General features: G+C 37.7%; 1 protein-coding gene and 1 non-coding gene across 2 annotated transcripts; both read left to right on the forward strand.

The window, feature by feature from the left end:
* The first annotated feature begins 80,282 nt into the window (after positions 1 to 80,282).
* On the forward strand, positions 80,283 to 427,415 carry KCTD8 (potassium channel tetramerization domain containing 8). The gene is made up of 2 exons (XM_049886311.1): positions 80,283 to 81,647; positions 426,774 to 427,415. Exons 1-2 carry the CDS (start codon positions 80,693 to 80,695, stop codon positions 427,232 to 427,234), a joined length of 1,416 nt encoding a protein of 471 aa, XP_049742268.1. The 5' UTR covers positions 80,283 to 80,692; the 3' UTR covers positions 427,235 to 427,415.
* On the forward strand, positions 88,600 to 88,706 carry LOC126077608 (U6 spliceosomal RNA). Its single transcript, XR_007517784.1, has one exon. It is a non-coding gene; the product is annotated as a U6 spliceosomal RNA (small nuclear RNA).
* Positions 427,416 to 576,716: the final 149,301 nt, after the last annotated feature.

Raw genomic sequence — 576,716 nt, forward strand, 5'->3', positions numbered from 1 at the left:
AATAAAATTCCAAAATAAGTATCTGACATAGAAATCAGATAATAAACTCAAATGCCTACTGGGGTCTGGAAAGAAACTTAAGTGAGTGAAAAGAACCAGGCAGAAGACAATGGGGGCAAGGCAAGATGGCTGTGGCAAAGTGGAGAGTCACTAATTTGTTTAATCTAGTTGATATCATGCAGGAATTCAAGGGTCTGTGTGCCCAAATCCTCCTATTACCTAACAGAAGACAGATAACCTTAAATTTCTGTGAAATTTGGACATGTTAAAACATTGTATTGGCTAAGCCAAACATATCAATTAGGCAGCTGGGTTAGGCCTAAGGGTCACCCGTTTGACACTTCTGATGGAGATACCTTTAACTGCCAATGGTGAGGCCAGCCACCCTATAAAAACCTCTCTTAAATGGCCGTTTTGAGGAGTATGATCTACTTGTTGAATTCAGAGTCCCTGGGTAGTGCAAATGGATGTTAACCAAAAGTCTGGAAATTCAAATTCACCCAGAGGTGACTTGCCTGATGATGTACTTATGAAAAGTCAACCACTGAAAACCCTGTGGAGCACAGGTCTACTCTGTAATACACAGGATCATCATGAATCAGAACTGAATTGAGGGCAACTGATTTTTTTTTTTTTTTTGGTGTATTTGTAGGTAATCATCTTTTAATTTAGACGAGTTGCCTTAGAGAAGAAAACTGATATAAAAGAAAATAAGAAAAATATGCTTTCCTTGTACAAGTCATTGCTGTCTCTTTAAAGGAGAAGGCACAGGCGAAAACACTTCTTTATGGAAGAAAGTAGAGAAATATTCAGCACTGGTTCTCATTTATGCATCAGAGTTCACAAACTTAATCAATTTATCATAATGAACTTCCCAGGGGTAGTCAACAAGAGCATTATAAGCACAGCAGGTAAGTTTTCCAACAGTAATGATATTATGCTTCTTTCTGCATGAAGAAGCATTTCAGCAGTTTTGTGTTTCAGTGTTAAGTGCATAAAAAAAAGTGCATAAATACACAAAAGTCACAGTGACAAAAATTACAGCCTATTAGCTAAGATTCACATGTGCTACTGTTTAATTTCATCTTAAGAGCAATGAAAATATGAATACAGTTCTAATCTGAGGGAATTCCTTGCCATTCCCTAAATATGCCTCAAACTTTTGGGACTCCATGTTTGATCTTAGATTTCTTCACCTTAACACAGTTGAGCACGTCTGACAAAATTTTATCTGCCTGCCAGGTCCAGATTCAAAACAGCTATCTCTACACCGAAACTAGTGAACGAATGACTACTACATGTGCATCTACTGCAAATTCTGGCACGCTAAGGTATGTTGGTGTAGGTAAGGAATGTGGATTATGGACACTCTTTTTTTGTAGAATGGAAGGAAACTCATGGTGAGAGAAATTGACCAATCCCATTGGATTTGGTGGCCAATCCACAGAGCTAAGATTTCCAAGCAATTTGGAACAGTGACAGTCCTTTAATATCTTATGTTGTGTCCCTGATGATGACAGAGCCACAAAAATAACCCCTAAAATAGCAAGTGGGATGAGAGGTGTCAGTAAGGAAGCGTATGCATTCCTGAGAGCATCAATCAGCTTCTTGAATATACCTACTTGGTAACTAATGCTGAATTTCTGAGAGCAGAGTTTAATGAACAAAAGAAGGAATCAAACAGAGGAGCTTTTGCTGCTCTGAAACTAGAGGTGCGTCAAGAAAGACAACGGGGCTCTGCAATAGACTGTTGACCTTATAATGGAATTATTCATGTTTTTTTATGGTATTTTTAATAGCTGCACCTCATTATTTACTCTTATTGGATGGGGCATTATATAACCTCTGCGGTAGGTTATATAATGCCCCCCCAAAATATATCCATATTTTAATCCCAGAACATAGAAATATGTTACCTTACATGGTAGAAGGAACTCTGCAGATATGATTAAATTAAGGATATTGAGATGGGGAGATTATCCTGGATTAAATAGATGGGTCCATTGTAATCACAAGGGTCGTCATCACAGGGAGACCGGGTGATCAGAGCCAGGGAGGAAATGGAAACAGACGTATGGATAATATAGAACCACAGACCAAGAAATGTTTAAGTCTCTAGATGCTGGGAAAAGCAAAGATAGAGATTCTACCATTGAATCTCCAGAAGAAATGCAGAGTTGCTGTTACAGTTTGGACCTCTGACTTCCAGGACTGTAAGAAATATATTTGTGTTGTTTTAAACTGCTAAGTTGGTAGTAATTTGTCATAGAAGGAACAGAAAGCTAATACAACCTCCAAGTTTTTGTGGCATGAACTGCTATTAAGATTTTCACTTCATTCTCCTGTATTTATAATTTTTGAACAAAGACACAGTATTTCACATTTACCCCATCCAAATTTCATTTTATTAATTCTGGCCTATGCACATGGGTTTGCTATGAATCTGAATTGATTCGATGGCACCCAACAATAACATACACATGATAACATACCTTGCTGTCTTTGTTTCGTTCCCCTAAGGGTAGAACTTAAAACAAGAATCCGAATGGAAACAGTTTATTTGGGGATAATTCAGGAGAACACAGGTAATAGAGTGAGGATGTGACACAGGAAAGGGAAGAAAGCTGATTAATCATAAAATTAGAACTGTGAGTCGTTAGAACTTCAACCTGCTGGGAAACCTTGGTAACCATGTAGAATACATGTGTCATAGGTTTCCTCCAAAAAGTGAGGGAGCAGGTGTATTTATCCATCAGCTCTCATCTGTCATTTGCTTGAGGACTGGGGGTGAGGTTGGGAAGAAGTGGTAATTTCCCAGAATTTAGGACCTGTTCCTAGGTAGAGCAACCTCCTGTGTTAGGAGAAAGCCCTTAGAAAGCCCTTCTACTGCTTGCAGTGGATGTTGGGTCATTGTGAGTGATACTGGTCAAGGAGACACGTGTGGGACGTTGTCAGACCTAATACATCTATCCATCCCACATTTTAAGACACAGCCTTTCAGTTACCTATATCTATCATCTGCTTTACTGCACCAAGATTTGGTGATGCTTCAAGCATCAAGTTTCCTTCTTTTTGTGTTAGTTATTTATTGTAAGACACTTCATTTTTTTTTTTTTTTAATGACTGTCTTAATTTACTAGAGCTGCTATAACAAAATGGGTGGTTTTTAATAACATAACTTTATATCACAGTTCTGAAGGCTGGAAGTCCAAATTCAGGGCATCGATAGGACCGTGCTCTCGCCGTTTGCTGTAGGGAAAGATCCATTCTTGTTTCTTTCAGCTCCTGATAGTCCTGGGAATTTCTAGAAGTCCAAATCAGAGTATTGGTTGATTCCTACTAAAGGCTTGAGAGAAGAATTGTTCCATGTCTCTCTCCTAGTTTCTGGTTGTTTCCTGCAAACCTTGTCCTTCCTTTGTTGCCTATGTTCATCTGTCTCCATTTTTACATGGCATCTGTCTTCCTCCTGTGTGTGGCCTTATGTCCATGCTTGTTCTCCCCTTTTATAAGACAACACTCCAAAGGGATTAGAATTAGGATCTACCCTACTCACATATGACTTAACATCTACAAAAAAAGGAGAAAAAAAAAAAAAAAACCTGTTTCCCCAAACAAGTTCACATTTATGGGTACAGGGGTTAAGTCTTCAACATATCTTTTTGAAGAGCAGTTCAATCCATACCAATGACATTTTCTAATCAGAGCTCAGAGATAGCCTTGTGTAGCCCTGTAGAAAAAAAACTCCTAATGAACTCTCTTTACTAAATAGGTTCATGAACATAGTTTCTGAATCCTATCTCCATTACTTTACCTTCCTATGGGGCACTTTTACTCTGTCCTGTAGGGTCACTATGAGTCGGAATTAACTCGACGGCAATGGGTTTGGGTTTTTTCTTTTTTTTTTTTAACTGCTAAGGTTTTGGGTAGTTTGTTATGCAGCAACCAATAGCTAATATACTAATAAAGCTTTTGATTGTACAAATTACCTTCAAAGGAGCCCTGGTGGCACAGTGGTTAAGTGCTCAATTGATAACTGAAAGACTGGTAGTTCAAAGTCACCAGCCACTCCATGGGAGAAAGATGTGGCATCCTGCTTCCACAAAGATTTACAGCCTTGGAAACCCTGTGGGGGAGTTCTGCTCTGTCATATAGGGCTGCTATGAGTTGGAATCAACTCAATGGCAATGGATTATTGCCTTTAACATTTTAGTTTTGCTCTGTCTAATACGACAGCTCTGATGATGCAACAGTTAAGCACAGGGCTGCTAAGTGGAAAGCTGGCAGACTTTCCGCAAGAGACAGACCTGGCAACTTATTTCCGTAAAGATTATAGCCTAGAAAATCCTATGGGGCAGTTATACTCTGCCTCATAGGCTTGCTATGGGTCAGAATTCAGTTGATGGCAACCAGCAACAATAGGATAGCCACTAGCCACATGTGGCTATTGAGCAATTAAAATATGGTGAGTATGACTAAGAAGCTGAATTTTTTATTTCAATTAATTTAAATTTAAATATCACATGTGATCAGCAACGACCACATTGCAGAGTGGTTAATTAGGTACTTTTACTTTCTTATGTTATTTATCATCTGTTTACCCCATTTAGGATATAGGATTCTTCAGTGCAGAGATTTGCCTATTTTGTTCACTAATATATCCTAAGTGCCTGGAACAGTGTCTGGCACATAGAAGGCATTCCATAAATATTTGAAGAGTGAATGAATAAAATAGGACCTGTATTCTATTTCCATGTCATGTATAATCGAGTAAATCATAACATTGCAACATTGAGTAAATCACAACTTCTAAAGGCCTTGGTTTTCTGAGTTTATATCTGAGGGGAAAGACTTGAACTTAACTCTCTTAAACCTCTTTTAACACATAAAACTATATAATTTTGTCTCCTCTGAAGTGATATTTTTAGCAATGATTTATCAGCTGTTTTGCCCTTAGCTGAATTAAACAGATGTCCAGATAATTGAAGTCCCCAACCACTAATAACACCTCCAGTTTTTCTGTCTATATTAGGCAAAAACCATCATACTCTGTCTATCTAGATAGTCCTTAGTGTGTTTCCATAATGATATCATGCCTCTTTCCTTTCACCCTCATCCACCTGCTCCCTATCTCACTTATACCCTCAGCTTCATGAATTTTTATATGTCTTTGGCACATAGTTCTAGATTCCACTTATGCTTCTTTTAAGTGAAGAATATCTTTCCGTTTCTGTAACCCAGTCGTGCATCTCCACTATCAGGATGTGTTATATTTGTGAGACCAGGCTTACCTCTTCCTGTTAAAATTCATTATACATAAAAGCATCTGAGATCCATTTAGTCCTCTTTCCTGTTTTTGCCTAAGGATTTTTGGTCACTACAATTATTCCTTTTTCCTATAATCACATCAGTTTTTCATTACAGATATTTAATTTCTTTGGCAGTTTCCCCCTTTTCTGCACTTTTTTGTAATCAACTTGACCAGATGAATAATCCAATCTTGTATTTGTCAAGATCCAGAAAATCAAATACTGTCCTTTGACATAATGTTCTTAGCTTTTTATTCACACCTTATGCCAAAACCTCTTCCAAACTTACAGCCTTCAATTGAAAAGAAGAGAAACAACAAACTTCTGTATTATTTTATTTCCTATCAAGGACTTTAACATCAAGAGGGATGCAGTTCATGTTTATTTTCCCTGAGTTAGAAGTTGTGACCATACAATCTTGCTTGTTGAAAGTGAAGAGGACTTGAAGCACTTAATGATGCAGATCTAAGACTACAGCCTTCAGTCTGGATTACAGCTCAACATAAAGAAAACAAAAATCCTCACAACTGGGCCAATTAGCAACATCATGATAAACGGAGAAAACATTGAAGTTGTCAAGGATTTTATTATACTTGGATCCATAATCTGTGCTCCTGGAAACAGCAGTCAAGAAATCAAATGATGTATTACATTGAACAAATTTGCTGCAAAAGACCTCTTTCAAGTGCTGAAAAGCAAACATGTCATTTTGAGGTCTAAGGTGGAGCCAGACCCAAGCCATGGTATTTTCAGTCTCCTCATATGCATGTGAAAGTTGGACAATGAATAAAGAAGACTGAAAATTGCTGCCTTTCATTTATGGTGTTGGCAAACAATATTGAATATACCATGGGCTGCCAGAAAAATGAGCAAATCTGTCTTGAAAGAAGTACACATAGAATGCTACTTAGAAGCAAGGATCATGAGACTTTGTCTCATGTATTTTGGACATGTTATCAGGAGAGACTAGTTCCTGAAGAAGGACATCATGCTTGGTAAAGTAGAGGTTAGGGAAACAGAGGAAGGCCGTCAATGAGATGGATTGATAGAGTGGCTACAACAATGGGCTAAAACATAGCAACGACTGTGAGGATAGCGCAGGATTGGGCAGTGTTTCATTCTGTTGTATATGGGGTTGCTATTAGTCATAACCAACTTGATTGTACTTAACAACAACATCTAATCCTTCATGAACTAAAAGTAATAGAAAGTGATCAGGAGACCAGTTTTGACAATCTCTCCACTGTATTTCTGGATATATTTAAGGACAGCATGTTAAACATTCAACCACATTCAGTTTCTATTCATAGTGACCCTACGCACAACAGAACGAAACACTGCCCAGTCCTGCACCATCCTTACAATCGTTGTTATGCTTGAGCTCATTATTGCAGCCACTGTGCCAATCCACCTCATTGAGGGTCTTCCTCTTTTCCACTGACCTTGTGCTTTGCCAAGCATGATGTACTTTTCCAGGAACTGATCCCTCTGTACCACATATCCAAAGAACATGAGACGCAGTCTCGCCATCCTTGTTTCTAAGGAGCATTCTGGTTCTAAGACAGATTTGTTCGTCCTTTGGCAGTCCATGGTGTATTCAATATTCTTCGCCAACACCACAATTTAAAGGCATCAGTTCTTCCTCGGTCTCCCTTATTCACTGCCCAGCTTTCACATGCATATGATGCAATTGAAAATACCATGGCTTGAGTCAGACGCACCTTAGTCTTCTAGGTGACATCGTTGCTTTTTGACACTTTAAAGAGGTCCTTTGCAGCAGATTTACCCAATGCAATGTGCCGTTTGATCTCTTGACTGCTGCTTCCATGGCTGTTGACTGTGGATCCAAGTCAAATGAAATCCTTGACAACTTCAACCTTTTCTCCATTTATCGTGATGTTGCTCATTGGTCCAGTTGTGAGGATTTTCGTCTTCTTTATGTTGAAGTGGAATCCATACTGAAGGCTATGGTCTTTAATCTTCATTAGTGAGTACTTCAAGTCTTTTTCACTTTCAGCAAGCAAGGTTGTGTCATCTGCATAATGCAGGTTGTTAATGAGTATTCCTCTAATCCTGATTCCCCATTCTTCTTCACATAATCCAGCTTCTTGTATTATTTGTTCAGCATACAGATTGAATAGGTATGGTGAAAGGATACAATCCTGACACATACCTTTCCTGACTTGAAACCAATCAGTACCTCCTTGTTCGGTCTGAACAAGTGCCTCTTGATCTAAATAAAGGTTCCTCATGAGCACAATTAAGTGTTCTGGAATTCCCATTCTTTGCAATGTTATCCATAATTTCTTATGATCCACACGGTCGAATGCCTTTGCATAGTCAATAAAACACAAGTAAACATCCTTCTGGTATTCTCTGCTTTCAGCCAGGATCCATCTGACACCAGCAATGGTATCCTTGGTTCCACATCCTCTTCTGAAACCGGCCTGAATTTCTGGCAGTTCCCTGTTTATACACTGCTGCAGCTGCTTTTGAATGATCTTCAGCAAAATTTTCTTGAGTATGATATTAATGACATTGTTCTATAATTTCTGCATTCTGTTGGATCATGTTTCTTGGGAATAGGCATAAATATGGATCTCTTCCAGTCAGTTGGCCAGGGAGCTGTCTTCCATATTTCTTGGCATAGACGAGTGAGCACTTCCAGCTCTGCATTCTTTTGTCGAAGCATCTCAACTGATATTCTGTCAATTCCTGGATCCTTGTTTTTCGCCAGTGCCTTCAGAGCAACTTGGACTTCTTCCTTCAGTACCATCGATTCCTGACCATATGGTACCTCTTGAAATGTCTGAACATCATCTAAATCTTTTTGGTATAATGACTCTGTGTATTCCTTTCCTCTTCTTTTAATCCCACGTCATTTAATATTTTCCCCATAGAATCCTTCACTATTGCAACTGGAGGCTTGAATTTTTCTTCAGTTCTTTCAGCTTGGGAAACACAGGGTATGTTCTTCCCTTTTGGTTTTCCATCTCCAGCTCTTTGCACATGTCATTATAATACTTTATTTTGTCTTCTTGAGCCAGTCTTTGAAATCTTCTGTTCAGTTGCTTCATCATTAGCTGCTTGACATTCATGAGCAAGTTTCAGAGTCTCCTCTGACATCCATCTTGGTCTTTGCTTTCTTTCCTGTCTTTTCACTGACCTCTTGCTTTCTTTATGTATGATGTCCTCGATGTCATTCCACAACTCGTCTGGTCTTCGGTTACTAGTGTACAATGCATCAAATCTATTCTTCAAATGGTCTCTAAATTCAGGTGGGATATACTCAAGGTCATATTTTGTCTCTCGTGGACTTGCTCTGGTTTTCTTCAGTTTCAACTTGAACTTGATAGGAGCAATTGATGGTCTGTTCCACAGTTGACCCCTGGCCTTGTTCTGACTAATGATGTTGAGCTTTTCCATCATCTCTTTCCACGGATGTAGTCACTTTGATTCCTGTATTCCTTCTGGCGAGGTCCATGTGTACCGTCGCTGTTTGTGTTGGTGAAAGACGGTATTTGCAATGACGAAGTCGTTGGTCTTGCAAAATTCTATCATTTGATCTCCAGCATTGTTTCTATCACCAAGGCCGTATTTTCCAACTACCGATCCTTCTTCTTTGTTTCCAGCTTTCACGTTCCACTCACCACTAATTATCCCTGCAGCTTGATTGCACGTTCCATCAATTTCAGACTGTAGCAGCTGATAAAAATCTTCAATTTTTTCATCTTTGGCCTTAGTGGTTGGTGTGTAAATTTGAATAATAGTCGTATTAACTGGTCTTCCTTGTAGGCATATGGATATTATCCTATCACTGACGGCGTTGTACTTCAGGATAGACCTTGAAATGTTCTTTTTGATGGTGAATGCAACACCATTCCTCTTCAAGTTTTTCATTCCCTGCATAGCAGACTATATGATTGTCCAGATTAAATGGCCAATACCAGTCCATTTCAGCTCACTAATGCCCAGGATGGAAACCCTAGTGGCATAGTGGTTAAGTGCTACGGCTGCTAACCAAGAGGTCAGCAGTTCAAATCCTCCAGGCACTCCTTGGAAACTCTATGGAGCAGTTCTACTCTGTCCTATAGGGTTGCTATGAGTCAGAATTGACTCAACAGCAATAGGGTTTTTTTGGTGAACACCTAGGATATCAATGTTTATGCATTCCATTTCATTTTTGATGATTTCCAGTCTTCCTAGATTCATACTTTGTACATTCCAGCTTCTGATCATTAATGGATGTTTTCAGCTGTTTCTTCTCATTTTGAGTCATGCCACATCAGCAAACGAAGGTCCCGAAAGCTTTACTCATCCAAGTCATTAAGGTCAACTCTATTTCGAGGAGGCAGCTCTTCCCCAGTCATCTTTTGAGAGCCTTCCAACCGGGGGGGCTCATCTTCCAGCACTATGTCTGTTACATATCTGTCAGTTTGTTGTACTGTGGGGGCTTGCATGTTGCTGGAAGCTATGCCACCAGTATTCAGACACGAGCAGGGCCACCCATGGAGGACAGGTTTCAGGTGAGCTTCCAGACTAAGACAGAGTAGGAAGAAGGACTCGGGCAGTCCACTTCTGAAAAGCATTAACCAGTGAAACCTTAGGAATAGCAACAGAACATTGTTGTTTATTATTATACGAGATGTATAATGCAGATACTTCAGAAGGCCTGGACTCATCGTATCTCGCAATAGGTCATAATTTCTATTTACGTAGAATGGCCCAAGGTTTACTTTCTTTTTTTTCTCTTTTTATGACATTGTTCAACCTCTTGACATTAGTTTTAATTCCTCTTCCTCATCTTTGAATTTCTGACATACTGGCTTTCTTCTCAGATTGTGTTTCTGTCTAGAATATGTCCTATTGTTTCCAGAAAGGCAAATCATAGGCAAAAATTCTCCCAGCATTTGTTTTCTCTGCTACAGACATTAACTTGAACCAATAACACACATAATCAGCGACTTATTCAAGCAAGAAGTCAAATATATTATTCTCAGAAAGATCACAGACCAGCTTCCAGGGTCTCAGTTGGAATCGTAGTTTTTTCTAACATTCCCATAAAATTCTACTGCAAATTCTGCCTCTCTGTCACATATTTTATGCTGCTGGGGTTCCTAGGAACTTGGCCTAGTGACCTTCCTGGTCATTCTTCACAATTCCTCTGCTCACGTTATTCTGTGCTATGTCAGAGATTTTCAAATCTGAGAGTGTGTCAGAATTACCCTAAGGTTTGTTAGAACAGTGTCTGATTCAGTAGGGGTGGTACGAGGCTTGAGAATTTGCATTTCTAATAAATTCCCAGCTGATACTTATGCTACTGATTAAGGACACAATTTTCCAGTCACTGGATTATGAAATCTAGAACTCTTTGGCATACGAGCAACTCAATAGCACTGGCTGAAATATGGAGTGTAGAAGAATCAGTGGAAGTTCTTAATGAGAAAATCTTGACTCTGGGTGAGTTGCTGCTCCTGGAGCCAGATTTCATTGGGCACTTTGAGATACGGCCTGTAAATATATCCTTAATCTTCCCAGAATTGCAGAATTTCAGTAATTATTTCCTTCCTTACCTCAGGTACTGATTCTTTAAGGGGGACAGAGGAGGCAGGAATCTCACTGAGGAACATTCTCATTCCCTCTCTAGCCCCTCCGTACATTTGGAAGCACTCCCATTGCCAGATGACTTTGTCTAGAACTAGGAGTCAAGCCTTGTTTCTTCCACCACATAAAATAGTGCACTGACAAACTGACCTCTTACTTTCTGCATTTAAAAATATCTCACTTTTTCTGCTTCCTTCCCATCACCTGTCTAATTAGCAAAAGGGCAACTGTGGTCTTTTCTGATATTTGATAATAGAAGTTATTAAAAACCCTTGAGCAATTATTAAGTACAGAACATTTGTCTTAAGCAATCTGTGTGCATTATCATATAAAAAAAAATATAACCCTTATAAAAATCCTATTAGGTAGGCCCTAGCCATGTTTTGAAGATGAGAATGTTGAGACTTGGATTAAATGACTTGCCCAAGGTCACAAACTACTAACTGCTAGCAAAATAGAGATTTGTACCAGGTCTGATTACCAGCTCCAGGTTTTAATCATTTTCTACAACATAACATCAGCATTCCAACCACTTAATCACTGTAGAAATTCCCTGGCTGTACGTCTGACTTCCCTAGGGTTTTTGTACAGCAAGAGCCAAAACATGGGGAACAGATTTGGACCTCCAAATAGGAAAAGCCATAGTAAAAGCCAGGCAATCAATAATACTGGCTGAATTATACCAAAAACAAACAAACCTGTTGCTGTAGGAAAATCAGCAGCATTCTTAATTAGAAAAGCCAGACACAGTATGCATTTTGCTCTCTTGGGAGCCTGTTTTTCAGATTTTTTGAGCGTGTTGAAGTAGACCCTATAAATACAGTCATGTACCACATAACGTCCTTTCATGCAATGTCCCACCCTATATGCATCCCTGATCCTGTGAGGTTATTATATAGCTCAGAAATCCCTATCAGAGGATGGGATGTAGGAGACATAACTAGTTGCAGCAAATGCAACAGTTTCCTCCACGCAACATGTATATCTTATGTTTCTTGTACATAAAGCAATTTTGCTGCCAGGCGTATTCTGGTACAGTACATGTATCACCTATAATACATATGTCTTGAAAGTCATAATAAACATCTATGATACTGGCTTATGTATGTGCTATACTATACTTTTTATTGTTATTTTAATGTGAACTTTCCCTACTTACAAATAAAAAGGTTACCATACAAAGTGTATGCTTTGAATCATAGGTAGCAGCATCCAATCTTGTGTATTGCATATCTCTTGACTGTTGTAGTGTTATCTCTCTGTTTAATTTTCTTTTGAAAATATTGCCATGAAATGCATCATGATTCCCAAACGCAGCAAAACCAGAGCTAATGAGAGCAGCAAGAGGTAAAGGGGAACTATCAATTTGGGAGTGAAACAAAGATTATTAAACAAGAAGGTTTTATGGCCTAAATTTTTTTCTTTATAAGAAATCAGCTGTTAATATTATTTAGGATGCATGTACATGAAGTGCTGCTCTCTCTTGTTTTCAAGATTCTCTCTTAGTCTTGTGAAAGTCTGATTATGATGTGTCCAGATGGGATCCCTGAGTTTATACTAGTTGGAATTTGTTGAGTTTTCTGGATATGTACATTAAGGATTTTTTAAAACAAAATTTAAGTGGTGTTTACCCATTTTTTTGTTCAAATATTGTTTCTGCTCCTTTCTCTCTTTTCTTTCCTTCTGGGACTCCCATTATGCATATGTTGGTTTTTATAACTACTGCTATCTCACAGGTTTCTGAAATTCCATTCATTTTTCTTCATTTTTTTTCTTTCTGTTCTGCAATCTGGATAATTTCAATTGACCTACCTTCAAGTTCACTGATTATTTTTCTGACTATTCAGTCCCCCCCTTGATACCCTACCATGAATTTTTCATTTTAGTTACTATGCTTTTCAACTCTGGGATTTCTAATTGTTTCCTTTTTATAGTTTTTATCTTTCTATTCCTTGCACAGCTATCAGTTTGTCCTACTGAGGTGGCTTGCATGTTGCTGTGAGGCTGTAAGCTATGCCACCAGTGTTCAAGTACTAGCAGGGTCATCCATGGTAGACAGATTTCAGCTGAGCTTCCAGACCAAGATAGACTAGGAAGAAGGACCTGGTGGTATATTTCTGAAAAAAAAAAAATGGCAGTGAGAACCTTACTAATAGTAGTGGAACATTGTCTGATATAGTACCGGAAGGTGAACCCCTCAGGGTGGAAGGCAGTCAACATACCACAGAGGAAAGCTGCCTCCTCAAAGTAGAGGCAACCTTAATGATGTGAATGGAGGCAAGCTTTCAGGTCCTTCACTTGCTGATGTGACATGACTTAAAATGGGAAGAAATAGCTGCAAAAATGTATTCATAATTTGAACATGAAATGCATAAAGTATGAATCTAGGAAAATTGGAAGTCATCAACAATGAAATAGAACACATAAACATTGATACTCTATGCATTAGTCAGCTGCAATGGACTGGTATTGGCCATTTTGAGTCAGAAAATCATATGGTCTACTACAAAGTGATGAGGAACAGTGTTGCATTCATCATCAAAAAGAACATTTCAAGATATATCCTGAAGTACAATGCTGTCAATGATAAGATAATATCCATATGTCTACAAGGAAGACCAATTAATATGACTATTATTCGAATTTACGCACCAACCATTAACTCCAGAGATGAAGAAATTAAAGATTTTTACCAATTTCTGCAGTCTGAAATTGATCAAACATGCAGTCAAGATGCACTGATACTTACTGGTGGTTGGAATGTGAAAACTGGGAACAAAGAAGAATTGGTAGTTGGAAAATATCTCCTTGGTGATAGAAACGACAGAGGAGATTGCATGATGGAATTTTGCAAGACTAAAAAAAAAAAAAAAAAACCCACTGCTGTTGAGTCGAAAAAAAAAAAAAAAAACCCACTGCTGTTGAGTCGATTCCGACTCATAGTGACCCTATAGGACAGAGTAGAACTGCCCAGTAGCGTTTCCAAGGAGTGCCTGGTGGATTTGAACTGCCAACCTTGTTCTCACTGAGATTCAGCTTTCTGTCATTTTCTGTTTACTTGCAAGACTTTGTTTAATATCTACAGTTCTTAAAAAGTTGGCTTTGATAATTTTTTTTTTTTAGTCACTTCATTGCTTTTATGGAGGGACAAACTTTCAAAGATACTTTCTCCATTTTTGCTGACATCATTCCTTAGAACATGGCTCGTAAGCTTTTTGGTGGTGGTGGTGGTGTTCTTATTAGAACACTTGTGGATCTCACAAAAGCTATGGGTGCAATTGCCAGAAAAGTCCATACTCACACTGTTTTGGGCACCATTCTATAAACACTTGAAGTTCTACCAAAGGCCCCTCACCAGATAGTTTTGAGGTTATCAATCACTGTTTTGGTGCCTTCTTTTCCTAAGCAGTCAGGAAACCCTCCTACAAAGAACCCAAGAACAAATATTTCCAGAAAGAGAACCTAATAGAAGTAATTGATTGCTCTATATGTAAATTCAGTTTTAGTGTCCAATAGTTTCCTTGTCTATAAAGTCATACATCATAGGAGTATTGTGAGGATTACATAGAAAAATGAATATAATATTGCTTAGAATAGTGCCAGACACGTAATAAAAAAAAAGCACTTCATAAATTCTAACCATTGACATTATTTCCTCCTTCTTCTCCCTCAGTTACTCCTTCATTGCTTCTCTGGGGAAATTTCTCTGAAGTGCACAAAGTTTGTTCACATTCTTTTAAGATCTTCTTGAAATATATATTTTACAGTAAACTAACTGTGCTTAATGGAAGGAAGTATTTTTTTTACACAAAAATCTTTTCTTCCATGGAGCCTCTGGTGGTTTTGAACCACTGACATTTTGTTTAGCAGGTGAATGCTTTAACCAAGCCTCCTTCACTATAAAGCAGGAAAGAATATTTAACCACAGGGTGTGGCCTCAACTGGAAAGATGCCAAGTGCAAATATAAATACTCAAAAGTGAAAAAGGGAAGAATCATGGATGCCATTGTGACAAAATGCTGTGTAACTGGAGGAAAATTTGCACGTCTGTTTTTTAATTTTATTTTAATTGACCCATTTTCTCATATATTTGTTTAATAAAACTCAGGCTAATTCTTATTAGGTTAAGTAAATTTTCATTAAAAAAAAATCTTGAGAGGGTTTAGTGATAATATGAAAGTTTTTGTTTTCCATTGCAGATAAGCAAAGAATTAAATAACCAAAAAAGAAGCAATATAATTTAAAAATTAAATGCCCCAATTCAATTTATGTTCTTGAAAATTATTGCTTTTGGGGGTCAGTCATCACAATTGCTGCCAGAGCTTAGTTAAAGAATAGATGAATCTTCTTGGATGACCCATTTTGAGATAAGTCATAATATGAGATGAGTCCAAAGCCAAATAAAAGTAGTTTCTATTAAGCATTATCTGTCTACTGTGATGTACTAGATACTACCAGAGACAAATACATGGAACTCTTTAGAATTTTCTCATTTATGAGATAGTAACTACTGGAAAAATGCTTTAATTATTTTATACATCTTTTATTAATACAGGACCCATTTCTGAATATTAATAAAACTATTAAAAGAAAACAATGGTAAGCAATGAAATACTAAGATATTCCTCCTCACTTAGGACTCCTCTGCTCCCTGTGGGGCCCAGTATTGGTATATTGAGAGGGTTTGATGAACAGTGAAGAAATACTGGGCAGCTAAGATGTTAGATCAAATCATGTAGATCAAGGATTACTTTATTTTCCAAGGTCAATTTATGAAAAAGACAACCAAGAGCAATATGCAAGACTGACAATGAAATTTTATGTCATAAAGTTACTGAAATAATAGAGAATGTCATTTTGTATGTAAATGTATTTATTTTCCTTGCCTATTAAGAAAATTCTTCTCCAATTAGAACTTTTGCTGGTATATTTACACTTTTAGATTTTTGTTTCCATTCGCTGTTGGCTGATCTTTTTTTTTCTTTAATGAAGGACACTGGATTAGAGGGGCAAATAATGCTCTAATTTATATATTTTTTTGTCTGGATTACTCTAAATTTTAGGCTTTAATTCTGTGTACAATGAAACCAAAAATTATCTTAATATAGATAAAATATAAATTCTTTTTATAGATTTTAGGACTTCATGAAATCCTCCTGATTGCTTCTATAATATGTGAATCAGATAATTTTACTTTTTTTTCCGCTTTAAGTTAAACTTACACTGACAGTGAGTTAATTCATTTATGAATTTTGAAAGCTCGTCTAGGTGGTTTTATAATTAGACCTTTCCAGGTAGCAGGAAAATTTGCTTCGTATTCCCATTTAACAGCTGTGTTCCCAGCTGGGTCTGTTTGTTATAGATGAAAACGGCTCTTTAAATTTACATTCTCTGCATGACCAAGCTTGGCATCAAATGCAGTTTCTGGGTGATGCCAAAGAGAAGCATCAAAGGATGTCAGATTGAAACTCTGGACCGTGGTGAGTTAGATGACATTATAGACCATAATTGTATATTTCTATTAAAACCAAGCAATGTGACCACTGAATCTTTGAAAAGCAAATCACTTTAGCCTTTGAATGCTTTTGTAATATGATTGAGATGAATCCCCATGATATATCACCAGAATATAATGAACTGTGAAATATGCAAGCATAGGTGTTAGGACAATGCAAGACACTTGTTGACCCAAATGATGATAGTATTTTGCTTTGGGACATAGGCTTATGGAAGAAGTGAATAATTTCTCCAAATTGTACTCATCAAGCATCATTTAATGGCTGATGTCTTCCTCTTGCTCTAAAAGTTGTTTTGCTTTGTGGTCTCTTTGCCTTCCTGTATTAAAGTCAATGGGATGTGCAGCCTTTCCACTGGAAAATCTCTTCAGTGTGTATACCGATTTACTGAAAATGCACACATATATCCTATAGTACAAGGACGTTAACAGAAGATAGAAGTTACTTTGTTTCCTCTAAGCAGCATTTTCAATTAATGTCTGTGAGAAATGTTTGGACAGTAAGGCTACAAAAAGCTGCAAAAATATCAGTATACACTTTCACATCCTTCAAAATGATTTAAATTATTATTTTCAAAAACTTCATCACTTGTGAAAAATCAGTTGTATATAATTTAAAAGTGATTTTTCTCTACCTCTTTGGAAAAGGGATTAGTTATCTGAGGTCCATGGACCTCCAGCTAGTCCTTAAACCCACTAAAGTAGAATGTGTGTATGAGTGTGCACGTGTGTTATATGTATACATTTTTCCAGGAAGAGACTTCTTTAGATATTTTATTTTCATTTTTATATAGATTTTCAAAGCAATCAAAAAATTGCTAAAAACTACAGCTATTGAGCGTGTTTTTTCTTAAACGAATTTTGGTAACATTTTTAATTGAATGAAGTATGTTCAACCTGAAATGTCTGTCATTTCACCTCTACCTGTCTATAGTCACAGTGTAAAAAAAAAAAGTGTAGCACAAGGAAAAAAGAAGCTCACTCAGTTGCTCTCTTCCTAGCTTCATCAATTTTCATCATGCATTGTTCCATTTTGCTTTATCTGGCAGAATTTTAAGTAATGAATATATGTAATTGTAATAAAATGAGGGAAAATTCAACTATCATCTCAATGAATTAAATGGGCACCTTTTCTGAGCAGGTATTCTTAGGTTAATAACTCATAATGTGACTTTTCCCGTTTTGCCTTTTGGTACCACAGACATTGTACACTTGGATGGTAAAGGCTGAAAATAATAAGAGTTTTAGTAAAATCTGGGGTTTGTTTAAAATAGAAACAATTTAAGGCATATCAAAAGGAGATCAAATTTTAGGTCATGTGACTGTTTCTCTGCATTTATCTTTCAGTATTGAGATCATATCCTTAGAGACATGAACTCATTTTTTCTGACTTAATCTAGGGAAATAAAATTAGTACTAATAGTTCAAGTTTCTATTTTACATGCATTAATTGAAATTCTAGTATGATGCTCCATTTAATACTTAACACCTGCATACTTTAGCTGTTGTTGGTGTACCACTCATAGCAACCCCATGAACGGCAGAATGAAACACGGCCCAGACTGGTGCCATCCTTACAATAGTTGCTATGTATGAGCTCGTTTTTGCAGCCACAGTGTCAATCCATCTCCTTGAGGGTCTTCCTCTTTGTCATTGGCCCTCTACTTTACCAAGCATGATGTCCTTCTTCAGGGACTGGTCCCTCCTGATAACTTGTCCAAAGTATGTGAGATGAAGTACTGTAATCCTCACTTCTAAGGAGCCTTCTGGCTGTACTTCTTCCAAGACAGATTTGTTCCTTCTTCTGGTAGTCCATGGTATATTTAATATTCTTTGCCAACACTGTAATTAAAAGTCATCAATTCTTCTTCGGTCTTCCTTTTTCATCGTCCTGCTTTCGCATGCATATAAAGCAATTGAAATTACCATGGCTTAGGTCAGGTGCACGTTAGTCCTCAAAGTAACATGTTTGCTTTTGAACACTTTACAGAGGTCTTTTGCAGCGGATTAGCCCAATGCAATAAATAAGTCGCTTGTTTTCTTGACTGCTGCTTCCACTGGTGTTGATTGTAGATTTAAGAAAAATGAAATCCTTGACAACTTCAGTATTTTCTCTGTTTATTAATATGTTGATTATTGGTCCAGTTGTGAGGATTTTTGTTTTCTTTATATATTGGGAGCCCTGGTGGTGCAGTGGTTAAGAACTGCAGCTGTTAACCAAAAGATAAGCAGTTCAAATTCACCAGCCACTCCTTGGAAATCTTATGGGGCAGTTCTACTCTATCCTATAGGGTCTCTGAGTCAGAATTGACTCGACAGCAATGGGCTTGGTTTGGTTTTGGGGTTATATACTTTATAGGGAAACCCAGGTGGCGTAGTGATTAAGAGCTACATCTGCTAACCAAAAGGTCAGCAGTTCAAATCCACCAGGCACTCCTTGGAAACTCTTTGGGGAAGTTCTACTCTGTCCTACAGGTTCTCTATGAGTCAGAATCAACTTGACTGCAATGGGTTTTTTGGTTTTATTCTCTATATACTTTAGTTCTTTATATACTTTAGTTAAGACCCTCAAATGACGTAATAGATTTATAATATTTTACCCAAATCACTTTTACATTAGAAACTAGCGCTATTTATATGTCACTAAAATTTTTTAGTTTTTTAAAATTGGTTACACCAATACATAATAAGAGAAACAGTGAATTTTTCAACCAAAGCTTTTTTTTCTCTAGCCTTTTGAGAGATGTGAGAAAGATGTTTGGAAAATTACACTTTCATTAGAGTTCATTCTTGTTGTTTTATTTGGCCTTCATTGCATTAATACTTGCTGATCATTTAACATATACCAGGAAAACACTTTACAAGCAGTATATCATTTAATTCTCATCACAAATCCAAGAAGTTAGAGCTATTACTATTTTTATTTCACAGGTGAGAAAACAGAGTGAGAGAGGACAAATCATTTGCCCAAGGCCACAGATTATGAGTGTGAAGCCAGTCTACCTAATGACAGAATATAAGCTGTTAACTATAAAATTATATTGCCCTCAATAATAATGCTGTGTTGTCATTAGCTACCTTCTAGTTGCACCAGACTCATGGTGAGCCCATGCACAATGGGATGGGACCATTGTGATCCATAGAGTTTTTATTGGCTGATTTTCAGAAGTAGCTTACCAGATCTTTCGTCCTAGTCTGTCTTAGGCTGGAAGCTCTGTTGAAACCTGCTGAGCATCATAAATAGCAACGTGCAAATCTCCACTGGCACGTGTGGTGGCTGCACTTGAGGCGCGTTGGCTGGGAATTGAATCCTAGTCTCCTGTATAGAAGGCAAAAATTCTACCACTGAATCACCACTTCATCTGTCCTCAATAGTAGAACCAAACCCACTGCCTCTGAATAAATTCCAAATTATAGTGACTGTATAGGACAGGGTAGAACTGCTGCACAGAGTTTCCAAAGCTGAAATCTTTATGGAAGTACACTAACACATCTTTCCCCTGAGAATAGCTGGTGGGTTCGAACCATCAGATCTTTTGGTTAGCAGCCTAATGCTTTAACCACTGCACCACCAGAGCTCCTTAACCTCAATTATAAAAAAAACCAAAAAACTTGTTGCTGTTTGAAAATTACACTTACTTACAGAGTAGAACTGCCTCATAGGGTTTCCAAGGAGCACCCAGTGGATTTGAACTGCTGACCTTTTGGTTAGCAGCCATAGCTCTTAACCACTCGGCCACCATGGTTTCTGCATTCAATTATAAAACCAAAAAACCAAACCCATTGCTGTCGAGTCAATTCTGACGCATAGCAACCCTATAGGACCCGGTAGTAATGCCCCATAGAGTTTCCAAGGAGCACCTGGTGGATTCAAACTGCCGACCTTTTGGTTAGCAGCCTTAGCATTTAGCCACTTCACTGCCAGGGTTTCCCCTCTCAATAATCCCCCCTGCCATCAAGTCGATTCCGACTCATAGTGGTGTAGTGGTTAAGTGCTACAGCTGCTAACCAAAGGGTTGGCAGTTCAAATCCGCCAGATGCTCCTTGGAAACTCTATGGGACAGTTCTACTCTGTCCTATAGGGTCGCTATGAGTCGGAATCGACTTGACGGCTCTCAATAATAGCCACCCTTTTTATTAAAGACTTAGTCATTTACAGCCATTATTTAGTTTCATTTTCCCTCAAATGAAACTATCTTCATTGTACAGCTGAAACTCTGTCTGAGGTGCTGATTAGTTGTCACTCAGCTATTGGTGGCTGTATGACATTTAAATGATGTTCTTAATTACTTTGGTATCTAGTGAATCAGTATCTCTTAATCAGATGCTGCTAACTACTATGGTGTATAGGCTGGACATTAGCCTCTTCTGTTAAAACTTCCAAATAAAAGCAATAATTTCTATAGCTTAAAGCATCATTGTTTACAAAAGTCCTGTACAACACACAATTATATATATAAAAAAAAATTCCAGCAGAAGAAAACAATAAGATTCTTACATAATAACCATTCACCAATGCTAGAGTGGGAAACCCTGGCGGTGTAGCGGCTAAGAGCTAAGGATGCTAACCAGAAAAAAAAAAAAAAAAAAAAGATCAGCAGTTGGAATCCACCAGATGCTCCTTGGAAACCCTATGGGGCAGTTCTACCCTGTCCTGTAAGGTCACTATGAGTTGGAATGCTAGAGTAGCCCTGTGAATTTTCAGAATGTGGCTACCTTTCTGGACTAATCTTAAAGGTGCCCCTTGTCCTCCAGGTTGTTTTCATTCCATGATCTTCTTTCATATTTCCAGATTCCAAAATAAGAAATTCATTGTATGGTGTAAAAACCATCCTACTTCTAATGCAAATCACCTGATTGATATAAGTGGTGTTCAGGTGGTAGCCTTCCTTCTAATCTGGGGAATTAAGAATCTAAGTTATGAAGGTAGCAAAGCCTCCACTCATCTACCAGTTTATCCTAAGATTTCAAGACCTAGCCTCAAATACAACACTGCAAATGATAATATCCACATGCCTGCAAGGAAAAGTTATTATGACTATCATTCAAATTTATGCACCAATCATGAAGGCCAAAGATGAAGAAATTGAAGATTTTTTTCCTCAATTTCTGCAGTCTGAAATTGATCAAACATGCAATCAAGATGCATTGATAATTACTGGTGATTGGAATACGAAAGCTGGAAATGAAAAAGAAGGATCAGTAGGTGGAAAATATGGACTTAGTGATAGAAATGATACTGAAGATCACATGAAAGAGTTTTGCAAGACCAACAGCCTATTCACTGGGAATACCTTTTTTAACAACATAAATGGTGACTATGGGATTGCTATGAGCTGAAATTGACTCGATGGCAATGGGGTTCGTTTTTTTGTTTGAATACACGTAGACCTCACCAGATAGAATACACAGGAATCAAATCGACTACATCTGTGGAAAGAGACAATGGAGCAGCTCCACATCATCAGTCAGAACAAGGCTGGGGTGGACTGTGAAACAGATCAATCGCTCGTATGAAAGTTAAAGTTGAAGCTGAGGAAAATTAGCATAAGTCTAAAAAAAAAAAAAATTTGCCAAAATATGACCTTGAGTATATCTCACCAGAACTTAGAGACCACTCCAAGAATAAATTCGATGCACTGAACACTAATGACTGAAAACCAGATGAGTTGTGGGATGACATCAAGGACATCATACATGAAGAAAGCAAAAGGTCATTAAAAAAACAGAAATGAAAGAAAAGACCAAAATAGAAGTTAGAAGATATTCTGAAACTTGCTCTTGAACATAGAGTAGCTAAAGCAAATGGAAGAAATAATGAAGTAAAACAGTTGAACAGAAGATTTCAAAGGGAGACTCGAGAAGACAAAGTAAAGTATCTCATGCTGAAAGAACTGAAGAAAAAACTCAAGCCTTGAGTTGTAATATGGGCAAAATATTAAATGACACAGGAAGCATCAAAAGAAGATAGATTACAGAATCACTGTAAGAAAAATAATTGGTGGACGTTCGCCCATTTCAGGAGGTAGCATATGATCAAGAACCAATGGTACTGAAGGAAGGTGTCCAAGCTGCGCTGAAGGCATTTGTGAAAATCAAGTTTCCAGGAATTGATGGAATACCATTTGAGAAATTTCAACAAACGAATGTAACGCTGGAAGCTCTCACTTGTCTATGCCAAGAAATTTGGAAGATAGCTACCTGGCCAGCCAACTGGAAGAGATCCATATTTGTGTGCATTCCAAACAAAGGTCATCCAAAAGAATGCAGACATTATTTAACAATATTATTTATGTCACACACAAATAAAATTTTGCTTAAAATAATTCAAAAATTTTTGTAGAAGTACATGAACAGGGAAATGTCAGAAATTCCAGCTTGATTCAGAAGAGGACATGAAATGAGGGATATCATTGCTGATGTCAAATGGATCATGGCTGAAAGCAGAGAATACCAGAAAGATATTTATCTGTGTTTTATTAACTATGCAAAGGCATTCAACTGTGTGGATCATAACAAATTCTGAATAACATTGTGAAGAATGGGGATTCCAGAACACTTAGTTGTGCTCATGAGTAACCAAGAGGCAGTCCTTCAAACAGAGCAAGGGGATACTGCATGGTTTAAAATCAGGAAAGGTGCATGTAGGGGTAGTATCTTTCACCATACTTGTTCAATCTGTATGCTGAGCAAATAACCTGTGAAGCTGGATTATATGGAGAAGAATGGGGCATCAGAATTGGGGGAAGACTCATTAACAACCTGCAATATGTAGATGACATAACCTTTCTTGCTGAAAGTGAAGACTTAAAGACCTAAGACTATAGCTTTTAGTACGGATTACACCTCATCATAAATACTGAATATTCCATAATGTGCCAGAAGTACCAAAAAATCTATCTTGGAAGAAGTACAGCCAGAATACTCCTTAGAGGTGAGGATGGCAAGACTTCGTCTCACATATTTTGGGCATATTATCAGGAGGGACCAGTCCCTCAAGAAGGACATAATACTTGGTAAGTAGAAGGTCAATGAAAGAGAGGAAGACTCTCACGGAGATGGAGTGACACTGTGGCTGTAACAGTGGGCTCAAACATGGCAACAATTGTGAGGATGACGCATGACTGGCAGTATTTTGTTCTGTTGTACATAGGTTCGCTATGAGTCAAAACTGCTGAAAAATTGGTCTAGACAATGGGTTGGAGAGGGATGCTAGTGAGGAGTGAGCTTCTTGGATCAGGTGGACATTTGAGACTATGTTGGCATCTCCTGCCTGGACGGGAGATGACAGGGTGGAGGGTGTTAGACGCTGGCGAAATGGACACGAAAAGAGAGAGTGGAGGGAGAGAGCGGGCTGTCTCATTAGGGGGAGCATAATTGGGAATGTGTAGCAAGGTGTATATGGGTTTTTGTGTGAGAGACTGACTTGATTTGTAAACTTGCACTTAAAGCACAATAAAAATTATTAAAAAAAAACAAAAAACTGCCAAACAACAACAGGTATCAAAGAACATTATATGTCCAGGCTGGGTTGGATGCTATAGATGACAGAAGTGGTTATTCCTGTGATGGCCCTGGGGTTGGAGTTTATTAAGCAGATGGGCTAGAGTTAGAAAACCTGGATTTAAACTGAGCTGACCGTAATTAACTGGAGAGCTAACCCCTTTGCCCTGCCGTGATCAATATGTTCATCCCAGATAGCTTCTAGAGCTGTGTCTCTCAATTTACAATGCTTGAAAAACCTGTACAGGGACTATATGAGATGCTTATAAAGAATACAGATTTGTGGGCCCAGACGTACTTAAGTACAGTCACTGAATACAACCAGCAATTTAGGAACAACACTTGTAAGAGACCAAGGGGCAGCGTAGTATAGTGGTAGTCGGGGGTCAGGGGGAGCCGTTGACTGAGAGATAGGATGCCTGAATTTAAGCCTAGGATCTTTTACTTACTAGCTGTATAATCTGGGGCAATCCACTTAATTCTTCACTTTATTGGGTTTGGGGTTTTTTTTTTAAGCCTCTGTTACTCCATCTCTAAAATGAGAATAATAGCGACTACAACTAATGCTAATCACTACATTAACTCTTCAATAAGAACCCACCCACTGCTGTTCAGCCAATTCAATTTCTGACTCATACCAACCCTGTAGGACAGAGTAGACTGCCCCATAGGGTTTCCAAGGCCGTAAATCTTTATGAAAGCAGACTGCCATGTCTTTCTCCCATGAAGTCGCTGGTGAGGTCAAACCACTGACCTTCAGGTTAGCAGCTGAGAGCTTGACCACTACACAACCAAGGCTACTTTCTATAAATGCTCTGTAAGAGTAAATTTCTCATTTAATATGAAACAATATTTTATTACTCTTTTTAAGATGGTAAAATAATATATTTAATAAATGAAAACTTTTATAAATTTGAGAAACTTTTTATTCAATGTTTGTATTACATAGGGAAGAAATACTTATCTATTCACAACACAGTGCAATATGGAATATGTTGAAGATTCACTCTCCCCTCAAATAGCTTTCTTTTCATCTGCTGCAGATGCTGAAATCATATCATTATAGAGAATTTTGATTCTCTTTTCCTTTAGAATGCAAATTCTACTTGGGAAGAGGAATGCTTTGAATATAAATTATTAATAGGATTTTATACCAGGGGAGGTCAGGGCTGAGAAAGCCTACTTTAGGAGGCAAAGTAGGCCTTCGAGGTGACATAAAAAAGACAAGTTTTGCTTACTTCAAACTTAGACTCTTTGTTAATTGAGTGATTTTCCAAACAACCAATACAAACACACACACACTTCACACACTCATACTTTGGTGGAAATTGAAAAGAGGTAATTAGTGTAGCATTAGAGAGAAAGGACAAATTGACTTTGTAATTAAGTTAAAGCAGTGGAGATAAAGGAAATATTACAATCAGTGCCAAGGTATGTCAAAAGTTCTTTGCATAACCTTGGGTGTCCGGTATAGGAAATGAGGGGGATAAAATTATACTGCACAGCAAATTTATTTTGTCCTTACACACATCTTTTCTTTTCAGCTGATAGCTAACTATGACTGAAAAAAAAAAATTGCCTTCAAGTTGATTCGATTTCGCCTCTTAGCGATCGTATAGGACAGAGTAGAACTGCCCCATAGAGTTTCCAAGGAGCGCCTGCTAGATTTGAAGTGCCAGCCTTTTTGGTTAGTAGCCGTAGCTCTTAACCGCTGTGCCACTGGGGTTTACTGTAAAACTTACGGTGCTGAGAAAATGGCTTTAAAATACTTGGTATTTGTTTCAGTTCTATTTTCTCCTTTGTTGACAATGTTCCTACCTACAACTATTCCCCTGTCTCTTATGACACACCAGTGCTTCCTAGACCTGGTCAATAGCTCTTCATCCTTACTGCCCTGATTGACTGTCACTTCTGAGTGAGGTTTCTGGCAACTCTTTCAGAGAGTATTGGCTGAAAGCAGAGAACACTAGAAGGATGTTTACCTGTGTTTTACTGACTATGCAAAGGCATTCAACTCTGTGGATCATAACAAATTATGGATAACACTGAGAAAAATGGTAATTCAAGAACACTTAATTGTGCTCATAAGGAACCTGTATATAGACCAGGAGGCAGTGGTTAGAACAGAACAAGGGAATATTGCTGGTTTAAAGTCAGGAAAGGCGTGTGTCAGGGTTGTATCCATTCACCATACTTACTCAATCTGTATGATGAGCAAATAATCCTAGAAGCGGGATTATATGAAGAACAACATGGCATCAGGACTGGAGGAAGACTCATTAACAACCTGCCGTATGCAGATAACATAACCTTGTTGCTGAAAGCAAAGAGGACTTGAAGCATATACTGATGAAGATCAAAGACTACAACCTTCGGTATGGATTATACCTCAACATAAAGAAAACAAAAATTCTCACAATTGGACCAATAAGGAACATCATGATAAACAGAGAAAATATTGAAGTTGTCAAGGATTTCATTTTACTTGGATCCGCAATCCCACGAAAGCAGCAGTCCAGAGATCAAACTACACATTGCATTGGGCAAATCTGCTGCAAAAGACCTCTTTAAAATGTTCAAAAACAATGATGTCACTCTGAGGAGTAAGGTACACCTGACCCAAGCCATGATATTTTCAGTCGCTGCATATGCATGTGGAAGACAGGACAATGAATAAAGAAGACCAAAGAAGAATTGATGCCTTTGAATTATGGTGTTGGGGAAGAATATTGAATATACCATGGATTGCCAGGAGAATGCACAACTCTGTCTTGGAAGAAGTACATCTGGAATGCTCCTTAAAAGCTAGGATGATGAGACTTTGTCTCATGTACTTTGGACATCTTGTCAGGAGGGACTAGTTCCAGGAGAAGGGTATCATGCTTGGTAAAATTAAAAAGAGGAAGACCCTCAAAGAGATGGATTGACACAGTGGCTGCAACAACGGACTCAAGCACAACAACAATTGTGAGGATGACGCAGTACCAGGCAGTGTTTCATTCTGTTGTACATAGGGTCACTATGAGTTGGAACCAACTCAATGGCACCTAACAACAACAACATCAGAGAGTATTAACAGTTCCCTCTTTAATGCTATGAAAAAACTTTACTGATACCTCTATAAAAGCTTTTATCACATTGTGTTTCATTATTTTTTCCTCATCCGTATCCTTCTCCATCTTTATAAACCTGAGGTCTGGAAAATCATCTCTTAGTTTTTGCATTCTCAGGACTTGGCAGACAGAACAGTACATGGTAAGTTTTCAAAAAATGATTCATGAGAAAATTAATATTAAAACTATTACAATTTTCAGTTTCTCATTTCTTTACAACTACTAAACTTTTTGTTTTTACAAGGCACCAGGCTCTTTCCCTTTCCAACTTATCAGTAATTTGTATATTTTATTACATATAAGTTGGTTATTCTACTTTGCATTATAGGATAAAGTTATGACTGCTGCATACTTCTTTGCTTCATATGAATAATCTAATTTTGGCTAGATTTTTTTTTCACATCGTTCTATTATTGAGATTACATTCCTTTATCTTAATGCCAATAGAATTCAATTTAATTTGTTTTATAGGAACGCTATTAAGAGATTTCCCTTTAGGTACTCTTTTTTATCACCTTTTTCTGAATCTTCAATCCTCTAATAAAAATTACTTTCTAGAATGCCGAATAAGCCTTCCTTCTCTCAAAAAATGTTAGTTGCCTTGTACCACTGAGTGTCATTTTGTCCTTATGTGCTATCTGGTGCATCATGACAGAACGATGTTCTCATACTTCTGATAAATGAATTTGTTTATAAGAGAGATTTTCCTCATGTTGTGAAGATTTAACAAATAAAGATGCATTACAGAATATTAGTAGTGAATTAATATTTTTCTCTTCTGAAGGATTTTTTTGATAAAATAAGGCATTTCTAACATTAGATCTTTAGTTAGGTCATTAAACATATATATTTTAGATACCCTGGGTTTATGTATGACACATACATTATGCACAGATTTCCCTTGAGTAGTTAGAAGACTTCTTTTTTTCAAAATTAGTATCCTTATTCAAGTGCATCCTTCTTAAAATACTGGAGATTTAAATATAATCCAGTTTAGCGATATTATTGATCTCTGTAGTAAGGCATCTATACCATATTAAACATTACCTTACATCAGAGAATTTTTCTGACCAAAAAAAAAAAAAAAGGTATCTAATTTCATTTCAAAATCAGCATATTTTGACCAGTTTGATTTCCCCATTTTATTTTTATAGAGCTTCTTCCATTTACCATATCTCTAGGTCAGGGATGGATTACCTGATAAGCAAGGCAGTCATGGGCTTACTTGTTCTTACTAATTTGTGGTACATAGTTTTACCCATTTTTCACCACACTGCAAAATACCTGGCTAACTGTGAGCCTGTGAGTACCTTGCTTACTGGTTAATACATCCCTGCTCTAGGTGAAACCTCATTTTCCTACTCCTATATAAAACCGTGAAAGTAATGTAACTCAAGATCCCAATGCAAAAATTAGTGGACCCTACAATCCTGTTTGTTGTTTGTTTTTTTGAAGGCACTATAACAGAGGGAAGTATCAACACAGCCTTGGCTCAGGGGAAATATTGATCATTTTATTCATGTGTGTACGCGTCATAGGGTTTCTTTAAACACCTCAACCTTTCTTTCCTTGTTGCTTATCAGTGTTTCCAGAGGTTACAAGGAGATCAGGGAAGTGGAAAAGTTCTCCATGGAGAACAATTTTGGAGCCAAATCGTGGGGTTCAATTGGGCATCATTCCTGCCAGTAGCCAATGGGCTGGACCCTGGTAACTTCTGAAGGTAAGTCCTCACAGTACTCCAACAGGACCGACGATTAAGCATTCCCAACATTCAGACATTTTAGAGTTCCAGGTCTGAGTCTTAGAAAAACAGTCTCCAATAATGGAGCCAGTAAACGTTAAAATAGGTATTTTACTAAAATCTGTCTGTAAAATTGTTCTTAAAAACATCAGCCATATTTATGTAGCAGAATTTAGCAATGATGGGCACAGACATCAGTGCTCTTGACATAAGGTTTTTATTAGCTCAAGTTATTTTTTGGAATGAGATAGAATATAAAATAATTAATTAAAAAAAAAAGTCAAAAAAGACAGACTCCGAACCTCTGTGTGGATATCGGGAACAGCAGCATTTGAATTAGCACCTTCAATTTGCATCTGTGAATGTTTGCCATCAGTTACTGTAGGGGACATCATCACAGTTAGCCAGTGCTGAAAGAGAAGAAAATGGTAGCTGTCGAGTCATTGTTACAGACAGAGAATTAATCCCTAGGGTTCATTAAAAACCTACCATTCTTCCTCATGCCCATCAGGGATGCTCAATAGCAATTTAGGAAGCACTGGATAAAGGGACAAAATTTCCTAAAGAGCAAGTGGGGCAGAGTCAGATAAACACATTTCTACATCTTGTCTTGAGAGTATATTTTCTCCCAAAGCTCACATGGCCTGAAATAGAGTCTACATGTTAAGGGTCATTTCAGGATGTAAAAAATGCAAGTTGGTACCTTAGAAAACTGATTTCACCTAAGAAAATTGTATCTCTATGAAAATATGGGGAGGAAAAGGAGGCTTGGTGATGCAGTGGATGAGCGCTCAGCTGCTAACCAAAAGGTCAATGGTTCGAACTCACCAGCAGTTCCTAGGGAGAAAGATGTGGCAGTCTGCTTCCCTAAAGATCACAGCCTTGGAAACCCTATGGGGCAATTCTATTCTGTCTTATAGGAATGTTATGATTCAGAATCAACACAATAACAATGGGTTTATGGTGAATAAGTCTTTCCTATAAGGTGGAAAAGAACTCCATGACAGTCATGGTTGAATTGTTCAGAAATTCTCACTCCATTTCAGGAACCTGGGCAGAATTACTGGTAATGGGTTATTGCTTTAGGTGAGGTAACTGGGAAGGCAGTAAAGTCTGGAATGGTACACTCCGTGTATTCTTTCCAACTTCTTTTGATGCTTCCTGCGTCATTCAACATTTTACCCATAGAATCCTTCAATATTACAACTTGAGGCTTGAATTTTTATTTCAGTTCTTTCAGCTTGAGAAATGCCAAGTGTGTTCTTTCTTTTTGATTTTGTAACTCCAGGTCCTAGTGCATGTCATTTAAATACTTAACTTCGTCTTCTTGAGCCACCTTTTGAAATCTTCCATTCGGCCTTTACTTCATCATCTCTTCTGTTCCCTTTAGCTACTCTACCTTCAAGAGCAAGTTCCAGAATCTCCTCTGACATCCATTTTAGTCTCTTCTTTCTTTCCCGTCTTTTTAATGACCTTTGGCTTTCTTCATGTATGATGTCCTAGATGTTACCCTGCAACTTGTCTGGTCTTTGGTCGTTATTGTCCAATACGTCAAATCTATTCTTAAGAAAAAAAATTTTTTTTTTGTCAAATCTATTCAAGTTGAAGCTAAAGAAAATTAAAGCAAGTCCATAAGAGCCAATGTATGACCTTGTGTATATACCACCTGCATTTAGAGATGATTGTCAAATCTATTCTTAAGATCATCTCTAAATGCAGGTGGTATATACACAAGGTCATACATTGGCTCTTGTGGACTTGCTTTAATTTTCTTTAGCTTCATCTTGAACTTGTGTATGAGCAAGTGATGGTCTGTTCCATAGTCAGCCCTTGCCCTTGCTCTGACTAATGATATTGAGCTTCTCCATCATCTCTTTCCAAAGATGTAGTATTTTTTTTTAATAACTTTTATTAAGCTTCAAGTGAACGTTTACAAATCCAATCAGTCTGTCACATATAAGTTTACATACATCTCACTCCCTGCTCCCACTTGCTCTCCCCCTCTTGAGTCAGCCCTTTCAGTCTCTCCTTTCTTGACAATTTTGCCGGCTTCCCTCTCTCTCTACCCTCCCATCGCCCCTCCAGACAAGAGTTGCCAACACAATCTCGAGTGTCCACCTGATATCATTAGCTCACTCTTCATCAGCGTCTCTCTCCCACCCGCTAACCAGTCCCTTTCATTTCTGATGAGTTGTCTTCGGGGATGGTTCCTGTCCTGTGTCAACTGAAGGTCTGGGGAGCATGGCCGTCGGGATTCCTCCAGTCTCAGTCAGACCATTAAATTTGGTCTTTTTATGAGAATTTGGGGTCTGCATCCCACTGATCTCCTGCTCCCTTAGGGGTCCTCTGCTGTGCTCCCTGTCAGGGCAGTCATCGATTGTGGCCAGGCACCAACTAGTTCTTCTGGTCTCAGGATGATGTAGGTCTCTGGTTCATGTGGCCCTTTCTGTCTCTTGGGCTCTTAGTTGTCGTGTGGCCTTGGTGTTCTTCATTTTCCTTTGCTCCAGGTTGGTTGAGACCAATTGATGCATCTTAGATGGCCGCTTGTTAGCATTTAAGACCCCAGACGCCACATTTCAAAGTGGGATGCAGAATGATTTCATAATAGAATTATTTTGCCAATTGACATAGAAGTCCCCGAAAACCATGTTCCCCAGACCCCCGCACTTGCTCCGCTGACCTTTGAAGCATTCATTTTATCCCGGAAACTTCTTTGCTTTTGGTCCAGTCCAGTTGAGCTGACCTTCCATGTATTGAGTGTTGTCTTTCCCTTCACCTAAAGCAGTTCTTATCTACTGATTAATCAATAAAAAACCCTCTCCCTCCCTCCCTCCCTCCCCCCCTCGTAACCACAAAAGTATGTGTTCTTCTCAGGTTTACTATTTCTCAAGATCTTATAATAGTGGTCTTATACAATATTTGTCCTTTTGCCTCTGACTAATTTCGCTCAGCATAATGCCTTCCAGATTCCTCCATGTTATGAAATGTTTCAGAGATTCGTCACTGTTCTTTATCGATGCGTAGTATTCCATTGTGTGAATATACCACAATTTATTTACCCATTCATCCGTAGATGGACACCTTGGTTGCTTCCAACTTTTTGCTATTGTAAACTGAGCTGCAATAAACATGGGTGTGCATATATCTGTTTGTATGAAGGCTCTTGTATCTCTAGGGTATATTCCGAGGAGTGGGATTTCTGGGTTGTATGGTAGTTCTATTTCTAACTGTTTAAGATAACGCCAGATGGATTTCCAAAGTGGTTGTACCATTTTACATTCCCACCAGCAGTGTAGGAGAGTTCCCATCTCTCCGCAGCCTCTCCAACATTTATTATTTTGTGTTTTTTGGATTAATGCCAGCCTTGCTGGTGTGAGATGGAATCTCATGGTAGTTTTAATTTGCATTTCTCTAATGGCTAATGATCGAGAGCATTTTCTCATGTATCTGTTGGCTGCCTGAATATCTTCTTTAGTGAAATGTGTGTTCATAACCTTTGCCCACTTCTTGATTGGGTTGTTTGTCTTTTTGTGGTTGAGTTTTGACAGAATCATGTAGATTTTAGAGATCAGGTGCTGGTCGGAGATGTCATAGCTGAAAATTCTTTCCCAGTCTGTAGGTGGTCTTTTTACTCTTTTGGAGAAGTCTTTAGATGAGCATAGGTGTTTGATTTTTAGGAGCTCCCAGTTATCGGGTTTCTCTTCATCATTTTTGGTAATGTTTTGTATTCTGTTTATACCTTGTATTAGGGCTCCTAGGGTTGTCCCATTTTTTTCTTCCATGATCTTTATCGTTTTAGTCTTTATGTTTAGGTCTTTGATCCACTTGGAGTTAGTTTTTGTGCATGGTGTGAGGTATGGGTCCTGTTTCATTTTTTTGCAAATGGATATCCAGTTATGCCAGCACCATTTGTTAAAAAGGCTATCTTTTCCCCAGTTAATTGACACTGGTCCTTTGTCAAATATCAGCTGCTCATACGTGGATGGATCTATGTCTGGGTTCTCAATTCTGTTCCATTGGTCTATGTGTCTGTTGTTGTACCAATACCAGGCTGTTTTGACTACTGTGGCTGTATAGTAGGTTCTGAAGTCAGGTAGGGTGAGGCCTCCCACTTTCTTCTTCTTTTTCAGTAGTGCTTTGCTTATCCGGGGCTTCTTTCCCTTCCATATGAAATTGGTGATTTGTTTCTCTATCCCCTTAAAATATGACATTGGAATTTGGATTGGAAGTGCGTTAAATGTATAGATGGCTTTTGGTAGAATAGACATTTTTACTATGTTAAGTCTTCCTATCCATGAGCAGGGTATGTTTTTCCACTTAAGTATGTCCTTTTGAATTTCTTGTAGTAGAGCTTTGTAGTTTTCTTTGTATAGGTCTTTTACATCCTTGGTAAGATTTATTCCTAAGTATCTTATCTTCTTGGGGGCTACTGTGAATGGTATTGATTTGGTTATTTCCTCTTCGGTGTTCTTTTTGTTGATGTAGAGGAATCCAAGTGATTTTTGTATGTTTATTTTATAACCTGAGACTCTGCCAAACTCTTCTATTAGTTTCAGTAGTTTTCTGGAGGATTTCTTAGGGTTTTCTGTGTATATAATCATGTCATCTGCAAATAGTGATAACTACTTCTTCCTTGCCAATTCGGATACCTTTTATTTCTTTGTCTAGCCTAATTGCCCTGGCTAGGACTTCAAGTACGATGTTGAATAAGAGCGGTGATAAAGGGCATCCTTGTCTGGTACCCGTTCTCAAGGGAAATGCTTTCAGGTTCTCTCCATTTAGAGTGATATTGGCTGTTGGCTTTGCATAGATGCCCTTTATTATGTTGAGGAATTTTCCTTCAATTCCTATTTTGGTAAGAGTTTTTATCATAAATGGGTGTTGGACTTTGTCAAATGCCTTTTCTGCATCTATTGATAAGATCATGTGGTTTTTGTCTTTTGTTTTATTTATGTGATGGATTACATTAATGGTTTTTCTGATATTAAACCAGCCTTGCATACCTGGTATAAATCCCACTTGATCAGGGTGAATTATTTTTTGATGTGTTGTTGGATTCTATTGGCTAAAATTTTGTTGAGGATTTTTGCATCAATGTTCATGAGGGATATAGGTCTATAATTTTCTTTTTTTGTAATGTCTTTACCTGGTTTTGGTATCAGGGAGATGGTGGCTTCATAGAATGAGTTGGGTAGTATTCCGTCTTTTTCTATGCTTTGGAATACCTTTAGTAGTAGTGGTGTTAACTCTTCTCTGAAAGTTTGGTAGAACTCTGCAGTGAAGCCATCCGGGCCAGGGCTTTTTTTGGTTGGGAGTTTTTTGATTACCGTTTCAATCTCTTTTTTTGTTATGGGTCTATTTATTTGTTCTACTTCTGAATGTGTTAGTTTAGGTAGGTAGTGTTTTTCCAGGAATTCATCTATTTCTTCTAGGTTTGCAAATTTGTTAGAGTACAATTTTTCATAATAATCTGAAATGATTCTTTTAATTTCATTTGGTTCTGTTGTGATGTGGTCCTTCTCATTTCTTATTTGGGTTATTTGTTTCCTTTCCTGTATTTCTTTAGTCAGTCTAGCCAATGGTTTATCAATTTTGTTAATTTTTTCAAAGAACCAGCTTTTGGCTTTGTTAATTCTTTCAATTGTTTTTCTGTTCTCTAATTCATTTAGTTCAGCTCTAATTTTTATTATTTGTTTTCTTTTGGTGCCTGATGGATTCTTTTGTTGCTCAGTTTCTATTTGTTCAAGTTGTCGGGACAGTTCTCTGATTTTGGCTCTTTCTTCTTTTTGTATGTGTGCATTTATTGATATAAATTGGCCTCTGAGCACTGCTTTTGCTGTGTCCCAGAGGTTTTGATAGGAAGTATTTTCATTCTCGTTGCTTTCTATGAATTTCCTTATTCCCTCCTTGATGTCTTCTATAACCCAGTCTTTTTTTAGGAGGGTATTGTTCATTTTCCAAGTATTTGATTTCTTTTCCCTCGTTTTTCTGTTATTGATCTCTAGTTTTATTGCCTTATGGTCTGAGAAGATGCTTTGTAATATTTCGATGTTTTGTACTCTGCAAAGGTTTGTTTTATGACCTAATATGTGGTCTATTCTAGAGAATGTTCCATGTGCGCTAGAAAAAAAAGTATATTTTGCAGCAGTTGGGTGGAGAGTTCTGTATAAGTCAATGAGGTCAAGTTTGTTGATTGCTGTAATTAGATCTTCCGTGTCTCTGTTGAGCTTCTTACTGGATGTCCTGTCCTTCTCCGAAAGTGGTGTGTTGAAGTCTCCTACTATAATTGTGGAGGTATCTATCTCGCTTTTCAATTCTGTTAAAATTTGATTTATGTATCTTGCAGCCCTGTCATTGGGTGCATAAATATTTAATATGGTTATGTCTTCCTGATCAATTGTCCCTTTTATCATTATATAGTGTCCTTCTTCATCCTTTGTGGTGGATTTAAGTCTAAAGTCTATTTTGTCAGAAATTAATATTGCTACTCCTCTTCTTTTTTCCTTATTGTTTGCTTGATATACTTTTTTCCATCCTTTGAGTTTTAGTTTGTTTGTGTCTCTAAGTCTAAGGTGTGTCTCTTGTAGGCAGCATATAGATGGATCGTGTTTCTTTATCCAGTCTGTGACTCTCTGTCTCTTTATTGGTGCATTTAGTCCATTTACATTCAGGGTAATTATAGATAAATAAGTTTTTAGTGCTGTCATTTTGATGTCTTTTTATGTGTGTTGTTGACAATTTCATTTTTCCACATACTTTTTTGTGCTGAGGCATTTTTCTTAGTAAATTGTGAGATCCTCATTTTCATAGTGCTTGACTTCATGTTAGTTGAGTTGTTACGTTTTTCTTGGTTTTTATCTTGAGTTGTAGAGTTGTTATACCTTTTTGTGGTTACCTTATTATTTACCCCTATTTTTCTAAGTAAAAACCTAACTTGTATTGTTCTATATCGCCTTGTATCACTCTCCATATGGCAGTTCAATGCCTCCTGTATTTAGTCCCTCTTTTTGATTATTGTGATCTTTTACCTATTGACTTCCATGATTCCCTGTTATGTGTATTTTTTTTTTAATTAATCTTAATTTGTTTGTTTTTGTGATTTCCCTATTTGAGTTGATATCAGGACGTTCTGTTTTGTGACCTTGTGTTGTGCTGATATCTGATATTATTGCTTCTCTGACCAAACAATATCCTTTAGTATTTCTTGTAGCTTTGGTTTGGTTTTTGCAAATTCTCTAAACTTGTGTTTGTCTGTAAATATCTTAATTTCTCCTTCATATTTCAGAGAGAGTTTTGCTGGATATATGATCCTTGGTTGGCAGTTTTTCTCCTTCAGTGTTCTGTATATGTCGTCCCATTCCCTTCTTGCCTGCATGGTTTCTGCTGAGTAGTCAGAACATATTCTTATTGATTCTCCCTTGAAGGAAACCTTTCTTTTCTCCCTGGCTGCTTTTAAAATTTTCTGTTTATCTTTGGTTTTGGTGAGTTTGATGATAATATGTCTTGGTGTTTTTCTTTTTGGATCAATCTTAAATGGGGTTCAATGAGCATCTTGGATAGATATCCTTTCGTCTTTCATGATGTCAGGGAAGTTTTCTGTCAGGAGTTCTTCAACTATTTTCTCTGTGTTTTCTGTCCCCCCTCCCTGTTCTGGGACTCCAATCACCCGCAGGTTATCCTTCTTGATAGAGTCCCACATGATTCTTAGGGTTTCTTCATTTTTTTTAATTCTTTTATCTGATTTTTTTTCAGCTATGTTGGAGTTGATTCCCTGGTCCTCCAGATGTCCCAGTCTGCATTCTAATTGCTCAAGTCTGCTCCTCTGACTTCCTAGTGCGTTGTCTAATTCTGTTATTTTATTGTTAATCTTTTGGATTTCTACATGTTGTCTCTCTATGGATTCTTGCAACTTATTAATTTTTCCAGTATGTTCTTGAATAATCTTTTTGAGTTCTTCAACAGTTTTATCAGTGTGTTCCTTGGCTTTTTCTGCAGTTATCCTAATTTCATTTGTGATATCATTAAGCATTCTGTAAAGTAGTTTTTTATATTCTGTATCTGATAATTCCAAGATTGTATCTTCATTTGGCAAAGATTTTGATTCTTTTGTTTGGGGGGTTGGAGAAGCTGTCATGGTCTGCTTCTTTAAGTGGTTTGATATGGATTGTTGTCTCCGAGCCATCACCGGGAAACTAGTTTTTCCAGAAAATCCACTAAAAAAAAAATGCAGTCAGATCCCTATCAGAGTTCTCCCTCTGGCTCAGGCTATTCAGATGTTAATGAAGCCGCCTGGGGAGGCTGCGTCCAGTCCAAATCCCTGCAGGACGGTTCCCCCGCTCGGACGTTGCTCTTTCTGCTCCAAGACCAGTCACTGCCTCCCGGGGACTTCTCCTACCGGCTGCGTCCCACGCTGCCCATGGAACCGGCTGGTCCCCCTCCCGGGGTTAGTTCAGGGGAGTGGAGCAGCTCTCTGTGCTTGTACCGTACCTGACTGGTACGCTGGGTCCAGGCTCTGGAAACAATCGCTGCTTCCCTGTATTAGTTCGTTCTCCATCTCTAAGTCTGTGTTTGTTGTTCAGGGTTCGTAGATTGTTATGTATGTGATCGATTCACTTGTTTTTCCGTGTCTTTGTTGTAAGAGGGATCCGAGGTAGCGTCTGCCTAGTCCGCCATCTTGGCTCCGCCCACGATGTAGTAGTTTTGATTCCTGTGTATACCATTTGGTGAGGTCCACGTATATAGTCACTGTTTATGTTGTTGCAAAAAACGTATTTGTGTTGAAGAAATCATTGGTCTTGCAAAATTCTATCATGGGATCTCGAACATCATTTCTATCACCAAGGCCATATTTTGCAACTACCAATACTTTTCTTTGTTTCCCACTTTTGCATTTCAATCACCAGTAATTTTTAATGCATCTTGATTGTATGTTTGATCAATTTCAGGCTGCAGAAGTTGGTGAAAACTTCAATTTCTGTTAATAGTCAACACAATTTAGAAGCAAATTAAAAAAAAAAAAAGACCCTTAATCAAAGAGCATTCATCTCGGAAATGTAAAGATAGTCAACATCAGAAAGTAATGCAGTAATGTAATTTATCATACTAATAGAATGTAGAAAAATCACATGATCATCTTAATATATACAGTAAGAGCTTTTGATAATATTCAATACCCAATGGGGTTTTTTTTTTTTTGAATAAAGTTCTTAAAATACTTGGACTAAGAAGCAACTTTCTTAGTCAGATGAGAGGTAGCTTCCTAACACCTATTCACACCATCTGAAACCACAATACAAAGCCAAACAAAAACAAGCACAAACCCATACCAAATATTATAGTTAATAAAGTAATTTTGGATGCTTCCTTTTAATATTAGGAATTAGGTAAAAATGATGATATGCTTCTGCTATTTAACATAGTACTTGAAGTTCTCTCCAATAAAATACAAAGGGCAATGCATGTATTTTAACCGAAAAGAAGAAAATAAAGGTTCAGTATTTTTTTTTTTTATTTGTAAGTAATTGATCATTTACAAAGAAAACCCCATTTAATCAGCAGATAAACTATGAGAACTATTAAGTCACTGCAGCAAGTTCAATATGTAAAAATCAATAGCATGTCTTTGTAACAGCAATAAACATTCAGAAATTAAACAGAAAATAAGATAGCATTTACAATCACAATAAAGACTATGAAGCTTCTAGAAATTAACCACCCAATTCCTGAAGTCAAATATTTAGAACACATTCTAATTACTTGTTTTCTTTTTTACCTAATTCACCATCTTCTAATGTATTTTCCAAATATGTCCTCTTTACTTCTACTACCAACCTTGTCAAAACCACAATCATGGCTAGATTTCTCTGCAATGTTGTCACCAGATACAAAATTAATAGACAGTTGAAGAGTGGGAGAAGATATTTGTGACGCTTTTAAAAATTAAACATTTTATTTTAAAATAATTATATATTTACCAAAAACACTGCAAAGATAACACAGAGACTTTCTGTATACCCTCCAACCAATTTCCTCTATTATTACCATCTCATATTAGTATAGTGCACTTGAAACAACTGATGAACTGATATTAACATACTAAATATGTTGAGGCTATTGTTAGGCCCCGTCTAGTTGATTCTGACTTCTAGTTACCCCATGAAATAGAGTAGAAAATGCCCCATTTGTGTTTCTTGGCTATAATCTTTACCAAAGCAGATCGCCAGGCCTTTCCCTGAGTCCCTGGGAGGGTTTGGACTGCCAGCTTTTTGGTTAGCAGCCAAGCACTTAGCTGAAATAAATACATTAATACAATATAAATAATATTTTGATACTATTAATTAAAGTCCTTAGTTTTTAGCTAATACCTTTTTAGTTCCAGGAACCTCTCCAGAAGTCCACATTACATTTAGTTATTATGTCTCCCCAGCCTCCTTCAGCCTGTGACAATTTCGCAGGCTAACCTTGTTCTGGAAGGCTTTAACAGTTTTGGCGAATACTGGTAAGTTATTTTGTAGACTGTCCCTCATATGGGTTTGACAGATATTTTTCCAATGATTAGATGGGAGTTGTGGGTATTGAAAAAGGAAGACCACAGAGATAAAATGCCATTCTCATCACAACCCTTTCATGTATACCAGTATGTATAACTACCACTCACATTTTCCTCCTCTGGGGTTTAAAGGTATGTTTTTGCAACATTTTTAACATGTGGAACTTGGGTAACTGCATAAACTGGAAGGAACTTCGTTGGCGCCATGTTGTTGTGCTGAAAGGTTCTTGCAGGACGTGCTGCAACTGAGAGGGGTGACTGTGAATGACTTTTGTCTCTTTTTCCCTCTGTTCAGTGAGATAAGACTTATATTTACTGTTTCCTCTGTGTTTTTCGAAGGGTGCAGTTTTTGGCATTAGGTAATATTCAATGCATAACTTATTTTCAGGGGAAATACACTGTAAACATGCATCCCCAATGTACTTCATGTGCACAGGTACAAATAAGTACCAATTAAATTTTTCTGGTCCATCTGGAATTCTGCATAGCAAGGTAAGCTTTGTAAGAATATTTACGGTTTTCTTTGTGTTATTGGGTAGGTGCAGTTTTTGAGATTAGGTAATATTCATATGAAAAACGTATTTTTCAGAGAAATACAGTGTAAGCACATGTTGCAGCATCCTTGATGTACAGTCTTTAAGGACCTGGCTCCTGGTTTCTAACCTGTAGGCACTTCTTTTGCAGTATCAGGTGATTTATAGCAGCGGTAGTGTTCTCCTGACAGCACTACCTTTTGGACTTTAGTTTTAGTTTTACAGGAGGCTGGAACTACACAATGTCTCTTCATGTGTATTCTCATATTGGTTTATATTGTGCTGTTGTGATGGTTCAAGTTGTGTGCCCACTTTGTTGGGTCATGAGTCACAATGGTTTGGCAGTTATATAATGAAGTAGTTTGACAGTTTTGCAATAATGTAATCATCTTCCAGAATGTGATCTGATGTGATAAGCCAATCAGTTGCAAGGGCAGTTAAGCAATTATGTGGTTTGGCATTTATGCAGTGATGTGTTGTTGTAGTTGTTAGGTGCCTTCGAGTCAGTTACGACTAATAAGGACCCTATATACCACTGAACAAAACACTGCCTAGTCCTGTGCCGTGCTCACAATCATTACTATCTCTCAGTCCATTGTAGCAACCACTGTGCTAATCCATCACATTGAGGGTCTTCCTCTTTTTTGCTGACATTCTACTTTACCTAGCATGATGTCCTTCTCCAGGGACTTGTCTCTCCTAATAACGTGTCCAAAATATGTGAGACAAAATTTTGCCATCCTTGCTTCTAAGGAGCATTCTGGCTGTACTTTTTCCAAGACAAATTTGTTCCTTCTTCTGGTATATTTAATATTCTTCCCTAACACCATAATTAAAAGACATCAATTCTTCTTCAGTCTTCCTTATTGATTGTGCAGCTTTTGTATGCATATGAGTTGATTGACAATACCATGGCTTGGGTCAGGTGCACCTTAGTCCTCAAAGTGACATCTTTGCTTTTTAACACTTTTGAGAGGTCTTTTGAAGGAGATTTGCCCAGTGCAATGTATTGATTGATTTCTTGACTGCTGCTTCCATGAGCATTGATTGTGAATCCAAGTAAAATGAAATCCTTGGCAACTTCAATCTTTTTTTCATTTATCATCATGTTCCTTCTTGGTTCAGTTGTGAGAATTTTTGTTTTCTTTATGTTGAGGTATAACCCATACTGAAGGCTGTAGTCTTTAATCTTCAGTAACTGCTTCAAGTCTTCTTCACTTTCAGCAAGCAAGGTTGTGTCATCTGCATATCTGCATATCCCTCGTTGTTAGTGAGCCTTTCTCCAATCCTGATGCCACCTTCTTCTTTAGGTAGTCCAGCTTCTTAGATTAGTTGCTCAGCATACAGATGGGGTAAGTATAGTAAAAGATACAACTCTGACACACATCTTTTGTGATTTTAAACTATACCGTATCCCCTAGTTCTGTTCTAATGGCTGCTTCTTTGTCTATATACAGGTTCCTCACAAGCACAATTAAGTGTTCTGGAATTCCTGTTCTTGGCAATGTTATCCAGAATTTGCTATGATCCAATCAAATGCCTTTGCATAGTCAATAAAACACAGGCAAACATCTTCCTAGTATTCTCTACTTTCAACCAAGATCCATCTCATATCAGCAATGATATCCCTCATTCCACATCCTCTTTCGAATCCAGCTAGAAGTTCTGGCAGTTTCCTGTTGGAGTACTGCTGCAACCACTTTTAAATTATGGTCACTAAAATTTCTGTTGCATGTGACATTAATGATATTATTTGTTAATTTCTACATTCTTTTGGGTCACCTTTCCTTGGAACGGGCACATACATGGATCTCTTCCAGTCAGTTGGCCAGGTAGCTGTCTTCCAAATTTCTTGGCATAGATGAGTGAGCACCTCGAGTGTGTATCCATTTGTTAAAACACTTCATTTGGTATTCCTTCAATTTCTGGAGCCTTGTTTTTTGCTAATGCCTTCAGTTCTTCATCATATATGCTACCTCCTGAAATGGTTGAATGTCAACCAGTTCTTGGTACAATGACTTTGTGTATTCTTTCCATCTTCTTTTGATGTTTCCTGTGTAATTCAATATTTTGCTAATAGAACCTTTCAGTATTGCAACTCAAAGTCTGAATTATTTATTCAGTTCTTTATCTTGAGAAGTGTCAAGTGTATTCTTCCCCTTTGGATTTCTAACTCCAGGTCTTTGCATAATTCATTATAATAATTTATTTTGCCTTCTTGAGCTGCTCTTTCAACTCTTCTATTCAACTCTTTTAATTCATTTCTTCCATTCACTTTATCTACACTAAGTTCAGGAGCAAGTTTAAGAGTCTCTTCTGACATCCATTTTGGTTCTTCTTTCTTTCCCGTCTTTTAACGACCGTTTGCTCTCTTCATGTATGATGTGCTCAGTGTCACTCCACAACTCATCTAGTCTTTGGTCATTTGTGTTCAATATTTCAAACCTAGACGGCACTGGGTTTTTTATTCTTGAGATGGTTGCTGAATTTAGGTGGAATGTACTCAAAGTCATACTTTGGCTCTTGTGGACTTGTTTTAATTTTATTCAGCTTCAGCTTGAACTTGCATATGAGCAGATGATTTTATGATTCATTTTGGCATTATTGTAATGATGTAGTTTGGCAGTGATGAAATGATGTAATTATCCTCCATCATGTGATCTGATGTGATCAGCCAATCATTTGTGATCTGAGTTTCCCCCAGGGGTGTGGCGTGTCTCTGATATATACATGGACATCTGGTAAAGCTCCCTTGCTCTGGATCCTGTGTTCAGCTTGTCATCATCTGAACACAGGTTCTTCAGACTTGAGCCAGTAACCTGTTGGCTGACCTGGTGACCTTGTGTTCATCAGCCCCTGAAACCGCGTGAGTCAGGAGAAGCCTCCAGCCTGACCCTGGAATTACTGTTTCCTGAAACATTCCTCTTTTTCAGAAACACCTAAATACATGCCTGAACAACTTCTAGAATATTTATTTTCTCTACTTAACAATGGGAGTAATTCTGGGGGGGAAGGACAGTCTGAGGAGGGGAGTGACAAAGATGCCTTAGAGGAGCTTTCCATTTCTGTGGAATCTGAAGCTAATTGTGCTGATAACAATGACAACAGAGACACTGTATCAGACAATGCTGAAGTGCTTGATGTTGCATAAGAAAGGTTCAACCAGATGATGATGGCCATGATGACAGCAAAGAAAACAAAGGCGAATGGTGCGAGGATATATCCTATTTTGAACAGATAATGTGCTTACTTCAGCAAGGTGCCAAAGTTTACCTGGACTTGACCCATGAAGATACCGAAGTAGGTTATTTTTTGTCCGTCTTTATAGAAGAGATATTGGAAATTATAAAGAACCAAGTGAATATGCATGTGACCTGGGAATACACAATCTGATACAGAGGGCAGAAGATTGGAATGCCATCTAGGAACTGGCAGCCTATAACTGTAAAGGAGATAAAGACATTCATTGCTGTACATATGCTGATGGGTATACATGTTATGCTGGAGATCAGACATTATTGGCCCAGTGACCCCCTCTTTGCTGTTACTGCCATGCCAGACCTTCTTACTATAACAAGATTCAAGAAACTGGATGAGAACATACACTGCAATGACAATTCAAAAGCCGTGGACGAAGGAGAATCTGGCTATGACCAGCTTCACAAATTGCACCCTATTATCAACAGTTGATGAAAATGTGGTGCCATTCAAGGGCTGTTCATCAGTGAAGCTGTACATGCCAATGAAATCCATAAAGCGCGGGTACAGATTTGGTGCTCGCCTAACTCATAAACTGGCTTTGTAAGTCATTTTGAAATCTCTTCTGTTGTGCTTGGACTACGTCATGCATCCAACCATTCTCGCAGGCAATTGACAATTTCTTTTTCTCCTATTGCCTGATGGAAATCATGAATGACAAGGGACGGTATGGAGTAGGCACAGCGTGTACCACTGCAAAGGGCCTACAGAAAATGATGAAGAGTAAGGATAAATTGCAACATGGAGAATCTGTTTCATACAAAGGGATATGTACTGGCAATCAAGTTGCAGAACGATAAACCTGTGACAGTTTTGTCAATGATCCATAATCCAAAGGATATGACTAGCGTCAGAAGAAAGAACAAAGACAGTAAATACTCAAGAACAGTTTAAAAATACAACACAATCCCGGGAGCAATGGACCGCCTTGACCAGAGGCACACATGCAAAATATACACAATCAGAAAGCATTGATTGCTGTATTCCATAATGGACCTTGGCACTGTAAACAACTTTACAATGTGGAACTGTAAACACTAGGGTAGATGTGGCCAACTGTCCTTCAGGCTTGCTGTCATTAGGCAGCTTTCTAAGGGCTGAGAAATCAAAAGAAGAGGAGGACCCTCCTTTCCTGACAGGAACAAACCAGGAGTGATGCAGAGAATGCAGCACTAAGAAGCAGGCTAGAACAAAAATTACCCGCAGCCAGTATAGGGTGCATTTATTTGTTACCCCATGTTTTCAAAAGTTCTACTCAAAAAAAAAAAAATTGATAAGAAAAATTTATTTTCCTGCCTCATTCAACCTATCATCTCTAGAGTTCACTGGTATACATATTTACCACAGAATATTAATAAAAAATTATTATATAACAAAAGATTTCCAACACGCAGTGATTCAGTATGCATTCTATTATTGAAAAACATTACATCACCAAAAAATTACAAACATAAGATAATTCATTCGTGAGAGGTTAAAGCTCTGTAAGTCATTTTAAAATCGGTCCTGTTGTGCTTGGAGTATGTCACCCATACAATTATTCTCATAGGCAATTGGCAAATTTTTCCTCCGATTGCTTGATGAAAATCATGAACAACAAGGGACTGTATGGTTGATGCTAAGGGTACATACTATCAGCATGACTCTCATTCTTGATCATATGACTGAGGTAGTATTTGTCAGGGTTCTCCACTCTAAAGTTACTACTCCATTCCCCATCCCCAAACACTCATTCCATACTGTCCTCTTAGGAAGGAAGTCACTATGCTCAGCCCACACTTCAGGGGCAGCTCTACTTCCTTGAGGGGGCAGTATCTACATAAATTATTTGGAATTTTTCTCCATGAAAGTTTTATCTATTCTTCATATTTATTTATTCAGTCATTTATTTACATCAGTATGCTCTCATGAATTTTTTTTTTTTTTATATTTTAGGATGTAATCTACTACTATGTCATTTATTTTGTTGCTCATTGTTCCAGCCTTGGCCACAGGAGATCTTTAAGTTGGCTCCTGTATCCTTTTGATATACCTTTGTTATTTTTTTAATTTTTTGAGACACCCTTACTTTGTGGCACTGTTTGCAACATGTTTAACTGACAAAAAATTAATAATTTAGAGTACAGAAGATCCCAGTATAAAATGGGCTAAGGTTATAAGTAGGCAATTATTTTTATTTTAGTATAGTTACTGTCTTAGAATGGGTTCTCTAAAGAAGTAAAATCAGCGAAGCATGATATATATATACATACACACACATACATATATCATATATGTATATATAGAGTGACAGAGAGAGATTTATATCAAGGAAATGGCTCAAGCAGTTGTAGAGGCTGAAAACTCTTAAGTCTGTGGGTCAAGCATCAGGCTAGAGGCTTCTTCTGACTCACATAGCTGCAGGGACTGACAAACCTAAGATCGGTAGGTCAGACAACAATCTGCTGGCTCAAGTCCCAAGAAACAAGAGGTCAGATGGTGATGAGCCGAATGTAGGATCCAGAGCAGAGCAAAAGCCAGTGAGCTTTGCCAGAAAGTTCATATATGTTAGATGCAAACTATATTCCCAAGGAAACACCTTTCCATTAACTGGCTGCTCACAGCAGATCTCTTCATGGAGGTGATTACATTATATCAGATCTCATCATGAAAGTGATTATATCATTACATAACTGCCAAACTACATGATAACTGCCAAATCACTGAGAATCACGGCCCAGCCAAGTCGATATACAACTGTAACCATCACAATCCTTTGGGGCAGTTTTACTCTGTCCTATAGGGCCACTATGACTTGGAATTGACTTGACAGCAATGGGTGTGGGTAATATGTATAGAGATAAATAAATGTACAGAAGAGTACCCAACACCATATACTACATACAAAATTTAGTGCTTAAGGGGTGCATTGGGCTGGGGTAGAGGAAAAAATGAGTAAATAATAGGGAAATTTAAGATATACAGAACATAATCTGTCAGTTATGCTATGAGTTGAGATCAGCTCAGTTCTTGAGAATCAAACAAACAAAAAAGCAAATACCTAAATAAAGCACACCAACCAAACAACTAATATAACCATTATCAACAAAATCATAAGGTATAAATGGAGCCATTTGTTATGTTGCTAGATATTAATACAGTAATATCTATGTTAATGATTATCATTATTCATTTAATCATTCTACAAATATTTTTTGAGCTTTGAAAGCATTGTGCTGGACCCTATTGAGAAATGTAAAAATGTGTTACCGAAGCCAAACTTGGGAGTTTTCTACTTTCATCACACCAGTATAAGAACATGATAAACCCAAAAAAATATGTAACACAAAATCTGAAACACACATTAACAGCAAATTATTTCCATGTTGTTCTTGTTGCTGGCTTTTACTTTTAAAGTTTACTTCTCATAGGCTAAAATAATCAATTTAAAATCCTTAGAGAAAGACCAATATTATATATTTCATTCCATTGCTAATACTTGATTACTTTTAAAATATAATTTGACATTATTTATAGTATCCTTGTCTGTGAAAGATGACTTTGGAAACAATTTTTGTGGATATTACTGAAATTTTAACTTATACTCCGCTTTTAAATCCCTATTCTGTGAAACTTGTCAGATTCAACATTATTCTTAGATTCAAAGCTATTATTAATTTATCATTACCATGAAGCTTCTTTTTCATATGCAAGAGATTACAATATGAAAGAGTTCTCCTTGAATGTTCTAGTTCTTGTTTTATTATTATAATAAGATAAAGTCATGAAACAAGCAAAAAATAAACCCCTCAGCACTGATTTTTTATTTATATCTTATATAACTTCCTTCTATTGCACCTTCTAAATTTTATTTAAATACAAAATATACTTCTTAATCTGGTTTATTGTTTCCTCAATAAACACTTTTACTTATTGGAAATCAAATTCTTCTTTACTACTAGAGTTAGAAAGTATGTATCATATATATTTTTTGGAAGTTCTTTTTAAGTTTTATTGACTATATGTTATGGAATAAGTAAGATTGAGTATGTATAAAATGAGCTTGCTATCTAATAAAGGTAGTGGGAAGTAGAGGATATTTTTAATAATTTGAGTAGCGATATTCTTATTTAGGAAAAAAAAAGCTGTATTTTGAGTTTATGCAAATCAAAAAGCAACAACAAATTCAGGTTACAGCCTTGTTCATTATTAATTATTTGACTTTGCATGTTTCTGACTCAATTTCATCACTTGAACATTAAAGAAGTTATTACAGGTGAGCTTAAAAGCAATGCATAGTGATTAAAATCTTCATGATTGTATTCTCATAAATCAAATTTATTTTTATATAAATTATACACCTACCGACGTGTGTGTATCATGTTCTTCCATTTCTAATATAAACTGTAGCATGCTGTGTGTGTGGTGAAGCGTGTTCCTTTATGCAGCTTTTTGCCTTCATTCTCTAGAAAAACAGCTTAAGAGGTTTTTCCTCTAATTCCTGAGAAGTTAATTTTGCCCTAGTTTTCTACCCTAGGTTGATTGACTTTTGTCTAGGTTGATTGACTTTTGTCTGGGTTGATTGACATTTCTTGTGCAAACTGTAAACAACTTGACTTTTTTCAGGCTCTGGGCTGTAGCCTGCTCTGTAATTGGTATACACCTTGCAGGGGTTGGTCAACATACTATACAAATAAAGTGACTAAAGACTATGCAAATGAAGTGTCTATACCCTACTTTTTGCAATGAAGAAGTCATTGGTCTTGCAAAATTCTATCATTCGATCTCTGACATTGTTTCTATGACCAAGGCCATATTTTCCAACTACTGATCCTTCTTCTTTGTTTCCAGCTTTTGCATTCCAATCGCCAGTAATTATCAACGCATTTTGATTGCATGTTCGATAAATTTCAGACTGCAGCAGCTGATAAAAATCTTCAATTTCTTCAACTTTAGCATTAACGGTTGATGCATAAATTTGAATAATAGTCATATTAACTAGTCTTCCTTGTAAGCATATGGATATTATCCTATCACTGACAGCATTGTGCTTTAGGATAGATCTTGAAACGTTCTTTTTGACGATGAATGCAACACCATTCCTCTTCGAGCTGTCATTCCCAGTGTAGTAGACTCTGTGATTGTCTGATTCAAAATGGCATATACCAGTCCATTTCAGCTCACTAATGCCTATGATATCAATGTTTATGCTTTCCATTTCATTTTTGATGATTTCCAATTTTCCTAGATTCATACTTTGTACATTCCAGGTTCTGATTATTAATGGATGTTTGCAGCTGTTTCTTCTCATTTTGAGTCACACCACATCAGGAAATGGAAGTCCCAAAGGCTTTACTCCATCCATGTCATTAAGGTCGACTCGAATTTGAGGACGCAACTCTTCCCCAGTCATCTTTTGAGTGCCTTCCAACCTGGGGGCTCATCTTCCAGCACTATATCAGTGTTCCACTGCTATTCATAGTGTTTTCACTGCCTAATGCTTTTCAGAAGTAGACTGCCGGGTCCTTCTTCCTAGTCTGTCTTAGTCTGGAGGCTCAGCTGAAACCTGTCCTCCATGGGTGACCCTGCTGGTATCAGAATACCAGTGGCATAGCTTCCAGCATCACAGCAACACACAAGCCCCCACAGTACGACAAAGTGATAGACACGTGGGGGTGACTATACACATGGACCTTGCCAGATGGAACACACAGAAATCAGGTTGACTACATCTGTGGAAAGAGACCATGGAAAAGCTCAAGATCGCCGACTGTGGAACAGACCATCAATTGCTCATATACAAGTTCAGGCTGAAACTGACAAAAATCAGAGCAAGTCCACGAGAACCAAAATATGACCTTGAGTATATCCCACCTGAATTTAGAGATCATCTCAGGAATAGATTTGACACATTGAACATTAGTGACCGAACACCAGACAAGTTGCGGAATGACTTCAAGGACATCACACATGAAGAAAGCAAGAGGTGATTGAAAAGACAGGAAAGAAAGAAAAGACCAGGATGGATACCAGAGGAGACTCTGAAACTTGCTCTTGAACGCTGAGCAGCAAAAGCAAAAGGAAGAATTGATGAAGTAAAAGAACTGAACAGAAGATTTCAAAGGGCCTCTAGAGAAGACAAAATAAAGTATTATAATGACATTGCAAAGAGCTGGAGATGGAAAAACAAAAGGGAAGAACACACTAGGCATTTCTCAAGCTGAAAGAACTGAATAAAAAATTCAACCCTCGAGTTGCAATAGTGAAGGATTCTATGGGGAAAGTATCAAACAACACATGAAGCATCAAAAGAAGATGAAAGGAATACACAGAGTTATTATACCAAAAATAATTAGTTGATGTTCAAACATTTCAAGAGGGACCATATGATCAGGAACCGATGGTACTGATGGAAGAAGTCCAAGCTGCTCTGAAGGCACTGGTGAAAAAGACAAGACTCCAGGAATTGTTGGAATATCAATTGAGATGTTTCAACAAACGGATGCAGCACTGGAGGTGCCCACTCATCTATGGCAAGAAATGTGGAAGGCAGCTTCCTGGCCAACTGACTGGAAGAGATCCATATTTATGCCTATTCCCAAGAAAGGTGATCCAACTGAATGTGGAAATTATAGAACACTATCATTAATATTACATGCAAGCAAAATGTTGCTGAAGATCATTCAAAAGCGGCTGCAGCAGTGTATCGACAGGGAACTGCCAGAAATTCAGGCTGGTTTCAGAAGAGGACATGGAACCAGGGATATCATTGCTGATGTTAGATGGATTCTGGTTGAAAGCAGAAAACACCAGAAGGATGTTTACCTGTGTTTTATTGACTATGTAAAGGCATTCGTCTGTGTGGATCATAACAAATTATGGGCAACATTGCGAAGAACGGGAATTCCAGAACACTTAATTGTGCTCATGAGGAACCTTTATATAGATCAAGAGGCAGTTGTTCAGACAGAACCAGGGGATACTGATTGCTTGAAAGTCAGGAAAGGTGCGTGTCAGGGTTGTATCCTCTCACCATACCTATTCAATCTGTATGCTGAGCAAATAACATGAGAAGCTGGACTATGTGAAGAAGAACGGGGCATCAGGATTGGAGGAAGACTCATTAACAACCTGCGTTATGCAGATGACACAAGCTTGCTTGCTGAAAGTGAAGAGGACTTGAAGCACTTACTAATGAAGATGAAAGACCACAGCCTTCAGTATGGATTGTACCTCAACATAAAGAAAACAAAAATCCTCATGACTGGACCAATGAGCAACATCATGATAAATGAAGAAAAGATTGAAGTTGTCAAGGATTTCATTTGACTTGAATCCACAGTCAACAGCCATGGAAGCAGCAGTCAAGAAATCAAAAGACCCATTGCATTGGGTAAATCTGCTGCAAAAGACCTCTTTAAAGCGTTGAAGGGCAAAGATGTCACCTTGAAGACTAAGGTGTGCCTGACCCAAGCCATGGTATTTTCAATTGCATCATATGCATGTGAAAGCTGGACAATGAATAAGGAAGACCAAAGAAGAATTGAGGTCTTTCAACTGTGGTGTTGGTAAAGAATATTGAATATACCATGGACTGCCAAAAGAACGAACAAATCTGTCTCGGAAGAAGTACAACCAGAATGCTTCTTAGAAGCAAGGATGGCGAGACTGCAGCTTACATACTTTGGATATTTTGTCAGGAAGGATCAGTCCCTGGAGAAGGACATCATGTTTGGCAGAGTACAGGGTCAGTGAAAAAGAGGAAGACCCTTAACGAGGTGGATTGACACAGTGGCTGCAACAATGAGCTCAAGCATAATGATTGTAAGGATGGATCGGGACCGGGCAATGTTTTGTTCTGTTGTGCATAGGGTTGCTATGAGTTGGAACTGACTCGACGGCACCTAAGAACAACAACAACATACCCTACTATACCAGAAAAGTGTCTACCTGTGTTTTATTTACTATGCAAAATCATTTGACTGCGTGGATCATAACAAATTATGGGTACCATTGCAAAGAATGGGAGTTCCAGAGCACTTAACTGTGCTCATGAGGAACCGGTATGTAGACCAAGAGGCAGTGGTTTGAACAGAACAAGGAGATGCTGCTTGGTTTCAAATCAGAAAGAGTGTGCATCAGGGTTGTATCCTATCACCATACTTACTCAATTGGTTCTCTGAGCAAATAATCCAAGAAGCTGGACTGTATGAAGAAGAACATGGCATCAGGATTGGAGAAAGACTATTTAATAATGTGCAATATGCAAGTGACACCACCTTACTTGCTGAAAGTGAAGAAGACTTTAAGTGCTTACACATGAAGATCAAAGAATACAGCCTTCAGTATGAATTATACCCCAACATTAAAAAAAAAAAAAAGCAAAATCCTCACATCCTGCCCAGTAAGCAACATCATGAGAAATGGAGAATATATTAAAGTTGTTAAGGATTTCATTTTGCTTGGATCTAAAATCAGTGCTCATGGAAACAGCAGTCAGGAAATCAAACGACATATTGCATTGGGCATATCTGCTGCAAACAACCTCTGTTAAATAACTAAGATGTCACTTTGAGGCCTAAGGTGTGCCTGACCCAAGCCAGGGTATTTTCATTCACTACATATGCATATGAAAGCTGGACAATGACTAAGGAAGAGGTAAGAAGAACTGATACATTTGAATTGTGGTGTTGGAAAAGACTGTTGAATATACTATAGGTTGCCGGGACAATGAACAAGCCTGTCTTGAAGAAGTACATCTAGAATGCTCCTTAGAAGCAAGTATGGTAGGACTTTGTCTCATGTACTTTGGACATGTTATCAGGAGGGACTAGTTCCTGGAGAAGGATATCATGCTTGGTAAAGTAGAGGGTCAGTGAAAAAGAAGAACACCCTCAACAAGATAGATTGACTCAGTGGTTGCAACAATAGGCTCAAACATAGCAACGATTGTGACGATGGTGCAGGACTGGGCAGTGTTTCATTCAGTTGTATGTTATAGGGTCACTATGAGTCAGAACTGACTCAATGGCACCTAACATCAACAACAAAAATAGCCTACTATGCAAATGCAGTGTGTGTGGTCTACCTAGAAGGGATAGGTCTGTTCACCGCCCTGGTGGGAGGGCCGTGCCTTGAACTTGAACAGGGGTTTGTTTCTATATGCAGCCAATCCCAGAGAGGGTGTCAAAAAAAAGAAGAAAAGAATCAAGCGCAGGCAATGAGAAAGAAAGAGAAGAAGCAGAGAGAGAGGAAGCAAGGAACCACCTTAAAGAGCTGATACACAGGTCAAGAGTTGTAACACTGAAGACAGCCAGAGGCCTGGAAGGGGCTCTGCAGCATATTTGATGGCAAAAACTCCCTGCTGGGAGTGCAGTTAAGAGAGATGAACAAAACTGCTACACTGGCTATGAGTTGGGTCAGTTAGCAATGGAGAGGCTGACAGAAGGAAGGCTGAGGCAGAGAAGCCTGTCCTAGGGAAGGCCAAGAGGTGGCCTGTTCAGAAGGGTCCAAAGGATGGCCTGTCCTGAGGGGGCTGTGAAGAATCTATCATGAGGGAGTTGAGAAAGTCCTCTCCCAAGGGTGCTGAGAGGAGGTGTGCAAGGTAAAGAGAAGGGCCTGATTGCTTGCAATATACAGAACAGCTGAGAAAGCTCTCCTGTACTGAAGAAGGGAGGGATGTGTTTTCCACTTCAGGGAGGCCTTCCAGACTTTGCCTACATGCTTCTTGATCCTGACTTTGAGTTATAGTGTGTTGAACCTGATCCCAAGTTGTACCCTGTTACTTCCTTAATAAACCACTTAACTGTAAGTATGGTGTATAAGTTCTGTGTGACCACTGCAGTGACTTATCGAACCCAGAAGAGAAGTAGAGACTGTCCTGGGGAGGATGGCTGGTGTCAGAATTGGTAAAAAGGTTGGAGAGTAGAGGTATGTCTGACCTCCACCTCATGGGAATCAGCTTTGGACTGGTCCTGATCATCATTCTCCCTGAAATTAGGTTCTGACACTAGTACTACTTGCATTTTACATTATAGATACTTTTTACATAATATATCCTGGAGCTTCTCCATAGTTCTGTATAGAGATATTCTTTATTTCTTTATATAACCTTATAGCAATCCATGTTCCACATTTGGTTTGATCAACTTTCTTGGGAATATGCATTAATGTGGATCTCCTCCAGTCGGTTGACCAGGTAACTGTCTTCCAAATTTCTTGGCATAGACAAGTAAGGACCTCCAGCATGGCATCCATTTGTTGAAACGTCTGAGTTGGTGTTTTGTCAATTCCGAAAGGCTTGTGGTTCACCAACGCCTTCAGTGCAGCTATGACCTCTTCCTTCAGTAAAATCAGTTCTTGATCATATGCTATTTCCTCAAAGGGTTGAGCATCAGCCAATGCCTTTTGGTATAATGACTGTATATTCCATCCATCTTTTTTTGATGCTTCCTATGTTGTTTATTCTTTTCCCTGTAGAACACTTCAATATTGTAACTGGTGGCTTGAATTTTTTCTTCAGTTCTTTAAGCTTGAGAAATGCCAAGCATGTTCTTCTGTTTTGGCTTTGTAACTTCAGATCTTTGCACATTTCATTAGGATATTTTACTTTTTCTTCTCAAGCCACCCTTTCACATCTTTTGTTCAGCTCGTTTACTTCATCATTTCTTCTATTTGCTTTAGTTATTTGACATTCAAGAGCAAGTTTCAGAGGCTCTTTTGACATCCATTTTGGTCTTTCTTTCTTGTCTTTTTAATGACCTCTTGCTTTCTTCACGTATGATGTCCTTGATGTCATTCCACAACTCATCTGGTCTTTGTCATTAGTGTTCAGTGCTTCAAATCTATTCTTGAGATGGTCCCTAAATTCAGGGAGATATACTCAAGGCCATGGTTTCGCTCTCGTAGACTAGTTCTAATTTTCTACAGCTTCAACTTGAACTTACATATGAGCAATTGATGGTCAGTTCCACAGTCAGCCCCTGGCCTTGTTCTGACTGATGATATTGAGGTTTATCATCATCTCTTTCCACAGATGTAGTTGATTTTATTCCCGTGTATTACACCCGGTAAGGTCCACATGTATAGTCACCGTTTATATTGTTGAAGAAAGGTATTTGCAATGAAGAAGTCGTTGGTTTTGCAAAAATCTATCATGCAATCTCTGGCATTGTTTCTGTCACCAAAGCCATATTTTCCAGCTACCAATCCTTCTTTTTTTTCCAGCTTTCCCATTCCAATCACCAGTAATTGTCAATGCATCTTGATTGCATATTAAATCAATTTCAGACTGCAGATCTTGCTAAAAATCTCCAATTTCTTTATCTTTGGCCTTAGTGGTCTATGTATAAATTTGAATTGTAGTTATATTAACTGGTCTTTCTTGTTGGTGAATGGATATTATCTTATCACTGACAGTGTTGTACTTCAGAATAGATCTTGAAATGTTCTTTTTGACAATGAATGCAATGTCATTCTTCAAGCTATCATTCCCAGCATAGTAGACTGTATGTTTATCTGATTCAAAATAGCCAATGCCAGTTCATTTCAGCTCACTAATGCCTAAGCTATTGATGTTTATGTGTTCCATTTCATTTTTGATGATTTCCAATTTTCCTAGATTCATACTTCATACATTCCACACTCCAATTATTAATGGATGTTTGCAGGTGTTTCTTCTCTTTTTGAATCATGCCGTATCTGCAGATGAAGGTCCCATAATCTTGACTCCATCCACGTCATTAAGGTCAACTCTTTTTCGAGAAAGCAGTTCTTTCCCAGTCATATTTTGAGTGCCTTCCACCTTGAGGAGCTCATCTTCTGACACAATATCTGCTGCTATTTATAAGGTTTTCACTGGCTAATTCTTTTCAGCAGTAGACTGCCAGGTCCTTCTTCCTAGTCTGTCTTAGTCTGGAAGCTCAGGTGGAATCTGTCTGCCATAGGTGATCCTGCTGGTATTTCAATACAGGTGGCATAGCTTCCAGCATCACAGCAAAACACAAGACCCTGCAGTATGATAAAATGACAGACAGAAATTCAAGCTGAATTCAGAAGAGGACTTGGAATGAGGGATATCATTGCTAATATCTGATGGATTCTGGCTGAAAGCAGAGATTACCAGAAAGATGTTTACCTGTGTTTTATTGACTATGCAAAGGCATTCAACTGTGTGGATCATAACAAATTATGAGTAACATTGCGAAGAATTGGAAGTCCAGAGCACTTAATTGTGCTCATGAGGAACCTGTACTTAGAGCAAGAGGCAGTTGCTTGAACAGAACAAGGGGATAATTGTGTGGTTTAAAGTCAGGATAGGTGTGTGCAATACTTACTCAATCTGTATGCTCAGCAGATAATCTGAGCAGCTGGACTATATGAAGAACAGAGCATCAGGATTGGAGGAGGACTCATTGACAGCCTTCTTTATACCTACGATGCAATTTCGCTTGCTGAAAACGAAGAGGACTTGAAACACTTGCTGGTGAAGATCAAAAATTCTCACAACTGGACCAAAAAGCAACATCATGATAAACAGAGAAAATATTGAAGTCATTAAGAATTTCATCTTACTTGGATCCACAGCATTCAAGAAATCAAAAGATGCATTGCATTGGGCAAATGTGCTGCAAAAGGCTTCTTTAAAGTGTGAAAAAGCAAAGATGTCACCTTGAAGACTAAGGTGTGCCTCACCCAACCCATGGTGTTTTTAATGGCCTCATATGCTTGCAAAACCTGGACAATGAGTAAGGGAGACAGAAGAAGAATTGACACCTTTGAATTATGGTTTTGGTGAAGAATATTGAATATACCATGAACTGCCGAAAGAATGAACAAATCTGTTTTGGAAAAAGCACAGCCAGAGTGTTCCTTAGAAGCAAGGATGTGAGACTACGTCTCACATACTTTGGACTTGTTATCAAGAGGTATCGGTCCCTGGAGAAGGACATCATGCTAAAGTAGAGGGTCCATGAAAAAGAGGAGGACTCTCAATGAGATGGATTGACACAGTGGCTTCAACAATGGGCTCAGGCATAACGAGGGTTGTGAGAATAGTGCAGGACAGGAGAGTGTTTTGTTCTATTGTACATAGGGTCCTTGTGAGATGGAATGGACTCAAAGGCACCTAACAACATACCAATCCACTGTGTGGATCTACTCTTTATTCAGTAAGTCCCTAATAATGGAAATTTAGAAGGAAGAGTTGAGTCAAGATACCTTTTCTAGCTTCTAGGCATTAGAGGTCCTTTTTATGTTGTTTTTGTGAACTGTTAAAAAACAAGGAGTAGCATTTTCTGTGGTAGTGTAGCTTGTAGCCTTTTCTAACTTACTGGACATGCCTTTTATTTTATCTCTTGTCTCTGTTCTGCTAATTTTGGATTCTATTCTAAGCAAGTTCTCCTTTCATCACACAAGGGAGATACAGTTGGTTAGTTTCCAGACTCCATAAGCCTAACTTAGTCCAGTTCCTCTAGGCCTCGCTGTGACTCTTTGCCTTCACCTGCAAACTGTGGAGCCCAGAAAACATGCAGTTTCAATTGTTCTCTCATGACTTATGCCCTTTTCTGTGAGCATCTGTAGGAATTAAGGTTTTTCCTGTTCTCAAATCTGATAGAATCCCCATTACTGTCCTCTGACACAAATGTTGAAATGTTACAATGTCTAAAGTGTAGTATTTGTCATCAGATTTGGCAAATAAACAATTGCCAGATTTAACAAATAAGAAATAAGTTGCCAGATGCAGCAAGTAAAAATACAGGACCCCCAATTAAATTTGAATTTTAGATAAACAGCAAATGATTTTTTAATGTATGTCCTGTGTAATTCTTGGGACATATTTATACTAAAGGGAACGTTGGTGGTTCATGGGTAGAATCCTAACCTTCCATGTGGAAAACCTGGGTTCAATTCTGACCAATGTACCTCAAGCACAGCTACCACCCACATGTCAGTGGAGGCTTGAGAGCTGCTATGATGCTGAACAGGTTTCAGCAGCATTTCCAGACTAAGACAGACTGGGAAGAAAGGCCTGGGGATCTACTTCCAAAATATCAGCCAATAAAAACCCCATGGATCACAATGGTCCAAGCCTGTTATATATGGGGCCCCATGAGTTAGGGGCCAACTCAAGGCACCTAACAACAAAAACACTTATACTAAAAAAAAAAAAATCAAGTTTAACTGAATGGTCTATGTTTATCTAACAATATAATTTAGTTTCTTTTTTTTTTTTTAATTGTGTTTTTGGGTGTTATCTTTTACTTTCTTAGTCCCTCCATCTGTTTTTAAGGAGATTCAAAAGCAGTGCCACTAATGTGATCATCAGCACATAATTTCTGTTTTTGGGTTTTAATTTTTTATTTTAATTTTTAATTTTTTAATTTATCTTTATAGACTTCTTATTTATTCACTTTCTATTTATTTGATTTTTGTAATACCTTTAGGTGATTGTTCTGGAAAGATACATCTTTCTAATTTTATCTTTCTATAAATATTTTTTTTCTTCATATATGTATGGTCAAGGTATTAATTTGGTTGGTAAGGGCTGTTGCTATATCAAGCAGCACTGATTATACATTCAGAAATGTTACGAGGGCAAGGGATCAAAGAAAGGAGGACACAAGATTTTCAGCTCATAAGAGAAGAAAGGGTTCAAGAGTCCTAACTAAAGGAACAATAGACGTGTCAACAGTTAAGAAAATGGAAAAGAGTTTTTAAAGGTCAAAATAAGTTCTTGGAATATTAGTTGACAAATACAAGGTCACGCATGCATGCACACACACACACAAGGGAATGCAGACCAAAAAAAAAATGCACAAATGAAAAGGGAAAAGGGACTAATTCCCAGACCCAACAAATGAACACACAGAAAAACAAAACAAAAACCCCAAAAGTAAAAATCACTCCATATATTTAGCTAGGAAGAGTTCTATCATTCCAGAATACATGTTTGCTCTGAATCAGACCTTTCTATCTCACAGATTGAGTCAATACAAACAAAAACCAAGATTATAGGCAAAGGTTTCAAAGCTATGATCAAAAAAAAAAAAATGATCAAAGCAAATGTAAAGAGACAGTTTCAGATGAAATGGTGTCTGTGATGGAGTGGTACCAGTTACACAGGTTAGCAGGTAGTATGTGTATCAGATCTTCGAAAGGAAAAAAGTAGGGAAAGATATGAGACTAATATTATAAAATTTTAATGAAGAGTAATGAATCTAAAATAACTGAGGGTACATCTTGACCAACCACCAGTCCACAATGGGCTCCTCTGCCATAGGAGGTCACATGACAGATGAAGAAAAGACGCTGAGAAGGAATCTTACAGCACTGGTGGGCAGGCTTTGACCTTTATGGTGTGGCATTTCAATAGCCACTGTTCAAGCTACTTTTTAAAGTGCTTTTTTAAATATGTTTATATACAGGGAAAATGAGTCATACTAAATAACACATATTCTGTAAAAATGTTTTTTTTCCTCTGGAGTTTAAATAGAAGTTTTGGAATGTTAGACTGGAAAAAGAATAAAGAATTCTGAAAAAAAAATTTAATAGTTAGTAGTCTTCTCAGTCAGTTTTGATGATATCTTAGTAGGCTCTGGGTATTTTGGAGATTTTTCACCCTTTCTGTCTGATATTTTCAGACTAAGATAATACTAAAACATGCCAAATATCCATTTAAGATAAGGAAGGTTTGCACATAGAAATAATATTTTAAAACTCTCTAAAGGCTTACCTTTATTGCATTGGATCTCCAAAACTGGTACAGGAAATGTATTGATTAAACGCTACACAAAAATCATGCACACAGAAGTAGATAAGTCAACTTATAAGTGACAAAAGGTAGATTTAACCATTAAGAGTGTCCCTGGAAGACATGTTGAAAACCAATTTGTATGTCATCAAAGTGTACCGGAAGAGTGAAGACTCTGCAGGCTACATAGATGAAGAATAGAACTTAGATTTGAAATAGCAAAGTAGGATGTAAGGAAGTTATTTGTTGATACTCTTTTTGGTTTTAAAAAATAGGATATATTTAAAGCATCATTTTAAATGTGATTAGGAAAGTTCTTTAATAATCAAGGATATATAATAAATAGAAAATATTATAAAACATTGATATTTTTGCCTGCAGAAAAAAATGATAAAACTTTGTTAGATTCAGCAAGGATAATAAAAGGGTAGAGTTGTATTACCCAGTATGCTACCCATGAGACATATGTAGCTACTGAGCACTTGAAATGTGTCTGGTCTGAACTGAGATGTTCTCTAAATGAAAAATACCCCCCAGGATTTCTTAGACTTAGTATGAAAAAAGTGAAATATCTCAGTGATATTCTATATTGATTATGTGTTGAAATTATCACATTTTGGATATATTGGGCTAAATAAAATATATTATTAAAATTAATTTTACCTGTATGTAGTAAACAATTTAACTTTGCTCAAAGAGACATCTTTGCCTTTGGCTCCTGGGAGGAACTCTCTAAGCCTTTGAAGTGACTTGTCTGACAAAAGTGTTCTAATTTACATGGGGGCCTTGGGTCACATGAGAGAGTGTAACAATGAGATTTATGGTAGAGGACTTGTATAATGTGGTATCAGCTTAACCTCTGGAGGGACTGCAGACTGAAGCCAGCCACATGGGTGGCCAACCATGTCTGCACCAGTGACTGAGCACCAATAAAAACTCTGAATTTTGGATCTTCCCTGTAAGCCTATTTTCACTCATTGCTTCCAGAAAAGTTAGTGCTGGCTATGATTTCACTGGGAGAGGATAACTGGAAGCTTCGTGAGTGGAACTTTGCTGGACTCTGCCTCATGCATCTCTTCCCTTTTATTGTAATAAACTGTAACTGTGAGTATAGCAGCTTTCAGTGAGCCCTGTGAGTCCTTTTAGGGAGTTATCAAAAATGAGTACAGTCTGTATGAAAATGGGCAAGCTGTTTAATTTTTCTGTGCTTCAGTTTAATTCCGAGTACACCTACTCCTCACTTATTGACAAAGTTAGTTTCCAAAGACTAGGTCATTATGCAAAAATCAGAGTTATGTAAAAATGGAGAGTTTTTTTTTTTTTTTCTGTTTTCAGGCCATTTATTTGCCCATTTTTTTTTTTTTAATTTAGAAAATAACAACAGCTAAGATTTACAGATGTGCTCATCACTGTGAGCAGTCCAGTTATGGATTATTACTCTTCAGAGAAGGATGTTTGGAGGAAACAAGGTTGGATAAAGCCGGACTGTGTGACTGGAGGGCTCATCTTAATCACTTCACCTTCCTCCTGTGCTGGGTCAGAGCTTCTCTTGCAGAACCAGCTTCAGGGCTCCACTCCCACCTCTGCGAGCCCTGTGTTCACCTTCCTACAGCCTGCCCTGCCTTCTGGGCCTGGCGAGTCACCAAGGCCCAGGGTTTCCCATGTGGGTGCTGGGAGCCTGGCCACACATCCAGCCCCTCCCAAGAGGAGGCTTCAGGACCAGCTTGTTTCACTTTGGGATGTCATTAGACTCGCAGACATTTCTTCCAAATACCCTGTCTGATGCCTCTTTCTTTCTTGCCTTGCCACGTATGATGGTTAAGATCGTGTGTCAATTTGGGTGGGCCATGATTCTGAGTGATTTGGCAGCCAAGTGACATTGTGGTCATTTCTCTGTTGAGATTTGATATGTGATCACGCCCTTGATGGGATCTGCTATGAGTAGCTAACTGGTTGAAGGGAAGTTTCCTTGGACGTGTGGCCTGCATTGAGTGTGGGCAGACATTCTGGTGGGGCTCGGAGGCTTTCGCTCATTTTGGATTCTGCAGCTGGCTTCTGTTCATCTGACCTCCAATTCTTGGGACTTGAGCTAACAGCTGACCTGCAGCCTTGCCTGCTGATCTTGGGATTCATCGATCTTCACAGCATGTGAGCAACAGCCCTGCTCTCTGACATGCTGATCTTGGGTTCACCAGCCCCTACAGCTATGTGGATCAGGAGAAGCCTCTATCCTGATCCTAGGACTTGGAACATTGCAGCCTCTACAACTTCGTGAGCCATTTCTTTGACACAAATCTCTCTTTAAATGTATTTATAGCCTTTACAGTTTTTGCTTCTCTAGAGAACCCAGCATAAGACACCACCACTTAGCAACTTTGAGCTACAGGGCCTCAGGCCACATAGGAACTGGAAACCCAAAACAGGCTTCTTCTGGCTCGGTGCTGTCTGTGCATCTGCTCAGAGGCCACGGCCATGAAGGAGGTCAGCCCCATATGGCAGCTGGATGTGGTGCCCTCACAGGCAGGAGGGAGGCACGGGGTGGCATGGCCCAGCTTCCCAGAGGCCACCTAGAGGTGCTCCTCGAGGGAGGGGACGCTCCATAGCCATTGCTGCCATGCTCATGGCCTCGTAAATGATCAAAATAGTCCTTTGTAGTTTTTTCACTTTTGTCGTATATGCGAAATGTCAGATAATGAGATAGTCAGTAGTAGAGATGAGTACAGATAATAAAATACCTTTCTCATAGGATTGCTGTGAAGATTAAGTGATTTAATAAAAACAAATTACAACAGTATGTGGCACACAGTATGCAAGCATAGGTGTTAAAATTATTGTTGTTAGGTATATGAAGATTTGTATAAATGTGTCATTATCCACCCAAATTGAAACCCACTGCTGTCGAGTTGATTCCACTCATAGTGCCCCCATAGGGTTTCCAAGGCTGTAAATCTCTACAGAAGCAGATTGTCACATCCTACTCCCGCAGAGCCGCTGATGGTTTCAGACTGCAAACCTTTTGGTTAGCAGTCGATCGCTTTAACCACTGCACCGCCAGGGCTCTTCATTACCCACCCAGTCATCTTTAATCATTTTCTTTAACTCAAACACCTATAACTAATGTATTGGGAAGGACTGTTGGTTGTTAACTTTATTGATAAAGATCTCTTGACTCTAACTCTATGTGGTGAAGTAAGTACTTTTATGTGGCCTTTTCCTGTTTTTTTTTTTTTTTTTAATAGTATTAAAAAGACAGAAAAGAAAGAAAAGACCAATATGGATGTCAGAACAGACTTTGAAACTTTCTTCTAAATGTAGAGCAGCTATAGTGAATGGAAGAAATGATGAAGTAAAAGAACTGAACAGAAGATTTCAAATGGTGGTTTAAAAGACAAAGTAAGGTATTATAAGACCTGGAGTTAGAAAACCAAAAGGTAAGAACGCACTCAGCATTTCTCACGCTGAAAGAACTGAAGAAGAAATTCAAGCCTCAAGTTGCAATATTGAAGGATTCTATGAGCGGCACAGTGGTTAAGAGCTATGGCTGCTAACCAAAAGGCCGGCAGTTCAAATCCACCAAGCACTCCTTGGAAACCCTATGGGGCAGTACTATCCTGTCCTATAGGGTTACTATGAGTCGGAATCAACTCGATGGCAATGGGTTTTTGGTTTATGGGCAAAATATTGAATAATGCAGGAAGCATTAAAAGAAAATGGAAGGAATACACAGAGTCACTGTAACAAAAAGAATTGGTCGACAATAAACCATTTCCAGAGGTAGCATATGATCAAGAACTGAATGTATTGAAGGAACAAGTCCAAGATGCACTAAAAGCATTGGCGAAAAACAAGGCTCCAGGGATTGATAGAGTACCAGTTGAGATGTTTCAACAAACGGATAGAGTGCTGGAGGTGCTTACTCCTCTATGCCAGTAAGATTGGAAGAGAGCTACTTGGCCAACCGACTGGAAGAAATCCATATTTGTGCCCATTCCAAAGAAAGGCAATCCAACAGAATGTGGAAATTATCAAACAATATCATTAATATCACACACAAGTAAAATTTTGCTGAAGTTCATTCAAAAGCGGTTGCAGCAGTGCATGGACAGAGTGCTGCCAGAAATTCAAGCCAGATTCAGAAGAGGGTGTGAAACAAGGGATATCATTGCTTCTGTCAGACAGATCTTGACTGAAAGCAGAGAATACCAGAAAGATGTTTGCCTGCATTTTATAGACTATGCAAAGGCATTCGACTGTGCGGATCATAACAAATTTTGGGTAACATTGTGAAGAATGGGAATTCCAGAAGACTTAATTGTGCTCATGCTGAACCTGTACATAGACCAAGAGGAAGTCATTCAAAGAGAACAAGGGGATATGACGTGGTTTAAAATCAGGAAAGGATTTCATCAAGGTTGTATCCTTTCACCCTACTTATTTAATCCGTATGCTGAGCAAATAATCTGAACTATGTGAAGGAACTGAACTATGTGAAGAACAGGGCTTCAGGATTGGAGGAAGACTCATTAACCACCTATGATATGCAGATGACACAACCTTGCTTTCTGAAAGTGAAAAAGACTGAAGCACTTACTGATGAATATCAAAGACGACAGCCTTCAGTATGGATTGCATACACCTCAACATAAAGAAAACAGAAATCGTAACTACTGGACCAACGAGCAACATCATGATAAACAGAGAAAAGATTAAAGTTGTCAAGCATTTTATTTTCCTTGGATCCACAATCAACCCCCATGGAAGGTGCAGTCAAGAATCAAACAACACATTGTATTGGGCAAACCTACTGCAAGAGACCTCTTTCGAGTGCTAAAAAGCAAAGATCACTGTGAGGACTAAGGTGCGCTTGACCCAAGCCATGGTATTTTCAGTCACTTCGTATGCATGCAAAACTGGGCAATGCATAAGGAAGACTGGAGAATTGATGCCTTTCAATTATGGTGTTGGAGAAGAATATTGAATATACCATGGACTGCCAGAAGAACAAAAAGTCTGTCTTGGAAGAAATATAGCCAGAATGCTCCTCAGAAGTGGGGAGGGAGAGACTTCATCTGGAGTATTTTGACATCTTTTCAGGAGGGGCCAGTCCTTGGAGAAGAACATCATGCTTGGTAAAGTAGAGGGTCATTGAAAGAGAGGAAGACCTTCAATGAGATGGATTGTCACAGTGCCTGCAAAAATGGGCTCAGTCATAGAAACAGTTGTGAGGATGGCTCAGGTCCAGGCAATGTTTCTTTCTTTTTTACATAGGGTCGCTATGAGTCAGAACTGCCTTGAGAGCACCTAACAAAAAAAGCAATGTGGCTTTTGCCTTGGATCTTTGAAAAATAGTTTGTCAGATTTTTCCCCTAAGCCCCCAGTAGTTAGTTACTTTTGTCTTATTTCTACCCCAGAGAGTTTGTTACTTTTTTTCACGCTGAACCTTTTCTGGGTAAGCTGTAAGCAACTTGTGGTTGGATATTTTTTTGTCTGGCCCTGGGTTGCAGCCTGCCCTGTGATTGGTATGCACCTTGCAGGGACTGATCAATAGACTATGTAAATGAAATGTCTATAGTAGCCTACTATGCAAAGTGTCCTTGGCCTACCAAGAGGGGACTGGTCAGTTTGTGACCCCTGCTGGAAAGAGCCATGCCTTGAAGCCAATCCCACAGAGGTTTTTCAGACAAAGAATCACGAAGAGAAACAGCAAGGAGCCTGCTCTGAGGGGGTTAAGAGGAGGCCTGCTTGGGTAAGAGTTGCTGAGAAAGCTACCCTGCACCGAAGAAGGGAGTCTTTGCCTTCAAGCTTCCTGATTCTCACCCTGATCCTGAGTTGTAGGCTGTGAGATCATGGCACTGAGTTGTGCCTGTTACTTCCTTAATAAGCCACTGAACTGAAAGTATGATCTATGAGTTCTGTGCGGCCATTGGAATGCATTACGGCACCCAAAAGTGAAGTAGAAAGTGCTATGGGAGGGGTGGCAGGTGTCAGAATTGGTAAAAAGTTTGGAAGTTTGCAGTATGCCTGAACTCCACCTCATAGGACCCAGCTTTGGGCTGATTCTAGTCATTATCCCTCCTGGAGTTAGACAGGTTCTGACGATACTGCTACTATTACCATTGTACACTCTTCTACTCGGATCTCTATGTTATAGGAGGAGTTTAGGTCTTTTCTCTTTTCTTGACTGGCTAATTCCAATGATCTCTTAAGTGGTTTTAAATTATCTTTTTTTTTTTTTAATAGCAATTTAAAGCCCCTAGTCCCGTAATCCCCTAATCTTTTCCTTTACTAGTAAGATGATAATAACATGCTTTTCCCTAAAATACTGTGATAAGCCCCCACTATTTACACAATAAGCAGAAAACCACTTAGTTTCCCATTCCATCCTTTCTTTGACCTCATTATTTTCATCTACTTACTCTATAATCCAATTCTATCACTTTACTCAAATTCTGCTTAAAACACTGAATATTTATTTTTTTACTAAACCTTCCATTTGAATGTTATTTCTTGCCTCAGACCCTCTACTTCTCTTCCATCATGGATTTCTCTGCCATCAAAATCTGGCCAGAGTTTTATTTCTTGGCTTGTTGTCCCCTTAGAATTTTGCTTACATTGCTAATATAGCACTTGTCACATTGGATTATTATTAGTCTTGTGGATACCTGCTCTGAATAGCTTTTATTTGTTCTTTCAGGTTCAGTCTTCACCCTTCTACAGTCCACTCTGTGCTTCAGAATACTGACTCATATGGACCTTCTTTACCCTCTGGCTTTTGGTTAGAGTTAACCAAGAGATGATCACTGGCAGAAACATAAAAAAAAGAGGAGGATATTAAACTAAGATAAGAAGTCAATACCTTAGTTTAGGGGAATTAAGTTCTATACTACGGTACAGTTGTTATTTCCATGGCTTCCTTCTTGCTAGATTTCTCTGGCTTGATATATATGTACCAAAGACTACAGCCTCAGTCAAACTACCCTCTTCATATAGCTCCACCATTGAGGTTGTATTGACTGTTCCCTCCCCTTGTCCTTCAGATGTAGGCATGGTAATGACTTTCATCTCTTACAAAAGTTCTTTCTTTGTTGCATTGCTTGCACTCTATGCCCACTTCTCTTGTCAGTTACCCAGCTTGAGTGTGTACCATAGTTGCCTGCCTGTGTCTTCCTTAATAAACTGATACAATATCTACAATGCTATTTGAAAAAGAAGGCTAAGTGAGGAATTCTAGGTTGGGAGGATAGAATGGGAAATAATTAATTTAGAGCATGTATTATAAATTTTACTATTTTCTGCCTTTATTGATAAAAGAAATAATTTACATTTTGTTCTTGCTCATATTCTTTTCTCTAAGGCACTTGAAGAACATTTGATATGCTTTCTCATTAATCCTGTCCAGGCTCTCTCAGGCATTGGAGAGATTAAATTATTAGCTAGAGACAGAACATGGAACCTAGAAAGCGTTGTGAGGCAGGAAACAGAAACCAGTATCTTAGTTAAAGGGATCAAGTTCCATACTATGATACAGGATTTTAAATACCAATACCAAAAAAAAACTGATAAACCATCCAAAAAATAGTTAGAATCAGGGGATGGACTCAAGGTTCAGATAAATAGAATAGCCTGGTGAACGCTGCTCAAACCTGGGGTTCAGAACTTTTTTTAAGGAGAGCTGGATGCATGTAGATAGAAGGCATTGCATAAATATTTATTGAAAGAATTAGAAATGAAATAATGAAGCAGTGGCAGAATGGAAGGCATTTACTGCTCTTCTATGAAGGATCCTTATCGAGCCGTCAAATCTTGATGTCTAGAATTTCAGTTCAGAAAGGAACAAACTCACATTTATTAATTGTTTAATATGTACTGGGTAAAATCCTAGGCATATTTAATCCTTAATAAAATCCAAGCATGTAAATATTAGAATTTCTTTTTTATATAGCGATGTTAAGACTTCAACAGAATAAGTAGTCCAAAATGAAAAATCCAGAAGCCAGACTGACTTTTCCAAACACCATGCGGAAAATTAGGTGGGTGACATGTCCATGGCTAAGAGGGAAATGTGGTTATTCTGATCTCCAGGCTAATTAATACACAATTTCCAGACATGGCTGATTTGTTATAGGCAGGAAAAGGAGTGAAATAAGAAAAATGACTACTTGGTCTTATCTTGTTCCTTCGCACTTAAATGCTGGTTGTTTAGGGGCCAAAACGTGCCATAAAACACTTCACTTGAGGTAGTCTAGTCTAGAAATCTAAATAAATCCTAGGTTCTTAGAATCCAAACCTTCCAGGAGGCTGATTGGATCATTTCTTGGGTTATGTAGGTGATGTTATTCCTTTTATTCATAATCTGTTCAAGGAAGACTAGCTCTTTCTCTCTGCCGGTTCCTCTCCTCATCTCTTCAATTCTCTTGAGTCTATCTTTCTTTAGACTTTATTCCATGAAACAGCCTCTCTTTAACACTCTTCCTTTCTCCTAAAGCTGCTTTCGTTCAAACTACAAGCATCCTTATTTGCCCTATCCATAGAAGTCTTTAACTCTGCTAGTAGTCCCTGGTCAAGAGCCAATCATTTGAACGGTACAAGTGGGTACTTCATGGCTTAAACCATATATTAACCCTCAGCGCACTTAGAGAGTATGTAATAGACATTCAGTTCATACTTGTTGAATTTTATTGAAATGAATTTGGTTTAAACTTAGATTCTAAAACTACCTCAAAATTTATTCAAACTATGCTTATGACCCACACATAAATATGGCCTTTCTTAGATATTTGGGCTGATGTAACTGATGGTTTCCTTTTACTTAAACAGTTTCCCCAAGATTGAGAAGAAAATTTCAAAAGTTTTGGTTTCATGGATGGCCATGTACCAAGCCATATTATATTTATTGCCTCTCCAATCATTAAATAAATAAGTCATATGGAGTAAATGAGACTAAAATGGGCAACAGTGAGAAAAATGACCGTAATGAATACAGCTAGACAACATGCCAGTACTACCGCTGCAAGAAGAGTGAATTTTGGAACACAGAGATGGAAATTTATACAGAGCAGCTACATCCATGATATAAAAATCAGAGTAGAGAGAGTTGTTGGAAAACTGAGTAACAAGTAAATTTTTAAGTGTTCACAGATGCGTTTGTGTTTACTAGGTCAGCATCTAAATGATGAAAAGAGATGATTCACTGAAGAACGAAGGCTTGCAGATGTTGTAAGGGATGTTAAAAGAATGAGGCAGAGGGGAGTTCTGGATTAACTAGAGCAAAGGCAAATTGCCTGAGGCATTTATTAGAGCAGAATAAATGGTCAAGATGAACAAAAATGGAGATTCTTATTAAAAATGAAGGAAACACCTGGTTGTCCTCTTGTGTCTTTAAAAACTGACTTAAGCTGTCAGACAGCCATACTATTGAGTTAACTGCTCGTGCCTGTGTGTGTGCCTCTGTGTCTGTATGTGTTCCCCATACTTCACAATTAGGTAGGCAAAACCTCTAAAATGTGTACCACAGCAAAATGCTATGACTCTATTTCCAGAGTCCCCTCTATATAAATATCATAAAGGGTGTAAATGATACTTGATTCTCACAGCATTTGTGGCAGATTGTACTTTCCAAATATGGCCACAACAACATTTTCAGTCCCACATGCTCTTCCAGAAAGTTTCCACTCTGTCTTAAAGCAGTGGAGTCTACATTCTTTCCCCCTGAAACTGAGAGGGCCTTTGTAGCTGCCTCAGCTAATAGGATATGATAGAAGTGACACTCTATGACTTCTGAAGGAAGGTTTTAAAACATAATTCAACTTCCTCTTGGCCCTCTCTTCTTGGCCATGCACCGTTGGAGCCCTGAACCATCATAATGGAAAGACCACATGCACAGACCATAAAGAGATTGAGAGAGAGCCCAAATAACCCCGCCGTTCCAGCCCCCAGTTGTTTGACTCTTCACACCCCAGGCACGAGATGATTTCAGCCCTAGCTGCTGCCCGATTGCAGTCATGCACGAGACCTTAAGGAGCAGGAATGACCAGCTGAACCCAGAACCCTGAAAGATAAAAATAAAGTTATTGTTATTGTTCAAGCCATTAAGTTACAGGGTTGCTTTTTTTTCGGGGGGGCAACAACAGATAGAAGAGTATTCCCAAAAGATATTAGGGTCTGATTAGGCAAGCTAGGGAACTGAACAGGAAAGTGCTCTGGGTTACCTAGTCAATCTGTATCATCGTCAGGGCTGTAATTAAAATTCAGAATTCATTCTGTCCACCTTAGTTATGATGGGAAAAGACACAACACATTGTAACATTCATTGGCAGGAAACTTGAGAACACACAGTTTATTTAAAAGCCGGATTTTTAAAATGCTGTTTACTTGACCTGAATAACAAAACAGTACGGTAATTGGTATTCATTTGCTAAATTTATTAGAATGCTTTTCCAGATTGAAACATTGCGCTATAATTGTATTTTTTTAAGTCTAGTTTGACTTTTTTAGTTTTTAAAATAGAACCCAGAGATATACAGATAGCAATATGTTTCTACGTAGCAGTACACAGAAAAATGAAACATTACCACTAACGCTTGAGAGTAGCCTCACAGATTATTAGTCACGTTTTAAAGAAACAATTTGCCCATCATCATTTTAGTACTTCCTGTATGCAGAGCACTGAGTTGGAAGTAAAATAACTGGAGAACAAGACCCTCTCTTCAAAGAGTTTGTTAACTAGATAGAGATAGAAAACGTACATATGAACAATAATTCAAAACAAATACAAGCCAAGTACCAACAAATTGTTCTTGGTACAAGCTGGGTTTAAGTACTGAGGGAACCGAGAGTAAAGAGTAAAGTAGAGGATAAGACTTTTTTGTTTTAGGAAAAATTATAAATATTTGGCACACTTACACATGCATGTTTAAAACTCAAGTTATGAATTGTACATTTATAAATATTTAAGCATTTAGTAATATGATACTGGATTTATTGACCTTATTATGGAAAACTATTACACTGAGCCATGTGAAATTTATCGATTTTTGAGTTTTTACAAAAGTGGTAATTTCATCAATTAGGTCAAGTTCTTAATAAACTGAAACTAGGCCCAGACAATTAACTCCCAGAGAAGACCTCAGTCATTTGACATATGTTCAGCCATCTTTTTAAAAAATCCTAATGACAAGAGAAGCTATTTGGCTTATAAATATGAATCATATTTAATTATATCACATTATCAACATTCCAGAAACCCTGGTGGCATAGTGGTTATGAGCTATGGCTCCTAACCAAAAGGTTGGCAGTTTGAATCCACCAGGCACTCCTTGGAAACCCTATGAGGCAGTTCAGCTCTGTTCTACAGGGTCCCTAAGAGTTGGAATTGACTTGATGGCATGGAATCAACATTCTTATCCACATTCTACATTTATAATTTTTAATAGTAGATTATCCGGGGACCTTTATTTTTTAAATTTAATTGCTTGTTTTTATTTATTTTTAAAATTTTCATTGTGCTTTAAGTGAAAGTTTACAAATCAAGTCAGTCTCTCACACAAAAACTAATATACACCTTGCCGCATACTCCCAATTGCTCTCCCCTGTCCATTTTGCCAGCTTCTAATCTCCCTCTACCTTCTCATCTCTCCTCCAAGCAGGATGTGCCAACATAGTCTCAAGTGTCCACCTGATCCAAGAAGCTCACTCCTCACCAGCATCCCTCTCCATCCCATTGTTCAGTCCAGTTACTGTCTGAAGAGTTGGCTTTGGGAATGGTTCCTGTCCTGGGGCAACAGAAGGTCTGGGGGCCATGACCACCGGGGTCCTTCCAGTCTCAGTCAGACCATTAAATCTGGCCTTTTTATGAGAATTTGGGGTCTGCATCCCACTGTTCTCCTGCTCCCTCAGGGGTTCTCTGTTGTGTTCCTTGTCAGGGGAGTCATCAATTGTAGCCGGGCACCATCTAGTTCTTCTCATCTCAGGCTGACGAAGTCTCTAGTTTATGTGGCTCTTTCTGTCTCTTGGGCTTGTAATTACCTTGTGTCCTTGGTATAACTGCTTCTTTTTAAATTTAAGATGTTTACTAAGTATCTGGAGTTCCTAGGTGGTACAAACAGTTAAGTGCTCAACTACTAGCCAGAAAGTTGGCAGTTTGAACACACCCAGAGGTGCCTTGGAAGATAGGCCTGGTGATCTGCTTCCAAAATGTCAGGGCCTATGGAGCAATTCTAACTCTGCACACATTAGGTCGCCATAAGCTGGAATCTACTCAACAGCAACTAACAACATCAATTATTTTATTAATTATAAGCCTGGGATTGAAGGGCTAATTTCATAAATCCTCACACCCTGTGCTCCCATTGGAGCTAATCATCATAGGGGACGAATAATATTTACACATTACAAAAAAAGTAACTTCCTCTGAGGAGCATCAAGTGTTTTACAGTTATTATCTAAATAATCCTCTTAACAAACTTAATAGGCAAAGGGCAAGGGGTTAAAAAGCATAGGCAATTATTAAATTCCTGCTATGGTTAGGGTTTTAAGGAGCGTCAGACACATCAGTTAATAGTCTCTGGCCAAAATACAGTGTGGGGATATTTCCTAGGGAAACTCTAACTGCTTAGCAGAAATTCACATTTTTACTCTGCCTTATATATATATTTTTTTATATTTTAGAGGAAGCCCTGGGGGCATCGTGGTTAAGTGCTACGGCTGCTAACCAAAGGGTTGGCAGTTCAAATCTGCCAGGTGCTCCTTGGAAACTCTACAGGGCAGTTCTACTCTGTCCTATAGGGTCGCTATGAGTTGGAATTGACTTGATGACGCTGGGTTTGGTTTTTGGTTTTATATTTTAGAATATTTTTCTGATCAGTGAATAATTAATTTCATTAATTGCAGCACAGAATTTATAAAATTTATATTACACTATAAAATCATCAGTTTTGGGCTCCCGGATTATATTCTTTGAAGGTGCTTAGAGGCCATCCAGGATCAGAATATTATTACTACTATTCAGCCTAACTGAAATTTTTTACCTAGAATGTACTAAGGATATAATAGTAAATTATGTTGCCCCATTCCCCAAGCTTTAGGGAGTTGAGCAGTGTTTCAGGAAGGTGAGATACTAGACCACTTATTGCTACCCAAACATGCACACACACACCCCAGACACACACATCAAAAACCAAAAACCAAACCTGTTGCCGTTGAGTCGATTCCGACTCATAGTGACCCTGTAGGACAGAGTAGAGCTGCCTCGTAGGGTTTCCAGGGAGCACCTGGTGGATTCAAACTGCCGACCTTTTGATTAGCAGCCATATCTCTTAACCGCTACACCACCGGTGTTTCCGACACACACACACACACAGATATATTAAATAGCCATTTCTGTAAACATTATCTGTACAGCATATAAGTCAATGTGAAAAATGGTTTATAAATGATTTTATTTCATAAACATCTGTTGATCACTTTCTATGTCCCAGGCATTATGTTAGGTGCTTAGATATATTGAATCACAATATATACAAACTTTCAGGAATTCTTTGGGTGTTTAATTTTATAAAATTTTCAGCCTCTTTGAGATGGATTAAATTGTGCCCCCCAAAATATATTTCAACTTGGCTAGGCCATGATTCCCAGTATTGAGTGATTGTTCACCATTTTGTCATCTGATGTGATTTTCCTACGTGTTTTAAATTCTACCTCTATGATGTTAATGAGTCAGAGTTAGACACAGTTATGTTAATGAGGCAGGACTCAATCTGCAAGATTAAATTGTTTCTTCTGTCAATCTCTTTTGAGATATAAAAGAGAAAAATGAGCAGAGAGATATGGGGACCTCCTACCATCAAGAAGGTGGTACTAGAAGAATAGCACATCCTTTAGACCTGGGGTCCCTGCACTTAGAATCTCCTTGACTGGGGAAGATTGATGACAAGGACCTTCTCCCAGAGTCCACAGAGAGAGAAAGACTTCCCCTGGAGCTAACAACCTGAATTCGGACTTCTAGCCTCCTAGATTGTGAAAGAATAAATTTCTGTCTGTTAATGGTATTTCTGTTATAGCAGCACTAGATAACTAAGATGCTCAAGTTGCAGTATTGAAGAATTCTACAGGGAAAATATTAAACAACAGAGGAAGCATCAACAGAAGGTAGAATAAATATACACAGTCATTGTACCAGTCATTTCAGGAGGTAGCATATGATCAAGAACCAATGGTACCGAAGGAAGAAGTCCAAGCTGCACTTGAAAGCATTAGCAAAAAACAAGGCTCCAGGAATCGACAGAATACCAGCCGAGATGTTTCAACAAACAGATGCAGTGCTGGAAGTGCTTACTTGTCTCTGCCAAGAAATTTGGAAGACAGCTACCTGGCTAATCGACTGGAAGAGATCCATATTTGTGCCCATTCCAAAGGTGATCCAACAGAATGTGGAAATTATCAAAAATATCATTCATATCACATACAAGTAAAATTTTGCTGAAGATCATTCAAAAGCAGTTGCAGCAGTATATCACCAGGGAACTGCCAGAAATTCAAGCAGGATTCAGAAGAGAACATGAAACCAGGGATATCATTGCTAATGTCAGATGGATCTTGGCTGAATGTAGAGAATACCAGAAAGACATTTACTTGTGTTTTTTTTTTATGGACTATGCAAAGGCGTTCAGTTGTGTGGACCATAACAAATTTTGTATAACATTAAGAACGGGAATTCTGGAACACTTAATTGTGCTCACAAGAAACCTGTACATGGACCAAAAGACAGTCATTTGAACAGAACAGGGGGACACTGCGTGGTTTAAAGTCAGAAAAGGTGTGCATCAGGGTCGTGTTCTCTCCTTGTACTTATTCAATCTGTATGCTAAGCAAACAATCAGAAAAGCTGGACTACATGAAAAAGAACCCAGCATCTGGATTAGAGGAAGACTCATTCACACCCTGCATTATGCAGATGATACAACCTTGCTTGCTGAAAGTGAAGAGGACTTGAAGCATTTACTGATGAAGATCAAAGACTACAGCCTTCAGTATGGATTATATACCTCAACATAAAGAAAACAAAAATCCTCACAACCGGACCAATATGCTAGGTCATGATAAGCAGGGAGAAAAGGTTGAAGTTGTTAAGGATTTCATTTTATTTGTATCCACAATCAACACCCATGGACGCAGCAGTCAAAAAATCAACTCATTGCATTGGGCAAATCTGCTGCAAAAGATTTGTGTTGAAAAGCAAAGATGTCACCTTAAGGACTATGGTGCACCTGACTGAAGTCACGGTGTTTTCGATCATTTCACATGTGTGTGAAAGCTGGACAATGAATAAGGAAGACCAAATGAGAATTGACGCATTTGAATTAATGTGTTGGAGAAGAATACTGAATATACCATGGACTGCCAGAAGAACAAACAAATCCGTCTTGGAGGAAGTACAGCCAGAATGCTCCTTAGAAGCAAGGATGGTGAGACTTCATCTCACGTATTTTGGACATGTTATCAGGAGGTATCATTCCCTGGAGAAGGACATTATGCTTGGTAAAGTAGAGGGTCAGCAAATAAGAGGAATACCCCCAACCAGATGGTTTGACACAGTGGTTCCAACAATGGGCTCAAGCATAAGAACGGCACAACCGGGCAGCGTTTCATTCTGTTGTACATGGGTTCACTGTGAGTCAGAACCCACTCAATGGCACCCAACAACAACACCTTAATATTTAATAGTGCTCTGTAAAATATGTGATATAGAACAAAAATGTGTATCACCTTACTTTGTTGTTGTTGTTAGTTGCCCTCCCTCGAGTCAGTTCCGATACGGATCACCAGGCCTGTCTTCAAAGACACTACTGGGTGGTTTTGAACTGACAAGCTTTCGGTTAGTAGCTGAGTGCTGAACCACTTGCACCACCCAGGAATCTTTCACATTATATTCTCTTAAATTACTGGAATATGATCTATAAAAGCTCATTTGCATGTGATTTTCATCTCATAGCATCATTGACATTCTCAAAACAGATATGAGAGATTTTGGGTAAACTAGTTTTTATGCTCTACTTTCCAAGTTTCACGTATTCTACTGGAACTGTTGAACTCATAGATGGTCCATCTCATCTTGTCTTCATTCTTTTGTTACCATGTTGATGTGGCTCTGTTTGCTCTGCAGCAAACCCTTTATTCTTGCTTTTCAGGAGGCCACAGGCCCACAAAATAACACCTGGCCTAGCCTGCTTTTCACAGGAATGATGTGGCTAGCAAAACCCTCTAAAATTTCACCGTTACAGGGAATGTGATAGATGGATGAGGGAAACTTAAATTATTGTGCGAATAGTGAATATATTATTTACCTTCTTTTTAGAGCTTTCCTTTTTTTGGCTAGAGAGATGCTTTATGATCCCATTCCATGTGTTAAATGACTCTCCTCAATCCGTCAATTCCAGCCCCTTCTCATCGCGTCCTGTTATAGAACCTTTTTAAAGACATGTTATCTTACCTAATCCTCAAAACAAGTAAGTGTCTTAGAGCTGCAGATGTTCTAGAATTGTGCTCTACAGTATGCTGGAGACTTGCAGTGGTTAAGAGCTATGGCAAGCTAAGGCTGCTAACCAAAAGGTCAGCAGTTCAAATCCACCAACTGCTGCTTGGAAACCTTATGGGGCAGTTCTACTCTGTCCTAGAGTGTCGCTATGAGTCAAAACATATTTGATGACAAAGGGTTAGTCACATGTGACTACTGAACACATGAAATATGCATATTCTGAATTGAGAAATGTTATAAAACAATTATATTTTTAAGACTTAGTAAGGTAAAAAATGTAAAACATATCATTAATAAAATTTTATATAGATTATGTTTTAAAATGTTTTGGGTATATTGGGCTAAATTACATATCCTGTTAAAATTAATTTTGCCTATTTACTTTTTTTTTTTTTTTTTTTTTACTGTGGCCTGCTAACCAAAAGGTTCGCAGTTCAAATGCATCAAGTGCTCCTTGGAAACCCTATGGGGCAGTCCTACTCTGTCCTATAATTTTGCTATGAGTCGGAATGGACTGGATGGTAGCAGGTTTTTTTTAACCAGTAAATTTAAAATTAGGTATGTGATTCACATTGTACTTTTTATTAGACAACATGACTCTAGAAAAAATCTCAGGCTTTTTGCTTAGAATTACATGAGATACGTGAGATTTTTTTGAGTAAAACTTTTAACTGTCTTGAACAAATAAACTGATACCAGAGAGGTTTCTGAAAATTAAAAGATCATTTGGCCTTGGCCACAAGCAGGCATAAAAAGAACTATTAAATAGAGCAAAGTTAAAAGAAAAAGGACAGGACCTAGGTAAGTTAAATCAATAAAATCATCTTAGTGTCTAAGATAGCAACATGCAACGAAAGGGACAATGACCTCTACAGATATAAAAGGACTTGTTGACATGCTGGGGTACTTTGGGGTTGTTGATGGTTGTTGTTGTGTGCCGGCAGTTGATTCTGGCTCAGAGGGACTCTATAGGACACAGCAGAGCAGAGCAGAGCAGAGCAGAGTTATTCTTGCCCTAGAGGTGGCACAATTGGAAAGAAGGTAGGTGGAGCTACTACAATCAGTTACTGACTTCTGGAACTTGAATCTTTCTAGTTAGGTTGCTGCTCTGCTCCTATTCCTCAGAACAATGGTGTGAAATACGCATAATACATTCAGTGAACTCCATAATACATTCAGTGAACTCCATGCAACAGATGACCTGTTACTGGAAACCTCCCTCCAGTTAAGAGTCTGTGGCCTTTATTATTTCCACTGTACTCATGAGGAAGCTGAAGTGGGTTCGGAAGGATTAAGAAATTTCCTTAAAAGACAAAGCTAGGGAGGGACAAAAATCAGATTTTAATCCAATTCTACCACTCTTAATCCCATTGTTACTTTCGTGTCCTTCCTCCTTGAAGTAACTATCGGCCTAGTGAAGATGTATTTATTATTTTTAGCTAAATAAGATTTATGTATTATATTCTGGACTTACTATATCATTTTTGGTTTCTTTGTTTGGTGTATACAGGTTTGATGATTTTAAAATGTGCCAATAATGTGAACTGATCCAGTGTAATTTCTAGTCAGAGAAGTTTGATGCCTGGGCTTTTGTGTTTGTGCAGCAACAGAAGATTCTTTAAGGACCCATCTTTGTGGCCAAATTGGTCTAAAGTCTAGGAAATATTAATACTGTCTGTGGCTTAGAGCAAGATGATTCTGATTACAGTATTTGGTGTCGATTGCTCAGTTCACCAAAATAATTGCTCCTATAGTGTCTGCGTCTTCCTTGCATACCCTTCTCCTTTTGATGGGATTCCGTTCTCACTTTTCATGATTTTAGTGTGAAGGGCTCACTCTTGTTCATCTCTGCAATCTCATTGCCTAGTCCAGTGTGTACCACACAGGTCGTGTTTTATCACCCATTCATGATAGGAACAAATTTCTGTGCAGTAAACAAGTAGAAATTGACTACCTCTTATGGGCGTGCTGGGGTTAGAACAGTGCAATTGATTCTATGCCATGCTTACATCTGGTGGAAGACAATGATATATCAGTGCGATAAACCCTGCCTCTGTATGAGCACAGGTTGCTGTGGGAGCATTCTAGGAGGGAAATTAACCTGCCTTGGTAAGTCAAGGAAAGATTTCCAGAGGAATTGGTATTTAAACTGACAACCTAGGGAAGAAGTAGCAGGGGGAAGAGGTTAGCAAGCTGGTAGAAAAAGTCATTCCTAGCAAAAAGTATAACAGCTAAAGACAGCCTGCATCTGTGATTTATTCCGTTTGGAATTTAGCTGGAAGGTAGAGTGGGTGGGGAACGTGTGTGAAAGTGAAAAGTGTGGCGAGGGAAGAGACTAAGGAGAAATGCTCAATGAATGCTGATTTTTTAAAAAAGCAATATATCACACACTGCAATTCATTAGGAATCTCTAAGAAAATTTATTCAGTCTAAATTTTAGATCATTTTCTTATAAGCATATTTTATGTTATTAAAAAAATTAAAATAGTTTTCAGCCTAATAATATTGGAGACTCATAGTCATATATACATATGCATATTTATTATGTATCCATTTCCTTACAATTCTATGGTCTGTACCATACTTATCACTAGGGACATTTACCTCATGATAAATGGCCTTCATTAGTAGTGCTTTGAGGCATTATTATTTATTCATCTATAAAGGTTATAAAGTTTCTATTAATTCACTTTTCCAGAACTATCATTTTAAATCTCAAATGTTTTTTCATTCTTCAAATGAAGTATAATATTACATAATTTTTTCTATTATTTTAGCTTTTAAATAAAGAAGGCTAAAATCAATTCTACTTCTTAATTTGATCAGTTAATATATAAATTCGGAGGGAAGCAATAGTGAGAGTATTGTATGAAGGTACATATTCCAAAACAGGTCTTAGGTCTTTGTCCTTTGGCAAATATATTCTGTGCTTTCACTGGTCCGCTAGGCTCTCTCTGCCTTGGGTAATCTAACTACAAAATTGGTATAACATTTTCTGTGAGTGTGGGTTATAAAGACCAATGAATTAAATAAGTTTTGTAATGCTCTAAAGAATAATGTATTAATCATTTATAAGAATTTGGGGCTTACATTTCTGTTATCTCAAATCCAGTACTTTTTTGTGGGTTTTAGGAGAAGGAAGACTAAATAGGCATTTAGGATTTTTTTCGTTTAAACATTGAAAGCTATGTATTAACTGTTAATAAAGTTCATTTATAATACAGTTTTGATAATTTTTTGGAAGCAAAAATATTTCATGCCATAAGGTACTTTTTCTCTTTTGTACTTTATACATCAGTGAGTCTTTATGTTTCCGAACAGAACACAAAAGGATGCCCCAAGGCAGATAGCATGTTAGATTCTACAGCTCAAGAGAGATTTCTATCTGCATTTCCATTCTCACTCCTCATCACAAATAATGCTGATCCTACAGATACTGCCTGTGTAACATGTACAAGTGGAAATCAAGGTGAGCTTAAATTCATTTGTGACTTGACTCTTAAGGGTTAGAAGACTAATAAAATATAAGCCAGTTCTCTTGCCCTACGGAGTTGAATGGGAAATGGAGAGATTAAAGAGAAAACGATCAGGGTTGGAAAGAAGGAACAAATGCAGCAAGCTTCCTTTCTCTTTCCATCAACATTTATGAAGCATAGACTATGAATCAAATATTGTAAGGATGAAAGAATCATCAAATTACATACCATTCTTTATTGGTTTTGCAAAAATCATATGATCTCACTTACATAAAATAACAAGAATAAGCAAATATGTAGACACCAAAGTTTATTAGTGGTTTCCAGGGGCAGGATGGAGGGGGAGAAGGCGAATCATTGTTTGGGAAGCAGTGAGTTTCTTTTATAGTGTGGGAAATTTGGCATAAATTAACAATGGTTGCACAACCCATTAATGTAATTGATATCACTGAGCTGTATATCTGAAAATTGTTGAATTGGCAAATGTTGTGTTATATATTTTTTTATCAAAAACAAACAAAACTACACCACCACCACCAACAAAACAAAGAGTAAAACAGCTGTTGAGGCTGCTTGTGCACAAACACCTCATGGGATTTGTTTCCCTGGTTTGGAGGTTTAGGGTCATGGTTTCCAGAGACGCTCCAATGAAGTAGCCTAATTTTGTCTCTCAGTACTTTTATCTCCTAGTTCGTTGAGTAATGACTGGGGTCTTAAGCGGTTGTCCAAGGTGTAACAATTGATTTCTATTCACCTAAGCAACAGAAGAGGAAGGAGAGTCTGGAATGGAGGAGAAAATCAAATGAGTGGACTGAAATCAGATTTCAGAGTTTTAAATATTCTTTAACTGTCTGTGGTGCACACAGTTAAATATGCAATAATGAATTTTGATTTTATTGAAGATACCGAGATTTCGCCTTCACTTCAAAAAGTTTCATAAGGTCACTACAAGCGATTCACCACCCCACGTAGCGCTTTTGCAATCTCTGCTCGCTTGCCAACATTTGTGGTGATTTCAGTTTAGTAGGCAGGCATCTGTTACAATCTAAACCTATCCTACACCCACCTCGCTCTCCCTCACTCCACCTTAACGCAAACATGCGAACCTAGTTTTAGTCCGGGGGTGGATTGTGAAGGAAGAAAGGGAAAGAGAGAGGCAGGGAACGGAGTGCGTGAGCAAGGTATGTCTCCCTTTTCTCCGTTGGGGTTTTAGATCCTGCCGGCTTTTCCGCGCTCGGTGCCGAGCGGCGTCCTCCTCCAGGCTCGGTTCTCGGCCCCGCCCCCTAGTGTCGGAGTTTGGCAACCAGCGGCAGGCGCCTATCTCTTTAAATGACAGCTGTGGCTCGGGTCCCAGTCCAGGGCTTGACGTCAGTGCAGCCTCCCCGGCTGCGAGGAGTAGTTAGCGCCGCCGTCCGCGCTCCGGGTTCGCCGCGCGCTCGCAAGCCGCTCGGGCGGGGAGTTTTCTTTGCTCCAACCCCTCCTCCCGCCCTCCCCGCGGAGAGCCGAACAACCTCCCTAGAACCTCTTGCAAGTCTCTCTCACACTACTCCGCTGTCGCCCCAAAGGAGCAGCCGCTTCTCCTCGCGCCTCCGCCGCAGCCGCCGCGCCCGCCGAGCTGCTCTTCCGCGCACCGCTCCCCCGATGGAGCCCGGGCGCCACCGACGCCGCCGTTGCCCCGAGCCCTGAGCGGAGCCGCTCCGGCCGGAGACAGGCGCTGCCCGGCACCGGGGCGCAGACGGAGGGCCGGAGGTCGAGAGGGGTGCAGGGCGCGGGCTCCGGGAATCAGAAAGTGCTGTTCTCCCGGGTCACTTGGCCGGCGGCGGAGGGGGGACGATGGCGCTGAAGGACACCGGTAGCGGCGGCAGTACCATACTGCCCATCAGCGAGATGGTCTCCTCGTCTAGCTCGCCCGGCGCGCCGGCAGCCGCAGCCCCGGGGCCCTGCGTGCCCTCGCCTTTCCCGGAGGTGGTGGAGCTGAACGTGGGCGGCCAGGTCTATGTGACCAAGCACTCGACACTGCTCAGCGTCCCGGACAGCACTCTGGCTAGCATGTTCTCACCCTCCAGTCCCCGGGGCGGCGCCCGGCGCCGGGGCGAGTTGCCCAGGGACAGCCGGGCGCGCTTCTTCATCGACCGGGACGGCTTCCTCTTCAGGTACGTGCTGGATTATCTGCGGGACAAGCAGCTCGCGCTCCCAGAGCACTTCCCCGAGAAGGAGCGGCTCCTGCGTGAGGCCGAGTACTTCCAGCTCACTGACCTGGTCAAGCTGCTGTCGCCCAAGGTCACCAAGCAGAACTCGCTCAACGACGAGGGCTGCCAGAGCGACCTGGAGGACAACGTCTCGCAGGGCAGTAGCGACGCGCTTTTGCAGCGCGGGGCAGCAGCCGCCGCGCCCTCGGGCCCCGGAGCGCACGGCGGCGGTGGTGGCGCGCCGGACAAGCGCTCGGGCTTCCTCACGCTGGGCTACCGCGGCTCCTATACCACGGTGCGCGACAACCAGGCGGACGCCAAGTTCCGGCGCGTGGCGCGCATCATGGTGTGCGGGCGCATAGCGCTGGCCAAGGAGGTCTTTGGGGACACGCTAAACGAGAGCCGCGACCCGGACCGGCCGCCGGAGAAGTACACGTCGCGCTTCTACCTCAAGTTCACCTACTTGGAGCAGGCGTTCGACCGCCTGTCCGAGGCCGGCTTCCACATGGTGGCGTGCAACTCCTCGGGCACTGCCGCCTTTGTCAACCAGTACCGCGACGACAAGATCTGGAGCAGCTACACCGAGTACATCTTCTTCCGTAAGTTTTCAGCCTCGGCACTTGCATGTGTCCCCAGTTCCACGGCTGTTTCGCTCTCCCTTTGGAGCCTGGGGTGTCTGGGGCCGGGAGCTGGCTAACTAATTAGGACCGGCGGCTCCCCCTGCACGTGGCGGCCGTGCAGTGAACACTACTCTTCCGCCCCTTCCGATCTCCCTCGCGACTTCCTCTTTTTCGAACTTCGGAACACTCAGTTCCCACGCAGCTCTCTTTCTTAACTTTTTGATGTAGCTCTCCCGGCCCATCTCTCTACTGGATGCTCTGGGCATCCCTCCAACTAGGACGGGGAGGACAGTAGGGCAGGGCTGGACGCACAGGTCCTCCTCCTCCGCTCAGCTTCGGTGGGTCTTGGGCACGAATTATCGCCGCGCACCGCCGGGACTACGGCCCCTTGGTGCCAGTCAGGTGCAGGAGCGTCGAGTTAAAGGTGGTGTCAGGAGAGGGCAACCGGAGAGGTGACAGCTGTGCCTCCTGAGACCTTCAGGTGGCCGGGGTGTGAGAGTGGCTGGTGGGAATGAGGTCTCTATTGAGTATAACAATGTGCGAAACACCAGTTTTCCCCCGCACCAGTTATATCCAGTACAACTACCGGTGTTTTGGAGAGCGGAGGATAGTAGGAACCGAGTTTGGATGTTTGAGTGTGCTGTGAAGTTTGGAGATAAGGGGAGTGATGTGTGTGAGTGTGTGTGTGTTTTCTTTCTGGACACCTCAACTGCGAAAGTGGGTGTTTGTTGACTCGACTTTTCCGGGGGGGGGGGCGGAAATGAATGCAGGGATTTGAAATGAAGGGAGAGGATTTGAGAAATCATCAGGCAAGATGCTTTTGAGTGTGCTTCCGGAAGTGGCTGTGCCGAGTTCTAGAAATTAAGCCTGGCACTGGGGCTAGCGGGGCCATGGGGGTGGGGAACTAGTGGTGTGTGCAATTCTCTGTAACGTGTATAAAGAGAAGAAGGCAAGGATGAAAGGGCGATTTGGGTTAATGAAAAGCCAGCTGGGATAGCAGTAGGGACATCATTTGGCAAACGTTTTTCCTTTGACAGATACAGGAAGCTTTAAAAGTTCCTTGTAGTGTTAGGGAGAGTAGAATTGAAAGCCTATGTCAGAAACAAGTCCGCTTTGTTGTATTCATTTATTTTGGTAATTAAGTCACTGAGATACTGGACAATTCCCTGCGCTTTGAGTGGAGAAGTGGAGGTACATCTCCTTGCACAGGTGCAAACTTGATTGGACAGTGGTTCCGTGTTTTTGTAATCAGGTCACCTTGGGCATAGGGTGACCAAACACAGCACACTGGGTCTTAGAGTGAGATTATTTTTGTAATGGTGCCAGATTTTAATAGAGAAACAAAGGAAGTGTCCACTGAAAAAATCTAATTGTCTTAATTATATTAAAGTGTTATTAGTTTCGTATTAAATTGGGGATCAGCAAAACCACCCAAAAGAAGGTAACATTTTATTGTTCATGAAAAATTGGGATCCTTTCAATATATTTTAAGTGATTAGCATATTTTTAGCATCATTCTTTGCATCTTGATCTTTATCATTGGGACCTTTGTCTTCCACTTTTTAGATTTTAAACATTAGTTTAAATATAGATCTATTTCCAGGCAAATCAAAAGATGAGGTGTAATTAGTTTTCCCCTTTTTATGGTTAGTAATTTTTGTTATGGAAGAGCGGAAGCTTGGATGTTCTCCAGTGTTAAGCCTCTCACATTTTGGAAGTGTGTCACTGTTTTGGTTCATTTGTTATTCCTTAGAAAGTTGTGGAGTTGAAAATGTTCATTTCTTTGATTATAAAGAGATACTACAGGTTGTCTCTAAATTAGGGACAAAATGCCCTTAAAATATACTGTAGTTGGAAAGTCAGCCAATTTAATTTGAGGTAGTAATTTGACAGATATTTGGAATTCAGGATGTTTCACTTCTGGAGCCAGAAGAATTGTTAAACAGAATAAAATATTCAAATGACGAATAACCTAGAGCTTCCAACAGCTTTGTTCAGGTTGGAACTCCTGCTGAGACTTTGCATTTCTAGTAAGTTGTACATAAGAATCACTTAGGATTTTGCTAAAATGTAGGTTCTGATTCAGTATATCTGGAATGGAAATGCAAATTCTCAGCAGGGAACTTGGTAGAAAGGTACATTCTCAGCAGGGGTTTGAGCCTGAAGGGTCCAGTTCAGAGTCCTGAAGTAACCACTATCAGGGTATTCTCCTGACTAATGAGCTCTGAGGACTCATTCATGAAAGTCCCAGAAACCTAAGGAAGCCATCCATATTCAAGCCTCCTTCATTGATTATCCTAACTTTGAGGGAACATATATGATTCCAGACTATTACTGTTTTGATGTGGTAATTTGGCCATTGACCAACCAAATGGAGTTGCCATTTTTCATCTGAGATGTAAAATTTATTTTGAATAGTAGAATACACATATTTATTTAATGCTTTGTGCAGCTTGCAGCATATCTTTTTCATAAGTAATTTTAAATGGAATTCATTTTAATATTTGATGAATGAAAATAAATAGTAATGTTTTTGTATTTCCAAAATCTGTTTGGTAATGGCATAATGATATTTAAAATGCAACCTTGTTTGCAAAGTCTCTGTTTTAAAAGTATATCAATGCTATTAATAAAAACAAAATTACTAGATGAACTCGTTTGTCCACTTATGCTTTGGATATAGAAGAGAAACTGAGTATCTCCTCTCCCCACCTTTTGCACTAAGTTCTTTGAACAAATATTTATTTAGTGTGTAACTTGTATCAGCTTTTAAAATTAAGGCTTGATATGAACATTGTAATTAGCAGCTGCTCTAAAAATGATAAAATTGTAGTTTATACAATTGAATATCAGTTTCAAGCCCACCCCCCTCAGAGTTTCAGCTATGCAGGGAAAGAGAGTGGCAGATGCTTCACTAATCCCAGGCAGTGCTATTTGCCAAATGTGTGGTATTGGTTAGATTATTTACTTGTTTTGTGCCTCATTTTCCTCACCTGTATAATAGAGATAATCATAGTACCAATCTTAAAGGGCTTGAGAATACATGCAAAGTCATTACAGCAGTGGCTGGTGTAATCAGAGCTTAACAAATGTTAGCTGCTAGTATTATAAACAGTAAACCACAGGCTTTTCTTTATTCTTGTCAACGTTCAATTTTAAATTTCATTTTATAATAAATATAGTTAATTTATTTAATGTAAAGTTAATTGGGAAATTATTTTGCAAATAAAGGATAGCATACTGAACTTTCAGCTGTTTCAACCAAACAAATAACCATCTTCTTTTCTGGAACTTGACTTTTTCATGCCAAGTTCAAGTCACTTAGTCTTGTCAGTCATACCCCAGTTGATTTTTCTGGATTGGCTCTAAACAGAATCCATTTTTGATTCCAGGCCAAGAAGCATTTTAGCTAGCACTCTACCTTAGGACTTGAAACTTTGGCAATGTTTTCTGACAAATATGAAGCTAGATTCATAAATCCTTAAGTGCTTATATCCAAGTCATTAAATTTTAATGCACAAGGTTATATGCAGTCTATTAAACATTTAATGTCAGCCTCATTTGGCTGCATGTACACTTTGCTATCTATTCTCAGTCTTACCCGTTATTTATCAAGTCTTTTTGGTACACTGCAACGTACACCCATACTATTATATTTTATATTACTTCCCTAATATTGAAGCTGGATTGCACTTTCTCGGGGAAAACAGAGTGATTTATTGCATGTTCTGTTTTCTGGGGATGTTTGGGAAGTGTAGTTGTGGCGATTTTTAGCAATATCTAGGAGGGGAAAGGCATTTATGTGTCAGCAGCGTATTGCATGGGCAATAGTTATATGCTTGAAATGTGACGTGGAGACAGCTCATAGTTGAAACTAGCATTATATAATCCCTTTATTTCTTATAATCAGTAAGTTTACAGAAAAGGTGGCACTGGTATGTCGTTCCTCTATTCTTATAGTACTTCAGGTTTTGAACTCCACTCATTTCTCTAGGTTGTTCTTGGTATTCTTTGATGTTTGGTACATTCCCTTTTTGTTGCTGTGATGATAAGAGGGCCACATCTAGGAATTAATGCTAATACTGAACTGGGCAGTGAAATCTAATTTGTCTTAATGGATTTTTATGTCCATTCTTTCACATTGATTTTGATTTATTTCACGGTGCTGAAGAAAGCTAGTTGAGTTGAAAACATTCAAACAGCTATTCAATCTTACATTAGCTTGTTGCATTAAGAGTTTTCTTTCTGAGACATCTTTGAAAAGTCATTCTATTTAGACATATACCTTTAAAAACATTTTTTTTGTCATTTTCTTGTCTAAAAATATCACCAAATAACATTTTATGAGAAACAGTTTTGTTAATCATATTCGTGTTTGGTTCTTTTCCTTCTGAATACCTATAGTTATATTTATAATGTGATAATTTCCTCTGCACTCACGTGGCTGAATGACTTGAATCAGTGGAGTAAGCAAAAAAGGGAGGTAACTTTTTAGAATGCCGAGATTCTGATTTCATGCAAGTAGTTCAAGAAATAAAGCAGACAGAAAATGACAAAAACCTTAGTTTGGTATTGGTATTGGCTGCTTTTTAAAGGCATTGAAATTGTATGCCTGGTATTACACTGTGTCTAAACTTGATCTTTTGTATAGTGCTATGGCTTTTTTTTTTTTTTTTTAATGGATTTAGCCTTCCTGCCACCCATTCTACAGCTTTGAATGAATCAATCTATGCAGATAATGAAGCTGACAGAATGGTGTTGCAAGCCACCTTTGGCAAAGTTCTTTCTCTCTTATAACTTAGGATGTTAGAACTCACAATTTGAATTTGTGTGTATATGTGTGGGTGTGTGCTAGTTGGAAAAACAAAAACAATAACAAACAAAAAACAACCTCTTTGGAAAAAAGAAATGAGACGTACAAAAATATTATCTATTGTCATAATTAATTGACTGGCATGAGTTAAAATGAGATGACTGGGCACTTGTCATTTAAAAGTAGCTCTTTAAATTTTTTTTTTTATTCTTTAGATGAAAGTTTACAGAACAAACTAGTTTCTCATTAAACAGTCAGTACATTTATTGTTATAAGACATTGGTTAACGACCCCGTAACATGTCAACACTCTCCCTTTTCAACCTTGGGTTCCCTATTACCAGCTTTCCTGTTACCTCCTGCCTCCTATTCCCTGCCCCTGGGCTGGTGCGCCCCTTTAGTCTCATTTTGTTTTATGGGCCTGTGCAGTCTTTGGCTGAAGAGTGAACCTCAGGAGTGACTTCATTACTGGTTGAGAGGGTGTCCAGGGGCCATACTCTCAGGGTTTCTCCAGTTTCTGTCAGGCCAGCAAGTCTGGTTTTTCTTTCTGAGTTAGAATTTTGTTCTACGTTTTTCTCCAGCTGTCTGGGACCCTCTCTTGTGATCCTTGTCAGAGTAGTCAGTGGTGGTAGCCTGGTACCATCTAGTTGTACTGGACTCAGTCTGCTGAAGGCCACGGTAGATGTGGTCCATTAGTCCTTTGGACTAATCTTTCCCCTGTATCCTTAGTCTTCCTCATTCTTCCTTGTTCCCAAAGGGGTGAGACCAGTGGAGTATATTAGATGGCTGCTCACAGGCTTTTAAGACCCCAGACGAAAAGTAGCACCATTTTAAATTATAAAAGTAATACATGCAGATTTAGGAATTTAAAAAAAGGTAAAAGAAAAAAAAGTTTTTATAAAAAGATTTTATAACTTTTAATAAAATCTTGAACATTTCCTTCTCATTTTTTTATGCACATGTAGATGAACAAACATTTCTAAAAAGATACGGTCATACTACACAGATAGTTGTATGCTGTCTTTTTTTGGTTTTACTTTGTTTTATGCATTTAATGACAGTTCTGATGTCATTACAATTTTTATTGACATTGTAGATTATAAAAATGCAATACATACCCTTTGCCACAGTGTTATAAATATTTCTGTTGACTGTTTTCCTAGTTAGCTTAGAAAAAATACATTTCCAAAATACAGAATATGTAATACAAATAGCTTTTACTATATACCATACCAAATATTTTCATAAGTGTTCTATATAAATTACTTTATTTCCCATAACATTTTTGTGAACTTCACATTAGTACCTTAATATTTCAGTGAGGAAATTACGATTTATATAGCTTAAATAACATCCCAGTTAGTCTGTGATTGTGCTGAAATTGGAATAGTTTCGTCTTACTCAAAAGCCCTTACTCCAAAATATTAAAAAATAATGTCCATTTCATGCAGTCGATTTGATATGTATATTTCAGTGTCTACTGTGTACTTTGAACTTAGATCTACAAACAGCGGAATGAACTGTATATAAGCAAACCTAGTATTTCTTAGTCCACATTAGAGTTCCACGTGAAAAGTGTGTGTGTGTGCATGCGTGCAAGTGTGCTTGTGTGTCTGTAATGTCATCACCTGCTGAAAGGGTTAATTTTTACTGATTAAAACTACCATATTCATGAATATTTTTAAATTAAGGAGAAAATTAACTTGATGTAGGCCTTTGCCTGGAAACTAGTAATACGTATGGGATGGAGCCCTGGTGGCACAAACGGTTAACTACTAACTACTAACCGAAAGGTTGATGATTCAAAATCACCCAACAGCTCCACGGGAGGAAGACTTGGTGATCTGCTTCCGTAAAGATTACAGCAAAGAAAGCGTTTTGGGATAGTTCTGCTCTGTTGCATGGGGTCTCTAGGAGTTAGAATTGACTCCATTGGTACCTAACAACAACAATATGCATGGAGTCCCTGAGTGGTTCAAACAGTTAAAGCACTGAACTGCTAAGTGAAAGGTTGGCAGTTCAAATCCACTCAGGGGTGCCTCAGGAGAAAGACCTAGCAATCTACTTCCAAAAAAAAAAAAAAAAAAAAATCAGCTATTAAAAACCTTATGGAGATGGAGTTCTCACTTCAGCAGCACACATACTAAAATTGGAACGGTACAGAGAAGATTAGCACGGCCCTTGCACAAGGGTGACATGCAAATTGGTGAAGGATTCCATATTTTTAAAAAGATAGAAGCAACCAAGGTGCCCATCGACGGATGGCTGGATAAATTATGGTGTATTCATACAATGGAATACTACACATCGATAAAGAACAATGATGTATCTGTGAAACATTTCATAACATGGAGGAATCTGGAAGGCGTTATGTTGAGTGAAATTAGTCAGTTGCGAAAGGACAAAAGGACAATTACAAATGACACCACTATTATAAGAACTTAAGAAATAGTTTAAACTCAGAAGAAAATATTCTTTGATGGTTACAAGGGTGGGGAGGGAAAGAGGGAAAGGAGTATTCACTAATTAGGTAGTAGACAAGAACTACTTTAGATGAAGGGAGCGACAACACACAATATAGGAGAAGTCAGCACAACTGGACTAAACCAAAAGCAAAGTAGTTTCCTGAGTAAACCGAGCTCTTCGAAAGCCAGGGTAGCAAGGGCAGGGACCTGGGGACCATGGTTTCAGGGGAAATCTAGGTCAATTGGCATAATAAAATCTATTAAAAAAGCATTCTGCATCCCACTTTGGTGAGTGGCATCTGGGGTCTTAAGTGCTAATAGGTGGTCATCTAAGTTGATCAGTTGGTCTCAACCCACCTAGAGCAAAGGAGAATGAGGAACACCAAAGATAGAAGGTAATTATGAGCCCAAGAGACAGAAAAGGATACATAAGTTGGAGACTACATCAGCCTGAGACCAGAAGAACTAGATGGTGCCCAGCTACAACCAATGGCTACCCTGAGAGGGAGCACAACAGAGAATCCATGATGGAGCAGGAGAGCAGTGGGATGCAGACCTCAAATTCTCGTAAAAAGACCAGACTTAATGGTCTGAATGAGACTAGAAGAACCCCAGGGTCATGGTCTCCAGACCTTCTCTTAGCACAAAACTGGTACCATTCTCAAAGCCTTCTCTTCAGACAGGGATTGAGCTGGACTGTAAGATAGAAAATGATACTGGTAAGGAGTGAGATTCTTGGCTCAAGTAGACACATGAGACTATGTGGGCATCTCCTGTCTGGAGGGGAGATGAGAAGGCAGAGGAGGACAGAAGCTGGCTGAATGGACGCAGGAAATACAGGTGGAGAGAATGAGTGTGCTGTTTCATTAGGAGGAGAGCAACTAAGAGCACGTAGCAAGGTATATATAAATTTTTGTATTAGAGACTGACTTGATTTGTAAACTTTCACTTAAGGCACACACACACACACAAAAAGAACAGCAAAAAAAAAAAAAAAAACAAAACTCCAAAAGAGCCCTATGGATCACAGTTTTGCCCTGACAAGCATGGGGTTGCCATGAGTCAGAATCTGCTCGATGGCAACTAACAACAGTACCAACATAGCTTTGATGCCTGTTGCTATCGAGTAGATTCTGACTCATGGCATTCCCAGGTGTTACAGAGTAGAACTGCTTCATAGGGTTTTATTGGCTGTAATCTTTTATGGAAGCAGTTCGCCAGGCCTTTCTTCTGTGGAGCTGCTGTGTGTACTTGAACTGCCAATGCAGTTTGCAGTCAGCTGCTAACCTAAAGATTGGAGGTTTAAACCTATGCTGTGGCATTGTGGAAGAAAGTTCTGGAGAACTGCTTCCGTAAAAGATTACAGCCAAGAAAACTGTATGGAGCAGTTCTACTCTGTAACACCTGGGGTTGCCATGAGTCAGGACTGAGTTGACAGCAACTAACAACACAAGTAGCCATACTTCTCTTCTGGAGCAATTGCTTTTTTACCTTTTATAAATTAAATATTTACTATGTTCTTTTCTTAGGAGGTGCCAAAATAAAGAGGGTACTTAAGTTGAAATCATTTTTGTTAATTATATGTAGTTATTTATTTATCCTAAAGTTTTGTTGTTGTTTTAGGTGCTATCGAGTCAATTTCAACTCATAGTGACCCCATGTGTTACGGAATAGAAACTGTCCCATAGGGTTTTTCTAGGTGGTAATCTTTATGGAAACACATTGCCAGTGGAGTGCTGGATGGGTTCGAACTGGCAACCTTTTGGTATCAGCTGAGTGGCTAACCATTGTACTACTGGGCTCCTTAAATGTTGGTTAATGCCATTAAGTATTATATTTGGTATAATGCAGTTCTAAAAGATATTGAATATCTGCTGAGTACTGGGATTGGCTTTCCGTATTTTTGAAGCCTTAAAGTATTGTGGAAGTCTATGTAAAAAATTAGAAAATACTTGGAAAGCAGAGTTTTAATCTTAAACTTATATATAATTGCTGATATGTTCTTTAAACCTTTTTTGAATTAACTTAAGAGCATTTGGTGAACTGTCAAAGGTAACAGCCACAGATTGGCCAGTATCCTTGTGATTTCTCTAACTGCGTAGAGGCTACGTGAGAGGTTATAACCCCAGAGGTTTTTACAAGGATTTACTTAAGGATTAGAATAAATTTATTCACAGGATTGCAAAATTACTCTAACAGGTAAGTATTAACTTCTTTATAAGATCTAAATGTAGTGGTGAACTTCCAGCTGCTGACTCGAATACGGGTGTCCTCTGCCTGTCAGCCACGTCCTTCTCTCGTTAGCTTCTGTCAGGAAACATTTCGTGAAACCTGATTACAAGTTTAGTTGCAGTTTCAAAAATAAAAAATATATGAATTATTCTATGTTAAGTTTGTAGTATTTGTAATTTTATTTCCTGACCCATTGGTTCCTCTGTGTACTCCCTGGTACTGTAGCCATTGTAATACGGAGTGAACCATTTATTGTAGAATCCTTCTCCATTTAGCCTCTGGACTCCTCTATCTCTTCATGGTAACACCAAGTTTAGTTTTCTCATTGCATGTCCCACAGTGTGTAATTATCTGCATGTCCGTATCCTGCACTGGAGTGAGAGTTGGCGCTGTCTCACTTTTGTGTTTTCAGTCCCCAGTGTGGTGGCGAGCACCACAACAAGCACTCAGTAAATGTTTGTTTTTTGAATTAAAGTGTGACTTAATGAATGAACCAGAGATGTTGGAAGTTCCATTAAGTTAGTTATTGAATTTAAGATTTAGTTTCATTTAAGTTTAAATTGCACTTACAGAGCAACTGCTGGGTTACAGCACAGTGCAGACCTATAAATATGGATATGACAGAGCCTTTGCATTTAAGTGGTCACAGTCAAATTTATGTCATTAAGAATTATGTTACTGAGCACCTCTTGAGTATTTAAAGAAGAGGTGGGAGTAATGACATAAGAAATTGTTACACAGAAACCTATAAAGAATGAAAAGAAGAGGTAAGATATTAGTTTAAAAAATGAGAGAGAGAGGCGGAGCCAAGATGGCGGACTAGGCAGACGCTACCTCGGATCCCTCTTACAACAAAGACACGGAAAAACAAGTGAATCGATCACATACATAACAATCTACGAACCCTGAACAACAAACACAGATTTAGAGACGGAGAACGAACTAATACGGGGAAGCAGCGATTGTTTCCAGAGCCTGGAGCCAGCATACCAGTCAGGTACGGCACAAGCACAGAGACCTGCTCCACCCCCCTGAACTAACCCCGGGAGGGGGACTAGCCGGTTCCACGGGCGGCGTGGGACGCAGCCGTTAGGAGAAGTCCCCGGGAGGCAGTGACTGATCTTGGAGCAGAAAGAGCAGCACCCGAGCCGGGGAACCGTCCCACAGGGATTTGGACTGCACGCAGGTACGCCATAAACACGGAGAGTTGCTCCACCACCTGAACTAACCCCGGGAAGGTGACCATCCGGGTCGCGCGGGCGGCGTGGGACGCAGCCGGTAGGAGAAGTCCCCGGGAGGCAGCGACTGGTATTGGAGCGGGGAGAACAGCGTTCCAGCCGGGACACTCGGTCGCGGCACAAGCACGGGGAGCTACTCCACCCATCTGAACTAACCCCGGGAGGGGGCCCACCTGGTTCACGGGGGCGGCACGGCCACGCGGCTGGAGGGACGAGAAGTCCCCGGGAGGCAGCGACTGATTTTGGAGTCGAGAGTGCACCGTCCCAGTAGGGGAGCCTTGACGCTGGGCGTGGGGCTGGAAGCGGAGGATCTGACCGTGACTCCAGCGGGCCAGACCCCCCGGGGGCAATCTCCACACAGACAGCACACATAGGCGACGCGCCCGCGGGAATCTCAGATATAATAGTCTTTCCAAGCAAGACAAGCAACTCTGGCTATATTCTGAGGTGCTACTCTCCTATCTCTCTGTTCCCTCCCCCACCCTCCCCAGGCGGCTTCATTAACATCTGAATAGCCTGAGCCAGAGGGAGAACTCTGATAGGGATCTGACTGCAGTTTTTTTTTTTAGCGGATTTTCTGGAAAAACTAGTTTCCCAGTGATGGCTCGGAGACAACAATCCATATCAAACCACTTAAAGAAGCAGACCGTGACAGCTTCTCCAACTCCCCAAACAAAAGAATCAAAATCTTTCCCAAATGAAGATACAATTTTGGAATTATCAGATACAGAATATAAAAAACTAATTTACAGAATGCTTAATGATATCACAAATGAAATTAGGATATCTGCAGAAAAAGCCAAGGAACACACTGATAAAACTGTTGAAGAACTCAAAAAGATTATTCAAGAACATACTGGAAAAATTAATAAGTTGCAAGAATCCATAGAGAGACAACATGTAGAAATCCAAAAGATTAACAATAAAATAACAGAATTAGACAACACACTAGGAAGTCAGAGGAGCAGACTCGAGCAATTAGAATGCAGACTGGGACATCTGGAGGACCAGGGAATCAACACCAACATAGCTGAAAAAAAATCAGATAAAAGAATTAAAAAAAATGAAGAAACCCTAAGAATTATGTGGGACTCTATCAAGAAGGATAACCTGCGGGTGATTGGAGTCCCAGAACAGGGAGGGGGGACAGAAAACACAGAGAAAATAGTTGAAGAACTTCTGACAGAAAACTTCCCTGACATCATGAAAAACGAAAGGATATCTATCCAAGATGCTCATCGAACCCCATTTAAGATTGATCCAAAAAGAAAAACACCAAGACATATTATCATCAAACTCACCAAAACCAAAGATAAACAGAAAATTTTAAAAGCAGCCAGGGAGAAAAGAAAGGTTTCCTTCAAGGGAGAATCAATAAGAATATGTTCTGACTACTCAGCAGAAACCATGCAGGCAAGAAGGGAATGGGACGACATATACAGAACACTGAAGGAGAAGAACTGCCAACCAAGGATCATATATCCAGCAAAACTCTCTCTGAAATATGAAGGCGAAATTAAGATATTTACAGACAAACACAAGTTTAGAGAATTTGCAAAAACCAAACCAAAGCTACAAGAAATACTAAAGGATATTGTTTGGTCAGAGAACCAATAATATCAGATATCAGCACAACACAAGGTCACAAAACAGAACGTCCTGATATCAACTCAAATAGGGAAATCACAAAAACAAACAAATTAAGATTAATTAAAAAAAAATACACATAACAGGGAATCATGGAAGTCAATAGGTAAAAGATCACAATAATCAAAAAGAGGGACTAAATACAGGAGGCATTGAACTGCCATATGGAGAGTGATACAAGGCGATATAGAACAATACAAGTTAGGTTTTTACTTAGAAAAATAGGGGTATATAATGAGGTAACCACAAAAAGGTATAACAACTCTATAACTCAAGACAAAAACCAAGAAAAACGTAACGACTCAACTAACATAAAGTCAAACACTATGAAAGTGAGGATCTCACAATTTACTAAGAAAAACGCCTCAGCACAAAAAAGTATGTGGAAAAATGAAATTGTCAACAACACACATAAAAAGGCATCAAAATGATAACACTAAACACTTATTTATCTATAATTACCCTGAATGTAAATGGACTAAATGCACCAATAAAGAGACAGAGAGTCACAGACTGGATAAAGAAACACGATCCATCTATATGCTGCCTACAAGAGACACACCTTAGACTTAGAGACACAAACAAACTAAAACTCAAAGGATGGAAAAAAGTATATCAAGCAAACAATAAGCAAAAAAGAAGAGGAGTAGCAATATTAATTTCTGACAAAATAGACTTTAGACTTAAATCCACCACAAAGGATAAAGAAGGACACTATATAATGATAAAAGGGACAATTGATCAGGAAGACATAACCATATTAAATATTTACGCACCCAGTGACAGGGCTGCAAGATATATAAATCAAATTTTAACAGAACTGAAAAGCGAGATAGATACCTCCACAATTATAGTAGGAGACTTCAACACACCCCTTTCGGAGAAGGACAGGACATCCAGTAAGAAGCTCAACAGAGACACGGAAGATCTAATTACAACAATCAACCAACTTGACCTCATTGACTTATACAGAACTCTCCACCCAACTGCTGCAAAATATACTTTTTTTTCTAGCGCACATGGAACATTCTCTAGAATAGACCACATATTAGGTCATAAAACAAACCTTTGCAGAGTCCAAAACATCGAAATATTACAAAGCATCTTCTCAGACCACAAGGCAATAAAACTAGAGATCAATAACAGAAGAACGAGGGAAAAGAAATCAAATACTTGGAAAATGAACAATACCCTCCTGAAAAAAGACTGGGTTATAGAAGACATCAAGGAGGGAATAAGGAAATTCATAGACAGCAACGAGAATGAAAATACTTCCTATCAAAACCTCTGGGACACAGCAAAAGCAGTGCTCAGAGGTCAATTTATATCAATAAATGCACACATACAAAAAGAAGAAAGAGCCAAAATCAGAGAACTGTCCCTACAACTTGAACAAATAGAAAGTGAGCAACAAAAGAATCCATCAGGCACCAGAAGAAAACAAATAATAAAAATTAGAGCTGAACTAAATGAATTAGAGAACAGAAAAACAATTGAAAGAATTAACAAAGCCAAAAGCTGGTTCTTTGAAAAAATTAACAAAATTGATAAACCATTGGCTAGACTGACTAAAGAAATACAGGAAAGGAAACAAATAACCCGAATAAGAAATGAGAAGGACCACATCACAACAGAACCAAATGAAATTAAAAGAATCATTTCAGATTATTATGAAAAATTGTACTCTAACAAATTTGAAAACCTAGAAGAAATGGATGAATTCCTTGAAAAACACTACCTACCTAAACTAACACATTCAGAAGCAGAACAACTAAATAGACCCATAACAAAAAAAGAGATTGAAACGGTAATCAAAAAACTCCCAACAAAAAAAAGTCCTGGCCCGGACGGCTTCACTGCAGAGTTCTACCAAATTTTCAGAGAAGAGTTAACACCACTACTACTAAAGGTATTCCAAAGCATAGAAAATGACGGAATACTACCCAACTCATTCTATGAAGCCACCATCTCCCTGATACCAAAACCAGGTAAAGACATTACAAAAAAAGAAAATTATAGACCTATATCCCTCATGAACATTGATGCAAAAATCCTCAACAAAATTCTAGCCAATAGAATCCAACAACACATCAAAAAAATAATTCACCCTGATCAAGTGGGATTTATACCAGGTATGCAAGGCTGGTTTAATATCAGAAAAACCATTAATGTAATCCATCACATAAATAAAACAAAAGACAAAAACCACATGATCTTATCAATTGATGCAGAAAAGGCATTTGACAAAGTCCAACACCCATTTATGATAAAAACTCTTACCAAAATAGGAATTGAAGGAAAATTCCTCAACATAATAAAGGGCATCTATGCAAAGCCAACAGCCAATATCACTCTAAATGGAGAGAACCTGAAAGCATTTCCCTTGAGAACGGGAACCAGACAAGGATGCCCTTTATCACCGCTCTTATTCAACATCGTGTTGGAAGTCTTAGCCAGGGCAATCAGGCTAGACAAAGAAATAAAAGGTATCCGGATTGGCAAGGAAGAAGTAAAGTTATCACTATTTGCAGATGACATGATTATATACACAGAAAACCCTAAGGAATCCTCCAGAAAACTACTGAAACTAATAGAAGAGTTTGGCAGAGTCTCAGGTTATAAAATAAACATACAAAAATCACTTGGATTCCTCTACATCAACAAAAAGAACACCGAAGAGGAAATAACCAAATCAATACCATTCACGGTAGCCCCCAAGAAGATAAGATACTTAGGAATAAATCTTACCAAGGATGTAAAAGACCTATACAAAGAAAACTACAAAGCTCTACTACAAGAAATTCAAAAGGACATACTTAAGTGGAAAAACATACCTTGCTCATGGATAGGAAGACTTAACATAGTAAAAATGTCTATTCTACCAAAAGCCATCTATACATTTAACGCACTTCCGATCCAAATTCCAATGTCATATTTTAAGGGGATAGAGAAACAAATCACCAATTTCATATGGAAGGGAAAAAAGCCCCGGATAAGCAAAGCACTACTGAAAAAGAAGAAGAAAGTGGGAGGCCTCACCTTACCTGATTTCAGAACCTATTATACAGCCACAGTAGTCAAAACAGCCTGGTATTGGTACAACAACAGACACATAGACCAATGGAACAGAATTGAGAACCCAGACATAGATCCATCCACGTATGAGCAGCTGATATTTGACAAAGGACCAGTGTCAATTAACTGGGGAAAAGACAGCCTTTTTAACAAATGGTGCTGGCATAACTGGATATCCATTTGCAAAAAAATGAAACAGGACCCATACCTCACACCATGCACAAAAACTAACTCCAAGTGGATCAAAGACCTAAACATAAAGACTAAAACGATAAAGATCATGGAAGAAAAAATTGGGACAACCCTAGGAGCCCTAATACAAGGTATAAACAGAATACAAAACATTACCAAAAATGATGAAGAGAAACCCGATAATTGGGAGCTCCTAAAAATCAAACACCTATGCTCATCTAAAGACTTCACCAAAAGAGTAAAAAGACCACCTACAGATTGGGAAAGAATTTTCAGCTATGACATCTCCGACCAGCGCCTGATCTCTAAAATCTACATGATTCTGTCAAAACTCAACCACAAAAAGACAAACAACCCAATCAAGAAGTGGGCAAAGGATATGAACACACATTTCTCTAAAGAAGATATTCAGGCAGCCAACAGATACATGAGAAAATGCTCTCGATCATTAGCCATTAGAGAAATGCAAATTAAAACTACGATGAGATTCCATCTCACACCAGCAAGGCTGGCATTAATCCAAAAAACACAAAATAATAAATGTTGGAGAGGCTGCGGAGAGATTGGAACTCTCATACACTGCTGGTGGGAATGTAAAATGGTACAACCACTTTGGAAATCTATCTGGCGTTATCTTAAACAGTTAGAAATAGAACTACCATACAACCCAGAAATCCCACTCCTCGGAATATACCCTAGAGATACAAGAGCCTTCATACAAACAGATATATGCACACCCATGTTTATTGCAGCTCTGTTTACAATAGCAAAAAGTTGGAAGCAACCAAGGTGTCCATCAACGGATGAATGGGTAAATAAATTGTGGTATATTCACACAATGGAATACTACGCATCGATAAAGAACAGTGACGAATCTCTGAAACATTTCATAACATGGAGGAACCTGGAAGGCATTATGCTGAGCGAAATGAGTCAGAGGCAAAAGGACAAATACTGTATAAGACCACTATTATAAGATCTTGAGAAATAGTAAACCTGAGAAGAACACATACTTTTGTGGTTACGAGGGGGGGAGGGAGGGAGGGTGGGAGAGGGTTTTTTTATTGATTAATCAGTAGATAAGAACTGCTTTAGGTGAAGGGAAAGACAACACTCAATACATGGAAGGTCAGCTCAATTGGACTGGACCAAAAGCAAAGAAGTTTCCGGGATAAAATGAATGCTTCAAAGGTCAGCGGAGCAAGCGCGGGGGTCTGGGGAACATGGTTTGCGGGGACTTCTAAGTCAATTGGCAAAATAATTCTATTATGAAATCATTCTGCATCCCACTTTGAAATGTGGCGTCTGGGGTCTTAAATGCTAACAAGCAGCCATCTAAGATGCAGCAATTGGTCTCAACCCACCTGGAGCAAAGGAAAATGAAGAACACCAAGCCCACATGACAACTAAGAGCCCAAGAGACAGAAAGGGCCACATGAACCAGAGACCTACATCATCCTGAGACCAGAAGAACTAGTTGGTGCCCGGCCACAATCGATGACTGCCCTGACAGGGAGCTCAGCAGAGGACCCCTGAGGGAGCAGGAGAGCAGTGGGATGCAGACCCCAAATTCTCATAAGAAGACCAAACTTAATGGTCTGACTGAGACTGGAGGAATCCCGGCGGTCATGCTCTCCAGACCTTCTGTTGACACAGGACAGGAACCATCCCTGAAGACAACTCATCAGACATGAAAGGGACTGGTCAGCGGGTGGGAGAGAGACGCTGATGAAGAGTGAGCTAATTATATCAGGTGTACACTTGAGATTGTGTTGGCAACTCTTGTCTGGAGGGGGGATGGGAGGATAGAGAGAGAGGGAAGCCGGCAAAATTGTCAAGAAAGGAGAGACTGAAAGGGCTGACTCAAGACGGGGAGAGTAAGTGGGAGTAGGGAGTGAGATGTATGTAAACTTACATGTGACAGACTGATTGGATTTGTAAACGTTCACTTGAAGCTTAATAAAAGTTATTATAAAAAAAAAAAAAAAAAAAAAAAGAAGCTCTGGGGCCTTGGGCAAGAGCCTCTGCTTCCTTGTTTATAGGATGGGACAGTGATAATAATTGGCAGAGGTGGCTGGAGGGTAAATGAGAGAGCACTTATCAAGTGTTTAGTGCAAACAGTGCCTGGCACATGGTAAACACATAGATACTGGCTATGATTATAACATTTGTTGTTACAGTCCTAGTCACATTATTATTTTCTTTCTACTTCACCTTCCAAAGGGAGCTAAGGAAATTTAAGTACTGTTACTATTCCAAAGCATAAACCCCCCAAAAAACCTATTGCCATCAAGTCGAATTCCAACTCACAGTGACGCTATAGGACAGAGTAGAACTGCCTCATAGGGTTTCCAAGGCTGAAAATCTTTATGGAAGCAGGCTGCCACATCTTTCTCCCGCGGAGCCACTGGGTGAGTTCAAACCACCGACCTTTCAGTTAACAGACAAGTATTTAACCACTGCACCACCATGGCTCCTTTCCAAAGTATAGTCACATTATAATAGTAGTTCATTATAAAAAAAAAAAAAAAAAAAAAAAAAAAAAAAAAAAAATGAGAGAGATTAAAATGACATAAATGCAGTTATTAGAATTGTGAACACATATACATTTAAATGATTGGAGGGATGGAAGGTGAAGAGATCAAAAATTAACTAGCTTGATCTTTTTGAGGCTTATGAAAGATGTTGGGAAAATGTTCCCTGTCCCTGTCTACCACAACCACAATGCTAAGTTGTTGTTGCTGGGTACTGTTGTGTGGATTCCAACTCATAGCAGCCTCTTGTGTTAGAGTGGAACTGCCCGCATAGGATTTTCTTGGCTGTAATGTTTATGGAAGAAGCCCTGCTTGCTCAACAGGTAAGCAATGGGCTGCTAACTGAAAGGCAGGCAGTTGGAACCCACCCGGCAGCTCCGTGGAAGAAAGACCTGGTGATCTGCTTCCGTAAAGATTACGCCTTAGAAAACCCTGTAGGGCAGTTCTGTTGTGTCACATGGGGTCACCATAGTTGGAATCAACTCTACAGCACTAAACAACAACAAATCTTTATGAAAGTGATCAGTACTTGCCTTTAAAAGCAAAGCAAAGCAAATCAAAACAAAACAAAACTTAGAATGTGGAGTGACTGCTGCCTCTGGACGTGATCAGGAAGAATCTGGCTATACAGGCAGGTACTTGAAAAAGTGAGAATCCAGCCAGCTTTAAATTGCAGTCCTACTGTTTCTTAGTTTTTAAAAACCTCCTGAAAATATGCTTAAGAGGTGTTACTGTTTAATGATCAATGCTACCATATCACTTTTATTTATATTCGTAAATCTTAGGTCAGATTAACAACAGTAAAAGTAAGACAGCTTTCCTGTCAATAACAGCACACATCTTCATGATAATAGGTTGATGGTTCAATGTTCATTCACCAGGTGAATTTAGAATGTTAGTCCATGATATTGAAACCATGCTAACTGTATTAAAGTTTAGCAATGCAGAGTAAAAAAAGTGAATTTAATACAACAAAAGAACATAATTAAAAATATATAGTGTTGTTTTCAGGTCACCAGAATAGTGAGTGCTTTAACTACTCAGTTTGTGTTATTTTCATTTCTTTCACCAGTCATATTAACAGAAAACTTGAGAGTAGATCAGATTCATAATATATTGCTCTTTTCCATCATTTTATATAAGAATAGAGGGAGCAATACGGTGTTTAGGGAGAGACAATGCCAAAATCTGTTGGCCCCCACTCCTAGAAGGCAAATCCTTGAATATTTTAAATGCTTTAATACTTTTTAGTTTCAGATTCCATGACATTTTCCAGCTCTAGCTTTGAGATCTGGGAAAAATAATTTAATTTCCATTGTGTAGGCAAAGCGAGGTTAACAACAGGACTATCTCACAGGCTTCTTGTGAGAATTAATTGTAGTAATCCATATAAAACACTTAGAAGAGTGTCAGGCACAAATAAATGCTCAGGTTTTTTTTTTTTTTTTTAAGTGTTAGCTATTGTCATTTATTAATTTAAGGTTCTCAAAAATACATAGTTAATCCCATTTCTGTACATTATTAATTCTCAGTACCAAATTTCTTCCCTTTTCTTTTGAGTAAATCAAAAGCAATACCTATTTCAAAACTGTTCTGAAAGAATCTTGTCACAATTAGTGAAATATTGTTTTTTCTTAATTATCAGAGCTACTGAGTTTAAAATCAATTGTGACATGTTATTAAAATAAGTTTATTCCAATTGGTTCTTCATTGCTTAGGAAAAAAAAGCACGCTTCTAGGTCTAGTGATGATTACTGGTTAAGTTTGACATAAAAAAAATTTATTTTTATTATTTTTTATTTTTTTATACTTAACAAGAAAACTGATATTCTACAGAAATTGCCCCAGAAATCATGGGGCTCATTTACACAAAGCACTTCTAATCAAACTTTATTTATATTTCTTATGATGGCTTTCAGCTTTGATTTTTAGCAGTTTTATGCAAGAGAACAAACTGTCACAGAGCCAGGTAGGCTCAAACATTGCTCAGAGTTTGGACATTTGGCCAAAAATTTGCAGGCTAGTTTTTGGATTCAAATACATATCTCTCTAATTTCAGGAAAACTGTGTTAGCTTTCAACTAAATCAGTTCCTATTGAAGCTAGTTGGACACATTTTGAATATAAGTTTTCTAGTTGCTAAAAAAAAAAAAAAAAAAAAAAGTCCAGGTATTTGAAGAAGGCAGTGAGATCAAATGCAGATGCTGGCCATCACTGAGAGGCAATTCTCCAATATTCTGACCTCTTGATGGAAGCTGCTTCTAGCCTATCCCTTTGCAGGTGGAGGGTAAGGATGAATCCCAAAGTGACATCTGCTTTTGATAAGGAATAGTTGCTACTATGGCAACTTTATAGTGAGTGTTGGCAGGGAGCAGGCATGGTGATCACGAATTGTTGGTGACTTTTGGAGATGAGTCCTTCTAATATTGACTTTGACTTAGAATTAAAAAAAGAAATGGATTTGACAAGAGAAGACCTTGGGTTATAATACTAACCTTCATCAGTATGTAGATTTATTTTGTGCTACTTCCCTTTTCTTAGGTCCCTAGGGGGTACAAACAGTTTGCTAACCTAAAGGTTGGTGGTTCAAATCTATCCAGTGGCACCAAGAAAGAAAAGGCCTGGTCATCTGCTTCCATTAAGATTGAATCCAAGAAAACCCTATGAAGTAGTTCTACTTTGTAACATATGGGAATCGACTTTATAGCAATTAACAACAATAATGGCAACAGTTTTTCTTTACTTCAGTTCTTCACATAGAAAATGGTAGAAATTTATCTTTTTTTTTTAATTCTAATTCCATGGAATACCATAAATAATGTGTGCCACATATTCTGTGCTGAATGAAAAATAGCATTTGTTCTTGTTTTAGTGTGTCAAATGGTCATTTCTTAAAAAAAGTGTTGCATTTGTTGCTATTAATAAAACATTTATTGATGTTGAAATCTTTTCATGGGCTATCTCATTTAATGATTTAAAAAAAAAAAATTACCAGTATAAAAACTACCAAAATGAGAGAACTCCAGCTTAGATTAATTTTTAAGCTACTAATTCCTTTTTTTTTTGTTTGTTTTTTATGCAGACTGTTCATATATATTTACCTGGTATGCAATCACATTACCAAAAAGCAGTTTGGACTTTTGATCCCGGTTCCTTTACCAGAATTGGCTGTGGAGCTCTCCCCAGAAATTGACCCTTACCCAGATTGTCTGGGCACCTCACCTGGTCTGGCTTTTACCTGGATTGGCTGAGGGGACTGCCTGGTGACTATTAAAAACCCTAGAACATGGAGGCTCAGATTGGGCCTTTTGATCGGGGCGAGCAAGGAGTGGAGAGATCCTTTAGACGTGGGGTCTTGCGCTGAGAACCTCCCAGACCAAATAAGCCTGCAATTGTGACAGAAACAGTGGCTGCAACAGTACCAGAAAAGGCAGAAACGACAAGGCGGCACAGTGTAAAGACAGAACCCAGCTGAGAGCTGTAATACTGTGGGCACAGGGGCTACCTGCAGAGTAGGGGGCTACCCGCAGAGCAGGGGCCATCCAAGAGCTAATTTGGAGCTGGCTAAGAGGATCCTTTTTTTAAGAGGATCCAGGAGCCAGCTGAAAGGAGAGGCCCATAGCTGAGCACTCCAAGTAATGCGATCAAGTTTCCTGTTTGAAAGTTTCCTGATGGGTGAGAATAAATATTGGTTTGGGGAAGGGTAAACAGGTTTTCTCTTTGAGACATAAGTGGGTCCCCTTATGAAAAGTTGAGGCCCTATAATGGGGCCCCTCCCATACCTTGCCCTGTGTATATGTTTTTGTCCTTCTCTTTTAGTTATTGCAGATATAGTGTTTCTGTATGTTCTCTGTGATTGTTGTAATGAATTATTGAACCTGATAGAGAAAGAGTGCTGTGTGGGGAAAGGCTGATGTCAGAAATGGTGGAGAAGTTGGAGAACAGGGGTATATTTGACCTCTATCTCATGAAACCCTGGTGGCATAGTGGTTAAGTGCTGTGGCTCCTAACCAAAGGGTCAGCAGTTCGAATCCACCAAGTGCTCCTTGGAAACTCTATGGGGCAATTCTACTCTGTCCTGTAGACTCGGAATCAACTCTGTGGCACTGGGTTTATTTTTATCTCATAAAAGCAAGCTTTGTGCTGATTCTTATCCTCAGGGTCATCTTTCCCTTGCAATATTCATGCATTCATTTAAATGATATTATATGTCTAGCAGCCTGTAAGGTGCTGAAAGTATAATAATAAACAGTGTTGGAGACATTTCCAGTGCTGTTTGACCAGGGTCATGACATACAGATGTGCAGGTTGTGCAGTGCTTGACTCCCGAGTATACATGTGACATGATTGGCACACCCTGTAGATGTATACAGCTTTCGAGATTCTGTGTGACTGCCTTGCTCATGGGCAAAGACTAACTATATCGCTTATCAACTTCTGACTGCAAGAGTTTAGACATAATTTATGTGTGTGTGTGTGTCTGAGAGAGAAAAAGAGAGCACACGAGAGTGAGTGCACAGGCATTTTGGGGGAGCATTAATTTGACTCCTTGACCGCATCAGGCAATTAAAATGTTTGCCGTATGAATTCTGGTTGAAAATGAGATGTCTTAATTGGCCTTGACCTTTTGCTAAACCTTGCCTCTTTAGAGATAAACAGCATTTTGGAAGTATTTTTCCTGTTCTCTCTATTACACATAACTCCATTTCTGAGGAATTTGACCACTTGTTGAAATGCAAAGGCCTACAAGAGTCCAGATTTTGCCATATTTCTTCTAGATGTTGCTTATTCCCCAGGAAAAAAATCATAAAGTCAAAATAAAATGAAGACGTCTCCTGGTTACCTTTGACAGGTATTCTCTAATTAAGATTAAATTTGCATATGAAATGGTTACAAGGTGTTCCTTTTCACTTTAGTCAGATCTGCAGTGGGTTGATTTAGCATGTGTGGTAGACAGTGGTTAAAAGACAATGCTTTGCAACAAGAAGATATGCATATGCAACTGGTTAACAATTGTTATTGTTGTAGGTAAGTGGAACTAAGAAGCCCAGCAGTGAAATTGCTGTAGCTTAGTATAACATTTCTTTTACTGGATTGTTGTGTTTCTAAAGCGTACCACAATCATTACAATATTTTTTCATTTTTCTGTGTTAGAATATTTGGATTGTAAAATCAGCTTAGTTATTTTTAGCTGTTTGTTTGATACTGCCACTATCAAGCCATATTTATCGTAATTATACTTTGGTACTTAGCCTTCATACTGTGAAGCTCAGTAATACTCAGTATTTGGTAAAATTAAAAAAAAAAGGGGAGATGACAAACTTACCTCATACAGTTTTGGCATAATTAACAGAATCTGGAGATGAATGGCTATAAGTTTTTTTTTTTTTTTTTTTAGCAAACTTGTATGCAGTAGTTTCAAACTCTTTATCTTGTAACCAGTGTGGGAAAAGTTTGGGAAGACAATATTTTTCAAACTCCTTGCATTTTTTTGATGTCTTACTTGCTGACAACAGATTCTATTTGAACTAATTGAAGCCAAAAGGATTTATTAAGTGTAATAGATAGCTCATAGAGTGTTTAGGAAAGTTGGACCTCCAGGAATGATTCACAACCACACTATGTAACAAGGCTGCCAAAGGAGGTGCTGTGGCACCACAATCTGAGAGATCAGAATCAGAAAATTGCAAAGTCTAGCCATGTTGCCTCTGTCATGATCCATATGGTCAGATAGATCATCAGGGCGCTGCCGGTTGCCTCGTGTGTGTCAGTTCACAAGAGCGTCTGGTTGTAGAACCTGAGTCGCATATGGAAACCTAACCATAAGAGAGTCTAGGAAATTTAGCTTTAAAATAAAACAACAACAACAATAAATACATCACCATCATTGTTCTGTGCAAGCCTATTTCTTAGTATTTTAAAAAAATTGTTTAAAAAATTTAAGCTGTTTAATCTCCATCATTTCATCCCCCGTAGACAACCATTCTAATGCATTTAATGTGTGGCATTTTGTTACCAGAATAAGGTTCTTGCCTCTCACTGGTCACGAATGAACAGGTAAGGCAGGCAGAATTTTCCCCAAGAGCAAAGCTTTATTGAAGAGGCTTGCAAGCGGAGACGAGGAGGGCCTAAAGCAACGCTTACCCCTGTCTCACAGAATAAAGGACGGGCCTGGGTTTTCAAAGGTTCTTGGGCTGGAAAAGATGATGTTTATTCACAGGCATTGGCGGGGATATGTTAACTGCAGTGCCCATGCAGCAGATTTCTAGGATGGCTCCTGTCCTGGACGCCTCTGGTATACATAAAAACAAAAACAAAAACAAAAACAAAAAATAGCAGGACTTATTATGGGGTTATTATGGGGTGTCATGCCTGCGCAGCCTCCCAGCTGCTTCTGCAGCCCCTTACTGCCTCTGGAGGAAGGTCACACAGCGGTCACAGGTGGATGTTCTGCGCATGTCCCTGGGTCTGGTTTTCTCCAGCTGCTTCCCAAAAAAACAACTTTAAAGAAGTTTGCAGGCTCTTTTTTTTTTTTTTATACTGATACCTTGACCCATTGCTCTGGGGGAATGGCTTTGTTTCTGCGCCCTGGCCCATTTCTTGTTATTTTGTTTGCAGATTTGGGGGACCCTCTGTTCCCTGTCTTACTTTTATTTATGTGTTTTCTTACAAAATGTGTATTATGTATTGTGTTGCTTGTATTTTAATTTATGCATTTTTTTTCTGTTCCCTGTCTTATTTATATGTTTTCTTACAAAATGTGTATTATGTATTGTGTTGCTTGTATTTTAATGTATTCATATCTATTTCTTGTCTTTCTCATTTAACACCTTATCTTTACAGTTCTTTATTGTCATGTGTCCATGTAAGATAATTGGTTGTATCTAACTGCTGTATATTGCTCTTCTTCGTGCAGTTTACTTAACAGCCTCTTCCCAACTGGTCTACATTCAGGTTGCCTCCAACCTGGTCATGGTCAAGTCCGCAATAGACATGCATGAGATTGCTTTGAAATATACACCTAGGAGGTGAATTGCTGGGTCATTGGTTATACACATACTTTATGTGTTTAAGGATTGTTAGATTGCTCTCTGAATGAGCACACAGTCTACACTCCTAATAGCTTTGCATGAAGATCTCATTAACTCCACTCCCCTGCCAACACTAGGCAAAATTTAGTTTCCTAATTTTTGCCAAAATAGATGAAACGTGATATTTCATTGTTGTTTTAAATTTCATTTCTCTGATTAGTAATGATGAAAAAGTTGTCTTTAACTCTCTAGTATCTGTAAATTAGAAGGGTATTGGAAAGATTTTGAGTGAATAGATTAAGAGACTATTATACAATCTATCTCTTTGACCACCTTCTTAACCCTATTAAAATTTCAACCACAGCAATACCATCATCAACACATGGTCCTGCATAACATGAACCTGTCCCTCGCGCAACTGAATATTTACTAACCTACTTCACAAAGAGGAGACTCAAGGTCTCATCATCCTTGCCATCATCTTTGGACAATGTATAATTGTGTGTTGTATTAGTCTGAATGTAATTCCTTCTGTATGGTCGCTTATGAATTAATATATTAGTACATAAGTTATTTCTCCCATTGCATTGGATAAACAATATCAAATAGGAACAATATGATTTCAGTGAAAGCTTTTGTTCTAAGAATGGAAGATTAGGAAGTACACTGCAGTCCAGATCTATAGCAACTCCTGCTGGGCAAAGGCTCCCTTTACTGAAAATAGAATTTGTTGTTGTTGTCAGTAGCCATTGAGTTGATTCCAACTCATAGCGACTCCATGCATGCGGAGTAGAACTTCTCCATAGGGTTTTATACATAGAATTTTTTTAAAAATTTGTTTTTTTGTTGAAAATATGCACAGCAGAACATACACCACTTCAACAAGTTTTTACATGTACAATCCAGTGCCGTTGATTTCATTCTTCAAGTTGTGCAACATTGTCACCCTTCTTTTCTGAATAGTTCCTCCCCCATTAACATAAACTCACTGCCTCCTAAGTTTCCTATCTTATCTTCCCATTTGCTGTTGTCAAGTTGATTCCATATAGATAGTTTTTAAAAGAGCACGGTGCTCAAGGCAGACATTCTTTACTAATTAAGCTAACTATTGTTTGGCTTAAAGAAGACTTCAGGGGATATTTTTGGTTTAAGGTTTAAAGATTAATTTAGGGCAGTAGTTTCCAGGCTTCATCCAGCCTCATTAGCTGGATGTCATGAAAATTTGAAATTATATACTGCATTCTCCCCCCGCCGCCCCCCGCTCATTAATCAGGATTCTTCTATAGAATTTTTCATAGAAAACATTCAGTGAAGGTAGCCAGACACCATCCAGTTCTGGTCTCATGGCAAAGGAGGCTGCTGTTCATGGAGGCAATTAGCCACATATTCCATTTCCTGCTCCTCTTTCTGACTCTCCTTCTTACTCTATTGCTCCAGGTAAATAGAGTCCAATTGTTGTACCTTGGATGGCCACTTGCAAGCTTTTAAGACCCCAGGCACTTCACGATGAACCAGCAGATAGAAAAGAAGCACTAAACTTGATATTAGGCAAATTAACTGGGGTGTCCCATGAAACCACGACCCTAAACCAAGATACCAAGAAACCAAATCCCATGAGGTATTTGGTTGTACATAAGCAGCTTCAGAAGCTGCTATTTTGGTTGTTGTTGTAAATATATCTAATACATGACGCTTGCCAATTGAACTTTTTACAGGTGTGCTATTTATTGACATCGGTTACATTAATCAGCTGTATAACCCTTACACTTAATCAATGCAATTTTTCTATCACCGTAAACTAGAAATCAGTGCTCCATAAGCAATAACCCCTTCCTTCCCATCCCAGATTACCACTGATAAACTTCAGCCTCTCTACGTTTGCCTGCTCTTGTTTTTATATAAGTGGGGTCATGCAATATTTGTCCTTTTGTGATTGACTTATTTCCCTCAGGATGTCTTTAAGCTCCATCCATGTTGTAGCATGTATCAAGACTTCATTTCTCTTTCTGCCTAAATAGTATTCCACTGTATGTCTGAACCACATTTTGTTTATTCGCTTGTCTCTTGATGGGCATTTAGGTTATTCTACCTTTTGGCTATTGTGAAAAATGCTGCAACGAATATTGGTGTATATGTTTATTCGTGTTGCAGCTTTCAAGTCTCTTTTGTATATTCCTAAGAGTCGCTGCTTTCAAGCCCCTTGGGTGTGTTCCTAGGAGCCCTGCAACGGTTAATATCTTGGCTGCTAAGCTAAAGATCAGCAGGTCGAACCTACCAGCTGCTCCATGTGATAAAGATGTGGCAGCCTGCTTCCGTAAAGATTTACAGCCTTGGAAGCCCCATGAAGCAGTTCTACCCTATTCTATAGGATTGTTATGAGTCAAAATTCAACTCAACAGCAGTGGGTTTGGTCTCTTTTTTGGTTTAGGTATATTCCTAGCAGTGGAATTGCGGGATCATATGGTAGTTCTACTTTTATATTTTTGAGGAACCACCGAACTGTTTTCCACAATGACTGTACCATTTTGCATTCCCACCAGCAATGGACAAGGGTTCCAATGTTTCCACATCCTTGCCAACATTAGTTACTTTCTGTCTTTTTTTTTTTTTGGTCTGAGCTGTCCTGGTGGAGATGAAATGGTGTCTCACCGTGGTTGTAATTTTTGTTTCTCTAACGGCTAGTAATGTTGAACATTTTTTCATGTGTTCAGTGGCTATTTGAATATCCTCTTTGGTGGAATGTCTATTCAAGTCCATTGCCCAGTTTTTGATTGGGTTGTCTTTTTGTTGTTAAAGTTATCAAAGTTTTATATATATTTTGAGTATTAGATTCTTACCAGATATGTGGTTTCTGAAGATACTCTCCCAATCAGTAGCTTGTCTTTTCACTTTTTCGGTAAAGTCTTTTGATGAACAAGAGTTTGTAATTTTTATGAGGTCTCATTTTTTATTTTGTCTTTTGCTGTTTGTGCTTTTGTTATTGTAGTAGATCATCCATTGTTAAAAGCTAGGCCTGTCAGTTGCCTGTGCATTTTCTTCTAATAATTATATGGTTTTAGTTTCACATTTAGGAGATTAATCTGTTTTGAATTTGTTTTTGTGTATTTTACGAGTTATGGGACTTGTTTCATTCTTCTGCATGTGGAAATTTAATTTGCCCAACACCTTTTACTGAAGAGACTCTTTACCCATTGAATGGATTTAGCATCCTTGTTAAAAATCAGTTGACCATATAGGTGTCGATTTACTTCTGGACTCTAAATTCTATTCCATTAGTCTGTGTGTCTATTATTATATCACTACCAGACTGTTTTGATTACTGTAGCTGTCTAATATGTTTTAAAATGAGGATGTGTGAGTCCTTCTACTTTGTTCTTTCAAAATTGCTTCAGCGCTTCAGGGCCTCTCGCCATTCCACGTAAAGTTGAAGATTGGTTTTTCCATTTCTATAAAGAAGCCTGCTGGAATTGCTTCATAAGGTTTTCAAGTGGTCCTTCATGGTTCCTTTAGTTACCGTCTGGGAGTCTTTCCTGGTAAATGTCCTCCGTGGCTACATCTGAGGTAGGCATTGGGCAGTACACACTCCCTGCAGCTGCACAGCTTTCTCTGTTTATTTCCTAACTTTGTGGGTTCAGAGACTTTGGGTTGCTTTATAGCTTAAATGTTGCTGTTAGTTGCCCTTGAGTTGGTTCGACTTTTAGCAATCCCATGTATAACAGAATGAAACATTGCTTGGTTCTGCATCATCTTCTTGATTGTTTGAGTCCATTGTTGCAGCCATCGTTTCAGTTTTTGAGGGTTTGCCTCACTTTTGCAGGCCCTCCACTTTACCAAATATGCTGTCTTTCTCCAGTGATTTGTCCCTCCTAAAGACACATCCAAAGTAAGTGAGTACATGTCTCAGACAATTTTGTGTGATTCATAGAGTTTTCATTGGCTAACTAAATATTAATTATTTATAATTAAGTAGTAATTAATGGGCTCACAGAGTATTAATGGCTAATTTTACGGTTTCTTTGGCAAAAGAAACTTCAAATGGTAGTGTACTTCTGGTCCGTTTCAAAAGTAAAGTAAGGGCAACCAAAATCTTCTATAATGTAGTTTTTAGACTTGAAAAATCTAATTTATGTCCTCTTTGAATCACTCTTTAGTCCCTTTCTTAAATTTATGACTTAGGAGGAAGGCTCCAGCTTTGTCAGCAGGGCAGCTGCCTTTGTGTGACAGATCACCAGTTGCACCTCCTGCTAAGGCTGCAATTTTGTAGACATTACTTAGACATTGTTGTTGCTATTTATTTTATTTTTTAGAGCAGTTTTAGGTTTACAGAAAAATTATGTAGAAAATACAGAGAGTTCCCCTCCCTCCCCCATGTACATTATTTCCTTTATTAACATCTTGCTTTCCTGTGGAAATATACCACAATTACAATTGATGGACCAATATTGGTCCCTATTTTGCATTAGGGTTCATTCTTTGAATTCTGGAGTCATACTGTTTTTGACAAATGTATAATGTTCTGTATCCACTATTACAGTATCATATAATATAGTTTCACTGCCTTAAAAAATGCCCTGTGCTCCACCTGTTCATTTATCCTTGCCTCCAACCCACTAGCAACCACTGATCTTTTCACTTTCTGTAGTTCTGCCTTTTCTAGAATGTCATGTAGTTGGAATCATACAGATTTTTCAGACTGGCTTCTTTCACTTAGGAGTATGAATAAGGTTCCTCCATTTCTCTTAATGGCTTGATAGCTTATTTCTATCAAGAATGATACTTCATTGTATGGATGTACCACCATTTAGTTTATCCATTCATCTATTGAAGGGTAACGTGGTTGCTTCCAAGCTTTGGCAACTAAAAATTAAACTGCATTCCTGGCAGGTTTTTGTGTGGACATATATTTTCATTTCATTTGAGTAAATACCTACGAGTACGATTGCTTGATCAAATGGTGAGCTTATGTTTGGCTTTGCAAGAAATTGCAGTGTCTTCCAAAGTGGCTGTGCCATTTTGTATTCTTACCAGCAATGAATGAGAGCTCCTGTTGCTCAACATCCTTGCCAGCATTCGGTGATTTCAGTGTTTCGTGTTTTAGCTATTCTAATAGATGTATAGGAGTATTTCATTGTTTCAACTTGTAATTCCTTAATGACATATGACGTTGATCACCTTTTTCATATGCTTATTTGCCATATGTATATCTTCTTTGGTGAAGTTTTTATTCAGATCTTTTTGCTTGTTTTATAATTGAGTTGTTCTTTTTCTAATTATTGGGCTTTTAGAGTTCTTGTATATCTTGGATACAAGTTATTTACTGGGTGTGTTTTGCAGATATTTTCTCCCAGCCTGTCACTTGTCTCTTCATTTGCTTAACAGTGTCTTTCTTTTCACAGAACACAAGTATTTACTTTTAATGAAGACCTGCATATCAGTTTTTCTCTTAGGGATCATGCTTTTGGTGTTGTGTATAAAGTCATCACCAAACCCAAGGCCATCTAGATTTTCTCCTATATAGTTTTGCATCTTACATTTAAGACTGTGATTCATTTTTAGTTAATTTATGTGAAAGATGTAACCTCTTTGTCTAGGTGCTTTTCTTTTTCCACGTGGATGTTTTAGTTTTACCAGCATCATTTGTTGAAAAGACTGTCTTTTCTCTATTGAATTGCCTTTCCTTTTTGTCAAAGATCAGTTGACCGTATTTGTGTGGGTCTATTTCTAAGCTGTATATTCTATTCCATTAATGTGTTTGTCTGTTCCTTCACTGATGCCACACTGACTTGATCACTCACTGTAGCTGTATAGGAAGTCTTCAGGTCAGGTAGTATCAGTCTTCTAGCTCTGTTCTTCTTTAGTATTGTGTTGGCTGTCTTTGTCTTTAACCATCCCATATAGACATTAGAATGAGTTTGTCGATTTCTGTGGAATAACTTGCTAGGCTTTTGATTGGGATTGCAATGAATCTATACATCAAGTTGGGAAGAATTGACATCTTAATAATATTCAATCTTCATATCCATGAGCGTAGAATATTTCTTAATTTATTTAGATTTTCCTTGATTTCTTTCATCAGAGTTTTGTAGTTTTTCTACATGTTGATCTTATATATATTTTGTTAGATTTGTACTTATTTATTCAGTTATTTGGTGCTAATGTAAATGATGTTATATTTTTAATTTCAAATTTCATGGTTCATTGCTGGGATATAGGAAATCAATTGAGTTTTGTATACTAACCATGTTTCCTTTTACCTTGCTATAATTCCTTGTTCGTTCCAGGAGTTTTTAGTCCATTCTTTGGGATTTTCTACATAGGCAGTCATATCATCTGGGAGCAAAGACAGTTTTATTTCTTTATTCCCAAACTGTATACCCTTTATTACTTTTTCTTGTCAAAATTCCATTAGCTAGGACTTGAAGTATGATACTGAATAGGAGTAGTGAGAGAGAATATCCTTGTCTTGTTCCTAATCTTAAGGGGAAAGTGCCTAGTTTCTCACCATTAAGTATGATGTTAGCTGCTGGCTTTTTGTAGATGTTCTGCATCAGTTGAGGAAGTCCCCCTCTATTCCTAGTTTGCTGGGAGTTTTTATCATGAATGGATATTGGATTTTGTCAAATGCTTTTGACATTATGGTATGATCATATGCTTTTTCTTTAACCTGCTTATATGAGGAATCGCATTAATTGTCTTATGAATGTTGAACCAGCCTTGCATAAAAAAAAAAAAATTTTTTTTTTTTGCATACCTAGGATAAATTCCAATTGGTTGTGGTGTATAATTCTTTTTATACATTGTTCTATTTGATTTGCTAATATTTTGTTGAGGATTTTTGCATCTGTGTTCATAAGAGATATTGGCCTGTAATTCCTTCTTACTAACGCCTTTGTTTGGTGTTGGTATTAAGGTCATGCTGACCTCTTAGGATAAATTGGAAAGTGTTCTACCCTCTCCTGTTTTTTTGGAAAGTTTGAGAAGGATTGGTATTAATTCTTCTTTAAATGTTTGGTAAACTTCCCAGTGAAACTATTTGGGCCTGGTTCTTTCTGTTTTGGAAAGTTATTGTTGATTCAATTTCTTTAATAGGTAAATGACAATTCAGTTTATCTATTTCTCCCTGTGTGAGTTTTGATAGATTGTGTCTTTTAAGGAACTGATTCATTTCATTTAAGTTATCAAATTTGTGAACATAAAGTTGTTCATAGTATTCCTTTAAAAAAATGTCCACGGGGTCAGTTGTGATGGTCCCAGCTTTATTTCCAGTATTGGTAATTTGTGTCTTCTCTCTTTTTTTCTTGGTTAGCCTGGCTAGAGGATTATCAATTTGATTTATACTTTCCAAGAGCAACTTTTGGTTTCATTGATTTTATCTATTAATTTTCTGATTTCTGCTCTAATCTTTATTATTTTTTCTTCTACTTACTTTGGAGTTAATTTGTTCTTTTTATTTATTTATTTTTAATTTCCTAAGGTGGAGGCTTAGATTATTGATTTTGAGGCTCTCTTCTTATATATGGATTCAATGCTTTACATTTTCTTCTAAGCACTATTTTAGCTGCATGCCACAAATTTTGATAAGTTTTTTTTCTTTTCATTTAGTTCAAAATAATTTTAAATTTCTTCTTTGACCCATGTGTTATTTAGAAGTGTGCTGTTTAATCTCTGCATAGTTTGAGATTTTTCAACTATATTTCTGTTCCTGATCTTTAGTTTAACTTCATTGTTTTATGAGAGCATACTTTCTATGATTTCTATCCTTTTACATTTCTTAAAGTGTGTTTTATGGCTCAGGATGTAGTCTATCTTGGTGAATATTCCATGTGAGTATGAGAAGATTGTGTATTCTACTGCTGGATGAAGCACCCTATAAATGTCAATTAGGTCCAGTTGACTCATAGTGCTGTTCAGTTCACCTATATCCTTACTGATTTTCTGTAATTTGAATCTGTCATTTACTGATAGAGGGCTGTTTAAGTCTCCGAGTATAATAGTGGACTTGTCTATTTCTCCTTTCAGTTCTGTCAATTTGAGTCTCACTATTTTTTATTTTGATGCTCCATTTCTAGGCACATACACATTAAGGATTGTTCTGTCTTCCTGGAGAATTGAGCCCTTTATCATTAATCTAATGCTCCTCTTTATTCCCAGTAAATTTTGAAATTGTGAAACCTCCATTGTTTGAAATTAATATAGCTATTCCAGCTTTCTTTTGATTAGTGTTAGTATAGTATAGATTTCTCCAGCCCTTAACTTTTAATCTATCTGTGTCTTCATGTAAGCAATATATAATTGCTCTTGTTTTTAATGTACTCTGGTAGTTCCTGTATTTTAATTAGTATATACAGACCCTTCACTTTTAAGGTGATTATTGATATTGTTGCAATGGGGCATATTTTTAATAGAGCCCTGGTGGCACAGTGATTAAGAGTTTGGCTGCTAACCAAAAAGTCAGCAGTTCAAATCCACCAGCCTCTCCTTGGAAGCCCTATGGTGCAGTTCTTCTCTGCCTTATAGGGTCGCTATGAGTCGGAATTGACTCGATGGCAGTGGGTTTGGTTTTTGGTTTGGTATATTTTAACGGAGCCCTAGTAGTACAGTGGTTAAAAGGTAGGCTGCTAACCAAAAAAAGTCTGCAGTTCAAGTTCACCGGCCACTCCTTGGAAACCCTATGGGGCAGTTCTACTCTGTCCTGTAATGCCACTATGAGTCTTAATCGACTCAAAGGCAATGGGTTTTGTTTTATTTTAACAGAAGCTCTGATGGCACAGTGGTTAAGTGCTCGACTGCTAACTGCAAGTTTGGTGATTTGAACCCACCAGCCGCTTTGCAGGAGAAGGATGTGGCTATCTGTTTCTGTAAAGATTACAGCCTTGGAAACCCTGTGGAGCAGTTCTACCCTGCCCTATAAAGTTGCTGTGAGTCAGAATAGACTCGATTGCAGTGGGCTGGGTTTTTATATTTTTAACTGTTTTCTATTTGTTTCTCTTGTACCCTTTGTTTCTTTTTTGTCTTCTTCTTTTTTTTTTTTTCTGGCCTAGTTTTAATTAGGCAATTTGTATGAATTCATTTACTGCCCTTCCTTAAAATAGCAGTTATACTTTTTAAAAAATCTTTGCGTTATAGTCATAGCTTAGTTGGCATATGACTTGTCTTCTAAGATACCCACCCACCCACTGCCGTTGAGTCGATTCCGACTTATAGTGACCCTACGGGTTAGAGTAGAACTGCCCCATTGAGTTTCCAAGGAGAGCCTGGTGGATTTGAACCGCCAACCTCTTGGTTAGCAGCCGTAGTACTTAACCACTACGCCACTGGGGTTTCCTTCTAAGGTACAGCATATCGCAATTTGACCAAATGTTCTCTATCACATAAAAGATGTTGCAAGTTTCCCAATCTGTAATATCTGTATCCTACAGTCCTAACACCTGAATTTCTCCTGTTACATTAAACCAGTACCAAATTTAAGCTCTTGTTATTGCAGCAAGGTACCATGTTCTCTAGTAGTCATGTTTTTTAGCTTCACACAAGTGAATCTATTCTAATGAGTTTGTCAGAAAGGGATTTATTAAGGTTATTCATATCTCATAGAATGAGGAAGGGCCAAATAAAAGAACTGCATCCTGAATTCCAAGCAAATTCTTCAAATGACACTGTATAACTGGCCACCAAAAAAGCTCCTGCCTTTGTCACAATTAGGAACCTCAAGCTTCCAGCACAGCTGCAGACCACTTCATCCACAACAATAACGTGGATACCCTGCACCTTGCCTTTCCTCAATTCTGAATTAGAGTCTGTGGGAGGACAACTGATTGTTGCAATGCAGGTTACATCCAGAAGCCCATTTCGAAGGAATCATCACGTTTGGTTTTCTGCTGTCTAGCCTCCACATTGCTAGTACTCAGCAGGCTCGTTGACTGTATCCTGTGCACCTCATTTGAATTTGGGAAGAACATCTGAAAGATATTTTTATTAAAACAGTATACATCTCCTTTCTTTGAAGACATCACTACATATGGCACTCGTTTACATACTAATATGTGTGTAGTAAAAATGAGACCGATAATAGTAATCTCATTATTTTCAGTGCTTTATATGAAAGTTATCGACGGGAAAAAAGCACATAGTAGGACCACTCAAAAACCAAACCCATTATCATTGAGTGAATTGCAACTCTTGCGACCCCATAGGGTTTTCAAGGCTGTAAATCTCTATGGGAGCAGATTGCCATATCTTTCTCCCATGAAGCTGATGGTGGTTTTGAACCACCAACCTTTCCACAGTGTGGATAATAAACAATTCTGTGAGACAACACACCAAATCTGTGTGGTACTCACAGGATATACTTGATTTCTAGATAGCCAAGAGGCCATTAGAAAAAATGGCACCAATAACTCATATTGATTGTTCCATTTTTATCACATCCTTTTGATCAGAGCCTGAACACGTGTAAGCACATGGAAACTGACTATTACAACAAAAAGTGGACAAAAGTTCCATAATGAGCAGTTTCTCTTGGCTCAGAAGCTGTCTGGGTGGGGATGACTGCTCTTCCACATATACCCCAATTTGTGTTGTGAGTTAGGGACTTAAGTGGGACAGGCATATGGCATGATGATCATCCCTGGATTCTGGAAACTGTCTTGGTGGATAAAGAACTCTTCCGCACGTGCCTTCCACCTGGCATCATGGATGATGGATACAATGGAGGCTTCCTACTGCTGGTTTCCCCTTGGCCAGGTAGCTGCACTTAGGTGGGCTGTGTGCTTAATGCTACGTGCACCTCACTAGCACTATAGCTGAGGAGACCATCAGGTTCCTTAGCCAGTTTTATACTCCAGAGCCCATGTGGCATGCTACATGGGCAAGCCTCAGGCCTCACCATCCCTATTCCCTTCCTGAGGCTTGTTGCCATTGTGATGAATTGAGTACTCCCGATTCATCACATATGTTTAAGTGTGGCTTGGCTATTTTAGAAAGACAAAAAGTACCTTAATTGCTGGACCTATTTTCAGAACCGGAGACAAAAGACCAAACTGGGTTCTTTTTCCCACAAGTACCATTAGGAATATTTATATTGTGGAAGTGTGTAGTTTCAAATAATACATTCTAGAATCTAGGGTAAGTGAATATCTGCTAAATTGCCAGCCAGTTATAGTTCCAGTTACACAAACGTGCATATGGGGTCTGGTAAGAATGATAAGAGAAAATCAGAGACTCTTGGCTTTACTTCCGCTTCTGTCTTTTTCCAGCTATTGATTTCATGCAAACCGTTTAAATACTTTGAGACCATTTCCCCATCTCCCATCTGATGAGTGATCTGAGCGTAAAGGAAATAGTACATGTCAGATATTTTGGCACCACAGTTGAATTGTAGCATGCCACAAAACATAAATTGCTTTCAGGTGAAATACCAAGAAGAAGGTCACTAAGGTGTTATCTCACCTTCTCCATAACAGGTAAAATGTAAGCTGAAGATTCTACCCCATTGGAGACAATGCACAGCTATTGCCTGGCACTGGAGTGTGACTTTAAGTCAGTATAGTGCAAGATACAGGGCAGATTTAGAAAAATTACTGACAACATCAGTGCCTATATGTTGTAATCAATAATCCTCACAAAAACCCGTGAACGACAGCAATTACTAGGTGACTGACTCCTCAGGGAAAATCACCATTCAACATGAAGGGGATGTTTTGGCCAATCAGGTTAAGGGAGTAATTTCTCATTAGATATGCTCTCCCTCCCCAGTGAGTGAAGTCTCACCCTGTATCTGGCTCTAAGTATTATTTCTTGATTGAAGTAGTGAGAGATGGGATGGATTAGGTAGGCTTTGTAAATGAAATTAGAACTGGTGATTTTCTTCAGTTAGGGAGCGTTTTGTTTTTATTAGATTTACTCTCCATCCTTCGCACAGTGAAACCTCACACTGTGTCTGGCACCAAATTGTCACTTAGCAAATGTTTATTCATTTAATTAGGGAAGCTGTATGATGTGTAAGTAGAAACGTTTTATGACAAAGTTAAGGAGAAGGACTTTGGAGTAAATAATTGCTGTGTTCACATCCTAATCCAGTTACTTAATAGCTGTGTATATTTGGGTAAGTCCTTTATTTTATCCAGACCTCAGTTTCCCCATTTGTAAAATTACCAGAATAATAGTACCTACTTCACAAGATTGCTCTGAGGATAAAATGATGCGATGCATATAAAGCATTTGGCATAGCACCTTATTAAAGTCAAGGCTAACTAAAGTTAACTATTTCACTTACTATTTTTAAAGACCAATGGTGATACAGAGTAGGTTGTGATTGCCTGAACTGGATGGAGCTTTCAGGGAAGGGTTGGAGAATAGGTGCCATGTGCAAATTATTGAAAAAACTGTGGGCATCCTGGTCAGTGAATAGGATAGGGGCTTTGCTAAGCATGGTATGTTCAGACAATTAATTTGATTTGGTTGGATATCAGGTGGAAACCCTGTTGGTGTAGTGGTTAAGAGCTGCAGCTGCTAACCAAAAAGTCAGCAGTTCGAATCCATCAGGCCCTCCTTGGGAAACGTGTGGGACAGTTCTACTCTGTTCTGTAGGGTCACTATCAGTTAGAACTGAATTCACAGCAGTGGGTTTTTTTTTTTTGGCTATCAGGTAATATGTTGGGGAAAAATCTGGAAGTATAGGCAGAGGAAAGATGATGAAAATCCAGGCAATGGATTTTAAACCAGAGATCAAATAGCACTTTTGTAAAATAACTGTAAAAGCAATGTGACACATGGAATTTGTGAAACCAGTTACTTGGCTAGCTGATGGCTGTTGGAAAGGCTTGGTATGAGCTAATGTGCTCATGTGAAGATGGGGAGTAAGTGGTGGTGTCTTAGTCATCTAGTGCTGCCATAACAGAAATACCACAAGTGGATGGCTTTAACAAGGAGAAATTTATTCTCTCACAGACTAGTAGGTTGTGAGTCCAAATTCAGGGCGTCAGCTCTGGGGGAAGGCTTTCTCTGTCTGTTGGCTCTGGAGAAAGGTCGTTGTCCTCAATCTTCCCCTGGTCGAGGAGCTTCTCAGGCTCAGGGACCCCGTGTCCAAAGGATGCGCTCTGCTCCTCGTGCTGCTTTGTTGGTGGCATGAGGTCCCCAACTCTCTGCCTGCTTCCCTTTCCTTTTATCTCTTGAGAGATAAAAGGTGGTGCAAGCCACAGCCCAGGGAAACTCCCTTTACCTTGGATCAGGGAGGTGACCTAAGTAAGGGTGATATTAGAATCCCACCCTAATCCTCTCAATGTAAAATTACAATCACAAATTGGAGGGCAACCACACCTGGCCTAATCATGTTGATACACACATTTTTGGGGGGACATAATTCAATCCATGACAGATGGATTTTAGTGCTATGTAGATGATTCAATCAATTGAACTTTAGGAGGAAAGAGTTAAATAATTTGGCAGCTGGCCTGTGATTCATTCATTCCCTTTACCGGGAAAATACCTTGGGAGACAGAAAAGAAGACAGGTGACCTGATTTAATCTCCTTGTCAACTGGCTTCCCAAGTAAATAAACTGATGGTATTTCTAGGAAGAAAAGACGTTATGTATTAAAGTCCTTTACCCCTGACTCTGACTGAAGGCTAACTTATAGTAAATAAGTACTGCACAGAATCTGTGAGGTGGCATGGCTTCCTGGAGGATATTGTATAACCTATTCATTATTTAAAAAAAAAAAAAAATATTTTTATTCATTTCTTTGGTGATGGCTCCCTGGAGAATATTGTATAAGCTATTAATTTCTTTGGTGATAAACAATGTAGAAATTTTATAACTTTTATGCTCCTATCTGTGTGAGGAGCCCCATAAAACCTTTCATGGAGACTATCTGTCATTCTGGGCCAGAGAGTGAATGTCCCATGTTGGACAGAAGGATCTGGGGAGCCATCTGGGATATCCTGGGTCTCTGTTTGCTTCATATATGCCTGTATTCTTAAAATTTTAAGTGAAACTTATAGTCTGATCTCTGACTCATGTGAGTTTGATTTTATAATCTATTTCTTAGCTCACACTTTGTGATCTGTTAGATGTAGAGAAGATGGAGAAAGAGATATAGAAAATGACTCCTGAGTGGTAATGGCCTTACCTGATATAGGATGTACTGAGTAATAAGGATCCACACCTTCATCTCTGTGGAGGAGAGAATAAGCTCAGATTTAGACCTGTTAAATCTGAGATATTTGTGTGACTTTCTCATGGAAATGTCCCATGTGAAGACTCCAGAGATTAGATGAATGATTACTGAGTTTGTAAAGGAAAAAAATTGTGCTGAGGCTGTTGAAGGAGTAGGTAGATAAAGAGGAGCTTGGAATTGAGAAAGGCCAGAAAGACATTGAAAGTATAAAAAGGAAGAAGTGTTTATGGAAGGTATGGGAAAAGCAGGTTTTAAGCAAAAGGAATTGACATTCAGTAGTGTATATGCTACAGGGAGTTGATCATACATTAAGACTGAAAAATATCAATTAGGTTTACCAATTAAGAGCTCATTATGGATCTTAGAGATTACTAAGGGAAATGATACATTTTGTAGCGGTAACAAATTACATAACTGGGAGATAGTCTCTGGCCTGAATGCAGAGGTAGAGAGAGTAGCTAATGGGATTGATCCATGCTTGTGGATTCTTAGTGTGTGTATTGAGAAGAAAAGAGCAGAAGCAGTTAAGGGTGCTGATAAAAAAGTGGTTAATGCAACCAGTTACTTTTCCCAGGCTGAGCAAAGAGATCAATAAATCTATGATGGCCTAAGGTACTTCTAGTAGGATCACATGAGATGTTGGCTCAAATTGAATATTTGTTACCCACCAAATCAGAATTTCTGGGGGATAGTGCTTGGGAATATCGTTATTTAAGAAGCTTTCCCAATTAATGTTTAAGAACTTGTCTAATTATAAACAAGAGGTTTCTGAAAAAAATTGTCTTGCTAAAATATTAAATGATAAAATAGGGCAGAGATCTGTATGCATAGAATGCTGTTAATTATGTTAAAAAAGAAACAAGTGAATGTTCATGCATTAAAGAGGCTGGAAGGAAATGCACTTACTCATTTGTCAGTAGGTATGTCCACTTTGTAGGGTACTGGAAAGTTAAATAACTTCTATTCTTGCAAATCTTTTAAATTTCCGCTTGTATTTCTACAGTGAGTCTAGGTTTGAACTTTTCCTCATCCACCCCATTGGTCACTTTATGAGCCCTTTCCACCTGAGGTCTCATTGCTTTTCTTTACTTTTCAGCAAATTTTGTCATAATTTCATCAATATTTCCCCCCTTACCTTCTGGGCAATGTGTATCCTTTACTTTGATTTTCCATATCCCTTAGATTTATTTATTTATTTTTAGTATTTTCTATATTTTTGTCTATTTCTGCTGGCTTCTGATAAAATGCCTCATTATGATCTCCTGACTCACAAATTCGATCTTCATCTTTATCCATACTACTTTTTATTCAAACTATTGTGTTCTTTTTGATTATATTTTTCATACTCAGCGTTTCTACTTGATTTGTCTGTTTATTAATTTTTAATCTATTTAATAAATTTTTTATCTGTTTAACCATATGTATACTGATCATTTGGTCTCTGTTTTCATAAACCTGCTTCATGTGTCATATATTGTTCATTTTGTTGTCTTTCGCAGCAGTCACACACTTCAGATGTGTAAGCGTTTTGACCTGAGAGCTCATATTTCCATGGGGCTATTATAGGATTGGAGCCCTGCTGGCAGAAGTGGTTAAGAGTTTGTGTGTTAACCAAAAGGTTGGCAGTTCAAATTCAGTAGCTGCTCCTTGGAAACCCTGTAGGGTTGTTCTATCCTGTCCCATATGGTTGCTATGAATCAGAATCGACTCAGTGGCAATGGTCTTTTTTTTTTTAAATCTTAGTATTGTGCATTAGGGAAGGCTTAGAGTGTGTATGTATCCTTTCTGTGACAAGAGAGGAGGGAAGGAGCCCTAGAGCAGAGAGTTTTATGGCTATAGAGCCACAGGAGAGCAACTATTTGCTGCCACCCCAACCAGGTGATGCCTCAGGTTAGATCTTCATCTTTAAATTCTTAGACAAAAGTAGCATTGGAAGATGACAAAGTCCTTAGATTGTAATATCCCAGCCCTGTGGACTTTAAGAGTGAATTACAGAAGAGTAAATGCATTTTTTTTTTAAAGCATATAAAGAAGGCTTTGAGGGTTTCTAAAAAAAAAAATTTTTTTTTATGTTTGTTCTTCAGATCTGTGGTTTCCCTTATCTTCTGTTTTCTGAGTGAACTATTGGGGAAGAAACAAATTTTGTGTTAACTTGCCATCTTTCCAGGAACTAGCAGAAGCTATTGGTATTTTCTATTCATTTATGATTTCAACATTCGGAAACTATTTTAAGCAATGACAATGCCCAGAATAGTTCTACATGCTGAGGATTCAGGTGAAAAAGATACACTAAACCCCTGCCTTCTGATATGTACACATATATTGGTGAACAAGTTTGGTTTCCAAGACAAAATTAAATATATAATTATCTTTGTTAAATACAAAATTAGAACTGATTTATTAGACTTAATTAAATATAGTTTTACTTAAGTGATACTCAGTTTTAAGAGAAGTGGAAAACTACTGACTGAAATATATTCTACATTGGCTTTGCCCTTTTCAGAAGCAGACAGACACAAATTAGTAAATCACATTTAATTATGGAAATAATGTATGATAAAGGGGAGATGTATTTTTCTTTTAATTGCCTAAATTAAAAATGTTTAGGCTATATGGGGATTGTGTAATGATGAAATGTTTATGGTTATCATTACAATAAATGTTATTGGTAAATATTCTGTATGATTTGATTTGTAGGACTATGTTATGTCCAAGTGTTAGGTTTGGAGGTTTTTTTCTTTGCGGGGGCAGGGGAGATGAAGGTATTTAAGACAGATGACACTACGTTTAGCATTTCTGGGCTAAACTCAGAAACAATTGCTAAACTTATTTTTGGTAGAAAAACCTGATCTATAAAAAAAAAAAATTTTTTTTTTCATCTATTGGGGGGAAAAAATACCTCACATTATTATACCAAAGAATATTGTCTTCTATTGAAATTTGTCAAGCTGCATTTTTCTTTAACATTTTAAACAATGTTTTAAAATGTTATTTATTTTTCTGTGTTAATTATCCTGTGTACCTGTGCAGGTTAAATTGATTAACAGGAAGAAAGAATGGCTATTTACATTGTATGCATATGTGTGTGTGTGGGGCGGGGGGTGGGGACGGGAAGGTCCATTTAACTATGTAGAAAAGCAGGTTATTGTAGCAGAAAGGGCCCTGGGCTGGGAATGAAGACATTTGGGTAAGACTCTAGGATCTACCACCACCTATAGAGATGAATATAGTTAAATGTTCAGGAGGTAGATGACCAGAGGAGGTGTAGAGGGAGATAGAAAGAGACCCTGGTGACTACATGTCTTTGAAAAAGATTGGCAACCCATATTGGTGAACAATGTCTCTCTGGTCCCAAAGAGTTGACATTCATTGTATAAAATCAAACTGGAACCCAAGGATTTTAAGACCAATAATGTGAGACAAATCCTATAGAAACTACCTACCAGTACTACTTTATTAGGTGTAATTCAACATGAAACTGTGCTATCATTTAAATATTGTTTTTATCATCAGCACCTGTAAATATGTAATCTCTCTCTGAATGAGCTATACTATCAGATCGAGCCACAAGGAAAATTCAGATGTCTCAGTAAGTACCTGGTGAAATACAACTTCTCTTCAGAATAAAACTTCAGAATGCATGAAAGATGTATGAATCTGCTGATTACAGCACTCTTCTTTTTATGTTTTAAACAGCACACCTTCTGTTCATAGCTCAGTGGGATTCAAAGAGCTTATATTTCTTCATCGCTATTGATTCAGGTAAACAAAAATCTCATGGCTCATTTATTACTTTTCCCTGCTAACTTTATATCCTCTGTTTGTCTTCAGAATTTTGTGTTTGCTTTTAGAGAAATGAATTCCATTGTCTCTTGTTGGCCATTGTCAAGAATTTCTTCCAGCTTAAATTAATAGAGCACACAGGTCATTTTTTTATTAAGCAGACAGACCTGTAGACACATCCTGTAATCTCAGTGATGTCAGTTAATAGACTTGCAGAGAACTTTTGTTTCACTGATGTCTTGACAATTCACAAAATAATTAGCAACATAGCTGATTTACTGACTGTTTTGTATTTAGAGTGTTGTTACTGCTTTCTTCAGAAATTGTCAGAGAGTGGAAGAACATGTAACCTGCTCTGTGTATGAGTATTGACTGAAGGTGTCAAATAAATGTGTCAACTTTATTAACTTAGGTCGGGGTTTCTCAACCTCACCCTATGGACAGTTTGGTTCCTTTTATTCTTTGTTGTGGTGCTGATCTTGTAGGATCTTTAGCAGCATCCCTGACCTCTACCATCTATCTAGATGGCAATAGTACATTCTCCCTGTGTACCGCCCCCACCCTCAGTTGTGGCAATCAGATATGTCTGCAGATGTTACCACAAATCCTCTGGGGGTCAAAATCATCCCTGTTGAAAACTACTGACTTAGATCAATATTCAAATTTACCCTCAAAACAGAAGCAGTGAAAATTATGGCTGGTCAGATAGAGTGATGCAAGGTTCAGTCTCTATCCTAGCCAACAACAATAACAACAGAAGCAGCAACAGCAACAACAGTGTCCTCTGCTGCAGCCCTAGTGCTGAGGAGATGGCAAAGAACATTGGCTGTATATCAGGAAGGTACTAGCCTAGGCCTTTTATCCGTGTTACTTTATTTATTCTCTTAATAGGCCTATGAAGAGAGGATTGCCATTGTCATTCTACTGTTGTGGGAAATGAGGCTCAGGGTGATTAACCTACCTACCAAGCCTGCCTGTTGCCGTCGAGTCGATTCCGACTCATAACGACCCTATAGGACAGAGTAGAACTGCCCCATAGAGTTTCCAAAGAGCACCTGGTGGATTTGAACTACCGACCTTTTGGTGAGCAGCCATAGCATGTAATCACTATGCCACCAGGGTTTCCCAACCTACCTACACAGAGTCAAAAATCTGATAGTGCGGTTGGGGTTAAACCAAGAGAGCCCTATTTCTAAGCCCCTAGTCATCACACTTTGTTCTACTCCAACATTAAACCACCTTCCTTTGAAAGTTACACCAGTTCTCTGTCAGTGATGACATGGTTCAAAGCATCTAGGGTTGTATTCTGTTTTACTTAAAAACTTTTTTCTGTGAATTTTATATATTAACAAAATTACTAGCCGTACTTTAAATGTGATGTGGTTTTAGTTTTCACGTAACCACAATAAAAATGTGCTCATAAAGCTTCTTTAACTGTATTGTTCCAAGGGTTTCTAGTATAGATTCCCTTCTTTGCTATGGAGGTTTTTTAATGTCTCTTCCCAGCCTCCCACATACCCACACTGAAAATCACACTAAAAAATGTGTGTCAAAGATACTCCAACAGTTGATAATGGAGAAAAATATTCTCATGTATGATAAAACACCTTTATGCCAAAATTAGATTGATTTAAATTTAGCACATTTTATTTTTCCCTTCCAGAGAGGGTCTGATCAGCAACCAAATGAGTAATTAGTAAATTGACAAAAAAGGTGGAACAAAATTATAAGCTTAAAAATATTAACATCAAGTTTGAGATTTATATTTCATTACTAAATAATTCGGTTTATTAAGTTATTGTTGTTAGGTGCTGTCCAGGAGGTTCTGACTCATAGTGACCTTATGTACAATAGAATGAAACACTGCCCGGTCCTGTGCCATCCTCACAATTTTTGTTATGCTTGAGCCCACTGTTGCAGCCACTGCATCAATCCATGCCATTAAGGATCTTCCTCTTTTTCTGTGACCCTCTGCTTTACCAAGTGTGATGTCCTTCTTCAGGGAATGATCCATTCTGATAACATGTCCAAAATAAGAAGTCTAGCTATCCTCACTTCAAAGGAGCATTCTGGTTGTACTTCTTCCAAGACAGATTTGTTCATTCTTCTGGCAGTCAATATTCTTCACCAATGCCCTAATTTGCATCAGTTCTTCGGTCTTCCTTATTCACTGTCCAGCTTTCACGTGCATATGAGGTAATTGCAAATACCATGGCTGGGGTCAGGTGCACTTCAGTCCTCTTTTTCTGTGACCCTCTGCTTTACCAAGTGTGATGTCCTTCTTCAGGGAATGATCCATTCTGATAACATGTCCAAAATAAGAAGTCTAGCTATCCTCACTTCAAAGGAGCATTCTGGTTGTACTTCTTCCAAGACAGATTTGTTCATTCTTCTGGCAGTCAATATTCTTCACCAATGCCCTAATTTGCATCAGTTCTTCGGTCTTCCTTATTCACTGTCCAGCTTTCACGTGCATATGAGGTAATTGCAAATACCATGGCTGGGGTCAGGTGCACTTCAGTCCTTACAGTGACAACTCTGGTTTTTAACACTTGAAAGAGGTCTTTTGCAGCAGATTTGCCCAATACAATAGTCGTTTGTTTTTGTGACTACTGCTCCTTCCACGGGCATCGATTGTGGATCCAAATAAACCGAAGTCCTTGACAACTTCAATATTTTCTCCGTTTATCATGATGTTGCTTATTGGTCCAGTTGTGAGGATTTTTGTTTTCTTTATGTTGAGGTGTAGTCCATACTGAAGGCCGTAGTCTTTGATCTTCATCATGAAGTTCTCCAAGTCCTCTTCGCTTTCAGTAAGCAAGGTTGTGTCATCTGCATAACACAATTTGTTTATGAGTCTTCCTTCAATCCTGATGCTGCCTTCTTCTTCATATAGTCCAGCTTCTTGGATTGTTAAAAGGATACAACCCTGACGTACACCTTTCCTAACTTTAAACCATGCAGTATCCTCCTGTTCTGTTTGAAGGACTGCCTCTTGGCGTATATACAGGTTTTAGCAATTAAGTGTCCTGGTATTCCCATTCTTCACAACGTTATCCATAATTTATCACGATCCACACAGTTGAATACCTTTGCATAGTCAATAAGACATAGGTAAATCTCTTTCTGGTGTTCTGTGCTTTCAGCCAATGATCCATCTGACATCACCAATGATATTCCTCCTTCCACTTCCTCTTCTAAATCTGGCTTGAATTTATGGTAGTTCCCTGTTGATTTACTGCTGCAACTGCTTTTGCATGATTTTCCGCATAATTTTACTTGTGTGTGATATAAATGATATTGTTCGATAATTTCCTCACTCTGTTGGATCATCTTTCTTTGGAATGGCCATAAATATGGGTCTCTTCCAGTCATTTGGCCAGGCAGGTGTCCTCCAAATTTCTTTGTATAGACAAGTGAGCACCTCCAGTGCTGCATCTGTTCATCAAAATATCTCAACTGGTATTCTGTCAATTCTTGGAGCCTTGTTTTTTGCCAATGCCTTCAGTGCAGCTTGGACTTCTTTCAGTACCATTGGTTCTTGATCATATGCTACTTCCTGAAATGGTTGATCATAGACCAATTCTTTTTTGGTGCAGTGACTCTTTGTATTCCTTCCATCTGCTTTTGGTGCTTCATGCATCATTTAATATTTTCCCCTTAGGATCCTTCAATATTGCAACTTGAGGCTTGAATTTTTTCTTCAGTGCATTCAGCTTGAGAAACGCCATGTGTGTTCTTGCCTTTTGTTTCAGGTCTTTGCACATGATTTCAGCATAATTTTACTTGTGTGTGATATTAATGATATTGTTCACTAAATCATATATTTGGTTGGATCATCTTTCTTTGGAATGGACACAAATATGGATATACTTTACTTTGTCTTCTTGAGCTGCCTTTTGAAATCTTCTGTTTGGTTCTTACTTCATCACTTCTTCCTTTCGCTTTAGCTACTCTACGTTCAAGAGCAAGTTCCAGAGTCCCATCTGACATCCATTTTGTTCTTTTCTTTCTTTCCTGTCTTTTTAATGACCTTTTCATTTCTTCACGTGTGATGTCCACAGTTCATCTGGTCTTCAGTCATTAGTATTCAGTGCATCAAGTCTGTTCCTGAAATGGTCTCTAAATTCAGGTAGGATATACTCAAGATAGTATCTTGGCTCCTGTGGACTTGCTATGATTTTTTTCAGCTTTATCTTGCGTTTGCATATAAGTAATTAATGGTCTCTTCCTCAGTCAGTCCTTGGCCTTGTTCTGACTGATGATTTTGAATTTCTACATTGTCCCTTTCCACTGATGTAGTGGATTTGATTCTTGTGTATTCCATCTGGCAAGGTCCACATATGTAGCTGCTGTTTATGTTGTTGAAAACGTATTTTGCAAAGAAGAAACTGTTGGTCTTACAAAATTCTGTCATGCAATTTCTGGCATCATTTCTATCATCAAGGCCACATTTTCCAACTACTGATCCTTCTTTGTTTCCAACTTTCACATTCCAATCACCAGTAATTATCAATGCATCCTGATTGCATGTTCGATCAATTTCAGACTGCAGAACTTGGTAAAAATCTTCAATTTCTTCATGTTTGGCTTTAGTGGTTGGTGTGTAAATCTGAATAATAGTCATATTAACTGGTCATCCTTGTAGGCATGTGGATATTATCCTATCACTGATAGTGTTGTACTTCAGAATAAATCTTGAATTGTACCTTTTGACAATGAACGCAATGTCATTCCTCTTCAATTTGACATTTCTGGCCTAGTAGACTGTATGATTGTCTAATTCAAAATGGTGATACCAGTCCATTTCAGATCACTAATGCCTAGGATATTGATGTTTCTGGTTCCATTTCATTTTTGATGGCTTCTAGTTTTCCTGGATTCATCCTTCGTACATTCCATGTTCCAATTGTTAATGGATGTTTGGAGCTGTTTCTTCTCATTTTGAGTCATGCCACATCAGCAAATGAAGGTCCTGAAAGCTTGACTCCATCTATGTCATTAAGATCAACTCTACTTTGAGGAGGCAGTTCTTCCCCAGATGTCTTTTGAGTGCCTACCAGCCTGAGGGTGTCATTCTCCAGCACTATATCAGACAATATTCATAAGGTTTTTACTAGCCAATTTTTGCAGAAGAATATTGTCAGATCCTTCTTCCAATCTGTCTAGAAGCTCCACTGAAACCTGTCCACCAAGGGTGACTCTCCTGATATTTGAAATACCAGTGGCAAAGCTTCCAGTATCACAGCAACATGTAAGCCACCACTGTAGGACAAACTGACAGACACAGGGTGGTTTATTACATTCAGCATGGACATTTAGAAAGATATTGCTAAGTAACAAAAATAATGATGGTATATATTTTAGGAACAGTTAATTAATGCTCATGCTCAGATTAAATGATTGCTGCTAAGCACAGAATTTTTAAAAAATAAAAACATCCATAGTTAAAATTGGAAACCATAAGCATTATTATGAGCAGAGCATTGTAACTTCCTTCTTCCTGGTATGAGAATTCTGGGCTTTCTCCCAACAGTAGCTATATTAAACATTGAAACATCAGAAATAGATGTTGTATTTTTTTTTTTAAATGATTTCGAAAGGTTTTATCTATTACAAAAGATAGGTAAGGAATGGATAGTGATACAATACCCCTATTACCTCCACTGTGATTGAACTTTTGTTAATCTATTCACATAGGTGCCCTCCAAAGCCTAATCTTCATTAATTTCTTCTGTCTCTTGGAAGAAATCACATATGATATACCGTACCCAGTACCTTTTATAAAATCAGAGAGTATAAGAAAACCCAGAAATATCATCTAGATATTGGTTTCTCAAAGTTGTGAACTCTGCAACCACCTGCATCTGTATCACCTGGGGATCTTGTTAAAAGTTGGAAATGCCTGGGCTTGAGCACAGATATACTGAATCAGAATCTCATATTTTACAGATGATCCATTTAAAGCTTGGGGCTCTGAGGTCACCAAAGTGAGGTGTACGTGTCTAAAGGAATGTACCAAACCACCCCATCTACTGAGGAGTAGAAATAAAAAGCTGAAATTTGTGTGTATTTATATTTTTCTCAACCTTTAAAACATTTTTGTATTTATCTATATTTTATCGTACCTAACACATAATGCAGTAGTATATGTACATAATTTATAAATTATTAAATATGCCTAGATTGAGGATGTGATCTTAAGAGTGTTTTTAAGATAGGGAGTCGGGATCCAAAAAAAAATTGGAGTCCACCCATACTCTTACTTTCAGGAAAAACCACTTATTTCATCTCAGTCACCTGCATTAAACCAGGCAAAATAAAATGACAAAAAGTAAGAAAGAAAACAACTTTAAAAAGACTTTCAGGAAGGAATTCCAAAAGCCCCTTGCCTTTCTGGTAGAAACTCACTGCCTATCTTTTTTGTTTGTTTGTTTTGTTTTCACCCTCTCCTTAAAAGGTTGTTGTATTTGTCTCTGGATGAGAGTCATTCTAGGGAATGAAGATCTCTCGCCCTACTCTATTTAAAATCTTTTAATTTTAGTTCTTCTAGAGGCTTTGTTTTCTGACTCTTTTAACTAGTGCCCTGACAGTCTTATAAACCTTCCCCACGTCTCTATACCCCTCTTTAGTAATTATTGCTCTATTAGGAATTATTTTATGTCACGAGGGAGAGTTTCTGAGAATTTTCCTGCTGGTTTCTCTTACCACCTGGCCGTGTTCTGGAGGAAAAGCCTGGAAGAGGATGTGGACTCCTCCTGTATTTGCAGCTCCCAGGGGCTCCTCCCTCTGTAACCAGGGCACACTCAGACTCTAGGAATCGTCCAAGCATGTAGCTCAAGGGTGGCAAACCATGGACTGCTGCCTGTTTTTGTAAATAAACTTTTATTGCACACATCCATGCCCATTCATTTAGTTATTGGCAATTTTCTGTTTTTGTCAGAATTGAGTAGTTGCAACTTTTTCCTGCAAAGCTGAAAATATTTATTCTTTGGTTCTATTAAAAAAAAAAAAATTGCCAACCCTTGATCTAGCTGAACTCTTCATACCAGTTGTCCACAGACATCTTGTCTAATTAAGTCACTGTTCACCTCTTGTCTCTTCTTCATGGCACCTGTCTTTCCTTAGATTTTGGGCCAGTTGCTTGCCGTATAACTTTAGCATTCCGGTAAGTTAAAGTAAAGCTGTGAACTTCTAGTCTGTCCTTCCTTTTTTTGTTTCAGGGTGGGAGGGAAGGTTTTTTTTTTTTTAACTCTACACCCCTCATGGATACCCAGAAGTCCCTATCTCCCCTCATTTTACTTGTCCCATTGATTTCCTCTGTTTATTTCCACAAAGTGATGATACCGGGCAGGTTTCATGGCTGCTAGTCCTCAAAATCTACACATTTTTACTTTGGGGTTTACAAGTACTTACCAGCTAATTTTGGTAAATGTCCATTGTCCATGGCTTTTTGGTTTTGCTACCTAGTTGCTCTGGATGTTTTTATTTGGAGATTTGGGAATATTCAAAATTATGTTTCTCCTGGTGCCACCATCTGCCAAAAATTCCTGATTCAGTTTTTTTTTTTTTTTAATTCAAGTGTATTATTGTTGTTAGTTGTCAAGTATGCTCCAACTTATGGTGACCTTATGTATAACAGAACTAAATATTGCCTGGTCCTATGCCATCTTCATGATCTTTGCTGTGTTTGAGTCACTGTTGTGTCTGTTGTACAGTGCATTCCAATCTAGGAGGCTCATCATCTAGCACTATATTTGATAATATCCTTTTGTGATCCGGAAGGTTTTACTTGGCTGATTTTTAGAAGTAGAACGCCAGACCTTTCTTCCTAGCCTGTCGTAGTCTGGAAACTGCAATGAAACCTGTTCACCATGGGTGACCCTACTGATGTTTAAAATACTTGTGGCATAGTTTCTAGGAACATAGCAACATGCAAAGCTACCACAGTACAACAAACTGAGATATAGGTGGTGGGTTAAGTGTATTAGAAAGTATTATATTAAAATGTTTTAGAATAATAAAAACAAAATTGAGTCCTCATTAACCACAGCCACATTTAGGTTATATGAAAGATGATTGTCATGTGAAGAAACAGGTAAATGAACACAGTTTTAAAATTATAGCAATCATAATTATAATCTCTTTTTCATCGTTTACTGTATGTCATGTGCTATGCTGAACATTTTGTATCTATTATCTTACTCAACCCTAGGAGACACATGCTATTTTTTTCACCCCCTTACAAATGATGAGACTGAGGCTTGAAGAGATTAAGTATGATTTTCTCAGGGCAGCCCAGTGAGTAATTGGAGAGGGAGAATTCTAACAAAGGTGTGTCTGTTTCCAAAGACCATGCCTTGACCGTGGTGATACACTTGTTCAGAAAGACCTATTTTTATTATTTCCTCCCTTCTCCATTTCCTCACCCACTGCCTTAATTCTCTCTAAGAAAAAGAGCCTCTAAAAATAACCTCCTGATAGTTTCCTAGCTTCCTGCATTCCTGCTGACATTGGTCTCATCCCTTGCATAAGCATAAGAAGAATGCAGAACAAAACAAAACAAAACAAGCAAAAAAAAAAAAAAAATATATATATATATATATATAAAATTTTGTGATAGGAAAGGTATTTCAATGGACAATATTACAGGTCACATTTTATTGCCTTATTTTAAATATCCACCACCAATTCTTATTTTTTGCCCCATTTCCAGTTATGCGCATTAGAAATCCTTTGACATAACCACACCAAACTATTCACTTTCTGTAGTGCTGTCATTTAATTTTACCCTTGTCTTTGCTTATGCGGCCACCTCTTCATGTAACATCACCTCTTTCCATCACCATCCATTAAAGATAAGTGCTTAGGTGGTCTGCTCTGTGTGAGCTTTCCTATTTGTCTCCAATGTAGAATTTATGGTTCCTTATTTGTACTCAGGAGCCCTGGTGACACAGTGGTTAAGAGCTCAACTGCTAACCAGAAGTTCAGCAGTTCTGATCCACCAGCTGCTCCTTGGAAACCCTATGGTCCACTCCTTGGAAACCCAGTTCCACTCTGTCCTGTAGGGTGGCTATGACTTGGAACCAACTCGACGGCAGAGGGTTCAGTTGTACTCATGGTTTCTTACTTATACCTATGATCTTTACCATAACACACATCAAAGTGTGTTCAGTTATTTGTGAATCTATGTCTAGATTCTGCAGTGCTAGACTCTTGAGTTTGCTGAGGGATGGGACAATATCTCGTTCACCTTTGTAACTCCAAAGCCTCCACAGTGACTGGCAGAATAGTAGGTACATCAGTCATTTTTGTTGAATGGACCCAATTCATATCAAAGTATATTGCTAGTGATAAGATCTGTTTTGGCTTCATGGGTAGGAAATAATCACATAACAATTGCATACTTACTTTGCCTGTATGTCATTATTTATTTAATAACATATATTCAGTACTATACGTGAATAAACGTGGCTAAACAGGAACACAGAATTTTGTTTACATATTTTTGCCATGAAACTAACCTTTTAGCTTGCCTGGAAGTTCTCTGAGAATTACCTGTGTGTGAATAATATTTCTTCATGTAGCTCATCTTGCTCAGTAAGATGAATTTTTTTTTTTAAATAATTTTTATCGTGCTTTAAGTGAAAGTTTACAAATCAAGTCAGTCTCTCACATATAAACTTATATACGCCTTACTACGTACTCCCACTTACTCTCCCCCTAATGAGTCAGCCCGCCCCCTCCTTCCAGTCTTTCCTTTTGTGACCATTTTGCCAGTTTCTAATCCCCTCTACCCTCCCATCTCCCTTCCAGACAGGAGATGCCAACATAGTCTCAAGTGTCCACCTGATGCAAGTAGCTCACTCCTCATCAGCATCTCTCTCCAACCCATTGTCCAGTCCAATCCATGTCTGATGAGCTGCTTCGGGAATGGTTCCTGTCCTGGGCCAACCGAAGTTTTGGGGACCATGACTGCTGGGATTCTTCTAGTCTTAGGCAGACCATTAAGTCTGGTCTTTTCATGAGAATTTGGGGTCTGCATCTCACTGATCTCCTGCTCCTTCAGGGGTTCTCTGTTGTGCTCCCTGTCAGGGCAGTCATCGGTTGTGGCTGGGTACCATCTAGTTCTTCTGGTCTCAGGATGATGTAGTCTTTGGTTCATGTAGCCCTTTCTGTCTCTTGGGCTCATAATTACCTTGTGACCTTGGTGTTCTAAAATGAAATATTTTTAATTAGCAGTTGTAATCAGCCTTTCCTATTCTTGGGTCTAATGGTTTATAGTCACTTAAGCAAATTGAATTTCAAGGAGAAATTAAACACTACAGTTATAAAGCCAAATTCAGATTGATTTTCTTCTCCTTTCTCCAGCCTCACATACTTCATCAATTGACAGCAACTTTTGTTTCCATCATTATTCATTCACTCATTTAATAAATCAAATATGTACTGAAAGCTAATGCCATACCTAGGTAGATCTAAATATTTGCCCAAATCAGTGGCTATGGACCTCTTTAACTAAGACTCTACTTTTTTTTTTTTTTTTTTAAATCACAGTGAGACTAATTTTCAAGACATCAGGAGAGATACACTAGATAAAATGGTTATACTATTCATTTCATTCCTGAGAAAATACAGTTCTAGACAATATTTTGAAGTTAATGATGCTACTTCTAGTGCTCTGTCTAGAGGTCAGATTATTCAGCTGCCCCAGGAGTCTGGATCCAGGTTAATATTACTCTCTTAATGACTGGGGTTGGCAAGCGAGGTTGTCTTAGTTTGCAGACTCATATTTGCAGGCCTGAGTGCTCCTGTTTAAAGGGGGAAGGCCTTTGGGCCTCTTCATCTCAGAGCAGAAGTTATGGGCCTTTAGATGACCAAAGCCCCCCAAAAAGTTGCTGTTGAGTTGATTCTGACTCATACTGACCCTAAAAGATAGAGCAGAGCTGCCCCACAGAGTCTCCAAGGAGCAGCTGGTGGGTTCAAACAACCAATCTTTTGGTTAGCAGCTGAGCTCTTAACCACTGCGCCACCAGGACTCCCTCTTTAGATGACGTCCAAACATAATTTTCTTACCTCACTTGAGGTACTGCAGCACAAATTATCCCTGTTTTTAAGTAGAAGTTTAGAAGCAAACAACCATAATTAAAAAAAAAAAAATAAAAAGATTTTTCAAGGACTCTGGAGGATATTCTGGGTTCTTCTTTAACCCAGTATGTAGTAACTAGTCTTGTAAAGGAGCCCTGGTGGCATAGTGTTTAAGAGCTATGGCTGCTAACCAAAAAATTGGCAGTTCAAGTCCACCAGCTGCTCCTTGGAAATCGTGTGGGGCAGTTCTACTCCATCCTATAGGGTCGTTATGAGTGAGAATTGATTCGATGACAACAGGTTTTTTTTTTTTCTTTTTTTTAGTGTTGGGAAAAGGTACATAGACTTTAGAGCAGCTTATTTACAGCAATAGATACAATAGATGCAGTCTACTAATGCCACCAAGTCCCCCTAAGAAAAGAGACTTGTTTCCAGGGGTCTCAGTGTGTTCTTCAGACCTCATGGAAGATATTTTTGTCTAGAGGTCTGACATAGACAGGGCCACAAACCCAAGTAATGCTTGGTTGCCTCCTTCAAGCAGTTTATAATTTAACCAGGAAAACATCTTGCCAATAATTATAAAAGCATGGCATGTTCTCCTGAGTCAGTAAGTTTCTAGAAGAGATGACATTATTATTTTCTTTTAAAATTATTTTAGAGGATGATGTTTTCACAAAACACAACTTGTGAAGTGCTCTCCTAGAGAGTAATAGTCTGTGAGCCATAATTTAGATGTACTTTTTAAAGTTTTGTTTTCTAATTTCTGTGGGAGACATAAATTAGGTTCTGATAATAAGATACGATAATACCATTCAAGAATTTCAAAAATTGAGGCCTCTGGGGCTATCTGGTGTAGGGGCAAAAAGCTGTAAGTACTTAGAACTAACTCTCCCTTAAGCCCCTCCCCGCTCCTCAGACACATTATCACTGTAGAACAGTGATCACAGCTCAGAGCTTAGGGCTTTGAAGTCAGATACACAGAGATTCAGATTCTGGTTCCTTATTAACCATGTGGCATTATACAAATTACTTAACTGCTCAAAGCATCATTTCCTCAACTGCAAAATAGGCTAGAAATCATTTTGAGGATTAAAGGAGATTATGATTGTAAAAGATCATAGTAGAGAACCTGGTATACAATAAGACCTCAGAATATATTTACTCTATGTTCCTGTAATGATGCCTCTGAATTAGGTTAAAATAATTCAAATAATGTACAGTATATTCCAAGTGACAAAACAAAAGAGAGTGAGATTCAGGTGTTAAAACGGGATCCTGGCAAGGTACCTGGACCTCACAAAGAATGGCCATTGACCATAAAGCAAGACTTAACAGACTCCAAAACTTTGAAATATTACAAAGCATCTTTTCTGACCATAAAGCCAAAAAAGTTGAAATCAGTAACAGAAAAAGCAAGGAAAAAAACTCAAATACATGAAACTGTACAACAGCTTGCTGAAAAACTACTGGGTTATAGAAGAAATTAAGAACAAAATAAAGAAATTTACAGAAGCAAATTAGAATGAAAACACATCCTACCAGAACTTTTGAGACACAGCAAAAGCAGTGCTCAGAGGTCAATTTATAGCAATAAATGCACACATCCAAAAAGAAAAACTGGCCAAAATCAAAACATTAGCCCTACAGCTTGAACAAATAGAGAGCAGCAAAAGAAGCCCACAGGAACCAGAAGAAAGGAAATAATAAAAATTAGAGCAGAATTAAATGCAATAGAGAATAGAAAAACAATTGAAAGAATTAACAAGACCAAAAGCTGGTTCTTTGAAAAGATCAACAAAAGTGATAAACCATTGGCCAAACTGACAAAAGAAAAACAGGAGAGGAAGCAAACAACCCAAATAAAAAATAAGATGGGTGATGTCACAACAGATCCAACTGAAATTAAAAGAATCATAACAGATTTGAAATTTGAAAACTACCAAATTTGAAAACCTAGAAAAAATGGACAAATTTCTAGAAACTCTCTACCTACCTAAACTAACAAAAACAGAGCCAGAACAACTAAATAAACCTGTAGCAAAAGAAGAGATTGAAGAGGTAATTAAAAAACTCCCAACAACAACAACAAAAAGCCCTGGCCCTGATGGCGTCACTGGAGAATTCTACCAATCTTCCAGAGAAGAGTTAACACCACTACTACTAAAGGTATTTCAGATCATATAAAAGGATGGAATACTCCTGAACTCATTTTTTGAAGCCAGCATAACCCTGATACCAAAACCATGTAAAAACACCACAAAAAAAGAAAATTAGAGACAGGTATCCCTCATGAATATAGATGCAAAAATCCTCAACCAAATTCTAGTTAATAGAATTCAACAACAAATCAAAAAATAATTCACCATGACCAAGTGGGATTCATACCAGGTATGCAGGAATGGTTCAACATTAGAAAAACAATCTATGTAATCCATCACATAAATTAAACAAAAGACAAGAACCACATGACCTTATCAATTGATGCAGGAAAGGCATTTGACAAAGTCCAACACCCACCCATTCATGATGAAAACTCTCAGCAAAATAGGAATAGAAGGGAAATTCCTCAACACAGTAAAGGGAATTTATACAAATCCAACATCATCCTAAATGGAGAGATCCTGAAAGCATTCCCGTTGAGAAGGGAACCAGACAAGGACACCCTTTATCACCACTCTTATTCAACATTGTGCTGGAGGTCCTAGCCAGAGCAGTTAGGCTAGAAAAAGAAATAAAGGGCGTCCAAATTGGCAAGGAAGAAGTAAAAGTGTCTCTATCTGCAGATGATATGATCTTACACACAGAAAACCCTAAGGAATCTACAAGAAAACTACTGGAGCTAATAGAAGAGTTTGACAAAGTATCAGGATACAAGACGAGCATGTAAAAATCAGTTGGATTCCTCTACACTGACAAAGCGAACTTTGGAGAGGAAATCACCAAAATCAATACTATTTGCAATACCCCCAGGAAGATAAAATACATAGGAATAAATGTAATCAGAGACATAAAAGACCTATACAAAGAAAATAAGACTCTACAGCCAGAATCCAAAAGAGGCCTACATAAATGTAGAAAGATACCTTGCTCACGGATGAGAAGACTTAACATGTGAAAATGTCAATTCTACAATGCAATCCCAATCCAAATTCCAATGGCTTTTTTTAACAAATGGAGAAACAAATCACCAACTTCATATAGAAAGAAAAGAGGCCTTGAATAAGTAAAGCATTAAGAAGAAGAACAAAGTGGGAGACATCACACTACCTGATTTTAGAACCTATTATACTGCCACGGTAGTCAAAACAGCCTGATACTAGTACACCAACAGATACATAGACCAATGGAACAGAATTGAGAATCCAGATGTAAATTCATCCACCTATGAGCAGCTGATACTTGACAAAGGCCCAAAGTCCATTAAATGGGGAAAAGACAGTCTGTTTTAACAAGTGGTGCTGGCATAACTGCATATCCACTTGGAAAAAAATGCAACAAGACCCATACCTCACATCATGCACGAAAACCGACTCAAAATAGATCAAAGACCTAAATACAAAATCTAAAACGATAAACATCATGGAAGTAAAAATAGGGACAACACTAGGAGCCCTAATACATGGCATAAACAGAATGCAAAACATGCCTAACAATGTACAAATAGAAGAGAAACTGGAGCTCCTAAAAATCAAACACTTAGTCTCATCAAAAGACTTTGCCAAAAGAGTAAAAAGAGAACCTACAGAGTGGATAAAAATTTGGGGCTACAACATATCTGTTCAGGGTCTCATCTCTAAAATCTAACGAATACTGGGAAACTTCAACCACAAAAAGACATATAACCCAATTAAAAAATGGGCAAAGGATATGAACAGACACTTCACCAAAGAAGACATTCAGGCAGCTAACAGATACATGAGGAAATGTTCACTATCATTAGCCATTGTTGTTGTTGTTGTTACGTGCCACTGAGTGGGTTCCTACTCATAGCAACCCTGTATACCAAAGAACAAAACAGTGCCAGGTCCTGCCCCATGCTCACAATTGTTGTTACATTTGAGCCTATTGTTGCAGCCACTGGGTCAATTCATCTCATTGAGAGTCTTCCTTTTTTCCGCTGACCCTGTACTCTGCTAAGCATAATGTCGTTCTCCGGGGACTGATCCCTCCTGACAACATGTGCAAAGTATGTAAGACACAGTCTCACTGTCGTTGCTTCCAAGGAGCATTCTGGTTGTACTTCTTCCAAGACAGATTTGTTTGTTCTTTTGGCAGTCCATGGTATATTAAATATTCTTCACCAACACCACAAATCAAAGGCGTCAATTCTTCTTCTGTCTTCCCTATTCATTATCTAGCTTTTGAATGCATATGATGCTGTTGAAATACCATGGCTTGGGTCAGTTGTACCCTATTCTTCAAGGTAGCATCTTTGCTTTCAACACTATAAAGAGGCCCTTTGCAGCAGATTTGCCCAATGCCATGTGTCTTTTGATTTCCTGACGGCTGCTCCCATGGGTGTTGATTGTGGATCTGAGTAAAATGAAATCCTTGACAGCTTCAGTCTTTTCTCTGTTTATCATGATGTTGCTTATTGGTTCACTTGTGATGGCTTTTGTTTTCTTTATGTTGAGGTGTAATGCATACTAAAGACTATGGTCTTTGATCTTCATCAGTAAGTGATTCAAGTCCTTTTTGCTTTCAGCAAGCAAGGTTGTGTCATCTGCATAACGCAGGTTTTTAATGAGTCTTCCTCCAATTCTGATGCCCCATTTTTCTTCATATAGTCCAGTTTCTTTGATTATTTGCTCAGCATACAGATTGAATAGGTTTGGTAAAAGGATACAACCCTGACACACACCTTTCCTGACTTTAAACTGCACGCATTGCCTTGTTCTGTTTGAACAGCTACATCTTGATCTATGTACAGGTTCCTCATGAGCACAATTAAGTGTTCTGGAATTCCTATTCTGTGCAATGTTATCCATAATTTATTATGATCCACACAGTCAAATGCCTTTACATAGGCGATAAAACACAGGTAAACATCCTTCTGGTATTCTCTGCTTTCAGCCAGGATCCACTTGACATTAGCAATGATAATCCTTGTTCTAGGTTCTCTTCTGAATGTGGCCTGAATTTCTGGGGCAGTTCCCTGTCAATATACTGCTGCAGCTGCTTTTGAATCATCTTCAGCAAAATTTTGTTTGCATATGATATTGATGATATTGTTTGATAATTTCTGCATTCAGCTGGATCACCGTTCTTTGGAATAGGCATAAATATGGATCTCTTCCAGTCTATAGGCCAGGTATCTGTCTTCCAAATACCTTGGCATAGACGATTGAGCACTTCCAGTGCTGCATCCGATTGTTGAAGCGTGTCAGTTGGTATTCCATCAATTCCTGGAGCCTTGTTTTTCACCAGTGACTTCAGTGCAGCTTGGACTTCTTCCTTCAGCACCATTGTTTCCTGATCATATGCCACCTCTTGAAATGGTTGAGCATTGACCAGTTGTTCTATTTGGTGTAATGACTCTGTATATTCTTTCCATCTTCTTTTGATGTTTCCTGCCTCGTTTAGTATTTTCTGCACAGACTTCTTCACTACTGCAACTCGAGGCCTGAATTTTTTCCTCAGTTCTTTCAGCTTGAGAAATACTGAGTGTGTTCTTCCCTTTTGGTTTTCTATTTCCAGCTCTTTGCACATCATTATAATACTTTAGTTTGTCTTCTTGAGCTGCCCTTTCATATCTTCTGTTCAGCTCTTTTACTTCACCATTTCTTCCTTTTGCTTTAGCTGCCTGATGTTCAAGAGCAAGTCTCTTCCTAACATCCATTTTCGTCTTCTCTTTCTTTCCTGTCTTTTTAATGACCTCTTACTTTCTTCATGTATAATATCCTTGATGTCATTCCACAACTCATCTGGTTTTTGGTCATTAGTGTTCAACGTGTCAAATCTCTTTTTGAGATGGTCTCTAAATTTAGGTGGAATATACTCAAGGTTGTACTTTGGCTCTTGTGGACTCGATCTAATTTTCTTCAGTTTCAGCTTGAACTTGAATATGAGCAATTGACGGTCTGGTCCATAGTTGGCCCCTGGCCTTGTTCTGACTGATGATGTTGAGCTTTTACATCATCTCTTTCCACAGACACAGTCGATTTGATTCCTATGTATTCCATCTGGCCAGGTCCATGTGTATAGTTGCCGTTTATGTTGGTGAAGAAGATATTTGCAATGAAGATGGCTTTGGTCTTGCAAAATTCTATAATGGGATCTCTGGCATCGTTTCTATCACCAAGGCCATATTTTCCAACTACTGATCCCTCCTTGTTTCCAACTTTCCAATTCCAATCTCCAGTATTAATGTATCCTGATTGCATGTTAGATCAATTTCAAGCTGCATTAGAGAATTAGAGAATCATTAGCCATTAGAGAAATGCAAATTAAAACTGTAATGAGATACCATCTCACCCCAACAAGACTACCATTAATCCAAAAAATACAAAATAATAAATGTTGGAAAGGTTTTAGTGAGACTGGAACACTTATACGCTGCTGGTGGGAATGTAAAATGGTACAACCACTTTGGAAATTGATTTGGCACTTTCTTAAAAAGCTAGAGATAGAAATACCATATAATCCAGGAATTCCATTCCTTGGAATATGTCCTAGAGAAATAAGAGCCGTCACATGAATAGATATATGCATACCCATGTTCATTGCAGCACTGTCCACAATAGCAAAAATATGGAAACAACCTAGGTGTCCATCAGTGGATGAATGGATAAACAAATTATGCTATATTCACACAATGGAATAATATGCAATGATAAACAATGATGGTGAATCTGTGAAACATCTCACGACATGGATGCATCTGGAAGGTTATGCTGAGTGAAATTAGTCAGTCTCAAAAGGACAAATATTTTATGAGACCTCTAGTATAAGAACTCAAAAAAAGGTTTAAACACAGAAGAAAACATTCTTTGATGGTTAGGAGTATGGGGAGGGAGGGAGAGGGAAATTCACTGACTAGATAGTTGAAAAGAATTAACTCAGGTCAAGGGAAGGACATCAGTCAATACAGGGGAAGTCAGCATGACTGGAGTAAACCAAAAGTTAAGAAGTTTCCTGAACACAACCAAACACTTCGGGGGATAAAGTAGCTGGGGCTGGGGTCTGGAGACCATGGTTTCAGGGGACATCTAGGTCAATTGGCATAACAAAGTTTATTAAGACAGTGTTCTGCATCCCACTTTGGTGACTGGCATCTGGGGTCTTAAAAGCTAGTGAGTGGCCATCTAAGATGAATCAATTGGTCCCAACCCACGAGGAGCAAAGGAGAATGAAAAGCACCAAAGACAAGGAAAATATTAGCCCAGAGCCTCTATCAGCCTCGGACCAGAACTAGATGGTTCTTGGCTATCACCAATGACTGCCCTGACAGGGAATACAACAGAGAATCCCTGACCGGGCAGAAGAAAAGTGGGGTGCAGAACTCAAATTCATGTGAAAACACTAGACTTACTGATCTGACTGAAACTGGAGGAACCTCAGAAGACATGGCCCCCTGGCTCTCTGTTAACTCAGCACTAAAACCATTCCCAAAGCCAAGACTTCAGATGAAGGTTAGACTGGCTATAAAATATAAAATAATACTTGTGAAGTCTGTGCTTCTTAGTTCAAGTAGGTACGTGAGAGAGACTAAATTGGCAGCTTTTGTCTGGAGGCAAGATGAGAATGCAGAGATAGGAGCTGGTTGAATGAACATGGGAAATGCGGGGTGGGAAGGGAGAGTGTGCTGTCACATTATAGGGATAGGAACTAGAGTCACATAACAATACGTGTATAAATTTTTGTATGAGAAACTAACTTGAGCTGTAAACTTTCACCTAAAGCAGGCCAGGTACTCAGTGCTGTCAGGGTGTATCTTTTTAGATGGGCTCAGGAGGACCAAGATAGTCTCTCTACTTTCACAGTAGACATATGTACAAACATACATACATATATACATACATGCTTGTTTTCATTTTAATTTTGGCTCATTTATAATGGAGACAGTGGCATTCTTATAATAACCATTAACTATGCAGAGCACTTTATATTTTAAAACCTGAAAACTGCTTTGGCCATCAGAAATTTGCATGGTAAGTACAGGATCAGATCAAAGGGAGTTGCATTATTTTGTGGAATTTTTTATCTAGACTGCGTATCAAACCAGTGAGGTTCCCTGACCAAGAAGAGTATAGCTTCTTATAATCAGAGTATCTCAAGGTCTCTTGCTCTTGGGCAGAGAATAAAATTTCCTCCCAACCTTTTGCTATTTTTTCTCGTCCTTTTTGAGTACTCTGTTAAGGCCACTCTGTTACTGTCCTCCTAGAAGCAAGGATAGTGAGACTTCCTCTCACATACTTCGGACATGTTATCAGGAGAGACCAGTCCCTGGAGAAGGACATCATGCTTGGTAGAGAGACAGTGAAAAAGAGGAAGCCCGGCAAGGACGCTTGTAATTACATTTGACCCACCAGATAATGCTGGATTATCTTGCATCTTAATATTCTTAACTCAAACACATCTGCGAAGTCCCTTTTGCCATGTAAGGTAATATACTTACAGGTTCTGGAGATTAGAATTTGGACATTTTGGGGGGCTATTATTCTGTCTACCACAGCCACCTAGGTAGGCCTTCTTCATATATGATACTACTGCTGATTACATAATGGCAGCTAGATGTCCAGACTTTTAGCACTGATTGGAGGAAATCTGATCCTTTAGACAGGTTTCTGACATAGCTCATATACTCCTGAATTCATAAATTTACTAGTTTTAGTGCTTAGAGGTTAACACTATATTGAAGTTCAAGTGCTTATCTTACCAACTATATAAAACACAAGGATGTAGGTAATAGGAATCGACTTGACAGCAACGAGTTTTTTTTTTTTGGTTCCATCTAGAAGGGTGGAAATTTTTTCCCCAAAGTTTTGGCTTTTATAGTTAAAAGTTTCTGTTACCTTGAAAATATACTTCTGTAGAGCAATGTATTTTCTAAGGATGCTAATTCAGCCAGATGTTGTTGTTGTTCATTGCCATTGAGTCGATTCCTACTCATTGTGGCCCCATGTATGCAGACTAGAACTGCTCTGCAGAATTTTCAAGGTTGTGACCTTTTGGAAACAGATCCCCAGGCCTGTCTTCCTAGTTACCTTTGGGTGGATTTGAATTGCCAACCTTTTGGCTAGTAGTCAAGCACTTTACCATTTGCACCACCCAGGAACTCCTAGTTAGTTATTACTAAAGCTTATATAGACGTTTCTTAAAAAATTTAATGTGTCCTCTTATTTGGATATACCCGTGTTTCTCTGGGTTGGTTTAGGTAAATTATACAGTGAATTTTCCTTTCAAGGGCCTTTCATACATTGAGGTAATTATGTGGGCACTGACTTGATGAGATATAATAGGTACTGTCATTATAGGATTTACTATATTAAACTGCAAAAGATAAGGACATAGTTAGCATCTTTTACCTGGGAGTGACCTTCAATTAGCGTTCGGACAATACTTTATTGCATTATATATTCATTTTATAGGACCTGAATTAATGAATAAATTGCAATGGTAGGGAAGCATGATCATGACTGAATGGGAATAAGTGGGAAAATGGGCTCAGAGAAATAGAAGTATATATTTTCTTTTGGGCTTCAGACCAGCCCTTTGAATAATGAAAACTTATCTACATAAAGTCCCAGACAGATAGGTCCAAATTTAACTAATTGACGATATGCCTAGAAAAATGGTAACATTAATTTTAAATTGTATTTTAAGTGTAATTATAGTAAACAGCTATTTTTTTCCACAGTCCATTGTTTTCTTGGAAGCTGTTTTTCCCAATTAAATACTCTTATGCCATGGTCTGCCTACCAAGTTTATCAAAAAAAAGCAAGATGTCTATGAATCCGTTTCATAGAAGGCTAATTTTCAGAGATGTGTAGCTCGATGCTCTCTTCTAGTAAACATATTGCTTTTAGAAGCTGTACTAACTCTTCCAAGCCATTAAGCTAATGCAGTGTGTCTTATGGATACAAACATTTTTGTCATGCTTCAGAAATGGTATTATAATTTGTAAAATTATGATTTGGGAAATTGCAGTAACCTATTCTTTCTTCACTGGAGTAATACTTTTGCAACTCCTTTGGAACTCTCTGAGGTGACTCAAAAGGTCAACAGAAAATTCGTGGGTGGAAAGACAGTGTCTGTGGAATAAAGCAGCTAATGCTGTACTATTTCTTGATTACTTCCTATATGCCATGTCTCTGAGTTAATTTATCATAATAATTTTGTAGGAGATGTTAGCTCTATTTCCCAGAAAAGGAAATTGAGTTTGGGTGAGATGTTACCTATTCTAAGTTACCACCCCTTGCCTTCCAGTCAGCTCTGACTCCTGACAGCCCCGTGTGCTCCACAGGGTTTTCAATGGCTGATTTTTTGGAAGAAGATCACCAGACCTTTCTTCCTAGGTGCTTTGAGTGGACTTGAACCACCAACCTTTCAGTTAGCAGCCAAGCACATTAACTGTTTGCATCACCCAGGGTAGACAAGTAGTTCTCTTCTCAATTGACCTTTAGCCTTTTACCTTTTTTGGGGGGTTATTCTAGATTTTATCTCTGGTTCAAGGTATCAAAGTTTTGCATTCTTGTAACATGTGTGGACCACATTTGGAAAACCATAGGGTCAGTTTTATAAATTATGTTTTGTAAATTGTGTTTTTTGGCATTATCTTCTTAGCTTTTTATTAAAGGGTGCCACAACTAACGATTGTATGAAAATAACTACTGTGTATGTTGTAAGTAGGCCATCTGTTGTGTTCCTATTATGACCCATAGGACAACTTTCTGTTAGACCTCAGTGGTAGGGAAAGCTTTACCAGAATATCTGGTATGCTTTTCTCTTATAAATAATATGAGCCATGTAACTGACTGTTTTCATGCATGTGTTGGCTGTAAATAACCTCACAGCTCAATATCATCCCATATTCTCTAATTGAAGATTTCATGGCATATAATTTTTTTTATCACTTCCTAATTTTTCCAGCTTCACCTTGCCATTTTGCTTTTGTTTCCCTTTTTGAAAAGACTTGATTAACCTTGTTTAAAATTTACTGTGTTGTATGTTTTTGTAAGTTCCCTTGAATCCTTTTAGGAATGAGGTAGGGTCTATATAAAAATATATCAAAAGTTAAAAAAAAAATGCAATGAACTTTAAAAGATCATACAACAAATCAGTTGAGGAACTTCTCCTAATAATACCAGATAATAACTTACTTATTTTGCCTTAAACGACTATTTTTTGAGATAATTACCAGTTGGACTAATTGAAGATTCACTGAGTTTACTCTGTTATAATTGAATATTATTTGAGCATGTCCAGTGAATTAGAACAGTGCTTCTCCACGTTTGTTCTAAGAAATGCCACTTTTGCAAGATGCTTAAAGAAATGCAGCGTGTCATCAAATAATTGGAACATACTGAGTTACTCTATATTTATGCACAATACTTGGAGAGCCCTAGGCCCCTTAGGATAGTAAAATCTTTAAGAAATCCTGTGTTTAACATCTATTCAACCTAACCCTATGTTCGCCCGACTTGTTTGATGTTAGAAACTGTTTTTCATGTAACACTTGCTTTTTGCAGAACAAGTTTTGGAAATACCAGATTCGGGAATCACAACATACATGCTATCGTCCCTTTTGATTACCAAACTTAACCATTAAGATTACGTAACCTTTGTGTGCTTCAGTTTTCTCAAATGTAAAATGAGGGTAATAATTTTAGTTATCTCATAAAAGTATTGAGACTTTGAGATGACACCTATAAAGAGCTTGATCTAGTGGTCACCCATAGAAAGGGCTCAATATATATTATTTTGATTAGTATCATACTCTCAGTCAATATTTGTCACTAGACATTAATCCAGAGTTACGCTGAGATCTGTCAAACAAGATGGCCCTACTTGTTAGCTTAAACACAATTTCTATATAGTTTACAGATTAAAGAGATTCAACGGATTATTCTCAAGTGTTCAATAAATTTACAGCAGTTTAACAGCAACATTTCAGAAAACATAAAGACAAGTGTTATGTTAGAATCAGTGTAATATGTATCATAATACAAGGAATTGTGCAATAGATTTTAGAAATTGTTTTGTGGAGAATGGTTAAACTTAAAAAGGTTCCACATTAAGAATATTAGTCATTTTATTGTGCTATTAATAAAGGGATGCCCCTGGGGCAATTGGAGCCCTGGTGTTGTAGTGATTAAGCGTTCAGCTGCTATCCAAAAAGCCGGCAGTTTGAATCCACCAGCTGCTCATTGGAAACCCCATGGGGGCAGTTCTGCTCTGTCCTCTAGGGTCACTATGAGCTGGAATCAGCTCGATGACAATGGGTTTTTTAGTTCTGGGGCAATTGAAATATATAGTGCTAAAGGAAATTCTGATAAAAGCCCTAGAATGATATGCTTTAATTTTGTGTTTTCCCTTATTCTTCATGACAGACATTTGGTTGACCATCCTCCCCCCCCGCCCCACCCCGTGCCCTGGTGCTTTATTTCATCACCTTTGTCAACATCTTGCTCTCTCTCCTTTTTCTTTTCTTTTATTATATTATAAACTGGAAACCTGATAATGAGACATATACAATTGTTTTTAAAAGAATACTTAAAGATGAGCTAATTTTTTTTTATTGTGGTTTTGCTTAAGGTTCTCGAGCATATTTTTCCACATGGTTAAAATTGGTAGCTCAGTGACCTTTGTTCAGTCGGTAAAATGTTACTGTATTATGTTTTATAAAATGATTATTTTGGGGTAAGCCAAAGATAGCTCCCAAACTACCACTTCAGAACTGTTTCTTAGTCTCTGAATGCCCTTATTTCCCCAACCAGTTCTTCATAATTTCTCCAAATGGTTACCAGCCAGGCCACCTCCATGCCTCTTACAGCTAATGGGTACCAGCCAGGCCACCTCCATGCCTGTTACAGCTAATGGGTACCAGCCAGGCCACCTCCATGCCTCTTACAGCTAAACTTGAGTCCGAAGCTTGGCCTCCTGCTTATTAAAATATACTAACTGCCCTCCTAGCACAACTTCATACAATGTGGCAGGCCTGGCTTCGAAGAGGTGTGGACTATGCTTTAGGTCTCCCTAGGGTATACAAAACATGTCATTTTATTCTTTGTGTATCATTTTACTTTGGAAAATGCTAAAAGAATCATTAGAAATTACCCATGGGTCCTTCAGAATTAATAACCTTCATACTCATTCCTCAACTGTTAAATATATTAAACCCTGTCTGGCTATTTGTGGTTATGTCATTTGAGGGGATTATTATTTTTTTATTGTTGCCGATAAAGCATTCTAGTTAAATGCATCATACACATTAAGTACTGATTATCAATTTTCAAAGAGCTTATATAAAATATATAGACAGCAATAAAAGTAGGCTACAGAGAATTCCTTTTCATCCAGTAAATATTGAGGGATCATTTAGTGAATCAAGGTCATGATTTTAACAACTACTTTATGATCATGTTTAGAAGCATGGGTTTAGTATTTAATAGACTGCCGAATAGCAGCCACTAGTCTATGCTAGTACTTTAAAAAATAAAGCATGCTAGTACTTTACATAAATGATTTCATTTAATCTTACATTGGCCATGTAAGTTAGAATTTATTATCTACTCCCCAGATTGCAGATAATACAGCCAAAGACCAAGGATTTAAATTAACTAGTCTTTCACAGCAGGTAAGTAATGGGGCTGGGGTTTGATCCAAAGTTTCCCAATTTCTCAGGTGTATGTTTCCTGGTACACTCTACTGATTCTGATGACCGGAAAAATAAAGAAAAATTTCAGAGAAGAAGTAAGACCAGGTTTGCACTTGGTCTAATTAGAATTCAATAGGCAGGAAGGAAGTGGTAGGGCATTCTTTGTACAGGATGTAGGGTATGGGATAGGAAATGAGCAAATAACGGATCTAGAGTGTTTGCAGGACTTGAGGAGACCATTCTGATTATAATGATAGGTTTTGATAAGAGAGTATTATTAGGAGCTGAATTGAAGTAGTCAGTACTACTCTTGATAGCAAAGTGGGATGCTAAAATGGTTTCAGTAGGTGATGAAGAATTATTGTAGGATTTAATTAAGGGCGATGGAATGTCATGGTGAAAGTTGTGAATCAGAAAAATTAATGTGATGACCATATCAGGTAAGTAGAAAGAGTTAGATTTTGAAAGACCAAAACAAATTAATAGGTTATTGTCGTAATTGATGAGGATGTTGAGCACCTAGATTAGGTTAATAAAATAGGGGAGTTTTCAAGTCGGCATCTTTAGGACTTGGGAATGAAAGAGGTGAGTGAGAGAATGATGATCCTCAAGTTTGTGTGTTAAATAATTAGAGGAATTGTGGTAATATTGATCGAGTAAGGACAATGAAAGACAGTAGTTATTTGAGAAGAAAAAGTAATACATTTAGAGACTTGCGAGGTGATGGTTAGGTAATAGAATGAATATGTCTAGTAGGCTATAAGACAGATGGAACCAAACTCAAGTGTTAGCTCAGGATTAGAAAGAAAAATTAGGTAGTCATTTATATGCATTTAACATCCAAGATTTGTATTCATATATTTATTTAGTTGTTATGCGTAATTCGAACATTTAAATACCCAACTTGGGCTCTTAAAATTAACCTGAGAACAGAAACATTTGTAAATACAATATGTAAATTTGAGGATAAAAATAATGTGACAAGAAGCACAGATGGGATCTTCTTCATTGGAATCATGAATACATTTTTTTTTCAAAAATTTTACTTCTTTTTTTTTTTTTTTTTAGTTGAGGCTGCCATTCCCATAGATGTTTATGTTCCTCAGTTCTTTACTTGGGCTTAACATTTTATAGATCATGTCTGCGCTAAGGAAAGGAAGAATACTGTCTTTCAATGAATACAATTATACTTTGAATTTGATGGTCTTAGTTGTATTTAACCTATGAAAAAATCCATTATATACTCTGGATGCTTTGCTGATGACTAAAGATTTGTCCCTCTTTCACCATAAGCTGAGATCTGATATTGACTGTATATTTACCTCCTTGTCCTGGGATACTGTCCAGTATGGGGAAGGGAAGAGAGTATCCAGAGGCAGTGTCAAGAAAGAAGTACTCTCAATCTAAAGGAAACATCCCAACTTTTTCTATTGGCTTTAACTTTATAAAACCAAAAAAAAAAAAACAAACCCAGTATTGTCGAGTTGATTCTGACTCATAGCGACCCTATAGGACAGAGTAGAACTGCCCCATAGAGTTTCCAAGGAGCGCCTGGCGGATTCAAACTGCAGACCCTTTGGTTAGCAGCTGTAGCACTTAACCACTACGCATAAAGCAATGCAAAATGTGCTAATTTCAGTGGATGAAGGACTGACAAAATATCACGTCAGTCTTCTAGCGTTACCGTTTATTTCTTCCACTCTTGCCCAGTTCCCTGACTCCAAAACTTTTTAGTAGAATGGCTCAGAGTATAAAGACAGACTTCAGGATAGGAAAAAAAAAAAAAAAATTTTTAACTCTTATTCTCTGGAGAAAACAGGACAAGCCCTTCAAAACACTTACAGCTTATCCACCAATCAAAATTTTACATTGACCACCATTGAGATGGTTTGTAGTTGTGATCTTAGATTAGGATAAAAATGGAGGAAAGATAAATGCATTTTCTTCATATGTGGGGCAGTTGGAAGAGAGTTCCAGAGAAGAAAACAGAAGAGAAGTATAAGATGAACACTAATACAATGATCATGCCTTGCTACACCCTTCTGTGATTCTAAAATCTTATTGCTCAAATCTTAGGCTCTTTATAAGAGTGAATTTTGTAAGTAATCTTTCCTACCTAAGATTGTGCAGGGGTATCTTAAATCCTTTTTCTGCTCTTGTTTTGGTTAGAACAAATATTTGAATGTTTGGTTACGCATATTGAATCACCAAAACTCCAAACCAAGCCTGTTGCTGTCAAGTTGATTCCAACTCATAGTCACCCTATAAAACCCATTGCTGTTGAGTTGATTCTGACTCCTAGCAACCCTATAGGACAGGGTAGAACTGCCCCGTAGGGTTTCCAAGGAGTGGCTGGTGGATTCGCACTGCTGACTTTTCACCTATAGGACTTTTCACCACTGTGAAGGCAGAAATTCAGATCTAAATTAAGAAGCCTCATGGATTCTAAATTTAGACATTATCTACAGTTACCTACTTTGAATTATAATTTCTTTTAAACTTCTCAAAGCAGTTTTACTTTAAAAAGCTGAAAATATTTTACTTCAAACTTTGTTGAGTGAAGGTGAACTGTGTTATGTGAAACAGGAGAGGAATTTAGCACGTAAAAGTCTGACCTAAATTCTTCTCTTTGTTTCAGGGAATGTTCAGAGTGTGATTGCTTGACAAACTTTATTACTTTTATGTGACTTCAAACATGAAATTAAATACAAAATGATAGAATTTTGAATGAGTGTGAATTAGGGGATTTCTTGAAATGCAAAACATTTTATAAATGAATTACTCAATTTCTCTCATCATTCCCCTGGGACCCTATCAAACAGGTCAGTTCTTCAGGTCATCCAGTTTATTCCCCTTTCTGGATTCTGTCTATTTAGCCCTGAGGCAAAACTTGGACCATACCCAAGGACATGCTGGTATTCCAAGAAAGCTTTATACAGGGTTCATAGAATTAGTATCTCATTAAAAAATGATGTATAGACTTTTATACAGAAGTATAAAATGTCATACTTAGTTGTCCTCTTGGTAAGGTCAGGCTCATATAGATGCTGTTGGTGTCACTAGGCAAAATTTTCCCCATTGACATTTTAAAAACTTCCTCCATATGACCTTTATATGTGTAGATAGAAACCAGACATAAAAAAGCACTGTAATAAGAATGCTGCAAGAAATTTAATGTCTGGAGTTTGAGGGCAGTCGAATATCAGAACTAAAAAGACCTACTATATTAATTTTTTTTCCCCTTTCTTTCTAGGAAACACAGTTTCAATGTTATTTAAGAAATGATTATTTCTCTTAAAAATGCAGGTATCTTGTGTTGAAATGCAGACTACACATCTTAGAGATAATTCATTTGAACCTTGACACTCCATAATGACATTGAATCTAAGAGATGGGTTTTGTAGGGACTGCAATAAAAAAAAAAATTTTTTTTTAGCAATAAGGGCAATATGGGGGCTGTCCTTAAAAAATAATACAAAATAAACCACAAATACAAAATTAGGTACAAAAGTGAGTATTATTTCTGAGAAAATAAATTGTAACAATTTACAAGTTTAAAAAGATGGCAAATGCCAGAAACACCACAAAATCTAGAAAAACAACAAACTTTCAAAAATATGTTAATTGCCTCCCATGTGTATACTACTTTTTTCACTGTATTTTGTGACTGAATACTCTTACTGCGTATACATTTTACAATGGTTTTGTAATATTGTTTATGGAAAATTAGAAATATAATTCAGCCTTCCTCCTAGTACTAGTGATTGAAATTTTTTTTTTTTATTATTATTGTGATACATAAAGCCTGATTTCACACAGAGGTGTGCTCACTTTTTGCAGTATTGCTCAAGATTTCTGACCAGCAAACAAACTAATTCTGGTAAATTGTATTTTACTCACTCCTACTCCTCAAAAATATGCAATTGTCATTGTATATCCTACATTATTGAGTATATTCTTGAAAAGAGTTATCTTCAGTTTTCACTAGGTATTGATGAATTCTTCATTTCAGTGTTACATGTCTGATAAATGAAAGAATTTTCCACAGACTAGCTTCTGGCTCCATCTGTTACCAACCTTGTTTCACCTTCACTGACCACGTGGCTTCCATGTGGCCAAAGGACACATTTATATCATGAAATAAGCTTTATCCCACACCTTTGTGTCACAAGGCCTGGCGATTTGGTCCTATAGGCAGTAGGGTTTGCCTTTGAAGCCATTTGTAAGCAGGGATGGCTAGTAGAATGGACGCTGCTTAAAATCATTTCAGTATATTCCACTAAATGTATTTGAGTTCAACGTGCCCTTAGCTGGATTCCCGCAATGCTGAGAAGCAGTCCAGTACCAGCTGACAGGAGGAGAGGTATGCCAGAAGAAGTCTAAGTGGAAGAAGGCAGCAGATATCACCAACTGCCGTTAAAACACCTTTTTCAAATTTTCTGAAAATGTAAATGTATACACACAATACAAGGGCCTAAGATCCCTAGGAAGGATCCTTGAAGCTTAAGCTTTATAAGCTTCAGGCTAAGTCAGCTTCTGAGATTTAAGAGTTTTGCCTAAATTCACATAGCAGGTTAATAGGGGCAGGAGCCTGGACCTCTTTTCTCTATGTAGTTTTCTTTCTTTCTTTTTTTTTAAAATATTGAATTTGTCCACTTTTATTCTTTCTAACATATTTAAATGTCATATGCTGGTTAGTTTCAATTAAATAGTAATTAAACATTTACATTCTGATAAAGACTCCAATGCCCAGAGGAAGAGAATTGGAACATTTACATTAACAGATTATTATTTACCTTACTCTGCTGTGCTAAGGCTGTGCTTAAAGGAGAAAATAAATATTTGAGGTTGAAAGGCTTAAATTCAGAGATACTAAAATGAATAATCAAATAGCAGCATGACTAAAAACTGAGAAGTGAAAATTGTAACTGCCTGAATTATCCTCTGCTCTTTTCCAGACCTCCAGTTATATCTTTTAGCTATACAATCACTCAAATGCCAGTTTTACTTTCCAAGTCTTTGTGAATTCAATTTTTGCTCCAGTGTGTGTATCTTCATTATAAAATATAGGGTATTGTTTTAAGTGAAGGAGTTTGAAATAACTAAGGAAATCATTATACTTCATCACATATTTCAGTTTTTGGAGCTTCATGGCTCTTTGTATAAAATTAATTTGAGAGAGCTATGTTTCCTCTTAGCAATGTAAAAAATACAGTTCAGTTATTCTCTAGCATAATAATGTTGCAGTTTCTGAATGGAACAGTGTATGCATTTTGAGACTTAGAAAATTACAGATTGGGAAGAAGAAAAGGAGATGCCTAGATAGAATAGCAGTTACTGTTACTTAAGATTTTCCATGTCCTTTTTCCTGAGTTAAGCACTCTACTTGTGTTATTAACTCATTTAATATTTAAAACAACTATAATCTAAGTAGAATTTTCATCTCCATTTTATAGATGAGGGGACTAAGGCTCAAAGAGGTAAAGTGACTTGTACAAAGGTGACTTAAACCAAGATCTTTATGACTTCAAAGTTCATGTGTTTCACTTTGGGTCTATACTGCCCTTTTTTTCTTAGACAGTGAGTCAGGGAAAGTTGTAAGAAGTTGCACAGCAGAGAAACACACTTAACACAAGCAATGATGGAAGCTCCAGTCATTCTGGAGCATTCTAAAAGGACTCATGGTTTCTGATGTGATAATCAGAGGAAAAGTATTGATAGGAGGAATTGTATAGTCTTGCTTGAAAGTACTCATCACCATAAACTTACAGAACTTATCATACCATGATAAAAAAAAAAAATTACAAGTTTTACCCACGGAGCTCACATAAAATAGTCATACCGTGAATTCCCATGAGGTTGATCGAGCTTGCGGAACTGGAGGTGCTAAAAGAGCTGCTTATGATGTCTGGGCAGGGCCAACCACATGCTAGAAGAGATGGAAACTAGGAGACAGGAATATCATGGTACTGACCCGCCATCACTACTGATTGAAGCACTGAGAAAGTGGATGAAATTTTGAACTTCAGAAGATTTTTAATGTCACGTCTGATTCCAACATTCTCTAGTTAATGTTGGGTAGGTAATACAGACCATTATTTTAGCATTTGAAGAAACTTTGCAGAAACTTATTGTCAGAAATTAACTATGACTGTTAGAAAATTTGAGCCCACTGTCTTCTAGTAATAAGATAATTCAGATTCATTTTATCAGAAAAAGGAGATTGAAATGCCAGCCACCCAATTTGAAAATGTTCCATGAATAATAAGGTTTGTAGATTATCTGGTTTCCACTTAGAGTTGAAGCCTCTTTTTATCCTGAAAAAATGCTGAATTAAAGAATGATAGCAGAAAATTCAAAGTTGTTTCAAAGGCCATCTGAAAATGTGATAAGAACTTAACTAGAAAACAGTTTATTTCTCTTTGATATCTTTTACAGTAGATGCTCAGTAAAAGGTTTGTCTACATTATCACTGAAGGGAGGTAAACATACTCCCACTTAAATGTGGGCTTTTTTCCTCTACTGTATGGTAATACCATCCAACCTGAGTTAGACCCTTACTGTGACTTGACAGTTCTTTTTTTTATCTGTTGAGGGATTTTGTGATACTTAATGTAGATTGTGTTCCTAACTTTACTTTCTCCTCAAGTCCCCAAGCCATGCACTGTTCTTTATTGTTGTAAGCAGCTGTTGAGTCAGCCCTTACTCATGGTGACCCCATGCACAATGGAACTAAACGCTGCCTAGTCCTGTGCCATCTCCATGATTAGACCATTGTGCTTCACAGGTTTTTATTACCTGATTTTTGAAAGTAGGTTGCCATGCCTTTCTCTCTTGTCTGTCTTAGTCTGGAAGCTCTGCTGAAACCTGTTCAACATCGTGGCAACAAGCAAGCCTCCACCGAGAAATGAGTGGCTGCCCATGACGTGCATTGGCTGAGAGTGTAACTGAGGTCTCCCGCATAGAAGGCGAGATTCTCATACTGAATCATCAGTGCCTCCATGTTACTTTATTAGATAACCTATATTCTGTTGGGGTCATGGATTATGAACGGTGCTCACTTTTTCTTCTCCTTTTCACAATAATCAATGGCCACTTATTCTCTTTTATCCTCAGAGAACTGGCCTTTGCCATGATAACTCTTCCACCTCTTATTTACACCCTATTCCCTTCTGCCTCCTTTGGGATTTTGTTACATCTTTAGTCTCTCCCTGTTCTACTTGCTCTTTCGCTTGTATCTGCAACCCTCTAAAATTTCCTTATCCCAACCATTTTTTTTTTCACTTCTTCCATCTGAGTGGCCTCCTCTTAGTGCTGTTTCTCTCATTCCCCTACTTTAAAATTCCAGTTGTTTGAATTCACTCACTAATCAATTATTTTTTGCTACTCTATAACCTGGCTTCTCCTTTTCACCTCTTTTGTGAAACGATTCTCATCTAATGGACAAATGGAATGACCTCCATGATGTGCCTGTGGTATTTGGCTGTACTGAGCACAGAGTTCCCTGCTCTCAGAAATTCTCTCCTCCCTTGACTTCTGTGACACATTTCCTTCTTGATTATATTTATACTGTCCAAACTTAGTTTGCTGGTTCCTTTTCCTTCTCCTGTTCACCGAATTTATGAAGGCATTTTTGAAGTTTTTATCATCAGATCTCTTCTGTCATTTGTTTACTGGTTTATAATGAAACCTGCCCTCCTTGCCATGGACTCTAGGAGTCTTCATGATTTGGTCAGGCCTACTGTCTGACCTCCACTCATGTATCTCTTCCTCAGTATCACTGTGCTTCGGGCACTATGGCCTTCCCTCGGTTCTAAGAACCGCATGTTCTCTTCCTTCCACGTGTGTTCTATAAATTCTGTTTCCTCCATATGGGATGCTCTGCACCCTGCCCTTCACATGCCTGACTCATTCTCATTCTGCAAGCATCCATTAAAATAGCCACCCTATATAGAGTAGGTCTGCTGTCTTGGTCTCCAAAGAAGCCAGCTCTAAAATGAGGTTGTACTAGATGAATTCTACAGTTTGCTTAGACCCGTGACTGTTTGATAGACCCAAATGACCTAAAATGATAGAGTTGAAAGGCTACTTCAACGAGCATCATGTGAGACACCTTCTAGTTTCTCCTTTGCCAACTGTATTTCCCCATCAGCTAGAACATACTTGATGCACAGAAGATGTTTATTAAATGAACCAGTTGTCACTGTGTGACTTAGGATAAGTCACTTCTCTTTGTACTTTGACATTTATGCTTTATTTTTGTTTCTTTTACATCTGGTTAGAGGTGACATAGAGAATCAAATTCTTTCAGGACCAGAGGTTGCAAGCATTAAAGAGGACACATTAACTCTTTCTGACAGGTAGGCATCTGATACTTGCATTTCTGATGATGCAGTGGACTGTAAGAATTGATTTTCTTAATTTACTCCTAAGGAATAACTCTGAGGCAATAAAGAAAAGAGAAAAAAGACTATGAATTCTGTAAAGGCATAGGGCTGTATAAATTCTAGTTATTTACCTTACATATATCATTTTAAATATTTTGTTGTGACTTCCTTAAAAAAGTAGAGTAGATTTCTGAGTTTCATTCTCTGAACCCAACAATAAATATTTCAGTTCTCTAATATGATTCTCCTACAGGAACATGACTGTAAAATGAGTCCTTTGTATTTAAAAAACACATCTAGCAAAAAAGAAATTGAATCTCTTCTTTTTAATGTATATTTAAGTGTAATTCATTATACTAGAACTGATATAGTCTCAAACAAATTAATTCTATTTGTTAGGTACCATAATTGCAATAAATTGTTCTTGAAAGAACAGCTCAAAATTCTTGTAATGTTTTCTCATATATTAAGAACATTTGGCAGGATATTTTAGTTTGGAGACATTAACCCAAAAACCCAGTGCCATTGAGTCGATTCCGACTCGAGTTGAAGACATTAGCAACGATAAATCCTAACTTCTTTTTTCTAAAGAATGATTTCATTGCATTTATAAGAAAATCATACAAGTTTACTGTTAAATAATTAACAAACAAAACAGAAAAGATTAAAGAATAAAAATAAAAAAGTTTTTAAAACTTAACTATGCAGAACTTTCTATTGCTAATATTATGCAGATGAAATTCTAGTTATATCTTTATATGAGATTTTATTCCTTAACTTAGTTTTGTGCCGTGAGCATAATCTTCTAATTACCAAAGTGATTGTCTTTTGTATCAGCATGTGTGTGTATGTGTATGTCTATGAGGTGGGGGTGGGTGGTTATGTATACAACACATACACACAATTTTATATCTACATCTATATGGGTGTTATGGATTGAACTGTGACCACCAAAAATATGTGTCAACTTGGCTAGTCCATGATTCCCAGTATTGTGCAATTGTCTACCATTTTGTCATCTGATGTGATTTGCCCATGTGTTGTAAATCCTACCTGTATGATGTTAATAAGGCAGAATTAGAGGCAGTTATGTTAATGAGGCAGGACTTAATCTACAAGATTAGGTTGTGTTTTAAGTCAATCTCTTGAGATATAAAAAAGAGAAGATAACCGAGAGACATGGGGATCTCATACCACCATGAAACAAGAGCCAGGAGAATAGCTCGTCCTTTGAACCCAGTGTCCCTGTGCTGAGAAGCTCCTCCACAGGGGAAGATTGATGAAAGAGAGAGAAAGCCTTCCCCTGGAGGTGGCACCCTGAATTTAGACTTCTAGCCTTCTAGACTGTGAGAGAATAGATTTCTTTTCATTAAAGCTATCCACTTGTGGTATTTTTATAGCCACCCAAAATTTAGAGCAGCACTAGTTAACTAAGACAGTGGTTGTGTCTGTAAATATGCAGGAGCTGAGTTGGCTCTTTTCTCGTATGTATATAAGTCTCTAGGTGTCACAAACTGTTAATGCACTCAGCTGCTAACCAAAAGGTTATGCCCAGAGGCACCTCAGAAGAAAGGCCTGGTGATCTACTTCCAAAAAAATCAGACACTGGCACACGTGGGGTTGCCATGAGTCAGAATTGACTCAATGTCAGCTGGTTTATAGATAAATACTAGAGATATAAGCTTAATCTCTGCTATTTATGGTCACAGCAATTATAGATCAATTAATTAAAAATGGTTTCACTAATTAGAATGTGATCTATAACAGAGGCTACTGATTCTTAATATTTTTATATAAACTGATTTATTTGATTTTGGCACAATATCTCTACATTATGCCAAATCAATAGCAATTAATAATCTAGCCAAAAGAACATGAAAAACTGTGGCTTAAACAAGTTATGAGGTTGTTTTTTGCTCACATGAAAGTGTTCAGAAAGAGCAGCCTCAGAATGGTATTGAAGCTGTACAGTGTTCCCAGAGGCCTGACTTCTGGCTTTCTCTGATATTCTTCTTAGCATATGATACTTCTCATGTTTGCAAATTGGCTACTGGAGTTCAGCTACCATGTTTTCTTTTCAAGATGTAAGTAAGAAGAAGACAAAGAGTAAAAGTGAGCACGCAAGTTGAGTTGGCTTCTTTCTTTTGAGGAGCTTTCTCAAAGCTGTTCCCAACAATTTTCATTTCTAGTGCATTGGCCTGAAATGTGTAACTAGACCATTTCTGGATGACAAGGAAGGTGGGTGGTTCTTTTTAGTAAAAAAGAAGGGGAGAAAAGATATTGAGTATGCAACCAGTGGACCCTGCAACAGATATTTCCCTAATGGTCTAGGGGAAGTAAGAATTGATAAGATTTTTTTCTTAGATGTGAACCCAATCAGTCTTTTATAGTTTCTCCAGAAGCTTCAGGTTATGAACAGAACCATGAAAAAGTTGATGAGGTTGTTTTACATTTTTCCCACCTTATTTTCAGGACAAACAAAATTGCCAGTTATGTTTTAACCTGACACATTATAAAACCTCCCTTGAATAGTTATTGAGGCAAACACTATAGTTGGATCTCCCAGCACCCCGTTACCTCTCCATTCTCTTTTTCCCATCTCTTCTGTAGAGGCTGGAAGTCTAAACGCTTCTTTCCCCACCGTTTTTGCTGCTAGGACTGGGGAGATAACACAGTTCTGATCATTAGACATAGGAGGACGTCTGCTAGGAATGTGCCCAGGAAATTTTTGCTTTCTCATTAAAAGGAGGAAATGACTGGGTGATGGCACCCTTTCTCCTTCTTCTTGCAGCAAACACAACTATGATGCCTGAAACTTGAGTGCCATCTTGAGAACATAAAGGACTAAGTATGAAGGAAAAGCCTAGATAGTCAACAGTTTTAAGCTCTAACATTGAGTCACTGCGCTATGGCCTGTATTAGAAGCTAGACATTAATTACTTCTAGGAAAACTCTTGCCCAATTGATGCAATATCTGTTTCTTCACTGAATCAAACTAAGCTTTTTTTTTTTTTTTTTGAGACAGACTGATTTAGAGTTGTAATCAAAAGTACCTAGAGGAAATGCTTCATCTGTCTTGTATCATGTATGCAATATTAGGAAGAAGGTTTGTGGATCAAGTTGTCTGAGCTCATAAGCTTTTGAATTCAGAGAGATTTGGATTTGAATTCAGAATCTAATCTTTAGGAATCATAAATAGAGATAATAATGACTACATCATGGGTTTTTGTGACATTAAATGAGGTATTATTGAAGATGTATTGCAAAAACATTGGTTTTCTCTTGGAGTACTTACTTACAAAGAGACCAAAGGATTGCTTTGTTCTTTTCTGATGTTAAATTTTCTTTGAGACATGTGTTAATGGTTTAATGTTGGGATATTGGAATTTGGAAACTCAAAGAAGACATGTATTCAAATCCAACTTCTGTGAATTGTGAATTTAGGCTACTTACTTAAAATCTTTGTGCACCTACGTTTCTTTCCCTTCATAAAAGAACATAGTAACTCCTATCGTGACCCAAATGAGATGGTGCCTGTGAAGATATCTAGTGTTTACCAGGTTACTGGGCAAGAGTAGATGAGCAGATGTTATTATTATTTATTTTTTCTGATTCATTTGAGTTTGCTATTCATAATTATGTTTCTAGGGAGAATATTTATACTTTGAAATAGACATTACTTTTGGTACTTCCTAAGAACCTAATGAGAAAGTGAACTAGCAATAGTAAACTAAATATATGAAACAGTTGGACAATATTATGTTTTCTGAACTCCATATTCTTCTTGTCAAAACTGTGCTACGTAATTATCAAATTTCGATTAATTATATAAGTACATCAAATCTTACATACTAAATACTATTTTTTTTACACTAATAACTCATATGATGCTTTAGTATTTTGATGATTATCACCAAGAAACCCCATTGTTAATGGACAGAAGTTAAAAAAAAATATTCATTTAAGATTTTTGGCTGGGTTTTAAAAAATTATTGTGGTTATTTATATATATATAATTTTCCATTTTATCTGTTTTGTAGTGTACAATTCAGTGACATTAATTATATTCACCATGTTGTATAACCATCACCACTATCTATTTCCACAATTTTTTATCACCCCAAACAGAAACTCTGTACCAATTAAGCAGTAACTCCCCACTCATGTGTCTCCCTTTCTGGCTGGATTTAAAAAAAATTGAGTTTAACGTGCACAGTGTTAGGTAGGGATTCCTCTTTTTTATCAATTTTTTCAGTATGAACTTTACATTGTACAGTAAATGTACAATTAACACATTTAGATATACAGTTACTGTACTTTATTATTATTATTTTTTTAGTAATACTGTGTTTTTGGTGAAAATTTACAAATCAAATTAGGTTCCCATTTGACAATTTCTACACAAATTGTTAGGTGACATTAGTTATATTTTCATATTGTGTCAGTGTTCTCTTTAATTTTGTTCTGGTTGTTCCATTTTAGTACCTGTTATCTTCTCATCTTTACTTTAGCATAATTGTTGACCTTTTGGTCTCATATAGATGTTTTTTTAATGGCACACCATACTCATGGGTAGTATCCTTTATTTTGTGTGCCAGTTTGTTATTTCATTGAAAGGTGACCTCAAGGAATAGCTTTGGTTCAAGGTTTGAAGAGTATCTCAGGGAGATAGTCTCAAGGAGTCCCCTAATCTCAACTGGTCCAGTAAGTCTGAACTTTTTAAGAATTTGAGTTTTGTTCCGTGTTTTTCTCTCCTTCTATCAGGGTCTGTGTATTGTGACTCTGATTAGAACAATTGGTAGTGGTAGCCAGGCACCATCTAGTTTTTCTGGCCTCAGGGTACATGAGGCTGTGGCCCACGCAGACTATTAGCCTAATAGACTAGTTTCTTCTCTGAGACTTCAGTTTTCTTCTTTCTCTTTTGCTCCTGACTAATAGAGATCAATAATTGCATCTTAGATGGTTACCTGCAAACTTTTTTTTTTTTTTGTTGTTGTTGTGGTTTAAGTGAAAGTTTACAAATCAAGTCAGTCTCTCATACAAAAACTTACACATACTTTGCTACGTAACTCTAGCTGTTCTCCCCCTAAAGTGACAGCACACTCCTCCTCTCCACCTGTATTTCCCGTGTCCATTCAAAAGTTAATGTATTTTAAATGTATAGTTGGTACATTTATCAACATTATTGATGTAGTTTTAATTTTCTGATGTTTTTGTTGCATTACCTAGTTTTAGTTCCAGTAGTATGTGAATAACTGTTAGGCAGTTTTAGATATTTCTTTTTGATGTCAGTTTTCTTAGGGATTTATTATTTTCTTGACCAAATCTGTATTATTCTTTTAACTCCCTTTATAACTTTAGGAAAATAGCACAATCTTTTTTTTTTTTTTTATAATTCTATCCCTGCAGAAACCTGATGTTACTTTCGAAGAGCCAGCCAGAACTATGCTTTTTCCATTATAATGCTGCTAAAAATATCACACTGACCTAAAAGTGCAGAACCGTGCTCACTACAATCAATGCTTAAATAAGGAAGGAGTACAACTCTGCTATTGTCATAGTATTACATCTTCCCCGCATTCTGTGGTATAACTATTTCCAGCAGCATTTGGGACACTTGGGTCAGCACTTTTCCTAACTAGACTTAGCTGTGATCAGTACTCTTGTATTGTAGGCTAGGGAGACAGTGTTTTTTCCTCCATTTTTGTTCTGACAATTTGATATATTTAGGTTTATCTCATGAAAATCATTTGGTGATATTTTTGGTAATTAGTAAAAATAAATGTTTTTCAGCTGTACAGAGCTCTAGTTTATATTTAACTTTATGTTGCAGAAATTATGATGAAGCTCGACTATTCTCTGCATGTAAACTGAATTCCACCATTTTTACACTTCCCCTTATTCAGTCTGATGGGAAGTTATACCTTCCATTTGATATCATCTCACCTGGCTATTCTTAGCTCCAGAAGTTTTTCATCATCAGCGTGATAAAAAAGCACTTATTAAGCATGTTTTTATGGTACTTTATGTGACTGAACCAGACTATTTAAGGTTTGACTCTGATGTTGTATATGATCTGATTCAGCAATAGTTCAAACTATGTAATGACTATAAAATTCCCAAATGACAAACTCAACTTGTGCTTTACTAGGATTCAAAAGATGTGGTCTACATAATATTTATATAATATCCTGTTTTGCCCAAGGCCGTGTGCATCACTGTAGGAGGCTGCTGTAATACTTCATAGACAGGAGAGGGTAACGTGATATGCTAGCTCAGAGGAACAAATATGTTCTCCTTCTATAATCCTTAGTGCCATTTCCCAGGCACCAACTTAAAATAAGGAAGACGCTTTTTAAAGACGGTGTTGTTGTTGCAGTTAGGTACCACTGAATAGATTTCAACTCATAGTGACTCCATGTGAAAGAGTAGAACTGCCCCACAGGGGTTCCTAGGCAGTAATCTTAATGATTCAAAAACCAAAAGGAAGACATTCTTGGCATTTCTAAAGCTGGAAGAACTGAAGAAAACATTCAACCCTTGAGTTGCAATATTAAAGGAGCCCTGGTGGTGCAGTGGTTAAAAGCTTGGCTGCTAAGCAAAAAGTTGGCGGTTTGAATAAACCAGCCACTTCGTGGAAACTCAACGGGGTAATTTTACTCTGTCCTATAGGGCCACATGAGTTGGAATCGACTCAGTGACAATGGATTTGATTTGGTGTATGGGCATGAGCAAAATATTGAACAAGGCAGGGAGCATCAAAAGAGAAAATGGAAGGAATACACAACCTCTGTACCAAAAAGAATTGGTTGACATTCAACCATTTCAGGAGGTAGCGTATGATCAAGAACCAACGGTGTTGAAGGAAGACATGCAGGCTGCACTGAAGACATTGATGAAAAACAAGGCTTCAGGAATTGATCGAATACCAATTGAGATGTTTCAACAAATGGATGCAGTGCTGGTTGCACTCGCTTGTCTATGCTAAGAAATTTGGATGATAGCTACCTGGCCAACTGACTGGAAGAGATCCATATTTGTTTCCATTTCAAAGAAAGGTGGCAAATGCAGAATTTATTGAACAATGTCATTAATATCACACACAAGTAAAATTTTGCTGAAGAAAATTCAAAAATGGTTGCAGCAGTACATCAACAAAGAAGTGCCAGAAATGCGAGCTGGATTCAGAAGAGGTAATGGAATGAGGGATATCACTGGATCTTGGATGAAAGCAGACAATACCAGAAAGAAGTTTACCTGTGTTTTATTTATATGCAAAAGCATTCAACAATGTGGATCATAACAAATTATGGATAACATTGTGAAGAATGGGAACTCCAGAAAACTTAATTGTGCTCATGGAGAACCTGTACATAGACCAAGAAGCAGTCCTTCAAACAGAACAAGGGGATACTGCTTAGTTTAAAATCAGGACAGGTATGTGTCGGAATTGTATCCTTTCACCATACTTATTCAGTCTGTATGCTGAGCAAATAATCTGAGAAACACAACTGTAAGAAGAAGAATGTGGTATCAGGATTGGAGGAAAACTTATTAACCTGTGATGTTCAAGTGATACAACCTTGCTTGTGGAAAGCAAAGAGGACTTGAAGCACTTACCGATGAAGATCAAAGATTACAACCTTCAGTATGAATTACACCTCTACATAAAGAAAACAGCAATCCTCCCAACTAGACCAATAAGTAACATCATGATAAACAGAGAAAATATTAAAGTTGTCAATGATTTCATTTTACTTTGATCTACAATCAACACCCATGGAAGCAGCAGTCAAGAAATCACAAGACGCATTGCACTGGGCAAATCTGCTGCAAGAGACATCTTTAAAGTGTTGAAAAGCAAAGATGTCACCTTGAAGACCAAGGTGTACCTAACCCAAACCATGGTGTTTTCAATCGCCTCATATGCATGTGAAAAGTGGACAATGAACCAGGAAGACCAAAAAATTGATACCTTTGTGCTATGGTGTTGGTGAAGAATATTAAATATACCATGAGATGCCAGAAGAATGAACAACTGTATCTTGAAAGAAGTATAGCCAGAATGCTCTTTAGAAACAAAGATGGTGAGACTTGTCTCATGTACTTTGGGCACGTTATCAGGAAGGACCATTCCCTGGAAAAGGACATCATGCTTGGTAAATTAGAGGGTCAGCAAAAAACAGTAAGACCCTCAATGAGATGGATTGACACAGTGGCAGCAACGGTGGTTTTAAGCATAGCAATGATTGTGAGAATGGTACAGGACCAGCAGCAGCATTTCGTTGTTGTTCATAGGGTTGCTATGAGTTGGAACCAGCTAAATGGCACCTAACAACAACTACAACAGCAGTCTTCCATGGGAACAGATCACCAGGTCTTTTGCCTGTGCTGCTGCTGGGTAGGCTTGAACGACCAACCTTTCAGTTAGCAACTTAAGTGTCGCACTACCAGGACTCCTTTTAAGATGCTAAAGAACCCATTGCTATTGAGTTGATTCTGACTCACAGCAATCCTATAGGACAGAATAGAGCTGCCCCATAGAGTTTCCAAGGAGCACCTGGTAGATTCGAACTGCCGACCTTTTGGTTAGCAGCCGTAGCACTTAACCACTATGCCACCAAGGTTTCATTTTAAGAAGCCAGGGACAGTAAATACCTATAGGTCTAGTTCTGTGAATTAAGGAAATGGGCAGTAGTCTCAATAATATGATCTGTGCAGGTTGAGGGAAGGCAAGAAGCGCCACTGACCAACAATTGTTCACTACTTGCTGGTCAGTTTGTAAAATTCTCACAATTGGCAATTACTCTTTAAGAGTCTTCTTTTAGATGTCTGCTGAAGTTTGGCATAGGCCGTAGAGTTTGGACCAAATTTGATGTTTGACTTTAACTTTAGGCTTGGGTTTTGGAAAATTAGTTTTGCCTAATGTTTATTTCTGTCAGTCCTTAATTTGTGTGAGATTATGTTGGTTAACGTCATATCTAATCAGTGAAACAGCAATACAAACAAATCATGCCATTGGGATTGGTTCTTAAAATCTGAACATTGAATTTAAATTTTTTTTTATTGTTGTAAAAATATAAAGAACACAGCATTCACCAATCAACATTTCATGTGTACAAGTCAGTAAAACTAATTACATCAATCATGTTATACAACTATCACCAACGTCCGCTGCCAAATTTTCCATTCCAGTAAACAAAAACTCAAGTCTACCTAAACAGTGATTTCCCCCTTTCTCTATGCCTCCTGGCCCTGGTAACTAGTATTAAACGCTAATGTCTATACCTTTGCCTATTCTAGGTATTTCATATTGGTGAAATAATACAATATATATCATTTTGTGACTGATTAATTTCACTCAGCATAATGTTTTCAAGGTTTATCCATGTAGTGGCATGTTTCAGGACTTCGTTTCTCTTTATGGCTGAGTAATGTTCCATTGTATGTATGCACCACATTTTGTTTATCCATTCATCTGATGGACTTTTGGGTAGTTTCCATCTTTTGGCTATTGTGAATAGTGCTGCAATGGTGTATATATGTACGTGTCTGTTTGCATCACTGCTTTCATGTCTTTTTGGTATATACCTAAGAGTGGAATGCTGGGTATATGATAGCTTTGTATTTAAATTTTTGACAAACTGCCATACAGTTTTCCAGTGTAGCTGTACAATTGTGCATTTCAACCACAATGAATGAGGGTTCCAGTTTCTCCACATCCTCACCAACAGTTGTTATTTTCCGTGTTTTTTAATCTTAGCCATCCTAATGAGAATGAAGTAGTATCTCACTGTGATTTTGATTTATGCTTCCCTAGTGGCCCTGGGGAAACCCTGGTGGTATAGTGGTTAAGGCTACGGCTGCTAACATAAAGTTTGGCAGTTCAAATCCTCCAGGTGATCCTTGGAAACTCCATGGGGCAGTTTTCTGTCGTATGGGGTTGCTATGAGTCGGAATCGACTCAACGGCAATGGGTTTGGTTTGGTGTTGGTTTAGCGGCCCCGGTGACACAGTTGGGTAAGTGGTTGGCTGCTAGCTGACAGATCAGCAGTTCGAACCCACCCGTGGGTCCACAGGGGATAGAGAACTGGTGATCTGCTTCTGTAATGATTATAGCCTGAGAAGCAGTTCTACTCTGTCCTTTAGTGTTGCTATGAGTTGGAATTGACTCAATGCAATGGGTTTTTTAGTGGCTAAGGAAGGAAACCTGGTGGTGCAGTGGTTAACCGCTTAGCTGCTAACCGAAATGTTAGTTGCTTGAATCCATCAGCAGCACCATGCTGAAAAAAGACTAGGCAGTCTGTTCCCACAAAGATTATAGCCTAGGAAATCCTAGGAGGCTGTTCTACTCTGTCATACAGGGTCGCTGTGAGTTGAAATTTACTAGATGGCACAAAACAACAACAGCAATAACAATGGCTAATGGTATTGAGCATCTTTTCATGTGCTAGTTAGCCATTTGTACATCTTCTGTGGTAAAATGTATATTTAGGTCCCTTGCCCATTTTTTGACTGGGTTGTTTATCCTTATTTTTTTAAGTTGTAGAAGTTTATATATTCTGAATATTAAATCCTTATCTGGTATATAGTTCTTCCAAATTTCTCCCATTCTGTTAGTGGTGTTTATTCTGTAGGCTGCCTCAAATAGTGCTGGGACAGCTGGATTTCCAACTGCAAAAGATTGAAGTTAGACCTATACCTTAAGCCATATACAAAAACTAACTCAAAAGGGATCAGTGATCTAAGTGTACAGCACACAGCCGTAAAACTCTTAGAAGGAAACATAGGGCTAATGCTTCAGAACCTAATGTTCAACAATAAATATGACACCAAAACCACAAGAAACAAACAAAAAAATAGATAGATCAGATTTCTTCAAAAACTTCTGTATAAAAAAAGACCTTATGAGCATTCATTTTAAAAAACAAGTATTTTAGACAGGACTTAGAATGAAAATCTCTTTTTTTTTTATATGTTGAGTGTAAGTGTATATTAGCCTAAGAGTAAAATGCTACTATAAAGAATGTTTGTGAGGCTCTTAATTTTATTACCAAAACAGTTAATATGAGTTTTTCAGCAGTTTAGTATAGAAATACATTGAAATCTAATAAAACTGTTAAGAGTGATTGATTTAGCTAGATAACCTAGGACACAAGTATATTGTTTTTAACCCATAAATGTTTATACAATTTTAATTGTAATAAAATGCAGAATAATAGAGGCTGCATGATTTCAAAATTCTAATATTTTAAAAATTAGAGGAAAGGTTTCATTTGGATGTCTTCATATCTTGTAAATAGGAATTACAAGGGAAATATTAGTTTTGTGCATCAAGATTTCACAAGTAGAACAAATTTCAAAATCATAAATAAGACCCATAATGAATCATCTTTAATTGAGACACGATAAGAAATTAAAAAAGGTATGAAGAAGAAAGTGGTGAGCAAATTGAGGTATGCCCTAAATACCTTGTTTATCCACTGCAAAAGCCAAACCCGTTGTAGTCACGTTGATCTTGACTCATTCCGCTGCAAAGTGAGCCTCTGTGTGTGATCACATACCTGAAATTTGGTGACCATGGAGCAACGTGGAAGCTCGCCGTGCATCCCTACACTTGAAATAATGATCGTAATTTTGAGTTTGCACCACCAGTTGACAGCAGTGGGTTTGGTGTTTGATTTTTGGTGGTGCAAATGGTTAAGAGCTCAGCTGCTAACCAAAAAATTGGTGGTGTGAACCTGCTCAGCTGCTCTTTGGAAAAAGACCTGGTGATCTGCTACTGCAAAGATAACAGCCAAGAAAACCCTGTGGGGCAGTTCTACTCTGTCACATGGATTTACTGTAAGTTGAAATCAACTTAATGGCACCTAACAACACTTAAAATGTCAAACCTTTAAAATTTGACCATAAACCTTTTTAATAATAAAATTCTAATAATTAAAATCACTTGATAAAATTTCACATTTATTCTTATATCTCATAGGTTCATTGTTTAATTAAAATTTTCACTTTGGCCTTCACCTTGGCTAAAATTAATTTTAACATACACTCATTCAGCATTTCATCAAAATGTGTATTTGATTTACTGCACCTTCTGAGGACAGATGTGTTTACCTGAGTTGTAGAATAAATTGGAAAGATTAAAACCCAGCACAGCTTAATGTGATGATGGTATTGGCAAACTTTAAAAGAATGGGATTGCTATTAGGAAGGTTGATGATGGTGCCTATGAAGTTTCCCTATGCCAGGAAAATAAAAGGGCAGAGATAAACTTTATTTACTCCATAGTTTGCTTAGGGCTCACACTAAGGACCAAGGAGTCCCAGTGGCACAGTGGTTAAGCACTGCGCTGCTAACCTGAAGTTTGGTGTTTGAACCCACCCAGTGGCTCTGTAGGAGAAAGACCTGGTGATCTGCTCCCATAAAGATTATAGCGAGACAACCCCATGGGGCAGTTACTCTGTCACACGGAGTATGAGTTGGAATCGACTCGATGGCACCCAGCGACAACAATAACAACCCTAAGGCTCATGCTTATTGATAAAATGTACGTTTAAGTATGACTTATTAGGAAACACAACGAACAGATTTTATATCTGTATCTATGTATGTGCTTAGGGAATCTGTGCCTTTATTAAAACCCAAACCCATTGCCATTCGATTTTGACTCATAGCAACCCTCTAGGACAGAGTAGAACTGCCCACCAGGGTTTCGAAGGCTGTAATCCTTACTGAAGCAGACAGACTGCCACATCTTTCTCCCATGAAGTGGCTGGTGTGTTTGAACTACTGACCTTTTGGTTAGCAGCTGAGCGCTTAACCACTGCACCACCAGGGCTCCTTGAAGTAAGACAAACCAGGCTTCAAATCTAAGCTCTGAAGTAGCTCTTTGATTTTGGAATATTGGTTAATCTAATCTTAAGTTTCCTCAGTATTGACATGGGTATAAAAATACGTAACTCATTGGCTTCTCGTAGAGAACAAAAGAAACGGCAAACGTCCAGAGCCTCTGTTATATAGAACCTGGCACATAGTCAGTGCTCAAAAATTAATTCTTTTCTTTTTAACTTTTTAAATTCATTTTTCACTTTCTCTGCAGTTTCTGGGTCTGCTAAAATATAGGTAAAATACTTCCACGTGCCAACCCACCTCTCCGGCTTTCTACTTTAGCACCACCTCTATATAATTTTTTTTGTGTATTTTTCTACACTTTAAATAAAATCTACCCATCAGTGTAGAGTGAAAACCTGTGCAATCATCTAGAAAATTCCAGGTAATCTAGACTACCAAATACTGACCCTTACCTACACGATAGATAGGTTTGGGGCTTGTCCAGATTCCACTGAGAAGGCTATAATCTTCCTGCACCATTTCTGTGTAGCTACCTATTTGGTGATATTTCTAAAGAAGAGTGTTTGGGAGAAGTAGACTCATATCTGTAATTAAATTTATTCTTTCAGTGCAACAAGTGAGGTGTGTATGAATGTGCGTGAGTGAAATTTCACAATGTCTAATCCAAGGTTTTTATGATAAATTGGAGAATTGACTGGACCTCTGAAATGAGAGGGAGAAAGGGAGAAAAAGAATGGGAAACAAGGAAAAAGGGGAGGGGCTGGGAAAGCAAGAGGAGGAGAAGCAGGGAAAAATGGAAAGAGATGTAAGAAAAAAATCTGCTAAATGATATTGTTTAGTTCATTTATTCAAGACATGTTTACTGAGTATTTTTTGAGTGAGAAGAATCATGCTATGCCTGGGCATATAACAGTGATTAAAATAATAATAAGAAATAGCTAAGCTTGTGTAGCACTTGGATTGTGTCAGGCTCCAGACTAAGTACTTTAAAAAATTAACGTATATTATCTTCATGGCAACCTTGTGAGGTAGGTACTGTTATGGCCCCAGTTTTACAAATGAGGAAACTGAAGGATAAACAGGTTAAGTAATACAGTTATGTACATATAGCTTCCAAATGGCAGAGCTGGGATTTGATCCTGTTCCTGCGGCCCTAACTCTTCACAACAGCACTGTATTGACCCCTCTTGAGGGTCTTAGAGTCCATGAGGTACTGTATGTGTAGTGGAGGTGGATAACTAAATCGACACTTGTTATGACGACGAGCACAGGTAGATAAGGGAGCAAACAGGAAAGACCCCTCTTTCAGCATCCCAGAGTTCCAAAGAAGGTGAGATCTATTAGCTGGAGGAAAAATGAGCTGCATTAAAAAAGGTAAAGATTTTGCAATTTCATTTTCTTGATGTAAGAGAAATGGTATTTGCACAGATGCATCATTCTATATTGTTGAATAAAAAATTGCCCCTTCATATTTTACTGAGCTGCTGAAACCTACCATATGGATTTCTAAGCCCATTGATACAGCTGGGATTTTAATTATAGTTGTGCTGCAATGAAAGATAATGTGGAGTTATTTCTTCGCACCATGCCTGCAACTTGTAATCGTGTCCCAGGTTTTGAAAAGAATTGAAGCAGTGTATGAAATATGGCCTGATTTGCAGAAGCATAAATTAAGACCCAAATCTATGCCTGGAAAGACATCTTATTATTGGCTTTAAGACCTTTACTTTCCAACATAGTGAAGGATGTTTATTAATCAGAAACTTGCTGGGTGTTGAAGTGGGTTTGTGAGTAAAACGAATGAAGGAAAAAAACGCCCCAGGCTTCTTTCCATAGAAATGAATAACCCTTTAAAAGATGTGCTCTTTTTATTCTTCTTGAATATTTTACCTCCTTCTCCTCCCCATCAAAGGCCAACTGTTTCTGCAATATGAATCTGCTAGGCATTGCCCCCTCCATACAGCTTCCTTGATCTCTCCTGCCCCTAGGCTGATCCTGTAACCTTCTTCCATACTTGCATTAATATCCTCAGTATACCCTTTGCACTGACGGTGCCTCTGCCTGATTTATCTATAATTTTCAGTACAGCTGCTTGTCTTTTTTTTGACACTGAGCCCCTTGGGAATAGGGACTGTGTTATACTCAGTCTAATAGAGCTCATGTTAAAAGTGCTTATTAAAAGACTGAATCACCTCATGCCATTAAAATGTTATCTAGTGGGAAATGATGTCAGCTATACAAAGCAAATGCATGGCTCCGCAGAAACATATAGATTTGTCTCCAATATTTCATTTTTTTCCTACTGCATTGTCAGGATTGGCCTCAAGTTAAGGATCAGTAGAGTGTAACTGTGAGCCCTGCATAAGCTCTCTGGAGCTTGAGAGAATCAGTCAGGCAAAGGAGACTGAATCACAAAGTTTTAAAATTGGCCAAATAATGAATCAAAAAGTAAGAGGGGGAAAAACAAAACAAATCAAAACAAACAGATTCTTTTGGATGCCTAACAAGTGCCACATAGTCTTTCATTTCATTGTCATAAAAACCTTGAGATGTAGACTGTGTTACCCCTTTTAGAATGTAGGTACTGCTGCTCAGCAGGGTCGTAACTCACGATAATATTAACTAGAGACAAGCACTCTTAACATCCTGGAGTTAATCTATTTTTAAACTTGTGTGTATGTGTGTGTTTCAGATTTGGGATCACAGAATATATAGGTTTGTAGTCTGCTTTCATTTACTATTTCATTGGGAGCGATCTCCAATTTTCTTACTATCCTTTGAAAATAGAATTTTAATCACTGCCTAATATTTCATTCATTTAATAAATCCATTTATTCTATGACCATGTATTAAACATCTACAATGTGCTAAGCAGTATAATATATGGTGGGGTACAAAAGTGGACAGTTAAAGTCACTACTCTCACGTAATTTATTTCAAAGATATAATTTATGTGGCAGATACTGTTGGTTGGCAAATTCAACATTCATTTCTACCTACTTTTGCTGCTGCCAAGAAATGAGACTGGAAAAGAAATACTAATTTTTCTCACTTCTCTCCAAGCTAGGACTGGTGATATAACCCAGTTATGGCCTGTGGGATTGTAAGTAGAAGCCTGGTGATGGATTTCTTGGAAGTTTTTGCTTTTTTTTTTTTGTAAAAGGGACAGATGCATTGAGATTCCAACCATGGCCACCTTCTTTCTTCTTTGAAAGAAGCTGTACCTGCCATCTTTCCACTACGAGAACATGAACAGATGATTAAAAGTCAACATTCTAAGGACATCAGAGCAGAGATATAGAAAAATCTTGGGCTCCTAGTGGCTTTATTGGGTACCTACAGCAGTGCCAGCCACAAGCGACTAGTAGACTTATTATGTGAGAAAAATTAACTCTTATTTGCTTAAATGTCCATTAGATTTTCTGTTCTTGCAGAATAAACACTTTCCTAATGATACAAATTATTAGCCATCCTATTATGTAGGAAAAAATAAAAAAATTATGTAGGTTCTTTATGTTTCTCTACATTTTTAAAAAATTACGCTATAGTGAATAACATCAAACCCAACATTCTGAATCCATTTCTAATTATTCCAATAAGATAAATTTCTAGACGTATAATTGCTGGAATTGCTGGATATCAGGGTATAAATTTGGATGCATTTTAGGAAAATTGCCAGCTTGAAAATTCAAGATTTTTTTTACACTCCCAAATATTTGAGAATAAAACCAAAAACCAAACCCAGTGCCGTCGAGTCAATTCCGACTCATAGCAACCCTATAGGACAGAGTAGAACTGCCCCATAGAGTTTCCAAAGAGTGGTTGGTGGATTGGAACTGCCAACCCTTTGGTTAGTAGCCATAGCACTTAACCACTATACCACCAGGGTTGCCATTTGAGAGTACCCATATCAAATGACTGGCCGTTCTTAACTGTAGATTTTCAATGCATTATATCTGTTTAATAATAGTAAAGGTAGATTTGCTCCATCTACTCTCTTTGTGCAAGCAGGTCTGAAAGAGAAGTAGTGGAACACCAATAGATGCCCAAAAGCGCTTTGTAAAAAAATGAATACTACCTTATGTGAACTCTGTAGGTGAAAAGAAAACCCAGCCTTGATATGAAAAAAACAGAAAGAAATACAGTATCATGAGAAATTATCCTCATCCAACTCATATTTTTCTCATATCATTCTGAAACATCTGGGTGGTAGTCAACCCAGCAATGTGTTGAGAATTTGTGGGAATTCCAGGAAAATTCCAGCTAATAGGTTTGATATTATTTATTTGAAAGGGGGGGGGAACTGCAAATACTCAAAAAAGAAATGCCAGTGAAAGCATTGTGCTCATCTAGTATTATAATTTCTTATTATCTTTTACGGGAAAAAAAAAATTCAGTGGTCATCAAGTAAGCTCAGCAAAACTCAAAAGACCTCATGTGTTTAACTGCTCTGCAATGTGCTAACTCTATACATAAAGTGTCTGTATCTCCACAGGTTGAAATCGTTTTTTTTTTTTTTGTCATACTCTGACCTGGTTTTGGACTCTGGAACATGTACTGTGAAACTAGTTATTATTCTCAGCCCTCCTATATAGAAGACAGAAAACGTTCCTTTGGGAATAGTTTTTTAGAACCCTAATTATTACCTAATTAGAAGTGCAGGTATAACCTTTAAGGAAGCTTAAATAATCTTGCTCCAGGCAAGCACAAAGATTACACTAAGGGAATTCTCCCCTGCTTTAACCCATTTCCAGTTCTGTGTAGAGTCCTTTTGTATTGAGGAAGCATTCTGACTTTTTCCTCTTAAACATAAAGCAATCTTTTCATTCTGTGTCTTGGTTATACTGGTGTGCATTCAGCTAATACTTGAACAGTGTCACTGGTGCAAAAAACTGGGATGACCAGCTCGAATGCAACTGCAAAAAAGGGCAGAAAGAGCTCGGCTTTGTCTACACTGATGACTCACAGAAGTCAAGCCAAGTGTAAAATCAAATTGGAAGCAGATCAGTCCAGTTACTGAAATGTGCCAGAAGGTACGGTTTCTGGAAAGTGTATTTTCTTAGTGAATATGAAAACTTTAATGCTTTGTCAAAATATCATCATTGCCCTTCATATTTAAATATATCTCTCAGTTAATGTGTCTCTGAGGTGAATGATTTTTAAAGTACTGAGACACAAAGATGAGTGTAACGAGGCTTACTATTTGTTGTTTCTGGGCTGACGTTTTTACCTTATAGTTTATATAACAGCTTTTCTCCTCAAAAAATCTGTTCTCACTCTGGGTGCCAAAATCCATATTTATCTTTCTGCTGCTGACTAACTCCAACACTCAGGGCATCTAAAGCGTAGCTTGTTCTATCTGTATTTATAGGGGTTCTTCACACACTCAGACATAGCCCTTCACTTAATCTCACCAAAAGGAAATTAGCTGATTGAGCATCCTGCTGTTAGTTTATTGTCACAGAGTTTCAGTGGTAATTGGCCGAATTCCAGAGGTTGGCTCATGCAGAATCTGATTTGCCTTTAAGAGAATATACTTTAGACACTGATGAAACTGTATGATGTCTGTGGAAATCCTGGCTTTTATCCTTAACCTCAGAGGCGGGGCATGATTTTTCATATAAGAGAGTTTCAGCTCAATGAGATCTTGATAAAGCACCCAAAAGATTTATGAAGAAAAAAATATTTTTCCTACTTTTTTAGTTCTCTCTCTCTTTTTATTACTATTGTATTTTAAGATAGCAACTTACAGTGGTAGCTTTAAAGACGATATCAAGTCATGAATATCTTTGAATGGATGGTGGATTCTGGTGGTGCCCTTTGCTATATTTCGTATACTAGATAGCTGGAAAAACATTTAAAAGATCATCTGCCTAGATCATCAAACTGATTGCCAGAAAAAAGAAACATAATTATAATTTTTCTGTAGCCATGTCAAAAGTTCTTAGTAATGACACATTTAGTTGGTTGAGTAAATGATGACATGAATTCTAATTTCAAATTTGCATGGGCAGCCAAAAAAAGTAGGTTACTATTGGGAGAAAATCCCTTTTATTCCCATTTTACTTGTATTTAGAAGTACTTTGTTATAACATTAGGTTCCCTTGGGGACACAAATGGTTACGCATTGGACTGCTGACCAAAAGGCTGGCAGATCAAACCCACCCAGAGATACCTTGGAAGAAAGGCCTGGTGATCTGCTTCTGAAAGGTCATGATTTTCAGCTAGGAAAATTCTGTGGCGCAGTTCTACTCTGAAACATATGGGCTCACCATGAATTGGAACTGACTCGAAGGCAACTGGTTTAGATTTTTTGGTATTATGATGTCAATGATAGCTTGTCCATACGTGAAAACTTGTTGTATACTTAATGTACAGTATAAACATCACAGCCTGATGTGCTTAGCTGGGTCCAATAATAGAGGATGAACTCTATCTCTAAAAACTCTGTTAGCTTTGGGATTGTTTGATTCATTTGATTATTCATTTATTCATTCAATAAGTGATTTACTGAATTTCTTCTGTGCATTAGGTAATGCAATAGTAATAAAAAATAGATATATTCCCTGCATTCTTGGAGCTTATTGTGAAGTAGGGAAGGCAGATGTTAATCAAATTTATCAAAAATTGCAACTGTAATAAAGGATACAAAAAGAAGTACATAATGCTATGTGATTGTATACATGGGGGTTTCACCTAGCCAGGGAAGTCAAGGAGGGCTTTTCTGAGGATTTGATGCTTGAACTGACCTGTGGAGGATACGATACATTGGAGTTAACTAAGGAAAGAGGAAGAAGGGGCAGTGTGTACAGAGGACCTGTGGCAGGAAAGGTTCGAGGGGATACATAATGGTTACCTATGCAGGGCCTTAAGGAATTTCATCTTTATCCCAAGAACAATAGGAACTCATGAAAGTTTTTCAGTAGGTGATGCAGGGAGCAGGGTGGAATGAACATGTGATAAAATTCCTATTCCAAAAAGTCACCTGGGGCTATGGGCGGGGGGGGAGAACTGGAGGGAGGCCAGTGTATACCAGCTGTCTGGTTTGGACTTTCTAGGACTTTACAAATGACAGAAGGTTAATAAAAGGCAGACACTGTTGCTTAACCAGCTTTTCATAAGTTGGTAATTGCTTGTCAATTCTAAATCTTGATACAGTTAACTATGGATACAATATTTATTATGATGATGATTACTATTTGGTGGCGTAGGCGGATCCATGTGATTAAGTCTCTGATGGGGTCTTCACAAGTAAACTCTTTGGTCTTATTTTTGTTTGTTTCCTTGGTTCTTTGTGTACTTGTGTGTTTTAATTATTTTTTTCTAGGCACACTTATTAAGAACAAAGATATAAATATAAAAACTAAGATTCCCTCCCAACTCTCTCTCTTTGCACATAAACACACTCAGAGAAGCACACATAAATATATATCTACAGGCAGCCTATGTATAATTTTATATATATCCCACTGTAAGTGTAATTTTGTAGCTTTCATTTTAAATTCAGTTTGTGATATTTCCTTATCAATGAGACATGTAGAAGCTCTACTTTTGATGATTGCCTAATAACCTATTTTAAGTATTGACCATAATTTATTTAACAATTTCCTTTTTGATGGACATGTGTGTTAATTTCAGTTTCCTCTATTAAACAAGATTACAGTGAATATGCTTGCACATAATTTTTTTGTCCTTGTCTGATTATTTCCTTAGGATAAATTTGTAAAAGTCAAATTACTGGAGCAGTTAGTGTACACATTTAAAATGTCAATATACTTTTAAATCCTCTGCCCTCCAGAAAGATTGAAACAATTTAATCTTTATCAGTTTTGAGATAATGCCCATTTTTTCCACACATTTGCAAAAGTTGGAGCTATTCCTTTTTAATAATATGATTTTTTTTTTTTGGCCTGTCTGATAGATTACAGAAGACACCTTTCTGCTATATTTATGTACGTTTATTTTATTGATGTCATCATTCAGAACAGCCGTATATCACATTTTGGTACCTTCATTTCATTGTTAGAAATTCATCTAAAATGGTTGAAGATTCTCAAAATAGTACAGTGAGGAATATAATATATTCTTTCTTTGTAGACTTCAAAGCCATCTTTTTTCATGTGTGTGTATTGCTCAGGAGCTCAATAAGAATTTTGATGGAAACATATAGGCTTCAACATTATAATGACACATTTGCTTTGATGCCTTTATGCAGAGCTCTATTTTTCTCAAGACTAAACAGTTCACATTTTTTTTAATCCATAGTTAGAGCCTTTAAACACATCTCTTATTGATACAAAGACATAAACGTGACTGTAAATTTAAATGTCGATATGAATGTGTTGCTACTTCTGATTAGTCTGCTCAAAGGCCATAAAAATAACTTCCGTTTGTTCAAAGAATCTTTCAATTTAGGAGAAATCACTGGCAGGACCGTTTCCACAATGCCTAATTTGAATAGAGCTGGTATGTTGTCTAGGAACACACAAAGGACTTTTCAGAAGTTGATGCAAAATTGCAAGTATTCCTAGAGGAAAATTTCTGGCTCCTAACATCTTCTCTCTCAGCCTTGGTCCTGGTTACAGTTTGATTTTACTCAAACCTGTGATCTTTGTCTTTGTTGGTTTGCAGTGAACCTCATTTACTGTGTGATGCTGGAGACAGATAGTTTTTAGTTAGATGCCCTAGCTCCTGAACTTTACCCTTAGAGACTGTCTAGTCCCAGTATTGCAACTTGCAGAAATATATCACAGATAACATTTTTTTAATGTCCTCCTTTTAACCTTGGAATAAATAACTTGGAAGTATTCTTTAGTTCCTAAGCTTTGATATGACTTACAATGGAATAAAGAGATAGAGGAGTTTCAGCTTCTTTTAACGGTTCTCTTCTAATAGTTCTGTGATTTGATACCATGGTGACACATATCAAGGAAATACTTAGAATTAATAATGCTTTCAGTTGTTTTGAGAAAGAAATGTATTTTTAATTCCTGCAGTTTCTTGGTTAAATTATCATCTTGCATACAAACGTCTTTCTGGCATAAATGAATTGAAAATGTCAATTTCAAGAATTATTTTTAATCCCTGCTTAAGACAGAATCCTTTCTTTGGCCTTACTTTACCGGGTTTTTTTTAACCCAAATTATAGAGATAAAAAATGCAAAGCAGATGGCTTAAATATTATAAGTATATCTTTATAATGCTTTTGGTATTTAGGGAATTATGTTTATAATTGCCGAGCTGTTTCTTAGTGCTTAAATATCTGCTATTTAAAAAAATTTTTTGATCTTAACTGGGTAAAAGTTTCAAAGAGTTTTTACCTTTTTTTTTTTTGTATGTTTTTAAGTTCATCTTTAACATGGAAGCAAAGAGTCACTTGAAGTTTTCCTGGCCTTTCCTTCATAATTCAGTAAACACACTGTGAAGACTCTTTGCCATAGTGTTTGGAACATTTCTTTTCCATTACTTTTGTACTGCAATTACCCCAGGTTTCCACTTCATCTCACCTGGACTATTATTATTGTTTGGTTTTAAACAATAAAAATTTACTATTTTCCACCTCTGTAGATCAGAAGTCTGGCACAAGTCTCATTGGGGTAAAATGCAGGGCTGTACTCCTTTCTGGATGCTCTGTTGTTGTTGTTGTGTGCCTTTGAGTTAATTCAGACTCGCAGCAACCCTATGTGACAAAGTAGAACTTCCCCACAGGGTTTCATAGGCTGTAATCTTTATAGGAGTAGATTGCCAGGTGATTTCTCCTGCAGAGTGTTTGGGGGATTTGAACCTCTGACCTTACGGTTAGCAGCCCAGTGCTGTTTCCTTGCATTTTCTAGTTCCCATAGACTTCCCACATTCCTTGCTTCATGGCATCTTTCCTCAATCTTCAAAGGCAGCAATAGCTGGCTTGTTAAGATTTCCCTCTTAAGTCACTTTGACCTCTGCTTCTCTTGTCCTATCTCCTTCTCTGACCCTGTCTCTCCCATCTTCATCTTTCACTTAAAGGATCCTTTAACCTGGACTGTTTTTATAATAACCTCATGATCTCCCTGACTGCAGTCTTCTTCTTCATCATTTTGCCCCACACTTTATACCACCATTTGTTGTTCTACAAACACCGCACTGTTCCTGTTATCGTAGTAACTCTTCTGCATTGCATTGCAGAAGGAGTATGGGTTTTGGAACAAATTCCACTTGTTATCTATGCAACTTTGGATACAGCCTTTAACTTCTCTAAGCCTTAGTGTTCTTAACTAGAAAATGGTAGTATTATTAGCAAATTAAAAAAAAAAGTTGAATTTATGATTAAATGAAAATAGTGCTTGTTCTCAATATTTCTCACCTGTCTAAAGAATAAGGCCAAAATTCTTAATTTTGCGTGTAAAATCAATCAAAGTTTGGGCTTAGAGAACCTCTTGACACTTACATTAATTCAATTATATGGGGCCAACATTTTAACCAAAGCTCGTTCAGTCCTCTTTTACCCTATCCTTGGCTTTTCCAATTCCGTACTTCCATTTCTATTTCTATTTCTGCTGCCTGAAGTCTCCTCTCGCTACCTTTGCTGTTCAGTGAAATGCTGCCAATCCACTGAAGCCATCTAACATGGCATCTCTTCCAAATTCCTGAACAAACGCAGCCAGCCTAAAGTGACCTTTGTTCTTTCTGAAATTTGTATGATTCTGAGCCTTTTTACTTTCTCAAGATACTTAATAGTTACTTAATACTTAATAGTTATTTAATAGCTACTGCTTTGAATAATAGTTACTTGTATAAAGGTCTTTTCTGGAGCTATAAGGTACTCAGAAGCAAGGCCAATGTTATACTGATGCGTGCTTATGGCACTAGAACCGTATAGGACACAAAGTAAGTTTTCAGTAACAATTTGTTGAATTAACATATCATTTAGCTCTTTAATATTCATAGTGATCTCTTTATCTCAGGATTATCTCACATAGAGATATATCTTTTCCCCAGTTTTAGATCCACTAAACCATTTGGCAAAATTTGGTATAATTAATTTTCATGTATTGGCTTGAGGGGACTTATGAAGCCATTTCAACAATGCAGGGTATGTATTATTCTGAGTTTTTTTTTTTTTTTTTTAATCTAGAGAGCTAGCTCAGATTGGTTAACAGCAGAAATGTCTATCAGAGTTTGACAATTCTACTCCCATTCAGGAAAGAGTCTAAATCATCGGTAGTTAATACTTCATATTTTTAAAAAATATCTAGTTAATTTCTGACCCCAATTCACCTGAATATACAAGGGAAAATTGTATTACTGAAGGAATGTCCTTTTGTTCAGGAGAGCATGTCAAGCAGTGCCCCAAATAATGCATATTATTTCAAAACATAAGACTAAAGAAGTTTTTTAACCTGTCTAGTATGTTTTCCCTATTTCCAAGCAAGTGTTACCTAAACTATTTCTGACAGGCAGAACAACCCTTCTGGTCTTCATTATCCCAAGGGAAGATGATTTCATAGCTTCCCTTATGAAATAAGGATTTTCACTAATGAACATGGTAAATGAACCCTACCGCTATCGTAGTGACAGATGATACATGTCAGCAAGAAACTTGAAACGAGCAGATCAAGGAAGAAAGATCTCACCTTTCTTGAGATTAGGTAAGCGTAATGCCTATATGAACTCTTTTAATGATGCCTCTCAGGAAAATGCTGCTTTGAGATAGAGAATGAAGAGATGATCATGAATTTTGATGGAAGGGGTTGGGGGGATAAAAAAAAAAAAAACCATTTGAGAAAATCGAAAAAGAAATATCAGGAATTGAGTGAAAAAAAAAAAAAAAGCAATGTGGAAGAAAACATACCTACAGATAAGTGAAATATGAAAAGCACAGAAGGGCTCCAAATAGGAGACTTTTCTAAATTGTATCTTCAATAGATGCTTAATCTGTCTGTCAACTGAAGTTCAAAAAATGGTTGGCTATAAATTTATATTGATTTATTAATCTAAAATATATTGAAACCCTCAAATACTAAGTTTTTATAAGGACTTCCTTCAGAGAAAAGCATTTCTTGGTTTTCACTTTAGTTAGTTTTTAAACAAATGAATTAAATGTAAGGATTGCATTTTCATTCTGTTCTCTTGATACTCCAGGCTGTTTGGAAAAGAGCACTCTATTCAGTTAATACAAAAAACCCTTGTTCCTTGGTCTACCTCCCCAGACCTCCAGGAGATGTAAGGAAATTAAAATCACTCATTAACACATTAGTTCTTACCTCTCTGGCAGCCCCAGTTTTATTTTCCTTTGACTGTATCTAAGTTTGCATTAGGAATTTTATGTAAATGCTCATGAAAAATAACTATCACCCTGGATGGCACTGACAGAAAACAAACTATAGTCAGTATGTAAAACACCACAGGCAGCAGGACTTCTAACAGTTTATTTTATCCTTTTTTTTGAGGCCACAAATACATAACCCCAAAACCAAACCCACTTCAGTCGAGTTGATTCCAACTCATAGTGACCCAACTCTCTACAGAAGCAGACCGCCACATCTTTCTCCATGATTGGTCGTTTCGAACTGCTGACGTTTCTGTTATCAGTTGATCGCTTTAACCACTATGCCGCCAGGGCTCACAAATACATAAAGCAAATAAAAAACTTTGTAGTTTCTTAGAAAATGTAGATAGTATATATAAAACAAGCTGGAGAATCTAGCTTTTCATTATGTTGTGTTTTGTAATTTGTATGTGACATATATTCCTTTTATAAATGTAAAGTTTCATTAAGAGAAATTAAAGAACTAAAAATTTAGAGGGTTTATCATATTCATGGGTTAGAAGGATCAAAATTATAAGATATTTTAGGGATTAAATAAAATGCAAATAAAAAGCAGTGTGTATGTGTGTAACTTGACAAGCTGATACTACAATGTATGTGCAAATGCAAAGTCAAGAATAACAAAAACACTACTAAGGAAAAACAAGGTGAGATATATGCTTTATGGCACATCAGAAGTAACTGTGTAATAATTTCAGTTAATTATGTAATAAATGCGGTTATTAAGAATATGTGGCACTGCCACAATGATTGACAGGTTAACCAATGGAGCAAAATGGAGGGTCCATTAACATACCCAAGCATATATGGACAATTGATATATAACAAAGTTAGTACTTTGTACAATGAAGGAAGGACTGTCTCCTTTGATGAATATTTCCAGGGCAATTTAATATCTGTATGGAATAAAATGAAACTTGACATCTATCTCACGCCATACACAAAAATCAATTCCAGGTAAATTGTAGAGCTAAAATATAAAAGACAAAACAAAGCTTCTAGAAGATAATATAGGAAAATATTTTTATGATAGGGGAGGGACGATTTATTAAAACGGACACAGTAAATACTGACACTGAAGAAAAAGATTGATAAATTAGGCTACATAAAAATTCAGAATTTATGTTCCCAACAGATGACATTAACAGGTAAAAAGGCAAGCCCGACACTGGTAGAAAGTATTTGCAACAAACATAAACAACATTAAACTTCTATATACCCAAGCCCTAGGTAGCATGAACTGAAGTTTGATAGCATGTGGCCTCTGTGACGACTTACTTCCACCTATTTTTGCTGCTCTTGCATCATTTCCTTAATTATAACATTCATGACAGAGAGCATTTAATTGGCCAGACTTACTTTCTGACCTTAGTAAAGATAAGAAAAGTGTCTTTGTTTGTTTGTTTTTTGAGCTTCTTTACTAGGAAAGAGACCCTGAGACTTATTTTTCCACCAAAGCTACATACAATGGGAAAGAGAAGAACACATAATTCCTCAATAGAAAATTGGGTCCTTTACAAGAATCTAATGTCCAGAATATATAAAGTACTCCTACAATTTCACAGGAAAAAAACAACCCCATAAAAAATGGGCCAGGGCCTGAGTAGACAGTTTAGCAAAGAGGATATTAAAATGGCCAACAGATACATGAAAAGTTGCACAGATTCTTAGCCATCAAACAGATGCAATTCAAAACCACAATGAGGTATCACTGCACTCCTGCTAGGATGGCTAAGACAAGCAAAACAAAACAAAAACAGAAAATAATAAATGCTGGCAAGGATGTGGGGAAATTGGAATCCTTATCCATTGCTTGTGGGAACAGAGAATAGTGCAGCCATTGTGGAAGACAACGTGGTGGTTCCTCAAAAAACTAAAAACGCAACTATCACGTGACTGAGAAATCCCACTCCTAAGTACATATTCAAGAAACTTGAGGGCAGCGACATGAACAGACGTAAATAGGCCAGTGCTCACTGCAGCACTATTCACAGTAGCCAAAAGATGGGAACAATCTAAATGTCCATCAACAGATAAATGGATAAGCAAAATGTGGTGCATACATACAATGGCATAGTACTCAGCCCTTAAAGAAAAATAAAGTCCTGATATGTGCTATAACATGGATGAGCCATGAAGACGTTTTGTTGAGTGAAATAAGTCAATCACAAAAGGACAAATATTGTATGATCTTACTTATGTAATTGACAATAGGCACATATATAGACACCAAAGTTTATTAATGGATGAACTTTTTTAGTTGATAAATGAGAGGGAGGGGAGGAGGAGGGAGGAGCCATTGTTTGTGAACAGTGAGTTTCTGTTACAGTGATGGGAAAAAGGGCATAGATTAAGGGTAATGGTTTCACAACCAATTAATGTAATTGCTATCGCTAAGCAGTATACCTGAAAAATGTTGAACTGGCAAGTATTACCAGAAAAAAAAAAAAAAAAAAGAGAGAGGGAGAGAGAAAGCAGCTGCTGCAGATACTGCAACCAAACACCTCTTGGGATTTGTTTTCTTGGTTTGGAGATTTAGAGTCAGGATATCATGGGACATCCCAGTCAATTGACCTAATATTGTTTTTTAGTACTTCTGCCCTGGTGGCACAGTAGCTCAGGCACTTCGCTGCTAATCAGAATTCGTTGGTTCAATCCACCAGCCACTCCAAGGGAAAAAGATGTGGCAGTCTGCTTCTGTAAAGATGACAGCCTTGGAGATCCTATGGGGCAGTTCTACTCTGTCCTGTAGGGTCAGTATAAGTCAGAATTGACTTGACGGCAACAGACTTGTTGTCATTGTTCCACCTCCTAGTTTGTTGTGCAGTACTTGGTGTCTAAAAAGCTTGCAAGTGGAATCCAAATTACTCTTGGTGTCTATTAACCGAGGGTAGTGAAGAAAGAAGGACAGCTAGGAACTGGAGGAGGAAATGGAATGTACACCTGGTTGCATCTGTGAATAACTGCCTACTGTATCATGAGACCAAAAGAACTGGGTGGTGCTCGGCCACAATTACTGAATGTTTTGATCGAAGATTCTATAGAAGACTTCTGATCAAAAGGGGGAAAATGTAGAACAGAATTTAAAATGCTTAATGGAATCCAGACTTTCTGGAGTCACTGAGGCTGGCTGAACCCTCAAAATTATTGCCCTGATCTTTAAACCTCAATCCAAAAGTATCCTTTGATACCTTCTCTAAACCAAATAATAGATTAATTAGTAAAGTATGTCTTCCTTGAACATTGAGCTCTTTTAAGGAATTATCTGTGTGGGATCAAATTGACAATGGCAACTTCAAAGGATAGATGAGATGCCGAGGGGTCAGTACTTTTGTGTTAATGGTGGTGGAATAATTTGGAAAAGGATAGTGAGAATAGTTGCACAACTTCAAGAATGTAATCAGTGTCACTGAATTTTACTTGTAGAAATTGTTGAAATGGTGTATCTTTTTCTGTGTATCTTTCACCAAAAAAAAGTAATAATATAATTTTAAAAATGTTAAAGAAAATTAGGTCCTTTAAAGAAGGGAGTTTGGATTTTGGAAAGTAAAGCCGACAAATAACCCATCCTCTTTAAAAAAAAAATTTTTTTTTTTTTTTTTTTAAAAAGAGGTGGATAATGGATGACAGCTCAATGTTCTTCAGGTAGTTCTCTCTAAGGCATAGAGTAAATGCTTCACTAAATATGAATAGGTGCTCTAATAGGATTTCTGAATCCATCCTATTCTTGTCTCAATAAACAGGAGAATATATAAATAAATGTATATGAACAATTATCATTTATTAATGTGAATCTGTCAAAACAAAAAGATTTAGTGAAGTAGAAGATTAGAAAATTATGAAGTCAAGTCTTTGTATAATTATTGTTTTTCTGCCATAAGAACCTGTTTTAAATGAATTAAGAGAAAGCTACCCTATATGTTAATTTTTTTAGGAGTTAAATTAGGTATATGACATTTGTTTCTTTGCACTTAAAATTAGGTATATGACATTTGTATGAAGTACAGTTAAGGTTGTTATTGAACTCTTTTCTCATTGCTAGGAACACCTTCCACTTCAACAGCACTACTCACAAAACAAGTAGCTTTCTGTGCATGTGTTTCCAGGCTTGTGGAGGTTTATTGCATTTACCTTAATGTGTATATATGTGCAGTACTAAATATTATAATGTCATGGTAGTCTTTTGTACTTCAAAGAGACTTCAGAAGTTTTTTAGTTCAATCCCTGCCTAACAAAGGAGCTTGGTCTATATATGTCTGGAATATAATTGCCTAGTATCTGTTTGAAAGCTTCCTGGAGTAAGGACCAGTATTCTTTGAGACGACCTTCTCCATTATTGGACAATACTAAAATCACTCTATATCAATTCTTATAGTCCTGTGATCCTATTTACTTTTTATCCTAAATGAGGTTTTTTTTTTTTTCATTCTAAGGGTAATACGTGTTTCTTTTAAAAACATTATGCAGGTAGTGCAGAGTTGTATGAAGTAAAAAATGCAAGTTGCCACTTCCGTGTATTTGTCTACATTCGGCCTTCTGGTGCAAGAGCAGATATGTCTGCTCTTTCTTCACATAATAACGCTGTGGAGTTTGAACACAGCTCACGGTCTGGTGATTATTTCTTTTGTTGTATTTTCAGATATTGAGATAAATGTTTCAGGTATGGACAAGACATCCTTAAACAGAAAATGGAATTGTTTAATATGTTTCTATAGTATAGCATTTGCACAATTTGATTTTATTACTGAAATTCAGAACGGTACAGAATAGATTGACTTGACTTTCTGAATTACGTTTCAGCTGTTACTGAATTTTTCACATGAAACTTCAAAATGAATGCCTGGCAGCGGAGTATATATACGTAAATGACATTTTTGTTTTGGACACTGATTCAATAGAAAGGGACATCATTTTGTCATTAAAACACTATGTGTGTATATTGTAAAAGGTCTCTAAATAATAGAACTGGTAATCACAAGTCTCCTTTTGATAAAATAGAAGTGAAATAAAGCACTACTTTAGTTTGCAACATAATCACTGAAATTTTTTAAAGGGCCCATGTCAGTACAAGTGGAGTAAACAGTGATCTTCAGACTGTCCAAAATAGTCTTAAATTTACAGAGAGTTGTACATTTTCTGTAAAATTTGAGGAATACTGATATAGTTGCCATCCTTGAAACGAAATAGGCACTTATTCATATGTCCTTAATTAAATGAATATAGATAGGATATGATAGTGGTCTTAAAATAAATTCAGCAGACATTACTTTTGTTTTATTAGTCTTTATTTCTGTAGGAAATAAATCTGTGGAGAAGTAATGTGTGGATTTTCACTAGACAAATATTTTGTGTTCTTTTATGTTCATGTATGGGAGGGGGGTCAGTAATTATATTTGTGCCTTGCTTGTTCCTTCTCGGATTTCCATATATAACTGTCCCATAGCCATCGTTTCCCCTTAGGATTCAGAGACTGGATTTGGTCATAGGGTACCCTAAAATCAGTGTGCCTTGTCCACAAGAGGCATCAGCTTTATCTCCACACTAGATGAGAAGACTGAAATAACTCAGGGTATGCATAATTCTCCAGCACTTAGTAGGGCACCAGCACACATGAGTGCTTATCTGTGACTGAATGGCCTGGAATGTCTACTCCCACTGGGGATCTGCTTCATCTCTTTTATTCTAAAGTCATCTCTGCCTATTCCTTCTCACTTACAGTCCTGCAACATTGATGGCCTGGGCCAGCGTGCTGTTCTAGAGCCTGTCTGCATCACAACTGCCAGAAGTGAATCTCTTTTTCATTTTAGTGCTATACCACTTCCCAGCCCCAATGCCCTTGGAAAAACCACCAAGCGTATGTACTTTCCCAAATAATCTGTCACTAGCTTATTTTCTGGACAGAAATGACTGACATAGCCTTACTTAGTTCAGCAAGTCTTCTAGCTTGTGCTCCAGAAAGATGTCATTTCAAGGTCACATGCATGTATTATAATTCCCATGCAGAGAATTATCAACAGATAGTATCCACTCTTCTAATAAAGGGATTCTCGCTAAGCAGCCTTAACACAGCAATAGAATGAAGAGCAAAATTGACTTAAATCCCATGATTGTATATTTTGGATATATTTTTTAATGTATAATTATATATCAAATATGTAATTATCAAATATATCATATGCATAGTTATTCAGTAATGTGGTTTTTTTTAAACAATTAGTAATACATGTTAGTGTCAGCTGATCTTTCCTTTAAAGAACCTTGGTGGTACAATGGTTAATCACTCGGTTGCTCACCTAAGGGTTGGTGGTTTGAACCCATCAGCCACTCCAAGGGAGGAAAGACCAGGTGAACTGCTCCAGTAAAGATTACAGCTTAGGAAAGCCCATGGGGAAGTTCTACTGTGTTACGTAGGGTCTCTATGAATCAGACTCAACTTGACATCATACAATGTTCTTTCCTTTAATGACTTAGTGTTATTCTATAACGTGGTTGTTCTAGGATTGATTTATTAATTTTCTTCTTAATAAGAATATAGCTTCTTTTCAATTATTTGTTATTACAAATAATGTTGCTGGGTTCTCTAGAGAAGCAGAACCAGTGAAGCATATATATATTTTTTTAATATGTATTATAGTTGTTGTTAGGTGCCATCGAGTCTGTTCTGACTCATAGCAACCCTGTGCACAACAGAACGAAACACTGTCCGGTCCTGAGCCATCCTTACAATTGTTGTTATGCTTGAGCTCATTGTTACAGCCACTGTGTCAGTCCACCTCGTTGAGGGTCTCCCTCTTTTCCGCTGACCCTGTACTTTGCCAAGCATGATGATGTCCTTCTCCAGGGACTGATCCCTCCTGACAACATGTCCAAAGTATGTAAGATGCAGTCTCTCCATCCTTGCTTCTAAGGAGCATTCTGGTTGTACTTCTTCTAAGACAGATTTGTTCGTTCTTCTGGCAGTTCATGGTATATTCAATATTCTTCGCCAACACCACAATTCAAAGGCGTCAGTTCTTCTTCAGTCTTCCTTATTCACTGTCCAGCTTTCACATGCATATGATGTGATTGAAAATACCATTGCTTGGGTCAGGTGCACCTTAGAATGAGAGAGAGAGGTATTTATATCAAGGAGATGGCTCACCTGGTTGTACAGTTTGGCAAGTCCCAAGTCTGTGGGTCAGACTGGAGGCTTCTCCTGACTTATGTAGCTGCAGGGGCTGGTGAACCCAAGATCGGCAAGGCAGACAATAGGCCTCTGGCTTACAGGCTGTGAAGGCTAGCAGGTCCGAAGATCAGCAGGTAAACTGCTAGCTTAAGTCCCAAGAACCAATGGTCAGATGCATAGGAGCCAGTTGCAGGATACAGAGCAAGCAAAAGCCCATGAGCTTTGTCAGAAAGTCCACCTGTATTGGATTCAGGCCACATATCCAAGGAAACTCTTTCAACTGATTGGTTACTCATAGCAGATCCCATCATGGAGGTGATCACATTATATCAAATCTCATCATGGAGGTGATTACATCATTATATGACTGCCAAACTACATCATAGCTGCCAAACCACTGAGAATCATGGCCCAGTCAAGTTGATACACAACATTAAGGATCACAGTTGCAAAGAATTTTTTGAAAATTTGTATTTCTAGAAAGATCCCTAGAACTGGAATTAGTGGGAACACATATGATTTATATTTTTGACATGCAATGCCAAATTGCTCTCCAAAGACATAGCGAAATTAGCACTCACACCAAGGATTTTGGAGTGGGAGTTTCCTTATGGTATCTCCAACACTGAGTATTATACTAATACTTTAATTTAGATGAGCTGATTATAAAAAAATGGCATCTCATTTGAATTTATTTTTGTTAGTAAAATTGAAGTTTTCTTATATATTTGAGACCATTTGAATATCATTTGATGATTTTGCATTGAGTTCTTTTTTTATTATCGATCGATTGGAGTCCTTTGTCATTTAGGGATATTACGCTCTGTCTATTATGTATGATGCAAACATCTTATTCCAATGTGGTATTTGTCCTTTAACTGTGTTTATGGAGCTTTTTTTTTTTTTTTTTAATAAAAGGTCTTTTTTTTTCTATTTTTAATCTGTTAACATTTGATTTTGTAGCTTCTGGTTTTCTGTCATTTTTAGAGCAATTTTTGCACTCCAAGGTATAAAATTATTATTTTATATTTTGCCTATTGATAATACTTTTTTAATTTGGTTTCAAAATAGAAAAAAATTGCAATATGATAATTTATTATGGAATGTTTACTCTTTGTCAGGCAATTTTCTAAGAGTTTTACAAGTACCAATCCATTTCCTTTTAAAAACTATCTGCTGAGGTAGATTATCTCCATTTTGTGGGTAAGAACACTGAAGCATGAACAAGTTAAGAAATTGCCAGAGGTCACTCAGCAAGTAGGTGGCAAGTCAGGAATCACATTCCTGCAGTCTGACTCTTAAACCTGTTTGGTAAACTATAATTCACTACTCACTAGTACTGATGGGATTTTTTAAGGAACTCTGTGGAATGATATTTCAATACCTCTTTGTTTGCAGTACTATATTTCACCCTGTGAGGGGTGTGGTAGAAAGTTAAATGCTTTTTCCTTTACGTGAAATGTAGAACTAAGCGTATTGTAACTTGAGAAAGTGAAGGAAAACAAATCAGGTGAGCAAGCAATCAGAAGCCATATTGTATGTTTGTGAAGTTAGAAGATCTTGGCGATAGTATTCACAGATTTTATAGCATTAAGGATTTGGTTATAGAAGTCCTCCACAGCTATCTCTGCAACATCAAAAAGTATGTTTAATAGAAGAGAAACTTTGGAGGAACAGAGATCACTGATTAGAAAAAATAATACTATTCTCAAGTAAGAAGAAAATGCAGTAGAACTTAACTCAATCTAATACATCAAAGCACCTTAGGGATGACCTGAAACAATCATTTTATTTTACCAAAGAAGAAAATGAGATTCAGAGAGGATACGTGGTGCAAATGTCACCTATTTAGTTGGTAGTGCACCTGGGCTTTGGAGCCCAGGTGGCATAGTGGTTAAGAGCTCTGCTGTTAACCAAAAGGTCTGCAGTTCAACTCTACCAGCCGCTTCTTGGAAACCCTGTGGCACAGTTTTACTCTGTCCTGTAGGGTTGATATACGGCCACTATGAGTCAAAATCGTCTTGACGGCAATAGGTAATCGGTACACCTGGGATTAGAAATCAGGTCACTAGCTCCTAGACCAGTAAACTTCCCACTACTGTATTCCTGCTGCATATCCTTGATATTGTAACAGCCTTGATTGAAATAATTTTTAAATTGCTAATTAAGCAGTGACCCTACCTTGAAATTTTAAGCAATGTGTTCATGCTTATATTAAATACTAAGAAGTACATAGCTTCAACTGAAGAAAAAAAAAAAAAAAAAACTGACCTTGTTAAGTCCTTCCTCTGTGGATTTGGAAGAAATTTCCAACTCAGTTTCATCTTCTATATTTAGATACTTTAACAGCTAATAGCATTCAAGGTTACTATAAGAAAATACTGCTGGAAGAAATTCTTCCCCCAACTTCTTTTTTTTTTTTTTTACTACACTGTGAAATACAGAAAGCAAGCAAACAGCAAAGATAAAATACAGAACTTCTAATTAAGTAATATTTATGTTTATGGAGGGGTTTAACTGTTATATCAGATGCATGCTTTCGCTTTCACATTTCACTTGATTCTGTGATATCAGAGGACTGCATTTATTTGAACAAACGGCACAATGTATGGAAAAAAAATCTGCTTAAAAGTATATAGCAGTTGATTATTATTTTTTTTTTCTCCTTAGATTACCAGAAATTTAAGCAAATTACAGAATGGTGACCATTATATATTGTGCTCCCACTCATATCCTCAGAAGCACATGCCCGATTTTGACGATTTTTTTTTTTTTGAGCAAAGTTCCTCATGGACTTTAACTTTATAGCCCTGGTTTCCTTTTGTCAGGGTTGACATTAGTAGGGGACTCCTCTGCTGTTTAACAATTTTGTTAACTGAACTCTAAGTACTCCTACTCAATGGATCTGTGGGAGAAAGACCTGGCAATCTGCTTCTGTAAAGAGTACAGCCAGAAAAACCCTATGGGAAAGTTCTACTTTGGGTTGCTGTGAGTTGAAAATGACTCCATGGCACCCAACAGCAATAACAACAAAGTACTCCCAAATATTCTTGTAACATACTTGAGCTAGGTCTTTTGTACTAGAGCCAGCATAGTTATTTTATGGAATAATATATTTTAGGACTAATTTTAAGAGAAGAAGAATGCTTCATTCCTTCACTTTTTCCCCCATTCGTTATTGATTTGTTTGTTTTTAATTGTAAAATTACAGATAACACAACATTTACCAATTCAGCATTTTTTCACATAGACTTCTCTCTCCTAGCTTGTTTGTTGTCAACAATCCTTGGCATTTTTTGGCTTGTACATGCATCACCACAATCTCTGCATCTGTCTTCACTTTTCCCTCTCCTCTGTGTGTCCTTGTGTCCTTCCTCTACTTATAAGGGCACCAGTCCCTGAATGTAGGGCTCATCCTAGGTCCAGGAATATTTAACTTTGATATCCTTAATTAATTACTTCTACAAAGACCCTATTTCCAATTAAGGTCAAATTTCGAGGTTTCAGTGGACATGAATTTTTTGGGGGGAGAAATTGTTAAACCATTGCCATTGTTAATATCCTTATCAGATGAGGCCTGAGACAGAAATGTAACTTGGATCACATAAGTTCTCGTACACTGTTCTTCCCATTTGAGACCACATTGCCTCAGAGCTGGACACATAGGAGTTGACTCTATGGCAATGGATTTGTTTTTTTGGTTTATACCTGTTATCATGGTGTCCGTTCTCCATCTTCTCTATCTCCTATCAGGTGTCCAGCTCCTAGGCAATGTGGTCCCAAATGGAAAGAACAGTGTATGAGAGTTTATGTGATCCAGATTTCAGTTCTGTTTCAGGCCTCATTGACAAGAATATTAACAACTATAGAAGTTTAACAGTCCCCCCCCCCAAAAAAAAATCCATGTCGACTGGAACCTTGAATAAAGATAGGAGCAATTACTCTTTTGTAATTGCTGATAATGCTTAGTCTTTCATTTCTCTCTTGATTTTGATATAAAAGAAGAAATGATGCCAAGAAACAGGGAGAGAGAGACTACATCAGAATTTCTTAACACCCACCAAGCTGTTTGGGAACTGTAAGATCTTACTAAATTTTAAGAAAAGTAGCTAAAATATCAAAGCTGGAGGAGAGAAGTGAAGAAAAAAAAAAAACAAAAAAAACTTTTGATGTAAAGTTTTACACTCTTAAACCATAGTCTAATTTTGGACATCATGAAAAATTGATAGACTGTTATGAGGATGTATAAAAAAAAAAAACAACAACAAAAAAAGAGGATGTATAGCACTCAATAAATAATCTAGGAAGCACCAAGATTGGAGGAAGACTAACAATATGTGATATGCAGATGACAAAACCTTGCTTGCCAAAAATCAAGACAACTTGAAGCACTTACTAATAAAGATCAAAGACTACAGCCTTCAGTGTGGATTATAAATGAATGTGAAGAAAATGAAAATCCTTATACCAGGACTGATAAACATCATCATGATAAATAGAGAAAAACTGAAGCTGTCAACGATTTCATTCTACTTGGATCAACAGTCAATGTCCATGGAAGTAGCAGCCAACAAATCTAATGATGTATTGCATTAAAAAAAAAAAAAATGTATTGTATTGGACACCTGAAAAAGACCTCTTTAAAGTTTTAAAAAGCAAAGATGTCATTGTGATGACTAAGGTATGCCTGACCCATGCCATATGCACTTCATATGCATATGAAAGCTAGACAGTGAAAGAGGAAGACAGAAGAAGAATTGATGTATTCAAATTGTGGTGTTGGTGAAGAATACTGAATATACCATGACTGCCAGATGAACCAACAAATCAGTCTTAGAAGGAATACAACCAGATTGTTCCTTAGAAGTGTGGATGGTGAGACATCATCTCACTTACTTTGGAGATGTCATCAGGAAAGATCAATCACTAGAAATGAACATGATGTTTGGTAAAGTAGAAGGTCAGCAAAAACAAGGGACCCTCAATGAGATGAACAGACTCAATAGCCGTAACAATGGACTCAACATACCAACAATAATGGAGATGGCACAAGACTGGGCAATTTTTGTTCTATTATACGTAAGGTCACCATGAGCTGGAGCAGATTTGACAACAACTAACAACAACATATTACTCAAGGATGATGGGCAAAGCCACTGTGGAAAGAAGTGATATATAGTGTGTGTGTGTATATATATGTGTGTGTGTGTGTGTAGGGTGGGGAGTGCTTGTGTGTGTTAATGTATGCTTATACTTTAAGTTTAGATAATGATCATTTTGCAAATGTTTATTGATAATGATGGTTGTACTTAGGTACTTGAATTTCTTTAAATTTTGCTACAAAGTGTGTTGACTATTTTCTATTGTGATTTTTTTCTTTAATGGTTATGCTTAAATATTTCCGTAGCTTTGTTCATTCGTTCACAATTTAAAGTAACTGCATTGCACCATATGTAATGCAAAGATGAATTTGTCATATTCTTCAACTGAGATTGACATTATCAAGTGGAGAAATGTGCTAATATGGATAGCTCCATTAATCATGCCCTTGAGAACTCTGAATAATCAGACCAAACAGTTTTCACAAGACATTGGATGGTAATTTGAGTTATGTAATTACTCCTTTTCTACAGAAGCCATACTCTGACAACCTTAGCTGTTTGAACACCAGAAAATAACTAAAATAATGAATGAATAATTTAAATTTAATTTATTTAATGGAAACAATATGGCAATATCTATATAGGGTTATAATAAGATTAGAAGCATATATAATGGCACAAATATTCTTTTAAATGTGTGTAATTATATGTTATTGCTGTTTGCTGTAGAGTCGATTCTGATTCATAGCGACCCTGTAGGACAGATTAGAGCTGCTCCATCAGGTTTCCTAGGTTATAATCTTTGTGCAGCAGATTGCCAAGAATTTTCTCCTGCAGAGTGGTTGGTGGATTTGAACTGTCAGCTTTTCAGTTAGTAGCTGGAAGCTTAACTGTTGCACCACCAGGCCTCCTAAAGTTATATAGGCTAACTCAGTAGTTGGGAGATCACAAAATATTGACAGCATGGATTAGAGTTACTAAAAGCTGAAACACTGCATCATGGCCCCTAACGCGGAAGAAGACATAAGAAACAATATGCTCAGCTGTAAAACAGAAGTCCTCATTGATTTCACTAACGCCTGAAGGCATGACCTTATCAGTAGTTTAGTAGTCAGGATTTTTAATGACTATATTTTCAAGAGAAAGGATAAATTTTGTTTTGGTACTCCCAACTCTGTTTTAAAAGACAGAGGAAAACATGTTTTAATACTTTTCTCCTTAATAATAATTAGTATTTTAAAAATGCATTGTTGAATAAAGAGATAAACTTTAATTATGCAGAAACTGAATGGATTGCAAAAACAAAGATAATAAGGCCTTTTTGTACCTACATGGAAATAAAACATTTTTATTGCCTTGCACATGCAAATCTTTGTTAAAGACAAACATGAATATAGGTACTCGTATTTCTATGCTGAGTGCCATGCATACTGATATTATCAACATTTTTCACTTTCTCATATTTGCTGATGATTATTTAGAGATTGCATAGCAACCAATGGCACTTATGATTTAGAAAGCTGGCCATGATTTCTCTTTTCCTCATCCCCTTTTCTTCCCCCCAAATTATGTTTATCATTATTTATAGGCATGATTTGTCATAGCTAGCTCAAAATATAAAAGAACCAGAAATATAAAAGATGTGAAATGATAATTCACTAAAGTGGATTAACAACAGTTTAGCAACTGCAGAAAAATTTCAGTGAAACTTGATGACATAGAAATAGTAACTGTCCAAACTGAAGTGTAAAGGTAAAAAAATATTAAAAATATGAAGAGAGCTTCACATATCTGTGAGACCTCTGGAATAATATTACATGGACTAAAAAGGAAGGGTGTCTGAAAAAAAATTTTTTAAATAATGTTCAATATTTCTCTAAATTTTATGAAAAATATAACCAACTGATCCAAAAAGTTCAGGTTCCAAAGTAGGATAAAAATAAATGAAGCCAAGTAAAAGTACATTATAAGCTAACTGAAAAAAAAAAAAAAAAAAGCAGATTTAAAGAGAAAATCACAAAAGGATTCAGAGAAAAAGGCATATCACATTTAGAGGGAAAATCAGAATTATCACAGAAATTTCATCAGCAAGAATTCAAGGTAAAGGACAGTGGAACATCTCAAATATGCTGAAGGAAGAAAACAAACAAACAGAAAGCAAACACTCATTCTAGAGTTCTACAGCCAAGCGAAAATTTCCTACAAATATAGTGAAGCAAATATTTTTTTCTGAGAAACAAACACTAAGAGAATTTATCACCAGCAAACATGTACTACCAAAATATTAGAGGAAAATCTTCAGGCTAAAGTAAAATGATACTGGATAGAAACGTGGATCTATCAGGGGATGAAGAGCACTGGCCGTGGGAAATATGTGAATATATGTGAATGGATTCTTTCCATTTTGTAATTTCTTTAAAAGATAATTGACTGTTTAAGCAAAAATAATAACAATGTATTGTGTGGTGCCTAACATGTAGAAAAAAAGATAAGTTAAAATGCAAACCACGATTTGGAAGAAAATATTTGCAAAACATATATCTGACAAGGAACTGTACCTGAAATATAAATAGATCTTATAACTGCATAGGAAGACAACCCAGTTGAATTGGGGGAAAAGATTTGTAAAATGCCATATATGTTAAGTCTCAACAGAATTAGTCATTGGGGAAAAGCAAACTAAAACTCTAATACTACTACACTATCTCTGGAATGCCTAAATTTATCCAGACTGACCATAAAATGTATTGGCAAGGGTAGGGTGCTAGTTGAACTCTTATATTCTGCTGTCAGTTATATAAAATTACAACACAATGTTTGTGGGAAACAGATAAGCTGGCCTTCAGAATTAGTTTTAAAAGTTTATGTTAGAAAAGGAGAAAGATCTAAGATCAATTAGCTAAGCTTCCATTTTGGATGCTAGAAAAATAAAAGCAAATTTAAACAAAGGTAAGAAGGAAATAATAAATGTCACAGCAGAAAGAAAAGAAATAGAATATCAAAAATAGAGAAAATTAATGGAACAAAAATAATTTCATAAAATCTTAACCCAATTTATAAAGCTCTGGCTGGACTAATACAAAATAATGAAAAGATTCTGAATTATCAGTATCAGAATTGAAAGAGTGACTTCACTACATATACTCCAGACATTCAAAGGAAAATAGGTAAATATAAGTAACTTGACATCAATATTTGACAACTTAGATGCCATAGATCGAGTCTTCGAAAGACACACATTACTAAACTTGACTCAAGAATAGAAAATCTGAATTGCTGTCCATATATTAATGTAAATGAGTATGTAATAAAAGCTTTCCTATGAAGTACTTTTCAGGCCCGGATTATTTTACTGGTTAATTCTATCAAACATTTAAACAATAAATAATAACAAATAAACTTCCAAAAAAGAAGACTTGCCCAAATCATTTTATGAGACCAGAATAACTGCCATCAAAATCAAAGATATTATAAGAAAAGAAAAATGTAAGAATTCATAGTTTGTGAGCATGAATAAAAAAAAAAAAACTCTTAAAAATAGTTAATAAAAAACTGCAACATATAAAAAAGATTAGTCGTCATGACCAAGTAGGGTTTATCACAGAAATAAAAGGTTGGTTTAACCTTAAAAAAATCCATCTATGTAATTCTTTGTATTAACTGAATAAAGAAGGAAAAAAAATGATGTTTTCAGTAGGGTCAGAAAGCACCAAATTCCAAAAAACTAGGAATAAACCAAAGCTAAACAAGTTGCTGTCAAGTCAGTTCTGACTCACGGCAACCACATGTGTGTCAGAGTAGAACTGTACTCCATACGGTTTTCAGTGGCTGAGGTTGTGGAATTAGATCACCAGGTCATTCTCCCAAAGGACCTCTGGGTAGACCTAGACCTCCAACCTTTCCGTTAGCAGCATCTGAATGTGTTAACTGCTTGCACCTCTTAGGGACTCCTAAACCAGGAATGTTGTTGTTGTTAGTTGCCTTTGTAATTGATTCCATCTCATGGGAACCCCACCTTATGGGGACCCCTTGTGTGCAGAGTAGAACTGTGCTCCATAAGGTCTTCAAAGCTGTGACTTTCCAGAAGCAGATCACCAGGCCTCTCTTCCAAGGCTCCTCTGGGTGGGTTCGAACTGCCAACATTTAGGTTAGTAGTTGAGCGTTTAGCCATTTGCACCATCCAGGGACTCCCAAACTAGGACTAAAAGGTTTCTATTCCTTCTCACTCTAAGGAGGACATCTACAAAATTTTTCCAACTAATGCCAGCTTGAATGCTTTCTCATTAATATGGAGCAAAAGTAAAGGATGTCTGCTTGAATCACTTCTAGTCAATATTTTACTGGTAGTCCTAGCTAGTGCAATAAGGCAAGAAAAAGTTATGAAACACATACAATTAGGAAAGAAAAAGAGTAAATGTGCCTTCATTTACCTGTATTAGAATATACCTAAAAATTAAAAGGAATTCACAAAAATAAAGCTTCTAAAAATAAAAAGTTAGTTTATCTAGGTTGAATGATTCAAAGGTAATACTAAGAAATCAATAATGTGAAAATGATATTAAATAAACAATACCATTTTCAATAACATCAATAATATGAAATATTTAGTGCTAAATTGAACATAATGTGAACAAGACCTTTAAACTGAAACTATAAAATACTGTTAAGGAAGATTAAAGAAAACCTAAATAAATTGACAGATGTGCCATGTTTGTGGATTGGAGACACACCTATTATTAAGATGGTCAATTTTTCCCAAATTGATTGATAGATTCAACTTAATCCCAAACAAATGCCCATCAAGTAGAATAAACTTTATAAGTTTATTCTAACATTTATATAGAAAATACAGCCAAACCAGTCCTGAAAAAGAAGAAAATTATTAGAGGGCATATTCTTCTTGATTTCAAAAGGTACTATAAAATTCCAGTAATAAAGACAGTGCAGTATTGGTGTAAAGTTAGACACATAGATTTATGTAATAAGATAGAGATTTCAGAAAAGGCTCATACAAACAGGAGTCTTGTTGTCAACAAAGTGATGAAGTAATTCTTTGGGGGATAGGCTTTTCTGCAAATGGGCTGCAAAAATTAGATATCCATATGGAAAAAAAACTTGACCCTTAACTCACTCCGTATATAAAAATTAAATTGAAATTGATCATAGACCTAAATGTACGAGTTGAAATTGTAAAGCTTCTAGAAGAAGAAACCAGGGGGGAAACACTTTATGATTTTGACTTACACCAGTATTTCTTAAATAGGTAACAAAAGCATGAATGATAAAATTAATATCTTGTGGTTTAAAAGACTGTTAAGAAAACAAAAGGCATGCCAAAGACTTCAAAATATTAATTGCACTATGCATGCCTGAGAATATAGCTGGCCTTCTTCTAGCTCAGTAATACGAAGACAAATGCTCAAATAAAAATATATATATTTATATATACCCATAGTTTGTTATGATCTACACAATCGAATGCCTTTGCATAGTCAATAAAACACAGGTAAACATCCTTCTGGTATTCTCTGCTTTCAGCCAGGATCCATCTGACATCAGCAATGATATCCCTGGTTCCACATTCTCTTCTGAAACCGGCCTGAATTTCTGGCAGTTCCCTGTTGACATACTGCTGCAGCCATTTTTGAATGATCTTCAGCAAAATTTTGCTTGCGGGTGATATTAATGATATTTTTCTATAATTTCCACATTCAGTTGGATCACCTTTCTTGGGGATAGGTGTAAATATGGATCTCTTCCAGTCAGTTGGCCAGGGAGCTGTCTTCCATATTTCTTGGCATAGACAAGTGAGCACCTCCAGTGATGCATCTGTTTGTTGAAATATCTCAATTGGTTTTGCATCAATTCCTGGAGCCTTGTTTTTCACCAATGCCTTCAGAGCAGCTTGGACTTCTTCCTTCAGTACCATTGGTTCCTGATCATATGCCACCTCTTGAAATGGTTGAACATCAACTAATTCTTTTTGGTATAATGACTCTGTGTATTGCTTCTATCTTCTTTTGATGCTTCCTGCATCGTTTAGTATTTTCCCCATGGAATCTTTCACTATTGCAACTCGAGGCTTGAATTTTTTCTTCAGCTCTTTCAGCTTGAGAAACGCCAAGCGTATTCTTCCCTTTTGGTTTTCCATTTCCAGCTCTTTGCACATGTCTTTATAATACTTTATTTTGTCTTTTCGAGAGGCCCTTTGAAATCTTCTGTTCAGTTCTTTTACTTCATCAATTGTTCCTTTTGCTTTAGCTGCGTGACGTTCGAGAGCAAGTTTCAGAGTCTCCTCTGACATCCATCTTGGTCTTTTCTTTCTTACAATGATTGTAAGGATGGCTCAGGACCCGGCAGTGTTTCGTTCTCTTGTGCATAGGGTTGCTATGAGTCGGAACTGACTCCATGGCACCTAACAACAACAACATATATATACTCACTGCCTTCAAGTTGATTCCAACTCATAGCGACCTGATAGGACAGAGTAAAACTGCCCCATATGGCTTCCAAGGAGCACCTGGTGGATTCAAACTTCCAACCTTTTGGTTAGCAGGCGTAGCTCTAAATCACTACGCCATTAGGATTTCCACATATATATGTATTTATGTGGCCAGACATTTGGAACAGATATTTATAAAATAATTTCCAACTATTTTTTCATGTTTGAGCATGGATTCTATGATTTTCAAAAAAATCTGAATCTTTTCCAGTCCTCTTTTTTAATGAATTTCCCATGCCTATTAATCATGGAGGAGCCCTGGTGGTGCAGTGGTTAAGTGCTCAGCTGCCAACCAAAAAGTTGGTAGTTAGAATCTACCAGCTGCTCCTTGGGAGAAAGATGTGGCAGTCTGCTTCTGTAAATATTTATAGCTTTGGAATCCCTAGGTAGTAGTTCTGTCCTGTCCTGTAGGGTCACTATGAGCTGGAATTGACCAAGCAGCAATGGGTTTGATTTTTTTGTTTATTAATCACGGGGGCTACGTCTTTTCCTTGAGAAACCTCAGCATATGTGCCATGTACTTAGCCACAAGTCAGCACTTAAATGCTTCAGAGACACTTCAGAGCTGAACCAGGTCATTGAGAAGTGTGAGTGATTTCAGTATAAGCTGACAAGTCTATTCAATATGGCTAACAAGGCCTTCACTTAGCTAAGCTTGCTTCATTTCAGTGAATCCTGGGCTTCATCCAGGGTGGTTATCTGAAGCAAGTGATCCAGAGCTTCTGGGTTCATGGGATAAGAAGAGTATGCCTGTGTCCGCAGTGGTAACCAGGCATAAATTTTTGCTATATCTTAAGGCTCATTTTCTTCTAGTTAGCTATTCATTACAAAAAATGAAATACATAAACACTTTTTCTTCTTTTTATATTGTGTCTTTATAGCCAGGGAGCCCTGGTGGTGCAGTGGTTAAGAGTTCGGATGCTAACCAAAAAGATTGGTGGTTCAAATTCACCAGCCACTCCTTGAAAACCCTATGGGGCAGTTCTACTCTGCCCTATAAGGTCACGCCTGCAACAGGTTATTTTTTCCTCCGGTTTATATAGGCAAAGTTGAAAGGAGATTTAATCGAGTTTCAACCTTGACTGAAAAATTGGAACTAAAATGTTTAATAAAGAAAAAGATTATCTTCAGCTCAATTGAGTAGCTGTGGTTGATGGGACCCCTCTGTACACAGAAGTGTGCTAGGCAGGAAAGTAATGTAAATTACTGAAAGGGCAGGGCCTTGATCTGAAAGAAAAGATATACTTTGACAAAATGAAAAAAAAAAAATATTTATTGTTTTGAAAAACATTTGATACCCACAAATCTATGAGCCCTGGTGGCATAGTGGTTTAGAGTTATAGCTACTAACCAAGAGGTCAATTCAAATCCACCGGGTGCTCCTCGAAAACCCTATGGGGCAGTTCTGCTCTGTCCTGTAGGGTTGCTATGAGAATCAACTCGACAGCAGTGGATAATGACATCATCTCTTTGTACTATTATAGCAAACTGATATCTTACATTAGTGATATTCCCTTCATTGGTAAGGTAATAGAAACTTATTTTCTATACCTTGCCCCCCTCCAAAGGAAATCTTATGTGAGACCAAAATATGTAAAAGTGGTGAAAAAGGCAGATGGAATAGGGATGTAGGCCTGAAGCCCTACCTACTCAGTGTTTTACTCATTTCAGAAATATCCCTGGATGTCTAGGGTTCCTGCTGAGGTCCGCAGACTTCCCTGAAACTTTTGGTCTATGAGGCCGCAGTTTGAAAGTTACTGTGATCAAGATAATTTTGCAGGAAACTATTTTTTTCTGAAGAAATATAGCCAAAAACAATATGGAAATCTATCTTGGTGTAGATACCAACTAAATGGGTTTGTTTGAGTGCTTTCAATGCCCTAAAATTTTTTTTTTTTTAATAAGTAAAAATTGAACTAATCCAAGCCCTATGGTGAAAATATCAGATCCTCTAACCCATAATTTTAGCCTGACACTTTATTTATTCATGCATTCTACAGTTATTTACTGACAGCCTGGAACTGTTCTAGGAGCTGAGGAAAAAACAGTAAGACAAAATCTACATCCTTATTAAACTTGTAATCAACTTGTAATTTAGTGAAGAAGAAGAAAAAAGACCAATTAAAAAAGTTGATACATCAATAATGTAAAGAAATTCTAGGTATGTGAGAATAAATGGGGGCAAATTCCATTTTAGATAGGGGATCAGAGAAACTGGGAGGCTGTATTTGGACAGAGCTCAGAATGCAAATGAGATATGCGGCATTTCAGAATTTACCTAATGGTGTTCCAGGCAGTCTGCGTGGAGCTCACTGATGAACAAACTAATGGTTTACTTCAAGTAATCGAACCAAAGCCTGACTGAACTGGATAAGAGGATAGGAGGAAAAATGATGAAGAGAATAAATATTGACAGCTTTTTCAGGGAGTTTGACTGAAATAGAACAGGAAATCAGTACCTCTTAAATGATGGAAAGTACAGTCTAGTTTTCCTGATTCATGACAATGTGATTTTACATTGATGGCATTTCATAGATTACCTGTTGCTTTCAAGTCGATCCCAACTCATAGCAACCCTATAGGACAGAGAAGAACTGCCTCGTAGGGTTTCCAAGGAGTGCCTGGTGGATTTGAACTGCTGACCTTTTGGTTAGCAGCCAAGCTCTTAACCATGGCACCACCAGGGCTCATAGATTAGTGGGTATCAAATGTTTTCCAAAACAAAAAGTACTTTTCTTTTTCATTTTGTCAAAGTATATCTTTTGTGGAACCATCACATATAAACCAAAAAAAAAAAAAAACTAAACTCGTTGCTGTCAAGTCGATTCCAACTCACAGCAACCCTATAGGACAGAGTAGAACTGCCCCACAGGGTTTCCAAGAAGCACCTGGTGGATTGGAACTGCCGACCTTTTGGTTAGCAGCCGTAGCTCTTAACCGCTACACCACCAGGGTTTCTGGTCACATATAAGCATATACAGATACTCTTAAAATATTACTACGTAACCTGATGAAGTTCTTACCTTTTGTATTGCCAGACAATGTTATATTGAAATCTTTATTGAGGGTCTAGTGTGTGCAGAGGAGCCTAGAGGCACAGCGGTTAAAGCACTTAGCTGTAACCAAAAGGTAGGGGGTTCGAACCCACGAGTCACTCCACAGGAGAAAGATGTGGCAGTCTCCTTCTCTAAAGATTTACAGCCTTGGAAGCCCTAGGGGGAAGTTCTACTCAGTCCTGTAAGATCACTGTGAGTCAGAATTGACTTGGTGGCAGGGGGTTTGTTTTTTTTTGTTTGTTTTGGTATGCAAACGCTATACAAGAAGCTCTAGTACTTATGTATGTATGTTTGTATGTAAATACATGCATACACGCTTTTCACATTTATTCTAGCAATAAATGAAAACAAAGAGTTCAGAAATAAAAGAAACACTGGCAATTTATGAATATTCCACATAAACTTTTTTGTTGTTGTTGTTTGTTTTTGTCTAAATGATGGAGCAGCTTCTGCCTGAGGGTGGTCAGGGGTTGGATTTTTTTAGACTTCAGAGGTGAAAGCAAAACCAAACCAGTTACACAGGATTTGATTTCAACTGATGGCATTGCAGAATAGAAGCGCTCCATAGAGTTTTCAATGGCAGAGATCTTTTGAAAGTAGATCACCAGACCTCTCTTCTGAGGTGCCTCTGGATAGATTCAAACTGCCAACCTTTTATGTAGTTACAGAATGTTTAATGAATGGGTAGAATTTTAACAGGGGAGAAGGCTCTGTGAAAATGATATGGTACAAAGAAATAATTTTAAAAATGGTCAGAGTTAAAGACAGGAAGATATGAGACATATTTGTTGTTGTTGTTAGGTCCTGTCAAGTCAGTTCTGACTCAGCAACCCTATGTACTACAGAATGAAACACTGCCTGGTCCTGCTCCATACTCATAATCATTGTTATGCATGAGCCCATTGTTGTAGCCACTATGTCAATCCATCTTGTTGAGGGTCTTCCTCTTTTCTGCTGACCCTGTACTTTACCAAGTGTGATGAACTGGGACTGATCCTTTCTGACAACATGTCCAAAGTATGTGCGACATAGTCTCACCATCGTTGCTGCTAAGGAGTATTCTGGTTGTACTTCTTCCAAGACAGATTTATTCCTTCTTTTTGCAGCCCATGGTATCTTCAATCAATATTTTTCGCCAACACCACAATTCAAAGGCGTCAATTCTTCTTCAGTCTTCCTTATTCATTGTTCGTCTTTCACATGCATATGATGAGATTGAAAATATCATGGCTTGGGTCAGGCACACCCTAGTCTTCAAGGTGACATCTTTGCTTTTCAACACTTTAAAGAGGTCTTTTGCAGCCGATTTGCCCAATATAATGCATCTTTTAATTTCTTGACTGCTGCTTCCATGGGTGTTGATTGTGGATCCAAGTAAAATGAAATCTTTGACAATTTAAATCTTTTCTCCATTTATCATGATGTTGCATATTGTTCCAGTTGTGAGGATTTTTGTTTTCTTTATGTTGAGGTGTAATCCATACTGAAGGCTGTGGTCTTTGATCTTCATCAGTAAGTGTTCCAGTCCTCTTCACTTTCAACGAGCAAGGTTGTGACACCTGCATAACGCAGGTTGTTAGTGAGCCTTCTTGATGCCCTGTTCTTCTTCATATAGTCCAGCTTCTTGGATTATTTGCTCAGCATACAGATTGAATAAAAAAAATAGGTATGGTGAAAAGATACGACCCTGATGCACACCTTTTCTGACTTTAAACCACTCAGTATCCCCTTGTTCTGTCCGAACAGCTGCCTCTTGGTCTGTGTACAGGTTCCTCATGAGCACAATTCGGTGTTCTGGAATTATTATTATTTGCAATGTTATTCATAATTTTTTATGCTTCACACAGATGTCTTTGCATAGTCAATAAAACACAGGTAAACATCCTTCTGGTATTCTCTGCTTTCAGCCAGGATCCATCTGACATCAGCAATGATATCCCTGGTTCCATGTCCTCTTCTGAAACCAGCCTGAATTTCTGGCAGTTCCCTGTCGGTATACTGCTGCAGCTGCTTTTGAATGATCTTCAACAAAATTTTGCTTTCATGTGATATTAGTGATATTGCTCGATAATTTCCACATTTGGTTGGGTTTCCTTTCTTGGGAATAGGCATAAATATGGATCTCTTCCAGTTGGTTGGCCAGATGTCTGTCTTCTAAATTCTTGGCATAGATGAGTGGGCACTTCCAGTGCTGCATCCGTGTGTTGAAACATCTCAATTGGTTTTCCATCAGTTCCTGGAGCCTTGTTTTTTGCCAATGCCTTCAGTGCAGCTTGGAGTTCTTCCTTCAGTACCATCAGTTCCTGATCATATCCTACCTCTTGAAATGGCTGAATGTCAACCAATTCTTTTTTGGTATAATGACTCTGTATATTCCTTCCATCTTGTTTTGATGCTTTCTGAGTTGTTTAATGTTTTCCCAATAAATCCTTCACTATTGCAACTCGAAACTTGAAGTTTTTCTTCAGTTCTTTCAACTTAAGAAAATGCCTAGAGTGTTCTTCCCTGTTGGTTTTCTATCTCCAGGTCTTCGCGCATGTCATTACAATACTTTACTTTGTCTTCTCCAGCCACCCTTTGAAATCTTACGTTCTGTTCTTTTCCTTCATCATTTGTTCCTTTTGCTTTAGCGGTTCGATGTTCAAGAGCAAGTTTCAGAGTTTCTTCTGACATCCATTTTGGTCTTTTCTTTCTTTCCTGTCTTTTTTAATGACTTCTTGCTTTCTTTATGTTTGATGTCCTTGATGTCATTCCACAACTCGTCTGGTCTTCTGTCTTTATTGTTCAAGACATCAGATGTATTCTTGATGTGGTCTCTACTTTGGCTCTCGCGGACTTGTTCTAATTTTCTTTAGTTTCAATTTGAACTTGGATATGAGCAAGCAGTTGATGGTCTGGTCCATAGTCAGCCCCTGGCCTTGTTCTGACTGATGATCTTGAGCTTTTCCATCATCTCCACAGATGTAGTCTATTTGATTCCTGGTACTCCATCTGGTGAGGTCCATGTGTATAGTCACTGTTTATGTTGGTGAAAAGAGGTATTTGCAATGAAGAAGTTGTTGGTCTTGCAAATTCTATCATGGGACCTCCGGAATAGTTTCTATCACCAAGACACATTTAAGGCGTAGTAAATGATCTGATTGGATACTTGCAGAGGAGTAAGAATAATTAAAAGGTAATTAAAATTTATCATATGCTTTCTGTGCCCTAAAGTTATCTCAATTAACTTTTGCAAAATCCATGTCAGGTATTCTTATATTACTAACAAGGAAATTAATGTAAGAAAAATTATATACCTTGTAAGTGGTAGGTAAAACCAGTATTCCAAAGTATATATCTCTGGCTCTGAAGTATCTTTTTTACTGAACTTTACTGCCTCTTAGATAAATCCAGAAAGAATTATTGGGCTTAGATTTTAGTGGGCTGAGTTACAGAACTTTAAGTTCATTTACTAAATGAATATTAAATAATACTGAAGGATGTTTGAGCAGGCATTGGTTCAATCAGAATTGTTCTTTTGAAAATTAATCTAGTGTCTGGGTCTAGAACTGACTGGTCTGAGAAAGAAGGATAAGATGTATCAGGCACAAGTCAAAGGTGGCCATCTAAACGAAGGCGTTAAAGTCATGACAGCCATGGAAGTGTGGCGCTTGGCTCTCTCTTCTAGAAAGAACCTACTTGTCATCTGTAAATTGTACAGTTAGCAGACAGCCTGTAGGATACATATTGGCTTTTGAACCAAGGCCATGCTTTTCTTCTTGGGCAGGTCTCTACTGACTGATTATGCTAGGGGTGCTAAAGCCTGTCCATTTCTGCCCACTGTGGGACTTCTGAAATCAGCAATTTTTGCTCCAGAGTTTCCCATTGGATTGGTCAAGGCTTTGGCAGATATTTATTGTGTTCTGAGCCTCTCCGTGCCCAATCCTGCTCTCACCTTCCACCATATCTTTCCTTGAATACGTTTCTGATCTGTATCACAGTTTGAAGGTTTTTCCTAAGCCGAACTTCCTTTTACCTCTCCCCACTTTTTCACAGCATTGTCTCCAATAAACCTCATTTGCTTCTAGCTCCATCTCAAAAATATTTGTTCTAGGATGACTCTTTTTGCTGTTAGCTGCCGTCAAGTCAGCTCTCGACTCATGGGGACCCCATGTACAATGGAACAAATTGCTGCCTGGTCCTGCATCCTTCCCATGATTGGTTGCAAATGAGACCATTGTAAACCATTGCAAATCAGACCATTGTAATCCATTCCCATGATTAGTTGCAGATCAGACCATTGTAATCCATAGGATTTTCATTGGCTGGTCCTCAGAAGTCAATCACTGTGCCTTTCTTTGAAGTTTGTCTTAGTCTGGAAACTCCACTCAAACTTGTTCACCATCATAGCAACAAACAAACCTCCTGTAACAGATGGGTAGTAGCCATGATTGAAGTGCGTTGGCCATGAACCAAAGCTGGGTCTCTCTCACGGAAAGTGAAAATTCTACCACTGAACCACCACTGCCTCATTTCTAGGATGGTTAAAGCAAGAAAAGCAAAAAGTGAAGATACACATTTGATCTGTTGCTAGGTGACAATGATGCTGATGATGATAAGGACAGACAGATTTTTGCATCATTAAAGCTTTTCTGTAGTCTCAGCTGGAAATTTATAAATGTGAAGGGTCAAGAACTGACAATGTATGTATCCAAAGAGGTGGAATCTGATAAAGAAAAAAAATTAGAAAAATAAACAAACAAAAATGGAGGCTCAAAGGTAGGAAGAGAAGGACTATGCCAACAAGAGAGGAGTTTTAGTTAAGGAGGAGAGAATTAATAGTCTAAATGCTGCCAAGCTGTTAAGGAAGATGAACACGGCAAGGGGGTCATGTTACTTGCTTTTTTGGTTTCTGAGATGTGACTTCTTTCTTAAATGTGGCCATGACTAGCTGTAAGCAGCAAGTGCCAAAAGGGGTCACTGATCTCCTATAATCTTGTGCCTAGAGCCTTCTGATGTCAGCAACTCTGAGGAAATATCACTTCCCTTCTGAAGCAATAGTTAGATCTTTCCTCATCAGTGTTTTTGGTGAAGAATATCAGAATCATATCAGCTGTTGAATTAATTCAGAATTGATATCAACTGTAGTTAAGACAAACATATTCACTTTTAGAATGATCCTTTTGCCATCAAGTCTATTCCTACTCATGGCAACACCATGTGTTAGACTAGAACTGCTCCATGGGGATTTCTTGGTTATAACCTTCACAGAAACAGATAGCCAGGCCTTTCTTCCACAGTGCTGCTGCATGAGCTCAAACTGCCAACCTTTTGATTAGTAGTCAAGTGCGAACTGCCCACATAAAAAACAAACAAACAAAAGAAACCTTTGCTGTGGAGTTGATTCCGACCCATTGCAGCTTGTAGGGACCTTGAAGATACACATGCGTGTGTGTGCACGCGTGCCCACGTGTGCATGCACACACACATTTAACCTGTGTCTGAGTCTGTGATTTGGGCTAGTTTGCATTAATTTGCCACCCTACTTGAAAGAAATATAACTAAACATCATATCCCCATAAGTTGATTTATATCTAAATTATCTAGCATAAAATGACACATTTAGATTTATGGTATATATGCCATCTGCATTATTGCAATTTCTAAAAGCTGTGTTAAGAAAGGGAAAGTAGAAAAATAGGGTTTTGACTAATGTCTTTACTTGTCTAGTATTTAGCCTAATTAACTGAGCCATTTTCTTTAGTGATTTTCACAGCTGACCTATGGTCTTTACCATGCAAAGTCATGAGCTCTTTTTTATTAATACAATCATTTTAATTATGGTCTTAACTCTTTACTTCTATGTTATTTGAAGCTAGACATACTCATTAGGAAGGCATAGTGTATTTCCAAGCAAAATTAGACTATAATTCCTCTACTTGCTGTGTGTTTTCTGAGAATAGTTTTCCAACTGTGATATTAATATTACACTGTTTATCACCAAGATAACTTGCTGACTTTTTTCAAATGAAAGTGCAGGATTATACCCTACAGGGATAATGCTGGCATTTTTTTTTCTTTTGTATAAAAGTATTGATCTAATTATTTCCTTAATGGTACCAGGAGAAACAACTGACTGTACTACCATTAGCATGATTCTACTTCATATATGTAATGCTAAGTTATATTTTACACTTATTTAAAACCTTTTGAGAACATTTATATAAAGTTGCTTTATTGGTTATAAATCTCAGTGTTGGTGATTCTGACTTATCTGTAATATAATTTTCTCAATAGTTCTACTAAGAACATGTGCAACAAATGTGATATAAAACATCTCACTGCTTAATGGTTTACTGGGTTTTAGAGCTAGTTAAATAGGTTCCACCACTCATCTGTCAGTTTGACACACTGTGGTGGCTTGCATGTTGCTGTCATCCTGAAAGCTATACCATGAGTTTTTTAAATGCTAGCAGGGTCATCCATGATGGACAGGTTTCAGCTGAAGCTTCCAGACTGAGAAATACTAGGAGGAAGGACCTGATGGTCTACTTCTGAACAAATTGGCCAGTAAAAACCTTATGAATAGCAGCAGAACATTGATATAGTGCTAGAATATGAGCCCCTCAGGTTGGAAGGCACTCAGAACACAATCGTGGAAGGGCTGTCCCCTCAAAGCAGAGTCAACCTTAATGACGTGGATGGAGTCAAGCTTCAGGACCTTCATTTGCTGATGTGACATGACTCAAAATGAGCAGAAACAGCTGCAAAGATCCATTAATAACTGGAATGTGGAATGTACAAAGTGTGAATCCAGGAAAATTGAAAGTTGACAAAAATGAAATGGAGTGCTTGAAGATTGATATCCTGGGCGTTAGTTAGCTGAAATGTTCTGGTGTTGGCCCTTTTGAATTGGATAATCATATGGTCTACTATGCTGGGAATGGCAAATTGAAGAGGAACTGCATCACATTCATTGTCAAAAAGGATATTTCAAGATCTATCCTGAAATACAATGTTGTCAGTGATAGGATAATAACCATACACCTACAGGGAGCCCTACTGGTGCAGTGGTTAAGAGCTTTGCTGCTAACCAAAATGTCAGCAGTTCAAATCCACTCTGTGCTCCTTGGAAACCCTATGGGGCAGTTCCACTCTGTCCTGTAGGGTCACTATGGGTGGAAATTGACTCAACGACAACAGGTTTGATAAGGAAGACCCATTAATATGACTGTTGTTCAAATGTACACACCAACCATTTATTTCAAAGATGAAGAAATTGATGACCTTTCCCAACTTCTGTAGTCTGAAATTGATCAAACATGCAATCAAGATGCATTGATAATTACTGGTGATTGGAATATGTAAGTTGGAAACAAAGAGGAAGGATCTGTAATTGGAAAATATGGCTGAGATCTCATGACAGAATTTTGCAAGATGAATGAACTATGCATTGGAAATACCTTTTTTCAACAACATAAACAGCAACTGTGCACATGGACTTTGCCAGATGGAATGCACAGCAATCAAATCGACTACATCTGTGGAAACAGATAATGAAGAAACTCAATATCATCAGTCAGAACAAGGCCAGGGGCTGACTTCAGAACAGACCATCAGTTGCCCATATGCAAGTTTAAACTGAAGCTGAGTAAAATTAGAACAAGTCCATGAGAGCTAAAGTGTGACCTTGAGTATACCTCATCTGAATTTAGAGACCATCTCAAGAGTAGACTTGATGCATTGAACCCTAATGACTGAAGATCAGACAAGTTGTGGAATGACATCAAGGACATCATATATGAAGAAAGCAAAAGGTCTTTAAAAAAAATAGGAAAGAAAGAAAAGACCAAATTGATATGAGAAGACACTGAAAACTTGCTCCTGAACATAGAGTAGATAAAACTAATGGCAGACATGATGAAGTAAAAGAGCAGAACAGAAAATTTAACAGGGCAACTTGAGGAGACAAAGTATTATAATGAAGTGTGTGAAGACCTGGAGTTAGAAAACCAAATGGGAAGAGCATACTCAGTATTTCTCAAGATGAAAGAATGGAAGAAAAAAATTCAAGCCTCAAGTTGTAATATGACAAAATATTAAATTTAATGGGAAAAATATTAAATGACACAGGAATCATCAAAAGATGATGGAAGGAATACACAGAGTCACTGTACCAAAAAGAATTGATCAACGTTCAGCCCTTTCAGGAGGTAGCATATGACCAAGAACTGATGGTATTGAAGGAAGAAGTCCAAGGTGCACTGAGCGTGTTGGGGAAAAAACAAGGCTCCTGGAATTGACAGAATACCCATTGAGATGTTTCAACAAATGAATGCAATGCTAGAAACACTCACTCCTCTATGCCAAGAAATCTGAAAGACGGCTACCTGACCAACCAACTGAAAGTTTGTGACGATTCCAAAGAAGGGTGATTAAACCAAGTGCAGAAATTGTCAAACAATATCATTAACATCACACACAAGTAAAATTTAACTGAAGATCATTCAACCATGGTTGCAGCAGTACTTTGACAGGGAACTGCCAAAAATTGAAGACACATTCAGAAGAAGATGTGGAACAAGGGATATCACTGCTGATGTGAGAGGGATCTTGGCTGAAAACAGAGAATACGAGAAATATGTTTACCTGTATTTTATTGATTATACAAAGATTTTTGACAGTGTGGATCATAACAAATTATGGAGAACATTGCGAAGAATGGGTATTCCAGAACACTTAATTATGCTCATGAAGAGCCTGTACATAGAGGCAGTCATTCAAAAGGACAAGGGGATACTATGTGGTTTTAAATCAGGAAATGTTTGTGTCAGGTTTGAATCCTTCACACTTAGTCTCTATACTGGGTGAATAATTTGAGAAGCTGGACTGAATGAGGAAGAATGCAGCATCAGGTTTGGTGGAAGACTCATTAACAACCTGCGATATGCGGATGACACAACCTTGCTTGCTGAAAGTGAAGAGGATTTGAAGCACTTGCTAATGAAGATCAAGGACCACAGCCTTCAGTGTGGATTACACCTCAACATAAAATAATAATAATAAAACCGATCCTCACAATTGAACCAATAAACAACATCATAATAAATGGAGAAAATATTAAAGTTGTCAAGGATTTCATTTTACTTGATTCCACCATCAACACCCATGGAAATAGCAGTCAAAAAAAATCAAATGATGTATTGTGTTGGGCAAATCTGCTGCAAAAGACCTCTTTAAAGTGTTATAAAGCAAAGATGTGACTTTGAGGACTAATGTGCACCTGACTCAAGCCATGGTATTTTCATTTGCTTCATATGCTTGTGAAAGCTGCACAATAAATAAGGAAGACAGAAGAATTGATGCCTTTGAATTATGGTGTTAGTGAAGAATATTAAATATACCATGGACTTCCAGAAGAATAAACAAATCTGGCTTGGAAGAAGTACAGCCAGAAATCTCCTTAGAAGGGAGGATAGGAGACTTCTTCTCATGTACTCTGGACATGTTATCAGGAGGGACCAGTCCTTAGAGACGGACATCATGGTTGTAAAGGAGAGAGTCATCGAAACAGAAGAAGATCCTCAAGGAGACATACTGACACAGTGGCTGCAACAATGGACTCAAACATAGCTATGATTGTGAGGATGGTGCAGCACCAGGCAGAGTTTTGTTCTGTCATATATACAAACAGGCTTAGTTGAAAAATCTCAGGAATACCACACTAAACAATACAGAAGTAATAGGAACAATCAGAGGGATTTCTGCATAGAACTGCTGTTCCAGGATCAGATGTTGAATATGGAAGAAGAAAGATCTCTGCTGAGCAGAAGTCTTTTGCTCTTAGTATCTTCAGGGGCTCATTCTGATCCTAATACTCTAGTTGCTACCAGCTGGCACCTAGAACAAGCCAGATTACTTGCTATCCCCTCTGCTTTTTGCAGCCATGATTGGTATTAAAGATTTGGCCTGCACCATCTGTGGTTCATAGCCTGTGTTCCATCTATGATTGACCTTGACCAGAGGAATTTGGATGACCCTTTCATTCATTCATTAGACAGCATTAAAAAAAAAAAAAATTATTTATTTATTTATTTATTTTTTTAATGCTGATGTAAGGACCCCTGGTGGTGAAGTGGTTTAGGGCTTCGCTCCTAACCTAAGTGTGTGCAGTTTGAACCCATCAGCTGCTCTGAGGGATAAAGATGTGGCAGTGTGCCTCTGTAAAGATTTAGTGTTTAAAACCCTTTGAGGCAGTTCAACTCTGTCCTATGTGGTCTCTATGAGTTGGAATCGATTTGATGACAAATGCTAAGTGCTGATGTTTATGTTTGGTCTACCTGAAGCTTTGAAATAATATGAGCAATTGCTCATTTCTACCCACTGGAATGCCATTTACTTCTAGAAGGGCTAGAATTCCATCCCTTTTCACACCATCTGAGCAGCAGCCTCTATTTTAGCATTCTCAATTATACCATGGCTATATTTGATGTTGCAGGCCCTGGTGTCATCCAAACATAATGTGTCCTGGATAATCTGAATTTTCTTAAGGACCCTAGGCTGCCCTTTGATACCCTGGACTTCTCTCATTTCTTGCTGAACTCGTGTCACTCCTGGTTTTAGAAGTCTAGTCCTTTCCTCCGTATTTGTGCTTCACATTTTGTGTTTGTGAGCTTACAAAAACAGGGTTACAATATCAAACCCTGTTACCAAACAAGAAGAGGTGTATTGCTTTTAACTAATGGGAAGAGTACAAGCTCTAAAAGAAGTCTCAGTTTCTAGTGGCTTGGGAACTGTGGATATCCAGTCAGTGTTATGCTTTCCTCTTTGTGCAACTGCTGCATATGCGTCTGCCATGTGTGTTCCAATAGCCTTCCAATAACCAGCCTCTGTCATGTAGCTGAAACATGATGATGATGTGAAATGCTTACTCCAGTTAATTAACAGCCCACCAGAACGAGGCTGGTGAAATCAGTTAGTGCTGAACTTCAGGTAGAGAAAGTGTGTGAATGGTCGAAACTGTCACTTTGATTAGAATCGTGAGACTCGGAGTTGAAATTTAAAACGTATATATAGATGTGGGGATATCGAATATGCTAGCTTTTTTATTTTGCTGCGACAGCTCCCCAGTAAATATCTTTGGAAAGAGGGCCAAAATTTCTTCTATAGTTTCTAGAATCAACTAAGAAATGAGGCTGAATGATCTCGCAATCCTCAGGTCATCTTGACAAAGCGCAGCCTTTGAGTTATATAAACATGTACATGATCATTTGAAAAAGGGCTTGTAAGCTACTATATAATTTTAAAGTGGGATTGAATTGTGGTCTCAGTTTTCTCAGCTACTCAAATGCAGCTTTAGTGAATACTCATACTATTCCTAGAAGAAGTACAACCAGAATGCTCCTTAGAAGCAAAGATGGCGAGACTGCACCTTACATACTTTGGACATGTTGTCAGGAGGGATGAGTCCCTGGAGAAAGACATCATGCTTGGCAGAGTACAGGGTCAGCGGAAAAGAGGAAGACCCTCAACGGGGTGGATTGACACAGTGGCTGCAACAATGAGCTCAAGCATAACAACGATTGTATGGATGGTGCAGGACCGGGTAGTGTTTCATTCTGTTGTGTATGGGGTAACTATGAGTTGGAACTGACTCGACGGCACCTAACAACAACAACAACATACTATTCCTTTAGTAAGGTAGCAATTTGTTTAAAACATAGCCACAAAACTTACGATCTCTTGAACTAAGTTGAAATCCTCTCTACCAGACAAGTAACTTAAGCCGTTCATATATTTCTTTCACAGCCTGTCCCGTGGCTCAAAGAACTCAGGCAATTTTTTTTTACTTCATTTGTGATACATAATTGTGAAAAAGTATTTTGTTTCTCATCTAGATACTGTATCTATCAGTTTTTACATATATAATACATACTGTGTATTCTCCCCAGTGCTAGATTTTATAGAGAATCTTGTACTCACGAATACATATTCCAGTGGAACAGAATTGAGAGTCCAGTGGGATCTATCTGATAAGAGCTTAATATCCAAAAATATATTAAAAAAAAAACTCCTACGACTTAACAAAAAAGAAGACAAACTAATTAAAAAATGGGCAAAGGGCTCGAACAGACTTTTCACCAAAGAAGAAATGTAAATTGCCTTTGGTGCCTGAGAAGATGTGGATGAACCTTGTAAATATTATGCTGAGTGAAATCAGTTGGTCACAAAGGGGCAAATATTGCATGATTCCACTTCTATGAAATATCTAGGATAGGGAAGCGCATGGAGAACAAAGTTCATTAGTGTTTACAAGGGGTGAGTGGGAAGGATGGGCAAAGGGGGACTCATTGCGTAGGGGATACTGATCAGAATAATGGTAATGGTTGAACAACGTGATAAACGTTAACTAATGTCACTGAACTGTACATGTGGAGACTGTTGAAAAGGCAAACAATTGGTTATATATATGTTTACCACGATTAAATACATATATATATTCCAATTGAGGTGGTAAGAAAGAACAAATACATGCCAAAAAGGAAAAACAATAACAACAACAAAAAAAACTTTTTGACCTGAAGATAGTATACTTATTTTTGGAGCACAAAGAAAAAGTGTAAATTTGATCAAAGTGTATATTGCTATATGAATTTTTAAATTTTGTACAGTAAATTAAACTCATCTTGATTATACTAACTCTCTATAGCACTAAATTTTGGATATATAAATATTCATTTAGATAGCTGGGACCAGTGTTTTTATTTTTGTTTAAAGTATTCGTATTGTTTAAATATACCTTTAGAATTCATCACTGAATTATCAAGTTTCTATTTTACACTGTATAAGTCTGACCATACAGTGCTTTAGAAACCATTTCCTTAGGGCATTTTATCCAATCTGCCAAGAACATATTTGAGACAATTTCCAGTTTTCTTTACTATAATTTATTCTCTATGATAGGCATTCTTCTTTTACATTTATTATTTATGAAAGTAGTTTATATTAAAAATGGGGGATTTGGAATAAGTTAAAAAGAATTCCTGTGATAAATGAAAAATTCAAAATATCCTCAAACTACATACTGGATTATTAGAAACAAATGAAATAAGTCCTATAAATACCTATTAAATGGAAGTAGAAACTATCCAAACTATTCAGGCTCAAGAAATATACTGAAGTATTTCATTATAATACTCCTAAGAAATATAGGAAAAACAGTGAAATTGCCCCTCGGGACTTAATGAAAGAACACGGAAATGACGAAGAGAATAATGTGGGTCTACATGAGTGAGCAGAAGTGTAGCATAACAACAGTCAGGAGGGGAAGATTTGACTACTTTCTTTTTTTCTGTTTAGAGAAATATTTGCTGCTAGAAGTAAGGGAAAGTTTATGCAGTAGTTCTTAAACTGCCATCCACAGAGCAGCCTTCTTTCGTGTACTATAAAAAAAAAAAAAAATTTTTTTTTTTTTTTTTTTGTACTATGGGAATCACTTAACATTTAAATTCTGTTTTCAATTCAGTGATAGTCTTTAAAAAATTAATAAGAGTGTAATCTGAATAATCCACTTGGCCTAATGTCAGTATGCTAGATACCATGTCTGTATTTACATTTGTGCTTAGGTCTGTGTTGTAATATTAATTTTCTAGTCAGTAAGCAAAGAAGAGAGGGAGACTTAATTTTTAAAGGATGCATCTGAACTAAGTCAAGTCTTGGTGGTGCAGAGGTTAAAGCGGTTGACTGCTAATCGAAAGGTCAGTGACTCCACAGGAGAAAGATGTGGTAGATTGCTTCTGTAGAGACTTATAACCTTGGGAACCCTGTGGGGTCGCTGTGAGCCAGAATCGAATCGATGGCAGTAGTTTATTTCTGCCATGGGTTTTCATATAGCTCCAGGATCCACAGGATTTCTTTCTGCCTACAAACTGAATACCACTTTAGCTTCTAAAGGCCACCACATTCCTTGGCTTGTGCCCTTGTTCCTCCATCTTCAAAACCAACTGTGGGTTGAGTTCTTAAGTAACATCTTTCTGACGTACTCTTTTTCTGTTGACTTCCACTTTTAAGGACACATGTGATTAGATTGGGGCTACTCAGATAATCCGGGATAATTTTCTTCATCTCCTGGCTCTTAACACTATTCACATCTGTGAACTCCCTTATTTAGGGTAACAGAGTCACAGGATCCAAGGATTATGTCTTAGGCCCTGGACATCTTTGTAGGGGGTCATTATTCTGCCGACCACAGATTCTAAAAACTTCTCTGGAAAATCTCTTCTAGTTCAAGACCCAAATATACAACATAGCACTTCAAAGATGAAACATTTTGGCTTTTTAAACCCTTTATGACTTGAAGTTCTTCTCTAGTCCCTATTTCCTATTATACAGGAACCAATTAATTTGTGCTCTCTTTGTTATATTGAGGACTGATCGAGCAGTTGCTGCTGCGTGGGGGAGAGCCTGGGTGAAGAAGAGAACTAACTTGAGATCAAACTAACAAAGTAAAAAGGGGCACATGTATGTAAGGCATGCCAAAGCATTTTTCATAGTGTTTGATTCTTTTCTTGTGATCTTGTTCTAGGTACTTTTCCTTTCTCTCACCTTCAATAAATTTGAGGCCTCTATAGATTAATTCTCTGGGGTCTAATTCTAGTTAAAATACCTGTTTTTATTTATTTTTTTTGTAGCTACTCAGTCAATAGTAATCCCCTTTCCTTTTGCTTGTTTCTCACCAGATTTAAATTATATTAAGTTTATCTTCACCATAAATTTGGAATCATGTAATTGGGCTGATAACAAGTCTTATTTCATTGTTTATTCTTTTTCCTTTTTTGACAGTGTTTCGGAGCCATACATACACGTGCACACATGTAATCATAAATACTCGTGTGTGTGTGATGTTTTTGAGCTGATCTAGTTTTCCTCCTGGTTGTAATGCTGATACTTTTAGAGTAATCTTTTTTTTTTTTCTTGCTCTTAATATGCTTAGATATTTTGTTAATGATTCTAAAAACTATGGAATAATTGGTTGTGTGCCTTTTTAAATTCCTTTTCCAACTTGAGGGATTCTCCTGCTATACATCAAATACAGGTCCCCAAATTTCTGGTTATATATAAATCAATTGACTTTATTTCCTCCTTCCTAGATAAATAAGACATGAGTGGTCATTTATATATTTTAAATGTTTAAAAAGTCCATTTTGTAATTTTTAAAAAGGCAACCATATTGTATTTGTAATCACTTAGTTAATTATAAATTTTAATATGTTTCATCATATTAGGACTTGATCAATGACTTTAACCTGTTTTTTCTTGCCCCCAGAATTTCAGTTCCCCAATATTGTGTCATACAGGGTTGTGGAAAAATGAGATAACCCTCATTTTTCCTCCTAAAGAAAAGCACATTCAGAATGTGCTTCCCTCTTCAAAAAAGCCCCAGCCTTTCCTCTGCTTGGTTTTCTTATGAGTGTATAATGGGCTTACAAAGAGACGTTTTTCTCTTATAAACACAATTTTCCTCACCATCTTCCCTGCTGATTCCTTCTTCTTTTAAAAAGTCTAATTCAAAACTATTTACTTTTGAAAAAAATCCCTCAAATAAGCTCTATCACTGTTAGATCAATTCTTTAACCATTTGCTTGTCCATGGTATTATTCATAAAAAATTTGGACCCTTTTGTAAGGTCATGGTACTCCATAGACACATCCAAACTCCCTGAGGTACCCAATTGCCTGGCTGATGGCTGTGGGGACCATGGTCTCAGGGAACATCTAGCTCAATTGGCATAACATAGCTTATAAAGAAAATGTTCTATATTCTACTTTGGTGAGTAGTGTCTGGGGTCCAAAGGACTAATGGACCACATCTACTATGACTTCTACCAGCCTGAGTCCAGTACAACTCGATGGTGCATGGCTACCACCACTGACTTCTCTGACAGAGATCACAATAGAGGGTCCCAGAGAGAGCAGGAGAAAAGTGTAGAACAAAATTCTAACTCAGAAAGAAAGACCAGCCTTGCTGGCCTGACAGAGACTGGAGAAAGCCTGAGAATATGGCCCCTGCATACCCTTTCAGCATAGTAATGAAGCCACTCCTGAGGTTCACCCTTCAGCCAAAGATCAAACAGGCCCATGGAACAAAACAAGACCATTGGGGAGCACCAGCCCTGGGGCAGGGACAGGAAGGCAGGAGGGAACAGGAAAGCTGGTAATAGGGAACCCAGGGTCGAGAAGGAAGAGTGTTGACATGTCGTGGGGTTGTAAACAAATGTCATACAAAAATGTGTGTACTAACTGTTTGATGAGAAACTACTTTGTTCTGTAAACCTTCATCTAAAGTTCAATTAAAAAAAAAGGAAAAAAAATTGGACCCTTTTATATAATGCGTTGTAAAATTCTTCAAGTGTTGTATTTTTAAAAATCATAAACTTGAATCCCTTCCCCTCATACACATCTGTACATATTTGTTACAGTATCCTAAGAACACATGGCCAATGGAGAACGCCTCTGGTGCTTTAGGCAAATATCTTACACCACATTTTCCCTTGAGATGAAGCATAGGCTTCATATTATCATGCTGTCCAGTGGTTTGTTTCCAGCTTCTCTGACGCTAATTGCATTGCTTTCTAAAAGAGATGCAAGCTTTACCCTTCAAACCTAGAGTTACCTTTCAGATTTCTTTCAGGTATATTTCAATATCATTTCTGCATCTTGAAATTCTGGGTTATAGAAATTTATTCAAATAGTGCTACTAATTCAGGTTTTTTTTTTTTTAAGTTGATTTGAAAAAATAACATTTTTGTTCTTATTATATGAAAATATTCTGCTGATATCCATAAGATTTTAACTGGTCTATTTTTTTTTAGAAGTAGATCACCATGTGCTTCTTCCCAGTCTTAGTCCGGAAGTTCTGCTGAATCCTGTCCACCACTGGTGACCATGCTGGTATTTAAAATACCAGATGTATAGCTTCCAGCAACACACAAGCCACCACAGCACAAACTGACAGATGAGTGGAAAAAACAGTTGCAGCAGTACATCTACAGGGAACTGCCAGAAATTCAAGCTGGATTCAGAAGAGGATGTGGGAAGATAAATACCATTGCTGATATTAGATGGATCTTGGCTGAAATCAGAGAATACCAAATCTGCCTTAACTAGTGTTTTATTGGCTATGCAAAGGCGTTTGACAGTGTGGATCATAACAAATTATGGATAACTTTTTGAAGAATGGGAATTCCAGAACACTTAATTGTGTTCATGTGAAACCTGTACGTAGACCAAGAGGCAGTTGTGTGAACAGAACAAAGGAATATTCATGGTTGAAAATCAGGGAAGGTGTATGTCAGGTTTGTGTCCTTTTATCATATTTATTCAATCTGTATGCTGAGCAAGTAATCTGAGAACCTGGACTATATGAAGAAGAACGTGACATCAGGATTGGAGGAAGATTTATTAATCTGTGATATTCAGATGATACAACCTTGCTTGTGAAAATGAAGAGGACTCGAAGCACTTACTGATGAAGATCAAAGACTACAGCTTTCAGTATGGATTATACCTCAACATTAAAAAAAAAAAGAAAATCCTCACAACTGGACCAATAATTAACATCGTGCATGATAAAGGGAGAAAATATTGAAGTTGTCAAGAATTTCATTTTCTTTGATCCACAATCAACACCCATGAAAGTGGCAGTCAAGAAATCAAATGATGTATTTCATTTGGCAAATCTGCTGCAAAAGACCTCTTTAAAGTGTTAAAAACAAAGATGTCACCTTGAGGACTAAGGTGCACCTGATCCAAGCCATGCTGTTTTCAATTGCCTCATATGCATGAGAAAGCTGGACAATGAATAAGGAAGACTGAAGAAGAATTAATGTCTTTGAATTATGGCGTTGTCAGTGAATATTAAATATACCGTGGACTACCAGAAGAACCAACAAATCTGGTTTGGAAGAGTTATACCCAGAATGCTCCTTAGAAGCCAGGATGGCAAGATATCGTCTCACTTAACTTTGGACATGTTATCAGGAGGGACCAGTCCCTGGAAAAGGACATCATGCTTGTTAAAGTAGAGGGTCAGTGAAAAAGAAGAAGACCCTCAACGCGATGGAATGACACAGTGACTGCAACAATGGGCTCAAACATAGCAACGATTGTGTGAATGGTGTAGGACCAGGCAACTTTTCATTCTGTTGTACATAGGTTTGCCATGAGTTGGAACTGACTTGACAACACCTAACAACAACACAGTTTCTGCTTTGGGAATTATTTGTGGGATTCTTGGTGGCTCAGTACACTAGAATCTGTGCTGCACATAAGGAAAATAATCTTTTCTTCATGGTTGTATTCTAGTAATTAGAAGAATACCTAATACATAGTAGGCATTCAACATATTCAGTAACTTTTTAAAATTGTTCAGTGCTTTATTGGAATAAAAATATAATATCTCTCTAGGTAGCTAAGTTCAATAAACTAGTTATTAACTTTATTAATTCTATTCTTCAAATTCTTTACAAATATCTAATTTTCATCTTCCTATAAAAAAAATTTTTTTTTATTTAGCTATAAATTGCTAGTGATATCTACATTTGTATTTTGTTCAATTTTTCTCACAGTGCTAATAATAACTTTTGCACTACATGTTTTGATGATATCCTTTTTAATGTATAAAGGGACAGGAATATCATATCCTTCTATGAATAGTAACTTAAATATGTGAAGTGGCTGGTTCTCTTTTTCTGAATTTCTTTACAAGATATTAATATAGCTATTCATCCCTTTTTTGCATTGGAATTATTTTATTTGTTTTTACCTTACACTGTTAAACATTTTCTCTAAAAAGAATGTCCATCTTCGTATATTCTTCTTGTATCATGAATTTCATTCACCTCAATACAACATCACATCGTTACCTCAGCTTCTATGTCATTCCTATTTTTACTTTCTTGTCTGTTTTATATTACCAGGTACTATGATGGCTTAATAAATGTGTGAAGAAATGGATGAGAGATAGGTATAGTTAGGAGGAGTAATCAGAACTTTCCTGCAAAGCCTGTCAATTATACCAAAAACCAAAGAAAACAAAACCAAAAACTAAACCCATTGTCACTGAGTCGATTCAGACTCATAGCGACCCTACAGCTGCTAGGTAATCTTGGGAAAACTTGGCCTTAGTTATATCTACCCAGGTGTGCCCAACTCTGTCCTTTCCTCCTGAGATAGCTACTGTACCTCCTCAGGAAGAAGTGAATAAAAGCTCTTTAACTTAAGAGGCCTTTAACTGTAGAGATCCTTTTTTCAGAATACCTCAAATAAGTCTTCCCTTGGCTTGCCGATGACTTATTTTGCATGGTATTCTATATATAGCCCTCTTTTGTATGCAATTTGAGGCAATAATTTTGATTATAGTCTAGGCATCCTTCCTAGTCCCTGTATTAGATTTCTTATTTTCACCTTCAATATCAGTCAAGAGATAGTGTTTTCCAAAGTCTAATATTGTTTCTATAACTTCTATGAGGTGCTTATTCCATGATCTTCTTATGATTAGAATGAGAAGGCTCTAGTCAGAACAACTGGCTGTTGGCCTCCCTCCAAAAAAAAAAAAAAAAGATGTTTCTATTCATTTTGGACAATTAATGCCGATAGTTGTGAATATAGCTGGCTTATTGAATCTAATGAGTCACATATTTGACCTCAATGTCTGTCTGTCACACTGCTCCTGAACTTGGGGCAGTTTTGCCCCCCAGGAAATATTTGATGATGTCTGGAGACAGTTTTGGTTGTCAAAGCTGTGGAAGTGCTAGAGCCATGTAAAGGACTGAAGGTCAGGTATGCTGGTAAACATCCTATGATGCACAGGACAGCCCCCATTCACAACAAAGAATTATCCAGCCTGGAATGTCAATAGTTCTGAGTTTGAGAAACTCTGGTTTGTCGTATAAAACCAAGGACATTTTTGATATAGTGATATGAATATGAAACATGTGATATGTGCTGCTATAAAAATATAATCATTCATGCTAGAATAATATGAATTTAACTTTTTCTCCCTAATTACTGAGGTTTTTTTTGTTTTTAAAGAGAAGGACTAATACAGTGAGAAAGAACCTACTTCTGTTTCATTTACACTTGTCTTGCCTACTTCATTGGTGGTAAGAGCAAGGATGATAATGAGAAACTGTGAAAGTTCTTAGTAAGTAGTAAAATAATACATAAATGTAAAGTATCGTTACAAATGAAGGCGTTCAAGTCAGTAACTATTTATTGAGTACTTCTCTGGTATGATTCTGAGACTAAAAAAGTTGAATAGTATTCCATTCTATTCTGTGTGAAGAGACTGAAATTTGTAGACCCAGAATTAATAACTTTTAGAAATGGAAGGTACTTGATTTGAAACAGTGTTTAAGGTATCTTGGGAACAGCTATATGGCATAGGTAAGGGTGAAGGCCTTGGTCCATATTTCTTTTCATCTTCATTCCAACAAAGCAGATCCACTCTCATCTCTAAGAGACATATCGAGCCTGTATAACTTGTGTTTAAAGAGAAGATTCGACTGCTAAGAAAACTAGTTGGAAAAACACTGACTGATTTAATCCAACTCCTCTTTGACAGTTAACACTAAAATTCAGAGGATGTTGACTTGTTTAAGATTGTGTAGCTAGAAAATAACTGAACTATCACTGAAATTTAGATCTCCTCACTCCTTAGTGTATCTCTTTCAGCATATCACATTAAATAGTATGCTGTTAATGGCGTGACGATCTGAGAGAGAGATTTGGTCTGTGTTTGTGTTGAGAGTATGTATTAGTTTCTATGGAAAACTTTCTGTGCTTGAATTTCTTATTATTGTGCCGTATTTCAGGTTTTTGAAAAATCAGTCTTTGATACAATTATTAGCATGGACTCTTGTAGGATAGCATTCTTGTATTCTCTCTTTTTCTATAAATATACGCATGTTTACATCAGTATATATACACAGAGAGAGAGATGTACAACTTCTATTAAATTGATTTCACTACACTACAAAATTGACAGTGGATTTTCCACTCATAAATGGCAATGAGTTTTAATTATGGATTGATTTGAATTCACATTGTGTCCCATTCATTATAGCAAGAACAATAGAATCATCCCGTTGTTAAGACCCTTTCTATCATCCGTTTCTCCTACTGAGCCCAGATCTTTTTCTCAGTGCTTTATAATACAAGAAAGCATTTTCTTTTGGGTGGAAATGTTTTTCCAAAAGAAAATAATTTTACAGTGCTAGGATTGTTAAAGTTTTTAGGAACTAATTTTATTCCTATCAGCATTGAATTAAATTATCCTCAACTTGGGATGTGTTTGTATGTAGTTAATACTCTCGTTCTTATTTTTCCCTGACAGTAGTACAGAATGGGAGATGAAGAATATATATTTGGGCTGTGACAATTAGAGCTATTACATTCGTCAAAAATCTGTTGCCAAACTAATAAGGAACAGATCGCTTCAAAAATGTATTTTTTTTATATTTCAGTTTTTTATGGATATTTCTTGTAAGTCATGTGAAATTATCACATCTTCTCAGGATACAGTGTACCTGTGACTGCAGAACAATTTCTCTGCTGATGAACAATGTTTAACAAGTATAACCCACAAAAAGGAAAATTGTTCCTGCTTCATCATAAAGTACCAATTCTGACTTAATGACGTGTGATAATAAGGATGGGGGAGAAAGCCACCATGAAGCATGTTTCCCATATGCTCTGGAAGGACATATTTGTGCCAAAGCCCTCTCTGCTCTGGTTCAGTTGACTTCTACTCATGAATGGTTAAAGCTCTGAATCATCATCTACACATTTTCATCAACATTGTTGTCGTGCATCAGCATCAGGACTAACGACAGCATGAGCTGAGCATTTACTCTGTGCCATGTGCCTTGCATTTATTACCTTCTTTAATTTGCACTATAACCTTTCTGGTTAGCTATTTTTTCACCGAGGCTCTGAGAAGTAAAGTAATTTCACTTAAGTTCACACCTCTGGTAACTGGCAGGTGCTGATTTGTACTCAGTTCTCTCTGACTTCAGATTCTATTTTTTTCTCCATAACTGCACACCACAATTAACTAATTTCTTCTTTATGGAAAAGGCTACTACAAGTATGGAACTGGAGCCCCTGAAAAAGTAAATACTGGTGATATTTCGGGATACTAATAATATCAGTGAATAACAAAGCACTGAAGAAAACTGGAGCCAGAGTGTGAAACGAATCCCAGAGATATAAACTTTCTAAATAGGAAAAAGAAGAGGAAGTGATAGATTTGAGATCAGCTGAACTAAGATGTTAGAACGATCTAACGACAGTATTATGGAAAAGTAAAGAAAGCATGGGCCTGGAGTTTTAAGCTAATAATCAGTGTGGGTATAATTTTTATAACTAAACTATCTCCCTGAGGTATGATCCACATTTGTAAATCTTATAGGCAATGCCAACAGAGTATTTAAGGGATGGCTGGAAGACTGTAAAGAAAAGATCCACCTAACTGCTGCTATTCAGGCATGTATAATATGAAATTTGAGGATTTTAGTTACACTAATAAAATAGAATGATAATACAAAAAGCTGATAGGCTCATGCATTTTTTATGAATTGATGGGACTTTTTTTATATACAGTGAAACCTGCGGAAGGCAGAACTGTGTAAGGCGGAAGCCTGTCAGAGAAGGAAAACTCAAATATTTTTCATTAAAATGAACCATAGATAAGTCTTAAGACTAAAGTAAAAAACCCATTGCCCTTGAGTCAGTTCTGTCTCATAGTGACTCTATAGGACAGAGTAGAATTGTCCCTTAGGGTTTCCAAGACTTAATTCTTATGGAAGCAGGTTGCCACATCTTTCTCCTGCAGAGATGCTGGTGGATTTGAACCTCCAACCTTTCAATTAGCAGCCGAGTGTTTAACCACTATGTCACCTTGAGTTCCAAATCTCATATTTTTCATTGTAGAACATAAAGGGGGTGTAGAAGCCAGATTGTGAGGTAGTGAGCCGTGAGCTTTCGTGATATATTTATTTCATTTTATTGTGCTTTAGGTAAAGGTTTACAAAGCAAATTAGTTTCTCACTCAAAAACTTATACACAAGTTGTTTCATGACATTTGTTACAATGCCCACAATGTGTTACCACTCTCCCCTTTCCCACCCTGGGTTTCCTGTTTCCATTTGTCCAGTTTTCTTGTCCCTTCCTGCCTTTTCATCTTTGCTTTTGGGCAGGTGTTGCCCATTTAGTCTCGTATACTTGATTTATCTAAGAAGCATGTTCCTCATGTGTGTTATTGTTTGTTTTATAGACATGTCTAATCTTTGGCTGAAAGGCGGACTTTGGGAGTGGCTTCAGTTCTGAATTAGAAGGGTGTCTGGGGGCTCAACTCTCAGGGATTCCACCGGTCTCTGTTAGACCAGTAAGTCTGGTCTTTTTTGTGCATTTGAATTTTGTTCTACATTTTTCTCCCACTCTTTCTGGAACACTCTATTGCGACAGAGCTGGTGGTGATGGTAGCCAGGCACCATCTAGTTCTTCTGGTCTCAGGCTAGTGGAGGCTGTGGTTGATGTGGTTCCTGTGTCTTTGGTTTTCTTCATTCTCCTTTGCTCCAGATGTGATGGGAACAATAGATGTATCTTAGATGGCCGCTTAAAAGCTTTTAAGTCCCCAGATGCTACTCACCAAAGTAGGATTTAGAACATTTTCTTTATGACCTATGTTATGCCAATTGACCCTGATGTCCCCTGATATTATGGTCCCTAACCCTCAGCCTGCTGCTTCCATGGATGTTGATTGTGGAACCAAGTAAAAAAAAAAAACCTTGACAACTTTAGTCTTTTCTGTTTGTCATAGTGTTGATTTTTGGTCCCGTAGTGAGGATTTTTGTTTTCTTTATGTTGAGGTATAATTCATACTGAAGGCTGTAGTCTTTGATCTTCACCAATAATTGTTTCAAGTCCTCTTCACTTTCAGCAAGGAAGATTATGTCATCTGCTTATCGCAGGTTGTTAATGAGTCTTCCTCCAAACCTGATGCCCCATTCTTCTTCATATAGTCCAGCTTCTCAGATTATTTGCATAGCATACAGATTGAATAGGTATGGTGAAAGGATACAACCTTGACACAAACCTTTTCTGACTTTAAACGCCATAGTTTTTCCTTATTTTTTCAAACAACTGCCTCTTGATCTATGTACAGGTTCCTCAGGAGCACAATTAAGTGTTTTGGAATTCCCATTCTTTGCAATGTTATCTATAATGTGTTGTGATCCATCCACACTGTCTTTGTATAGTCAAGAAAAACATAGGTAAACATCTTTCTGGTATTCTCTACTTTCAGCCAGGATCCATATGACATCAGCAATTATATTCCTCCTTCTATGCCCTTTTCTGAATATGGCTTGAATTTCTGACAGTTCCTGTTGATACACTGCTACAACCGATTTTGAATGATCTTCATCAAAACTTTACTTCCATGTGATATTAACAATATTGTTCGATAACCCGCATTCGTTTGAATCACTTTTCTTTGGAATAGGCATAAATATGGATTTCTTCTAGTCAGTTGGCTAGGTAGCTGTCTTCCAAATTTCTTGGCATAGAAAAATGAGTACTTCCGGTGCTGCATCCATTTGTTGAAACATCTCAGTTGGTATTGCCTCAATTCCTGGAGCCTTGTTTTTCGCCAATGCCTCCAGTGCAGCTTGGACTTCTTCCTTCAGTACCGTCAGTCCTTGCTCATGTGGTACCTCCTGAAATGGTTGAACATTGACCAATTCTTTTTGGTATAGTGACTCTGCGTATTCCTTCTGTCTTCTTTAGAGGCTTCCTGAGTTGTTTAATATTTCTCCATAGATTCTTCTTCTTTATTTTGGTGGATCAACAAACCAAAACCAAATCCATTGCTGACCTTATAGGATAGTAGAACTGCCCCATATTGTTTCCAAGTTGCAGCTGGTGCATTCAAAATGCCGACCTTTGTGTTAGCAGCTGAACTCTTAACTACTTTGTCACCAGGGCCCCATTTCGGTGGTTTCGGTGGTTAGGTTTGTCAAATTTCTTTGTGATTACTGTGAGGTTTACCATTATGTCTGTTATTTTGCAAAATTGACTTGACTTCTTCTCCATATGGAAGTTCGGTAACTACACCATTAGTTCCCTCTTTTTGTTTTGAAGTTGTCGTCAATTTCAGATTGATGTCTCTGGTTCACAGTTTTCAGTTCTGTAGCTTTATTTTACTTTTGAGATTTCTCTATCTGGGTTGGCATCGTGGTGATGCCATCGTGTGGCCTGCTCTCAGGTTGTTGTCTGCTGTCTTTGGTTCTCTATCCAAAGGACTCCCTTTAATATTTCTCATAAGGATGGTATGGTTTTTGCAAATTCCCTTGATTTCTGTTTATCTGTGAAATTTGCCATCATATTTGAGAGAAAGGTTTGCTGTGTATGTGATTCTTGGTTTGCAATTCTTTTCTTTCAGGGTTTTATATATGTCATCCCATTGCCTTCTCACCTGCATGATCTCTGCTGAGAAATCAGAGCTTAGGCTTATTGGAGTTCCCTTTTAGGTGATGTTTCATTTTTCTCAGACTGCCCTCAGAATTCTTTATCTTTGGTCTTGGAAACTTTTGATTATGATATGTCTTAGTGAATTCCTTTTGGGGTATATCCTGTATGGGATTCTTTGAGCTTCTTGTATGCAAATCATCTCATCTTTCATGATAGTGGGACGTTTTCTTCCAGCAATTCTTCAAATATTCTCTCTGTGCTTTTTTTTTTTTTTTGTCTTTTCCTGTTCTGGATTTCTGTTATGTGTAAATTATTTCTCTACGAAGTGTTCCACATAACTCTTAGGCTTTATTCATTTTTTTTTTTTCCATTTTCTTCTGATTGTTCCTCAAGCAAATTGGTATCAAGAGGGTTGTCCTCAGTTTCACTAATTCTTTCTTCCATTGTTTAAAATTCTGCTATGTCCTTCCTTCCATTGAATTATCTATTTCTGATATTTTATTGTTAATCTGAATTTCTAATTGCTGTTTTTATATCATTTCTAATTGTCTATTTAATTTGTCATTTTTTAATTGCATTGTTTTCCTGAACTCTTCTAGGGTTTTGTCTGTGTTTTCCTTGGTTTTATTTGTGTTTCATTTGATCTCTTTTAGGACTCTATATATAAGTCTTTCGAATTTCTTGTCAGACAGTTATATTACCATCTCTTCCTCAGGAAGATTTTCTGTGCTTTTATTTTGGTCATTTGGTTGTGCCATCTTGTCTTTTTTTTTTTTTTTTAATGTGATTTGTTATTGTCTGCCATCTCTGAGGCATTAAGGTGTTATTTATTTAGGAATTTTTTGTTTTGTTTTGATTTACCAGTGTGGGCAGGTTGAGTGTGCTTCAGTGATCACTTATCTGGTGGCACAGAGGTATTCACTTTCTGTCCCAAGTTGTATGGAGCAATAATGGGCAGGGTGAGCCGTCATCACTGTTCACTCTACATATGAGATGGCTGAAGGTGTGTTGGGCTTGTGCTATCCAGTACAGGAATGCTCACTGTCACATGCCAGGTGGGCAGATGAGGGACAAGGAACAGTTTGGACAGTTGGCCATGTGGTGCACATGTGCTCTCCCCAGTGGAGGGAAGGGTGGGGCTGTCAGCCTGGTGGTGTACAGGTGCTCTCTTTGGCAGGAGAGGGGCTGGGTAGATGACTGAGTGTCACACAGATGCTCTCTCTGGTGGGGAAGGGGTAGCGCAGGCTGTTGGGGGCATGCAGGCACTCTCTCCAGAGGAGGAAGGGCTGGCTTGGTGGCCAGGTGTCCCTCAGGTACTCTCTCTGGTGGGAGTGGAGTAGGGCAGGTGACTGGGGATCACGAAAGTGCTTTCTCCAGAGGGGGAGGGGAAGAACAGACTGCTGTGGGCATGCTGGCCCTCTCTCCAGTGGGTTACATGCGGGGCAGGTGGCCACAGATCACACAGGCGCTCTATATGGTGGATGAGGGGCAGGGCAGTTGGCTGGGGATGAGGGAGGAGAAAAAAAGAGAAAACAAAGTGTTGTTGTTGTTGTTAGGTGCCATCGAGTTGGTTCTGACTCATAGCGACCCTATGCACAACAGAACAAAACACTGCCTGGTCCTGTGCCATCCTTACAATCATTGCTATGCTTGAGCTTGTTGTTGCAGCCACTGTGTCAATCCACCTTGTTGAAGGTCTTCCACTTTTCTGCTGACCCTGTACTCTGCCAAGCATGATGTCCTTCTCCAGGGACACATCCCTCCTGACAACATGTCCAAAGTGTGTAAGACACAGTCTCACCACCCGTGCCTCTAAGGAGCATTCTGGCTGCACTTCTTCCAAGACAGATTTGTTCATTTTTTGGGCAGTCCATGGTATATTCGATATTCTTCGCCGACACCACAATTCAAAGGAGTCAACTCTTCTAGGTCTTCCTTATTCATTGTCCAGCTTTCACATGCATATGATGCAATTGAAAATACCATGGCTTGGGTCAGGCACACCTTAGTCTTAAGGGTAACGTCTTTGCTCTTCAACACTTTGAAGAGGTCCTTGCAGCAGATTTACACCATGCAATGCGTCTTTTGATTTCTTGACTGCTGCTTCCATGGCTGTTGATTGTGAATCCAAGTCAAATGAAATCCTTGACAACTTCAGTCTTTTCTCCGTTTATCATGATGTTGCTCATTGGTCCAGCTGTGAGGATTTTTGTTTTCTCTATGTTGAGGTGTAATCCATACTGAAGGCTGTGGTCTTTGGTCTTCATTAGTAAGTATTTCAAGTCCTCTTCACTTTCAGCAAGGAAGGTTGTGTCATCTGCATAATGCAGGTTGTTAATGAGTCTTCCTCCAATCCTGATGCCCTGTTCTTCTTCATATAGTCCAGCTTCTCGTATTATTTGCTCAGCATACAGATTAAATACGTATGGTGAAAGAATACAAACCTGACGCACACCTTTCCTGACTTTAAACCAATCAGTATCCCCTTATTTTGCCGAACAACTGCCTCCTGATCCATGTAAAGGTTCCTCATGAGCACAATTAAGTGTTCTGGAATTCCCATTCTTCACAGTGTTATCCATAGTTTGTTATGATCCACACAGTCAAATGCCTTTGCATAGTCAATAAAACACAGGTAAACATCCTTTTGGTATTCTCTGCTTTCAGCCAGGATCCATCTGACATCAGAAATGATATCCCTGGTTCCACGTCGTCTTCTGAAACCAGCCTGAATTTCTGGCAGTTCCCTGTCGATATACTGCTGCAGCCGTTTTTGAATGATCTTCAGCAAACTTTTGCTTGCATGTGATATTAATGATATTGTTCTATAATTTCTGCATTCTGTTGGATCACCTTTCTTGGGAATAGGCATAAATATGGATCTCTTTTTTTTTTTTCCTAGTCAGTTGGCCAGGAAGCTGTCTTCTATATTTCTTGGCATAGACGAGTGAGTACTTCCAGTGCTGCATCTGTTTGTTGAAACATGTCAATTGATATTCCATCAATTCCTGGAACCTTGTTTTTCGCAAATGCCTTCAGAGCAGCTTGGACTTCTTCCTTCAGTACCATCGGTTCCTAATCATATGCCACCTCTTGAGATGGTTGAATATCGACTAATTCTTTTTGGTATAATGACTCTGTTTATTCCTTCCATCTTCTTTTGATGCTTCCTGTGTCATTTAATATTTTCCCCATGGAATCCTTCACTATTGCAACTCAAGGCTTGAATTTTTTCTTCAGTTCTTTCAGCTTGAGAAAATGCCTAGTGTGTTCTTCCCTTTTGGTTTTCCATCTCCAGCTCTTTGCACATGTCAGTATAATACTTTGTCTTCTCGAGAGGCCCTTTGAAATCTTCTGTTCACTTCTTTTACTTCATCAATTCTTCCTTTTGCTTTAGCTGCTCGATGCTCAAGAGCAAGTTTCAGAGTCTCCTCTGGCGTGCATCTTGGTCTTTTCTTTCTTTCCTGTCTTTTCAGTGACCTCTTGCTTTCTTCATGGATGATGTCCTTGATGTCATTCCACAACTCGTCTCGTCTGCGGTCACTAGTGTTCAATGCGTCAAATCTATTCTTGAGATGGTCTCTAAATTCAGGTGGCATATACTCAAGGTCATAAATTGGCTCTCGTGGACTTGCTCTGATTTTCTTCAGTTTCAGCTTGGACTTACATATGAGCAATTGATGGTCTTTTCCACAGTCGACCCCTGGCCTTTTTCTGACTGATGATATTGAGCTTTTCCATCGTCTCTGTCCACAGATGTAGTCAATTTGATTTCTGTGTGTTCTATCTGGTGAGGTCCATGTGTATAGTTGCCGTTTATGTTGGTGAAAGAAGGTATTTGCAATGAAGAAGTCGTTGGTCTTGCAAAATTCTATCATTCGATCTCCAGCTATGTTTCTATCACCAAGGCCATACTTTCCAACTACTGATCCTTCTTCTTTGTTTCCAACTTTTGCATTCCAATCATCAGTAATTACCAGTGAATCTTGATTGCATGTTCGATCAATTTCAGACTGTAACAACTTATAAATATCTTATATTTCTTCATCTTTGGCCCTAGTGGTTGGTGCGTAAATTTGAATAATAGTCATATTAACTGGTCTTCCTTGTAGGCATATGGATATTATCCTATCACTGACAACGTTGTACTTCAGGATAGATTTTGAAATGTTCTTTTTGAGGATGAATGCAACACCATTTCTCTTTGAGTTGTCATTCCGAGCATAGTAGACTGTATGATTGTCTGATTCAAAATGGCCAATACCAGTCCATTTCAGCTCACTAATGCCTAGGATATCGATGTTTATGCATTCCATTTCATTTTTGATGATTTCCAATTTTCCTAGATTCATACTTCGTACATTCCAGGTTCCAATTATTAATGGATGTTTGCAGCTGTTTCTTCTCATTTTGAGCCGTGGCACATCAGCAAATGAAGGTCCCGGAAGCTTTACTCCATCCACGTCATTAAGGTCGAGTCTACTTTGAGGAGGCAGCTCTTCCCCAGTCATCTTTTGAGTACCTTTCAACCTGGGGGGCTCATCTTCCTGCACTATATCAGACAGTGTTCCTCTGGTATTCATAAGGTTTTCACTGGCTAATGCTTTTCAGAAGTAGACTGCCGGGTCCTTCTTCCTAGTCTGTCTTAGTCTGGAAGCTCAGCTGAAACCTATGCTCCATGGGTGACCCTACTGGTATCTGAATACCGGTGGCATAGCTTCCAGCATCACAGCAACACACAAGCCCCCACAGTACAACAAACTGACAGACATGTGGGGGAAAGAAAGAGTAACAATAATTAAAAAAAAAAGGAAAAGATGGTGTTCATCTATTGCTCCATGGCTACCACTGCCCCACTGGTCAAGTATAGTCTCTGAAATGTTACGCTGTCCCTGGATCCTGACTTCCTCCCTGCACTGTGTACACCAAGATCCTGAAACTGTCATCCTTCTTCCTTAGCTCTAGTTTATGTCCTGGTCACCTTGCTTCACTCGGGGTATGTCAACACAGTTTCTCTGTCTCCTACTGGGAGTTCTGTTTTGTTGTCTTCCTATTTTCCTCACCCAGGGCCACTGCTGGCTTTAACTCAAAATGGCCCCGCTGTGCTAGGCCATCTGGCAGGGCACCTCCCCTCTGTATCTCTCCCCATTCATTGCTGCTGTTTATTTATTTATTTTTTTCCTCTTGGTGTTTGATCTAATTCTATATTCTTTCCTTTGATGCTTAGCATTTCAGGGTTGTCGTCTGTGTCTGTTTCACTTTGTTTCTGAGGTATTTGTTGTAAGAGATGGAATGGTACATCTGACAAGGCTGCCATCTTGAATCAGCTCCTCATGATTTATTTCTCATGGTATTCCTGAGAAATTCTAGTAAATGGGAGCTTCTGTGGTCTTATATGAAAAGTCAGAATATACTTGCTGTTGTTTCATATAAACTAAAACTGTGAGGTCAGATTTAAATTTTATGTGGAAAAGCCTGTTGTAAGATATATAGAAAGCTATTTATTTGGATTATTTAAAATTTTTTCCAGATTTAGTGTCTGCTACTCCGTGACCAAGGAGCCCTGGTGGCACAATGGTTAAGTGCTCAGCTGCGAACTGAAAGGTTGGTGGTTAGAACCTATTCAGAACCTCTGTGGGAGAAAGACCCAGCGATCTGTTCCCTTAAACATTATATAGCCTAGAAAACACTATGAAGCTGTTCTACTCTGTCCCATGGGGTTACTATGAGTTGAAATTGACACGATGGAACCGACAACAACTTCATGAATTTTTTCCTGTGTCGCCTATACAAAACATATGATTGGTTTTAATTACATTTTAAAATCTATATCTTTTTTTCACTGGCTGTCATCATCTACCCATGTTGCCATTATGGCATAGAGAAACAAAAAATTTTTGAGCCCTTTATAGCTTAAAAAATTTTGCTAATATTCTTATTAGTATTACACTTAGAACAGGTGTTCATATTCTCAAGTCACGTTTACTTTTCTTTCAATAAATGTGTATTAATTCCCAGTAATCTAGTACAAAGCTTTAAGTTGAGTGGTTCCATTTTTAATCTGGCTGTACAGAGCAAGGTAAGGATTAATTGTACCTCAGATTAGAACTAAGAACACAAGATTAATGGATGTATTATATCTACCTAGAGCTTTGGAGTTTACAGACTGCTTCATTCTTTTAACACTTCTGAAAGTTTAATGAATTTACAGATTATGAATCTCTTAAGAGTCTTGTTAAAACACAGATTCTGATTCAGTAAGTCTGAGATGTGGTCTGAGATTCTGTGTTTCTTACAAGTTCCCAGGTGATATCAGTCATTCTGGTTCACTTTCAGTTGTTGTTGTTAGGTGCCATCAAATCAGTTTTCGACTCACAGTGACCCCGTGTGGCAGAGTAGAACTGCCCTATAGGATTTGGTAGGCTGTGATCGTTGTGGAAGTAGGTCTCCAGGTATTTCTCCCAGGGAGTTGCATGTGGATTTGAACTGCCAGCCTTTGGTTTAGCAGCTAAACATTTAACCATTGTGCGAAGCATTGGACATTTTTCTCACTTGTTCCTCCTTTTTGCGGTTGAGAGAACTGAAGCTAGAGAGGTCAAATGACTAACTCACAGTCACATTGTGGGATCTGGAGTAGTGCCTTAATAATCTGATTCAGATCAGTGCCCTTTCCACCTCAACTTTATGTCAGTAGAAAGTAATGCTTACAGAGAAACCTTCTAATAAGAGGTATGAGCAAAAATAATGCAAACATTAAAAAATTTCCGGGATACTGCTTAAGAAATTTACTCTTTGCCAGAAATGCAGTTGATTTATGGATGACAATTTCTTGATACCTCAACATAATTTCAATAGAACAGATTTTAGAAGGAAAAAAAAGTGACATTTTTTTTTCTTTTTATATCTTAAAAACAAATTAAAAAATTCACTTTCAAAATACTGATACCCTTTATTTCATTCAAGACCTTAAGGTAATAGTCCAAACTACCTCTGATGAAATATTCCTAAATGATTGCTCTACTTCATATGGTGCCTAATCACGACCTCCAAATTAAGGAGAATGTCTTAGTTTCTTTGCTGCTGTAACAGAAGTACCGCAAGTGGGTGGCTTTAACAAACAGAAATTTATTTTCTCACGGTTTAGGAGGCTAGAAGCCTGAATTCAGGCTCCACGGGAAGGCTTTCTGTCTGCTCTGTGGGAACATCCTTATCTTAGCTTTTCTAGCCCCAGCATGCCTGGGTTCCTTAGTGATTAGTGGTGTCTGTCTTTTCCCCATTTGTGCACATTTCCCTGTTCTTAATCTGTTCTGGTTGGGTTTACGATACAACCTACAATGATTTATAGCTTCATTAACATAATAAGGAAAGAACGTATTCCCAAGTGGGATTATATCCACATGTCTAGGGTTTCAAATTCCAATACATATCTTGGGGGGACCCGATTCAATCCATAACAGATGGTCTTAAGAGAGAAATTTTAGTCTTTGCCATTATATAGATGGAAAAACAAAAGCCTTAGGAGGGTAAGTAACTTGCACAATATATTAGCTAACTGGTGATACAATAGGACCTAGAACCCAGTTCTGCAGATGCTTTGTGATCCTCTCTTCAGCTGTCATAAAATGTTGGCAAACTCAGTCTCTGAAGACAGTCAGTAATCAAGAAAATCTTGGAGCTCTCTAAAGATTAATGGATTTTCCAAAGTAACTTGTAGTTAAGATCTGGCTCAAAAGCTAAAACCATTTCCCCTGGCTCAGTTCAGCCACATCTATTATTTGCTCAAGCTTAAAAGTAACTGTCTGGATAACCCTGATTATTTAGTAGCTTGATTCTCATGGTCTTTGCTAGTGCAGAATAGATAATAGTTTTGTGTTCTTAGTGGAAATTCAGCTAAAATTATTTGGATTGAATATTTACGATGTCCCTGGATGGTGCAAATGGTTGATGCACACAACTGCTAACTGAAAGGTTGGAGGTTTCAATCCACCCAGAGGTGCCTTGAAAAAAGGCCTGATGACCTACTTCCAATAATTCAGCTGTCGAAAACTCTGTGGAGCGTCACCGTGAGTCAAAATCAGCTCAAGGGCAACTGGTTCTACATGTACGGGGTGAAAATTGCTTTAAGCCAAGAGAAGATACATGTGTTAGAGACAAATAGATTGCCATTGTCATCAACAAATATTTACTTAGCAACTATGTAGTTTACATTTATGTTGGTGCATTGTGCAAAGTGACTTATATAGGCAAAAATTCTAGTTATTATGTGTTTGTATTTGAAAGGACTTGAATCTATGTATAGGCCATCTAAATATTAGTAAAAATATGTTAAAAAATTAGTACCTAATGTAAGATAGAGGTAAATAAAAAAATATAAAATAAACCCATAGCAGTAGAGTCAATTTCAACTCCTAGCAATGCTATAGGACAGAGTAGAACAGCCTCATAGAGTTTTCAAGGAGCACTTGGTGAATTTGAACTGCTGACCCTTTGGTTAGCTCTCAGCCACTACGCCACCAGGGTTTCCGAAGAAAGGTAGAGGAATATCTTAATTATAATAATATACTTGAGTAGATGTATAAACTCCAAATATGCTTTGGAAGTTAATATTTTAAAATTTCCTTAAGATTACCAATGTTTTGTTTTATAAACTGCTCGAAACAGTGTCTAACACAAAGTAAGCGCTCAGTAAATGATGGCTCTTTTTTAATGATTCATTAAATCTCCACAACAAATTAATGAGTTAGGGAATACTTTATTTTCATCCCTATTCAACAGAAGAGGCTACTGAGGCATAAAACCAAACCAAACCTGTTGCCATTGAGTTGATTCTGACTCATAGTGACCCTACAGGACAGAGTAGAGCTGCCCTGTATTCCAAGCAGTGCCTGGTGGATTTGAACTGCTTACCTTTTTTTTTTTTTTTACCTTTTGGTTAACAGCTGTAGTTCTTAACCACTACGCTACCAGGATTTCCATTGAGGCATGCATAGAGATGCTGAATAACTTGCTCACGGTCACACAGCCAGTTAGTGGAGAAACTGGCATGGGAATCCAGAAATTTATCTCCAGAGCCTGGGTTTTCTTAATTCCTACATTCTGTAAGCATTCAAATACAAGAACAACAATAACAATAATAATAATGATAGTGATAAGTGACTTTACTTCAGGGTCTTGTGTTGTCTCTAAGCCTCGATTATTTTAATATGCCCTTAGGGTTTTCTCTCAGTTCCAATATTCATAAAATCTCTTGCAACCAGAGCTGCTATGGGGAACATTATGCAACCATTCTTTATTACCCCCATGTATCATATTAGGAACTATTTCATTTGCCAGGAAGTGGAAAACAGAGAACTACAATTAAAGGAAATAGAGATGGTAAGGCTGAAGTTAATGTGTTTAATACATATTTGGAAAAAAAATAGATTCCTAGACTAATAAAATGCATGAAAAACTGACATATCAAAACCCAACGTAATTTTAAGTTGTCTTCAGATGAATTGCCAAAACTGTTAGAGGTAAATCAGAACAAAAACCATGTTTGCAATTTTAATTCCTATGATATTTGAACCTTCTTACTAAGAAAATAAAGTCTTTTTGACCCTTGACATTTTATGCTTCACTTGTTTGAACTGCACTTTTATTTTCTCACAAATTAAAAACCTTATCTTTCGGCAAAGAGCCCATTAGAAGAATAAATCTTCCTTGAAAATGTTCTGAAACAGGCTTCATTTTCATCCTTGTGTAATTTTATTTCCGAACTGAGAGCCAACTGGAGCATGTCAGAAACAGCTGATGAGTAGATGAAGTAATGCCTTCTTACATAACAAGATTAGTTTTCTCATTTGGAAGATTAAAGGGACAAAGACTACGAGGTGGTTAATTTCACTGTCAGAATACCTGTTACTCACGCGTGAGAATCTTTCTGGAAATCAGCTTTCCTGTAAGTTCTCATATATTGGAAAGACAGCAGTATCAGTTATGGTCATACATGCTAAGTAACAAGAGGGGAGAAAGAGCTAACTAGGCAGACAAATAGGGCATAAAGCAGAGGAAGAAAGATACAACTTGTTTGAAGGAGAAAAGATGAGCCAAAATGTAAATAAAATAAAATGGTGCTTAAGCTTAAAATTGTTTAGGCAAATGCAATGCACACTGAGAAAATTATCTTGGTAATTCAGGCCCCAAATCCTGTAGGTAGTAAAATATGTGAGACTAGATCTGAGATTTTCTTCATATTGATGACTTTTACTAATTCCTTTCACTAAATCAAACTGCTTTAAGAACGATTTTAAATCCACACAGGCTAATGGCACGTGGCACAGAATAAAATCCTGGTTTTGAGTGAAGTTTAATCTAGACAAGGTAAGCAGTTACCAAACACACACACAATCACATACCTTATGCTTAATCACAGTGTGATTGGTGCTATGCTGTTGCCCATGAAGGTAAAAATGACCCAGAGTAGGAAACAGTGGATGTTAAAATGTGTACAGTCTCATTGCACTAGAAGACACTCAACCTATTTAATGAATGAAACAAACAATACTGACAAAACAGTACAAAATTGTGAACATAACAGAAGAAGCAATGGCATATGTCGCTGTTGTTAGTTGCTGTCAAGTTGATTTTGATCCATGGAGACCCCATGTATCCAGATAGAACTGCTATATAGGATTTTCAAGGCTGTGACCTTTCATAAACAGATTACCAAGACTGTCTACCAAGTGCCCCTGGATGAGTTCAAATTGCCAACCTTTTGGCTAGTAGTTGAGTGTTTAACTGTTTGCACAACCCAAGGCTGCATAGGGCATATAAGGGATATGCATATGTCATTAAATTTTTAGAATACATCTCTGATCTGTCCATTTGCACACTGAGTGATTCATCGCATCATCACGCTTGTTTTCCCTTGATATTCAGAGATTCTATCCTAAAAAGAAATGCATTCAGTCTAGATTTTTGTTGACACACCACTATTTGATGCCGAGTTACCTGTTGAAAGGTTTGTTTTGTATCTGCACATGTTTCTTCCTGCTTTGTTTTTTGTGTCTTGTGTCTGTACCACTAGGTTGTGGGTGCACAACTAATTCGATAGGGTTATTTATATATGTAGATATATTCTAAGTATGGGGAAATAAGAGAGAGTAAAGCTAAGAAATTCTGGTCCAACATTTGGAGGGCTTGGGGTAATAATGCATACCATAAGTCTTAGGCTAGGTTCTCTACAGAAGCAAAACCAGTAAAGCGTATAAATATATGTATATAGAGAGATTTATATCAAGCAAACAGCTCACGGGATTGTAGAGGCTGGGTCATCCCAAGTCCATGGATCAGGATAGAGATTTCTCCTGATTCACGTAGCCGCAGGGGTTGGTGAACCCAAGATAGGCAGGTCAGAAAGCAGGGCTCTTGCTCACAGGCTGTGAAGATCCACAGATCCCAAGATCGGCAGGTAAACTGCTAGCTCAAGTCCCAAGAACCAGAAGTCAGATGAACAAGAGGCAGCTGTAGGATTCAGAACCAGCCAAAAGCCTTGGTAAGGTGAGCAGGAAGGAAGCAGGCAGCGGAGGGCAGAGAAATGAAGGCTGAGGGGGCTGTGAGCTGCCACAGGCCCCACCCCTGCCAGTGCTACTCAGCAGATTCCATCACGGGGATGATCACATATCAGATCTCAACAGGGAAGTGGTCACAACACTATGCAACTGCCAAAATCTGAGAATCATGGCCCAGCCGAATTGATACACAACCTTAACCATCACACCATATGTCTAAATATTTGAAAGTCCCTAATCAAAATTTCTTTTTCTTTAATCAAGTTAACCAATTATTAAAAAGCCTTGAACTTCATATCTTGACCAATGTATTTTTATAACAGTTTAGAAGGGCAGGTTAAAATTTAGAATTCTCAGATGGCTCAGATCATATTTTAGAATATGGTAGTGCTATGAGAGCTGGTTCAAACCCTATCTCATTATCTACATTCTAGATTCCTTCATATTACAAAGGGCCTTGAACACATATCTGAGGATCCCTCAGCTTTCACATCTGTCTTAGTCATCCAGGGCTGCCGTAACATAAATACAAGTGGATGGCTTTGACAAAGAGAAATTTATTTAGTAAAGTAGGCTAAAAGTCCAAATTCAGGGTGTCAACTCCAGGGGAAGGCTTTCTCTGTCGACCTTCTCATCAATCTTCCCCCAGACTAGGAGCTTCTTTGCGCAAGGACTCTGGGTCCAAAGGATGTGCTCTGCTCCTGGCACTGCCTTCTTGGTGGGTATGAGGTTCCCCTCTCTGCTTGCTTCCCTTTCCTTTTTATCTCTTGAGAGATAAAAGATGGTGCAGACCATACTCTAGGGAAACTCCCTTTACATTGGATCAGGGATATGACCTAAGTAAGGGTATTATAATCCCACCCTAATCCTCTTTAACCTAAAATTACAATCACAAAATGGAGGACAACCACACAATACTGGGAATCATGGCCTAACCAAGTTGACATTAATTTTGGGGGAACACAATTCAATCCATGACATTCTACCCTTTAGCCCCCCAAAAATCACATCCTTGCAACATGCAAAACATATTCACCCCATCATATCATAGCAGAAGTCTTAACTCCAAGTCCAAAATCCAAAAATTCCCCTTCATCTGTGAAACCTAGAGTACAGGTTATCTGTTTCCGAAGGTACATGGCAGAACAGACACAAGCTAGACAACAGGCGCCTGCACTGAGAGGAAAAGAAGGGATAACAGGCACTGAGCAAGTCAGCAGAACACATTACATTAGCCCTCAAGGCTTTGAAAATAGTCTGTTCTCTGAAATAATTTACGCAATGGTCCTGCCCTCCAGACTCTAGGCATTGACCGCACTCTAGATTTCTGAGTAGAGGCACCCTTGCCATTACCTGTAAAACACAGGACATACCATCTTATCTCAGACAATAAAATCCACTCCCCCCTGCAGCCCCCGCCCCTGGCAGGCACTCCTGAGTGTTGTCTACAGCGGGTAGGATTCACCCAGGCCTGGTCATCCTCTATTAGTCACAATTTAGGTTCTAGTAAAAATGCTGCGGTCTCAAGTATAAGGTATATTTAAAATTTTTTTTTAGATGTCTCCTTCTAGGCAAATTACAATATAAGGAGAGCATGGGCTTTGGAGGTAGAAAGCTATGAGTTCACTTCTTTGCTTATCAGCTGTTGACCTTGGGGAAGCTTCTTTTTTGTTTTAAGTAATGTTTTATTGTGTTTTTAGTGAGTGTTTAGAAAGCAAATTAGGTTCCCATTTGACAAGTTCTACACAAATTGTTCAGTAACATTAGTTACATTTTTCATAATGTGGCAACACTCTCTTTAATTGCATTCTGGTTATTCCATTTCCAGTATTCTAGTTTCCTTGCCCCCTTCTCATCTTTGCTTTAGATTAATTGTTGACCTTTTGGTCTCTTATACATGGTTTTTAAATGGAGCGCCATACTCATGGATAATATCCTTTATTTTGTGTGCCAATCTGTTATTTCTGTAGAAGGTGACCTTAAGGAATAATTTTGGTTCAAGGTTTAAAGAGCATCTCAGGGCTATAGTATCAGGGAGTCCTCTAGCCTCAGCTGGTTCAGTAGGTCTGGACTTTTTAAGAATTTGGGTACTATTCCATGTTTTTCTTCCATTCCATCAGAGTCCATCTATTGTGGCCCTGATCAGAATAGTTAGTAGTGGTAACTGATACCATCTAGTTCTTCTGGTCTCAGGGTAGGTGGGACCATGGCTTGTGTAGACTATTAGCTCTGTAGACTAGTTTGTTTTTTTTGTCTGAGACTTTAACTTACTTCTTTCTCTTTTGCTCCTAATGAGTAGAGACCAATAGTTGTATCTTAGATGGCTGCTCACAAGCTTTTAAGGCTGCAGGCGCTACTCACCTTTCCAGAGTACAGAATATGAACTTTCTGATGCAATGGAGAAATTTATTGACTTACAAATTTTAGTTTTCTCATCTCTAAAACTGAGAGAACTGATGCCTATCTCTAGATCGTTGTGAGGACCAACTAAGAAAACGCAGGTAAGTTGCTCAGCCTGTGGCATCTGCATTTTTATCTTGGCTCTCCTACCTAGGTTGATCCAGGGAAGATTTTTCTCCCTCTCTGTACCACAGTTTTGTCATATCAAAGTGGTAATAATAATAGAATGGATTTCACATACTTGCTACCATGATTAAATGAGAAAACATGTATAAGGTTCTCAGAACAGTATCTGGCATGTGGCATGTAGGGTTGCATTTTTGTACCACTCCAGGTGCCCCCATTCATTGCTTAGTCTATGGAATTGTTGGCTAGTGGAGTTATTGTGTGACCAGCTTTTATGGCCATATGGAACAGCCTTACTAACAGGCTCTCAATAAATACTAACTATAATAATAAAAATAATTTTTATGACTAGCCTTTGTGGCTATATGCTGCTGTTGTTGAAATTATCATTATTATTGTATTGGCTTGAACTAGAAAGACTGCTCATTTGGCACTATCAACCTATACCTCTGAAAAAATATTAAACTGTACAAAATCATCAGATAATTCATCCAATACAGCCTATTAAAAAAAAAAAAAGTTGCCATTGAGTTGACACCGATTAACAGCTACCCCATGTGTGCACCATATGGTTTTCAAGGCTGTCACCTTTTGAAAGCAAATCTCCAGGCCTTTCTTCAGAGGCATCTCTGAGTGGGTTTGAACTGCCAGCCTTTATTAGTAACCAAGCACTTAACTGTTTGAACCACCCAGGGACTCCCAATACACCTTATATAAAAAAAAAAAAACTTATTTAGATTACAAAATTAATTCAAAACACTTATGGAATTGGCAATGATGAACTAACGTAGAACTTAATGGGGAGGGAGAGGTATTATTAGTAATTTGAGATAGGAAATAATATTAGACTCAATGATTTCTGTAAAAGGAGTCCCTTCTGAGGTCAAATGCAGCCTCTTCCTTCCCTAAACCAGAAATGAGAGTTACTGTAAAATCACTACTTCAGTGCAGTTAAGAGCAAGACAGAATCATGTTAGAAAAGACAGCACAAGTTAAAAAGAGAGAAGCTATTTTAATGGTAAGAGAGTTGTCAACTTGCAGAGGGTATTTGGAAACTCCAGCATTTCATAGTTGTGGGACACAGCTACTAAGGACCTCTATAAATAGAATTGTTATAGGGCTGGTGCAGGCTCTATACTTAATACAGGTCATCTGTGACTTATGATGGGGTTCCATTCTAACAACTGTGTTATAAGTTGGTTCTCACATAAGACTTGTACCTCACTTTTTTCTTAGTTTTCATTGTGACTGCCTTTTATTATCAGTATCTTCATAAATCCAGCAGTGTTTTGAACAGTAAATCATAAAATTGAACATCTACACATGAACATCTGAAAACAATAACATCAACAAATTATGCACTGCGACGTATCAGCAAAATTAAGATATTCAAAATGAAACAAACAACACATGAAACGGCAGTCGTTAAGTGCAATTTGTCATAACTTGAATACGTTTTAAGTTGGGGACTACCTGTATATGACTTTTGAGCAATTTTACATTGAAAGGCCTAGAATTGTTTCCCTGGTACAAGGAAAGCAACATTCCGATGTAGATGATACACAGATTATTGCAGGCAGAAAACAGCAAGAGCCAGAGATCTGAGTGAACAGGGCACCTTTTAAGAACTGTAAAGTAGTTTGGTATTTCATATAGCTGAAGAGATGAAGGTAGGAGTTATTCAAGAGGCTATAAGGGGATGTGGCATGATCAGGAAAGATTGTAAGCCATGCTGAACATGTAGCTTTTATCATGAAGCTTTTAAAGATGGGGAATGGCCTGCTCAGATACCCACTTCTGGGTGGCTATTCTGGCAACAGTTCCAAGAGCAGGGATACGGTGAACAGAGCTTATCTAAGTGGTCACTCTCCTGATTTGTAGTGACTTCTTAGAATCAGGTGTTGAGATTTTATGTTAAGTTTAGCAGGAAAATTAGCAAAGTCTGCTTTGGATTTTGGAGGGTTATTTGGATATAGGTGACAGTATTTACCAACTTAGATATAGAGGATGGACTGGGTGGGATGAGAGTAGAGGGATGAAGAAGTTTTATGTAGAAATCTAAGAAATGATGAAGGAAAGTATGACGTAAAAAAGAGAGGCGGTACAGAGACACAAAGGACTGAGAATGGGTCTTTTCTTAGTCACATACAGCTTAGAGTTTCACCATTTCCCTAGATCAAAAACCCATTGCTGTTGAGTCGATTCTGACTCCTAGCAACCTTGTAATACAGAGTAGAACTGCCCCATACATTTTCCAAGGAGCATCTGGTGAATTTGAACTGCCAACCTTTTGATTAGCAGCCATAGCTCTAAACCACTATGCCACCAGGTTTTCCTTCCTTAGATTAGAAGGTTTATATTATTAAATATTATTAAAAGATTTAATATTGTTAAAACATAAGGTTTGTGTTTATATATTATTAAATAGATATATAAAAAAATAAGAGGGTATTAATTCTAATTTGATAGCATGGATTCAGTCATTCTCAAAAACCCATTTCAAACCTATACCATATAGCACTCCCCTTGCCCCTAAAAAAGCCCCTCTGGTATTACTGGGGCTAAATAGCTGCACTGAGTATATTCAAAATGCAGTGAAGTTCTTTTGCCCAGAATTGTAGATGTTGAGAGTACACTTAGAGACTATTGCTTTAACCAAGATTGTTCTTTCCACCCTATTTTTTCTCATGCATATATAATCTGATCTTTAAAAAGCTAACGGTATACAATAGGCTTGGCAAACATTATCATTGGGTGAAGAAAATGAAGTTCAGAAAATGAGTTACCTAAAATCACACAGTTTGTAAGTCAAAGTGAGCCTCAAACTGGAACATTCAGATTACAAATTCACTACTCTTAAAAAGAAAAAGCTCACCAAATAGTACGTTCAGATGGCCACCAAACACATGGAAAGTTGGTCAATGTCATTAGCTATCAGAGAAATGCAAATCAAAACCACAGTGAGATACTATTTCACTCTCACTCTGATGGCTAAGATAAAAAACAACCAACCAAAAAAACAGAAAATGACAAATATTGATGAGGATATGGAAAAATTGAAACTCTTATCTACTGCAAGATGGTACAGCCATTGTGGAAAACAGTGTGGCAATTCCTCATAAAACTAAAAATAGAACTGCCATATGATCCAGCAATTTTGCTCCTAGGTATATACCTAAAAGACTTGAAAGCAGAGACTCAAATAGAGATTTGTGCACCAGTTTTCACTGCAGCACTATTCACAATAGCCAAAAGGTGGAAACAACCTAAATGCCCATCAACAGATGAATGGCTAAACAAAATGTGATATACATACATACAACAAAATACTACTCAGACAGTAGAAGAAATGAAGTCTTGATACGTGCCACGATATGGATGGAACTTGAAGACATTATGCTAAATGAAATAAGTCAATCAGCAAAGGACAAATATTATATGACCTCATTTATATAAAAAGACAACAAAAGGCAAATGTATAGAGACTAAAAGTTTATTAGTGGTTACTAAGGGTGAGAGGAAGGGAGAAGGGGATGTAAACTGTGATGGAAAAATAGCACTGACTAAAGGTAAGGTTGCAATTCCAAGACTCCAAGGAGAGGTCAATATCAATATGAGGAAATTAGCAGAAGAATCTTTATTTCTAAACTGAGTGAAATAAGTCAGTCACAAAAGGACAAATATTGTATGATCCCACTTATGTGAAATATTAGGATATGCAAGTATATAGTGACCTAAGTTTATTAGTCATTACCAGGAGAGAGCCAGATGGGGAGAAGGGGAATTGTTTCTTAGGGGACACTGATCTTCTGTTCAGGTTGATAAAAAAAAATCTGGAAATGGATAATATACCCATCGAAGTGGAGTCAGTTCTGACTAATAGCAACTCTATAGGATGGAGTAGTACTGTCACATATGGTTTCCAAGGAGTGACTGGTGAATTTGAACTGCTGACCTTGTGGCTAGCAGCCACTTAGCCACCAGTACTCCAAATGGATATTTGTGATGATTAAACAACATTACCACTGAGCAAGTCCACGAGAGCCAAAATATGACCTTGAGTATATCCCACCCGCATTTAGAGACCATCTGAAGAATACAATTGATGCATTGAACACTGGTGACCGAAGACCGAACGAGTTGTGGAATGACATCAAGGACATCAAACATGAAGAAAGCAAGAGGTCATTGCAAAGACAGGAAAGAAAGAAAAGACCAAAATGGATGTCGGAGGAGACTCTGAAACTTGCTTTCGAATATCTAGCAGCTAAAGCAAAAAGAAGAATTGATGAAGTAAAAGAACTGAACAGAAGATTTCAAAGGGCCTCTCGAGAAGACAAAGTAAAGTATTATAATGACATGTGCCAAGAGCTGGAAATGGAAAATCAAAAGAGAAGAACACGCTCGGTGTTTCTCAAGCTGAAAGAACTGAAGAAAAAATTCAAGCCTAGAGTTCCGATAGTGAAGGATTCTATGGGGAAAATATTAAATAATGCAGGAAGCATCAAAAGAAGATGGAAGAAATAAACAGAGTCATTATACCAAAAAGAATGAGTCGATATTCAGCCATTTCAAGAGGTGCCATATGATCAGGAACCAATGGTACTGAAGGAAGAAGTCCAAGCTTCTCTGAAGGCATTTGCAAAAAACAAGGTTCCAGGAATTGATGGAATATCAATTGAGATGTTTCAACAAATGGATGCAGCACTGGAGGTGCTCACTCACCTATGGCAAGAAACATGGAAGACAGCTTCCTGGCCAACTGACTGGAAGAGATCCATATTTATGCCTATTCCCAAGAAAGGTGATCCAACCGAATGTGGAAATTATATAGCAATATCATTAATATCACAAGCAATCAAAATTTTGCTGAAGATCATTCAAAAGCGGCTGCAGCAGTATATCGACAGCGAACTGCCAGAAATTCAGGCTGGTTTCAGAAGAGGACGTGAAACCAGGGATATCATTGCTGATGTCAGATGGATCCTGGCTGAAAACAGAGAATACCAAAAGGATGTTTATCTGTGTTTCATTGACTATGCAAAGGCATTCAACTGTGTGGATCATAACAAATTATGGCTAGCATTGTGAAGAATGGGAATTCCGGAACACTTAATTGTGCTCATGAGGAACCTTTACATAGATCAAGAGGCAGTTGTTCAGACAGAACAAAGGGATACTAATCCAAAAGCACAGTTTAAAGTCAGGAAAGGTGTGCAGCAGGGTTGTATTCTTTCACCATACCTATTCAATCTGTATGCTGAGCAAATAAGCCAAGAAGCTGGACTATATGAAGAAGAACAGGGCACCAGGATTGGAGGAAGACTCATTAACAACCTGCGTTATGCAGATGACACAACCTTGCTTGCTGAAAGTAAAGAGGATTTGAAGCACTTTCTAGTGAAGATCAAAGACCACAGCCTTCAGTATGGATTGCACCTCAACATAAAGAAAACAAAAATCCTCACAACTGGACCAATGAGCAACATCATGATAAATGGAGAAAAGATTGAAGTTGTCCAGGATTTCATTTGACTTGGATCCACAATCAACAGCCATGGAAGCAGCAGTCGAGAAATCAAAAGACACATTGCATTGGGTAAATCTGCTGCAAAGGACCTCTTTAAAGTGTTGAAGAGCAAAGATGTCACCCTGAAGACTAAGGTGCGCCATGTTATTTTCAATCACATCACACGCATGTGAAAGCTGGACAATGGATAAGGAAGACCGAAGAAGAATTGATGTCTTTGAATTGTGGTGTTGGCGAAGAATATTGAATACACCATGGAGTGCCAGAAGAATGAACAAATCTGTCTTGGAAGAAGTACAACCAGAATAGTCCTTAGAAGCAAGGATGGCGAGACTGCGTCTTACATACTTTGGACATGTTGTCAGGAGGGATCGGTCTCTGGACAAGGATATTGTGCTTGGCAGAGTACAGGGTCAGTGGAAAAGAGGAAGATCCTCAATGAGGTGGATTGACACAGTGGCTGCAACAATGGGCTCAAGCATAAGAACGATTGTAAGGATGGCACAGGACCGGGCAGTGTTTTGTTCTGTTGTTCATAGGGTCGCTATGAGTCAGAACCAACTCGACGGCACCTAATAAAAACACAACAAGTACAAACAATATGATGAATGTAATTAATATCACTGAATTGTTTATATAAAAAACTGTTGAAAATGGCAATTGTTTTCTTACGTATATATTTAACACAATTAAAAAAAGTACTGGAATAAAAAAAAAACAGAAAACAAATGTTGGAGAGGCTTCAGGGAGATCAGAACTCTTATGCACTGCTCGTGGGAATGCAAAATGATACAACCATTTTGGAAAATGATATGACGTTTCCTTAGAAAACTAGAAATAGAAATACCATATGATCCAGTAATCTCACTCCTAGGAATATATCCTAGAGGAAATAAGAGTCATCAGACGAATAGACATATGCACACCCATATTCATTGTAGCATTGGTCACAATAGCAAAAAGATGGAAACAACCTAGATGCCCATCAACAGATGAATGGATAAACAAACTATTGTACATACACACAGTGGAGCATTACACAGTGATAAAGAACAATGATCAATCTGTGAAGCATCTCATAACATGGATGACTCTGGAGGGCATTATGCTGAATGAAATAAGTCAATCACAAAAGGACAAATATTATATGAGATCATTACTGTAAAAACTCATGAAAAGATTTACACAGAAAAAGAAACAATCTATGATGGTTACGAGGGAGGGTAGGGGTAGGGATGGGAAAGCACTAATTAAGACAATAGGTAAGTGTTAACTTTGCTGAAGGGTAAGACAGTACACAATTCTGGGGAAGCCAGCACAACTTGTATAAGGCAAGGCCATGGAAGCTTCACAGATACATCCAAACTCCCTGAGGGACCGAATTACTGGGCTGAGGGCTGTGGGGACCATGGGCTTGGGAAATATCTAGCTCAATTGGCATAACATGGTTTATAAAGAAAATGTTCTACATTCTACTTTGATGAGTAGCATCTGGGGTCTTAAAAGCCTGTGAGCAGCCATCTAATATACTCTACTGTTCTCACTCCTTCAGGAACAAGAATGAAGAAAACTAAAGACATAAGGGAAAGATTAGTCCAAAGGACTAATGGAACAAAACTACCATGGCATCTACCAGAATGGGTCCAGTACAATGAGATGGTGCCCGGCTACCACTACTGACTGCTCTGACAGGGACCACAGTATAGGGTCACATACAGAACTGGAGAAAAATGTAGAACAAAACTCTAACTCACACACACACAAAAAAGACCAGACATACTGACCTCATAGAGACTGGAGAAACCCTGAGAGTATGGCCCCTCATTAGCTCAGTAATGAGGTCACTCCCAAGGTTCACCCTTCAGCCGAAGATTAGACAGGCCCATGGAAAAAACAGGACTAAAGGGGCACACCAGCCCAAGGCAAGGACTAGAAGGCAAGAAGGAACAGGAAAGCTGGTAATAGGGAACCCATGGTTGAGAAGGGAGAGTGTTGACATGTCATGGGGTTGTTAACCGATGTCATAAAACAATATGTGTACTAACTATTTAATGAGAAGCTAGTTTGTTCTGTAAACCTTCATCTAAAGTACAAAAAAAAAAAAAAACTGTGAGGAATAATTTCCCACCATAAGGGGTACTTGATGGAAAAGATAATAAAACAAACTCTGAAAGAAATTTAATGGTAAATATTTATTAGTCAATGATAAGATTGAAAACTAAGTAGCATCTATTGTATATATTCATTTCATTATTTTAGGAATATGCCGAAATGTCCCATAAGAACTTGAAAAAAATGGAAATGAAATTATTTTCTGAGAGTTAAATTGTGAAGTCAACGCTTAATGGATCAGATCAGAGAAAGATTAGCTTACTGAATTGCAAGACTGAAATTAATATAATTGAATATACTGCATTATGAAAAGAAATAATGTGCCCATCAGAAGAAGTTGGTCAGAAAATGAATTATAGAAACGGGAGGGTTACAGAATTAAAAGCTTACTGTGTCAATCCAAATATGGTCTAAGAGAGGAGATGCCTTTTTTACCAAACTTCGTATATTCCTACCTCACTGGAAAGTATTCCTAAGGTGGACGTAAACACGGCAGGCTATCTTGTCCTGCCATTAAATATTTTGTTCATTTAGCTGCCTCTCTTTGTTCTAACTCAGCCCTCACCAGTCCTTTTTCTGAGAAAGATTTTGCTTCATATGTAGAACAGTCTCTAATGGATGATTATACCTGCTGGAGTGGTACAGACCATGTAACAGTGATTTGTTTTGCTTTATGTCAATCAAAACGCATTTTCATATGAATATGAGACTGCTAATTCTCTACTATGTCTACTGTCTTATTAACAGAACCCTGATTTTGTGTAATATCCCTCCCCCCCCGCCAAAAAAAAAAGCTACATTTTTCCAGTCTCCCTTGCAGAATGCTTAGGCTGGCAAAACAGAAAAAAAATCAAAGGATCCCAGGACAGTGGTGGTGGTGTGGAATTGTCACAATTTTGTTGAACTGCTTTCCAGTAAATTGTTATATGAAAAAAGGAAAACAAACAAACAAACAAAAATTCTCTTTAGATGAGCCACTGTTGAGTTTCTGTTAACTGCACACAAATAAAATCCTAAGTGACTCAGTAAGTCTCACAGCCTTTGAAAGACTGGTGCCAAGAGGTTGAGGAGCATGGCACATTAATGACTTAATTCAACAAATGGTGATCAGTGTATGATACGTGAATGGTTCCTGGTGCACAATAGTATACAAAACAATGTTGTTCCTGATCTAATTAATTAGACAGTTTAAAGTGGGGGTTGAGAAGAAGAGAGAGAAAGTGAGAATAAATAAGTAAAAATAAAACACATACCATGATAAATACTGTGAAGGAAATGAACAGAATAAAGTGATAGGAAACAACAGGTTAGAAAGTGTTCAGCTGGTGTATTAGTTTCCTAGGTCCCTGGGTGGTATGCAGGATTTGCACTTAACTACGCTGGTGGTGTAGTGGTTAAGTGCTATGGCTGCTAACCAAAAGGTCAGCAGTTCAAATCCACCAGGCACTCCTTGGAAACTCTATGGGGCAGTTCTACTCTGTCCTGTAGGGTCGCTATGAATCGGAATCGACTCGATGGCAATGGGTTTGGCTTTTTTTGTTTTGGTTTACCAACAGAGCCCTGGTGGCACAGTGGTTAAGCACTCTGCTGCTAACTGAAAGGTTATCAATTTGAGGCCACCAGCCGCTCCATGGGATAAAGATGTGGCAGCCTGCTTCTGTCTGTAAAGATTGTAGCGTTGGAAACCTTACAGAGCAGTTCTACTAGGTCCTGTCGGGTTGCTGTGAGTCAGAATTGTCTTGAGGGCAACGGGTTTGGTTTTATAGGTTTACCAACAGAAAGTGGTGCTGAAGAAGAAAGGCCTGACAACCTGCTTCCGTAAAGATTATAGCCAAGAAAACCTCAGTTCTATTCTGTTACACAAGGAGTCACCAGGAGTCAGAATCCACTTGATGGCAATGGATTTTGTTTTGGTTTTATTAGTTTCCTAGGGCTGCTGTAAGAAACTACCACAAACTTAGATGCCGAAAACAACAAAAATTTATTCTCTCACAGGTTTGGATTATAGAAGTCCAAAATCAGGATTTGGCAGGACCATGCTCCCTGCGATGGCTCTAGGTAGAAACTCTTCCTTGCCTATTCTTAATGTCTGGTGTTTGCGGGCAGTTCTTGTCGTTACTTGGCTTGTAGCTGCATCACTCCAATCTCTGCTTCCGTCTTCACATGGCTTTCTTCCCTCTGTGTGTGCCTGTTTCCCCAATGTCCATCTCCTTACAAGGACACTGATCATTGGACTTAGGGTCCACTCTAATCCAGTATGATCTCATCTTAATTCTATTACATCTCCAAAGACAATTTTTTTTTTTTGCCAAATAATGTCACATTCACAGGTTCTGAAATGACATGCATTTTTTGGAGATATTTTTTAACCCAGTACACCCTGTTTGTGAAAGCCACTGTGAACAAATGCATTTCGCACGTATACCCTGCAGGGAGCAGATTCTAGAACAGCATTTGCAATTTCACCAGGGTGTTCTATCTCGTGAGGCCTGGTAGCGAAGCTACCAGACCTTCTCCTGTCACTCTCAAATCATTGTCCTTTTGGGCTGCCTTTCTAAAATATCTTAAAACAACCAAAGTGCATTCACAAAGAGAAAGTATTGATAACTTTTTTTTTTTAGAATCAGGAATAAAGAGTGGATTTTGCTTATTTTCCTCTCTACTATGCTTCCAGTCGTCATTACAGAGAGATTTACTATAGGCTCATTAACCCTGTTTCCACTTTCTTATATACAGCTACTGCTTTACTGTGGTACATCCCAGCTCTTTCCATTTCAAAACCTTTCCTGAAAACGAATTCCAACCCAGCCTTCTAAGGCTGTAATTATGCTTCCAAAATAAAAATGTTTTATTGGGTGAGGTCTATTTTTCAGTGGTTCTCTCTACACCACCAAAATTTGTGGAGCCCTGTTTCACAATATTTACAGAGAAAAAGTACCAATAACCAGATATAGCTATATATCTGAGTTATAACATACATTCTTGTAATTTAAGGTGGTACTAGAATCTAAAGTGAGATTTCTATGGATGAAAATTCTGAAATATCCTTTTTAGTGCCCTTGAAAAGAACTTAGTTGCAAATAAGAATTTCTCTCCAGGTGTGAGTTCCAAAACTTTTCCATAAAGGGGTCATTTTCTTTATGTGAAATTGTGTCTAAAAGAATGAATAGACAGTATAGGAAGGAATTGGAGTTGGTGACTTATTCCTGGTGGCACCAGCACATAGAACTGTCATTCTCTAGGTCTCTTCTCATTGGAAATACCACTGAGACACAAATTGAGTATGAAGAACTCAGGACTGGCTGTTGTTGTTGTTATTTGCCCTCAAGTTGGCTCCAACTAATGTGACCTTACCTATAACAAAACGAAATGTCACCTGGTTCTGCGCCATCCTCATGATCATTGGCATGCTATCCATAGGGTTTTCATGGGCTAATTTTTGGAAGTAGATTGCCAGGCCTTTCTTCCTAGTCTGTCTTAGCCTGGAAGCTCCTTTGAAACCTGTCTGCCATGGGTGATTCTGCTGGTATCTGATATACTGGTGATATAGCTTCTAGGATCATAGCAACATTTAAGCCACCACAGTACGACAAACTGACAGATAGGTGGTGAGAACTGGCTGTGGAAATACTGAGATTATCAAACTCCATCTATCACCTTTTAACATTGTGTAATCCTTTGTAAGGAGAACCAGTGACACAGTAGTTAAAGTGTTTAGCTATTAACCAAAAGGTCAGCAGTTTGAACTCACCAGCTACTCCCTGGGACAAAGATGTAGGAGTCTGCTTCTATAAAGATTGTTGTTTTAGGTGCCATCAAGTCAGTTCCGGCTCATAGCAACCCTATGTACAACAGAACAAAACACTGCCCAGTCCTGATCCATTCTCAGAATCATTGCTATGTTTGAGCCCATTGTTGCAGCCGCTGTGCCAATCCATCTCATCGAGGGTCTTTTTCTTTTTTGTTGACCCTCCACATTACCAAGCATGAGGTCCTTCTCCAGGGAGGGATCCCTAATGATAACATATCCAGAGTATGTGAGATGAAGCCTCACCATCCTCACTTCCAAGGCGTACTCTTGCTGTACTTCTTCCAAGACAGTTTTGATCATTCTTCTGGCAGAATATGGTATGTTCAGTATTCTTTGCGAACACCATAGTTCAAATGCATCATTTCTTCTTTGGTCTTATTCATTGTCCAAGTTTCACATGCACATGAGATATTTGAAAATATCCTGGCTTGGATCAGGTACATCTTAGACCTTAAACTGACACCTTTGCTTTTTTTCTTTTTTTTTTTTTAAACACTTTAAAGAAGTCTTTTGCAGCAGGTTTGCCCAATGTAATACATAATTTGATTTTCTGACTGCTGTTTCCATGGGTGTTGATTGCAGATCCAAGTAAAATGAAATCTGTGACAACTTCAATCTTTTCTCTGTTTTACCATGATGTTGCTTATTGGTCCAGTTGTGAGGATTTTAGTTTTCTTTACATTGAGGTGCAATTCATAATGAAGGCTGTAGTCTTTGATCTTCATCAGCAAGTGCTTCAAGTACCCTTCACTTTCAGCAAGAAAGGTTGTGTCATTTGCATATCCCAGGTAGTTAATGAGTCTTCTTCCAGTCCTGATGCCGAGTTCTTCTTTGTGCAGTCCAGTTTTTTTGATTATTTGCTCAGCTACAGATTTAATAAATATGGTGAAATAATATAACCACGATGCACACCTTTCTTGACTTTAAACCACGCAGTATCCCATTATTCTGTTTGAATGACTGCCTCCTGGTTTATTTACATTTTAATACATACATTCATTAAAAGAAATACACAAATCTGAAAAATTTACTCTGACAATGAAGAAGAGTTGGACAACATCGACATTTTGTCAGTTTTTGTAATAACTCCACTTGTGGAAGGTTGTGGATCATCTAGATTATCCCTGGGAATGGGGAGAGCATTTCTAGTCAGAAAATTAGTGAGAGTATTGTCCTTTTCTTTTTTCTTCATATATTTCATGGTAGCATCTCACTACTTCCTCAATCTGCCTATCAACTTTAACAAAGGAGTCAGCATTTGGGTCCATGTTTTCAAGCATGGTTTAGTTTAGGAAAAAATAGCTAATGCTTTCAGTGCAAAATTTTTTGACAACTTCTCTCCTTCCCCTTCTTCATTGTTTTTTTTCTTCTTGAGCATTTCTTTCTCTTCAAAACCCATTAAGTCCTGATCTATCAGTTCCCTTTTGTTATGGTCTGGGAGCTGATCTATACATATTAAATTCAGCATTCTTGCTATATGGAGTGTTTTTCCACTGATCTCTTTCATCATGTTATCCTGATCAAATGTTTGGAACATGTTCACATAATGCAGATTTTTTCCAAATTCCCTACATGCATTTTCCTTTAACTTCCTCCCAGGAAGAGTGCACCGTTCCAGATACACCAAAGAAAAAACAGGCTATCATAAGTGCAGTTCATCATAACTTGAATATGTCTGAAGTCAGGGATTACCTGTATTAATTAAGGAACACACTTAGAGCATCTTAGACAGAGATGTGCCCCTTCCTTCCTTCTATTGTAAACCAAGCTTTTAGCAAACAAGATTTTTGACATCAAGATAAATCCTGACAATTCTTCCTTAAATACAGAGAGTTACCTACCAGAGGGCTGCTACTAGTGAATATTAGAGAATCAACAAGAAGTATAGCAGGGTGTATGAGTAGTGTAGGCCAGGAGTTGGCAAACTGATTTTATAAAGAGCTATATATATGGATCACAACTGTCCATGGTGCATGGGGTGCCATGAGTTGGGGGCCGACTTGACAGCAGTTAACAATAACAACGTAGTAAATATTTTAGACTTCGCAGGCCATATGGTCCCTGTTGCAGCTACTCAGCTCTGCTGTTTTTATGTGAAGACAGCCAGAGACAACACATAAAAAATGAACATGATTGTGTTCTAATAACCTTTATTTATATTTGCCAACTCTTGCTCTATGCACAAAACAAACAAGAAGAGAAATAAAAAGAAAATGTTTTAACAAAGAGTGAAAAGAACTTCTCCACTGCCAAACTGAGTCTCCTTACTTTGTCATGTGTAGGTGTATGACTTCCAGTTTCTTATCTACTTAACCTACAGAAAGACTACCCATTCACATGCCCAGAATATTTATACAGATGTTCAACTTGATCCTTTTTTATTTTTATTACTTTTTTCATAGTGTTCTCCAATTACTTCTATAATGTTGTTGTGAGGTGCTGTTCAGTCAGTTCTGATTCATAGTAACCCTGTGTACAACAGAACAAAACATTGCCTGATCCTGCGCCATGCTCACAATTATAGCTATGTTTGAACCCATTGTTGAAGCCACTGTGTCAATCCATCTCATTGAGGGTCTTCTTTTTCGATGACCCTCTACTTTACCAAGCATTATGTCCTTCTTCAGGGACTGGTCCCTCCTGATAACATGTTCAAAGTACGTGAGATGAAGTTTTGTTATTACAAAAAAAAAAAAAAACCCAAACCCACTGCCATCAAGTCGATTCTGACTCATAGTGACCGTATACGGCAGAGTAGAACTGCCCCATAGGGTTTTCAAGGCTGTAAATCTTTAAAGAAATAGGTTGCCACATTTTTCTCCCATGGAGCAGCTGTTGGGTTCAAACCACCAACCTTTTGGTTACTATCCAAGTGCTTTATCTCTGCTCTACCAGGGCTCCTGTATCTACAGATATAGAACCAAATAATTTATCTACAGGCATGTGTATATACAAACACATATATTTGTGCAAAAGAAAAGTTCTGGAAGGGTGCACATCAAACTTCAATCTTAAATGTGATGGTAAGGGGGTAGATGATAAGTACATCTATATAAAATTTAAGTTTTACCTTTTTCAGATCATCAAAATGAATTTATTGTACTATGCCTTCTCTATTGGTATTTTTTCAGGTTCTATATCTTTTTTTTTTATATCTTGGATAATTTTCATTTACTATTCCATTGGGGAAAAAAAAGTAAAAGATTGAAAGGAAGAAAAAAAAAAAGGTAAGGATGAATCATACGTTTTCATTTTCCCTAAAAAGATAACAAATTATTGATCCCCAGTGATTTAAGTCCTGGCTTGAATGGCCATTCTGTTTAGAGCTGCAATTAGGAAGTCAATTCAGTTCAGTTTAACAGTTCATTCAAGTGAGTTACCTGGCTTAGAATCCAGAGTTTTTTTGTTTTTGTTTTTGTTTTTTAACTTCTATTCTGTCTATTCAGTGACATATGTTGAGCACCTAGATATACTTTAGTAAAAGAAGATAAATGAAACACTTCCTCCTCTTTCAAGGAGCACCCAGAAGCAGCTTTGCATTCATTTGAAAAATCTACTGTAGAAAATTTTCCAAGATATATCTACTTCGAAAAACAAACATATGCATAACCACACACACTCATACTTATTAGCTAACTTTTTAAATATCACAAATTAAGACACCTAAAGCATAAAAGAGGGTATGATACAGAGCGTAATTATCATTCTTTATTTCAAATTATTTGGTTATTTTTGTTGTTGTTGGTATTTTAAATAATGCTTATAGAAAGGCAAGTAATAAATATTCCCGGTACTCTCTTGAAATTGGCTGACAATGAACTAGCTGAAACCAGGGTTTTCCTTCTCCTCCATCAAGAAGTTCTGTGCAGGATCTTAACTTCCTCCAGTGCCACCAGTTGGTAGGAAGCTGGCATTCTCATCACCCCCTTCCTACATGATATCCTGGTTCCAACTCTGTTTCCAATCAACATTCATGGAAGCCGCAGTCAAGGAATCAAATGACACATTCCTTTGAGCAAATCTGCTGCAAAAGCAGAGATGTCACTTTGTGGACTGAGGTGCACCTGACCCAAACCATGGTGTTTTCAGTCACCTCGTATGCATGTGAAAGCTGTACAATGAATAAGGAAGACTGAAGAAGAATTGATACATTTGACTTATGGTATCGGTGAATAATATTGAATATAACATGGACTGCCAGAAGAACGAACAAGCCTCTCTTGGAGGAAGAACAGCCATAATGCTCCTTGGAAGCAAGGATGGCAAGACGTTGTCTCATGTACTTTGGACTGTTATGAGGAAGGACCAGTCCCTGGAGAAGGACATTGTGCTTGGTAAAATAGAGGATCATTGAAAAAGAGGAAGACTCTCAATGAGATAGATTCACGCAGTGGCTGCAACAATGGGCTTAAAAATAGCAATGATGGTAAAGATGGCTCGGGGTCAGGTAGTGTTTCCTTCTGTTGTACAGAGTTGCTATGAGTGGGAACCGACCTAACAACAACAAGTTTAGACGTACTTAGTCGACAGAAATATTGTCTGCCTTTGTAGGGAAAGAAGCTCCTGTTAACACCAGAAAAAATAATTTGGAGATTGAAGGCAACACTACATAAGATAAACAAAAGTAATGAGGAGAGAGAGTTCATTGCAGGTATTGTATTTGATGTCATTTAAATTGTAGATATAAATAATATGGAAAATTTTCTAAGCAAAATAATGAAAGATTAAGTGTATTAGAATTACAGGCTATTCGTACCTCTGATTCTGTGTCCATGAGATTACTAGGAAGGATATTTATGGAAAAGTTTGGGGCCCTAACTGGGCATTTGAAGGAGAGATTTCAGAAAATTCTTATTTACCTTAAGAGGAGTCTTCAAGCTTGAAATTCAGGCTGCATGGAAATAATACAAAGTTCAGGCTATATGAAAACGTTGTTGTTGTTGTTATGTGCCATTGGGTCTATTTTGACTAATAGCAACCCCTTGTGACAGAGGAGAACGCCCTACAGACTTCTGTAGGCTGTAACCGTTGTGGAAACAGATTCCTGGTCTTTCTCCTGTGAAGCAACTGGTTGGGTTTAAACTACCAGCCTTTTAGCTGGCAGCTGAGTGCTTTAACCATGATACCACCAGGGCTCCCTTATCTGAAAACAATACAAATAAATTCTGGCTACAAAAGAAATGGGAGATATAGAAGTGTATGAAAGATGAGTATACAGCAAATCTGCTTTCGTAAACTGGTCTTGTGATCTATACTTGACATTCCATCGTTGGAAAGGAAATGAGTTTATCAGGGCTAATCTTTCCTATCTTTCCTATGGAATCTGGAAAATAGTTAACGTACAATGTCTACACACACACACACACACACACACACAAACACATGCACAGAAGTAACAGCAAATTTCTTGCATTATCTAGACTGATCAAATTAAAGAATTAACAGACATTAAAACAGAATTTTATTTATTTTCTTATTGTACTTTAGATGAAGGTTTACTGAGCAAATTAGTTTCTCATTAAATAACACACATATTATTTTGTGCCATTGGTTGTCAACCCCACAACATGTCAGCGCTCTCCTCATCTCAACCTTGGGTTCCCTGTTACCAGGTTTTGTGTCCTCTCCTGCCTTCTCCTCCCTGCCCCAAGCTGGTATGCCTGTGAAGTCTCGTTTTGTTTTATGGGCCTTAAAATAGAATTTTTAATTGAAAGTTTTTCTTAATCACATCTACAGTGTCTCTGCACTTTCTTGGTAAGTAATTATGTTGTTTTGCACGACTCAAAATGAGAATCAGCCACAAACATCCATTAATAATTGGAACCTGGAATGTATGAAGTTTAAATCTAGGGAAATTGGAAATTGTCAAAAATGAAGTGGAGCACATAAACATTGATATCCTATCCATTAGTGCGCTGAAATGGACTGGTGTTGGATATTTTTGAATTGGACGATCATATGGTCTACTATGCTGGGAATGACGACTTGAAGAGGAATGACATTGTATTCATCACCAAAAAGAACATTTCAAGATGTATCCTGAAGTACAGTGCTGTCAGTGATAGGACAATATCCATATGCCTACAAGGAAGGTCAGTTAATAGACTGTTATTCAAATATACACACCAACTACTAAGGCCAAAGATGAAGAAATTGAAGATTTTTACCAGCTTCTGCAATCTGAAATTGATCGAACATACAGTCAGGATGCATTGATAATTACTGGTGATTGGAATGTGAAAGTTGGAAACAAAGAAAAAAGATCAGTAGTTGGAAAATATGGCCATGGTGACAGAAACGATGCCAGAGATAACGTGATAGAATTTTGCAAGACCAATGACTTCTTCATAGCGAATATCTTTTTTTCACCAACAGAAATGGTGACTGTACATGTGGGCCTTGCTAGAAGGAATACACAGAGATCAAATCGACTACATCTGTGGAAAGAGACCATGGAAAAGCTTAATATCACCACTCGGAGCAAGGCCAGGGGCTGACTACAGGGCAATCAATTGCTCATATGCAAGTTTAAGTTGAAGAAAATTAAAACAAGTCCAAGACAGCCGAAGTACAACTTTCAGTATACCTCACCCGAATTTAGAGACCATCTCAAAATAGATTTAATGCACTGAAAAGCACTGACTGAAGACCAGATGAGTTGTGAAATGACGTTATACATGAAGAAAGCAAGAGGTCATTAAAAAAGCAGGAAAGAAAGAAAAGACCAAAATGGATGTCAGAAGAGATTCTGAAACTTGCTTTTGAACATCCAGTAGCTAAAGCAAATGGAAGAAGCGATGAAGTAAAAGCGCTGAACAGGAGATTTCAAAGGTCAGCTCAAGAAGACAAAGTATTATAATGACATGTACAAAGATCTGGAGTTAGAAGACCAAAAGAGAAGAACAAGTTCAGCATTTCTCAAGCAGAAAGAACTGCAGAAAAAATTCAAGCCTCAAGTTGCAATATTGAAGGGGAAAATATTAAGACACAAGAAGCATCAAAAGAAGATGGAAGGAATAACAGAGTCACTATACCAAAAAGAACTGGACAACCATGTCAGGAGGCAGCATGTGATCAGGAACCCATGTTACTGAAGGAAGAAGTCCAAGATGTACTGAAGACTTTGATGAAAAACAAGGCTACAGGAATTGACGCAATACCAAATGAGATGTTTCAACAAACGGATACAGCACTGGAATCGCTTACTCGTCTATGCCAAGAAATTTAGAAGACAGCTACTGGCCAAACAACTGGAAGAGATCCATATTTATGCCTTAGTCTCAAGAAAGATGATCCAACAGAATGTAGAAATTATCGAACGATATCATTAATATCACATGCAAGTAAAATTTTGCTGAAGATCATTCAAAAGCGGCTGCAGCAGGGAACAGCCAGAAATTCAGGCCAGATTCAGAAGAGGACATGAAACCAGGGATATCATTGCTAACATCAGATGGATCCTGGCTGAAAGGAGAGGCTATCAGAAAGATGTTTACCTGTGTTTTATTGACTGCAAAGGCATTCGACTGTGTGGGTCATAACAAATTATAGGTAACATTGCAGAGAATGGGAATTCCAGAAGACTTAATTGTGCTCATAAGAAACCTGTACATAGATCAAGAGACAGTTGTTTGAACAAAACAAGGAGATACTATGTGGTTTAAACTCAGAAAAGCTATGTGTCAGGGTTGTATCCTTTCACCATACTTATCCAATCTGTATGCTGAGCAAATTCTGAGAAGCTGGACTACACGAAGAAAAACAGGGCATCAAAATTGGAGGAAGGTTCATTAACGACCTGTGATATGCAAATGACACAACCTTGCTTACTGAAAGTGAAGAGGTCTTGAATCACTTACTTATGAAGATCAAAGACCATAGCCTTCAGTGTGGATTACACCTCAGCATAAAAAGAACAAAAATTCTCACAACTGGAACAATAAACAACATCATGATAAATGGAGAAAAGACGTAAATTGTCAGGGATTTCATTTTACTTGGATCCATAATCAACACCCATGGAAGCAGCAGTAAAGATATCAAAAGATGCATTGCATTGGGCAAATCTGCTGCAAAAGACCTCTTTAAGTGTTGAAAAGCAAAGATGTCACCTTGAAAACTAAGGTGCGCCTGACCCAAGCCATGGTGCATTCAGTGGCCTCATAGGCATGCAAAAGGTGGATGATGAATAAGGAATACCAAAGAAAAATTGACATCTTTGAATTGTGGTGTTGGGGAATAATATTGCATATACCATGGATTGGCAAAAGAACAAACAAATGTCTCTTGGAAGAAGTACAAACAAAGTGCTCCTTAGAAGCATGGATGGAAAGAATATGTCTCACATACTTTGGACATGTTATCAGGAGGAATCAGTTCCTGGAGAAGGATGTCATTCTTGGTAAAGTGTAGGGTCATCAAAAAAAAGAGGAATACCTTCAAAGAGCTGCGCTGACACAATGGCTGCCAACAATGGGCTCAAGCAATAACAAGGATTGTGAGGATGGCAAGGAATCAGGCAGTGTTTCTTTCTCTTGTACATAGGATCGCTATGAATCAGAACTGACTGACTGGAGGGCACCTAATAACAGCTGTAGTTTATTCATGACTCTAATCATTTTTCCTTATAATGCAATTAATGTTTCAAAAACTTGAAACTGAAACATTTCAGAATTCAAATGCTTATGAAGAGATAGTAACTATGTTAGCAAAGCAGTTTCTTTTCTCCCTTGAAAGTGATTAACACTCCAAATCAATAGTATAGCCTGTTTTTGGAGGCAGACCCAGAAAAATCTGTGTTCTCATTTTTAATATTTTGATTATCTCATAAAACATTCTGTTGCTTTTTTTTTTTTCACTGTAGCACTAAAAATCACCCAATTCATCAACGCCTCATTACGCTCAATGTTTCTTCGTCTAGAAATTATGTACCAAGGCCATTTCTATATTCAAAGCCTAGATTATTTACAAAGATCCCCAGTATGCAAGCAGCACCTGTACTATCAATCTGTTTATTTCATTAGGCTACATATGATTAAGATTCAAATTATCTCTGAAATGTCAAGTATTTATAAATGGTACATATACACACAAAAAAATTGTTACTTTTCCATTAAATCTGCTCAGGAACACTAGGTCTTATTTTTTAGAATATGAATTTTTTTTTCCTACTTTCTTTTAGAAGAATCTCTGCAAGGACTTAAAAAAAAAAAAAAAAAAAATTGCCGTCAAGTTGATTCTGACTCATGGCCACCCTATAGGACAGAGTAGAACTGCCTAATAGGGTTTCCAAGTAGCAGCTGGTGAATTTGAACTGCCAACCTTTTGGTTGGCAGCTGAATGCTTAACCACTGTGCCACCAGGGCTCCCTGTAAAGATTTGGAGGCCTCAAAATGATATAAATCCTATGAGCAGATTTCCTGCAAAGAAATGACTCTCTGTTAGGCAACTCTGCTACACATTATTATTATTATTTTAATTAATTTTTATTGTGCTTTAAGTGAAAGTTTACAAATTAGGTCAGTCTCATGCAAAAATTAACATGCACCTTGCTATACATTCCTAATTGCTCTCCCCCTAATGAGACAACACAGCCCTTCCCTCCACTCACTCTCCTTGTATCCATTCGGACAGCTTCTGGCGCCCTCTGTCCTCTTATCTCCCTTTCAGACAGGAGATGCCAACGTAGTCTCATGTGTCTATTTGATCCAAGAAGCTTGTTCTTCACCAGTATTATTTTCCATCCTATAGTCCAGTCCAATCCCTGTCTGAAGAGTTGGCTTTGGGAATGGTTCTTATCTTGGGTTAACAGAAGGCTTGGGGACCATGGCCTCCGGGGTCCTTCTAATCCCAGCCTGACCATTAAGTCTGGTCTTTTTACGAGAATCTGGGGCCTGCATCTAACTGCTCTCCTGATCCCTCAGGGGTTCTCTGTTGTGTTCCCTGTCAGGGCAGTCATCGGTTGTGGCCAGGCACCATCTAGTTCTTCTGGTCTCGGGCTGATGTAGTCTCTGGTTTATGTGGTCCTTTCAGTCTCTTAGGCTCATAATTACCTTGTGTCTTTTTTGTTCGTCATTCTTCCTTGCTCCAAGTGAGTTGAGACCAATTCATGCATCTTAGATGGCTGCTTGCTAGCGTTTAAGACCCCAGACACCACTTTCCAAAGTGGAATGCAGAACGTTTTCTTAATAGATTTTATTATGCCAATTGACTTAGATGTCCCCTGAAACCATGGTCCCCAAACCCCTACCCCTGCTAAAGCATTCAGTTTATTGAGAAAACTTCTTTGCTTTTGGTTTAGTCCAGTTGTGTTGACCTCTCCTGTATTGTGTGTTGTTTTTCCCTTCACCTAAAATAAAACTTATCTACTATCTAATTATACACGTTATTTTTATTTTAATAGATCTAATGATTGGATAACTATATTTAAAAATAAATTGTGAAAAGATTATAGGAGTAGTCATATAAAACTTATTATCTAAGTTTTTGACAATCATAATTACATTAACTCCATTTTATCTTAGTTATATAATTCTAATAGGATCAGTTACTTATTTGTGAGAAAGCGAGAATGAAATATAGCTGAAAGATTTTGTGGTATTTCCAGAATATTGAAGATGCTCAGAATAATACAACTTTTAAGGTATGTATTCTGTAAAATATTATTTTGAGGCTATTTTAAGATAGTTCTGAATTTGAAATTAATTGAAGAATTCAAACATCTGCTTCTCAATATTAGTTTAAAAATTCTTCAATTTTGTTTGTCAAAGAGAGTCAAGGAAATATGTTTAATTTGTTTCATCTGTCACTCAATTATCAAATTTTTCAATAAAATTACGTCCTTTAGGTGTTGTGTATCAATCACTTCCACACTTGCATAGGATGGGATTAATGTGATGTTTGGGGGCAAACTTCTGGAATTTCTAATTTATATTTGAATGGTGAAAAATATTGACAGTGATTCAGTATTAATTTCTTCATATTTCATTTTATATTTTCTTAGAGTACTTTAGTGAATATTTTTGTTAGTCTGCATTTTTTTGGTTATCAATTAGTGTATTACCTTATTTTCAAATTTCAGTTTAAATATGGTTCTTTCTATCATTAACAGTACCCTGTAAGGTAGAGGCCTTTAACGTTAAATACGATTTGTGAATAGATGTAAGCATATTTATTCTCCTTTAGCAGTGTATTTCTCCTTGTAAACAATACAACCTTATCAAAAAAAGATACATCTTCAAAATTGAACTAAAATATATACAAAGTGAAATATTGCAATAAAAATGCAAGTAGATTGAATAAAATTCTGCATTGTTTCCCCTTACTTCCTCATTTTCTATTTACGTATTACTCTTTCTACTAGTTTATGATTAGTATACTATCATTATACTAGGCAATGAGATTTAGACAGACTTCTTAATATACTGAGTATGGAAACAGTCCTACTTTTTTAGAGGGGAAGAGAGATTCCTTGTAATGTAATCTGTATGTGGGCATGGAATAGGCGTTTAGTGAACACTTGTTGATTCATTGATTGACTGATTGATTGTACTACACTAATATATCAGTCCAAAAGTTCAGTTGCTGTATCTAGCTATGAAACATCACATGTACTTAAATGTTCTTTTTTTCTCATATTGTCCTATGGAATATTTAATTTATAAATAAAGATCTCTGTATTATATTTGAAGGAACAGCTGCTGCTTATGGGGAAATGTACTTACATATAAATTGTAGCACAATATATGAACAATTATTGCTAGTTGACATTGAGTCAGCTCCAACTCATGGCGACCTCATATAAAACAGAACGAAACGTTGTCCAGTCCTGGGCCATCTTTACGAACATTGGTATGTTTGAGTCCATTGTTGTGGCTATTGTGCCAGTTCATCTCATTGAAGGTTTCTCTTGTTTTAGGTGACCTTCCACTTTACCAAACATGATGTCCTTTTCTAGCAAGTGGTCTTTACTGATGATATGTAGAAAATAAAGAAGCTGAAGTAGCTCCATCCTTGATTCTAAGGGACGTTCTGGTTATGTATTTTCTGAGACTGGTAGTTATTCTGAAAGTCCACAGTATATTCAGTATTTTTCACCAACACCACAGTTTGTCTATAGCTCCATGTTGGCTCCACCTGAAACACCACAGTTTGAACATATCAATTCTTTTTGGGTCTTCCCTTTTCATTTTTCACCATGCATACTGGAAAACTGAAAAGACCATGACTTAGGTCAGGCAGACCTTAGTCATCAAAGTAACACCTTTGCTTTTTAAAGCTTTAAAGAGGTATTTTGCATCAAATTTACTCAGTACGATACATCATTTGATTTCTTCACTGCTACTTTCATGGACATATGAAAAATAGCCAAGGAATAAATTTCAGAATATGGAAATAGGCCATGTTGTTATTGTTATTTGCTGCAGAGTTGATTCCAACTCATGGTGACTCCATGTGTGCAGAATAGAACTATGCCGTGGGGTTTTCAAGACTATGACCTTTCAGAAGCAGATCACCAGGCCTATCTTCTGAGGCACCTCTAGGCAGATTTGGGCCACCAGCCTTTCAGCTAGAGGTCAAGCACTTAATCGGTTGTGCCACCCAGGGACAAATAAGCAATAGTGACTGTAATAGTGGGCTGTATTCCCATGTTTGTAAGTTGCTTAAAGAAGTGGTATCAGGCCTTTATTAAATTATTAATCTATCTTCTGTCTGGGTCTCTTTAAAATGTTATGCACTGAATTTGTACATTCTTTTCATTTTATGGATTTTTGATGAGAGATTTTTAAAGGAAATTGTGTATACATTGTAGATTTTATGATAATTTCTACTTTCTACCATGTTAATTGATGTAATGAAAACCATAGGCTGATTTGAGGCTTGAATTAGAATGTTTCCTCTTGAGGTTTAAGATTTAATTATGCAATTAATTGGGAAATAAATGACAAGTGATCTTTTGGTATCCTGAGAAGTCTTTTTAAAATAAAGGTTCATATTGTTCTTGTAATCTGACATTATAATGGAACATACTGAATATTTATATCTTTGTTTTATTTGACAAGAGTTATTGAACACATAAGCATCTTGTGCTGGGCTATTTTCTAGAAATGATATTCCTCTTAGAAAAAAATCATGTGTAAACAATTATAGGATGACTTCACAATGTGAGTGTGTTTAGATACTCCCCATAATATAACAGGTCAGCTTTAGGCAAAAGATATAGACAAAATACCTTAATTCTAGCTCCCTAAATCTGATTAATTCTGGGCATGATTAGCAAAGAAAGAATGTGATCATAATAACTACAGCCGGAATGTGGCCTCGGAAGACCTCTTCAGTTTCTCCTAAACTGATCTTCCACTTAAACAAATAGCCCTTCTACAATATCCTTAACAAGTATTCACCTAGACTGGTGGAATTCTTTTGGGATGGGGCATTTCTTCATTGGCTGTGCTAGTTTTTTGGCTGGGTGACTCTTATTATTCTTCCTTATAAAATACTTTCATTACATTGAGCCCAATTCTGTTTCTTCATAACTCTTAATTACTGATCTTGTTTATGGATGCTTTGGTTAAATAGTTGATCTTATGTTTGAAGACAGCTGCCATGTCATTTCCTCAAGCCTAAACATCCCTGGTATTTTTAAATATTTTATCTTTTGGTTTCCAAACCCACCCTGCCCATCCTGAACATATTCTATTAAGTAGAGACTTTTACTATTTCTACTTTTTCTTTTTTCTCCTTTTCCTTCTCCTCCTTATTCTTTTAAAAATACCCTTCGGGGCAGGGGGGAGACTGCTAATTGCCTATTAATAGCCACTCTCTTCTTCACTAACTAAAAGCTAGTTTTATTGGAAGAACTCCAATAAAAATTTACATTTCTCAGTTCCCTGAGATGGCAGTTGACTTATGGTCAATCACATTTAAGCAGAAGCTGTTGGATATATTTTCCATGAAAATACCTTTACCAAAGAGTTACTTACATGGATGGACCTTTTGCCTCCACTAAGGTGGGCAGTTCGAATCCATCAGCCACTATAGGAAACCCTATAGGGCAGTTCTGCTCAGTCCTATAGGGTCACTATAAGTCAGAAGCAACTCAACGGCAATGAGTTTACAGGTTTTGCATCCACTAATGGACTCTTCTTCTTTCTGCCTTAAATGCAGAAGATCAGCCGTTTTGTGTCAATGAGGCAACAGGCACATGCTAAGAATAACTGAACAGAATGATCTCTAAGTCAATAGATCTCAGGTGACATTGCAAACTGGCATGTCATCTCTAAATAACTCTTGATGTAAGAGAAAAGAATTCTCTATCTTGTTTAAGCTACTGTTGGGATTCTAAACTCAATATCTAATACACCTTTTTTAAACAGAGCCCTGAAACTGAGATACTACTGTAGGTACAATATAATTTTATGATCCTTCCAAAATATGGGTATGGTACTTCTAAGGGTGCATATATATTTTTAAGTGCCACATCATACCATTTATTTGAGTTTGTTGTCTATTATAATGCTTAGGTCTTTTTAATTTAGATTGGTCTCCACATATGTGGAAATGATTTTTTTTTTCTTCTAAAATGTGAAGCGTGTCCCAGGGGAAGAACATAAAGCTTTTGGGGGCCTGGATTTTAGACCTGGTTTTTCTTAATTTTTTTACTCTTCATTGTATGTCATAGTAAAGTCGGTTGCTAACATTTGCAGGGTGATGTAAGAGGCTGGGCTGATTGCATCACCTTGGATAGCTGAGTGTTATGTGAGGTTTAATCAACATGACTTCGTACATGTTTCATTATCATTTTTTTTAGTATTTAATCGAGTTTTTGGTGAATGTTTACATAGCAATTTAGGTTCCTATTTAACAATTCTACACATATTGTTCAGTGATGTTGTTTACATTTCCATATTACATTAACATTCTCATTACTTCCATTCTAGTTGTTCAGTTTCCATAATTCTTGTTTCCCTGCCTCCCCTGAACTTCTCATATTTGCTTTAGAGTAAATGTTGACCATTTGGTCACAAGTAGATGATAGTTGTTGTTTTAATATAAAAGGAACACAGTACTTATGGGTGATATTGTTTATTTTATAAGTCGATCAGCTATTTAGTGAAAGGTGACCTCTGGGAGTAGTTTCAGCTCAAAGTTTAAAGAGTATCTCAGGGTGATTTTCTCAGGGGTCTCCCAGGTCTCTGTTAGTCCAGTAAGTCTGGCTTTTTTTTTTTTTTTTTAATATTTTGAGTTTTGTTCTGCAATTTTCTCCTATTTTATCTGAGACTATCTACTGTAGCCCCAGTCAGAACTGCCAATAGTGATAGCTGGCACCATCTAGTTCTTTTGGTCTCTGGATAGGTGAGGCAGTGGTTTGTGTGGGCAGTTGTCCTATAGACTGGTTTCTTCTTTGAGTCTTTATTTTCCTTTTTTCTCTTTTGCTCCAGATGACTAGAGACCAATAGCTGTATCTTAGGTGGCTGCTCACAAGCTTTTAAGACCCCAGACGCTGCCTACCAAAGTAGGATATAGAACAGAAACCTTATAGACTGTGTTGCACCAGTTGACTGAGATGTCCTATACCTTTAAACCCAGTCAACCAACCCTGCAAGGTGTTTGATTATGTCTGGGAGGTATCCATGACTCTGCCTCCTATGTGCTTTATTATATGTATGAATATATGTGCAGCACTCACAAACATGTGTATAGATATGCCTACAAATACACCTTTGTATGCTCATGTATATATACACGTTTACCTTCCTATACACATACATGCATATGTACCTATGCAACTGCTCACGTATTTTTTAGTTGCTACTGCTTATTGTTGCCAAATTGCATATGTTGTAGGATTTACCAGTAATGTCCCATATTCTTGCATATTTCTTAGTGTCATCCTTTACCTTGGTTCAGTTATGCTGACTTCACGGACGTTCAGTGTTGTCTTTCCCATCAACAAAACTAAAAAGTGTCTTCTGTCTAGAGAGTGATTCCTTCTCCCTTCCCTTCCCATCCCTGGTAACCACCAAAGAACAATGATTTCTTTATGTGTATCTATTTTTGTCTTTTTATAAATGTTGGATCGTACAATATTTGTCCTTTTCTGCTTGACTTATTTCACTTAGTGTAATGTCCTCCAGATTCATCTATATTATGTTTTGCAGACTCATCATTATTGTTTATAGCTGAGAAGTATTCCATTATATGTACATACCATATTTTGTTTATCCATTCATCCATTGATGGGCATGTAGTTTGTTTCCATCTTTTTGTTATTGTGAATAATGCTGCAATGAATATAGGTGTGCATATCATACATGTGTGTTTAATGAGTCAAACCTATTCCTGAGATGGTCTCTCAAGTCAGGTGGGATATACTCAAGGCTTATACTTTGGCTCTCATGGACTTGTTCTATTTTTCTTTAGTTTCAACTTGAAATTGCATATGAGTAATTGATGGTCTCATCTACAGTCAGCTCCTGACCTTGTTCTGACTGATGATATTGAGCGTTTCCATCATCTCTTTCCATAAACCCCAAAAAAATCTCTTTCCATAGATGTAGTCACTTTGATTCCTGTGTATTCCATCTGGTGAGGTCCATGTGTACAGTCACCGTTTATGTTGGCGAAAAAAGATATTTGCAGTGAAGAAGTTGTTGGCCTTGCAAAATTCTATCATGCTATCTCTGGTATCATTTCTGTCACCAAGGCCATATTTTCCAACTACTGATCCTTCTTCTTTGTTTCCAACTTTCGCATTTCAATCACCAGTAATTATCAGTGCTTCCTGACTGCCTGTTCGATCAATTTCAGACTGCAGAAGTTGGTAAAAATTTTCAATTTCTTCGCCTTTGGCCTTAGTGGCCGGTGCATAAATTTGAATAATAGTCAAATTAACTGGTCTTCCTTGTAGGCATATTGATATTATCCTATCACTGACAGCCTTGTACTTCAGGAGGGATCTTGAAATGTTCTTTTTGACGATGAATGCAAAGCCGTTCCTCTTCAAGTTGTCATTCTCAGCGTAGTAGATCATATGATTGCCCAATCAAAATGATCAATACCAGTCCAATTTAGCTCACCAATGCCTAGGATATTGATCTTTATGCATTCCTTTTCATTTTTGATGATTTCCAATTTTTCTAGATTCATACTTCATACATTCTAGGTTCTGATTATTAATGGATGTTCACAGCTGTTTCTTCTCATTTTAAGTCATGCCACATCAGCAAATGAAGTTCCTGAAAGCTTAACTACATCCACGTCATTAAGGTCAACTCTACTTTGAGGAGGCAGCTTTTCCCCAGTTGTCTTTTGAGTGCCTTCCAACCTTAGGGACTCATCTTCTGGCACTATATCAGACAGTGTTCAGCTGCTATTCATAAGGTTTTCACTGGCTAATTCTTTCCAGAAGTAGACTGCTGGGCCCTTCTTCCTAATCTGTCTTATTCCAGAAACTCAGCTGACACCTGTCCAACATGGGTGATCCTGCTGGTATTGGAATACTGGTGGCATAGCTTCCAGCATCACAGCAACACACAAGCCTCCACAATATGACAAACTGACAGACACATGGGTGGGCATCATACATGAAGAAAGCAAGAGGTCATTAAAAAGACAGGAGATAAAGAAAAGACCTAAATGGATGTCAGAAGAGACTCTGAAACATGTTCTTAAAAGTCAAGTAGCTAAAGCAAAAGGAAAAAATGATGAAGTAAAAGAGCTGAACAGAAGATTTCAAAGGGTGGCTCAAGAAGACGAAGTGAAGTATTATGATAACATGGGCAAAGATCTGGCAATAGAAAACCAAAAGGGAAGAACACACTCAGCATTTCTCAATCTGAAAGAACTGCAGGAAAATTTCAAGCCTCGAGTTGCAGTATTGAAGGGGAAAATATTAAAAGACACAGGAAGCATCAAAAAAAGTTGCTATACCAGAAAGAATTGGTCAGTGTTCAACCATTTCAGGAGGTAACATATGATCAGGAACCGATGGTACTGAAGGACGAAGTTCAAGCTTCATTGAAGGCACTGGTGAAAACAAGGCTCTGGGAATTGATGGAATACGAACTGAGATATTTCAACAAATGGATGCAGGCAGCACTGGAAGTGTTTGCTCATCTATGTCAAAAAACTTGGAAGACAGCTGCCTGGCCAACTGACTGGAAGAGATCCATATTTTTGCCTATTCCCAAGAAAGGTGATCCAACCAAATGCAGAAATTATTGAACAATATCATTAATATCAAATGCAAGCAAAATTTTGCTGAAGATCATTCAGAAGTGGCTGCAGTAGTATATTGACAGGGAACTGCCAGAAATTCAAGCCAGATTTAGAAGAGGACGTGGAACCAGGGATATCATTGCTGATGTCAGATGGACCCTGGCTGAAAGCAGAGAGTACCAGAAAGATGTTTACCTGTGTTTTATTGACTATGCTAAGGCGTTTGACTGTGTGGGTCATAACAAATTATGGATTACATTCCAGAGAATGGGACTTCCAGAACACTTAATTGTGCTCATGAGAAATTTGTACATGGACCAAGAGGCAGTTGTTTGACCAGAAAAAAAGGGGTATTGCATGGTTTAAAGTCAGGAATAATGGTGTGTGTCAGTGTTGTATCCTTTCACCATACCTATTGATTATGTATGTTTTGCAAAAAATCCAAGAAGCTGGACTATATGAAAAAGAACGGGGCATCAGGATTGGAGGAAGATTCATTAACAACCTGAGTTTTGCAGATGGCACAATCTTGCTTGCTGAAAGTGAAGAGGACTTGAAGCTCTTACTGATGAAGATCAAAGACCACAGTCTTCACTATGGATTACACCTCAGCATAAAGAAAACAAAAATTCTCGAAACTGGACCAATAAACAACGTCATGATAAATGGAGAAAAGACTAAAATTGTCAGGGATTTCATTTTACTTGGATCCACAATCAGCACCCATGGAAGCAGCAGTCAGGAAATCAGAAGATGTGTTGCATTGGGCAAATCAGCTGCAAAAGACCTCTGTAAAGCATGGAAAAGCAAAAACGTCACCTTGAGGACTAAGGTGCGCTTGACCCATGCCATGGTGTTTTTAATCATCTCATATGCATGGGAAAGCTGGACAATGAATAAGGAAGACTGAAGAAGAATTGAGGGCTTTCAATTGTCTTGTCGAAGAATATCGAATATAACATGTACTGCCAAAAGAAAGAACAAATCTCTTGGAAGAAGTACAACCAAAATGCTCCTTAGAAGCAAGGATGGCGAGACTTTGTCTCACATTCTTTGGACATGTTATCAGGAGGGATCAGTTCCTGGAGAAGGGCATCGTGCTTGGTAAAGTAGAGGGCCAGTGAAAAAGAGGAAGACCCTTGGCGAGATGGATTGACACAGTGGCCTACAACAATGGGCTAAAGCATAAAAACAATTGTGAGGATGGAGCAGGACTGTGTAGTGTTTCATTCTGTTGTGTATAGGGTTGCTATGAGTTGGAACCGACTCGACAGCCCCTGACAACAACACCAACAACAACATTATATATATTTCATTGTTTGTGACCTGAATTTGTATTTGTCTTGCAGCTGAGATTTTGGAGCACGTTTCTCTTTCCCTTAACAATTTGTTAATGTAAAGGAATATTGTTTTCTTTCAGGTCTATTTAAGAAAAAATTAAAAACAAATTATTTTGGAGCCCTTGTTGATAACTACTTTAGGATTAGTTTGATTTGAACATTTCAGAAAACATACCGTAAAGGAGTTTTAATTATTTTTGTTAGTGGTTGGTTATAATAGTATTTTCCCTTGTTGAAATTAGATTGCGAAGTTGATTATTCATTCCTCCAATCTCTGTTCTTAATAGAATATTTCAAATAAGTTTTCACTGTAAAAAAAAAAAAAAAGATGATAAAACTGAGAATTATTTTGTCATAAAATACCTAAATATAGTCTTATTTTCCATTAGTGTGATTTGAATTAGATCCATTGTGTGAGGTGCTTTACATTTATTATTGTATTTCTAGCAAGAAAAGTTATGATTAGGAAACTGAAACAGAAGGTATGTCTCTGATAAATGTCAGACCTTTGGAGGGTTTTAATCTATTCTAATTTATGCATAAATTTGTAAAGTTAATTATAATGAAAACAACTTGTTATATACCTCTATATATTATTTTAGTCAACCCTGAATTTCCATTTCATGTAAAAAATTGAGTCATTTATTTTTTAAAAATTATCTAAGGTGCTAAATCTGATTTATATGTGAGAAGAAAGGAACACACAATTTGTGCCCCACGTTAAATTTTTGGTGGAAGTATCCTGTGGTTTCTTCATGTAAGAATGTAGTTATATGAGAGAAGACTTGGTGGTCGGCAAAACATGACTAAGTACCCGGCCTTTAAACAGAAATGTGGAAGGGTTTGCTCTTTGAAAAATGGGGCTGAGAGGACTCTGGCAAACATCTGTTCCAGTGTTAGATAAGAATTTATGTGTGTCTTCTAGTAGTACTCATCTTTGTGTGATGATATTATTAGCTATTCAATATCCTTTTCATACCTCTCCAATTTTTCTAAATTCCCACAAGCTGGTATTCACTTCTCTAAGGGGAAAAAATCATTCCTAGTGTGATTGTTAAGGTTGCATGTCAGCTTGGCTGGGCCACGATTCTCAGTGGTTTGGAAGTTATGATGTATTTTGACAGTTGTAGGATGATGTGGTTACTTCCATGATGAGATTTGATATAACGCAATTGTCTCCATGATGGGATCTGCTCTGAGTGGCCAGTCAGTTGACAGGGAGTTTCCTTGTGGGTGTGGCCTGCCTCCAATTTAAGTGGGCTTTCTGGCAAGGCTTGCAGGCTTTTGTTCACACTTGATCCTGCAGCTGGCCCCTGCTCAGCTGACCCCCAGTTCTTGGGACTTGAACTAGCAGCTTACTTGTTGTCTTGCCTGCCTATCTTGGGATTTGTTGGTCTTTGCAGCCTGTGAGGTGGAGCCCTACTCTCTGACTTGCTGATTTTGGGTTCGCAAGCCCCTGTGGCTGTATGAGTCAGGAGAAGCCTCCAGCCTCATCCATGTTCTAGCCTCTGCAATCGTGTGAGCCATTTCCTTAATGTAAATCTCTCTTTATATATATTTATATGCTTTCCTGGTTTTGCTTATCTAGAGAATCCAGCCTAAGACACCTAGTTAATGCACTTTAAAATTAATTTAGCCATATTTGTGATTCTAATTTAGCTGCATAGCAGTTAGCAAACAGACTTTGAATAATTAGTGAATTAGTTTTTTTTTTGCTGTTAAAAGTTAGAATTAATTTTTTTCCAAAAATTTCCAAAATATGTATCTTGCTATGTTTTACTTTTGTAGATTAACCATTTACATGAGATAAATGGCATTTAAAGAGGTTTGTTCGTTTGTTTCATTTGTTCTCATTTAACAACTATGTATTTAATGTCTTACTTCTGTTCTGTTCTTCTGGATCAGTGAGGCTTGTTCAGACCAGAAATCTAATCACCTGTCTATAGAAAGGTAACATTTTGTCACTTGGATACAGACCCAGTGGGTGTGAGCATCAAATTGATAGCTATTCTCAATACTTAAAAAAGTTCGGTCAGTCAAGAGAGTTTGTTTCATGTTGCGTCTGTCAGGATGACTATCAGGAAGCAAGTTTTTGGGAAGTTCTCCAGAGAGCTATTTCCTATTGTTTCTGGGGAGTTGTCAGGTCTTCCTCTAAGGTGATTGTATTAGATATTTACACCTTATTGCTGTTAAAGCAAAAATGTAGGCAAAGTCAGTGGTGATAGTGATACTTGTTTTCCCCCATCCTCCACCCACAATTCATCTTAGTTAATTTTATTTTCCAGTCTGTAAAAGGAGGGCCAGGGCATTAGTGGGAGTTATGTGGGGAAAAGGCAGAGACTTTGCCACCATTTTGCAGGAATGCACATCCATTTCAGGTGGTATATATTATTGAAACTATCACTAGAGGTCTACTGTAAATCTCCATCTAAGCAGAGAGGAAGAGAGAAGGAAACTGAACCCAGCATCCTTTTATTGGTCCTGCAGTATCTTCTGGTGGCATATACTTGCCGTTATGACTCTCGCTCCACACAGATTTTCTTGAGTACTGACATATTCAGCATCAGGCATGTGCAACTTATGAGGGATAGAAAGATAACTAAGATGGTTCTTGACACTAATGTGTTCACAGTCTAATCGCATGCTCAGATATAGACAAGCCAATTATGTACAATAAAAAAGAATGTTAAATCTACCATATGCTTTGAAAGCAAGGACTGGCCTTTAATTACCAGTGGCAAAATGTGTCACGAAGAACCATAAATAGGTTTTTGCTCCATGGGATTACTCTGAATTGTTTGAAACGCATCCTACAAGTGCTGTGTTCCATGGAAGTCTCAGATTAACTGGGGAGAAGCTGACCTTTCTTCTGTTTAGCATATATAAAATAAAAATATTCCCTTGGGTTATAAAGAGTCCAAGATATACCTCAATCCTTATTTAGGATCTTGAAATGCTTTGCACAGGGAGAAGCAGTTACAGTGTTTTATTTGTATATTAATATTCAGAATCTTTATTCAAAAGGGCTATATCGTAGCCATATAGCAAGGAGATTTACTTTTCAAAGATGTATTAAAATACAAAAAAAAAAAAAAACAAGGCAATGCTAAATTAGTGTTTACTACAAAAATAGAAAATATGCAAATATACTATATTTCATTGATTCTAAGATGCTATAAATTTAATAACAGTTTAGCAGAGCAAAAAAAAATGCTGTATTAAGTTTAGATAACTATATAAATAGGATAAAGATGCATTTTGGAAATAGGGAACAATGTTATATAAAAGAAAAGGTGATTTTTTTTGTGTGTGTGTGCATGGAAAATAGTTTGAAATGTAATTCAGTTTGCAAAATCAGTTAAAATTTTAGGTGGCTATTCTATTTTTATAAGCTCGTTAGAAATATTATTCCTGTAAAAAAAATTATTCTTGTAGGCCGTTTTAATTTAAGTTGTTCCATTTACTGGATTTAGTTACCTGTAAATGCTTTTGTTTTTCTATCTTGAATTAAACTAATTTTTTCATGTACTGCTTTGTGCTGGTAGCATGTTTTATATAAGTTAGTGTCTTAGTTATTGAATATGTTACTTGGGGGTTTTATGTTATCAACTCAGGGCTTGGCACATAGATACACCAAGGACGTTTGTGAGAGCACACCGCTTCTAATCATTCAACCTACACTTTAAAATATGGAGTATTAATATATGAAACTTATTGGGAGAGATGTCTCCCTGATGTAAGAGAAAAACAGAAAGGGGCCATTTTCTAGCATTTTAATGAAGTATTCCAGATTATGCCTTGCATGACACGGACCATGTAACCTTGAGGATAGCATAATATTTGAGCTCTCATTCTTCTGTTTCTTCAGGGGCAATTGGTTTCACTTGATTTTAGGTTGTCAGTATAAGAAAAATTCAAAAATTCTTTTCAGAAAAACACAGAAATTAAAGAATAAAAAAAGAAAAAAATACTCGACTTGCCTGTTCCCTTACTAGAAGTCAGCCAATAAAAAAAAAATGTATATATATGTATTAGTGGGACTTACATGATACCATTCATCACTATGTGTTATCAGAGTAATGAAGTAATCTTGTGAACTTTTAAAGCTTGACAAAATAGTCTACAGATTATATTGGTGTTTGAGATATTCTTTTTCTTTCAAATCAGTCAGAAATGATTTGTAGCGAGTGTTGTTGTGGGCCATGGAGCCCAGTCTGACTCACAGTGACCCTATAGGTCAGAGTAGAACTGCCCCATAGGGTTTCCTGGCTGTAGTCTTTAGGAGGAAGCCTGATGGTGCAGTGGTTAAGAGTGTGGCTGCTAACCAAAAGGTCACAGTTTGAATCCATCAGCTGCTCCTTCAAACTCTATGCGGCAGTTTTACTCTGTCCTGTAGGATTGCTATGAGTCAGAATCGATTCCACAGCAACAGATTTGGCTTGGGTTTTAATCTTTAATCGGGTCTTCTGTCCCAAGGAGTGGCTGATGGGTTCGAGCCTCAGTTAGCAGCTGAGTGTTTAACCATTTTGCCACCAGGATCCTTTTTGTAAGGAATAATTAAAAAAAAAAAAAATTTGCCATCAATTCCGATTCATAGTGACCCTGTAGGACAGAGCAGAACTGCCCCATAGGGTTTCCTACCCTGCTTCTAACAAATCAACTACTTTCATAGTTCTATTTTATTTATTGCACTGAGTCAGAATCGACTTGACGGCAACGGGTTTAACAGCATAGGAAAACGAAATATGACTTTGAAAAATGTGAGTTTGGAAATACGTGCACAAATTGATATATAGGATGTTATGCAGAAGCAGCATTCTTATTGATAATGGTCTTGGTGAGAGCCCAAATGAAACCACAGGGGACAGTTGTTAAGAAAATAAGCCTCCACTGGGAACTTTTTTCAGTACTCATGAATAGGTGCTGTATGACACAGTGGACCAAAGCTTTTCATAAATCAAAAGCAGATATCCTCACTAGTTGCTATGGTGCTGGAGAGTGATAAGGAAAGGGTTTTAAATTGGATGGTATGAGAAAAAAGCACATTCTCTTTTAAGAATTTTTTTTCACATTTGATGAGAAAATCTGGTTTTTATTTATAAAAGCTTTGGTCAAAATACACTCCTATATGCTGGCTGGAGATAGTGCTTTAACGACTCACAGGTTCTGGTGGACAAAGTGAGATTAATAAAATCTCCTAAGTGTCAGATTGGCTTCCATTTTTCCTGCATTACCACAGGACTGGCGGAACACAGATTTAGTAAAAGAAGAATGCGTTGGCAGGAGTAACAGTTCATTCTCCCTTCCGTATACTTAATTAGAACCTACGCAGGTCAAATCATTTCTGTGCTTTAGCTCCATAGTAATACTATATCACTGCGTATTCGTATCATAATTTCATGAGTGTCACTTTCACCAAACTCTTACTAGCAATAAACATTATCCTTTTCTTATACTTTGTTGACTTCTTTGAACAGAAGAGCATATTATTGCTTTAATTGAGATTGATGAGGTTAAATTTTCGTGTTAATAATTAAGTAAAAATAAAGCAAAGATGTTAAAGAAGATTGTTTAACATATGGACTAATCTGACTCTCAATGCAATAACTGTTTTTACAATATACCTGATAAGGAATTCTCCTTTTTTGTTGGCTTTCCAAAGACTATTCAATGTTTTCATGTTAGATCTTGTTCTCTAACTCTACAATGCTGAAAGAATTTTTAAGTAGCTGTGCTTCAATATTTTCATCAGCTTGTTCCATTTTGGGCCAGTATTAAAAAAGACTTTCAAGGATTTTTTTTTTTTTTTCTTTTTCCCCTGTTGTGTCATGAAACAACTGATTAAAATACTACCATCCAACCTACCTCACCAGATTCCTAGGGGGGAAAAAAAAAAAAAAAAAAAATCAAAGGCAGGAGACCTAGCATATGAAGTAATAACTGTTATTTGCTTTTCCCTGACGTTTTCTTATACAAATCAGATTTCTTTATGTCCTCTGAGCACTGCTTCTAGCAATTACACCTTTAAGGCTTCCAGGCTTGAATCTATAACTACTTCTGATTGTTTACCCAGATCAAACATGAATTAACAAGCAGAATTGAATTCAGAATCTCGGCAGCAGTTAAGGTTAATATTCACCAGTAAGCACAGGGAATACATTAACCTGGGCAAGGTGAACATTTCTTTTGAAAGTAATTTAAGCTCAGTAATTTGGTAGATCATATTTGATAAAATGAATGGTAAAAGGTCACCAACGGAGAAGAAAATAACCTCTTAAAATAGTTTTCAAAAGAAAACATGTTATGTGCATGGAGAAATACCAGATTGTGAAAATTGATGTGTTAGAGTCCGCAATCATCCTTTGCTTAGATAAAGTTTCCATCTGTTCAAATTCTGATTTTTTTTTTTTAACTAACAGAAAATTCTTTTTTTTACTGTATGTTAGGTGAAAGTTTACAGAGTACATTGGTTTCATATTAAACAATTAATACATATATTGTTTTGTGACATGGGTTGCCAACTCCACGATGTGCCAGCACTCTTCCCTTTTGACCTTGGGCTCCCCATTACCAGCTTTCCCATCCCTTCCTGCCTTCTTGGCCTTGTCCCTTGGCTGGTGTGCCCATTTAGTCTCCTTTTGTTTTATGGGCCTTTCTAATCTTTGACTGAAGAGTGAACTTCAGGAGTGACTTCAGTACTGAGTTAAAAGGGTATCTGGGGCCCTACTTTCAGGGTTTCTCCAGTTTCTGTCAGATCACTAAGTCTTTTTTTTTTTTTTTAGTTAGAATTTTGTTCTACATTTTTCTCCAGCTCTGTTTGTGACTATCTATTGTGATCCCTGTCAGAGCAATCAGTGGTGGTAGCCAGGCACCATGTAGTTGTGCTGGACTCAGTGTGGTGGAACCTGAGATAGTTGTGGTCCAATAGTCCCTTAGACTAACCTTTCCCTTGTGTCTTTTGTTTTCTTCATTCTTCCTTGCTCTAGGTGTGGTGGGACCAGTGGAGTGTCTTAGATGGCTGCTCACAAGCTTTTAAGACCCTACTCACCAAAGTAGGATGTAGAATATTTTCTTTATAAACTATGTTATGCCAGTTGAGCTGGATATTCTCGAGATTATGGTCCCCATACACTCATCCCAGTAATTTGGTCCCTCAGGGAGTTTGAATGTCTATGGAGCTTCCATGACCTTGCCTTGGACAAGTTGTGCTGGCTTCCCCGGTATTATGTACTGTCTTACCTTTCACCAAAGTTACCATTTATGTATTGTCTATTTAGTGCTTTCCCCTTCCCAGCCCTCCCCTCCCTCATAACCATCAAAAACTGTTTTTTTGTGTGTGTATAAACGTTTTCATGAATTTTTATAATGGTGGCCTCATACAGTATTTTTCCTTTTGTGATTGACTTATTTCACTCAGCATAATGCCCTCCAGATTCATCCATCTTGTGAGACGTTTTGGGGATTCACAATTGTTCTTTATCACTGTGTAAGTATTTCATTGTGTGTATGCACCATAGTTTGTTTATCCATTCCTCTGTTGATGGGCACTTAGATTGCTTCCATCATTTTGCTATTGTGAATAATGCTGCAGTTAATATGGGTGTGCCTATGTCTACTTGTGTGACAGCTCTTATTTCACTAGTATATATTCCTAGGAGTGGGATAGTTGGATCATATGGTATTTCTATTTCTAGCTTTTTAAGGAAGTGCCATATCTTTTTCCAAAATTGTTATATTTTTTCACTTTCTGAGCAGCAGTGCATAAGAGTTTCAAACTCCCTGCAGCATCTCCATCATTTGTTATTTTCGGTTTTTTTGATTCATACCAGTAATGTCTGAGTAAGATGGTATCTCATTGTAGCTTTGATATGCATTTCCCTAATGGCTAGGGATTGCAAGCATTTCCTCATGTGTCTATTAGCCACTTCAGTGTCTTTTTTGGTGAAGTGTCTGTTCATATCCTTTGCCCATTTTTTAATTTAGAGATTAACCTTTGTTGGATTTGTCATATCCAAAAATTTTTTTCCCGGTCGTAGGTTCTCTTTTTACCCCTTTGGTGAAGTCTTTTGATGTGCACAAGTGTTTAATTTTAGCAGATTTCCATTTAAATAGTTTATCTCCTGGTGTTTGTGTATTCTTAATTATGGTTTGTCTTATTTATGCCATGTATTAGATCCTCTAGCATTGACCCTATTTTTTCTTCTATGATCTTTATGGTTTTGTATTTAGGTCATTGATCCATTTTGAATTAGTTTTTGTGTATTGTCTGAGGTATGGGTACTGTTTCACTTTTTTTACAGTTGGACATCCACTTTTGCCAGCATCATTTGTTAAAGACTGTTTTTCCTCATTTAATGGACTTTAGGCCTTTGCTGAAGATCAGGTGACCATAAGTGGATGGATTTACATCTGGGTTCTCAATTTTGTTCCATTGGCCAATGTGTCTGTCCTTGTATCAGGACCAGGCTGTTTTGACTACCATAGCTGTATAGTAGGTTCTGAGATCATGTAGTGCAAATCCTCCTACTTTCTTCTTTTTTTTTTTTTTGGTCAGTAGTGTTTTATTTATCCAAGGCCTCTTTCCTTTCTATGTAAAGTTAATGATTAGCTTTTCCATCTTGTTAAAAAATGTTGTTGGTACTTGGATCAGGAATGCATTGTATTGTAGATTGTTTTGGGTAGAATTGACTTTCTCACAATGTTGAGTCTACCTATCAATGAGCATGGTATGTTTTTCCATTTATGTAGGTCTTTTTTGGTTTCTTGCAGTAGTGTTTTGTAGTGTTCTTTGTATAGGTCTTTTATGTCCCTGGTTAGATTTATTCCGGAGTATTTTAATTTTTAGGAGTTATTTTACATGGTATTGGTTTCTTGATTTCTTTTGTGTAGTTCTTCCATGATTTTTTCTATTTTCCTGATTTTGTTTGTCTTTTCCATGATTTTGTCTTTTTTTTCCTTTTTTTGCGTGTGTGTTTTCCTTCATATCTTGGAAAGCCCTGAATATTAGAGTTTTGAGTTACCTATCAGGTAGTTCCAGTGCCTTTTCTTCTACTGAAATATCATCTGGTGTTATATTTTGGTTGCTTTCTAGAGCCGTCTTGACCTTTTATTTTTTACTTTTTTTTTATGTTTTGATATTGTCTGCTGTCTTGGGGACATTCAGGAATTATTTTCTTCACTTATTGATTGTAGAAGTGTTTGTTTCATTCTGCTTTTGTTTTATTTGGTTATGTCTGAGTAGGCAGGCTAGGCATGCTTCGTTGCTTGAATATGGGCATGGTAGGATTTGGCTAGTGGGGGAAGGGCAGATCAAGCGAGGCTGTTTGCTGGTGGCTCTCTAGCCGAGTGGTGCTGCTTGTCTGTCCAAAAGGGGTGTAGGCAGTGCACAGGGTTAGATGGGTGGGAGAAGGGAATGGGTAAAAGGGAAAGAGAGAGAAGAAACAACAAAATAAATGAACAAAACAAAAACAGCAATAGCAAAATAAATCTGGTGCTGGGGGAGCGGGCCATTGGGGTGAGGCAGAACTGGAGTGTGCAGCGAGCTGGTATCTCTCTTGCTGGGGTGGCGCAGCATGGCCTATCAGGAAGATGTGGAGGCACCACAGGGCCTAGGTAGAAGGGAGAAGGGGAAAGACATGGATAAAAACATGGCTTTGAAGGGGCAGGCCTATGGGGGTAGTTCAGACCTGGGGAGGCTGTGTGCCAGAGGCTCTCACACAGCCTGTCGAGAATGGAGGGTGGGGGACGTGGTACATGGGGCTAGGTGGGTGGGAGGAAGGAATGGAAGGAAAGGAGAGAGAGAGAGAAAAAAAAAAAGCAAAAACAAAAAATAGTGCCATGGAAGCCTTCTGGTGGGGGGAGTGCAGACCCATGGAGACCATGTGCTGTGGAATTTCTAGCCAACTAGTGTGGAACAGCCTGTCAAGAAGAGGCAGGGGTGGCACATGGGGCTAGCTGGTCGGGAGAAAGGAAAGGAAGGATGGGAGAGTAAGAGAAAAAACTGAATAAAAAAGATGCTTAGGTAGGCTGTCAATGGGGCGGCATGGACCCAGGGAGGCATGTGCTGGTGGCATTCTGGCCAAGCAGTATGGCACAGCCCATCAAAAAGTGGTAGGGAAGGCACATGAAGCTAGCTGGGCATAAGAAAGGAAAGAAAGGAAGAGAGGGAGAACCAAAAGAATAAAAGCCAAAAAAAAAAAAAATGGTGCTGAAGGAGCTGACTGGTGGGGCCAGGGTGAACCCAGGTGGCAATGAGCTGCTCTCTAGCCGAGCCACCTTGGCCTGTTGGAAAGCAGTGGAGGCCATGTATAGGGAAGAAGGGTGGGGTGTGGGAAAGCGTGTATTCCTAGTTACTGGGTGCTCTGTCTCCTGTTGGGCACTCTGTGAATTTGCCTTCCTTTAATTCCTGTCTGCCATTCTCGGTGGCTGAGGTTCAAGACGGTGAACCCATGCCACATTAGTTGGTAGGAGACTTCCACTTTGTAGCTATCCTGTCTCTCTATTCTCCGTCAGTTTCTTATTCCATTCAGTGCTTGATCGAGTTCTTTATCCTTTCAGTTGACACTTAGGGTTCCAAGATTGGCATTTGTATCTGTTTTACTTAGGTTTTCCTGTCTTTGCTGCAGAGAGGCAGCATGGTGCTTGTGTCTTTACCGCTATGTTAGCTCCACCTTACAGAAAATTTACGTTTTATTTGGGGCATTTTTTCAGAATCTCTTAATGATATATAATGTTGCCTCCTCAGTGACTAGAGATTTGCTTAAAAGAAGCTTGCGAAGATATTTAAACAATCTTAGGAGATGTAGAAAAACTATTCCCCATAGTCTTTACGTAAACATGCAGCAGAAATCAGTTGAACCAACTGGGGATAAAACATTATAACTTTGTTTTATGTGTTTGTTTTGGAATAATTGACATTTTTTGAGAAAAAATTTAATCCTGGAGAAAATTTTGTAATCATTAGGAACATATTCCAAACCACACCCATTGCCATTGAGTCAATTCCAACTCATAGCGACCCTATAGCACAGAGGAGAACTGCCCCATACAGTTTCCAGGGAGCGCCTGGTGGATTCAAACTGCTGACCTTTTGGTTAGCAGCCGTAGCTCTTAACCGCTGTGCCACCAGCGTTTCCAGGAACATATTAGGCCTTTTAAGATAAGGAGTTATGAGCGATTAATGAAGAAGACTAAATTGTACTTGACAACGAGACATAGTCTCACCATCCTTGCCTCTAAGGAGTGTTCTGGTTGTGCTTCTTCCAAGACAGATTTGTTGATTCTTTTAGCAGTCCATGGTAGATTCAATATTCTTCACCAACATCAAAATTCAAAGGCATCAATCGGTTCTTCTTTATTCATTGTTCAAGTTTTGCATGCATATGAGGTGACATATTTTGGTCACATATTTTAGACATGCTGTCAGGAGGGATCAGTCCCTGGAGAAGGACATCATGCTTCGTAAAGTAGAGGGTAAGAGAAAAAGGGGAAGACCCTCAATGAGATGGATTGACACAGTGGCTACAATGGGCTCAAGCATAACAATGATTATGAGGATGACACAGGATTTGGGCAGTGTTTCATTCTGTTGTACATAGGGTCACTGTGAGTCAGAATCGACTTGATGGCACCTATCAGCAACAACAACAAATCGTACTTAACTTTTCTTGGATATTTTCCCCCAAAATCCCTTTCTAATAACTAGTCACTAAATAAAAATTATATCATGACCTACACGCTCTCCTCATTTATCGACATGGTTAAATTTCAAACACCAGTTTGTTGTGTGAAATTGGTGTTATGTGAAAATGGAGGATGATACCATCAGATCACAAAATGGAGGATGACTACGTCATTACATAACTGTCAAATTACAGCATTACATAACTGCCAAACCACTGAAAATCATGGTCTAGCCAAGCTGACACATAACCTTAACCATTACAGCAAGTGTTTCTCTTGCCTTGCACCGCAGCATTTGTTACTGCCAGATGTACATCGTTAACGTGCAAAATAGTGGGATAGTAGATTTTTTACTATTGTCTTAAATGCGAAATGTTGAATAACGAGATGGTTGATAAGTGAAGAGAAGGTGTAATTGTATTTGGATGATGGTTAAATAGAGTCAGTCTTGGATGATCTAAGAACAACTACCCCGGTTTTATATTTTCTTCTTTTTATTTAAATATTCTTTATACTTTGGCCTGTAATTACTTGGGCCCAGGTGATTGATCATTGTATTGTGAGAGATTATTGTTAATAAGGTGAGTCTCTTCTAATATTAGTACTATTTCTATATGTATATTATTTACACATGTATATTTTGTGTGTGTGTGAATATGAAAACACTGAACAGTTTAGGAAGCATTCTCATATGCATAAGTTTGTTGAAGCTCACAACAATCCTGTGAGATAGACAGTTACCCCATTTTCCAAATGGAAACTGCGATATTCGGATAACAATAAATGAAACTAAAATTTAAATATAGTTTTTTTTACTATATCCTTTTTAAAATATAAACTGCTCTCTTGTTTTTGTAAAAAAAATAGATATATACTCATAAGAAAGTTCAAACAAAACTCAAAATCTGACCTTCCATCAAAAACCATCACCTACCTTCTCTGAATGTATTTCATTCCTGTACCTTTTATTATATATGCAGAAATGAAGAGAAAAGGTAGCTAACAAGTTAGAACAAAATTATTTTTGAAAATGGGATGATACAATACATTGTCATATAAAGATAAAAAATTGATTTAATTTTTACTTCAATATATCTGAAATAAAAGGAACAGAAGTTAAACTTAATTGTTGGCCTTCCAATTAATATTTCTTAATAAGAACAAAAAGGTATCTACAAATTTAAGAAAATGACTATGACCACAGGGGTCAGTATGTTTTTGACTAATTCAGCTATCCAAAGTATCCATTGACTCTGCTTGGAAAAGGGAGAAAATTAACACTTTTTAATAAAAACCCACAGTTGCTTAAGTTCTGTATTTAGTTAGAATCGGTGCTCCCCATTAGATAGTTTTGATTTATCACTAACTGTTTTACCATTAGCAGCCCTGGTGGTGCAGTGGTAAAAGCTCTCAGCTGCTAACTGAAAGATTGGCAGCTTGAACGCACTAGCTGCTCTGTGGGAAAAAGATGTGGCAATCTGTTTCTGTAAAGATTACAGCCTTGGAAACTCTATGGGGGTAGTTCTACTCTGTCTTATAGGGTTGCTGTGAGTTGAAATCGAGTCGATGGCAATGGGTTTGGTTTTATTTTTCTGTCATTGAGCTATTCTGTGTCATATATTGATTGGCTAGATTTCACTGTCAGCTCATATGGTGTTGTTAGGTGCCGTCGAGTCGGTTCCGACTCATAGCGACCCCATGCACAACAGAACGAAACACTGCCCGGCCCTGCGCCATCCTTACAATCGTTGTTATGCTTGAGCTCATTGTTGCAACCACTGTGTCAATCCACCTCGTTGAGGGTCTTCCTCTTTTCTGCTGACCCTGTAGTCTGCCAAGCATGATGTCCTTCTCCAGGGACTGATGCCTCCTGACAACATGTCCAAAGCATGTAAGACACAGTCTTGCCATCCTTGCCTCTAAGGAGCATTCTGGCCGCACTTCTTCCGAGACAGATTCGTTCGTTCTTTTGGCAGTCCATGGTATATTCAATATTCTTCGCCAACACTACAATTCAAAAGCGTCTGTGAGTTTGTTGTACTGTGGGGGCTTGTGTGTTGCTGTGATGCTGGAAGCTATGCCACCGGTATTCAGATACCAGCAGGGTCACCCATTTAGGACAGGTTTCAGCTGAGCTTCCAGACTAAGACAGACTAGGAAGAAGGACCCGGCAGTCTGCTTCTGAAAAGCATTAGCTAGTGAAAACCTTAAGAATAGTCAGTTTGTATATGTGTATGTTTTTAAAGGAAAACTCTGGGTGCTAAATTACCTAATTTTTGCATAGTTGCCCATGACTCTCTTGATTATAGATGAAGAAAAACTTGGCTGAGTTTTTGACTTTTGATTTATACTTTCACATTAGAACAGTGTAGTCATTTTTCAACTGTCTTCTAATGTTAATTATGAGCAAGTCATAAGTACTTTTTTATGTAGAAATGGATTAGAAATCCTTCCTTAATATGCTTCAAATTTTTCTTTAACTTTAAGATACTAAGGGCATTTAGCCTAGAGAAAAGAAGACTTGTGAGATATGTAATATCAGTCCAATTAAAAGGATGTTATAGAGAAGTCAACTTTTTCTTATCTCATTTAATCTGGGCTGGGAACCCCCTTTCTGTTTTCATAGTATTCTGTAGTTCCTTTTGTCATAGCATTATTTAGGCTATTTTATAATCATCTGCATGCTGAATAAAACTGAATTCCTTGAATGTGGAAATGTAATGGGCACTCAAAAATCATATTTTGATTTTCAGGAAATAGTTTTATCTTCCATTGATTTACAGTGGCTTCCATGAATACTGTGAGTCCAAGGCCACTGCAGGATCAGCAAGAAGGAGTTCAGTGATCCATCAGTAATAATGTCTGCTTTGAGCTGAAGAATTAAAAGTGGTGGCAAAAGGGACATATATTGTTCATCCTAGATTAGATGCTGTTTATTTGCTACAGATGGCAGAATCAGGACTATTCGATAAATGTCACTCCTCTTATAATTTAGCTCAGTATAAGGAAATCTGCTGTAATGCTTAAATAAGTTTAAAACTTGAATTTGGTACTAGAGTCCCCAGGGGTATGTGAGTTTCCCTTTCCTGGAAATTTTAGCACATAAGTTGCCCCAATACTTGAGAACTATTAAACGTTTTCGACACTTTAGTTCTGTAATTCTAAGCTTGACCAAGATGTGGTTCAGAAATTAATTTTTATAGCAGAGGAGAATTATTAGATATATGAAAAAAAAAATTTTTAAATCTCAATTTGTATTGAACCCATGAAAATTTATATGATTCTAAATCTATACAATATTTAAGCAAGGATAAATAAATTAGTCTTTTAAGCTATAGTAGATGTCATAAAACTATTTTAAATGCAGCTTGATTTCCTCCTCTAAACTTGCTTCTCCTCAGGCTTCCCTAGTTTAGCAATTAGCACCACTCTCTACCAGGCTACTTAATCTAAGAATCCAGAAGTTACATTAGTTTCTCTTTTCCTCATCTTCCCTCAGCAAAGCCATCAGCAAGTCATGTGGCCTGTACCTCCATTCTGAAGCTATTCTCTTCTTCCCATACCTACTCGTACTATCATCTCTCCCTTGCCTATTGCAATGCCTCCTATGTGGCCACTGTTTATACCCTTGCCCCTACCCCATCCATCTGCCTCGTGAAGCAAAGTTGTCTTTCTTAAAACACAGATCAGGTAATGTCACTTCTGTCCTTAGAACACTCCAATTGTTTCCTGTCAGAATCGTATGAAATCCAAGCTTCTTACTATTACATAAAATGTTCTCAGAAATCTGTTGCTGGCCTTTTTCTCAAGCCAAACTGGCCATTTTATCTGTTAGAAGACTACTGCATTATTATAAATGAGAAGCTAAGTAAGAAGCAAGGTGGTAGTACTGAAGATTGTGAAAAAGAGTAAATTTTGGATGGATTTTGATGGTAGAGTCAACAGCAGCCCCTGACAGATGTATTATGAGAGAAAAATAGGATTTAAAGATGAATTTAAGACTTTTGGAAAACCTGGTGGCGTAGTGGTTAAGTGCTACGGCTGCTAACCAGAGGGTCGGAAGTTCAGATACACGAGGCGCTCCTTGGAAACTCTATGGGGCAGTTCTACTCTGACCTGTAGGGTCGCTATGAGTCAGAATCGACTCGACGGCACTGGGTTTGGTTTTTTGGTATAAGACTTTCGGCCTGAGCAAGTGGAAAGATACAAAACCAAAAACAAACAAACAAAAATGTTGCTATTGAGTCAATTCTTACTCATATAGACCCTAAAGGACAGAGTAAAACTACCCCACAGAGTTTCCAAGGCTTTAATCTTTGAGGAAGCAGATTGCCACATCTTACTCCTGGGGGTGTGTTCAAACTGCTGACCTTTTGGTGAGCAGCCAAGCAATTAACCATTATGCCACCAGATCTCCAGTAAACCATCAATTAAAATAGAACGTGAGTTTGGGCTCCATTTGGAAAAGGAGACCCAGGCATTCAGTTTCAGAGATGTTGAGTTTGAGATATCTCAGTGCTGGATACATGAGCCTGGAGTTGAAGAGAGAATTCTGGGCTGAGACAAAATTTTGGGGGTTGTTGGTATTTAAAGCAATGACACTTGCTACATTTTGCAAGGGAGTGAATGTGGACAAAAATAAAAAGAGGCCAACAACTGAGCCATAAAAAAAAAAAAAGGCATCAGAATATTAAGAAATTTCAGGAAAAGAAAAAGAAATCTGCAAAGGAGACTGAAAAAGAGTGAACAATGAGATAAGAAGAATGTGGTATTCTGAAAGCCTAGCGAAGAACATGTAACAGGAAATGGGAAAGATTAATCAAGTCAATAGTGCTAATTGGTCAAATAAGATGAGGACTAAGAGTTGACCGTTGGTTGGATTTAGCAACAAGGAGGTCCTTGATGATCTTGACAAGAGCAGTTTTGGTGGAGTGGTGGAGGTGAAAGTTTTTGTGAGTTTAAGAGAAAATAGGGGGAAAATGATTGGAGACAGAAAATATAAACAACGTTTTCAAGGAATCTTGCTACACAGTCAAAGCAAAGATGTGGTGGAGTCATGGCTCTCCATACAGCCTCTATAAATGACTTATCAGATTGAAAAGACTTTCATCCTTGAAATTCAGAAATCTAGTAAGTACCCTGGAACTGTTATTTCTAACCACCTTGCTAGATATTGAGAGTACAATTACTGTTCTCTAAAATAAAGATTTTAAAATCGATTTGTCACTTGGTACATATTGGGAGCTTAGATTACTCAAAAATACGCCATTTTTCTAGGTCTTTGTGGATTTTTTTTTCCAAGTTTGTACAGTTCGTTTAAAGGGGAAAAAATCATTATTCATCACTCGAATTTCTTAATTTCCCTTTGAATCAGTTATTCATATAATTAAAAAAAAAATCCTGTACTATAATCCGTTGTGATAAAAGCATTTCTCCCCTCAGTTTAGATCTGTGGCTTATATATTCTTACATTCAAATCGATCGTTGATTCACTTTCAGAGTTGTTAATAAATCAAAACTGAATGTATATGGCATTGAACATTTGTTATTTTTTTGGCATTTATATGCCTGAGAAGCAGAGATATAATTTGTAGATTACATCTTTTTAATTTGTATGATCTCCAGTGTCTCTCAATTTCCACTTTGCCGAAGAGAAAACTAAAGAGAAAACTTTACACTGATAAAGAACTCAACACATTTTGACTGCCTGATGAAAAACACAAATCCTTTTTTATTTACTTGAAGACGTTCTTTACTTAGTGTTAGCTTCACGTTTATAGTCAGGTGGAAAGCTCAACGAACCATAATTTATCAAGTGTTTTGTTCTAACATGACTCAAAAGCACTATGGAATTGTAAACCATATCATAGACACCTGCTTTATGCATCGTGACTTTAATATTTAGTATTTTATTGCACATTGGCTTTTCAGATACTGTTAATTCTTGCTTCTTTGTCAAAGCACATCAATCCTGAGCTGTTTGTTATTATCTCTCAACTACTGTAGATGAGTTCATATTTGCTATACAATATGCAGGAAAACAATCCCAAATATGCTTGATATTTGTTAAAGACTAGATGCTTTAGCTTTGTGCATAGGGATTTAGAAGCATTGAACAATGGTGTGGCGAGCCATATGTAGTGCATCAAGCCAGATTTTCTTCATTGTTTTAGAATAACTACTCATTCATCTTACAATGTTTATCAGCATGCCCTTCATCCTCAGGGCCATTTTCTTTTAGATCGCCCTTTTTGTGGTGAAATGGAGTCATAGAACAAGAAAGCATTTTTCAAATGTGCTAGACCAGCCTCTTCATCATACAGATGGGGACTGTAAGCCCTAAAAGGCAGAGAACCTCTGGTTCTAACCCTGTTATGGTAAAGAATTACTCTCATTATTGATAGTGTTTAATACCAATGCTGTGCTATTAAAGTTGTCCAGTCTTCGGTGTAAGGTTCTTTATAGCTGCTTTCAATCTTTTCTCCGCTGGCACATTTTTAAGACTAATTTCTGCTAGGATTGCTGGGCTAATGAAATGATAGTGGAAAAGCATTTTCATCATTACAGTTGGAGCAGGAGCAGTTAATCACCAAAGGTACAAATTGGGAACTCTGTCTTAATATCATTAGGCAGAAGAAGGCACATGGAAAATGCCTATCCATCAAACTGCAGTGTTTAATGAGTGCGCATACCAATGTGTACAGGGTAGGATCCAGGGAAAGTTGCTGGAAGCGAGTAGCTCTGCAACTTGAATCATTTACAGTTTACTATGTGGAAAGGAGGATGCAGGGCATGTGTTTCTCGTAAATCTAAGTAGAAAATTATGTACCCTTTATGAAATGGAAACCATTGAAATGCACTCTATATGAAAAAGTGATCCATACATTTAACTGTATCATAATCAATAAACATTTCAACAGAAAGAACTGTGAATGTGATCAGCATTATTTAATTTGGGAGAAGATAACCGGAGACACTTTCACAGATTGACTGAGTTTAGCAGAATTTTAAAGGGAATAGGGCCTACAATGTGGTGGAAATAACACCAGGCTGGCCCCTGCTGTGCTAATTCTTACCAACTCTGATTAAGCTGTGACACTTCAGGCCAGCCACTTAACTTCTCTTGCTCTCAGTTTACTTATTTTCAAAGTCATATAGCAGGAATAGGTAATTTTGAATCTCATAGCTCTGAAACATTAACATCCTATAAAAATGTCATTCTTTTTTTTTTTTTTTTTTTGAGGGATCAAAAAAAAGTATTCATCTCTATTCTAAGCTAACTTTGGAGAACCATATTACTTTTTATGTTACTCCTAATAAAATGTTCCTTTTGCTCTCAATTTAAACCCATACTAAGACGATGCAAATGCATATAAATCAAGGGAACCCAAGAAGAAAAGCAAAGGCACCATCTTGGTATTAGGTAGCAAGAATTTCATCTAGATTTTTCAGATGTAAATGGGTCAAAATGGAAGGAGCGTATTTGAAATGTAGTGTAAAACTTTCAGAGACGGCAAAAGACAACCATCATTATTATCCTGACAGGCTAGGAGGAAATGTTATCTGTCACAAATTCCATAACTCTATATAGTAGTCTCTCCTGTCAAGGATAGCTGTGAGGGATGGCAGAAAACGGAGACATTGAATTCTTCCTCATTCTGGAGAATCACATTTGATTTCTTCATCCTTAGTAGGAAGATTGTCAATTGCCATCACTGAAGTTGAGTAGCTGGATGGTCCTAAAACTGTCCAGAGCAGGAAAGGATGCTGCTGTCCATTCTGACAGAAATACTGAGTGTGTGGACAGAGGGGACTATAACCCAAGTTGTTTTAACACTTAACTTAATCTGCCTGTAGAAAAGATGCCCAGAGGATAGTAATATAAGGTATTTACTGCCCAGTGGCTCTTACCTGTTTTGAGAAACTCCCAGTGCTGTCTTATACCATTGGGTTGGAGAAGAAAAGTCCCACAATTTTCTCTAGTTCATGAAAACATAACCTAAGTGTGCTTTGGCCTAGGCCTATTCCTTTTATGTTTTTGATGTTCCTCATAAAGAAATCGGTTTCTCCAGCAGTTGCTCTTCTTTGGAAGCCATCTAGGCCAACAGCTGTATCAGGTTTATAGAGTCTTCTACAAGGGGACTGAAAATTTCCCTGCTTGATCAGTCCCAGGTTAAACCAGGAGCTAAGGTTGTAAAATATAAATTAACCAAAAAGCCAGGGAAAATAATAAACATTTTTTTCATTGGTTTTTAGTTCATTAATACTTAATGTGCACAATATTTGGACAAGGTGTTGCATTGCATCTTACCGAATCTATCTAATCTTTTAAGAAGAGACTCATACCAACATATCAAGGCTAAGAGAAGTGCATGTATTGTGTGGGGTGAGAAAAAAACAAAAAGAAAAACATTTATGGAGAATGTGTTATTGATCTTGCACCATAATGGTCCTACAAATGTGTTTTCTTATTTGGTCCTCACAATAATCCTTCGTGGTAGGCAGAATTTTGGCCCCCATGATCTTTACCTCCTGGTATTATGCCCATGAATATGTTACGTTATATGGCAAAAGAAATTTTGCAGATGTGATTAAAATTCCTAATATATTGACTTTAAGTTAGAGAGTGTTGATATTATAGCCGTAACAATGGATTTAAACATGCCAATGATCCTAAAGATGGCACAGGACCAGGCAAGGTTTTGATCCTTTATATATAAGGTCACCATGAGTTGGAACTGACACAATGGCAACTAACAACAAGAAGATAGAGAGATTATCATGGATTATACTGGTGGGCCCAATGTAATCGCATGAACCTTCGAAAGTAGATCTTTCTCCCAGCTAAGGGCAGAAGAGGTAATCACAGAGATTTGAAATACGAGTAGGACTCCATCCACCATTGCCAGTTTGAAGATGTAAGGGGCCATGTGTAAAGCATGCGAAATAACTGAATTCTGTCAATATCCTGAATGAACTTGGAAGGGATTCTTCCCCTAATCCTCCAGTAAGGAACACAGTCTTGCTGAAACCTTGATTTGGGGTTCATGAGCCCTGAAGCAGAAAACCCAGTTGTATATGGACTTCTGACTCACAGAAACTATGAGATAATAAATGAGTGTTATTTTAGTCTGTTAAATTTGTGGTAATTAGTCATGGCGGCAATAGAAAACTATGATATCTTTTTTTTTATTATTATTAACTTTTATTAAGCTTCAAGTGAACGTTTACAAATCCAATCAGTCTGTCACATATAAGTTTACATGCATCTCACTCCGTACTCCCACTTGCTCTCCCCCTATTGAGTCAGCCCTTTCAGTCTCTCCGTTCGTGACAATTTTGCCAGCTTCCCTCTCTCTCTATCCTCCCATCCCCCCTCCAGACAAGAGTTGCGAACACACTCTCCAGTGTCCACCTGATTTAATTAGCTCACTCTTCATCAGCATCTCTCTCCCACCCGCTGACCAGTCCCTTTCATGTCGATGAGTTGTCTTCGGGGATGGTTCCTGTCCTGTGCCGACAGAAGGTCTGGGGAGCGTGGCCGCTGGGATTCCTCTAGTCTCAGTTAGACCGTTAAGTATGGTCTTTTTATGAGACTTTGGGGCCTGCATCCCACTGATCTCCTGTTCCCTCAGGAGTTCTCTGTTGTGCTCCCTATCAGGGCACTCATCGATTGTGGCCGGGCACCAACTAGTTCTTCTCGTCTCAGGATGATGTAAGTCTCTGGTTCATGTGGCCCTTTCTGTCTCTTGGGCTCTTAGTTGTCGTGTGGCGTTGGTGTTCTTCATTTTCCTTTGCTCCAGGTGGGTTGAGACCAATTGCTGCATCTTAGATGGCCGCTTGTTAGCATTTAAGACCCCAGATGCCACATTTCAAAGTGGGATGCAGAATATTTTCATAATAGAATTATTTTGCTAGTTGACTTAGAAGTCCCCTCAAACCATGTTCGCCAGACCCCCGCCCCTGCTCCGCTGACCTTTGAAGCTTTCGTTTTATCCTGGAAACTTCTTTGCTTTTGGTCCAGTCCAGTTGAGCTGACCTTCCATGTACTGAGTGTTGTCTTTCCCTTCAACTATGATATCTTTGATGCAGCTATTACTGTTTGTGTCCACAAGTCGATTCTGACTCATAGCGATACTATATGACTTGGTAAAACTGTCCCATAGGGTTTCCTAGGCTGTAATCTTTGCAGGAGCTGATCACCAGGTCTTTTCTACCATGGAGTGACTGGCAGGTTTGAACTGCTGACTTTTTAATTAGCAGCCTAACACTTAACCATTGTGCCACCGGGGCTCCTTGATGCAGCTATTATCATCTCTATTTGATACATAAAACCTAAGCTTAAAGGAATAGGCAATTTATGTAGGATCACTCAGCTGATATGGTAAATGAGAACTAATATCCAGGAATGTTTGTTCCCAAAGCATATGCTCCTTCCCTTAGCCAGAGCCTCCCCTGACAGACTAAAATCATGGCTCCGCCAGTGTAAGGATATACAGGGAACAAGAATAGATAGCAGAAAGTCTGGGAATGAACCACAGCACATCAATAAAGAAAATGTCAGAGAAAGCATGCAGAAGGTTTTGGTAGCCAGTGGGGTATGTCATCTTCACAGCTGAGGGGTAATGGAGACAAAGTGGTCAACTCTTGGAGTCATGGTTGAGAGATCAAAAGGAAGAGAACAGAGATAAAACCTTGCGTTGGCGCTGAAACCAGCCACAGATTAACTTATTTCTGATTTCAGACACCTTTCATTTCTACTTGAATGCTATTGATCAACGTGGGTGTGATACCTTTTCCAACCCCAACAGAATTGAAGTACGTTTGACTGACTTCCCAGGATGAGGCCAGAGAGCCAATGACTTTTTGACTGTATCACAGTTTCTCTATTTCCTCATCACCTCTATAAATATGCTGTCTCCTTCATTTTTTACCATTGCCCTTTTAATCAATATGCATGTAATTACTATTCTACTCTATCAATACTCTGATTTTTTAGTGAGCACTTCTCAGCTATCTTTCTTTTTCTGCCACAGGAATGGAAAGAAGCTAAGGTTAAGAAAGGATAAATGGAAGAAAAGAAAAAGCCTTGACATCCATTGTGAACATAATTTGGTTAAATAATAAAGCATTATTAGTGAATGATGCAATGCTGATACATAGTTATTGTTTATTATTACTAATAATCCCAGTTATTACCTCCTCAATAGATTTGGCCTAATTTTCGTATATTTCTGTGAAAGACACTGGTATAAGTCAAACATTCAAACCAAGACAAAGAGGAAGCGCAAAGCAATAATATAGGAAGAGAAGATAACGGTGTCCAGAAACCCAGGCTAAAGGAAGCGATTACAATTCAGCTCCTATGTTCCTCAGCTCTGAGATTTCTGGAAAGCCAAGGCTACAGGAGAAAATTTAAGTGACTATGGTTTTACCTTTTTGCATATACAAGTGCTTATTACTTCTTTCAGACAGTAAGCTCCTTTAGGAAAATTGGCTTAAGGGAGTAGTGATGTAGTAAGAGCCCAGATTTTGGAGTCAGGAACATCTTTGTCCAAATCCTACTCCTACTAACTGGTCAGCCTTGAACATAACTCTGAATCTCAAGCTCTTCATCTTTATAATGTAGTTTACTATTTCTACATAAGATTGAGGTAAGAACTAAATGAAATGCATTTGAAATTGAAGTAACTGCTCCATAAATGTTAGTAATTAATTGATTATTAAGAAAAAACTGGTGTCTGAAGTCTCTAGATTTCCTATAGCCTGGCATCTTGTGTTGTTACTTATTTCTTGCTCAGTAAGCTTTTGTTGAATGAATGGATACTCTGTAGATTTGTTTCCTGTGATACGCTAAAAAGTATTCCTTGGAAAAGAATCCCCTGGTCTAGATAAAGGAAATACAGGATTAAGCCAAATTCCTTGCAGTAGAACCCTTTTTAGGTTGATGGAAATTATGAATATTTAAGCTGAGGATATTCATATGAATTTTTTTTTCTTTTTGGTTTATTTTGGATTTTAATACAACCCTCATTTCATTGAACATTTCATAGGGTTAACATTCTGAGATGCCCACTTCAGGAGATGATGCTCTCTGTGCCTTCTAGTGTGAATACCAATGGTATAGAACACATGAATCACTTAATATTTGCCAGGCACTGGTCTAAGTAGTTTACTTGTATTAAATCATTCGACACAGCAATCCAATTAGGTAAGAACTTTTTTATCCAAATATTACAGATAAAGTACCTTAATTTCTTAGAAAAATTTACAAAGATGGTAAGTATCTGGACTGGGATTTGAACTCAAGCACTCTGTCTCAGTGACATAGGTGAGAGTATTTAACACATTGTTGTAGATCTTTTTTTTTTTTTTTTTTTAACACCCTAGCCTCTGTTTGACAAAATTATTTTCAGTAATAATCAGGTACTAATCAGTAATAATATTTTTCTCAATCCATTCTTTCATTTTAAAACAATTAAAATTTAAGAACAATCGATTTCAACTTTATTCAATAAAATAGTTAATGTATGAAATAAAACTTAAAATATACCAAACAAAAATATTACACCTTGCGGCTTGCACTTGCTTCACTGTTTTAAATTTTAAATATAAACTAACATTTCATGTGATCACATAAGATAACTAAATGCAAATAACTCAAGTTTGGTTTCTTCATTTTTACAATTATTGTGTCATTACTGTTTATTTTGGATATACTGTTTATAAATGGGAATATGTATTACCACAAGGGATGAAACAAACAAAAAATGTGTCCTAAGCAAATTTTAATGACTCTGAACTCTTGTAAACTTATTTTCAAAAGGAATGCATACAGCTGAGTCCACATGGGTCGTAGGCCATCTGTATAACTGGGAATATCTGAATTAAATCTCTGTGTACAACACTGCATTTATTAAAGGATAACAGAAATGTGCTAATTTGAAGCTAACATGTAATTATTAAACTGCTACTGCAGCAATTCTTTAGAACTTAGTTCAATAGAACATACTTTAACTTGTTGTCATCGAGTTGATTCAGACTCATAGTGACCCTATATGATAGAGTAGAACTGCCCCATAGGGTTTTCAAGGAGCAGCTGGTGGATTCGAACTGCCAACCTTTTGGTTACTAGCTAAGATCTTAACCACTGTGCCACCAGAGCTGGGAGAGGAGTATTTTATCATGGAACTTGTTTAAAATTACTCACACATGGTCATGATAAAATTACCAACTTTTATTTGGTTTTATTATTGAATTGTCTGTATACAATATACCTCCAATTACCTACACTGGGGGAAGATGGCTCCCGTTACTCCACCGTTGGTCTGCTACTTCTCTGGTGAGATGGGAGTAAGCATGATATATTTACTCTGATGGAATAAGAAACCATCTTTAAAGCAAGTTCTATTGCATTTTAATTCGGACCATTACTAAAAGTTTCCTTAACTGGTACCAATTGATAAAGTAATGATTTATGGAAAGTTGCTCAGCTCTTCTCTTGGGGGCTTTAAACAACATCATTGCTCCTGTCTTTTTCTCATCACTCTCTTTATACTACCACACCCTTCCCTGGGAGCACCTTCCCCCAGTCTGGCATTCAGACTTGCCTAAGTCCTGTTCCTCACATGGATGTACAAACAGAAGCAGTTGTCACTTCATAGAACCAGCTTGTCAGGCCATAACGCACAGGAAAAAAAAATGGCAAAGAGCCCCATCAAGAGGCTGCCGCTTTGTATTTTAAGACCATACTCCATATTTCAGTAGATTCTTGGCTTTGGTTCGACCATATTTCAACTTCTTCTAGTGTGTGTGTGTGTATATGTGTAAATCTGAAGGCAGCTTGTAGAGTTTATGGATGACTAAAGGCCCCTCCTCACAAAACTTTAGAAATTCCCAAGGACTTTTGATCGCTTGCTTTCCTGCCTTTATGCCTGCTGTGGGTACTTTATACCATTTCTTTTTGTATTCTCACACACCCAGTAACACAGAAAGAAGGGAGGGAGAGAGAGGAAGAGAGAGAGAGAGAAGGAAAAAGTAGAAACATGCATTCATAGTTCATTTACCTGAAGGTTAGAAGAGTGCATGGGAGGGATTATATTCATACCTCACTGTATATAACATTTAGAGCCAATCACTTACATTCCTGTTCTCTCTAGTTAACCTAACACTTAAGGATAAAGTCTACCTAGTCTTCTGTTTTTCAAATGATTCCTTTCTCATTTCTGCGCCATTCTTTTAAGTTATTTCTTCCATCTTTACGCCTTCAGGAGCAACACAAAGTCTTTATCTTGTCCCATAGATAGAAATTTTATGATTTGAAGAAGACCATTCAATATTAACTTCCACTCCAAGCTCTCATCCAGACAAATTTTCTTAGGAAGGCATTTCATCTCCTAAAAGCTATTCTGGGTTAAAAAAAAAAAAAAAAAAGATTTTACAAGTTTAAATATAATAAAAAAAAAAAAATACACCTTAATCTACATGAATAACCACATTCCACTCTTTAAATTGGCTTAATTCCTTTCAGAAGGAACCCTGGTGGTGCAGTGGTTAAGCACATGGCTGTTAACTGAAAGATTGGCAGTTTGAACCCACCAGCTGCTCCACAGGAGAAATATGTGGCAGTCTGCTTCCATAAAGATTGCAGCCTTGTAAACCCTTTGGGGCAGAGGCCAGGTGTATAACTGGCCTCTGCCAGGTAGGATTTACATCTACTCTTTCCTATAGGGTTGCAGTGAGTTGGAATTGACTCTACGGCAATGGGTTTGATTTGGGCTTAACGCCATTCAGAAGGGAGGGAGTAGATCTGTTTGCTTTATAGTAAATTGCCTGGCCAATCTAAGCTTGGTTTGCGACTACTTTAAGCAGTAGGGTAAATTGATTTTAGAATATGCCTCCCAGTCCAGACCTTAAACCCTTACCATGAGTGATACGTTTTAACAAGGAATGACCCCATAAACATTAACATAATATGTTTAAGTTCAGATGGTCAAAGTCAATACAATTTGATAGTGCAATGTGAAAGAAATAGTGTGAGGGATCAGAATAGCTGGAAAGAGCTAATATGCAAGTTCAGTATAAGCTAGTAATTAGCATTGCATTTGATATAGAGCTTCAGACTTTATTGGTGCAGGGAAAAACTGGAAATGTTTAGTGATTACAGAGATTACAAGTGGAAAATACTAATTTGACTAACTTTGAATAAGAAAAAAAAAGAATGAGTGACTCTCTGAAAAAAATGTATCATTCAAAAGAATAATGGCATGGCAGTCTTAGTCTTTCCTGAGGCTAGGAGGTGAAAAAAAAAGGCGGTGAAGTCTCTTTAAATTACTGTAAGGAGTGAGGCAAGCATTTGAAATGACGTATTAAGCCAATGGAATATCTATCTGAACCATGTATAAAATATTTGCCACTTTCTCAACATTTTGGCCAAATGTTCACTTTTATTTAAACAATCTCTGGAGTTATAGTTAAGGGGTACAGAGAGTGGCAGCACTGGTAAATAGATCATATAAGATTTTATAATCTTTTTTTAGAAAAGTAAACTGAACAGGACTTTGTACTGTTGATTATACGATTTCAAACCACAGATTTATAAAAAAAAATAGCAGCTGATATATGGTAATAATCTATGTTTTTCTCAGCCCTTAGTGTGGCTTTTTCTAATTTAACATCTGCTCACATTAACAAGATTATTGTAAAGTATGTTATTGTCATAGTATTGCACCATCTTCTTACTTATTGACACAGTTAGGTTCCAAAGACCAGGCCATTATGCGAAATTGGTGCTATGCAAAAATGGAGGATGACCACATCAGATCACAAAATGGAGGATGGATATGTTATATAACTGCCAAGTTACTTCATTACATAATTGCCAAATTACGTCATTACATGACTGCTAAACCACTGAGAATCATGACCCAGCCAAGTTGACAGATAACCTTAACCATCACTCTTGCCTCGCACTTCAGTGTTCATTAGTGCCAGATGTATGTTGTTAATGCACAGAATAGTCAGATACATTTACTGTTGTCATAAATGTAAAATGTTAGATAACTGGATAGTCTATAAAGTGAGGAGAAGGTGTATTGGATTATTATTTTTAAATCAGATATTATCTAGATGATTTGGCTTACCTCATAAAATTGACTTTTGACACATTTATTTCTGCTTTTAACAATGTTATTCCTTAAAATATGTATTTTCGTAGAGAATTCTTCAGTTGTCAGTGGAAAAATTAAAAATGACCATCTATCAAGTATTCTGGAAATTCAGTGTATGAGGTGTTTGAGTTGAGGTAAATGATTCCTTCTTTCCTAGCTCTTCATCTTTTTTCCTTGGTAGTTCAGTGATTGGATTGAGAGACATTTTTAAACTTTTATAAGATTTTTAATTCATATTCCAAACCTTTGTACTCATTCAGTCATGAAAAATTCATTAAGGTTTTACAGTGCTAACACTGAAAATATCTTAGCTGTTTTCTCATAGAAAATGTTTATGTAGTGGTCTGTTTAATATATATATATATGACAAATGTACACACTGTTTTATTTTTTCAATAAACTTGCTACTGGTAGAGAAAGCTTTTAAATTCTAATGGATAGTCAGTCTCCATTCAATATACTGTATAATGGATAGTCTCCATTCAATATACTGTGTAAGGGTAGTGTGGGAAAAAGTGATGAATTATATGTGCTTCACAGAAAGAATGTCACCTTCTGAATATTTATGAATATTTGATTCTTTTTTTTAATTGGAAAACATTTATTTTGGGGGAGGAAGCCAAATGAACTGTCATATAACGTTTGGAATTCTTTAAGCACATTGTGATTCTCCTATTATTCTTCCATTTCCTAATTTTGTTTTCAGCTATCTAACTCTTCAAGTCAAATAAGATTTTTTGTGGTTCTTAATATGGAATGAGACTCATAAGTGAAGAGGGATAATCTTCTACATGTTGTTGTTGTTAGGTTCCATCAAGCCAGTTCCAACTTATAGTGATCCCACATACAACAGAATGAAACACTGCCAGTCCTGCTTCATCCTCATATTCGTTGCTATGTTTGAGCTCATTCTTGCAGCCACTATACCAGTCCATCTTGTCAAGGGTCTTCTTCTTTTTCACTGACTCTATGCTTTACCAAGATGATTTCCTTCTCCAGGGACTAGTCCCTCCTGATAACATGTCCAAAGTATGTGAGGCGAAGTGTCACCATTCTTGCATCTAAGGAGCGTTCTTGCTGTACTTCTTCTAAGACATCTCCGTAAGAACCACTTACTTTCTGGTTTTCAGAAATATCAACAATCTTGGCCCCAATAAATGCTCAGTAGAGTGAAAAAGAAACTGTCATGGATTGAATTATGTCCCCCCAAAATATGTATATCAATTTGGCTGGACCATGGTTCCAAGTATTGTGTGATTGTCCACCATTTTGTCATCTGATGTGATTTTCCAATGTGTTGTAAATCTTATCACTATGATGTTAATAAGTTATATTGATGAGATCTATTAAGATTAGATTGTGTCTTAAGCCAATTTTTTGATATAAAAGAGAGGAGTGAGCAGAAAGACATGGGGACCTCATACCACCAAGAAGAAAGAGCCAGTAGAATAGCACATCCTTTGGACCTGCACTGAGAAGCTCCTCAACCAGGGAAGATTGATGACAAGGACCTTTCTCCTCCAGTGCCAACAGAGAGAGAAAGCCTTCCCCTGGAGTTGACACCCTAAATTCAGACTCCTAGCTTAATAGATTGAGAGAATAAACTTCCCTTTTTTTTAAAGCTGGAAACCCTGGTGGCGTAGTGGTTAAGTGCTACAGCTGCTAATCAAAGGGTCGGCAGTTCGAATCCACCATGCGCTCCTTGGAAACTCTATGGGGCAGTTCTGCTCTGTCCTGTAGGGTTGCTATGATTCGGAATTGACTCTATGGCACTGGGTTTTTTAAAGCCATCCATTTATGGTATTTCTGTTGTAGCAGCACTAGATAACCAAGACAGAGACTTTATATTTTTATATTTGAAAATTTTTTCTTTCTCTGTTTTAGTTGCACGTCAGTAGTCATTAGAATTCAGCAATTCTGATGAACTGTGCCTACTTGAGGGCAGAGACTCTCCTGTCTCACTCACCTCTGTGTCCCTAGGGGCCTGCCACCATGCTTGTGCGTGACAGATGAACATTTTGGATCTGCGAAGTTAATGCATGCATCAAAATGCACAATGCTATATATAACCTGTATATCATGAATACAATTCATATGCACATATTCCATATATGTATGTGAGTTTATGGTAACACACATGCTTGAAATATGCTAAAAGGGTAAAGGCTAATCTCATATTCTGATTATCTAAAAAATATATTTTATATGACCATTTTTCCAAAAAATGTAAGTACATGGAAAAACACTCCATGCATACTTTTAAAATCAGATGATTTATAGTTTATCAGGTCTAGAAAGTGACTCATTATGGGTTGTCATTGGGCATTATTTTAGAAGTAAGTGTGAGAGAGGGGATCAATTTATGCTAATTCCATAATATAGTCTAATAAAAAATTAGTTAACTTATTTGTTCCTTATTTATCTTTCTGAAAAAGGAGTATGGAGAAAATGTTTCTGTCATCTAAATTTTGTGATGCTTCTTTTGGATTTCTGTAGAGATTCATTCTATGTGTAAATCAGTTTATTAGATTGCACCTTATGAAACGGCCAATATTTGCAGATACTGACAAAACCAGCAGTTGATCGTGACTCAACCAAATATATATCCATATTAATAATATAATGGGTATTTATGTACCATTACTACGTGCAGGCACATAACATGTATTGTCTCATATCAGGCTGCAAACAAACCCATAGATGTAGGTATTCTTATTACCTTCATTGGCTAGAGGAATTAACGGGGCCGCACGCTCAGTAAACATTGGGATGTCAGCATTAGAAGTATGAGTCTGGAGCCTGTAGCCTCTTAATCATTACACTCTTCTGTCTCCCACAATGAAATAATTATTAGTAAATTAATTATCTATTGTATCCAGTATATCTTTATCATGATTGATTGCTATTCATTAGTTCTAGAGAACTGGCATTCTGTGTAAATACTGATTGAGGATGAACCCAAATGGAAGGACTTTGAAGTCCATTATTTCATTCTGATAGGCAATCATGGTTATGATAAATTAAGGTCTTAATTAATTATCTAGGTGTAAACATGGCGTTAATTTACTTAATAGTCATTCCTTTAGCTTCAATTCGACTTCTTTATAAAATCAAACCTTTATGTGATATGTAGAGGGGTGTATACATGCACAACCTTCATTATTCTTCCTAACAATTGATTTTATAATTCATATGGTCAACAGTGCTATGAATTGAATTGTGTCCCCCCAAAATATGTGTTAACTTGGCTAGGCCATGAGTTCCAGTATTGTGTAGTTTTCTTCCACTTTGTGATCTGATATAATTTTCCTGTGTGTTGTAAATCTTACTTCTATGATGTTAATGAGGCAGGATTAAAGGCAGTTATGTTAATGAGGCAGGACACAATCTACGGGATTAGGTTATATCGGAGTCAATCTCTTTTGAGAAATAAACGAGAGAAGTGAGCAGAGAGGAGAGAGACCTCATTGTTACCAAGCCAGAAGAGCCAGGAGCTGAGCACATTCTTTGATCCTGTGGTCCCTGCACTGAGAAACTCCTAGACCAGAGGAAGACTAATGACAAGGACCTTCTCCTAGAGCCAACAGAGAGAAAGCCTTCCCCTGGAGCTGGTGCCCTGAATTTGGACTTCTAGCTTCCTAAACTGTAAGAGAATAAATTTCTACTTGTTAAAGCCATCCACTTGTACTTCTGTTATACCAGCACCAGCTCTAGATAACTAAAACAAACAGGTAAATTTTTATCATACTCTTAAAGTGTGGAAAGAAAAGTAGGAATCCACTATAAAAAACAGCAGGGGAGGCACACTGGGAAAAGGGAATGATAGTCCTTTTCTCCTTATTCAAAGGAAGTACAGGCTTGAAGAGAAAATTCTAATCATCATAACATGGAAATAATATTGAACAAATAAGCATTGTTATTATTGTTGTTGTTAAGGACTACCGAGTCAATTCTAACTCATAGTGATCCCATGTGACAGCGTAGAACTGCCTCAGAGGGTCTACTTGGCTGTTATCTTTATGGAAGTAGATAGCCAGGTCTTCCTCCCCCAGAGCCACTGGGCCGATTCGAACTGCCAAACTTTCTGTGTGCAGCCAAGCACTTAACCATTGTGCCAAAAGGGCTCCTTAAATAAACACTAGTGTATGTATAAATACATTTCTCCTAAAATAACGGTATTGGGGAAAATATGGTGCCACATTTTATTGTTTCTTTCAGAAGTTCTCCCTTATGTGGAATATGCCACCTGTATTTTTTGGAACAGCATTATCCCAAAGCATTTGCAAAACCCAGCTGCATGGACATAATAAATACACAATGGGAATTACTAAGAAAAGGCTTAATACTACCTTCTAGGGTCTTAACAACTGAATCCAGAAACTCTGATGAGGCTTGACAAGGCCCTAGTGTGATGCAAACAAGAAGATATGACACTGACTGTAGAGGCCCTAGTCAGATGTTAATGGCTGACCAAGTAATGAGTTCTGACTCAAATATTAGGACAGGCTTTGAGTAAGTTTCTCTCTTAAACTTAAAGAGTGAGGGAAGGAGGTGGCTTTTCCTAATTATATTTTTGGACTAATCTAATATTAATAATGACATATTTATTGAATACTTAAATTGTGCTAGATGCAATTTAAAATATCTTAGTGTTTTTTACTTCATTTAATCTCCACAATAACCCTTTCAGGTAGAAACTGATATTATCTCAACTTTATAGATGAAACAAATTAGGCTTGGGAATATAAGTGACCTGCTCTGAGTTATTAGAGCTTTGGGGCATAGATAAATGTGGACATGTCTCCCAGTCACTTGGAAAAAGTGGGGGAGATAGGACATTGGAAAGAAAAGAAATGCTGATTAATGTCACCTTGTCAGGGACACAAAGGAACTTCTTGGAATGTCTTTGGTTTCTGCAAAGAAATTGGTACAGATATATTTGGATATTGGAAATATGTTGATGGATAAATGTTTCCGCTTCTTGGCTTGGTGGCGGATTCAACTTCAGGTGCCATTTGAAGGTTATTGACTAGGAATGCATTTTAATGAATCACTGATCTTAATAACACTTTTCAATATTTTTAAATCATTTTTCTCCCAAACTGGATATTGCATTACTTTTCCTCTCCTCTCCTCTTCTTTCCTCTCCCTTCTTCTTCCTTCCCCCTTTCTCACCTCACCTCTCCTCTCCTTTCCTCTTCTGTCTTCTTCATTCTTTCTCTTCTGTTTTTTCTAATCTGAATTCTTTCTCACATTAAAGTAAAATAAAATAAATTGTGAATTAATCCATCTGAAAGCAAAGCAAACAAACATAACAACAACAAAACACTATTATATTTGGGTTTAAAAGACCTGAAGCAAAAGCAAATATTTACAAAGTAACTATTTTTGATTCCCAAAACATCAGTACTTTCTCACAGAGGAAACCGCTTTAAGTATTGACATTAAGCATTGACAACCCCATTAAGTCCCTACTTCGTTGGTGTTCCATTTATTCTGCTGGGGAGAAACCAGAAATATGGTCATGGTTCTTATAAACTGTATTTTTTGAAAAATAACGTAACTCCATTCCCTCATCTACCTAGATGTTCAAAAACAGAAGTTACTGTTTGTTAGGAGAGAGAAAGAAGCAGATTTTCAGCTTAGTTATTATGTCTAAAATGTGACAAAATAAAGATTATCAAAATATAAAACTAAACAGAAAACGTACCATATGCTTTCCCTTGCTATAATGACAGAAGAGTGAACATGTCAGAGAATTATCATGGGTAAAGTTTAAACAATTACACAAAAATCTCACATAGAAAGCAGGCCTCTGCCCTTAGCTGATCTCCAGTTACAACAATTTAACACGTCTCATTTCATAATACCAGCTATTCCACCTTGCTCAAGTCTTCATACAAATTACAGCGTTAGAAAGTCTCACTGTGAAATTTGAAGGACACCCTTGAGAATATCAAACATTAATTTTTGAACAACCTCTCACGCTTTTACTGGGGAATGAGGTGGCCGTCCATGTTGCATCATTCCACCTGTCTGCAGCTCTCCTTAGTGACAACCTAATCCCAATTAATTTTTTTAAAAACCAAGGGGAAAATTATAACAATTACAGAAATTTTATTTTAGAACCATAACAGCTTTATTTCCCTCCAAAGACATTGACAAAATGGTGATTCAAATAAAATTTAATGCTTACTCTCTAAGGGTCTTCTCATTAAAAGCAAAATAATAAGGGTCTTCTCATTAAAAGCAAAATAATAAATACATTCCTTTGTATTAATTTAATTTTAAAGAAATAAAATGCCTTTGTCCTAAGGCATGGGTGATTTGCCCAAATTACCATTAATAAAGGTATATTTTTCCCTAAGTAAGTGATGTTTCTATGTATTTAATATTAATACTACCTCTTTTTGACTTTTCAGAGATTTTGCTCATGCAAAATCCTTCTCTCTTCTGTATCATCACAGAGAAAGAGAGGGAGCTGGTTCACATGCCAGAGAACGCTTGATCTTATCTCTCTCTCAACAGTGGCCCCATTTTCTCTGCTTTAGGGAAAAATACTTTGAAATCTCTACTTCCTCATTTCTCATTCTCTCTTGAACTCACGCCAACCAAGCTTTCCTTCTTTGTCATTCTATTGGAAATCTAGTCAAGGTCTTTTCAAAGTCACCAATGAATTCGTTATTGTCAAACCCAGCAGACAATTGTTAATTCATATCTTAATCTTTCAGAAGCATTTGACACAACTGTTCACTTCTTCCTTCTTAAAGTACTTTCTTCCTTTGCTTTCTAAGACACTGTACTCTAGGTTTTCTGCCTCAATACTTCTTCTCAGTCTCCAATACTGGCTCCTCCTCATCTTCCCAACATGGAAATTTTCAAGTGCCCCAGGTTCAGGGCTCAAATTCTGAGACCTCTTCTCTATTTATACTAACTCCTTAGGCGACCTTATCAATTCTCATGGTTTTAAACTGTTTCTATACTCTGATATGGCTACATTTTGATTTCCTGCATCAGAGTTGCCAGTGAAATGTAGACTAGTTTGTTGAATTGCTTGCTGGGCACTTCTGCTGGGTATCTCACAAGCATTTTAAACTTAATGTCTCCAAAGCCAAAAACTTGATTTTTCCTCCTAAATCTATACTTCTGTCAGTGTTCCTCAACTCAACAAACACCACCCTCACTCCATCAGTTGTTCAGATGAAAAACTTAGGCATCTTCCTTGAGTCCTTTCTTTGTCTTATGTCTTATTTGCAAGCCATTAGAAATTTTAGTAGCTGTACCTGGTGGCGTAGTGGTTAAGTGCTATGGCTGCTAACCAAGAGGTCGGCAGTTCGAATCTGCCAGGTGCTTCTTGGAAACTCTATGGGGCAGTTCTACTCTGTCCTGTAGAGTCACTATGAGTTGGAATCGTCTCGACAGCAGTGGGTTTGGTTTTTGATTTTTTTGGTATCTTCCAAATAAATCCCAAATATTACTACTTTGAGTATCCACCAGGACCCGGATCTAATCCACTATTATCTTTTATATACTTTGACACAAGAGGCTGTAGCCAAACTCTCTGCTTTCAGCCTTACTTTGCTGCAGTCTGTTTATCACACCACAACCAGAGTGCTCTTTTTAAAATAAAACACATGTCATGGTACACACCTGCTCTTACCTTCCAGAGGTTTTCATGATTTTCATTTTTTTATCATTATTGTCTATATAATCTGCACCCTGGGTAGCTCTCATAACTCATTTTTCATCACACTTCTTACTCGCTTAACTCCAGTCATACTTTCTGTAGTCCTTTGAATATTCTAAACACAATGAGATTTGAAGCTCTTTGCTCTTGATAGTTGCTCAACTGAAATACTCTCCATGGAGAGGTTTGCATGGCTGAACTCTCACTTTATTCCCACCTTTGCTAAATAAATATTGCATATAGATAGATAGATAGATGATAGATAGATAGGTAGGTAGGTAGATAGGTAGGTAGGTAGGTAGGTAGATAGATTAGATAGATTAGATAGATAGATAGATAGATAGATAGATAGATAGATAGATGATAGATAGATAGATGATAGATAGATAGATAGATAGATAGATAGAGATGATATACCCAGCAACCAGTTTTACTTGAAAAGGGAAGTATAAGCTTTATTTACCAGATTCAAAGTATTAGTAGGGCACATTTATACCTGATTTATAAAAGGGACCTACTGATAATATTTGAGGTATACATTATTTCATTGTGGTGCAGGACAAAAACATCTAATTATCATCTCTCTGTGTGACTTACTACAGGTGGAAGGTCATCTATTATCACTCTGACTGAAAAAAAAAATCATAAAAACAAAACAGGTAAAACAGAACCAAGGAATCTCTGTTGTAAAAAAAAAAATTAGCTGAAAATGCTACTGCCATTTGCATTTTTAAAAAGCTGCTTTGCCTTTATTTCCCTTCTTTGTTCACTAATTGTGGAAAACATATTCAGAAATTGTTGTCTCTCAACAAAGCAATTCAATAATCGTTAACATTTTTCAGAGCTTACTCTGTGTCAGGCACTATACTAAACTCTTCATTTACTTTACATCAGTTTTACAAAACAGTTATCATTAATTACTATTCTCATTTTACAGATGAAGAAATTAAGACACAGGGAGGTTAAGTAACTTTTCCAAGATCACACAGTTTGTGAATAATAGGACCAGATTGCAATCCAAGTACTCTAGCTAGAGAGCCCACATTTTAAATCCCTTGATTCATATGTCAATATGGACATTAAGTATTTTCCTTATAATCAGTTTGAATTAAAGGAAGTGGTGCCAGGAATGGAAAATATGGTAGGGTGTCATTCAAGGAAATTTCCTCTTTGCATTTGAAGGAAAACAGTATCAGTCAGATTACTGAAAGTTAAGATGTTTTATAATAAAGACATATGGGAAATTGAGGTAGTGTATTCATTCCAACCGTTGGCAAATATCCGAACATACATGCGACCAGAAATGATAAAAAAAAAAAAAAAAAAATTTTTTTTTTAGATAGCCTCTCATAATTAGTTCAGCTGGGCTTTACAGAGATGGATCATATTTCTATTCTGTCCTGCCCCACCACCACATCAAGTATATGAATTTATTATAACCCCTTCTTTAATGCTGTTTTTTTAACAGCTTTATTGAGATATAATTCACATATCACAAAATTCACCCACTTAAAGAGCACCGTTTAGTGTTATTTAGTATATTCACAGAGCTCTGCAACCATCACAACAATCTAAGTTCAGAACATTTTGTCACCCTCAGAGAAACCTTGCACTCAGTAGAAATTAATGCTATACTCTCATCTTGTCTCCCAGTCCTAGGTAACAACTAATCAACTTTCTGTCTATAGATTTGCCTATTCTGGACACTTCTTATAAATGTGATCATATTTGTGTGTGTGTGTGTACCGTATATGGGAAATGGAATCCCACTGTGGTTTTGATTTGCCTTGTTCTAATGGCTAATAATGTTGAGCATCTTTTCTTGTGCTAATTAGCCATTTGTAGATACTCTTTGGAGAATTATCCATTCAGTCCTTTGTTATTTTAAATTGGGCTATTTGGTTTATTATTGAGTCATAGAGTTCTTGATATAGTCTGGATACCTGTCTCTTATTGCCTGTATGATTTGCAAATATTTTCTCTCATTCCGAGGGTAGTGCTCTGCTTTTAATATGAAACAGCTTCTCTTTGTTTCTCTTTTGTAACACTCCAGCTGCTCTCTCTCAATGATTATCTTCTTCTTGTATTTGTTGATTTTGCTTACTTGTAGCTTTGACTAATAACTTCTGTTTACTCGTGTCTCTCATGGCTCTTGATGCCTCATTGCCAGTGCTAGCCTTTCTCTATGTGCTTTCGGCTTGATTTTGGTCCAGCTCTTCAAGTTTCTTGGTCTCAAATTTTAAAAAAGTCTTAAGAGTTTCTAAGATAGGCTGCCTTTTAATAAAGTGCCCCTTTCAGTTCCAGTAATCTGTTGCTCTGGTACTTTTTTGGATTAAGTGAACAACATAATCTAGAATGGCTCCTTGACCAAAAGGAGGGGTCGGACGGTTTCCTTGCGCTTAAGAGAATGCACTACAATAAGGGGGTAATAAAAGCAGAAGAAGAGAATGCTAGGCGTAACCACTTTCTTTATTTATACCATGTAGACAACTCAAAATGTATTATGTTTAACTGAAAGGTGGGAAGGAATAAGTGAACTGGAAGGAATTTAGGAAGCCACAATTCAGTGAAGCATCTCTCTTCATATTGAAGACGAGATTATCCATGGATATCACCAGCCTGTCTACTTACTCAGCTCTTATGAAAACTCAGGTCAGTGGGTCAAGACTTCTTTGTATCTTCACAGTGGGATGTTTTGTTTTTTTTATTTTCTGTAGATATACAGAAGAAAAGTAAGGGACTTGTCTATTACTCACAACCCATTTTTGAAAGCTGGATTAAGGGTGCCTTGTATCCTTTACTCATCTTCCCACTTAGTGGAAAGCAGAGGGTGCTGATGACATTAGTGTGCTTGTAGATCAGAAGTCGTATGCAAGATTTAGTGGAAATTAAAAGTTGTCTAACTAGAAGTGACAACAGCTAAAAACGCAGGCTATGTTAAAGCTTAGTCTCAGTGGGGACATGGAACAAAATAATTAGAAAGGAAAACATTGCTGTTGTGTCAGCTTTGGGGAATTTGTTTTCTTTGTGTATTTCAATTAACTGTTCAATTAAATATGCAAGGCCTAGCAAGCATACCCTAGGGACAGTCCTAACCTCTGACTAGACCCTCAGGCTTTGAAAGGATGTTTAAATTTTTAAATAAAACCTCAAAAAGATATTGGCTAATATTTTGATGAATTCATCCGAAGTGACTTTTAAAGTCATTTTTTTTTTTTTAATGTCTTAAATTTTTCACAGATTCTGATCTTCACTGTTGTCAATCAAAAGAAATTTCTGGAACACATTTTTAAATTTATTTTTAAATCTTATATTCAAGCATAAAATACAGAAAAGTGCATGTGCAGAAAAAATGGTGAATTTTCACAAATTGAATACTCTCATATAACCATCACCCATATAAAGGAACAGTCATTAACAGTACCTGAAAACCTTCTTTTGCTTCCTTCTCATCTGTACTCAGAGCCCTGGTGGCACGGTGGTTAAAACCTCGGCTGCTAACCAAAAGGTAGGCACTTCATATCCACGAGCCACTCGTTGGAAAACCCTATTAGGCAGTTCTGCTCTGTTCTACGGGATCGCTGAGTTGGAATCTACTCAACAGCAATGGGTTTTGGGTTACTCTGTACTTTGGAGCCCTGGTGGCGAAGTGGTTAAGAGCTATGTTGAGCTACAGCTGCTAACCAAAAGGTCAGCAGCTTGAATCCACCAGCTACTCCTTGGAAACCCCATGGGACAGCTCTACTTTAAGGTCATTGTGAGTTGGAATGAATTAGACGGCAATGGATTTGTTTTTTTTGGTCATTTGTACTCTGGCGGAAGTGGTGGCTCAGCGGTAGAATTCTCATCTTCCATGCAGGAGACTCAGGTTTCATTCCAGGCCCAAGTAACTTAAGTGCAGCCACCACCAGCCTTGTGTGTTGCTGTGATGCTGAACAGATTTCAGCAGAGCTTCCAGACTAAGACAGATTAGGAAGAAAGGCCTGGCAATCTACTTCTAAAAATCAGCCAGTGAAAATCTATGGATCACAATGGTCTGATCCCGCTGTGCATGGCTTTGCCATGAGTCAGGGGGCCAACTGGACAGCAGCTAATAATAGCTGTACTCTACCTTTAGGGTAACCACTATTCAGCTTTCTATAAGCATAATTTTGTATTTTTGAATTTTATGTAAATTAGATCATGCTATATCTACTTTTTTGTGCTAAGCTGTTTTCTCTCGCTATTATGTTTGTGACGTTTATCCACATTGTACCATGTATTTATAGATGGTTTATTTTGTACACTGCAAAGTATTCCATTGTGTGAATATATAACAATATATTTATTCATCCTACTATTGCTAGACAACTGGTTTCCAGTTTTTGGATATTAGAGGGTAGTGTTGCTATGAATATTCTAATACTGCTTTTGATGAATGCATTCCTTGTTGTGAAGTGTACTGAAGAAAGAAATTGTTGGTTAGTTTCCTATTGCTTCTATAGCATACCACAAATTTGGTGGCCTAAACCAATACAAATTTATTATCTTTCAGTTCTGGAGTTCAGAAGTCTAAAATGGGTTGGCAGAGAGGTGTTCCTCTTCAAGGCTCTTGTCTTTTCCAACATGCAGAGGCTACCTGCTTTCCTTGGCTCATTGTGGCTTCCTTTCACTACTCCAACCTCTGCCCACATCTTCACATATTCTCTGATCTTCTGACTCCCTCTTATAAGGATGCTGGTGATTACATTGACCGCCCCCCCTTGGATAATTCAGGATAATCTTTCCATTTCAAGATTCTTAAGTTAATCACATCAGCAAAATCTTTTTTTCCAGGCAAGGTAACATATTTATAAATTCTGGAGATCAGGATACGAGCATATTTGGGATGCCATTAGTCTGCCTACTATATGTGTGTTGTCATGGATTGAATTGTGTCCCCTAAAAATATCTGTCAACTTGGCTAGGCCATGATGTGATTTTCCTGTGTGCTGTAAATCTTACTTCTATGATGTTAAAATAGAAGTAAGAGGCAGGATTAGAGGCAGTTATGTTAATGAGTCAGGTCCCAATCTACAAGATTAGATTGTTTCTTAAATCAATCTCTTGAGATATAAAAGAGAAGCGAGCAGAGAGACATGAGGACCTCATACCACCAAGAAAATATTGCCAGGAGAAGACCGCATCCTTTGGACCCAGGTCTCTGTGCCTAGAAGCTCCTACTCCAGGGGAAGACTGGTGACAAAGACCTTCCTCCAGAACCAACAGAGAGAGAAAGCCTTCCCCTGGAGCTGATGCCCTGAATTTGAGCTTCTAACCTACTAGACTGTGAGAGAATAAACTTTTGTTTGTTGAAGCCATCCACTTGTGGTATTTCTATTATAGCAGCGTTAGATAACCAGGATATATGTGCTCAGCTTTAGTATTATACTAGTTTCATAGGGCTGCAGTAACAAAATGCCACAAACTAGGGGACTTATTAAAACAGGAATATCTCATAGTTCTGGAGGCTAGGTCCACTCTAGGGGAAGATCCTTCCTTGTCTCCCAGCTCCTGGTAGCCCCAGACATTTCTTGTTGTTCCTTGGTTTGAAGATGGCTGTCTTCCCCCTGCTTGTCTCACTGTGTCTGTTCTCCTGTTTTATAAGGGCATTGCTCATATTGTATTAGAACCTACTCTGGAAAAGCAAAGCTGTGCAGAGGAGGGAGCCAGAAATATGTGTAAGCAGTTTCTTGGCTGAGGGGTGGCCTTTGTATCTGTAGGTAAGACTGTATAAGATCTAGCAGATGCTGACTTGCTACTGCAGGGCTAAGAATTGAATGAAGATATTCAAGGTTCAGTAATACAAAGAGACATTGGTATCTTGACACTAACACAGTGCTTTCCTGTAAGTGACCTGCACTTGATCTTTGCTCTGAGGGCATTGCTGTTGTTGCTGTTAGTTGCCTTCAAGTGGACTCTGACTCATACTGATTTCCTGTGTGCAGAGTAGAACTGCTCCATAGGGTTGGCAAGGCTGTGAACTTTGAGAAACAGATTTCCAGGCCTGTCTTCCAAGGCAGTTCTGGATAAGTTAGAACCATCAACCTTTTGGTTTGAACGTCTTTTGCTGGGAGGGATTAAGAATGAGAAACAGTTATATATTTGAATCCTGCAAGTATGGCTTAGAAATGTTTCTTCCTCTACATTCTGTTTACAAATAACTGTTTATTATTTAGTTTTTATTTCTCTGTATTCCTTACCATATACACAGCTAAAAGCAACTGGTTTGGATTTTCAACATTCTGCACGGAAATTTAATTAACCAAATTCATAGGCTTATCACATGTATTTTCTATTAATGTAGGTTACAGTATTGCCAACCTTTCTACCACCAAATATATGGGTTGCCTTCTTTACTGCCTCCAGTGAAATTTCTTCACTATTCTTCCAGTACACACTAACAGTTTCTTCAAAGCCCTTTTAGCTTCTCACTATCAATGACGCATATTTTAGATTTTTGTTACAGTATCACTCCACTCAATGGACCAATTTCTGCTTTGGGTACTTTTGCTATGTAACAACCATCTCAAAATTTAATGACAAAATATGAAACAACGATATATTATGTCATGAATCTCTGGTTTGACCAAGAACTTATTCCAGTGGTCTGTTTTGGGGTCTTTCAGGCAGATATAATCAGAGGGAAGCTGAGGCTAAAAGTCCAAGACAGCTTCACACACATGTATGTCTGGAGAACTGGAAAGGACCAAGAAAGAAAGGCTGGGACCTCTGTCCATGTGGGCTCATCCTCTCCACAATAAACAATAAAGGGAGAGATAAAAAAAAATGCACATACAGATATATACATACAACACATAGAAAAAAGTATTTGCAATGTTCTACACCTAATAATTTAAATAAATTTAAAAAAAAAGTAAATTAAGAGTAGAAAATAATGTATTTAACTCAATAAAGGTTATCTTCCCAAAACCTACAGTATACATTATCCTTAAAGGAGAAATGTTATAGACATTTTATTTTAAAAGAAGAACCAAATCAAAATAAGGAAGGCTACCATCACAAAAATCTATAGCTTTCATAGATACCAGCAGTGAATAATCAGAAAATTTATTTTAAAAGATATATTATTTAAAATAATAGCAGATAAATAAGGAACCTAAAAATAAATCTAACAAAAGTCTTCTATAAGACTTTCATAGAAAAATAAATAAAATTTCATAGGAAGGCATGAAAAAAGCACAAGTAGTTTGAGAGGTTTACCATGCTTATGTTTGTAAAGCCACCCATGGCCGTCGAGTTGATTCCAACTCATAGTTTGTAAAGATTCCATAAAATAAAAATATCAGTTCTTCCAACATTAATCTGTATGTTCAAGCTATTTCCAATTACCAATTAGTTTTGTTTGTTTGAATTTATCAAACTGATGATAAAATTTACATGAAAAGCTGCAGGGATGAAAATAGCCAAATCTTAATATTTTTATGGATATAAGACAAAATTCATCGTATGGGTGTGGCAGGTCTTACTAAAATGATATGGCAATTAAAATATTTTGTTATCTGCAAAGAGTTAAATAGATATCTCAGTGGAAAAAAAATGAAGAGCTCAAAAATAAATTCATATGTTGGCAAAGAACTCAGTGTTGTGTCATTATAATTCCATGGGGTAAAGAATGGACTTTTCTGTAAATACGCTGGTAAAATCAGAAATTTAAATGTGGAATAAAGAAAGAAAAGTAAAGAAGAAATCACAAAAATATCTTTATAGCCTTTAAACAAGAATTCCTTAAATAAAAAATTTAAAAAGAGACAGTATAAAAAAAGAATGAAGAATGATAAATTTCCATATATTAAATTAAGAAAAGAACTCAAAATGACATAAAAGACCCTAAGAAAATAAAAAACCAAGCCATAGAATTGGAGCAAATATGTGCATCTTATGTAAATTAAGTTGGAAACCCTGGTGGCGTAGTGGTTAAGTGCTACGGCTGCTAACCAACAGGTCAGCAGTTCAAATCCACCAGATGCTCCTTGGAAACTCTATAGGGGAGTTCTACTCTATTCTACAGGGTTGCTATGAGTCGGAATCGACTCGATGGCAGTGGGTTTTGGTGGGTAAATTAAATAGTACTTAGGGTTCAGACTGAAATCTCTGGAAAGTAACAAGTAAAACGAATAAAGCACAATTTTGAAATAATGAGTCAATGACCCAGCTACCATATTGAGGATTATGTGATAAGATAAATGTATTTTGAAAATGGAACGGAGATGAATTTTAGGGGGCAAAGGGCGTAGTGTTGTGGATTTAATTGAGTCCCCCCTAAAATTATGTCAAAGTCTTAACACTGTATCTGTAAATCTGGCCCTGTTTGAAAATGAAAGTTTTCTTTTGTTATACCAGAGTAGGGTGAATCCTAAATGAAATCACTTCTAAATGGTGTCTTATAAAAAGAACAGAATAGATGCAGAGACACTCACACGCGCAAGGCACCAAGGTCATGTGAGGACCATGTCTAAGCAAAGAAAACCAAGGATTTCCAACAGATCACAGAAACTTAGAGTGGGGTCCACAGAAGGAATCAACATGATTAGGCCTGATTTGGACTTCTGACTTCCAGAAAATAAAATCAGGCACTTCAAAAAAGAGAGAATCTCATTAAAAAGACCAGACTTAATGGTCTGACTGAGACTAGAAGGACCCCAGAGGTCGCGGTCCCCAGACCTTCTGTTAGCCCAAGATAGGAGCCATTCCCAAAGCCAACTCCTCAGACAGGGTTTCGACTGGACTATAAGATAGAAAATAATAATGGTGAGGAGTGAGCTTCTTGGATCAAGTAGACACATGAGACTGTGTGGGCAGCTCCTGTTTGGAGGGGAGATGAGAAGGCAGAGGGGGACAGAAGTTGGCTGAATGGACATGGAAGCACAGGGTGGGGAGGAGAGTGCTGTCTCACTAGGAAGAGAGCAACTAGTATATAGCAAGATGTATGTAAATTTTTGAATGAGAGACTGACTTGATTTGTAAACTTTCACTTAAACCACAATAAAAATTTTAAAAAAAGAGAATCTGAATGTTTAATAAATACATAAACTAGTCATCAGCACTACTCCCAATCAGAGAAAAGAAACATCAAATGTAGAGAGAGATTTAGTTTCATCAATAAAGAACATGGATTCCAGCATCAGACAACTTGAACTAAAATTCTGATTCTATCGCTAACTGGCTGTAAAACAGGGATAAAAATTATATTTTGCTCATATGATTAAGTGTGTTGTTGTTAGTTGCTGTCCAATCTACTACAACTCATGGCAACCTTATGTATAACAGAAAGAAACATTACCTGGTCCTGTGCTATCTTCATGATCTTAGATATGTTTGAGCCCATCTTCTTCAAGTTGTCACTCCCAGCATAGTAGACCATGTGATTGTCTAATTCAGAATGGCCAGTACCAGTCTATTTGAGCTAACTAATGCCTAGGATATCAATGTTTATGCGTTCCATTTCATTTTTGACGATTTCCAGTTTCCCTAGATTCATACTTTGTACATTCCACCTTCCAATTCTTAATGGATGTTTGCAGCTATTTCTTCTCATTTTGATTCGTACCACATCAGCAAATGAAGGTCCTGAAAGCTTGACTCCATCCACATCATTAAGGTTGACTCTACTTTGAGGAGACAGGTTTTCCCCAATCATCTTTTGAGTATCTTCCAACCTAGGGAGTTCATCTTCCTGTCCTATATCAGACAGTGTTCCGTTTCTATTCATAAACTTTTCACTGGCTAATTCTTTTCAGAAGTAGACTGTCGAGTCCTCCTTCCTAGCCTATCTGTCAGTCTGGAAGTTCAGCTGAAACCTGTCCACCATGGGTGAGCCTGCTGGTATTGGAATACCAGTGGCATAGCTTCCAGCATTACAGCAACATGCAAGCCGCCACAGTATGACAAACTGACAGACACATGGGGGACTCTACAAATAGTACTAAGAATAATGAATGTTTTCAAAGGGCCTGTGACACAATTCTGTGAAATACCATTATTTAAGAGCAGGCAGAATAGGAAGATTCAGCTATGATCAAAATGTAGTGACAGAGAGTTGAAGGAGAAACAGGAGCAGAAGATTGTAGAAAGGCCACAGACATGATCCATATGTCAAAGACCTCAGGGAAATATGAAAATATTTTAAGAATAGCCAAAGTCTCTGAGTGGTGCAAATGCTTAACATGCTGAAATACTAAATGAAAAGTTGGAGTCCAGTCCACCTAGAGGCACCTCAGAAAAAGGCCTGATTACTGCTGAAAAATCAGCCATCAAAAAAGCAGAATTCTACCCTGACACACATGGGTCATCCTGATTCAGAATCAACTGAACTGTAATTGGTTTTTGTTTGAGGAATACCTACCGGATGTGACTATAGTATTCATTGTTGTTTTAGCAAGGATATTTCTAGGGAAGGTCGTGGGGGTGGAGATGGAGGGAGGAAATAAGATACGTGACTAAGAGTGAATGTGAAGTGAGGAATTAAGAGCATCAGGGATAGAAGACTCTTTGAAGAGGCTTAAACAGAAAAGTTGGGAAAGAGAGAAAGCAATAGCTAAAAAATGAATCGGAGGCAAAGAAGAGCTATTGATTTTCAGAAATGGATAAGCTTGAATCTGAATCTTATGAAAGATTTTTGTAGGTAAAAGATCTGGGAAAAATTAGATATGGTAAATGGAACATTGTCTTAGTCATCTAGTGCTGCCATAACAGAAATACCATAAGTGGATGGCTTCAACAAACAAAAGTTTATTCTCTCACAGTTTAGTAGGCTAGAAGTTCAAATTCAGTGTGTCAGCTCCAGGGGAAGGCTTTCTCTCTCTGTCGGCTCTGGAGGAAGGTTCTTGTCATCAGTCTTCCCCCAGTCTAGGATTTTCCCAGCACAGGGACCCTGGGTCCAAAGGACACGCTGTTCTCCTGGCACTACTTTCTTGGTGGTATGTGATCCCCATGTCTCTCTGCTTGATTCTCTCTTTTATATCTCAGAAGAGATTGGTTTAAGATACAACCTAATCTTGTAGATTAAGCCCTGCCTTATTAACATAGCTGTTTCTAATCCTGCCTCATTAACATCATAGAGGTAGGATTTACAACACATAGGAAAATCATATCAGATGACAAAATGGTGGATTATCACACAATACTGGGAATCATGGCCTAGCCAAGTTGACACATACATATTTGGTGGGATACAATTCAATCCATGACAACCATTTTCCTTGGAAAAAGGAAAACAATAGATTAAAAACCGTAAGTGGGAGGATTAAATTGGAATAAGAGGAGAGATACCTCATTCTCTGAGACAAAGATGAGATAAAGTGTAGATAAGTTTGATTGCTTGAAGAGGTGTAGTATATACCCAATGACTTCAAATTCCTTTTTAATTAGGGGGCAGAATCAGTTGTCAGGAATGAAATATTCTGAGCTTGGTTTATCGTGAAGATAGTTGCAAAAATTTGTGTTGGATTTCCAAGTCGTCTGCGTGGGAATGTTAGGCTAGATGAGAAGGATTTATCATGTAACAGAAATAAGTGCACCATCCAGCATATCATTTAGTTCAGCAATTTTTCAGATCAGTCTTTATATACCTCTTTTTAATATTCCACTAGCTAATAGAAGATTGTGGTTTTTTTGTTTGTTCGTTTGTTTTAGGGCTTAACCATACTCTTACTATTTAAAGAAACTATGTTGGAAGTAAAGAGCCCTGATTGCACAATGGTTAAGCAGTTTGCTGCTAACCAAAATGTCAGGGGTTCTAATCCACTAGTGGCTCTGTGGGAGAAAAACCCTGGGGATTTACTCCCATAAAGATAACAGACTTGGAAACACTATGGGACACTTCTCTATACTGTGAGGTTTCTATGAGTCAGAATCAACTCAATAGCACACAACAAGAACAACAACATATTGGAAGTATGTATGGAAAGCATTGGGAGTTATACAGTTATATATTATGGTCTGAATCCTTAAGTTATTAAAATTATTTCAAACATTTTCTGATATATCTGGAGGCATCTTAGTTATGGAAAATCAACTCCGGAGTGTTTCATAGGAGTAAACTGATTTTTCTCCAATCAGTCTTCTACTTGATTTATTGCTTGATAAGAAAAAATATCAATTAAGTTGAATTTACTGCTGGCATATGGTTATTGGAATATTGACATTTTAACACCAATTAGATGCCATTCTTAATCTCATTTTCTTTATAGAGTCTTTTATCATTTTATTGGATTATGAGAAGAATTTCATTTTTTTTTCTGCTTATATTTTTAAAGCATCATTTTACATCCAATGAAAACTTAAGGAAAAAATCAATATTAATACCTGTTAAAAAAAAAAGCCGTAAAACATATAAGAACCTACATACATGCTAACACAGACCCTATTCAAACTGTTAGCCAGGTATGAGTTTTTTCACTCCCTCAGACCATTTTCTGAGTTTCTTAAACAGAAATAGATACATATATTTTGAGAGGTAGCTGCCAATCTTACCTTCTTTTTATTAAGACAGGTCCTTCAGTCTTATCATACTGATATTGATAAAACATTATGAAAAATACTAGCTTTATTCCCAGACTCCCTACTTCCTTCTTTCAAAAAAAAAAAAAAAAAACAAAAATGTTGGCTCTAATACCCTCTGTTCTCATTATCCTCATCATTAATGATCCTTTTTTGGAAATGTTTTTACAGTTTTGAAAGACACAAATCCAAAAGTTTTGCATTTTTTTTCCCCATTGTAGGGAATCGGTAGAGGAAAGAGATAAAAGAAAAAAGCTAGCTATGCTTAAGAAAAGCAGAAAAAAAAAAACTGTATGCGAAAAAGGTTCTTTGCAATCAAATTTTAGAATCACACACACAAAAGAATACAAAAAACTCAGCCTCTATGATTATCTTTTATTTGAATATAGAAAAAAAATTAAGTAAAAAGGTTGAACCTATTTAGAGTATCGATAGCCTATTGATAATAGAATTGTGTGCATTTTGCTTAATGTCTCCTGGTAATAAGATTGCCAGATTTAGCAAAAAGAAACACAGGATGTCCAGTCAAATTTGAATTTCAGAAAAAATAATGAATAGTTTTTAGTATAGGTATATCCAAACAAATATTGCATGGGCTTCCTGTATTTTATCTGGCAACCTTACCTAGGAATAGTGAGAACGTGGGTGATAATAATGAATGGAGCTAAGCCATCTCGTGAAGCTCATCACTGAAAAGCAGGAGGAGTGAGAGTAAATTCTTTGGAGCAGAAACATGTAGTAGAGCGGTGTCATGTGGGAGACTGGACAGCTGTTAGATGTAAGTCATAGTAACATATAGGACGGTATTCAGGAGGAAGAGACAAAGTGGTGGACAGATATGTTTTTACCACCAGCCACTCTCTTTTCCTATTTTGCTCTTCTATGACAAGGTCACTGTGTGAAGACAGATTTATGTTTCAATTCCGGAAGTGTCTATTCTTACTAGTTGATGCTCCTTGGTCAGGTTAATTAAAACCTCCAAGTCACATTTGCCTCAGCTTGTAAAATGGAAGAGTTGTTATCGAAGACCAAATGAATGATTTCTTAAAGCACTTGGGTCTTATAACTGGGGATTCTGAAGTGCTGCTTGTTTAGCCCTCCCATTTATGAGACCATTGCATTTAGACTTGGGGAATTATCTCTTAGAGTTTATACGGACAATAACAGAGATACAGAAATGAATGGAGATTATTCATCTTACAACTTTAAACTCATGCTTTTTTGTGTACCATAAGTTTGTAATTTGTATCAATACTGAAATTATCCTGGAAATATAGTTGTATATTTATAACCACACTCATGATAGCAACAGGACAGCCTTGTCAGAACACTGGGTTTTAGCTTATTAATGTAAAATGACAATACAAATTTTTAACTGCCATTATAGCATCTCTCCTTTTTTTTTTTTTCCTGTCCTAGAACCTACAGACAAAGGACCCTGCCTGCATTTGTTGACTTCAAAATTGTTATCTCCCATCTGTCTTCTTTGCCTCTTCATCTTCCTGAGACTGTCTTTATGGTTCAACCAAGTTCATATACTCTCTCTCTAAAGTAGCGTTTTTTTTTAAGTCACTTACTAGTTGGATGCCTTTGAATAGGTTATTTAAATTCTCTTCTTTGGTACCTTATATGAAAAATGGGGGAAATAATTGTAGCTATCATAAAAATTGATGTGAGAATTGAGATAATACAATTAAGGCATTTAAAATAATGTCTGGCACATAGTAGGTCCTTGTTGTTATATTAAACAGAGATTGTGCTTCATGAGAAAATCAGCCTTTCATTCTGCATTCTGTGGACAATGGGTAGGAGATCAGCAGCTAAAGTGAACATGAAAGGCAGCCTGGGCTGTAGTCAAGGAACTGGCTGACTCAGAGAATAACAATAATAACTCTTGGGTAGAAAGTCTCTGATTGTAAAAGCTAACATTATGTTTCCATTATAGGCATAAAGAGCTCAGAAATAGTGTTCACCACCAGGTTACTTTATGTAGACTGGACTATTGGGGCCTATGTTCTAAGAGGTTTAGTTTATATTTTACTAGCGATCTTTTTAACTGCCTACCATTCATGTGATAAATTACTTGATGGGTATGACCTGTGATTTCAGTCTACTTCAGAAGAACATTCAGCTGAGAATTCAATACTCATAAGTTAGTTATTTGGAATTATGTAGGTTGACCTTTTTTTAAAAAAAAAGCTACATAAATAATATTCATTATCATACCCTTCCCAGTGCATATAGTATGTTCCCCTTGAATTAGTTCTGAAACCAAGATTGCTTGGGTCCAAAACAAAACTCTGCCACTTATTTAATAGTTTGAGCCTTGGAAATTACTTAATTGTTTTTATGCTGCAATTTCCTAATTTTGTGAAGTGGGGATAATCATAGAATTTCTGTAAGGAGTAAATGAGTGTGTATGTGTGAGTGTATGTTGTGTTGTGAGGTGCCATCAAGTTTGCTCCAACTCCTAGCGACCCTATGTACAACAGAACGAAACACTGCCTGGTCCTGTGCCATCCTCACAATCATTGTTATGCTTGAACTCATTGTTTCAGCCACTGTGTCAATCCATCTTGTTGAGAGTCTTTCTCTTTTTCACTGGCACTCTACTTTATGAAGCATGTCTTTCTCCAGGGACTGATCCCACCTGATAACATGCTGAAGGTATATGAGACATATTCCGGACATCCTTGCTTCTAAGGAGCATCCTGGTTGTATTTCTTCCAAGACAGATTTGTTCGTTGTTTTGGCAGTCCATGGTATATTCAGTATTCATTGCCAACACCACGATTCAAAAGCGTCAGTTCTTCTTCAGCCTTCCTTATTCATTCTGGAGCTTTTGCATGCATACGAGGCGATTGAAAACACCATGGCTTGGGTCAGTCGCACCTTAGTCCTCAAGGTAACATCTTTGCTTTTCAATACTTTGAAGAGGTCTTTTGCTGCAGGTTTGCCAAACGCAATGCATTTTTTGACTTCTTGACTGCTGTTTCCATGGGTGTTGATTGTGGATCCAAATGAAATGAAATCCTTGACAACTTCAGTATTTTCTCCGTTTATCAGGTTGTTGCTTACTGGTACAGTTGTGAGGATTTTTGTTACATGTTGAGGTGTAATCCACACTGAAGGCTGTGGTCCTTGATCTTCATCAGCAAGTGCTTCAAGTCCTCTTCACTTTCGCCAGGAAAGCCTGTGTTATCTGCGTATCGCAGGTTGTTAATGAGCCTTCCGCCAATGCTGATGCCCTGTTCTTCTTCATAGAGTCCAGCTTCTGGGATTATTTGTTCAGCATACAGATTGAATAAGTATGGTGAAAGGATACAATCCTGCCACACAACTTTCCTGACTTTAAACCACAAACTATCCCCTTGTTCTGTTTGAACGACTGCCTCTTGATCTAGGTACAGGTTCGTCATGAGCACAATTAAGTGTTCTGGAATTCACATTGTTCACAATTTTATTCATAATTTTTTATGATCCACACAATCGAATGTGGTGGCATAGTCAATAAAACACAGGTAAACATCTTTCTGGTGTTCCCTGCTTTCAGCCAGGATCCACCTGATATCAGCAATGATATCCCTGGTTCCACGTCCTTTTCTGAAACTGGCCTGAATTTCTAGCAGTTCCCTAGTGATATATTGCTGCAGCTGCTTTTGAATGATCTTCAGCAAAATTTTACTTGCCTGTGATAATTAATGATATTGTTCAATAATTTCTGCATTCGGTTGGATCACCTTACTTGGGATTTGGCATAAATATGGATCTCTTCCAGTCGGTTGGCCAGGTAGCTGTCTTCCAAATTTCTTGGCATAGATGAATGAGCACTTCCAGCACTGCATCCATTTGTTGAAACATCTCAATTGGTATTCTGTTAATTCCTGCAGCCTTGTTTTTTGCCAATGTCTTCAGCGCAGCTTGTACAGCTGGACTTCTTCCTTCAGTACTGTTGGTTCCTGATCATATGCTACCTCCTGAAATGGTTGAACATTGACCAATTCTTTTTGGTATAGTGACTGTATTCCTTCCATCTTCTTTTGATGCTTCCTGCATCGTTTAATATTTTCCCTGTAGAATTCTTCCATATTACAACTAGAGGCTTGAATTTTCTCTTCAGTTCTTTCAGCTTGAGAAATGTGGAGCGTGTTCTTCCCTTTTGGTTTTCTACCTTCAGGTCTTTGCACATGTCATTATAATATTTTACTTTTTTTTCTCGAGCCGTCCTTTGAAATCTCGTATTCAGCTTTTTTACTTCATCATTTTTTCCTTTTGCTTTAGATACTTGATGTTCAAGAGCAAGTTTCAGAGTCTCTTCTGACATCCATTTTGGTCTTTTCTTTCTTTCCTGTGTTTTTATTGACCTCTTGCTTTCTTCATGTATGATATCCTTGATGTCATTCCACAACTTGTCTGATCTTCGGTAATTAGTGTTCAACAAGTTAAATCTGTTCTTGAGTTGGTCTCTAAATTCTCATGGGATATGCTCAAGTTCATACTTTGGCTGTCCTGGACTTGTTCTAATTTTCTTCAATTCCAACTTCAACTTGCATAGGAGCAATTGATGGTTTGTTCCATAGTTAGCCCCTGGCCTTGTTGTGACTGTTAATATTGAGCTTTTCCATCTTCTCTTTCCACAGATAGAGTCCATTTGATTCCTGTGTATTCCATCTGGTGAGGAGCAAGTGTATAGTCACCATTCAAGTTGGTAAAAAAAGGTATTTGCAACAAGGAAGTCGTTAGTCTTGCAAAATTCTATCATTTGATCTCAGACATCGTTTCTATTACCAAGGCTGTATTTTTCAACCACCAGTCCTTCTTCTTTGTTTCCAACTTTTGCGTTCCAATCGCTAGTAATTATCAATGCATCCTAATTGCATGTGTGATCAATTGGTAAAAATCTTCAATTCCTTTATCTTTGGCCTTAGTGGTTGGTGTGTAAATTTGAGTAACTGTTGTATTAACTGGTCTTCCTTGTAGGCGTATGGATGTTATCCTATCACTGACAGTGTTGTACTTCAGGATAGATCTTGAAATGTTCTTTTTGATGATGAATGCAATGTCATTTCTCTTCAAGTTGTCATTCCTGGCATAGTTGACCATATGATTGTCTGATTTAAAATGACCAATAGCAGTCCATTTGAGCTCACTAATGCCTAGAATATCGATGTTTGTGCCTTTCATTTCATTTTTGATGATTTCAAATTTTCTTAGGTTCATACTTCGTATGTTCCACGTTCTGATTATTAATGGATATTTGGGGCTGTTTCTTCTCATCTTGAGTGGCGCCACATCAGCAAATGAAGGTCCAGAAACCTTGACTGCATCTACGCCATTAAGGTTGACTCTACTTTGAGGAAGCGGCTCTTCCCCAGTCATATTTTGAGCACCTTCTAACCTGAGAGGCTTATCTTCCAGCACTATATTAGACAGTATTCCGCTACTATTCATAAGGTTTTCACTAGATACTTCTTTTCAGAAGTAGACTGCCGGGTCCTTCTTCCTACTGTATGTTAGTCTGGAAGCTCAGATGAAACCTGTCCACCATGGGTGACCCTGCTGGTATTTGAATACTGGTGACATAGCTTCCAGCATCAGAGCAACATGAAAGCCTCCACAGTATGACAGACTGACAGACACATGGGGGTATGTGTGTATACACACACTTATACACGTAATAATTTAATTAATACATATATACGTACCAAATATATATCAATAATCAATACATGTAATACTGACCACATATCATATATATGTTCACTGAGTTGGAATCAACTTAACGGCAACAGTTTTTTTTTTTTATATGAGTATATATATGTATATATATATATATATATGGGTGTGTGTAACTGATATGTTTGATAGATAGATAGATAGAGAGAGAGAGAGAGAGAGAGAGAGAGAGAGAGAGAGAGAGAGAGAGATAGATAGATAGATAGATAGATAGATAGATAGATAGATAGATAGATAGATAGATAGATAGATTGCTATAAAGAGGAGGAGGAGAGAGAGAAATAGCTGCCATCAAGTCAACTCCAACTCACGGTGACCCTGTATACAAAAGAAGAAAACATTGCCGAGTCCTGAGTCAACCTCAAGCTCTCTGACATGTTTGAGTGCATTCTTGCAGTTATGATGCCAATCCATTTAATTGAGAGCCTTTCTTGCCTATGTAGACCCTCTACTTCACCAAACACTTTGTCTTTCTCTAGCAATTTATCCCTCCTGATGATGTGTCCAAAAGAAGTGATTTGGACAATTTTCTTTTGTGATCCATAAAATTTTCCTTGGCTAACTTTTGGAAGTTTGTCAATCACCAGACCCTTCCTCCTTTTCTGTCTTAGTCTGGAAGCTCAGCTGAAACCTGTCCACTATGGGTAACCCTGCTGGAATTTGAGATACTTTTTTTTTTATGGCATAGCTTCCAGCATCCCAGCCACCACACTATGACAAACTGACAGATATATATATAAAAAAAATATATACAAATATATCTTACATATGTATATCTTACATATATTTCTTATGTATATAGGTAGTTCCCGATTTATGACATATTCCAGTTATGATGAACTGCACTTACGACTGTCTTTTTTTTTGGTAATCTTATCATTAGTAATATATATTACACTATCTACAATGTTAAAATATCTCTAAATTTATATGTAATGTTTCCAACCCCCAAAGGCAAATAAAGATCAGATTTATAAAGATACTGGTAATGAAAGGCAATAATAATGAGAACTAAAAAAGAAATGAGGAATTTAACTTATGTCAAAACCAACTTAAGATGGGGTGGTTCGGAATAAAACACTATCATAAATTGAGTACTCTCTGTATATTTACCATGTAAGCTTACACATATATATATATAATTTACATACATATCGCTTAATTATCTACATCTTAGAGTAATGCCTAGCCACATAGTAAATGCAGAATAAGTATTAAATATTACCTACTATTATTTTTTATCTCATATTATCTAGACACCCTCCCCAATCTTCTTTCAGAATAATCTCTGATTTTATTTCAGAATTATGACATAACATAAGCAAGATAAATCTCTTCTTTTCAGATACCTATAGTGCTACGCACTTTCAACCTTTAATAAAGTATACCAATATTCTAAATGTGATATAGTTTTCATTTTCTTGGATTAAGAAAGAATATGCATGTAAAACTTACGACCGGTGCTTGGCACCTAGCTTAGCAGGAAGTAACTGAAATATAGACTTGGAATTTATTATTTGGCAGAATGAGGACAGGGCAACATTGAAGTTTGAAACTAAAGAAGAAAGAGTCGGTATGATGGAAACTACAGGAAAATGAAGTGTTCATTTTTGAACTCAGGAGAAATTGAGACGCTCCCTGAGATCATGGGGTAGGGAATAAGGGGGTAGTGACCCTGTTTATGCCTTCCTCTGAGTGCCGCCTGACAGGTTAGGTAAGAGAACAGAAATTTCTGTTTATTTTACTACAATTGGGCAATAGCCAATGGAGCTCTGTAGACTCTGCACATCCCTGAATAAATTATTTTGAGCATGGCCAGCTGCTCACAGGATTGTAATAATGTCAGTTTTAGAAGCATTTTACAAGCTGCTGTAGGGATGTGTCTGGCTCTGGTCTCCTGAACATGCTTGACTCTTGTCAGAGCCCTTGAAAGAGCCATGGAATCATTCATGAACACAAACAAGAATAAAATCCTGGAGGCAGCGAGACCGTCATCCCCTCACCCAGCAGCACGACTGTCTCTCGGTAAAAAACAGGATCTCGGGGGGCGGAGCCAAGATGGCGGACTAGGCAGACGCTACCTCGGATCCCTCTTACAACAAAGACACGGAAAAACAAGTGAATCGATCACATACATAACAATCTACGAACCCTGAACAACAAACACAGATTTAGAGATGGAGAACGAACTAATACGGGGAAGCAGCGATTGTTTCCAGAGCCTGGACCCAGCGTACCAGTCAGGTACGGCACAAGCACAGAGAGCTGCTCCACCCCCCTGAACTAACCCCGGGAGGGGGACCAGCCGGTTCCACGGGCAGTATGGGACGCAGCCGGTAGGAGAAGTCCCCGGGAGGCAGTGACTGGTCTTGGAGCAGAAAGAGCAGCGTCTGAGCCGGGGAACCGTCCCGCAGGTATTTGGACTGGACGCAGCGGATTTTCTGGAAAAAATAGTTTCCCAGTGATGGCTCGGAGACAACAATCCATATCAAGCCACTTAAAGAAGCAGACCATGACAGCTTCTCCAACCCCCCAAACAAAAGAATCAAAATCTTTCCCAAATGAAGATACAATCTTGGAATTATCAGATACAGAATATAAAAAACTAATTTACAGAATGCTTAATGATATCACAAATGAAATTAGGATAACTGCAGAAAAAGCCAAGGAACACACCGATAAAACTGTTGAAGAACTCAAAAAGATTATTCAAGAACATAGTGGAAAAATTAATAAGTTACAAGAATCCATAGAGAGACAACATGTAGAAATCCAAAAGATTAACAATAAAATAACAGAATTAGACAACGCACTAGGAAGTCAGAGGAGCAGACTCGAGCAATTAGAATGCAGACTGGGACATCTGGAGGACCAGGGAATCAACACCAACATAGCTGAAAAAAAATCAGATAAAAGAATTAAAAAAAATGAAGAAACCCTAAGAATTATGTGGGACTCTATAAAGAAGGATAACCTGCGGGTGATTGGAGTCCCAGAACAGGGAGGGGGGACAGAAAACACAGAGAAAATAGTTGAAGAACTCCTGACACAAAACTTCCCTGACATCATGAAAGACGAAAGGATATCTATCCAAGATGCTCATTGAACCCCATTTAAGATTGATACAAAAAGAAAAACACCAAGACATATTATCATCAAACTCACCAAAACCAAAGATAAACAGAAAATTTTAAAAGCAGCCAGGGAGAAAAGAAAGGTTTCCTTCAAGGGAGAATCAATAAGAATATGTTCTGACTACTCAGCAGAAACCATGCAGGCAAGAAGGGAATGGGACAACATATACAGAACACTGAAGGAGAAAAACTGCCAGCCAAGGATCATATATCCAGCAAAACTCTCTCTGAAATATGAAGGCGAAATTAAGATATTTACAGACAAACACAAGTTTAGAGAATTTGCAAAAACCAAACCAAAGCTACAAGAAATGTTAAAGGATATTGTTTGGTCAGAGAACCAATAATATCAGATATCAGCACAACACAAGGTCACAAAACAGAACGTCCTGATATCAACTCAAATAGGGAAATCACAAAAACAAACAAATTAAGATTAATTAAAAAAAAAATACACATAACGGGGAATCATGGAAGTCAATAGGTAAAAGATCACAATAATCAAAAAGAGGGACTAAATACAGGAGGCATTGAACTGCCATATGGAGAGTGATACAAGGCGATATAGAACAATACAAGTTAGGTTTTTACTTAGAAAAATAGGGGTAAATAATAAGGTAACCACAAAAAGGTATAACAACTCTATAACTCAAGATAAAAACCAAGAAAAACATAATGACTCAACTAACATAAAATCAAGCAATATGAAAATGAGGATCTCACAATTTACTAAGAAAAACGCCTCAGCACAAAAAAGTATGTGGAAAAATGAAATTGTCAACAACACACATGAAAAGGCATCAAAATGACAGCACTAAAAACTTATTTATCTATAATTACCCTGAATGTAAATGGACCAAATGCACCAATAAAGAGGCAGAGAGTCACAGACTGGATAAAGAAACACGATCCATCTATATGCTGCCTACAAGAGACACACCTTAGACTTAGAGACACAAACTAAAACTCAAAGGATGGAAAAAAGTATATCAAGCAAACAATAAGCAAAAAAGAAGAGGAGTAGCAATATTAATTTCTGACAAAATAGACTTTAGACTTAAATCCACCACAAAGGATAAAGAAGGACACTATATAATGATAAAAGGGACAATTGATCAGGAAGACATAACCATATTAAATATTTATGCACCCAATGACAGGGCTGCAAGATACATAAATCAAATTTTAACAGAATTGAAAAGCGAGATAGATACCTCCACAATTATAGTAGGAGACTTCAACACACCACTTTTGGAGAAGGACAGGACATCCAGTAAGAAGCTCAACAGAGACACGGAAGATCTAATTACAACAATCAACCAACTTGACCTCTTTGACTTATACAGAACTCTCCACCCAACTGCTGCAAAATATACTTTTTTTTCTAGCGCACATGGAACATTCTCTAGAATAGACCACATATTAGGTCATAAAACAAACCTTTGCAGAGTCCAAAACATCGAAATATTACAAAGCATCTTCTCAGACCACAAGGCAATAAAACTAGAGATCAATAACAGAAAAACTAGGGAAAAGAAATCAAATACTTGGAAAATGAACAATACCCTCCTGAAAAAAGACTGGGTTATAGAAGACATCAAGGAGGGAATAAGGAAATTCATAGAAAGCAATGAGAATGAAAATACTTCCTATCAAAACCTCTGAGACACAGCAAAAGCAGTGCTCAGAGGCCAATTTATATCAATAAATGCACACATACAAAAAGAAGAAAGAGCCAAAATCAGAGAACTGTCCCTACAATTTGAACAAATAGAAACTGAGCAACAAAAGAATCCATCAGGCACCAGAAGAAAACAAATAATAAAAATTAGAGCTGAACTAAATGAATTAGAGAACAGAAAAACAATTGAAAGAATTAACAAAGCCAAAAGCTGGTTCTTTGAAAAAATTAACAAAATTGATAAACCATTGGCTAGACTGACTAAAGAAATACAGGAAAGGAAACAAATAACCCGAATAAGAAACGAGAAGGACCACATCACAACAGAACCAAATGAAATTAAAAGAATCATTTCAGATTACTACGAAAAATTGTACTCTAACAAATTTGAAAACCTAGAAGAAATGGATGAATTCCTGGAAAAACACTACCTACCTAAACTAACACATTCAGAAGTAGAACAAATAAATAGACCCATAACAAAAAAAGAGATTGAAACGGTAATCAAAAAACTCCCAACAAAAAAAAAGCCCTGGCCCGGACGGCTTCACTGCAGAGTTCTACCAAACTTTCAGAGAAGAGTTAACACCATTACTACTAAAGGTATTCCAAAGCATAGAAAATGACGGAATACTACCCAACTCATTCTATGAAGCTACCATCTCCCTGATACCAAAACCAGGTAAAGACATTACAAAAAAAGAAAATTATAGACCTATATCCCTCATGAACATAGATGCAAAAATACTCAACAAAATTCTAGCCAATAGAATCCAACAACACATCAAAAAAATAATTCACCCTGATCAAGTGGGATTTATACCAGGTATGCAAGGCTGGTTTAATATCAGAAAAACCATTAATGTAATCCATCACATAAATAAAACAAAAGACAAAAACCACATGATCTTATCAATTGATGCAGAAAAGGCATTTGACAAAGTCCAACACCCATTCATGATAAAAACTCTTACCAAAATAGGAATTGAAGGAAAATTCCTCAACATAATAAAGGGCATCTATGCAAAGCCAACAGCCAAATCACTCTAAATGGAGAGAACCTGAAAGCATTTCCCTTGAGAACAGGAACCAGACAAGGATGCCCTTTATCACCGCTCTTATTCAACATCATGTTGGAAGTCTTAGCCAGGGCAATTAGGCTAGATAAAGAAATAAAAGGTATCCGGATTGGCAAGGAAGAAGTAAAGTTATCACTATTTGCAGATGACATGATTATATACACAGAAAACCCTAAGGAATCCTCCAGAAAACTACTGAAACTAATAGAAGAGTTTGGCAGAGTCTCAGGTTATAAAATAAACATACAAAAATCACTTGGATTCCTCTACATCAACAAAAAGAACACCGAAGAGGAAATAACCAGATCAATACCATTCACAGTAGCCCCCAAGAAGATAAGATACTTAGGAATAAATCTTACCAAGGATGTAAAAGACCTATACAAAGAAAACTACAAAGCTCTACTACAAGAAATTCAAAAGGACATACTTAAGTGGAAAAACATACCCTGCTCATGGATAGGAAGACTTAACATAGTAAAAATGTCTATTCTACCAAAAGCCATCTATACATTTAACGCACTTCCAATCCAAATTCCAATGTCATATTTTAAGGGGATAGAGAAACAAATCACCAATTTCATATGGAAGGGAAAGAAGCCCCGGATAAGCAAAGCACTACTGAAAAAGAAGAAGAAAGTGGGAGGCCTCACTCTACCTGACTTCAGAACCTATTATACAGCCACAGTAGTCAAAACAGCCTGGTATTGGTACAACAACAGACACATAGACCAATGGAACAGAATTGAGAACCCAGACATAGATCCATCCACATATGAGCAGCTGGTATTTGACAAAGGACCAGTGTCAATTAACTGGGGAAAAGATAGCCTTTTTAACAAATGGTGCTGGCATAACTGGATATCCATTTGCAAAAAAATGAAACAGGACCCATACCTCACACCATGCACAAAAACTAACTCCAAGTGGATCAAAGACCTAAACATAAAGACTAAAACGATAAAGATCATGGAAGAAAAAATTGGGACAACCCTAGGAGCCCTAATACAAGGCATAAACAGAATACAAAACATTACCAAAAATGATGAAGAGAAATCCGATAACTGGGAGCTCCTAAAAATCAAACACCTATGCTCATCTAAAAACTTCTCCAAAAGAGTAAAAAGACCACCTACAGACTGGGAAAGAATTTTCAGCTATGACATCTCAGACCAGCGCCTGATCTCTAAAATCTACATGATTCTGTCAAAACTCAACCACAAAAAGACAAACAACCCAATCAAGAAGTGGGCAAAGGATATGAACACACATTTCACTAAAGAAGATATTCAGGCAGCCAACAGATACATGAGAAAATGCTCTCGATCATTAGCCATTAGAGAAATGCAAATTAAAACTACCATGAGATTCCATCTCACACCAGCAAGGCTGGCATTAATCCAAAAAACACAAAATAATAAATGTTGGAGAGGCTGCGGAGAGATTGGAACTCTCATACACTGCTGGTGGGATTGTAAAATGGTACAACCACTTTGGAAATCTATCTGGCGTTATCTTAAACAGTTAGAAATAGAACTACCATACATCCCAGAAATCCCACTCCTGGGAATATACCCTAGAGATACAAGAGCCTTCATACAAACAGATATATGCACACCCATGTTTATTGCAGCTCTGTTTACAATAGCAAAATGTTGGAAGCAACCAAGGTGTCCATCAACGGATGAATGGGTAAATAAATTGTGGTATATTCACACAATGGAATACTACGCATCGATAAAGAACAGTGACGAATCTCTGAAACATTTCATAACATGGAGGAACCTGGAAGGCATTATGCTGAGCGAAATTAGTCAGAGGCAAAAGGACAAATATTGTATAAGACCACTATTATAAGATCTTGAGAAATAGTAAACCTGAGAAGAACACATACTTTTGTGGTTACGAGGGGGGAGGGAGGGAGGGTGGGAGAGGGTTTTTTATCGATTACTCAGTAGATAAGAACTGCTTTAGGTGAAGGGAAAGACAACACTCAATACATGGAAGGTCAGCTCAATTGGACTGGACCAAAAGCAAGGAAGTTTCCGGGATAAAATGAATGCTTCAAAGGCCAGCGGAGCAAGCGCGGGGGTCTGGGGAACATGGCTTGTGGGGACTTCTAAGTCAATTGGCAAAATAATTCTATTATGAAATCATTCTGCATCCCACTTTGAAATGTGGCGTCTGGGGTCTTAAATGCTAACAAGCGGCCATCTAAGATGCAGCAATTGGTCTCAACCCACCTGGAGCAAAGGAAAATGAAGAACACCAACGCCACACGACAACTAAGAGCCCAAGAGACAGAAAGGGCCACATGAACCAGAGACCTACATCATCCTGAGACCAGAAGAACCAGTTGGTGCCCGGCCACAATTGATGACTGCCCTGACAGGGAGCACAGCAGAGAACCCCTGAGGGAGCAGGAGATCAGTGGGATACAGACCCCAAATTCTCATAAAAAGACCAAACTTAATGGTCTGACTGAGACTGGAGGAATCCCGGCGGCCAAGCTCCCCAGACCTTCTGTTGACACAGGACAGGAACCATCCCCGAAGGCAACTCATCAGAAATGAAAGGGACTGGTCAGCGGGTGGGAGAGAGATGCTGATGAAGAGTGAGCTAATTATATCAGGTGGACACTTGAGATTGTGTTGGCAACTCTTGTCTGGAGGGGGGATGGGAGGATAGAGAGAGAGGGAAGCCGGCAAAATTGTCAAGAAAGGAGAGACTGAAAGGGCTGACTCAAGAGGGGAAGAGCAAGTGGGAGTAGGGAGTGAGATGTATGTAAACTTATATGTGACAGACTGATTGGATTTGTAAACGTTCACTTGAAGCTTAATAACAGTTATTAAAAAAAAAAAAAAAGAATAAAATCCTGGGGCTGATAATAATTCTGATTCATGGGTTGAGTTAAAGACGTATGTTAAAAATATGCCTGGAGCAATACAAGATGGTGATGAAAGTGTGTGTGGTGCTGCAGGACATGCTGCTGGCAATTACTGACTCTAAAATCTTCCTCTAATCTCTACAAGGTAAAGCGATAGGGAAAGGAGTTGCCAGCATCTGGAGAATAAAACACATGTGAAAAATGAAGACTTTGGGTCTCTTAAAAACAACTCATGCAAAACTAACTTGATTACTGCTTTGGCAGAGGAGCACCATTTGTGGCTGTCGAGAAGGCAGTAGTTATATCTTAATTTCAGTAAATCTTCTGTTAGTATCTCAGGCAGTTTCACAAATTGATTCAAACAGGCTTCAACGTGAACCTGTTTCACATAATGGAGACTGGCAGTGGGGTCATGGTAAATGGCATTATGTAAATTATCAGTGGTTTCTGCAGGAATTAGTTTAAGGTTGCGTCTCCAATTTCTTTATTACTAATCCATATGCGGAGGAAGCTGGCATGAAATGTAGACAGCTTACCAAGACCAAGAGAGACCAGTTTAACAAGACGAGGCCTCACTGCTTAGAAAATTTGGAGGTCCAGTCTGAGAGCTTCTCAGTGTGTGCTAATCAAAATAACCAGTCATGCATTTCATTGGGGGAATAAGAGAAGGTCACAGTAACCAAAAACAAAACAAAACAAAACAAACCCATTTCCATGGAGTTGATTTCGACTCATAGCGACCCTATAAGACAGAGTAGAACTGCCCCATTGAGTTTCCAAGGAACACCTGGTGGATTCAAACAGCTGACCCTTTGGTTAGCAGCCACAGCTCTAAACCGCTATGCCACCAGGGTTTCCAACAATGATGAGTGTCAATCTTATTAGATGTATATAACTATATTATTTATATTATGTTTATATTAATATAACTTTGACAATTAGATTAAGTTCTAATTGGCAAAGTTATATTCTGTTTGATAAAATAGCCCTGAAGTATCAAATGTACAGAGGGGATTTTTTGGTGAATGGCTAATAAACTCCCATCGTATAATATAAGGAACTAATGCATCTGTCAGTGAATTCTTACATAGCACCAGTTCTTATGAATAATGGTTAACACATGATGCTTACTTCTTGTTAGACACTGTTCTTTGAACTTTCCATATAATAACTAATTTCATCTGCACGAAACCCTACTTGGTAGATACTAGTATTGTTATCACTTTACTACAGAGGAAATGGCGGCACAGAGAGGTACAGTAACTTGCTAAGGTCATAGAGCCAGTAAGTAGGGAAGCAGAAATTTGAGACCAGCAGTTTGGCTCCAGTGGCTGTATTCTTAACACTAAAGCCCCCCAGGTTTGGAAGAGTGTGATGTGTATTCCCAGTCAGCAACAACATCGTACTGTCTCCAGATGTTTAAATTTACTCCTGTACGTGAGTAGCAATTGAGGGAATAAACTAAAAACCAGGTGCTCTGATTTTTTTTTCTTCAGTGTAACCTGTTTCTACTATTTTGCTTCCCAGCATCTTATGATTTTCTTTTATAAATCAAAGCTAATATGAAATTGTTGAATATTCAACATTTATTTTGGGGAATAATTTATAATTTTAGAAAATTCATTACTTTATACTTTATAGTTAAGGTAAGATATGAAAGTGCTCCTGTATAGCATGTGAATTACTCAGATTAAAAAAAGAAAAAGGATAAACATGTGAATAGTAAAGAAACAACTTCAATACACCATAGCAGGGATGAAGCCTTTTTTTTTTTTTTTCTGAGAAACCAAAAGTAAACTATTAAAATCTAATGTAGAAATCAATTTATTCCAATTTCAGGATGAAATATTCTTGAACTATAGTAAAGTCCTATATGTTTTCACCCGTGAAGTCTATTTAATCAGCATTTCTACATATTACACAATGGTATATTGATACTTGGATGTTAATATACCATTGTATGATATGGTGTATTCACCAATTTGCATTCATCCTTTTCTTTAATTCAACAGGTAATTATTAAGGCTATTATACTATGTTATAAATAATAGGTGAGTAAAAATACACACGATCTCTACCTTCATTGAAATAGGCATTAATCAAATAATCCCATTGTCTGCGTTATCTGGTGCTATCATAGAAATACCACGATGGGTGATTTTAACAAACAAAAATTTATTTTCTCACAGTTTAGGAGGCTAGAGGTCCAGATTCCTGGTGTTGTCTTTAGGGGAAGGCTTTCTCTCTCTTTCAGCTCTGGAGGAGGGTCATTGTCTCTTAACTTCTGGTCATGGACAGTATTCCTGTGGCTTGGCATCTCTCTTCCACCATCTCTGCTTCTTTCTCTTGCTTGTTTAATCTCTTTTATATCTTGAAAGAGGTTGATTTAAGATATACCATACACTAATCCTGTCTTATTCGCCTAACAAAGAAAACCCATTCCTATATGGGATTATAACCACAGCTATAGGGGTTAGGATTTACAAAACATATTTTTGGGGGACACAATTCAAAACATAACATTCTACTTTTTGGTTCCCCCAAATTTATGTCCTTCCCACATGCAAGTCACATTCACCCCATCACATCATCCCAAAAGTCTTAAATCAACTCCAAGTCCAAAATCTCATCTTCTGAATCAGCTAAATCAAATATGTGAGACATTAGGCATATTCCATCCTGGGGAAAATTTCTCTTCATCTGAGAACCTGTGAAATCTAGAATACAGGTTATCTGCTTTCAAAATATAATGGTGGAACAGACACAAGATATACATTTCCACTCTAAATGGAAAAAATTGGAGGAAAAGAAGGGATAATGGGTATAAGCAAGTCCAAAAACTCAGCAAAACAATTCACATTTGCTCTCAAGTCCTGAAAATAATCTTCTGTTCTCTGAGACCATCTAAGCAATGGCTTGCCTTCCAAACTCTGGATATTGGCCATGCTCTCTGGATCCTGGGTGAAAGCCCCATAGCCCTGGGCTTCAGCTTCAGCTTCAGCTTCCAGAACCACTGGGACAGCACCTGTACTCCCTTGGCTTTGGGAGACCCCATTCTCTTAGTCCATCTGAGTGGTGACCACACCCCCCAGCAGACCCTTTTCTTCAGCCGCTTGAGCATGGCAGCCACACTTCTTCAGCTTTGGGCAGCAGTCCCATCCTCATGGCAAACTAAATGGCAGCCCCACACTCCTTTGGAACCGACTTGGTGAAGACGTGACTCTTTGAAACCTAGGAGGCCACGTTTCTACCCTTGACACCTCAGAGGCTGTGACCTCACCTTTTGAGACCTTGGAGGCTGTGACCCCACCCTTTGGCCTGTTTCCTGCCTGTAAAATTCCAAGAAGTGGGCCACATTCTCTCCTTTCATTCTTTCTCTGTCCGCTTCAGTCTAAGCTGGTGGGTTTTCTGCTGTGCTAGTTGGTTTTTTTAGTTGGTTAGATCCATCAATCACAGCCTTAACCTCTTTAACAAAAGATTGTGTAGCCACATCCTTGGTGAAAATTCTAGGACAACAGAATTTTCCAAATCTTTAAGTTCTATTTTCATTTTGCATAGTTCATTTTTAAGTCTCTGAGCTAAGAGAAGCCATGCAGCCGCTTTAAGATCTTGCTTAAAAATCTCCTCAGCCAAAATTCCAAGTTCATCATTTACAAGGTCTACATTCCACCAAACATTTGGACATAATTCAGACAAGTTCTGTGCCACTCCAGTGTCCAATCACATGCTCATCATGTCCTTTTAAAGCCTCATGAGAAGCACATTTAACATCCACATTTCTAGCAACACTCTCTTGCTGGCTTCATATGTATTCTTTAAGATGATAGAGACTTTCTCTATAGCTCTCCTCACTTACTTCTGAGCCCTCACCAGAATGCCTTTGATGTCCATAATTCTACCAACAGTTTCTTCAAGGCAACCTAGGCTTTTACTAGATACCTTAAAACTCCTCCGGCCCTTGTGGCACAGTGGTTAAGAGCTATGACTGCTAACCACGAGGTCAGCAGTTCAAATCCATGAGCTCCTCCTTGGAAACCCTATGGGGCTGTTCTACCCTGTCCTATAGGGCCACTATGAGTTGGAATCGACTTGATAACAATGGTTTTTATACCTAAACTGGGAGCCCTGGTGGGGCCGTGGTTAAATTGTTCGACTGGTAACCGAAAGGTCAGCGGTTCAAACCCACCAGCCGCTCCAAGGGAGAAAGATGTGTCAGTCTGCTTCTGTAAAGGTTTATATAGCCATGGAAATGCTATGGGGCAGTTCTACTCTGTCCTATAGTGTTGCTATGAGTCAAAATCGACTTGATGGCAGTGTTTTTTTTTTTTTTTAGTACCCAAACTGAAGGGTCAGAAAATCTTCCCTGAGGACAGGAAGTTTAAACTGAAATAGAAATCATGAGGACTAGTTAACTAGGGTAAGAGTGGGGAGAACATCACAAGCAGAAGGAAAAACATATACAAAGTCCTGGTGATAGAAAGGAGAAAGGTCAGTTTGAGGATGGAAATGAAAACAGAGTGGGGGAGAATGTGGTCAAAGATGAAACTACCATGGGAGGAAAAGACCAGGTCTTGCTAGGTCTTATAGATCCTGTCAGAGATTTCAGACCTTATCCTGAGAGCAATGGAAGATAGTTTTTTCTTGTGGTTGTTGCTGTTCTTTATTTATTATTGTTGTTTTGTTAAGTTGTCTGTGGAGGGAGCAGTGACGGGGGAAGATTTGCGTGTTATGTACACATACACAGAAACTGTGAAAATTTGGACCTCAGCTGTTTCATTGGTTTCTGCTTAATCTCTCAGCAGTGTTTCTCTCCTCCAACACCTGAGATTTATTTAATGAGTTATCTTTGCTCTCTTTATGGTGTGCCTGCTCAAACCAAGTGGGTGGGTTCAAGTTCTTACAAAATGTGCATATTCTCAGGCTTAGAGTTTTTTATTCTTCAAGGTAGGTCTTGCTAGGCTTCTTTTCAGAAGTAATGAAGATTATTTTATTTTCTTTTCCTCAGTTGCAAACCAATTGAGAAATGATGTGTGACTTAGATGGAGATGAAAATGTTTGCTTTATTAATGGTAAATCTGAATTGGAGAATACAATTTACATCTAAGGTCACAATTAGCCTTCTTGATACTGTCCCATGAATTAATTTTATTTGCCCAGAATTACAGTTCCTTTCAAAATAGCAACCTGTAGGGTCAGAGTCTGTCTTAATAGGATCAGTCCACAGAGGAATAGGAATTGCTGTGTATCTTGTGGAGAAGAATGGGGAGGAAGAGGGAGAGAGGGGGAGAAATCTTTGAACCACTTACCTGTCAGTGAAGTCACCAAGTCCTTCCTTGGGAAATAGTGACAAAGAAAAAGGAGTCCCTGGGTGATGGAAACATGCTTGGCTGCTATCTGAAGGATTGGTGGTTTGAAGCTACCCAGAGGTACCTCAGAAGAAAGGCCTGCCAATCTACTTCTGAAAAATCAGCCATTGGAAACCCTATGGAGCACAGTTCTACTCTGGCGGACATGGGGTTGCCTGGAGTCAGAATCCACTAGGCAGCAATTGGTATGAAGAAAGAGATGTAAAGGATTTCTCCCATATTTTTATTTTTGGTGGTAAAGTAGAAATTTCTTCCATATTATAGAAATCAGGGGTGTAGTTAACAAATTCTCCCCATCCCTATCCAATAGATATTTAGCTGTATACTTCTTTTTGTTGTGGTTGTTGTATTTTGCTTCTTCAGTATCTCTTGAAGGGTCTGAAAACTCATCATCCTCTTCCTCCATGTAGACACACATACCAATATGGAAGAATCTGTACATTTCAGATAAATTTAAATATAGTATCCCAGGTGGAGAAGAGCTATTGCTTTCTTTCTGTTTGCATGAACTGCTTCAAAATTATGATTTACAGATGCAAGAGTTAAATACAATCAACTCACAATTAGTAAAAAGCCTAAAAGTGATGAGGAAATGAAGACTTTTTCTAAAATTGGACTCATTTAAAGTGAATACTCTTGGTTCCAAAATGCACTCATCTTTCTCTGCTGTCTTCCTTTCCGAGTGAGCACCAACACCACTGTCCTTTCATGGCAAGAAACCATGAAACCATCTGGACTTCTTTAATCTCACCCCTCCAGCCTCCAGGAGGCAGAATTTTTTGTACTGAATCATCCAGGCTCCCCTGCCCTCTAGCTTCTGGTAGGGTTCAGGTACTGGGAGGTACTGGGAGGCACTGGGAGGCTATCAGGAGAACTAGAAGAGAATGACAAGGTTACCTGCTAGTGCAACTGTTGAGCTCTTGGCTGCTAACCAAAAGGCTGGTTGTCTTAGTCATCTAGTGCTGCCATAACAGAAATGCCACAAGTAGATGGCTTTAACGAAATAGAATTTATTTTCTCACGGTCTAGTAGGTTACAAGTCCAAGTTCAGGGTCTCGGCTCCAGGGGAAGGCTTTCTCTCTCTGTCAGCTCTGGAGAAAGGTCCTTGTCCTCAGTCTTCCCATGGTTGAGGAGCTTCTTAGGCACAGGGACCCCAGTTTCAGAGGATGTGCTCTGCTCCTGGTGCTGCTTTCTTGGTGGTATGAGGTCCCTAACTCTTTGCTTGCTTCCCTTTCGTTTTACCTCTTGAGAGATAAAAGGTCATGCAGGCCACACCCAGGGAAGCTCCCTTTACCTTGGATCAGGGAAGTGCCCTGAGTGAGGGTGGTGTTACAATTCCACCCTAATCCTCTCAACATAAAATTACAATCACAAAATGGAGGACAACCATACAATACTGGGAATCATGGCCTAACCAAGTTAGTATACACGTTTTTGGGGGGACATAACTCAATCCATGACATTGGTGGTTCAGACTTATCCAGCTACTCCGTGGGAGAAAGACCTGGTGATCTGCTTCCAGAAAGATTACAGGCAAGAAAACCCTATGAGACAGTTCTACTGTGTCACATGGGGTCACTGTGAGTCAGAATCAACTCGAAGGCACATAACAACATCAGCAATAGAGGAAAATGAGGTCAGGGTGTTCATTTCCCAGCTCCCTCTCTTGTGATTGCAGTGGGATAGGGCTGAGTTCCTGGACCTGTTGCTAGGGCACCTGCTGGGAAGACTTCTCAGTTTGGAGTAACCGCGCTCTGCTCTCTCCTTGCAGGTCTAGAGATAACAATGATCCCACTCTCTGTGAGCTCTGTGGTGCTTCGGCATCTCCTGTTGGGACCTCTATACTCTCCCCTACCTCTTTGTCAATGATCCCTTCATTAAACTCTCCTCAATCAACACATTTGAGTGTGCTGTTTTCTGCCATGACCTTGATTAAAACAAGGATTCATTGTAATAAAGACTAACAGTGTGTGTAAAATGGAAGTGTGGCATGCTTAAATGTTTAGGGGAGGATTGATTCATCAGACTGCCTGGATAAACAGAAATGTGTGCCACACAATTGAAATATGTATAGTATTATTTCTCTATTAAATTCTGAATGCCTATGTAACTTAATCACAAGCAAAATAGTAAATGAAAATGTATTGTTCAAGAGTCATTTTGTCCACTTCCTGCTTACAGATTGGATTTCACCCAAACTATTTCCGAGCGATGTTGCATAAAGCCTAGTTTTAAAGATGTCCGAAAAGTATCATGACACATAGGAATTTAAATCTCAGTCTTGACATTTCGTTAATGGGTGACCTTCGGCTGGTTACCTAACCCTTCCAACTCTCAGGTTTCTCATGTATAGAATGTTTTCAGGATTGAATGGGGCATTTTATGTAAAAAACTCAATATACTGCCTGACCTGTTTAAATAATTTCTTTTTTTTCTATTATTACTATAGTGTATTATTACCAGCATCATCATTATTGTTGCTGGACAGTGACCAGTGTTGATTCATATGCTTGATTAAAACTCATTCCATATTGGTTCATTATTAGAGTTGTCCAACTAGCAAGCTTCACCCTCTGTCTAACCATTCTCTGCATATTCTATTCATTCTTTATACCATGGTTATTGACTAAGCTCGTCTGCTGAAGAAAATGTCTATTAGAACTGCACCCAGGTCTTCATTTTCTAGAATATCACTTAAAAAAAAAAATCCCTGTATAAGAACTGTAATATCAGTAGTAAAGTCTTTACTTTCTTATGTTCATCTAGGAATGTGGAGACTCTGAGGACAAGACTATATCTGTAATATCCACTGCTATTTCCCCACAGTGCCTGGCACAAAGTAGTCTCTCACACGTTCATTGACTGAAAGTACGAAGGGATGGTGGGTGAAAGGGAGGGACTTCCTGTTCTGCTGCCTAGCTGACAGTCAAAGCAGAGGTGTGCAGTGCAAACTAATCACACTGCACTTGGCCAGTGCTGGCTTCTTCTCTGCTAACTTTCCCTGTCCAATTGTTACCTATTAATAATAATAGAGGATATTAACTCCAGCTACTCTCCATTCATTCTATGAAGACTTTTCTTCATCTCTGTCCTTTGACACTCGTCTGCCAAAGGACACCTGCTGAGACCATTGTTGTCATCTTCAGAACTGTCTTCTTCAGAACACATGGAGCTCTGCTTTTACTACTTCATCAAATAAGGCCAGCTCTGATTCTGAGGCATTTTCCTTGACCTTCTAGATTACAGCCTTCTAGTATCTCCTACCATCACACCTCATATGTGCTTATATCCAAACTAAACCAAAAACCAAACCCAGTGCCATCGAGTCGATTCCGACTCATAATGACCCTGTAGGACAGAGTATAACTGCCCCATAGAGTTTCCAAGGAGCGCCTGGCAGATTAGAACTGCTGACCTCTTGGTTAGCAGCCATAACACTTAACCAACACTAGTCACATTTTATTGTAATTGCTTACTTGTTTATAGTCTATATTGTGTTTAAGATCCGTAAGGGTAGAAACTATGTCTCTTGTAAACACTGTATCTCAATCGCCCATCATTGGTTTCCTAATCTATAAAATGGAAATGATGATACTAGTTAATTGTCTCATGGGAGTTGTTCTGAAGATTAAATAATTATAATACACAAGGGGCATAAAATAATGCCTGACAAATGGTAAGTGCTATACGTAAATGTTAACTATTATTATTATTAATTTAATTTTATAATGTGGATACTAGTTTAAACCTCATTTTACAGAGGAGAAAACAGAGGCAAGGAGAGATTAAATAATTTGCCCAAGGTCATGCAGTTAGTAAAAAGTACTTAGTACGCAAATGAATGGGGAATATTTGAAACAACCATATGCCTAGAAAACCAGTTGCACTTCAGTCAACTAGGACTCATTGCAACCCCCTGTGTGTCAGAGAACTGTGCTCCATAGTGATATCAATTAAAGGTTTTTCCAAAATAGATCTCCAGGTCTTTCTTCTGAGGTGTGTCCGGGTGGACTCAAACTGCCAACCTTTTGGTTAGCAGCCAAGCACAGTAACTGTTTGCATCACCTAGGGACTCTCTACCATATGCACAGACTGTTCCTTTATTTAAATGCTCTACATTGTGAGAACGGTCAATAATACAAGGATTTTAAAGAAACCCTGTTATCTTAGTCACCTAGTGCTGCTGTAACAGAAATACCACAAATGGATAGCTTTAACAAAGAGAAGTTTATTTTCTCATAGCCCAGTAGGCTCAAAGTCTGAACTCAGGGTACTGGCTCCAGGGGAAGGCTTTCTCTCTCTGTCGGCTCTGTAGGAAGGTCCTTGTCATCAGTCTTCCACTGGTCTGGGAGCATCTCAGTGCAGGAACCTCAGGTCCAAAGGATGCACTCTGTTCCCTGGCACTGCTTTCTTGGTGGTATGAGGTCCGCATGTCTCTGCTTGCTTCTCTCTTTTGTATCTCAAAAGAGATTGGCTAAAGACACTATCTAATCTTGTAGGTCTCATCAATATAACTGCCACTAATCCATCTCACTACATCATAGTGATAGGATTTACAACACATAGGGAAATCACATCAGATGACAAAATGGTAGACAATCACACAATACTGGGAATCATGACCTAGCCAAGTTGACAGGTATTTTGGGAGGGCATAATTCAATCCATGACACTTGTTTATTTTTGTTTGCTTGTTTATTTGTTTGTTTTAAATGGTTAAAATTTTCAGGGACTATGTAATGTATGGAACCTTGGTGGCACAGTGCTTAAGAGCTACGGCTTTTAACCAAAATATTGGCAGTTCAAATCCACCAGCCACTCCTTGGAAACCCAATGGGGCATTTCTACTGTATCCTACAGGGTGGCTATGAATCGGAATCAACTACACGGCAACGGGTTTGATTTTTTGGTACGTAATGTATTCTTTTTTTTAATAATGGAATTCTTGTGGTAAATTGTATTCTTAATCTAAATGCTGGTACCCTTTGCTATCCCTCAAGATAAAGAATCGATAAATGAAAAATAAAACCAAGGACAAAGCAGTATAGTGTACATGACAATTCCGTTAGACGGCAGCAACCTGTTTTCTATCCTTGAGTTCATTGTATCTAAACCTGGGGCAAGTGTGTTTGCTACATTAAAGCAAGTTGAATCTTAATGAAATCAGGGATTGACTGATTCATATGCTGTACAGATTGCTGAAATGGTAAACAAACCCAGCAGAACTGGAATGCCAGGGCACATTGAGATGAATTACTAAGCTACTTGAAAAAGAACAAATTATATTTGTGATTATTAGATTCACAGAAACATTCTGAATGGAAATGAAAGTAACAATGGTAAAAGAATTGATCTTTAATAAAATATTATGAGGCTTTGAAAGACACCAAGAAGGCAGAAAATATTCGTGCAAACCAAAAAGCTCATAAAATAAAAAAACCTAGAGCAGAATAGTGTAAACAGAACCACTAATATGTATGGTAACGAAAACACAAATTTCTTTTTTACTCTTTCTCTAGGAGTTCTATACGGTGAGCATCTAATTAGATGCTCCTCTGTAGAAAACAACAAGAAGGAAAAATTAAAACCCCAAAACCAAACCAATGAAAACATTAGCTAAGCTGCTGTTCTTCAACTTTTTTTTTAAAGTTTTGCATTTGGTGAATAGTGCACATGCATACTTTAAAAAAGGTCAACTAATACCATAAGGCTTATAACCAAAAACAAGAGTTTCCTGAACCTTCCGCCGGCTACCCCATTCCCAAATTTAGCTCCTCAGAGGCAATCATTCTTTACTTGTTTATTTCATCATTTACTCCTGTGTATCTAGCTAATAAGCATCTAAATGCTATTTTATTTAAATATCTAATTAAATAAAAACTTCTGAATAGTAATGCAATGAATCTATGCCTCAACTTTAGAAATAAAGCATGATATCCATCAGGAAACCACCATCCTAAATTTGTTGTTTATTATTATTTTTTTTTTTAAGCTAGCATGGTAATAGCTCAATCTATTTATTTTGTTTTGTATTTCAGAGGACAAAACTAATTAAGAGTTGATTCTTTTCGTATGGGGCGCTGTAGAACTCCTTATCTTGTGTAAGTTGAGTAGAAATGTAATGGCCTGCTTCCTTCTCTAGCTCTGTGACTATCTTGAAAACTGAGCCATGCTAATGACTCTTACAACCTTTTAGTCAATCAGGCCCTAAGTTAGGTAGACAGGGGCCATAAGGATTCAAAGTGACATGATGGAAAGAATACAGGGCAGAGGAGTGTATCTGAGCTTCTGCTTTATTGCTGAGTTTTTGACAGCTCTTTTAACTACTCTGGGCTCCCTTGGCAGTGCAAATGGTTAACATGCTCAGCTGCTAACCAAAAGATTGGAGATTTGAATTTGGACATGTTGTCAGGAGAGATCAGTCCCTAGAGAAGGATATCATGCTTGGTAAAGTACAGGGTCAACGAAAAAGAGGAAGACCCTCAACAAGAGGGATTGACACAGTGGCTACAACAATGGGCTGAAGCATAATGATGGTGGGCATGGCCAAGGATGGGGCAGTGTTTCGCTCTGTTGTACATAGGGTTGTTATGAGTCAGAACTGACTGGATGGTGCCTAACAACATAACAGAGGTACCTAGGAAGAAAGTCCTGTTAATCTACTTCAGAAAAATCAACCATTGAAAATCCTATGGAGCACAGTTCTACTCTGACACATATGGAGTCGCCATGAATCGGAGTCAACTCCAAGGTAGTTGGTTTTAACTACTCTGGGTTAAAGTGTCTGGGAATGGGAATGTGAACCCTACTCTCAGGGGTCTAGTAAGAGGTATAGTTTGCTCATACGTCTGGACTTTTTGTGTGCACTTACTTTGAGCCATATGCAATGGAAGGTACTTCATATGCACAATCTTATTTAGTCATAGCAACACTACCGGTGAATGAAGTACCATTATTACCATGATTTTCAAAAATGAGGAAATTTGGTCAAGGAGAAGTTAACAAATATGTTTAAGATCGTAAAGCTAGTAATTGATTTTGTCAGTATTTTATTCCAGATAGTCTAATTACTGAACCCTTCTTGTTAATCATTAAGCTACACCATCTTTTATTGGTGTGAAGATAAAATTTAAGATGTGGCTCTCTCATTCCAGCTAGACAGACAGGGGGCAAATACAGAGAAAAAATGAATTAGCAGAGTAAGACTTAATAACTATACAAGACAACCATGCAGGAAAAGAGATATAGATGAGCCAAGTGAATGAGAGAGTTGAGTACAAAGAAGGCAGAAAGCTTCATAAGAAAAGAACATCTTGAGCTATGTCTTAGTCACCTAGTACTGCTATAACAGAAATACCACAAGCAGATGGCTTTAACAAAGAGAAGCTTATCCTCTTACAGTCCAGTAGGCTAGAAGTCAGAATTCAGGGCACGGGCTTTCTCTCTACCGGCTCTGGAGGAAGGCCCTTGTCATCAGTATTCCCTTGGTCTAGGAGCATATCAGCACAGGAACCTCAGATCCAAAGGATGTGTTCTGCTCCTGGCACTGCTTTCTTGGTGGTGTGAGGTTCCCAACTCTCTGCTTGCTTCCCGTTCATCTCTTGAGAGAGAAACGGTGGGGAGGTCACACTCCAGGGAAACCTGATAAGGGTATTACAATCCCACTCTAATCCTCTCTAATGTAAAATTACAATCACAAAATGGTTATCTATCATGGTAAATGGAGCCCTGGTGGCATAATGGTTAAGAGCTTGGCTGCTAACCAAAAGCTTGGGAGTTTGAATCTACCAGCAGCTCCTTGTAAACCCTATGGGCTAGTTCTACTCTGTCCTATAGGGTCGCTATCAGTTGGAACTGACTCGACAGCAATGGGTTTGGTTTATTTTAGTATAATGGTAAATATAGGACATAAAGTATATATTTTAAATTAAGTATTAAAAAAACACTGATCATTGTATTCTACGTACTAATAAAATAGTGAGTAAAACTCATTTCTTTCATATCTCTTTAAAATTTCTTCATGGATTTATCCTGGAGAAAATGAAATAAAATGAGATCAAGAGAGCAATGTTAGTGCTTATCTTGGAAGCAACTGCTTAGTGAGGCCTTATTGTGTACCAGATACTCTTCTAAGCACTTTGTACTCATTAACTCATTTAATTCTCTTTGAGGTAGCTACTATTATTCTTGTGACCCTACAGGTAAAGGAAATAATTCTTAGCAAGCATAAGTATCTTGTCAAAAGTCAGCATAGCTAGTAAGTGGCATATGCAGGATTTCAAACCAATAAAGTCTAACCTGAAATTTGGCAGTCCTACTGTACTGTACTGCCTTTCTACTTATTCCACATAAATGGAAGAAAGGATGTGAATGGGTGTTATGTCAGAATTATTTTGAACGTGATGGAGCATCAGACTGATGGCTCCGCTTTACCCGAATGTCAGGAAGCAAAGCTATCCTCCAATCATTAATAAAGAAGGGGTGAGATTTTGGCCCTGGGAAGAAAAAAAACAAGATCTTGAGAAATTAATCATCAGGAGAGATATAAAGGAATGTTTAAGCAATATCGAAAAGCCTCTTGGTCTAGAAATTGTTGTTTCCGAAAATGCTTTTTGGATCATTTGCTTAAGGATCATCTGGGGTTTTGTTTTTGTTTTTTTTATGATTCCTGGGCTTACTTCAGACATATAGCATCAGAATTTCTATAGATGATGCCTGGAAATTTGCATTTTAATAAGCACCTGGTCTCCGCAGATGATTCAGATACATAGAAAAGCTTGGGAACCAGTAATGTGAAAATGTTATCTAATTTTGAGGCATTTACTTCATTCCACACAAAGATACTAAAGAGGTTTCAGTTTTGGTTCTTGACTTTGTGGAGCAGTCACTCTGGTTTCATTTCTGGCGTCATTGCCAGAACCCAACCTGAATTGATACAGAGAGATAGATGGATAGGTAGATAGATGAGCTGCTGTCGCGTCAACTACAACCCATGGTGACCCCATGTACAACAGAACAAAACCCTGCCCAGTCCTGAGTCATCCTCACAATCTCAAGTATGTTTGAGTCCATCCTTGCAATCACTGTACCAATCTGTCTTAGCCAAACACAATGTCCTCCTCCAGCAATTGTTCCCTTCTCTTGATGTGCTCAAAGCAATCGAGTTACACAATGTTTTGTTGTGATCTACATGATTTTCACTGACAAATTTTCAGAAGTCGATAGCCAGACATTCCTTCCTAGTCTTTGTTGGTCTGGAAGCTCCGCATAAACCTGTGCATCATGAGTGAGCCTGCTGGTATTTGAAACACCAGTTGCTTAACTTCTCACTTCACAGCAAGACACAAGCCACCACAATACAACAAACTGACAGAAGGGTGGTGGCCTTAATTGATAACAATCTGTTATTCCATGAGAGAGACAGAGAGAGTGGGAGACATTGATTCATTTCAGAAAAAAAACGTTCTCTGTAAGAACTTAAAAATGAAAAGGTTAGTATAGTTAATTTTTTTTCTCAGAATGCCTTTCTGATAAAATTATTTCACAAATGGAGGGCAGAATTTGATTTTCCCGTGCTCCTAATTTAATACTGAAAATGTTTAAATTACATATTCAAAGATAACAATTCCATTTTGATCAAATATAACTTTAGGTGATTGTTCATCACCGTGTTTTGAGAAAGTAAGATAAAGCCATAATATTCACTAAAAAACAACCCAGTGCAGTCGAGTCGATTCTGACTCATAGTGACTCTGTAGGACAGAGTAGAACTGCCCCATAGAGTTTCCAAGGAGTGCCTGCTGGATTCGAACTGCTGACCCTCTGGTTAGCAGCTGTAGCACTTAACCACTATGCAACCAGGGTTTCCATAATATAAAAAATATACACTATCACAAATAAATAAACTAAAAACCAAAATTGAGCATCAAATAAGTCAGTATTGGCAAATGTCATAGGTAATTTTATACAAGTTTTATTATAGATCAGTTTCTACCTGGAGTTAAATGATTTGCATTAACATCTCCAGGCTTGCAGTACTTGCTAATTATAGACTTCTGAATTGATTTTCCATAAATATTCACTTAATGTGTTACAGCATTGATTGAAGCAATTATATAAAGACCTGAAAATCAGAGATAGGGCCTGTGTGAACAGGAATGGGGTGAGATATATGACCTTTGCCTAGCTTACGTATGAAAAAGTCACATGGCAGCTGGGGAATAACTGGGGTTATTGAATAGCAGCCAACTCCTGGCACAGGTGTTTGGAATCCAAAATAATCACCTAAATGTGCATATCTGACTTTGTCATTACCACTTAGCATCTCTGATGCCCAGTGGAGGACTACTAAACAGAGAATTTAGAACCAAATTTATAAATTTGCAAGCAAAATGAGTTTTTTTCCAGGTGTTTTCTTGGAACTGCCTAGCACAGATGGCCAGGTGGGCTCAGAAACCACATTCTTTTCCATCTATTATGCTTGAGAGTCTGGCTATTCCCCAATGGTAGCTAGGGAAAATGGTATGTTCTAATAACATCTCTAAATCTCAGTCTCAGTCTTTGCATATCAAGAGATTTTAATGGCAAAAGTGAACGGAAAGTTTGGCTCAAGAATTTCTCCATGAGAAAACCACATGAGGGTATAAGGACATGTTGGTCCTAAATTTTGGGGTGCCAGCTAAGAGGCTTGAGCTATACTGTATTCAGGGGATTTATGCCTGCCATTCTATCTCTTCCCAACATGAAAGATCTCTTGTTTTTTAGAAATATAGTTCAGGGGAGTTAACCTGTAAACTCAGGTGAATAACTCCTTGTAAATAATACTTCTTGGAGCACTGGCTCATAAGCCAGATGATGGGGGTTGGTGAAATCAGTACTAAGCACATTAGTTGTTTTTGTAGTACCATTCACTTGGCAATAACTGTATGATGCCTACTCATGTTAAATACGTTTACCAAACCAAACCAAACTCGTTGCTGTTGAGTTGATTCTCACTCATAGCAACCCCATAAGCGTAGAACTGCCCCATAGAGTTTCCATGGAGCCCTTGGTGGATTGCAACTGCTGACCTTTTGGCTAGCAGCCAAACGCTTAACCACTGTGCCACAAGGGCACCAAATATCTTTATAGGTACAAAAAAATTTTTGTTATCATCGTTATTATTACGAAAATATATATTTATATCATCTCATTTGGTTTAAATTGGTAAGTTGAATATTATTTTAATAACTTATTTAGATAGTCTTCTTAGCTTTATAGTAAAGTCCTCGTAGACAGAGAAAATGGCCGTAATCATTGGCTCAATTACAGCAATTAACACTGTACCTTACATATCTTAAACAATAATAATTATAATAACAGAAAATATTTACATAACATTTACTGTGTGCTAGGTGTAGTTCTAAATACGTTATGTATAACTCCTTCAATCAAGATAACAGTCCAGCGCCATAGGTATGAATATTACCTCCATTTTATAGATGTGGAAATTGAATAACAAAGAGATTACTCAATGTTATGGGTTAAATTACATCTCTCAAAAATATATATTAAATTTCTGGTCCTTGTACCTGTGGATTTGATCCTGCTTGGAAATAGGGTTTTATTTGTTGTTGTGTTAACAAGGACATACCAGTGTAGGGTGCACCCTAAACCTAATAACTTCTGAATTATAAAAAGACTAAAATAGACACAGAGACACGGATAAGGGAAGAAAAATTTCATGTGATGATCTTTTGCAAGCCAAGGAACTAGGAGCATCTGGGACAACTAACATGGAAGGAATCTACGCTGCCAAGACCCTGATTTGGATCTTTATCCTCTGTAACTGTGCAAAAATAAGTTTCTGTTCTTTCGAGCCACCCACTTGTGATATTTCTGTTAACAGTAGCATGAGGTAATTAAGATACTCAACTTGCCCTAAGTCAGACTAGGAAATGGCAAGGCTAGGATTTAAACCCAGTAAGCCTTACTTCAGATTCCGTCTATTTTAAATCCAAAAAAATGATGCAAAGCTAGAAAATCTTTGATGATTTATTTGAATAACTTTCTAATCTCACAAAGATTATTTCTTGAGTTCCTATAAAAATAATAAGAAGAAACCGAGTTCCTAGGTTGTTTAAATTATTATACAATGCATAAAGAAACTAAAGCTGTAGATAGGTGAGAAAAGAACCCTGCTCAAATGGATATCCCATTATGAGGGGAAACCAGACCATAAATAAGCTAAGATAGACTGTGATGGAGGAATATTGGACAATACTGGTACTTTTGATTGGTTGGCCGGAGAAGACCTCTTTGAGGAGATGGTGATGGAAAAGAAAAAGAAGGAAAAAGTGCCATTTCTGCAAATACCAGAAATGCATTCCAGTCAGAGAAACACATTTTGAGATAGTGAAAGTCCCTGAAGCAGGAAAGAATTTGGTGTATTTGAGGAACAAGCCAGAAGCCAGTATGGTTAGCGTATTATTGAATGAGAAGGATGGTGGTGTGAGGTAAACTTGGAAAGACAGATAGGGGTCAGAAGAATCGTGATTGTGATGGCAACAGTTTAACGTTATTTTAAGGACAATAAGAAGCCAATAGTGGATATTAGCTAGGCTAGCAGCATTGTATGACTTATGCTTTAAAGGATCACTAGCTGCTTTGTGAAGAAGAGTCTTTAGGAGTTAAGACTGATAGCATGGCTATTCAATAGGCCAGAGGAAAGAGAATGGTGATTTGGACCAAGGTTGTAAGCACTGGAATAATAAATTATGTAGATATTTGAGATATATTTTAGGAATATAAATGACAGGACTTGTTAATAGATTGTATCTTAAGAGTAAGGAAAAGAAGGAATCAACTGTAACTCTTAGGCTTTTTGTCTTAATATCTTTCTGCCAAAATAATGCTGTTTGACTGATATTTCTACACATTGTCTTCCACAGATAAAGGAATATTGATACACAATTATAGAAAATGCATACTGGGTTACCTTTCCAACATAGTGGATGGATTTGACAAAATATTACTGCATACCCACTGTCACTTGGACCCTCTTAAATGAATGGTTAGATGGTGGGATACATGGATCAATAGCTGTGGATTGAAGAAAAGATGAGTTTTCCTTCAGGCTCAGTGTACCCAGTCATTACCAAAAGTCATCTAAAATTTTTCAAATATTATCAAACTAATAATGGGACTGGCAAAATACAGCTTGTGGGCTTACTCTTTTTTTAAAGTGTTGTTTGCAACACAGCCATGCCCATTCATTTACATATTGTCTATGCCCTGATGGCACGGTAGTTAAGTGTTCGGCTACTAACCAAAAGGTTGGCAGCTTGAATCCATCAGCTGTTCCTTGGAAATCCTATGGGGCAGTTCTACTCTGTCCTATAGGGTCTCTATGCATCGGAATCAACTCGATAGCAACGGGTTTGGATGGCTGCTTTTGCCCTACAAGGACAGACCTGATTAGTTGTGACAGAGACCATATGGCCTGCAAAGCTGATAATATTTACTATCTGGCCCTTTACAGAATGTTGACAGACCACTGGATGCAATAGCTAAGTTGTCAGAATCATAGTTCCTGGATCCAGGTTATGGTTGGAGAAGACTTTATCTGGCAATATATTCTCTGATAACTCGGGTTCATGTCAGCACCGTTCATGTGGGAACCAGTGCTTAAAGATCTGAGAGCACCAGAGAAAGGGCCTGGTATAAAATCAAGTGATAAAATTCAGTGATAGTTTTGCAAATTATGTAACCATACACATTCTAAGATTATAATGTATTTATAATATAATGTATTTATAACGTGTTTATAATATAATACAATGTATTATAATATAATGTATTTATAGCAAGGAATATCTATGAATATTGCACTTACCTCAGGAATATTATATTTCAGGGAACATTCACTTAGTCTATTCTTTACATTATCTAAATGCCTTAACAGTACAGGGACAAGAAAATTGGTACATTTGCTCAAAAAATCATTTCCTGCACAAAAATTCAAAATGAAATCCAACACAAGGTTTTTTTCATTTATGACTTCAATGAATAAAATGAATATTGTCAGTAAAAACAGAAATCAAGTAAAAAGAGAAGGAATAAAAATAGACATATAATAAATGCCTGGTAGACCATATTAGAGAGAGCCCTGGCAACGCAAATGCTTGGCTGCTAACCAAAAAGTTGGCACTTCGAGCCCACTTAGCAGCTCTGTCGGGGAAAGACCTGTCAATCTGCTTTCACAAAGATTACAACCAAGAAAATCCTTTGAGACAGTTCTACTCTGTCTTGGAAGAAGTACAACCAGAATGCTCCTTAGAAGCAAGGATGGCGAGACTGCATCTTACATACTTTGGGCCTGTTGTCAGGAGGGATCAATCCCTGGAGAAGGACATCATGCTTAGTAAAGTACGGGGTCAGCAGAAAAGAGGTAGACTCTCAACGAGATGGATTGACACAGTGGCTGCAACTCAGGCATAACAAGGATTGTGAGCACAGCAAAGGACTGGGCAGTGTTTCATTCTGTGGTACATAGGGTCGCTATGAGTTGGAACTGACTCGACAGCACCTAACAACAGCAACATGAGTCAAAACTGACTTGCTGGCAGCTAACAATAACAAGAACAAAGACCACATTACAACCTGATAATAGATGAAACAAACAAAAGTTGAATGGGGGACAGAGCTTATCTGAATAGGAAGGTGGTAGTATGGAGATGTGCCAAGGAGCCCTGGTGGCACAGTGGTTGAGTACTCAGCTGTTAAACAAAGGCCAGTGGTTCAAACCTTCGAACTCGCCAGCTGCTCTGAAGAAGAAAAATGTGGCAGTCTACTTCCACAAGGATTTACAGCCTTGAAAACTCTATGGGCCAGTTCTACTTTGTCCTATATGGTAACTGTGAGTTGGATTCAACTTGATGGCATACAACAGCAAGGAGGTGTGCCATGGAAAGTGGCTTGGCAGAGATCACTAACTATCCACCAAAGATTCATGCTCCCACGATCATATATAATGTTGTGTAGTAGATGCTTATCCAGGGACCGTATTTCCCAATCCCCAATGAAATAATGTTAGATCATGTGACTAGTTCTCACCAAGGAAACGTGCACATATGCTCACCTTTGGCTGAGGTGATTAAAAAGCTTTCCTTTCTCTACCATCTTTTCTCCCATTTGCTGGCTGTAAGCTGATGCCAAGTCTTACCTTGGAAGACTTGTGCTGAAGATGGTAGTCCTGAATGCCTTTGTAAAGCAGAGTTTCACACCCACCACAACATCCCACACCGCTAACCTAATTCAGAGCACCTACATTTAATTGAGCAAGAAATAACTTTTTTATTTTACTAAGTTATTGAAATTTTACAGTTTGCTTTAGAAGCTAACATTATCCTAATAAACACAGATAGATACCACTGAAACTGCAAAGATAGTGCCAAAAGGAGTGGCTTTCTGGTAGAGGGAATAGCACAATAATTAAAGGCATAGAAGCGAAAAATCACAGAAACGGAAAAGAAACCAATTAGGCTGGAGCATCTCCGCTGAGGCATAATTGGAGATAAGCCTAAACAATTAGATCTTGATCATAATGGAGGCATTTGAATGCCAGAATAGGTGTTCATATTTAATTCATAAGGCAGTAGAGAGCTGTTGAAGATTTATGAGCTAGAGTGTTATATATTAAAAGGCACTCATAGAATAATTTTTCCATATATATGAAAGTATACTATGTCTCCTTGAAGTAAGGATTATCACAGCTTTTGGAATGATTAATCTGGCAGTGACAAATAGGAAGGATTGGATTGAGGAGAGAGCGGAAGCAAGGAATGTAAGTAAAAGAATGTTACAGTTCTTTAGTCTAAATCAGGGATCAATACACTTTTTCTTAAGGGCCAAATAATAAATATTTGATGCCTGCAGGCCATAGTGTGTGTCACACTCAACTCTGCCTTTGTAGTATAAAAGCAGCCATGAACCATTGCTATGGAGTCGGTTCTGACCGACATGGTAAAACTGCACCATAGGGTTTCCTAGAAGCGGCGGGTGGAGTTGAACTGCTGACCTTCTGGTTAGCAGCCAAGCTCTTATCCACTACACCACCAGAGCTCCATAGACCATATGTAAATGAATAGGCATGCCTGTGTCCAAATAAAACTTGATGCATAAAAATAGGTGAGCAGCCCATGGAATATAGCTTGCCCACCTCTGATCTGGATGGAGGGAAAACAAAAGACTTCAGCTATGTGGTTGGGGAAGGACAAAGGGGGAAAGGAATATGACACATATTTTAGAAGCCGATTACACAGAACTTGCAGGTCTAACATAGCACCTTCAATATTGATTCTTATAGGTCAACATACCTCTTTCTCTGATACTAGATTAGGAGCTCTGTGAGGTAAAGGCTCAATTATTCATCCTCATATTGAGAACATAGTAAGCATTCAGTGAAATATTTGTTTAGTTAATTGGATAAATTTTGACTGATAGAATACGGAGAGTGAAAAAGAATTAATGAATTCCCAGTTTGTTTAAGCTTGGATGAATAAAAAAATTGTCATTCAACTATTAGAAATATTTATGACTTTGAACAAGTTATTTAACCCTTCTACACCTGAATGTTCTATAAAAAAACCAAACCAAACCCGTAGCTATTAAGTCAATTTTGACTCGTAGTGACCTTATAGGACAGAGTAGAAATGCCCTATCGGGTTTTTTTTGGTTAGCAGCCATAGCTCTTAACCACTGTGCCACCAGGGCTCTGAGCAACTCAAACTTAGCAGGTACAATAAGCAATGTTTGATTTCTGTTCCTCCTCTGTCTCCAAATCTGGTCTTCTTCCATGTTCTTAATTTTCGCTAATACCTTTGCCATTTATCCAGTCACTAGATACAGAAACCCTATGAGCCACCCTTTTCTCATTCCTTGGAATAAAGGGAATAGATTTTGGGGGAGCATCTTAGTCTTCAGACACTTTGGTGGGATTTACCTCTGAATTAAATTTTTAAAAATCCATTTATTTCTCTCCATCTGGATTACTGAAAAACAAAGCAAACAACAACAACAAAACCTGCTTCCAATATTGATGCCCTCCTTGTATTCTCTACATAATTGTTAAGTACATTACTGTTCTGGTTAAAATTACTTGATCATTTCTCATGAAATTTAGAATAAATCTGTACTCCACATTATGACCTACAAGGACATCCATGATTAATCTCTTACCTTCCTCTCCAACCTAGTGTCATACCACTCTCTTCCTCACCCAATATTAGCCAATCCTTACTGATGCCATTTCCTAGGAATTCTCAAGCTCTTTCTTGCCTCTAGGACTTTTTACTTCCCCTTCTTTATGCCTGGAACTTTTTTCCTGTCTTTGCATGATAAGCAGGTATGGTAGCTATGTGCTGGGTCGAATTGGTTAAGCTAGAATTTCCGAAGTTCCCTTCAGTGTAGGTTAACCTTGGGCCCAAGAGATGTTTTTGATAAGATTTGGAAAGCGGAAGTGAATCAGTAGCAATTTTTTTTTTGTGTGCTTTGAATGAGGTACAGGGTACCAGGGACTGTGTCCTCTCATTGTTATGATGACTCATTTTGTGAGCTGGAGCAGCATCCTGATCCACAGCTCCTCCAGCTCTGGCCAGATTGCCTCATTCAGCTTCTCTGAGTTCTAGACCTATGTGTGAAGCCTCTTGAAGAAGGGACTAGCTGCTCCTACAGCCCTCCAAGGAATTATGTTTTAGGCTCTTGAGAGAGAGACCCAGGTTACAATAGTCCTGTGGTTTCTAATTTATCCCAGCATGGTCCAGTACAATTGTCATTACTTTTGTCCTCATCCACCTTTCCTTCATGACTTCCAGTCTCTGACCTATAGCAATTTTAGGCTCAACCCTGTAAACAGAGCCATTAGTTTCTCTAGACTGCCCCATCACGTGTCACAGTTACATAAGGTCTATCTCCTATAATTCATTCCTTACTCTGTATTTCTCATAGCAGACTGACTTCCCTGAGTGAATCCTAACTTAGGTTTTAGCTAAAATACCCATTCTCAAAGAGGTATATCCTGGTCCCTCATCTTAAATTGAAAAAAAAAAAAAAACATTGCCTTCAAGTCAGTTCTGGCTCATAGCTATCCTGCAGGACAGAGTAGAACTGCCCACATAGGGTTTCTAAGACTGTGAATCTTTACAGAAGCAGACTGCCACATCTTTCTCCCACAGAGTGGCTGGTGGGTTTGAACCAAGTGCTTAACCACTGCACCACTAGGGCTCCATCTTAAATAGATCCTCTCTATTACATTTATTTCCTTCATTTGCCTACTACAAGTCATGGCTATTTATTTTATTGTTCCTGTCTCCTTACCTCGGAAACTCTATGGGACAGTTCTACTGTGGCCTATAGGGTCACTATGAGTTGGAATCGACTCGATGGCACTGGGTACTGGTATCTCCTTACCTCGGTAGAAAGTAAGCTCCACAGGGGCAGTAATTTCTCTGTCTTGTATCTCTAGGGTGTATCACTTTGCCTGGTACAGAGAGGCAACCTATAAATATTTGCCGAATTAATGAATCTTCAACTAAGAGCAGATATAATAGTGAAAGGAGGTAAAATAGAGTTCTATTCTAGAGGCAAATGGAAAATGTTTGATAAAACATTGTAAAAAATCCAATGAGAAAATACAATGGTTGCTTAGGATCAAGGATCAAGGAATACTCTGTTAAAGTCAGAAAGTATATACACATGTATATATGTATATATATGTTGTTGTTTTCCTGCGAGTTGATTTCAGCTTATAACGAATGGGCCCTATAAGGCAGAGTAGAACTGCCCCATAAAGTTTTCTAGGCTATTAATCTTTACAGGTCCCCACATGTCTGTCAATTTGTCATGCTGTGGGAGCTTGCATGTTGCTGTAATGCTGGAAGCTATGCCATGGTATTCAGATACTAGCAGGGTCACCCATGGCAGACAGATTTCAGCTGAGCTTCCAGACTAAGACAGACTAGGAAGAAGGACCCGGCAGTCTACTTCTGCAAAGAATTAGCCAGTGAAAACTTTACAAATAGCAGCAGAACATTGTCTAATACAGTGCCAGAAGATGAGCCCCCTAGGTTGAAAGACGCTCAAAAGGTGACTGGGAAAGAGCTGCCTCCTCAAAGTAAACTTGACCATAATGAGATGGATGGAGTCAAGCTTTTGGGACCTTCATTTGCTGACTTGGAAGAAATGAGAAAAAATAGCTATAAACATCCATTAATAACTGGAACATGGAACGTATGAAGTATGAATTTAGGGAAATTGGAAATCATCAAAAATAAAATGGAACACATAAACATCAATATGCTAGGCATTAGTGAGCTGAGATGGACTGGCATTGGCCAATTTGAATCAGACAATCATATGGTCTACTATGCTGGAAATGACAACTTAGAAAAGGTGTTGCATTCATCATCAAAAAAAAATTTCAAGATTATCCTGAAGTACAATGCTGTCAGTAATAGGATAATATCCATACACCTACAAGGAAAATCAGTTAATACGACTATTATTCAAATTTATGCACCAATCACTAAGGCCAAAGGTAAAGAAACTGAAAATTTTTACCAGCTTCTGCAGTCTGAAATTGATCAAACATGCAATCGGGATGCATTTATAATTACTGGTGATTGGAATGCGAAAGTTGGAAACAAAGAAGAAGGATCATTTGGAAAAATATGGCCTTGGTGATGGAAACGATGCCAGAGATATCATGATAGAATTTTGCAACACCAACGACTTCCTTGTTGTAAATACCTTTTTTCCCAACATGAATGGCAACTATACACATGAACCTCACCAGATGGAATACACAGGAATCAAATTGACTACATCTGCAGAAAGAGACTAAGGAAAAGCTCAATATCATTAGTCAGAACAAGGCCAGGGGCCAACCGTGGATCAGACCATCCATTGTGCATATGCAAGTTCACGTTGAAACTGAAGAAAATTAGAACAAGTCCACGAGAGCCAAAGTATGACCCTGAGTATATCCCACTTGAATTTAGACCATCTGAAGAATAGATCTGACACACTGAACACTAATGACCAAAGACCAGACAAGTTGTGGAATGACATCAAGGACATCATCATCAAGAAAGCAAGAGGTCATTAAAAAGACAGAAAAGAAAGAAAAGACCAAAATGAATGTCAGAAGAGACTCTGAAACTTGCTTTCCAACATCAAGCAGCTAAAGCAAAAGAAAGAAATGATGAAGTAAAAGAACTGAGCAGAAGATTTCAAAGGCCCTCTCGAGAAGTCAAAGTAAAGTATGACATGTGAAAAGAGCTGGAGATAGAAAACCAAAAGGGAAGAACACAATCTGGATTTCTCAAGCTGAAAGAACTGAATAAAAAATTCAAGCCTCGAGTTGCAATAGTGAAGGATTCTATGGGGAAAATATTAAACGATGCAAGAAGCATCAAAAGAAGATGGAAAGAATATACAGAATCATTATACCAAAAAGAATTGGTTGACATTCAACCATTTGAAGAGGTAGCATATGATCAGGAACCAATGGTACTAAAGGAAGAAGCCCAAGCTGCACTGAAGGCATTGGCCAAAAGCAAGGCTCCAGGAATTGAAAGAATATCAAATGAGATGTTTCATCAAGTGGATGCAGCACTGGAAGTACTCACTCACCAATGCAAAGAAATTTGGAAGACAGCTACCTGGCCAATCGACTGGAAGAGATCCATATTTATGCCTATTCCCAAGAAAGGTGATCCAACCGAATGTGGAAATAATCAAATAATATCATTAATATCACATGCAAGCAAAATTTTGCTGAAGAACATTCAAAAGCAGCTGCAGCAGTATGTCAACAGGGAACTGCCAGAAATTCAGGCCGAATTCAGAAGAGGATGTGGAACTGGGGATATCATTGCTGATACCAGGTGGATAGTGGCTGAAAACAGAGAGTACCAGAAGGATGTTTACCTGTGATTTATTGACTATGCAAAGGCATTCCACTGTGTGGATCATAACAAGTTATGGATAACATTGCAAAGAATGGGATTTCCAGAACACTTAATTGTGATCATGAGGAACCTGTACGTATAACAAGAGGCATTTGTTCAGACAGAACAAATGGATACTGCATGGTTTAAGGTCAGAAAAGGTATGTGTCAGGGCTGTGTCCTTTCACCATACTTATTCAGTCTGTATGCTGAGCAAGTAATCTGAGAAACTGGATTATATGAAGAAGAATGTGGTATCAGGATTGGAGGAAGACTCATTAACAACCTGTGGTATGCAGATGACACAACCTTGCTTGCTGAAAGTGAAGAGGACTTGAAGCACTTACTGATGAAGATCTAAGACCACAGCCTTCAGTATGGATTACACCTCAACATAAAGAAAACAAAAATCCTCACAACTGGACCAGTAAGCAACATCATGATAAATGGAGAAAAGATTGAAGCTGTCAAGGATTTCATTTTACTTGGATCCACAATCAGCACCCATGGAAGCAGCAGTCAAGAAATCAAAAGGTGCATAGCAATGAACAGATCTTCAAAGGACCTCTTTAACGTGTTAAAAAGCAAAGATGTCATCTTGAAGACTAATGTGCGCCGGAAACAAACCATGGTATTTTCAATCACATTATATGGATGGGAAAACTGGACAATAAATAAGGAAGACCAAAGAAGAATTGACGCCTTTGAATTATGTTGATGAAGAATATTGAATATACCATGGACTGCCAAAAGAACAAACAAATCTGTCTTGGAAGAAGTACAACCAGAATGTTCCTTAAAAGCAAGGATGACAAGACTGCATCTTAAGTATCTTGCACATGTTGTCAGGAGGGATCAGTCCCTGGAGAAGGACATCATGCTTGGTAAGGTACAGGGTCAGTGGAAAAGAGGAAGACCATCAACGAGATGGATAGACACAGTGGCTGCAACAATGGGCTTAAGCATGACAACGATTGTGAGCATGACGCAGGATCGGGCAGTGTTTCGTTCTGTGGTACATAGGGTCACTATGCGTCAGAACCGACTTGACGGCACCTAACAACAACAATAATCTTTACAGGAGCAGATCTCCAGTTCTTTTCTCCTGCAGAGTTGTTGGTGGGTTCAAACCACCATCCTTTTGGTTAGCAGTTGAGGGCTTTAACCATTGCCCCACCAGCACTCCTTCTGTACATATATATTTAATACATATACATATCTATATACTTTCCATATACATAGAGAGACAGAGAGAAAGAGAGAGATTCTAATAGCAAAAAAGGATATCTTTAAGAAATCGTGAACTTTTGGGAAAATGAAAATGCGTGAACTTTTTGGGAAAGTAGCTAAAATAGTTTACAAACTCAATTTGTGGTCTTCATTATGTTGCCTACATTTTACATTCCACAGTAAATAAGAACAGATTGTCCTCACCTCCTACAATCTTCCCTTTTCTTGAGATAAATAAATAACACAAGGACAGCTGCATCGCAGAATCTACATTAAATGTCTACAGTGCTAATAACAAGCTGTGCATGCTTGTGGCCAGGATGAGCCAGAGAGGGTTAGGTATTGCAGCACACAGTCATTTGCAACCTATCACTTCTGCTTTGGTCAACATCACAATAGTAAGCACCAAATCAGATATTCTGGTCTTGATAATAGGGCTTATATGTCTATCTGAGATAAAGTAGAACTTCTTTGATAAAACAAAAGCATTTCTCTTTTTCTACTTCAATCAAGATGGTAGCAGCTTCTACTTGAGTACTGGTGACTGAAAACAATGCCTACCAGTGGTCAGTTACCTGTCCTAGTCTGACACCTTAAGTGTCTTCAGTAATTCTCACACCGTTACATGAATCAGCTTGGTCCTCTACTGAGAAAGCAGCAGTTTTAGGAATAACAGATGGGCTGAAATTAGAGTGTGGTCTGGTCAGCTGAACATGCTTGTCTGGAGGTTGTCCTGCGCTATCACATGTTACATATGACTGCGTCAACTGCTACTGCTTTCAGGTTTAAAAGGAAAGAAAGGGATTTTATATAAAGGAACTTGTTAGCCTATATCAAGTTTTCTTAACTTTACTACTGTTGGCATTTTGGGCCAGATAATTATTTGTTGTAGGGGGCTATCCTGTTTATTGTATGATGTTTAACAGCATCTTTGGCCTTTTCCCACTAGATGCCAGTAGCACCATCGCCCAGTTGTGACAACCCAAAATGTCTCCAGACATTGTCAAGAGCTCCCCATAAGTAGAAAATGGGAATCTATTTTTCTTCATCTCAGACTGTCAGGATCCATTTTGAAGGAAGGAATCAATATGTATATCATTTCTGGATTCCCAGGATTTCCTATTTTAGCTCTCAATTCCGTGCCTGTTGGCCACTGTATGTGCCTCTTCTAAGCATTTTTTAGATAAATTAAAGTGAGAGCCTGGGTAATTTCCTAGATTAGAAATGAAGTTAGATAGTCTGTATTGATGCCTGACTAATTGCTTCCTTGTTGTTTTAGTTTCTTAGTGCTACTATAACAAAAATATCACAAACGGGTGGCTTTAATGAACAGAAACTTATTTTCTCACAGTTTAAGAGGCTAGAAGTCTGAATTCAGCGTATCACCTCTAGGGGATAGCTTTCTTTGTCAGCTCTGGGAGAAAATCCTTGTCTCAGCTTCTGTAGCATTCTTCTTGGCATTCCTTGGAGATCTTCATGTAACATCTATCTTTCCCCCTTTAGTGCTTTCTTGCTTTGTGCTTATCTGCTCTTTAAAAAAAAAAAAAGAAATTTTTGATGTTGTTAAAAATATGCACAGCAAAACAACACCAATTCAACAATTTTTACATGTATGATTCAGTGACATTGATTACATTTTTAAAGTTGTGCAACCATTCTCACCCTCTTTTTCAATCTGCTCCTTTTACGTCTCAAAAGTGATTGATTTAAGACACATCCTACACTGGTATGCCCTTATTAACATAACAAAGAAAACTCTATTCTCAAATGGGATTTAAGAAAGGCCTGGCAATCTATTTCCAAAAGGTCACAGCCTTGAAAACCCTATGGAGTACATATCTAGTTTGCAACACATGGAGGTCACCATGAGTCAAATCGACTCCAGAGGAACTGGTTGGTTATAGATGGAGCCTAAAGAGAGAAGCAGATGAATTAAGTTCACAAGTGTTATGGATTGGATTGTGTAACCCAAAATATGTACACAATTCAATCCATAACACTTGTGAACTTAATTCATCTGCTTCTCTCTTTAGGCTCCATCTATAACCAACCAGTTCCTCTGGAGTCGATTTGACTCATAGTGACCTCCATGTGTTGCAAACTAGACATGTACTTCATAGGGTTTTCAAGGCTGTGACCTTTTGGAAATAGATTGCCAGGCCTTTCTTTGAAGGCACCTCTGGGTATGTTCAAACCACCAAACTTTCAGTTAGCAGTCAAGCACTTAATCATTTGTGACACTCAAAGAGAGGACATTGTATTTTATCTTCCAGTTGAAACACAAAGGCATGGAGGAATTTCAGATTTCAAAGTTAGGAATTTGGCATGTAATCATCAGGATCTATCTCCCCTGAAACACACATGGTCTAGGCTAGTGAAGCAGGACTGCATGGAAACTTCTCTTATAATCTTAAGATTGGACCCTTCAAGCTCTCACAGAGATGGCAGCAACTGTTTATTCTTATATAGTGACATGTTCCAATTCAAAGTCATCTTTGCTAATCTGTAATAATAAAAAAAATCTGTACTAATACCCCATGGTAATTTAACAATCTCTGGTAGGAAAAAAAAAGTTTTTTTATCCTGTAGTCTAATACCTCCTTATTTGTTATTCTCACGGTTATAGTTAAATATTTCTAAAATGTTACCTCTTTGCCACTTAAAAAGAAATCTAGCTTCTTAAGAAATTGGGTTTACACTGTTGCTTAAAAATAAGTTAATTATAGCTACTAATTTCATGAGGTATTTTGGGGAAATTCCTTATTGATGAGTCATAAGTCCCATTGTCCAATCGGAACATCCAGTTCCAAATCAAAGTCTTCCAAAAATTACTTCAATTATAGCATGTTCACCCCACAAAGACTCTATCAGTCTGGGTCCAATCACAGGTAAGAAATCACACAGTAATTTAAACAGGAAGTTTAATATAAAGATTTATTAAACTGTGATAAAAGATTAAGTATGAAGATATACCGAGAACTCTCAAAAGTACCCTAAGGCTAAAGGAACATATCTAAGGAAGGACAAGCTTGGAAGAGGTCTTTCCTTCCTTCCTAAAGCTGGGTTCAGACCTCATTAGAAGAATTGCAGCCCACAGGATGGAGATGTTGCCCAGGAATCAGCTTCCTGTGGCACATGTGAGCAGAGGGTGGTGGGTGGGCATGCAGAGGGCATTGGGATGCCACGCTTGGCAGTAGCCCTGGACTGTGCATTGTTCATGGTGAGAGGGCCATGGCAATGTCTTTATTGGACATCCCTAGTTCTGTGAAATCCCCAATCCCTGATAGCCCTCATGCAGCACTCCACTGGATAGTCCCAGTGCTGCACCCTTGAAGTACCCTGAAGGAGGAGTGAGGAAAAGCAAAATGCAGAAGAAGCAGCTCCATTCATCCTGCAATGTTCTACCACCAGCCTCTAATGACTAAGCTTAACATCATGCTCATTGTAAAGGAGAAACGCTTATAGTCCAGTCCACTGTAGTAGAGAAGATACTGGGGAGTGAATTTGGAGCTGAGAGGCAATAAATTGATTAATTGTCACAGAGCCTTTTGGCTTTTTAGTAGCATTCCAAGGACAGTCCTAGTTCCTGCTGATTATATTTTCCCACATGTAACCTTCTAATTCCAGCATTTAGGCAGTTATAACAGCACAGTGATAGCTCATATCAAGATGATGGATTTAATCTGATGTGCAACTGGGTATTGTACCCTTAGGTCTAAAACCCAAGGCATGTCTTCCAAAATATAACAAACAGGAAGCCAGGGCTCTCATGCTCTAGGCTCCATGTATAATCAAAAGATAACAAGCCCTTCAACTCAGGGAAATTTCTGAAACACTGTGGAAGGAGATATAGAGCCTATTCTAAATAATCTCTTTTTACCTTTAATCCATTTTCTTCTCATACAGAGTAGTGTTCCTTCACCCCAAATACCTCTGAAACTGTTGATCTTTAGCCCTAGCTTCATGTCACTGTTGTGCTTCTTTCCTGACTACTTTTATTCCTATTTCGTATTAAGCCCTAAACAACATAGTGTGGGAAGATAAAATCCTTTTCATAAATGAAAATACAGAGGAATCAAACGTAGAATGCTCCTTCCTGGGTAGCAGGAGCAGAATGGGTAGTATTACACAGTTCCTTTGGATCATTACGCCTTTATTAAAGAAATACGGTGGTGTTGGACAGGATCATGGGTAGAGGCCCTAGTCAAACCTGGTAGAGTCCTCTAAGATTTTTCTTACATGTCTTTTTTCCCCATTCTGAAGATCCATCAGTGCCTGTTTTATTTTTCCTGCATTGTAGGTATTAGACACACAAGGTGTATCCTTCCCAGATTTTCCTCTGCTAATTTTAATGTAAAAAGAAAGTGACTCTTTCACCATCACCCTAAGAGTTGACAGCCTGTCAAGGAATATCTCTATAGTATCTCAAATTAGTCCTTTTTTCCATAGGCTTTATATGGTAATCAACTCTTTCAAATTTCATCATTTTGGAGTTAATCTGTCTAGAGGGAAGGACCCTGACTCTCACTTAAAATTCCTTTAACCTCTACCTTGCCTTAATATCCACCTCCCCACCATTATTTATTCTTTAAAAAGGAATGGGCATTCTGTTTTCTAGCTCTTGCTATAGGTATCACTGATTGCATTTATGAAAGCACTCAACTTTCTAATACCAGTTTCCTGGGATGGTAACCTGTTTAGATCCATCACTTTGTTGGATCTGCTTCATTTTCTACCAGCACCTTATATGTAGGCATTCCTCTAATTAGTGTAATACTAGGTGTGGACTCAATTATGTTTATCAGGAATGCCCAATTCCATAATAGAACCCACTGTAGATGGGAGAATCCAGTACAGCAAACATGTGGCATTTTATTTATGGCTTTCTGCATACTTTCAAACTGCTGAAATAACCACATGATAAGCTATTTAGAACTTATTTGTTAGCTTAGAAGAATACTGGATAAGATTCTGAACCCATTTTCCATCTAAAAGTAAGATTTAAGTCCAAACATTAAAATATGGCCAGTAAAGGCAGGAGAATCATTCATGGTAACATTTTTATGTGCTAGGGGTGCTACTTTGATCCATATATGCAAAAACGTTCTTTGCTTCAACATAAATGTCATGTCCTGTAAGCAAAGAAACCATATCTTGTACTTTTTTTTCATATTCCTTACCAATTTTGGCTACACAGACACTCAAATAATAGTTTTTATTTACTGGAAATAAAGCACTTAAGTTTTTATATTAATAAATTCCATATTGTTGTGGTCTGAATCTTACAGATAATTTGCATTTGGTAAAATGCTTAGACCATCGTAACTTGATTCTCATTGGTATAGGTCACACATTGGAACAATGATTATAAATTACATTTCTATATACATAGAATGACCACAAATTATCACTAAAAGTCAGAAAGCAAATGAAAATTAGTGTTTGTCGGTTGGTTCTTTCCAATTGTTATTTTTATTTGCTTAAAATGATCAAAATTGAATTAACATTTTTTAATTGTCCAGATAAATTAATTGCTAAAATCATACATTGGGAATAAAATAAAAGATAAAATTGAAATTCATGATATTATAGTGATGTTCATCAAGGATATTTTAAGATTTAGTTCTTTATAGTACTTTTTGAAGTAGCTGAAGGGAACTCGAGTTACTCTCATGGAGAGGGGATGGAAGATGAGTCAAGAAAGAATGAGGCTTCCCACTTTGGTGCCTGGCATCTGGAATCTTAAAAGCTAGCAAGCGGTCATCTAAGATACATCAATTGGTCTCAACCCACCTGGAGCAAAGGAGAATGAAGAACACTAAAGACACAAGGAAAATATAAGCTCGAGAGAAAGAAAGGGCCACATAAATCAGAGACTTCATCAGCCTGAGACCAGAAGAACTAGATGGTGCCTGGCTACCACCAATGACTTCCCTGATAGGGAACACAACAGAGAATCCCCAATGGGGCAGGAGAAAAGTAGAATGCAGACCTCAAATTCTTGTTAAAAGACCAGACTTAATGGTCTGATTGAGACTGGAGGGACCCCAAAGGTCATGGCCCCAGGAAACTCTGTTAGCCCAAAACTAAAACTGTTTCCAAAGCCAACTCTTCAGACAAAGATTAGACTGGACTATAAGACATAAAATGATACTGGTGAGGAGTGCACTTTTTAGCTCAGGTAGACACATGAGACTATGTGGGAAGCTCCTGTCTGGAGTCGAGATGAGAAGGCAGTGGGGGACAGAGCTGGTTGAATGGACACTGGAAATACAGGGTGGAGAGAAAGAGTGTGCTGTCACATTGTAGGGAGAACAACTAGGGTCATATGACAATGTGTATATAAGTTTTTGTATGAGAAAATGACTTGAATTATATACTTTCACTTAGAGCACAATTCAAAAAACTCCAAAAAAAAAAAAAAAATGAAAGGATGAGGCCATGCCTTACGGTGTGAAATACGTCAGTCGTGGCACTGTGAATTGAAGAAAATGAAATTGCTTGTCTAGGTACATGTAGAAAAACACAATTTCAATGTTATGAAAGTCGGCGATCATAGAGCTCTGGTTACAGATTTACTAAGTAGCAGAAGATTCTGTAATTATATTTTTAGCACAGAATCTCACTTTATGTTGTGGATAAGAGTTTGAACTCTTATTTTACCAGGCTACACTGACCCAGGAAGAATGGAGAGTGAGGATTGAGGATAGAGAGTTATAAAGGTCTTTAGCAACACTAACCAAACACAATGTCACTGACACTCCCTTTTTCTTCTCTTACCATTGAGAATAGTTCAAAAAGCTCCTACACACTTCTCTGTTTGATGCTAGTCCAGTAGATGCTAATATTTTATTGCTTCTTCCACAATTATTCCTCTTCTAGCCAAAGAAATTTTCCTGCAGACCAAGTTAACAATCCCTAAAACCCCTTCCTTAATCTCAGAGATATGGAGGATAGGCAATGAAGACTAATTTTCTCTTCTTTTCTTCATGCTCCCAATCCCAAAATTAATTTTAGGTTAAGAATCATAATCCCTGTGGTCTTTCATTCCAATAGGCTACTCCATTTTTCTCCCAGGAGCTTTACAGATTCTCTGAAAAATGATGTTTTGAGTGATGGAACCAGATATTTCAATACATGTAAAGTGAATGTGCACAGTGGTTTCTCCTAATTTACACACACACACACACACACACACACACACACACACACACACACAACCTTTTGCTGTCAAGTCGATTCCAACTCATAGCAACCCTACAGGACAGAGTAGAACTGCCCCATAGGGTTTCCAAGGAGCACCTGGTGGATTTGAACTGCCGACCTTTTGGTTAGCAGATGTAGCTTTTAACTACTACCACATAATAGGTTCTCAACAAATGGTAGCCTGGTGAGAACTATTTACTTTTCTCTGTATTTTCAGGATCAAGCATGATCCTAGTTTGCCTTTTCTTAAATCTTCTCTCATTTATACAGTTCCAGAGATTAGTTTTGTTTTTAATTTGTTTTACCTAGTGTGATGAAAAGAAGGATAGGTACATTTGCACAGTCTTTGCTCACTGACAGTAACAAGGAACATTTATTTCTAGATGAGTGGGAAGAGCATTTGGTATTCAGATCAGGGAAAGTGAATCTCTGTTCACAGAAAAATATTGTTAATCCGAAGTTTTTTTGAGCCACTTGTTATTATTTATCACGATGTCTCTCACACACAAAAATACACAAGTACACACGTTTTTAAAACAACAACAGCAAAATTGCCAGATCAGAGCAAAGGTGTTGCTGTGTTAGAAGCCAGTGAGATGACTCCAGTGTACACTAAACTGTAAATCCTTTCCATGGATCTTTCCAGATGTCCTCACACTTGCCCTTGTGACACAGATTTTGTCTTACAAAAGAGTAAAATATTTTTCTCAATACAAGTTTTCTTACCCTGAAATGAGAAATCAGAATGTGGTATACATCTAGTTTTCATCACGCCATCTCACACACTACCATGCATGTCACTTTGTATTCATTGAGGGATATTGTATGTCTCCACCCCATATTCACTCAGGAATATTGGGATGTCTCCATTAATGTGATAACCCATTGGGGTCGAGTCCATTCCAACTCACATCAACTCCACAGGACAGAGGAGAACTGCCCCAGGGGGTTTCCAAGGAGCAGCTGGTGGATTCAAACTGCTGACCTTTTGGTTAACAGCCAAATGCTTAACGATTGCACCACCAGCGCCCCCCAATATGATAACAATGCTTTCTGTTGTATTGAGTTGGGAGTATAAAATTGTATTTTATTTAGCCTTATGACTGCTACTGTTTTTTCTCTTTCAATTCCAGCAAAGCCTGGTGATATAACATCACAATGAGACTTAATGTATCTACTTAACTGTATATATGATGTGGTAAGTGGTGAAAAATAAACATTCAGATAGGCCCACTCATTTCTATTTGCCCTGGTAGCATAATGGTTAAAAGCTCATTTAACCAAAAGATCAGCAGTTCGAATCCAACAGCCACTCCTTGGAAATCCTATAGAGCAGCTCTGCTCTGTCCTATAGGGTGGCTATGAGGTTTGAGGGTTTTTGTTTTGTTTTGTTTAACTAATAGGAATAAGAAGACTAAATCATTTAATTGTAAGATGTACATACTGATGTTGTTAGGTGTCGTCGAGTCAGTTTCTACGCATAGTGTGACCCTATGTACAAAAGAACGAAACACTACCCAGCCCTGTGCCATCTTCACAATCATCATTAGGCTTCAGCCCACTTTTGCAGCCACTGTGTCACTCAGTCTCATTGAGGGCCTTCCTCTTCTTTGCTGACCCTCTACTTTACCAAGCATGATGTCCTTCGCTAGGGACTGGTCCCTCCTGATAACTTTTCCAAAGTATATGAGACATAGTCTTCACCATCCTTGCTTCTAAGGAGCATTCTGGTTGTACTTCTTCCAAAACATGTCCATTTTTTGGCAATCCATGGTATATTCAGTATTCTTCTCCAGGAATATTGGAGCTTTCGCATGCATCTGAGGCAATTGGAAACACCATGGCTTGGGTCAGGTGCACCTCAGTCTTCAAGGTGACATCTTTGCTTTTGAACACTTGAAAGAGGTCTTTTGCAGCAGATTTGCCCAATGAAATGTGTATATACTGACAGTCTCTATAATATGGTGAATTTTCTATATTACTATAAACTCTAGCTTAGACCTGCCATTTATGAAAATCTCATAGCAGAGATAGTTTGCACAAGATTAATTTCCCGATCCCTGATGTTTTCTTTCATGCAGAGCCTTTACATATAAAAATCGAAGAGTGTCTTCTGGCTTCAGTGAATGTTAGCAGTTGCCTTTTTCTGCATGTCAGCATATTATCAGCCTTCGAGTAATTTTTTTTAAGCTTCTAATAAGACATGACTGCACAAGGGACTTCTTCCTGGCCTTACAATCGAAGAAAGACGGATAAGTTTGGGCAGCTAGCAGCTTTTTTCGTACTTGTGGTTTCTTTCCTTTCCAGAGCATTAGACAGGTTAATATTGGTCCACTAGTTTTCAAAAGGCCCCTTTGTATTGTATAATTTTAGATTCATTAAATCTCTGTATAAGGTTAATGAGGTGTTACAAATTGGGAAGATAGCCAGATCTCAAAACAGACCTTGGCTAAAATTCATGATCAATTCCATGCGGTCTTTTCTGTGAACTAGCTAAAGAATTCTGAGCAAGGATTTAACTTATTGATCTCCTAATTATAGATCATAATTAGAATATTGAAATATGAAATTAAAATATCCTTAGCTTCTATTTAAATTTTACAAAAGTGTTTCCCTAGAAAAATTTGTAAACTATTTAAAAGAATGTTATTAAAATTTAAATGCTAGGTCAATAATTCTACATTATTTTGTATAAATTTTATTTAATATTGAAATTCCACTCATCTGTATTATTTAAATTGTTAAAGAATGTAACAATTTTTTTTCTCTGGGTTAAACATTTTATAGTTTTAGTTAATAAATATTTTGCTGTAGATTTAGTTTTATACTGGTAAAATACTAAGCTGTGTGTCATTGTTCTTGATATTGTGTGTATAGGTCATAAAATGTGATTTTCCTTTTGAGCAGAGTTGAGAAGACCTTTGATATAGAGGAGATTGCATTTTTGTATATATGTGATACTACCTAAAGCTGAAAGACAGATGGAGATACAAGGTAAAGAAATTAAGCAAGAGCTGAAAATTTTGCAGTAATCTTATTGATTGATAAATAGTGAACAAGTATTGGTGCTCAGAACTTAAATATTAGATGGATAAAGGAATAAAGGTGTGAGGGCAGATTTTTTGCCTCTCCCCCGGGGTTTTACAGACTATATACAGAGATAAAAATGATACAAAAAAAAAAAAAACCCATTGCCATTGAGTTGATTCTGACTTGAGTAGAACTGCCCCATAGGGTTTCCAAGGAGGAACTGGTGGATTTGAACTGAGGACCTTTTGGTTAGCAGCTGGGCTCTTAACCACTGTGCATAAATTATTCAAATGAGTAATGGTGAATTGGGTGGTTCATATGCTACACTTTACCTTCAAACCACAGGTCATAATGGGCTTAATCCATGACAGTTGTAATATTGTAATAAATGGAAGAAATAACTGAAAATGCAATTAGGAGATATGAGTTTTAGTGCCAACTCTGCCACTTGTTACCAGTATTGCTTTAGCAAAATTGTATAATCTATCTGACCATTGGTTTCCCAATTTATAAAATGGGCTAATTAGATAACTTCTTTTGTACAGCAGCAGAATAATTTTGCTACAAGCAAATCATTGATAAACTACCATAAGCTTTTTTTTTTTTTTTTTAAATTCCTGTTCTTCGGGAAACTAAGAAGAATCTCTAAGAGTCAGAAAAAGAAGGAAGAAGATGAGGAAGAGAATTCTAATAGTGCCTAAAAACAAAAGTCTGTGTAGCCAGGGCTTGTATGGGGGCAAACACCAATAAGGGAGCTCAGATAGCTGAGGTCAGAAAGGAAGCTAAGCCTGCACTGTTACAAGGTAGAAGGGCCAACCTGAGATTTTAGTCTAGGGCTCTTGTGGCGCAGTAGTTAAGGCAATAGACAGCTAACCGAAAGGTTCCTGGTTCGAAACTACCAGCAGTTCCACAGGAGAAAGATATGGCAGTCTTCTGTACAGATTTACAGCCTTGGAAACCCCACTGGGGTGCTATGAGTTAGAATTGACTTGACAGCAGTAAGTAGGGCTCTTGAAGGGGTATCTGCTTGATGGCAACCTGAACAGTAGAAGGAAGCCCAAATTCCCTTTATAAGAACACAATCTAAATTTAAGTCCTATGGCTTCATATATATTACCCTAAATCATATACGAGCTCACAATTAAAAAAAAAAAATAGTCAACTTATAAGTAAATGAGACACTATGAATGAGAATTAACAGATTTAAATACCTAAGTACTTCATATTTTAAAACTATCAGAATCAGAACATAAATAAATATGCATGAATATTTAAAGAGGAAATAAAACATGAAATTTAAAATGAAAAAATAAAAAAAGACCAGGAAATTACCAAAAATGGGCTAGGACAGTACAAAGTAGAACAAATAACAGTTTTGAATGGTTGGAATTCAAATTAGTGCAAAGTACAACTCTTAGAAATCAAAGTAGAATATTTTAAATCAAAAATATAATTGTTGTCAATAAAGACTCAAGATACGGTGGAGCAACAATTAAGTGCTCAGCTGCCAACCAAAAGACTGACAATTTGATCCTACCTGGCAACTCTGCTGGAGAAAGAACTGGAGATCTGCTTCCATAAAGATTATATCCAAGAGAGCCCTATGCGGCAGTTCTCCTCTGTCACATGGGGTTGCTATGAGTTGTAATCAACTTGATAGCACCCAATAACAACAACAACAATTTTTATTCAGATAAAATGAAAAATCATAAAGGCAAAAATATGAAAGAGATTTTAAGAAACATGAAATACAGAATGAGAAGTTCTATAAACAGAAAAAAATTCTACAAAATAAACATTTCAAGAAGAAAATGACTGTAGGAGAAAAGCCTAAGAGCACAGAAATTAGTTACTGTCTAAATAAAACAATATATTATGCCAATAAAATATTTATGGCAATGTCTAAATTGTAGAATTAAAAAAAAAAAAGCGTGAGTCAATACTGGCCAAGAATAGCATTTAAATGGAGTGGTAGTGAGAATTCAAATAGTCTCGTTTCTTGTCTTGTTTAAGTTACTGGTCAAAATATTAACTTTGTGTTTAAAATTTAAAGATATGAACTATTTATAATGGATTGAATTGTGCCCCCACTCCCAAAAAGATGTATTGGAATCTTAACCTCTATACTTGTGGATATAATCCCATATGGGGTTAGGGTTTTATTTATTATGCTGATGAGGCTTTATCAGTGTAGGGTGTGTTCTAAAGCTAATCACTTCTGATATTAAAAAGCAGATTAGACACTGAAGCAAGCACACATAGGAAGGAAACAGACACTAACTGATGATAATGGAGGTAGATAAATCTATAAACCCAGGAATCCTAAGGATTGCTAGGTACAAGAGGTTGAGATAGTCAAAGAAGGACCCTCCTCCTAGAGTCACAACCTGAATTCAGACTTCTAGCCTCCTGAACTGTGAGAAAATAAATATCTGTTCTTTAAAGCCACTCGTTTGTGGTATTTTTGTTACAGCAGTATAAGGAAATTAAGACACATGATTCATTTTCAAATTTAACCTATAAAAGAATAAAAACAGAGTTTATTAGTTGAAGGAATTAGTTAAATGATTAGTTGAAAAAAAAATGAAACAAGAAAAAATATAATAAATTTTAGTTAATAAAAAAGGGAAAAAGGAGATGCAAAGAAAAAGTGAGATAACAAAATTTTGAAAGTAAGAATTTAGCCATCTAATTATTGTCAATAATCACTATAAATATAAAAGGATTACCTTTCTAGCTAAAATGCAGAGATTTTCATATGAGGTTTTTTAAAAATGTAACTCCCACTAAATACTTTTTTATAAGAGATGCATCTGAAACAAAGGAAACAAATGTTAAAAGGAAATAAATGGAAAAAGGTATTCCAGGCAAAGGCTAATCAAAAGAAAGCAATGGTGATTACAAAATCCCAAACAAATGTTTTCTTGTCATTTAAATTTTTATTTTTAAATATTTGCAGATTCACATGCATTTACAAGAAATAGTATGGAGACGTCCTATGTATCCGTTTCGTTGTTTCTCTCAGTGGTGACATCTTATGTAAATATAGTACGATATCACAATTGGGAAATTAACATTGTTACAAACCATTGATTTTATTTAGATTTTATAGTTTTAGATGCACTTATTTGTGTATTTAATTCTGTACAATTTTATCACACATGTAAATTTGTGTAATCATTGCCACAATCAAGATACAAGGCTGTTCTGAAATTCAACTTCTCACAGAATCCAGAATTTCTGGAGTCATAGATACTAGGTAACCTCCCCCAGATTATTGCTCTGAGATAATCTTTAAATCTTAAACCAACACTATCCCCTCAAGTCATTTTTAAACTGAGCAATAAAAAAAAGTTTAGCTTAATTAGTAGAGAATGTCTGCTTTGAGCAATGTACTTAAAAAAAAAAAAATTACCTATATGGGATCAAATTGACAGCAACATTGAAAGGTTAGATGAGAAGCTTAGGGTACAGTAAGTCTATCTTAATGTTGGTGGAATAATTTGGAAAATTATAACAAGAATGGCTGCACAACTTGAAGAATGTAATCAGTGTAACTGAATTGTACATGTAGAAATTCTTAAATTGATGTGTTTCACTATGTATATTTTCAGCAAAAAAAAATAATAATAATCATAAAAAAATAATTGGTATTCCATTACCATAAGGATACCTTGTACTATCTTTTGATAGTCACACCCCTATACTTGTCTAACCCCAGACAACAAATCTGTTCTCCATCTCTCTAATTTTGTCATTTTAAGAATGTTATATCTATGGAGGAGTCCGTATGTAGCATAAATAGTTAAGTACTTTAATGTTAGCCAAGAGGTTGTTGGTTGGAACCCACCCAGGGGCACTCTTGGGACAACAGGCCTGGCAATCTGTTTCTGAAAGGTCACAATCTTAAAAACCCTATGGAGCAACTAAAAACAAAAGCATATTAACTGAATGACAAATGGATTTTGAAAGCAACAAATATATTCGGAAAAAAGGGGAAAATTGTAAAATTACAAAGATTTAAATTTGCCAGGATGATATTCGTTGTCATTGTTGCAAGGTACCATCGAGTCAGCTCTGACTCATGGAAACTTTATGTATAATGAAATAAAAACATTGTCTAATCCTGCATCTTGATGATTATTGGTATTTTTGAGTACATTGTTTTGCCTATTTTGAAAATGCAATTCATTTAGGGTTTCCCTCTATTATGAATTGAATTGTGTCCCAGAAAAATATGTGTCAGCTTGGCTAAGCCATGATTCCCAGTATTGTGTGATCATCCACCATTTTGTCAGTCATCTGATGTGATTTTCCTATGTGTTGTAAATCCTACCTCTATGATGTTAATAAGACAGGATTAGAGGCAGTTATCTTGATGCAGGACTCAACCTACAAAATTAGATTGTGCCTTAAACCAATCCCTTTTGAGATATGAAAGAGAGAAGCAAACAGAGAGACAGGTGGACCTTATACCACCAAGAATCAAGAGCCAGGAGAATAACGTGGCCTTTGGACCTGAGGTCCCTGTGCTGAGAAGCTCCTCAACCAGGGAAAGTTGATGACAAGGACCTTCCCCAGAACCAACAGAGAGAAAAAGCCTACACCTGGAGCTGGTGCCCTGAATTTGAACTTATAGCCTACTAAACTGTGAGAGAATAAATTTCTTTTTGTTAAAGCCACCTGCTTGTGGTATTTCTGTTTTAGCAGCACTAGATAACTAAGACACCTTCATTTTTACTGACCTTCTTTACCAACCGTGATGTCTTTTTCTAACAACTGGTCTTTCCTGATGACACATCCAAGTAAGCAAGTCACAGTCTCCCCATTCTTGCTTAAAAGGAGCATTCTAGTTGTATATCTTCTAGGACCCATTCTTCACCAACACCACAGTTCAAAGTTATCAATTCTTCTTCCATCTTCCTTTTATGGTCTCCATCATTCACATGCATATGAGGAAACTGAAAAAAGATGGTTTGAGTTAGATGTATCTTAGTCTTCCAAGTGATATCTTTACTTTTTCAAACTTTAAAAAGGCCTTTTGCTGCAGATTTGCCCAATGCAATAAGTCATTTGATTTTTTGACTACTGCTTCTATGGATGTTGGTTGTTGATCCAAGTAGAATGAAATTATTGACAACTTCAATTTCTTCCTCTTTTATCACGATGTTGTTTATTTGTCCAGTTGTGAGGATTTTCATTATATTTAGGTATAATAAATACTATGAAACTATATAATAATAATATAAAAAAGATAATAAAATAGGACTAATTATATACATAAGACAAGGAGAAATTTATAAATCATTAATATAATGGGAGATTTCTTTTTTCTATCTTCATCATGTAGCACTGGTGGTGCAGTGGTTAAGAGCTCAGCTGCTAACCAAAAGGTCAGCAGTTCAAATCTATCAGCCACTCCTTGGAAATCCTATAGGGCAGTTCTACTCTGTCCTGAAGAGTAGCTATGAGTCAGAATTGACTGGACAGCAATGGGTTTTTGGTTTGGTATCTTAATCATATATAAGTCAAACAAAGAAAAAAATATGAATAAAGTTAGAAAATGTTAGAAAACAGGGTGGAATTATAGAGTTTTTTTTTTTTTTTTTTTTTTCTGCTGGTGATATACTCTATAGAATTCTTGCATTTGTGTACCAGGAGAAATTAGTTAAAATGTTCACATAAGATAATAAGATCAAAAAAATTGCAAACAGCCCAATGTCAGGAGATTTGATAGTTATAGCATTTTGTACACAATGATATAGTATTCAACAGTGAAAATGAATAAACAACAAAAACTTGCAACAACATAAATGAATCTTAGAAATATAATGTTGAGTAGAAAAACACTAATAAAGTATGGTACCATGTTCATAAAGCTGAAATATGAAAAACCCAAACCAAATTATACATACTTGTGTGTGTGTTTGTGTTCAAAATCTATTTTCGAGAATAAGGGAAATTTAATTAAGAATTAAGGATTATAGTTACCTTCATGTGGTATAGAAGAGAATGGCATCAGAGGGAAACCACAGGTTTCTTCAAGGCTAATAGTAAAGCTTTCCTCCTTAAGTTAGGTGATGTGATCACAGTTGTTTGCTATATTAATCTTCACCACATAATATGTACATGTGTTTTTTGTATTATGAAATGATATAAAAGTTTTAAAAAGCAGATAAAATGGGCCTAATATTTCCCTTATTCTAATGGCATTTTAAGGACATTTGGGAATAAACAGAGCTAGTGAAAGGGAGAACATTTTGTCAAATATAGTACTGTGTACAAACATTAGACAAAGTCATAATAAGCATATTACTTCCTTTAGATGACTGGTGAACTCTGTCTCTGCTCCAGGCCCATTGTGCCTGTATGCCTAGTTCTGCTGGTACTTCCATTGATGGTGACACTCACTGTGCCTCTCATGCCTGCACCATGGGCTGCCTCTCTGGAGAGAATGCTTCCTGCTTCTTTCCTACTTTTAACTAACAGCAGAAAAACTCCTAGAGACTACTTAACACTTTGTTGCAAGCCCCAGCCTAAAGGCCTGTCTTAAAGTGGAAAGTGTGACCCTCCGCATTTCTGTGTTATCAAAGAGAGGGTTGCACCCAATCTCTCTATTCCTTCAGAAAATTGATAATATCCCCTTGTTACTTTCCCACTCAGGAAGCTCGTTTTCCAGTGTTTGTTTACCGGATTTAACTGGAATCTTGTGTTTGTTTGTTTTGCATAAAATTTTTGCTATGAGATTATCAAAACACACAGTGGAAAGGTGTTCTTTGAGGTAGACAATAATAATGAAATAATAGCAAAGGAAGTAAAGGAGCCATTTGCTTTTATAGAAGACTTCTTTATAATTTCCTAATCTCTTTGATAAAACTTCTTCCTTGGTTATTTAAAAAAAAGAAAGAAAAAAAATCCAGATTATTTAGTCCAAAAAAAAAATCACAATGACTGAAATAGTATAAATATATAGAATAAGAGAAATGTTTTAATATTTAGTCATTGTCATAGACATACTCAGAGAGTTAGAGATTGGGGGAGGGCTTATTATTCTAATCATCTGACATCCCATACACTTAAAGGACTCAGATTTACTGAGGACCGTTTAATATTTCATTGGTAGGAGGAACAAGTTGAAGGGAAGAATTATAAGAAAAGCTAAGAGATAATGGTATGATTAATTCTTGAAATATTTACACAGTGTCCAGAAAAAAATATACATGCTGGGTATTGAAATAAGGAGATCCCAAACAGAGTTTAAACCAAGAAAAAAAAAAAAAAACTACCGTTGAATCCATTCTGACTCATAGTAACTCTATAGGACAGAGTAGAACTGCTCCCTAGAGTTCCCAAGGAGCACCTGGTGGATTCGAACTGCCGACCTCTTGGTTAGTAGCCATAGTACTCAGCCACTACGCCACCAGGTTTTCCAAACTGAATTTAGAGAGGTTAATTTGCCTTATGGTATCTCAATTATAACTCTGCTTTTATTTTACTATCTCTCCACTCTACAGCTCAGAGCTGCTTTCAACTCTGGAATTCATTGAGTATGAACTCCATCATCTACATAGGTCTCTGTAGTGTAGCTCTTCTATACCCATCCACCTTTATATTTTCACCGCTCCAACCTGTCTGGGCACCTAAATGTGTCTCCACCTGTCTTAATTGTCTAGTGCTGCTATAACAGAAATACCACAAGTGAATGGCTTTAACAAACAGAAGTTTGTTCTCTTATAGTCTAGGAGGCTAGAAGTCCAAATTCAGGGCAACAGGTCCAGGGGAAGTCTTTCTGTCTTTGTTGCCTTTGAGAGAAGGTCCTTCACCTTGTCCAGGAGCTTCTCAGCACAGGTACCCTAAGTTCAAAGGAAATGCTCTCCTCTTGCCTCTTTTTGCTTGGTGATAATGAGGTCCATATTTCTCTGCTCACTTCAGACTATGCCAAGGGAACTCATTACCACCAAGCAAGAAGAGCCAAGAGCAGAGTTCATCCTTTGGACCGGGGTTCCCTGCCCTAAGAAATGCCTAGGCCAGGGGAAGACTGATGACAAGGACCTTCTCCCACAGCCAACAGAGAGAGAAAGCCCTCCCCTGGAGCTGTCCTTCTGAATTCAAACTTTTAGTCTCCTAGATTATGAGAGAACAAATTTCCATTTGTTAAAGCCATCCATGTGTGGTATTTCTTATAGCAGCACTGGATAACTAAGGCAGAAATTTGGTACCAGGAGTGTGGGGTGCTGCTCTAAAAGATACCTACAATGTGGAAGCAGTTTTGGAATTGAGTAATGGGTAGAGGCTGAAAGAGTTTTAATGTGTCCGATAGTAAAAGCCTAGATTACTTTGAAGAGACTTTTGGTGGAATTATGGACATCAAAGACAATCCTGGTGAGGACTCAGAAGGAAGTGAGGAGAGCTGTAACACTAGAGATGGCACAGACATTGAGAAGCAGCAGCAGAGAAATGGTGGTGGCAGCAAAACCAGGAAATGGGCAAAAGATGGCACAGGAGCCAACCCATGGAGTAAGAGCTGAGTGCCTTTGTGCAGGAAGCTTCCTGGCAGAGTAGGATGCCTCTGGGCACTTATCAGTGGAACTTTGGAACACTTGCCTGAGCAGGGCAGATGCGGGGCTAGCTGAGGGGCCTAGAGACCAAGGAATCAGGAAGCAGAAACTGAAGAGACAAGGAGCACAGGAAGCAGAGCCTCAGTCTCAAAGGGTAGGATCACAACCTCTGGGGTTTCAAAGGGTGAAACCACGGTCTCCTAGGTTTTAAAGAGTTAGATCTTCACTAACTCAGCTCTGGAGTGTGGGGCTGCCATTCATGAGTGCCAAGGGAATGGGGCTGGATCTGCTGCCAAAGCTGAAGGATCTGGGCTGCGATGCTTAAGGGTAAGAAGAATGGGACTTGCTAGGGCCAAGGGGTTAGGCTCATCACTCAGATGGTTGAGGAGTATGGGGCTGCCCAAATCCAAGGGAGCAGAGTTGCTGCCCCAGTGGGCCTGGAAGGCACAGCTGAAGCCCAAGGTCTAGGGGCCTCCACCCAGAATCCAGAGAATGTGGCCAACACCCAGAGCCTGGATGGCAGAGCCATTGGCTAAATAGTGTCAGAGAACAGAGGATAATTTTCAAGCTTCAAGAGGTAATGTAATGTGTTCTCTGGGTTTTTGGACTTACTTGGTGCTTGTTATCCCTTCTTTCCCTCCAATTTCTCCCATTTGTAATGGAAGTGTCTTATCTTGTGTCTGTTCCATCATTGTATTTTGGAAACGGGTAACTTGTATTCTAGATTTCACAGATGAAGAAGAATTTTACCCCAGGATGAAATCTGCACTTGGAGTGAAGACTTTTCAGATAATATGATGGGGTGAATGCATTTTAGATATGGCAAGGACATGAATTTTGGGGGCCAAAGGGTAGAATGTCATGGATTGAATTGTGGCCCCCTAAAATATGTGTCAACTTGGCTAGGCCATGATTCCCAGTACTATGTGGTTGTCCTCCATTTTGTAAATGGAGGACATGTGCTGTAAATCCTAATCTCTACCTGTGGTTAATGAGGCAAGATTAGATTACGTTAAAGAGGGTTTGGGTGGTATACAACACCCTTACTCAGGTCACAGCAGTGACCTGATGTAAGGGGAGTTTTCCTGGGGTGTGGCCTGCATCACCCTTTATCATACAAAGAGAAAAGGAGAGAGAAGTGAACGGAGGGATAGGGACTTCGTTATTACCAAGCAAGAAGAGCCTAAAACCAGAGCACATCCTTTGGTTGCAGGGTCCCTGCACTGAGAAGCTCCTAAACTAGGGAAAGATTGATGACAAAGACCTTCTCCTGGAGCCACTAGAAAGAGAAAGCCTTCCCCTGGAGCTGTCACCATAAATTCATATTTCTAGCCTTCTAGAATGTGAGAGAACAAATTTCTGTTTGTTAAAGCCATTCACTTGTGGTAATTCTGTTATAGCAGCACTAGATAACTAAGGCACTCCCAACATTAATTTTTGATTTTCATTGACAATTACATGCTTTTATTTTACTTTATTTTACCCACCTGTTTGTCCTTTTTAGTTTAAGTCTTTTCATGTCCTCGAAACATTCACATTCAATTTTAACACACAAGGAACTGCGTAGCCATAGGCAAGTTACTTCAACTTGCTTTGTGTCAGTTCCCTCTGCTAAATAATAATAATAATGCCTAATAGTAGTTTAACCCTGGTAGTTATTGTGAGGATTACAGAAGTTAACTGTAATAATAAGAAATTTATGTAAAGAACCCATAACCATGCCTAGCAATTAGAAGCTCAATGAATGTTGGCATCTCTATATCTGTATCTATGGAAAGAGAGAGAACTAGAACAAATTATGTATATGGCAAAAAAGGGAGAAAGGAGATTTTTTTCCTAAAATTTGTAAGATAAATGCTTACTAGTTCTAAGAGTGAGCTCAAAAAGATGAAAACCATATTTGAATCTGATATTTCCTAGTGGAAAATATCTATATAAGGAACTGAGAATAATGCCTACCAAATAGAAGCTGAATGAATTTAAAAAAAAAAAAAAGAAAAAAAATTTTTCTTTTTTTTTTTATGTCTATATCCATGTCTATATCTATAAAGTCCCTAGGTGTCAGAAACTGCACTCAGCTAGTAACCCGCCCAGTGGTACCGAGAAAGAAAGCTTGGCAATTAGCTTCTGTTAAGATTATGGGCAAGAAAACCCTGTGGAGAAGTTCTACTCTGTAACACATGTGGTCACCATGAGTCGGAATTGACTTGACAGCAACTAACAACAGAATCTGTGGGAGGAGAGAGAGAGAGAAGAAAAGAAATAGAGAAAGAACAAATTATGCATATGGAAAAAGAGGGAGAAAGGAAAGTTTATTTATCTGAAGTTGTAAAATAAGTATTTACTAGTTCTAAGAGTGAACCCAAAGAGATGGAAATCATATTTGAACTTGTTATTTCCTAGTGAGTATCTTTCCTTTGGAAACCCTGGTGGCGTAGTGGTTAAGTGCTACAGCTGTTAACCAAGAGGTCAGCAGTTCAAATCCACCAGGCGCTCCTTGGAAACTCTATGGGGCAGTTCTACTCTGTCCTGTAGGGTCGCTATGAGTCGGAATCAACTTGATGGCAGTGGGTTTGGTCTGGGTTTTGGATCTTTGCTTTGAACACGAATTCTGAATCTCATACTTTTTTATTAAGTGTTCCTGCCCCTCACAGCTCTTTTCTCTGTCCCTCATTGTAAAAGAAGTCATTCTAACTGAAGCCCTGCGGTGTATGCATAACAGAAACCCTTCAGAAAACCCCATTTTAACAGATCATTAAATATTATTGCTTGTGAGGGGATAAAAATCCAGGATTTCAGATCCAACACATTTTTATTCTGTTTTGTTTAATTTTTTCTAATTAGGATACTTAAACAGAAAGCAATGTCATTTCTAAAGCAAACAAACCCTCAAATAAAATCCATATGCAAGCAAATTGAATGTCTGTTAATAAACAAACAAACAAACAAATAAAACCCTCTCCATATTATCTGGAGATTTAGGTAATGAGTTAAAGATGGACCCTAAACTGGTGTGTAATTTTCTTGTTTTACTGTTATCAAGTCAAAGCTGACGAAGACAATGGAAATAAATATATCCTCCCCAATCTTCTTTCTAGAAACCCTGGTGGCGTAGTGGTTAAGTGCTACAGCTGATAACCAAAAGGTCAGCAGTTCGAATTCACCAGGTGCTCCTAGGAAACTCTACAGGGCAGTTCTCCTCTGGCCTGTAGGGCCTCTCTGAGTCGGAATTGACCCAACTGCAGTGGGTTTGTTTTTTTGTTTTGTTTTAATCTTCTTTCTGGAGCCCTGGTGGTGCATTGGTTAAGAGCTTGGCTGTTATCCAAAAGGCCTGCAGTTCAAATCCACCAGCCACTCCTTGGAAACCCTGTGGGGCAGTTTACTGTGTCCTGTAGGGTCACTATGAGTCAAAATCGACTCGATGGCCGCTGGTTTGGTTTTGGTAACTGTCTTAGTTATCTAGTGCTGCTGTAACAGAAATACCACAAGTGGATGACTTTAACAAAGACAAGTTTATTTTCTTACAGTAAAGTGGGATAAAAGTCCAAATTCAGGGTGTCAGCTCCAGCTTCCCTTTGTCAGCCTTCTCATCAATCTTCCCCCAGACTAGGAGGGCAGTATATTAGCAAGAGGTTGAAAGGCACAGAGCTTCAGTAACTGCAGCCCAATAATTCCACTCCTGGACAAGACCTTTTTACTTCCAGGGTGAAAAATTTGCATACCTTGTAGTTTTGGAGCATACCTATTTTCCACCAATTTGGTGTTATTTTGCAGTTTTTAATATAATTTGTAATTCTATCTTGTGGCCTGATAGGATGACCTTGTTAGGGAATGTTTCATTTTATGGAAGTGGCAATAGAAGTTAAAAGTGCAGATTAAAAGGCTACTTATTAAGATGCATTCTGGTAGTGTTGCAGTTCTCCGAATGTCCCTGTGGTCACACTCCCAGGTAATTGCTTCCCCTGCAGACTGGTCCTTTGCAGTGCCAGGATACACAAGGAAAAATGTGAGAGAAGACACCAACTGGTATTGACTCAGTAAAGTTGTCATAAAGGTAATTAACAACAGTGCCTTTGGTTAAACACCCAATGCAATTACTGTATTATAATTATGGTAATGATCAGAAACTCTGCTTCAACAAAGAAAGAAAAGAATAGGAGAGAGGTAATCGCGGAGGTAATTGAGAAAATTTCTTTTCTAAGGAAGCTAAGCGTAGCCTCTGCCTAAGGGTCATGTTCACCTTTTATACCTGAAGAGTAAAACTCTGATGGACACAGGATTTCTTAGCCTGTTACCATCTCCTGGTGCTTCCCCAGTACTTGTCTCTTGGGCTCCAGAAGAAGTTATGATGTCAGCAGATATACACACCCACTGCCTTGGAGTGGATTCTGACTCATAGCAACCCTATAGGACAGAGTAGAACTGCCCCGTAGGGTTTCCAGGGAGTGACTGATGGATTCAAACTGCCTACCTTTTGGTTAGCAGCCAAAGCTCTTAAACACTAGACCACCAAGGTTTCCACAAATAGGTCAAGTGATTATCTTAGCCTGGTCTTTGAGATCCTGTTCCTCCTCCCTGCTTACTCCTTCTGTGTTTATTCTGATAGCAACTCAGCAGCAAGCCATTCCTCATTCTTGGAGCACCTAATAAAACTCCTTAAGCAAAGCAATTTCATCTTTCAGCATTATCCTAGGCTTCCTGTAGAGAAAACAGCATGTTTTTCTGTTACAAAGGACTTTTTAATATGTTATGTTCAGTGCTTGTGTAACAGCTGACAACACTATGCCACCAGGACTCTTTGATTTTTTTAGTCAATAAATATTATCAGATACCTATAATGTGCCCCTGGGGGCACAGTGGTTAAGCACTCGGGTACTAACCAAAAGGTCAGCGGTTCAAATCCACCAGCCACTCCTTGGAAACCCTATGGAGCAGTTCTACTCTGTCCTGTAGGGTCACTATGAGTCAGAATCGATTCTATGGCAAGGGTTTTTTTTTTGTTTTTAATGTGTCACGCAACTGGGATACAACAAGGAAACAAGCAAACAAGTATCTCTGCCCTCCTGGAGCTTATATTCTAATGGGACAGAGGGAGAAATAAACATAAAAATTAAATTTCAGTATAAGTTAGTGGGGTCATGAGGGGAATCAGAAGGGCAGGGTTGGAGATGGGTTATGATTTTAAATAGGATTCTCAGGGCAGAAATCACTGAGAGGGTGATACTGCTCAAATACCTTAAAGAGCTGGTATAACATTCATATCATACTTCACCATTTGCATTGCATTTGAAGATCCATTTAACTATTTATTTTAAGAATATATTGAGTATTTATTATGTGCAAGGCATTACAGCCTTATGAAGGACACAGGGAGTGCAACATTTTAATTTCTATTTTGCATATTTTGTCCTGGAGAAGGACATCAGGCTTGGTAAAGTAGAAGGTCAGTGAAAAAGTGGAAGTCCCTCAACGAGATGGATTGACACAGTGGCCTCAACAACGGGCTCAAGCAGGACTGGGTAGTGTTTTGTTCTGTAGTACATAGGGTTGCTATGAGTTGGAACCAACTGGACAGCACCTAACAACAACATTTTGCGTATACGGAATTCAACATATGGAGAGTTTAAATATCTTTTTCAAGGCCACACAGCTAGGAAGTAACAGCACAATTATTATAACCAAGGCTTTCTGATGTCTCCAAGTGTCAGGTTTCTCATTTGATACCTGGGCACAAATAACTACCTGGCAAAGTTCTGTTCTTAGAAAAGGACCTAACAGACAGTAAAAGTTCATGTTGAATGGTTATTATCACTGCTTTTATATTGTATTTTTTAAAATAACATTGTAATCCGACTGTGTGAACAGCACTTTATCTAAATACACTATCCTATTTAACTCTCACAGTCACCCCTCACAGATGAGAAAACTGAGATTGCAGGAGGATGTTTAAGTAATTTGTCTAAGATCACTCAGCCAAAACATGGCTAAGCCTGAACTTGGACCCAGGTCTGTTTTCAGAGGTTGGGCTCATAGCAACTGTTCCTGACAAAATTCCTTCTCAATTAGAAGCTTCCAATCGAACTGGGGCTATGTAGAGACTTGGTGAGAGGTTAGATGAGATGGTCTTGGGGAGGCCGCTAGCTCCGGGAGTGTACACAGTGAGCAATTAAAGTGGAGTAATCAGCAGGTCTTACCTAGATCACCTTGCTGCAGTTCTTGGATCACTGAATAGGTAGCCCTCCTCCCCATTCAGTAACCCAGGTGAGGCCATGGGCAATAATCAGGGTAGTTAATAAGAGTATGTTTCAGCTTACTTTCCAACACCTATGAACATTTGGTACATGCTCTGTAAGCTTGTGGCTGGAGGCTGTTTTGATTTAATTGTATACATACCAGGCCTTGCCAGTAGGAAACACTGGGCCCTAAATCCCCCTAACCTTCTGCTAGGATGTCTGTCAATCTTAGAGCTCAAAGGGGTCGTATGGTTCCCTTGTAATTGTTATTGCCGTTGAAGCAGTCATAAATGCGGGTCAAATTGGTTGAGTTAGCTTTGGAAGGTCACTCTAATATATATTAGTAGAACTGAGACTTGAAGCCAGGTCTCTTGTCATGTCTTTCTACCTGCTCTTTTCAATGGACAAGTAATGAAAACATGTTTTTGTTGTTCATTGCTGTCAAATCAGCTCTGATTCATGGCAACTCTATGTATGACAGAAGGACATGTTGCCAAGTTCTGTGCCATTTCAAAATTGTTGGTATGCTCAAGTCCCTTGTTGTGGTCACTGTGTATTTTGAGGGCCTTCTAACCTAGTGTGCTCATCTTCCAGTACTACCTTGGACTATATCTGTTGTGATCCATAGGGTTTTCGTTGGCTTGTTTTCAGAAGTAGATCTTTAGGCCTTTCTTCCTAGTCAGTCTTAGTCTGGGAACTCCATTGAAACCTGTTCACCATGGGTGACCCTGCTGGTATTTGAATTACCAGTAACATAGCTTCTATCTGGAGCCCTGGTGGCATAATGGTTAAGAGCTCAGCTACTAACCCCAAAAGGCTGGCCATTTGATTCCACCAGCTCCTCCTAGGAAACCCTATGGGGCAATTCTGCTGTGTCCTATAGGGTCACTATGAGTCGTGATCGACTCAATGGCAACAGGAACAGGAATAACTTCTGCCATCATGTTGTCATTGTTAGGTATAGTGGAGGGAGTTCTGACTCATAGTGCCACTATGCACAACAGAATGAAACACTGTCAGGTCAACGCCATTCTCACAGTCGTTGCTATGTTTGAGGCCATTGCATCAGTTCATCTCATTGAGGGTCTTTCTCTTTTTCACTGACCCTCTACCAAGCATGATGTCCTTCTCCAGGGATTGACCACTCCTAATAACATGTTGAAAGTATGTGAGATGAAGTCACACCATCCCCACTTCTAAGGAGCATTCTGGCTATACTTCTTCCAAGATAGACTTGCTTGTTCTTCTGCCAGTCCATGGTGTATTCAATATTCTTCATCAACACCATAATTCAAAGGCATCAATTATTCTGAGCCTTCTTTATTCATTGTCCAGCTTTCACATGTATAAGAGGCAATCAAAAATACCATGGTTTGGGTCAGGTGCACCTTAGTCCTCAAAGTGACATCTTTGCTTTTTATCACTTGAAAGAGATGTTTTACAGCAGATTTGCCAGTGTAATATGTTGTTTCATCTCCTGACTGCTGCTTTCATGGCCGTTGACTGAGGATCCAAGTAAAACGAAATCCCCGAAAACTTCAATCTTTGCTCCGTTTGTCATGATATTGCTTATCGGTCCAGCTGTAAGGGTTATTCTTTGTCTTGAGGTGTAATCCATACTGAAAGCTGTAGTCTTTGATCTTCATCAGTAATTGGTTCAAGTCCTCTTCACTTTTACCAAGGAAGATTGTGTCATCTGCATATCACAGGTTGTTAATGAGTCTTCCTGCAATCCTGATACTGCATTCTTCTTCATATTGTCCAGCTTCTTGGATTATTTGCTCAGCATACAGATTTAACATGGTGAAAGAATACAACCCTGACACACAATTTTTCTGATTTTAAACCACTCAGTATCCCCTTGTTCTGTTCGAACAACTCCCTCTTCGTCTATGTACAGGTTCCTCATGAGCACAATTAATTAAGCATTCTGGAATTCCTATTCTTCGACATGTTGTCTATAATTTGTGGTGATCCACACAAGCAAATGCCTTTGCATAGTCAATAAAACAAAGGTAAACATCTTTCCGTTACTCTCTCCTTTTAGCCAAGATCCGTCTGACATCAGCAATGATATCCTCCATTTCCTGTCCTCTTCTGAATCTGGCTTGAATTTCTGGCCGTTCTCGATCGTTGTACTGCTGAAACCGTGTTTGAATTATCTTCAGCAATCATAGCAATCCATAAGTCACCATAGTTTGACAAAGTGACTGACAGGTGTTAAATTGAGTACATGCTCTTTGTAAATTAAAAAAAATTAAAATGATATGAGGAGCAGTCTCTTTCGCAAATCCCAATACCAGCTTCTCCTTAGAGATTGGTGTACTTCCTTTCAGCCTTTTACCATCTTTTATTTGGGATCTTTCAGCCTTCAGGAAAGGTACATTTTACTTTGCTCCTCTATGCCATCAGCTTTGGAGGGGTAGGCTCTCACGAGTATTGAGGGGTATGAAATTGTCCAATTCTGACTGTTACATGGTAAATTGGCTTAATTGCTTATTGATAGAAAGATCATTTGACCCTCACACCTAATCCCATCTTCCACTTGTTTTATCACTAATAAATGTGATGTTTTAATTGCCATCAGCCTAACTGCTTTGCTGATTTTTCAACTGGATCAGAGTACATTATATTTACTACAGTTACCTTTCCAGTTTGTCACTAATCTATAACTTTGTGATGCTGCCTTTTATTCTATGGAAATTTAACAGTTTTATAAATCAGATCTGTCATGCTTTCCCTTTATTACTTCTGAGTTTAAAACTTGTATTAACCAGCATAAAATTATTTTTAGGAAACTTTATATTTTCTCCCAGTGCATTGATAGTATTGTTTATATTTAACTCTTTAATTCATCCATAATTTATTTTTAAATATGGTGTGAGAAATATAATTTTTCTTCAAATGGATAGTCAGTTGCCTTGACACAATTTGTTGAATAGTGCATTATTTCCCCATCAATTCATAATAACTGAATTTGTATATGAACATGGCTTTGATTTGGCACATTCCATTCCATTTCGTTGACAGTTTCTACAACGTTAAAATAATCATAAAGTTTTAAACTACATTTGATATCTAGTAAGACAATTCCTCATTTTTTTTCAAAGTATTATAGGTTATCCTTGTGCATTTCCTTTTCCAGATTATTTTAGGATCAGTTTGTCAAGTTACATAGATATCTTGTTGATATTTGTATCAGTGTTGCATTGCATTTATACAATTATTTGAGGTGGGATTACATGTTTACAGTATTCTTCTGACAAGGAACATATTGTGTCTCTCTACTTATTTAGTCCCTCCACGTCTACGGCTAAGATTCAATTGTCCCAAATTTCCATAGTTTTCTTCATACACCTTGTGGTCATTTTATCCAATATTAATTTGAAATTTGTGTTGCCACCAAGAATGTGATCTGTTTTCCATATTTTTTAAATTAGCATTGCTAATATAAAGTTGTTGATTTTTGTATATTGATCTTCTATCTAGCATCTTTAGAAAGCTGTCATATGAGCTTTTCAGTTGCTCTAGATGAGTCATATCACCTGAAAATGTTCCTTTGGTTCCTTTCTAATATTCATAGTTATTTTTCTTTACATTTTCTTATTTCATTGCCTAGATCCTTTAGTACACTAATGAATAGTAGTATTAATAGCGGGTGTCCTTGGCTTATTTATAACTTTAATAGAAATATTTCTGATATTTCACCATCATGTTGAAGAAGTATTGTGTGTGTATGTGTGTTGTTCCCCTACTTTTTTGTTTGCTATTTTTTTTTAATTTAAATCAGGTATAATTATTGAATTCTATCCAGTGCTACTTTATATCTAATGCAATGATTATATTATTCTTCTGATAATATAATGTACTAAACGTCTCATGGTGATGAACTTTCTTTCATTTTTGAGATAAATATTGGTTGGTCATGAGGCATTGTTCTTTTAATACATTGTTGGACTCAATTTTTAAATGTTTTATTCAGAATTTTACATCTAGGCTCAGAAAGTAGATGGATCTGTCACTGGGTGAAAACCTTAGGTTTTGCTCCATGAGACTTGTTATAGCCAATAAACAAGAGGCCGAAGTGGATGATCAGGAAGAAACCTTTATTTCATCGAGCAAGGAAAGGAGCAATCAAGGTTGTTGCCTCCAAGACTGCTCGCAGGCAGCTTGGAGAGGGGCTCTTAGAAAGAGTGGACAAGCAAATGTAAATTCATCATGAATATTCAGGATTGACCTTTACACAGAGCTTGAGGATGACTAGGCATTTTCTTTAGACATGGGTTCAGTTATCTGAGATGGAGGAAGAGGTCAGCTTTTTTTATTAACGTGTTAAGTATCCTCTTAGAGGTGGATTGAGGCCATCTATGGCCCAGTCTGTAGTTATCTTGTCAAGGACAATTTTAGAGGAATGCATGGCCTGTTCTGGTGGGTGTAGGAGGATAAGCCAGAGCACGTGTCTCTTAGTAGGGTTGGGCTCTGAGGCTTTGAGCCTCATTCCTTCTTTTTCTTTGGGCGTTAGTCACTTATGACCAATGCCCATTTTAAACTGTTGGGCAATTTTAAACTGAGTCTGGTGTGTCTTATAAAGGGATAGGGCTTCTCTAGGGAATTTTAAACTAGCAGAGGAGGTGGAGAACAGATGGCGGATCCATCAATTGTTTAGATTATCTCTCTGGGAAATGGAGTTGGAAAGTTGGATGAATTGATTGTTTTTCCGCTGAGCTTGGGCTGCAAGAATCTCTTGGAGAAGGATAGCAACAAGCATTACTATTTTTTATGGTGGCTACAGGGCTCTCTGATGACTCACAATCAACTCGACGGCAGTGGGTTTGGTTTTGGTTGGTTTACAGGGCGCTCAGCCTCTTATCAATCTGACTTGTTTAAACACAGTATAAAGAAACAAAAAGGCAAACAGCGTATAATATAGTGAACAAAACTAAGAGTTAGTTTGGGATTGGATCTATGTAGAAGGGTGTTTTGCAAACAAGTATTTAAGTCTTTAATAGGTTTGTTAAGTCCAGTTTTTACAGTTCTGACGAGTTTGTCCCTCCATGCCTGGTGGAACAGTTTTCTTTACTCAGGTTTGGTGGATCTAAGCTTTGAGAGTGCTGAGCTTGATGGAGGTCAGAGTTGTTAGTAACACCTCAAAAGGACTGATCCACTTTTCCTGGAGAGGCTCTGACTTCCAGGGTTTTAGGAAGACCTGATCACCAGGCTGGAATGGGTGCAGGGGTACTTTTGGTTTAGGTGGGCTCTTCAGGCTTGCATACTTGTGGAGAGAAGACAGAGTTGCCCTAAGAGACTGTTAAATAATTTAGTAAGTTGAACATTTTCAACCTCTGGAGGGAGAGAGGGTTGGTCACTATTAAGGCAGGTTATGTTGGTCATACTGGGATTTTTTAATAAAAAGTGCCCTTATAATAGCTCAAATGTGCTAAGCTTTAGTTTACCTCTAGGGGTAGACTGAACTCTCAAGGGGGCCAAAGGCAGTATTTTTGTCCATATCAACTTTGTCCCTTGGCACAGCTTTGTTAAGCGTCATTTTAGAGTATGGTTAGCTTGCTCTATTTTATCGCTGGACTGGGGTCTCTAGGCTGTGTGTAAGTTCCAATTAATGTTCAGGGTGGTTGTCACTGATTGTACCATGAAGGTCACCCAGTGGGACCTGCTGTTGCTGTCAGTAGAGACAGAAAGCCCGAATCCAGGAATGATTTGTTCAGGAGGTGTTCTTTGTGGCGTTTTCAGTCTTATAAGGAAAAGCTTCAAGCTAGCTAGTGAAGGTGTTGAAAAAGACTAGCAGATATTTGTAATTTCCAGGAGCTCGAGGCATCCCAGTAAAATTTACCTGTCCGTCGTCTCCAGGCATTGCCTTCGATGGACCCCTGGGGGTGCTTCAGCAGTGTTCATGGAATTATTTTTCACGCAGATAGGGCAGCTCTTTACCACTGCTGAAATAGTGGCGTGGACCTTTGGTCTAATTAAATGTCTCTTAACCCAATCATATAGTCTAGCCTCTCCACAATGGGAGGACTGATGGGCTCTGTGTAGGACAGGGTGTATGAGTTTTGATGGAATGAAAATCTTTCCATGGGGGGTGTGCAGCCATCTATCTTTGTTTAGAGCAGTTCCCCAGGTCTTGGCAATGTCTTTATCTTGTTAAGAATAGTCCGGATGGAGGCCAGATGGTAGTAACTCTAAATGAGGAATTAGTGGTGCTACTATGATAGGTCCTTGTTGGATTGCAGCTTTTTTTTTGTTGCATCTGTTTTGTAATTACTCTTCCTTGGCCTCAGTAGTATTTCATTTTGGATGTTTTTTGCAGTGCTGTTACTTGGGTAGGTAGGAGAACAGCTTATAAAAGTTGTAAGAGCTCTTGAGAATATTTAATGTCTTTACCTCCTGCTGTTAGGAGCCCTTTCTTTTCTTCCAGATTTCCTTGTGTGCATGCAATATCTCAAATATGCATTTGGAATCAGTATAAATAGTTGCTCCCTTATCTTTGGCAATTCTGAGGGCCTGCAGTACAGCAATGAGCTCGGCCTTCTCGGCGGAGGTACCTGGGGGAAGTGTGTTAGCCTCCAGAACCTCCTCTGAAGTGACCACTGAATACCAGCTTTTTTAAAATTTTTGTTCCATGTAACTGTTTTTATCAGTGAACCGTTCAAGGCTTCAACTGGTGATGAGTAGGTTGTCCACATATTGATGGAGAACGCCATTGGTTCAGGTCAGTTGTCTTAGTTCTTAGGCAAAAGCTAATCCAAAAAGAACTGGACTATTTTTAAAGTCTTGTGGGAGGATTTGCCATCACAACTGCTGTGTTTGTTGTGCTTTTGGGCCCTTTCTCTTGAAGGCAAAGATTTTCTTTTGACTTTTTTTCTTCCACTCAGATGTAGAAGAAGGCATCTTTCAGGTCTAGCACAGTGAACTTGGAAAACGTGGGTGACAGGGTTGACAGCAGGGTATATGGGTCGAGGACTACAGGGTGGACTGTGCAGGTTATCTTGTTGACGGCTCACAGATTTTGAAGGAAGAGGTATTCTCCATTTTTCTTCATCACCGGCAGGGTGTGAGTGTTGAACGGTGACTGACACAGTCTGAGTAGTCCATGTTTCAGGTATCTGGTCATGATTTTGCCCAGTGTCTGTTGGGGTTCAGCTCTGGTGGAATACTGTTTAAGCCTTGAGGGAACTGTACCAGGTAACAATTTAATGACAATGGGAAGGATATTTTTTGCTCTCCCCGGTATTTTGTTGGCCCACATTTTTGGTACTACTACATCTCTGATATCTGGATGAACTAAACCTCAGTAATGTCTTTTTTTTTCCCATAGTTATTTGATGGCCTGGTAGTAAGGACCATTTGAACTGTCACCTGTTTTTCATAAAGAAAGGAGTGTGTTAAAGTTTTTTTTGTGTGTGTGTAAAACAATTACAGATTGTAAGGAGGGTGTTCTTTTTTTGATACTCTCACAATGGACACTGTCTCCCTTGTCAGGGTAGATTCTTTTGGGGGGGGGTGGCTCAGAAGTGAGTGGCTTGCTGTAGTATCTACCAGAAACTTTACAGGTTTTCTTTTTGCCTTCATTATACCTAGAGGCTTGGGTAGAGCATTTGTTTCCAATTCTCCCTCAGTCTGACTTATCTTCTAGTGGCATGACTGGGCACTTGGTTGCCTGTTTATTCTGTATTTTCTTTGCTTGTTATTTTGTACACCCTCACTTTCAGTGTCCTTTCTCTTTATACCAGCTGTATTAGTCTCTTTCCAAAGGGGTATGGGACCTTCTCTCTTCTTGCAGCCTTGGTCTCCCTCCTTTCCTTTGTTCTCTTGGGGGAGGGCCTTTAGCCTACAAGGTGGCAGCTAGGAAGGCTGCCTGGTACTTTTGGTTTATAACTTTTTTTTTTTTTTTTGCTCTTTATCTCAGAGTAAACTTGACAGGCCAGTTTCACTAGCAGAGAGATTTTTAACTCTATACCTCCGTTTACTTTCTGAAGCTTTTTTTTTTTTTTTTTTTAAATATCGGGGGCACTTTGCCCTGTAAAGATTGTGTTGATAATTTGGGTATTTTTAGGGCTCTCGGAATTCAGATCAGTGAACTCATGAACATGTTCTTAAGATACTATGGCTCTCTCGAGAACTAGTCTCACCGGGGGTATTTTCACTTTCCCTAAGGGCCAAATCGGGGAACCCAAAAGTCATCTCGCTCTGTGTGTAGGGCGGCAAGCCCACCATCAGGACAAAAGGACCCGGGTGGAGTGGATATAAAGGTTGAGGGGGCTTAACAGTGGGGGCTGTCACTGGCGTGGCAGCTGTATTGGGTAGAGGCAGGGTGTAGGGAGGGGACGGCATGGGTGCTGAAGTGGCGGGAGCTGGAAGATCTTCTTCAGGGTCAGGAGGGTGCACTGGCAGTTGTGATTTATCAGTCTCTTTTCAAATGAAGATTTTACAATTTTTTGTAACTTTTTTTGATACAGAATCATGAAAGTTTTTACATAATACTTTTTATTTTATTTACCCTCAGGAGTACAGAAAAGATCAAGTTGGAGGATAGTATAATTTAGAGACCAATTTGTTAGCTACTTTTTCTCATCTATCGATTATATTGAGTCCATGTGATGTTACAAAAGAAAATCATCTTTTTTTTTTTTTATAAGATTTGACCTGAAATAAATTCTGTTTTTAAAGATGTATCTTAGTGGGCTATATTCCAAGATTGCTTGAACTTTTTTCATTTTTTGGACACACACACACTTATACATTTACACAACCTAATTCAGTGCACCAACGGGTACCTAAAGCCTTTTACACCCTCAATGGTCAACACTCCTGCTCCTTGGGACTCTTGTAAGGTCTTACCTAAGAATTACTCTGTTACTTATCAAACCTAGAGCGTTTTACATCCTCAACGTTACTTCTTAGGGGTCTTTTAAGGCCTTATCTAGGTGCTTACCAAACAACCTTAGATACCTAGAGCCTTTTATGCCCTCAACAGTCAATACTGCCACTTCTTGGGACTCTTTTCTAAGGCCTTATTTAGGCACTTATGAAATAACCCGAGGCATTTGTTGTGTCTCCCACAGAGCCATTGTTGGGTCCGAGGTGGGTCAAACTTTAGGACAGCTCTGAGGTCTCTTGGAGAACTCTCTGGGTGGCACCAAACATTACATGGGATCCCCGGCACAGCCCATCTCAGGACCTGAGCGATGACTCCTGGCTGACTCGCCAGAAGTGTTGCTCAGTGAAAACCCCACGTTTTGCTCAGCATGCCTTGTTAAAACCAAAAAACAAGTGGCTGAGGTGGGAGATCAGAAAGATGCCTTTATTTTGTTGTATAACGAAAGGAGCAATCGGGACTGTTACCTCCAAGACTGCTCACAGTTGGCTTGGGGAGGTGGGCTTTTAAAGAGAGCAGGCAAGGAAATGTAAATTCATCATAAATGTCTAGGATTGACCTTTACACAGGCACTCAGAGCTTGAGGATGACTAGGTATTTTCTTTAGACAAGGGTTCAATTCTCCGGGGTGGAGGAAGAGGCCAATTTTTTTTTTTTTTTCATTAGCATGTTAAGTCTGTACCTAGAGGTGGATTGAGGCCATCTGTGGCCCATTCTGTGGTTGTCTTGTCAAGGACAATATTAGAAGACTGTGCAGCCTATTCTGCTCAGTGTAGGAGGATAAGCCAGAGCAGGTGTCTCTTAGAAGAGTTGGGCTCTCAGGCTGCCTGCCTCGGGCTGAGTATTTTTTTGTGTGTATTTTTCTCTGGTTTTGACATCAGGGTTATTCATGCTTACACAGTTGGTTGGGAAACTTTGTGTTATTTTCTATTCATTGGATCAGTTTGTATAACACAGATTTTATCATTTCCCCGGAGGTTGGTTTCTTATAAAAGCCATTTGCACATGCTTCCTTTTCTGGACTGGATCTTGAACTTATTCCCATTTGTTTTATTTTTATGTGTCTCTTTAGATTTTCTATGTCTTAATGAGCGAGGTTTGGTTATTTATGTATCTTTAGAACATTATTAATTTGAAATTTATTGATATAAATTTGCTAATAGTATGTTTTTATCTCTTTAAATACTTTCTGTGCCTTGATTATTACCACTTTCTGAGTCTTAATGTAGTGTTTTCTCCTTTGTCTTTATCAGGCATGCCATAAGATTGTCTTTTTAATACCCTACTTTTCATTTTATTTATTTTCTACAGATTTTTGTTTCCTTCTTTATAGTTTCCTGACTTTCTTCTTTATTAAACTCCTATTTATTTTTATTTACTTTGCTCTATTCCAGTAATATATTTATATATATTTTCTCATTTTCTACTAAGTAAATTGAAGACAACTATTATTTTTCCTGAGTATTACTTTATCACATTTTACAGATTTTGGCATGCAATAGTCTCATTAGTCTCTATTTTTAAATAAATTGATTCAGGCCATTTCTTTACATAATTTGCATGGCCCAGTGCCAAATGAGAATGTGGGACCCCTTATTCAAAAAGCAGGAAAAAAAAAGTTATTAAAGTTATTAAAATATAAAGCTTTTTTTTTTTCTTTTTTCTGCAGTCTCTCAACTTGTCATGGTGCTTTTTATTTGCTATTTTAAGTCACTCTAAGGAAAGAAAACTCAAAATTTATATTATTAACATGATTTTTATGCCAGCTTTAAAAGGAGATGTAACAGGATTTAACTCCTATGCAGAATCATGGAAGTTGCTGAACTGATATTCTCCTGCCTGTATATGCGTATGCATAACATTCTTATCAGAACAATAGAAATACTGCCCAAAACTAATGTTTCTGTTTCCCTTCTTGATATGCACACATTCTAACAACACTCCACTCCTTTGGCTTACTGATGAGTAAAAGGACTAAAAGACAAAAGAGCTATGGTTGTCTCTATCTTTCCCTTCCTTTCTATGGCATCATCTTCATCATAATGATGAGTAAAAAGGATATACTAGGACTCCTTGGTCATTTGTGTTGCTTAGAATGCCATTGCCTTCTTCCTGTAATCAAGTAAGTTCTGATTGGGTCAAACAGCACAGCTACTTACTCAGTGTTCACGTAACGTGCTTACTTTATAGTGGCTTTGAGTCATGATGAACTCTTACAATCATGGAGTGTCAGAACTTTATATGCGAATGGGGTGCCAAGGAACAGCAGACACACGTGCTTATCTTCTCTGCTCACACATATGGTCCGTTGTCCTATTAAACTTCATTTTCAAAGGACAAGTTCAAAAAGAAAATGATTAAATGTTTCAAGACGGCAGTAGCAAGCATTAAAGGAAGCTTGGAGCCCTTCTGAGTGTGGGGCCCTGTGCATCTGAACAGATCATAAGCTCATGAAGTAGCCCTGTCTTTAACCAAAAAAGTTAGCTAGAAGAATGTTTAAAATATTCAAGTAGAAAAAAATATTATTTTTACCTCTCTCCTTTAAGAACTGTACCTCAAATTGCTCGTCTGTTTATAAATGCTTTCTTCATATGTTCAAATAATGACGTTTGGGTTCATTTTTTTTCTTTCTTTAGTAACTCATAGTGTTTATGTTTTATTTATTATTCACTTGCGTTGTGCTATTTTATTTTTTGCTTCTAGTTATTCAATGGATGCCTTGTACTTTTTTTCTTCTGGTAGCCTAACCCACCCAGTGGCTCTGTAGGAGAAAGATCTAGTGATCTGCTTCCATAGAGATTACAGCCAGGAAAACCCTATGGCTCAGCTCTATTCTGTCACTTGGGGTTGTTTTGAGTCAGAATTGACTTGAGGGCACTCAACAACAACAACATCAACAACAACAGTAGTTAACACAAGCTTGACATGTTGTGTTGTGAGGTGCTGTCAAGTTGATTGCAACTCATAGTGAATCAACATGATAGAGTAGAACTGCTCGATAGGGACTTCTAGGCTGTAATCTTTGCAGGAGCAGAACTCCAGGACTTTTTCCTGCAGAGCTGCTGGGTGAGTTCTAACAGCCAACCTTTGGGTTAGTAGCCTAGTGCTTAAATGTCTTGCCACCAGGGCTCCTTAAGTTTGACATAATTTCCAACAACATATAGAATTAATCAGAGAGTCTATAGTCTCCTCAACTCCTGAGCATGCTATGACTTCCTCTCAGCCTTCTCACTCCGTATCCTTCCTCCCCCCACCCCCAAACTATCCCTGTTTCTTCCAGGTAAAGATCTGTAATCATCTGGATCTTGGTTTCTGATTGCTATCAGCCTTTTTACATTATGACTTAATGATTTCTTTTGTCACCATTTTTTCTTATATTTTGGCCTTCTTTCTTAGATTCATAGCCCAAACCTCCTTTCTGAGATCCAGACAACTATAATATGTTGAAAAGTGTACTTGGTTTTCCACTCAGGTATGTTTCATACTGAACGCCACAAATGAACTCATGATTTTTTTTTTCCCGCCTCACAGACCTAGTCTTTCTTCCAATTATCTGTTATCTCAATAAGCCATCATCATCTAATCTGTTTCAAAGACCAGAAACCTAAGGATCATCACTTATACCTCCAACCCCCTTACAACTCCCTATTCTCGTGAACGAGGAATTAACAACTAAATTCTGTTATTTTAACATTCTAAAAAAATGTTTCACTTCTCTCTGTCATCATCACCAGGATTTTTGTCTAGTGCATCATCATATGTCACCTAGAAAACAGTGAAAGGCTTCTGTTGGGTACCATGTATGCCTCTGCAAGACTCAGCTCTTCCTCCCTCAACTGTCAGGGTAATCTTTATAAAATACAAATGTGACAGTGTTCTTTACCTTATCCCTGTCTTAAATTGGTTCGACATGTCCCCTTTTTCATTGGATAAACACTAAATTTCCTTATGGTGCCTTATAAGACCTTGAATGGTCTGTCCTCTGCTAGCTCTTTCATTCAACTTTGACCACAGTCCAGTAATGCTGCTATATTAGTTTTTCTAACTCATCATGGTTGCATGCAAAGGTGACCTTGCTTACAATTCTACCTCTTCTCGTAATGCTCTTCTCTCCACTAATCATCCAATACCTCCTGTATTTTCTTTACCCCGGTGATTCCTTCCTGAAAGAAGCCCTTCCTTTACATTTTAGAATATATAAATTCCTAAAAGAAGGGACGTGATGGTTCAGTGGTAGAATTCTCCCCTTGCTTGTGGTAGACCCAGGTTTGAGTCCCAACCAATGCACCTCAGTGCAGAAACTACCTACCTGTCAGTGAAGTCTTGTGTGTTGCTATGATGCTGAGCAAGTTTCAGCAGAGCTTTCAGACTAAGACAGACCAGCAAGAAAGGCCTGGTGATCTACTTCCAAATAATCAGCCCATGAAAACCCTGTGGTTCACAATGGTCTGATCTCATTATGCATGGAGTTGCCATGAGTAGAGGGCCAATTCAATGACATCTAACAACAACAACAACAATAAATTCCTAAAATATTCTATTATGGTACCACTAAACACTTCATAGCTTTTTTTCACAGAGGTGATTTTACATTTCTTTGTATGATTTTTAAATTAGCATCTATCTTCATCATTAAAAATGTTTTAAACTTCAGTGTACATTTTCCATGTTTTTCCTATGGACTAACACTGTACCTACCATCTGTTAGGCTCTTGGTAACTACTTATTGAATGTGTGAATCAATAAATGGATGAGTTATTTTTCATTTTTGCCTAGTATAGCCTTGATTAATTGTTTCAGTGAGGACCTATAGATGGTAAAATAAGTGAGTGTCAGCACAAATAAAATTTGTCAAATTAAGGAGAGGTTTACATTGTGTCGGAGAATTTTGTATGTTTTTCTTTTTGCTGGGGAGACCACCTTTTCTTTAGCTCCTCACTCAACCCCACTCCACCAGCTCACCTGAGATGGAGATCTGGAGTTACTTCAAAGTACTGTTCCTACATCCAGTGGAGGAATTCCCTCCAGGAAGGTAGCTGACTCTCTTTAGAAGGCAGTTGTGTTTTATCCAGGGACCAGTGCCTCTGCTGCCTTCTGCTGAGTGAAATGGACAAGCCTTGGTCTTTGAACAGGACCCAGCTCTTCTAACAACTGACCCAAGATTCCTTCTGTCTTTTTTTATTAGTTTACTTTAGGATTACAGTTCTACTGAATCATTGCTTGTTTTTGGTTTTGAATACTTGAGAAGGTATTATTTCCTCTACTCTTTTTAGACTGGTCCCTTCTACTTTCTATCATCCAGAATTTTCCTTACAGCTATTCTGTTCATGGTGCTCTTTCTTGGTTTCTAGCACTTTAAGAGTTTTAGTTCATTCATTCATTCATTCTCTCTCTCTCTCCTCCCCCAACATTTCAAAGGATGGTATAAGAGTTTAAGAAATAGTTGTATATCTTTGGCCTACCATCTTGATCTAATCCTCTACATTTTTTCTGTTCCTTCTAGACTATATTACAGTTAGGAAGGACATATTCTGTAGTCTCTATGTCATCAAAGATGATGCCATATTCCCTGATAATTGTCTATAAACACATAATATTAAGAAAAGTGGTATGGATGTAATTCATCTTTCCGTGTAATTAACTTGACTTCTCTAGAATGCACTCTGACCATTGTATTTTAATAAAATTTGCATTACCAAAAGTATATTATAAACCCATATTGTTAATAAAGTGGTTAAAGAGTAGAGCAATTTGGACTCATAATACTGAAGATTATAAAGATTTTGCACAGTTATATATAAATTTTTACTATTATAAGCAATAATAATAAATTGGTAGATCAAAATTACTTAAAAATTAACATTCCTCATTTGCTCTTTGATTTAGAAAAGTAAATATTTCCAATCTCTGTATTATCTTTGACCTTGACCTTGCAGTCTGCTTGCAAAACAGTTCACAGCACATTAAAGCCCAGTGGAGCAGCCAGCCATTCAAGTGAAAGAATTAGGAGTCCTTTACCATTGGAAACTCTATGGGGCAGTTCTACTCCATCCTATAGGGTTGCTATGAGTCGGTATCGACTCGACGGCACTGGGGTGGTGGTGGGTGGGGTTATCATTGGAGTCTTGGTGGCCTAGTGATTAAGAACTTGGCTGCTAACCAAAAGGTCAGCAGTTTGACTCTACCAGCTGCTCCTTGGAAATTCTATGGGGCAGTTCTACTCTGTCCTATAGGGTCACTAGGAGTTGGAATTGACTCAACAGCAGTGGGTTTTGTTTAATCATTGGTTTTGGAGTCCCTGGGTAGCAAAACAGTTCAGAGCTTGATTACTAAACAAAAGGTCAGCTGTTTGAACCCACCCAGAGGTGCCTCAGAAGAAAGCCTACCCAATCCATTTCCTAAAAGTCACAGTCTTGAAAACCCTACGGAACACTGTTCTACTGTGACACACTTGGGGTCACCATGAATCAGAACCAACTGAATGGCAACTGGTTGATTAATCATTGGTTCAGTGGTAGAATTCTCACCTTCCAGTGGTATACCAGGGTTCAATTCTGCTACAATGCACCTCAGTGCAGCTGCTACCCGTCTGTCAGGGGAGGCTCGCCGTGTTGCTATGATGCTGAACAGGTTCCAGTGGAACTTCCAGACTAGGAAGAGAGGCCTGGCAATATATTTCCAAAAATAAGCCAATGAAAACCCTATGGATCACAATGCACAATTGCCCATGGGGATGGTGCAGGACCAGGCAGCATTTTGTTCAGTTGTGTATGGAGTCATTATGAGTCAGTTCAACTCTATGACAGCTAATAACATAAAAATAATCATTGGTTAAAGAGATTTTTTTTCTACTCCTCTCATGCCAATATCCAGTCACAATTGCATTAAAACCAGCTATGATGAAAATTATAATTCTCAATTAATTGGTGGTCAGTTCTTATTATGAAAATTTTTGCTTTAAAAGAAATGCATATATTTGAAATTTCATTCAAATGGCAAAAAATTCTCTTAAGTAATTTTTGTAATCTGAACAAAGAGTGGACACCTCAAATTACTTTCACTAACTACCTGAAGTCAAAGCAGATACTCATTTCTGTGAATCCTATGTTCTCAGCATTTCATGTAGAATTATTTAATATGCATCATTCTGAGAATATACATAATTACTATTGTTTCATATTTAAAAATATCTGTCTTCAAGCTATTAATGCATAACCATTAATATATCTTGCAATTAAACATGGTTTTCCAAAAATATTTCCAGTGGAAATACTTCTTTGACATAGGCATTTTAATTGATTCACATCTTCTTATGTGATAATGGTTTCATTAGCACCATTTTACAATCTTTTAATCCATAAGGCCTTAATGTCAGAAAAGGAGATTGATGTTACTGCTATTGCAATATTAGGTTTAGACTAAAGTGCACTATAAAGTGGTATGAAAAGTTCAAGACATCTCAATTCTGACACAATCTACTCATTATTTAATTAGGCTCTGAAAGCTCTTAGCAGAAATTTCTGGCCTTTTGTCGGAACCCTTTCTGATTAAGAGGTGCACATCATTGAAAGGGTTAGTCTTAAAGGTGCTTTATAGTATAAATATAATTCCAGTATTTGCGGAGTTATACTACCAGAGAAGTCATGAATTCTAAGATGTTTCTCTCCTTTCTATTCCTTTTCTTCTGTAACTCTACATTTTCTCATCTATTTTCCTAATTGGAAACCCTGGTGGCGTAGTGGTTAAGTGCTACAGCTGCTAACCAAAGGGTTGGCAGTTCAAATCCGCCAGGCAGTCCTTGGAAACTCTATGGAGCACTTCTACTCTGTCCTATAGGGTCACTATGAGTCGGAATTTTTGTTGTTGTTGTTGTTTTATTTTCCTAATTATTTTCACTCTGTAAATTGTATAGCTTTGTTATTGTTAGATGCAGTTGAGTCAATTTTCGACTCATAGTGACTCTGTGTGACAGAGTAGAACTGTCCCATAGGGTTTTCTAGGCTGTAATATTTATGGGAACAGATACCAAGTCTTCTCCCAGGGAGGTGTTGGGTGGGTTGAAACAGCCAGCCTTTTGGTTTGCAGCTGAGTGCTTAATCATTGTGCCACCAGGGATCCTAAATTTTATCATAGGATTCTTATTTTAAATACATAATGTTTCTTTAAACCATAGCTGTTTCTTGACTTAAGTTTATTAAATTAATATAAAATAGCCTTTTTAAATATTTTTTCTGAATTCACACACACAAAAAAATACATTTCAGAGTATACTGCAAACTAAGCATTTGTTTTGAAATTAGGAAAAACTTAAGTTTAATGAATAGAGATTGCTAGGTTCTAGTGGTTTGGTGCCAGTAATGGCCACAGTGAACTGAGTTAGAAAGTGAAGGGCACATTTTCATATGGTTAGCCTTTATGATTTATTTTGTGTTAAAACAGACATTATGTAAAATAATACTACATTGCAGATTACCTAAAGAAATGCCTATGCTCATTTACAGCTAAGCATTTTTATCCCCAGAATTCCACAGATGTGTATCTCAGTTTCATCTTACCAGTACTTGATGTTCAAAGTAATTCAATGCTTTTAGCTCAAATTTAGGATTTCAGGGAAGCTTTGTTTCCACACTACTTTCAAGAATTTTGAGGCAGTGTATCTCAGAATTTGACTCAGCCCAAGCTCTAAAGTCAGACGAATCTGGATCTAAATCTTGTCTCTGACACCTCTAGATGTCACCCTGGCCAAGTTACATAACCTCTCTGAGGCTGGGTGTCCCTATGTATAAAACAGGTATAATAACTATCTACTTTTTTTATAGGGTTATTGTGAGGTTTAAATGAGATGCTAGATGTCATGCACTTGGCATCATGCCTGAACAATAGTAAACACCCAGTAAATGTTAAATATTATTAAAAATCTTTGACTCACTTGGTAAGACATCAACTAAGTGAAACTGTCCTGGTCCATTATTACTAAGTTTGTATCTCTCAGCTCTTTATCTCCCTTTAACTAGTGGCTACACAAGAAAAGGAGACACACAGTGACACATTGCTATGGCTTGGTGTGAAACACTTATTTTACTATCAAACATAAAGGTTCTTGTAATTAGTCACACTTACATAATATAGTATATATTGCATAATATGGCTTATATACAAAAATGTATCTGTTTACGTGTATACCTTGCACCCCTACCTACTTCTTGAAACAGACTTGATGCCCTAAGACACAGGAAAGGATGAGGAACCCAGTCTAGATCAATAATAATGTCTCATCAACCCTGGCCACAGTGTCCAAGGCAGAGATTGGGCAACTTGATTCTGTTAGTATGATAATGTTATGGATTGAATGTATCCTCCCCAAAACGTGTGTCAACTTGGCTAGGCCATGATTTCTAGTATTGTGAAATTATGCACCATTTTGTCTTCTGATATGATTATCCCATGTGTCATAGATTCTAACCCCTATGATGTTAATAATGCAGGATTAGAGGCACTTATGTTAATGAGGCAGGGCTCAATCTACAAGATTAGGTTGTATTTTGTGTCAATCTTTTTTGAGATATAAAAGAGAGAAGGAAGAGACAGAAGGACCTCCTACTACCAAGTACGAAGAACCAGGAGGGGAGCCCATCCTTTAGACCTGGGGTCCCTGCACTGAGAAACTCCTAGACCCAAGGGAAGATTGACGACAAGAACCTTCCCCCAGAGCAAACAGAGAGAGAAAGTTTTCCCCTGGAGCTGGCACCCTGAATTTAGACTGCTAGCCTCCTGGACTGTGAAAGAATAAATTTCTCTTTATTAAAGCCATCCACTTGTGATATTTCTGTTATAGCAGCACTAGATAACTAAGACAAAAAACAAATAATCCCTGGGATTCTTTTAGCTGTACTCATAAATGCACACTGGTTATATTTTTTCTGACGATCTCACTCCAAATTTACCCAAGTTCTCTCTCTGATCAGTAACTTAAAATATAAATAAAAAAGTTAAATTTATACATTAGACATTAAGTGTTAGAGATCTCCAATGACAAATAAAGGAAACATGTCACTCAACTTTTCTTCAGAAAGAGATTTCAGTTATATTTCAAGGCTTTTCAATCTAATATCTCCATAGCTTTATGGAAAAAAAAAAAGAAATCTTCTCAAATAAATACTTTCTTTGGTGTCAAGCACCTGTCTAACGGGTGGAGCTGGCTAGACCCTGGAGCCAGCAACTCAAACACTTTCCTTCTCTCAGCTCTCAATCTTTTCTCCTACAGAAATGTAAAGACCTTTTCTTCCTTCCCTCCCCCATCAACAGTTTAAATATTGAACCACCTGGATTGTCTCCCAGTCCTCATCCTTGCATTAGATTATGGGGATGGGTGGGTAAGGTATGATAGCTGACCTGCTCCATGTTATAAATTCTCTCCTATAGTGGATACTGTGCCACTACACATCCTGTGTTGGATCTGTTACAAAAGGTAGATGGAGGTGCCGAGTGTATTCTCAGACACATGTACGTGAAGAGCCAATACAAGCTTTATTCCAAGTATTTAAGTGTGGTTAAAAACCAGAAAACAAGGGAAGACAAGAATAGGTTGTATGTTGAATAATATTAAGTTTCCCCATTTGGCCTGAATAGAAGGTGGTAGTAATAAAAAATAAGTTTTGGAATTTGAACGGGCACTAGGACATGGAAGATCTTACCTACAGAGCCAAGGGATTTGTATATTTTTCTGAATGTCATTGAAGTTTTCTGACAAGTACTATAATAAGAGCCTTGTTTCAGGAATATGTGGCTGGGATCTTTGTCTTAAAATGGATAGCAGGAGGTAGAGATTAGAAATGAAGAGATAGGTTAGTAAGTTACTGCACTAGATTCTGTAATGTTAATGAGAATATTAACTGCGAGAGCGAAGACTGAAGACAGCAATTATTGAGGTATTATTATAGAGCACTTAGCAGGTTTATGTAACTGTTCACATGGAGAGTGAAGGGTAGGAATAGGAATAGTGAAGACAACTCTAGGATTTCGAACCTTAGTGATTAAGAATATTGTGATGGTTTTATAAAAATAAATAAGAATAAAAAACATAGGAGGAGGAACTGATTTAATAGGAAGAGAATAATAAGGCTATTTTCTGACATTTGGAATTTGAGGTTTAGGAAATGTCCAACAGGCAGTAAGATTAAGGCCTGAAACTTCAAAGAGGACCAGATGTTGGAGATGTAATGTGGAGTAAGCTATAGACAAGAGACAGCTCTATGATTATTTATAGGATGTATGTGTGTGTGCGTGCATGCGTGCGTGTTTGTGTGTGTGTCACAAGAGATTGAAAAGAGTATATTGTGGGAACAGAGATAAGTTAAAAGAGACTATAAACTGCATTATATAAAAAAAATTGGGAGAGCCTAGGCTGGAAGTGATCACTGGATTCCAAAATTTGAAGGGCTATTGGTTGGAATAGGTTCTCAAGGGTGATGTTGGGTGGTGCTACCCTTCAGAGTGCAATTCTACTCTGAAACCCTTGGGGTTGCGATGAGTCTGAATCAATTTTATGGCAAGGGGATATTACTTGGAAAATGGGAATAGATTCATTCTATGTTGTTCCAGGAGGTTGAACTAGGGCCAATGGATGACATTATTTGAGGAGGCAATTTCCAGTTGAATACAAGAATTTTCTGACATCAGGGATACCCTAAAGTAGAATAATTTTTAGCACAGCATTCAGAGCTTATCATTACCAGAAGAGTTTAAATAGAAACAGGATGACAAACAGGGAGAGTCTGCAAGAGCTTTTATTTTAAAGAGAAACTAAGATTCAGCATCCTTCAGTTCTTAAGGATAGTATTATGCTCATTTGTAGAAGATGCCATACTTAACATCTTCCAAGAGCCAGATATTAGACGAAAGGGGGCTGTATTAATTTCCTACGGCTGCTGTAACAAAATTACCACAAACTTGGTGCCTTAAAACACTAGAAATATATTCTCTCATTGTTCCAGAATCCAGAAGTCCAAAATCAACATTAATGAGCCAACGTTAATAGCTTGGGTGGGCCATGCTGCCTCCCGAGATTCTAGGGGAAAATTCATTCCTTGTCTCTTCAGCTTCTGGTGGCTTCCTGTATTCCTTGATCTGTGATCACGTTACTCTGAATCTCTGCCTACGTGGTCACATTGTCTCCTCCTCTTCTTTGTTTATCGAATCTCCCACTGCCTCTCTTTTATAGGGATACATGTGATTGCATTTAGGACCCACTGGAATAATCCAGGATAACTTCCCTATGTCAAAATCTTTAACTTAATCACGTCTGCAAAGACTTTGCTGTGTAGTTTAGGGTTCTCTCAAGAAACTGAACCAGAACAGAAACAGAACAAAGATATATCTAGATATATATCTAGGTGTCTATAATATAGATCTAAATGGATATCTACGTAGATATCTATAGACAGATATTTATATAGGGAGATATCTGTCTATATCTATCTATATAGTTCTGTGGAGCTCTGGTGGCACAGTGGTTAACAGCTGCACTCTTGACCAAAAGGTCAGTGGTTCAAATCCATCAGCTGCTCCTTGGAAACCCTATGGGACAGTTCTACTCTGTCCTATAGGGTCACTATGAGTTGGAATTCACTCAATGGCAACAGTTTTTTTTTTTTTTAATACAGCTCTGTACCTCTACCTATCCCTATCTAGCTAGCTAGCTAACTAACTATCTATAGGATCCCTGATGGCGTAGTGGTTAAAGAGCTCGGCTGCTAACCAAAAGGTTGACAGTCCAAACTCACAGGCACTCCGAGGGAGAAAGATATGACAGCCTGCTTCTGTAAAGATTTACAGCCTTGGAAACCCTATGGGACAGTTCTACTCTGTCTTATACAGTCTCTATGAGTTGGAATTGACTCAATCACCTATCTATACATGTCTATATATCGTATATAGAGAGATTTATTTTAAGGAATTGGCTCACATGATTGTGGAAGGCTGGCAAGCCCAAAATCTATCGGTCAGGTGATAGGAAGAGCGAGTTCTGGCAAAATGTCTGTTTATGGTCTGGAGGCGGAACATACCCAGGGAATGCCCTTTTGTCCTTAAGGCCTTCAGTTTATTGGTTTAGGATCACCCATATTATGGAAGGTAATCTGCTTTACTTAATACCAGCTTCTTAAATCACATGTAACTACTTCATAACAGCAGCTGGCCTCATGTTTAACCAAACAGTTGGACACTGTAGCCTAGCTAAACTGACACACCAAATTAACCATCACACCATAGAAGGTTAAGTATACAGGTTCCAGGAATTGGGGCCTGACATGTTTTGGGAAACTGTTTTCCAGCATACCATAGGGCTCTTCCAGATATGTATCTCGGCTTACAGCAACCCTCTTAAGCAGAATAGAAAAATGAATCTTAAAGAGGCATTTTGACACCTAGTTAGAAGCTACCTGAAATTCAAACCTGGTTTTGCTATTTTCAAAGCCTGTATACTTTTTTTTTTTCCTTTCTTTCTTATTGTACCACAGGATGAAATTAAACTCTGCTGTGAACATATTGACTTCCACTTTCTATTCATTACAGTGACTCTAGAATGAACTGCCTCCGTAAGGGGAAAATTTTTTAAATCTTAGAGTGAAAAGAGGTAGCACCCACATTAAATAGTATGGCAGCTGCAAGAAATTGCACCTCACTGAACTTTGTTGGAAATAAGTGAAAACATTTGCTGGCAGGTGGGCACTGGAGATCTGAAGAGATTTGGCAAATCAAAATTCCTTCAACTGTGGCCTTCTCTGTTTGCAATTGCTACTGCTCCTGCTACTGCCTGTTTTGTTTGTTTGTTTTGTGTTTTTTTTTTTGCCTCTTCACAACCTCTGCTTTCCCTGTTGTCATTGAGAGATTTTTTTTTTTTTCTTTTAGGCCTAAAGCAGCTTCTTAGTATTTTATAACAGACAAAAATTATTTACTACCAGCATGGTTTTATGTTCATATAAATTTGCTGTCCACAGCACACCATAAGCATACCCCCCAACTTATATCACAGAGCTCCTTTTTTTTTTCCTGCCAGAGCCGTCAGATGTGTTGCAGATACAACATCTCATTAATCCTTTTCCAGCACCTTATAGGTATTATGATTCCACATTTTATAGAGATGGAACAAGCAGGAGTAGGCTTGTGTTCACAGATTCGAAAGCCAGATAAATCATCCTCCTCGTCTAGTATGTGCCGTTGAAACGAGGAGGTCATTAGGAAAAGGTGACTACTGGGCCATGTGAGGAAAAACTCTAACAACACCAGTGACAAGGAATGGTAGATTCAGAAACGGAACCTAAGTGGGGAGTTATTTCTCAGTCTTAACCCTTGGTCCAAATGGAGAGCGAGCGTTATTATGGAGGTTTTTGTTTTATTTGTTTAAAGGCACAAGAGGGTTAAATGTGGCATGGCATCTTAGTCCTCATGGGTAAAATGAGGAAATCAATTTTAAATGAAGACCTCTTGCGAGGTGCCTGAAACTATTTTGCCTTTAGCAGGGCCACTAAAAGTATTTGGGTGAAACCAGCAGACGCAACCACTTAAGGGATAGAGAATTTATTTGTAGAGCAAAGAAAATCATTCTTCCCCATTGTTTATTGTCCCAAAAATATTTCTTATTTCTGTTTTAATAACCTAAAACGGATCATGTACGGATCTTTCCAAAAGCATGATGTTTTTAATAACTACAGACATTGTAGAGCCCTGGTGGCATAGTGGTTGAGAACTCGACTGCTAACCAAAAGGTCAGCAGTTCAAATCCATCAGCTGCCCCTTGGAAACCCAATGAGGCAGCTCTGCTCTGTCCTGTAGAGTCACTGTGAGTTGGAATTGACTAGACAGCAAGGGGTTTAATTTTCTTTGGTTAGAGACATTGTGAGGTTCTTTTTATATCTCACTGCTAAAAGTTTATCTTATTATACTCCGTTGCTTTAATTGTGGTGAAAATACAGTCATGCATCATTTATAGAACACTAAGCAATTTCGACATTGTGCGAACACCATTTTATATTCGAGTAGTCCCCCGAATACAAATGAGTCCCGGTCCTAAGCCTGTCTTTAAGTCAAATTTGTATGTAAGTTGGAACAGTTAGGTATGGTTTGTATCTAACGTCAGTTAGCCAAATGTTTGTCTTAGTATATAGCATATAGTGCACATTTCTATGCATAAAAAGCATTAAAGAAACACTTCCAGATACACTTAAACATCTTTAACATAATAATCCAGTAATAGTAATGATAATATTTTGATGGGTGTTGCAAAGTAGCACCCATTTGTTTTTATGAGCCATTGTATGTACCCGGAATTTGTAATAGGCTTTACAGGGGTTGAGACCACAGTTGTATAAATGGTCGGAAGTTGCCTGAACAGACCTTATGTGGGTTCATGACTGTATACATAACAAGACATACACCACTCAACAATTTCTACATGTACAATTCACTGAGACTGATTACATTACCCGAGCTCTGCACCGCTTCTCAGTATCTGTTTCCTAATCATTCTACCACCATTAACATAAATGTAACATATCCCCCAAGCAAAAACTTTGCTCACCCCCTTTCATCCCTGGTAACCACTAACAAGCTTTGGTTTCTATAGCCTATATCATGAATGTGAGATTTTACAGTATTTGGCCTTTTGCTACTAACCACTGATTTTGTTTGGGGGTAATAGCATTTTTACTACCCTGCAGTCATCGAGCTGAATATTTAATAACATATAAGGTGGTGAACACTAAGTACCAAATGAATGATATAGTCATTAGATGCCTTAGAAATTCAGAGGAGTGAGATCATTTTTATTAATTTGGTTAAGCAATTACCCTAGGCAAGTCCCATGATAGGACGGTAAAACACAGTTCCTGCCTTCATGAAGTTGACTATTTTGGACTAGAGAAACACTGCAAATAAATAAGTACAATAAAATGTTAACAGTTACAGTGAGAATGAAAAGTGTGGGTTAGTGATCAGTCATGTCAGGATGCAAAAAGAAGTACCACAACACATTTCCCTTTTTAAATAACACTTTTTTAATTTTTATTTTCTTTTTAACACCCTTCAGAAGTAGTTAAGTAATGCTGATGGGGATTATAAAGTCCATGAAGAAATGACTTCCGTTTTTCTCATGTGTAAATTATTTTTTATTCACTGAAATAGCCCTGTAAGATGAAAGCATTTCCTCTGTGACCTCTAAGTTCCAATTTACTGAGAAAATTTTACTAATGCGTTAAAATTTACGTCTATTCCTTAGCTCACCCCAATTACAATTTACTCCTTGCTCCCTCCTCCATAACCTATTCAAACTTTAGTTATAACTGCATTACTGCACTTGTCTCTGTAAGCCTGATATCAAGTATGATATCAGGGACTGTGGTTGTGTGTCTGTGTGTTCCTCCCCCACTAATACATAGTATGCCTTGTACCTATCAAGCACTCAACAAATGTTTGTGGAATCATTTGTGGAATGGAGTTTCTTTTCCCTTTTGACTCAACTGCTTAATACTTAGAGGCATGTGGTGCTAATATTTAAGACAGATTGGTTCATTCTGTTCAAGTACCACGTAACCATTCACACACCATTGAGTTTAGTACTATTAAAGGGTAATTTGTCCTCTGGGAATTGTGTCTGTTGCAGACACATTTTACATATCTGGTCTTTTTTATTATCAGTCGGCAGGTAAAGAGATTAAAATAAAAGGTTTGTTTGAGTATGCACTTATACACATAAACTTCATTTGGAAATGCCCATATGTCAAAGGAAAAATATGAAAGTATTGAACATGTCCATACTCAGAACTACCCGGGAGACATGCACACTTTCGAAAGATGAAAATACTGATATTTTATTTCTGAATCACGCTATCCACCCATAGCACTTGGAAAAGCTGTTTTTTGGTTTTTCTCCTTTATATGTCAGTGTAATAAAACTCAATAGAATTAATAAAAAGCCCTATGTTGGCCAATTTTACAAGCTTTGGCCCATTGTGATACCTTCCATTGGTCTTATTTTGCTTATATAATGTTTTTACTGATGCTTTTAATTCACAGACTTTAATAACTTAAAGCAGGGCTGCGTGCTTTACTTGCTTAAATAAGTTCCTTTTCTAGATATGAAAATTTAATACTTAATAGCCTTTCAAATATACAGTAGATAATTTCATACCATAAACAATATTTTACTTTTCTACATCTTTACAGCATACAAATTGCTTTTACATATATTACCCCATTTAATTCTTAACAATGACCATGTGATTAGGCATCACTGTTCTTATATAATTTTAATAGATAAAAAACTGAGGCCAGAATTAGAAAGGAAGTATTTGGGTTTTTCAATGTGTAAGGGAATTTAAAAACAAAAAAACTGAGGTATCTAATAAGATCAAAAATAGCCAGTTTGCTGATTGGGTGCTTCTCCTTGTTTGCTGGTTACATTTTCACCCTAGTGGCAGCCACCTTCCATACTGTTTCTAAAAGAGGAATGTTCTGTAATGATGACAGAACTACGCTGCAGCCCCTCCCTGTCACATTCCTGTGTAATTACCACACTTTAACCAATCTAAAAAAGAGATTTATACTCTTTTAAGCCAATCACCGTGCAGAGCTTGGCACAAGAAGTCTTCCTTACAAGTTCTGCTACAGGAATCCATCCATCGTGAGTTCACCCACTGGAAGCCCTGCCTTAAAATGAACTACCAGTGGAGTAATGTCTTTTGGTGATCTAAGCTTATAAATATCAATCAAGTAACATGTTTCATATCCATTGTTTCCCCTCCAATAAAATGTCACTGCTGAGCTGCCATTTCGAATTACTGGATTCCTCAGCATGAAGTTCAGTCTATTCCCAGCTCGAGATGTCTGTTTTCTTTCAATAAATATCTCCATTTTACATTAATCAGGGTACAGATGGTTGCTCTAAAACAAAGTGAACAAATACCCCAAACCAACGCCAAGTAGCACATGGATATTTATGCTGAATAATAATTAACATTTTGAGCATTTCACATGTCAGGCACAGTCTAAATACTTTACATGTATTATCTCATTTAATCCTTGCCACAATGCTATAAAGTTTAAAGATAAAAGAACTGAGACCCAAAAAAAGGAAGTAACTTGCCCAAGAAAACACCCCTGGTAAGTAATCCCTGGGTGGCACAAACTGTTAAGAAAGGTTGGTGGTTTGGTCCATCCTGAGTCACTTCTGTTGATCTACTTATGAAAAACAGCCATCGAAAACTCTCGGATGCACAGTTCTATTCTGACACACGTGGGGTCGACTCATTTGATGGTGACTTTTTTTTTAAGTTGTGGACCGGGGATCTTGAACCCAGAATCTGTACTGTTTTCTTAAGCATCTCTTTCTCTTTTGAGGTTTTAGTACTAAGAACAGATTTTATGAGGCAGATAAAGTTGATAATGTCTTTTCGAACTGTCCTTCCTATCAATGAACTTGCAGAAAGTCATCCTTCAGTGCTGAACTACTGAGGATTACTTCTGTAGTGGAAACTAAATTTGTTTTCCTGCTCTAAGAGGTAATGTCTCTTCACGGTAACTCTTCACTGTGTAATTTTTGACTTAAGTATTACAACTTGGAAAATCCTTTCTTACTAATTGTATAATTTAGAGTTACAGAATTTTGTAACATAAATGACTTAGAGACTAACCCAAAAACTTTAACAAAGAAGGATCAACTATTAGAAAGATTAAATAATCAGCACAAAATACTTGCATATAGTGGCTGAGACAGGCTGAAACCCCGATCTTCTAAGGGTATTCCGACACTGAAGAAAAATATGATCCCGATACGTGAGTATAATGTACGCATGTGTGCGTATACTGACTGAGATTTAAAAAAATAATTGTGGAGAACCATGACTGCTGGCTTGCAAGTCTCCTAGGCAAGGATGTAATTCCCACTGAAAACTATTCACCTACTAGATGGAAGTCCTAGTCTATTTCATTGCAAATAGCCAAGTGAAGAGTGGAACATTTAATTGTCCAAATATTTGAGAGTTTCTTGGTATGCATATATATTAAGCACTTTTAAATAATTATTTTTTAAAGTTAAATATTAGGTAGGTATGAGATTTTCTTGTTCACTGACTTGTTCCTTACTCTTTAATATTTAGTGATAAATTCTTAATGTAATGGAGAAATGCCTAGCTGATAAAGCAACCAAATCACATTTCCATTTGTGTATCAATTCACAGGGCAAAATGCTTTTGGGAAGAACATTCAGATATATATTTGCTTCCATTATTAGTTGAGGAGACACAGACAAATTTCTGGCAGTCAATCTGTTCCTGTATATGCAGGACTTAGTTTTATTTAAATTATCATTCATGTTGTGCTTAAGGCACCTCAAGTGGCTTTGGACCATTGAATGGAATTATGTAAAATTAAAGTTTTAAATTTTCCCTGCAAGCCTACAATTAGCAGGCATCTACAAGAAAACTAGACAACTAGAATAAATCATTATTTCCACTGAATTTACTTTTCTTAAATATCATGTCAGAAGAAACCCATAAATCAGTTTATTTTATCTTAGTCCCAATTCAGATCCACTGTTATCAATAATGACTTAATATATGCTTAATCAAATTTTTTTAATCAAATAGCAATAATAGTATGTAACATATACTTGTTGATACAAAAACTGATATAATTTATAAAGACAAATCTTATATTACTCTATGCATTCATAAGTGTGGTCAATACAGAGTTAAATATTTCCCTTTGTCATAATATAAACTTCTGGACCTATTTGATCTCCTGATTGGGAGTCCGATCTGCTTAAAGATAGCTTATTAAGTGGGAATGAAAAAAAGTATTTATTTATTAATTCCTCATTAATACATGTAACTATTGTAAATTTTTTTAAAGAAGCTTTTAAAATTATATTAAACTGAGGTCTCCATCCATTTTTCATAGATCTTAGAGTCTACAGAGGAAGAGAGGATACTATAAAATGACTCATGCATTTTAAGCCTTTAATAATTATAAATACCATAAAATAATTATATTTATATTTACTAATTATAAATAATTATAATTATAATAATATATAATAATTATAATTATAAATAATTATAAATACAATAAAATAGATCACATTTCTGACTGTGTGCTGTGATCCTGCTCTATCCATCTTATATGGAATGTTTGGGGTAGTGGGGGAGACCAAGGGTTACAGGGTGATAAAAAAGGATGGCAAAGAAAGTGAAGAATTGAAAAACAAAAAATGTGAGGAATTCAATTAGGGCTCATTTGGTGTGAAATACATCCTAGCTTGTCTTCCCAGGAAGATACACCTCGGTCACACACATGAAATCTTTTTCTCTGCAACTTTTTGTCCTCTTTCACTTGTAGTTAAGTTGATTAAGCCTGCAAGCTTCATTAGAGCAGAAAACATGCCTTATCCATCTTTGTGTCTCCTTTAGATCCTGGCGCAGGCCCCACATTGTGCTCAATACAATTCTGCTGGCTGAATTGATTCTGCCTTGACATGTCCTCCTCACAGAAGTCTTCCTTGATCTTCCGTCTTACACTACAAGAGCAATCTGTTTCCATCACACATGTTACATTCTGTTGTGTTGTGGAGTACCTCCATTTGTGTGTGTGCATTTCTAATAATAAAGTTACAACACCACTGGCCGTAATAACTGTATATAACTAGAGCACGGACTTTATATAGCTCTGTGTCTGTCTTCCTCCCTGGTACCTGTCATTAGGCATTTTTTTTTTTCTCTTAAAGAATAATATCAATGATGCATTTGTTTTGGCTATACCTAATATCGTCTTTCCATACTGTCTTTCACTATGATGTTGTTATTACTTTTCTGTCTGAGTGTCTTTATCGAATGCTCTATCCACCTGCCTATTAATGGGAAATGATTTCCTATAACTCATTTATCCATAAATGTAAATTGGTTTGCCCAGGTATTTGCACTTTAATCCTTCAGTCATTATTCAGGATGAAAATCATAGATTCCTGTGATGGGGTTTCTGGTTAAAGTAAGGCAGAAGATTGACAGAAAGAGAAAAAATATATATTTATATTTCATGTTGTACTAGTCTGGTGGGTATCATGCTAGCTTGGGATCACATTCAGTCATAAACACAATTAGATAAACAGAGACTGCAATTCCTTCACTTCTCTCATAAGCACATAAACACCTCCATATAAGCACATACACACAAACCCTTCAGTACACTGAAATAAAATCTCCAGAGATGGGGCTGAACGTTCTTACATTAAAAAAGAAACAAACAAACTGATTTACTCTCATTGCTGAGAATAATTGTAATAGACCCTTTATGGTATCACTTTAATCTCAAAATCTTATTTAAAAAAAAAAGTAATATCCATCTTACAGATAAAAAAATTGAGACCTGGAGGGCCTTCTCAAGACCACAAGGCTAGTACTTGCCAGAGAGCTAGTACCTAGGCTACTAGGACTCCAAACCCATTTTGTTTTCAATATTGCAACTAAAATCAGATGTCGCTAAAAACTGATCCTGGAAGTAACACTCTTCTAGTCAATGGAGAGCACAGCTGGTGGTCAGAGTGGGTTTATTAGTGTCCTAGGAAGAAAGAACCTACACAGACAATTGGGTAATTTGAAAAAAAGTTTGATACTGACAGTTTACAACAGTGCAGGTAGTACCCTAGGGCTAGTTGCTGTGAACATGATTAACATCTGCTGGCCTAAAGATTCACATCTGAAGGGGGATGAAGGGAAGAGAAGAGAGGGTTTGAGGGAAGGATAAAGCTGCCTGGCAGGTCTACACCTCTTGTCCAGAGTGGCAACCTGACCATGACAATATGGGGCAAGGGGAGGGGAAGATAGTGGAGGAGTGTGTGGTGGAGGGGAGGGCAGGTCCAGTTGGCTGAATCCAACTGGAAGCCAGAAGGCAAGGGAGCCCAAGGACATAGTTCCTGCTTATCAGCCACTCAGGGCATAGAAGGTTGGAGAATGGATCTGGGTAAGCATCATGGATGGTTTCCAGCATGGAGGGTTAGCTGTTCATCTCCGTTGTCACTCCTGTTCTCCCTTACAGTAAATTAAAGTGGCAGGATTAAAAAAAAATGTTTTGTTTTACCTATATGGGCAAATGCCTCTGAAAATGTAAGTGTACTTTCTTACTAAGCAATTGTAAACATTGGCATTTGTTCTTGTTTTACTTTATTACAGACAGAGGAAATGTGAAATATTGGTTAAGCCCTTCCCTCAATAAGTATGTATCCTTTAAGTTTTTTTTTTTTTTTTAATTTATTTTTTGTGTCAGGTTAATTGAGGTTTAGTTACACGCAGTAACATTCACCCATTTTAGGTATACAATTCTATCAGTTTTCAAAATGTATACGGTTGTGTAACCAACACCACAGTCAGGATATAGAATATTTCCATCATTGTGAATAGTTCAAGTTCTTTTTTGTCGTGGTTGTTCAAACTTTAATCCTAATGAACTGAATGTTTGGTATTGACTTTTGTATCTTCTAATCTTAAATCTTAAATAGGAAAGTGCAGCAATGTGCATGCAGTAGTGTGTTTCACACAGTAGGTGCTATTTTGAAAAGCATTTTTGCTGATTTGTATCCTCACCTAGCTGAGTAGTATGAACTATCAATATTGGTTACTAACTTATTTTATATATATTAGACTGAACAAAGTTCTTAACCTTGGCTGGATGATGAAATCACCCGGAAATCTTTTAAGTGTCCTGAAAACCAAGTGGCACACTATTTAATCAGGATGTCTTGGGCTGGGACCCAAGCATTAATAATCCAAAGCTTTCCAGGTAATTCTAATATGTAACCAAGGTTGACATCCTCTGAATTAGACAGATGTTCTCAACTCAGGCTGCACAGTAAAAAATACTAATGCCTTTCCCCCATTCTGATTTATACAACTTCTTTATAAAAGTTGACTACAAAAAAAATAGGATTCAGGTAACAGAATTCTGAATGGTTGGGCTCCAGTTAATTAAGTTTTTAGTATACTTCTGTGTATGTGGTGGTGTTCAATAAATGTTAAATGGAGGCCCTAATCCCACAGCTGAGTCAAGGAGAATAAAATATGTTCCCTCTTAGAAATAGACTGTTAGTGTATTTGAAATAATTATCTGGGAAAACTATCACTTTTTGAAAATTGTCCTCCTAGGTATTTTACCACAAATGGTAAGTCTTGTATTTTAAGAGAATACTATATTTCAACTATATTTTTTCACCATAATACTAGGCCCGTATTTATCTTAACAGCAGTTTCATAATTCTCTCCAAGGAAACAAGATTAAGAGACTGAGGATAAGATTTAAACCAGCCTCCCACTTGGCAACATAAATGATGCTATTGCACCTGTGGGCCTTGAGAATACTGATACTTTGTAAAATAGAGCAATAGCACTTTCCTGCTTTTACAATGGCAAAATATATACAGAAAGGATACCAAATGTCAGTGGTTGGAACAGAAATGTACTAAGTGTTTAATGAAACAGATATGTTGTTGTCATTGTCAGGTGCCATTAAGTCAGTTCTTACTCATAGCAATGCTATGTACAACAGAACAAAACACTGCCCGGTCCTGTGTCATCTTCACAGTTGTTGGTATACTTGAGACCATTGTTGCAGCCACTGTGTCAATCCACCTCTTTAAGGGTCTTCCTCTTTTTCAGTGACCTTCTACTTTACCAAGCACGATGTCCTTCTCCAGGTACTGGTCCATCTGATAATATATCCAAAGTACGTGAGCCAAAGTCTTACCAGCATCGCTTCCAGTGAGCATTCTGGCTGTACTTCTTTTAAGACAGGCTTGTTTGTTCTTCTGGCAGTCCATCGTATATTCAATATTCTTCACCTACACCATAATTCAAAGGCATTAATTCTTCAGTTCTTCCTTATTCACTGTCCAGCTTTCATATGCATATGAGGTGATTGAAAATACCCTGGCTTGGGTCAGACGAACTTTACTCCTCAAAGTGGCATCTTTGCTTTTTAACACTTTAAAGAGGTCTTTTGCAACAGGTTTGCCCAATGCAATGTGTCTTTTGATTTCTTGACTGCTGCTTCCATGGATGTTGATTGCAGATCCAAGTAAAATGAAGTCCTTGACAACTTTAATATTTTCTCTGTTTATTATAATGTTGTTTATTGGTTCAGCTGTGATGATTTTTGTTTTATGCTGAGGTGCAATCCATACTGAAGGCTATAGTCTTTGATCTTCATCAGTAAGTGCTTCAAGTTTTCTTCACTTTCAGTAAATGAGGTTGTGTCATCTGAATATTGCAGGTTGTTAATAAGACTTCCTCCAATCCTGTTGCTACATTCTTCTTCATATAGTTCAGCTTCTTGGATTATTTGCTCAGCATACAGATTGAATAAGTATGGTGAAAGGATACAACCCTGATGCACACCTTTTCTGACTTTAAACCATACGGTATCCCCTTGTTCTGTTCGAACGACTGCCTCTTGGTCTATGTACAGGTTTCACATGAGCACAATTAAATGTTCTGGGATTTCCACTCTTCATTATTGTTATGATTCACACAGTAGAATGCCTTTGCATAGTCAATAAAGTGCAGGTAAACATCTTTCTATTGTTCTCTGCTTTCAGCCAGGATCTGTCAGACATCAGCAATGATATCCCTGGTTCCACATCCTCTTCTGAATCCAGCTTGAACTTCTGGAAGTTCCCCATTAATGTACTGCTGCAAAGGCTTTTGAATGATTTTCAGCAACATTTTACTTGTGTATGACATTAATGATATTGTCTGATAATTTCTGTGTTCTGTTGGATCACCTTTCTTGGGAATGGGTACAAATATGTATCTCTCAGTTGGTTGGCCAGATAACTGTCCTCCAAATTTCTTGACGTCGATGAGTGAACACCTCCAGCACTGCATCCATTCCTTGAAGCATCCTAATTGATATTCCATGAATTCCTGGAATCTTGTTTTTCACCAATGCCTTCAGTGCGGCTTGGACATCTTCCTTCTGTACCATCTGCCCTTGGTCATATGCTACCTCCTGAAATGGTTGAACATCAACTACTTCTTTGTGGTAAAGTGACTTTATGTATTCCTTCCATCTGTCTTTGATGCTTCCTGCGCCATTTAATACTTTCCTGGTAGAACCCTTCACTATTGCAACTTGAGGTTTGAATTTTTCCTTCAGTTCTTCCAGCTTGAGAAATGCTGAGCATGTTTTTCCCTTTTGGTTTTCTATTTCCAACTCTTGGCACATGTCATTGTAATTCCTTACTTTGTCGTCTCAAGCCACCCTTTGAAATATCCTGTTCAACTCGTTTACTTCATCATTTCTTCTTTTCACTTTAACGACTATGTTTAAGAGCAAGTTTGAGTCTCTTCTGACATCCATTTTGGTCTTTTTCTTTCCTATCTTTTTAATGACATCTTGCTTTCTTCATGTATGATGTCCTTGATGTCATCCTACAACTTGTCTGGTCTTCAAACATTAATATTCAATACATCAAATCTATTCCTGAGATGGACTCTAAATTCAGATGGGATATACTTAAGGTCATATTTTTGGCTTTCATGGACTTGCTTTAATTTTCTTCAGCTTCAACTTGAGTTTGCATATAAGCAATTGATGGTCTGTTCTGCAGTTGGCCCCTGGTCTTTTTCTGACTCTTGTTTAGCTTCTCCGTTGTCTCTTTCCACGGAGTAGTAAAACTGATTCTTGTGTACTCCATCTGGCAAGGTTCACATGTATGGTCACCGTTTATGTTGTTGAAAACAGGTATTTGCAATGAAGGAAGTGTTGGTCTTGCAGAATTGTACCATGGGATCTCTGGTATGTTTCTATCACCAAGGCTGTGTTTTCCAACTACTGATCTCCAGCTTTCATATTCCAATCACCAGTAATTATCAATGAATCTTGATTGCATGTTAGATCAATTTCAGATTGTAGAAATTGGTAAAAATCTTCAATTTCTTCATCTTTGGCCTTAGCGGTTGGTGCATAAATTTGACTAACAGTTTTAGTAACTGGTTTTCCTTGTATGGATATTATCCTATCACTGACAGCATCGTACATCAGGATAGATCTTGAAATGTTCTTTTTGACAATGAATGAGATGCCATTCCTCTTCAATTTGTCATTCTAGCATAGACCATACAATTGTCTGATTCCATATGGCCAATTGCAGTCCAGTTCAGCTCATGAATGCCTAAGGTATCAATCTTTATGTCGTCCATTTCATTTTTGACAACTTCTAATTTTTCTAGGTTCACACTTTGTATATTCCACGTTCCAATTACTAATGAATATTTGTAACTATTTCTTCTCATTTTGAGTCATGCCACATGGGCAAATGAAGGTCCTGAAAGCTTGACTCCATCCACACCATTAAGGTTGATTCTACTTTGAGGAGGGAGCTCTTTCCTAGCCATATTTGTGCCTTCCAACCTGTGAGGTTCGTTTTCTGGCACTATATCAGATAATATTCCCCGGCTATTCATAAGGCTTTCACTGGTCGATTTTTTCAGAAGTAGACCACCAGTCCTTTCTAGTTTGTGGTAGCCTGGAAGCATCTCTGAAATAGATATGGGACTGGCAAAATATTTACATATAACGTCTTTTTTCAAATTTCGGAAATTAGTAACTAAAATAACAAAACACTTCTTTTCAGCATGAAGTTAGTGATGATCTCTTATGGCAGAAATGCTCATAAAGCAAACTCTAGAACAATACTGTTATAGATAATCAGTATTCTGCGTATTTCAATGTACATTGAAGGTGCTAGGTGCTGGGTGCTGTATTTAATCCCTCAAATAGAGACTAACGCAACAAGCAACATTTTTCTCAAGACAAATGTCCAATAGTTTAAAATAGAAAATACAAAGCTGATTTAATTTAACCTTACCACTCTTATTCAATTGTTCTACTCCTTTTTTTTTTTTAGGACCACCTCAGAAAATAGTGTCACCTAAACAAGAACATGAAGATAGGAAACAAGACAAAGGTATGGATAAAGGAAGTGAAAGTGGGACTTCCTGTAACGAGCTCTCCACTTCCAGTTGTGACAGCCACTCAGAGGCAAGCACTCCACAGGACAACCCGCCCAATATCCAGCAGGCTACAGCTCACCAACCCAGCACCTTAACATTGGATCGTTCCTCCAAAAAAGCACCAGTGCAATGGATGCCCACACCAGACAAACGCAGAAACAGTGAACTCTTTCAGACACTCATCAGCAAGTCTCGGGAAACAAATCTTTCCAAAAAGAAAGTCTGTGAGAAGCTGAGTGCAGAAGAAGAGATGAAAAAGTGTATTCAGGATTTTAAAAAAATCCACATTCCAGATTATTTTCCAGAGCGCAAACGTCAATGGCAGTCTGAACTGTTACAGAAGTACGGATTATAGTAATTTATCTCAGTCTTGCAGTATTTCAATGATGTTTAATGTTTACTACAATGTCACTACCTGACTGATGTCCTAACAACGGTCAGTGTGATTCTTGCTGCTCTCCCTATTTGTGAACAGTGGATGTGGGACAATATTTTATTTCATTATTTTTTTTGTTCATTTTTAGAAATTAAAAAAACAATGAAATCAATAATTGTTGAATCAAAATGGTGTATCTGGTTCAAACCATTTTGCAAAAATGAAAGTTATATGTGCATGGTCAAAAACTGTAGAATCTTGATTTTTGAACTGCGATCAACTGGACATATTTGTCATTTTGTAACTCACCAAAAACAAATCATCCTATCACATCGACTAAAATGACAATATGAATGAACCAACATCAAGTAAAATTTTAGGTGGTGGTTTTAGGAACCAAATCCCAAACTGTTTAAATGTTAATGCAATAAAACAAGTATTATTTTTGCATGAGCACAATGTTACAAGTAAATCACATGAAATAGGGAAGATCTGTTTGTTGCTTGGAAAGAAAATACAATTACTAAAAATATAGCAAAAAAAAAAAAAACTGTTTCAGGCAAAGCCTATAAATGTAAGTGTCTAAGGGACTGGATTTTCTTTGTTCCAGATCTGTGATTTTTTTGTGTATGTGTATGGTGTTCTGTATGTTAAGATGGTGTAAATATGCCTTATACTGTTGTGTTATGGCACCGACATTTCCCTATTAATGCTAGTCATGATTATTTCTGTGAAATGAGTCCTTTACATCAGACTGTGAAAACTAGTATCTTGATGCTCTGATAGATCCTACTATCATGTTAAAGTAAGTGAAAGAAAATGGTAAAGAGCTTTATGTATTTATTAAAAAAGGAAAATGTATTAGAATTCTTTGGTTTCTATCGACTCTTCTTTAAAAATATTCAATTGTTATACTGTCTTCACTGTTCCTCTAAAACCTAAACAGTAAAAGGATCTAACCAACTTAATGTTGACAAGTTAGAGTTTAACCGTAATTCAAAATGGAGACAGTCAAATCCAGGTAGCCTTGGTATTGGTTAATAAACCCTTGTCCCACTAGAGAAAAAGACCTCATTTAGAATGCATAAAATTTTATTTTAGCTGACAACCAGATTGACAGGCTCTCCAAATACAATTAGGAAGTTACCCTTACACATGAAGAGAAAAAATTTTTGGTAGCAAGTTAAAAGGTCAGCCTGGATCAAAAGTGATTTCTTCCTATATGTGAAAGCAAGATTATTTATCACAAGCCATTCATATCTTGCCCTGCTGTATCCACAGAAGTAAATACAAAATATCATGAATTTTTGCTAAAAATGGACTTGGAGAGTGTAAAATACCTTCAAGAATTATAGAGCTAAATCTCTTCTGTAGTTAGTTGATACCATATTTGATACTTGTGATATCATTATTTCAGAATATTACAGGGAGATAAGCATTATTAACTCAAAATTAACCTGCTTAAATTTGTTTTTTAATGTACTTTTAGATTTATCACCTACCATTGTATGAAAATGTCATCTAAGGTGGGTTATTAGAAAAAAATGTATGAATTACCTTGAATCAGAATTTGGGGAAAGAGCTACTCTAACGTCCTGTACTTCTGCCCTTCAAAAGATCCTGTAAATAGAATGAAACAATAAGCTATAGACTGGAAGGAAATATATGGAAATTACATACCCAACAAAGGACTGGTTTCTGTATGTAAAGATTTTCCCAAGACTCATAGTAAAAAAAGAAACAAACAAAAGCACAATGCTATTAGAAAATGGGCAGACATTAAGAGGTATTTCACTGAAATGGATGTAAAACAAGGAACAAGTGCCAAAAGATTGCAGATGAGTACATGACAAGATGGTTCAACGTCATTAGCCATTAGGAAAAGCAAATTAAAACTACGAGATATCACTACACATCTATCAGAGTTGCTAAAATAAAATGCAGTGAAAACATTAAATGGTGGTAAAGATTTGAAGAAGCTAGAAAACTCACAAATTGCAGGTGGAGATGTAAAACGGTACAGCTACTCAGGAAAACAATTTGACAATTTCTTAAAAAGGAAAACATGCAGCTACCATATGACACAGCAGTTGTACCCTTGGACATGTGTCTCAGAAAAATAAAAGCTTAAGCTGAAACAGGACTCTGTACACGAACGTTTATAGCAGTTTTATTTCTAGTAGTCCAAAACTGAAAACGACTCAGATATCCTTCAGTAGATGTATGGTTAAAGAAACTATAGTGCATCAATACCATAGAATTGTTGTTGTTGTTCGTTGCCATGGAATCAATTCTGAGTTATAGAAAATACTACTCTGCAATAAAAAGAAAGGAACTATTGATACACATAACAATCTGAATGAATCTCCAGAGAGTTAGGCTAAGTGAAAAAAGTCAATCTCAAAAGTTTACATACTATATGACTTCACTTATGTAACTTTCTTGAAATGACAAAATTACATTTTGATTAGTGGTGACAGGATTTTAAGAGGGAATAGGAAGACGATAGATACAAATATAAAAGAGAAACATGAGGAATCTTTGTGGTGATAGAAAAATTCTGTAACCGTGGTTCTTGTTGTATGTGCTGCTAGCCACTTCTGACTCAATGAGACTGCATGTGACAGAGGACTGCCCCATAGGCTGTAATCTTTATGGAAGCAGATCGCCAGGTCTTTCTTCTGTGCAACCATAGGTGGGTTCCAAATGCCAGCCTTTTAGTTAGCAGCCAAATGCTTAATCTTTTGCACAACCAGGGCTCCTAAAATTATACTATCTAGACGTGATCAATGTCAATACCTAGATTTTAATATTGTGCTATAGTTATGCAAAATATTACCACTGCAGTAACTGGGTAAAGGATACACAGAATCTCTTTGTATTATTTCTTAAACTGCACATGAATATATTAAGAAATAAAAAAAGGCCTGTTGCCATCAAGTACGTTCCAACTCATGGCGACCCCATGTGTAATTATCTCAAAATAAAAATTTTAATTCCAAAAAAACACCGATTGTGAGGAGATGCTAACTAAACTGGGAGGATCTGTGAGACCATTGCCTAAAATTACTGATGATCATGGAATATTTCCTTTTATTGAGCAACTTTTTAAAAGAATTGGGTTAGAGGGAGGACACAATTGTATTAGGTTAATATTTTAAGGCTCCCCACTTTCTATAGAATAAAATCTTGAGGACTTTAATATCATATTTTAGGCCTTAAGAAAGTAGCTCAGTATCAGTTTAACCTTTTTTGAGTAACAAACTATGCCCAAAACTTAGTGGCTTGAAATAACTACCAGTTATCGCCTCATTCACTTGAAAAATCAAGTGGTAGCTTGGCAGAGCCGAGTAATCTACATTGGCCTCACTCCATGATTGGCTATTGATGGGCTGGCTGTCAATCAGGGTACCTCAACCACAAAAAAAAAAAAAATTCCCTTGCCATCGAGTTGATTCCAATTCATTGAGACCCTATAGGACAGAGTATAACTGCTCCATAGGGTTTCCAAGGAGCCCCTGGTGGATTCAAACTGCTGACCTTTTGGTTAGCAGCCATGGCTCTTAACCACTGTGCTACCAGGGTTTCCCAGAGTGTCTCTGTTCTCTTAAAATTCCTCTCCTGTATTCTAACTCAGATTTATTCCATTTGGTGTTCCAAGAGTGTGATATCAGAGGTTATAATGCCTCTGGCTTCAAACTCACACATCACTTTCCCTGAATTTTATTGGTTAAAATAACCCAGGCCAGGTACACGGGATATAGAAATAAGGTCAAGTACTCCTCCCATGAAGATTTGTGGCCATTTGCAATCTACCTTAGGCCCAAACCACCATTTCCAGATTCACATCTAGAATCAAACTTTGCAAATCAATTCCCAGTGATTTAGTAAGACTTTACCCTTGCCATAAAATCAGCGCTCCCATTAACCCTCATCACAAACATCTTCATCCACCTTTTGCAGTCTTGCCCATACTACAAGTTCCAATTCAAATGACACCTACACTTGAAAGCTTTATTTTATCCCTCGGGGAAAAATGATTCCACTCTCAGTCTTTAGAAACAACCTCTCTTACTGCATATATCATTCTCATTTTATAACCTGTAGAATAGTAATGTGCATTTGTCTTTTCCATTAGATGGAAAATTTCCTCATGTAGGTTAAGATCTTCCTTTCTTTGAGTGGGAAAACAAGGAGTAGACAGCTTCTGGCATAGAGTAGGTGTGAATGATTTTGGTAAATGAATAAACACCCTTTCCAATGCAAGGATCTCTTCAACGAATCTTGACAGATACTCTTCCTACCAAACTAGGCTTGCTAAAACCATTAACAGTGTTTTCAGGCCAAATCCTACACATTGATCTTAAATTGCTAATTTATCACAAAGAGAGTACTCAAGTGGGCATTGAAAAAGTATTTCACAGTTTGTTACCAGTAGGGTGAATGTGCTTTTGGCATCTCCTGCTGGGTGACTAGGCCTTACAATTATTTCTTCTCCCCCACAGTATTTACCTTCTGTTTGACATGCAATAAATGTTTAGCTCATGGCCTGGTATACTAGCATTTTTTAGTTATCACCAAAAAATAGTCACATTCATTAAAAAAGGATGGCATTTGGACTACTTTTCTATAAAACCCTTAAATCTTAAATCTAGTTTCTTCACTTTCTCTCCATTCCATAGCCCTGCAAACAGTGTTTTTGAAGCATGACATACAGAGGTATCACACAACAGCAAAGTTTAAAGAATCTTAAAAGTCTGGTACTCTAATATTTACATTTTCTCTATAAATGAATTCAAAGTGATCTATGCATATTTTAGTGTGTTTACTATAGGCAATGCACTTTACAAGATACATTGGAGATATAGCAATGAATAAAAATGTCTAAGAGTTCATAGATTTAATTTCATCCACAAGACGTGTACACAATGACTATGATACAGTATAGGCCATGAAGTGGGCTATAAAAAAAGCATAAAATTGCTACATGGATTTATAGGAAAGAGATTAATGGTGGAAGTGAAATTGGAGCTCGGTCTTGAAGAATGGGGGCTTTTGATTTATACATATAAGAATGTTGAAAAGGGGCTTTGCAAGGAAAGAGATAAGCCTGTAGGTTTCAAGATGTAAAAAAACTCCAGTACATGAAAATATCCCAGAAATATTTTCACAAAATATTCTTGAATATATTTTTGAAAATCAAGAATTTTAAATATATTATTAATCTGAAGAGTATGTTAACTAAGACTGTATTAATAATGGAGTCCTGGTGGTGCAGTGGTTAAGAGCTCAGCTGCTAACCAAAAGGTAAACAGTTGGAATCCTCCAGCCTCTCCTTGGAAACCCTACAGAGCAGTTCTACTCTGTTCTATAGGGTCGTTACGAGTTGGAATCAACAGCAATGGGTTTGAGGTTTGTTTTTATGTATATATATATATACATATATATATATATATAAAATAATCTTCATATTCACAACTATATTCATATGAGTAATTTTTTTATACGTACCTAACCCATTTTTCTCCCTGACCCTCAGCCTCCCGTTACAGCAACAGACACTAAGGTAGAAGTAAATTAAGTTGGCGCAAGCAGTTAAGTTCCCGACTACTAACTGAAAGGTTGACACATTGAACCCACCCAGGGGCACCTCAGAAGATAGACCTGGCATATCTGCTTCCAAAAGCCTTGAAAACCTTATGTAGTTCTACTGTGCATACATGGGGTTGCCGTAAGTTGGAATGAAGCCAATTCCAACCTCCAACAATGACAAAAAAGACAAAATGGAAACTGATCAGTTAAGACTAATGAAAAGAAAAGCAGGTAAAATCAACAAATAGATCATTTGTTCAACTGGCCATTCAGTGAATTGATCTGCAGCAAAATGACCACCTGAATTCCAGATCTATGTATACAACTGACTCCTTGATAATTACGTCACAAAATTTGAGAGCTGGGCAAGTTATCTATTTTCTTCAAGACTCTGTTTCATATATAAAACTGGAATAATAACTCTACATAACTGAAAGGATTCTTATTAGTTTCAAAACAGGCAAAATATTGAAGTCCAATGCCTGGCACATACAAGTGCCCAAAAGATGGGAAAGGAAGTATTGGATTGTGGTTGAGAGTTGGGATTTTGACCCATAGAGCCTGGATTTACATCCCAGATCTTTTACTTACCAGCTCAAAGGTTAATTTGACAGAATTAATTTAAAACTCAGAATTCTCATGTTTATAATGCGGATAAAAATAGCACTCAACATAGGGTAGTTGTGAGGATTGAAAGAGATAATATTTCTAAAGTTTGCAAAATTGGTGCTTGATAGTTCAATATTTTCAAAATTGGCTATTTTTGACACAATCGTGCTTTCATTCTTCTATTCCCCGTATCATTTGATAACATCAATATTTACCCAATTACACTGATCCAGAAACGTCAGAGACAGCCTTAGTCCTGTTTCACTCTTCTCCTTCCTACATTTACCGAACCATCAGTTCCTATTGATTCAGCCACCTACACATACCTTATCCTTCCCTTTACTCATTTTTAAGTAAAGTATTCATTGGGCTATGTCATAGTCATTAGTGATGGTCTCTAAATATCTCTGAATCGCCAGCCTTATGAGCTGCAGAAATTCTGTAGCATTGAACTTCTTTTTCCACTTGAAGTTAAGGTAGTCATAAGAATTTCACTGTGCAGTGCAACACAGTAGACAAACACATTGTGTACAACTTCTGAGTAACCAGCTGATGTGCGATTTGGCCACTCTTTTCCTATTCTATATTTGTGGACAATACTCCAGATTGTAGCTTCTCCATCATTCTGGTTCCTGGAAGAAGAGTACTATAGAACAATGTTTTTTGTTTTTGTTTTTTTTTCCCCAGAGTGACTGTTCAGACACAGGATTATGTTGTGCAAAAGGTTTTGAGGCATACATTCTACCCTGGAGAAAGCTTGAAACATTACAAACTGTTACAAACTTTTTTTTTTTCCCTACCCTTCCACTCTGCTGAATCTTTATGTTAGTTCCAGCAGATTTCTCATGGAGTCTTTTGGGTTCTCTATGTATAGTATCATATCATCTGCAAATAGGGACAGTTTAACTTCTTCATGACCAATTTGGCTGCCCATTATTTCTTTTTCTTGCCTTATTGCCCTAGCTAAGACTTCCAGCACAATGTTAAATAGGAGTGGTGATAGAGGACGTCCTTATCTTGTTCCTGTTCTCAGGGGGAATGGTTTCAGCCTATATCTGTTAAGAATGATGTTGGCCATTGGTTTTGCATACCCAAAAAAAACCAAACCTACTGCTGTCGAGTTGGTTCTGACTCATAGTGACCCTATAGGACGGAGTAGAACTGTCCCGTAGAGTTTCCAAGGAGTGCCTGGCGGATTTGAACTGCCAGCCTCTTGGTTAGCAGCTGTAGCACTTAACCACTACCCTACCAGGGTTTCCTGGTTTTGCATAGATGCCCTTTATTATGTTGAGAAATTTCCCTTCTATACTCATTTTATTGAGAGTTTTTATAACGAATAGGTGTTGGACTTTGTCGAATGTCTTTTCTGCTTTGATTGAGATGATCATGTGATTCTTTTCTTTCCTTTTATTTATGTAGTGGATTATGTCAGTTGATTTTCTAATGTGGAACCATCCTTGCATACCTGGTATGAATCCTACTTGGTCATGGAGTATTATATTTTTGATATGATGCTGAATTCTATTGGCTAGAATTTTTTGAAAATTTTTGTGTCTATATTCATGAGAGATATTGGTCTGTAGTTTTTTTGTGGTCTTTTTACCTGGTTTCGGTATCAGGGTTATGCTGGCTTCATAGAATGAATTTGGAAGTATTGCTTCCTTTTCTACTTTCTGAAATAGTTGGAGTAGTACTGGTGTAAGCTCTTATCTGAATGGTAGAATTCCCCAGTGAAGCCAACTGGTCAGGGCTTTTTCTTTTTTTTTTCTTGAGAGTTTTTTTTAATTACCTTCCAATCTCTTCTCTTGTTATTAGTCTGTTCAGATTTTCAACATCATTTTGCACTAGTTTGGGTAGGTAGTGTGTTTCTAGAAATTTGCCCATTTCCTCAAGGTTTTCAAATTTGTCAACATATAGTTTTTTGTAATGCTCTGTTATGATCCTTTTTATTTCATTTGGGTCTGTTGTAATGTCCCCCATTTCATTTCTTATCTGGGTTATTTGCATCCTCTCCTTTTGTGTGATGTTCAGCACACCATTCAGGTAGGCAGGAAGGAGGGGGGAGGTTGTGATGTGTGCAGCTAATATAGTTATGGGAAAGAAAAGAGGAGAGAGAAACAGGAGCCAAAAATAAACAAAAGAGTGGTAAGAGAGTTTGGCATTGGAGTGGAGAGATGAGAAACCAAGAAATGGAAAAAACATAAAGGGAAAAAGAGAGGGAAAAAAACAGATAAAAATTTGGAAAAAAAAAAAAAAGAGAGAAAATCCCCTAGGGGTCTAATCAGTGCACCTGGAAAGATCAGGGACTTGGCTTTCAGGCTGAGCAGTGTAGCCTAGCTAGAGGGAATATAGATGTCACACAGCACCAGGTATTCAGGAGACAGGAGAAGAAGGCAAGTGTGGAGAGACGAGAACTGAGAAATGAAGAAAGACAGGGAGGAAACAAGAGAGAAAAGAAAGAAAGAAGAAATGCCCCCAGGGGCTTCACAGACTGAGGAAGTGGCTCCTAAGCCATGCAGTGCAGCCTGGCTAGAAGGGTCTCCCAATCCAAGAAAAGAAAAAGAAAACAAACAAACAGAACAAAGCAAAACAAAACAAAGAAAAAAAAATCCCCCGGGGTCCCACCAGTGTGATGTTGCAGGCTGGGGGAGTTATTCCCACAGGCCAGCGGTGCTTCTTACAAGAAGAAGTGAAGATAGCACACAGAGCCACGTGTTCGAGAGAAAGGAGGGGGATGGTGGTGGGAGGCACAGAAAAAAACAAAAGAAGTGGAAAAAAGCAACTCCAGAAACAATCAAATCAGCCCGGGACCTAAGCAGTTGCCTCCCGGCCAAGAGACAGAAGCCAGTGGGAAGCAGAGGGGGCCAAGGGGGGCGGAGAGAAGGGTGAGGGTTAGGAAAGCCTATATCGATGGTCACCGGGTGCTCTGTCTCCTGTTGGGAACTTCATGAAGCTGCTTTCTTGTGCTCCATGTCCACCAATCTCTGACGTGGGTGGGGTGAATCCAAGCAGCACGTACACTGCACTTCCCGGCAGGCTGAGCCACCGCAGCCAGCCAGAAGTGTGGAGGTAGAGCAGCGGGGAGAGGATGGAGGATGGGAAAGCATGTATCGCTGTTACTGGGTGCTCTGTCTCCTGCTGGGAGCTCCGTGAAACTGCTTTACAATGCTCCCTGTCTGCCAGTCTCTGACCAGTCCAAGACGGCAAATTTGTACTGCGTTAGCTGATAGGGGACCTCCGCACCTCTCTCTCCCAGCTCTCTGTTCTCTGTCAGTTCCTCCTTCCATTCTGTGTTTGGCTGAGTTCTTTATCTCTTCATTTGACACTTCAGGTTCCAGGAATGATGTTTGTTTCTGTTTTACTTTGTTTTTTGGGTCTTTGCTGTGGGGAGACAACATGGTACTTCTGTCTATGGTGACATGTTGGCCAGACAAACTTACTTTTTAAATTTTAATATGGTAAACATATATTTCAAAATATTTGCCAATACACAATTTTTAAATGTATATTTCAGTGACATTGGTTACACTCCTCATGTTGTACAAATTATTCCACCAGCATTAACAGAAACTCAGTATCCTCCTTTGTCCCTCCCTCCCACTAATAAACTTTGTTCTCTGTGTAGTTTCCTATTTCATGCAAGCTATGAACTTACTTTTGAAACAAATTTGTGTGGCTGATTCTACTTTTGTCAGAAACTGACTATAGATCTGAGAGGTCTGACTGAGGAAACTGAGAGGTCTCCAAATTAACTTGCATGTAGAATATATGGAAGATATTGCATTAAGAAGATAATTCATTTAAATATTTTTAGAACTTGTTAGTTTAAGTTTTAAACCTTACATATTTATTAGTAAAGCATAAAGTAACTATGCAATTGTTTAGGACTTAGAGCAACAATGTAGTTTTTTGGGGAGGAGTATTTTAACAAAGACATTGCTTAGGATTGGTGGTACCTGGTAATAATAAAAATCAGATCAACTTATAGTCAGATTTATTGTCATTTTAAAATTATCTTTACTTCCCACACCCTGCTTGATACTCATTGCAGTTCAATGCAGCAGACAGACTGGAAAACATGCAATTTTTAGATCATTTGAAGTACTAAGCTAGAGGTACATAGAAGGGGCTGTCTGTACTGCAACTGCAAGTTCAAACTTGCATTATTTTTTATATGAGTTACAGCTGTAACGACTGCACTAGTCTGTACCTTCAATTTTTTTTTTTTTCAAGTCCATTCATCTACCTACAACACAAATTATTCATATTATCTTGCTTAAACTCTTTTATCTCACTGCCTGTAAGGAAAAAAAAATTACACAGTAATGTGACAAATAAATCCCTCTATTGTCTACCTCATCTCCATGTCTTTTCTTATTATTGTATGTCCACGTGTACACACATGCACACACATACAATTACACAACCGTGCTGTGCTCTTTTTTCCAACTACTTCCAACTACTTGCAATTCCCAAGTAGAATTTGCCACTACTTTTTTCTGCCCACCAATACAATGTTTATTATGACAGGCACAAGATTCCTTAACATGTGTGCATGCTCCATTTCCTCTTACCCTGAACCTTTACACTAAAGAAGAGTATTTGCCAGCTCAGTTCTCACCTATTTGGTGACATAGAATGAAGAGAGATTGAGGACTCAAAAATCATAATACCTTTCTCATTCCTATGATATTTTTCCTTTGTCCTGTTTCTCACCTTTATTTGCCTTCATGACATTTTATTGTTACCTAAAATATTTTATTTACTTTTTTACGTACCTATATATCTCCATTTGAATATCTAAATGTTTCGAAGAGAACTTCTAATTTTTCAAAATATTGCTCTCCTGTTTTCCACATCCCAGTAACACCACCATTTATATAGCTCTCATGTTCAAAACCTTGGCATCATCTTTGATTCCTCTCCCCTTTCCTAAATAATTTCCCATTCAATTATTCCATCTGCTAATCCTGTTCAGCTTTCTTCAAAATCTATCCCAAATTGGACCATTTCTTACCTAGTCTAACTCCACCGCCCTGGTCTATGTTGTTGTTGGGTGCCTTCAAATAGATTCTGACTCATAGCAATCCCATGTGACAGAGTGTAACTGTCCCAGAGGGTTTTCTTGGCTGTAATCTTTATGAAAGAAGACCACCAGGTCTTTTTCCTACAGAGCTGCTGAGTAGGTTCCAACTACCGACCTTTTGGTTAGTAGTTGAGCACTTAATCATTGTGTCATCAGGGCTCCTTCCTTGGACTTCCCTAGCACCTGAAACAACATGGTAATTGATATTTTTACTTCCACCCTTTCTGCCTGTGTCAATCAGCTATTGCCACAAAACCACCAAGTAGCAAACACTGAATAACAAATTTCAGTGGTTTAAAGAAAACAATTATTTATTTTTAATCACATGCCAGCAAGTCAGCTGGGGGTCAGCTGATCAAGGCAAAGCTACACTGCACTTCGAACTATAGATTGAGTCTAGTTCTGCTCTATTTGTCTTCTATCTGTCTTAGGCCAGAGACCACATGAGGCTTATTTTTCTTACAGTGATGACAAAAGAGCAAGACAGCAGTCTCATGTCTTGTATGTCACACCTCCTAACATCCTATTCGTCAAACAAGTTACATGGGCTGAGCCCAAAGTAAAGAAATGGAGAGGTACACACAACCTCTAGCGAGAAGTACTACACACTCATGTAGTTGGTGTTATTAGGTTACTTCAAGTTAGTCACTATGACTCATAGTGACCCTAAGTATAACAGAACAAAACACTGCTCGGTCCTGCACAATCTTCACAATTTTCCTCTGTTTGTGCTCATTGTTGCAGTCCTTGGTTAGTGCAAAATTCTCTCATGAGATCTCCAACATCTTTTCTATCACCAAGTCCATATTTTCCAGCTACTGATCCTTATTGTTTCCAGGTTTCATATTACAATCACCAGTAATTATCAATGCATCTTGACTGCAAGTTTAATAAATTTTAGACTGGCAAAGAACACAAAATCAGGGAGGGTTGAAGAAATTTAATCAACCATTTAGTTTACTACAATCTCTTACTTGCATACAGCCTATTTTCCCCGCAAAAACGTGAGACATTTTTCTAAAAATGAATTATTTCCCAACTGTGCTCAAAAACCCCAATGGCTTCTCTTGACTTTCAGAATAAAATCTACTGAATTTACAAGATTCAGTAAAGAACACCTGGTGGCCTTCGTTAACCCAAGATTGGATTACAGCCAAGAAAACCCTAAGGGGCAGTTATACTCTGTCGTATAGGGTTGCTATGAGTCAAAATCAATTTGAAGCCACCCAACAACAACATAGAACAAGGTAGTAGAGTTTCGGGATAGATTTTAAAGAAAGTTGAACAGGATTAGCAGATAGAATAATTAGATGGGAAATTATTTGGGAAAGGAGAGAGGAATCAAAGATGACTCCAAGATTTTGGACATGAGCAGCTATATAAATAGTGATCTTACTGAGATGTGGAAAGCAGAAAGCCAATAAAACCTGTTGAGCCTACAAGGTCTATGTGGTCTTCCATGGTTATCTCTCTGAACTCATTCTCTGCTTTTCTTTATCTTGAGAACACTGTGCAGTAACCTTATCAATCCAGATCACTGCTATATCCTCAGCATCGGGATTAGCAGTATTTGTTGATTGAATTAATTAACTTCACTCATTACTGGGTAAATTGAGTGGGAGAGAGACCCATTCAATCTACATAATAAAGACATTGGGGAGAAGGTTTCACAGCCTGACAGCTCTGGCAATGGTTTGAATGGGAATTGGATTATTTGGGTTGGAAGGAGTTTTTGGAGTAGCTGGGGATATAAGAGAACTGAGAGAAGAGAAAAGGGATCCTGAGCATTGCTGTATTTTACAAAACTCTTTAATCATCTTCAAGAATTGCAAATAAAAATTGGAATATCTTTTTAATTATTGTTTAGTAGCTGATTTTTTTAGCTGAGCTGGGGTTTTTAAAATGTCAATATGTACAGAAACTGAACCACTGTGGACTTGAGGATTTGTTCAAGTACACAATTATTCATTGAAGATTTATTAAAATTCTGCGGAGGGCCAGATATTACGATAGAAGGTAGCGGTAAAACGGTGAGCAAAAGAGACAAAATTCTTTTTTTCTCTTCATGAAACTAATGGGGGAGACAGATAAGAATCAATCATACACACTCATTATTACAAATATAATAAGTACTGTACATAAACTTATGTTATGAAAGCATTTAGTCATGGGTCAGGGAAAGCAGCCACAAGCAGAATAATTTTAAACTTATTTAATTGACCCTGTTAAAAAAATCAGTAGTAGTTAACTAGAGAAAAAAAAAGTAGATGTAGGGTGAGTGGGAAAGGGAAGAACATTTGGGGCAGAAATATTAGCATTGAAGAGTCTGAATAGGAGCTAACAAATTCCATACAGGAAAGCACTGAAAGAAGGCTAATAAGAATGAATTGCAGATAGTGATGGGAATTGCACTAAGATGAGGTTGTAAAGCTTTATAGGACCTGAAGTATGATGGGTCTTGGCCATAAAAATGTTTTTTTTTTTTTTAATTTTACTCTAGGAAAAATAATAAGCCATTAAGGAATTTTAGGTAGAACAGTAGTATAACTAGATTTGTATTACAACCAAAGAAGAATATTTGGCCTGAAACATTGAAAGAATCCAGTAGTTAAGATAGAATGTAGGAAGATAAGTTAGGAGATTATTGCCACAGTTTATTAAATTTGTTAATTAATCCAATTGAACTGTAAGGGAGAGGGGTTGCACTTGGGAAAGAGAGAGACGAAATGGTCCCTACAGGGGTCCCTGACTTGGCAGTTAAACATTAAGCCATCAAAGCCTTCCAGCCCACAGAAAGTCATCGAAAGGGAAGGCGGAACCACAAGAAAGATGTAAGGGGGAGGTTAGAAAAAAGGGTATAAAGCTCTAAGAAAATGACTGTATCGGGGCACTCAGGCTCTCTCTCTATCTGAGTAGCCTACTTGACACTTCCTCGTCAAGTGTACTTTCACTATTAAACCCTCTGCTAGCTAATAAACCTCTGCTTGCTTGGCACTGTTTATCTCAGTGTTCGAATTCTTTCCTACACCAAAGACTAGAACCAAGGGCACTCTCTCTGGTAACAGAACAATGAACAGTTAGTGGAAAAGAGAACAGGGAAGGTTAGTACTTGAGGCTATAGAACTATCTAGGGGCCAGAGAGGCAAGTCTTGTATGCCATGCTAAGGCACTTGATTCTTACTTAAGAGCAAAAGAAGCTACTGACTAGTTAGAAACAAAAATATGAGATATTCATATCTACAATTTGGAAAAATTAGTTGAACTACAGGAGGAGAATAGTTGAGAAGGGAGCGTGAGTAGATGCAAGTAGACCTGTTAGGTAAGTATTGCTTAATCTTTGTGTGAGATACTGGGAGTCTGACAGTCAGCATGGTGGTAGAGAAAAGTGAAGACACCTAAAAGACATTTGAAATTTCAAAATTGACAGAGTTTGTTCTGGATTGAATTTGACGGGAAATGAGGGTGAGAGAGAAATCAAGAATGGTTACTAGGGTTCTAGTTTGAGTAGGTGTTAGGAGGTAGTGCCATTTAATGAACTGGAAAATGCTCAAAGAGGAGCAGGCAGGGGCAGTGGTAGACACTGAGTTAATTTGTTGAATTTGAGCAATCATTGATACCTGAAAATAGGACATTGGTATGTAGGTATGAAGTTCAGTGGAGAGGTCACAACTGGAAGTAAAAATATTTCTGACATCTACGTATAGAAGCCTTAGATATAAATGATAATACCTAAGAAGATAAGAAATGCCTGGGGCTATCTTTTCAGGATCCCAATATTCAATGATAGATCCTGAAAAGACAATTGAAAAACACAACTGAACTGCTACAATTGAAAAAAAAAAAAAAAGCAGGAGAATTCAGTGGAGCAAAACAAAAATAAAAACGTAGAGAGTGATTCAAGATGTTCAGGATGGCAGAAGAGATAAAAAAATGTCAATGTTACTTAGAAAACAAATAATTTGAGAGCTGAACAAAGTCCACTGGATTTGGCGACATGGAGGTTAATGGAAGCATTAGCAAAAGCTATTTTAGCGGAGTAATGAGAGAAACAAGTCAAAGTATGATTGTTAGGTGATTGGAAGTTGAGTGAGTATAGACAGCAAACAGGAAGATAGGGATTGGACCACAGCTAAAAAAGAAGGGTATATACATACACATAACAAAAGTCAATTGGAAAGATTCAGTTGAAAAGAAAAGGTTAATTACTGCTGAAGAAGTAAAACAATTCTGTCAATGAAAGGCCCTGTTGTTGCTGTTGTTGTTAAGCGGCGTCAAGTCATAGTGACTGTATGTATAACCAAACAAAACAGCGTTTGGTACTGTGCCATCCTCAAAATCATTGTTATGTTTGAGCCCTTTGTTGCTGCCACTGTATCAATCCATCTTATTGAGGGTCTTCCTCTTTTTCGTTAACCCTCTACATTACTAAGCATGATTTCCTTCACCAGGGACTGATGATCCCTCCAGATGACATGTCCAAAGTATGTGAGACAAAGTCTCGCCATCCTTGCTTCTAAGGAGCACTCTGGCCGTGCCCTTCCAGGAGAGATTTGTCCATTCTTCTGGCAATCTATCATATATTCAATATTGTTTAACAACGCCATAATTCAAATGCATCAATTATGGAGGAAAGTGATTGATTATTGAGTAATCACTATCAGATTTACATACAAGTAATGTAGCAGGAAAATGACTGCAATGTCTGGACAAAAATTTACCCAAATTATGTAGTGAATTAGGAGAAATAACAATGAAAACTTCTCTTACCTCCTTGAGAGATAAATGGATGTAGCATATGATTGTCCCCTGTGTATCTCTGAAGAATCTTTTGAATTAATTTCTAACGTATATGTTTACCATTCCAAGATTCATAAGGCCCATGATCTTGCACTGTAAAATTAAAACATTTCTCCCCGAATTGGACCTCTTATATTTTCAAGGATGTATTCTACGGAGGGGAGGGTGGAGAGGTAGCCACATCCCTCCTTAAAGAAAATTTTCTCATATTATATTACAGTATACAAAGAATAAAAGATATTACGCTAGAAGGTTTTAGATTCCTTGATGGGAGTGAAGAAGATAGAATTATACTTAGATACTATGAGGGAAACTTTTTTTTTTTTTTTTTTTTACTGTGGCAGGAAGAAAGAATGAGTGAAAATATTAGTAGATTTCTGTAATGTACGGTGAAAGAGTTTGGAACAGGTGATTCTCCATTTTATCTATAAGCTGGAAATTAGATTGTTTGCCAAGAGTGAAAAAAATCATGTGTAATTGAAGTTTAGGAAAATGTCTATAAATCTATTTTGGAAGACTGAAAACAACCTAAATATCCATCCATAAGGGAGAGGTTCAATAACATATGGTATATACACACAATGGTGTAATTTGCAAGTGTGAAAAAGTAGGAGGAAAATCTCTATATACTGGTATAGAATGATTTTCAGGGTATCTTAAATGGAAGAAAGGAACAGAGCAGTATTTATAGCATCCCACCTGTTATTTGAGACGGAGAGAGGTAAATATGTATATGTGTGTATGTTTTTGTGTGTGTGGGTGGGTGTATTTCTGATATTTAAAAAAAGGAAGGATAAGCCAAAAAAACTAATATAAATGAAATATCTTATGCAGATGGAGGGAATATAATGAGGGAGACAGGGATATAAAATTTCTCTGAATTTTTTTTTTTTTTTTAATTTACTTGCTTTTTGTTTGCTACTTGGTTGGTTTTGACTTTGGAGCCATAAGATTAGTCTACCTAATTATAAAAAATAATAATAATAATACAAAGTAGAATACAAAAATCAATCTCTAAATAAATATATATTCAGCTGGCTTAACCATACAAAAATAAATCATTTCATGTGACTTAAATACTTATTAACTGTAAATCAGTGGTGGTGTATTCCTGAAGACAAAAAGAATTGCAAAGAAATTTTAAATAGTACCATTTATCATATTTTAGAAATAATATTTTGTTTGGTTATTACAAAATTGTATCCATACATTATAAAACTAAACAAAACAAATGAGCGATTGTATCATTGTTATTAACAACCATGGTTATCAATAAAATGAAAAAGAAATAAAAATATGAAACCAAAAATGTCAATCCTAGATGGAGCCAACAAGGCTGTATCGACAGAAGCACCACACCATCGATCCACAGTAAATGCCCAGCAAACAGTAAAACAGAGACAAATGTCAATTCTGGAACCCTAAGCATCAAAAGAAGAGATAACTCAGCCAAGCACCAAATGGAATAAGAAACTGACAGAGAACAGAGAGTGAGGAGAGGTACATGTGGAGGTCCCCTGTCAGCTAACACAGCACAGATTCGCCGTCTTGATTTCCTGTCAGAGATTGGTGGACAGGGAGTACAGACAAGCAGCTTCATGAAGCTTCCAGCAGGAGACAGAGCACCCGGTAACTAGCAGTATATGTTCTCCCACCCCCAGCCTCCTCCCCACTGCTAAGCCTCTGCAGCTTCCTAGTTTGCTGCGTTAGCCCACCTAGCCAGAAAGTACAGGGTTGGAGCAGCTTGGATTTGCCCCACCCACATCGGAGATGGGCATACAAGGGAGTACGGGAAAGCAACTTCACGAAACTCCCAGCAGGAGACAGGGCACTCAGTAAACAGTGATATATGCTTTCCCATCTCCATCCTTCTCCCCGCTGCTTTACCTCCACTGCTTCCCTCTGGCTGAAGTCTCTTGGCCAGGAGGGAACCAGCTCCTGCCCCGTGTCTCTTGGATTAGCCCTGCCCACACTAGTTGGTCCATCAGTGCCATTTGTTTGTTGCTGGTGTTCCTTTTTTTCAGCTTCTTTTGCTTTCCTCCCTGCCTCTCACCACCTCCCGCTCCTTTCTCTTAAACACCTAGTTCCATGTGTCAGCTTTGTTCCTACTTGAAAGGCTGTGAAGCGCTGCTTGGCTGGGGAACTGCTTCCCTGTACATTGGTGGGATCCCTGGGGCCTTATCTTTATTTTATTTGTTTGTTTCTTTTTCTTTTGGAGACTCGGGAGCCCCTTCTAGCTGGTTTGTACTGCCTAGCTTGGAAGCCACTTCCCCAGTCTGCACAACTGCATTGGTGGGATCCATGGGGGTATTTCTTTTCTTTTCTTTTTTCATTTTGTTTGTTTTCCTTTTCTTTTCATGGCTTGGGAGCTCCTTCTAGCCAGGCTGTACTGTGTGGCCTGCAAGCTGCTTCCCCAGTTTTCAAAGCCTCAGTGGTGGGATCCCTGGGGGCTTTTCTTTATAATTTTTATTCATTTCATTTTTTTCTTTTTCTCCATTTTTTGGTTTCTTATCTCTCCACTCCAACAACAAGCTCTCTTAGCACTCTTTTTTTTTTGGTTGTTGTTTGTTTTGGCTCCTGTTTCTCTCTCCTGTCTCTTTTCTTTCCCTTACACATCTTAGCTCCACAAATCACAACCTCCCCACTCCTTCCTGTCTACCTGCCTACCTGCACCATGCACTGAACATCACACTCCCAAGCAGCATAGACCTGCCCTGCACTGATTCTTAGGCCACCCTGTTGGCCCTAGTATGTGCCACAAACAACCTACCCTAACCCCTCCGCTTCAGCTGTACCTGCCCTGCTACACCATTGCTGAGTGACTGACCCTGCCCATTTGACAAGGAAGTGGAAAATATCGTGCCCCCAGACTCACAAACAACAATCAATGCACAGCTTGCCTGTTCAGACATAACTAAATAAAACAAAAAAGCAAAACAAAACAAAACAAAAAACTACACTCAATAAATGAAGAAAATAACTACTGAATGTCCCCAAAACAGCAGACTATATTAAAAGATATATTAAAAAAAAAAGACATGATGTTCCAGTAGACATCCAAAATAAAACACCAGATGACTTTCCAGTAAAAGAAAAGACACTAGAACTATGTGATAGGGTTTTCAAATCTCTAATATTCAGAGCTATTCAAGAGTTGAAGCAAAAAGCAGACAAAAATGAGGAAAAAATAGACAAGTTCATGGAAAATACAGACAATAAATTGGAAGATTCAGGAAAATAATACAGGAACAAAATGCCCAAATAAATTCACAACTAGAAATCATACAAAAACAACAGTTAGAAATCCAAAAGATAAACAACAAGATTTCAGAAGTAGACAGTGTCATAGAAGGGCAGAGGAGGAGTTTTGGAAAGATGGATGACAGGATCAGTGAAATTGAAGACAAACAGTTGCACACAGTTGGATTTTTTTGAAGAAAAATCAGAAAAAAAGAATGAAGAGAAATGAAGAATCCCTGAGAATTATGTTGGATACAATCAAAAGCAAAAATTTGTGAGTGATCGGAGATCCAGAGCAGGGGGAAGAAAACAGAAAACAGAGAGGATCATAGAAGAATCACTGACAGAAAATGTCCCTAATATCATGAAAGATGAGCAGCTGACCATCCAAGAAGCTCAATGAACCCCATATAGGATAGACCCCAAAAGAAAATCACCAAGGCATATCATAATCACATAACCAAAGACTTGAAAGAAAGACTTCTGAGAGCAGCTCAAGAAAAATGAAAAGTCACATACACAGAGGAAACAAGACTAAGCTCTGATTATTTGGCAGAAACCATTCAGGCAAAAAGGCAAAGGGATGACATATATAAAACACTGAAAGAAAAAAAATGCCAACCGAGAATAATATATCCTGCAAAACCGTCATTGAAATATGATGGACAAATTAGGACACTTCCAGATAAACGGAAATTAAGAGAATATGTAAAAACCAGATCAAATTTACAAGAATTATTAAAGGGAGTCCTTCGGTCTGAGAACAAAAAACATCAGACCATAGCCTGAATCTAGGACTCAAGATTGTACCACCAGAAACCACCCTAGGAATGAACTCTCAAGGACTATCCAAACCCAAAAGAATTACAATGGAGAACCAGAGAGGTTAATCTGTAAATGACAACAATGTCAAAACAATAAAAGAGGGGATAAATGTTATAGGTATAGAACCTTCTAATGGAGAGGAAGGCAAGGAGATACCAAGTAATAACAGACTGAAGGCAAGGGTAAATTTCAAGATAACTGCAAAGAAAAGTTAACAAACCTACTCCTCAAAATAATGAAGCAAAATATAAAGTGTCAATAAAAACAAAATCTACAAACAAGAGGAATTCAGCACAGGGGAGTAAGAGGAACAAACATCAGCGTCACAAAAAAATAAATAAATAAAAAGCACTACAAAATGACAGCAATAAACTCACACCTACCAATAATTACACTGAATGCAAACGGCCTAATACACCCAGAAAGTGACAGAATGGATAAAAAAAAAAAAAAAAAAAAAAAAAAAACAGGATTCATCAATATGCTGTCTACAAGAGACACATCTTAGAAACAAAGACTTAAATTTATTAAAATCAAAGGATCGAAAAATATATATCAAGCAAACAGCTACCAAAAAAAGAGCAGGAGTGGCAATACTAATCTCAGATAAAAGTCTTTAAAACAAAATCCACCACAAAAGACAAAGAAGGGCACTATATAATGATTAAAGGGATGATCCATCATGAAGGCATAACCTTAATTAACATCTATGCTTGCAATGGCAGTGCTCCAAAATATACAAAGCAAACTCCAGCAACAATGAAAAGAGAAATTGACAATTCCACAGTAATAGTAGGAGACTTCAACACACCACTCCAGGTAAAGGACAAAACATCTAGAAAGAAACTCAACAAAGATACAGAAGAGCTAAAGGGCACAATCAGCCAGCTTTGACCTCATAGACATATATAGAACACTACATCCAACAGCTGCAATGTACACATTTTTTTCCAATGCACAGGGAACATTTTCAAGAATAGACCACATCTTAGGCCACAGAGGAGCCTTCCACAAAATCCAAAACATAGAGATAATACAACGTATCTTCTCTGACCACAACACCATCAAGGTAGACATTAATAACAGGAATCCCAAGGCCAAGCCTGTTGCCTTTGAGTCGATTCTGACCCTTAGGACGAGTAAGGGAAAAAGAAAATTACATGGAAACTGAATAACACCCTGCTTAAAAACCACTGGGTAATAGAAGAAATCAGAGACACAATAAAAAAAATTCCTAGAATCTAACAAGAATGAAAACACACCATTCCAAAACCTTTGGGAACCATCAAAGGTAGTCCTCTGAGGGCAACTTATAGCAACAGATGCACACATCAAAAAAGAAGAAAGGGGAAAAAATCAAAGCATTAGCTACATAACTTGAACAAATAGAAAGAGAACAGCAAAAGAAGCCAACAGCCACCACAAGAAAGGAAATAATAAAGATCAGAGCAGAAATAAATGAAATATAGAATACAAAACAACAGAAAGAATTAACAAAACCAAAAGTTGGTTCTTTGAAAGGATCAACAAAATTGACAAACCACTGGTCAAAATGACAAAAGAAAAACAGGAGAGGATACAAATAACCCAAATAAGAAATGAAATGGGGGACATTACAGCAGACTCATTATACTCCAACAAATTTGAAAACCTAGAGGAAAAGGGCAAATTCCTAGAAACACACTACCTACCCAAACAAACACAAAATGATGTTGAAAATCTGAACAGACTTATAACAAGAGAAGAAACTGAAAGGTAAAACAAAACAAAAAAAAAACTCCCAATAAAAAAAAGCCCTGACCCAGATAGCTTCTCTGGAGAATTCTACCAAACATTCAGAGAAGAGCTTAGGCCAGTACTACTCAAACTATTTCAGAACATAGAAGACGAAGCAATACTTCTGAATTCATTCTATGAAGCCAGCATAACCCTGATACCAAAACCAGGCAAAGACATCACAAAAAAAGAAAGTTACAGACCAATATCTCTCATGAATATAGATGCAAAATTTCTCAACAAAATTGTAGTGATAGAATTCAGCATCATATCAAAAATATAATACACCACGACCAAGTAGGATTCACACCAGGTATGCAAGGATGGTTCCACATTAGAAAATCAATTAATGTAATCCACCACATAAATAAAAGGAAAGAAAAGATCACGTGATCACCTCAATTGATGCAGAAAAACCATTTGACAAAGTCCAACACTGTTTCTGATAAAAACTCTTAATAAAATAGGTATAGAAGGAAAATTTCTCAACATAATAAAAGATATCTATACAAAACCAACAGCCAACATCATCTTACTGGTGAGAGGCTGAAAACATTCCGCTTGAGAACAGGAACAAGACAAGGATGCCCTTTATCACCATTCTTATTTTACGTTGTGCTGGAAACCCTAGCTAAAGCAATAAATCAAGAAAAAGAAATAAAGGGCATCCAAATTGGTAATGAAGAAGTTAAACTGTCCCTATTTACAGATTATATGATACTATACATAGAAAACCCAAAAAATCCCATGAGAAAATGACTAGAGCTAATAGAAAGATTCAGCAGAGTTGCAGGATACAAGATAAAGATACAAAAATCATTTGGATTCCTACACAGCAATAAAGAGAACAAAAAAATTTAAAAAAATCAAGAAAACAATACCATTTATAATAGCCCCTAAAAAAATATAATACTTCGGAACGCATCTAACCAGGGATGTAAATACTGGTACAAAGCAAACTACAAAAGACTATTGCAATAAACCAAAAGAGATCTACATAAATGGAAAAACATACCATGCTCATGGATAGGTAGATTTAACATTGTGAAAATGACAATTCAACCCAAAACATTTTTCAAATACAAGGCAACCCTGATCCAAATACCAACAGCATTCTTTAAAGAGATGGAAAACCTAATCATTAAATTTGTATGGAAGGGAAGAAGCCCTGGAGAAGTAAAGCGCTATTGAAGAAGAATAATAAAGTAGGGAGACTCTCAGTACCTGACTTCAGAACTACTACACAGCTGTGGTGGTCAAAACAGCCTGGTACTACTGATACAACAACAGATACTTTGACCAATGGAACAGAATTGAGAATCCAGATGTAAATCCATCTACCTACGGTCACTGATTTTTGACAAAGGCCCAAAGTCCATCAAAGGGGAAAAAGACAATCTTTTTAACAAATGGTGCTACCAAAACTGGATGTCCATCTGCAAAAAAATGAAACAGGCCCCATACCTCACACCATACACAAAAACTAATTCAAAATGGATGAAAGACCTAAATATAAAGCCAGGAACTACAAAGTTCATAGAAGAAAATATAGGATCAATGCTAGAGGCCCTAACACAGGGCATTATCAGGATACAAACCATAATTGACAGCACACAAGCTTCAGAAGATAAGCTAGATAACTGAAACCTTCTAAAAATTAAACACATGCTCATCAAGTAGAAGTAGAAGGTCAGAGGAAAAGAGGAAGACCAGCAACGAGATGGATTGACACAGGGGCTGTAACAATGGGCTCAAGTGTGACAACGACTGTGAGGATGGCACAGGACAGGAAAATGTTTTGTTCTGTTGTACCTAGGGTCACTATGAGTCAGAACTGACTTGATGGCAACTAACAACAAAGCAACAACAATTCTACTGAAGATAATGTTGTAGCAAGTATTAAGGCTTCATTTCTCTTTATGGCAGAGTAATATTCCATTACATAACAAATGTGGGCATCTTATTAATTTATCCAATAATGTTGTTAGCTGCTGTTGATTCAGCCTTGACTCATGGTGGCCCCATGCACAATGTGATCAGACCATTGTGATTCATAGAGTTTTCACTGGATGATTTTCTGAAGCAGATTTTTAGACCTTTCTTCCTCTTAGTCTATCTTGGCCCGGAAGCTCAGCTGAAATCTGCTCAGCATCATAGCAATATGAAAACCCCTGTTGACAGACTAGTAGTGGCTGTGCTTGAGATGCATCGATCTTCCAGGTTTGTTGTTCCTGCTGTTGGTTGTCGTTTAATCAACTTCAACTCATGGAGACCCCGTGTGTGCAGCATAGAATTGCTCCATAATGTTTTTTAAGGCTATGATGTTTCAGAAGCAGGTTGCCCGGCCTGTCTTCTGGATTTCCTTTGGGTGGGTTCTAACCACCAACCTTCTGGCTAATAGTTGAGCAGGGTACTTAACCATTTTCACCACCCAGGGTCTTCCATATGGAAGGGGGAGAATTCTACCATGGAACTGATAATTGCCCTCTTATCCATTAATACTTCAGATTAAATTTCTAGAAGTTATGGACATTTTTTATAATGTATCCAGAAAATCACTCTTAAAGAATAACAGCAATTTCTTATCATCATTAGACATCAGTACTTAACATTCCCTGGTATTATTATATATTTTTACAGTTGATTTGGTTGGAATTGTAATACCAATAATGCTCCACACTTTCCACACACAGCATTACAGCAGGAACAAATATGTCTCTATAGTTCCACTTCCCCCTTTGTTTTTTTGATTGCCATTTGATTGTTGGAGAAATCAAGTAATTTGTCATTTAGAATTCCCATTCTTCTGGAAATTACTGAATGCATCACTTTCTTATGATTTAAAAGTTTTTTTTTTTTTTTTTTAATCTTCTGTAATTCCTGAAAACTGGCAATTAGATCTAGATGCCTGGACAAATTGAACTCTAGTGTTTGGGGCAAGAACATATCACCGGTGGTTCTGTGAGCTTCCTACTGTTCACATCATCAGCCCCTAATGCCTGATCTTCTCATAATGTATGATGTTAAAATGAGGAGTGAGATCAGATACTATCGGCCTGATCCACCTATTGTAAAGTTTTATCTTTTCATCTTGCAATTTTAAAAGCCATGGGTGATTATTTCTTAGATCTATTATGTAATTATGGTTTGAAAATTGGTGATATTCTATTTTATTAATTATTCTGTATTTATTAGCTGAAATTCTTCTATAAAGAAAAAAAAACTTTTTCACATTAATCATTTGATTCTATAATCATTTCATTCTTGAGTTAACTTGGTGTGATGGTTAATTATAAGCATCAACGTGGCTAGGCTACAGTTTATATGTTTCTATGAAGTATTTACAAGTGATTAGCATTTAAATCAGTAGATCTTAAATAAAGCAGATTACCCTCCAATCAGTTGAAGGCCTTAAGAGCAAAACCAGAGATTTCTCTATGAAAGACTCAGGTAAAAATAGACATTGTATCAGAATTTCTTTCTCTCCATTGCTAAACAGACTGATATTGTCTGACCTATGGGTTTTGTACTGTCTAGCCCCCACAATTGCATGAGCCAATTTTGGTTACTTACACTCGTTCAACCTCACCTTGGTATGAACTTAGCAATGCTTAAAAATGTCCTTGCTTCTGGTACTTCAAGGTATTCTAGCAGTAGTATATTGTTTTTTTGCCCCATATCTGGAATTTGTCATTTCTTCCAGGAGCCTTGCATCCTTTTTGTTGGAAATGGCATTCAAAGACTATAGTGCAGGCTTAGGGGTGGTTGTTCCTATGAATTGTCATTGTTCCTAGGCCAATTTTTTTTTTTTTTTTTAAGGAAAAGTACATATGAGTTCATCCTGATATTTCCAAACCAAATTTAGAACTATAGAATTGACTTTTTTTTCTTAATTTTTTTATTGTACTTTAAATGAGGGTTTATAGGACTAGTTTCTCATTAAAGAGTTAGCGCACATGTTGTTTTATGACCTTAGTTAACAACCCCACAACATGTCAACACTCCCCTTTCTCAACTTTGGGTTCCCTATTACCAGCTTTCCTATCCCTCCTGACTTCTAGTCCTTGCCTGGGCTGGTGTGCCCCTTTAGTCTCATTTTGTTTTATGGGTGTGTCTACTCTTTGGCTGAAGGGTGAACCTCTTGAGTGACTTAATTATTGAGCTAAAAGGGTGTCCAGGAGCCATGCTCTTGGGGTTTCTCTGGTCTCTGTCAGGCCAGTAAATCTGGTCTTTTTTGTGAGTTAGAATTTTGTTCTACATTTTTCTCCAGCTCTGTCTGGGACCCTCTGTTGTGATCCCTGTCAGAGCAGTCAGTGGTGGTAGCCGGGCACCATCTAGCTATACTGGACTCAGTCTGGTGGGCTAATCTTTCCCTTGTATCTTTAGTTTTCTTCATTCTTCCTTGCTCTCCAAGGGGTGACACCACTGGAATATCTTACATGGGTGCTCACAGGCTTTTAAGACTCCGGACATTACTCACCGAAGTAGAGCGTAGAACATTTTCTTTAAAAACTCTGCTATGCCAGTTGAGCTAGATGTTCCCCAAGACCATGGTCCCCATAGCCCTCAGCCCAGCAGTTCGGTCCCTCAGGGAGTTTGGATGTGCCTATGGAGCTTCCATGACCCTTCCTTGTACAAGCTGTGCTGGCTGCCCCAGTATTGTGTACTGTTTTACCCTTCACCATGGTTACCACTTATCTATTGTCTATTTAGTGTTTTTCCATCCCCAACCCTGCCCTCCCTCATAATCCCTGTCCTGTGCCATCCTTACAATCATTCTTCTTGTGCCCATTGTTACAGCCCCTGTGTCAGTCCATCTCATTGAGGACCGACCCTGTACTTTATCAAGCATGATGCCCTTTTCCAGGGACAGATTCCTCCTGATAACGTGTCCAAAGTATATGAGACGAAGTATCATGATTCTTGCTTCTAAGGGAAATTCTGGCTGTACTTCTTCCCAGACAGATTTGTTCATTCTTTTGGCAGTCCAAGGTACATTTAATATTCTTCACCAACACCACAATTCAAAAGTGTCAATTCTTCTTTGGCCTTCCTTATTCATTGTTCAGTTTTCACATGCATATGAGGCTACCAAAAACACCATGGCTTGGGTCAGGAGCACATTAGTCTTCAAGGTGATATCTTTGCTTTTCACCACTTTAAAGAGGTCTTTTGCAGCACATTTGCCCAATGCAATGCATTGATTGATTTGTTGACTTTTGCTTCCATGGGAGTAGATTGTGGGTTCAAGTAAAAAGAAATCCTTGACAACTTCAATCTTTTCTCTGTTTATCACGATGTTGCTTATTGGTCTAGTTATGAGGATTTTTCTTTGTCTTCTTTATGCTGAGGTGTAATCCATAATGAAGGCTGTAGTTTTTAATCTTAGACAGTAAGTGTTTCAAGTCCGCTTCACTTTCAGCAAGAGAGTGTCATCTGCATAATGCAGGTTGTTAATGAGTCTTTCTCCAAACCTAATGCCCTGTTCTTCTTCACATAAGATTAAAATTTTATATGAAGTATAAAATTATATAAAAGTAAAATTAGCCAACTGTATGATTTCACTAGTATGAAATGCCCAGAATAGGCAAAGGTATAGAGGTTAGAGTTTAACAGTGTTTACCAAGGGTGGAAAGAATGGGTCAAGCAGGAAATCATCGTTACTAGGTAGCACAGAGTTTTCAATTTTGGGGGCAGAAAATTTGGCAACAGATAATGATGATTATAACATGATTTATGCACACTCGAAAAATGTTGAAATGATAAATGTTATGTTCTTTACATTTTTGCAACACAAAAAAAATTTTTTAAAGTGTTCTCTATTTTTTAAGACAGTTTATTGTCCCATAGGTAATATTTCCCCCACATATCTGTCAGTTTGTTGTACTGTGGGGGCTTGTGTGTTGCTGTGATGCTGGAAGCTATGCCACCAGTATTCAGATACCAGCAGGGTCACCCATGGAGGACGGGTTTCAGCTAAGCTTCCAGACTAAGACAGACTAGGAAGAAGGACCCGGCGGTCTACTTCTGAAAATAATTAACCAGTGAAAACCTTGTGAATAACAGCAGAACATTGTCTGATAGAATGCTGGAAGATGAGCCCCCAGGTTGGAAGGCACTCAAAAGATGACTGGGGAAGAGCTGCCTCCTCAAAGTAGAGTCAACCTTAATGAAGTGGATAGAGTAAAGCTTCTGGAATGTTCATTTGCTGATGTGGCACAACTCAAAATGAGAAAAAACAGCTGCAAACATCCATTAGTAATTGGAACCTGGAATGTACAAAGTATGAATCTAGGAAAATTGGAAATTGTCAAAAATGATATCAAACACATAAAAATCGATGTCCTAGGCATTAAAAAATTAGTGAGTTGAAATAGACTGGTATTGGCCACTTTGAATCAGACAGTCATATAGTCTACTATGCAGGGAATGACAACTTGAAGGGGAATGGTGTTGCATTCATTGTCAAAAAGAACGTTTCTAAATCTATCCTGAAGTACAATGCTGTCGGTGATAGGATAATATCCATACACCTACAAGGAAGACCAGTTAATATGACTATTATTCAAATTTACACACCAACCACTAGGGCCAAAGACGAAGAAATAGAAGATTTTTATCAGCTGCTACAGTCTGAAATTGATCAAACATGCAATCAAGATGCATTGATAATTACTGATGATTGGAATGCAAAAGTTGGAAACAAAGAAGAAGGATCAGTAATTGGAAAATATGGCCTTGGTGATAGAAACAACGCCAGAGATCAAATGATAGAATTTTGCAAGACTGACGACTTCTTCATTGCAAATACCTTCTTTCACCAACATAAATGGCGACTATACACATGGACCTCGCCAGATGGAACACACAGAAATCAAATTGACTACATCTCTGAAAAGAGACAATGGAAAAGCTCAATATCATCACTCAGAACAAGGCCAGGGGCCAACTGCGGAACAGACCATCAATTGCTCATATGCAAGTTCAAGCTGAAACTGAAGAAAATCAGAGCAAGTCCACGAGAGCCAATTTATGACCTTTAGTATATTCCACCTGAATTTAGAGACCATCACAAGAATAGATTTGATGCATTGAACACTAGTAACCGCAGACAAGACGAGTTGTGGAACGACATCAAGGACATCATCTATGAAGAAAGCAAGAGGTCACGGAAAAAACAGGAAAGAAAGAAAAGACCAAAATGGTTGTCAGAGGAGACTCTGAAACTTGCTCTTGAGTGTCAAGCCGCAAAAGGAAGAATTGATGAAGTAAAAGAACTGAACAGATTTCAAAGGGCCTCTCGAGAAGACAAAGTAAAGTATTATAATGACATGTGCAAAGAGCTGGAGATGGAAAACCAAAAGGGAAGAACACGCTCAGCATTTCTCAAGCTGAAAGAACTGAAGGAAAAATTCAAGCCTCAAGTTGCAATAATGAAGGATTCTATGGGGAAAATATTAAATGATGTAGGAAGCCTCAAAAGAAGATGGAAGGAATACACAGAGTCATTATACCAAAAAGAGTTAGTCGATATTCAACCATTTCAAGAGGTGGCATATAATCAGGAACCGATGGCACTGAAGGAAGAAGATCAAGGTGCTCTGAAGGCATTGGCGAAAAACAAGGCTCCAGGAATTGATGGAATATCAATTGAGATGTTTCAACAAACAGATGCAGCGCTGGAGGTGCCCACTAGTCTATGCCAAGAAATATGGAAGACAGCTTCCTGGCCAAATGACTGGAAGAGATTCATATTTATGCCTATTTCCAAGAAAGGTGATCCAACTGAATGTAGACATTATAGAACAATATCAATATCACACGTAAGCAAAATTTTGCTGAAGATCATTCAAAAACGGCTGCAGCAGAATATCGACAGGGAACTGCCAGAAATTCAGGCTGGCTTCAGAAAAGGATGTGGAACCAGGGATATCATTGCTGATGTCAGATGGATCCTGGCTGAAAGCAGAGAATACCAGAAGGATGTTTACCTGTGTTTTATTGACTATGCAAAGGCATTCGACTGTGTGGATCATAACAAACTATGGATAACACTGAGAAGAATGGGAATTCCAGAACACTTAATTGTGCTCATGAGGAACCTTTACATGGATCAAAAGGCAGTTGTTTGGACAGAACGAAGGGATACTGATTGTTTTAAAGTCAGGAAAGGTGTGCGTCAGGGTTGTATCCTTTCACCATATCTATTTAATCTGTACGCTGAACAAATAATACAAGAAACTGGACTATATGAAGAAGAACAGGACATCACGATTGGAAGAAAACTCATTAACAACCTGCGTTATGCAAATGACACAACCTTGCTTGCTGAAAGTGAAGAGGACTTGAAGCACTTACTAACGAAGATCAAAGACCACAGCCTTCAGTATGGATTACCCCTCAACGTAAAGAAAACAAAAATCCTCACAACTGGACCAATGAACAACATCATGATAAATGGAGAAAAGATTGAAGTTGTCAAGGATTTCATTTGACTTGGATCCACAATCAACAGCCATGGAAGCAGCAGTCAAGAAATCAAAAGACGCATTGCATTGGACAAATCTGCTGCAAAGGACCTCTTCAAAGTGTTGAAGAGCAAAGATGTCACCCTGAAGACTAAGGTGTGCCTAACCCAAGCCATGGTATTTTCAGTCACATCATATGCATGTGAAAACTGGACAATGAATAAGGAAGACCGAAGAAGAGTTGACGCCTTTGAATTGTGGTGTTGGCGAAGAATATTGAATATACCATGGACTGCCAAAAGAACGAACAAATCTGTTTTGGAAGAAGTGTGGCCAGAATGCTCCTTAGGGCCAAGGATGGTGAGACTGTGACTTACATACTTTGGACATGTTGTCGGGAGAGATGAGTCCCTGGAGAAGGACATCATGCTTGGCAGAGTATAGGGTCAGCGGAAAAGAGGAAGACCCTCAATGAGGTGGATTGACATAGTGGCTGCAACAATGAGCTCAAGCATAACAACAATTGTGAGGATGGCGCAGGACCGGGTAGTGTTTCATTCTGTTGTGCATAGGGTCGCTATGAGTCAGAACCGACTCAACGGCACCTAACAACAACAACAGGTAATATTTTTGCTACATCTTTGTTTAGTACTCTGAGATTTCATTAACTCTCTCATTACTCCTGGTACATTTAGCATCCACTTAATTTTTCAGATGCTGGGTTTTATTGAGAAGCGGCTTTCCCACAGACAGTGTGCTGCCACAAGGCAGGGGCCTTTATGATTGTGTGAAACTGAAGAAATGGGCATTGCTGAAAAGTACTGGTTTTACAGGGTATTGTATGAGTTGATGCTAAATTGATTTCTTTTTTAGGTATAAAATGGATTTTGAAAAAAATTTAAGTGGTACACATATGTACCTCTGGTCTCCAGGGGATAGGGTTAGGGGTACACATATGTACTACTATACTCTGAGGGTAGGATTGTGGGGGGTGGTAAGAAAAAAATCCATACTATCTGCCAAAAATTGAGACAGTCTTAATGATTCAGCATTCTTCCATTAATTAAAGCATGTGGTATCAACAAAAAATTCTAAGCAGAAAATCAGTGGGTCTTGAAAGGGTTATTAATGAACTGATTATTAAATGTACATAAAAATTTACAAAATAGTGAGTTTCTTCTCTCCTTTTTTTCTTTAGTGAACAAATGTTGTTAGTGTTTTTGTTATTGTGCTATAATCCACGTAGCATAAAATTCACTTTTTTAAAGTATGCAATTCAATAATTTTTAGTGTTTTCACAGCATTGTGCAACAATCACAGCTTTCTGATTCCAGAATATTTTCATCATCCTGTAAGGACAGCCTATACCCGTTAGCAGTAATTCCCCAACCTCCTTCTTCCCCACAGCCCCTGGCGACCACTAATCTAATTTCTGTCTTTATGGATTTGCCTATTCTGGACATTTCACGTATGCAGAATTATACATCATATGTTTTTTTCGGTGTGTGTTGTGATTCTTTCACTTAGTATAATGCGTTCAAAGGTTGTTCATGTTCTAGTACGTATCAGTGTTTTATTTATTTTTATAAAAATAAATAAAACATTGATACGAGCTGGGTAATATTCCATTGTATACATCTACCACATTTTGTTTAGACTTTCATTAGTTGATGAGTATTTGTTTTGTTTTCACCCTGGCTATTATGAGTAATGGAACTCGTTAAGAGCTTAGCTGTTAACCAAAAGGTCAGCAGTTTGAATCTACCACCCACTCCTTGGAAACTCTGTGGGATGATTCTTCTCTGTCCTATAGTATTGCTATGAGTTACAATAGACTAAATGGCATTTTTTTTTTTTTTAATGAATAGTGCTGCTATGAATATGTACAAGTATTTGTGTGGAAATATTTTTTTTTTCCAATTATCTTGAGTATATATCTAAAAGTGGAATTGCTGGGTCCTATGGTAATTCTGGAAACCCTGGTTGCATAGTGGTTAAGTGCTACAGCTGCTAACCAAGAGGTTGGCAGTTTGAATTCGCCAGGCTCTTCTTGGAAACTTTGTTGGGCTGCTCTACTCTGTCCTATAGGGTCACTATGAGTCGGAATCAAGTCGACAGCCATGTTTTTTTTTTTTTTTTTTATGGTAACTCTACGATTAACTTTTTGAGGAACTGCTAAACTGTTTTTCAAAGTGGCTGCAATGTTATACATTCCTATCAGGAATTTATTAGACTTCCAGTCTCCACATCCTCAACAACACTTGCTATTTGTCTGTCTTTTTGATTATAGATATCTTAGTGGGTGTGAAGTCGTATCTCACTGTGGTTTTGATATGCATTTGCCTAATGACTAAGGACATTGAGTATCTTTTTATATGCTTATTAGCCATTTGTATATCTTCTTTGGAGAATTGTCTACTCAAGTCTGTAGCCCATTTTTCAGCTGCATTGCTTTTCTTTTTGATGCAAGAATATATATATATATATATATATCTCAAAACCATGCCCGTTGTGTTCTAGTAGATTCCAACTCATAACTAGCCTATAGGACAGAGTAGAACTGCCTCATAGGGTTTCCAAGGAGCAGATGGTGGATTCCAACTGCCAAAGCTTTGGTTAGCAGGCATAACTCTTAACCTCTGTGCCATCAGGGATCTCTCTCTATATATATTCCGGATATTAAACTCTTATCAGATACATGATTTCCAAACATATCCTCCTTTTCCATGGGATGGCTTTTCATTTACTTGATGGTATCCTTTAATTATTCAAATTTGTGCACCAAACACTAATGCCAAAGATGACACAGGGTCACTATAAGTCAGAACTGACTCGACCACACCTAGCAGCATTTACATGTATTATTTCTTTTTTTGTTCCTCTATTCTTTCACTATTGCCTTCTTTTTTTGTTAAATAAATATTTTAAAGTGTATCACTTAAATTCTCTTGCTATTTCTTTTGCTATATCTTTGAGTTATTAGAGTTATTTTCCCAGTGACTGCCTTGTCTAACTTATAACAATGTAGTTTGGATCAATATAAATTTAATATTAATAGTGTACAAGAACAATTGTAAATTTTTCATTTCAGTTATTGTGCTTTTGGACTCCAGTATTTCTATTTGATTTTTTAAAATACTTTTTATTTATTTATTAATGTTCTCAATTTAGTAAGCTATCCATAAGGTTTTCACTGGCCAATTTTTTCAGAAGTAGACTTCCAGGTCGTTCTTCCTAGTCTGTCTTAGTCTGGAAGCTCCACTGAAACCTGTCCACCAGTGGTGACCCTGATGGTATTTGAAATACAAATGGCAAAGCTTCCAGCATCACAGCAACACACAGGCCACCACAGTCAGACAAACTGACAGACATGTGGTGGAGTTCAATAAAACGCCATTGGTGTATTTTCCTTTAATTTTTTCTGCATAGTGTTATGGATTAATTTATGTCCCCTACAAAGATATGTTGAAGTGCTAAACCACTTGTGAATGTGATCTTGTTGGGAAATAGGGTCTTTGACAATGTTATCAGTTAAATTAATGAGGTCACATTGCAATAGGGTGGGTCCTAATCCAATCTGAGTGGTGTCTTTATAAAAGAGAAGAGACACAGAGAGACAGAGGAAGAACCATGTGAAGATGCATCAACAAGCCAAAGAATACCTGGGGCTACCAGAAGCTGAGAGACACAACAAAAGATGTTTCCCTGGAGACTTCAGATGGAGCATGACCCAGCTGACATGTTGACTTGGACTTCTAGACTTTAGAGCTGTAAGGTAATAAATTTCTGTTGTTTAAAGCCACCCGTTTTGTGATATTTAGTCATGACAACTCCAGGAAATAAGTACACATGGATTCCTTTAGTTCTTAGAACATATTTAAAATAGTTGGTTTAAAGTTTTCTTTCAATGTCTCATTTTCTCATCAACAGTTTCTATTGATTGATTTTTTTCCGTGTATGTGAGCCATAGTTTCTTATGCCATTGATATCTTGTAAGTCTTTTTTTTTTTTTTCTTTTTAACTGTATATCTAAAATAATATAATGTGACAATTCTGGAAATGAAATTCCACCCCTTTCTCAGGATGTTTTTGTTGTTATTTTTTGTTGCTGGTGCATTTGCTGTTTATTGACTTTCCTGAACTAATATTGTAAAGTCTATATTTTTAGTGGTGTGTGGTCAATGAAGTCTGTTCAGTTAGTTTGGTAGCTAATTATCTGGATAAAGAGCTCCTTAAGTACCTGATATGTTTCTTGGCTTTTGTCATGTTAGGGCTTTACTTCACTGCTCAGGCAGACAGACTGAAACTCCGTTTCAGCCTTCGCTTACTGCTTGGGCAGAGCTTCAGGGTCAGCCAGGGGAGAGAGCGTAGGACTTCTCAGATTTCTGTCCATGTGCACAGCCCTGGTAATGCACACAGCCCTGTGCATGCATGTGGCCTTATAGATGCCCAGAAATACATTGATGTTTTTCAGAGCTCCATATGGACATCTCATTCCCTAGGTTTTCCCCAAAACACTTCCTTTTAAATGTTTTGGTAAGCTTGTTTGTCTATGTGAGTTTATGAAACTGTGATGTTTGAGAGGCACGCAGTCCACAGGAGACTGCCTTCACTTCTGACAACAATTGCAAGTTTAAGATGTTCTCACAATCACCCTAAGTTTTGATAATTACCTAGAAGGACTCACAGGTTTCACCAAAAGATATTATACTCATGGTCACAGCTTATTACAGTAAAAGGAAACATTAAAATCAGACAAAAGGAAAGGATGCAATGAGCAGAGCCTAGGTAGGTACCCAACATGGAGCTTCCAATTGTCCTCTCCCTTGGAGTCAGGACAGCATTACTCTCCTGGTTTCAGTACTTGACGACATGCACAGAATATTGGCAACTAGGGGGGCTCATCTGGGCCCAGTGTTCAGCATTTTTATTGAGCCATCATCGATTGACTACATAGCTGATCTCAGTATCTAGACCTGCCAGAATTTGACTGATACCACATGACCCAAAGCCCCCACACCAAATCACATTGTTCCTCTGTCTGCCATGGCCAGCTCCCAAATCTATTCAGTGTGGCCAGCCTCTACCCTGTATCTTTAGAGTATCCTGTGATCTCTGTCCCCTAGGCAAAGGCATCCCTATTAGGTATGACATCTTAACGGTTTAAAGGCTACCTCCCAAAAGCTGAGGACAAATGACAGACCTGTCTTTGAGCAAGATTAAAATCTTTACTCCACAGCCTCCTTAGACATCAGTGATCTTAAACATTTGCCACTGGTTATTTTCAACAGTGCCCCCGAGAAAAGACTGTTAGCGCTGTGCAAGGTCTGATCCAGATCAAACAAGTCCCGCATGACATCAGTGACAAACAAAATCATCACAGTAATATTGGAATTGGGCTTTAAGGGAACTCGAACCCTGTTTTGCTCCCTCTAGAGGCTACTACTAGGCTTTTGCTTTTCAAGGCTACTAGGGAGACAGTGGATAGGGGTAGGGCAATTTAAAATGCCACAAAACTCATTTTTCTTACTGAGAATCAGTCATTTTTCTTAATTAAGGAATTCCCAAAGTTTTACAAGCCTTTGGTTAATTTCTAGAGATCTGAACAAGCTGGTTTTGCCTATTTCTTTTAGTGATCGCATTACTTTAATGGGAGAGAGGATTTTTAGAACTTTGTATTCATCCATTCCTGCTCTATCTTAAATTAATAAAATTGTCATTCTGAGGAAATATTTTTGTAAATGGGTGATTATATATTTCCTATGCTACAAATGACATCAGAAAACCTGTGCTTTTGCTTAGGCAGTAGTATTACATAGAATCTTATATTGCCAAGCCATTTCCTTTCTCTGTCTTTTCAGAAACCCCAATTCAAAACTGACATTATTTGGCTTCTGTGGAACAGAGACGACAGGGACAAACATCTTCCTCTTCGGTTTTATTTTTGCCCCTTGATTTTATCATTTTGTGATTGTATTATAATCCCATGATGAATTATGCACCATGCAAAATAAGACTATAGTAGAATGACATAAACCAAAGAGTAAGTGTTATGTTGAATGTTGCAGTTCTCATCACTGAAAATACTTGCAGTTATGATCTAATGATAATAAAAACACTGACTGGTATATCTAGATTTCTTTTCTTGGGCAAAAAATGATAGTGATCAACAAGAAATCCATTTTTCATAGCTGCTTCCATTGTTCTAGAGTTCCCTGCATTCTAAACAGTGTAGTAATCACTTCCCTTGGTGCCTAGAAATCATGGGTCTGCACTGATGGGGCCAAGCCTGAGGTTGTCACAGTGAGTTATACACCCAGTCACTTCAAAGGAGCTCAACCGGAGTGAGCTTCTTGGCTCAAGCAGACACATGAGACCATGTGAGCAACTCCTGTCTGGAGGTGAGTTGATGAGAGGGCAGAGGGGGACAGGAGCTGGTTGAATGGACATGGGGAATACAGGATGGAGAGGAGGAATGTGCTGTCTCATTAAGGGGAGAGGAGCTAAGAGCACATAGCAAGGTGTGTATAACTTTTGTATGAGAGACTGGCTTGAGTTGTGAACTTTCACTTAAAGCACAATAAATAAATAAACAAGAGCTGACATCTTCATCTTGATTAAATCAGGCTCAGTAAGAAGTTTGCTGTTTAGAGTATTCATCTTTCTCGAAACACTTGTCAGAGAAAGAATTATTTACTCTGGAAAGTTCCACTAAGAGAAGCAAAATCACCAGTGGCTATTGGAAGTTCAGGTTCAAATGGTTAGTTTATGAGTGAGGATCTAGGTCACCTTGAATGGAGCTTATAGGGCTATATTGTTACTGGCTTGTAACAAGATAGCATAATGTTCCTTTAGAATCTTTTTTTTTAGTAGTTCTTTTCAACTTAAATCCCAAACAGAATGTTTTTGCTATCACAGTAATGAATCCTAATACAATGAAACCATTAGCATATTTGATATACTGCCTTTTCACTTCCCTCTCATTACTTCAATAACCTCAGACTTCCTCCTGTTTGAGCTGAAGACAGTAGAGTTGAAGGAATAAAGCAGCCTTTTCGTAATCATTTAGACTTTCTCATAAATGGCGTTACCAGTATTTCAGCTTAAAATTCTGAATCTACCTATACACAAAACACACTTAATTAAATCACTCCAGTCTAGAACTAGAATTTTCCCAATAGTACATAACCCTTCAATGAAAATGCTATTTCTTGCCACCGGTACAAATGAGGACACCGAAGCAAGCCATCAAGACATTATTTTATATTCAGCAAACTTGTTTTTTACAAACCATCACCTCAGTCCTATAATAATACTGATTACTTCAAGGAAATTTGTAGGCCATTATTTCTAGACTTGAAAAAAAAAATGAATAAAGCACCATGAAATCATTTAATGTTCTAAATCAAGTACTTAATTGAAAATTGTTAATCAGTATTTAAAAAAACAAAAACATAGCCTCCTAAGATTCCTCCATTTGGGCGTAGAAATCACCCACAGGTAGAGAAGAAATAGAATCTGTCTTCCAAATAGGATGACTTTTCCGTTCAACATGTGCTATTGTCAGTGCCTGGACACCGGAACACATACATCTATAGCACAGTTTAGGAGACAATCAGATTTTTTATTCCAAATTCTCAAAGTTCCCTATACTGCCACAGTGTGCCATTTCACTAAATCCATCACCATGTCTGCTCTCTATTTACAAAATTTCGTGTTTCATATATGTTCATATCTCATAATGAATATAGAAAATGTTTTATAATGCCATAGATTGGCATTATGCACTTGCCATACTACCATACTGGTTTTTTATTTCTTTTTTTTTTATATGGGCAATGAAAAAAGCAAAATTGAAGCCTGGGCTAGAGAATCACCAGTTTTTAGTCCATATTTCTGCCTACCACTTTGTTCAGTCATCCATTCATTCATTGCTTTTTTGAGAGCTGAATTAAGTGTTGATGCTAGTCATGAGAAAGAAAGACATGCTGGCCTTGTAAAGTTTATTACCAGTAAATACTTGAAGGTATGAAGAAAGATAAAACAGCAGCAACAACCATCAAAATAGAAGCACAGATGTCATAGGTGCAAATGTGGACCTCACCTAACCTGGGAAATAAAGAAATATCTTCCAGAGGACATTTGGCCTCAGATCTGAAGAACTAATAAAAATTTTTTTAGACAAAACTGAATGAAGGGAATGGAAAGATGTTTTGGCAGAGGGGACGGTATTTTAAAATTTAATAGAGGGGGTTGCCCATTTGAAAAAACTAAATCCAAAAGGGGGAATGTAGAGAGATGAAATTGCAGGGGACAGTGGAGACCTGATCATGGTGGGCCTTTTAAGCAATGTCAAAGACTTTAGACTTTTTTTTTCCCTAAGGACCAGAAGAAGCCAATGAAAGTTTCGAAATTTCGGGGTAACAAGAATAAGAAGATTTTAGACTGCCACTTTGGATGTGAAGAAATGTAAGGGCTTATGTATGTCCAGTTGAAATTCTATCATAGTAATTCAGGGGAAGAGATTATGCACTTGAATACTCAACACACGAGTTGCCATCAAGTTGATTCCAACTCATGGCAATATCATGTGTTGAATTGAGTGGTTTAAAAACTGGGTATAGAGAGAAGTGAAATAATTAGAAAGACTCAGGACTGTGAGGAATTCATCATTTTCTTAGGATATTCTTACTCATCTGATGCAAATGCCTCTGGTGGGCTTGGCCCTTTTAATAAGTCCTTGGGTCTGGGTTAACTATTATAACCTTTTAGTGGGAATTAAAATTGCAGTGAAAAGAGAATGCAATAGGAATCCCAGCTCAATTATTTATTACCTACCAACAAGTCATTTACCCTTTTGGAATTAGTTCTTTCTCAGCTATATAATTGAGGTCCACAATAATTAGCAGGATTAATACACACACAAAGTACTTTATAAACTATAAATAAAAATATTACTACCTATGTCATTAACAGAAGATAAAGTCAAGTAGGTAAGCTGCAATAATTGTGCACCTGGAAGAAGATAGGAGTGTAGAGAAGAGGAATAAATTGTTCTTAGACATTTATAAAGCGGCAGTTTAATGACCCACTGGTGGTTCAGCGGTAGAATTCTTGCCTTGCATGTGAGACCCTGGTTCAATTCCTGGCCAATGAACATCATGTGCAGTCACTACCCATTTGTCTGTAGAGACTTGCGTGTTGCTATGATGCTTAAGAGTTTTCAGTGGTGCTTCCAGACTAGGAAGAAAGACCTGGCAATATACTTCCAAAAATAAGCCAATGAAAACTCTATGGATCACAACTGTCTGATGCACAATGATCGTGCTGATGACCCAGGACTACACAGCCTTCTGCTCCATCGTGCATGAGGTTGCCAGGAGTGAGGGGCTGACTCAAAAGCAGCTAACAACAGCAACACATTCTAAGTCAGTCTCTTGAATATTTCACCTGCTTGTCGACTCATGTTTGTAGGTCACAATTAGCCTGCAAAAACCAGTTTGGAGTATGGCTTTGCAAATACAAAATCAGTATGTTTATCTCATATTATGAATGTCACCGCATTTCCTTGTCCTTCTGTGAGGAAAATCAGAAAGCTGGCTCAGCACTGTCCAGCTGCTATGTCTGTATCATGTCTGCCATTTATATCATGTGTCTCCAGGCAAAACCAGAAAAATACATGCCCAGTGGCTCAAATGGCCCAAGCTGAGTGTGTATACTTCTCATATTTTTGTTTACTGGCAACATTCACATGTCTTTCATAACGGCAAAAAAAAAAATATATATATATATATAATTGCCTCTGAATTAAATAATTCTACAATTTCCTGGCCTGGGTCCATATTTTCTGAGTTTCCAATTAGGAAATTACTTAAATAATTAAGTATTGGCTTTGATTTTTCATTTAAATCACTATTTGCTGCAAGAGAAATTCTAAATGGTCGCATACAAATGCACTATTATTTGAGAAAATGAGGCCATTGAAATGTTTCTATAGATTGCACTAATGAATTCATTGGATAGATCTCAAAAGTTGCACTGTTTATACATGTAACATCACCTTATGCATACAGTTGTTGCTATGTGAAATCAAGTTGCTTCTGACTCAAAGTGTACCTATGAGCAACAGAACTAAATGTTGCCCAGTCCCGTACCATCGTGCAGTCATTGCTGTGTTTGAGCCCATTGTTGCATTTGCTGTGTCAATCCATCTCCTCGACGGGCTTCTTCTGTTTCAATTACCTTCCATTTTACGAAGGATGATGTCCATCTCCAGGGACTGATCCCTGCTGATACCAGGTCCAAAGTACATGGCACGGAGTCTCCCCATTCACACTTCTAAGGAGCATTTTGGCTGTACTTTTTCCAACACAAATTTGTTTGTTTCTCTGACAGTCCATGGTATATTCAATTTTATTTTCAGCACCATAATTCAAATTTTCTTCAGTCTTCTTTATTCACTGTCCAGCTTTCCCATGCATATGAGGTGATTAAAAATGCCGAAGCTTAGGTCAGGCACACCACAGTCTTCAAAGTGACATCTTTGCTTTTGGATACTTTGATGAGGTCTTTTGCAGCAGATTTTCCCAATACAATACTTCATTTGATTTCTGACTTCGGCTTCCATGGGCATTGATTGTGGATTCAAGTAAAACGAAATCTTTGACACCGTCGGTCTTTTCTCCATTTATCATGATATTGCTTAGTGGTTCATTGGTGAGGACTTTTGTTTTATGTTTAAGTGTAATCCATACTGAAGGCTGTAGTTTTTTTTTTTAATTAACTTTTATTAAGCTTCAAGTGAACATTTACAAATCCAATCAGTCTGTCACATGTAAGTTTACATACATCTTACTCCCTTCTCCCACTTGCTCTCCCCCTATTGAGTCAGCCCTTTCAGTCTCTCGTTTCTTGACAATTTTGCCGGCTTCCCTCTCTCTCTATCCTCCCATCCCCCCTCCAGACAAGAGTTGCCAACACACTCTCCAGTGTCCACCTGATTTAATTAGCTCACTCTTCATCAGCATCTCTCTCCCCTCCGCTGACCAGTTCCTTTCATGTCTGATGAGTTGTCTTCGGGGATGGTTCCTGTCCTGTGCCAACAGAAGGTCTGGGGAGCATTGTGGCCGGGATTTCTCTAGTCGCAGTTTCCTTTGCTCCAGGTGGGTTGAGACCAATTGATGCATCTTAGATGGCCGCTTGTTAGCATTTAGGACCCCAGATGCCACATTTCAAAGTGGGATGCAGAATGATTTCATAATAAAATTATTTTGCCAATTGACTTAGAAGTCCCCTCAAACCATGTTCCCCAGACCCCCGCCCCTGCTCCGCTGACCTTTGAAGCATTCGTTTTATCCCGGAAACCTCTTTGCTTTTAGTCCAGTCCAATTGGGCTGACCTTCCTTGTATTGAGTGTTGTCTTTCCCTTCACCCAAAGCAGTTCTTATCTACTGATTGATCAATAAAAACCCTCTCCCTCCCTCCCTCCCTCCCCCCTCGTAACCACAAAAGTATGTGCTCTTCTCAGTTTTTTCTATCTCTCAAGATCTTATAATAGTGGTCTTATACAATATTTGTCTTTTTGCCTCTGACTCATTTCGCTCAGCATAATGCTTTCCAGATTCCTCCACGTTATGAAATGTTTCAGAGATTCGTCACTGTTCTTTATCGATGCATAGTATTCCATTGTGTGAATATACCACAATTTATTTACCCATTCATCCGTTGACGGACACCTTGGTTGCTTCCAGCTTTTTGGTATTGTAAACAGAGCTGCAATAAACATGGGTGTGCATATATCTGTTTGTGTGAAGGCTCTTATTTCTCTAGGGTATATTCCGAGGAGTGGGATTTCTGGGTTGTATGGTAGTTCTATTTCTAACTGTTTAAGATAACGCCAGATGGATTTCCAAAGTGGTTGTACCATTTTACAATCCCACCAGCAGTGTATGAGAGTTCCAATCTCTCCGCAGCCTCTCCAACATTTATTATTTTGTGTTTTTTGGATTAATGCCAGTCTAGTTGGTGTGAGATGGAATCTCATGGTAGTTTTAATTTGCATTTCTCTAATGGCTAATGATCGAGAGCATTTTCTCATGTATCTGTTGGCTGCCTGAATATCTTCTTTAGTGAAATGTGTGTTCATAACCTTTGCCCACTTCTTGATTGGGTTGTTTGTCTTTTTGTGGTTGAGTTTTGACAGAATCATGTACATTTTAGAGATCAGGCGCTGGTCTGAGATGTCACAGCTGAAAATTCTTTCCCAGTCTGTAGGTGGTCTTTTTACTCTTTTGGTGAAGTCTTTAGATGAGCATAGGTGTTTGATTTTTAGGAGCTCCCAGTTATCTGGTTTCTCTTCATCATTTTTGGTAATGTTTTGTATTCTGTTTATGCCCTGTATTAGGGCTCCTAGGGTTGTCCCAATTTTTTCTTCCATGATCTTTATCGTTTTAGTCTTTATGTTTAGGTCTTTGATCCACTTGGAGTTAGTTTTTGTGCATGGTGTGAGGTATGGGTCCTGTTTCATTTTTTTGCAAATGGATATCCAGTTATGCCAGCACCATTTGTTAAAAAGACTATCATTTCCCCAATTAACTGACACTGATCCTTTGTCAAATATCAGCTGCTCATACATGGATGGATTTATATCTGGATTCTCAATTCTGTTCCATAGGCCTATGTGCCTGTTGTTGGACCAGTACCAGGCTGTTTTGACTACTGTAGCTGTATAATAGGTTCTGAAATCAGGTAGAGTGAGGCCTCCCACTTTCTTCTTCTTTTTCAGTAATGCTTTGCTTATCCGAGGCTTCTTTCCCTTCCATATGAAATTGGTGATTTGTTTCTCTATCCCCTTAAAATATGACATTGGAATTTGGATCGGAAGTGCATTATATGTATAGATGGCTTTTGGTAGAATAGACATTTTTACTATGTTAAGTCTTCCTATCCATGAGCAAGGTATGTTTTTCCACGTAAGTATGTCCTTTTGAATTTCTTGTAGTAGAGTTTTGTAGTTTTCTTTGTATAGGTCTTTTACATCCTTGGTAAGATTTATTCCTAAGTATTTTATCTTCTTGGGGGCTACTGTGAATGGTATTGATCTGGTTATTTCCTCTTCGGTGTTCTTTTTGTTGATGTAGAGGAATCCAAGTGATTTTTGTATGTTTATTTTATAACCTGAGACTCTGCCAAACTCTTCTATTAGTTTCAGTAGTTTTCTGGAGGATTCCTTAGGGTTTTCCGTGTATACGATCATGTCATCTGCAAATAGTGATAGCTTTACTTCTTCCTTGCCAATCCGGATACCCTTTATTTCTTTGTCTAGCCTAATTGCCCTGGCTAAGACTTCAAGTACGATGTTGAATAAGAGCGGTGATAAAGGGCATCCTTGTCTGGTTCCCGTTCTCAAGGGAAATGCTTTCAGGTTCTCTCCATTTAGAGTGATATTGGCTGTCGGCTTTGCATAGATGCCCTTTATTATGTTGAGGAATTTTCCTTCAATTCCTATTTTGGTGAGAGTTTTTATCATAAATGGGTGTTGGACTTTGTCAAATGCCTTTTCTGCATCTATTGATAAGATCATGTGGTTTTTATCTTTTGTTTTATTAATGTGATGGATTACATTAGTGGTTTTTCTGATATTAAACCAGCCTTGCATACCTGGTATAAATCCCACTTGATCAGGGAGAATTATTTTTTTGATGTGTTGTTGGATTCTATTGGCTAGAATTTTGTTGAGGATTTTTGCATCTATGTTCATGAGGGATATAGGTCTATAATTTTCTTTTTTTGTAATGTCTTTACCTGGTTTTGGTATCAGGGAGATGGTCGCTTCATAGAATGAGTTGGGTAGTATTCCGTCTTTTTCTATGCTTTGAAATACCTTCAGTAGTAGTGGTGTTAAGTCTTCTCTGAAGGTTTGGTAGAACTCTGCAGTGAAGCCGTCCGGGCCAGGACTTTTTTTTGTTGGAAGTTTTTTGATTACCGTTTCAATCTCTTTTTTTGTTATGGGTCTATTTAGTTGTTCTACTTCTGAATGTGTTAGTTTAGGTAGGTAGTGTTTTTCCAAGAATTTATCCATTTCTTCTAGGTTTTCAAATTTGTTAGAGTACAATTTTTCGTAGTAATCTGAAATGATTCTTTTAATTTCATTTGGCTCTGTTGTGATGTGGTCCTTCTCGTTTCTTATTCGGGTTATTTGTTTCCTTTCCTGTATTTCTTTAGTCAGTCTAGCCAATGGTTTATCAATTTTGTTAATTTTTTCAAAGAACCAGCTTTTGGCTTTGTTAATTCTTTCCATTGTTTTTCTGTTCTCTAATTCATTTAGTTCAGCTCTAATTTTTATTATTTGTTTTCTTCTGGTGCCTGATGGATTCTTTTGTTGCTCACTTTCTATTTGTTCAAGTTGTCGGGACAGTTCTCTGATTTTGGCTCTTTCTTCTTTTTGTATGTGTGCATTTATCGATATAAATTGGCCTCTGAGCACTGCTTTTGCTGTGTCTCAGAGGTTTTGATAGGAAGTATTTTCATTCTCGTTGCATTCTATGAATTTCCTTATTCCCTCCTTGATGTCTTCTATAACCCAGTCTTTTTTCAGGAGGGTAGTGTTCATTTTCCAAGTATTTGATTTCTTTTCCCTAGTTTTTCTGTTATTGATTTCTAGTTTCATTGCCTTGGGGTCTGAGAAGATGCTTTGTAATATTTCGATGTTTTGGATTCTGCAAAGGTTTGTTTTATGACCTAATATGTGGTCTATTCTAGAGAATGTTCCATGTGCACTAGAAAAGAAAGTATATTTTGCAGCAGTTGGGTGGAGAGTTCTGTATAAGTCAATGAGGTCAAGTTGGTTGATTGTTGTAAGTAGGTCTTCCGTGTCTCTATTGAGCTTCTTACTGGATGTCCTGTCCTTCTCCGAAAGTGGTGTGTTGAAGTCTCCTACTATAAATGTGGTGGTATCTATGTCACTTTTCAATTCTGTTAAAATTTGATTTATGTATCTTGCAGCCCTGTCACTGGGTGCATAAATATTTAATATGGTTATGTCTTCCTGATCAATTGTCCCTTTTATCATTATATAGTGTCCTTCTTTATCCTTTGTGGCGGATTTAAGTCTAAAGTCTATTTTGTCAGAAATTAATATTGCTACTCCTCTTCTTTTTTGCTTATTGTTTGCTTGATTTATTTTTTTCCATCCTTTGAGTTTTAGTTTGTTTGTGTCTCTAAGTCTAAGGTGTGTCTCTTGTAGGCAGCATATAGATGGATCATGTTTCTTTATCCAGTCCATGACTCTCTGTCTCTTTATTGGTGCATTTAGTCCATTTACATTCAGAGTAATTATAGATAAATAAGTTTTTAGTGCTGTCATTTTGATGCCTTTTCATGTGTGTTGTTGGCCATTTCCTTTTTCCACATACTTTTTTGTGCTGAGACATTTTTCTTAGTAGATTGTGAGATCCTCATTTTCATAATGTTTAACTTTATGTTGGTTGAGTCGTTACGTTTTTCTTGGCTTTTTTCTTGAGTTATGGAGTTGATATTCCTTTTTGTGGTTACCTTATTATTTACCCCTATTTTTCTAAGTAAAAACCTAACTTGTATCGTTCTATATCGCCTTGTATCACTCTCCATCTGGCAGTTCAATGCCTCCTATATTTAGTCCCTCTTTTTGATTATTGTGATCTTTTACCTATTGATTTCCATGATTCCCTGTTATGTGTATTATTTTGTTTATTTATTTATTTATTAGAATTAATCTTAATTTGTTTGTTTTTGTGCTTTCCCTATTTGAGTTGATATCAGGACGTTCTGTTTTGTGACCTTGTATTGTGCTGGTACCTGATATTATTGGTCGTCTGACCAAACAATCTCCTTTAGCATTTCTTGTAGCCTTGGTTTGGTTTTTGCAAATTCTCTAAACTTGTGTTTGTCTGTAAATATCTTAATTTCTCCTTCATATTTCAGAGAGAGTTTTGCTGGATATATGATCCTTGGTTGGCAGTTTTTCTCCTTCAGTGCTCTGTATACGTCGTCCCATTCCCTTCTTGCCTGCATGGTTTCTGCTGAGTAGTCTGAACTTATTCTTATTGATTCTCCCTTAAGGAACCCTTTCTTTTCTCCCTGGCTGCTTTTAAAATTTTCTGTTTATCTTTGGTTTTGGCGAGTTTGATGATAATATGTCTTGGTGCTTTTCTTTTTGGATCAATCTTAAATGGGGTTCGATGAGCATCTTGGATAGATATCCTTTCGTCTTTCATGATGTCAGGGAAGTTTTGTGTCAGGAGTTCTTCAACTATTTTCTCTGTGTTTTCTGTCCTCCCTCCCTGTTCTGGGACTCCAATCACACTCAAGTTATCCTTCTTGATAGAGTCCCACATGATTCTTAGGGTTTCTTCATTTTTTTTAATTCTTTTATCTGATTTTTTTTCAGCTATGTTGGTGTTGATTCCCTGGTCCTCCAGATGTCCCAGTCTGCATTCTAATTGCTCGAGTCTGCTCCTCTGACTTCCTATTGCGTTGTCTAATTCTGTAATTTTATTGTTAATCTTTTGGATTTCTACATGCTGTCTCTCTATGGATTCTTGCAACTTATTAATTTTTCCACTATGTTCTTGAATAATCTTTTTGAGTTCTTCAACAGTTTTATCAGTGTGTTCCTTGGCTTTTTCTGCAGTTAGCCTAATTTCATTTGTGATGTCTTTAAGCATTCTGTAAATTAGTTTTTTATATTCTGTGTCTGATAATTCCAGGATTGTATTTTCATTTGGGAAAGATTTTGATTCCTTTGTTTGGGGGGTTGGAGAAGCTGTCGTGGTCTGCTTCTTTATGTGGTTTGATATGGACTGCTGTCTCCGAGCCATCACTGGGAAACTAGTTTTTCCAGAAAATCCGCTGACTGGTACGCTGGCTCCTGTCTCTGAAAACAATCGCTGTCTCCCCGTATTTGTTCGTTCTCCGTCTCTAAATCTGTGTTTGTTGTTCAGAGTTCGTAGATTGTTATGTATGTGATCGATTCACTTGTTTTTCTGAGTCTTTGTTGCAAGAGGGATCCGCGGTAGTGTCCACCTAGTCTGCCATCTTGGCCCCGCCTCCCCCCTGAAGGCTGTAGTTTTTAATCTTCATTAATAAGTGCTTCCAGTCCTCTTTATTTTCAGTAAGCAAGGTTGTGTCATCTGCATATTTATGAGTCTTCTTCCAATCCTGATGCCACATTCTTCATGTACTCCAGTTTCTCAGGTTAGGTGTTCAACATAGAGACTGAGTAAGTATGGTGAAAGAATACAACCCTGACTCAAACCTTTCATGATTTTAATGCATGCAGTGAATTCAAGAAAATTGTACTTGCATGTGATATTAATGATACTGTTTGATAATTCCTGCATTCTATATGATCAACTTTCTTTGGAATGGACATAATTATGGATCTCTTCCAGTTGGTTGGCTAGACAGCTGTCTTTGAAGTTTCTTGGCACAGAAGAGTAAGAACTTTGAGCATTGTGTCATTTGTTGAAACTTTTCAATTGGTATTCCATTGATTTCTGGAGGCTTGTTTTTCATCAGTGTCTTCAGTGCAGCTTGGACTTTCCCCTTCAGAACCATCGGTTCTTGATCATATGGTATCTCCTGAAATGGTTGAACATTTCAGTACAGTGACTCTGTGTGTTCTCTCCATCATCTTTTGATGCTTCCTGTGTCATTCAATATTTTGCCCATAGAATCCTTTGCTACAGCAATTAGAGACTTGAATTTTTTCTTCAGCCTTTCAGCATAAGAAATGTCAAGCGTATTCTTCCCTTTTGATTTTCTAACTCCGGGTCTTTTCACATTTCATTGTAATACTTTACTTCATCTGCTCGAGCTGCCCTTTGAAATCTGTTCGGCTCTGTTACTTCATCATTTTTTTTTCCTTTCACTTTAGCTGCACTACCTTCAAGAGCAAGTTTCAAAGTCTCTTCTGACATCTATTTTAGTCTTTTCTTTCTTATGTGTCTTTTTAAGGACCTTTAAATAGCTTCATGTATGATGTCCTTGATGTCATCTCACAGCTAGTCTGGTCTTTGGTCATTAGTGTTCAGTGGGTCAAATCTCTTATTGAGATGGTCTCTAAATTCAGGGGGGAGATACTGAAGATTGTACTTTGGCTATCATGGACTTCTTTTACTTTTCATCAGCTACCACTTGAACTTGAAAATCAAAGAGGAAGAACATGCTCAGCATTTCTCAGTTGAAAGAACTGAAGAAAAAAATTCAAGCCTTGAGTTGCAATATTGAGGGATTCTCTGAGGAAAATATGAAATGACTTAGGAGGCATCAAAACAAGATGAAAAGAATACACTGAGTCACTATACCAAAATGAACTGGTCGACATTCAATCATTTCAGATTGAAATTCAAGTTGGATTCAGAAGAGGACATGGAACCAGTGATATCAATCCTGAAGTCAGATGGATCATGGCTGAACGCAGAAAATACCAGAAAGATGCTTATCTGTGTTATTGTCTATGCAAAGGCATTTGACTGTGTGAATCATAACAAATTATGGATAATGTTGCGCAGGTGGAAATTGCAGAACACTTAATTGTCACCTTGAGGAACCTGTACATAGATCAAGAGATAGTTGTTAGAATTGAACAAAGGGATACTGCATGGTTTAAAGTCAGGAAAGGTGTGTGTCAGGGTTGTATCCTTTCACCATACTTAATCAATCTGTATGCTAAGCAAATAATCTGAGAAACTGGATTATATGAAGAAGAACAGGGCAACAGGATTAGAGGAAGACTCATTAAGAACCTGCATTATGCAGATGAAATAACCTTGCTTGCAGAAAGTGAAGAGGACTTGAAGCATCCACTAATGAAGATCAAAGACCACAGCCTTCAGTATGGATAAAGAAAACAAAAATCCTCACGACTGGATTAATAAGCAACAACATAATAAGTGGAGAAATGATTGAAGTTGTCAAAGATTTCATTTTACTTGGATCCACAATCAACACCCATAGAAGCAACAGTCAAGAAATCAAGAAATCAAATGACACATTGCATTGGACAAATATGCTGCAAAAGGCCTCTTTAAAGGGTTAAGAAGCAAAGATGTCACCTTGAAGACTAAGATGCTCCTGACCCAAGCCATAGTATTTTCAATCACCTCATATGCATGTGAAAGCTGGACAATGAATAAGGAAGCCCAAAGAAGCATTGACACCTTTGAATTATGGCCTTGGTAAAGAATATTGAATATACCATGGACTGCTAAAAGAACGAACAAATCTGTGTTAGAAGTACATCCAAAATTCTCCTTAAAAGCAAGAACGGGGAGATGTCTCACATACTTTGGACATTTCATCAGTCTCACATACTTTGGATATGTCATCAGTGGGGGACCAGTCTCACATACTTTGGACATGTCATCAGTGGGGGACCAGTCCCTGGAGAAGGACATCACGCTTGGTAAAGTAGAGGATTATCAAAAAAGAGTAAGACCCTCAGTGAGATGGATTGACGCAATGGGCTCAAGCATAACAACTATTGTGAAATGGCGCAAGACAGAGCAATGTGTTGTTCTGTTGTACATAGGGTTATCTATGAGTCAGAACTGACATAATGGCATGTAAAAACAACAACACATCTTCAACTTAAATATGAGCAATCAATACTGTATTCTGTAGTTGGCCCCTGGCCTTGTTTTGACTGATGATACTGTCATTTTTCATCATCTCTTTCCACAAATGTAATAGATTTGACTATAGTTTATTCTATCTGGCAAGTGCAATCTGTAAAATTGCTCTTTACGTGCTTGAGAAAGGTATTTGCAACAATAAGTCATCGGTCTTGCAAAACTCTATCATGTGATCTCCTGTGTCATTTCTATCACCAAGGCTATATTTTCAAACTACTGATCCTTCTTCATTTCCAACTTTTGCATTCCAACCGCCAGTAATTATCAATGCTTCTTGATTGCTTGTTTGATCAATTTCAAACTGCAGAAGTTGGTTAAAAACCTTCTATTTCTTCATCTTTGACATTAGTGGTTGGGGTGTAAATTTGAATAATAGTCATATTAACTGGCCTTTCTTGTAAAGCATGTAGATATTATCTTATCTCTGACAGCTTTGAATTTCAGGATAGATCTTGAAATGTTCTTTTTGACAACAAATGTGACATCATTCCTCTTCAATTTGTCATTCCCGACACAGTAGACCATATGATTGTTTGATTCAAAATGGCCAATACCTGTCCATTTCAGCTTACTAATGTGTAGGTTATTGATGTTTTTGTGTCCCATTTCATTTTTGACGATTTCCAATTTTCCTAGACTCACACTTCTTACATTCCAGCTTCAGATTATTAATGGATGTTTGCAGCTTTTTCTTCTCATTTTGAGTTGTGCCACATCAGCAAATGAAGGTCCTAAAAGCTTGACTCCATCCATGTCAGCATGGTTGATTCTACTTTGAGAAGTCAGTTCTTCCCAGCCATATTTGGAGTGCCTTCCAACATGAGGGGCTCATCTTCTGGCACTCTGTCAAACAATGTTCCTCTGGTATTTGTAAGGTTTTCACTGGCCATTTTTTTCAGAAGTAGGTTGCCAGGCTCTTCTTCCCAACCTCAGTCTGGAAGCTCCACTGAACCTCCTCTGTCCACTATGGGTAACTCTGCTGGTATTTGAAATACAGATGGCATAGCTTCCAGCATCACAGCAACTGGCAAGCTACCAGTTTGACAAACTGACAGATGATTGGTGGGTGTATAGAGAGCTACCTTTTATTTTACTGCCTAACGTTTATTTCTTTCTTGAAATTGCTCTGGGCATTGCAGAAATAAAACAGCCTTTTCATATTTAGGCCTACAAATAAACAACCAATTCAGTAACCCTATAAGGCACAGGCTAAAGGCTGATGTCTGTGATTCTATAATTGTGCCAGTTTATGCCACTGGAGGTAGTTGTAGAGGAGTTTTTCCTTATGTTTGCTTTTCTTTTCCTGCTTGAATTTGTTCCATTATACATGGCCACCTTTAGTCCATCTGCTACCGTTTTTCTCTTTATTCCTATCTCCTCAAAAGTGTGATAGCATACCCAAATCTGAAAATGTTTGACTAACATCCTCTAGTGCAAAAAGCATCTACTGAATTCTTACTTCCTTGTCTCCTGACCACCCCGATCTCAGTGATGTGTTGCTTGGACAGCAATGCCATTGAATCTGGTCTCTTTTGTGCCCAATTGGCTTGTCCTTAAATGTCACATCTGGTTTTATTCCCAGACTACCATTGCTATTTAATTTCCTCAGGATGTCTCCCCAGATAATCAGAACTCTTTGCATGCTTTAAATAAAGCTGTATTTTGCCAGGTAAGTAGTAGTATGTAAATGAATGCGAAGAATTCTGGAACATGTATTATTGCAATGTTTCATAACCATGCATCCCTGCAAATTTGAGGTTCTGATTAACTGAGTTAACCTAAGTGTCTCCTTTTATTTTAGAATTTAGTTCTATTTTTTTTTTTTAAGAAGTCCTAATAATCTGCTATTATGTCTTAGCAAGTATGTTAGGATATGATTGACATGCCTTCTTATAAAGGAGGGCCTTACTCCAGGTTTTATATTCTTAAAATTTTGGCTCCTTATATATAAATCTTTGTAGACAGCTAGAATGACCAGCAAAACATCTATGGACCCCTGAACACATAGAGAAATGTATGACTTATTTACTTTTTTTTTCTCATGTTTCTTAGTCAAACAGTTGTCACAAAAATTTTTATATAGTTACCATTTTGTCCTCTTTGGCACCAACACACAAGGAACCCTGAATCTTCAGCCAAGAATAAGAGTGCTTTGGTCTTTGTATGGCATGATTTGAGGGATATATGGAAGACCTCACTGCCACAATGTCAGTACCTCCTTATTCTGGTACCAGTGTCTGGAATTTTGCCTTTTGAATATTTTTTTCCATTTCCTTTAACTGTATGGATCCTTCTTTTCATTTTACACATGCAAATAATTCCAGAGGAGGTAAGAAAAATTAAACTCTATTACAAAAAAATGTGAGTGACCTTGGTCAATTTTCCTTTCAAGGAAAAATAGGACAGTTGGAGTGTCGAACGCTTATGTTACCTTAGTTAAAGGCTGAAATAAAGAAAAAGGAGTTGAGGTGCCCTAAAGCACACTTGATGTATTCTGCAGCATTTCCTGGGGCTAGTGTGATGTCAGTTCCCCATTACTTTTTCAAAAAATGAGTGACTTTTGCTTAGACCCACTGATAGCAGTCTCAGTCTGCACTCAAGTTAAAAAAAAAAAAAAATCCCAGTGAGGGAGGTTGCCCTCAACCATTTTTCAGTTTTTCAGTCTTCCTAGTATTATTTCCAGTCTACCCAGAAAACTTTTAATAACTTCTTCTGTTAATCTATCACCTTAAAATTGAATACGATCATCTTCTGCATTGCCATGTTTTGTCTCAGAGCATATTTATAGCTTGGATCACTTGCCAGAGGACCCTCAAACAGTCCTGCCTCAGCAGACTGAGAAAGCTTCTTGGCCATTTGCCATGGGACAGTGTTTCCTTCAACTCCGAACACATGGGTGTAGCAAAGTCTTCCTATGCGTTCTTGTGACTATAAAGCCTAGGTCATTCCATCCCCAGGAAACAATTTATAACAGAGGAATCTTACTGTCAAGAAAAATTTTGTTTGCTTGCAACTCTGTAATATCTTTCTTAGCACTAGAAAAAAATCCCACTTCTTCATGCCCAAATGATAAAAGAAAAGATATAATTCGACATGGTCATCATAAATTTTGAAAATAAAAGAAGTAGGCAAGTCATGGCAAAGGAAAGAGCAGTGGGTGGCGTTCTGGGACTTTTGGAGTTATTTCAAGAAGAACTGAAAAACCGGAGATCTGAGAAACCTTTAGGTGATATTTGATCATTACTTAATGTTACCACAAATAGGAAATAAATGACTCAGTTGGCAAGTCCCTTAGACTGATGTCTGTTGCTTAGGTAAGTGAACAATACATTAAGTTTTTTATTTTAAAAAGTAATTAACTTGAATTCTAGTCGGGGCAAGGAAGTCTTCCCTGATCTTTGAAAAAAAATTCTAAAACAATTATTGTGTGATGAATGTTTACTGACCAGGTCTTTCAACACCTCTCTTTGTTCTCCTTCAATGTTTTCATCCAAATTATATACTACTATGTCTTAGTCATCTGGAAATCCTGGTGCCATAGTGGTTAAGTGCTATGGCTGCTAACCAAAGGGTGCAGAACTCACCAGACGCTCCTTGGGAACTCTATGGGGCAGTTCTACTCTGTTCTATAGGGTCGCCATGAGTTGGAATCAGCTTGACAGCAAAAAGTTTGTTTTTGTTTGTTTGTTCTTTGTTTCTTAGTCATCTAATGCTGCTATAACAGAAATACCACAAATAGATGGCTTCAACAAACAGAAGTTTATTCTCTCGCAGTCTAGTAGACTAGAAGTCCAAATTGAGAGCATCGGCCCCAGTAGAAGTCTTTCTTCCTCAGTTGGCTCTGGAGGAAGGTCTTTGTCATCAATCTTCCTGTGGTCAAGGAGCATCTCTGCACAGGAACCTCAGATCCAAAGGACTCATTCCACTCCTGGAGCTGCTGTCTTGGTGGTATGAAGTCCCCATGTCTCTCTGCTGGCTTCTCTCTTTTATACCTCAAAAGAGATTGACTTAAAACACAATCTAATCTTGTAGATTGAGTTCTGCCTCATTAACATAACTGCTGTTAATCACATCTCATTAATATCATAGAGATAGGATTTATAACACATAGGAAAATTACCATCAAATGATGAAATGGTAGACAATCACACAATACTGGGAATCATGGCCTAGCCAAATTGACAGATTTTTTGGGGGACACAGTTCAATCCATGATATACTCTATTTCATATAAATTCACATCCTATTCTTATATTCCTATCATGTGATACATTTCACCTCTAGGGTGTTAGTTATTAGCAATTTTGCCACAGAAAATTTAAGGATATTTATTATCACTCCTATGGAAGTGTCACCCGTCCTTTTTTCAGAAAATCTATGAAATGTTCTTCTTCCAGTTTCGCACACTTTGGAGAAATTAAAGCCACAAACACAATATTCATCTCTATGTTACTGGATTTATATGTTAATTCTTCTATGCATACCTATAACATTGCCATTTTTTTAGGAGAATCACAGATCTGACATTTCACTGGTTTTGAGATTGACAATGAATTAGTGTTGAGTGATCACTTACATGGGCTCAGCAAAAAGACAATATATGTTCTTCTTCTGGTACATGACCTGTAATGGATTCCCTATTGTCTCCTGATTAAAGTTGTCCTCAGCAGACACACAGATTTACATCACAATATGGCCCCTTAAACCTTTCAGCTCTCATACTTTTCACCTTTATATACCCTACACTGTACCTTTTGCTGTCAAGTCGATTCCAACTCATAGCGACCCTATAGGACAGAATAGAATTGCCCTGTAGGGTTTCCAAGGTGAGGCTGGTGGATTCGAACTGCTGGCCTTTTGGTTAGCAGCCAACCTCTTAACCACTGCACCACCAGGGCTCTACACTCTAGTCAAATGGAATTGATCATCATTTCACAAATACCCCCATTTTTTCTAAGCTTCGTATCTTTGCTTACACTATTTTATCATCTGGAATTTCCTCCCTCACCCATAAAGAGATAATATTTGTTTTCAGAATTATCACAAATGCCACCTCCTAATTGACTAAGTAAGATCTAATCTATCCCCAGTGTAAAAGTCTACAGAAATTAGTTTGCACCTCTGTAATTACAAACTCAATAATTTATATTTTTAGTTAGTTGTGTACTTTAAAAAAAAAAAAATTTTTGTGTACTTATCTGATCCCTCTTCTAGCATATAGCCTTTCTTTAAAAGCCCCAAATGGGCTTTATCAACTCTGTATCAATATAACCTGTTGTAGTTGAGTCAATTCTGACTCATGACAACCCCATGTGTTACAAAGTAGAACTGTTCTATAAGGTTTTCTTGGCTGTAGTCTTTACAGAGGCAGATTACCGAGGCTTTCTTTCACGGTGCCATTGGCTGGGTTCAAACTGCCAAACTTTAGGTTAGTTTGAGTGCAAAACAGGATCCCTGGTGGTATAGTGGTTAAGTGCTCTGCTACTACCCAAATGGTTGGCAGTTTGAACTCACCAACCACTCCATGGGGGCAAGATGTGGCAGTCTGCTCCTGTAAAGATTACAGCCTTGGAAAGCATATGAGGCGGTTCTGTTCTGTCCTTTGGATCACTATGAGTCAAAATCAGCTCAATGGGTTTTTTGGTCTTGGACAGCAAACTGTTTGCACCACTCAGGGAGCTTGTTTCAACAGTACCTACTATGTTTGTGTGTGTGTGTGTAATTATATTTGCTATGGAAGCCCTGGCGTTAAAGTAGTTAAGAGCTATGGCTGCTAAACAAAAGGTCAGCAGTTCAAATCCAACAGGTACTCCTCAAAAACTCTCTGGCGCAGCTCTACTTGTGCTATAGAGTTGCTATGTGTTGGAGTCAACTCAACTGCAATGAGTTTGGTTTTTATAATACAATAGCAGAAAAACTGCATTGAGGGGTGAACAAGATGGAAATGAGAAAACGCATATCTTTAAAAGGAAAAGAAAAATGCAAGCAAAAGCAGCAATTATATGTTGCTAACTGAATTAGTTCACAGTGTCAGAAATTAGCCTGAGCTTGTAAGAAATCAAGGGTTAAGTGATTTTAAACATCAAATCTAAGACACATTTATTGGGTACTTACTATGTGTGCCACCTTCCACAATTTTCATAAGTTTATGTAAATATCCATGGGTGAATACTTATCACATTAGTATAGATTGAATTGTGTCCCCACCTCCAAGAAATATGGAAGTCCTAACACTTGTGCCTGTAAATATAACACTGTTGTAACTAGAGATTTTCTGTTGCTATGCTAATTTTTTATGCTAATGAGATCATATTTATGCTAATGAGATCATATTGGAGCAGGGTGGATCCTAAACCTAATCAATCAGTTTCTTATAAAAAAGGCAGAATAGACACACACACACAGGGGTAAGACAGACACCAAGGAAAGACAAAGGAATGCCAAAGAACACTAAGGAACTCCAAGGAACTCCCGGGGCAATCAGTAAGGAAGGAGCCTCCTCCAGAGTCGATACCCTGGTTAAGGCTTCTAGCCTCCAAAACTGGGAGACAATAAATTTCTGTTCTTTAAAGCCACCAACTAGTGGTATTTTTATTGTTGTTGTTTTGTTACAGCAGCACTAGGTAACTAAGACATGCATTTAAGCTTACATATTTTATTCTTACTAAACTAATCACATATATATATTAGTCTGCAGTTTGCTTTTTTCTGTTAACAATTTAATGAATATATTTCCTCATAATTAAATAAAGACATTTATTTTTTAGTGGCTGAGTCATTTTTCATAATTTATGGTAAATAATAATTTATTTGTGGACATTTAGCCTATCTCTTGTTTTTTACTGTTACAAATAATACCGATATAAATATCCTTATATAAATATACTAATGTTCTTAAATTTTATTTTATTTTTGGATGGTTTCTTAAACGTGAAATTTCTGGTCAAAAGGTATATGTGATCTCAAACTTAATATATCATACTAAATTAATTTCCATGAAAGCTATAGTTGTGTTTAATATTACCTGTTTCTTCGCTGCTTATCAATATTTAATACTATAAATTTTATAACTTTTTTCTAGTCTAGTGGCTAAAATATTGTCTATCATTTTCATGTGCACATCCTTTACTTTTTTAATTAAATTTTTTCTTTGGCATAGCGACTGTCCACACACATATTTCCATTTCTCTGCCCCTTTATCACAGGCCATAAGTAAAGTTCTTTGTATCTCAGCAATCATTTCTTCAATATTTTGGCAGTGCCTTTGTGAGCAAGGCTTTATGCTCTATTGCCTATTACAAAAATGAAGAAAGAATGCATTTAGCAGCCAAACTCTTAACCACTGCACCACCAGGGTTTCCATTTATATATTAGTGACACAATAAATAGAATTTGTCTATTGACTCTTCAAAGAGATGCCGGGAGTGGGGAGAGTGCTTCCTTTTTATTTCTCTCATATCTAACAAAGTCCAAAGCATAATTCTGTGTACTTGGCTCCTATGAAATAGAAGGCTTATGATGTAGGGCCAAGATGGCGGAATAGTCAGACACTTCTGGTGGTCCTTCTTACAATGAAGACCTAAACAAACAAGTGAATTGTTTATATATGACATTCTAGGAGCCCTGATCATCAAACACAAAGTTGAGGAATCAGACTGAGTGGCATGGAGAAGAAGAGATGGTTCAGAAGCAGTGAGGAATTGCCAGACCTGACCAGCGGGAACTAGTGCCCCGCAGGCTGGATCTGCTGATGCAAGCACGGTGACACAAGCAGTGGCATTTGGGGTGCATTTTTCCACATCGACAGAGACTGAGCAGTGGAAAGTCTACTCATACCTCCAGAATAAGTGAAAAGTGGTGCTCAATCAGCAAAAGTACACACGTCTAACCTACCACATGGATCAAAAAGCACCCCCTTTGGGAAGAAACTCTCTCCCATTTATCTGGTCTCTCCCTGCTCTGCACTGCATCTGGGCCAGCTTCAGCGATTGCCACTTCACCTGGGCCAGAAGTAGGACTTGTCACATGCCCTGAGCATTATCCCAGCCTTGGAGAGGGAACAAATTAACAAACAGGAAAAAATAATCTGCCAGCTCCCTTAAACCAGGAAATTAGAGCAGGTATAGCTCCTTTGTCCAAGCACAGGCATACTGGGTTCATGGACTTTGAATACCTTTCACCCCTGCATAGACCTGTGTGGGCCCATTTCACAGTACTTATTAGCACAGTACAACAGGGTATATACCTGAAGCCTACTTAACTGTATCAGCTATATGCTGGAGCGACAGGTTTGTGACATTTGAAACCCCTATGCCCATTAAGCTGGGTCCTCGCCTACCCACATCAGGGGTGTGAGGACTGGTGGCTCCACCCATGCCACCTAGCCACCTGCAACAGACCTCCAAGAATAAGTGGTAACTCCCAGTCTTTACGGCCAACAGAATTGGTGCCCATAGTCCAGCTGCAAAATCCATCTACCTACACACTCTAGGGCACAGGGGCACACTTTCCTTCCAGAAACTCAGAGACAGCCATTAGCTCTTTACCTTGCACAGCATATGACACCCTACTACAGCAGGATACCTGTGCCTACTCCAATCACCCCTGACCTTCTAGGATAGTAGGTGAGAGGCTGCACCACACACTTGGTGGCCAACTACCTGGACGCCTGAGCTGAATCTGTACAAGAAAAGTAAACAGATTCCTGGGCACACACAGTAACAGATCTAACCAACTGGTGACAGGATGTCAGAGCATCAAAGGCACCAATAATTAAACTAGCTCACACAAGCAGCATATTTGGGCACATCAAAACAAAACAAGAAGCTAGGACACCATATGCAAACATAAAAAAATAAATATAGTAACTTATTTGATAGCTCAGAGACAACAATCAATTTCAAATCACATAAAAAGGCAGACCATGATGGCTTCAGCAAGCTCCCAAGACAAAGAATCAAGGAATCTTCGGAGGAAGATAGTTTCTTGGAATTACCAGAGGTAGAATACAAAAGCTTAATGTACAGAACTCTTCAAGACATCAGGAAGGAGATCAGGCAAGATGCAGAACAAGCCAAGGAACACACAGACAAAGCAATAGAGGAACTTAAGAAGATTAAAGAAGAGCACAATGACAAATTTAACAGGCTGCAAGAATCCACAGAGACAGCAAACAGAAATCCAGAAGTTTATTTCAGAATTAGACAACTCAATAGAAAGCCATAAGAGCAGAATTGAGGCAATGGAAGTCAGAATTAGTGAAATGGAAGATAAAACACTTGACACCAACTTATTTGAGGAAAAATCAGATAAAAGAATTTTAAAACAATGAAGAACCCCTAAGAATTATGTGTGACTCTATCAAGAAGAATAACCCATGAGTGACTGGAGTATCAGAACGGGGTGGAAGGTAACAGAAAATACAGAGAATTGAAGATTTGTTGGTCAAAAGCTTCACTGATATTATGAAAGATGAAAAGAGATCTATCCAAGATGCTTACGGAACCCAACACAAGGTAGATTTCAAAAGAAAGTTACCATGACATATCATAATCAAACTTGCCAAAACCAAATATAAAGAGAGAATTTTAAGAACAGCTAGGGTAAATGAAAACTCACATACAAAGAAGAGTCACGGGGTAAATGAAAAATCAGGTACAAAGAAGAATAAATAAGACTAAGCTTGGACTACTCGGCAGAAACCATGCAGGCAAGAAGGCAATGGGATGACATATATAAAGCCTTGAAGGAAAAAAAAAAATTGCCAGCAAAGAATTATATATCCAGCAAAACTGTCTCTCAAATATGATTGCAAAATTAGGTCATTTCTGGATAAACAGAAGTTCAGAGAATTTGCAAAAACCAAAATTACAAGAAATACTAAAGGGTGTCCTCCAGTTAGAAAATCAGTAATATCAGATAACAACCCAAGACTATAACACAGGACAGAAGTAAGCAGATATAAACCCAGATAGAGAAGTCACAAAAATAAATCAAAGCTAAAACACTGAAAATAGGGAAACAGAGACATCGATATGTAAAAGATGACAACATTAAAACACAAAAGAGGGACTAAAAAATGTAGTCATAGATCTTTTATATGGAGAGGAAGTCAAAGGCCATATAAAGAAATAAAAGACTGGTTTAAACTTAGCAAATAGGGGAAAATGTTAAGGTAACCACAAAGGAGGCTAACAATTCTACAAATCAAAATAAGAAACAAGAAGAAGATTCAACAAAAACGAAATCAACAACAATGAAAAAGGTAAAAAGAAAATACATAAAGAAAAATGACTCGACACAGATTAAGTGAAACAAAAAACTGTCAACAACACACACACACACACCACATAAAAATGACAGCACTAAACTCATACCTATCAATAATTACACCGAATGTAAATGGACTAAATGCAAAAGAAGCCCATGGACACCAGAAGAAAGCAAATAATAAAAATTAAAGCAGAATTAAATGAAATAAAGAATAGAAAAAAAAAAATTGAACAGGTTAACAATTCCAAAAACTGGTTCTTTGAAAAGAACAACAAAATTGATAAACTATTGGCCAAACTAACAAAAGGAAAACAGGGAAGGAAGCAAATAAGCTGAATAAGAAATGAGATGGGTGATATCACAACAGAAATTAAAAGAATCATTACAGGTTATTATAAAAAATTGTACCGTAACAAATTTGAAAACCTAGGGGAAATGGACAAATTTCTAGAAACACACTACCTACCTAAACTATCACAGAGGTAGAAGAACTAAATAAACCTATAACAAAAGATTGAAAGGCAATTTAAAAACTCCCAACAAAATATAAAGCTCTGGCCCTGACAGTTTCAGTGGAGAATTCTTCCAAACTTTCAGAGAAGAGTTAACACCACTACTGCTAAAGGTGTTTCAGGGCATAGAAAAGGATGGAATACTCTCAAACTTCATTCTATGAAGCCAGCATAACCCAGATACAAAAACTAGGTAAAGACAACACACAAAAAAGAAAATTACAGACCAATATCCCTCATGAACTTAGATGCAAAAATCCTCAACAAAATTCTAGCCAATAGAATTCAACAACATATCAAAAAAATAATTCACCATGACCAAGTGGGATTCATACCAGGTATGTGGGGATGGTTCATCATTAGAAAAACAATCGATGTAATCCATCACATAAATAAAACAAAGACAAGAACCACATGATCTTGTCAATCGGTGCAGAAAAGGCATTTGACAAAGTCCAACACTTGTTCATGATAAAAACTCTCAGCAAAATAGGAATAGAAGGGCAATTCCTCAACATAATAAAGGGCATTTATACAAAGCCAAAAGCCAACAAAAGCCAATACCATCCTAAATGGAGAGAGTCTGAAAGCATTCCCCTTGAGAATGGGAACCAGACAAGGATGTCCTTTATCACCACTCTTGTTCAACACTGTGCTGGAACAATTAAGCTAGAAAAAGAAATAAGGCACATCCAAATTGGTAAGGAAAAAGTAAAAGTATCTTTATTTGCAGACAATATGATCTTATACAGAGAAAACGCCAAAGAATCCACAAGAAAACTACTGGAACTAATAGAAGATGTCATCAAAGTATCAGGATACAAGATAAACGTGCAAAAGTCAGTTGGATTCTTCTACACTAACAAAGGGAACTTCAGAGAGGAAGTCACCAAATCAATACCACTTACGATAGTCCCCAGGAAGATAAAATACTTAGGAATAAATCTAATGAGAGATGTAAAAGACATATACAAAGAAAACTACAAGACACTACTGCAAGAAACCAAAAGAGACCTACATAAGTGGAAAAACATATCTTGATCATGGATAGGAAGATTCAACATTGTAAAAATGTCTATTCTATGCAAAGTGATCTACAGATATAATGCAATCCTGATCCATATTCCAATGGCATTTTTTAATGAGTTGGAAAAACAAATCACCAACTTCATATGGAAAGGGAAGAGGGCCCTGATAAGTAAAGCATTACTGACGAAGAAGAACAAAGTGGGAGGCATTACCTGACTTTAAAACATATTACACTGCCACAGTAGTCAAAACAGCCTGATACTGGTACAACAACAGATACGTAGAACAATGGAACAGAATTGAGAATCTGGACGTAAATTCATCCACCTATGAGCAGCTGATATTAGACAAAGACCCAAAGTCTGTTAATTGAGGAAAAGGCAGTCTAACAAATGATGCTGGCATAATTGGATATCCATCTGCAAAAAAAAAAAAAAAAAAATGAAACACAACTCATAACTGACACCATGTACAAAAACTAACTTAAAATGGATCGAAGAACTAAATATAAAATCTAAAACAACAGAGATCACGGAAGAAAAAATAGAGACAATGCCAGGAGCCCTACTGCGTGGCATAAACAGAATATGAAACATTAGTAACAATGCACGAACACCAGAAGAGAAACTAGACAACTGGGAGCTCCTAAAAATCAAACACTTATCCTCACCAAAAGGCTTCAGCAAAAGAGTATAAAAAGACAACCTACAGACCAGGAAAAAAATTTTTGCTACAACAAATCTGATCAGCATCTAAGCTCTAAAATCTATAAGATACTGCAAAAACTCAACAACAGAAAGAGAACCCAATTAAAAAATGGGCAATGGATATGAACAGGTACTTCACCAAAAAAGGCATTTGGGCTGCTAACAGATGCATGAGGCAATGCTCACGATCATTAGCTAGGAGAGAAATGCAAATTGAAACTACAATGAGATGCCATCTCACCCCAACAAGGGTAGCATTAATCCAAAAAACACAAAATAATAAATGTTGGAGAGGTTGTGGAGAGACTGGAACACTTTCACACTGCTGGCGGGAATGTAAAATGGTACAACCACTTTGGAAATTGATTTGGCACTTCTTTAGAAAGCTAGAAATAGAAGTACTGTATTATATAGCAATCCCACTCCTTGGAACATATCCTGGAGAAATTAGAGCCACCACACAAATACATATATACATACCCATGTTCATTGCAGCATTCTTCACAATAGCAAAAAGATGGAAACAATCTAGGTGTTCATCAATAGATGAATGGATAAACAAATTATGGTATATTCACACAATGGAACACTATGCAATGATAAAGAACAAGGATGAATTTTCGAAACATCTGTAATGTGGATGAATCTGGAAGACTATTATGCTGAGTGAAATTAGTCATTCACAAAAGGAGAAATATTGTAGGAGACTACTATTGTAAGAACTCAAGAAAAGATTTAAACACGGGAGAAAACATTCTTTGATCATTATGGGGGGGGAGGGAGAGAGAGGGGTATTCACTAACTAGATAAAAAAAAAAAAATAGTAGATAAGAATTACCTTAAGCAAAGGGAAGGACAACATACAATAGAGGGGGAAGTCAGCACAACTGGACTAAACCAAAAGCTGAGAAGTTTCCTGAATATAATCAAACACTTCGAGGAACAGAGTAACAGGGGCAGGGGTCTGGAGACTATGGTTTCAGGGAACATCTAGGTGAATTGTCATAGCAAATTTATTAAGAAAACGTCCTGCATTCCATTTTGGTGAGGGGGGACTGGGGTCTTAAAAGCTAGTGAGTGGCCATCTAATATATATCAATTGGTCCCAACCCACCTGGAGCAAAGGAGAATGAAGAACACCAAAGACAAAGGAAAATACTAGCCCAAGAGACAGAAAGGGCCACATAAGCCAGAGACTCCATCAGCCTGAAGCCAGAACTCGATGATGCCCAGCTACCACCAATGATCGCCCTGACAGGGAAGACAGCAGAGAGTCCCTGATGGAGCAGGAGAAAAGCGGGTGCAGAACTCAAATTCTAGTAAAAAGACCAGTCTTAATGGTCTGTCTGAGACTGGAGGGATCCCGGAAGACGTGGCCTCCGGACTCTCTGTTAGCCCAGAACTGAAACCATTCCCGAAGGCAACTCTTCAGACAAAGATTTGACTGGACTATAAGACATAAAAATGATACTGGTGAAGAGAATGCTTCTTAGCTTAAGTAGATACATGAGACTAAATGGGCAGCTCCTGTCCTGAGGTGAGATGAGAAGGTGGAAGGGGACAGGAGCTGGGTGAATGAACATGGGAAATCCAGGATGGAAAGGAGGAGTGTGCTGTCACATTATAGGGAGAGCAGCTAGGGTCATATAACAATGTGTGTATAAATCTTTGTATGAGAAACTAACTTGAACTGTAAACTTTCACTTCAAGCACAAAAAAAAAAAAAAGAAAAGAAAGAAATAGAATGCTTATTTTCCTGGCTGTCTTAGATAATGGCTTCTTGTAATATCATTATTGTTATCCTAACCATTCCACTCTACCTGGTCAAGGGATATACGAAAAGAAATAACAGCTAAGGTATAACTCCCAGGCTGTGCTCTTATGTATATATATCTAAAACACATGTACTCATTATATTTATAACATATACGTTTTTGTATTAGAAGTTTGTTAATTTATCAGTTGTACTGCAATTATTTCACAATATCTATTTGTATACATATATGAATATGCATACATACTTACATAAATAATTACTAACATTCAGTGTTGTTTTAAAAGCATTACATGTTTTAGGTAATAATTTCATTTTCTTTCCAGTATTTATGGATGAAAACATGAAATGTAGACCACCACATTATGTATCACTAATACTCTCCATTTAATTTTAATCTGCCTCCTTCTGTGCTCTGCATCTCAGAGTCAATAACTCTCCCGTCCCACATCACATGCCCTGTCAACTTTCTTGTGTCCAAGTAATTTTAAATGAAATCCTATTTATCATCACATGCTTGATTTCAGGTACTCTTGATGACACCAGGATTATTAGACAGTACTTTGTATACGTAAAGTAAGAAAAAAATCCTTTGAATGGCTGCTCATGAAAAGCAACCCTGTGCCTATATTACCTTTAATTTTTTTCTAAATTGTCAGGCTAAAGCTCCTTAAAACTGTTAGCACTGTTTCCTCTTTTCTGTTACAGCTGATAAATTTTATGAGGAGAACCAAGATGGAAGTGAGAGCAAACTGCCATGAGGAGCCGCAGCTGTTGGAATGGAGGCTTGTACTGATGCTGGTGGGCTGGCTGCACAGACCTGGTTGCCTCTATGCAATATTAAAATTACAATCATGGTTAAAATAGGAAGAGTTGTTTTATAAACACAGTGCTAAATAATCTCTTCAGTTACACATTTTCACTATATTGGATCCATTCTCTCTGCCCTCCATTTGATCGTGTACACATTCTAAATTACCAGATTGGTCAAACAAGGTCAAATTATCATTTACGTCTAAAAGGCTTATTTGTCAGTCACTAATTTTTTTAATGCCTGCAACTACAACTACATTTAGTGAACATGAACAGTGGCGGGGTGGGGGGGAAGGCTCCTACTGGGAGCTGTTATACTTAAAAATCTTGCTAGAAAATCTGGATAATGTAATGAAACATCAAGGAAATGCCAAAAGCTTCTGAATTTAAAAAATTAAAAAATATATATAATTTATCTTTAAGAAGAAAATCTTCAATTACATAAAGCTGATAAGCAAAAGAAACGTGTACCCTCTCCCTTAGCATCCTGATTTAGATTTTCTATTTCAACCTGGCCTTGCTTTTTTTCTCTCCCCCAGCCCAAGAATTTTTATTTTATATGCAAATACGTCTAAAACTTTTTACTTTTTTGTATCAGTGTAAGATAGAAATAAGCAGAACTGTAATCAAATAGTATTTTAACTTCTTTCCTACTATAAATGGAGATTTTTCATATTTTGTATCATACATTGTTGGCATTTCTGATCTTTATTTTAATTAATTATTTATATTGTTATGCAATTTGTTAAAAACTAACATTTTGAAATTATCTGGTTATTTCAAAGGATGCTTTCCTTGCTTTGATTATTTGTATCCATTCACTGAAAAGCCAAAAGTAATAATTTTAATAAATACTAACATAGGTTTTGTACCTAGTGGTATAATATTACATCAGAGAACTGTGTAATTGAAATCTGGATTAAGGAATATATGACCAAAATAAATTTAATTCATTAATTCATTTGCAAACATTTATTGAGTCCCAACATGTTATCTGCCACACAAATCACTTAGCTTCCTTTTCTTCTGTCCACCTCTTAAATGGTAGCATTCCTTGGGTTTCCTTGGCACCCTGCTTCCATCACTATACAGTCTCTCCCTTACACTCTCAGTGTTCTCTTAGATGGACAATTCCATGGCTTCCATCCCTCTGCTAACTTCTGTGTCCCCTCTGTGTGAATCCACTGTATCTCCCTTTTCACTGTATGGTTTTTTATGAATGATGTGACATGAGGTTACTGTTATACTCCTTCCAGTCACATGACTGAGCTTTATATTTGAGCTACTGTTTACTGTTGAGGGCAATACCAACAGGATCCACCAAGCTTCCCACATTTACGAATCTTTAGATAAGAAATTGCACAAATCTCTCTGTTCAAGTACACCTCCAATTTTTTCCTTTCAGATCACTTGTCCAAGATTCTCTCCTTGTGGTCTATTTTAGTGGAGTGTAGTTCTACAACTCAAAAATCAGCCAGAGAAAGTGATTTTGATCTCATCTTCTTCACAGCACCCCAAATTTTTGTAAGTGAGTCTCCTCAATTCTTCTTTACATATTGTTGCTTTAGGAAAAGAGAAAAGTATAGGCTGTCTTTATAATGCTGTATTCCTATAAGATCTAAACTTCTCCCTGTGCAGTCTTGTTTTTAGGTCAACTGATGGGTAGAGGTGAAGTGGAAGTGTTTGCTCTGTTCCTCTGCATCACAGAGAGCCCTGCAATGAAGTGACTGTTGCCAAAACTAGAACCTCAGGTTAGAATGTGGAATATTTGGACACTTTTGTTGCTAGGTTTGGGCCTTCACTGAAATTTTGGTGCAAGAGCAGAATAGAATTACCCTTGACCCCTATGACAGACGAACAACCATATTCTACCCATGGTTGGCATCCTCAGTGTCACATTCACCTAGTTTGTTTTCATAATTTTCTCAGTTAAGACACACCACCATGGCTCTATTTCCCAGAGGTGGGTTTGAATAGTGTCTAGAGTTCAATATAAATGGTGAAATGGTTAAGTGCTCGACTGCTAACCAAAAGCTTGGCAGTTGGAACACACCAGCCACTTTACAGGAGAAAGATGTGGCAGCCTGCTTCCATAGAGATTACACCCACAGAAATCCCATGGGCAGTTCTACTTTGTCCACTAGAGTTGCTATGAGTTGGAACTGACTGGAATGCAATAGGTTTTGTTTTTAGTTTCAGTGCTTTCAACCTAGTGAATGTAGACATCTACAGCGTCCAAGATGGGGCAGTAGTGGCTCAGGGGTGGAATCTGATTCAACAGCAGTGGGTATGTGGGAAATTATGACTCGATTCCCAGACAATGTATCTCATGCACAGCCACCATCTGTCTGTCAGTGGAGGCTTACGTATTGCTATGATGCTGAACAGGTTTCAGTGAAGCTTGCAGACTAAGACAGACTAAGAAGAAAGGCTTGGAGATCTACTTCCTAAAAACAGCAATGAAAATCCTATGGATCATAACGGTCTGACCTGCATCTGATCGTAAGGATGGCACAGAACCAGGCAGTGTTTTTTTTGTCTGTTGTTGTTGCTGTTTTCTATTGTGCTTCAGGTGAAAATTTACAAAACCCAAAAAACCAAACCCAGTGCCGTCGAGTCGATTCCGACTCATAGCGACCCTGTAGGACAGAGTAGAACTGCCCCATAGAGTTTCCAAGGAGCACCTGGCGGATTCAAACTGCCAACCCTTTGGTTAGCAGCCGTAGCACTTAACCACTACGCCACCAGGTTTCCTGAAAGTTTACAGTGCAAGTTAATTTCTCATTCAAAAATTTACACACATATTGTTTTGTGATATTGGTTGCAATTCCCACAATGTGACAGCACTCTCCCCTTTCACCTCAGGTTCCCAGTGTCCATTCGTCTAGTTCCTGCCCCTTCCTGCCTTCTCATCTTGCTTTTGTACAGGAGCTGCCCATTCGGTCTAGTATATTTGATAGAACTAAGAAGCACGTTCCTCGCATGTGTTATTTTTTTGTTTTATAGTCTTATCTAATCTTTGTCTGAAAAGTGGGCTTCAGGAATGTTTTCAGTTCTGGGTTAGCAGAGTGTCCGGGGGCCCTACTTTCAGGGGCTCCTCCAGTCTCTGTCAGCTAGGCAGTGTTTTGTTCTGTTGTGCATGCTGTCTCCACGAGTCAGGCACCCCTAAAAGCAGCTAACAACAACTCTACAGTTTCCAAGAGAACTAAGGTGTTGCTCAGAGGGATGTCAGGGACACAGGCCCAGCCCACCAGCAGATTCCACTCTTTTTATCTCATTTGGCTTCTGTTGGCCACACCCTGCATAGCAGTAGCATTTAACAGTCATGCATATTCATAAGAAAAAGGATTTATTTCCCTAATTCAGAAGTTTCTGTATATAAACATTTTAATTTTATCAAAACATTGAATTCTTCATCACTTCACAGACATCGATTTCTTTTTCTTTATAAAACAAGCTTCCTTGTTTTGCAGAAAAGCTGGTGCCTAAGATGTGAAAAGCTTGTTTGTGGTTTTCGTTTTGTTATTACATGGTTCACGAAGCAGAGAAAAAAGAAGTCTGAAAATAAAAGACTTTCTGACGCTCCTGTCCCAAGGTATATAACTGAATGTGGATTCCAAAATGAAGCTTAGAAAAAATATTTCAGGTAAATACATTTTTCACTCTGACTGGTGGTGGTGGTGGTAGGGAGTTCCCTTGGTAAACTGTTCAAAATTTATTCTCCATCCACAACATTTTGAATATTACACAGACTTTACTTATGATAATCTCTTGCCTATTAAAATTTTACATTTAGAGGCAATGAATTGCAAAACTTAGCATTAAAATCATCATTTAAGGGAGGGAGGGGGAGAAAGAGACGGAAACAGCAGTAATAAATTTTTACAATAAGGCTAGACAAAGGAAACCATGATAGAATAAAATATTATATCATTTTATAAGATGAGAGAGTGAATGGGAAAGTCAGCAGAATGTACAAAGCACCAGGAAAAAAAAAAAGTTGAGAAAATACAGTATAAAGGAGGAAGTGCAAAAGAGAATAAAAAAAGGCAAGAGTGAATTCAAAGGAGAACAGTTTCAAATGAGAATGAGAGGAAAAAGGAGAAAAGGAGAAAGAAAAAGAAATGGAAAAGATGGTAGAAATAGTAGAGGAAAAATAAGAAATGAGAAAAGAACAGATGAACTATTTAAGTTGTTAAATCTATGGTAGGTTTGAATGGGATGCAAAGAATGAAATAGCGGCATCCTTTTTATCTGGATTTATATAAAAACTGAGCAACTCTGTGTCCTCAGAGTAATTTCCCACAGGAAAAACAAATAAACAGAAACTATTCAAATTATGCTTTTTTTAATGAAGAAATTAAGTTTGTTGTAATTTCTCCTGTTTCTCCCAATATTTCATTTGTGTGCATATGTGTGGATATGTGCATATATATGTGAATATGTACATTTATAGATTCAAGGGCCCTTCTATTAATAATGTTCAGTTATGTGTTTATATTTGACACACATGAATCTTTAATTAGAATTTTCTCAGGGAATTAATATGGAAGAGGACAGAGGAAGTAATATTTACTTCAATTCCACAATCTGAAGTTTTGAATGAGGGACTTGCTTGCTTTTAAACAATTAAATGATTGATCATGTTTTCCCAACACAGTAAAACCTTTGCTATTGTAATTAAAATATTTGCATCAGGGAATAGCTGTCTGTAACCTGTATGATATTAATAGCCTAACACATAAGAAAATCATGACAGCAAATAGCCCACAAGAGAAACAGATTTCAGTGGAGATTGAGCTATTGTTTCGTGGTAGCTGTGATCTACAAGTTAAATTATTTCACAAATGAGATATAAGACATCTATATAACTACATGAACAAAGTAATTTCCAAATGGTCAGAGAAAGTGTTGTGGTTTTATGATTGGTTATCAGACATTTTAAAGATTTTTTGTTGTTATGTAATTGACACTTGCTAATGACTTGAGACCAATGTGATTAATGGGGCCTGTTTTCTGCAAATTTGTTTTCTGTGCTGCTGGAAGAAATACTAAGTCTCAGTGGTGAAAAAAAGAATCAAGGCAAGAACAATGACTGTACAAAGAGTAAAAGCAAAACCTGTCAGAATAGCTCTAGAGCAAGTGGAAAGGAGCCCAGCTCTCTCTCTGGATGTTGTCTCTGACAAGGAACAAGGGAGAAAAGTATTGCTCACATTCACTGGAGATTTTAATTTATTTCAACAGAAGCACTTCCAAGATCTGTGATTTGTAAAATGTGCCCAGAGCTGAGCCCCTAGGAACACTTCCAAAGAACAACATATAATTTTCCCCTTTGCCAAATCTGTTTAGTTTCTATTGAATGCACACAACGAAACCTACCCCCTAGCCACATGACAGATTTCAACAACAAAAAAAACTCAGCCTTTCTATCCGAGCGCTTGAAATTGTAAGGAAGGTAAATATCCACACAAAAACACAAAAACACAAAAGCCCATGCTCCCCAGGAAAAGGTCCTTGCAAAACTAGATGGGCTTTTCCTGGTGCTAATGCAGGAGTCTATGTATCTAGAAGATGCATGGTGTCTGTCATCAGGGTTGGTGAACAAATGTGATGTAAATTTGAACTCTGCCTCCCAGACACCTGGGTCCTCTACGAATTAGCCTTGTGTGTTGAGATGACAAGGGATGATTGCCCAAATCTCTTTTCCCTGCCTGCCAGGAGGACCAGCTGTCACAGTCACAGCAGAGCTGCCTATTCCCATTGGACCAGTGGGGGTGGCTGTCAGGCAGAGGGAGGAACCATGAAAACAGAGACACAATTTCTATTTTCCCTTTCCATCTTGTTGCTGTTAGGGGCCCTCGAGTTGTTTCTAAATCATATTTGCAGGGAATGGGTTTATGCTTGTTAGCTTAGCACAGACCACTTCACTGAGCCCCCACACTAACTTTGCCAGTTTTCTTCTGCCACTAAATGCATCATTGAATCAACGGAGACTTCTAAAATTTTATTTGTGCTAAGGAAATTAATAAAATAAAGTACGGATTTGAGTAAATCACACCATTCATTTGTGAACATTTGATAAATGAGGTATCCCCAGGCCACAGGAAGCAGCTCAGAAGAACCCAGGTGGTGCAGTGGTTAAGTGTTCACCTGTTAACTGAAAGGTTGGCAGTTCGAACCCACCCAGTGGTTCCCTGGGAGAAACACCTGGCAATCTGCTCTTGTAAGGGTTGTTGTTGATGTGTGCTGTGGAGTCAACTCTGCCTCATAGCAACCCTATACGACAGAGTAGAACTTCCCCATAGGGTTTCCTAGGCTGTAATCTTTACAGGAGAAGATCGCCAGGTGTTTTCTTCCATGGTGGTGCTGTTGCTGGGTTTGAACTGCCAACCTTTCAATTAACAGCTGAGCACTTAACTGTTGTGTCACTAGGGCTCCTGTAAAGATTATAGTCTAGAAAAATCTATGGGGCCTTACTACTCTGGCCCATGGGGTCTCTATAAGTTGAAAATTGACTGGACGACACCCAACAACATCAATGCTTCTCTACAAACTTGCTATTCCCTTGGGACCTCTTGTGGGCTGGCTAAATCCTAGATCAAGGAAAATAGAAGGAAGTGTATCCCTAAGGCTGGCTCTTTGGCACTAGTTCTGAAACAATGCCTTGTAATGCCTAGCTCCACATGGGACTTGAACAACTCCAAGTTCTTGCTCAGCATCTTGGTTGTGAACAAAGGCTATAAACTCTCCTAAATATATTTACAATTCTTTCATCATCGAGATGAATGAAGACTGAGACCAAGGGTGGGAAAATATTTGTAAAATGTCTACAGGGGCCACAGAATGAGTTCAGAAAAACCATCAAATTTGCAGAAATAGAAAACTTTGATATAAAGATACAGGAATACATAGATTTATGGGTTAGATAAACCCCAACTTTGCTATCTGTGGTTTGGGTTCATAAATAGGGCAAAGTGGACTACATTTTAGCATCGCAATAAGAAGCCAGGACATGCTGAGTGAAGAAAAACAGGATTAGCAAGTAGTCCACCACCCACCTGTCAGTATGTCTTACTGTGGTGGCTTGTATGTTGCTAGGATACTGAAAGCTATGCCACCAGTGTTTCAAATACCAGCAGGTTCATCCATGACAGACAGACTTCATCAGAGCTTCTAGAATACAACAGACAAGGAATAAAGGTCTGGCCATCTACTACCAAAAATTAGCCAATGAAAACCTATGGATCACAAGATAATATTGCTTGATATAGTGCTGGAAGTTGAGCCCCTTAGTTGTAAGGCAATAAGAATACACAGTGGCCACAGAAATGAACTCGAGCATACCAGTGATCATGAAGATGGTGTAGGGTCAGGTAATGTTTCATTCTGTTGCACAGGGGGCCGCCATGAGTCAACGCCTTCTCAACAACAATGAACAGCAGGTTGGAAGCCACGCACCGTTTGCAGCAAATTCAGGAAGAGCTCACCCTGCCTGACAATTGCATTCTAAAGTAAAAAAATCTTAGTGGAAGCAAGCAGTTTAAGGCTTTGATTTGTTTTTAACTGTTGCCTGACTCCTTCAGAGTAGTGCTTCACTTAGTCAATATTTATTTTTGGTAAAGTCTATTTTCTTCTCTCTTCTACACCTGCTCGTTAGTGGTTTTTGGAGCTCATTGTCCTAAAGCTACATGGTAGTGACTCATGGTGTGAATCACTAAAAAAAAAAAAAAGGAATGAATTATGAGTGCTCCCACCTATTTTCTCCTCTATCCTGCCATGTTCATAAAATTTTGAGTCTGGAGACTTGCCCTGAGCAGATGTAGCATAGCATCTACTCTATGACCTTGACTGTGCCAACAAAATTGATATGTATTCTTTAATTTAATCTTACAGCTTGGATGAATAGACATGTTTGAATTTAGAGTCATCTCTGTTTCAATCTACATTTTGCTTCTCCCTAGCTGTTTCTAGCTGTGCCAGCTTGGGCACAAATATTTAGCCATTCTGGGTCTCAGGATTCTCATCAATGAAATACATTTCATGTTATTACTCTGAGTGCTAAATGAGATGTACATACAATGCTTAGTCCAGTCTTTGGCACAGAGTAAGGTGGGCAAACTCAAAACATATTTGTTGTGATGATGAATATGAAGACAAGGCCATGTATTTGCTCCAGATTATAGATCTAAATATTGAAGCTGGGAAGAGCTACACAATTTGTCCAAGGTCACACAACTAGTAAGTTATAGAGCTGGAATTTTAGCCTAAGTCTGAAGGCTATGATACTTTATAACACTGCCAGTTAACTTATGGTTATTGAACCCCCAGTGTGTAGTAGGGATGTTGCCAGCTCTAGGATTACAAAATAAAGAAAAATATGAACCTCTAAACTAAAGGAGTGTGTATTTTGTGCCTTATCCTTCTAAATACTTTGGCCACTGATGGTGAGATGTGTATTTACACTTTCATTGTTACTGTAAATGGACAAAGTAATTTTTTAAGCTGTCTATATGATCATATTTTACTTTGCATTGCTTCTCTATTTTTGCTTTTACGAGAGGAAAAAAAAAGTTTTTTTTCTTTTTTATGCCCTAAGGTACCATGTGAATTGATTTTTGGCTAAGCAATATATTTAAAAAGTACTGATCCCTCTTTTAAGCTTTCAGAGTTCCATAGCAATATTTCTTTTGTTTGCACACATGTCTTATTTACTTGATATCTTTAAGGATGCATTTGGTGAGATAGACTGACAGCATGTACAATTATCACACACACCACTTAGAAAAGCTAGTCAGCTATCTGAAGCAAAAAGAGAAGGTTGCCTATTATTTTATATTCAAAACATAAAAATTCCAGCAATATTGTAACAAATGTATTAAAGGGAGCAGTTGAGAATGAAAACTGCCAGTCTGCCATGAACTCACTCTGAAGAAATGACACTGGTGTTAGCACACTAAACAATGAAACATAATGCAATTGCTTCACTCTCAAGGCACAGGGAATTAAGAGAAGCTATGACCTTTTTTTTTTTTTTAATAAAAATCACTGTTTTATACTTTCCTTTTTTTAACAAAGTATATGAAAAAGCATAACTTTGTACTGACACTATATTATTTTATAGCCTGAAATTAAAGAAGAATTATTTTGAGCAGAATAATACATCTAGTAACAATTTGATAGTGTACTACAGTAATCTTTTCTAGCCAATTTGGAGTCACATATGCAGAGCCATGTCAAATTCAAGACTGAACAAGTTTTTTCATAATTTAGCAAATGAAAACAAATGAAGTGTTCTTCAGTTATCTTAATGATTCACGAAAAAAAATTGGGGAAATATTGGGCCTCCGTAATCTAGATGGAAACCCTGGTGGCGTAGAGGTTAAGAGCTATGGCTGCTTACCAAAAGGCCAGCAGTTCGAATCCACCAGCTGCTCCTTGGAAACCCTGTGGGGCAGTTCTACTCTGTCCTATTAGGGATGCTATGAGTTGGAGTTGACTCGACGGCAGTGGATTTTGTTTGTTTTTTTAATAGTCTAGATAGTTTGTATCTTTGTGGATATTACTCTACCATTTTCTTTATCATGCAAGAAAGTGTATTGCTATAGAGTGCGTGAAAGGGACACTTTTTTAAATAGAGATGACCTTGTATTTGTTCAAATTTACATGAAGAACAAAGAGACAAATTCCAGTGCTTTATGGTTAGTAATAATTAGCCTGCAATGTTCTATCACAGATTGGCCTCACCAGTATGTCAAAACCCAGTGAGAGAGAACCACTAAACAATAAAAAAAAAAAAAAAAAAGTATTTGTACGTATAAATGTATAACCTGACAGATGAGTATACAGGTACAAGGAGGGCACAGATGTGGAGTTCTCATTACTCTCAAAGATAGTCAGGGGAAGCTTTAATGACAAAGGTGATGTTGCACTTCAGTATTGAAAGAAGAAAAAATATGTACTAAATAGAAATTAGGGCAAGACCAGATGGGATGGGATGTGAAAATATCTTCCAGGTAAAGGGAAAAAGTCACTGAGAGACAAAAGTAACGTAATGCAGTTGGGAATCTCCAAGTAGTTCAGAATGCTGGATACCACTTCAGGGATCGGTAGGAAAATGTTGTGGAAGATAAGATTCAGCTAGATTGACGTTTTGGGGAGATTATTCTCCCTGTGTCACTTGTGTTTCTGCACATCTTGCAATCAAAGACATTGACAGATTTTGTTGCAAACTATGTTCTCAAGGATGTTATCAAATAGCCTTGGAGCAGAAATAAAATTGTTTATTGTCCAGAATAATAAAGATAAAATCTCCCTCCAGGGCAAAGGCCTGGAAGGTTTGCTTGTAGCCTATTAAAAAAGATGGTTGTTGTTGGGTGCATTGAGTCGGTTCAGACTCATAGTGACTCCACGAACAACAGAATGAAACACAGCCTGGTCCTTAAAAAGACTGGATTTATTTAATCTGTGGGTTTCTCTTCTGTGATGTGATCCCACTGTGTGCACAGCAACTCATGGGGCTTGCTGGTGGGGTGTGGCAAAAGGAATTATTTTATACATGAAGCCTATACTGCTTGTTGTGCCATTGGTAATAAGGCCCTTTGTTTCTGATCCAGGAGTCTCATGTCTCTGCCAGCATCTGTTAATTGGCAGAAGGCTAATTCTTAGCTTACATGTAGGTTAAAATCTCAGACACTTCACAGTTCTTGACAATTATATGAACTTAGATATATACATCTGTTTAACAAATAAATGTTAATGACCTTTAAGATCTAGGCAGTGTTCTAGATTTTGGAGATAGAGTAGTTAAAGAAAAACAAAGGAAAAAATCCTGCTCCCATGGATCTTACACTGTAATAACATCAGAGGCAGCAAGATCAGAGGAGATATTATAATAAAGAAGACACATAGTATGTCACATATTAATTAGTATTTTGAATCAAGGATAATTGGTAGAGAATGTGAAGGCCATGGTAGAAGAATAGTGTCTTGTAATTTTAAACAGCATCCTTAGAGAAGGTCTCACTAAGAAGATGATATTTGAATAAAGACCTTTAAAAATTAAGAAAGAAGCCATTTGGAGAGATAGGCAAAGAGAATTTTAGTCAGAGGAATAGCAAATGCAAAGACACTGAGACAGGAACATACTAGCACGTCAAGAAAGAGTGAGGAGGCCAAAGTAAATGAGACACAGTATGGGAGGCAAGGATGGGCAGAGCACTAATGGTATCAGATTACGTACAAAGATATAGAGATGCTGGCTTTTCTCATCAAGATGGGAAGCCACTGGAGGTTTTTAATAAAAGGGTGATATAATCTAGGTTAAATTTTAAATGGATCACAGTGTTGAAGATATTGTAGGGAAGGGAAATCTATTACAACAATCAAGGATAGAAATTATCTATTAAATCCTTAGAGGTCACATGTTCCCACCATAAACTACCTGAATATCCATGGATTATGTGCTGTTGTCCAGTTTCATTGCTAAAATATTGGGAGACAACAAGCAAGCTAATTTCCTGTGAAGGTCTAATATGCTAGCCACAGTTTATTTCTTTGGATATATTCATTTCTAGCTTTCTAAGGCGAAGTTATTTGTATTCTCATTAAACAGATGATGGAATAGACTTAGGGAAGGCAAACAACTGGTAAATGCCAGAAACCCATCTTTTGCCTCTAAATACCAGGCTTTTTCATTGTAACTTGTTTCTATTCGAGGGTTTCCAAGACTGGCGTGAGACGTTGCAGGAAGGGCAATGTTAAGAAGATGAAAGAATTGAGTAGCAGGGCTCAGATATAGGATACAGAGGAAAATAGATGATACTAGAAATGCACAGAGTTCAGGTGTGGAGGATGGAAGTGGTATTGTTTATACAATGCTTTTACTATATTATCTGTTAGAGATGTTTCTTTACTGGAGCTATCAATGTATTTTTTAGAGTGTGTTCTAAAACAATTAGGGAGAAGTAATGTTTATATTTCAAAGGCAAGCATATAGGTCTGTGTGTATTTAGACAGATAATGTCTACATTTGTACAGGTTTTCTTCAAGATTAAAGACTTAGCTTATGTACACTCACAACTCTTATAGGTAGAAATTAAGTTTTTCTCTTATAACAGGCACTGCCTAAGCAGCTTCTTACAAGATGAAAGGTTGGTAGAGTAGTAGTTCTCTACTAACTAGCCAACTACTACCTCAATAAATATAAAAACTGTTTTCTCATGCAACCTAAATGATATAATTTAAAACTCTAAAGCATTGCTAAAAGTATACTTTATTATGCATTATTTCTGTTCTGTCAAATCAACACATACTCTCCAGTCTTGGGGATGCAACTTCTGGAACTTGTAATGCCTTTCAATTATAATCACACACCTAAAAACAGATGTTGGCATATGTCATGCTTCAGAAGGAAGTGCCCATACTTCAATGACAGCTACGTCTAAACTTAGGTGCATCTATTATAACCAAGGAAAATAATTTCTATCTGTGGAAGTTATAATATACATGGGCTAAACTTCAAAGTCAACAGAAAACTATTATTAGTTTAAAAATTATCTGGCTTGGACATTAACTGATATGTTATCAGTTTTAATGACACCAACATCATTTAAATGGCTGTCACTTAGAAATTACCTAAAAGCAGTGAGTTGTTTCATCTAATTGGAGATTTTCAGGGAAAACAACTAATTCATTTAAAATTTGTTGCAGACCAAGAAGAAAATTCTGATCAGTTTTAAGGAAAAGATGTTTATTCATTCATTCATTCATTCACTCACCCATTCTTTCAGCTCTCCAGCACCTACTTGAATTGCCTTCTTTGTACCACATACCAAACTGTGGAATAATAATTTTTAACTAAGGATGTTGTTGTTAGTTGCCATTGAGTCAATTCCTATTCCTGGTAACCCCACATGCCACTCAATTAATGGGCATTTGGAAATTTGATATGTGGTTCTTCAAACATTTAGTGGGCTAGGGCCATGAGTGCTAAATATTTTGTAATGTGAAGAACATTTTCTCATAAAGAAGACTCATCCCACCCAAAATGTTAATAGCGTTTACACTGAAGAACACTGCCTGCATCCTAAAGACAAAAATGCAGGCCTTATGGTTTCAGGGGACATCTAGATCAATTGGCATAACAAGTTTATTAAGAAAATGTTCTACATCCCACTTTGGTGATGGGGTCTGGGGTCTTAACAGCTAGCAAGCAGCCATCTAAGATATATCAATTGGTCCCAACCCACCTGGAGCAAAGGAGAACGAAGAGCACCAAAGACATAAGGCAAATGTTAGCCCAAGAGATAAAAGGGGCCACATAAACCAGAACCTGAGACCAGAACTAGATGGTACCCAGCTACCATCCAGAACTGTCCTGACAGAGACCACAACAGAGCTCCTGATGGAGCAGGAGAAAAGTGGGGTGCAGAACTCAAATTCTAGTAAAAAGATCAGACTTAATGGTATGACCGAGACTGGAAGAACCCCAGAAGACATGGCCCCCAGACTCTGTTAACTCAGGACTAAAACCATTCTTGAAGCCAGCTCTTCAGACAAAGAACAGGTTGGACTATAAGACATAAAATAATATTTGTGATGACTGTGCTTCTTAGTTCAAGTAGATATACAAGACTAAATGGCCAGCTCCTGTTTGGAGGCTAGGTGAGAAGGCAAAAAGGGATAGGAGCTGATTGAATGGACATAGGAAATCCAGGGTGAAAAGGAGGAATGTGCAGTCACATTATAGAGATAGCAACTAGTGTCACATAACAATGTGTGTATAAATTTCTGTATGAGAAACTAACTTGAGCTGTAAACTTTCACCTAAATCACAGTTAAAAAAAAAATTGCAGGCCTTACAGTCATAGTGGAGGAGATACAGAAATAAACCCAAAGTTGCTATTCTATGTGGGTGGTAAGTGCGCTTTTGGAGCAATTCATAGCTATTAGAGTAATATAGCCACAAGAGAGACCCAGGTTTGACTCCTGGCCAATGTAGCTCATATGCAGTCACCACCAGTCTGTCATTGTGTGTTGCTATGATGCTGAGTAGGTTTCAGTGGAGCTTCCAGACTAAGATGGACTAGGAAGAAAGGCTTGCCAACCTACTTCTGAAAATCAGCCAATGAAAATCCTATGGATCCCAATGGACTGATCCACAAACAAATATGGGGATAGCTCAGGACTGGGCAGAATGTCAATAAGTTGTGCATAGGGTCATGGAGCCCTGATGGCACAATGGCTAAGAGCTCAGCTGATAACCAAAAGGTCAGCTGTTCAAATCCATCAGGTGCTCCTTGGAAACCCTATGGGGCAGCTCTACTCTGTACTATAAGGTCGCTATGAGTAAGAATCGACTTAATGGGAGTCATAATGAGTCAGAAGCCACCTGGACGGCATCTAACAGCAACAACGATTCTTGAAGAACCAGAAGGGATCAGCCGGGAAGAGATAAAATGTGACCAGTATTCCTGGCTAAGGGGACTGCAAGGGCAAAAGCATTGAGGCATGAGAAAAAATGGTGAATGTGTTCAGGGAAGTAAAAGTGGTTAGGTAGCATTTCATAAGGTATGCATAGAAAGAGTAGGAGATGAGGCCTGAGGAGACAAAGCCCAGGTCCTAAAGTGACTTGAGTGTCACAGAAAGCCTTTGAAAGATTTTGAGCAGGAAAGTGGCAAATCAATTCTGAGTCTTAGATGAGCAGAATCATGGTGGCTTAATTTTAGGAGGTGAGTATTAGAGGTAGGGAGGTCAGTTAGGAGGCTACTAAAGTAATTCAGGTGAGAAATGGAGAAGGCCTCACATAAAGCTTTTGTGAAGAAGGAAGAAGTAAAGGGGATGGGTTTGTGAAAATACCATAAACACTTTTGTTGTATGGCTATATACCAATATATGATTGAGGCTTATGCCAAAGCTATGGTTTTTCAAGGACATTAGGAAGGATTCATTCTCCCTAAATATATATATATATATCTTACTATTTACTATTGTCTGAAATATCTTTGGTGCCACATGAAGAAATTAATTCCAGTAGAGCTGATTGGAATCAAAATGTATCCAGTTGAACGAAGAAAATCAAGTTTAGTTAATAGATACAGGAAGTGTGAAGTCAGCGAGTTTAGGGGAACACACACAGATCACCATAACCCTACGGAAAATCAGGTCAAGTAAACAAGGAAAAAAACTACAGAATACTTGAATTTTTGTGATTTCAAGAGTGAAATGAGCCAAGATCAAAGTGGTAGTTCGACTAAACGAAAGAACAGGTCTAATAGCCTGAAGCGTCTGTTATCACACTTGTAGTGGTTGCAACCACAGGTTAACAATATTATGGTGAGAAAAGCATATGTAAATTAATTTTCTGTAGAAAATGCGGAGAAATCTACACTGAAGGAATTGTTGCAGTGAGCAAAGAATAAGATCATTCTGGGGTGGTCTTGGGGATGGATTAGTAGCATTGCATGGTGTCTAAGCTTTGGGGAATTTCTTGAGAAACATAAACCATTGGCATTTAGTCGATTCTGACTCATAACGACCCTATAGGACAGAGTAGAAGTGCCCCATAGGGTTTGCAAGGTTGTAATCTTTATGTCACATCTTTCCTCTACAGAGCAGCTGGTGGGTTCAAACCACTAACCTTTTGGTTAGCAGCTGAGTGCTTAACCACTGTACCACGAGGGCTCCTTTTTGAGAAGCATAGGGCTATGGAATTGCCCACTGACTTAGCAATTTGTAGAATAAACACATGAACATTTTAAGGATCCATATTCCAATATCTGACTTGCTCTATGCTATCAAGGAACAGGAGAAAAATCTAAAGGATATGTTGTTGCTGTTCCAACTTGTAACAGAACTATGTACAACGGTACGAAACACTGTTCACTAGAGCACCATGCTCACAATCATTGTTATGCTTGAGCCCATTGTTGCAGCCACAGTGTCAATCCATCTCTTTGAGGGTCTTCCTCTTTTTTGCTGACCCTCTCCTTTACCAAGCATGATGTTCTTCTCCAGGGACTGGTTCAGTCTGAAAACATGTCCAAAGTATGTGAGACAAAGTCTCATCGTCCTTATTTCTAATGAGCATTCTGGCTGGACATCATCCAGGATAGATTTGTTTATTCTTCTGGCAGACCATGGTATATTCAAGATTCTTCACAAACACCATAATTCAAAAACATTAATTCTTCACAAACACCATAATTCAAAAACTTTAATTCTTCAGTGTTGCTTTATTCATTGTCCAGCTTTCATATGCATGTGAAGCGATAGAAAATGTAACCTGACCCTATGAATGCCAATAAATTTCCATTAGCCCTTAAACTAGCCCAAGCTAGATTTGGCCTACCCTACATGTGCAGAAGGGCCACACGTGACCACTAATTGACCTCAACAGAGAACAGGGCAACAGGAGGAATGAATTAGAAAGAAAATCATCACCTGGACTCTATCTTAAAGTGAGAGGTCTGACAAGAACCAAGTCACTTCCTGTTTCCTGGCTGCCTTCTAGAATTTTCCTTTTAGTACTACAGGGTCGCTATGAGTCCAAATCGACTCGACAGCACTGGGTTTGGTTTTTGATTTTTAGTACTCCTATGCGGCTGTCATCTTGCTTCCCAAATCATATATAAGCCCTGCTTCCTCATAGTTTGGTGAGCCAGATCTGAGGAACTTCCTCAGGGCTCCTTGCTCTGAGTATTGCAAAAAAGTTACTTTCTCTTTCTCAAAGAGTGGTGTCCAGATAATTGGTGTTCAAACAATTGGCAAGTCTAAGTACGCTGGACAAGGACCTCCTTTTCTGGTTCAGTAACAAAAGCACCACGGCTTGAGTCAGGCCCACCTCAGTCCTCAAAGTGACATCTTTGCTTTGCTTTTTAACACTGTAAAGAGTTCTTTTGCAGCAGAGTTGCCTGATGCAATGTGTCCCCAGATTTCTTGACTGCTGCTTCCATGAGTGTTGATTGTGGATCCAGGTAAAATGAAATTCTTGACAACTTGAATCTTTACTCCATTTATCATGATGTTGCTTATTGGTCCAGTTGGAAGGATTTTTGTTTTCTTTATGTTGAGTTATAATCCATACTGAAGGCTGTGGTCTTTGATTTCATCAGTAAGTGCTTCAAGTCGTCTTCACTTTCAGTAAGCAAGGTTGTGTCATCTGCATAATGCAGGTTGTTAAAAAGTCTTCCTCCAATTCTGATGCCCTGTTCTTCTTCATATAGTGCAGGTTCTTAGACTGTTTGCTCAGCGTACAGATTGAATAAGTATGCTGAAAGTATACAACACTGATGCACACCTTTCCTGATCTGAAACCATGTGCTATCCCCTTGTTCTATTTGAACAGCTGCTTTTTGGTCTAAGTACAGGTTCCTCAAGAGCACAATTAACTGTTCTGGAATTCCCGTTTTTTGAAGCGTTATCCATAATTTGTTATGATTCACACAGTCAAATGCCTTTGCCTAGTCAATAAAACAGAGGTAAACATCTCCCTGGTATTCTCCACTTTTGGCCAGACTCCATCTGACATCAGCAATGATATCCCTTGTTCCACATCCTCTTCTGGATCTGGCTTCAATTACTGGCAGATTCCTGACAATGTATACTACTGCAACCATTTTTTAATTATCTTCTGAAAAATTTTACTTTTTTGTTTGTTTAGTAATTTTCACATTCTGTGAATCACCTTTGTTTCGAATGGGTACATATATGGATGCCTTTGGTTGGGTTGGCCAGGTGCCTGTATTCCAAATTTCTTGGCATAGACAAGCGAGCACCTCCAGTGCTGAATCTGTTTGTTGAAACATCTCAAATCGTCTTCTGTCAATTCCTGAAGCCTTGTGTTTTGGCAATCTCTTCAGTGCAGCTTGAAATTCTCCTTCAATATCGTCGGTTCTTGATTATATGCTACCTCCTGAAATGGTTGAATGTTGACCACTTCTTTTTGGTACAGTGATTCTGTGTATTCCTTCCATCTCCTTTTGATGCTTCCTGTGTTACTATTTTCCCCATGTTGTTGTTAGGTGCTGTCGAGTCGGCTCTGACCCATAGTGACCCTATGTACAACAAAATGAAACCCTGCTTGGTCCTGTGCCATCCTTACAATCGTTGTTATGCTTAAGCCCATTGTTGTAGCCACTGTGTCAGTCCATCTCCTCGAGGGTATTCCTCTTTTTTTGCTGACCCTCGTGATGTCCTTCTGTAGGAACCGATTCCTTCTGATAACATGTTCAAATATGTGAGACAATGCTGACATCCTTGCTTCTAAAGAGCATTCTGGTTGTAATTCTTCCAAGACCGATTTGTTCATTCTTTTGCCAATTGATGGTCCATTTAATATTCATTGACAATACAACAATTCAAAGCCATCAATTCTTCTTTGGTCTTCCTTATTCATTGTCCAGCTTTCCCATGCATATGAGGCTATTGAAAACACTATGGCTTGGGTCAGGAGCATCTTAGTCCTTGAAGTGACCTCTTTGCTTTTTAACACTTTGAACAGACATTTTGCAGCAGATTTTCCCAATGTGATGAGTTTGGGTTTTTTGACTGCTGCTTCCACGGGTGTTGATTGTGGATCCAAGTAAAATGAAATCCTTGACGCCTTCAGTCCTTTCCCTGTTTATCATGATGTTGCTTATTGGTCCAGTAGTGAGGATTTTTGTTTTCTTTATGTTGAGTTGTAATCCATACTGAAGGCTGTGGTCTTCGATTTCATCAGTAAGTGCTTCAAGTCTTCACTTTCAGTAAGCAAGGTTGTGTCATCTGCATAATGCAGGTTGTTATAAAGCCTTCCTCTAATCCTTGGAAACTCTATGGGGCAGTTCTACTCTATTCTATAGGGTTGCTATGACTCGATGGCAGTGGGTCTAATCCTGATGCCCCGTTTTTCTTCATATATTGCAGATTCTTGGATTATTTGCTCAGCCCACAGTTTGAATAAGTACGATGAAAGAATACAACCCCAAACCACGCCTTTCTTGACTTTAAACCACACATATCCTCTTGTTCTGTTCGAACAACTGCCTCTTGATCCATGTACAGGTTCCTCATGAGCTCAATTAAGTGATCTGCAATTCCTATTCTTCACAATGTTATCCATAATTTGTTATGATCCATATAGCTGAATGTCTTTACATAGTCAATAAAACAGAGGTAAACATCTTTCTGCTATTCTCTGCTTTCAGCCAGGCAATTAGTTCCCTGTCAATATACTACTGCAGACACTTTTGAATGATCTTCAGAAAAATTTACTCTTGTGTGATATTAATGATATCGTTTGATAATTTCCACATTGGGTTTGATCACCTTTCTTGGGAATATGTATAAATATGGATCTCTTCTAGTTGGTTGACCAAGTAGCTCCCTTCCAAATTTCTTGGCATAGACGAGTGAGCACTTCCAGCCCTGCATCTCTTTGTTGAAATATCTCAATTGGTATTTGGTCAATTCCTGGAGAGGACACGGAACCAGGGATATCATTAGTCTGGCAAAATTCTGTCGTGCAATCTGTGGCATCGTTTCTACGTTCAAAGCCATATTTTCTAACCAGCAATCCTTCTTCGTTTCCAACCTTCACATTCCAATCACCAGTAATTATCAATGCATCCTGATTACATGTTCTATCAGTTTCAGACTGCTGAAGTTGGTAACAATCTTCAATTTCTTCATCTTTGGCCTTAGTGGTTGGTGGGTAAATTTGAATAATAGTCATATTAACTGGTCTTTCTTGTAGTTGTATGGATATTATCCTATCACTGACAGCTTTGTGCTTAAAAATAGATCATGAAATGTTCTTTTGCAAGATGAATGCAACACCATTCCTCTTCAATTTGTCATTCCCGGCATAGTAGACCATATGATTGTCTGATTCAAAAAGGCCGATACCAGTCCATTTCTGTTCTGTTTAATTTTCTTCAACTGCAACTTGAACTTGCATATGAACAACTGATGGTCTGTTCTGCAGTTGGCCTCTGGCCTTGTTCTGACTGATAATATTGAGCTTTTCCATCACTCTTTATACAGATGTAGTGGCTTTGATTCTGTCTTTTACATGTGGCAAGGTCCACGTATACAGTCACTGTTTACGTTGTTGAAAAAAATGTATTCACAATCAAGAATTCATTGACCTTGAACAATTCTGTCACAAAAACTCTGATGTTGTTTCTATCACCAAGATCATAGTGTAGGTGAATCGGAGTCATTTGGTGGAAGCAAGAAATTAAATGTATAATCAAAAGGAAATTACTAATATTAGAATCTTTCTTGACAGATTTTGATAATGGAAGAGAAGTTCCTTTTATTTATTTATTTTTCTTCCTTAGATGGACAAAAAGAATGGGACTCTGGAGTCAAACTTTACCTACCCAATATTCCCAGGTAACTTCTTACAACAGAAATCCATATCAGATTTGCTTGAAACATAAAATATAGTAGTAACATGAAAATGGCAATGAATATTTTTGTCTAATTTATCTTATTTGCATTGTCTATAAGACCAAAGAGTTTTCAATAGGCAAAAACAGACATATTTAATAATATTTTATTAAAATAATTTTTAAAAACTCACAAAAATTATTGCTTAATCCTGATAAGTCAAAAGTTAAGTAATATCTATCATGTGTATTTCATATAAATCTGAAACAATTTTCCCCAACCATATCTTGTATGAGAAATTTCACATTATCTCTAGCACATCTCTCACCTTTAAAAATAATCTTGTATTTGACACTATTGTAAATCTTTTATTTTTTACATGGGCAATCAGTAGTTGATTCCTATATATCAACTAAAATAAATGTCAAGGCTGGAGATGAAGAGTAAATATGTGTTTGGCTGATAAGCTTTTAAAGTTATCTATTTTGTATTCTTTAAATGAAAAAATCTTTCAGTATATCCCTTATTTTTGTTCCTTAAAGATTATTAGCAAAGCTTTTCCATCCATCCACAAATATTCCAGGCTCCTGGGATATGTTGAACAGTTGAGCTTTAACACCCTTTTTAGGAATCTGGCCTGGAGACTTCAATTTATTTTAAATGGATGGGTACTTGTACTATAATCTTTCTTATTGAGGTTTAATTTCTTTTTAATGATCTTTGCTTTAGTATTTTCTGTTTTAATATCAATCTCTTTGGTTGAGAATTCAGAGCCTGAATGGTCCTGTCCTGCCTTCTTTTTACTAACAGCACAGTATATGACTTTGCTTCCATTCGTTTTCTTTAGCTATTTTATTTTTTAAAAATCTCTTGAGTTTTCTTCTCATTATTATAAAATCACAGATAGTCAAAAAATTGGTGCAGAGTCAAAGTTCTATGAATCAACAGCACATTGTTGGTTTTCATATCACTGACTTTATCTTGTATTCTTTTTTTTTCATTCTTGGCTCTATCTCTTTCTGTCTCTTAATACACAGTTCTTTGTAACCTGTGTTCTCCAGAAAATCTTACTGTGCAGGCACATTTATCCCTCAGACAACTCCTTTTCTTGCTTTATTTGTTACATTAACATTTATACAATCAGATTTTTAAAAATGTTGTTCATCCTTCTTTAGAGTTCTTATTTATGGTAACTAAATTATGTTCTTTAATTTTTAAGTAGAAAAGACCTCAAGATACTCTCTGAATTCCTGTTTTCTTATTTTGAAATTATAATTATAGTTTTTCCATGACTTTCTTTCTTCCCTTCCTTCCTGATATACTGAATTAATACAGGTAGTTCCCAAGTTTGACGGGGTTTCATTCTGACAACTCCATTGTAAATCAGTCCTGATGTAAGTCAAATACCTCTTTTTGTTTTTGTTTTCAGTATTATTTCCTTTTATTATCAGTACCTTTATAAATCTGATCTTTGAGTATCTACGAGTGAATATCTGAGAACGATAACATCAGCAAATTATGCACAGAAACATTGTATGTGTACATATTACTAATGATAAGATGTACAAAAAACAACAACAACAGAAAACAGTCATAATTGCGGTTCCTTGTAACTAGAGCAGTACGTCGTCATAAATTGGGGACTACCTGTATTCTGTGCCCAATACTATGCCATTAAGGCAATAATAGGCTTAGATGTAAATTTCTTGTCTTTCATGGATTTACGGTAGTCATTCATCTTATTGATCAGTTTATAGTTGAAAGCAGGAATTCCCATCATCTCTTTATAGGAGGGTACTTTTCCACCTCATCCTCATCTTTTGCTAAGAGACTTCCATTTCATTCCCCAGAAGAAGCGATATTAATGTATTTGCAGTTTCTTTGTGAATTCTCCACACTCATTGTTCTTCACAGGAAGATAAGTCACTTACCTGATTGGTGTCATGGGATACATCAAGGTAAATATGGATATTATTAAAAAACAAAAACGCAAAATAGCAAGTGTTGGTGGGGGTGTGGAGAAATTAGAATCTCATCTATTGCTGGTAGGAATATAAAATGGTACAGCCACTGTGGAAACAGTTTACTAATTCCTCAAAAAGTTAAGAAAAATTGCCATATTATCCAGTAATTCCACTCCTAGTTATATATTGAAGAGAATTGAAAGTAGAGATTCACACAGATACTTGTACACCAGTGTTTGTTGCCACATTATTCACAATAGCCCAAAGGCAGAGACAAGCCAAATATTACTCAACAGATGAATGGATAAGCCAAATTGGTATACACATAAAATGGAATATTATTTAGCCATAAAAAGGAATGAAGTTCTGACACATGCTACAACATGCATGAATTTTGAAAACATTATGCTAGGTGAAATCAGGCAGACACAAAAGAAGATATAGCATAGGAACCCATTTATGTGAAATATCTAGAATAGGCAAATGCATTGTCTTAGTCATCTAGTGCTGCTGTGAGAGAAATACCACAAGTGGATTGCTTTAACAAAGAGAAATTTATTCTCTCACAGGCTAGTAGACTAGAAGCCTGAATTTAGGATGTCAGCTCCAGGGGAAGGCTTTCTCTCTATGTCAGCTCTGGAGGAAGTTCCTTGTCATCAATCTTCCCCTGGTCTAGGAGCTTCTCTGTGCGGAAACCCCAGGTCCAAAGGATGCGGTCTGCTCCTGGAGCTGCCTTCTTGGTGGTATGAGGTCCCCATGTCTCTCTGTCCAATTCTCTCTTTTATATCTCAAAAGAGATTGACTCAAGATAAACTTAATCTTGTAGATTGAGTCCTGCCTTATTAATACAACAACAGCTAATCGCACCTTATTAACATCACAGAGATAGGATTTACAACACATTGGAAAATCACATCAGATGACAAAATGGTGAAAATCACACAATACTGTAAATTATGGTCTAAACAAGTTGACATCCATTTTTGGGGGACACAATTGAATTCACCACGTGCATAGAAACAGAAAGTAGATTAGAGATACCAGGGGCTGGGGAGAATTGGGAATGGGGAATTATTGCATAATGAGCACAGAAATTCTGTTTGAGGTAAAGAAGACGTTTTGGAAATAGTGATAATGGTTGCAACACATTGTGAATGTAATTAATGCCATTGAATTGTACACCTAAAAATGTTCAAAATGGTAATTTTTATGAAATGCATATTTTACAATTTAAAAAAAGCATTGCTGGCTTGTCTCTTTCCTCTTCTAGTGTTTATTATCTTGACTTGAAATGTGAAATAGACCCTGTCTTACATGCAGCTGGCTATGAATGTGTTAAGTTCATTTGCAAACAGCATTTTCCCAAACACCAGGATCTAGTTTTCAAGCATTTTAAGGGGGTGCAGAAAGAATAATAGAGGCAGTTCCTTTTGGATCTAGGCTTAAACTAGGTCTTTTTTCTTTTTGAGGGTAAGAAAATTTATATTATCTTTAATCCTCATGTTCATTTTTGTGCTGTATCCTTAATTTTGTGCTGTTTCCGTAGTCATAAATACATGAGATTCCTGAATTATGAAGCTAATCTTTACATACATAAAGTTGGACACACAGTGATATGCATGTACTTTTCACTCAGTGTATTAATGTAGAATATATTCCAATTATATGATAAAAGTTTTGTTCAAATACTGCCATAATTAATGTCTATTTGAATAAGGAGAGAGAGAGAAAAAGACAAGAAAGAAATAATAAAATCACAAGCTTTGTTCTCTATATTTCTGGATACATTTTGTTATGAATTGAATTGTATTCCTCCAAAATATGTGTCAACTTGGTTAGGCCATGATTCCCAGTATTGAGTGGTTGGCCTCCATTTTGTGACTGATATAATTTTCCTATGTATTACAAATCCTAATCTCTGTCTGTGGTTAATGAGACAAGATGAGATTATGTTAAAGATAATTAGGGTGGGATATAACACCCTTGCTCAGATCAGATCCCTGATCCAATATAAAGAGAGTTTCCCTGGGGTGTGGCCTGTACCACCTTTTATTTTACAAGATATAAAAGGAAAAGGTAGCTAGCAGAGTGTTCAGGACCTCATATTGCCAAGAAAGCCGTGCTGGGAGCAGAGTTCATCCTTTGGACCCAGGATTCCTGTGCAGAGAAGCTCCTAGTCCAGGGGAAGATTGATGACTAGGACCTTCCTCCAGAGCCATCAGAGAAAGAAGCCCTCTCCTGAAGCTGATGCCCTGAATTTGGACTTCTAGCCTACTAGACTATGAGAGAATGAACTTCCATTTGTAAAAACCATCCACTTGTGGTATTTCTGTTACAGCAGCACTAGATGACTAAGACACATTTCTTTCAACTTCCATAACAATTTGGTGTCTGGTTCTTTTCAATTCTCACTTTCTTGTTTCTACCCTAGGATTTGGGATTACTTAGCTTAAAAGAGATCCCAATAAAAATTAGCACACAGTTCCCTTACATAACGTGAAACATCTACAATTATGTTCAATTCGGATTAGCACTGTGTGCAGTAAAACGACTTGCTGCAGAACTATTTTAAACTATTATTGTTATATTATTAATCTGCTTCCTACTTTTTCTCAAATTTGACAGTGAACGCACTTTACTAAACTGACAAACCTCTTCCCTTTCTCCATCTTTCCAAAAGACATCTGTGGGAGGAGAGGGAAGAGGAAGGAGGAATAGCACATTCATATTTATGTTTTCCATTCAGTACATCCTTTCTATTTAAATAGATCTTGCCTTCCTGGTGGGCGTCTGCTTTGGTTCTTAAAGTTCAAGCTCCTGGGGCTGGCATTAATGACTCTCCCATAAGCCCTATTTTCCTAAAGGCAATGGACAGAGGACTTCAATGACGCATTAACATCTGAATAGGTCAGGAGTGCTGATATTTAGTGTGCCACGGATTTATGATATTTATTCATTTAATTATGAATCAAAAGTGTCTGAGATCTTATCAGCAATTGAGGTTCACATGTGATCCACAGTCTCATCTTGGGCATAAACTAAATAAAATAGCTACCGCATGTGTTATTCAAACACTATATATATTTATGTGACTGTAATGCAGAACTCATAACTTTTCTCTGTGGAGGTCAAATCCATAATTTTACACAGTGGTTCTCTACTATACAACCTTCCTTCTCCTGTCATATATTTATGCCAAAAACCTGTTATTCCTGAATCTATGGCCTATCGTTCTCTCTATATGCCTTTTACCAGTGTATCTGCTCTTTTTCATGAGCTGTCACATTTTAAGGTGGTTGTCAACTAAGTCTCTAGGTACTGAATCGAACATTAATGAGACAGCAAGAATAGAGATTGATTTCTCTCTGGGTATCGCTACTTTATTGTCATCACTCCTGATGTCTATGAGGGACTTTTTTTTTTTTGTCATATTTTATGGCATATGGGATCTGCAATGGAGAAATATAAATAAGAAGCATTAATGACCTCATTTGTAAAAGAAAGGGGAAGACAAATTAAACAAGGATTAAATGATGTGCCCCCAATGCATTTATTCATGATTAATATTTATTGAACACTTGCTATGTGCAAGATACTCTAACATGTGCACTTTGAGATAAAACTTGATACCTGTGTATTAGACAATATGTGTAAAAAAAAGATACCATAGACTCTATTTCTCACTATCTGTGTGACTCTGGGGATTTTACTTAACCTCTATATGTGTCTGTCTCAAATCTATAACATGAAAATTATGACACGGAGAAGAATTGGGAGATTCAAACAAAATAAGGCATGTGAGAATCTTACTAGCACTTGGATTATCCTTGATTGAGGGCAAGGATGCTTCATAGATGTGTATTAGTGTGAAAATGGTGGCATGGGAGACATCTGATCTCTTCTAACTTTAGGAAGGGGAGGGGATAGAATCACTATCAGCATCAGTCCAAAGTTGATTCCTATGAAACAAAGGTCAGACATACCTCCTTTATCCAACCTTTTTACCAATTCTGACACCAGCTGTCCCTCCCATAGGACCCTCTACTTCTCTGTTGGGTTCATTAATTTGTTGCAATGGCCACACAGAACTCACAGACAATACTCACCATTATGAGGTTTATTAAGACTCAGGATATAGTTCTTCAATCAGGACAGCCTCTTCTCAGCCATGCTGCAGGCAGACATCTCTCTGGCCCTTTCATTCCCTCTGTCCCTTGGTCTAGCTTCTGCCTGGTTGGACAAATGTTACAAAGCTCTTTAGCACTGCCAGTAAGTGCTCTGAGGCACCCCACTACGTCAGTAAGCCTCGGCCCGAAGGCACTCAGCTCTCTTGCTCTGTAGGTCAGTAAATCTAGCTGTCACAAGTGGCCTGATGCACCTCACTCCTCTAGGAAGCCTTCTGCCTTGCGCCTTCTGTAGTGTCACAGCTTTCTCTGTCTCATGGGTTTAGGGGGTTCTTAGTACAGGGACCCTGGGTCCCAAAGAAGTGCTCTACTTCCATCTCTTCTTCTTGGTGATATTGAGTTTGCCCTCTGTTCTGTGAATGGCTTTCCTTTAAGTCTAGAAGAATGGCAAACTGACCAATCTTTAGTCACCTTATTTGCATGGTCCCACACTCACAGAGTTTCCATGCACCTTATTGGCATTATTAAGCAAGCTGTCTAATACCCTTGGTGGGCCACAAGCATCTTAATTGCGTAGTCTCACCCAATTATTATGTAGGAGTCTCAAGACCATGGAAAGAAAGGCCATAGAAAAGCATTCATCACACCACAAACCAAAAAAAAAAAAACCCACTGCCTTCGAGTTGATTCCGACTCATAGCAACCCTATAAGACAGAGTAGAACTGCCCCATAGAGTTTCCAAGGAGCGCCTGGTGCATTAGAACTGCCGACCTCTTGGTTAGCAGCCATAGCACTTAACCACTATGCCACCAGCATTTCCTCATCACACCACAGTTGGTGTAAATGCAATGTGAATTTAAGGGAGTCAAATAGTGGATTGTTATGACCACGGACTCCGGATTTTCACCTTGGTTTTGACATGTACTAGCTGTGTAACCTTGTCCAATTTACTTAATTTATTGTTGCTTCAGCTTCCTCAGTTGTAAAAAGGAGATGTTATTACATTAATATTCATATTAATATTATGAGGAATGTACCAGTTAGCCTCTGCTGTGAAACTACCTTCCCCAAAACTTTGTGGTTGGTATCAGCTGGGTGATTTTTCTGCAAATCTTGCTTGGGTCCCTCATGTGGCTGCAGTCATTTGGTGGTTTCACTGGAGATATACTGTCTAAGACAACCTCACGCATGTATCTGGTGGGTGGTGTTAGATATTGGATGGACTTGTTTTTCCATGTGGTCTCTTAGCCCCAAGGAAGCTAGCCTGGGCTCCTTTAATGGCAATCACAGGCAGCAAGGGAGTGAGAGCAGAAGCTGCAAAATCTCTTGAAGGAAGGCTAAACTCTTAACTCACAAAATGTCACTTCTGCTGCATTCTATCATCAAAAAAAAAAAAAAAAGCAACAAGTGCAAGAAGGTGATGAAATACACTTGAAAGGTATGAGAAAGTCACCTTACAAATAGGTGTGCAAATATAGATAGCCATATTTTGCAATTTTGAACAAGGGTTAAATGAGATTACATTTAGAAAGTGTTTAGAACAGAGCTTGAGACACAGTATTATGAAAATGTTTATTAATTAAAACAGTCATGTATTTTACTGAAGAATATACACCATTATACTTTCATATGAAATAAGGTTCTCTGAAAAGTGTCACATGTGTGCTAACACAAAAGATGACTTTAGAGAGGACAAAGGACAGAAAAACTTTACAGAGAAAATGGTATTCGAGCATGGCCTTGAAAGAAAGGCAAGAATTAAACTGGCAAACAGGTTATACACAGACTCCTTCCTGGCCCCAGTTAGAATCTCAGAGATCATGTTTAGCAATGTGTCCATATAATAACTTCCTCTACACTTTTCTAAAAGTAAACTATTCGATTTAAGAGGGGAAGCAATCATGCAATTTAATAAGGCTGCTTTGACTGAGAAACTTCAGATACCACTGCTCACCATTTTACAACGCAGTGTACGTTGCTCTAATCCCTATGGGCAAAGTTTTTCACTTGACTCGTTTTGGACTTCCTGCTTAAGCAGGTGAGGAAAATAATAGTATAATAATAGTAGCTGATATTTATTGAACATGCACCAGGCACTACTATTAATGCTCTATGTGTATTGATTAATTTAATCTTCATAGCAACACTATGAGTTTAACGCTTATTATTATTACCCTTAGATGAGAAAATTGAACCACCAAGGGGTGATTTGACCCCAGTGCCCACATTCATCAATGCCATACTGGGCTGTCTTTCTGCTTTCATGAGGCACCATCAAAATATAATGGATTCTAAGACTCCATTTTTTCAGTTTTTTTAAATAATATCACCAAAATATGAAAGTCTACAATAACTCCATACCAGTGAATCACAGAATTATGACATTATACACCATTATAACTGGAAGGCATCATAAAGTGGATCTGATTTTTTCTCTCAGTTTTTTTCTTTTAGGGAATGGAACTGAGTAATGTTTCATTTATACTATAGGCATTGAGTAAATGCCAACAAAATGTTCTCTTTGCACACATCCCTAAGTGAACTTGGAATCGGGGCCATCTAAAACCTGGAATGGATTCACTGATTCTATTTTGTTTACTTAAACAGACCACCAAGGTCATTTTAAATTCTAATGATCTTCTATGAAGCTCAATTCCTCCTGCTTGATTTTCTTCTGATTCTAAAGGTAATAAAATTTATGTAAAATTCTTATACTACTGAAAGATATAAATGCATGAAATGCATAAATACATAAATATAAAAATACATTAAAGTTTAAGATACACGTAATACCTCCACTGAGAGCTACCAGATACTAACACGTTGGTCTATTTTTTCTTGCCCTTTGTCTGAACTTTTTTTTTTAAACAAAATAGACCATACTACATCCTACTTTTACATTAACTCACTGCTAGTAGTATCTGAAGTCATTAAATACTTTGAAGACATGATTTTAAATGACTATGTAATACTTCATTTCATGGATTTAACATCATTACACAATATCTTAATTTATTGAATAGCTTGCTCTATATTTTCCATGATCCTGGCTTGGATGTGAATATCCTATTTCCCTCTACGATTTTATGCTAATGTTGATGTCACAGTCTCTATTAGATTTCAAGTTTTCATGCCTCTCAGGGCACCTTGATCAAGCCTCCGGGCATCAGAAAAGCAAAGATTGCGAATCTTCACAAATACACACAAGGCAAGCAAGAGGTGATATCTTTATATTTAGCCTAGAAGGGAAATAGCCATTTAACATGTAAACTTTTGGTTAAAACAAAATGTTTTTTTCCTCTCTGAAATCTTCGTCAAGATCTCTGTAAACTTGACATGTCGAGTAAAGTAAGGGTAGCAGATTTTGCACTGCTGAACCTGGCTAGACTTGAATTTCAACCCAACTTCCTCTTATTTTCGTCCTGTATTACGCTGTGGATTTCTAAGAGGGATAATACATTCTTTTTTACTGGCGCCAATCCCACTGCCAAGGAGTCAATTTCAACTCATAACGACATAGGGTTTTCGAGGCTGTAAATCTCTAGGGAAGCCCACCGCCACATCTTTTTCCCACGGAGCCACTGGTGGAGTTGAACTGCTGACCTTTTGGTTAGTAGCTGATTACTTTAACAATTGTGCCACCAGCTCTCTTTCATTGGGTAATAAACCTGTTACTATGGGGTCGATTCTGACTCATAGAGATCCTATAGGACAGAGTAGAACTGCCCCATATGGTTTCGAAGGAGCGGCTGATGGATTCGAACTGCTGACATTTTGGTTAGCAGCCAAGCTCTTAACCACTGTGCACCAGGGCTCCAACCATTGCATAGTTACTATTTACTACTAGATAATTGGGCTTACTTTTTTTCTTTCTTTTTTATGTTTTCCTTTGGAAAGTTTACCTCTGTGCCGCCAGGGCGCTTTATATTGCATATCACTTATTAAATGGTGCTCTCCAAAAGCCCATTAACAAATCACCTTCCCATTCCATATTTTGGAGCATCATGGAGTGTTGATTTTTTAATTGCTCCTCTTCTAGAAAATCTTCCACCTGAATGATTAGAAGCACATCCATATGTGTGTGACTGGAGTCCACAGTTTCTTTCTGGCTCTTGGCCACGGATCACCCTTAGCTCTTAGGGGCCATACTCAGCTCCTTGCCGTATTGTCCTTTTCATGATCACTCTCATCATATGGCAGCTTATTCTTCAAGACCAGAAGAATTGTGCCTCTGTGCTCAGGGAAGGCCCAAGTCTTCTTTTGCTGAGATCACCTATTTCAGTATGGCCCACCCAGGAGACTCAACTTGCGATCAACTCAAAGTCAACTGATATGAGACTTACAGTCGAAAAATAGCTTCACCTTTGCCAAATAACTTGACATATCCCATCATATTTACAGATCCCACCCCACACTCAAGGGAAGGAGATTATTTAAGGACAGGGGATCATCTTAGAATTCTAACTACCACAATACCCTACTTAACTTTTCCAGTTTCTCTACCACACTATCATTCATCTTTACCCTTGACTAAAAATTAGACTTAAATTTGATTCATGGTTGGTGCTGATTGATATATTTCAATGGCATTTGGAAAAATATGCACATGGCATTTACAGTAAGGTCTAGGTTTAAATCATGTTTTCACCACTTATTGGTTGTTGTTGTTGTTAGGTGCCTTCAAGTTGGTTCTGACTCATAGCGACCTTATGTACAACAGAATAAAACACTGCCTGGCCCTGTGCCATTCTCACAATCATTGTTTTGCTTGAGTCTATTGTTGTAGCTAGTGTGTCAATCCATTTCCTTGAGGGTATTCCCCTTTTTCACAGACCCTGTACTTTACCAAGCATGATGTCTTCTCCAGGGACTGGTTCCTCCTGATAACATGTCCAAAGTATGTGAGTTGCAGTCTCATCATCCTTTCTTCTAAGGAACATTCTAGTTGTACTTCTTCCAAGACAGATTTGTTTGTTCTTTTGGCAGTCCATGGTGTATTCAATATTCTTTGCCAACACCACAATTCAAAGGTGTCAGTTCTTCTTTATTCTTCCTTATTCATTGTCTACCTTTCACATGCCTACGAGGTGATTGGGTCAGGTGAACATTAGTCTTCAAGGTGACATCTTTGCTTTTTAACACTTTAAAGAGGTCTTTGGCAGCAGATTTTTCCAATGCACTATGTCATCTGATTTCTTGACTGCTGCTTCCATGGGTATTGATTGTGGGTCCAAGTAAAATGAAATCCTTGACAACTTCAATCTTATCTCCATCCAAAATGATGTGCCTTATTGGACCAGTTGTGAGGATTTTTGTTTTCTTGATGTTGAGCTGCAATCCATATTGAAGGCTGTGGTCTTTGATCTTCATCAGTTTAAGTGCTTCAAACCTTCTTCATTTTCAGCAAGAAAGTTTGTGTCATCTGCATAAAGCAAGTTATTGAGGAGTCTTCATCTAATCCTGATGCCCTGTTCTTTTTCATATATTCTAGCTTCTCGGATTATTTGCTCAGCATACAGATTGAATAAGCACGGTGAAAGGATACATCCCTGACACACACCTTTCCTGGCTTTAAACCATGCAATGTCCCCTGGTTCTGTTCGAACAACTGCCGTTTGATCTATATACAGGCTCTTCATGAGCACAATTAAGTATTCTGAAATTCCCATTCTTTGCAATGTTATTCATAATTTGTTATGATCCACACATTTGAATATTGGTTACTGGGCAAGTTATTTAACCTCTTTGAGTCTCATATTTCTTCTCTACTAAATGGGGATAAAAATATCACCCTCATGGGCTGTTAGAAAAACCAGATAAAATCATGAATTAAGGCACTAAACGCAGAACCTGGCATATAGCAAAATATCTAGGAACTATAGTTATTATTAGCAGTGCTATTATTATCATTATGTTTTTACATTGTCTTACACTAGTGAATTACTTATTAGTCTTTAATGACATTGCTTACCTTACAATATGAATCACAGAGGACAAGGACTGAGTATCTGTTAGTTTCTTTTGGTTCAGCTCGTAGATACTTTTTGACTATGTGAATTAGTAGTTTAAATCACACTTAAAAAATTAACCAACTAAATCAGTGATTCTCAATTTGTTTTATTTTGAGGCATACTTAACTGATGACATTCACAAATAAGACATATTACTCTGGATATACCTAGAATTATAAACAATTCTAGGCACAGAAGTGGAAACTTCAACTTTTTCTCTCCCACTTTAAATTTGCAGGTCAGATAGCAAATATGTGACAATGATGTTATTGTAGGAATCCGTGGAATCCAATTTAATTAATGAAAGAAATAAAATATCAGTGACATGCCTGACAAAGGATCTGGAGACATTCTTGTGGTGAAGGTCCATTAGATAGGTTTTGATAAACAAAATGTTTTATTTTACAGTCTCCTTTTGCTTCATATTAATGAGGATTTACTTTATGTGTAGTTTAGAGCTAAAGCTACCCAAAGGCTAAATGCCCCAGCAGGGAAGAGTAGTTAGTGAATTCATTCATTATCTGTTTACATTTTAATAAAGAGCAAGGCTTTTTGCATTTACCACAAATGTGAGTTAAGGGAGGATTGTTCATTCAGCCTGAGTTTGGCATCCTAGTGTGAAATGTAAGATTTGTGAAACTCAGGAAGAGTTTCCGTATTACTAGACCAATGAGCCAAGGAGAGTCTATTCCCTAAACAATTAGCTTTCTTAAATGAAGTGTAAAAAGAAAGGCAATCCATGAATTCATTATTTGTTCTTCCTGGGTACAGGCATTAGCTGGCACGAAGGCTCTTTGAGTTGTGACATATGAGGTGTGATTCAGAAGGAAGAGACTGATTGCTACTAGTCACCCAGGAAATAAGTCACAGCCCCTTATAGCCACACCCTCATGCTCATTTCTCTTTATGGGGGAACACGTTTTACCCTGAAAGAAGAAAACCGTGAACTCAGTGGTTTTTATTTTTTTCTTCCTATCATTCATGACAATTTGTTATCTTTTGTTTAGAGTTCTCAGCCATCGATATTTTTTATTAGCCATTGTTTGACTGAGATATTATATGGGAATATCCAGATGCCAAGCAAATGAAAACTGGCAATCTTTCAGATAGTGCAATCCCGTTTCAGTGACTATAAATCAGAATTTGCAGCTGCAATTGCGGTTGATTCTGTTGTTTGTGCACTGGTTCAGGCGGTATACCTAGCTGAGCTCTTTGCAGGTTACATTCGGGGCCTCAGCCAAGCAAATTAACTTGGGTAAAGAAAATCACATACTTTCACCAATTTAAGAATAAATTAAACATGACAGTTAAGAATTTTTATAAAAAATGTTCAATCTATTACTTAGAACCATTATATGAAACACAGGATTTGGAGTTTTAAGGAAAAATACTATAACTGTTCCTTCTTAGGAATTTTACTTTTTAATTATTAAAAACCCATGAATCTTAATGCACTCACCCACCAACAAATAAATAAATAAATAAACCATGAATCTTAATGCACTCACCCACAAAATTGGGGTAAAAATCCCTATCAGAACATTAATGTTATAATACATATATAAAAGAGTTTATCAAAGTTTCTGACACACAAAAATGTTCCAAAGACAAGTGGCAAAGTTTTTAAGAGCATAGACTCTAGAACCAGAATACCTGACTTCAAAACCCAGCTCCAGCACTTCTTAGGAGATATGATCTTGGACACAATATCTTAAATTTTGTTCCTCAGTTCTCTCATCTATAAAATGGGAATAATGAATATAACTACTGCAAAAAAACAAAAAAACCTGTTGCTGTTGAGTAGATTCTGACTCATGGTGACCCTATAGGACAGAGTAGAACTGCCTCATAGGGTTTTCAAGCATCAAAATAAGATGGAAGGAATACACAGATCACTGTACCAAAAACAGTTGGTTGATGTTTAACTATTGCAGGAGGTAGTATATGATCAAGAACTGATGATACTGAAGGAAAAAGTCCGAGCCACATTGAAGGCACTGGTGAAAAACAAGGCTTCAGAAATTGACAAAAGAACAATTGAGATGTTTCAGCAAGTGGATGCAATGCTAGAGGTGCCTGCTTGTCTATGGGAAGAAATTTGGAAGACAGATACCTAACCAGATGACTGGAAGAGATCTCTATTTGTGTCCATCCCAAAGAAAGGTGATCCAATAGGATATGGAATTTATCAAACAATATCATTAAAATCACACACCAGTAAAATTTTGCTGAAGACCACTGAAAAATGGTTGCAGTAGTACATCGACAGGGAATAGCTGGAAATTCTAGCCAGATTCTGAAGAGGATGGGAAATGGTGGATATCATTGCTGATGTGAGATGGATCTTGGTCGAAAGCGGTAAACATCAGAAAGATGTTTACCTGTGTTTTATGAACTATGCAAAGGCATTCCTCTGTGACTAACACTGCGAAGAATGTGAATTCCAGAACACTGACTTGTGCTTTTGAAGAACATGGACATAGACCAAGAGGCAGCTGTTCAAACAGAACAAGAGGATACTGTGTGGTTTAAAGTCAGGAAAGGTGTGTGTCAGGGCTGTATCCTTTCACCATACTTAATCAATTTGTATGCTGAGCAAATAATCCAAGAAGCCAGCCTGTATGAAGAAGAACACAGCGTCTGGATTAGAGGAAGTTTCAATAACAACCTGATGTAAGCAGATGACACAATCCCGTTTGCTGAAAGCAAAAAGGACTTGAAGCACTTACTAACAAAGATCAAAGCCTACAGCCTTCTGTTTGGATTGCACCTCAACTTACAGAAGACAAAAATCCTCACAACTTGACTAATAAGCAACATCATGATAAATGGAGAAAATATTGAAGTTGTCAAGGATTTCATTTTACATGGATCCACAATCAACACCAATGCACGTAGCAGTTAAGCAATAAACAATGTATCACATTGGGCAAATCTGCTGCAAAGGATCTCTTTAAAGTGTTAAAAAGCAAAGATGTCACTTTCAGGACTAAGGTGCGCCTAACCAAAGCCATGGTGTTTTCAATCACCTCCTATGCCTGTAAAAGCTGGACAATGAAAAAAGGAAGACTGAAGAACTGATGCCTTTGAATTATGGCATTGCTAAAGAGTATTGAATATACCATGGGCTGCCACAAGATTGAACTTGTGTTAGAAGAAGTAGACCCAGAATACTCCTTAGAAGCAAGGATGGTGAAACTTCGTATCACATAATTTGGACATGTTATCAGGAGGGACCAGTCCCTGGAGAAGGACATCATGCTTGGTAAAGTAGAGTGTCAGTGAAAAAGAAGAATACCATCAACAAGATGAATTGGCAAAATGGCTGCAACAACGGTCTCAGACATAGGAGGAATTTTGAGGACAGAGCCGATTGGGCAGTGTTTTCTTCTATTGTATGAGTCGGAATGGACTCGAAGGCACCTAACAACAGCCAACAGCACCACCATTTATTTTCATTTCTTGTGATATCTCATAGTCCTTTCTCTTTTAAGCTTCGACCACTGTCTGGGGTAATGATTTGAAGGAGAAAACAATGTCTTCAGATCATTTAGAATTGTTTGTTTTCTCTTAGCCTTAGCCACCCCAGGTATTTCTTTTTAAATAACGTTCTTCAAAGTTGATGAGAAAGCACTGGGAAGCTTCTCAGGTAATATTCATACACATATATGTGCAATCTATGCATACTTATGTTTTGAGGGGCTTGACAGATATTATCTTGCTTAATTATTTATATTTTAATCCATCACAACCTCATGTAATGAAAAAATAGGCAGTATTATTTCCAAAATACAGAAAGAAATCAAAATAGTGGTTCAAAGAGTTTAAATGACTTTCTCAGCCACATAGCAGGATCAGTATTTGAAGCTACAGGTGCATAAATCCTAACCAGAGCTGATAATCAGCTGGTATGCAACAGGGAAGGTGTCCTGTTTGTTTATGACTAGAGCCAACAATGACTGATCCTTAGTGCTCAGGTCTGGTCGGCCAACACCTGTGCTGTCATTGGGAAATCTGCTCTGACGCATGGTGACCTTATGTATAACGGAACAAAACCTTGCCTAGTGTGTGCTGTGCTGTTGATAGCTGACTTTAAGTCACCCCCTGACTCATGGTGATCCCATGTATTAAGATTAGAACTGTTCCATAGGGTTTTCTTGTCTTTAATCTTCTCATCTTCATTAATTTTTGAAAAGAGGACTTCAGAATACATATTTTACTTCTAAATTTTATCTTCTATCTAAAGTTTATCTTCTGTTACATATATGAAATATATGCTTCTTTATCCATACACAGATCCTACATGAGCATAATTAAGGATTCTGGAATTCCCATTTTTCCTAATAGTATCATTAACTTCTTATGATCCATACAGTCAAATACCGTCGTATAGTTGATAAAACACAGGTAAACATTTTTCTGGTTTTCTGTACTTTCAGCTAAGATCCTTCTGACATCAGCAATGTTTTCTCTTGTTCCACATCTTCTTCTGAATCTGGCTTTAACTTCTTTTAGTGCCTTGTCAATATAAGGCTGCAGCCTTTTTTGAACTATCTTCAGAAAAGTTTTGCTAGCATGTGCTATTAATGATATTGTTTGATACTTTCCGCATTCCTTTTGATCACTTTCTTTAGAATGGGCATGAATATGGACGTCTTCCCATCAGTGGGCCAGGTAATTGTCTCCCAAGTTTCTTGACACCATTGATTCTTGATCATATGCTACCTCCTGAAATTGGCTAAACGTCAGCCTATATATATATATATTTTTTGTACAGTGATTTTGTATATTCCTTCCACCTTCTTTCACTGATTTCTGCATTATCCATTTTTTTGCCCATAAATGCTTCAATATTGCAAACCTAGGCTTGAATTTTCTTTTTAGTTCTTTCAGCGTGAGAAATGCCAAGTGCGTTCTTCCATTTTTTTTAACTCCTGATCTTTGCATATTTCATTGTAATACTTTATCCTTTTAAGCTGTCCTTCAAAATCTTCTGTCCAGCTCTTTTACTTCATTGTTTTTCTCTTTGCTTTAGCTTCTCTGCACATAGAAGCAAGCTTTAGAGTCTCTTCTGACATTCATTTTGTTTTTTGCTTTCTTTCCTGTCTTTTTAATGACCTTTCACTTTCTTCATGTATGATGTCCTTGATGTCATCACACAACTCTTCTGGTCTTTGGTCACTAACGTTCAGCCTGTCAAATCTATTTTTGAGATGGTTTTTAAATTTTGGTGAGATTTATTCAAGGTTGTGCCTTGTCTCTCGTGGACTTGCTCTAATTTTCTTCCTCTTTCAGCTTGAACTTGGGTATGAGCAATTGGTAGTCTGTTCCACAGTCAGCCCTTGACTTTGTCTTGACTGATAATACTGAGCCTCTGCACCATTCCTTTTCACAGATGTAGTCAATTCAACTCCTGTGTAATCCATCTGGTGAGACGCATGCGTATAATTGTCTTTTGTATTTTTGAAAAAAACTATTTCTGATGAATAAGTCATTGGACTTGCAGAATTCTATCATAAAGTCTCCAGCATCATTCCTATTACCAAGGCCATATTTTCCAACTGATGATCTTAATTCTTTTTTTCAACTTTTGCCTTCTAATCACCAGTAATTATCAATGCATTTTGATTGCATGTTTGATTGTTTTCAGACTGCAGCAGTTTGCCAAAATCCTCAATTTCTTCATTTTTGACATTCAAGGTTGGTGCATAAATTTGAATAATAGTCATATTAACTGGTCTTTCTTGTAGGTGTAAGGATACTAATCCATCATGGAAAGGGTTGTACTGTAGAATAGATCTTGAAAAAAATTTTTTTTTTTTTTTGGCAATGAATGCTCCATTGTTCCTTTTCACTTTGTCCTTTCTGGCATAGTAAGTAGACCATATGATTGTTTGATGCAAAATGGCCGAAACCAGTCCATTTCAACTCACTAATGCCTAGGATATGGATCTTCAAGTGTTTCATTTCATTTTGATAACTTCCAGTTTTTCTTGAGTCATAATTCATACACTCCACACTCTGATTACTAATGTACATTTGCAGTTGTTACTTCTCATTTTTAGTCATACCACATCAGTAGATGAAGATTCTAGAGCTTTACGTCATCCATCCACATCATTAAAGTCGACTCTTCTTTGAAGAGGCAGTGCTTCCCCACTCATATTTTGAGTGTTTCTAAACTGAGGGTTCATCTTCTAGCACTATCATATTTTCACTCAAAAAAATCCACCTTTTATGTTTGTTTGCCAATTGTACACCCCCCATTAAGCATTTTTGCAAGCACTGCTGTGCCAATTTTTTAATTTACATGTGGCAATAAAAAATTAGCATAGCATGCTTATGAAAATATCTTGTTGGGGGGGAGGCATGGTTGGCAAACAAAACTAGTAGGTGCACATTATTTGTGTAAAAATATCGTATTTCTGTTCTATTATAATCTATAGTGTTTTCTTTGAATAATTTTCAGAAGTAGATCACCAGGTCATTCTTCCTAGTCTTAGTCTGGAAGTTCCACTGAGATCTGTGCACCATGAATGACCCTGCTGGTATTTGACATAGAGGTGGCATAGTTTGCAGCATCATAGCAACAAACAAGTCACCACAGCACGACAAACTGACAGAAGGATAGTAGTCTCTGTTATTACTGACCCAAATCTGAAAAACATTGTTCAATGAGTGAGACACTGTTAGCAGCATTTTGTTTATTATTGCTGCAAACAGACACAAAATCTCAGTGGCATGATTATTTAGGTCATTTGTGTATCAGCTAGAAGTTAGCTAATTTAGTTTGTTGTCCACTAGAGACCATTCTGCTGAGGCACTTGTAAGTCATTTGTCTGTCACCTTCCTTGGACTGGTGAGATCAGCCAGAGCAAGTTTTTCTCTTGGCAGTAAAATTGAAGGAGCCCAGCAGTCAAACAATTTATAACTCTCTGTGCTACAAAGTAAGTTACATGGTCATGGCAAAATTCAGAATCGATATATAGGAAACGTGTGAAAATATAATGATATTTGAAAGAACGATATTTTAATTGATGATAAGCCATACAAAAAAGTCAAGGAAATATGATGGACTAATTATATTTTAATAGTGTTAGAGACAGTAATTGCAACTGTAAGGAAAATAAAATGTAACAAGTTGAGAGAAAAATAATTAGAATAACATCTCCTTGGGTAAAGTTATAGACAGAAAAAGTATTAGTGATAACAAATATTAAAACTTATTCTTAAGGTCAAATGAAAGGGGCGATTAAAATTTACCCATAATCTCAGAATTCATAGAAAAATATGCTTAACATTTTGTTGTTTATCATCTTATTTGTATATATATTTTAGATAGATGTGATTGGCAATGGGTTTTTTTTTAATGGGTAGATGTGATGTACCCAAATTTCATATAAAATGTCAGCAACTAAAACTTCTGTAAGAATTAGTAGGGGATAGTGGAAGAGTATACATTTTGGAGTAAAACGGATACAGGTTTAATCCCAGCTCTTCTACTTTTTGCTGTACATCAGTGCATGTATTGCTTAAATCTTAAGAGCTTTAGTTTTCTCATCTGAAATAAAGTAGTTCATAGTTCATAAGGAGGATTGTTAGGTTAAATAAGGCAATATATTTAAAGTAACCAACATGGTGCCAGGCACATATTGTTATTTTTGTGGCTGTTCGTTGCCATTGAATTGGCTCCGACACCTGGTGGCCTTTTGTACAACAACAAAATGTAGCCCAGTCCTGGTCCGTCTTCATGATCTTTGGTATTTTTGAGTCCATTGCTGTGGCTATTTTGTTAATCCATCTCACTGAGCATTTACCTTGTTTTCACTGTCTCTCTACTGTACCAGACATTTTCTGGCAATTGGTCTTTCCTTATTACATGTCCAAAATAAACAAGGTGAAGTCTTGTGTTATATTCTCTTAAGTTCTTTATTGAATGAATGAATGAATGTAAATGTCTTCTTTTCTAAACTATAACTTCTGTATATCTGTTTTTGTTTGTTTGTTGTTGTATATGTGTGTGTATGTCTGCATATATAGGAAGCAAATGAGAAAGAAAATGAATGAATTAATAATTTCAAGGGTCTGTTATTTACTGAAACAACACAATGTCCTAAAGTGTTTTCTTCAGTGTCTTCTTGTGTATATCAATTTTTAATGGTTTATAGCCAGCATATTACTTACCTATTGCTGTAAAACAGATTACCTACAAACTTCGTAACATAAAACAGCAATAAACACATATTCTCTCACATAGTTTTTATGATTCAGGGATTTGGGAATGGCTTACCTGGATAGTTCTGGCTTGAGATCTTTTGTGTTTAAAGTGAGGATACCAATCAAGGCTACAGTCACCTTTAGGCTTAAATGGGGTTGCACTCACATGGCCACTAGTAGAAGGCCTCAATTCCTCATCACATGGAGCTCTCCATAGGCATCTTTGGTGTATTCACAACACTGGAGTTGGGTTTTCCCAGAGTGAGTGACTAAAGAGAGAAAGAAAGAAAAGACTGCCATGCTTTTTATGATCCAGTCTTAGCAGTAACACCCTGTCACTCCTGTTCCATTTTAGTCATTATAAGTGAATTATAATCGGTCACCTTAATGATAGAGAAATCTAGCTCCACCTTTTGAGGAGTGTCAAAGAATTTGTGAGCATATTGAAAAACCACCACTATCAGTTACAATCAAAATAAAAGAATCATATAATTTGCAAGCAAGATGATCATATTTTAAATGCTGCTTCTCTTGATGTTAGGAGTTGTATCTCTTTCTTAACCACATTTACCAATAATATAAGTCTATTGAGAAAAAGAACCACCCATCTGTCAGTAGGTCATACTGTGGTCGCTTGTGTGTTGTTGTGATGGTGGAAGCTATACTACCAGTATTTCAAGCACCAGCATGGTCATCCATGGTGGACAGGTTTCTGCAAAGCTTCCAGACTGAGACAGACTAGGAAAAAAGGCATGGTGATCTACTTCTGAAAATTCGCCAGTGACAACCTTATGGAACACAAGAAAATACTGTTAAACACCCTTGCTTTGGACATATAAGGTGGGGTCAATGAGTGGAGGAGGACCTCAAGTTTGGTGAAATGGAGGTCCAGTGAAAGCCAGAGAGGGCCTAGGTGAGATGGGTTCCACAGTCTGTGCAAGGATGAACATTAACATGCCAGCCATCATGAGGACGACATAGGGCAAGACAAGGTTTAGTTCTGTTGTGCTTAAGGTCTCCATGTGCTGGAGTCAACTCGACAACATCTACCTATCTCTCTTTTTATTGGAAAAATGACTGTTCTTGTTGTTATTAGGTGCCCTCGGTACAGTTCCAACTCATAGCAACCCTATGTACAACAGAATGAAATACTGCCCAGTCCTGTACCATCTTCACAAATGTTTCTATGTTTGAGCCCATTGTTGCAGCCACTGTGTAAATCCATCTCGTTGAGGGTCTTCCTCTTTTTTACTGACCCTCTACTTTACAAAGCATGATGCCATTCTCCAGGGACTGGTCTCTCCTGATAACCTGTTCAAAGTATATGACACTAAGTCTTGCCATCCTCTCTTCTAAGGAGGATTGTGGCTGTACTTCCAACAGAGATTTGTTCATTCTCCTGACAGTCAATGGTATATTCAATATTCTTCAGTAACACCATAACTCAGTGGAATCATTTCTTCTTCAGTCTTCCTTACTCATTATACAACTTTTGAATACATATGAAGCAATTGAAAATCATGGCTTGGGTCAGGCCCACCTTAGTCCTCAAAGTGACATCTTTGCTCTTTAACATTTTAAAGATATCATTTGCAGTAGATTTGCCCAATGCAATACATTGTTGCATTTCTTGACTGTTGCTTCCATGGACGTTGATTGAGAATCCAGGTAAAATGAAATCCTTGACAACGTCAATCTTTTCTCTATTATGATGTTGCTTATTGGTCCAGCTGCGAGGATTTTATTTTCTTCTTTATGTTAATACATATTGAAGGCTGTAGTCTTTGATCTTCATCAGTAAGTGCTTCAAGTCCTCTTAACTTTCTGCAAGCAAGGTTCTGTCATCCGCATATTGCAGGTTGTTAATGAGTCTTCTTCCAATCCTGATGCCCCGTTCTTCTTCATACAGTACAGCTTCTCAGATTATTTGCTCAGCATACAGATTGAATAAGTAAGGTGAAAGGATATAAACCTGACACTCACACTTCCTAACTTAAAACCACGCAATACCCACTTGTTCTGTTTGAACAACTTATTCTTGGTCTTTGTGCAAGTTCCACATGAGCACAATTAAGTGTTCGGGGATTCCCATTCTTTGTAATATTATTTATAATCTGTTAATGATCCAAACAGAGGAGTGTCTTTGCATAGTCAATAAAAGATAGGTAAACATCTTTCTGGTATTCTGTTTCCAACCAAGGTTCATCTAACATCTGCAATGATATCCTTCGTTCCACGTCCTCTTCTGAATCCCTCTTGAATTTCTGGCAGCTTACAGTTGATGTACAGTTGCAACCATTTTTGAACCATCTTTAGCAAAATTTTATTTTCATAGGATATTAATGAAATTGTTCCATAATTGCTACAGTCAACTGGACCACCTTTCTTTGAAATGGGCACAAATATGGATCCCTTCCAGTCGGTTTGCCAGTTAGCAGTCTTCCAATTTCTTGGCATAGACAGTGAGCACTTTCTGCATTGCACCCATTTGTTGAAACATCTCAGTTGGTTTTGTACCAATTCCTGGGTCCTTTTGTTTCACCAATGCCTTCAGAGCAGTTTGGACTTCTTCCTTCAATACCATTGGCTCTCGATCATATACTACCTCCTGAAATGGCTGAAAGTTCACCAATTCTTTTTGGTACAGTGACTCTGTAGTCCTTCCATCTTCTTTTGATGCTTCTTGAGTTGTTCTATATTTTGCCCATAGAATCCTTCAATATTGCAACTCAAAGCTTGAATTTTTTTTTCAGCTTGAGAAATGCCAAGTGTGTTTTTCCCTTTTGGTTTTCGAACTCCAGGTCTTTGCATTTCATTTTAATATTTTATCTTCTCTAGCTGCCCTTAGAAATCTTCTATTTAGCTCTTTTACTTTATCATTTCTTCCATTCTCTTTAGCTAGTCTTTGATCAAGATCAAGTTTCAGAGTCTCTTCTGACATCCATTTTGATCTTTTCTTTCTTTCCTGTCTTTTTAATGACCTTTTACTTTCTTCATGTATGATGTCCTAGATGTCATCCTACAACTCATCTGATCTTTGCTTATTAATGTTTATTCTTTAGGTGGTCTCTATCATTCAGGATGGATATATTCAAGGTTGTACTTTGGCTGTTGTGAACTTGTTTTAATTTATTTCAGCTTCAACTTGAACTTGTATGTGAGAAATTGATGATCTGTTCTGCAGGTATCCTGGACTAATAATATTGAGCTTCTCCATTGTCTCTTTCCACAGATGTAGTCAATTTGATCCCTGTGTATTCCACCTGGTGAGGCCCATGTGTATAGTTGCCGTTTAAGTTGCTAAAAAAGGTAGTTGCAATGAAGAGGTCATTGGTCTCGAATAATATCTATCATGTGATATCTGGCTTTGTTTCTATTACCAAGGCCATATTTTCTAACTACTGATCATTCTTCTTTGTTTCCTACTTTTGCATTCCAATCACCAATAATTACCAATGCATCTTGGGATAACATCTACTGAGGTGTATATTTTGGCCAATTTTTGTTCATGGAGTTAAAGACTATAGTCCTCCAATTTTCTGCAGGTTTTCTTAGTTACTCATTACAGGGGTTAGTAAGAAATTCTATCAAATCAATATGTTAAAGGAGGAAACACTTTAATTTTTCCCCCCAAGTGATGCGGTATTTATATCAACACAAACAAACAAAGATGCATTTTATGGGTAGAAGTTGAGTTTTGTATTCTTTTCAGACATTAATTGTTTACCTAATTGAGAGACAATGTGACCAAAGGATCTGTTGGCCATAAAAGCTTCTCTCTCTCTCATAAGGTCTCTTGACTTCGCTACTGCCCTCCTCATTTTCTCCCAGGTGCTCTTTTTCATTGTGTGTTTTCCTCAACTAACTCAGTCTTATTTCTCAGTTCACTCCTGGGGCACTCTCCAAAACGGGTTTGGCTGCAAGTAGATGAGTAAAAGGAAGAAATATCAGGACCACAAATGCAAAGCTTAGCTAATACTTACATTTTTAAATATCAAAATTAATTAGTAAATTCATAGAGCTGTAATCAACAGCTACTTAATTCTCTATAAAAAAATTATTTGGTAATATAATCAAGACTGACACAATTACTTAAAGCAGTTAAGCGCTAACTTTTTCCAAGTTGCTAAATAGATTGCAATAAATCTAGAAAATAAAATCCATATACCACAGTTAGCAATTTATTTTTATGCATTTTAATGGTATTTCTGTAATTTAAAGTGATGTAAAAATAAGAACATTGATTTTATTCAGAAAGAGAACCTAATTAAGTGTAATACTTAATTTCTCTTGGAATAATTTATAGCAGCAGTTAATCTATGTTTAAAAAAGAAAATCTTAGAAAAAAATCAAATTTTTATTGAGTCTTCTCATTATTTGGGGAATCATGGTTCCTATGCTCCTTCTACAGTGGTTTTTGGAGCCTTGCTTTTTTGTGACAAGCAAATGTTTCTTCAAAAATTTTCTGAACCATTACTTCAATCTCTTCACATTATGTGAACTGAGCTATGAAACAAACACCTGTTTTCCTCAGATTAGCCTCTAATCAATCTACACCTTCTACTTCTATAGTCATGAAAGAGAGTGAGAATTCTTCTTATCACCTGCTACAGTTTCTAACCAAAGTTCCAATGCCATCTTTGAATGAGTGGTCTTTCCATCTCTCTCTCAAGTTTGTGCTATAAGTTAAAATAATTCATCATCTTTTCCTCAAAACAGCCATTTCCTCAACTTTCTGAACTCAATAGCATCCATCTCTCTTCTATTTTAGCTTTCCAATCCTTAAATTAGTTGTCTCAAACTTTATTACATATTAGGATTCCATGGGGAATTTAATAAAAATGATTCAGTGAGTGTAGGTTGGGACCCAGCTATCTGCATTTTTTTTTAAAGAACCCAAGGTGAGTTTTTACCTACATGTTACTTCTGTAAACCACCCTGTGTCAAAGATCTCATGCTCTGAATCCTGATTCCTCCATAAAGTCCTACTCTCCTGCCAATCTTACCCTGTCCTTCTACATACCCTCTTTTCCAAGGTCACCATGACTTCAAGCCTTCTATCTTATCTGTTTACTCCAATCCACATGCACTCTCCCACATACATCTTTTGGTTTTACCCACTTGCTGTTGGCCAATCTTTTGGACTCTGTGAACAACCATTTAATGATGAATTTAATGTTGTCTTAGAAACTTTCTCTGAAACGAATTTTTTTCTTTTTTCTTATTAACCAAGACAAGGCATACATTGAGTAATTATCTTTAAATAAAAACAGCACTTTTCTGATTATAATATTATAAATATTCACAATAAAAACTTGGAAAATGTAGACTATCATAACAAACAGAATTTTAAACATCATTCATAATTTTGGTGATAATTTATTTAAACATTTTTGTCTCCTGAAATGAAATATATTTTAGTAATATACCAGATACTCTTATAGACTGCTGATGTACAATTTTGATAATATGAATACCATCTTTAAAGTGTACATACACGTTGACTCAGCATTTTCATGTCTGAGAGTTTATACTACCAATCATTAGTGGGTAAAGTCATATATCTCTGATGCTGGATCGGTAAACAGTTGTATTATGTAGCCTTATCTGGGCCCCTAAAGCTACATAGGATTCTTTTCATGCATCTTTTCTGATTCAGATTTTCTGCTTAACCAATTTGCAAACTCTCTCTTCTCCAGCCTGGAGTCTCAAACGCACTTTTTTATTCTTTCGTTTTACTGTGAAAATCAAGTCAATGCAGTATTCACTATGCCAGGTTATCTCACATTTCTTAAGCTTCTGTCAGTCTCTTTGGAAATTTGTTGTCCCTATTTTGGAGCCCTGGTGGCAGAGTGGTTAAGAACTTGGCTGCTAACCAAAAGGCGAGCAGTTTGAATTTACCAGTTGCTCTGTAGAAATCCTACGGAGCAGCTTTATTCTGTCCTATAGGGTCATTATGAGTGAGAATGAATGGTAAAGGTTTTTTTTTTTTTTTTTTTTTTTTTTAATCCTGATATTGACCATCCTGGAAACTCAAACTATCAACTCTGCATCTATTCTTGTTTTCATCGTTAATCTCTCCCTCTTTATTGTTTTTTTCCTTCTGTCTACCAGTATTCACATCTATCATTCTAAATAATTACTTGTTTGTGAAGTTGCAAGACTGTGAACTTTAGGATCATAAACTCATAGATTTTAATCTTTGTTCAACTTCTTTCTAGATGTGTGACTGTGAATGGACATTTAGATTTCTGACACACAGTTTCTTCATCTGTAAATTTGGGATAGCAATGATTACTTCCTATGGTTGTCGTAAGATAAAGTACGACAAATTTTCAATATAGCATCTCTCTCTTCCTAACTTGTCTCAAATCCATCTACATCCTTGAGAGACTGAAGAGTAGTTTACTTTCCTTTAAGAAGAAAAAAAAAAATTTTTTGGCAAGTATCTACGTTTATTGTGACAACTTAAATGTCACCCTCTAATTCTTTAATCCTTTTTCAAGTGCCTTCAACTTCTGCAAATATATGGGAACTTCTTGGGTAGTGGCAAGGTTCATTTTCTTGACCCGAGGGGTGGTTACAAAAACATTTGCATTTTAATAATTCCTTTAACCATATATTTATGTTTTATGCACTTTTTTTACTGTGTGTTATGTTTCACAAGAAAAGAGAAACAACAACTAAAACAATACATATTTTTTGGAAAAATTTATGTCACTTGTTGCACAAAACAACAAAGCAAGAAGTGATACTGTCTTGTGATTATTGCCTTCATAACCATATACAAACACTGCAGATAGTTCGTTGTATGACCTTGAAGACCTTTAACTATGTAAGCAATGATATACAAATGTTACTTGTTGCTTGTTATACCTACATGAATTTATACATACATGTACAGATATACACTCTTTAAATATGCAACGTAATATATACAAACATATTTTCAAAGGGGCAGCATAATGGTGTGTTTGAGTTCAGATTCCTTCAAGACCTATAAGGTCTTACATGGTTTTCTCTTGAGCTTACCTCTCTGCCTCCATCTCCTGTATTACCACTCCCTCTCTTTCTCTGTCATTCCCTCTTTGCTACCCCCCCAACCCCCATGTTTCTAGAACTTGCAAGACATACTCTTACCCTACTATTTTGCTCTAATTGCTCCACAGCCTGGAATATCCTTTCACTAGATACCTTTTGGCAAACTTCCTCACTTCTTTAACTTTCAGATCTCATCCTCTTGATTAAGGCCATCTTCACTATTCTCTTTAATACAGCAAACCCTCTCCCATCACCATCTAGAACTCTTATTCTTTCTACTTTGCTCTATCTTTTCTTTTTCTCCCTACCTTCTAATATAGTCTATAATATAATCATTTATTATATTAAATATGTACTGTTTAAATTCTCTTACTAGTGCCTAAGCTTTACAAAGACTGGGATCTTTGTTATATTCACTGACGTATCTCAAGCATCCAGAATTTTCTCTACCATATAGTAGATGTTCAATAATAATCGGTTAATGTTTACTGAATGCATATACATACTCACTTTTTAAAGAAAAAATAAATCACATTATATAATGATAACGTTCTACAACTTCCTTTTTTCATTTATGTCATAGCTTTTGGCATATGTAGATCTAACCTTTTTAGCTTTTTCAAGAGGATTATATAGCACAGATGCAAAGTAATATATTTAACTAGTTCCCCATTTGGGGGCATTGTGGTTATCTCCTATCTTATTTCAAGGACTACTGCAATTAATATCCTTATACCCATATATTTTCATATTTAGAATTGTACCCTTTAATCGACTCGATGGCACTGGGTGTTGGGTGGGACCCTTCAAATGTGAAATTGGTAAGTCAAAAAAATACATATACTTTACATTTTAATACACATTATCAAGGTCCCTTCTAATAAATTTATATTACTTTATTCATCTACTAATTTTATAGGTGTTTTTTTGCATTCAAATGAACAATTGGCTTCCCACCCCTGCTTCCAGAAAAAGATCTAAAATATATTATTTGCTCTTCCGGATATTATCTCTTTGTTAGTACTGATTTTACAATACCAGCAGACAGTAGTGCAGTCTGGTGGAAACAGCACAAGCTTTAGAGTCAAATGCAACTGGGCTTGAATTCTGGATTCACAGCTTCATAGGTTTGGACCCATGGAGCAATTCTTTAACTCCCTGAGCCACCATTTTGTGATGTGTGAAATGAGGACACTAAAATCTCACTTTCATATCAAAGATATTCCCAGACTTACAGAAGATATTTTTTAAAACAGGGCTAGTAACAGAGTGCATGGCAAAATAAATACATGGTAGGCAATCTCTCCATGTTCACCCTCTCTGCAATAAAAGAAATGGTATTATATTTACCAACTGCCCTAAAAGCAACTTTTTGATAGGGTCTGGAGTGATCACTGGTCAGTTATTTCCCCCCAGCGACCTTTCTTTCCCTTGCTCTCCTACCCTTTTCTTTTTCTTTATTTAGCAAAACTCAGGTTTCCCCTTAGGAAATTCACTTTTCTTTAACTGTATGATATCTGTGCAATTTAGATAGGAATTGGCCTCACCTGTGGCTCCAAGGGTGCACACTAATGAGAGCAAGACTGCATAATCACAGTTCCTGCTGCCTTAATCACTGGGTTCAAGGGCATCAACCAAGACCTAAGACAACGACCATGTAGTATTTGCTCCAGTCACAGTTATTGTTTCACATCTGTTCAGTCAGAGAAACTCCGAATTGTTTGAAGGGTGTGCAAAGCCACACTTTTTGCACATAAATATAAATGAGAAAATTTGTAGCTGTAATATCTATAAATTTGTTGGGAGCAATTTTGCAACAAGGAATGTCAAATTCAGGAAGAAGTCAATTCTCTCAAGAAGAGAATTAAGCCAGAAAAATTGCTGAAAAATTGATTAGTTCTCTGTTATAAAGGTAAGAATAAGAAAAACCCAGGATTTTTAATTCTGCTTTGTAGTAGATCCCTTTGCATCCTTCCTCAGCCTTTCTCTTCTCGCCCACCTCATATTCCCCGCTTAACTTCTTTAAAAAAGTATTTCCTTCCATTTATTTAATTTTTTTTTTTTTTTTGAAATTCATGCAAAAGATTTCTGGTTTCACAATGAAGATGTCTTTTCTCTTAAGATCTTTTGCCCAGCTAAGGTAAAGTTACTGCGGCATCTTCTGCTAGCACAATGGAAGAAAGCCAGAGGAAGCAGGCTATCTGCAGAACTGGTTTGGAATTTCAGTACACAGCATAAATAGTGATTGGAAAGGTCATTTATGAAGTTACTCTTATAACCTCTGTGAGTAAAATAATAATAATAAAGAGGATGTATTACTTCTTTACAATATGTTCTTGTGCTCATTTATTTAAATAGTACTTCTGTAAACCATCATAAAAAATTATGGATAACATTGCCAAGAATGGGAATTCCGGAACATTTAGTTGTGCTCATGAGGAACCTGTACATGAACGAAGAGGCAGTCATTCAAACAGAACAAGGGGATACTGGGTGGTTTAAAGGCAAGAAAGGTGTGAGGCAGGATTGTGTCCTTTTACCATACTTATTCAATCAGTATGCTGAACAAATAATCCAAGAAGTTGTACTATATAAAGAAGAATAGGCATCAGGATTGGAGGAAGACTCATTAACAACCTGTGATATGCAGATGACATAACCTTGCTTACTGAAAGCTAAAAGGACTTGAAGCACAAAGATGAAGATCAAAGACCACAGCCTTCAGTATGGATTACACCTCAACATAAAGAAAAGGAAAATCTTCGCAACTGAAACAATAAGCAAAATCACGATAAACGGAGAAAAGATTGAAGTTTTCAAGAATTTAATTTTACCTGGATCTTCAATCAACATCCATGGAAGCAGTAGTCAAGAAATCAAATGATGTATTTCATTGGGAAAGCCTGCTGTAAAAGACCTCTTTAAAGTGCTAAAAAATGAAGATATCACTTTGACAGATAAGGTGTTCCTCACCCAAGTTATGGTATTTTCAATCACTTCGTATGAAGCAAGGATGATGAGACTTTGTCTCACACACTTCAGACATGTTATCAGGAGGGACCAATCCCTGGAGAAGGATATAATGCTGGGTAAATCAGTGAAAAAGAAAACCTTCAATGCAATGGATTGACATAGTGGCTGCAACAATGGGTTCAAACATAACACTTGTGAGAATGGTGCAGGACCATGCAATGTTTTGTGTTGTTGGATAGAGGGTCACTATGAGTAGGAACCAATTTGACAATACCAAACAACATACACATGTGAAAGCTGGACAATGAATAAGGAAGACCAAAAGAGAATTGATGCTTTCAAATTGTGGTGTTGGCGAAGAATATTGGATGTACCATGGACTTCCAAAAGAGGGAACTAATCTGTCTTGGAAGAAGTACAACCAGAATGCTCCTTAAAAGCAAGGATGGCAAGACTATGTCTCACATGCTTCGGACATGTTATCAGGAGGGATCAATCCCTGGAGAAGGACATCATGCTTGGTAAAGTAGAGGGTCAGTGAAAAAGAGGAAGCCCCTCAGTGAGATGGATTGACACAGTGGTTGCAACAATGGGCTCAAGCATGACAATGACCGTGAGGATGGCACAGGACTGGGCAGTGTTTCGTTCCATTGTACATAGGGTTGCTATGAGTTGCAACTGACTCGACGGCACCTAACAACAACTGCTGTATGAGGTAGGCATTATTATACCCAATTTACATTTGGGGCAACTGATATTTAGGATATTTAAGTAACACAACCAGTGATGAGATAGAAAGCATTATGTATATAAATAGGTGATTTGGGCTTATGGAAAACTCTTAAAGACTTCCAGGATATTCAAAATGTATAATCTTTATGATGCCTTACAGAATTCATATTATCCAAGTAAATCTTCCTTTCTTCAATGAGAATGGCAACCATGAATAATTGTTTACTATACAGATATCTCCATGTTTCATATCCTCTTTGCATCCAAGGATAGGCCAAACTTATGGAACTTGCATTACTCACTCTAGACAGGATTTGAAGTAAAGCATCTTTCAAAGAGAGAATTTTCCAATCTCAGAGTAAAAAAATGACTTCAGAAAGTTGATCATAATAAACAGTTGAGTTGAAGAGGGAAATTAGACAATTTCTAGCCTCTTCTAGAATCTTTTCTCTGTAGCACACTGCTGAGGACAGTCATTTATAGAGAACATGGCCATTCTGCTTTATGTGACTATCTCCTCTATTGACTTAGTGATGTGACAGTGGTGTCATATTCATTCAAACTTCACCCCTAACATTATGCAAGTTGTTAAGCTTAAATATTCAAAGTTTCTGTTTTCAAATTCTTTATCTCCTTGGATCTTTAAAACAAATCTGTGAGGTAATATAATTATTTCATTTTGTTTTTACAAATGAGGGCACTACATTTCCAAAACCAACCAGGTAATAAGTAAAAGAACCATAGTTCTAGGTCCAGGTCGTGCCACTTTACAATCCAAATTCTTTCCACTGTTCCAAAAGTCCTCAAAATTTAGGTAGGCACATAATTAAAGGTGGATACAAAACTGTTATCATCAAACCAAATAAAAGTGACGCTTTGATTATCTATAGTAGAGAAGAATGCATAACTCAATTCCTCTAACCTGTTCTGTTACAGCGAGGTTTAACTCTACTAACATTTACTGTTACCATTCATTTGGTCAATGAACATTTTAAATCATTTTGTTTTGCATAAACTATGCAGTGGTAGATGAAAAAGGACAAGTCAAATTTAATTTCCTAATGAAGACAAATCAAACTAATCCCCTAATCACAGTTGGAGAAGCCTGGTTGTGCAGTGGTTAAGCACTAAGCTGCTAACCGAAAGGCTGACAATTCAAACTCACCAGCCACTCAGTGGGAGAAAGATATGGCAGTCTGTTTCCATAAAGATTACCCATTGCCGTTAAGTAAATTCCAACTCATAGTGACCCTATAGTCCTATTCTATCCCATATGGTTTCCAAGGAGCAGCTGGTAGATTCAAACTACCAACCTTTGGTTAGCATCCAAGCTCTTAACCACTGTGCCACCAGGGCTTCTTAAAGATTATAGCTTTGGAAACCCTATAGCACAGTTCTACTCTGTCCAATAGGGTTGCTAGCAGTCGGAATTGACTCGATAGCAACAGGTTTTGGTTTAATCACAGTAGGACTACTGAACACTTATTGGCTGGAGAAGGGATACATGGTTTTCCAGAGTAGAAAATATTGGTCAAACCTTGTTTTGAAACTATTATTACCTGGATGGTTTTATTCTATTTCAAAGACCTCTGAGGAAGAAATAGTATAAGGGAACTATCCATTGAATTGGATTTTTAGAACATATAGAAGTCAAAGCACTCAAAATTATCTTATGTTTCATCTTTGGAAATGGACTACTCTCAGTACTTGCATCAATAATATTTATTGAATCTTTTTATGTTTAATAGTTTTGTGTTTGTTCCTTGAAGGTTTTATGTTGTGAATATACAAAGACACATCACATAGATTACCAATTCTCAAACATTAGTGGGCTTGCTGGAAACTCTTTTTCCTTATTTGTCAACACTATACCCAAAGTGTATCAGGTAATGTTTCCACTATTTCTAAGCAGAGGAGACACATTCAACATTTGGTGAAAAATTCCTATTGAGCATTTACTGTGTGCCAGAGACTGCTTAGTTCCTGGAATATCTAAAAAAAAAAAAAAAATTTTTTTTTGAATATAGCAGTAGATAAAACTTTAAAACATCCTAACATTCATAAAATGTATATTTTTGTGATAAAAGAAAATTATGTGTCAAAAATGAGGAAAATGAACAGAAACACAAATACACCAATGGGGAAACTAAAAGGTTGATTATTAATATTCATTCAGAAAATTAGCATTAACTGAGGATTAGACTTGAAATCAGATGAGCCAGTCCCATTTGGGTCTATTCCTTCTGTTCATATTGTACATTTTCTCCTCTAGGTAGAATGGCCCTGAAAGGCTTTGAACAAAAGCTATTTATATAACAGCTTTTCTGTTTTCCTTTCTTGCCTAGTGAATTGATTTAGAATATTCCTATTATTCCCTTCTTTAAATGGTTAGACACCAATGTCTCTGATTGGTAAAATATAAGAGGATAATTGTATAGTAGAATAATATTTTGGTTTATAGAACTCTGTGAACACAGATTTCTGGGAATCTGGATTCAACTATATCATTGGCTAATTCCAATAAAAACAATTTTAAAAAAAAACAACAGTACTAAACAAATAAACACCAACAACCACATATTTTTAAGATTCTTCAAATACACGATGTCCATTCCTTCAAACCCCCTTAGAATTCTAACCTACCAAGAGTACCAGAAAGTGCGGAAAGTATTCCGGATGCTTTAATGGTGACCAATTGAATAACCCAAATTATTTGTTATTTTTTCAAAATGATTCGCCCTTCATTTGCTTTATAAGTTTTCTTGTTACTGGGTACAATGTCATTGTTACAGTAATACATTAGATTCTTCATCTTCCTGTGGCAGGAAGATACATTTATTCTAACTTTTATTACACCAGAGGGTAGGTTTCTCGGAACTCCGGTATTTCCCCTTTGTTGCTAGCTGCCATAGAGTCAGTTTCTAACCCCATGCACAAGAGAACAAAACACTGCCTGGTCGTGGGCCATTACCACAATCAGTTGTGCATTAGACTGTTGTGGTCCCTAGGGTTTGCAACGGCTGAGTTTCAGAAATAGATCACCGTGTTTACCTTTCTAGTCCATCCTAATCTGAAAGTTCTGCTGAGACCTGTTCAGCATCATAGCAACACTTAAGTCTCCACTGACAGGTAAGAGGAGGGCGTGTACAAGGTATATTGGCTGGAATTGAACCCAGGTCTACCAAGTGGAAGTTTAGAATCTTACCACTGAACCAACAATGTCCCCTCCTCTTTGCTTTAAAACAAACAAAAAAAAAAAGTTCAAAAAATTTTTGTCCATAAAACGAAAATCTTTGGTTAGGTAGTTCATATCCTTCTTCTGGGAAGAAAAGGGCCTTCACAACAAAATGCATAAGTCATTTCTAATGAAAAAATAATGGGACTGAGCCTTGTTCTGGGCAAGTAGTAACCCAGTCACCAAGAGGGTGACCATGCACGAATCTAGTGAAGCTTTTATCTAGGCATTTCTCTTCTTTGTCTATTAATTCTACCACTGGTAATTTTTCTAATACCCTATCCCCACACATATCTCAACAAAGAGAGAAATATTCTTTCAACAAACATTCTTTCTTTCTACTTCACATCATATACAAAAATTAATTCAAAGTGGATCAGAGGTTTAAATGTGAAAGCTAAACCTATAAAACTGTTAGAAGGAAACATAGGTGTAAACCTTCATGATTTTGGGTTAGACAATGATTTCTTACAAAGGCGAAAGCACAAGTGACAAAAGATATATAAATTGAACTACATTAAAATTAAAAATGTTTATGCTTCCAAGGACCCCATTAAAAATGTAAAAAACATCCCACAGCTTGGGAGAAAATATTTGCAAAACATATATTTGAAAAAGAACTTCTATTCAAAACTTCTAAATATACAAAGAACTGACACAACTCAATGATAAATAGGCAAATAGCCTAATTTTCAAATGGACAAAAGACTTGAATACACATTTCTTTAAAGAAGATAAATAGCAAATAAGTACATAAAAAATTACTGTCATTAAAATCAGAGAAATACATAACGAAACCATTGTGAGTTATCGCTTCACATACAGAGTAGTGTGCAATGAACTTCAGGAGAAACAGTCTTTGGCTTCAGGACTCCTAAAAGATTCCTGGTGGTACAACGTTAAGCACTTGGATGTTAAATGAAAGGTCATCTGTTCTAACCCATCAGCGGCTCTAAGGGAGAAAAGACCTGGCCATCTCCTCCCATAAAGATTAAAGCCCAGGAAACCTCATGTGGCAGTTCTACTCTGTCCTAGAGGGTGGCTTGAGTCTAATCGACTGGATGGCAATGGGTTTTAGAAGATGGCTGTGATAAAAAAGACCCAAACCTGTTGCTGATGAGTCAATTCTGATTCATGGCCACCTTATAGGACAGAGTAAAACTGCCCTGTAGGGTCTCCAAGGAACAGCCTGTGGATTCAAACTGCCAGGTGACTTTTGGTTAGCAGGTGAGCTCTGAACCACTGTGTCACCAGGACTCATAAAAAAGACAGTCAGTAACCAGTATTGGAGAGGGTGTGAAGAAATTGGGACCCTCAAGCACACTCTTGGAAAAGTAAAATTGTGCAGCCACTTTGGAAACGATTTTGGCAGTTCCTCAAACAGTTAAACATATAGTTACCTGCCTTAGTTGGGTTTTCTAAAGGAGTTAAACCACTGAGAGTCAGTTCCAACTCATAGCAACATCTGTGTACAATGGAAGGAAACATTGCCCAGTCCTGTGCCATTCTCACAGTCATTGCAGCTTGTGCCCATCGTTGTAGCTGTTGTGTCAGTTTTTCTCATTGACTGTCTTCCCCTTTTTCATTGACCCTCTACTTTTTTTTACTACATGTGATATCCCTCTCCAGAGACTGGGCCTTCCTGACAACATGGCCAAAGTACTTGAGACAAAGCTTCATCATTCTTGCTTCTAAGGAGCACTATGGCTGTACATCTTCCAAGACAGATTTGCTAGTTCTTCTGGCAGCCCAGAGTATATTCAATATTCTTCACCAACACCATAATTCAAATGCATCAATTCTTCTTCCTCTTCCTTATCCAGCTTTCACATGCATATGAGACAATTGAAAATACCATGGTTTGGGTGAGGCGCACCTTAGTCTTCAAAGTAACATCTTAGCTTTTTAACACCTTTAAAAAGGTCTTTTGCAGCAGATTTTCTGAATGCAATATGTCTTTTGATTTCTTGACAACTCCTTCCATGGTTGTTGATTGAGGATCCAAGTAAAATAAAATCCTTGACAACTTCAAACTTTTCTCCATTTATCATAATGTTTCTTATTGGTCCAGTTTTGAGGATTTTTGTTTTCTGTAGGTTCAGGTGTAATCCATACTGAAGGCTGTGGTCTTTGATCTTCATGTGTAAGTGCTTCAAATCTTCTACACTTTTCACAAGCAAAGGTGTATTATCTGCATATCGAAAGTTGTTAATGAGCCTTCCTTCAATTCTGATGCTGCCTTCTCTTCATATAGTCCAGCTTCTGGGATTATTTGCTTAATATACAGATTGAATAAGTGGCAAAAGGATACAACCCTGACACACAACTCTCCTGACTTTAAACCATACAGTATTCCCTTGTTCTGTTCAGAAGACTGCCTTTTGTCTAAGTACAGTTTCCTCATGAGCACAATTAAATGTTCTGGAATTCCCATTCTTTTCAATATTATTCATAATTTGTTATGATCCACACAGTTGAATGCCTTTACAAAGTCAATAAAACACGGGTAAACATCTTTTTGGTATTCTGTGCTTCCAGTCAAGCAATCTGTCTGATATCAGCAATGGTATTTCTTGTACCAGGTCCTCTTCTGAATCCAGCTTGAATTTCTGATAGTTCCCTGTCCAAGTACTGCTGCAACTGCTTTTGAATTATCTTCAGCAAAATTTTATTTCTGTGGGTTATTAATGATTTATACATTCTATTGGATCACCTTTCTTTGAAATGGGCACAAATATGGATCTCTCCCAGTCAGTTGTCCGTGTAGCTGTCTTCCAAATTTTCTTGGCACAGAAGAGTGAGGACTTCTAGCACTGCATCCATTTGTTGAACCATCTCAATTGGTATTCTGTCAATTCCTGAGTCCTTGTTTTTCACCAATGCCTTGAATGTAACTTGACTTCTTCCTTCAATCCCATTGGCTCTTGATCATATGCTACCTCCTGAAATGACTGAATGTCAACTAATTAGTGTGGTATAGTGACTCTGTGTATTGCTTCTATCTTCTTTTGATGCTTTCTGTGCTGTTCAATATTTTGCCCTCAGAAACCTTCAATATTGCAACTCAAGGCTTGAATATTTTTCCTCAGTTGTTTCAGCTCTAGAATTGCTGAGCATGTTCTTCTCTTTTGGTTTTCTAGTTCCAGGTCTTTGTACATTTCATTATAATACTTTACTTTGTCTTCTGGAGCCTCCCTTTGAAATCTTCTGTTTGTCTATTTTCCTTCATCATTTCTTCCATTCCCTTTAGCTATTCTCTGTTTAAGAACAAGTTTCAGAATCTCTTCTGACATTCATTTTGGTCTTTTTTTTTTTTCCTGTATTTTTAATGACCTTTGGATTCTTCATGTGTGATGTCTTTGATGTCATCCTACAAATCATCTGCCAGAACATTCTTTTATATTCTAGAAGCTGACCCCACTCCAAGAGAACTGCCATTTCAACTGATTGATCACCTTATATTATACCATAGAAGATGATTACATTACCTTGCATTGCATTACATTACACTGCATTACATTATATTGCATTACATTTCAATACATTGCATTATATTATATTACAGAACAGCAACCAATCCAGTATGTGGCCAAACCACTGAGAATCATAGCCTAGCCACATTGACACATAAAATTAATCATCACACAATTATATGAACCAGTGATTCCACTCTTAGTTATACAGCCAAGAGAAATGGAACTTGGGATTTCACTCTGCCAGCTACCTTTCTTCTTTGTCTTTTGGCTTACTCTTAAGTTATATCAATTGCAGCTACTAGAGGTGACAAGGAGGCCAGAGAAGGATGAAAGAACTTGCATATCCAGTGTTTCCTGGAAGCAACAATTAGTTCCAGAAGTAGCTGGTCCCAACTTCTAACTTTTATCCATTCTTCTAGATGTAGCCTCACTCTCCCTTCAAAGGAACCATCCCCAGCTCAGGAACGAATGGCCCTTTCTTAGACCCTGAGCCTTAGTTTCATGTGGCCCTGAGCTCCTGTTGTTGTTAGGTGCCCTCGAGTCAGTTCTGACTTATAGGCTCCTAGAGTAGCAAAATCAGGCAGGCCTCTTTTCTGGAAACCTGAGTCCCAGTACTTCAGGGACCTTTCTACAAGTTTCTGAGTTCTGGAAACTCCAACCCATTTCTTGTTTGCCCAGACCAATAGTTAGTAGTTACTTGCTTCAGTTAATTCTTCTGTACATTCATTTTATTTTTCTATCTTTTTTATTTCTTTTTATTGAATGCCGTATATTAAAGTCTTTCTTTTAAAAATTTCTCTAGTTCATGTCCTGACCAGACCCTGAGTCATATACGTTGATGTTGTTGTTAGGTGCTGTTGAGTTGGCTCCGACTCATAGCAACCCCATGCACAACAGAATGAAACACTGCCAGGTACTGCGCTGTACTCACAATTATTGCTGTGCTTGAGCGCATGGTTGAAGGCACTGTGTCAATCCATCTCCTTGAGGGTCTTCCTCTTTTTCAGTGACCCTTTGCTTTACCAAGCATGACATCCTTCTCCAGAGGCTGATCCCTCCTGACAACATGTCCAAAGTATGTGAGACGCAATCTTGCCATCCTTTCTCCTAAGGAGCATCCAGTTGTGCTTCTTCTGAGACAGATTTGTTCATTCTTTTGACAGTCCATGGTATATTCAAAAACAGTTCATGGTATATTTAAAAAAAAAAAAAAGAAAGAAAGCTGAATCTGGGAAGACAGAGAGGTGTGTGTTATGTGATATTTCAGAATTTATGTAGGGTACCATGAGACTACGGAGTACAGGTTCCTCAATCAGGTGCAGGGAGAGCATACCAGGCCTAAAGACCACTGGAGAAAGAAAGAAATCTGCACTCTTGGACTATCCCAGGTTCTTCTTGACTCCAAAGTCTCTGGTCTTCACAGAACCCTTCCTTCCTGTTGAAAGCTTTTCTTTTGGAATACAGTAATACCTAAAGAAGCAAGAAGGTAGTTGTTCCAGTGTTAGATGTTCTTCCACTTCCTCGCCATCTTTTAATTTTCTGATGACTCTACCTTAATCATCAGAATTTACTTTTATTGCTCCTGGAATGCCTCATCTAGAGGAGGCCAGAGTGAAATTGAAATAAAGAAGTGCAAAGAATATGGCACAGGTTTCTGTTCTTAGAGACAAAAAGGCTAAAAAAAGCATAAGTGCTTATTTTGGACAAATGAGAAGGAAGGCTTCACTGGAGAATTTAAAAAAAAAAAAAGAACTAATTGCCCTAGAGTTGATTCTGACTCATAGGGGTACAATAGTAGAGTAGAACTGCCCGCTGCAGTTTCCAAGGAGTGGCTGTTAGATTTGAACCACCGATCTTTTGGTCAGCAGCCACAGCTCTTAGCTACTACACTACCAGGACTCCCACTGGAGAATAAGTAAACATTATTCATATGATTTATAGTGCATTTGTGCTAACAAAGGAAAGTAAAGAAAATTAAATTTTCTTTTTGCAAACATAATAGCAATTAGCTTAAGAATGCAAGAAAAAAATAGGGTTTTTTTTTTTTTTTTTGCAAGCAACCTTTTAAGAATTGGAAAACATTTCAGAACTCCTGTCACTCAGAATACCCTGATTCTAGTAATAAAATATGCTTCTTTAATTACATACCTACTCAGCTATTTTACAAAGTATATTTCTTTGATAATTGAGAAGACCAAAAATTGGACATCATTATCCTTTAATGCCTGAGGTCATATGTTATTTATGCTTAGTATAAAATAATTGAATCCAAGTTTAGGCACTGGGGAACAATTACAGAGTAAGCTGTTTATTTTCCGTATCCTAGGGCACCTTTTGGGAAAGCCAGTATTTCCCATCTTAAAAACAAACAAAACCCTCTCTAGATTTTCTTTTGTCATCTAGTTTTACATTTTATCTCATCTTGTCTTCATTGCTCCTCCCTGCTCACCTCTATTTCCTAGCTGAATCTAATAAGTCTTTTTTTTTCAAACATTAACGTAATTAGTCTCCTGGAAGTATTTAAAGTAGTCTTTAACCTGGCTTCTGTAACACTAGTCTTTGATAATTTTCAGGGTCTTTTTGTTTTGTTTTCACCCTGGCCCACTCCATATTATTTCATATAAATTTAATTTTATATTCTGGGGACTGGTTATATTATGTTCTAAGCAAAATGCGATAGGTTTTCAGAATATTAAAATGGATAAAATGAAGTTTTTCCCATCAACTGGGAAGATAGATATGGCAACAGGCAATTGACTCTGAGATCACGTAGGAGAAATATCTCACCTAAATTAACGGAGCCAGGAAAGGTTTTTCAGGGGAAGTGACAGATGATATGAATTCTTAAGGACAAAAAAGAATTAACAAGATGTGGCAAATATGTTCACTAATATCTATTTTTTTTCCTTCTATGGAAAGGGAGTTATATTTGGAGTACAGTTGCCTAGCCAGGGACTATACACTTTAGCCCTTTGGAGAAAGACATTGTCATATGATTAACCTCTTTCCAAGAAAGGGTGATTGGAAGTCACATGTTTTACTTCCAGGAGTGGCCCATGAAACACGGAAGCATATTGTTATGCCCTTTTCTTCCTCCATAGATTGGAATGGTGATGATGGCAGCAACCTTGGAGACTATGTGTTGATGGCAGAGCCACCATCAGCCTTAGACTCTAAATAACTGCAGAAAATAGTTCCATCCCTACACCTGTCTCTCCTGAAACACTCACCATGGACTATTATATCATAAAGAAATTATATTTTGTGTAAGCTGCTACATTATATTTTTGGATTTGTTTATTTTAGTCTACCTCAAATAATACATCACGCTATGGGACTAGAAAAGACATTCCTGTCAAAAGACATTTTCAGGGACTGCCTCAAATAGTTCGTTGTCACTTGGGAACAGAATAGAAAGGAAAAAATGGCAAGAGATGAAATTGAACATAGAGAAAAATCCAAACCATGAGGTACCTCAAAGATCTCTCAAAGACGATAAAACTCTGTATATTAAGGAATGGAAAGATACTGAAGGGCTTCAGGAATTAAAGTACATGCCTTAGGTTTGACTGTAGTGTATATGAAGCTCTGGTGGTACAGTGGTTAAGAGCAAGACTGCTGACCAAAAGGTCAGCAGTTCAAATCCAACAGCCACTCCTTGGAAACCCTGTGGGGCAGTCCTACTCTGTCTTACACGGTTGCCGTGAGTTGGAATCTACTTCATGGCAATGAGTTTTTTTTTTTTTTTTGGTTTTTGGTGTGAATAAATTTTGAAAGTGTCAATACGGGAGGGAGGAGACAGTTAAGAAACTATTAAAGAAATTGAGAGAAGAGTTGATGAAAGTGTGAAGTATTTGAGAAAGGGTTCTAGTGTTGGCAGGTGGGGGTTAGAATTTTGGTGATTCCATGTACTAGATGAATGACTTTATATAAAATGAATATAAATTGGAATGAATCTGATATTAAATGTACATTATCACATTCAATCCACACAAGACTAACGTGTGGATTAAATGTGATAATCTACATTTAATATTTATTAAGTGTTTATTATTTGTCTAGAGTACTCTGTAATCACTTTATGTACCCTCCCACTCATAAACACCTAAAACTACCAGATAACTATTTTTTAAAATCTTTGTAAATGGACAGCTAAGATAGAAAATAATTTGCAGTAACCATTAGAGACTAAAGATGAAATAGTAGCTGAAATCCAGAGAGAAGAGTGAAAAATGATGACAAAAAAGGCCTTGAGTGCACCAACTGATCCCTTCTTACCTAGTATTTTTTTTTTTTTTAAATAAGCCACATGTGATCCAGGAGACAAACTCTTGGACTTGCAAGATGGTGACTCAGGTTGTAGATAAAGTCACGACACTGAAGATTGCACTCTTAGTGAAAGAGGGAAAGAAACATACTGTGCAAGAGAGGAAGGCAAGAAACATGCACCTCAGGCTCCAGGCTGAGTAAAGGTAAAAGATTCTCCCCAGAAGGTTTATAGCCAGGGAGGAGATCTAAGCAAAAATGGTGTAAAAGTAGTCAATCCATCAGTTCCAGGCAAGAAAAATAACATGAAAAGCACCCATTTAATTCCAATAACATCAAAGACAGAATTAAAATTTTAAATGCAGTCAGAGACAAAAACTGGATACCTACCTACAAAGGAGTGGTTGAAAGCTGAATATTCAATAGCAACAATGGAAGCCAGAAGCTCAGTGTCAATCTAAAATTACATATCCAGTGAAATAACCTTTCTAGAAGGACAGAGAAATAAGGACTTTTTCTGTAAATGAAAGGGAGAATTCGACCACAGTAAAGGTCATTATAAGGGATAGCCTTCAGGAAGAGTGAAAATAATATCATAAAATAATTATGTAATTCAAGGAACAATGTGAAAAAGTATGTTTGGGCTCAAATGCAAACATATAACTCGATGGCACCTCACAACAGCAATGTATGATACACATATATGATTCATAGTAATTGCTAAAGAACAAAAACAAAACAAAACCCTGAACTTTGTTTTATAAATGGATGTACATAAAAAAGAATCATAGAGAACTGCTTTGGGTGAAGGGAAAGACAACACATAATACAAGGAAGATCAGCCTAATTGGACTGGACTAAAAGCAAAGAGGTTTCCGGGATAAAATGAAAGCTTCAAAGGTCAGCAGAGCAGGGGCTGGGGTCTGGGGAACATGGTTTGAGGAGACTTCTAAGTCAACGGGCAGAATAATTCTATTATGAAAACATTCTGCATCCCACTTTGAATTGTGGCGCCTGGGGTCCTAAATGCCAACAAGCGGCCATCTAAGATACATCAATTGGTCTCAACCCACCTGGAGCAAAGGCAAAGGAAGAACACCAAGGCCACACGACCACTAAGAACCCAAGAGACAGGAAGGGCCACATGAACCAGAGACCTACATTATCCTGAGACCAGAAGAACTAGTTGGTGCCCGGCCACAATCGATGTCTGCCCTGCTAGGGAGCACAACAGACAACTCCTGAGGGGGCAGGAGGCCAATGGGATACAGACCCCAAATTCTCATAAAAAGACCATACCTAATGATATGAATGTGACTAGAGGAATCCCAGAGACAATGCTTCCCAGACCTTCTGATGGCACAGGACAGGAACCATCCCCAAAGACAACTCATCAGACATGAAAAGGACTGGTCAGCGGAGGGGAGAGAGATGCTGATGAAGAGTGAGCCAATTAAATTAGGTGAACACTGGAGAGTGTGTTGGCAACTCTTGACTGGAGGGGGGATGGGAAGATAGAGAGAGAGGGAAGATGGCAAAATTGGCACGAAACGAGAGACTGAAAGGGCTGACTCAATGGGGGAGAGCAAGTGGGAGAAGGGAGTATGATGTATGTAAACCTACATGTGACAGACTGATTGGAATGGTAAATGTTCACTTGAAGCTTAATAAAAATTAATTAAAAAAAAAAAAGAATCATAGACAGTATTTAACTGAATTAACAAAATAAGTAGGACAATATTATTATCTCAATAAAGAAATAAACAACAACAAAAAAACTGTTGCCATAGAATTGATCCCCACTCACAGTGACCCTATAGGACAGAGTAGAACTGATCTATAGGGTTTCCAAGGAGCAGCTGGTGGATTCAAACTGCCAACACCTTGGTTAGCAGCTGAGCTCTTAACCAATAGATTATCTCAATACATACAGTTATATCCACACTTATTTATTTAAAAAAACTCAGCTGAGTCAAGTGGATTCATGAGGCTGTGTTGGCATCTCCTATCTGGAGGGCAGATAGGAGGGCGGAGGGGATCAGAAGCTGGCAGAATGGACATGAAAAGAGAGAGTGGGGGGGTGCGCTGTCTCATTGGGGGGAGAGCAATTGGGAGTATATTGCAGGGTGTGTATAAGTTTTTGTATGAGAGACTGACTTGATTTGTAGACTTTCATTTAAAGCACAATAAAAATTAAAAAAAAACTCAGCAAATGAGGAAAAGAGGAAATGCACACAACTTAATAAAGATATCTGAAAATTCTAACAATTGTCATATACAAAGTGGAGGCTTTAGAAGTATACCACAAAAGAGTGATGACATGACAAATATTATTCATCACTGTACTAGTGTTTTTGGACACCTTTTCTAGGCAAGCTAGCTTCTATAACAAATAAACCTGAAACTTTCAATGGCCTAGCATAATAGAAAAAAAAAAAAAAATTCTTGCTCTTACAACAGTTTAAATGTACTGGTTGGTGTTTATCCTTTAAGGGTTGATTCAAGAACCCAGACATGTTCCTCGTGGTTCCACTGTCTCTTAGTACATTTGATTACTCTGCACTTAAAGGAAAGGGAAATGAAACAATGGAATTGGCAAAATCACATCTCAATTGCCTTGTCCTGGACATGACCCCACTACCTACTCACGTGCTATTGATGATAACCACTCACACAACCCCAGGTAGATATAAGGAGTTGGGAATTCCTTTCCTGACTTGCACAATCTCTTCCCAGAAAAAGTCTATATTACGGAAATTGGGGGAGGGACACACATTTTGGCAGATAATTTGCAATCCCTGCTACAGTCTGCCCCTTTGGCCAAAAAAATATCTACAGATGTTCTCATTCTCACCCATGGAACCAACTCATCCAACCTCAAGGAAGACAACTCAAAGTCCTTTCAGTTTACTACGTACCCTAATGTTCAGAAGATTCACAGTTTTCTCCACCAAATCTTTTATGGCACATGGGCTACAATCTAAGGACTAAAATACTGGATATCTCCTCACCCTTACATACACATGCAATATACAAAGATTGAGAAAAAATAACCTCTATTTAGGAATTTGGAATAATGAAAAGCATAATGATTTACAGCAATAATGAAATTCTCTAGAGCAGACACTTGAAGACCAAGCACCCTGGTAGTGGGGAATTTCCTTATTTCCACTCTGAATCTGTAGTTCTAGTGTTTGTATTGATTTCTTAAGACTGCTTTAACAAATAACCACAAATTGGGTGGCATAAAACAACATAAACTTATTCTCTCGGTTCTGGAGTCTAGAAGTCCGAATTCACGGTGTCGGCAGGGCCGTATTCTCTCAAAAGGAAAATCTTTCCCTGCCTTTTCAGCTTCTGGTAGCCCCAGACATTCCTTGGTTTATGGCAGCATAACTTCTATCTCTGCCTCTATATTCACATACCGTCTTCCATCTGAGCTTCTCTGTTTCTGTGTCTCTTCTCTTATGAGGACACCAGTCATATTGGAATAGAGACCACTCTACTCCGGCATGAGCTCATGTCAGTGTAAGTAAGTGTATATGCAAAGACTATTTCCAAATGAGGTCACATTCATAGGTACGGGGGTTATGGTTTAAACATATCTTTTTGGGAGACACGATCAATCCATAACTATGTTCATAGTCACCCACTGCCTGGAAAGGTTTTCCTAGTCCATTATTCCCCTTGGGCACTTACGAAGTGCGCTTTGTGAATATGACCTGTTCTTGTTTGTGGAGTATTTTTTTCTTGGCAAGTTTGGGTGCGAAGGCTTATTTTACAACCACAGGCTGCTGTAGATGGTTTTCATAGTTTCTCAGTGATACAATTACATCAACAAAAGCTTAGCAGCCTCCTGATTTATTTATTTTTTTTCTGTAATGTCATTCAAAATACTTCCTCAGACTCAATGTTTCAGTCTGTCTTCTTTCTTTGTTAACTCATCCCTATTCCTTCCCCCAAAACATAACTTAATGACCTGTTTATCTGGAGGTCATTTGAAATTAAAGACATAGGTCATGTGATGGTCACTTCTGTGTTTCACCTTGGCTAGGCTATATTCCCCCACACATCTGTCGGTTTTGTTTTACTGTGGTGGCTTGCATTTTGCTGTGGTGCGGGAAGCTATGCCACTAGTATTTCAAATACCAGCAGGGTCAACCTTGATGGACAGGTTTCACCTGCGCTTCCAGACTAAGAAAGAACCTGATGGTCTACTTCTGAAAAAAATTAGCCAGCAGAAACTTTATGGAAACCAGTGAAACATTGTCTGATATACTGCCAGAATATGGGACCCTGAGGTTGGAAGACACTCAAAATAAGACTAGGAAAGACCTGCCTTTTCAAAGCAGAGTCCATCTTAATGACGTAGGTGGGGTCAAGCTTCTGGGACCTCCCTTTGCTGTTGTGGCACCACTCAAAATAAGAAGAAATAGCTGCAAATATTCATTAATACTCAGAAAGTGAATGCATGAAGTATAAATCTAGGGAAATTGGAAATTGTCAAAAAAGAAGTGGAATGCATAAACACTGATATCCTAGGCATTAGTGAGCTGAAATGGACTGGTATTGGCCATTTTCATTTGGACAGTCACATGGTATACTATGCTGGTAATGACAAATTGAAAAGGAATAGCATTGCATTCATGATGAAAAAGAACATTTCAAGATCTGTCCTAAAGTACAAAGCTGTCAGTGAAAGGAAGATATCCATACACCTACAAGGAAGACCAGGTAATATATCAATTGATCAAATTTACACACCAACCACAAAGGCCAAAGATGGAGAAACTAAAGATATTTACCAACAACTGCAGTCTGAAATTGATCAAACATGCACTCAAGATGCATTGAAAATTACTGGTGATTAGAAAGCAAAGGCTGGAAACAAAGAATAAGGATTAGTATTTTAAAAATATGGCCTTGGTGATAGAAATGACACAGGAGATCACATAAAAGAATTTTGTAAAACAAACACTTTCTTCATTGCATATACCTTTTTTTCAACAACTTAAAGGACTACTATACACCTGGATCTCACCAGATGGAATACACAGGAATCAAATTGGCTACATTTGCAGAAATTGATGATGCAAAAGCTCAATATCATCAGTCAGTACAAGGGCAGGGGCCGACTGTGGAACTGACCATCAACTGCTCATATGCAGGCTCAAGTCGAAGTTGAAGAAAATTAGAACAAGTCCACAAGAGCAAAAGTATGACTTTGATTATATTCCACCTGAATTTAGAGACCATATCAACAATATATTGGACTCAGTAAACACTAATGAATGAAGACTGGAAGAGTTGTGGAATGACATCAAGGATATCATACACGAAGAAAGCAAGAGGTCATTAAAAAGACAGGAAAGAAAGAAAAGACTAAAAGGGGTCTCAGAGGAGACTCTGAAACTTGCTTTTGAATGCAGAGTAGCTAAAGCAAAAGGAAGAAATGATACAAGAGCTCAACAGGAGATTTCAGGCAGCTTGAAAAGACAAAGTAAAATAGTATAATGAAGTGTACAAAGACCTGGAGTTAGAAAACCAAAAGGGAAGAACACTCTCAGCATTTCTCAAGCAGAAAGAACTAAAGAGAAAATTCAAGCACTGAATTGCAATATTGAAGGATTCTACTGGGAAAAATATTGAATGATGTAGGGAGCATCAAAAAAAGATTGAAGGAATGCATAGAGGTACTGTACCAAAAAAAATTTTGTTACTGTTCAGCCATTTCAGGAGGTACCATATGATCAAGAACCGATGGTACTGAATGAAAAAGTCCAAAGCGCACTGAAGGCATTGGCAAAAAAAAAAAAAAAAAGGCCCCAGGAATTGACAGAATACCAATTGAGATGTTTCAACAAACAGATGCAATACCAGAAGTGCTCATTCATCTGTGCAAAGAAATTTGAAAGATAGCTACCTGGCTAGCTGACTGGAAGAGATCCATATTTGTGCCCATTCCAAAGAAAGGTGATCCAACAGAATGTGAAAATTATTAAACTATCATTACTAGCACATACAAGTAAAATTCTGCTGAAGATCAATCAAAAGCAGCTGCAGCAGTACATCAACAGGGAACTGCCAGAAAATCAACCTGAGTTCAGAAGAGGACATGAAATGACAGATATTGTTGCTAATGTCAGATGGATCTTGGCTGAAAGCAGAGAACACTAGAAAGATGTCTACCTGTGTTTTATTGACTATGCAAAGGCATTCAATTGTGTGGATCATAACAAACTATTAATAATACTGTAAAGGATGGAAATTCCATAGCACTTAATTGTGCCCATGAGGAATCTGTAAATAGACCAAGAAGCAGCCTTTCAAACAGAAGATACTGTGTAGTTTAAAATCAGGAAAGTTGTGTCAGGGTGTTATCCTTTCATCATATTTATTCAGTCTGTTCGCTGAACAAATAATCAGAGAACCTGGACTGTATGAAGAAGAGCTGGGCATCAGGATTGGAGGAAGACTCACTAACAACCTGCCATATGGAGATGACACAACCTGGCTTGCTGAAAATGAAAAGAACTTGAAGCACTTATTGATGAAGATCAAAGACCAAAGCCTTCAGTATGGATTACACTTTAACACAAAGAAAACAAAATCCTCACAAATGGACCAATAAGCAACATCATGATAAACGGAGAAAAGGTTGAAATTGTTGAGGGTTTCATTTTACTTGAATTCAAAATCAACTCCCACAGAAGCAGCAGTCACGAAATTAAACATGTATTGCATTGGTCTTGCTGCAAAAGACCTTTTGAAAGCATTAAAAAGCAAAGATATCACTTTAAGGACTAGGTATGCCTGACCCAAGTCATGGTGTCTTTAATTACCTTATATGCAAGTGAAAGCTAGATGATGAATAAAGAAGACCAAAGAAGAATTGATGCTTTGAATTATGGTGTTGGTTAAAATGATTGAAAATACCTTGGACCGCCAGAAGAACAAACAAATCTGTCTTGGAAGAAGTACAGCCAGAAAGGTCCTTAGAAGCTAGGATGGAGAGACTTTGTCTCACATGCTTTGGACATGTTGTCAGGAGGGACCAGTCCCTGGAGTAGGACATCATGCTTGGTGAAGTGAGGATCATTGAAAAAGAGGAAGATCTTCAACAAGATGGATTGACATAGTGGCTGTAACAATGGGCTCAAGCATAACAATTGTGAGGATTGCTTGGGACCGGATAGTATTTCATTCTCTTTTACATAGGGTTACTATGAGTCAAAACTGACTCAATGGCTCTAACAACAACAACAAGAGACTATATTCTCCATTTAATTAATCAAACACTAACCTAAATGTTGCTATGAATGCATTTCATAGATATGATAATCGTTCATAATCATTTCTCTTTAAATAAAGAAGATTATCCTAGATATTCTGAATGGGCCTTATTCAATCAGTTGAAACAAATTCAATTAAAAGTGCTTATGAGCAGAATTGAGACTTCCCTGAAGATGAAATTCTTCCTGCAGACTGCAGCTTCAGCTTGTGCTGATATTCCTAGCCTGTTCTTCCTGACTGCCTGCTCTGTGAATTTTGGACTTGCCTAAACTTCTCCCATAATTAAGCCATTTTCTTCCAATGAATCAATAAAACTTCTTCTCTCTCTCTGTATATATATATGTGTATATATATATAATACATATATGTACATATATATTACATTTTTTTGTACTGTCAGATCGAACCCTGACTCATGGCAACCCCATGAGCAATAAGGTCTGACTGTGATTTACAGGATTTTAATTGGCTGATTTTTTGGTAGTGGATTGTAAGACCTTTCTTCCTCATCTGTCTTCATCTGGAAGCTTTGTTGAAACCTGTTCAGCATCATAGCAACATGCAAGCCTCCACTGACAGATGAGCCGTGGCTGTGCACGAGGTGCATTGGCTGGGAATTGAACCCAAAAAAGGCAAAAATTTTACCACTGAACCACCACTGCTCTTATTATATATGTTGTTGTTATGTGCCATCAAGTCGGTTCTGACTCATAGTGACCCTACGTACAACAGAGCAAAACACTACCCAGCCCTGTGCCATCCTCACAATCCTTGTTATGCTTGAACACATTGTTACAACCACTGTGTCAGTCCATCTCGTTGAGGGTCTTCCTCATTTTCGCTGACCCTCTACTTTACCAACCATGATGTCATTCTCCAGGGACTGATCCCTCCTGATAAAATATCCAAAGTATGTGAGATGGAGTCTTGCCATCCTTGCTTCTAAGGAGCATTCTGGCTGCTCTTCTTCCAAGACAGATTTGTTTGTTCTTTTGGCAATGCATTGAATATTCAACGTTATTTTCCAATACCATAATTCAAAGGCGTCAGCTCTTCCTTGGTCTTCCTTAGTCATTGTCTAGCTTTCCTATGCATATATGGTACTTGAAAACACCATGGCTTGGGCCAGGAGTACCTCAGTCTTCAAGTTGGCATCTTTGTTTTTTTTAACACTTTAAAGAGGTCTTTTGCAGTAGATTTACCCAATGCAATACGTTGTTTGATTTCTTAACTGCTGCTTCCATGGGTGTTGATTGTAGTTACAAACTGAGAAGTTTCAATACTCCTTGATGACTCAAAAATTTATTTTTAGCTCTTACAGTTTGAAATCTGCAAGCAGCAGCTGTTTAGTTTTATATTGTTACATAGCAAAATGTAATGTCTTAATGAGTTCATTTTGTTCAAGATTTTATGGGTCAGGAATTCCTGAAGGGCTAATCTGGCTTTTCTGTCTCTGATACAAGTGGTGTGAGCAGAGGGAGCTGGGGCTGGGAAATCTACTTTGAAGGTGATTTCTTCAGTTACGTAACCGGTGCTTTGGTGCTCTATCATCTCCCTCTCTTCCTAAGTAGCCTCTCAGCCTCCTGGTCTTACTGTGTGTGTTATGCTCTTATGACTTGGTAAGCCCAGGGCAGTTGTACTTCTGATATGGCAATGACTCTTAACAGACAGGCAAAGAAAGCTGCCAGGACTTTTAACACCTGCCCCAGAGAATGGCAGAATCACTTCTGCTTCATACTATTAGTCAAAGCAATCACAACAGCCACCCACCCACATTCAAGAGGGTGGAGAAACAGCCGCCACATCTTTATGGGGAGTGGCCAAGTTATATTGCAGAAGACCATCCAGGATGGGAGATACTGTTGGAGTCATCTTTGGAAATCATACTCTTCCACAATTACAAGTTCTCGGGTTTTGGACTGAATTTTATGTTCTTTCATTTATGCTTTTAAAGTTATTATTTTCCTCTTATAATGACATGTTATTTACTGCTGTATCAACCCACTCATACTACGGACAAAATGACATTTTCTATTTCTTCCCTTGAGCTATTCACTCTGAGTTGGCATCCATAAGTCAGTGAGAAAAGGATAGGCTAGTCACTAAATGGTAATAGGGCCATTAGCTTTTCATATGAAAATTAAAATTAAATATAATTATGCCATACCACATATAACAACAAAGTCCACGGAATGTTCAATTTATTAAAAAATAGCATACAAATGTAGCTTTATCATCTATAGGGAGGAAAGGATTAAAAAATAAAGCAAAACTTATTAAGGTAGTTAATGGATTAGATGCTTTTAAAATTAGCAAAATAGAAAATAAGTTAAAATTATTAAAGTAAAAATAATGGATTAGATGCTATTTTACAACAGAATATAGGAATGTGTCCAGGATTTATTATAATTCCTGTATATCAGTGAAAACATGGCTAACAACCCGAAAAAATCGGGAAAAAATAGGAATTGGCAAGTTTCAAAAAAAAAAAGAGTACAAACAACAGAAGAAAACAACAAAATCTTTCATCTATCTTGTAACGAGGGAAATGGAATTTAATTATCTAAAAATTACATTTTACACATATCTTAATGGGAAAAAATTAACTCTGACAGTAACAAGCATTGGCAAGAATGGGAATAAATGAAAAATTCCAAACTTTATTGTTGGTACTGTAATTCGATATGACCATATTGTAAAACAATTTCTTAATCTTTACTGAAAATAGAAACATGATTTCTTAGATTTCTAGCACTCCTTTTACACAAATACCAAAAACGGATGATTTTAAAGAACAAAAAAATTATTTTCTCACAGTTCTGGAGGCTAAATGTTGAATCAGGGTCCTTCCTTGTAGATTGCCTTGGGCATTCTTTGGTTCTTGGCAATCTTGACATGGCATCTGTCTGCTCCATCATGTGCACTCATGCCTTCCTTGTTATACTGCTCTCTATATAACTCGGATGTGGTTAGATTTAGGATCCACCCCTACACTGACAGCAGAGTCACTAGGTTTGGTGTCACCCAGTGGGGTACCTCATGGTGTCACTCCCTCCAGCCCTGGCCAAATGAACCCCTACCAGTACCAGACCATACAGAATCCATAGTAATGTTTTTTGTACTAAAGTTATTCATAAATTATAATTCTCATATATCACTGAATGTAATATTTTAAGTGGGACTATTGTGAGCCTTTTCTGGTGTGCAAGGAAAGCCGATGACCAAGAGACTGGCCTTTGGGACATCAAAAGGAGCATTTATTGCTAGCTGGCAAGCAAGGAGCCAGGAGAAATTTTCTCAGATTAGGATCCCTGCTCGAGAGGCATGCTACACATTTATGGGCTGGCAAAATAAGGAAGTTATACATATTTATTAAATTTCTGAGGAACCACATGCATAAGGACAGCAGGGTGGGGGAAGGTCTCTGGGCAGGATGCTGGTGCTGGACCTCTTGCTTCTGAGTGGTTTCCGCAGCAGTTTGGTTTCTTCCTGTCTTTTAATGGCACTTTTTTTCTGGATAGGTCATCTTAAGAAGGCACCAAGCATCCATGCTTATGCGTTGTTGGCTGCAGCTGGTTTTTACTGGTTGGAGCCAGCAGTCTCTAACACTCAGGCAGAATTTTCCAGGAATATCAGAAGCTGAAAAACAACTCAAAAATATCTTTTGTGGGCATGGCAGATTGTCACCCTGACATAATGGCAACAGCAGTGATGTAAACAACTAGCAAAATTAAATTACACCTTTAAATTACAACATCAAATGCACAGCCTAAAAGGAGTTACACGTACATAGTTTCATATGGTTAAAGTGAAAATTCATTAAGCAAACAGTAAAATTCAAAGTAAAAACATTGAGAACTACATCGAAGTTATGTTCATTTTAATGTAAGCTTTATTGTTACATGAGATACACTAATGGATTAGGTTTGCATAATAAATAATGGCCCAAATAATATAGAAGTTGTAGACAAATACATATGAAAATGTATTCATAAATAAATAAAAACACAGACAACTACTAAAAACATAAACTAAAGGATACATATACTGTATATGTAATAGAATGGCTGTGTTTACATTCTGGTTCAGAACTTACAAGTTGTGTGACCGTGGGAAATTTATTTAAATTCCCTGTGCTTTTGTTTCCTCATCTATAAAATTGACTGCTTTGCTAATTAACTGTGTTAATATGTAAAAAGTTAGAAGAGTTCCTGCGACCTAGGAAATGGCCAAGGAATATAAAAAGTCAATGCTTTTTTTTTTTTATCATCTGTCTCCTTCTTCTCTTCTTCTTCTTCCCCATTCTTCTCCTTTTATTATTAAAATTCAGACTACAAAATATACATCAGTCCGTGACAGTGTTTTTCTTTGGAGAAGAATGTGACACCAGGAATAGAGTAAAAATGGGAGTTCAACAATATCAGTAATGTTTTATTTCTGTAATTTATAATTATATGAAACAAATACAAGAGATCGTTAATTCTTTCCACATAGTGGGCACAAAGATATTTGTTATATTAGTCTCTGTACTGTTTTTGCTCAAAAATAGTAACAACCTGAAAACATGATGAGGCACTTGGAGGTTAAATAGTTGTTTCATCATTGGCTGTATTCTAAGATAGTGGGTAAATAGTTAAGAAATTAAATTCAAACAACTCATCCAAGAGTTTAGAAACAGAATATCCCCATTTCCTATTATAGCTAATGGATTTCATGTAAGACTACAAATATATTACCACAGTATATGTTCTGTTGAAACAAGTATGGAGTATGTATCCAAGCTTGAGAATGGAAATGGCCTGGAGTTAGCATTTTTTAGGAGGAAAGCAGTGTGACAAGGTGTTCCCCATTCTCCTTTAAAGAATGAAAATAGCATAGAGTGAGGTACCTGCTCACATCAGCATGAATGGCAAAGCCAAGCCAGCCGTGCCTGTTGGTCCTTCTAGAGACATTATTCACTCTACTTAAGTAAGCTTGCTATAAGGTGAAAGCTCCTTACATTGTGGAATTAAAGATACAGTTCTGATTTTAATTAATTTGCCTTGTTGCCTCAGTAAACATAATTTTATTTTTCAGACTTGTTAGATTTTTGCCCTGAATTTCAGTTTCAATACTTTCAACAATGTGTCTATTGTAAATAAAATGTGTAAAAGCAAAATCATCTATTAATATCATATACTATAAATTCGTAGAGAACAAAAAAAGCAGAATAGAGGTTACCGGGGCTGTGGAAAGGTGGATGGGAAGCTATTGTTTAATGGTACAGAGCCTCTGTTTAGGGTGATGAAAAAGTTCTGGAAATAGATAGCAATGATGGTTCTGCAACATTGTGAATGTATTTAATGTCATGAATTCTGCAATCAAAAAGGGTAAATTTTATGTTATGTATATTTTGCCACAATAGAGATTATATAGTAATCTATTTTCTGTCTGTACAAAAAAAATTGTATATGATCGATCACCCTTTTAAAAAAGTAAATTATATTACTCAATTGTTGAAAAAGATACCCCCCCATCCTTCCTCCCATGTTATTTCATTTTATGTATCAGGATGACCATGAAGCACTTTAAGCTCTTTCACTGTTTGCCACAGTGGAGGATGAATGGATGGTATAATGTTATCAGTGTTAATCTAATGGGGAGTGTGATGGTTGACTATATTCTCAGAAAGTATTTCTTACAACTTTTATAATAAAACATTTGATTAACTATACATAATGCATTTAGTTCCTCAACCAGAAAGTACTCTAGCTTGCTGATAGAGTAAAAAATTAATGACAACATTCAATACACTTAAATAGCATCTAAATGAGGTAAACAGGAGTATGTGTGTTCTGGAAATGCAAGATAAAAGAAAAATATATACATGTAGTTAAAGCGGGCTTCCAAACTGACCAACCTTATGCTTGAAAGGGAAACTAAGGGGAGAAACTAAATCACGTTTTATGTGTTCAACCTTGCAGAGAAGAAAGACAAATGAATTTAAAAAATAAAAATACCACAGCAATTGTAGCCATGGAGATCATGTAGGGTAAGGAAGGCTTTTACAATTATATTAGGCAAAGAGAAATAAACTAGAGAGAAAATAATTGAGAAATATGAAAATAATATTGGCTGTAAAGTGTCTAAGAGCTCCTAGCTATTTTATTTTTTATGTGGTCTTTAAATACCATTTAAGAAAAGATTTTAGCAAAAGCTCACCATGTTGAAATAATGAAGATATATAAAAAAGAAACATATTTTAAAGGAAAATACACATAGGTTTTGAAATTTATCCAAATAAAATAAAAGCTTTACTAGTAAGAGCATCAATGCCATTAAAAAAAAAAAAAGCCTTATAATAATTTAGGAGTATGAGTTGTGCAATGAAGTAGTTAAAAAAAATATTCTAGAGAAAAAGGTTAACAGCTGCGACTCAGAAGGAATGTGAGCTCAGAGTTACCAATATTCCTCTTTTCTTCTTTTTCTTCTCCTCTCCTCTCTCCTCCTCTTTTTCTTTTTAAGATAGAAGACACGAAGCCCACCTTTCAGTAAATCTTCCAATTTATCAACACTGTCAACTAATTAGATATAAAAAAAAAAAAAAAACCACTGGAAGTCCATATAAAACATGTATGTGGGGGTACGCACAGCTTATGGAATGTCATTTTCAAACCTGGTCTGTCTAGTCTAATTGTAACGGGTTAAATTCTTTAATTAGTTCTTGGATGAGGACAATCCAAAACAATGCTGGTGGGTTACTTGTTCTTTTAAGACAAGTAAACTTTTTTGTTTGTGTTAATTTTTTTTTTTAATTCATTGTGCTTTAAGTGAAAGTTTACAAATCTAGTCAGTCTCTCATACGAAAAATTACACACACCTTGCTTTGTACTTCTAGCTACTCTCCCCCTAATGAGACAGCACATTCCTCCTCTTCACCCAGTATTCCCCATGTCCATTCAACCAGCTCCTGTCCCCCTCTGCCTTTTCATCTCACCTCCAGACAGAAATTGCCCACATAGCCTCATGTGTCTTCAGCCAAGAACCTCACTCCTCACCAATATCATTTTCTGTCTTATAGTCCAGTCCAATCCCTGTCTGAAGAGTTGGCTTTGGAAATGGTGCCAGTCTTGGGTTAGCAAAGGATCCAGGGACCATGACTTATAGAGTCCCTCTATTCTCAGTCAGGCCATTAAGTCTGGTCTTTTTACTAGAGTTTGAGATCTGCATCCCACTGTTCTCCTGGTCCATCAAGGATTCTCTGTTGTGTTTCCTGTTAGGGCAGTGATTGGTGGTAGCCAGGCACCATCTAGTTCTTCCTGTCTCAGGCTGATGTAGTCTCTGGTTTATGTGGCCCTTTCTCTCTCTTGGGATCATCTTTACCATGTCTTTGGTGTTCTTCACTCTCCTTTGTTCCAGGTGGGTTGAGACCAAATGATGCATCTTAGATGGCCGCTTGCTAGCGTTTAAGACCCCAGATACTCCCACCAAAGTGGGATGCAGAATGTTTTCTTAATACATTTTGTTATGCCAATTGACCTAGATGTTCCCTGAAACCATAGTCCCCAAACCCCCATACCTGCTACTCTGGCCTTCAGAGCATTCAGTTGTATTCAGGAAAATTCTTTGCTTTTGGTTTAGTCCAGTTGTGCTGACCTCTCCCGTATTGCGTGTTGTCTTTCCCTTCACCTAAAATAGTTCTTGTCTACTATCTAATTAGTGAATACCCCTCTCCCTCCCTCCCCAACCTCATAACTATCAAAGAATACTTTCTTCTGTGTTTAAACTTTTTCTTGACTTCTTATAATAATGGTCTCATACAATATTTGTTTTTTGCAACTGACTAATTTTACTCAGCATAATGCCTTCCAGATTCCTCCATGTTATGAGATGTTTCATGGATTCATGGTTGTTTTTTCTCATTGTGTAGTATTCCATCATGTGAATATACCATGATTTATTTATCCTTTTATCCTTTGATGGGCACCTTGGTTGCTTCCATCTTTTTGCTTTTGTAAACAGTGCTGCAATGAACACGAATGTGCATATATCTATTTGTGTGAAGGCTCTTATTTCTCTAGGATATATTCCAAGGAATGGAATTGCTAGATCATATGGTAGTTTTATTTCTAGCTTTTTAAGGAAGCACCAAATCTATTTCCATAGTGGTTGTACCATTTTACCTTCCCACCAGCAGTGTGTAAATGTTCCAGTCTGTCCACAACCTCTCCAGCATTTATTATTTTGTGTTTTTTGGATTAATGGCAGCCTCGTTGGCATAGGATGGTATCTCATTGCAGTTTTGATTTGCATTTCTCTAATGACTAATGATCGTAAGCATTTTCTCATGCATCTGTTAGCCACTTGAATGTCTTCTTTGGTGAACTGCCTGCTCTTATTCTTTGTCTGTTTTTTAATTGGGTTATTTATCTTTTTGTAGTTGAGTTTTTGCAGTATCATGTAGATTTTAGAGATCAGATGATGATCAGAAATGTCATAGCCCAAAGCTTTTTCCCAGTCTGTAAGTAATCTTTTTACTCTTTTGGTGAAGTCTTTGGATGAGCGTAGGTGTTTGATTTTTAGGAGCTCCCAGTTATCTAGTTTCTCTTCTGGTGTTAGCGCATTGCTAGTAATGTTCTGTATACTGTTTATGCTATGTATTAGGGCCCTAGTATTGTCCCTATTTTTTCTTCCATGATCTTTATCATTTTAGATTTTATATTTAGGTCTTTGATCCATTTTGAGTTAGTTTTTGTGCATAGTGTAAGGTATGGGTCTTGTTTCATTTTTTTTGCAGCTGGATATCCAGTTATGCCAGCAACATTTTTAAAGAGACTCTCTTTTCCCTATATAATGGACTTTGGGCCTTTGTCAAATGTCAGCTGCTCATATGTGGATGTGTTTATGTCTGGATTCTCAATTCTGTTCCATTGGTCTATATATCTGTTGTTGTACCAGTACCAGGCTGTCTTGACTACAGTGGTGGTATAATGTGTTCTAAAAACAGATAGTGCGAGGCCTCCCACTTTGTTCTTTTTCAGTAATGGTTTACTTATCTGATGCCTCTTTTCCTTCCATATGAAGCTGGTGATTTGTTTCTCCATCTCATTAAAAAATGTCTTTGGTATTTGGATCAGAATTGCATTGTATCTATAGATGGCTTTTGGTAGAATAGACATTTTTACAGTACTGAGTCTTCCTAACCATGAGTAAGGTATGTTTTTCCACTTATGTAGGTCTCTTTTGGTTTCTTGCAGTAGTGTCTTGTAGTTTTCTTTGTATAGGTCTTTTACATCGCTGGTTAGATTTATTCCTAAGTATTTTATCTTCTTGGGGGCTATTGTAAATGGTATTGATTCATTGATTTCCCTTTCGACATTCTTTTTGTCGGGGTAGAGGAATCCAACTGCTTTATGTATGTTTATCTTGTAACCTGGTACTTTGCTGAACTCTTCTATTAGTTTCAGTAGTTTTCTTGAGGAGTCTTTAGGGTTTTTTTTGTATAAGACCATGTCATCTGCAAATAGAGATACTTTTACTTCTTCTGTGCCAATTTAGATGCTCTTTATTTCTTTATCTAGCCTAATTGCTCTGGCTAGGACCTCCGGCACAATGTTGAATGAGAGTGGTGATAAAGGGCGTCTTTGTCTGGTTCCTGTTCTTGAGGGGAGCGCTTTCAGACTCTCTCTATTTAGGATGATGTTGGCTGTTGGCTTTGTATAAATGCCCTTTATTATGTTGAGGAATTTTCCTTCCATTCCTATTTTGCTGAGAGTTTTTATCATGAATGGGTGTTGGACTTTGTCAAATGCCTTTTCTGCCTCAGTTGATAACATCATGTGGTTCTTGTCTTTTATTTATGTGAAGGATTACAAGACAAGCAAATTTTAATTAAATGGAATTGAAGTAATTCGGAAAAGCTAATTTCTCTCTGCATTCTCTGAAGGAAGATTTAGAGAATGGTATTTTGTTATTACCATTGTTTAATTCAACTCGCAGCTCAAAACTGGAAATTGTCCCAAATATATGATTAAGAAAATGAAGAAATTATTCAGAATATCTTCAAAGATTTCCTGACACTGAGATCAATTGTACCAAGATCTCCTTTTGCAAGGGACATCATAGAAACCCTGCTGCTAGAAACATATGGAGTTAAACAGAACAGAGTCAAAGACTTTAAACTGTGAAGAACAGTCATGTTGGTCCCCCATGGTATGGCTTAGATAAAGCCTTAGTTAGTTTTCATCTTTAGGTATTTCCAAGACAGGCTGAAATTCATTATTAAAATCTTCTTTGTAGCTCAATCTATTTCAAACTGTATGTGTAACCAAGCTGGCTACCCTATGTGTGAAAATATAATTATTCCCATTATTATGAATGCCCTTTGAAACTTTCTCCCTTTGACTCATCATGTATTATGGGAAATAATGAACCATTTTCTCAGTCATTAAATGTATGCTAGATGTCTAGAAGTACAAGGAGTTTTATAATTTAACTTAACAAGTATGTTCCTCACAGACCTAGTTTTCATCATCTTTTTGGATCCCTCAGTCTAACATGGAACATGCAACATCTAGGGGCTTAGTGAATCTTTATTGAATTGAATTAATTAAAATTTTGCTTCTGAAGGAGTCAGATGCTACCAGGAGTCATGGGAGTTTTAGGGAAAACAGGGATTAAATGAAGATAATTATCTTTATATCTAGATAAATGTTGTTCATAGCAATTAAATAATGACAAACATATTTAATTTCTCTTTATAAGTTGAAATATTGTAGCTTCTGTTTTTGAATGATGCATTCCGTTGTTTATAAAAAGAAAATTAAAAATACACATGTCATTTAAAAATTCTTGGGGAAGACTCGCATTCACGGTGATGAAGCACTATAGTGTCTTTTCTTATTTAGTTTGAATGGTTCTTGCATTTTAAACTTGGCTTTTTAAAGAGGTGTAAGAGTATATTTAAAAGATTGTTAAGAAAAAAAAAAGTAGATGAAAAATCTGGACTCTCATCCTTGTTTTACGTTCTAGTGACGTGACCTGGTCATATCATTCACCTTTCTAAGAATTAGCTGCATGAAATAATAATATTTATAATTTCTGTATCTGAAATGGTTAAGATGTAGATCAAGGAGAGAGAGAATTTGAGCAAAAATATTTTTGCTATGCAAACATAAATTTGTCCTTTTCTCTTCAAATTTTCCTTTAAAAATACAAGAAATATAATTTCATAATTTTTAGAACATCTGCTGGCCTTAATAGTCTCTGAGGAAAAACATCTCTGTAGTAGTCACAATAAACTAGGTTATGCTGTATACAAACACCTTTCAGTTCTCAGTGACTTAAACAAAAGGGGGTTGTTTTTTGCTCCTATTGCGTCCATTGCAAGTTTCCGGGACAATTTTCTGCACTACAGCCTCTCCAGGACCAAGGTTGACAAAGCAGCTACTCCCTGGAATACCGCCAGCCTCCATGGCAAGGGGAGAGCATGCTGGATAGATCGGTAATTTAATGCTCAGAGTTCACCGGGCCCTACCAACTGACGGAGATCAGGAAGATTCTATCTTATCACTGCTATGTTCAAGTACTGCTGGTATGTAGCTGATACTTAATAAAAAATATATATAGTTAATAAGATATTAATAACTTAGACAGCTTTTCTTCTGCAATTATCTATGTATAAATTCATATAAAATACATAAGCAGAATTTTGTACGTGGTATACTTTTTTTATACTTTTATTATCTACTTTAATCAGAATATATTATACGAAGCTTTAAGCATTAAAAAATAAATAAATAAAAAGGTTACCATAGAGTCAATTCAGAAACTTTCTCAAAGGGGTTTGTTCCACAGAAAGTAGCTGGTAGTAGTTCTATAAGGATCATGTTTTCACTACTATCTGTCTCAAATACTAATATAACGTTACATAGGACAAAGGGTTTTAAGGCACATTTTCTCACCTACATAGAGCACTTAGTTGATCATTTCTACCACTCCTTAAGGAAATTAGAAGCTTCAGAGGATTCCTTTAACTATATTAATACAATCGGATCATTATCTTTTCTGTGGCGCATTTAAGATACAATGTCTTCTTGGCTCCAACCATCAGAGGAAGGAAATGGATATTGATCAGTTGTTTTTGCAATGGAATAAGAACTTTAATAGTTGTGTAATAACATTATAATGGCAAAGGCTGTGAATAAGACATGTTCTTTACCTGTATGGCAAATATCCTAGGTTTCCTTATAGTATGAATTTCCATGTGATTTAATTATTATACTCACTTCAGTATGAATGAGCTGCAGTGTGCTGATAACTCAGTTCATTAAAAATAGAAAAGGATGTCAAATTAAAACAGCTTTGTGGACAAGAACCCAATTTTGTTATTGTATTTGAAATATTAGCTCTTCAATTGCATTACTCACTGATGTATATTTCCAAAGTCACAAACAAAGATGTCCCCAAGAAAGGAAACTTTTCTTATTTCTATGAAAACAAATGCAATTCCTATCTCAAGATCACATTCCATGTGCTGGCAGAAAAAGTAATCTAGTAAATGTCAAATTTTATGTTAGTTTTCGGTTTTGTAAATCATTTCAGGTTTAAATTAAGTCAAATCTAGTATCCCCGGAAGGCACGAGAAAATCTCAACTGTTCCCTAGAACTTCCCTGAAGTCTGCAGGGGGCTTAGGGTTTTCATTAGGCTTTCTTTCCCTTCTTCCCTCACATAGATGTCACTCTTCCTATGCATCAGATATATGTTAGGGTTAAGGTCAGCACGAGACTGCAGCCTCCACCTGGAGTTCCAGCAGTGTGCACCACACGTGACTTTACTATGTGGCTTGCTGTTTCCCTGGCCTTCATCCAGGAAGCTAGGAAAAGGCTCTCTATTCTCTGTAAAGGTTCTGTATGCATCCCTAAACTTAAAGGAATTCCAGATAAGGCCTTGGTTTGCAGTGAGGGCCAGGTTGTCAAGTCCACAACTACATGCAAATTTCTTCTGACTGCCTTTTATTATTGTCGTAAAAATACAGATAAAAAAAACCTTTGGCAGCTCAACATCTTTCATGTGTACAATTCAGTGACACCAATTACATCAATCATATTGTGCAACCATCACCAATAGCCATCGCTAAATTTTCCATCCCCGTAAACAGAAACTCAACAATTCTCCATCTCCCCCTCCCTTCCACCCCTGGGAACCACTATTTAGCTTTGATTTCTGTACACTGACTTTTTAATTCCTTTCTTCCTCTCCCTTTCAAAGGATCTTATTTAGTATGGGAGTGCGGTTGAATAGACAAGTGTAGTAAAACCAGTACAACTCTCGTTTTTCTGTTTCTTACATAAACTGAGATTTTTGAACATAAATGTAAAAAGATGGTGCCAATGGTTTCCAGCTATGTTGTATTACCCCTTACTTGGGACAGTGAATGCCTCTGAAAGGTGGAAGGTAGGAGGAGGGTTTTGGGCATCAAAGGGACTATCAGGATTAAGAAGCATACAGGGTAATATTGTAATATTACCCTACTATTCATTTGCAGATTGGGAAATGGGAAGTGGATATTTCTTTTGGATTTGGCAACAAAAATCATGTGATAGAAAGATTATGGTCTTCAGATTCAAGTGATTGCATCTGGATTTGCCACTTCTAAAATTCTTTCTGGCATTTTCCTATATTTGAACTCACTGAGAGAATTCAAAATATTTACCTTTAGGATTAAACATAAATTATTAACACAGTGTTTAATGAAACCTTTGGAGGGTGTATGCTATTATTATTATTAGCACTGGAATTATTTGTGATACAAAGTAGCTCTTAATATATTTTCTACTTAAATATGCTTAGTTCTATAACTAGAAAAGTCTATTTCTATTGTCTTCATTTTACGCTTTTAAAGTTTGTATTTTTCTATTATGGATCAAACAGAGTTAAGCAGATTTCCTTGAACTCAATTTCCTTTTCATCATTTTTTTTCTCTTACTCTTATTTCACCTTACGAAAGCTGTGCTCTTATGGTCTAGGATAGTTAAGTAGGTTTCAAAAGGCTAATTTTTTCTCTTTATCAACTGGCTGTGCACTTGAATTTTATGATAATGTTCTTTCATCATAATACTTTGTTTTAATTCTTTTTCTTTCTGCTACTCTAGACAAGTGATTTTGCATGGATTTGAAAATAATTTTCCTTTGGTTGAAGTGGCACGCAGTAGTGGATAAAGGCCAAACTGAAATCAGATGATACAGGATCTAATCTTTACTCTATCACAATTAATTTTATAACCTTGGGCAAGTCTCTTCACTGCTTTAGGCCTCACTTGCTTCATCTGTTAAATGATCAATTTGAATTTGATTATCTCCAAGAGTTTCCTTGCAGATACAAATTGTGTTCCAACGTCAACTTGTATTTTAAGAAAATCAAAGCTCACAGTTTTTAAACTCCTCTGCCTTAAGCATTATATTAGGCACTTCACATATTATACTTCATATAATAGAACAGCTGTAAGGTGTAAGTGGTATTATGTGCACTTTACAGATTAGCAAACTAAGGATAAGAGAGGTTGAGTGACTTTCACAAGACCATATAACTAGTAAGTAGTAG

The sequence above is a fragment of the Elephas maximus genome, chromosome 5 (assembly GCF_024166365.1).
Source record: "Elephas maximus indicus isolate mEleMax1 chromosome 5, mEleMax1 primary haplotype, whole genome shotgun sequence".
In the NCBI taxonomy this organism is placed as follows: Eukaryota; Metazoa; Chordata; class Mammalia; order Proboscidea; family Elephantidae; genus Elephas; species Elephas maximus.

What these genes read in the sequence shown, in the direction of transcription:
- KCTD8 (XM_049886311.1), top strand. Translation starts at nt 80,693, where the DNA reads ATGGCGCTGAAGGACACCGGTAGCGGCGGCAGTACCATACTGCCCATC. An exon ending in CACCGAGTACATCTTCTTCC is followed by an intron (nt 81,648 to 426,773) that starts GTAAGTTTTCAG and finishes TTTTTTTTTTAG; the next exon opens with GACCACCTCAGAAAATAGTG.